Source organism: Amblyomma mixtum, chromosome 5, assembly GCF_055824585.1.
Source record: "Amblyomma mixtum isolate Tamu chromosome 5, ASM5582458v1, whole genome shotgun sequence".
Classification (NCBI taxonomy): Eukaryota; Metazoa; Arthropoda; class Arachnida; order Ixodida; family Ixodidae; genus Amblyomma; species Amblyomma mixtum.
In genome coordinates, this window is record NC_143016.1 from 38216940 (window position 1) to 38712686 (window position 495747).

A 495747-nucleotide genomic window follows, 5' to 3' on the forward strand; every position below is an offset into this window, starting at 1 on the left:
ACGTAGGCCTGACCTCATACATGGAATCGCGACTTATCTTTCACAGTAGTACGCAGTTTCAGTATGCAGCCGCACCAACGCGGATAATGGCTGGTGGCTTCGTCGCTAAGAAGCTGGGGTTTGTCGCTTTCACCCTCAGCATTCCACCCTCAATTCCAATTCATTATACTTTCCACCCTTTTTAAATATTACTACAAGCCTTACCAGATTTATCAGCCATTTATCCAGTTACCGTATGATTTAACTGTCATAAATTAGTGTGGGCAGAAAAAAATAAAAATATAAATGCCCAGCCTGCACTAATATAAACTAAAATAGTGACAATAAAAGAAAATTTTGCATTGAAGAAAAGAAAAAGCATTGGGTTGGTTGGGGGTGTGGGGGGGGGGGGGGGGGGTGCCATCCTCAGCGGATCCACAGCCGAGGGTGGGCCCTGCTCAGCGGCATTTATTTAAAAGGGCCCAGAAACACAATCTTAGTTAACTGTTTTGCCTGTTGATTGCATACAGTGAGTTATAATGGTGCTATTAGCGTCGGTAATACCGCGTACATTCCGTTTTTTAATATTTTAATGTCCTGCCAAAAACAACTTCATGGCTCTGATGGTGTCGCCACACAGTGGCGGGTTTTTAGCAGCGGATATGACATCACCTGGCGCGAGCTTGATGACCGGACAAACAGTAAATATACTGCAAATTGTGTGAATAAATAGAGACACATTTTGTCACCTGTCCGCGTTTTATATTAGATCAACAAAAACAACTTGCTTGTCTTAGATAAAAGCCCTGCAAAGCAAGTAAAATAAAAATACACCACCAGGGGCGCTCTGGCATGGAAACAACGCTGCCAGTCTCAGCAAGAACGAGTTACAGAGAGCAGGCAACCATGGAGTACAAACTTCCGCGACGTGCTCTGGCTGGCTGTTTTGATTGGTTGCGCCAGGTGCCGTCATTGGGAGAGCGAAATAGGAGTGGGAAGCCCCGCCAAAATCGAGTTGAGGGCAGCGTTTTGTTTGCTTGTATTTTGAAATTTCTTCACTGAATAACTCCCGTTCCTGTGCATCGATTCCTGTAATTCTTTTTAAGTCAGCATCTGTGTGACATAAAGAACCCACCTGAAGTATAGCCGGTATTCCCCCAGGCAGTGTTTCGCAGCCCCTTTAAGACTGGGTGTGATTTATTAACAAGGTTTTCCATGAGATCTTGACTTACAAATTCTTCTTGTCTTGACTTACAGTATACGCGCTCTCAACTTCTTGACTCACATATGCTCTTCCAGTATATTCTGCATTGGAAGATTGCAGTGTGGGCTGTTCTTGCTCTCAATCTCATTGTAAGAGCAAGTTCTCCGTGGTATGCGCTTGTCTTGCCTTTTCCGCTGCTCGCACTGCATTCTTCAAAGACTTGTAAAAACTCAAGAAGAATATTAGTCTCTACACGAGAGAGAGAGAGCTCATTCTAGACTAGCATTATTACAGTTTCTTTCTGAATGCATATATTTAAGTTTCGGTAAATTATTAACCTTTTCTCTTGATACAAATATATCTATTTTGGCTTCCGTGTCTGTGGATGGTTTATCGTTATTTATACTATTTTGAATTTGTTTGGTAAGATGGACTCTATTGGTGTAAAGGATATGATTATAAAGATTACTATATATCGATTAACTATGACACAATGGGTGCGGAGTCTATAGTCCATTATATTCTAGTTATCCATTCAGTACTTCTTTACATTTTTTTCCCTACTTTTTATGCGGCTGAGAGTATGCTTCTAGAATGAATTCCGTATTGCTCAGGACTAAGTGGGTCCAGTGTGATATAACTGCTGTATAGAGAGAATGATGATTACACGTGAACTATACCATAGATTTGTACCTTGTATATCAGTCTTGCGCTGACCAAGAAACATGCCTGCTTCGGGGGGTTTCGGCACTATAATCACCCTCCCTGTGAAGTCAGGGGGTGTTTGGAAACCTAATTGGCTTGTCCAAAATGAAGTTGCTCGACCCGAAGGGAACAAAATGCTGTCCGGACCAGCAGGAGTTTGGTCTCTCTCTTTTTTTTTTTTTTTCCTATAGTCAAACCTGAGGTAGCGTTACATTGGAACTAGTGTTCCAGCTGGTTAGTGGGATTGATCGGTGGTTTGACGGCTCGACCTTTGGGTAAAAGACTACTTGTAGAGTTCAACTCAAAGGGAGCAAGTCATTTCAGATCGCGTTCAATCCGCAGGGAGTGTTAGGCCGCACGGGATCGATTGGCCGTCCACTGTATGGACTTGCGTTTCTGTATGCTGACAGCCTGGTTGGTTCAGAACATACAAAGTCCATGACCGCCTCAGTTTAAAATTCTCATTCTTAACACTGTACCTCTCCCTCCCGCCCAGCGAAGGAATTCCAGGTCAGTGCTTTTAATTATTAGAAACCTTTTTTTCACTTATGATTTGAACAAGTTGTTCGAATATTTTAAAGTAATTTGGTATCTGTAACTATTTCTGGCTTACGACTTGTCGCATCTCCTCCTAGTAATTTTTTTTAATTTCAAGAGTCTGCTGTTTCACACTGCTAAATTCTTCTGAGTATATGGTCGAATATCCTTGCTGGCCTTTTACAAATACATTCTTCACTTTCGAGAAGACCAAATAGTTTAAAATGGAAAGGAAAGCGTCCATGTCCGCTTATTGCTTGCGATGAAAGATAATTAGTCGGGAAAAAATTTAAGTATATTTGAAATATTTGGAATCTACCGATAACTGTATGTTTCTGAGCCCTCTACTTGTCATAATAAGTTTAATTTATTTTTTATTCTTTGTACAATTCCGTCTTGATAAATGGTTTTGTTAATGGATGATGGATAAGTACACCTTTAATTCTTACTCTATTAGCCAATTCATCTGCAATTTCGTTGCATATAATGTCCTGATGGCTCTTAGCATAAGTGAAAGTAATTCTGTGTGAGGTATGCTGAGTTATAAGTTCATCTGAAATGTTTTGAATAAGGTAATTACTCTTATGAGGATTGCACATTCCTTCTGAAGTTGATAAGCTGTTTGTTAGATACTGATAATTTTTACCCCATTTTGATCTTTAATGAAATTAATGGCTTCTTTAATGGCCATACGTTCTGCGATGAAATTATTAATACGTGAAGGAATTCAAAAACTTTCTCAATGCATAACATTTCCATCTTTGTCGAAGACTAAAAACGCCGCCCCCGCGGTGTTTTCTGATTCTGACCAGTCAGTATAAATTTGATAGTCATAATAATTTTCTCATTATATGAAAAACCAGTTTCGCTAGCAGGATGTGCGCTCCATCTATCCATTATCTATTTGCTGTAATGTCTCTCCCTCCCTATTTAAATATACTGCTATTATGTAGTATATTAAATAGGCTGTTTTAGTTTTCGATGTTAAGGCAAAGAGGGGGAATATTACGCATATTACCAAGAGTGAGGTTCTATATAATTCTGTGTACTTTGCATATTATCAAGGCAGGGGTGCGTTGGATGGCTCTTAAAGGTGCACTGAAGAGGAATCTGAACTCGTCTTTTTGCCGCGGGAACTCGATCTACACGTTCTGAGAAATCTCAGAAACTTCGATTTATGGCCCTGTGTGGCCGATTTCCCTAATTAAATCGAATTAACGTCCGGCTCGCGCCTTTTTTTTTTTTAATTCTCCCTCCTACGGTGGGCGGAGTCGACCAACGCGTGGAGTGCCTTGCAGCCAGCTCCGTGGAGACTTTGCTTTCGCCTTATTTTGTTTTTTAGGTTTCCGTGAATAAATTGTTTCATTCGCAGATAATATAGCCGCAAAATAAGCCCGCAGAAATAAAAATATGCGCGGACTATTTGCTTCTACGGACTACTACGTATTACTCCGCCGATGGCAGAGCGGCAAGCCGCCGCGGGACTGGCTGAAAGGCACTCCACGCGTTGGTCGACTCCGCCCACCGTACGAGGGAGAATTAAAAAAAAAAAGGCGGGAACCGGACGTTAATTCGATTTAATTAGGAAAATCAGTCACACAGGGCAATAAATCGAAGTTTCTAATAATGCTCGGAACGTGCAGATTGAGTTCCCGCGGCAACGACGAGTTCAGATTCCTCTTCAGTGCACCTTTAATTTCCTCAGTGTATGAGAGTGCAACGGATGCCAAATTGCTGAGCTGTATATCTATTCTTTCAAGGCCTTGACTTAACTGATAAAGAGTAGAAAGGGCAGTTAAAAAGAACTAAAAAGAAAACTGGCCCGCCCGCACCACCAGACGATTTAGCTGACAGTAGAATTCCATCTCTTCTTTAGGAATGCGCCCCAAGCCCTGGCCAATCCCCCATCGCGGGTACACGTGTCGTTTCTACAGAGGCCAACAACAACACGCTGGGGCTAGAGATGACTGAGTGCTAAACAAAGGGAGAGTATCTCTATAACTTCCGACGTGGAAACCAGAGAAGTGTAGAGCATGTTCGATGTGCCGTGCGAAACTGATACCCTTTTTTTTTCTTCGGATCGCTCGGGCAAACTGGAATCGGGGACAAAACAAAGGCAGGCTAGCGACCGGGATCAGCTCACGTACGACGGACGCGCATCGCTCACGGTGCTGTATCAAGTGAGATGCATCTTCATACGTGCGTAAATGTGTAGGAGGAATACAGAGGCGCAAGGAAACGAGGACCAGAATGCGCAAAAGACAGTACAATCGCCACTGTGTGTTCTGGTCCTCGTTTTCTTGCGCCTTTGTATTCCTTTCACGATGTCTGTTCACCTACTAGCTCGAACTAAAGTCTTGCTGTAACTGTGTACGCACTCAGCCAGAAAGGAGTAAAAGTGCTTTGTGGGACTAATTAAATTACTGCACTCAATACACCCCCAAAAGCAAACTTAACTTAAAAATGGGCTTAAACTGTAGACGTCTTCTGTTAATTGCAAGGGGCATAATGTCATCTTTCGTCAGTTTTCTTCGCGCTGCATACCGTGCTAAACAGTGCTTGTGCCAGACAGGCCCGCCGCTATTAGCGCCTCGCCCGCAGAGTGTTTGTTTACGCTCGGAGAGGAAGCGCACAGCGCCTTTCTCAGCGTATCCACTCAGCCAAGCGAGGCGCAAAGTATGCACGGCCATACGCAGCGGTGGACCTTGTGTGTGTACACTTATTCGTATACACGCACACACACACACACACACTGCGCGCGGCGAAGCCGGCTCGTCGCGGTCGCTTCCTCCGCGGCCGTTTGCGTTTCCTCGGGAGGATCCGGCTCATGATGCTCACGCATCGGCGGGCAGCCGCGTCGTTAGCGCCGAGGCGGCCGCGTGCGGTTTCGCTGAAACGCCCGTGGGACGCTGAGCTCAGCGGAGGCGAAGAGGACCAGGTGTGTGCGCGCGTGTGCGAGCGAGGTCGGGAAATGTGACGAAAGCGCGGAAGGACGCGCAGACCACTCCGTTCATTTCTTGATGGATGTGCGCAAGGATGAGGCGGTGGGGGAAAGGAAGGGATGGGCGGGGGACGGGACCTGTAGCAGTCCGCCGCTATGCGACCCGTTGGCGGTGGGATGGTAGTGTTCCTGCATATGCTCTCGATACAGGAACACTAGGATGCTACCCTGCGGTCTCCCCAGCAAGCCTCGTTGTAACTGAGTGCGCAGTTAGCTGCAAGAGTTTCAGGAGCAGTACCTCAGGACCTAGCATTCCATCCGTGGGATAAAAGTCAAACACCTCTCGATTTGAGGCTGAGTGCCATGTGCGCGAGAGGACTTATGAGTGCGCTAGCACTTATGATGGGTATTTCACGCATTCATCCGTTGTGTGTTTCTTTGTCTGTCTGTCTGAAGTCCGTTTTGTCGCTGGCTGCTCATCCAGGTACACACACACACACACACGTGATATATATATATATATATGTATATGGGGCCGCCGCGGTGGCTCAGTCGTTATGGCGCTCGGCTGCTGACCCAAAAGACGCGGGTTCGATCCCGGTCGCGGCGGCTAGAATTTCTTTGGAGGAGAAATTCTCAGAGGCCCGTGCACTGTGCGATGTCAGTGCACGTTAAAGAACCCCAGGTGGTCGAAATTTCCGGAGCCCTTCACTACGGCGTCTCTCATAGCCTAAGTCGCGTTGGGACGTTAAACCCCATAAACCAAACCATATATATATATATATATATATATATATATATAGCGAACTATACGCTTCGTTAAAGGAAACATATTTATTCGACTCGACGTTTCGATCGCAAGACCGATCTTCTTCAGGAGTGAATAAATATGTTTCCTTTAACGAAGCGTATACTTCGCTATATATTCTTGTAAGCAGTCAAGTAGTTCATGCTTTCGCAACCTATATATATATATATATATATATATATATATATATATATATATATATATATATATATATATATATATATATATATATATATATATATATATATATATATATATCGTGTCAGGTGGGGCGGCTCAATTACATTAATCTCGAGAGGCCGCTCAGGAAGAGCAACCTGGGTCGCAACAGACACCAAGGAATCCAAGCCCCACCGATAGCAGCCCCTGCCATAGAAGGGAAGTGGCGCATCGCTTGACCGCTGCACCACTGTGCCAGTAGTGGCATGAGGACTCCCAGGTGTCTATGAATGTAAAGGAGAGAATGACCAATATGGGCATTCACCCTTATCGCTACCCGAGCACCTGCCATTCGTGAACAATGGATTTGAACACTGGAACCGAAGTGGAAGCCGAGCTGCTAGCGCACCTAATTCGCATATGGTCCAACTACGCAAATCGACCATCATTTTTTTTCATCAAGACTCCCATGTTCCGCAAAATTTTGGAGGCGATTGTACCTCTGTTCGTATTTTTTGTGCTTATGTCTGTATTGTGCGTGCATATCACTCATATTTCACAGTTATAGCCGTGACTGTAGCCGACTAAGCGGGCTATAGCAGGCATGATAAAAGTGAAATAATTATGAAAAGTGGTCATTCGGAAAGGAAATGCGCAGTAACTATCCTGCTCTGGATGCACACCCAAACCGCGCCGTGAGGGAATGGATGAAGCGGGAATGAAAGAATGAAGGCAGAGAGTCCCGGTAGGGCAGACAGCGGATTGATTTCGACCCTCTTCGGATCTTTAATGTGCACTGACAGCGCAGACCACGAGGGCACTTTCTTCCTTTCATTTCCTCCGGAATAGGGCCGCCGTGGCTTGGGTTCTATCTCCAGGGCTGGGGAAGATACTTCAAAATAGTATCTTCGATACGATACTCGATACCTTTGAAAATTGTATCGGCGATACCGATACAAGATACAGAACCGAAATCGATTTTCGATACAGATACTCGATACTGTATCGTCGATACTTCGATACATCACTAAAAAATCAAATGTAGTACAGGTTATATTACGACTAACAAAGTTTAAATAACTGAAATCACTGTATAATAATGCCGGTAATATAATTGGCGAACTTAGGAAATGTACGCGCAGTTTCTGTAACCTTTAGTGTATTTCTATAGAGCACTTTTCCTGAAAGGACTTGTAAACGAATCCGACCGCATGGATCTGTTGAAGCTCCGCTGTCTGCGCAGTTGGCCTTGTTAGAACTTATATATGGCTTTAGTCCAAATTAATGTTGAAGCGATCGCTTCCGTAAGCAGCCTAGCGAAAAATCATTTAACCCAAACAAAGTTCCTCATACGAACCAATCTGTGAGCACTTGGCTATATGAATAAACCTGAAACGTTTGCTGTTTTCGGTTCGATACTATAGAGTACTTACCCAATGGCCTGTGCCTTTGATGAAACTAAATGATGCAAGCTCCATGCGCTTGGGAACCGAACAGTTAGTTTGCCAGTACTGCGATGACAAACTTCTGAAGCTGAAAACTTTCTTGAAAAGTTAGAATGAAAACAACAAGTAAAATGGCTGAACGTTTTTATTAGGCAAAAAGTATTCGTTACGTTTACTTGAAGGTCTTAAGTAAGAACATTTGCTCGAATCGCCGGTCCGAGAGAGCCCCGCGATGTGGGCGCGCTATAAGGGAGGAAAATGAAAAAAGCCAGGAGCAGACGAGCACGTCGCAGTATTATACTTGACGAAGGCGCCTCTTATCAGTGGATAATAATGAAGCATAGCCACATCAACTCGAGGATCTTGTAAATAATTGAGAAACTGAAGCTCCACTAACGCCTCCTGAGAGCTACGGCTGGTTATACCAGCCGGATAAGGAGGTTCCTTTTCTGCGCAGGTTCTTGAGTATGAGCAGACAGTACGGGGGGTTGGCTTGATGTGATTACACTTGTTATCCTGTTGTTATGTTCGTTTTCACGCAGGAATGATATGTCATGCTTTCCTTGCACGCGCGGTAGTGGTTGTTGTGTTTCAATTTTGTATTTTCTAACGCCTTTAAAAGCTTCCCTTTCGTGAATAAAAAATTCAGGTGATAGTCTGCGCTTGTGTTGTGTCTCCTCGTTCGCTTTAGTCCTCGTTTTTTTGCGCTGCTAAGTATGTATACCGCTTGTCTCTTCAAATGCTGTTGTTTTGGTTGTGTTTTTTTTTTTCAGCCTTCTTTGTACACTTCGAAACTTTGCAGCTCCAGGGGATGCACACGGAGAAATGAAACGATACCTCTTATAATTTGGTTGCTCGCAAAGGGGCATCGATCTGCCTACAGATAGAAAGCGGATAGGAGATAATGGCGGCTGGTCAGCAGGGGCGAATAAGATATTGGAGCAGTACCCCAAAACTCACAGCTGCGCCTTATCCAACAGACACCGTCGTATTATGCCCGGGGCGTCCTTGCTTAGTTAATATGGAACTTTGATCCCGCGCCAGGCTTGTTTACGTGATAGCCAGCTTTGACTCAAGTTGAACTCGTACTTAACTGCCAGCAAGTTGTATCTGCGTGAAAAGAATAGCGACCTCATCAGGCTAAAACAAAATGTCAAACAACGTAATGTGACCTAGTTTTATCCTTTCTTTTTTAGCTTAGCCGAAATGTCCAGCGCCTAGTTTCATCCCGTAAGTGACAGTTAAAATCTCAAATATTAAGGCGTTAAAGACAGTAAACCTATGAAAGTTTTACAAATTGGAAAAACAGCGCAATCAAAGACGAGACACAAGAGAAGGACAAAACACCAGCGCTGTACCAACCAGCCCGTATTTGCCCTCTTCTATGAAAGTTTACGTACCTTAAGGTGAAGCTTGAAATTCGAAGTCGAGGAGTAGGCACCGCTGATTGTTGTTTTGTAAAATGAACACATGGCCTTGACTTTGTCCTCATTAGATGACGTGACAGTGACATATTTTCCATCCAAGATGGCACACCGAAGTTCGTCAGCCATAGCTGCTGCTTATCCGCACGGTAACGCGGCGAGGGCTACTGGCGTATACCGCAAACTAGGAACACGTGCGAGCAGTCGCACTGAAATGGGACGGCGGACAGTCTGACGGCGCGGAAACGCCGATCCAGAAGTGGAAGCTTGGGAGTTGGCTAAATAGCAGCGAAGGTGCTGCCGCCCGTCTTGTACTGCCGCCTGAGCGAGGGCTTTTTACAGCTTTTTGTTTGTTTTGTATCGAGTATCGTAAAATACACGATACACTAAAAATGTATTTTCGATACCGATACTCCGATACTCTAGTTTTCAACACGCGATTCCTAACACTGATATACGAAATGTATCGAAAGATAGTATCGAAGATACATGTATCTTCGATACTGCCCATGACTGTCTATCTCACAGTGGCATAAAAAAGAAATAAAAAAGCAGCTGATGCTACCATTAAGGAACCCGCAGTGGTGGCTCAGTGGTTAGGACGCACGGCTACTGAGCCGGAGTTCCCGGGTTCAAACCCGGCCGCGTTTCGATGGAGACGAAAAGCAAACGGCGCCCGTGTGCTGTGCGATGTCAATGTACGGGAAAGATCCCGAGGTGGTGGAAATTATTCTCGAGCCCTTAATTACGACACTTCTTTCCACCTTCTTTCACTTCCTCGTTCCTCCCTTCCCTCACTGTGCTGTTGAAGTGTCCACCGAAAAGTGAAACAATTACTACGCCTTTCATTTCCTCGAAAGCAATTTTTTATTTTCATTTTTTTTTGGGGGGGGGGGGGAAGCATGCCTAGAAGAGACGAGATAACCCTTTTCCTCTCTGAGCTGGCAGCACGGACATCAGGCTGTATTTGCAAAGCCAGTGGAGCGAACGGAGGAAAATCAGTTCGTGCCGCAGTTAGCAGCGCACGATTCGAACGTATAGCCAACACAGCAAAGTTTTAAACGAGCAAGCAGCGGCTATTTAGTACACGGTACATCTGGATCTGCGGCGGGTTCTGCGTGTTATGTGTGGCTGTGTGCGGAAGGACTGAACGGGGTGAATCTATTCCTTTTGCGGTTGTACTCCTCACACCGTCCTTTTTTTGTGTATGCTTCGGGAAGGCGAATCATACACAAAACAAAAGAACGAAAAAAAAAAACATCACGAGCACGAACTAGAAAAAAGTAGCCGACCTCAAAAAAAGATGCCAGCATCTTCTTTTCACACGCCTAAATAAAATGTAGCGTGCTTTAAGGCTCGCAAAAATTTTCTGCCCCATCGATACCACAAAGGGCATAGGTTTTTGCTGTTCCGCACAAATAATGGCGTATGCCGCAGCAAACAGCGCGCAGAAATCACAATGTCTTCGTTCTTAATGATTCTTTTGGAGGAGTTTACAGATTTTAATGAGTGCAGCAAGAGCCGACCTCCTTGAAACCAATTAGAGCGACAGTCTTAATCTCCGCATAGATTTAATCGCAATTTAGTATGGCCGCAGCCAACGGCAACGAGGCTGCACATCAAAATTACAGACTATACTGAGTGAACTTGTGTCCGAAATTTTAGGACCGCTTGGCAGGGCGACCTCATCCTGCAGCCGGCCTGACTGCAAGTTTGATGTTTCTCTTGATTTCCTAAGGACGACCAGACGTTTCCCCACCACCATAAAGGGAGAAAAAAAAACTTCTAAAATTCAAGGTCTTCCCTATCAGCCGTTAAAGAATGGATTGAATTTAGACCTGACTGCCACCTTGCCTCTGTTAATGGCTGGCTGAAATTGTTCTGCCGCGGTTAGGTGTGCGCTGTTCTTTTGTTTGCCTGGTCGCGTGCAAGCCACCACTGATCACAGCAGTCATAGAAATTGTGGACCGAGGTGCGCGATCTGCAACTGCTTCGCGGTAACAGTCGGGCCTGCCAGTGGCCGAATGCGGTGGGGCCTTGTAAAAATGTGCGGATGCCCTTCTTCAGCGACCTCGCATCAGAACCAGTGGGACTTTGAGACGACTACTGGCTCCACTCAATCCAAGCACTCGATCTCGGAAGCAGGTTCGTTGACGACCACTCGGCAGATTGTGCATACTATAGCTTCGCTCCTTCTCCGTATCCTCTTGACCTGCTCCGTCCCGTCGCTCGCACTCAGAAACATCGGCCCCAGGTTAGGATGGACAAGAAGAATCAGCTTTTGCTCACGCTAAATGATTGGGCGCTGTTCTTTCGCGTCATGGGCGTCGTGCTTGTTTCTCCGTGGTTAGCTTCACATATTTTACAGTGTAACAGTTGCAATTAGTAAGCTGTTGCCATTCACTTTGCTGTCACACGCGACCTAGAAGGCCAATACCTCACAACAACTGCCCCGAAACCTATGTAGTGAGTTTCGAAAGTGCTGGCTTACTCCATCGAAAGGCATCCAACACGCCCGGCTACCGCTCCAGCGCAGCACGCCGATAACGGGCTGGCGAAGAGTGGTATATACATACTTGCTGCTGCAGCACTGGACTAAATGTATTGAGCAACTATAATTCCCCCCCCCCCCCCCCCCCCCCCCCCCTTCTTTCTACTGAAGTTGGTGTTCGTCTTGAAATAGTCGAAGTGTGTAGATTTAGGCAAGGGAGGCACGTTCATCCAAAATTTAGGACACTTCTTTCGCTTCTGTTTATGCGACTACTTGTGACCGTGTGATATCTCGGTGTTGCTGTATAGGGCTTCATGTCAAGCCTTCGTACGGTGCTTCGTAGTATACTGTTTTTTGGCGCCCTGATAATAAATTCGTGTGGCACCGCAATAGTCACAATGAGCTTCCATGAAACAGACGCTATATCTCTTGCTATGGAAACATCATCATCGTTGCACGCGTCGTCATCAGCATTCGATTTGAGTTCAGTGCAGGACAGATGTCTCTCACAATGACCTCCAGTTCCCCGTGCTTTCCGGCAACGTTATTTTACCAAATTCTTAAGCCCGCTCATTCGCTTGTTGTGCCGCTCTTAACATGATTCCTAGCCTTCTCGTTAGCGTTTGAGTTTTGGCCCCCATGTATATTTTTTTAATGTTGTGTACAGCACCACCTGTCCTTTCTTGCTATCGCTCACCTCTTTTTCCCCTCCCCTCTTTTTTTTCTCCTCCCTTTACCTTCTGCTTCCACTAGCTGCAACTCAGGTGCTTCAGGCTTCGATAGCAGATGCCTCGGCTAGCAACATCTTTTCTTTCTGTTTTTTATTTCATTATCAGTAAATCACTAATAGTAAGTTTCGGAACCACAGATCTCTACTGGCGAAATAGATCAGTCAGATACTCTCTCCTTCAGTTGTGAAATTAGAAGCGACGAGGACATGAAAAGCGAAGAAAGTGCGACCATGTTTCCTTTTTGAGATGCAATCGCAAATACAAACGCGTTATCTGAATGACCAGTATAGGAGTTCATATAGACGACGTAAACCTTCGACCGAACTTCAGCGGCCGAGCGTCCCCTGCGCCCTGTTCGTACAGGGGAAAAATCTGGCCCGAAAAAGGTTAACGAAAGTCATAATTTGCGGATAAGCTTCAAAAGAGCAGGGATCCCTAACCTTACCAGTCGAATTCAACTTTAACGGAAGAAAGTCTTCACAGTGCACAGTAAGCCGTACGCCGGCCGCGCCAGTTACCGTCGCAGGTAAAGCGAGCTGAATGACCTCGGAATGCTTCGTTCGTAGATAACGCGAGAAAGTCTTGCTCCACAAGGAGAGAAATCTGAACCGATGCGGGGGCCAAAAAAGGAAAAGGGCACCTTCGCAAAAGCAGCCCTGAGCTGCGTTACTACGGCACCGATCGTCCTAATATTGATTCCCGCCCTCAAGCACCGCATTCCAACGTGAACAAAAAACGGAAGAAGTGCACCCTCCCCACCGGTAGACCAGCCATTTCCTCGCCCCTTTCACCAACCCGTACCAGAAAAAGAAACCCTTTTTTGGCCTACATACACTAGTCCACGCAGGCCTCGCATGTGCGGAGTCTCTTTTTAACCGCCCACAGGCACACATTTCGAACGTTTCGTCCTCACTCGTTATTACTGCGCATTATTTCCGGAAAGCCCAGGGCAGCGCACCGCCCTGCCGTCGAATGCCTCCGGCGCGAGCTGGGAGAAGATGGAGGAGAGCGAGGAAGGCAAAATCGCCGCCGCGCGAACGCGAGGGCGCGAAGGCGAAGCTCGGCGTCGAGTGTGGCAGCGCTTGGAACGCGCTCGTCCCCCTCTCTCCTCATCGGCCCCGCCGCCGCCGCCAACGGGACAACGCGTGCCGGTCGCAGAGCCTGGCAGAGCCTGGCTCTGGCGGCGGCCGCGCCAGAACCACCCGCACCGGTGCTGCCGCGCGGCCGTCCTCTCCTCCCTCAGCTGCTACGCTCGGGTCGGGCCTCGGCGGCTGGCACGAGCGCGTGCACATGCCGCGCGCAGTACGGCGCTCGCTGCACCGCGGCCCAGGCTGTTGTGTGTGTGATTATTCTCTGCCACCGGCTGCGGCGGCGACGTCTATGCGGGAGCAGTGAAAGCCGCTGTTGTGCTCCAGCGTGTCGTGCATCACGTGTCGAGACCGACGGCCCGGCGTTGGTGTGCTAGTGTTTTGCGTTGGACAGCGGCCAACTTGCATCTGTGTCTCGTGTTCTCTGTTCGATCAGCGGCCATTTCTGCTGCTCTTGCGATGTGGTGTGGTGTTCTGTGTCCGGTTATTCGATCCTTGTGCCGGCGCTGCTAGCCTCTCTAAAAACCTCGTCGACATGGCGTTCGCGTCAAGAAGCGACGGAACTGGATGCCCGGTTTGACTTCTCGCTTGGTGTCGGTGCAGGTTCCGGTGTTCGACGGCACTGAAACGATGTGTGTGTGAAGCAGCGGCCGCATCCGTGTCACCATCTTCTTCATTTAGCCATGTAACTTTGGCGCTGAACAGCGGCGAAGGCAGTGGCGCGGCTACGGCGTCTTAGCTCGGGCCGTGCCTTGTGTTGGGTGAGGTCATCCCGGCAGAAACACAGGGGAGGAACCTTCCATCCACTCTGTGCGCGTCGAAACCTTCGTATCAACGACGTAGCACCGTCTCCGATTACACATCGTTCTGAAAGCACCGAAGTCGACAGTTCGAGCGTTTTGCTGGAGGCTTTTTATTGTGCGGCGCAAATCGGTGCGGGCTTCCCAACACCTGTGCATCATTCAAAAGAGCATACGACACTTTGGCTGCTGCCCCAGACACTGAGCTCCCGGTCCCCATTCGTCGTCTCTCATTTACAGCGCTACGTGACGCAACGCCGCCGCTCGCTATCGGCTGTGGGCCAAGGTTCTTGTCACTGACGCTGATGTGGCCGGGAAGTTCGCGTCTTGTGTGTTGAAGTGCCGTCCTTCGCCAGCGCCGTCGTATACAGTCTTCAACGCTGTCATGGTGTGCTTCGCCGCTGTGTGAAGCTGGGAAAAAGAGAGAACGCGTGTTCGCTTCCGTGTCGTCGTTGCTGCTGCTGCTTGCGCGAGTTGGGGAGGTGAGACCGGGTTGTTGTGGTCTGGTCGTCTGTCACGCCGTGACAACAAGTGCGCTCGTTCTGCGGTGTTGACGAGCGGGTCGCCTGCACTGCACCGGCCGGTGTCGCATTTCAGCGAATTGCGTGAGAGACACCGCCGTCTCTGCCACTCAGTCACAGTGTGTGTGAAACCAGTCCCGTTTGTGTCAACTACAGCGCCCGCGGTTCGAGCCCAGATCTGCGGACATATCAGACGCGAGAGGGTGATTACGTGCAGTTTCCTGTGCGCCTAACGTCTGCCTTTCTGGGGTTGTAGTTTTCACTAAATGGTGGCGCGATACTTCGGAGCAGAGAGATATTAGGAACTTTGTCGGGACAGAATCCTTTGGGAAATGGGGTAACGTGTGTGCTGCGGCTAGTGGAGTGCTATGTTTTTGTACAGTTTCTTTTTTAAGACCAGAGTGCTCGAACCGCGGGCTCGTTGAAGTCGACCCGAGCGAGCTTCATCGTCGTAGCTGCCGAAGGTCGTCGGGGTCGCTCCTCGTTCTCAGCTCGACCCCTCGGCCACCGCGCTGCCAGTGCAGCAGCAGCAGCAGCAGCAGCGCAACAACAATGGGCAACGTGTGCTTCGGCCACGTGCGACCGAGGACGCCGGCACCGGCGTGCATTGCGTGCGGGTAAGTGGAAACAACCGATTCGTCCTTCGACCAGAGCGGTTCTCGCCGGGCACGCGCTATCGGGGGGTCGCCGGGGCATCATTCACACTTGCTGCGATATACAGTGGTCGCCTTCGCCGCTGCAGCGTCGCCTGCTTTCGTTACCGCGCCGTCACTTTGCAACGCCACGTCCTCGCGCTGTGGAAAGCAAAACAAAACCGTATGCACTTGGGAGGCTAGCTCGCGAATAACAGGAAGTTTTCTTTTCAGTTCAGGTAACAGCCTCGCATACCTAGGCCGAAAGCGCGCGTGTTGCAAGCGGTGTTTCATAACCATCCAAAGGCACAAATTCGCGGAGGCACTATTCGCTCTTACCTGACTGTCCGGCGTGTGCTGCCGCGGTTTCGTCACCACGTTGTTTCTCGCTGCAGGACGTCCTGTCCCGAGCAGTGGGCACGCGAAAGCACGCGAATGATGCACTGACCATTCCGTGCTTCCCATGCGTGTCGGTGTGTCTAGCGCGTAAGTGCAGTATGGGAAAACAACCCGTCTCCATCATTCAAGACAGCAACTTCGGGTGGTGTATCCAACGCAACGACAAGCTAATGCATGACAAATAGTTGCGGCCTTGGTTCTGCCTGTTTAAAGCTGCTCGCGCATTCGTCTGCATCGAATAAACGCGTGTGACTTTCATACGCCCAACAGCTCGGTGCATCCTAGCACACGACTTTTCTTTGTGTGCATTGCACAATGCGCGTGAGGAACTTACGGGTGAAAAAAAAACAACAAAAAAACAGCGTATAGAAAAAAACGACGTGAAAGCGCAGGAAGCAGGCGAAATCTACGTGATAAAGTGTTTTAATGCGGTGAACCCATTGTTTTGGCGACAATGGTGCCCTGTTCAATTGTGCCTACTTGGAAACTGAGGCGTAATCTCTCGGAACCATGTTTCCAGCAGCAGTGTAAATTAGGCGAAAGCGTATATAAGTGAAAACGTTAGGACGCCCACACGGCATGCACGACAGCCGCACCCTAAAAATGTGCAAGTGGCATCTGCGTAACGTTATAGATATCAGCGCTACTGGACACTCCGGTCGTTGAGCAGTTGTCTGAAACGACCCTGTCGTAAAATATACGTCACGCTCGGCCTTTTTACTCTGCAGGACGTGCGCTAATCGGAACCGACTTGCGATTTTCGCCCCTTCTTTTGAGGTCGACATTCACGAACCAGACTGCGATGGGGCAGCAACGCGGACTAACATGGCTGACCAAGTACAGCGATCCGATGGTCCGTTCTGTCATCGAGAGCTGACGCCTTCTCATGTGCTGGTTGTCGGGAGAAAATGCGAACTGCTTCATTTGCTCACGACGCGCGATTTAGTGTTTCGGTTGGGCTGTGGAAAGTGAGCAAAGCAGAAGGAATGCATTGCATGCATAATGTGGTTGTTATGTGTGTACTATTGGTTGGAATGTAATCACTGCTGAAACGCTGTTTTGATTCCGTTCCTCCACTAGGCAGAATGAAGATTATTCGGCCAGTGATAGTTATTAGGATGGGGATGAAAGTGGAGGCGTAAAAGAAGAGCCTGAAGCAGCATGGTGCAATTCTCCAATGGCGCTACAAAGTGCAAACAGTCTTGGATTATGAAATAAGGTGCCTGTTGCTTTATTAAATAAATGGATTTATACTAATGTTCTCTATGAGTGCGAGGCGTGTCGAAAATAGGCAGGGACTCCCGCGCAGTAGAACTGCATTGCAGTAAGGTCTGGGCTAGTTGGTACATTGTTCAAACTGAAGGCACAGCGCACGAAGGACGGGACTAAGAAAGAGACAAACACAGCGCTGACTTGCGACTAAAAGGCTTTATTGCTTGCACGCAATAAATGGGCGAAAAGGAGCACAATCATCATATAGAACAGAATCAGTGATGATTGTCAAAAAACACACAACAACAAGCGCACAATCCCACCCTACACTTAGCATACTTAACTGTTAAGATAGTCAATTTCTTTTTCTGTTAGCGCAAGGGAAGGTTTGCTGACGTAATTGTCAAGTTCCCGGTGAATTAAACGAGCTTCCACGATTTCCCGCGTACGTTGGTCCTTATGTTTATACAGTATTGCAGCACGGCTGAAAAAAGGAGTGCATTTACAAGAAAGCCAAAGTAGAGCCGAATTGCTTTTGGGGGGTGATTTTAGGGAGCGTTTATGCTGAATTAAGCGATCATTGAAGCAACGCCCTGTTTGACCAATATAACAACGCCCGCAGGATAGCTCTATCTTATAGACAACATTTTTACGGCACTGCACATAGGGTGATTCGTGATTTTTTTTCACATTCGAAGGTGGAGGTCCTTCACGATTGACGGTTTTACACAAGCGCTACAGTTTGTTAGGGGCATAAAAGATGACTCTGACACTGGCTTTTCCTGCAATTCTTTTCAGGCTATGTGATACCTTGTACACATAAGGTGTCACCGCGAAGTTGCGGTTTTCTGCAACAAGGCAACGCGTTGTTTTTGTTCTGAATTCAGCAATCTCCGCTACAGCGCGCAGGATGTGGTCTGGCAGTAGAACTGCACACGCGAAGCAATGTGTTTTCGTTTTTGTTTTTTTGCGTTTTGGGTCGCACGCTGTATGTACGCATCGGTTACATTTGCGGTGCGTTTCCTTTTTTTTTTTTTTCGTCTACGGCTCAGACAGAGAAAACGGCCTTGGCGAAGTCTGGAACGCCAAAGTGCTGTCAAAAAAGTTGTCTGACGTGCTTGTACATACACCGTCACTGCTCTTAGTCTGCATGAACGCTGTGAATGTAGTGACCGTCGGCATTGGGCAGAAAATTACACCTCCACAGATTACTAACAGAGCGGTACAACAGGAAACGGGTAACACCAGCTTTTCCGCGCGACAAGCATAGCGCGAGGTGCTTTGCGCAGGTACTACCTTGTTATTAAGCGGGCGTCGCGTCACGCGCGGTCAGGGTTCCTGGCCTGCGCGCGATTCTCATGGCGCGAATGCCAGTGCGACTAACGAGGGCCTCAGCAGAACAATTGCTTTCTGAACGCTGACAAAGCTGCCTGAGCGAGAGTAATAGTTCTTTTGTTGGCGCTCTAATGCGCCGAAGAACCAACTTGCGGGAGTTTGGCCCATACCACTGAGCATAAATAGTTTAATGAGTGCACCGGCCATACAGAAGGTCTTTCTTTTTTTTTTTCACCGGCATATCCCAGTGGTAGGTATAAGAAATAACTTCATGAGATCAAAAGCATCCGTCTATGAGTTTCTACTTTCGGCGACTAGAGGACGAGCTGCGCTTCCAAGCAATAGCCGAGTTAATAATGCATCCTGAAGAAGAGGGTTGGTTGGCGTTGCTCCACAGTATATGAAGACAAAAAAAAAACATATGGAGCTCAAGTCATCGCCGTACCTGTAGCCTTACCAGATCAAGGAGCGAGCCACGAATATTCCGGGCCCCAAGGAGTCTCGGGAATGAACAGAGTCGCCGTGGACGCTGCATGCGAATGCCTTCGCATGACCCCGTCGCTCCGTTCGCCCCGTCCTAACGGCGCATGCAGCCATTAGCCGACTGCGTCTCAAGTTCATAGTTCCGTCCACGGGAACCGAGGCGCGTTGTGCTCTCTACTTCCTCGCTGCCCCCAAGGTATATCCGAGAGCATGCATAAAAAGATGCACGACTATTTCAGAATTTGAATACGAGCAAAAAATTACTTTACACAAAGTTGGAAGGAAAAAAATAGAGGAGGATGACAAACGAACCAGAGGAACGAAAGTTCAGGTCGCCTTCGTCCCAATGAAAAGTGCAGTCTCTCTGCCGGCGGAATCATTTTGATTTTACGTATGCCCCGCTGTTTCCGCATACCACTCTTTCGGGAGGGCTATATTCAGCCCTCTCCCAAAAACGCGGCGGTGAAGGAGGAGGAGTCTTCGCGTAGAATAATGGAGGGAGAGAGAGCCGTATGCGCGAACAACAACGACCAGAGCTCCTCCAACGTGGCATGCACGGCGTTCCGAAGCAGCGCTCAGGAATGGTCGTGCGCGGAGCGTCGTCGTCATTTCGCATTCTGCGCTCGAACCTTTTCCTGCGCAATGGTTTCCTTTCTTCATTTTCTCTTTGTCTCTTTCTCTAGTTCCCTCCTCCTGCTGCTGGAAACGTCGTTCCGGACTAGAAACAAGCGTTCGCCCCGCGTGGTCGGCGCCGGGCAGCAGAGGCACGCCCATCCCTGCGCATTCAAGGGCAGAACCCACACGCGCGCGCTCCGCCGGGCCCCGTCCCGTTATACACCCCTCGTCGACGGCAGAGCGCCCCTTTTGTAATCGCGTTACGGCGCCCCGAGATGCTCTCTCGCTCGCTTTCTTTCTCCTTCGTCCTGTCAACAGCGAAGGATGAGGCCGTGCATCATTTCTTTGTTGTCGAGCGTCGCTCGAGCTCCCCCGAAGAACTCTCCTCGTAAAACCCACACGAACCGAAGAAGGGAGAAACCGGAGAAGTTGTGAAACCTCTCGTTCCGGGCTCATTGGAGGGCTAGTTTTGCTGCTCGAATGCTGGTGCGGACTCTTCTTATTCTTCGACGAGGCGCTCCGGGAGCAGCGGGCCAACGTAGAGATGGGCACCGCTGCTGCTGTCTGCTTCTTCCACTGTTTCTCTGTCCGGACCCACGGAAGGCTCGGACTGTCTTCTGACAAAAGAATGGCTGGCTGCGCGGGCCTCTGTAGCCGGCCCGAAATAGTTTCTGCCAGCCCACGCCCCCCTCTTCTGCGAACAGTTTTGAGCGGCCACTGCAGGAAGAAACTGCCCGTCAGACATCCGGGTCTGGAAACAAAAGTGCATGAGCACATATAGTCTAAAAAATGAAAGAAGAGCTTGGTGGAGAGCCATGCGCGACAGGACGAGAAGCACAAAAGATAACGGTGATCTGGCCCGAGCTTATCATCTGTTATGACTATTTCCTTTTATTTTTACGAACTAAAATCCTGGACTTGGGCACTGATACGTGGCTCTGCGACACTAACGCCTGGCTGTGTGACTCGGTCTTTTAAGTTTCTTTTTTTGTATTTTTCGCGCCAGTTATCAGGGGAGCCGACCTCGTGGAATTATATCCGCTGCTAGTTCATTGCGACCTGCTATATCCGCGTCTCTAGGTCTGGTGAATAATTGGATACACTTAGTGAAAATCGCTTGCTTAAATCATTCTTCAAACGGACACAATGACGTTTCTCTAAATGTTTGTATCAGGCCAGAGTATTTTTTGAAACTGATAGCCCTCGTCTTGAAGGACTCAAGACGAATCGTGCAAAAAATTTAAGACCTCTGGACTCTGCATCCACGCACCTTATTAAAGGGACACTAAAGGGCAATATCAAATTAGGCAAGAAGGGCATACTGTTCCTCGAGAACATTATAGATGTTTTTGTCTATTCGAAAAGGTAGCCGCGTTGCTGAAAAAAAAAACTCAAATGAATGTCCCGAAGGCATTCGGCATTCAACGCGCCTGCGAAAAATGAACTTACTTACGAGCGACAATCCGACCAATCAGAGGCGCTGCTTCCAAAGGCCAGACCAAAGGCCAAAGGCGCTGTGTTCGTCCTTCTTCTCTTCCTTCTTCTCTTCTTTGGCCGTGTGCCGTTGCGCTGAAAAACTATGAATTTAAATCAAGCATACCAACTAGCCCAAGAACTAGCCCTACTGAAGGAAACCGAGAAAGTCAACAGATCAGTGGTCACGGCAGCAAGGTCCGCTGTCGATTTCGATGGGGATTGTTTCTATTTCCATGGTGAGCAGCAGTCGCACTCTAACGTATTCTATACTATGCGGTCGATTATCGCGTGTTTGTTGACTAACTACGCAGCAAGTATGATCGCAGCCAACCCTTGTGATTAGCTCTGCTGTGGTCGTTGCGATTTCTACGTTGGTGAATTGCTTCCTGTGGGCTATAAGGGGAAACGAATCAGGGTATACGTTGCGCCCTGCTGTAGTCTGCCGACTGCCGGCTGTAGCTGTCGGCACGGAATGCACGTATAATCTTTATGAACACGCATCAGCTGGTTGAACGTTTTTCTCACGAATTCCCTGCCTTGCGTGTCGGCACCTCACGTACTGCGTGCATGATGACCCGCGCTGAGCAACCTTTTTCTTTTAATGAGTCAAAGGAAAGGTGATGGTGCAGGCATGTGGTACTGCTCTGCTCAGATATTTTTCAGCACATCTAAAAGCATATTCTTCTTTCGACTGCGCAGAAAACATGGAGTACCACGCGCTCGGAGAGCGCCTTCACACGTTGACGACGTGCATGCATGCGCGTGTCTGCATGAGCGCTCAGTGAAAATGAACAAACAAACGCTTTTAAGTATCCTAACGACCGCAGCCTGCACAAAGCAGCCAATTCCGTCGGATAAAGTGAGAATGAAACCGCTTCGCTGGCCGCATAGCGCGAACCCTCAGCGTGAATGCCGTTGTTTTTGCGGTTCTGAACATGCTGCGTACAACAGCTGTATACACGCAGCCCACGTGCACAAAATACGAGGCGAAAACTTCAGCGCTCGAGTTTGCGATTAACTTTTCTCTCCAGGTCTAATTTCCGATGTGTTAATTACGAAACCCTTCGCACTGTCGACTATGATCGCAGCGCTGCTTTCCTCGTATACCAACGGCAACTGCCCATTCGGACGGCGAAATAGCGTTCGTTCATGAATACGTCACTCGTCGCCGCTGCACGAATCTTTCAGTGACGGCGCCACGTTTACTTCGCTTTTACGCAATTTTCTTGCTTATAAAAGCGTCGTTTTTGATAGAAATGAAATATTTGCCGTCAGGTAAGCCTACCGTATCAGTCTAGCCTTACTTATCGTTAGCCTTACTTAGCGTAACCCTTTAGTGTCGCATTAAAAATGCCCCATAAGCGTACATAAATATATACCAGGTGTTTTAAGGAAGCCGGCCACTAATTCTTTAAAATAGGCTTTTTGAGTTATGAAGGAGGCTCCTGCTGCAGTATAATACTAATGTAGACGGACATCAGAATACATGTAAATAAGGCTAACTAGTTAGCTGGTTAACTAATTTCTGATAATTAACTTTCTGACTATTACAGTTAGATAGCTGATTGCAGTCAGAGATTTGTAGCCGGTCGTTAGTAGCAGGCATTTCACTTTTTTAAATTTCGAAAACGCGATTATCCTCGACGCTGTGGCTAGACAAAATTTGACCATTTTGACTAGTTACGTGCACTGGAGGGGTTGCTTTGCCTGCATGCTTTTGAAAAGCGTATGTATTTTGGCACGATGAGGCCAAAAGTAGTTGGGCCACAGCGCCTACAGTAATCACGTTTTCGGAGTTCTAAAAACTGATATGGCTGTTACTAACTACCGGCTACAAATCCCTAATTGCAACCAGTCGCCTAACTGCGACAGTTCAAAAGTTAATTATAAGAAATTAGTCAACCCCTAACAAGTTAACTTTATTCACCTGTTTTCTTATGTCTGCCGACACTCCTATTATTCAGCTGCACAAGCCGTCTTCATAACTCAAAAAGCCTATATTTAAAAATTATTATCCGGGTTCTCTGGAATACCAGTTTTATGCGACCCAGACATCCAGCCAGAAATCTCTTTTGGAAATGTTGAAGGGGAAAAGCTTATCTGCGTCGTTTCCTTTCTTCCCTTGTGTTCCTTCTGCGCTATTGTTACATCAAGAACGTTACCCAACTTGCCAAACTTTCGGCTTTGAAACGCACATATTGGCTACGTTATGGAAGGCAGTTAAGCCTGCGGTGGCATGAAGATGCTATTTAAAAGACAAAGTGTGCTTCCTTACTAGCCCGCGGTGGCAAACAGCTGTTGAAAGAACAACATAGGAGCTAGTACTCATTAACATGCGATGGCACGTATATGCTGTTGGAATGACAGCGTTGGTAAGACTACGTGTTTGTTCATGGAGGGCAACCCTTGGCTGGCACATACATGCTGTTGGAAAACGACGTCTTTGTTTATCGGCAGGGAAGCCTGCAGTGACACATATATGCTGCTGGAATGACAACGTGCTTGCTCATGGAAGGCAAGCGTGCGATGGCAGGTATATGCTGTTGGAATGACAACGTGCTCGGTCATGGAAGGCTAGCCTGCGGTGGCACGTATACGTTGTTGGAATGACGTGCTCGCTCATGGAGGGCAAGCCTACGGTGGCACGTTTATGCTATTAGAATGAAAACGTGCTTCCTCATGGAAGGCAAACGTGCGATGGCACGTATATGCTATTGGAATGACAACGTGCTCGGTCATGGATGGCAAGCCTACGGTGGTACGTTTATGCTGTTCGAATGGCAACGTGCTCGCTCATGGAATACCAGCCTGCGGTGGCACGTTTATGCTGCTGGAATGACAACGTGCTCGTTCATGGATGGCAAGCCTTTAGTGGCACGTGTATGCTGTTGGAAAGGCAACGTGCTCGCTTATGGAAGGCCAGCCTGCGGTGGCACGTGTATGCTGTTCGAATGACAACGTGCTCGCTCATGGAGGGCAAACCTACGGTGGCACGTTTATGCTGTTCGAATGGCAACGTGCTCGCTCATGGAAGGCAAACGTGCGATGGCACGTATATGCTGTTGGAATGACAACGTGCTTGGTCATGGAGGGCAAGCCTACGGTGGCACGTTTATGCTGTTCGAATGACAACGTGCTCGCTCATGGAGGGCAAGCCTACGGTGGCACGTTTATGCTGTTCGAATGACAACGTGCTGGCTCATGGAGGGCAAGCCTACGGTGGCACGTGTACGTTGTTGGAATTACGTGCTCGCTCATGGCAGACAAGTTTGCAGTGGAATGTATATGCTGTTAGAATGACAACGTGCTCGCTAATGGAAGGCAAGTTTGCGGTGGCACGTATATGCTGTTGGAATGACAACATATTCGCTCATGGATGGCAAGCCTGCAGTGGCAGGTTTATGCTGTTGGAATGACAACGAGCTCACTAATGGAAGGCAAGCCTGCGGTGGCACGTATATGCTATTAGAATGAAAACGTGCTTGCTCATGGAAGGTAAACGTGCAATGGCACGTATATGCTGTTGGAATGACAACGTGCTCGGTCATGGAGGGCAAGCCTACGGTGGCACGTTTATGCTGTTCGAATGACAACGTTCTCGCTCTTGGAGGGCAAGCCTACGGTGGCACGTTTATGCTGTTCGAATGGCAACGTGCTCGCTCATGGAGGGCAAGCCTGCGCTGGCATGTTTATGCTGTTGGAATCAGCGTGCTCGGTCATGGAAGGCAAGTTTGCGGTGGCACGTATATGCTGTTGGAAGGACAACTTGCTTGCTCATGGAAGGCAAGTCTGCAGTGGCACTTATACGCTGCTGGAATGACTACGTGCTGGCTCATGGGTGGCAACCCTGCGGTGGCACTTATACGCTGCTGGAACGAAAACGTGCACGCGCATGGAAGGCTAGCCTGCGGTTTCACGTATGTTCGGTTGTAATGATAATGTGTTAACTAATGGAAGGCAAGCCTGCGGTAGAACATCTATGCTGTTGGAATGACGACGTGCACGCTCATGAATGGCAAACCTGGGGTGGGACTTATTCACTGCTGGAACGAAAACGTGTTCGCTGATGGAAGGCAAGCCTGCGGTGGCACGTATATGTGGTTGGAATGACAACGTGTTCGCTCATGGAAGGCAAACATTCGTTGGCACGCAGGTGCTGATATGTTCCCTCATCGAACGCAAGCCCGCGGTGAACAAGGTGTCCGCGGGCGGCGTGTTTTCTCATGCAAGACAAACTTTCGTTGGCACATAGGTGCTGATTTTTCTCGCTCATAGAACGCAAGGATATGGTGGCAGATAAACAGTACTGAAGGGGCACAGTATTTGCTTATGGAAAGCAACGTGTTGTTGCGAAGTTAACATTTTCGTTCATGAGGGTCTAACCTGGTGCTGAAGCCCCCCCCCCCCCCCCCCTGCCCTGTCTTTCCACCCTCCGAAAACATAGTGGAAGCGCCAAGGAAGCGTCTCCCACGCGGCTTGCGCCTTTGTGCTTGTCCTTGTTTGTAATCAATCAAGATTCTCTTTAAATTGTTTGTACTTTTGCTCTTTCCATCCCTCGTTTCGTTTTAGGTCTAGGATTGCGTTTCACGGCAGCAACGTACTACATGTACTGTCCTTCGAGAACAGTGCCGCCGTTGTGAAAATTTGCGCTCAGCGCGCCATCGGCAGGCATGCAAATGGCGCGCCTTGTGCGTCTAGCAGTTAACCGATTAAAGGGAATGGCATTCCGAGCAATCGAAAAGAGTGAAGTGGGGAGGTGAAGGCTTATCGCGGCGTCACACTTTCAACTGTCGGTCGATGTAGGCGCGGATGGATGCAGGGCACCTTCCCGCGACCATAATGGATGGAGCTCAACGGAAAAGGTAAGGGGGGAGGGGGGGGGGGGGGGGCGTCACTTGTGTACACAGCAGCAGCCCGTCTCCTGAGCCCGTGTATATCGTATAGACGTCGCTCCGGGCGCTCAGGCCTGCTTGGCGCGCTTGTAGCCGAAGTGACGGGGGCCCCCCTGGATGACGAGAGGAGGAGGAGGGGAATGCGCACGAGCTCGCACAATGCGCTGCGGAACGCCGCTGCGCGAACCGTGAAAGCAATCAGTCTGCGCGCGTTCAGGGCGGGGCCCGCCTCGTGTAGCGCGCCAACTTCTATTTAGTCTTTTATTTCGGCCTCAATTTTTTTTTTTCATTCTTGCCTTTAAGCTTCCAGCGGTGTTTGCGCTGCGTTGACACGCCTCGCCAGTTCAGTCAGAAACGCGAGCGGTGGTCCAAATTGTTTCCTCGTTTTCTGCGGCCATCGCCACCGCCGATTCTGCTGCTGCTGCTGCTACCGCTGATGATGAGTAAGGACGCTCCGGCCGCAATCTGGATCAATGGCCGCGGAGCGCGCGCATCTCCTGACACGGTTGCAGTTTAACCACCCGGCCAGCATATGTGGTTGCGGCAGATCGCGCGCCTGTGTGTGCTGGCAAAGGGAGGCGGCACTCGCGAGCAAGCTCTGCCCTGCTTCCATTTTGGGCGAGTTTCGACGCCCAGAAAAAAACCTGGCTGTCTCTCGCTTTGCCTACCCACCTATCTGTTGGTCGCCAAGCGCTGCCGTCGCTTCCTGTATGCATGCCTTGCCAGTGGAGACTCAATCGGAACCGCCGGCATGTGCAACCCTCGGGCCACGACATGACACTCGGCCTTGCCGCTCCCGACGCGCGAGTGAAATGAACCGGGCGGCGCCCGCCCCTTCGAAGCAGTTCTCGCGTGACCGAGTCGCAGTAAAGCCAAGGTCTATTGAAATAGGTCGCGAAGCCGGAGCCCGAATGCGGTCCAGAACCAAGTGCTAGCGACATCAAATTATGGGTGGAACTAAAGCGCCAAAATGAAATGAGTGGACAAACAACTAGAAGAGGAAAATAATTAGGATATATTTTGTGTTTCAAAAGCATTCAAAAACAATTGCAGTGATTCCTTTTTAAAATATTTTAGTTGTGTGCATTTTGTTAGAAAGTATAGCGCTTGCTTAGTAAAAATTTATGACAGCGTTCGCTCAGAGTAGCGGCAATGGCAGCGGGACGATGCCAAGGTTGACGGTGCTCTGATGAAATACCCTGGTCATATCTTTTGACCATTCTGCTTGCTTTTGTTTGAAACTCGATTCTGCTAGCCCTACTTTTTCCTCGTTGCTTGTTGCTCGAGTTCTTGGTGTGCATCGTTCGTGTACAGTTTCCGCTTTTGCCTTTTGCCAGCGCTTCTGTTTAGTTTCGTTCCGTTGGGTGCGGTTCTGTCGCTTTTGCCCCCAAAGGGCATCGTCTGTGGCCATGGCGCCCCCGTACGCAAAAAAGAGGTGTGCGGTTGCACGATGTGCGAGCGATAACCTGTCTGGCGGCGTCACATTTCATCGCTTCAGCGCGACACCTGCGTCATTCAGCGCGACACCTGAGGTGAGGACGAAGGAAAAAGGCACAACGAGAACTGAGTACCTAAAAATAGCGTTGGTGGTCGGCACTCGTGTCTTCTTTCTTCGTTTTCGTGTCGGGTGTCGCGCTGAAGCGTCGCGGCGTTCAGCAGTTTATTTTTCCCGCCAAGCAGCACCTGACGCTGACGTCACATATATGACGTCACTAAAACACGTGACTTTGACGTCGCGTTTTTGTTTTAATTATGACATCAGTTTTTAGTTGTCCACGCATTTCGAAGACGGCGCTGGCTGCACACCACAAGCCGCCATGTTTTGAACGTATGGGCTTCTATGGAGCCTACGCTACCATAGTACATCTACCTTGGTAAAGCCTTCATGACGAATGGGTCGTCAGCGCGGGGACAACCACTTCTTGCATCAGTCGTGGTGCGCGACTCGATCTCAGCCGTGATCCTTCACGACATACGTAACACGGGACTACTTCTCTTTTAGCTTAGGTGTTATTTTGCGAATGTGGATTGTATTTCGGGATCTGAAACGCTGGTGAACAGAAACTGATGAATCACCGAATGCTTATCTTGAATATTTTCTTCTTTGGGAGGCTATGAAAAATGACACGAAGTCTACCACTTTACTTTTGTCTTCTACTGTAAAAAAATCTCCATTTCATACGCAGCATTCAACGCGGTGGAGGTTTCTGAAGTAGTGCGCCCGCAAAACTCCACCACGTATCAATCGTTCCCCTAGAAGCCTCGATGGGTGTCTGGACGAAAACAAGGAGCGGTATAGAACAAAGAGCCAGCATTGAAAATCATGGTCGAAGTTTTGAGGCGATCAGTGTTAGGGCCCTTTGGATATAATTTTCACTGAACGTGAGCTAATTTTTGGGCGCGGATGGAGTCGAGCGATTCATCCTACCAGACGTGTGTCATACTGCCGCATGTCATTCTTACTTCTCGAAGTTTCGATGAATGGCAGGACGACAATATGGCATATTTCGCATATTTTGTCGTCGAAACGAAATATTCCTCTGTTTGATTTCGTTGGTTGCCGAACTACTTTTCGAGCACGGGCTTAGCCTGCGCGAACAGTCGGGCTAGCCTTGGCAGCGTTGACTGCTATTTATGAAACAGACTGATACTTCGTTCCACCTGGCAATCGAAAAGAATCGTACATAGATAGTGAAACAATGCAAAGAATATTTATTCTTATGAATTAGGCCCATTGCTGCGGCCTTCTGAATTAGGCCAATACTAGTCCTGCCATGTCATGGAGCGGCATTATGGTATGGCATGACGGCACGGCGTGGTATGGCATGACATGGTATTTATTGTATGGTATGCTATCGCGTGGTATGGTATGGTATGGTATGGTATGGTATGGTATGGTATGGTATGGTATGGTATGGTATGGTATGGTATTGTTATGCTGTGTAGGGTTTGATGTTCGAAGCTGCTCAGGGGCTGTAAGAGACGCCGTAGCAGAGGGCTCCGGGTTAATTCCGACCAGCAGGAGTACCTAACAGACACTCATACCGCGCGGCACAAGGGCGTTTTGCATTTCGCCTTAATCGAAATGCGGACACCTGAGCCGGGATTCGACCCCGCGACCTTGGTTGGACTCAGCAGCCGCACGCCATAGCGAATATAGGCCGTGGACCGCGGCGGGTAACTAAGGAAATGTCATATGAAGAACTGAAACGCTGAAGCACTAGGTCTCAAAGCTGTGTGCATTACTTCTGCACAAGAAAAAAAGAAAAAAAAAAGAAACAGAGGCCATAGTCATCACGAATTTCGCTCCTGTTTTTGCACATTTACAGCGGAAAAGTGTTTCCTACGGCTTCTTCTTAATAAGCGGCGTTCTCCTATGAAGCGATCACTATCATTCATCTCCTGTCTATATAAGGACCTAAGTTTATAAGCCACATCTATGCTCCTGATCCGTTCGGATGCAGAGATGAACATACGCCTTTTACGAACCACCTTTCACGGGCAAGAAAGCACTCGAACTTTTTTTCAAAAATGGCAGTTTCTTTACATGCACGAACAGGACGGATGTGACGCCTGTATGGGCTTCATAGTCGATTTCGCAACTTTAGAGTGTAACAAAGAAGGCAACGAACTAAATTATTATTCTAGATCCTGAATTTGGCTAGGACGAAGACAAAGGACGGGCTTCTCGACTCTCCTCGCTTTCTGTGCTTCGTTCTGCTTTATCGTATAGTTTCCCGGCCGCGGCGGCCGAATTTCGATGAAAGCGAAATTCTCGAGGTCCGTGTACTGTGCGATGTCAGTGCACGTTAAAGAACCCCAGGTGGTCGAAATTTCCGGAGCCCTTCACGACGGCGTCCCTCATAGCCTGAGTCGCTTTGTGACGTTAAATCCCAATAAACCAATAAAGAAAAATGATAGGTGTAACGTTAAGAGATCGGAAGAGGGCGGAGTGGGTGAGGGAACAAACGCGAGTTAGTGATATCTTAGTTGAAATCAAGAGGAAAAAATGGGCTTGGGCAGGGCATGTAATGTGAAGGCAAGATAACCGCTGGTCCTTAACGGAGTGGATTCCAAGAGAAGGCAAACGTAGCACGCGGCCCGATTGTCAGCCATCTTGTGTAGTGTGCAACAAGGATTGCTCTCCGAAGACGGTCGGCCAGTATTTCGCTGGGTGCGCTGCATATTTATCAGCACTCTTGTTTGTTGAGTCGCTGCGGCGGATCAGTGGTTATGGTGCTCGACTGCTGACCCGAAAGAAGCGGGTTCGATCCCGGTCGCGGGCGGTCACATTTCGGTATAAGCGAAATTCTTGAGGTCCGTGTACTGTGCGATATCAGTGCACGTCAAAAAACGCTAGGTGGTCGAAATTTTTCGCAGCCCTCCACTACGGCGTCCCTCATAGCCTGAGTTGCTTTGGGGCGTTAAACTCCATGAAGCAAACCAGACTTGCTTCACATTTATAAGCAGCAACAGACCCTTGTTCCAGTCAATCTTTTCTAGCCATGCTTTTGTTTTCTCTCTCTCTCCCTCTTTCTCGGCGATCAACGTCCCTGGCTGCTGGTATTCCGCGCCGCCGCTCCTTTCGGCTCGCTCGCTGCCAAAAAGACCGCGGGGGCGCCGATGACCCCGAACGCACAGAAATGCGCCACTTTCTCCTTTCTTGTCGATCACGACGCCCCGCCTTCGGTGCGTTGCTCGGGAAGAGGGGGAGGTGAGGGGGTCGTCTTGTTGGCGTGATTGTTTGCGGTGCTCGGCGGTGTGGTCAGCGGCTGGCCAGACGCCCGTCAGCCGCGCGGACGGACGAAGGAGTCCTCTCTCTCTCGCCTGACGGCGGCCACTCAAAATGGGTCAGGCCCCATTGTTACCTTCGGACCGGCCTTTGTTCCGGCCCCGCACTGGCGCTGCCTTTGCGCGCCGTCTCGGCCCGAACTCGGATGGCGCGAGAGCAATTCGTTCGGCCGACGGCCAGCTGTCCTGGCGGCGGTGGCGACGATGCCATTGCGGCCTCTGCAGAGACCTCCCCCCTTCTGGCAGAGCACTCTTGCCCGCTTGTGTGTGTGTGCCCCTTCGCTGGAATTCTTGTTTGCACTCTCTTTCGACCTCTGTTTCTTCCTTCTTTGACTTTTTGACGGGGTTAGCACTGAAGCCTCACTGCGTTCACTCTAATAGATCCTCTATAGAGTTTTTTACGTACCCATATTCTGCATATACTTCTTCCGCTCTCTGAATCGCTTGTTCCCACTCGTCATTCTGACGGTAGAGGTAGGAGTTTGTCGTGTTGAACAGTATGCAAAGCTGGCCGGCGATGCGCATGTATACCGCGCTCCGAACTTTCTTTCGTGCGCCAAGATTCAAATCTGCCCGTAACGATACGAGGGGGGGGGGGAATTGGTATGTGCGTGTGTGCGTACACAGCTGCGACGATGCAGCGAGCCGTCATGGTGGTCTGTAACCGCGAGGCTTCGTGCAAACACACTTGACCAGTTGACGACGTATACGGCTGCGGTGACGCTGGCGAGGTAAGCCGCAGTGCGTTGTTGGTCGTTTCCCTGACGGATTGCACAAAAGGCGGGACAATGAATGAGGCGATGGCGCGCTGGCTACGTTAAACGAGAATTCAAATGGAATTCGACGCTGAACGCTGAACTGTGAGCGCTTGGCAATCGCAAGAAAAAGAAGTGGTGGTGTAGGGAATGACACGTGGTGATAGAGCGAAGTGTTGCCGCTGTGGATTTAGCCTAGATTCGAGGCGTTGGCACTTGTCCGTTCCGGAGAGAGACGGAAAGACAATAGATCGGCCATGGAAAGAGCTTGATGCGATGTCGGCCGGTGAGAGGAGACGAATAAATCCTCGAGCTCACGGCCGGCTCTTACATATGTCCTGGGTGCACTTGGCCACGTCGCTTGATGGGCCAGTCAGACGTTGAAGCGGTAACCGCATGAAGCGATATTCCTGGCGATGTGGTGTATACGATGGTGGCGGTCGTCGCCTATACCTCTGCCGCTGGTACAGCCGCACGAAGCGACGCTACTCGGCGGAAGAGCGTGCTTTTTCAGTGGTGCTCTGTTGCCGTCGCCTCACCGTTATCACCATTATCTGGAAGGTGTAACTGTGCTAGTGCCTCGATTTTAATATTAAACAGCATAAAGTGCGATTAAAGCGCCGATGGAAATTCTTCTGGTAATACATTGCATTTCTTAGCGACACCTTAGTGCCGCCGCAGTGGCTCATTGGTTATGGTACTCGGCTGCTGACCCGAAAGACGCGGGTTTAACCCCGCCCGCGGCGGCCGCATTTCGACGGAAACGAAATGCTAGAAGCCCGTGTAGATGGAAGCCGTTTGGGAAGAGAAGAACACGGACGCAGCGCTTCTGTCTGTTGGCTCTGCTCAATCGGTTTCCATCAACATGCACCAACCAGCCCGACTATGCACTCTTCTGGAGGCCGTGTAGCTGTGCGACGTCAGTGCAGGTAAAAAAAAAAAAAAACAGTTGGTCGAAATATCCGGAGCCCTCCTCTGCGGCGTCCCTCAGATAGCCTGAGGCGCTTTAAGTCGTTAAAACCCCATGAAACCAAAACCAGCTAACAGCGCAGTGATGCTAAACTACGTTCTTCGGGGCTGAGACCTGTAAAAAGCGACGTTTCTCTCCTACATTTTTCATTAATAATTCACTATATATATGCGCCACAGCAGCCTTCCTTGTTGCATTATTCCTAACAAGCTTTCAGTGAACTATTTCGATGCATACATCTCGAACGAAGCGAGAGTCGGCAGCTTCTTCACTGAAACCGCGCTAACTAACAAAACAAACTTCACTCTCACAACAGGCAGATCGGTAGTTACCTGCCCTCAAAGCCTTCAGCTGTGGGCTAGCCTCGCGAGCTGATTCCGGGCAATGGGAGAAATTTTCTGCAGGCCCAGAAACTGGACGTCAATGGTTCCGCGGCCCTCATCGGCCTTTTTCTTTTTTTAACCTGGTTTCCATCAACAAAGGCATCTCGAAAACGCCGGTCTGTGCATACGAAACAACAAAAAAGAACTAATCTTATTTTTGCCGTTCACTGCCCAAACTTGTCTCTGTAAAGAAACTAAATGAGTTGGCGGAAGGAGTGGTGCGCGAATATGTAAACTTACACTGTCAATTTTAAGCTTTAGCCGGGAGGACGCTGGACTGTCGGCTGTGTCTTGATTTATTTCTGTTTTTCAGACATGGCAGTCAGAACAGTGACGGAGGAATTTCTTGCCTTCGTCAAATTTCTACTTCCAACGCACTGGCGGACTACGGATCCAGCCGACGTCATACCATCGCTCATAAACGTGTCAATAAAATATTTTCACCACCACTACCTCATTCACGGTATTCGGTGCAGCTGAGGCGGTATGGATAACAAATATGTGTTTTCTTATTTTGCTCTATTCCTTTTCCATCCGCCTCACCGAGCGAGGGTGTCGCTTTTCCTGCGCCATGGATGAGAGACGAAAAGAAGCAAAGTAAAATATAACAGCCGCACTATCCTGGCCTGGTCTCGGATAACATAACAGTTATAATACAATTATATTTCTTTTTTTTTTTTATTCTCTCTTTCCTTCTTCATGGGCTCAAGCGACATCAAGCCCCACTATCACCGATACCAGCCAGTCAGCGCGGCGTACGGTCGAAATAGAATAGAATCACAGGAAAAGAATCTTTATGGTTATACCAGTCCTGATTAATTCCGCTAATAATGTGCAGCGTCGTCGATATACGGAGCTGTCCTCGTCCGACGCCCGGTGAGAAATTAGAATGAAGTTGTTCCTGCAGTTACAAGCAGACGGCGAATGACCAGCGTACAAGCACCGCCCAGTGGCGAAGCGTTCTTTCAATCGGGAAGATTTGCGATTTCTGCCCCGTCTGGTTGCCGCTAGTTGCAGCTTCCACGGCACTGCACCGTTTTAGGGGCATGAAGTACGGCAGAAAGCATCGGCACCTTTCGGGTGGTTAATGTACCACGCTGTGTGACAAATGCGTAGCACCTAGCTCGCGCTGAGTGTTCTGACAGCAGCAGCCACGGCAGCAGCGTCCAAAGACAAAGTCAGGAATGCGGCGCGGCAGACCGGCTGCGGGCGACTTGAAATCAGGGCTAATGATCAGCCGCATCAGGGACGGCAACACCGTGACCCCCTCCACCGCCGCGGCTGCGCCCTTATACCCGCTCGAGGAAGAAGAGGACCGGGGCTGCGTGGCATTGCGCGGCCGCAGATGTTTGTTGCGGCCCATGCGGTGCAGGCTGCGCGTTCTAGGCGCTATTGTAAATACGCGAGAAAGCGCAGGTGGCTTTAATGAATCCCAGTTTCGCCATCAAGTGGTGCGGAGGAAAAGGGCACCGTATCGGCTGGCCAGTCAGGTGGTCACCTCCAAGACCACCTGGAACTTGTGACGAATGGCAGATGCAACAATTCAAGAACGGGCCAAAGTCGATGAGTGGGTCCCCAACCATATACTACTAGTGGTCGCTGGCTGAAAGTTTTAGGCACAATCTTTGACCATACTGGCAGTGGTCAAAGTTTACGCGGTCGGAGTCGTGGTCAAACATTGTAACTTACAGCACAGCGTCTGTAAGAAGTACAAAGGGAGGGGGGGGGGGGGGGGGGGGGGTAGACCCTTGCGGTTCGTTATAGTCCTCCTCTCCAGTATTGATGTGAAGTCTGTTTGGCGCCTCGCTTAAAGCAGCGAGTCACCTTGAGTCCTTGGCCACCGCGCTGCAAGCCGACAAAGGTGTTAACAGAGTGACCCTCACTGCATGAAGATCCTCGGCACGCCACCTCTGTGATGATCCTGCCAGCCGGTTCCGCCAGCCGCGAGCAAGGCGGCCTCTTCCGCTCTGCACGCTGCGTCTTTTGATATGCGCCTGAATTCCGCTCGCCTCGAAACGCGCTTTCTCAACGCTCTCATCCATGACTGACGTCGGGATTTTTTTTTTTTTTTAGTGGTGTTGCAGTGATCAGCTATGCATGACGTCAAGAACATCTCGTGGAGTCATCAGTCATGTGCGAAATAGTGTGCAGTAAGTGGAAGAAATTGACGTTTCAGAGCCCATACCCGCTCCTTGCTCACAAGCGAGATTGTGAAACAAGGAGCGCATACAGGCTCCGAAACGTCAGTTCCATTCTCACTGACGTGGTCTATGACTGCATTTCTTAGTTTCCATTACTATACCGGACGAGGCGAAATTTCTTCTAACCCTTGACCGAATGTTACAGTCGGCAGAGGAATTTTTAAGCCGCATGGAAGCTTGGACAGGATTTCTGTGCAGATCTAATGTTGTATTTAGGGCCGATTCGGCAGGGCGGGCTTCATTGTCAGCATTAACCCTCTGCCATCATCCTCCTTTGCCCTCCACTATCTCTTTGTTTTGGATTCCGAGAGACGCGGGCGACGCGGCCTCCACTTTCGCTTGTCGTGCCCCGCTGTGGGCCGTGGAAAGAATTCGTTGTCACGGCACCTCGGAGCACGTTTCCGGGGTCAGCCTGATCTTCCTCAAGAGTCGGGACGTGAGAGAGGTTTCAATTTCATTTTGCTGCCGGCCTTAATCTCTGAAGCAAACAGCTTTTTGCTACAAATCTAAGCAAACGACTGGTTCCCAACGGCACCGTCCACTGAAGTTTACGCTTAAAGATAAAGAGGGCAACAATCATTTAAATCAAGGAAAGCTTCTGTAGGATATGTGCTCCGGCATGATGGTTTGCGAGAAGACGTGCATCACATGCAATTCGTTCGCGAAAAAAAGCTCGCAAGCTTACATCCCCTCTCTCGGACGAAGAGGGTAGAGCGACAGCAACAGCTCTGCAGACGGTGAACCGAGACCACAAACCTAGCACACCAACGGTAACCGCCTGACTGCCGTAATTCGACAACTTTACACGTCAGTGCGAACTAACAAACTCGGCCCTCGTTTCGGCCCAGGTCGTATACAGGCACGCTTAAGCCTGCCAGAAGGCGTGCTCGATGCCTCCTCTCCTGTACCAGTGATGCAGGCACATGCTTCTCCTTTCGTGACATGATTGGTAGCGTAAAAGGACATGAGAGAGCACACGAGCATGAGTTCTGATGTGTTTCCTTTGTCCACGTCTTTCCTTAGTTCTTCTGTCCACGCCTTTTTGAGCTATCATCTAAGTACCAACTAGCCCCGCTTACTACTTTGCACGCGTTTTCACTGTTCTGTCGCCTGACCTCTTTATTTGTCCTTTTTTGTCCTTTATTTACTAACGTATGTAGTCATAACAGCGGGCAGTGCTTTCTCGTGGAAATTATCTTCCCGGCACGTCTATCTTGCTAGGCACGGAAAAGCCTGACATTGCACGGCCTATTGGGGGACCTGGGACAGACATACTCCGATTTTTTTTTAATTTTGACAGAAGGTGTCTGTACTGTCGATTTGTGATGCGAAGCGTGGATTGTGTGCTATGTGATACAAATTCGAGGAGTAGAAACTAGTACCCTGGACTTTATGCTCCTGCTCAGAGATGTCTCAAACCTGATAAGAAGCGTAGGCAAGCCGTTCGCACCTGTCGCCATCGCAGGCGATCCGGTACAAACCTGTTCTTGTGCAGAACGACACTGGTGCTATCACGGCTGCATAGCGGTAGAATTTACCGCTTGCAGTCACAAATGAGCCTGTGGCACTGTTTTCGCCGTTATGCTTCTCCCGCGCCTACCACTTGCGTCCAGATTAAAAAATTCTGTACTCAAATACATCCACTCTTTGCGTATCACCTTTCCCACAGCTCAGGCTACATTTTGTTTTGCGCCAAGCGACAGGTATAGCAATTTGCCCTTCTCACTCGCCTTGTCAGTCCGTATCAAGCGGTGGACAGCGGACGGACATTGTGCAGCGCGCTTTTCCGGCCTAATGAGCGCTTCCGCATTTAGTAAGCGCACTCGTTAAGGGGACAAGCGCCGCCGTGCTAGAAAGGGGATCCGGACGGCTCAGCGCGGCAGGCCAGAAAGGGGGCCGCCTGTCCGTGACTAACACATGAGGCACGTTCTCCCGTGTACCGCGCCGGCGTCTCGAGGAGGCGCGAGAGATACAGGACCGCACACGCGCCGCCGTTTCCTTCCGCGAGTATCTTAGCGCACAGGTATACACGTATACCCACACGGGCGTTCCCAACGAGTTCGCTGATTCAGCCGAAGCCCGATTCCGCGGATGTTGCTGCCTAATTCCCACTTGGTCTCTTATGGTTTTCTACTTTTCCCACACATTTCCTTCTTGCTTTTCCTCTTACCTATCGGCCTCTCCCTCTTCCAGTGTAGCCCACCGGCTTAAATGTAGCCACCAGGAAGCGCAGCCCGAGAATTCCGAATGCGTCGTCTCCTATATCGTGGAAAGTTGTGCGATCTGCGAAGGGTGCGAACCTCTCCGCGTCATGTTCAGCTTGGGCCGAAATAGTTCCAGCATGGAACTTTATCGCCCGTAAAGATTATCGTGGTGAATCGCCGTGCGTCCAGCGGCAGCGACTCGCCCGTGAGTCTTTTGGCGAATGAGTGTGAAGAGGAAACGACGTTTACTTCAATTGCCTTATTGAACGCGGACGAAGAGCAGAAAGAACCGACGCGCAAGGGCGCAGGCTGAGCGTTGGTCTTTGGGGGTTGCTTCGCCATGGAGTTTGGTTAATTACTGTCCACCTCCACGCCTTGAAGTTAATGTGTTGTGCCTACCATGACACACAGCTGGATACGACGTAATTCGTAAAGCGTTTCCCTTCAGTACCGTGCGACTTTTGGCAATGTGCAGGCTGAGCAGAATACCTTTCTTTAACAAAAATGATGACATCAAGGTGTTTTATATGCGTCCAGTACGTCCCCATATGCAGGATACACTTCTGAAGGTAGCGACGATTCTTGTTCCGTTGGGTCTCAAGGTAATTATTAGTATGAGGGTTAGGGGGGAGGGGGACTTCTGGCTGGTGTATGACCAAGGGCGCTGCCGAAATAATTGGCGGGTGGGGGAAGGTGAGCTTGATTTTGTGCGCCCCCCCCCCTCCCCCTCTTCCTTCCTTCCTTCCGTCTGGGGGTACACGTATGTCTACAGGAGAAGAGAGACTGTCGTATGAGCGCATGCGCTGTCTCGCGGACCGGACGAAGCTTGCGTACACCACAGGAGGCTGCCCAGTCGAGCGGTGAATGCGAGCTTAAATGTGCATATTTTACAACCTGAGCCGAAAGCTAGCACAGTCAAACTTCCGTCATATCTTGCTGGATATCCTTGGTCACGAAGCTCGAGCCAAATGTTGACAGGCCTAAAGAGTGCGTTCGGATAAACCAGAATTTCGAATAAAGCGAGTTCTGATGAGCGAATCCTTTCCCCTTAAAACTGTGCCAACAGTTTTGAATTCAATGTGGTGTAGAGAAGCCCTTCACCGTCAGAGACTGCTACGCTTTCATCGAGTTCACCGCGACAGTGATCTGGTGCTCGCCCTGTTTGGCTGCGGCGGCTCTATTCGGCGGCCGAAGCGCGTCTCGCATCAGGGCCTCCCGCCGGAACCACTCGTCGCCGTGCTACCTCCCCTCTCGCTCCCTTCGCGTGTGGGGCGCATACCCGCGGAGCCGTTGTGCCCGCGCCTCCCTGCCGAACCTCGTCCCCCCGTGTTTGTTTTCTATTTCCCCGGCTTTCCCCCATGTCTTTCTTTTTCCCCCTTTTTCGGTGGCGTCGCCGTCACGCGCTCGGCCGGGTGGCCGGTGGGCCGTGGTTCCGATCTATGCGGCGTCCGCGCTGTGTGCGTGCGCGCTCACGGCGCCGTCTTCCGGCGGAGCCGGGGGCAGCGGTCGACTCCCATCCGCCGTCGACGCGCGGGTGACGCCCGCCGACACCTGTACGAGGGAAGGGGAGAGAGAAGGGGGAGCATTGGGGCTAAAAATGATTTATACGAGTTCCCCTCATCTGAAGGATTATGAACGCTTCAACGCCTAGAAAGCAAAATTTTACGAAACGCAGGAGTGCGCGAAAAAAAAAAAAAATAGCGGGGACTTAGCTTTGGTTAAGCCTGCTAGGTCAAAAGCGCAGCGCCTCCAACTGAAGGAGCGCAGTGCGCCGACCTTATGCGAAATGCACTGCCATCTAGTGGTCGCCGCGCGCGATCCGCCATGTTGGAGGATAGCCGCCGGATTCACAGCACGTACTGGTACACACTCGTCGCGCGCGCTCGAGTTTCACCGTCCTCAGTATGCCCACATATTGCTTAGTGTCTTGCTGTATGCAGAAGGGTCACAAAGACGCCCAGGCAAAAAAGGCAAGAGCGCTTGATTTGAGCGCATTTCTATTTTTGGACTGCGATCCCCGACATCGGCGATACAAATGTTGCAGTACCGTCGCTACATGTCGAGACGTCGCGAAACGCATTTCGTTATCGCCATGTAGCAAATGTAATTAGAAATAAGCTTTGTAGGCACGAAGAAAATATCACACAAAAGTAGTTTTTCTCCTGCGATTGCCCGTGAAGTGCTGCGATTATCGGCCTCACAAGAGAGTAATCGTGATCAGCTGTTCAGTGGTACGGGTCGCGCTTTGTCAGAACCATCGCTCCTAGCGTTATCCGCCGCAGCGGTTACACTTGTTAGTTTTTAGTGCGAATATTTGTTTCTACGGAAACAGCAAGGGTTAAGTGCCCGTGGCACGAAACGTTTGTGCACTGCTAGTCAGTCAATCGTTTCTGTTAGATCCAGGGAAAGGTGCCTTTTTTGTGGAGCGACGGCTTGATTGCATCATTGCATGTAGCGATTTCACTTAATCGACCGTTTTCCCCGAAACCGTGCGTTGTGTAAAAAAAAAGAAACGACCGTAAGAGAAGCCGCTCAAGCGGTACCATAGTTCCAACTAGTAGCGGGAATGCATAACGCGCGTAGAATCCTCCAAAAATATCAGTGCACAACTGCTTGCCCGTCGTGGTAAAGCCACAGACACTGCTGCAACGGCGATAGTCCAAGAATGGTAAACAGTTGTGTAGTGGGGTCGTGCGAGGACCTAGGGGTCTATGTGCCCGGTAATAATAATAACGTGTTTTCTTTCTCTGTCTAGGGCACTAGGGCAAACTAGGGGCTCTGGGCGCTAAAGCACTAGGGCAAACAAACAAATGCTTCATTTTCAAGGAAAATGAAAAGCGTCGCATGTTGACAGGCCACTTTTTTCGACACTGCCAACATGAGCTTGAAGTTTACTATCCTTCGCTTTCGGTGTCGACGCAACACACAGAAAACGCTACCACAACATCAGCAATTCAAGCGGCATTCCCGTTCGCAAAAAGTATCCAACCAAATAAAAACTGACTCAAACTAGACTGAAATGCGCACATTTTTAGCCGTAAACGAAAATTACACTTGCTTCGTACATTTCTTGGTGTTCAGCGTCGGCAAACTGACGTAGGACTCCGTGAGAACTTGTATCTCCGTACCCGGTGGCGTTCGGAATGTGTTTTTGGACGCGTAGTAAGTGTCTGCGAAGTCGCTTGGAAACTTGGGCAGCAGAAACAGGTCGACCGACCATTCAGTCGTGTTTACAGGCTCAAGTGACAGGAAATAAGAATTTCGAGCCAGCACAGCAGTAAGGAAGCTAACGCAGGGCACGCCTAAATCCAGAGAGCAGAGGCGGAACGAGCTTCAGTCATCCTCCAACATGGCGGATTTCTGCTGGTTCTTCTTTTCTCCGATAGATGGCAGCAATTTTGCATAAGGTCTGTAGGTCACGCGTGGCTACCGGCCGCCGCTGCGCGACGACTGGAAGCGTCGTCGGTAATTTTTTTTGCATTTTGTTTTTGATGTTGTGACTGAGAGAACGAAAACATAGTCTACAGCTAGTATGACGTCACAGCGGCAGTAGCGCCACAGTGCGCAGCGCGGCAAACACACACCGTAACTGCAGCCGGGCTCTCTGAAGGAGCGAGTTGGTCGCCCATAATCTACAGCTGGTATGACGTCACAGCGGCAGTAGCGCCACAGGTGCGCGGCGCGGCGTAACTGCAGCCGGGCTATTTGAAGGAGTGAGTTGGTCGCCCATATTCACTCCGCTAAAGGTCAAACGTAACTGAGGGCCGGGTCACGCGAAGGCTTGAAAGTGGGAGTAGTATTGCTTTCGCAATAAAAAAAAAAAAGCGGTGCCGTTCCGTTATTCAATCGCCTGAAATGTTTGCAGTTATGAGGAGAGGTGTGCATGCTCTATCCGCGCAATTCTTGAGCTGTATCCTACTAGATGGGAGGCACCTAAATGTATTCGCGAGCAGACGCATCCGTAAAGTTTTGTTGTCTACTGTACACAGCCTTCTCGGATGTTCGCAGTTAACGAAAAATTCGTGCTTGTGCGGAACTCGAACTCCGGACACTGTCGTTATACCAACTAAGCTAAGCAGGGAGACTAGAATTTAGCTGAGCGAAGCTCAATTTAGCGGGAAGAATGTCAGTTCAATGGCTGTAGAGGAATCCCCGAAGTGGAGTTGAATTGAAACGCTGGATCAATCGCGAATAATAATTTTGGAACTGAGTAGCTTTTATTCATTTGAATTCTGTTTCCACTTTGAGTCTAGAACCCGACCTTACTTAAAGCGTCGGTCTAAAACTTTTTCATGTACAGCCGGCCAACTCTTTAGCTGGCGTGCGTGATGGCCACGTTTTCCGTGCTCCTGCAGCTTATGACAGCGCAAACTTGCTAACATATCAAATTTAAGCAGAGGCTCGCAGAGGCTCACTAAACTCCTGCTTAATATTGAGCTTTCCCCAAGTTTGCTTCGCCACAAAGCGCAGGACCGCCGAAAAAGCGGCCGTCGCGCACGCCAGCTAAACATTTGGCCGGCTGTACAAGTGTGATTCCTGACTGGCCTGCCCTTCCTTGGCACCAATCGTTAAGCACAGTGATAATCTGTATAATTTATTATTCAATATAACTGTCAGTGCTTCGCTGCACCTGTCGAAGTGATCCATCGATTTACTTACAAGCGGGGTCTGCGTGATGGTGCAGCTGCGGTTGTAGCAGTAGGACAAAGTTGCAGGCCAGCCTGGTATAGAGTCACTGGAAAAAATGGCCTACACAGTATACATCTGAGCGACCCCATCGTCATCGAAGGCGGCGATCGCAGACTTCAGCCGCCTGCTTCGCTGTGGCCGAAGGTCCAGGAGCAGCTCGTACTCAGGGAGTGCACGACGCACTGGCTTTCTGTTTTAGCACGGTGTGTGCCCGTTTCCTTCTCCGGCGACGGTGGCGCGTTCTACGAAGCCTGAGTAGGGTGTGAACGCTGCAACGCCTCTCGCTCATTTCCTCAGCCGCCCTTCACTTTTGCGGTCTGCCTTCACGCACCCTCTGCCTCTGTTATCAACATGCTGCTAATGAAAAATCGCGCTCTTGTGCAGCCGGCGAAAAACAGAAGGATGTGCGTGATTTCGGATTTTGGACGAGATCCATATACGTCGGCTAGAAGGCGACATAAGTTACAGGCGCAGTTATATACTGGAAACGAAACGTACAAAGTGAAAGGTGGCAAGGCGCCGCGCACTGTTTCAAAGCCATGCAAGAAGTTAGGAAGAGACGGAAAAGTGGCGGGTGCAAGCGAAGTAAAGACATAAATATACTCGCCAAAGGACAGGAAGAGAGAGAGAGACTTTAATGACTAAAGGAGAAGTCTGGCTGGTCATGGGCCTAGCATGCTACTTCAGGAACAGAAAAGGAAGGTGAAGGAAAGTAACCTTACTTTTAGCGCAGTATTAATCACTCTCTGTGAAAACTAGCCAACATGCCGCTAACAGAAGTTTGAAGGTCAAAAAGGTTGAAAGCTGAGTTATTCGGATGCACTGTTGGCTGTACCGCGACAGTGAAAAACACAGCGATAAAATAGGCCCAAAAAGCAGACGCAGAGTATCCCGTGTTTTAACTAAGTTAGAAGGGGCTCAAGTCTGTCACTTCCAGGGTGCAACAGTTCGTTACCATGGGGCTTGTTGTTTTTTGTTTGTTTTCGCCCGTTTGTTTTCTGTAAACAACGATGCGAGTTGTCCACACAGCTTTGCGTACCTTGAGGTCATAAAGGAGCGCCAGCGTGAAACGCGTTTTCCGCAGGGCGCTGCGCATACCGCGGCGCGAGCATCGAGGCCGCTTTTACCCGCGGGGGCAGACAGCCTAATGACGGGCAATTGCTCATCACACAGCGGCCGCTGCGACGACGACCGTCAGGGAGCGCCGCGAGGATAATTTGCCCTCTCGGCTCGGCCGGAGAAAAACGAAAAGTTCTTCTGCGGTCCTCGATCTTCAGAGCTGTCACGATTTACGGTCAAGGTGGCGAACGGACCGTTTTACGACGCGTGAGAGAGCGGGTCGCTCTTATCGCGGAAATTCCTCAGCGTACACACAGACACACACACTCGGAAAGTGGCTGCGTCGAGCGCACCGTTTTATTACCATCACGCAACGCGCGCACATTCAAAGGTTGAGGGGGGGGGGGGGGGGGGGGGGGGGACTGTCGTAGTCATAACCGATTGCATATGTGTGCAGTCTGGCTCTAAGCAACCATGTGCGTGTTAATACGGCGCTGACTCATTCCAGTTCTAAAAGTACTCTGCGTGTCTCTAGAGGCCAAAGCGTTCGATCTTATCTGTGTTCGAAGTATATATACCTCCTCGAGATCTGCGTGTATGAACGCACAGCGTTTCGTCTCGCAGCCTGCCGTGAGCGCCTGGTCTTCCGCCGCAGTCTCATTCTTTTGTGACGAGGCGACAGCCGCGACTAGCGGCGCGCAGTTGACATCCTTAAGAACCAGTCCTCCTCAGTTCGCGTGGTGTCGCGTAGAAGAGTAGGCAGCAAAGCAGAGAGTCGGGGTCAGTTTTTTCATCGACGCCGACTCCATCGCTTCGCACGTCTCTGAGTAGCGCTGCCTCGCGTGCTCGGCCGGTAAATGCTGGCGGCTTTTCGCGCCGGCCTGACAGAAAGCGACGACGGCGACGCTCAATGCTCCCCCCCCCCCCCCCCCCCCCCTCCCTACCCTTTCCCGGTCCTGACGGCGGCGTTTCCTCTAGTCTTCGTGAGGGTCGAATCAAACGCGGCCCCGTCACGCATCTCATTGTCGGCCGCCCCGGCCTACCAGCTACACACACACATTCTCAAGCTGGCGTGTATAATTTCCCAGGCGTACCGGACGTGAGCGGAAGAAGAGCTGAGCGCAGTGTTTCTTTGGCCGCCGCCGCCGCTGCTAGTCAGCTGTCCGCTCGCTACAGCGTGTAGCGGCAGCGACTCGACGTGAAAGGAGTGAGCCGCGCCGCATGGGGCCACGCCGCATCGTTCAAGCTGTTGTGAGATAATGGCGAGTTTGCCGCTGCCCCACGTCGCGGGCCTTTAAAGAAAACTGTCAGTCGTATAGTACATAGTGGGGCGTCCCGAGGAAGGGTCTCCTCCCCGCTTTCGTCCGAGACCGACGTCGTCGTCGGAGTTGCGTTCTCGCGCGCGAAGTCGCAGACCCCAATTAGTGTCCCTCCCTCTCTTACCTTATTTTCTTTAGAGACTTTTAGTGAGGAGAGTGGCTGGCTGCGTGACCCCGATCCCTGGCCGTGCGAGTCGAAGCAGGGCGGGGCGCCGCAATGCTCGCTCCCGGCCGCCTGATTAAGGCCGCGTGAGCTTAGCGCGTACGCAGACCCCCGCGCCAACTGGGTGCAATCGCGCGACACAGAACGCGGTTCGACCCGGACCCGCGTGGCACCCGGGACCATATGCCGCTGTGCGCCGCTAACCGTTCGAGCTAAGAGTTTCCCGGAACGACGGTGCGCAGAGACTTTCAGCCACGCGAGACGGCCGTACGGGAGGTCCGTGGTGTGCTGCAAGTAGGGCAACTTTTCTTTTCTCCCGTGGCTGGAACGCGCATGCAAATAGGACCGGAAGCGGCCTAATTTGAGCCCGATGGCAACGTGCATTTTGGGCAGCATTTCTGCTTTTCTTGCTTCATGTGGAGGCTAACGGGTCACTTGGTTCGCGTTTTCTGACAAAAAAACACTGCAAAGAGAAGAGGAAGAGGAGGGGCACAACGGACGTGGTTAAGTAAGCTGCTGCGTTAGTCAAACGTTAGAACCTTGCCTCACGGGAAGGAATGAAAACAAAAAAAGGGTCTTCGGGTCGCATCAAGCGGTCCATTGTACAGGATTGTCAGATATGAACGAAGGAGTTGAAAAAGACATTGCACGAAATCGGGGGTCACCGTCACGGCAACGGGATTAGAGAAAACAGCGTTGGGCATAAGCACATGCCCAGCGACAGGACAGACGAGTGCGCCTAGACCGGTTCACATAATCATCAACATTATCGTCATCACCTCTGCGCCGCCATCAGCCGGGTTCCGTTCAGTGCAGAACCAGGTCCTCTCGCTTTAAATCTGATGCTTTGGTTTATTGGGGTTTAACGTCCCAAAACAACTCAGGCTATGAGAGACGCCGTAGTGGAGGGCTCCGGAAATTTCGACCACATGGGGTTCTTTAACGTGCACTGACATCGCACAGCACACGGGCCTCTAGAATTTCGCCTTCATCGAAATTCAGCCGCCGCGGCCTCGGGATCGAACCCGCGTCTTTCGGGTCAGCAGCCGAGCGCCATAACCACTGAGCCACCGCGGCGGGGCGCTTTAAATCTGGATCAGCCCTGTACTGCACCAGCCGCGGTCACCTTATGCGATAGCAGAGAATCCTCGCCATAACAAAAAGCCGGCGCCGACCTTCCGGCGTCGACCTTCCGTCGTCGAGAAAAATCCTGATTGGCTGGTGGGCAGTGACGTCACCAGCACGGAAAATCTCATTGGGGTGGAGTGGGCGCGATGTCCAGACGCGGAGAATGCCTATTGGCTGGAGGGAAGTGTCTTCATCAGACCAGCTTCATCTGTGAAGCCTGTAAGGGAAGAGCAGCCGGGTTCTCACATGCTCCATCAGTCACTTCCTGCAAAAGTATCAACCGGTTCAAACGCCGTTGCATTGACATCATGGAATTAGGTGGAATTGGGTGGTTTTTGTAAAAAATTGCCTTCCCATCTTTGAGCAGATTGTAATTATGGCGAACTGCGCGCGACAGTGCGGCCTAGTTGTTGAACACCATGCGGTTACCTTCGCGTTTCGTGTTGTCGCTCTCTTTAATCTGTGATCGCTAGTCCGTGCGCCTCAGCAGATGAGATTCCTAACAGCCTCCCTTCACTCTCCGCTTTTAGTGTTGAGGCTGTGCGTGTCCGTAAGTCAGGCCCTTTCTGTTATGGTTTTTGCCTTTACACTATAGAGGACACAAACGGCAGCACCAGACCGCTCTGAGGGGGACATAAACTATGCTGGGACAGCCGAAAAACGAATTCGAAATAGTATATCCCGCAAGGCGTAACGGACTTCGCTCTGAGGGAGAGGGTGTAATCATTGAGGATGAGGGGAAAAATGGTATGGTTTTAAAGCAGTTGAACCGAGTAGACATGCGAAAGCATGTGTTTAGCTTGATTGGCTCATAGTTTTGCTTTGCTGTGTCCGGTACGTCGGACAACGATATAGACTCAGGGTAAGCTCTGATCGAGGCTAAGCTGACCTGATCTCTACGCGCCGCAGATGGAAGTGGATGAAGACGACGATGTACAATGCAGAGCGCGAGTGTGGGTTGCAGTTTAACAGGAGGCGTAATCGGCTGCTGCGATAGCGTAGTGCTCTCGTGCAGTGGCCAACGAAGCTGAGCTGTTCGAGCCCCCGTGAGTTCGAATTCCAGTGTCGAGGCTTGAGCGATGGCCCGGCTTTGGTCGTGAAGTAGAACTTTCGCTCTAAAAATAGGGGTGGTCACGCATGGGCAAGGCATGCATTTCCCGGCCTAACTGGATTGACTGGTGCAAATTGAGAACCTCGGCGTGCTTACAATAGGCAGTATCAGCGGCACCATCATAATTTGAATACGCAGTGCGCGAGCGGAGTTGGATTGCTGAGGCGCAGTCCGTTAATTTATTTCGGTTCGTCGCTTCAGACTGCGTAGAGATACCATTTTAGCTTTCGGAAAGAGGAGGAGGAGGCACTGTTTAATGACGACTCAGGATTTTTTTTTTTTTTTTTTACGATGGTGTGCCACGCCATCTTACTCCTGTGAGGATGGCATTGGCATAAAACATGCAGCGATACGCAGTTCGCAACAGCGGTCCGACTGGCGAATTAAGGCACTGGTGTGCTTCATCGTTTGTGGTCTCGCTTCGTTTTCGGGTAACAACTTGCGCAACAAAAGTTCGTGGCAGTCTTGTCAGTTGCAGTAGAAGTGTGGTTCGAAACGGGTGGGAGTTGCCTTATTGTGTCTCGCGGAATGTACCGTAAGGACTTGTCTTAGAGTGGATGTTTGGGAGAGTTGGTTGTTCATGATGAAATAACTGTAGCGCTCGAGACAAGGACACAACGAAGACAACACATGCGCTAGAACTAGAAATGAACTTGATCAAGTTCATTTCTAGTTCTAGCTCATGTGTTGTTGTGTTCGTTGTGTCCTTGTCTCGAGCGCTACAGTTATTTCATTTTGTCTTAGAGCCTCGTTCTTGTAAGACCCGCTCTCCCCTACTTGGCACCCGAAATTTAGAAGAATAAAAAGAACGTCTCATGGGCGCACATTTTCCCTCGCGCGCCATGTTCCGCGTGGAGCTGCCAAAAACGCGGTAAAATGACCTCACATTAAAAGGAAGAAATGGCTGATTTCCGGGACGCTTTATGCACCGAAGCGATTTGAAAAGCAGGCGGGGCGAGAGCCGCCTCGCACCGACGGCTGCGCGGGTCTCGCGCGCGACGCGCCGTTCGGAGCCATCTGCCAAACTGATTGTAATTACGGTCGAGCGCCGCGTCTCATCTCTGTATGCGCGTGCCTCCGCCTTAATTGGTATTTGGAATAACTTGGGGCGACGTGACGTCTGAAAATTAAATCCTCTTACCAACCTGTTTTATTGCCGACAGTTCCCGCCAGTCGACGTACCGTCCAGATTTTCAGTCCGTTATATTTGTTAAATCAGGCGCGCGCTGATTCACGAGGCAGCCAACGAGGCAGCCAAAATGTATACGTTCCGCTGTATTCTGAAAAAGAAAAAGAAAGGTGATGAGTGAAAAATACGACTTTCGTATAAAAGCCGCACCCTAGCAAGATCACGAAAAACAAGTGCGACCCTTAAATGAGAGTATACGTGGTATATACTGGCTTGGGCAAAAGCTTTCGGGCCGGGAGGTTTGCGTTCGAGCCTTGTTGCGGGGCTCTTACGGCATCCCTTTACACAGCAATCTCTAGAAATTTTCATCTAGGGTGTTCGCGCTGTAGAAACTTAGTATTTCAGATGTACTATAAAGTGCACACTCCGGGGCTGAAAAGCGAACTGTGTGTCCTGAAGACTTTTGGTCATAGGTGCGCGTGATCACAGCTATAGATGCGAGTACAGATCTGTGCCACGCATAAATGTTCTTACGTATATGTAAAGGGTGAGCGTGTGGAAGATCAGACAACGATGTATAATTCCCTGAACATTTCGCCCCTGTAAGGATGCTAATGGGATAAACCTGCCTTTGCTAAGGAATTCTACACAGATTTGTACAGTAGCCGCAGTGATAAGGGGTCGAGTGAAAGAGGCTATAGTGGCAAGGAAATTGATATCCCGCCGGTACAACTAAAGAGGAAGTAAAGGAAGCCTTACAGACAATGCAAGTGAGAAAAGTGCGGGGGGAGGGTCTACAGATCTTTTTAAGGACTGTGCCGAAATTGTTTGGGAGCTTACGAGAAGTGTACGGCCGGAAGCTTGGAAGAAGGCTAATATTATATTAGTCCATAAGAAAGCGGATGTCAAGGACATAAAAAATTACGGGCCGATCAGCTTACTCTCGATGCCTTTCGAGGTATTTGTTAAGGTAGAATTAAGGGAACCTTGGCCCCATAAAATTATGGGCATCATAGACTTCAGTCAACCAAGGGACAAGGTTGGCTTTCGGAAAGGATACTCTATAATAGGCCGTATACAATGCATCAATCATATCATAGAGAAAAGCGCTGAATATAATCAGTGTCTATATACCGACTGTCCCAGCTAGAATTTACCAGGATTTCTTTTTAAAAAAGCAACAGCGAAACGTCCTAGCCTCGATTATTCTTTCACCGTGGTCCTAACCGTGCAAAGCCACGTGAGTACTGTTGAGAGTCGCAAGGCCTAGTAAGCAATATTTTTTTTCTGTTTTGTAAACTGAATGAATCAGAAAAGACTAATTAGCTATAAGTTTATAAATATTGATGTCACAAATAAACGGTCGTTGCGCAAATTGTGGATCACCTTGAGAAACAGCCGGCTGAGCTGCTTGTGCCAACGCACCATTTACATAGCATTTTTTTTTACCTATCTTAAAGCCTGCAAAATACGAAAGCTACCTCGTGTACAGCGGTGCTACTCTAGCTTCCGAAGGCGCGTCTCACAGAGCAAGATCCGCTTTTCTTTCTTTTTATTCCTGGAACACTGTCCCGAAGGAGCTTTGCGTGTGCACTGAACGAGAGATACACGCCAATATCTGCCACGTGGTAGGTTTCACATTTCGCGGGCTTTCTATTAAGGCCGGTGAATAAAGTTACGTAAATGGCACCTTGGTGCAAACATTTCAGCCAGCTGTTTTTCAAGAATATCTGCAACTTCTCAATAAAGGCTTTATTCCCGAAGCCAATATCTAAAAACTTAGCTGATTCGTCTTTACTAATTAAGTAATTTAGTAGAATGAAAATAACTGAAGTCTAGGCCATGCAACTCTTAAAAGCACTCAGTTGGTTTCACCCAGCGTGGACGCTCCATCTTTTTAATAAGCTTTGTTTCTTTAGCTGGGACACACCGTATAGCCTTCACAGATTATCAGAAAACATCCGATTTAGTCGAAATAAAGCAGTCGTATAGGGAGGGGCTGCATAAGAAGAGCCATATATAAAGGTGCTGGAAAATATCTATAGGAACTGCTCAGCGATTATAGTCCTGCATAGGCAAAAAAAAAAAAAAAATCCCAATCGGGATGGGCGAGGGAAACGAAATCTGCGCTATTCATCGCGTATTTACAGGAGGTATTCAAAGAACCAGATTGGGAAGAGTTGCGGATAAAAGCTAGTGGGGAATACCTGAGTACCTGGGGAATACCTTTTCTGGAAATACCTGAGTAATCTCCGATTTCCTGATGCCAATGCCCTGCTAAGTAAGTAACTCAGGGGACGACTTGCAGAGGGTGACTGAGCACCTGCACAAACAGAGCAGAGCGATGGGTTTAAGTATTAATATGCCGCTGCGGTCGAATTTCGATGGAGGCGAAATTCTAGAGGCCCGTGCACTGTGCGATGTCAGTGCACGTTAAAGAAACCCAGGTGGTCGAAATTTCCGGAGCCCTTCGCTACGGCGTCCCTCATAGCCTGAGTCACTTTGGGACCTTACACCCCCGTGCCCTAAACCTAATATGAAGAAGACTTAAGTAATGTTCAACAGTTTGTGTAGGGAACAACAGTTCACAATAGGCGGCGAAACTTTGGATACGGCAAGGGATTATATTTACTGTAAGGCAAGTAGTGACCACCGATTCGGACGACGAGAGTGACATAACTGGAATAATAAGAGTAGGGTGGAGGGCGTTGCGCAGGCGCTCTCAGGTGATGAATACGAGGTTACGAATATCGTTCAAAAGGAAGAACAGCTGCATCTTATCAGTACTATCGTAGGCTATGGGGCAGAAACGGGGAGGCTAACGAAAAAAGGCTAAACTTTAATTGAAGGCAGTGCAGCTAGCTTTAGAAATGGAGACGATAGGTGCAACATAGACAGGAATAGAGTAGAGTGGGTTAGGAAAATATATGAGTTAATTATATCCTAGTCGAAACCAAAAGAAGTGGACATGGACATAATGCGAGAGGAATATAACCTGTGGTTCTTAAGGGTAACGGAGTGGATTCCAAGAGAAGGCAAGCGTAGCAGGGGGTGGCAGAAAGTTAGGTGGGCGGATGAGATTAGGAAGTTTGCGGGGATAAGGTGGCCGAAGCTTGCGCAGGAGAGGGTTAATTGGAAGCAAGTGGGAGAGGCCTTTGCCCTGCAGTGAATGTATTTAGGCTGCTGCTGATGATGATCGAGAACAACGGCGTCCAGAGTTCATCAAAAATTCTCAGACCTCAGGGTCTGCTTTCGAGCCTTTTAGTGGGCCATTTAAGGCACCCCCGAAGCTCTGAATCTGTGGATGGGGGGGGGGGGGGGGGGGGGGATTCATATCCTCTTCCCTGAGGACCAAGGTAGCCGTGAGCGCCCGACTGTACTGCCTTGTGGCATTGGTACTTTTGGTCAACCCTGTCCATATGCCTTGTCCATATATCATCGCTTCTTCGGTCAAATTTAACCTCCACGAAAAGCTATGGTCTCCTCAAATGTCGATGCTGATGCGCGCCTTACGCGCAGAGAAAAGCGTGAAAGAAAAAAGCCACGCAAAAGGAAAGCAAAGGCACGCTTCGCTGAGCGTAGACGTCGATCTCTGATCTAGTGCATCAGCGTTTTCCCGTTGTCGATTGTTGTCCTTGAAAGGCGCACACTCAGATATAACCGCACAATGTAATCTCTCCAGGTGCTACATCTGACAGGCTTTGTGCGTGCGCTGTTCGTACCATGGGCTTTTGTTTTCTCTTTGTTTGCTTGGCAGAGCGTGAAAGTTTTCCCGTCCGAGCTGCCCGCTTCGCTGTGCCGCCTTCGCCACTGCTGGCAAGGAGGAGGCAGCGCCGAAGAGCGAAGCGGAGTCAGTAGGTGGCGGCCGATAAAGCGAGCGGTGGTTCTCAGGGAGCAACAGTAGTTGGCGTGCGACTTCCGCGTGAGTCGCCGTTCGCGTCCACTCGCTCCGTCCCCAACTGGCCTCGTCGTCGTCTCGCTGTCGACGGCTTAAAAAAACAAAAAGAAAGAAGGAAGGAACGAAAAGAAGGAAGCGTAGAGCAGCAAGCATGAACGAAAGGGGCGGGGACGGTCGCAAAGGAGAGAAAACGTTTATCTTCTTTTTTTTTTCGGGCCCCTTTCTCAGGTGGGCCAGAACGGGGCCGGTATTTTGGGGCGAGCGTCCCCTTCCGACCTCCGACCCCCGCGCGCCGAGACGCCCGTCGAGCGCTCTCTGCAGCACGGCGAGCAGGCAGCAGTACGCGCGGGAAAACAATGGGTGCGCCGAATGGACACTTTCGCTGGTGGCTCGCTCAGCAACGCTGCTGCCGCTGCAGCCCTCTTTTCTAACGGCCTTCCCTCGTAGCCCACCGGGGCCGCTGCTGATGCTGCCCTCCGTGGCGTCTGTCTGTGTGTGTACATAATGCCGCAGAACGGTCCTCGTGTGTACATAAGCTCTGCCCTAATTTTGAGATTGGAGCGAACGGTCTTCGTCCCTCGGTCTTTTCTTCCTTCCTCGTCCTCCACGGGCTTCTGTCCGAGCCGACTGTCCTTTTGCCTTCGCCCCGGGCCTCTGTTCGAAGTCGCTGTGCGCCGCAATCCATCACCGGAGCGTTGGTAATCGCGTGTGTGCTCCTTAGCGGCCCGGTGGTGGCATTTCTGTGGGAGCATTTTCGGCTCGAAAGAGCCAGGAGAAGAGCTGCGTGTATTAGAACACGCTCGAGTCAAGAATGTTTTAGCTGAACTAAAGAAATATAAATAGACTTCGGGCATGAAATGTATTGTGCAGAACTGTGAACCGGTGGTCTCTTAGAGTGCCAAAGTGGATACCGAGCGCAGGAAAACATGTTCTGCGCTGTCTGAGAGCCAGATTGAGTTAATAGGCCGAGAAAGTTCGTGGAACAACCTGGACGCGACTGGCGCAAAACGGGATTAATCGGAGGTCACTGGGAGAGACAAGTGGGCTAAGCTCTAGCAATGATAATGATTCTGAAAGTATGTGTCGCCTAAGAAAAGTTAGACGTTTCTTTTTCTGTCATACTGTGACACTGGTTGTATGCTACTTTGTTTCATATGATTTGTCTTACAAGTCATTTAACCTATAATTTATCTTTTTTTTTTTACCCTGAAGATCCCCGGCTCGACGTTCGGTGCCCCGAGTCCAACTGCTCCGCTCTTTACAGAAGGTCGAAAACGAACATACACTACACCACCCGCGGAGCCTCCCGAGAACGCGCTCTCCCAAAACACCTCTGTCATCCTACATCTCCCCGGGCTTGCTAGTCTCTTCGATTGCTTGGAATAGCCCAGAACCACAGCGCTCCCTTTCCCGGAAACCCCCGCAGAGGGGGGCGCTGAACCCTGAGGGACCCCTGAGGAGCAGTAGCTGAAGGGTGACGTACTGTCGATGACGATCCGGTAAGAAGCAGTGAATCCATGACAGTATTGTGGAACCTGCAGCTGGAGTCAGCAAATCAGACTGAATTCTCACAGATGTTCACGTGTAAGGGCGGAGCAAATGATAGTTCAGTGCTTGTGGTATAGCGCAGATCTTGCTATCGCGAGCAGCACCAAAGTGACGGGTGCGATATCAGGCATAAGCCGCTCTTGTGTTGTCAGGCGCCCTAGTGGTATTGGTCGCTCCCATTAACACTGTAAAGTAATTTATTCTCGTTGCTGGCGCCCGCTTGCTGCTTGTTTCACGCGGCGCCTGTAGTTCCGGACCGGGACCTTGCAAGAGACGTTTCGGACACTCGCTGTTTGTAATTTCTTGCCACAGTGCTTTCATTTGCTGATCTCGTTAAGTGAACGGTAATTGTGGAGTACGACGACCATATAGGATTTGGGAAGAGTTCGGCACAGATTATGCGTAATACAGCGTGTGGAGATGAATCGCAGACACAAGTCGTCGTCGGGTCTCCGCAAATATATTTGGCAGGACCCGCTCAGCCAGGCGGGAACGCGAGAGCGCGCCGCCTGCATGCAGTTAAGCAGCCACGAAATCCAGTCTGCGCGTGCTTCGCAGGCGTGCTGGGGGTATTGTCGTCTACTATGGCCGGACCACGATAGCACGCTATAGACCCCCCCCCCCCCCCCTCCCCTCCTCCTCCTTCTAGAGATGAAGCCATGAGCGAAGTGTGAATGGCGAAAAGCGGATACTGGTGTCGTCGTCTTCTGCGGCCGGAGCACGATGGCGCGCTATAAGCAAATCTGTGCCCACTCTTTTGCAAGGCAGAACAGCACAAGCTACAGAAGGACAAGAAAGTAAACGAGACACACTCAGCGCTGTGTGTGTCTCTTCTACTTTCTTGTCGCTGTGTAGCTTGCGCTGTTCTGCCTTGTGATGAACCAACTAGCCCGCGATGTGTTATTCAAGTCCACTCTTTTGAGCTTTGGGCTTTGAGGGTAAGGGTGCGAGCAGGGGGAGAGGGTGAGGAAATCTCGGCAGAAGCTTGCTATACACTATGCCAAAAAACAGCAAAAATAAAGTTCTTGAAGCACAACGCTTTCAGCGCACGAATGGACACTCCATGCGACGGGGGCACACAGAAGGCTAGCTGCTCCTGCAGGCCCCACAGGTCAACGTCTTTCGTCCCTGCGTCGGCGTGATGAAGGCTATAGGTGTGTTGAAGGAGTGAAAAATAGGCGCTGCCTTCATCGTCTGCCACCATATTTCACGCAGCAGTTTTTTCACTATGGCAACATATTTACGATTTGTCTCCCATTTTACTGTGCTGGTTGTCAGAATCCTTCTCAAATAATGACGCGTCATACATAACCGCCAGGCCAGCACAGATACACAGTACTCTTTATAAATTATTAATCATACATTCGGTTTGTTAATTCGGGAATATACCGTGCAGGTTTGCATCTTAATACTTGATTTAGCTGGAGCCGAAGTGGTGGAACTGCAGTTTTTTTTACTCCACGTAGGAAATCATATCCTTTAATAATCGTGTTCAATAATCTCGAGGTTGAGAAATAAATCCTGGCTTATTTTAGGGCCGCAGCGATAAATCTTGTTTTTTTTATATATATATCTTGTGCGTACGTCGCTTTCTTTGAACTCCAAGTAAAACGACGATTGCCCGCAGCGGTAGCCTAGTCGTTTGAGCGTACGGCAGGAGGGGTGTAGTTTGACCGGCAGTGCCGCCGGGTGCCCACCGATGTGCGGAGCTTTCCCCTGCTTCCTTCTATGGGGTGAAAGGCTTGGAAGATGTATCTCTGATTTCACCTTGAGTAGAGCCAAGCCTGGTCAGTCTGGATAAGCGCTTCTAGTTTGTGCGGCTATCACCACATCCTCCATGACGCTGAGCATAAAAAAATTACCGCGAGGATTTCGAATGTTTGGTACACCTCACTGATTCCCTATGGCCGTCAAATGCCTTTGGTCGAGTGCAGGATCATCTTATAAGTCATATTTTTCAGTACGTGAAAGAGTAAGCTATCGGTATCAACCTCTTCGCGCACCATTTTACGGAAGGCTTTCATTTTCTTGCACTTACAAATGAAAACATTCCCATTCAGTTACGCGGTGGTCGCTACTGGCGGCCGATAGATGACGCCAGTTTCTGCTGTCCAGTGGGGTGCCTGGATGCCCGCGGCACTGGCCAGGAAAGGTGGGTATGAAAATACCTTGAACCACGCCGCTCTTCCGCCAAAGCTGCCCTTGCGCCATTAGCCTGATCATCGTCATTGCCATCAAAACAACGATTTCTTGTGGTGTTTTTCAAATTCTTGCCGTATTTCGTAGCCACCTTATCCTAATGTAGGCTTTTGGCCAAACGTCTTCATGGCTTGCTTTTCGGCCGTGCAGTGGAGCAGTTATGGTACCCTTCAAACTCTATATTTCTGTACGGTGAGGGCAAACCTGGTACCGCAGCAAGGTGGCAGGTTGTCGGTTTTTCATTGTCGTCGTCGCCTTAGGCTTTTATCTGCTCGTCTTATTTCACGCCTCCTTCTCGAGATGAGCCATCCTGGTTTTCACCTTTCAAGACGTTTTTCACTCAAAGTGTGCCGTAGATGGCTCTGCTATACGGCTCAAAAGCAGATCATGTGGCCCGGGGACTTTTGTCCAAGACTGTACAGCATGAGACATAATTATTATTCCTTCCACTAGAGGTCCCTTCTCATCTGCGTCGCAAAAAACGGCAGAAAAGCGCGGCGACCGCGGGAACGACCCACATCTCCCATCGTCTCATTTCGAGTTCAGTCGGGGGCCGAAGCGTGCGCGCCAGCAGCAGCAGCAGCAGCAGCAGAAGAGAATGTCGTCGTCGCCCTTTCGTGTCCCGCGAACACGCATGCAGCCCCCATTAGGCGGTCGCTTTCCGTCTCACCTCCGTGCCTCCTTCGCCGATCTGCGCGCTGTCCCATTAGCAACACGCAAGCGACGGCTTCCGCCTGTTCGGCTTTCTTTATTAACCTCTGTGAGAACGTCTGTAATGTGAGAGGCCGCAACCCGCTCAGTTTGTGTACACTCCCTGCCGCAAGGTCGTGAGATTAGGTGCGGTATACTTCTAATATTAGCGTACAGCTGTGGAGAAGCCGTAATTTTCAGTTGTTTTTATTGATTTGTCGTTTATTTTATTCTTTAGGGGTCGGCTAAAAAAAAAAAAAACAAGGGGGAAGGGGAGCTCCCACATGTCCGACTCTTGGAAAATAAAGTGTGGTGAGAGGAAAACTATACGGGGTCAACTCACCAGGAGCCTGGCTATCCCCGCACCCATTCTCTGTGCCCATGGCATACATCACGCGTTGTGGAGCTCGGAGCTGTGCAAGGAAACGAGGAAGGAGCAGAAGAAGCCGTTCGGGTCTTCGCGCCGAACGCACAGGTTCCATTGTGTCTGCAGCGGCATTCCGTCTCTGACGCGGGCTACGGTTATCGGCGACCCGCATCTGCCGTTACACGCTCTACGTTCGGCAACCTTGAGCCGCGGCGTCGGCGTTCCGACCGAGTGGCGACCGCCCTGGCCCACCGGGATGCGCTCGGGTGCCCGGGAGGCGGCGGCGGTGCCGCTGTGCCTGCGACTACTGCATGCCCAACGTTGGTGTGTACGCCACAGACCTCGGGCTTCGTCTCTCTCGGCACGGAAGACGCTTCCCGCAAATGGCTCCGGCGTGAGAACGCCCGCGAGCGCTTATGCGCCGCCGAGAGCATCGAAGACCGAAACAGCGGCGGGCGTGACGGCCGCGTAACGCTTCCGTGGCCGCCGCTTGCCGATAATAGCGCTGTCTCAAAACAACGCCAATCTTGACCGCAACGCTGGAGGTAATGGCAGTGCGGCGTCGGCTTCCTTACGACAGTTAGGAGAGCAAGAATGAAGGGAAGAAAAGAAAAGAGAGAGGGAGGGAGGGGAGAGGTAGAAAAAAATATGGCTTGTTCGAAAACAGGTAAAGACTGAAAGAGTAGGCGTCCTGCGGCCAGAGAGTGATGTGAGATACTCCCGAACCTACTCATTTACAACATTTAAGAGCAAACGAACGAGATGACGTTCCGCGTTAGAAGTTATCATTACTGTGAGAGACACAGATGGGAAAGACACTGCACTACATTGGCCGCACCTCCCGAAGTTGTATTATTCGTTGGAATTCTTGGAGTCAGCGTTTGTTGAAGTGACCGCGTTTACATCCAGTCCTGCTCGCTTCAGTGTAGATGGCGGCCTTTATGCTGCCCTAATGCGTATTCATGCAAAGCATGTCTTAACGTCAGGTAACGATAAAAATTTGATTTGCTGAACTGGTTAAAATTGCACAATGTTACATTAAATCATGGTGCAGATACACTCCGTTTGGCTTGCCTGTTTTCGATAAACACATGCCGCAGGCAGGAAGCACAAAAACCTGGTAAAATGTAAATCAGTGCCATATTCCGGATCATCATCATCTTCTTCATCAACGTACACTGCAGGACAAAGGCTTCTCTCAAATTCATCCCATATCTCTCATATATATTCTAGATATAGACTGCAAAATGCAACTCTCGACAAGAAGCGTAATGGCATAATTAAATAGTCTGTTCAGTTCCCCTTTGATTAGATGTCATGACATGTCACCTATTGGCAATAAGTGAAACTCAAAGCAGGCGTTTTTCTGAAACAAGCACGGCAGTTTTATTCCTTCCCAGGCTAAGTTACAATATTTTATCGTATTTCTGCACGAATTCTCTAGATTTTTTGAGCTCATTCTTATTTTACTAAAACTGGCTATACCTTGGCTCTTTTTATATCCCAACGCCTCCCGGATCTCTGTATAGTGAGGTTGTTAACTGCAGGCTGGAGGGTGCATGTTTAAGAATATCCTCTACCGTCTCTCTCTATCGCGTACGGCTGCAGCAAATGGAGGCTTTTAGCATACCGGAGACGTATACTAGTATGGACGCATATCGATTTACCGGACGCTGGCTGCTCACGCGCAGAGGTCCTGCCTGCCCCCATCCATGCCTCTGCCTGTTCGCACGTCTGCGGTATGCTAAAAGCCTCTAATATCGTCTATGGCGCCGTATTTTCATGCGATAGCGTATTACGAGTGCCATGAAGGCGAAAACTGTTCAGCACTGGCGGCGCCAGTGTGAAGCCCCCACCTGCTCTTTCTCTACCTGGCAATCGTCTCCGTCTCCTGTAAACTTGTTGGGGAGAGGTGGAAAACGGCGGACCAAGATTGACTCTACAAAATAATAAAAGAAGTGAATACGAATTGAAACGGAATAAGAATAGAATCATAATTGGAATAGAATCAGAAGTGGAATAGATTGGTGAGTGAAAGACAATTGAATCAGAATTCGAATAGAATGGCAAGTGAAAGAAATAAATATCGCAATACCTCCGCATCAGTACATTTGGCGGTCCCTAAATGTTTTGAAGGCACCACAGTTCGTCGTCAAGTACCTAAAGTAGGTCTCTAAAAGTAAAAGAGGGCGTCCTGTGATAAAGGGGGAACGCTGACCGACAACGGGTGCCGTGATGCTCGGGCGACTTCGGCTTTTCACTGTTGAAACGACGTGGATGAATGCCGCTTGTGGAAGATGGCAGACGATCGATTCCTCCGCCAAAGTCCTCAGTGTGCACTTAGAAAGCAGAGCTTCCTCCTTCCCTCAGGGCGCGGCCGATGAGTCCGCCTTGAGTGAGGCATTTGATGCGTCTCTCCTTTACTCACTATTAATCAATCGCATAATGTTTGAAGGCAAAAACTCCACGCGCCTATGAATGAGGACGGAAAACTGGGCGAGTTGCTGGGGATTCATGCACAAGTAGGCAGTACGGAACGTTGGCCTGACCGGATGCTACCTGTTGGTTTTATTCCTTGTTTTTTGGGTTTTGTTTTGTATGAATGAATTGACAGTGCACGCGCCAAAGTCTGTGATTGTGTTGCGTTTGTTTCTATGCGTCTGTGCCCTGGGTTATTTCGAGCTTTTATAAGCACCTGTTTCCTGATAAAAATTTTGTAGTCTGCGCTCGTGTCGTGCTTTCTACCTTGTGTCCGTGTGTTTTTTTGCGCAGTTAAAAGTATGAACCTATGAATGAAACGCCGATTGGTCGGTCTTTTGAAGTTCTGTTAGTAACGTCCCGATGGGCAGGAAGATGAACTACTCAAAGGTTCTCAGGATTTGCTGGGCGCTGCCGATGGCCGGTGCGATATAGTATACATTAAGTCGCTCATAAATGACGCGTGCTTCTACGGTGACTTGCGAAACTGGCTACATGAAATTTCTGGCTATATGAGATAGCTGGCATTCGAATTGGAGTTTAATTGTGACTTGCTGCAGTGAGCCGTTGTCAAGCGCACTGGGTGGCGGAGTATGTTTGCAGGCGTGAGTCGGTCTTATCAGAAATGCCATATGCGTATACATTAAGCTGACTCAGTCCGCTTCTGGCGCGGGCACATTAGCGAGCTGGCGTGTGGCTTGCAGCAAATGGCGAGACGAAAGCGAGAAATGCAGCCTCATGACGCGCCCGAACGGGAGCGGTTCGGGGCCAGCAGCGTATACATATTCAGCCGAGCGCGCGCGCCATTTGCATAGATGCCCAGAACATGAGAAGCGGTGGCACGCAAGCCGGTCGATGTGTTTAACCTGAAGCGCTTTCGAGGACACACCGCAGAGCTCGTGCCATACGAGCGGCGCTGTGTTGTCTGGAATTCTTCTAAATGCTTAATTATGCTTGCGTCGCGATCCGTGCCTGGAATGGAGGAGAGTCTGTGGGCGACAGGGCGGGATGGGCCGCACTGAACAGAGCGCCTGCTGCTTTTTATCTGTGCACCTTTCTCGAAGCTTTCGTGTCGCTCTCTCCTTCTCCTCTGGCAGAAATGGCTGTATCATCTGAAAGTTCTTATCATGCTTTGTAGAATGATGCCTTTTTGAAAAACAGCGACAGCGTCAATGCTTCTAAGATCATTTTAGCTGCTGCTGCTGACTTTCACACAATTTCTACTCTCTATTTGCAGCAGTGCTCGATCATTTTGGCTAGCGCACGCAAGAGTAGGGCGAGACATTCGGTGCCTGGACGTCGTCAACTATATTAGGGACCTTTAGCTATAGCGGACACGTACTACCTACTAGCGTGGACGTAATGCCGGTTCACCGGACGCCGGCTGCGCACGTGCAGTGGTAGGGGTGCGGCCATTGTGCACGCGCAGCCGGCATCCGATGAACCGGTATTACATCTATACGCTGCTACGTCTCCGCTGGGCTAAAAGTCTCTATTAGCATTCGCGAGTGCAGTTTGGAACTAGCGTCCGGAATTTACTTTTTGTAATTTCAAGATTAGACTATTGTTACTGTCTAAAGCTACATGTGGGCTTTTCAGGACAGCCGTGCAGTTGTGAGCTTTGAATTAACTTTAATCACACGCGGTCCAAGACGAGCGTCTGTAGACGGACTCGGTACCTATCGAACTGAAGCTTCCATCAGCGCGGGTATAGAACTCGTGGTCTCGTCTTCAGAATAAGGCCATTAAGTCTGCGCTTAGCCACGGCTACGCATAAAAATGACTTATTTGCCTCGCATGGTGTAAGCTCCTTCGTTAATTTTCAAGATTTTTTTTAAATATAAGACACCTGCAAGACTATTTCGATTCAGTGCGAAGATGGCAAACGCTGTGAGATCCGCGGCACCGAGCAGTTGCGGGATGTCGCAGAATGATTCGGCATCGCTCCACAGCATCATCTGACTTCCCAGCTGAGAAAGTGAGGGCTAGTCGAAATGAATGTAGCTCTGTTTCTGCAACACGGCAGCCGGCGTGGACGGAGATCAGCCTCGCGTCCGAGTCATTCGGGATCGCCTGCCGCCAGCTCCGCCGCACGCGGCGACCGCACCCCGCCCGGTCAAGACGCATGGCTTCCTCCTTTACGCCCCCTTATCTCCTTCCGCATTTGCTTTGCGCGGGTGCGGTTTACGACTGCCGTCGCTGAGGCAGGCAAACATGTGGACGTCCGGCCCATTGTACCGTCGACGTGGTCCGACGCAGTCTGGCGCGCTTGCCGCTGTCGCTGCGCGGGCTGTTGTCGCCGGGCGCGCGCCGTCCTTGGCCCGGGCGTCAGACGACGGCGCCCCCTCATCAGCGCCCATTTCCCGGTCGGGTTCCTCGCGCTGCACATGCCTCCACTTCATGCAAATCAGCAGTCACGAGCAGCGCTACGATAAGCAGCGCTTAACAGGCGGTATGCCGCAATGCACCTCTCCTCCGCCCCTGCTCTTCTGGCGAGCACCGACGGCGCGGATGATGACAGATCACCCGGCACGCGCTGGCTGGCACGCTACGCGCATTTAAGCTCCATCTTCCCGCGCGTGAAGCTCTCTGTCCAGACGCTGTAGTCGTAACTGACGCTTCGCATGTTCAGACGAATGCCGATTTGCCGCTGCTTTTTATTGGGGCAGGGCACGTTCTGACGCCACCCTCAAGTCTGATGCGGCAGTCAAGATCTCTCAGCGTGAGCCTTCTAACATTGTGAATGGCGAAGATATGAATCCATTGGGCAGTGGCGTAGGTACGCTTCGGATGTTTCACACCGAATAAAACGCGGTTGCTGTTTGGCTTATAACGTTGCGAGTTTGATTTGCAGAGCTGTTCGCTAATTTGGAAAGTGCGCTGACTGCCATCTCGCTCATTGCACGTTTACCTCTGCCTATCCGGCTGTCAGGATCGGATCTTACCAACGAAAAGCTTTAGTATATCCAGTCGCTGTGATTTCTGAGGGCGCATTTGCACCGCGAATGATAGTTATGCAGGTGCTTTTTGCTAGCTGAAAAGGTGCAGCATGTTCACCGAGGGGAGGTGTCTTCCTATTTCGCTTCAGTTGTTAGTGTGTTCTTGTTTGTCCTGTCTTTTACTAGTGTTTTATTTTTTCGGCGCGATGTGTCACAGTGTTTCGAACAGTTAGGTGGTGCGTGTAATGTTGCGAGTTGAGGATACAGATGCAGGTATTCTGCTCCTGACCTGAAAGGAGGAGATTTTGGTGCTGATACAGCGTCCATCAGCTGCGCTTTTATTGGAACCAGTTGAACTGCTCAGCTCTTCAGACTTAATGTCCCCATCTAGCGTTTTCACTCTAAGTCGAACGGCTTAAGACGGATTACTTCATTGCGCAACACAGCACGTGAAGGGAAACTGGACAGTCACAAAGATATAAGAGCCGTGCTTTAATCATGAGCCATCTAGCACCAAAGCTAACGCTGCTAAAAGTCTCATGGCTGCTCGAGCCGAGAGAGGACGGCCTTCACCGTTTTTATTCATCACATTATTACCTTAGGCAGCGCCCGTTATATCTCGGTGAATGCCTTCGCTTAATAAGCGGCGGGCTTTGCTGCAAGCATGCGGTAAACGCAGTGAAGCCAGTCCTTATTCCACGGAGTCGCGATGGCGTTCGCGCGGTGGCTCAGTTGTTATGGTGCTCGGCTGCTGACCCGAAAGACGCGGGTTCGATCCCGGCCGCGGTGGTCGAATTTCGACGGAGGCGAAATTCTAGAGGCCCGTGTACTGTGCGATGTCAGCGCATGTTAAAGAACCCCAGGTGGTCGAAATTTCCAGAGCCCTTCACTACGGCGTCCCTCATAGCCCCAGCCGCTTTGGGCAGTTAAACCCCCATAAACCAAACCGAACTTGCATAAAATTTCAAGCTGATTAGAAGACTGTTCAACTAACACCATTCATTGACGCATCAGCTGAAGGGGACGGGAACAAGTATTACAGGAGCGCGCTTTGGATAACCTATGTGTCTGCATGTTTAGGCCAAAACGCCTGAAGTTCACGTCAGCGTACTCTCGTATTCTGGTTAGTCTACCTGTGTCCGCGCACGAACATCTACCGCAAATCAAACCTTAAATGAGAAGCATGTTGGGTTGGCTTGTCTGACCAGCTGGCTGGTTCTTTAGAGGTAAGTTTTTTGGAACATATACTGCTTTTTCCTTTTCGGAAAGTGGTGACTGAGACGGCATGACTCAGAGTGCTTCAACTCAGGCCCTTAATGCACCAGCAGTATCCCCTTTTCGTCGCTTATTGGAATTCAACTAGACGATCGTTAGCATGCCTGCCAGCTTGACTGCTTCACTTTCCCTCCGCGCTCATATTACGTTTGTCTCCGCCCCCCCCCCCCCCCCCCCCCCCCACTTCCTTCTCTGACCGGACACAATAGGGCCGCTGGTCACCGTGGACTCGATTACCCCACTTTGAAACGGCGCTGATAACGTCACAAAGTTTCGCGGCGGTAAATGCGGGGACTGGTCTATTTTCACACCCCAGTAACTCGGGCCCCTGCTTTTCCATCTCTTTTCAAGGCTGGAGTCAAGCACGCGCTCAACGTGACCAATGTTGTGCGTCGAGTTTTGAGCAGCGTGCGAGCTTTCAGATCAACTTCTGCAGCTTTAACAGGCACAGTTGTTAACAGGCGAAGAAAGAACGAAAGGAAGAAAGAAAGAAAGAAGGAAAGAGAAAAAGAAAAAGAAAGAAAGAAAGAAAGAAAGGAAGGAAGGAAGGAAGGAAGGAAGGAAGGAAGAAAAGAAAGAAAGAAAGAAAGAAAGAAAGGAAGAAAGAAAGAAAGAAAGAAAGAAAGGAAGAAAGAAAGAAGGAAATAAGGAAAGAAAGAAGGAAAGAAAGAAAGCAAGTCGGACATGGCGTTAAACTTTCGCACTGAATAGTGGCACGGCCGCTCGATCTTCATGTGTACTATTAGACGGACTGCGGGGCTATAGTCGCTATGCTTATGGCTCAAACTGTCACGACTTGCGGATTGAAGAGACAGCAAAGATCACTGTGGTCACGTTACAAAGGTCTTTTTGCCTGACGTTCGCTACTACTCTGGCTGGAACCAACATCTGCGTGAAAGCTGAAACCTTGAACGCTGATCTTCATACTGACACTTTGACCGGAGTAGAACGGCAACGATTGTACTAAGCACCGTCTTTGCGCAGACTCCAGGGGAACGCGATAAAAAAAAAAAAAAACTGGCTGAGGGCACTGCGAATAAAGCATGCTGAATGGGTTCCTTTCGCTCGCATTCATATTGGAGGGGTCATTTCTGCCGATTACTGAGCGGTGCGTTATCGCATACTTACCGGCACCGGAGCGGTTACTATTTATCCCTGTGCTGCGAAAAAAGCAAGAACGCTTTCCACACTATTTGCGTGACTGCCAGCTTCAATATCCCAGAGTTCGTACTGGATCCCGCAAAATTCCCAAGCAGGAGCTCTGTGCGACTGCGAAGCCACAGGCGGATTACGTCGCTCGGTTCTGGCCGTGACCAGATACTCAGTCTGCAGCGATCTGCTTTCTTGAGCTCGTAGGGAACTAAACTTGCGTATTATTCCTGGTCTGACCTATAGTACTACCCACTGAGAGTATACGGGTAGTCTGAAGAGCAACCTCGTCTCTGCTGCTCAAGGCGCTGCCGGTTAATTGAGCCCCTGAAGAAGCACCGTCGCCGCGAGGGCAAACAAGAGCCACGAATCTTCCACAGTTCGCATTCGGTACTGGCAGTGGAGAGCCACAAAATGTGCGCGCTAAGTGAGGTGTGTCTGGAGACGAGGGCGAAAGCGGGTACCCGTCTGCTTTTGACAACGCGAATGCCGCGCCCCCGCGCATGGTTGACTGAATCCGCGTACCCGTACCCACGTGCATGCCTAGCGCCTCCAGGGACCAGGACGCGCCTGTCTCTCTCGTTGCGGGGGCAGCACTCCTGTACGCCGCCGCTGCGGTGAAGATAGAACGGTTCTCTCTGTGTGTGAGCGAAGGGTCCCTGACCGAGCGTGGGCCCAATGGGTCGCGAAGGCCTGTCTCGGGCGCGGAGGCAGCGAACCCGCGTCCTCGGAAGCTGCATGCATGCGAAGCGTTCCGCCACCGCACACGCCCGCCCATGCGCGTCGCGGGCTCCCGTTGACGTGCGGTGTGTACGCATACGCCGCAGCCTTTCGCCGAGGGGCCTCGTCGGTCGCACGGGAAGCGGTCTGCCGAAGACGTTGCGTGCGCGGGAACGGGACTACGCAGTGAGGCTATTAGCTGCTGCGGGTGCTGTGCTCTGCTTGAGCGCGGACTGGGGAAAAAAGAGAGATAAAAGAATCACCGCAGAAAAGAAGGAAAACGACGAGACGACAAGAGGTCGCACAGCTTGTTTTTTAGAAGGTTACCGGGACTCACATTTTGACCCGGTGCTGACACAGAGGGCGCAGTATAGGACAAATCATGCGCGCAGTCTATGAAACAAATTTCTTTTTTGTTTAGTTCACGAGCCGCTGGTTAAAAAGCAACCAGCGCTGCACTCAGGGAGGCACGGCCGCTCTACCTGCCTGCCAGTGGAACGAGAGCGCGAGTAACGACCGTGTAACGGGAATAAAGTAGCGGTTCGTGTAGCAGGCAGAGAAAACGGAAAGGAGGCGGTAATGTGGCATAACGGGGTTTCTGCGGAAGCCGCACGAGGGCTTTTTATGAAATTTGTTTTTTGCAGCATGGAGCCATTATCGCGCGCGGTGCGGGAAAGGCAAGCAAAGTACGAGTTGTTCTTTACGGGCGTCAGTGTCGAATACAATGCAAGGGAGGAAAAATTATATAAGAGGAGAGAAAAAAAGAATCTGATCACTGACTTATCCACACTTCTTTGAGGCGGTTTAGCCTGCTTGCCCGAGCATGTTGATTAAGCGCGTTAAGTCTCTCCCCAACTGCTGTGCGACAAAAGACCCGTTTATTTTTTTATTGCCATACTTCGGCAAAGCACTGCAAAAACTACAAGGACATTCACGAAATCTTCGCACCCGCTTTACGCGGTTTATGTTATTCAGATAGGGGAACGGTACCGCTTTCTACTCTCCAGACTGTTCACTTACTACAAAAGAAATACATCAGACATATTCACAACGCACCTGACGCTGCCCAGTGCAAATATTTTGTCGTATGTCTAGAATAAGATGAATATATAATCTCTATTAACATCGGTTGATCATGATATTTATAACAGAAACATGAAACAATATTCACAACTTACATAGCGTTGACAAAATCCAGAAAACAGAATCCGCTTATACAACAAGACCATGTAACAAACTAAAAGCATCAGAAGAAATTTGAGGTTTATTCGTATGTAGTCAAATGCTCACAGACAGATGTAGTCAAATGCTCCTCATGAAGAACATTAGTTTAAAACAAGATTTTTATAGGCTTACGGGAGTGATCGCTTTAACGTTACTATATGGCTTTAGTCCAGTGCTAAAGATCTAACGAAACCAGCAGCACCGACATCAGCGCTTAAAGAAATCCGTGCGGCTGGATTCATTTTAGTCATTTCCGAAACAGTGGGCTATATCGTATGCCCCAGAAACCACGGAGAAATTGCATAACCTAGCCAGTTATATGACTACCTTTAATAACATTGGAGGCTTCAGTAGTATATCGAAGTATCGACGATACAGCACGAGTATCTGTATCGGAAACCAATTTCAGTTCTGCATTTTGCATGGGTATCTGAAATATAATTTTCTAAGGTAGCGGCCGTCGGTATCGAAGATACTTTTTTGAAGTATCGTGCCCAGCCCTGAACAAAACATAAGTATAACTGGCTCATGGGTATACATCTCGTTAATGTCAAGAAAAGAAAATCTGTGTTATCTAGCTCCTTCTTTATTGAAGTACTATTAATTGAACTGCGTTGCTATACATATTTATTTTCGTGTGCGTTCGTGAGACGCGCGGATCTATACATAACTGTGTATCTCTCGAAACTTTTTTTCCTTTTGATTAGTCCCACTCTCATAATGAAGTGTTCTTTTTTAACCTAGTACAAGAATGTCTTTTATGACCTTTGTCTAGCTTTCTTTAATGTTCTTTGCGATTTTGTTTTCTTCCAACGTGCTGTGTATGTTGTTAGTATATCTTTTTTATGCTGTTTGCATTTGATCCTGCCGCTGCAGAACGGGATGCTGAGAGCCCGTCAGACTGGCTGTAACGTACCAGGTGGCAAAAATACACGTTGATTTTATTTACTGCAACCGGTTTGTAGTTTTCAGCTGAGTGAAATAAATGGTTTATTGTTTATGACGGTTTAACGTCCCAAAGCGACTCAGGCTATGAGGGACGCCGTAGTGAAGGGCTCCGGAAATTTCTACCACCAGGGGTTCTTTAACGTGCACTGACATCGCACAGTACACGGGCCTCGAGAATTTCGCCTCTATCAAAAATCGGCCGCCGCGGCCGGGATCGAGCCCACGTCTTTCGGGTCAGCTGCCGAGCGCCATAACCACTGAGCTACCGCGGCGGGTTAAGTGAAATAAATGAAGATATACAAATGTAGTAGCTCATTGTGACACTCTATTCCGTAACTAAAATTTTAATACAAATAGGTATTGGTTTAATACACTCTTTATTTGCTGTACAGGTCCCGTATTAGTCTAATATGAGTTGGTATCTGTCTAAGAGGTAGCAACATACAATTTGAAACACGAACAGCACTAACTTTTTTGGCGTAAGAAATTATTTCTTTCTTCAATTCTTTCTTCATTTTTTTCGCTTTCTTCAAGCGCACATGAGGAATATCCAATCGTAATATTTATTTATAATAGCTTCTCAGACCAACAACTAACCACCAGTGCATATGGCTGCGTTGTTCAGAGGGGCTAGAAAAGCCCAGCTGCCTATTTATATATGTTTAATGTAGAGGATGTAGTTATGTTCTGCATGCATTTATTGCGTCGCAGTGTTCTCACAGCATGTTAGTGAACACATCCTTCAAATGGAGGTCCATGTCACGGTGATAGGCCTGTAGATACTGCATGCTTCCCAGCGTCGGGAAATCTAGCAGACTATCATATTTTCAATTTGTTGCATTTCTTACTAGGTTGGTGTAATTGCCTATTAGTTGTTGATAAGCAAATAGGATATTAGCTCTGCTATTAGAATTTTTTTTAGGGTTCGTTTGCTTCTGTTGTTGGCGTATGAGAAGGTTGCTCGAAGCAATCGGGCTTTTCTGCAAGTCGCAGTTTTCAGAGAGGGCAGCGAAGTAAATCCTCTCTAGAAGTTGTTTATCCGTATGCAGGTCTAGGTGCATTTTCCTGAACGGGGCACCAGTCATGACAGCGCAATTCAGAACTTGAGAAAGTTGAAGACTAATACGTCATATTTAGCACTGCCTTCAAACTGTTCGCTCATACGTCTGGCAGCATCAATTCGTATCGAGCTGCGCTCGCGTACATTGATGATGATCATCATCTTCATCACCATCCTCAGTCTTAATGGCACATACCCACGGAGGGGGATTCATTTCCGCGCTACTGTCGCTCACATCTTCCTCGCAGACATAGGCGTGCACAGGTCTCTCCATAAGGGCGGAATTCATGGTAGAGCCTTTTTTTGTGTGTGTTCTGGGTAACAGGGAAGAGTATGGCAAGAAAACTGCACCCACCTATAAGAGTGGCCACTCCCCCTTTCCACCCCGTCTGCGCACGCCTTTTCTCGCAGACTTGTCTTTTTGTGTCTCCACTGCAGGGCGCAGTTGCGAGTCTTTCGCGGAGGGTTATCAGAATAAGTACGTGCAAGCACTGGATTTGGTTCATCTCGTGGTGGTTTTTCCTCTCCTCTGTTATGCGTAACGCCGGGAGAACTTCGAAAAGATTGCACAAAAATCCACTCCGGTAGGGCTAAATTCGACGTCGATGCTCGGTAAGCGCACAGATTGTCTTCATTCCCAGTGGAGTCGGCTCCGATGCAACCACACTACTGTTCTATTCAGCCAGCACGAAAATGGTGTCGCCAAATGGTCCGCTTGCTGCCTGGGACATTTCAGCCGGCCACAGCTCGCGTCGCATTCCGCTCCCATTCCGTCACTCGGCTGCGCACCCGCTAATCGTCGTCCGGGTGTCCCTGTCCATCGCCGCCGCTCTCCGCTCGACTGAGCCGCACGCCTGGCAGCAGCTTGCGCGGCCTTGGCCCTCCTCTTATGCCGCCGACCGCGTCGGTCGGTGCGCGCTCCGAGCGGTGTCTCCTGTCCTTCCCATCCTCGGCCCTGCAATGAGCGGACGGGAGAGCACAGAGCCAGTGAGTGACTCAGTACAACGGTGAGCACAGGTATACCGTGAACGCTGGTGTATGGTTGGTTGGAATAAAGGGCTTCAGGGTGGAAAAACACTTCACCTGGTGGGAGCCCGTAGTTGGATGGAGTCCCCCAGGGAAGGACGCTGCCGCCTGGGCACGGTCGATCAACGTCGCTGGTCAGTGCAGCCTCCCAGGTCTCCGATGGGGGAGCTGGGATAGGAGCAACTCGTCCAGCGGACGTGGCAAGGGTAGTCTTCGCAGTGACGACATCGGTTGGGATACTGAGTGGGTGAGAATCTGTGCTGAGGTGTCGCTATGAGCTTGAAGTTGCACCATGTCACGACTTCTTCACGCGTAAGGCTCGGGCTGGGGAGAAGGTATCTGTTGCTCAGTCCGCGAAAATGCATAAGAAATGTGGAGTACATATTGATTGAAGATCGAGTTTGAGTCCGGATCTAAAGGAACGTCCGCGGAGTTAGGCACTCGGTATGTGTACAGGCTGTCGTCCACGGATGTGCGTCGCCTGTGGGGAGAATTGGCATGGTATCGTACCCACTCTTCCGAGAAGCTTTTGCAGCTGTTCATGTGACGGGTCCCTTATGTTGCACGTATTGGGTCGTCACCGCAAGCAGAATGGACGGAGCAGACAGCGGGCCCAATAGAAAAGCACAAGCATATTGTTCGTCTTGAACGACTTGGTAAAGAAGGCATCAAACGATGAAGTGGTTGACTTTTTTAAGAGCTATGAGTGAATGAAAGTGAAAGGCGGTCAATCTTTGCCTGAGTGCGACTGAGTGAGTGAGTGAGTGAGTGAGTGAGTGAGTGAGTGAGTGAGTGAGTGAGTGAGTGAGTGAGTGAGTGAGTGAGTGAGTGAGTGTCAAGTCTAGTGGCCGCGGCTCTGATGACAGGCTGGGACCACTTTATGAAGACTACACAGGATCAATCATTTAAGTCGGCTACGCGCATGCATGTCGTCACACAGCAAAAGAACGAAGGAGAAAATAAAGATGCACTCATTTTCTTCGCGATAAACCGGTGAATAGGTGAAGCTGCTGTCTGTCGCCACAAATCACGTCGTTCCTTTACGTTGATAAAGCGATGCAGGAAAGCTAACTTACCACCTCAAGAATGATTATCTCCCATCACAGCATCATTATAGGGCTCTTGCTCACCTTATACACACATCATATATTTCCTGAGGTTCTCGAGGACGACGTTCTCCACTCTGTGTACAGCATCGGATAGTGGCCGAGGAGGCAGCTTATATTTCTGCGATACATATTTAGCACCAGAATCGTGTCCGCGCTTGCCAGACTGCCTCTCTTCATACAAAGTAAATTCAAAGGAAATGTTCTGACAACTTGCGCCACCTTACGGTTCTGCCAGAAAGTACTGAATTGAATTAATGATTTTTTTAGGACAGGAAATGGCGCAGTTACTGTTGCCATCTTCGGTGGACACTTCAACCGCACAGTGAGGGAAGGGAGGAAAGTGGGAGTGAAAGAAGAAAGAGAAAAAGAAGTGCCGTAGTGGAGGGCTCCGGAATAATTTCGACCACCTGGGCACTGACATCAAACAGCACAAGGTCGTCTTTGCCGTTTCGCTTTCATCCAAACGCGGCCAGTGTGGTCGGTTTCGAACCCGGGTACTCCGTATAGTAGCCGACTACCCCAACCACTGAGCCTCCGCGGCGGGTTGAATTGGGTCGGAGCACAGGGCACGGACACTCGCTTGAGGAGAGGGACGTTTCAACAGAGACCGCGCGCTGTATTACCGCTAATTAAGAGCGTGCAGGCTTGTGTTAATTACAGCTGATGCTTCAACGATTTACAGTGTACGTAGTACGTAATAACTATTCGTTTTGGGCAGCGTTTCTGAGCAGGCTAGTTAACTGGTTGGCGCTGCTAGATCTATCAGTATCTAGCTTCCACAGTTGCTCGGTCCGTCGGCGCTAGTAGCGCGACAGCAGTTCTCCGCTGCACGCGTGGCTGCCCTGTGTTTATACGCGGCACGCAACCCGCTCTTGCGCTCATCGTCGAGGATGTTGCGGTGAACCCTTCATCTGAAGCTGCGCGAGCGTCTGCGCCCGAGACCGATCCGTCAGCTGTCCATTGGCTTCCAGCACAGTTGACGAGGTCAGCTGTGCATGGAACTGGAACGAAGGTCATACGGTCAGATACGTACGTGCTGGCTGGACGAAAGCGTCAGCGAAGAAAGAGAAGGAGATAACAACAACAACAACAACAACAACAACAACAAAAATCAAAGCTTGGAAAGTTTAGCGGCAGGGGCTGGGGGATCACTGTCTGTCGAAGATTTCCTCTTACACTTGGCCTGTTCCCGATACTTGACATTGAACTCGATTTTGTCTTGCGGTAGAGGCCACAGGCTAGGCGGAATTGCCGAGAGGAATGCTGGTCTTAATGCCAGATTGCTACGGTACAGCTGAATTTTCTGAAGAGCCAAAGCGCTAAGTCTGACATCCCCTGCACCAAACACCTTTTGCGCAGAGCCTTTGGGAACTCTACTCCGACGCATCATACTCATTTTCGTGCTGTGCATTCTAGTTTTGTCTTATTTTACATTGAGCGCCCATGCTGTGGTGCAGTCCAGCTTTCTGTCGCTTTCTGACGGAGCAGACATTCAAATGAACGCGCAGCTACTGTCTCACTTTCTGCTGCATTCGCCGAGGCCCCTCTTCAAGTAACAAGAGGGAAGGGGGAGGGTCTTCGTGTAAAGTGCGTCTTCGACGCGGTTCGGACATTTCGAGCCGCTCCATATTAGAGAACGGTGAACCAGTAATCATTAGGGGGCCGAACCGGAAGCTTCTCCGGAGAGCAAGACGCCTCCAGGCGTCGTAGCAGCAGCGGCCACAGGTAGGCCCGTTTGCTCCCCCTACTTCCTCTCTCTATCCCTCTCCCCTTGACCACCCTCTCAATCGCTGAGAGATAGAGAGAGACCTGGAAGAGCAAGGAACGCGACGAGGAGGTGCGGCCGCCGCCGGTATTTCAGCCGCACTACCGCCGCCTTGCCGCCGCCGCTCAGGTGACCTTTCCAAGGTCAGTTTACGTAGTGCGTGCGCGCCGTGCGGTGGAGCGCCAGGCGTTGAAACAGGAGAGGCAGTTGCCGCGTTTCTTTTCACTGCCGAGAGATGTCGACACGGCCGCGGCTGGGGAGGCTGAATTTTGTGCGCGCGCTAAGACGCCGCGCTTGTTCGTTGATGTCGCACTGCGTAGTTTGGAGGGTAATGCGTTACTATCCTTGAATGCATATTACGTTCTGCTATACTTCCGTTATCGCTAGGTCTTGTACAAGCCCGAAATGACTTTAAAGAACTTTATTGTCGCGATGACGTTTTACAGAACTAGCGCGGAAGCCTGGTGTTCCTTCTCACTTTGTACTCGCGGTAAATTTTGATATTTATTGTTGAGAGTTAAGCATATGGTTCAAGTAACTGTGTGAGTTCCAAGGCAAAAGATAAAATCCTATTCTTTTGACTAGCACGTACCGTGCGCATGGATTTTGGGGACCGGGAAATAAAAGATAGCGTGTGCGCAAGATAAGACAAAACAGCCAGCGGTAAAACGCCTATGGGATGTGACGCTGGAATGCATTTCTGTTTCATTGGCGACTGGTTCTTACGCATAACCCACATGAAAAGTAGATAATGCTTTTATTTAAGGTGAAAGATTTACTATTGCCCAATTATGAGAAAAACCGGCGGTGTGTATGTGTGTGCGTGCGCGCGTGTGCGTGCGTACTCGAAGGTGGTACAAAAATTCCCAACAATGGCTGGAAAAATAGGGTGGTGTCATGAAGCGGCCGCAGGACGCACACAGCAATCCGTGCGCCGCAATTTCCGACAAGCATATCCATTCCGTTCGTTTATATACCCTGCACTGGCTGACCTCAGGGTCACCCCAGTTTTCTTGACTACATTCATACCAAAATTATGAGCAACCGTTAGTCGTACTGCGTTTCGGGTGGCGTCATATACGATTTCTCTTTGCATACAGCTGACATGTGGTAGACAAGTTGGAGGCTAGCCTGCGACAGAGATTCGAACCGGCTACATATGCACGTTCGACTGCATGCCTTCCCACACTTTACCTCTTCCTTTAAGGCGCGGTTGAGGTGTGCACCGAGATATGAGAGAGTTGGAGGCTAGCTTGCGATAGATATTTGAACCGAATGTCCGAGTGTTTCACTCGGACCAGGCGGCCTGAGTCGCATTGGGACGTTAAACCCGATTCACCCATTCACCCACTCGGACCTTTGCGGATTCATTCTGCGTGGAATCAGCGTTCAGAGGCCGTCTTCGTTTCATATCTCACTGCGCAACCTCCGTCGAGGTCGAACGCTCGTGATAACACACTAATGCTTTCGCCTTCACAGCACGTAAGCACTCTGGATTTTTTTTTATGCACATAGAAACAGCTCACATTGTAAATGGAGACTAAAGAATGGTCAATTGATGCCTCTCAGTGGTATGTCTTACTACTACGGTGGTCGATATCGACTACTGCTCACCTCAACGCATGAGTAGCGTTCAAATTTGGCGCGTTTTCCTTTGCGCGCGCTTACTAAGCAGGCCGCTCGCGGCGCCGAGGTCGCGTGTGGCGTCACGTGTTGCGTCCGCGCACGCTGCCGCCGCTGCAGCGGCTGCCTTGGCGACCGCGGCAACCGGGAGAAGCAGCTACGAACGAGTGCCGAAGGCGACGGTTTTGTTTTGAACGAGCGCGCCGGCTTTTTCCTCGGCCACGAAACGACCGCGGGCGCGCGACGTCGACGTCGCGCTGTCGGTGTTTTTACGCTTTGGATTTCGAAGACCAGTGGATTGGTGCGAACAGACGAGAGAGTTCGACGAGGATCTGCGACGTGCAAAGTCCGACGACTGCCGAAGCGGCAGCCAGGTGTTACTGCTGTCGGCGCCGCTGCGTCTCTTTTGTGGTCGGAATTTCGAGCCGTGGCTGTGCCGACATCAAACAGGATATCGGGGCATTATGATCGCCGGGCGATCACCCTCCAGGATGCTGTCCTCGTCGGTCGGTTTGTTCCACTAGAACCGAGCTAACTTCTTTCAAGGAGACATGGCAGCGTCGGAGACTTCCTGCACGAGCAAGGCGGCTTCGTTAACGGACTCCGTCTCAGCGCCGGCCAAGCAGCAGGACAGGTGAGCCGAGACGACGTGTCAAACTGCCGTGTCCGCGAACTTCGCGACGTTGTAGTGGCAAGCGAGCGAGTATCAGACACTGTTCGCTACCGTTCCTGGATGGCGGCCTTCGAAGCGCGAAGCACGCCGATCTGGCCTTGAGCGTGTCAAACTGACATCAGAGTTCACTTTGAGGTCAGCCTGCGTTCGAAACGGACGTGCCGGTTGACAAGCGTAAACCGACAGGCATTCTTGCATTCTTGCGTGCCTTTTTTCTTTGTATTCTCGTCTTATGTACGTGCCTGGTGTGTTTTCGAGGAATGCCTTCAGTTCGGTCGTTGTACTTGCTGTCGACGAATAGGCCTGTTACAGGCTTGTAGATTCTTTGCTCAAAATGGGATAGTTTGAACAAGGCAGTGAAGTCTGGATAACGAAACTTCCGACGGCGACCCTCAATTCGTTATGTTCTCTATGCCCACCAAAATGTCCTTGTGCAGTATTTTCGTCATGACTGTCATGGATTGGATGTCGTGGTTTGTCGTCATTAATGAGATGTGAAACAACCTATGACGATGCTCGACATGTTGATGCAATTGTTTCCCTTTGCTGCCTCGCACATGCGCAGTGCTTGCGGGTAGTGCTCAGGCTATGAAGTTGCTGCCCTTAACGGCGGTCTTGACAGCACAATGAATGCAGTTTTCTACTGTATTCGCTCTGGAGTGTCAGCGTCACGCTCATCGATGTGTACATGACCCGATTCTAGCTTTCCTGTTTGCCCATGTTTCACCGGCACACATTCACCCCAGCTGCTCCGCGTTCTGTTAGTCATTCTAAAATCGTTCGCCAGCCGGAAGTGCGCCGGCTCCTATTTGGCGAGATCTGTGTAGTACACGCACTGCTCGCGCATGCGTTTTTTCGCTCTATCACGTGAGATGTCACGAAACTTGGAGTTAAGAAGGAAAAGGACAAGCAGACGATATACAAATACTGGCGGCGCCTGGCTGGTTATTTTTTTCTTATTTGCACCTCCACTACATGGAATGTTCGCCAGCTGTTGTTAGCCTTCGCGCATCGCATAGAGTTAATTCTCAGAACAGTCGCTGTTGCTTTAATTGCCAACACAACACGAACGCTACAACGGATGCCGCAGTGGAGCGCTCACCATGGGTTAAATGCGACTACGTATCCGCGCACAAAATAACTTGCATTTCCCGTCGCTTGAGGCAACCAACCGTTGCAGTACGAAATCCTAACTCTGCTTGCTTATTTAAACGGTCTGTCTGAAAAGGAGCGTCCATTCTTTTTGTAGCCATGCTTCCCATAGTACTGCAGCCACGCTAGAATGCTCTTATCAAACCAGCGTAGTCCCCTAGTTTAGAGCATGCCTTTCAGGTGATCGCGTTTACCCGTGACCGCTTTGGGTTGAGCGTTATATCGGGTGCCTTCTTTGTGCGGGCGGATGTGGCAATGCAAGTTGCTAACAGCTCCCCATGCACCGTTTCCAGCTGGCAGTGTTGGCCCCTCATCTCTAGCTGGTTGCCGCCACAGCTGGTATAGAGAAAGCGATCGTGAGAGTAGCGGGCGGGGATCTGAGCGGCTTCGCAGAGCATGTACACCATGCGTTTCTGCGGTGTGAATCAGCCCTCAGGCGCGCTGCCTCTGGAATGCAGACGGCGCGGCGGATATGGGAGGAGCTGTAACAAAAGGCCCCTTAGCTGACAGTAAGGTGTGAATGGATAGCTCCAGGATCTGCGTTTGCCACCTCAACATGCTCTTGCTTGATCTCAACGTTTCGGGTCTTCCAGGTTAGCGATCTCGAGCTTTAGTGGTATACTGTCACATGCAACTGAAGAACGCAGTCCCTCCAAGGAACTCCTCCAGCCAATGCCCTCCACGGATTGTCATGACTTTGCGGTCAATTCCCTTGCATCTGCCAGCCACCTGCGATACGTGATAATAGCAAGTGTAAAGGGATTGACCGTGGCGTCATGACAATCGGTCGACACCGTTAGCTGGAAGGCCTTTTTAGGGGCATTTACCGCTGAGTTCTCAGACTATAGACCGCAAAGTAACTCTGAATAAAGCAACCTGATTGGCGGGCGGCACTCGGCTCAAGCTTAGATTTAGTCGAAACGGGAGGTGACGCTGTAATTTTGTGTAGTTATAAAAGAATCGCAACAGTAGGGTGAAGCAAATTACATGTTGCAACCTGAACACATGAATGAGCTTTAACTTGTGGCGACTACCGTTCATAAGCAGCGGTCATGTTTTCTCGGCCTCTGTACCACCTGACAACAGGGTCCGTCTCTCATTCTTCCCTGCTGTTTTAGTTCCCTCCGTGGTCCGGAAACAACGGCGCTAGCCCGTTACGTTGCGGGGCTATTAGGTCTGTGCTCGTGGTTATTAACGAGCTTCCTCTGCTTCAGAGGATCCGTGTTCTGCACAAACGAGAATGAAAAAGAGAACAAAAGAGAACATTGATGGCGCAGCTGTGACTGTTTGCAGAGTGTTGAAACCACGAATAAAAGCTCCGCTGCGAAAAGAGCTGCCATGGATGTACGGGGCGTAACTTCAGGCGTTGTGAGGAAGCCCTTCTTGGGGCCGCCTTGAGCGCGGTTTTGTGAGATAGTTGGCCGACTGTTGTTCCCTTCTTCGCATTTCGGTTTATTGACGCTGCAAAGATCACCTCTCTAGGCGATGTACAGGCGCACCAAAAGTAAAGCGGAACACGCGAACGGTTGCAAAAGTGTCCAAAACTGCACGCCAGCGCGCTCTATCAGCAGATGCCCATGCAAAGAGCGAGGGTGCGTCGGCACATCCGGCTGGCCCATCTCGATGATCGGATGCTCGCCTTATCGTCGGGTCGAGCGAAGCTGCGAGGTTACTATCACTGCTCGCCAAGATCGCTTTCAGTGCTCCGTCACGAATGGCAACATTTTAAATCAGCGTTACGAAACGCCGTGGTTCGCGCTTCACTTGGCAACGAGTTTGTTGCGCTATGAAGCATAAACGCTTTTGCATCGGTTTCACTAGTGCGGTCAAAATTTTGTTTGCCTAAAGGGAACGCAGAAAGAAAGAATAGCATGCATATATTGGCTCCATTGTTTTTATGATACAAATAGATGATCAACGGCATAGCAAAAGAGGTAACTGAAGACCACTTGCTTAACCACACAAGTTAGCTTTCGTACAGTGGAGTAAACAAAGTTAAACAAATTTTAGTAGAAAATAATGTTGAACCGATGCACTAGCTTTTATACTGCATAGCGCAACAAACTCGCCACCAAGTGAAGCGCAAACCTCGGCGGTCACGCAGGCTGAAAATGGTGCCATTCTGACGAAGAGGAAACCGCACGCCGCCGAAGGGCAGCTTTCCTGCACCATGCGGGCAAACATTAAGCCCTTGCTTGAAGCTCTGCAAGCGCTTCTGGCGAGCATTGATGGTAGCAGCGTGGCTTCGATGGTGCCGGCGATAAGTCGAGCATCAGATCATCGAGGTGGGTCAGCCGGATGTGCTGACGCCCTTTCGCTCTGTGCTGCGCATATGCTGATAGAGCGCGCAGGCATGCAGTTTTTCCCAGTTTGGCCACCGATCGCGTGCTCCGTTTTACTTTCGGTGCACCTGTACCGCCACTTCTGCTCGCACATTCATCAGATGCCTAGCGCTGATGACAGTCGGCTTGGGCTTCGGTTACTGAGTGATGTAGGGCGTAACAAATTAAAGCATGCGTTGCATTTTTGAACGTGCCGGAACCTAGGAAGAATGCTGAAGTTATCCTGATCAATAAGGAACGATCGCCTGTCAGCAGCCGCGGACCAACAGCAACGCCAAGCCCTGTTGTGGGCTGCGCAGGAGACATGAAGCTGGCAGCCCGTTTTGTGAAGTCGTGGATGAGGGCGCTGTAATCGCGGCGCATTCGGGCGCACGTGGGCAATACTTAGCACGCTGTCACGTGGTATATTTTAAATTTCGCGGGCTTTCATCTTTGCCGAATAAAAAAGGTTGGTTGGTTTATGGGGTTTAACGTCCCAAAGCGACTAAGGCTATGAGAGACGCCGTAGTGGAGGGCTCCGGAAATTTCGACCACCTGGGGTTCTTTAACGTGCACTGACATCGCACAGTAAACGGGCTACGCTAATGATACCCTAGTCCAGGGGTTCTCAAACTTTTTTGCTTGGAGGAACCCCAAAAGCCTTCAATAAGTTCCAGGGAACCCCCCCCCCCCCCCCCCCCCCCCCCTGCTTTCACTTACCAGCAATGTTGTCGAGTGCATTTTTGCTAAGAGAGAGTTGCAAAAGTTAAATGTTTATTGCACAGATTAACACAAATACTAATGTGATGGGTGGTGCGGCTTCCCTTTTAAGAGCAAGTCAAAGCGTGGCTCAGTAGCACTCAGAGCCAGTCTCATATCAGCTCCCGGGTCAGGGCCGGTGAGGGTTCTCGCGGAACACAAGAAGACAGCCCGCGGAACCCAGTTTGAGAACCCCTGCCCTAGTCGGAAGCACCTGAGATGGGACCGTTTTCATGGCGCTCGACAACTTTCTAACTTACACCTAAGCGTGATTTAAGAAGTTGATGATATAATGTAGACTTATTAATACAGTAGGCGGAATGAAAAAAAAAATGCTTCCCGATACTTTACATAACTCCTAGCAACATTCACTTGGCTTGTATTTGGAAGAGAGCTTTCGATTTATAAAAAGCCCCATCCATTTAATCTGGCACACCCTGTATATCCTTCATATATCACGAGAAAGCATGACTTAGTCGAAACCTCAGAAGTCATACAGACACTTCGGAACATATAGAAGAGGCATATGTAAAGGTACTGGGAAAAAATATATAGAGAAGCTGCGCAGCCACCATAGTCTTCCATAGTTCTTCATAAGAAAAGTAACAAAATCCCAATCAGGAAGGTTGTCAGGCAGGGCGACACGGCCTTTCCGATACTATTCACCGCCTGTTTCCAGGAGGTATTCAGAGAACTGGATTGGAAAAAATTGGGGATACAAGTTGATGGCGAAGGCCTTGCTAAACTAATATCCGATTTGCTGTTGATATTTGCTTGCTAAGTAAATCAAGGGCCGAATTGCGAAGCATGATCGAGGCCGTGGACAGGGAAAGCAAAATGGTGGGTCCAAAAATTGATATGGAGATATCGAAAGTGGTGTTCTACTGCTCCGGAAGGAACAGTAGTTTGCGATAGGCAGTGAAGCATTGGAAGCATATTTTTCCACTTCGTTTGTATCGCTTTTTTTTTTATCTTTTTGCCTACCTTGCTTCGAATTGTGCAAGGTTTGCAGTATTGGATAAAAAAAAAAAAAAGTCGTGAGGAAATACATCGACTTAGGGCTGGTATAGTAAGTGTTGACCCGTACCACGAGAGCGAAATAACTAGGAGAATAAGAATGGGTATAATGGTTTGGTTTGGTTGGTTTATGGGGTTTAACGTCCCAAAGCGACTAAGGCTATGAGAGACGCCGTAGTGGAGGGCTCCGGAAATTTCGACCACCTGGGGTTCTTTTACGTGCACTGACATCGCACAGTACACGGGCCTCTAGAATTTCTCCTCCAAAGAAATTCAACCGCCGCGGCCGGGATCGAACCCGCGTCTTTCGGGTCAGCAGCCGAGCACCATAACCACTGAGCCACCGCGGCGGCAGAATGGGTATAATGCACTTTGCATACAATCTCAGGTGAAGAATAAAAGTTTACCAATTCACTCTTGAAGAAAGTATATATGTTTCTTGAGAGCATATACCCATGGAGCAAAAATTAGGATGCAAACGAAATGGCTTGAAACTAAGTTAATGACAGCGCAGTAAACTATGGAACGATAAATGATAAGTTTTAACGTTAACAGTCAGGAAGAGAGCAGAGTGGGTCAGGGAACAAACGCGAGCACATGGTGTACTGGTTAAAATCAAGAAGAAATGACCAGTGCATGTAATATGGAGGCACGATAACCGGTGGCTCCTTAGGGCTTAAGAGTAACGGAGTGGATTCCAAGAGAAGGCAAGCATAGCAGGGGGTGGCAGAGAATCGGTTAGGCGTATGAGGTTAGTGTTCCTGTGAGGATTAGGTGATCGCAGCTGGCACAGGGCAGGATAAACTGGATGGATATGGGAGATGCTTTTGTCTCGCTAGGGACGCAGCTAGGCTGATGGTGAAGGTGAGCATTCACTTGCGTGACGCACTGAGAAGCGCACAGGTGCGTTTACGGCGCTCTGTATTGTTTCGATAACTAGAAGTTAAAGGAAGGTGAACCTTAAGCTGGTTCAGGGCTGAGGAAACAGGCTATTTTATATCATTCAGATTATTTTAGGGCTCGCACTTTAGTGTACTGCAAACGTTGTGAGCAAAGTTAGCCGGCAGCAAACTGTTTTACGTTACCTACAGGATGACATCTTTAATTACTTACGTCCACCGCTGTACTCCATCAGATTTCTCTGGAGAAGGTGTAAAGGATGCCTAGAGGATGTAAGCCGGTTATTGCCATATCATTCATTAACTTTTTTTTTTTTCAGCACTCTTCTCTTTAGTGTTTATCTGAAATGATTGGGAATCCTTCTGGATCTTCGGACGGCAGCATTACGAATAATTTTATGCAAGATGGGTTGCTCCGAGGCAAAAAAAGCGATAAAAAAAAAACAATGTTAGCGTCAGGTCGCAGCGGTGCGTAAGACGTAACGCATAAATAGAGATCGTATCCCGGCAAAGGTAATAACAAGACGCCCCAGTTCTTGCGTCGATTGGCCAGTCATTGTGTGGAAGAGTGCCGAAGGCTCGCCTCGGCGGCATTGTTGTGTTTGGAGGAAGTAGTTATCACCACTCCGGACCTCTTCTCTTCCCGGTGGCAAAGCGCGTACACGTAATGCACTGCCGGTACACAGTAGGTGCGCGAGCGATCGGCGCATATCAGAGACTGTTGCGCCGGCCGCTGTGCACGGCGCGGCGTTCCTGCCATAGCTGTATATAGTGATGCGTGGCGAAGAAAGAGAAAAAGAGAAGATATAAGAAAAAAAAAGGGCGAGGAAACGCCGCGCGCTCCTCCGTTTTCTGGGGTCGCGAGCGGCCGTCCAAGAGGGCTTGTCGCGCTTGGACGCCTCCTCCTGGAGGCGCTGAGCGCTTGCTGTAAAAAAGAAAAAGAAACAGCTTTGCTTCCGGAAACGAGCCGCCGCTACCTGTGCACTCACAACATCATCCGGAGTTCACGCGAATGCGATGAAGGGATGCAGTGAAGAACGTCTAGGAGAGAACATTTCGAAGGAACCGTGCGGCGCGCAGAATTTGGGCTGTGAAGTTTTTTAACTTTGAAAATTTATCAGAATACTCGTGGTGACTAACGTCGTGCATTAACCTGACCAGGCTCCGCCTCGTATTTGTTTCCGTTATTTCCTTGAAGAGACCTTCCTGCCCAGGGGCCGTGAGTCCAACGTTCTTTAGTACCTCAGCTCCTCGAGGATCAGACAATGGGTTTAACGCGAATCCGTTACGTGCGCTTTTCGGACCAGCGGTTCGGAGAGTTCGAACGAGTCTCCAGTGCTTGATTGACTTTTCAGAGCACGCACGCGAGCGAAGCAGCATTTCTTGGAGGATTGTGGACCGGAGGGAAACAGGTCTGGGCTTCACGACAGATCGGCTTAGTTGGTTGGCGGGTGCGTGAGTGCAGGCTCGGCGTGGTGAACGGGCAGGCACTGGCGCAAGTACAAAGTAGCGTTGTTTCATGCCCGTGCCGAACCTCAGTCTAAAACATCTCTGGAATATCGCTAGGTTTCATTGGAGGAGTGACGTCTCCTTTGCAGATCCGCCGTTGTAATCATATATCGTAGAATATGTGAATAAGTAAGTCGATTGTACGTTGTCACTGTAGAGTAGCGTGTCCCAGTGAGTCTATTTTTGTGACGCGATGAATTTAAATGAACAAAAAGAAGAGTGGTCTGTTTGTACGGACTACGTCCAAAAGAACACAAACATGCCACTTTAATTTTGTTCATTTAAATTGGTAGGTTCACAAAAATAGACTCACTGAGACGCACTACCCTACAGTGACAACGTATAATGGACTTACTTATATACGGACTACGTCCAAAAGCAAACAGCCGCCGCGGTGGCTCTCTGGTTATGGTGCTCGGCTGCTGACCCGAAAGACGCGGGTTCGATCCCGGCCGCGGCGGTTGAATTTCTTTGGAGAAGAAATTCTTGAGGCCCGTGTACTGTGCGATGTCAGTGCATGCTAAAGAACCTCAGGTGGTCGAAATTTCCGGAGCCCTCCACTATACGGCGTCTCTCATAGCCTTAGTCGCTTTGGGACGTTAAATCCCATAAACCAACCAAACCAAAAGCACACAGCCAGTTAGTCGTAACCGCAGCCCAATATTAATGGTTCTCTCCTTTCATTTCTCTCTCTCTCCCTATTTCTTCTCTTTGGTCCTGTTTTCTTTTTCCTCGTCCATCAGACGGAACGCACTCGCGCCTTGTTAGCTCTAGCGCGGGTATGAGACAGACCTCTGCATTCCGATTCGTACTACTGTCCTCCGTCGCTGTGCACTGAGCTCATAAATATTAACTGCATAGCATGCCGTCAGTCAGTCGCCGACTCTTAATAAAGAGAAAGTTCGCAGTTCGCCGTCTAGCCTGATCACTGGTCCGGCTCAAGTGCTAGGCATCCACATTTCTTTTTCGCTCATCTCCTGCCGCGATCCAATTTGCGCGACGGGCGGATACGTAGCGCGTTCTCGTTTGTGGCAGCAGCAACGGCGGTAGACGACCCATCGTCAGTAATGTTATTCACCTGTCGCGCGCTCAGAAAGAAAGCGCGGGACGGGAGAGGGCAACGCCTTCGTTCTCTGCACTGGCAGTCGCGTCGCAGCATGTTCAATGTCGCGGAGGCTGTTCGGTCAGAACGACACGCGTTAGCTGACCATCTGTCTGCGGCGTTTATTCTTTGTCTCAGTCACAATCGAAGAACAGCGCGATTCATTTGCATCGGATCCAGTGGTCCTGCTTCGACCGAGAGACAAGTGTAAAGGTCTCAGAATCGGAGGGAAAAAAAGACGAATCCTCACGGGTGATCGGCACAGCAGTGACACAGCGTGTCATCGTAAAGCTGCTGTCGTGCACGTAGGAGCGTATCTACCTCCTTAGCCAGTTGTTACATGCATTAAAGAAATAAAGAGTAGTGGAAGTCAGAGTTCTTTCACGATAGCGGCTACAGGTCTGCGCTTCGAAAGCCGACCCTCCTACCCAAGCACGAATCTGGTATTTGTCACTTGCTGTCGACAGAGCGATTGGCAACATATTAGTTGATTTGCGTACAAGCAGATGGCGCAACAATGCTTAAACTTGAAAATAGTGTACCAGTCGGCATGCTGAATTTCCCATCGCCAGCGCGTAATGTTATCTCTCTCTGTGGGTAGCTTGGCGGTGGGATTAAAAAGTCTTGGAGGCTGAGCGACTCACTTGCGGCACCTAGCCGCTTCCCCTGTTTATCCGCTACAACGGGGAGGGCCTCGTGAGAGTAGTGACTGCGTTAGGGGAACACGAAGGGCGCGTAACTTCCGAAGGTGTGAGTCATCGCTGGATTCCTGTTAGGCGCGGTATGCGGCCGCGGAACAGGCAACCATTTATGTGCGTGTGCGCGCGCCAACTTGAGTTTTCCTCTGTTTGTGTGCATGTCCATGTTTCCCGCCTGTGGTAGCGGCTGCAGTGTTAGTGCGGGTTCGGGATTCCCTGTGCACGACGAAAATGTGTCAGGACCGATCTGAACGTCTGTGAGCTCCACATCGACGAGGATCGTAAGTGCGTGCGTACGCCAGTCATTATTAATGGCTTTATTTGCATAAAAGTGCACTAATCAAGAACTACGGGGTAGCGGGCGAGAACAACAGGGCCGGCGCTGGTCGGAAAAATGGCAGTGGAAAAAAAAAATGAAAGCTGAAGAGGACCCCGGCTGGTCCTCGTCCAGGGCCTCCGTTTCTCCCCTCACTTCTACTTCGAAGGTTAAACTCAAATCAAAATTAAGGGCGTGTTAAAAAAAAAATGGAAAGGGGTTGCGGATTGTATATCTGATGACGTTATAACTTATAACCAAGCGTGCCATACGCTGTGCTTTTTCGCAGTATTCCACAGGCAGCGACCTGCGTCTAGGCAAGGCGTCGTGAAGAGAAGCGGTCATTTACGATACGGGCGTTTGGAAATCTGATTGTGAGACAATTTGTCGTGACGGTTTTCGTCTGTCCGCTTTCCTGGCCGTTTTGTCACGACCGTTTTGTCACGACCGTTTCGTCAGTCAACGCATAGATGACCGTGTTTGTCTCGCTAATGGGCGATGGCTCTGTCGTTGGCTTAAGGTTAAGGAGCGCAGCTCTCGCGTCCAGCACATGCACCTACCCCGTTCACGTGCAAAAATTTACGATCGGCGGGCGCCTCTCGGGGCATCCCTGACACGCACTCTCTCCCTCCGCTCTGAATCCGGCGGTCACCCGCCCCCGGGGCATGAACGGGACGGAGCTGTGCATAGCTCCGCTGCTGCCCGGTGGTGGAATGCGTGCGCCGCGCGTAGGCAGCCGGTGTTCCCTTTCTTCTGCCTCGGACGGTGAGGGCCGTTCTTCTGAAAGGTGGAGGAGGGCGGCGAACGAGGGAAAGAGGGGGCGTCCCAAGATGCGAGGAAGAAGAGGGGGATCGCCCTTGGCGTCCAGGGCCGATGCGGTCTGACCGGGCTCCGTATCGCCCTCCCCCCTCCATCGGAGTGACCGGTTCCCCCCGTGCGCTGGCCCGTGCCCGGCGGTGGCCGGCGGCCGCGCTGCTGCTCCCTTGGGTCTGCTTCCCTCCAACTAAGCTCCTGCTGTTGGCGCTGCCGGAGAAGCCAGTCGCCCCGTTTTGATGTGGCCGACGCGCGGTTCCGGGCTAACTGTAGCGTATATTCGTAAGGGGTGCACACCCTTCGTATGGCGTAGGGCTTGATTGTGTCTGGCGCTTGCCTGTGTTCTAGTTCAGCGCAATTTATTTTGTGTCACCACGGCTTTCGTTGGGCTGTTGAAAATAAAATGCTGGCGATTGACTGGGCGGGTGTTTTGGGCGAGAAGTGAGCGCTTTGGCTAGCGAGCCGTAAAAAAAGGAATGGAAAAAAAATTTAAGTGAGGGTGTAACTTGAGCAACTAGCATCAAAAGAGCTCTGCGCCCCGCGCATGATCTTTCCGTCTTTAGGACTGATGCTTGAGCGAGTTGGTATGCCATGTTCAAGAAGAACAGCGCGAAAAGACAAGGACCACAATGTAGAGAAGCAATGTAGAGCATGTAGAGAAGAACAAGCAATGTAGAGAAGAACCTTGACCAGAGACACATAAACGGCGCCTCCGATAGCGACTGTGTTAAGTACGCGCGCCAGCGAAATCGTGCGGCGTGGCCAGCGTTCAAGCCCGGTCTAGTTGTTTCAGACATGGATAGATAGCGCTCCGCTTGGCCCCGGCAGCGCAGTAAGAGAAGGGGTGCAGACAGTGCGGCGCTCGCTGGGATGTGCAGAGGCTTGGTTATCATGTGCGCTGTATGCGGGGGAGAGAGAGAGAACTTTTATTGGGAATCTTCGTCGTGGTTGGATCGTAGAGGACACCGCAGGCCTTTGCTGCAGCCCAGGCCTTGTTCGCTATCCTTGTCTGGACGGCCTCTCACTGCTCGAGTGTAGTTGTACTCTGTGTGAATTGCATTGCCGTAGACAAAACATGTGAGGGAAAATCCCCGCTACATGCACTGCCTTGCTAGAAGGCATCCAGCGTGATGTTGTCTTTGGGACGTCTCGTAAGCGGAGGGCTTCGGATTAACTTCGACCACCTGGAAGTCTTCGAAAATAGCGTCAGTAAATGACGCTGTTCTCTTTCTCCCCCTCCCTTGCTTTTCCTACTTCAGCGAGTTGCTCCACGAAGCGTGCCAGAGCGCGGCGTGGCCCGCCTTCTTGTCTCTTCGCCGGGGAGCAACGCCATTTCCCTCTCTGCCCTCCGCCCCTGGACGGAGAACGCCAACAGCGCGTAGGCGCTTGCGCAACCACCACTTATACGCGTCTAACGGGCCGCGCCGCGGTTGCAGTGTTTATTGAAGAACGGTAAGCATGCGGTGCCTGCGCGCGGGGATCTCACGCAGGCGGACAGCACAGGGGCCTCGTTCCTATGAAGTGTTGGGCTGGGCCGCTACCAGAGGTCGGGGAAGAAGAGTCTTAAAGGGACCATGCAAATAATTAAAAGCCGCTTGTAAATGTTAGAAGTGATGCTCAGAAGCATTGACACCAAGTATGAGTCTTCGGAACTGAGCCGGCAATTTATTATGAATTTTTAAAAATCGTGTTTTTTAAAATTCGCGGGCCGTTTGGTGTCTTCGTAGGGAGCCATTTTGGAACCAAAATCAGGAAAACAGACGTCACTAGTCCCATGACGTCGGCAGGCCACCACACGCTGTCATTCGCTCGAGCCGCGGCAGCCACGACGTCACGGGCACACTTCCGGTAGCGGTGAAAATCGTCTGCTCGAGCCGCCGCGCGACCCCCTCGGGCAAGCGCGAGCCAGCTAGGCATTGCCTTCGCGCGTATGGTTTCAATTTACCTCTGCCGCCTCTTTCTGTCGCAAGTTCGGGAGCCAAGAAAGCGCAGAGACCGGAGAGACGCTGCCGACGCACGCTGCTCCTCGGGAGTGCGACAACTGGAAGTCGTAAACCGAACGTCAGCGAATGACGTATTCATGGGCGGTGCCCAGTCCCGGAGCTGTTTTCTTTATTTTTTTATGGTGCCCCGCGTGTACGAGTTGAGGGGGGAGAGGAGGAGCGTGATTTTTAATCGTCTATAACTTCGTTGTTATTGATGCTAGCTCAAAAATTCTTGCGCTGGGGTGACGAGTGATGGATTGCCTATCTTTACGTAATCTCAATAAATTTATTTCGTAGTCCCTTTAAGGAGCTTCGGCTGACATTATGCGTGACGTAAGCGGTCAAGGCCACAAATAGCCGCACATGGTGTAGGACGAAAAGTGTCTTTTGTTAATAGACCTGTACAGATTCAGTAGCCTATACTTGGAGGGAACATGGGCATCGTCAAGCCCCGCTTCTTCGGCTTTTTTGCCCTTGTTCTTAACATTGTGTTCTCATGATGTCGAATAAATCTGTGCACTGTTGTAGTGTGGAACACGGCACTGACGACAGTATAATATATGGGTTGTTTTGTGGTTTAGCCTCAAAAAGCGACTCAGGCTATGAGGTACATGACGGAAGCTAACAGCCACCGAAACCAAGGAATGTTTTTTTTTGTTTGTAGTGTTTCATCAATGGGCGATTAGTAAAAACAGATGGGAAAAAAACAGTACATGCCGCGTAGGTGGGATTCGAACTCACGACGTCCGATTTTTCGCGTCCGTTGCTTTGCCAACTGAGCTACGGCGACGGCTGTCCAGTCCGCTGCTTTCGGAAGTATACTATACTATAAGAGAGCCTCGAGAGTGTTCACCAGCGCCACCCTCGTCCATATCAGCGGACGTGGAAAAACTGCAAGTTAAAAGAGACTTGAATCGCCAGCAGGTCGCAGTGCAGTCACTGACTTCGGAACATCAACCCAGGCTACGAGGGACACCGTAGTGGAGGGCTCCGGATAATTTCGACCACTTGGGGACAGCGCACAGTACACGGGCCTATAGCATTTCGCCTCCATCGGAATTCGACCGCTGCGGCCGGGTTCGAACCCGTCTCTTTGGGGTCAACAGCCGAGCGCCATAATCACTGATCCATCGCGGCGGCGCGAAGGTTGATTGAAAACGCCATACGGAGTCCAAATTTCCAGACTATCTCGAGGAAGACAAGCAAGGAACTCATATACAGCAGGGATTGTTCTTCTCCCGATACCTGATGCTATAGGCCCATTTGCTCGCAGCCCGCAATGACGGCACAGCCTAAGTGTTTTAGCAAATGTAAGAAACGAAAATAGGAGCGAGAGGCTACCGTTAAGAAACGTCCACTGTTGAGGCGATAATAACGGCGCAGGCGTTTCACCGTCACTGAGCGCCCTTTCCCCGACGAGAGAACTCCGACTGCCCGGTCCCTCCGCACTTTGAGATTCCGAGATTCCGCACTGAGCACCGCCGATAGCTGCTTTGCCTCGACAGCTGCTAAAAAGGCCCGTATAATTAGGAGCCTAACGACGACGCTGGAGACAACGGCGCGGCGGTGGTCCTTTGCGGCGCCTGCGACCAGTGGGCCGAGGAGGGCTGAAACAAAAGAAAGTTTCGGCGATTGTTTGTCCACGAGCGGTCTCTTTATTACTATTATTGTTTTGTGTGTGTGTCTCGCCGCGCAGCCGGCGGGCGAAAAAAGTAAGGGCGAGTGGGAGAGGGTCGCCTCCAATTATCGCCTTGTCGTGGCCGACATCTGTCTCGGCCGCCGCGTGCCGTGACAGGGCCGCCACGGAAGCGAAACCGCGCCGAGGGAACCGCGCGTTGTCGCCTCCCGCCGGGGTGTCCGTTTCGCAAGGTTTCTCTCTCTCTCTCTCTCTCTCTCTCTCTCTCTCTCTCTCTCTCTCCGGCGGCAGAGGCAGTGACGAAGGCAGCGCTGTGTAATAAGACTGCGGCCGGCGCGATGCAAATGAGACCGCAAAGTAGCCGCCGTCCGTGCGCCACTTACAGTGGTGAACCGAGGAAAGCAGCAGAGGCAGATTTTTTTGTTCTGTTTTGTTTTTCTGAACGCGGGTCTCTGCTGCTGTAACAGGAAGAATCAGGCGTGTAGTCGTTATACGCAGCAGCAGCAAGGTTTAAGCCGAACGCGCAAAAATTCAAAGCACCGGCTTTTTAGACTGTTGCGAACAGGTGCAAAAAGCTTGCGCTGATAAACACTTCTGAAGTGCTCGGGCCAGGTGCACGCAAAAGTCCAGCCGGAAACGTGGCGACGTGTAGGGACCACGTTTTGGCACGCAGAACCGCTGCGTCGAGACAATGGGTGCAGGAAACCATGATCGCCTAGCATGGCATAACCGGGATTCGAATGTTTCAACCATGGATGCGTTTCACCGATTGACTGCTGAAACCGTCAGGGAGAGCTCGGAGAAAAAGCGCCGCGCTCGGTGCCCTCTGGAGGACGTTCAAGCAAACGCTCGGACTAGCTCGCAGTGATGATGGAATACGGCTATCATCGCGCCGAGTTCGTAATGGGTTGTCATGAGCATACATGATGGCGTCAGTCGCAACTGTAGCTTTTAGCAAGTTCTACTTCACGACCAAAGCTGCAAAAGCCGGGCCATCGCTGAAGCCTTGACCTTGAATAAAGAAAGAAAAAAAGATATTGCCACGACTGGGATTCGAACCTGCGGCGTGGCCACTGCACGAGAGCGCTATGCTATCGCCGCAGCCGATCACACCTAGTGTTAAACTGCAACCCACTCTCGTGCTGTCCATGTTCATCAGCTTCCATTTGCGGCGCTAGCAGATTAGGTCTGCTTAATCCTCGATCCGAGCTTAACCTGAGTCTAATGTCGTTGCCAGACGCGCCGACGCGCCGACGAGCCAGCAAAGCAAAACCATTAGGCAATCAGGCTTAACACATGCCTTCGCACGTCTACTCGGTTAAAGCCCTATCATTTTTTTTTTTCGTGTAGACTATAAAAGAATAGTGGGGATGCCTGCAGCTGTAGCTGGGTGCTTCGCTCATTGGGTCCACCTTACCAGCGGCTGGCAGAAAGAAAATACGAAGGAGCACGAAGTAGGAAGATAGATGATAGGAGCGAATAACTGGCAGAGCGCTCGTGGCCATTTGCACGGTTAGTTTTAACTTCCCGGCGGTTGGAGATGAACAGTTGTCGTCAGCGGCGGGATGCTGTAAACCCAGTTGCGCAACGCGTCGTCTATGCGCGCAAAGTGCTGTTCGTCGTAGTGTGTGTGTCACCGTGGGAACGAGCGAATGACGCCTCCTCTTGCTCCCCCCTCGGCTACTGCCGGCATCCCGGAAGACGGCGAAGATGCTTGGCTTCTCTCGGGGTGACCTCCTCGACCTCCTCCTCTCTTCTGCGGCTGGAAGAAGCCCCGCCGCGGGATGGCGGCTGGCTTTGTGTCGTGGACGTCATGCGCGCGCTCACCCTCGCTGGGCTGTCACGCTGCCGACCACTTTATTCGCCCGCACACTGCCCTTAATCCGTGCGCATATAATTAATATTCGAGAGACTGATATTTTTCTCGCTCGCCGCGCACAGTGCGAGGGCAGCAGAGATCGGAGAGTGCACCTGCATCACGGAGATAGGCCTGCCTGCAAGAATTCGTGCGGTTTTCCTGAAGCTGTGTCTGGTTTCGCGGCGAGAGAGCGCCGTCGCTGCTGCATGGCGTGATAACGAATGCAAAAAAAAAAAAGAGTGAGGGAGGGGGGAGGTGTTGCTTGAGAGGTTGGATAAGCCTGAGGCAGTGGCGGTGTTGGCCTAATTATTTGAGCTGCGCTTTCGTTCGGCCTGCCTGCCTGAGGGCGTTCGGTTTCCAAGCTTGTTTTCACTGCGTTTCCCCCCGCATGTATTGCGTCCTCAGTAGGAAACGCATATGTGCTCGCCGCAGAAACCGGTGACATATAGCAGAACAGTGGTTTCCGGCGCGTAGGAGTTGGTAGCGGCGCACTTTTGATCCAATTTCTGCGGATTGCGAGGATAATTAGAACGCTGTATAGTTATTGTATAGTTATAGTTAATTGCTCATCCTGGCGGGAGCAGCGCCGACGAATGTTTTGTCTTTCTGCCTCTCTTCGTTTCTTCGCCTGTGAACACTTTTCTTCTTTTTTTTTTTATCGGAAGTATTGCCTCGAGGCATGAATTAGTGGATAAATTGACTACAGAAAAGGATGGATGTGTCCAGTTCAGGGAGAGAGCAGTTGGACCCTAGGTGATTTTTTTTTCTTATTTTGATCAGGTCATGCTACTCGGGGCATGGAGTGAAATGTCGGCGTGTTTGTCGAACGATCACTTAGAGCACACGCAGTTGTCCCACTAAGCAGCCTCTCGCGTGCTGAGTTAGCTTTTGTCGTGGTGCGCAATTTCGTGTCCACGTGGCTTTCTTTAGCCGCGCCAACCGGGCTGGCGGCTCCGGCAGGCGCAGTAACAACGGGGCCTGCATATAGGTGCTGACCCCAAATGATGATGCAGTGTCTCGCGCTGTGCACCAGCATTAAACGGAGGAGACAGGGAGGAGGAAACGTGTGCGGATGCGCGCACGCGTTCGGCCTTGGGCAGTCTGTCGCCCATTGTTTTCTGGATGGCAGCCTCTCTCTTCCGCGCCCAATGGCGCATTATTGGCACGCTGTTGGCGAAGAAGGCACGCGGACGCGCGCTGGCGCTGTTGTTTCGCCATTGTGCGCACCGCGAGGGTCGTGGCGCAATCCGTACGTATATGGTCGCGGTCCTCTCGCGCTGCCGTCCGTCGTCTACCCGTGCACCGGCGGTCGTGTGTGTGTGCTCACGTTTGCTTTACTAATGGCCACTCGACGCAGTACGCGAACCCGGAGCTGTGCTTGGTTACCCCGCGAAGAATAGCCATTATCGGGGGCCTGCGGGGCGTATTGTTCATATTGTTCGTAAGGCATTCCTTCCTTTTCTTCTGCGTCATTTTTTGTTGCTTTTTTTACTAGTAGATGTGGTGACGTGCAAAACCTCCCTGTTATGCGCTGCGGCTGTCCTCATAGGAGCGCACACACTCCGCGTTGCGCAGCGGATATACACGTAAGAGGGTCTATAGCTGGGGACGAGGTAGCGGGATCGAATCCCGGCCGAGGGGGCGGAATGCAAGAACACCCGTGTGCTGTGCGATGCCAGTGCATTCGAAAGGTTACCAGGTGCTGAAAGAATCCAAGTGCGCAGGTGCAGCTTCCGGACGTTGAACGCCAGAAACCACATACAGTCGAGCCCGTGTATATTGAACCCTGATATTTCGAACTATTGTTTATATCGATCAGTCAGACTACCCGTTCGAAAATACCGTGCAAATGTATAGCACTATTGCCCGTGTATATCGAACTCGCGTTCAGCTGAGCACGCGATATATCTAACGGTACGCAAGTGGCGCTCCTCATAACGGCGCTCCTCATAACGGCGCTCTTCGACCATTTTTCGCGCCCACAGACTGGCCGGCTGCGTGGCCTTGACCACCTGCTGGCACTGTTGCAGGTGAACCTGCTTTTGTGCTTGTGGGTGGCCTTCGCCACATAGCAATCGTGAGGTGAAGCCAACCTACTAACTAAAGTCTAGCGGCGAGAGCTGCCGAAGGTGCTGTGGAAACTAACGATACCGCGGTTTTGATGTGAGATGTAGTGTACCAGTAGCAGGATTAGGCGTCTTACGATAGGCTGTGGCTAGTTCCAAAGCGCCCTCCGCTGCCTAGCAACACCCAGTGAGCACAGCCAGCGCACCGACGGGCAGCTCGTCTCTGGCATGAGTGCAATGTGTTCTTGTTTTTTGGGTACAGAGAAGCTTTGTCTATCGTTATTTATCGAATTATTGTTCTATCCAACTATATCGCGAAGCTTTTCGAGTTCGATACATCTGGGTTCGCAACAGTGCGCCCCTTAATGCTTACTTTTCACAGAGCGCGCTATATGCTCCGGAGCTCGGCGTTGCTGCGATGCCGTTTGGTTTCCCCCGTAACGCGGAGCTTCACCGAGAATTCTTGCTCTCTGTGTGATGTGGAAAGCAATTGTTGCAAAACACGTGCACTCCAAGCCAAGAATGGGCGAACTGGGAGTACGTGCAGCGCTTAGTCCTCGCGTCGAATGGTTACTCGTTTGGAAGACAAGCTAAGGGAGTAGTGGCTGCTCCTGTGAGCACGTATGTTTATGTCGACGACAGTGAATCCCCTAAAAGGTCCAGTCCCGGCAGAACTTATAGACATCTTCTCCTTATTCTGCTCGTTTATTTCTGGTGTGTGCACCGGAAAACGTTTTCTCGCGATTGGTGCTCGGCGCGCGCTTTCGGTCGTGCGGTGTGTCTCCAGGAAGTGACGGCGGCGGCGGAGCACCAGCACCGTCGGCGGTGAGGTCGGCCGATGTCTGCCCGGATAAAAAAGGCCGCGCGCACAAAAGGCTCCGCTCGGCGTCGTCTTTCCACGCGTGAGGAGCCGGGAAGGAAGACGCGTTCTTCTCCCCACCAGGAGGACGTCTTTTGTCTCTCGCAACGCGTGGCGAATGAGCAACGGCGCTGGCGGCGGCGGCGACGCCAGGAGGAACAAGAAGCGCGCAGACGGTGCTGCTGCAGTGGTGCCGGCAGCCTCTTGTTGTTCTTGTTTCGCTGGCGCGTTGTTTCCACGCGTAGCTCACGGCTCCTTTCTGGTCGCCTCAGGAGCCGTGGCTTCCCGAGGAAGTCCAGTGTACGGCGCGGCGTATCGTGGCGCGTATACACGCGCGGAATGCGGCGCCGCGTTCCGCTCCAACAACCGCGCTCGCCCTGCCGGACGTCGTCGTCGGCGCGACGCTATCGGCTCGATGCGCCTCGCGGAGCGGCCAAAAACAAAAGCGCCGTCCGTCGTCGTCTCGAGAGCAGAGTTTCTTCTTTTTATTCCCTTCCGTGCGAACCTGAAGCGCCGTCCGTGTAATACCTGTCGTCGCACGCTCTGCGGCACTGCGAGTGCTGTCTGCGACTGTGCGATGGCTGTTGCTGCTTCTGCGGCAGCGTGTGTGTAATGACGGCGCGGGCGCACGCAAGGCGGGTGTGTGTACGCTGAACCGGAACCGCTCATCTCTGTTTTGAAAGTTTAACGGCTCTTGCAGCTGCGTGCAGCCGTGCTCGATGCTGCTGCTGCGAGGAAGTCATAATCGTTTGGACGCTGGGTCCTCGAACGGTATTTACACGCACTGGTGTGGGGCTTAGATTCAAGCTTTGACCCAACGGAGCCTGCAGGTGTTGGACTGTGTCGCCCAGATGGCCGTTTACGGTGTATGCCCTACAGCGTGAGTCACCGAAGGCATCAGTCTCGGTAGTGGTCGCCGCTCGGATTTTCATGCGTGTTTTGAGCTGGGCCAGTGCTCTCTCCGTATACGCGGGAATGAAGTTGCATCGCGGCAGGACCGGCGCATTCTTTCGTGAAACGCGGTGTGTCAACGGCTCTTGACATTGCGTCCGTGTTGCTGTTCGATCCCCGTGCTATATTTGACGGTGCAGGCAGGGCAGTTTTTTCTTATTTCTTTTTAAGCCCAAACTGTGCTATAAGCCCGTTGTGCCAACCGGCTGTGCAGGGCACTTCTTTCTTTTTCTCGCCCTTTGTATTATATGTCGGTGCTACAGAGAGCTTGAAAAGACAAGAAAACATGCGCATTGCAGCAGAGCAGCGCTCTGTACGAAGCAGGAAAAAAGTCTTAAACCGCAACGGAAGCTGGCATTGTTAGACCTGTGTTCGGAGACAGTGGCAGACGTATGCACTTCGCATCTGTGTGCTTTACAGAGCCCATCGGGTCTGATTTCCAGGTGAAGACCGCAAGTTCTCGTCACTACATTGGAAAAAATTCAGGGGGCACTTCGGCTCTCTAAAGTGTTGCAAGGCGAAAGCGTTTCCTGGCGCACTGTTCGTTTTTTACTTTTTTATTTTTAATATTGTGTTTTTTTTCTCATTTTCTTATATTTATTGTTTTTATTTTTATTTTTATATCTTATTTTATTTTATTTCTTTTGTTTATTTTTTATTTTTCCTTTTCTTGACTTTTTTCCTTTTATTTTATTTATGAAACCCATGCATTCACTAGATGCGCCTTTATTCATGCTCGAACCTTGAGCCTTCGTGGCGGAGTGGTGCGTCTCCGCTTCAAATGCCAAAGGCCCTGGTTCGATTCCCACCCTCGGCGCAGTTCCTTTTTAAGCAGTGTCGTCGAAAGGCGGACAAATCTGCCGACGCGTCTGTCGACACGGCTGTCGACACGGCTGCCGACACGGCTGCCGACGCGTCTGCTAACGACAGTATGAGGCATTAAAGGCTTTAGCCTCACCAAACGCTCTGTCGGGGACGGGGAGGTCCACCACCGCGGTGGATCGGTGGCTACAGCGTTCGGCCGCTTAACCCGAAGAGATCAAATCCCGGATGCGTCGGGCTCGTTTCGAACGAGATGAAATGCAAAAAAAGGCGCCCACCTATTCTTACTTGGTTTCGCTGATTCGATCATTTTTCGAGCAATTGTACACCGTTCATTTGCGACACTAAGTGAGCTGTGCGTCGCCGTCACTGCATGCGTCACCACCGCGGATCCGCGGGCCGACTGAGCACGCCCCCCGCTCAGCCGCGTGTCCGTACGAGAAAGAATGGCGACATTTCGGCTGCGGACAACTGCCGACAGTAAAGCCTGGTTGCGCGGCATGTTGACGCAGCGACGACACCTTTTTTCGGCCGAGGAAGGAGGGGGACGGTGCGCTTTATTATGTACGAGGAAAAAAAGAAGGAAGATCGCCCGTGAACCTTTTCCTCCTCGACGCTCTTCTTCTTCCTCCAGTACGATGGAAGAAAGTTCCTCGGCTGGACCGTACCTGGAGCGTGAAACGACACACCCGCATGGGTGGTCCGCTCTTCCCTCGACGCTTGCTCGAAGCGACTGCGCGCCAATGACCGTGTATACACGGCAGTGCTATTCGAAGTACAGTCGCCGGCAGTGCGGGTCGACTGCTCAGCGTTCACGGCCGAATTTCGTTGAGGGACAATCTGCGCATCTCTGCCCTCGTTTGCCGCGCGGGCGTCGGCGAGCCTCGATAAACCGAGTGCGGCAGTGGAGCGAACGCGGCCTCTCACTCCCGGCTCGCAAAATGGCGGCAGTTGGTAGCCTTCTGCGGACGTCTGCTGATTTGCCGCCAACTGAAGGGCAGTAACGGAGCAGATTCCAATAGAAGGCGAACGTGGGTGGGTGAGATTCGAGGAAGTTTGCGGTGGCTTCAGTTGGCGGAGCACAGAGTTAACTGGAGGCCAGTGGGATAGGCATTTGTCCTGGCGAAATGGTCGTGACAGCAGCTGGGGCATGTTGGTTACTCATTTGTGATGGAACAGCGCAAAACACCGGGAAAAGAGACAAGCACTGCAACAAGAGACAAGTTCGCAGACAAGCGCTCAGCGCTTGTCTCCTGTCCCGGTGTTTTGCGCTGTTCCAGCATAAAATAAATGGTCGTGTTGGGGACTGTTGTGATGATGATGATGATGAATACTAACCTGGAGACTAGGAAAGCAGTGAATGATGTCGTCGTTAGCCGCAATGTCTGCGTTTAGTGACCAGCGCGAGGTGTGCTGGTGATTCCTTTACGCGTGCGAGACGCTTGTAGCTTGCGTCAGGGTATTACGCGTGCACATGTATGTTCTTGATAACGACTCTGAGAGTGCTGCTGGGGTATTCTGTCGAGTACCTTTATTTGTTCTATTAGACGGCATTAATTAATAATCAGTGTTGTGATCGCTGCTGGTAGACTTTCCTCATTCGGAAAGGGCCTCAAAGAAAGTCTTCGAAAATATGTGTAGGTAGATTGAAGGCCGTTGCAATACTTGGGCCGGAAGGGGAACGCTTTGAACTCGTGCTTGCTCGCAGCGTTAGTGCGTCGCCCGGCTGCGTTAGCATTCACTCAACTGCGAGCACCGTCGGCTGCTGACTCTTCCGTATTCCTTACGCTCCATAATATATGATGCGGAATGAGATAATTTTAGTTTACTCCGGTTGAAGAGGGTCGCTTACGGGTGCACATGCCCTTGAAGGGGATGCGCCTGCTCAGCAGCCATTTGGAGCTGTACGCGCGGTGGCTTTGATTAATGCACCAAAAACGGGGAATCTTCCATTTCGATGGCCACACCGCCCACCGCAGGAGCAGCAGAGGCTGCCATTCTGACTGCGGTTCGCAGAGTGGTGGTGAAACGGTGAGTGCCATCTAATGAAGCCTCCGTACGCCCCAGCAAAGCGAGCTTTTGGTGTTTCCCAGAGCCGGCGCTGTCGATCAGGACTCCTTTAACGCGGCGCACGATCGGTTGCGAAAACTATTTGCCGTTGGCGTGTGCGTGGGTAGATCTCATCGCGCGGCGCGGCTTTACGCGCGTTGTCTTGCGCAGAACTCTCGTGTCGTAACTTCTCCGTGCATATAAGCGGTTGTTGATGTACCTTCCATCATTTTTTTTTTTTGTTATACGGGCTCTCAGTTACCCAGGCTTGCATAATCACTATTTGAACGATGAAAGAATCAGGGTGTAGTTGCGGGCATGTGGGTTAAACACGTGCCTAAGCACGCTGTTAGACGGCGTAGAGGAAGCAGAGGCTTTTGTCGCTTGCCATAGTGACTATTGAAAAGACAATCGAAGAGCGTGGCGAAATCGCGAAAGGTGGAAAAATAATTATTTAGGAGCAGCACAGAAGAAGCAGCGAATACCTGCAAGGGACTGTACCTTTAGCAGCGTGTGGTACAATCACTGCCGCGCTGATACTCTGAGGGGAGTGCGCGTTATTGCTCAATCCGCCTCCTCGACACGGAGTGGTCCCTCAACGAGCTCTCTCGTCTTCCGCGTTCTCGCACCTCGACGTTGGAACGACCAGTGCCGACTTCCGAGCGTGCCCGCCGCCGCTCCTGAGTGTCCACGGGAAGTTGAGGCAGTTTCCTCGGGCTTCCTTCGTTTTTCCCGCGTGGTGTCAGCTGAAAAAAAAAAAAAAAAGAGTTGAGTAGAGTGTCGAAGCCGCAGGAAGAGGCGGAAAGGCGTGGGGGGAAAGGGGTGCAGGCGCGCTACGCGGCTGGTCGCCGTCGTCAGCGTCAAGCCCGCCCAGCGCTCCTTAGCACGCCCATGTCGGGGGGGGGGGGGGGGGATGCCTAATGGACGTCAGCTCGGCGCATATGCGCGAACACGCGCACCTTTTTCGTCACGCGCTGTGGCGCGCGCGCGCGCGCGTCTCCCGGGCCTTCGGGACCAGCGAGGAAGGTGGTTGCGACGCGACGCCGTGTACGTACTACGTCCCGGCTGCGCCGAAGCACTTCTTCCTCCTTTGCTGGGGCGGGGCTGCAGCGTTGTCGCCGTGTGTGCGTGCGTCCCCCTTCGCTCAGTCGCCGCCGCCATGCTTTGTGGCCCGTGACGGCGACCGACTGGTGAGGGGACGCGGGGACGGTGCGACACATCGACCGGACTCAACTGAGAAGACTGGCGTTCTTTTTTCTGTCTCATTTTTGCCGCCGCGTCTGCGCGGGCCAAGCGACTAAGATGCTTTTTAGACTAGAGCTAATCTACTCCGTTAGAGACGGAGAGACGCAAGAATTCCGCCCTGCGCTTAGCAGTATACGCTCCGTTGCGTAGGGTTCGGCTGCACAAGCGCATAGCGAAAGAAGGAAAATAAGAACAAAAGAAACGGTTTTCTACTGTCACGACGTTGTGCTAGTTGAACTGAAAGCTGTGTCGGACTGCTCTTCAACATTGTCGCCAGCAGTCGCCTAATTAATAAACATCGCGCAAGTCAGTCTGGCGAAGAGTACGGAGCGGTGCGCGGCCTGAAATTGAGTATCCGGAGCTTGGCGCCGTTGCATTTCGTGACTCTGCTTAAAGGCAGGTTTCGCGCAGCTGGTCCGAACACTGTTTCACTCTAACAAGCCACATCCTTCACGCTCCGTACCTTCAAACTGCGCCATGTACTGGGTCTCAAAAATTTTTCAAGCCACGGGATCTGCTTTAGAGCAGTATACACTTGAACGGTTACCTTGGCACTCGGGGGATGATACTATAGTTCCTCCTCACGTGTCACCAGCTTCGGAGGTGTCGTAGATGCCCCCCAACTACAAGGCTGGAACGTGGGATCTTTTGAGCAACCCTGTACGGAGTTGGTGTTTGAGTGGGAGCCGGCCCGATGAAGCGGCCAGATGGGCAAGCGGGTTGCATCACGCCACGCTCTGTCCAAAAGCGCGCCTTTGCGACGTGGGCTCTTTTATGAGGAACGGAATGCCAGCGTCCTTTATCTCATTATACGCGGAAGAGGTGTGTCGCAAGCGAGCTCGTCTCATGGCTTATTCTGATATTCTCAAGTGGCGCTGGCAGCCCTTGTACGCCTAGCAACACGCCCTTACGCGCCTCGTACCGTCTTTAAATTGCCTTCTCGATTGTGTTTTTGTTGTGTATGTTTGGAAATGTTGCGAGATTGGCGACCCTGCAACATCTCATGATGCGCGTAAGATATGAACGTGCATCAGGCACGGGAGCTTGGTTTTGTCGTGATCAGGTCCCCTCTTTTGGAACGGCGAGAGGTGTGCTCTCAGGGGCGCTGATCCAAGTGAAGAGGGGCAGTTTTGTTTCAGAACGGGGTGATGGGGGTTATTTTGAGTGAATTCCGAGATCGGCGTGTGGCCGAACCTCATGCAGCATTTCCTCCACCGTTTGCTCTATCCCTTGTCGAGTGATGAAGCTTGTGGGATATGCCCACCGTTGTTCGCACTTTTCCTTGTACTGGAGTGCGCCCTCAGCAGGAGGTCTCGCAATGAGAAACTGTAATGGGACCTCCTTTACGAACGAAAATAGACTAGATAGATTAGGCTGCAACAGAGTAAATAGAAATTAACTAGACGAAACGTAAATGATGACGCATTATATGGTCAGCTTTTTGCACAGCAAACAAAATGTAGAGGAGTACAACAAAAACAAAGCAAAAGGAGCAAGGAGTACATCTAAACGCGTTCTGAACAACTGAAAAAATAGGAAACACACAGTAATGGAAGTAAAAAGGGAATTGTAAAATAAGTAATACTAGAGGGCAAAATATCTCTCTCGATATTTTTTCTTTAGTTCGTGGGTCTTTGATGATTTAATATCTAGTGGGAGTGTATTCCGGAATGCAACAGATAAAAAATGGACGCTCTCTTTACCGGAATTCGCACGAACCTTAGGTAAAATGTAATTATTGCTCGAGGCAAATTCGATGGCGTTAGCATTTACTTAAAAGCAGTAGGGTGTCAGAGTATCACAGAAAGGGTTTTGTTATCTTTAATTTAATAAAGCGCCAAGGTTAAGTTTAACAGGTTTCTGCACTGGTAGAATGCCATGGGTTTGTAATAATATTTAAGCATTTTGATAATATGAGCTAAAATTTGCTATGCTAATAGCCATGGTTTTGTAAGATAATTAGTGAATTCAAGTGGCTTACATATGTGGTGCCCGAGCATAAAATGTAATAACTAATGTACGAGTGGATGTATGCAAAATATAAAGTAAGGAGTGTTTGATGGTTAAATGCTGAGCGCGCGTTCGAAAAGTTTCTTATTCCGTACGAAATTTTCTTTTCAGCATTGACTGTATGAGGGACGAATTTAAGGTTGCTGTCCAGTTTAACACCTACACAATTGCGACTGATACTTGCAGGTGTAGGATGTTTACAAAGAGAACCTATGCGAACGACGCAGCGGGACAACAGTCATTACTGCGAAAACAACGCACTGAGAAGAAACCTGGCAGCAGCTGCGGCAGTACTAGAATTACGGCAAAGGAGTGACTAACCTGCAGATAGAAAAGATGTGGATCAGTGCGTGCACTTTTTGCCGCAACCGCTGCCAGAATTAGCTGCCGGTGCCTCAGTGGCTCCTTGCAGCTCGTGAGTGCGGCACAGGCGCAGAGGTGGTTCGGATAGCCCCAATGATTTTGATCAGTGTGCTCAGCTGACGCCGAACGGACTTGTATAAGCCGACAGCCGGACGCAGATGCCACCACCAGGGAGGGCTGCTTCCTTGGTGCTGGTGGATGCGGCAGACAGTAAAGGCACGGATGCATGCACTTGTTACGGCAACCGCTGTCAGGGATAGATTATATGGGCGAACGTGATGGTGTCCCCTAAGACAGGCGAAGTGTAGTATAGTTAACCAAAGTATAGTATTCCCGAAAGCATTCATCTCTGAGACCGCTGGCTGACTGATGGCACGAACAGAAGCGCACAGTTTTCCCGAAACCATTGAAGTGAGCTATTCCTGTTGAAGGAATTAGACTATGGCACACTTAGACGATGAAGCAAAAGAGAAGGGAGAAAAAAAAAGAACAAACGCGAAGTTGGTTGTGTGCGAAGAGAGTTTTAATCGCATTGCGTGAGTTAACTCCGGCTCTCTGTATCTCACGACCCAGCGGCGGGCGATATCGCCGCCGTTCTCGGAAATAGGCGGCTGCCGCTGCTCGTTTTGTGTCAGTCCCTGTCAGTCGCAGCTGTCCCCCAAGGAGCACGTGCGCTTGTTTCTAAACACGAAACCGGTCTATAATCTGGAGGCATAATTTTCTTGCGCGCGGGGAGGTTGAGAGCAGACTACTGCACCACATATGCTCGGCGGAGTGCGCGGACAGCTCCGACGCTGCGCTCTCGTGATAGCCACCGTGGCGGCGGGGCTGCTTATCGTCCGCCGCTTGGCGCCGCTGTTCCGCTCCCCCGACCGCGGTAGACCGCGCCATACCGCATTAACGCGAATACGATGAGCGCCTTGCGATGCTGAGCACCATGGGAGCGCTTTCCTCTATCTCTCTTGGAGTTGGAGAAGTGTTATATTTTGCTGTCTGAAAAAAAGGAAGATGTACGAAGTAAATTCATTAGGTCAGCACTCCAGTCAGTTCAGCAGAATGACTCAGACACCCTGTAGCCTTTGTCTGGCGACAGCGTACGACACCGTAAAAATTAAGGAGCTGCTGTCAGCAAGCGGGCGGCTAGTCAGCGAGCCGGATATTTGGTTTTAATAGTTACGGGACGCGTAAAATGGCGCACCTATAGCGTTGCGTCTTCCGAGAATGCAAGGAGCCTTTCGATGCTTATCACTGCCTGAGTTCCAGGTTTTCCATGTCAAAAAAAAAAACAACGGCAAAGGAGTTCAATAACAAAGGTGAGATAGGTAAGCAAAACCAGCGAACAACAAAACACTGCAAACGAAGAAGAAAAGGAACGGCTGCTTAAGTGCGCGTCTATGTGTTACATACGCGCCTCGCGTTTCCGAATCCGCGCGTCTTCGGTGACCGAAATGCGCCTGGGGCGAATGGCGCGGCGCGGTCCGCCCGCATACCGGAGCGCCGTGACCCGGATACGCCGGCGTGTTGTCGGTCCGGCCACCGCGCGCGACACTCCTCGAGCAGGGATTCGCGCGGAGCTGGCCATTCCTGCGAGCGCCGAGCTGCAGGCCCCAGTGGGAACGATTCCTTTTATTTGTTCTTAGCGTTAATGCGCAGACAAGTTCGCGAGGTATTGTCTGACGACAGCGGTCGGATAGGATTAAACGTGTGGATGGTAGGAGAAGAGCCTGCTCGCACTTTGTCTCCACCGTTCCAGGCTGACTTGGAGAGGAAGTACTGTATACAGTGTGAGCCAGAGGCTGAGAATCAACGAAGAGGAAATAAAATGCGTTGCTGCGTTGCGTTAGATTTGCAGTATTGCCTAAGAAAACCACGTTGCCCTGAGCTGTGTACGCCGTCAGCAGGCGGCAATGGAAAAGCTGCGGAACCTTACTACGTGAAGTTTCGACGCATACTAGGGGTTGGAGTTGACAAGTCAGGATCGCGGTGCTAGTGAGAAGCAGGCTCTCGGTGTTGTACGAAACAGCGACACCGCTTATCGGATTCGGCTCTTGCCCGACAGCTGCTAATCGGCGAATGTTAGTGGACTACATAACCGCGGAAAAAGCCTTAGGGTGTCTTTTTCTCTCACCTTGGGCACAACGCTGTGTAGATGCACAGGCTCACCTCCTGCCTGATAACGCGCAACAATTGTGTCGTTTATGCGAAAATCGTCGGTTGTATATAGGGACCGTTTTCCCAAGGCTTATAATAAGATGGCGAAGACTCTCATGTCGAAATTCCTTTGCCAGATTGTTTATTCAAGGACATCGACTTTCGTGTTAATTAAATCCCGTGCCGCCCTCTTATTTTGTGAATGCCTGTCTAGGTGTTTATGTCGTGGGTGCGTGTAATGTAGGGCGTCTCATTTCGCTAGTTCTTTTTTTTTTCCAACGTGTAAATGATTTGCAGTCTTTTAGAGCAAACGCCCCTACGTATCAGTGATGATACTGCCCTGCTTTGAAAACCGTGGTAAGAAGTGCGCCGGCCTGACGGTCTCGGTGCCTCCTCTGCTCACGGACGTGATAGATATGAAGACGAAGCAAATGAAAAAATTCGCTGTGGCTTAGCTTGGTTCAGCCCGGTAATTGCGAAAGCAATATCCGTACCTACGCCATGGTACAGCTGGTAGTGTAGCTGGTGGTGGTGCTTGTGGTTAGACTTGTGGTGATGCATCGGTTATACAATCCAAACCAATCCAATCCATTCCAATGCAATCCACTCCTATCCAATCCAATACAATGTAATCTACTCTAATCTAATGTAATCGAATCTAATCCAATCCAGTCCAATCTAATCTGATCCAATCTAATGCAATCAAGGTCAAATGAAGGTCAATGGTGGTCACCGCCGCGGCACGGCAAAGGCGTGAAAGTGCAAGTAGTATTGCTTTGGTGGTCACCGCCGCGGCACGGCAAAGGCGCGAAAGTGTAAGTAGTATTGCTTTCGCAATAAAAGACAACTGCCTCTGCTCCGTTGAGCAAGACATGGTGGCTGAACTTGCCGCTAAGCGCACATGTTGTACCAGCCCGTGAACACGAGCCCGCACGTCGTCAGGCAGTATCTGTTCGCCCAACAAGAGGCGGACAATATCAGGCTCGCTCTCTGGGTTGGGGTTTCGCAAAACTTGGTGAAAGCCGTCATTTCTGCCGCCATTCCAACGCACGAGGTACAGGACACGGTCCCCTCGATGACTGTGCTCAGAAAAAATGCAATGTAATAGCCTCGTTAGTTCCCCAGTGTGATTTCCCCGGTGTGTGTGGTGGGGTTCCTCTTATAACTCAAGCGCCTACGTGCACCCTCTGTGTCCAGCGCAGGGGCTTTTTGTGGATTGCGAAATGTTGGCTCTAGCGGCTGCCGTCGCTCACGCCGTCTTCGTGGCCGGTTCGAGGTCGGCGTCGGCGTGCGCAAATTATGATCCGTGGGCGACGCATCCGAGTGCCAGCTCCGTGTGGCAACACCGTGAGCAAACGTCGTTCTCGCACGAGCGCGGCCTCTCCCGCGCAGAAGAAAAGGACCTTTCATCCTCGCGAGTTCGCGGAACGGTGAGCATTGCGAGACGGCGTCGCGTCTTTGCTGAGGGCCGGGAAAAACCGCTCGCGCGGAACGCTCTCACGTCACTGCGCAGCTCCGAGCCGCCCCGAGGCATGCTCTGTGTGCGCACGCGTGAAAGTTCACAAGCCCGGCGAAAGCGGCGCACTCTTTGTGCTGCCTGGTTTTCTTCCTCATCGGAATCGTCCAGAAGTCGTGCCATGACTCGCACACGTTCTGCTGCGCAGCTCTTCAGAGAGAAAATTACACCAACGATGGCGTGATTGGTGGGCAAGTCCTCGCATTGGGAATGGGTCGAGTCAGAAACATTGAATCGAAATGACAACGTTCTATTCGACGCGATAGTGTGTCGTACCGTTTTCTTCTCCTTCGTGTCTCGGGTAATGTGGCCGCGCTTCTTTTGCACGGTCACCGAGACGCAGAAACTGGAATAGGAGCGCACAACTCGGGGCTTGCTCCGACCGCGGCCACCCTATATGCATCTTCCTCGCCTGATTCCTTGCCGCATTTGCGTTTGCCTTGAGAAGTGGCCGAGTTGGAGCTAGTTTGTTACGTACGACTTGAGGCATTTACGCGCGACAACAAATTTCCCACAAGTTCACAAAAAATAAAGGGGGGGGGGGGGTTAGCTGGCAGTGGCACTTGAACTCATATGGAGTCGGTGCACTGTGCAGCGTCGTGAATGCATCCATTTCGTGTCCATTACCTCAGGCTTTCCTTTCCTCGATTATAGCTGGCCCCACAGCATCAGCTTTCTGAACATCGTGCGAGCACCTCGAACGTCCATTCTGGCTTCCCCCTGGGATGTTCTCCGCTGGAGGACGGCGCCGCCCACCTCCGCGTTGGCCGCGCGCTGCGTCCGGCCGGCGCGTGCCCACTTGGCTGCGCGGTGGGAGGCGCGCGTTTGGCCCTCGCGGCAACTGAAGGGGAGAGGGCGGCAGCAGCAGCTGAGCTCTCGCTGCCCCGGCGGAGGCGGCGATGCGGTGTGCTGCTTCATGCGGACAGGGGCGACCGACCTTGAGAAGGCCGACCTTGAGCAAGGAGGGGGCTTTCCACTCTCCCGCTGCTGTCCCCCTAATTGCGCCACGGTGCCGCCGCTGCTCCGGCCATTGGGCAGCGGCCACGCGCCTCGCTGACCCCCCCCCCCCCCCCCCCCCCTTGTTTTTCTGAGTGTCTGTTTAGCTGCACCTCTGGTTCCCCCTGCACGGGAACCCCGGGCATGAGGCAGCCGAGTGCTCCTGCACCCTGTCCGTGTTTTTCCCCGCCGCAGCTCTGTTTGACGGCTGTATTACATATACGTGCGCGTCGCGTCTTTCCCTGTACCTTAATGAGGGGGAGGGAAGGAAACTGTTACCAGCAGGGGAGGTCTCGTCTTCATTTGACGCACAGACTGCGCGTCTAGGAGTGATAAAGAAGAAATGAAAGCGGAAGATCGTGAGTGCTAACGGTGGGCTGCGTCTGTGAGGGACACGTCAGCTGCACGGCGCGCGGTACGTTGGTAGTAGCAGAAAACATTTGTTCACAAAAAGGTAGATAAAGAGGTGAAAATACAGATTTTGGGTGGAGTCCTTATGTCAGCGACGGCTATGAAGTGCTGCTCTGCTCGTTCCTTCTCCACCCGTGAGCTTCCCGTCACTTTTCGGCGTTAGTGCCTCAGAATGAGTGAGGATGAAAGGGTAGAAAGACAAGAGGAAAGTGCAGCACAGCGAAAGTGTCGGCATGTTATCGTACCAAGGAGCCTACACGCATCGCTCAGCCCGCCGGCCAGAAATGGCTGGTGGATCGGGCTTTACGTGAAGCACAAGCCCGTGGACTCCTGGACCAGTAGGGGACCACCCTGGAATATTTTTTTTTTTTGTGTTTGTGTAATAAAGTTGTTTCCATCCATCCATCGCCAAGAAATCGAAGGAGTCCGACTTATAGAGTACCTGGCTGCAGAGCAAGCAAATACTCCGTAAAAGTGGAGTAGGAATTTTATTTCTTGAAATCTGGCGTAGGAGCAACTGTTTAGTCCATCGGTGGATGCTATGCGTGGTAGGCCGCGGTTGTAGCGCTCGTTATCTTCTGACTGCAGCGTTAAGCAGCCCTGCAATGAAATTTCAGACTCGCTTTTCCGGCCAATAGCGGATTGAAACTGAGATTATCGGAAGAAGCAAGAAAAAAAAAATGACCTGAATGAAATCAAGTCCATGAGGTCATGCGAGACGCGGCTCGCCGTATTGTAAATCCTGCACTGCGCAGCGCTTGCGGCTGCGGCTGCGGCAACACATTTCACCGCTGAAGATCGGCTGCACCTCGGCTGGGCGAACGATTCTTACGTATACCGTTCAAATGTGTTGTTCAGCGTAATCTACGCTTAAGTGCTACTCGCATGTGATACGGTGATTTTATACGTAGCTTCGTGTTGTGTAACCTGTATTTCGTGTCAGCTATCTAGGTTTGTACTCTGCATGGCTTTTTTTTTTCTCTTCCATTTTAGACGTTTTACTGCATCGTGCACACGTTAATTCATGCACTTTTTTGCCCAGCTTTGTCTTTTTGTTTCGCGTTTTAGACCTCCATCTATAGAGTTCTCTGCGCCTTGTTTTCCTCTCTTCCCTCGTCTGCATCCTTTCTGGAACGAGCGGGCGTTGGGACTTCTCTGGTAGAAGCTGCCGGCCCTCTTCCACTTTCTCGCGTCCTTCGTCCTGTCATCAAGCAAAACGGTAATAAAGCGCAAATAAAGCGTGCAGCCAGAATATGGGCTGGACAGCCGCGGGGCTCGCTACTGAGGGATTAGCGAAGCGATGACCTCCCCTACATCCCGCACCATCTATTGCTTACACCGTACTTGTTATTGTTTTCATTCCCTCCGTTTCGCACGCCGCACAGGCGAAGCGCGCGAGTGAGTTCCGAGGCATGCTGCTTGCTTACCCATTAAATCACCCAGGAATAATGGCCGCCGGAGGGAGGCGGGAAGGAAGGGGCGGAGTGCGGCAGTTAGCGACTGGAGAGAAATTTACGGACTCACGCGTTTTCGCCGAAAGGTGGAACGCCTGCGCCTAAGAAAGCGAGAGAACAGTTAATAAAGTCTTCCGTCGGCGTTCGCTGGGACTGCTGTTAGAAGCGTAACCGGAACTAACTACTCGTCAAGAATAAAGCGAAAGGAGAAAGAAAGAAATGACCTAGGAGGTGGGTGGAGGCGTGAAGGCTCGTTTAGTTACATAGTTATGCTCGAGGCGCGCGCACACAAACATTGCCGGTGTTTGTGGCCGCGCCTGTAACGTGGAGGACAGCCGGCGAAGAAAACTTGACGCTCGGCGATTTGTGGTGGAGGGAGTTTTCCCTAAGTGGTTAGCGCTCCGGTGAGATAATACCGCGTATGCACCGTTTAGTCACGTGTGTCTACTGAGGAATATCTAATTTCCTTCGTATGTATATTAATTAATGACCTACCTTTAACATTAAAAATATCCACTGAACAAATTGAAGTTGGCCCGTCTCAATAGAGTACCGTGTTCTGGATACGATTACGCTACTCTCTCTGATAACGGGGCTTTTATAAGCTAGAAAAGGCAAAACAAATATGACGTACAGGTGTCGCCATCAGCGGCCGTTTTCGCAAGCAAGCAACGATGACTGCAGAACATATTTTGTTGCGCGGGTCCCTGAGGCTACGCTACACCGCAGTTCACTTCCAGACGCTGATCTCTGAAGTGTTCGAACTGAGTGACACTGAAATTTTCACCTCGAGTCTTCACGGCAATAATTGCGTCTTTTGCTGCCCCGGATGACAACAAATGCATCCGGGAAAAACCATAGAATCGATTTTTGCAAAAAACAAAATGGACGAAGTTGGACTAAGTTGTTGTTAGTGGCCCTTGAAAGATGGGCGGGCACGAGGGCCTAGTTACGGGACGCATGTGTGAGCGAATAGTCTATGCAAAGAAACTGCGCACTGCTTCCGTGGCCTTCCTCTTACTCTGATGCTGGCGGCCTCTGCCATGCGTGCGCGTAGAAGAGCGAGCGGGCAGGCAGGCTGGCATGAGCGCGCGCGAACAAGGTCAGCGTTGTTTGCGGACGGCGCGGCTACAGCTGACACCTGTGCGTTCGCTCCGGGCCGCTCTTCGCTGCTCGGACGGCGGGCGCTACGCGTTTTCAAATGCCGGAGGTCGTGATTAGGTGTGCGGAAATGTGGCTGGTGTGTGTGTGCGAGCGCTGCTTTGTGTGCGAAGCGGCCAGCGGGTCACCGAAGCGGTTCTGTGTGCGCTCGGACCTCGTGTTTACGCTTCCCTTATTGGACCGATATACGTTTGGCGTTCCGCTGTCTCGTGCTGCCGCTGCGGTCACGCCCACACACACTTCCCCGTGAATGACTTCGCGGCTGCTTTTAAGTGCAACAGCACACACCTGGGTGGTAGTGACTGCGGATCGCCCCAAGAACGACGTGGTGGTCGCGGTTCGTACTGCGTATACTAAACCCATGGATGCATGTATGGATGTGTTCACGTATGAACACAGCCTGCTCTGCCCTGCTTTTCTTTCTTAGTCCTAATTTACGCCTTTCGGAACTTTCTCCTTCCCTCTTAAAACAATCTGAAATCTCTCCAGTAAGGTTGGCCTGCTGTTGTGCATGCTTGGTGCATTTCTTCAGGCGGTCGTGCGTGTGCGGTTTAGCGAGTCGAAGCGACGCGTGAGGTGAGGGACGCCGTAGCGGAGGGCTCTGGATTAATTTCGACCTCCTATGGGTTCTTTAACGCGCGCCGACATCGCATAGCAAACGAGTGTTGACGCATTCCGCCTGCACCGAAATGCGGGTGCGCCGCGGCCGAGATTCGGTCCCGCGACCTTGGAATCAGCAGCCGGACACATAAGCCTCTCAGGTAGCTCTGGTGAGAGTATACAGATCACCCGATGTTAAGCTAGCTGGCGCATTTATTGAGTGAGGTGCAGTTACTGGGGCCACAAGGCGAAGTCTCGAGAGGAGCGCGCGCAGAGTAGGGCTGCTGAGTAGCGGTTTGTTCCTCTCTAACCTTCCGAATGCTTTATCCTGTGTTTCCTGTTTAAGGTTCGCCTTGCGTAGCGCTAAATCTGTCTCAAGAAATGCCCCAACAGCAGCAAATTTTACACGATTATATTGAGTCCTTTCGGTGCTTTGTGTGTTTATATGTATATCTGAGCCGACATAAATCAAGCTTTCTTTTTTTGTACTAATTACAGGTGTTGAGTGCCGTTTTATTAACGGGGAGGAAAAAAAATGCTGCGTGTCGGTTGTTGAACTCTTCTAGACGCTGCGCAGCGACGCGACGTTTTCTTCCGAGCCGCAGGTGCCCCGCTTCCGCAATAAGTCGCCCCTGCATGGATGGCCCGCATGCCTGGCTACTCCTGATACAGCGCCGGCGTCCGCGCGTACGTGGCCGTCAGGCGGCCCGACAGGTTTGCCCGTGCAGGTGACACGCGTACCTTGGCCCCTGAACTTTCGTCGTCGGGGGCTGGTGCGCATAGGTCCCCCTCCCTCGCCGGGTCACCGGCACGACCCAGTGGCCGCCGCCCGACCAGCAGTGCCTCAGCCCGCTAAGCGTCAAATAAGATGCGAGCAACACTGCGGCCTCCGTCGAATAAGATGAGAGCATCTTGTTTGGGGAAGGCTGAACATCACTTGATTCTCATTTCTAAGGTCTGTGAAGATGTGCGGCTTGTTTTTAATCGTCAGCGTCCCAAACCTTTCGAAATATGAAGCTTTCAGGAGTGCCACAGAAGCCCTGACGACTGCACATCTTATAGAAGCGAGCACCATGGGCTGTATAGTTTTAAGAAAGGCTATGAACTTAATGGCGGATTTGAGGCAAGAGCTGCTCACGGCAGCTACTACACTGGCCTTAAATCCTGTCTGATAACTGCAACGACGGTTCAGAAACAACAGCAGAAGCATAAAACTAAGAAATGTAAACAACGTAAACCTAATCAAATAGACAAAATACGATACGGCAAGCTATTATCGGTGGAAGGGAGCAAACTATGTACGATTCAGCACTTTACATATTAGAACAAAAGGAATGCTGTAAACCATCCACCAAGGAAGTACAATAGGGAAAATCAAAACATGAGCCTGCATTCTTGATGGCGTAAATACAACAAGGGCAAACTAGTATTCATTACGAGCGGCGAAACCACTTGGCCCGTATGGGATTCCAGACTCCGTGCGGACGTCATTTATTATTCTGTGCGTACGGGGTCTAATTTCGCCTCCGCTTTCATGGCATGTTCTCCTGATTGTCCGGAAACACGCAATGGTGCTTCAGGCCCCGTGGAAACAGTGCATGTAGTTTCCAGGCCGATACGCTTGTACCTACGGGCTCTGCAGCCGCCAGGGCGGCTTTTGAAAGTAGTTTGAAATTATTTTTACTAACCCTACGCCGTAGTCGGCCTGCAGCGATTATCCCACCCGTACAGAGCTTACTTGCTTACTAATCCAAGTAACAAATTCTGCTTTATGTCCTCTCCACTGGATCCCAACATGATGATTAAAATTTGGCGTGGCGTTCACTGCAAGCACGCCGCGTTTCTGCATCAGCAGATTGGGCGTGGCTTTGACGTGGCGGCACAGCTCTTTACCGGTTGAGTGTGCAGACATTGAAAACTGTGCTTCGTGTAGCAGCCCCGAGACCGCATAGACGACGTTATCGTGGTTTGTCCTTCGTGCACATGCGAAAGGCGCACCTAATATTGTTGACTTATTGGCCGGAGGCTTGGAAGTCCCTTCGACAGTACGGGTGTTATTTCACTTTTAGAGCAGCAGGGATCACGACTCGCGGCTCTGACCCGACAAATTTTTTCACGTGCTTGTGTGTATTCGCATATTTCTTCTCTCCCCTGTCCTCCTTCCTCACTGCGAAGTAGCGAATCACCGCTCAGGCCTACATCTCCGCCTTTCTTTGTCAATAAACCTTCGTCTTACTCTCTTGTCCCCTACAGCCGTCTCAGGAAGGCATTCATGGAATTATAAAGTGTGCAGAGGACGAAGCATGCAGTTTCAATAAGAAGTGCAAAACAGCGGACAGCGTGGCTTTAGGCACAGTGACCGCAGCCTAGTGATAAACCGTGGGTAGTATACGAAGAGTCACGCCCAATTCCGATATGCTGGGTGAATCGGCGTGTTTCCTGTTCACCAAGCGACAGCCAGCTGGTACCGGAATTCGAGGCCAACACTTACACCTGTGGCTCAGTGCGTCTAAAGCCGGGCAAGGGCAATAGAAGCAAACGCATGACAGTTCGTTGTTCCAGCCGCCGCTGTGGCTCAGTGGTTATGGCGCTCGACTGCTGACCCGAAAGACGCGGCTTCGATCCCGGATGCGGCGGTTGTGTATCGATGGGGGCACGTTAAAGAACCCCAGGTGGTCGAAATTACCCGGAGCCCTCCACTGCGGCGTCCCTCATAGCCTGAGTAGCTTTGGGACTTTAAATCCAATAAAAAAAAAAAACATAGTTATTCTAAACTTCATTAATAATGTCTGCTGTCCTATCAGAAATTTAGAGTCGTGGTGCATTCGTGTGTGAACGCATCATTTGAGTTTTCGCGCAGCGTGTACGTACATCGGATCAGTCCAGTGCCAACTACGCATGCACAGTGGTCAAGTGGGGAACTAAGCGCATCTGCGCATGCGCGGCACGCATCCTGGATGCATACGTGTACGCTAGTACGCCTCTGCTCTGATTTGTTGCGCTGTGGTAATACGTATCTGCTGCGCTAGCACAGCCACCGTAACTGTGTGTTCAAACTCTCCCTTCGCACATGGGCAGCGGGTCAGCCATGTTGAAATACGTGGCAGCGTGCTGCCTTTATTTCTGTCTGCGCCTCGTGCGCCCAAGTTCTTTAAGGGACATAAACGCTTTCTGTTAGCAGCGTCGCATATGTTCGTCGACAGCGCTCGTTGGCACGCATAAAATTCATCCAGGAGTGCGGTCCTCCAGCTTTCCTACACACACGCTCCGTTTCTATATGGGGAATTAAGCGCGGCGGCACCTCCGTTGACATCAGCCCTGACCGCGTTCCATTTCGACGATTCCACTGGCGCGCACACTCGAAGCCCTTCGGAGGCCACGATGCGAGACGGGACGGGCGCGCGGGGGAGCTCGATCTCCCGTCAGCCTGTGGCACAGTGTCGTCTCGCGGCATACCGGCCGACCAGACAAGCGTCACAACACCGCGTGCTCGATTGCGCAGTCTCTCGTGCGCCGTGTCTGGATTGGTCGTTGCCGGCGCCGATCGGCCTTCGGCGTCGATGTTTGCCGCGGGCGCGCGCTGGCTGGCGGAGCGGCCGATCGCTTTCCCTATGTGCCGCATGGTGGCTCGATTGGCCACTCCGTCGGCGGACGCCCTCAGCGTTCGCTTGCAGTGGCCCCGCAGAACTAGCGCGGATTTGGGGAAGTGTTTTTATTCGGAGACACAGGACAGGTATAACACACGACAAAATGGGATGCGACATGCATGGCCCGTCGTCATTGATGTCTTGCCTAATTTGCACTGTCGCTGCTGGATGCAAGCGTGTCGCTGTGAAGGCTGATTCATACCATGCAGTTTCCGTGCTCTTGTTTTTCTTTTTGAAAATTAGCTGGAGGATACCGGGAGGCTAGCGGGCATTTTCCTTATTCTCATTCGTGCAATTACGGCCTGGCAGAACTAAGTGGTAAGCAGGACCCGCTTGCATATAGTGTGGGCTTATATCCGGAATTATATTACGAGGAATGCCGGTAACTCCGAGCGAGCCCCGAAAAATATTTATGCCGCTGAGAGTCCCGACTCCTCTAACCGGCTGGTATACGTGCAGGAGCATGCAGGGTCGCTCGCAGTGCGTACGGTGCTTTCGATGTGGCAGACGGGTCGGGCGTCAGAGCGCTTCTTCATTTCTATCCTCTCTGCCGATGTCTATCATGCGCCCCTCCTGGCAGAAAAGAAAAGAAAAACATGGGGAGATGCTTAAGCTGCGCTGTTAAGTGTATGACGCCATAACGTTAATTGGGTCGCGTCAGCGGCTCCTCTTGCCCATGCAGACACGTACACAGTTTCCATATAATGTGAAAGACCTGTGTCTTTCACATTGTATGTGTCTTGAGTGACGCGACAGGAACTATGGTAGCTGGCGAGGAATTATCTTCGAGGGCCATTGGAAAAGGCCGGAAAAAGTATTCTTAGGCCGCTTTGAAGGAGTGCTGGCAAGGTGCAGCCCAGAAGGGCTTGCATCTAAGCCGTGTAGTGGGGCACGCCTCTAGCATCCGCACCTGCGGCAGTGGTAGGACCCTGAGAGATTCGATAGATTTGGAACGATGAAGCCCCATAAGCGGGTCCGACAATCAAACTCTGTTGGGCTCTAACTTTTGACAAAGGCTGTACCTCTTACGATGACAGCAACACTATTTTGTTAAGAGTGTCCTTCGATAAATCTGATATCAAAACACCCCGTTGTCAGGCACCTGTAATTGAGCCCGTAGGTCGCCATTTCCAGATTAGCAGCGAAGTTGCCAAACCAGCCATGACTATATCCGGCGTCTGCAGCTAGCGAACAATAATAATCTGACCACTCCGCGTTTCCCACTGACGTCACGTTTGTCCTGCGCGGCGGCGACTCAGTCCGGCGGCGCATATCATAGCACGGGCGCCCTTTTGTTGCTCTTTCTATACTAAAAGAGATCCTTGGCTTTCATTGGCATTCAGCGACCGTGAGGGACGCATGTCTTCCGTAGAAGCCAGCGCATGCAGCAGCGGAGCAATATACACGGCGCGGCCTTGTTGGCTGCGGTGTTTCAGTCGTCTCTGCATATCGCTGTCCATTTCTATATTGCTTCTGTTTTTTTTTTTCTTGGGCTTCGCCGCCTTCGGTGCTGTTTCAGGCGGTGCAGATTTGTTCTCGTGCCTCGCAGCTCTCCTCGAGCCTCGCTGAGGGACGCGAAGGTGTTAAATAACCAACACAAGGTCGTAGGATGCGGAAAAGCGGCGCGGTGTAGCGTCGGGGGAGCCGTGTCAATATGGATACGCGAAAGTACAAAGATGGCGTTTGTACTCTACGTGCTGAACGTTTATGAGACACTCTGTGTTGTACTGTCGCTTTATTCGCGATGGACGAGAAGGGAGAGGGAAGGGGGCTCTTTTCTCTGTGGAGGCCGTTATTTTCTGCATACGCTCCACTGACGCGTCCGCCAGCCTCCTCGTCAACGCGCGCACTGAAGCGCGTTGTTGGCGCGCGGCGACCTGTATACAGCGTCCTATACGAATACACGGCGTCTGTGCGCCAAGCGTCGCCTCTGAAAGGCGTGCGGTATAGCGCGTACACATTCACTCTATCCGCGGGGAAAAAGAACCGCGGATTGCGCTGTCCGCCCGTGATGCAATCGACGGGCTCCGGTGACCACCTTAGTGATTCTTTCGCTCTCCACGTTCCAGACTTACGACTGATAGTGGGTGGAGGGAAAGTCGATTGTCACCCGCGCGTATCTTTCGTTAGCGTTGTTCACTCGACCTGCGCGATAATTTTAATTCGAAGATGATCGAAAAGCTGTTCGAATAGTATGGGGTTCGAATTAAGCGACGCCTTTTTAATGCATTTGAGGTCGAGAAGGTCAGACTGCCAGTTTGAATAGGCCGGATGTTTGAATTAAGCGAGTTCGAACTAAAGACATTTCGCTGAGTTAGGTTAACGGGTTACTAATCGCACTGGTGGCGAATGAAGCTGCGGTTCCTAACTTATCCTTGGTACAAAAATAGAATGGAATTTATCGTACGTCGGTTGCGTCAAGCCAGGCGCGCATTTATAGCGCCAGAATGCATGGAGCTGTCTGTGGTTGTGTACTTCCCTCTTTCGACGAGCTTTTGTTGGAGTCTCGCGGTCCTCTTCGATGTCGGTGCGCGCTGCTAATCTCGGTCCGTAACCACAGGGTGCGGCGTTGTGCTCGGCGCGTCAGGCTTCCTTCTGCGTTCGGCATTTGCCGTTTACTTCTGTCGGCTCTGTTCAGGTTCTGTGAGGACCTTCATGCGGGCGCACATGGCCACTCGGGGCCATATACGCATGCGCTGTTATTGGTATTCGGTATACGGTATACGGGTTGAACTTTTCGGCTTTTACTGTTGAAAATTCCGCTGACTTCTTTTCTTTATCTTAGCTCCATTTTTTCCGGCAAATATTATTCCATGACGAAGAATTACGTTTTTTTTTGTTTCGGTGATATATGTAGCATCCTTCTGCACTAAAAAGTCGCGTGTAGTTTATTTTCGGTAGTTTGTTAGCAAGAGTAGCTTGAAATACAAGTAATTCAATCCAGAGAGTCAGAGGGCCTCATATCACGGTGGTTTATTGTTTATGTGGGTTTAACGTCCCAAAGCGACTCAGGCTATGAGGGACGACGTAGTGGAGGGCTGCGGAAATTTCGACCATCTTTAACGTGCACCGACATCGCTCAGTACACGGGCCTCTAGCATTTCGCTTCCATCGAAATGCGACCGCCACGGCCGAGGTCCAACCCTCGTCTTTCGGGTCAGCAGCCGAGCGACATCACCACTGCGCGACATCACGGCGCGACCCGCCTCGTATCACGTTGTCCGCTTGATGAGGGCCGCGGTGGAAGTGCCTCTGAACCGTCGCGGAAGCCCCAGCATGGCTGTTTTTTATCGCCCTTGTACATGCTTTCAAGCTGACAGTGTCCTCTTACGGTTACAAACATTGTCAGTGACCTTGCATGCCTACCCGCGGTACTCGTGGAGCGGGGAGTCCTCTTCTATCAGACTCATCTACTTTCTGTCCTTGAATGCGTTGCGAAAACTCCTTTAACCGAGTACAGACTTTGATACGGTGAGCATAAGACGTTACGCTTAGTAGACGAATTTTTACGAGGCTGTGGACCGTCTCGGTCTCGTTGTCTAAGTACCGGAGCGATGCTTCGAACGAACCTCTTCACTGCTTATTAGAATGACCCCGTTGTCTCACTGCGCTCCTGGCTTGCTCTCTTTGATAATTAATTCTCTCTTGCGACCGATTCAATTGTCACTTGTGCTTATTAACAAGCAAGCTATGACATGCTTAAAGGATACTAACTTTTTCGGTAAGGATCGAATACAAGAAAATGAAGTCAGCGTACCCTTATAGTTTTTATTTTCTTGGTTTAAAGAACCACGAACTTCAACGCCTATAGGTGTGCGGTTTGCTATAACTTTCTACTGTGTCAGGTGTAGCGCGCGTCTTTTTTAGGAAACCTAGCGGATCCTCCGCGAGGTCGGCGTGAGGGCGGCCTTGGTCAGCCAGTCGCTCTGTGGCCCGCCGGCGGCTTTCTCGAATCGCCCGCGGGTGGCCTACATCGCGCGCTGCCGTCGCCACCGCTGCGGCCATCTCCGATAGCTGGCGACGCCACGCGCGCGCTGTCTGAACTGCGCTGAGCGATAACCGCGCGTGGGGCCGAGTCGCGCGGGGATTCGATATGGAGTGTGATCGTGCGCCGCGATTTTCAGCGCGGACTGCGCCTGCGAGCCTCGCGGGCCGATGCCGTTTTCGATTAATTGAGTCGGAAAGTGTATACAGCTGCACACTTGGGATCAGAGACCCTGAGAATGGGCGCGGACACAGCCTCGGAAAAATAGAGTGCCGTAGAGCTCCTCGCGACACGACGCGTCGAGATGTGGACCGGATTTGCTGACGGCTGCAGATGGAATCGGCTGATGTGTGCGAGCTAAGAACGCAGGCCTCAACTGGGGGTACTATTAGAGCGATCCGAAGCGTTTCCGGCGTCGTTTGAGCATAGGCTTACAATAGCTGTGCAGGGAATTTCCCCTGGGTTACGCGTGCATCGCAAACGATAACTGCGGCGTTTACTTGCTCATTACTGAGTGTTCTTTATCCAAATAGACCGCACATTCACTGGGATGCGCTTTGTATATACAGTCATGTGATCCGGGTACGCCTGGCGCGCGTTGTCCTTGGCGTGGCTCTCCTCACGGCTCATAGGAAGCGCGGGACACAGATGTCGCGGGGACTGATATACGCTCCCTCTGAGGGAGGGACTTAATCTGGGCTGTTTCCGAGCCACCGCTTGCACGCCGTGCGATCTTCCCAAGGCCCATTTTTAAGTCAGGCAGGATGGTTTGATCAGCGTGCGACTCCCCACATTCTGGAAGAGCTTTCGAGCAGCGTGAGAGCACAAACAGGAGTCTTATCTGTCCGCTGCCACGCGGCGCCTTTAGTTCCTTGTTTTTGGAGGTGACTGTAATTAATCTATTTAAGAGGTCCGCGTGTACAGTCGTGTCTCCATTCTTTAGACTCAGAGTGGACCGAAAATTTGTTCAAATTATGCAGGGGTTAAACTAACGGCAGCATTCGTAAACGCTTATATACCTATACGAATCCAAAGCTTTACACAAGCGGGAAGTTCGGATCAAGCGTGTTACGAGCGCGTGTCGGGGGTGTGTTTATGACCTCTGCCAACAAAACAATCGGTTGGCGGGCTGCAACCAGCGGCGCGTAATGGCTGCCTCTGCGCGGCTGCTCAGCTCAGCGATGACCGTGAAGCGCGCGCTCCCTGCAGCCCCACCGCTGCTGGCTAGTAGTAGTGACGTGCGCGTGCGTGCGGCGGTGGCGGTGGCCGCCCCGTTTGCGCCCCATTGTGTGCGCGGGGGACGTTGCGGGAAGATCAAGAGGCGCGCGCGGGCGCTCGCTGGGCCGGAACCGCGGGAGAAAGAGCTCCCGGCTCTGCTGGCCGCTTCATCCTCCCCCCACCGCCTCCTCCGGGCGTTGATAAGTGCCCGCCACGGCATCTTGTGTGCACTGCGCACCGCCGAGGGGAGAGACGTCCTTTGACGCCGGCCGCTCTCGTGATGCGAGGCGCACAATGGAAGAAGAAATCTATTGAAAGGGTTCGCAAGGAGGTCGCCTTCCCTCCAAACTGTGCCGCCACGCTTGGCAGCCGCAGTGGATGGACGGACAGTGCGAGGGCGAGCACAGTCCCGGGGCCGGTGCCTTATTGGATCGCGTTGGAAAACGCGCGAGTACAGTGCGCCCTGCCTCCGTCCGGAGTCTTGGTGTTGGGGTCATTGTGTGAACAGGCTGTCTTTATCGGATGCCCCCGATTTAGTAAACTCCACGTCGCTATCTCTCTCTCTCTCTCTCTCTCTGTGTTTACGGCAAGTGTCCGTTGGGACCCCGGGAGAGTCGTTTTTTGCGGCATTTGTGTCGGAGCTGTATACTCTGCCTTCGGTTGGCGTATGTAACTACAGCGGGTGCAGCACGGAAGGCATCGCGAAAGAATCCTCACGGCCTTTTCAGACGCTGCCCATCCCATCTCAGTTTTTAACGATGAACATAATCTTAGTCTTTATAAGCATATACGGGGCATGCATTACCCCCTGCACCATTGTACGCATACATGGCTGCTTATTTGTAAGTTACCCATGCTGTCTAGGAGAAGGAGAGGAATGACTAGTAGACGTAGAATAAGAGGATAGCCTCGGTGGGATTTACATGGGCTTCTGTGGGAGTCCTCTCTAGAAGAGCAGTGGGCAGGCGCTGTAATCCTACAACAATGGCAATTGGCGCAACCAGTGGGGATGCATTTTTGCTACAGTGGAGCATCTGCATTTTCAGTTCTCTTCCGGTTTCGTCCTCTTTCTTGTGTCTCATACGTACTTGCCGCTTCTTTTTCTTTTGCTCGTCATGGAGAGACTCCCTCCTGGAGTGAGACGCAGGAATGCGTCCGCGAGGACCATCTCGGTGGCAGCGGCGACGTCGTCCCTTGGGCCGTGCGACCGGGACGCGCCGGCGCTCTTTCTTTCCCGCCGTGCGTTTACGCACGCACGCACGCACACGCTTACGCGCACACGCAGACTGGCGCGCGGGTACTGCGGGGATGGGCGAGGTCGTCCCTGGGAAGCTGTCAGTCAAGCGCGCGGTGTAGGGTCGGCTCGATCGACCCCGATCCTTGACGCCTGCCGCCTCTGATCGACCGGAAGTGGAGGCGGCGAGCCACGAAACGCGTCCCCGTTCTCGGCCACCACAACTGCCGCTGACGCTGACGCCGACATTTTTCTCCGGCACGACACGGAAGAAGATTGGGTGGAGTTCGCCCCGAATTCGGGAAAAGGAAAGGAGGTGATGGGTCTAGCGAGGCGCCCGAGGCAAGTGAGGCGCTGCGGAGCTCTGTGATCATGCACTACTTGTGTACAACTCATCAAGTTTTCGTGCCTCCCCCCCCCCCCCCCCCAAAAAAAAAAAAAATGAAAATGCAACGAGATACGCTGATTGGATCGGAATTTAGAGTTGCCGCGTCAGCCCCGGGCGGGCCCGAAGCGCTCATATCGGTTTTTGGGTGTGTTGCCGAGGGGTTTTGGCGGACTGTGTACGGATCCGCTCTTTCGATAGCATTGTGATTTGGCAAATGCCACGGATATGTGATGGAAGCAAGTTGTGTCGCGAAGTTAGGGCACTCCGTGCAATTCAGCAGTGTTTTCTACATTTCTTGCTGTCCACTGACTGGCTATATAGTGACACGGAGCTGGGAGGCTTCTCTGTCTGGTTTCTGGCTGTTCTGGCTGTTCTTTATTAGGCGCCGCGGGGCCTTATGCTTGTATACCTCGGAGAAACAATTCACCAAAGATCACCATACAATGAGGAAGCCCGTTTGGTACAGATAAAGAACTCTTGTGTCAGGAGGCGCCACAGGTCTAGCTCTGCACTTTTGACGAAGATTGTCACGTTCGGATGGGCAGGGGCTTTGTGCGCGCAATTTTTATTGGGATCGGTATTGCGTCGGGGTGAAGTCCTCGCATGTAACAGTAACTGGCATGTTCGGTTCTTTGTTGCTGATGCTCTGTATGTCGGCATGATATTGAAGGACTCGCTGACGCATATCCATTAAGGCGCTCTTTTGGGCTAGATGGCTCATATCAGAACGCATATCAGCGGAAAGAACCTAGGAGTGACAGGGACAGCGGTCGTCGGTGGTACGTTTGTGTGTCACGTCACTGCTCTATTTTATGCGAGCAAGTTTACACGGCCTTTTAGGCAGACGTTCGCACTTCCATTTTAAAGAGCTCCAGACGCTTTGTGTGTCATTTCGATGTTTATCTCACTCCTTGGGCACTAATTACGGACAAGATTAAACTAGATGTGTAAACTGTGCTGCTGATGACGTACTCGCTCCCGCGTGTATCGCACAATCTGTGTGTGCGTGTACGAATCGCTTTCACGCGCTGCTAGTCACGCGGGCTCGAATCGACTCGCTTTCCTCCTGCTGCGCCCGCGACTGCCAAGACCGCCATGGCCTGCGCAGCCGTTCGAGGGAGCGAGGCTTCTCGTCATCGGTGCCACCGGAGAGGCTCTGCATACTCGACTGGCACTGCTGCCGCCGCTGCTGCTGTCAGTGGGGTCGTGTGTTGAACGGGGTCCCCCTCCGGTACGCGTGCATCGTCAGTTTTCCCGTGTCTCTCCCTCTCTTTCGCCGATGCACACCGCGCTGCCGCTTTTGTTGCTGCCGCCGCCTCGTTTTGATTTCTTCTCCATCTCGTTCCCTCGGGGTGGCGTGCGGAGGAGGCACAGCACCGAGAAGAAATGGCCCGCACTGGGGAGAGGTGAAGGAAGAAGAGAGCTTGTTTTTCCTTGCGGGTATTACGGCTCTCCGGAGAGGTTCCTTATTATCTGCCCGGCCAGGTCCTGTGAGGAGGCTGCGCGTCTCCTCGACGGGCGTCGTCGCCAGGCCGATATTCGCCTTCTTTCGCCTCCCTCGCCTTTTTTCTCTGGCCTACCTGAATTTTGTGAGCAGCCCGGCTCTTCCCTCGCCGTCCCCCTCTTTACTCTTTTTTCCCTCTTCTCGTCTCGATCCGAGACCGTTCATCCGGCTACTCCTTCGGTGTCCGCACCCTTTCCTTCGCCCCCTCAGCTCCCTCTCGTACGTGGCCCTATTTCTATTGATCGGCGGAATTCGCGGCCAAAAAAAGAGAAGCCGCTTGGGCCTCTCCTCTCCTCACATCTTCTCCTCCCTGAGAAGGTTTCTTGGCCCGTTTCTGTCCGATCGTGCGTTCCCCTCCGTTTTCTTATTCTTCTTTCAGCCCCTGGGGCGCACTCCTCCTACTTCGCCGTCGTCGACGCTGCATCGCGCGTGCAGGCAACCCCGTGATGCGTCGTCGACCTGCATTCGGCGCGGGCGCGTCGTCGTGCGCGGCGATTCTCGGCCACTGCCTTCCTTCAACGTCTTCTTGACACAAGCCTCGCGGCGTCACGGCGACCCCCTCTTCGTCGTGCGTTTTTCTTTGACGCGCGGTCCCTCCCTGCCTCCTCTGCACCGCGCGAACTCAATGCCGCGTAGCCCGCGAACACGCACGAATCCGTCGGTGTAACCTGCGTCGACGCCTTGGCTCGCGCGGCGACGAAGACTGCTTGCGATGGTCGCGCTGACCGCGGCTGCGGGGGACACCTCTGTCTTCGATCTTCTAACTTGGGTGACCCGACGGACGGACGGATTGTCCTGCGAATCGGCGGCTGGATTTAGTCCCGTGCTTCGCTCCAGGAGGACTGAGTGAAGAGTGCGGCGTCAAGCTGGGCTTCCGGAGCTCGGCTGGGCTTCCGAACTGCTGTGGACCGAACCTCGTGAACTGACGGATAAAGTGTTCGTTCTGTGCCCGTGTAGCCTGGATTTTCAATCAGTGAACGTGCTAGCGAGACGCTGAATCCTGGCGCCCAGTCGATTAGCAAAAAACTTCAAGTGCAACATTGCCGCGTACGCCCTGTTGTGTATCAACCAGGACAGTGAAACAGCGGGACCTTGTAGGCCACCTGCGCACTCCTGCATGTTTTCTTCCCAAAGCAACGGTGATTAGGCGAGTCCTCTCATCGTCGTTGTCTCACCTGCCGGATTGCATCGTTTGTGAGCAAAGGTGAGGGAAGGAGCTCTTCTCGTGGACCTCAGATGTGGTACCCAGCCTGTGACTTGACCTCGTCTACGTCTTTTGAGCGCACCGTCGGCGCGCATTGATCGACAAGAGTTGTTGAAGAGGAGCGCCTCTTCCGAAATCCGTGAGTCGCCGCGCTATTGGCACGCACTGTAGCGGCGGCCAGGAGTCGTGTGGCAGCTCTCGCGTCTGCCTGCATCGTTCTCTGTCTTCCTCTACCCCACGCTTCTCCTCCCGTTGCTCGGTGCGCATTGTGTTACTTCTTTTGTCCGCTTGGTGTCATACATTTCCATGTATCGCGTGTCGAGGCCGCGCACACGTCTCTCTATTTGAGCCTTACACATTCCCTCTACACGAGTCCGCTCTCTCGTCCGTGCTGTTGTCCTGCCAGCACCAAGCGTGGTATACTTGTCGCCTTTCTTTGTATCCGTCGCTATTTTGGCTCCTGCAAGCATGTTCTTTTTCAAGTGTGCTAGCTATTTTTTTTTTTTTTTTTTTTTTGCAGACAGATAGGGACGGCGGCCTTTTATTGCCGTTAGCGGCCACTGAAAATACCTAAGCTCTAGATGCCTGTATGACATTGGTTAGTCCTGATGGCACCGGGGCGAACGGGATACGACGCACGCCGTCGGCCCGGTCCTTCTTATCGTGCCATTGTGATGGCACGAAGAATGGCGACACTGGCATGCAGCGCGAGAACTAGGGCTGATAGGGCCGCCGGGTACTTTCGTTGGCGATAGGGCGCACGAGTTAGTTGGCAGCGAATTGAGGAGGCTTCTGTTTCCAAAATGCCGTTGCGTCGTTTTGAGTTGCGCCTTATCTTCGCGTGGCATGTTGACCCATGCAGCTCAACACAAATGCCGAGGAAACAATGGCTGCACGACTTTGGCATCAACTGACGCTGTTTTTTGTTTGGCTACGTTTAAACAAAAACTTTGTGGCGTTTCTGTTTATTCAGATTAACAGGGGTTCACAGCGAGGGTCGCTGTGAACCCCTGAAACATCTATATATATATATATATATATATATATATATATATATATATATATATATAAGCTCAAAGATAGTCACCAGAAATTGAAAAACATAACAGGCTTTAATTCACGACGTTTCGTAGTTGTAGGCTTGGGTTCAGATCGGCGTCTAGGCAACGCAAGCCAAATTAAGAGCCAGGATATAGGGCGGCTAGCCAAGACGGGGAGGAGAGAAGAACAAGGGGGAGACAAGAGGAATAGACGTTATGGGATGCTGAAGGCCACTATGTCGGGTCCGAAACGAAAGTGGCTTGTTGCTCTAGGATTTTCATTTAGTTCTCTCTCATTAGTTGAGTTAGGTTTATGGGGGGTTTAACGTACTAAAGCAACTGAGGCTTTGAGGGACGCCGTAGGGAAGGGCTCCGGAAATTTCGACCACCTGGGGTGATTTAACGTGCACTGACATCGCACAGTACACGGGCCTCTAGAATTCCGCCTCCATCGAAATTAGACCGCCGCGGCCGGGATCGAACCCGTGTCTTTTGATCAGGTCAGCAGCCGAGCGCCATAACCACTGAGCCACCGCGGCGGTCTCTCTCTTTCTCTCATTAGTTGAATGCGGGAGGTAGTGTATGCATGAAAGGCACATGTGGTACAGTAGAGCTTGGAAGACGCAGTTATGAAAACAGTCCTATCCAGAAGCAGATATGAAAACAATCCTGAGCCTTTCCGGAACGATCAGCCCAAGAGCTCGAGGCAGACAGTAACTCTTCTGCTAGCGACTGCAGCTTGTGGGTGATCTCGTCGCTCTATAGACTCGTAAGGCTTTTACCTGCGGGAAGCCTCTTGACGCGTAGCTCGGAAAAAACTTTCTAGCCGGTTCCGGTGCCTGTTCTTTTTATTATTATTATTCTTTTATTGCCTTCCTGACTCTGACGTTGAACGTCGGACGCCGTTAATTGATTTTGGCGGAAACACCTGTTATTCGGCATTGCACCGACGGTCTCGAGGTCTTCTCATGTGGCCATTTTTCTTCGCTACTTGCCTGCGCTGGCATGCGGCAGCTCGGCCTCGAACGGAACGTGGTCCCCTGCTCAGCGGTATATATACAGTACCCGTAGCGTTTCGTTAGCGACGTCTGCAGAATGAGCCGAGTTTGAGATCAGGTGGCTGGAATTCGAAGCGATAGCCTTTTCGTCTTTATCCATAGCTGCGCAGTGCGACTCGTGCAGTGAAGCGTCGTTATTCCCGTAATAAGTTCACAAGACACGCCGGCTGGCTTCAGGGGTTTTGTGGTCTCGCGAGGTGCTATAATTGCATCCGCGGCACCTTCGCCTTGATGGGAGCACCGGTTATATCGAAACTTTTCGCCGTTTCATTGACTTCGTAATAGCGACTGCCCGCCGTGTATATTCGGGTGGCAGCGAATTACGAGCGATTGGCATCGCCACGGGGAGCCTGCCGTCTATAGCTCGTGTACGCGTTGGAAGGCGCCGATTTAGGTGGCCGCGACGCCGCACTGGCCGTCGCCGCACTCCTTTTGCTGCTTTTTCGAATCCCACAGTCGGCACGGCGGCCGGTCCCCCTACGGTGGCTCCACGAGTGTACCGCATTTACGCGATTGTAGTGCGCACTTTTTTGGTGCGCGAGCGCGTATAGTGGCAGTTCTCTGCATTTAAGCGTTGTGTTTGTTTTTCTGAAGCCTCTTTTGTGGTAGGCTGCCCACCTGGCAAGGCGTGTGTACGTAATATATAATTAGTTACGAAGAAGGTACTATGAACCAGAAGTTATGTTTCGACTAGGTAATATATATATCGGGTCACTAGGTCACGTGACCTAGGTGGCAGGTGGACGACAAACAATGCAAAACAATGGTCACACAGCGCTAGCGCACCTAATTCGGCTTTGGTCTAACCACGCAAATCGACTGCCACCTTTTTTTTTGCAAATTGAGCCTTATAATGACATGCACCTTAAAATCGGATACACAAGATAAAATGTCCAATTTCGCATATGTGGGCATTAACCCATCAACGCTATCTCACCATACCCTAAAGGTGGAGTTTAAGTGTCGCCTCCAATTATTCCTCTTAGCGGTCCCTGGCTTGGCCGTTAAATGGGATTGCGAGGAGTGCACTGTATTTTCGTGTTGCCTAGTATACGTGGCAGCACTGGGCGCGCCTGCACTTAATGCGGGCGTCGAAAAGGTGCCACACTATGCATTCGACACGGCGCCAGGAGCTGCCTGTCCGCGTTCGTTCGGCGCGCGATCGAGGAGCCAGCCGTGTGCGTAACGGACGAACGCGAAGAAGCTTGGATGCCTGCGTAGGTATAGGCTTTCCTTTCGAGTGGTCGGGTGGAGCGCAGTGGGCTTTGGTCACCGATACCGCGCGTCGACTGCACGGAGCCTGACTGCCGTGATTGCGGCGGGATTGTTGGGTACGTGTACTCACGCGAGAAAAATGCCTTCGTCCCGAGAGTCGGCCTCGACTGATCGCACGCACGCGTGTAATGGGTGTGCGTCGTCGCCCCGCAAGCCGATTGGGGACCGCTGTCACGTCCACCCTTTTCTCTTTGCGAAACAATTTAATCGGCCGTGACGTTGCACTGAGGGGGAAAAGAATTGCAGGAACGCGAACCGTATGGGTTGCCGACCGACCGGCCGAGGTTTTGTTTCCTTGCCTCGCTATTCGGTCGGCTCGTTTCAAGGACTTCGTTGCTGTACTTGAAGGGCGCGGAAAAAAAAAGAAAGAAACTGCAGGTTGCTGTGCCCTGGTCTTTGTCTTAACTGCCTCGTTGCACGATTTCCTGTGCTTTGCGTCCCGGTATATATGCGAGGAAGCGCTAGTCGTAACGCTGCTGATTACTGTTAGAACGTCTAATAACACAAACATATTGTCCGTAAATGCCTCCCCCCCCCTCCCGCTCCCCCCCCCCCAAAAAAAAAAGAAAAGAAAAAAAGAAAAGCCATTCGTGCCGCTCATTCGTGAATGTCGCGAGAAGCTTCAATATTTTTTTCCTTTCCTTGGATGGTGTCTAGGAGCACTGGCCGTTTAAGAACTCCGATAAATTCGCTATACATTTCACTCAAAGATATTCTCTCGAACGTTCTTTGAGTACCGTCGTTCTGAAGTATTGAAAAGGTAAATGCGCCATAAGGAGGTCAGGAGAGATTAAGAAAGCAATCCCTGATGTAGGCGCGGATTGAAAATTGGTTTGCAGCCTTGCAGGTGCACAGGTAACTGCATATCGAAGCATATCGAGAAAATACAAACGCCCGCATGAAACGAGAAACATGCTTCGCAAAAGCCGAGGTTGCATAGACTGCTCATCGTGCTTGGCGTCACACTACAGAAGTTCTCTTCATTCGCCGCATGGTGTGCAAAGCTTTTGTGGTGATGACAGCGAACGCCAGAGTAGTGCATTGCCAGACCGGCTACGGGAAAGGCACTGCGTTGCCTTGCTCCGACTACTGCGCGAGCCCAAGCTCCGATCGTCTTCGTTGCGTTGTTTTCGCTTGCGATGATGAATTCGTAATGTCGGAAGAGCTCGTATCATGGTAATATTCGTAATGTCGAAAGAAATTGTGCTGCGTATGTCACGGAAGTGTAGTAGTGCTAGACAACATAACGATCGCCGCATTTACTGTTGGAGCTATGTATATCGGTTCTCTTGTAGCCAATTAATTGTCGCAACAAAGCTTCCCTAGTTACCGTTGAAATTTTTGATAAGGAGTTGGGGTGCGTTTAAATCTCTGCACCATTGCCAAAAGGCAGACCTAGTTAAGTGCTGGACGCAAGGCGCCTCGGTGCTCATGACTATACAGATCTTCCCGCAGTTTCTCAGCTTCTGATTTTAGTGCAGCACGTGACGACGCTCATTTCCCCGCTACCCCGGCTTTGTCGTAAATCTGGCTCGAAACACCCGGTGTCACTCTTCCATCGCATAACTGAGAAGCCTCTCTCTTTGGACACCTTCCCAGAGCTTCTGCTTGGCTTGATCTCTGTTTCTGTACACATGCCACGGAAAAATGTGTTGCTTCTTAATTCCCGATGGTGTCTGCACGGTCGAAGACAATGGAGCTCTTCCTTAGTCAAGAAACGATAAGGGCGTATTTTGCGTGCCTTCATCGTAGATTGACGACTGAATCGTCGACCTGGATTACCTACTATGGTAAACGTCGTGCTTGCTTGCGTGTCAGGGATTTTTATCGTGTGTCCGACCCGAAGCACCGCGAACACCGCTCGCTGGCTGCTGCGATAAGTGTGCATCGCTTTCTTCGAGGCGCATAACTCGCGCGCCACACGCGTAAACACGCGGTCCACCGCGCACGCGCGTGCCTTCTTGCGCGGTGGGCGTGGCACTTCACTCGGACGGAGTCTTCGCGCGCCTCGGTTCCCGACGTTTGTGTCACGTGGGGAGGCGGTTCCGGTTGCGTGCTCTCTGCGCCTCTCCATAGAGGACTCCGCTGCGATAAGGGCTACAGCAGCAGCAAGGGCGACGGATGGATAGCTGGACGTCTCCCTCTTTGCGAGGAGTCCCTGATAACGCCCCCCCCCCCCCCCCCTTTATTTCTGCGTGTTGTGCCACACCGCATTCCTTGGCCCTAATCTTTACCCTCGCGACGACAGCGGCAAAGGCCGAAGTCGGCACGTAACGCGCGCGTAGCCGAGGGTACGCGACGCCGCGTATTGTTTTCTGGCCGGATTCAGCGCCGGCGGTGTGCCGTCGTCGTAGCCGCCGCCTTTATTCGCCGCGATGAAGGCCCTGTGGGACACGCTGCGACGCCGACGGCCCAGGCAACGCCCAGGCATTCAGGAGGACGCCGCCAGCGACGACGACGACGAATGGTAAATGAGGGAAACGAGGGAGAGAGAGAGAAAAAAAGCTTTCTCCTCGGCCCGCGTTTGCCTGACTTTCGCTTCGTTGCCGTTCGCGTTCTCGTGTTTCGTTAGCTTGGCGTCGCCTCGCATGGCACGGTTGTGGCCGCGGATAGATTGGTTTCTGAGATCGCGACGTTTGCGAAACTTCCCCTTGCGTAACTGCGTGGCTTTTGCCTTTGCAGAGAAAATTTTTCGTTAGCAGACGTCCATAGTCTGCGTAGAACAGTTATCTGAAGTGTCGGCATGGCAGCGCAATTTCTGGCATCATAACGCAAGCCTGGTCCGCCAGGAGCTAGCAGCGACCCCAGCATCTTCGCTGGTGGTCTGTCGCTATTCGAGGTATGCCATTCGCCGGCCGATCAAGCAGCTTTCCTCGAGACAGCACAGTTTTTTGAGCTCCGCATTTGTTCTGTGATATGCCTTTTCTTGCTGTTTAGTAAACCACTCTGCGTACGTTCTTTCTGTTGTGCACGACTGTAATTGAAGAAGGGCTGCTCGAGAATAAACAAAGCTTAGTGGATAAATAAATGGCCTTGTCGGTGTCTCACTCTCGTACGATTTCGTAGCCGCTACGCGTGGTCTGTTTCCAAGCGGCGATCAAAGTGAACAAAGACGAAGCAAATGTAGTTGCGCTGTCCGCTGTGGAAAAGGTGGCATTCTTCAATCACTCGTGCGCATGCAAACAGTCTGTGTACCAACTCGGCCAACGTTACACTCTGCTCGAGCAATTGCTAGTTCATATTTATCCTTCGTCGTGTATTTTGTGTCTTAATGGCTCATGCTTTCTTTTTTTTTTCCTGATTTCTGTTGCTTTGAAGGCGTAACAATTCTCGTTATCTGGTACCAACCTTTAAAAAAAAAAATGAAAGGTAGCGCCGTCGATGTGCTGGTGGATATTTACGGCTGTGCGCGGCGTTCTTTCCTAAGTGGCCTTTTTTCAAGTGGATCGCTTCATCGAAACTCTTATAAAAGGCCAAGACCCTGTTCTTCCCAGACAACGGGTCACTGTGCCTGCCTTGTTATCTGTAGCGGTCCCGCTGTGACAGCTGCGCGACCGAACTGCAAACGACGGAAAACACGAAGAAAAGGGCCGTCGGTATTGCGGGCCCTCACGCCCACGTTTTTGTGGCAGGCCGCGCCGTAATTAAACCGAGGCGCCCGCAGCCCGTAAGGTTTTGCCTTTCTATGCCTTCCCGAAAAAAAAAAAATGAAAATAATTGCAGGACTTACATGCTTAGACAGAATTTATACCCGTCTCTCTAATTGACGCACATTTTGCTGCGGTGATGCTATCCGCTTGGAGCAAAGTCCAGCTCCTCATCAGAAAGCATGGGGCGTCCTCGCGTGCACATTTTTCCAAGAACTTGAATCTGCATGCGTCGGCGTAACTCATTCCTCGCCAGTGTTCACGTTCGAGGCTGGACAGCGACGCAGCGTCGCCGAACGTCGATATCTCGTGACGACGCCTGCATTAACTCCATCGTTATCGCCCGCCGTTCCTTAGCACTGGTGTGTGTTGCGAAAGGCGTTCATTTTTTTGCGCCGACGCATCAATAATCTCTACAGGTGTCTGGCTTGCCCCGTTATCGATATCTAGAACCGCCGCGAACCCCACGTCGGTGCCTTCGGAATGTGGAGTCGGCCAGGGTCGTCGGTATATCTGAAATCAACCTCTGAACCTGCCCCAGCGATACAGCTGTAGGTCGCGCTAGACGTTAACGCATGTAACCTCGCAACCCCTAAACACACCCTTTCAGTGCTGAGTGCAAACTGTGCGCTGCTCCACTGAGCAGTACATGCCGTGTGTAGGCGATAGTGTATGCACGGTGTCTAGAAAATAAACGCGCGATATGGAAGCGTCATGGAAAAACACAGCGCCAATTCCGGATGCCTGTCATCTTCCGGGGGCTATCAGTTTTGTTGTCCGAGGTGTTCTTTGTTGATGCGAGTCCCCAGCGTTATGGATTCCTCCGCGATGAGGCTCCGAAACCGGAACTCATCTGAGCCTATACACTGTGTTTTATCGGAAACGTCTTCCGTGATGTGTTCAGAGCGAGCGAGCTGGCGTGCAGTGAAGGGCTCTTCTCCGTTTGTTTCGAGTTTGTTCGATGCTGCGCCTGCGTGGTACGAGTCGTGCCAGAGCCTCGAAGCCCTCGTTGTGCCAATGCCTTATCGTGCAGCCACTGATTTCGAATTGTTCGTGCTGCTGGCGTGCCACAGGCTCTGGCTATTTCTCTGGTGGAAAAAATGTCGGCGCGAACAGCACCAAAACACTAGTGAGGCACGTGAAAGGTCAGCACAAAACAGCTGCTGGCTTACAACTGTTTATTTGCATGGGTTCCCAGCGAGCAAAGGAGGACATCTAGTCGAGACTGTCTACCTAATCGAAGCCAGTGGCCATTGCGTAACTGCCCATTCAGTATGTCTATGTGACGGGCTATTATTTGTAGACCTGGGTTGTGTTTATCTTGGTGCTCAAGCTGGCAAAGTAGGTTTCACCTTTCTTGACAGTCTCCGTCTGTGTCGTTTGGGGCCATTGCTTGCGCGCGTGTTCGTCCTGTTCGTCCTGTTCGCGGGGAAAATATTTCAGTGGAGTAATGTTCCAACTAATCTCAGAAGCACTACGTGTAGCTGTCTGTTCGGCAGCAGTGCTCCGGAGAGAGACAGAGAGTGTAATTATTTTAATCCTTTAATACGTTTAGCAACGTTGACGTCTTTCGCAATAAACTTGCTTTACTACTTGCACCGTAATTAATATCATGTCCAAGCCGCAGCGCTAGCTTGGGAGATGAGTGCCATGCAGATTCGATGGAGCATATCAGACTCGCGAAGTTCTGTTGCCAACATTGCTGCAGACAGAGCTCTAATCACCAGGACGAAATAGAAGGCGTGCTTTGTTAGCCCTGAATATAGAATCCTCCCCTCCAACCGCCTCTACACCTCCTTAAAAGTCGAACAGTGAGAGGAGGGGTGGCTGTGTAGTCGTAAGCAACATTGTTGTGTTGAACGGCGCATAGTTCAAGCAAAGTTGTGCTACAGACAAGACAGGCTCTTAATAAACGAGGTAAATGCTGCTACGTTAGCCGCTTTTCTTGCGGTGATGTGTATACATAAAGCGTTTGTTCGTTTGAAGTGACTTAGCTGAAGGGAATTGTCTTTCTATGACGTCGACCTGCAGGGAACACGAGTGCTGAGAGGCGATGGCCTGCTGCCCAGAATAAAAAAAAAGAAATACGCAAAGGATGCATTGGGACTCGTAAAGGACTGCAGGAGGGATTACGGCGCGGCGAGATACACACGCACTTCAACCCTATTGTTGCGCTCTCGAAAGGTTCAACGCAGCAGGCGGTCCTCCCTCTTGATAGTGGCTTGTTTCTGGAGCGCTGTTAAGGCTCACCAGCGCTCCGGGCCTTATCGATACGTGGGCGCACCCGATAGCCCGTGCCGGTCTATTTATTGCTGCGGTTTCTGTGGTGGCTTTGTGGGGCGTGTAGCGGGTGCAATTAAGTCGCACCAGCTTGGGTCATGCCCGCAGTCCTCCCTTGCACTCCTCTGGTGTGACCTAGGGTCGCAGGTTGCTTGCGAAAGATGTGACGAAGACTGACTTTTGGCACAACGCTTTGCTCAGGGGCACCGCGGTCAAGGGAGCTGCCGGGTCGTTACTGAAAGGTGCCCATTGGAAAGTGAGATAAGAAATTTTGAGAACCGAAATTGTCTCACTTTTTTGAAACCGCCGTAATTTTCCAGATGCTGCAATGAAAAAGGGCGGGACATAGGGACTTTGAGTTCTGATTTAGGGAGTTTTGTATTGCGGTATGCAACTTCATGCACTGAGAACAGGACGCACACCTCACGGCTCGATGACGACCGTTGCCGGTCGTCCAGTAGCTTGGAATATTTTGTAAAGGACACTGCGTGGTCCGCTTCGCGATATCCTCCTGTTTTGACTTCGATGCCTGTGTTTATGAATGAGCGACGACGGCGACCTGACAAGCGGATGATTTATTCTTGTATGAAGTCTTCATATCATCTGCACGCGGTCACTGCGGCGCTGCCAGGGCATCCTGCACAATACTAGTATGAGCTGGTTGTCCCTAGTGGCCTGTCTCCATCAATCATGTGTATAACCGTGAACAAAAAGGATCCGGATTGACATGTCGTTGTCATTGGGTGTGAGGCATTGTAAAATAGCTGACACCCCGGATAAAGAAAGTACCGTGTTGTAAGTGCTGCTGGGGCCGTTGAATAAGTGCTGGCGGGTTTTTATCAAAGCGGCAACCGCTGCTGTTGTGTGCGTTTTGACATTTTGACACATAGCTGAAGTTGCTTGAAGGACTTGCTATCAACGGAGGCATGATCTCGCTGCTTGAGGAATCCTGCGGTATAGCGGCCAATCAGCCTCTTGCTTTGAAGCACTTGTTTCCCTTCGTATTTTTTACAACTATAGAAGCGGTATGCATTTAATTGTTTCTTTACACGTCACGATCTTGGGCAAAATCAGGCGCTGTGGAATGGGATCAGTTTCCGTAGCATGAGGGGGGACAGTTCGCAGTGCATTTCTTTGAGCTTCTGTGTGTACCAGTAAAAATAAAATGAATAAATGCGGCGCACAAGTGCAACAAATCCAAGGAGGTAAACAGCGAGCATATCAGAGAAGGAACGAGGAAGTGAATATGTATACGTGCGTGCGCTCTGAAGAGGTCTCTTGAACTGTGTGTCTACGCCGTATCACCCGAGCCTGGAAGCCGTCTTCGAACTACTTCACCGTTGGGAAACTGAAGTGCAAGGAATGGACGGTATCTTGTCCGATAGTGAGCGGCTTCGGGGGGTGCGTCTGGCGTTTGTGTACGTTCTTGTGTCCTTGGGCGTTACCGCGTCGGCTCGTAGTCGTTTTAAATGGCTCTTTCTTGTTGTTTCGCAAGCTTCCCTTTGGTACTCGCTTTCCCGTTTATCAGATATCCCGTGCTTCCACCACGCGCCCTCCACTGTCATTGACGCTCTGTCTCCGATTGCCTTTCTCCTTCCATCCCCGAGGAAGTAGGAGTGCCGCGAGGTGATGCGGTATTGCGAGTTTGAAACAACAGCTGTCGAAACCCATTACGCAATGCCCCGCAGCGACGGCCGGCAAAGGATATGTTGGTCACGAATTGCCGCGGTCTTCGACGGGGCGTTGATGATCTGGTAATGCGCGGACGCGCCTGGGAAGCAAGGGGAAATAAATCTTTATTGGCAGTGTCTTGTTTCCAAATTACTGACGTACGCGACAGTCGCGTGACACTCTCTCTCTGTCTCTGGAAGAATACAGCGTTACGTAGACTATAGAGCTGACGCCAGCAAACGCCGAAACGGTTAACACTCAGAACGGGTCGTGCTTGGCGTCTCTCCATGCAGGGGTTGGCCAGTGATAAACTGTATAGTCAAACGTGAGCTGTGTCACCTCGGGCGCCGACAGGCTGTCGTCAGCTAGCTGCGCGCGCTTATGCGGCGTTTCTTTCCTGGCAAGAAGCCGTATAAAGTGCCGCTCTTGGCATTGTTGGCAAGGTTTCACGTCAATGCACTGAGCCTATCTATATAAGGATGCCCGCATGCAGTCGATGAAAGGCCTCATCCATCGCGCGTGTCGCAACGGCGAGCGCCCTGGCAACAGCGGATGATGTCTCGGCACGCGCGTCGAAGAGCAGCTTGTAGTGGCGGTGAAAGCGGCGCCGTCGCGCGGCGGCGGGCGAGCTCGGCGCGGAGCCGCTTGTCTGAGCCCGCACCGGTTGGGTCCCTCGGCATATCGCGTGCGGAACAATGCGTGCTGCGGGCACGCGTGCAAACGAGACGCCGCTGCCGTTCGCGGTGGTGCGAGATGGCGAGTCGCGATAAGGCGTGCCACGGGTATACGCAAGCATCATGGAGGTTTTCATTGAGCGTGAACTGCCGTAGCTTGTGCGAAACATTGAGCATCTTGCTCGGGGGTCGAACGTTAATGGAACGCAGTATCAGGCGAAACACTTCCAGCGCAATATTTGCCCTAAGCCTGGAATTGGTTGGCTTATGGGGTTTAACGTCCCAAAGCGGCTCAGGCTATGAGAGACGCCGTAGTGAAGGGCTCCGGAAATTTCGACCACCTGGGGTTCCTTAACGTGCACTGACATCGCACAGTACACGGGCCTCTAGAATTTCTCCTCCATAGAAATTGAGCGGCCGCGGCCGGGATCGAACCCGCGTCTTTTGGGTCAGCAGCCGAGCACCATAACCACTGAGCCACCGCGGCGGAATAGTTCTTTGCTGCCTAATTCTGAGGGCCGTTAGCACGAATAAGCCTATATGGGAGTAAGTAGGGAGTAAACCGGCCTCTAGCGCACTATCTTTTAGGGGCAAGGTGTGCCCAAGTCCCGGAGTATATTTCTATCAGCAAATGTACGGAGTGCTTACTCTTAGCCATACGTGTACGCAAAATCGCGCCACGTGCGTAGGACAGTGATTGCAGAGTTTTTCCCCGCTGTTGTCGATCGAAACACGTGAACCCTCGGTGGGAAACGTTGCACAAATCTTTCGTCACGCCGTGGTCGCGGGAGGCTCCGCATTCCGGCCGTGCTTGCGGCGTCGGCCCCCGGTACGAAACAGCGCAGATAAGGTCGAGTTTAAGGCGTGGACAGCGAGTGTCTCCCAGAATGCGTATGCGTTCACAAATATTTGCTCGCGGTGCTGTCGCGACGAGGACGCAACGCACCTCCGGAGTTAGTCGCGTCCAGGCAATTCGAACGCTAGTGAAAGTGCAGATAAGGGGCTTCGCGTCCCTTATTGTCATTGGGAATGAATGGCCTTGTCGTGTGCAATTGGCTCTCTTCGATTTGCATGCCTTGTGGCCTGCTGAAGGGGGCGTGACCGGAGGGCTTCCCGGGCCAAGATTTCCACTCCTGATGCAGCGCAACCGCACTTTGAGGAGGGGGCAAACTTCCACTCCTTTCTTTTTTTTTCTTTAGTATAGAAGACCTTTGCAGTTGACGTCTACGCTGCTGGCCCGCTTGTTTGAGGCTACGAACCTGGTAGCGGCGCTGCTGTAGAACTCCTCGCTTCGCGTCTTTCTTCCGTTCTGTTTTTTTTTTTCTCAATGTTGTTTTAATTTCTGCGAAAAGCTTTGTAGCAGTATCAGTGTCATGAGCGCTGGACATTTACGAGGCACGACTAATCAATGTACAGCCGATGACTCTTCTGTCTCTTGTGAAGCCTAATGCAGTACCGACAGTTAGTGTGCTCTCAAAAGACGAGAAGATTACAGCCGCTGAAAGAAAAAAAAAATGTGCGAAACGTGTTGGTTAGTGCGAGCTTTCTTAGGCTGGCATGTTGGAAGAAGCACCTCTGGAAGCAAAAATTTAGATCTGGCCGAGAACAAAGAAGGTGTTGATCTTCCGAGGCGAGCATGCGCAGATGAGGACTGAGGGCCAATTCGCTCAGTCACTGTCCTGTGTTCGCAGTTTCTGCGCGGGGGGACTGATTTTTAAGCCTCGTGGTTGTGCCTTCGCCATCAGTTCTGTGAGGCAGTTCTTGAAGTGGGTAGCGCTGTGCCGCGAAGCGCCTTGGCTGCGTAGTAGCAGCTCGCGCATTTTCCCACCCATTGTCCCATTGCGAGAGCGGCACCGCGAACAACTGCGACGTCGTTTCAAGTTCGCGTGGCCTTGTTTGAATAGTCTCACGCTCTCGCTGCTATGGCTGCGAGGAGTAGTGAACAAAAACAAAAAGCGAACATAACCTCTCGCCTCCGCGTGTGAAACTTGAGGAAAAGGGTTTTGCAATGGGGACACACGAGGAACTGTCCCGACTTAACGAGCTACCCGCTGACGTACGCATTGCGCAGAGCGGTGCTATAATAATCGAGCCCCTTCTTGATACCTCTTGGCTGCAGGGTGCATCTCTCGCTTGCAGCTTGGGCGCCGTGTGTGTAAGAGACCTAATAATCGCGATCGATTATTACGTCGACTGTTGTGAGCGCAATGATCGACGCGAGCGTGGCCGTGAAGGAAGCTTCGGGCAGTTTTTCGAAACGCGCCCCAGCATAGCTTTTTTTTCCTGGCAATAAATAGCCGCGCGCTTGGGTTTGGTAGCCTTGACCAAAATGAGAGTAGCCGCTAGCGCTGCGATGCATCTGTTGCCACTGGGATCTATCGCGTGGTTACTTTTCCTTCTGTTCAGACTTCCTCGATGCCTGCAAATAAATGCCCGCATGTAAGTCTTCTCACAGCATGGAGCGCAGTTCGTTTTCTGTTGTGCGCTTGACAGATATTGCGCTGTACGTCTTTGTCGCACCTCGACAATGGTGTTCTGCCTTTGAACTAAGAGTGTTTCAATACTTTAGTTTGTCTTAGTTAGTTCTTCGAGGGAGTTTTTGGAGAGCACGGTGTGGCAAAAATAACACGCAGCACTACTGCTGCTCTGTGCACTATGAACGGGAGACGGTTAGTTTGGATTGTATTGATAAGCGGAGCTAATTGACGGTGCTTATTGCTTGCTGCTAGGTGCACCGTATATGAGTTCCTAAAGCAAGGAATCATGGCTATGTTCGCTGCTGTTACCTAATCGAACGAACTTTTACTCCGGTGGCGCATTCGATAACCTCCAACGCCAGGTTAGGGCTGCGCTTCTATGGTGCGCTTCTAGTGTTGGTCGCGAGGACACGACCGTAGCTTGGCCTGTTGAATCGAGCAACATGTGTTCGTGTCGCTAATGTTCTGCGCTCTTCGAATGAACTGAAAGGCCATTCGTACGTGGCGCAATGCTCGCGGTCTACGAGGTCTTGCGTGTACGCGCAACCGGCGGAGCCGTTGAACCGGGAAAATTACAGGACAAAAATGAAAGAGGCAGACCCATTAATATTGCCCGTACGCTGCAATTCCCCGAGTAGTGCAGAGCATTGGTCCGTTCGATTTTCACGTCCTGGAGCTTCGATTCGTGCGTACGCGCTCGCAATACCTTCAGTCTGTAGCAGAGCGCGAACGGCAAGAAAGAAAAAAAGAAAAGTTTGAAGGTTGATTGCGAGCCGTAACCCGCTTTCCCAGGGCTGGCAACGGCGGCGTCGTGTGCTGTCCTCGGCGCCTGCCATTAAAGACGTCCGCCAAATAGCCTCAGTGGTCGTCGCCGAATGAAACGAAAACGTGTCGCGCGACGCCTGCAGCCGCGTGCTTCGCCGCCGTGCAAACGCCAATTGAGATCGTCCCGCCTTTGGCTGGGCTAGGGAGAGCTCGCGCAAGCGACTATTTATAGGCGCCGCCACTGGGTACACACGGTTGCGTGTGTGTGTGTGCGTTGCTCGCTTGGACAAACTGGTCTCCATCCCGCTGGCGCGGGATTGGGTTGAAAGGAAGGCGAGAGGCGGCTATCGCAGTTGACCGCAAGTTTGCCCGCGGTTCCTCCCCGACCTTGACGTATCTCTCTCCTCTCGTGTGGGGTGAACTTTCGTTGCGCTGAGCAAAATCGCTCCGAGCAGTTGCGCGTTTACGAAACGTGGGTCGCGCGGATCGTGCTGCTCCCGTGGCTAAGCAGGCGCGGTGGAGAGAGTGGAGCGTTGCTTACAACGGCGATGAAACGGCGTCGAATTAGACTGCCGCCTTCGGCGCTGTTGCGCGCCTGGTCGCTGATTTGCCTAGACACGCGGTCGGCGAGGAAAGTGGCCCGATGTGTGTTGCACTCCATCCGCAGGCGTTGCTGCAGGGAACGTTCTGGCACTGGCATGCCTGACCGCTCTCTTTTTCGGCATCCCTTAATATCAACACTCGAGGACTCGCAGGGAAGGAGTGAGCAGCCTCTGAGTGCTTTCTTCTTTTGTTCTGCTGTCCATGGAGCAAGCGCCTGGGGTGCACCTGAAATGGAGCACTCTAAAGCAGAGCGCCACGATCACTGCTCGATTTTCAGTTTGGTGAATTCGCTAGGATGTGTGACGAATGCAGAGCGGTGCACTGTCGTTCTGGCGTTAATTTCGGCATCAAGGTGACCTGTCTTTTGTACGTTAAAATGCGATCATCTGTGACGTGTCGTTAGGTAGCTGAAGCAACAGACTGAGACCTCGGCTCATCCTGTCAGTCGGGCATCTGGCTCCTTCTCAGCTCTCTGCTTCTGTGCGTGGTGTGTTGCTGAAACTTAAAGGTGTGGGCAGTGTACGTAGTGAAAGCGCAGCACATACCACTCGGAGGTACTGCAGTAACATGAGCGGTCGTTTGACAGAATGCTGCAGCATGGTGATGATTATTTTTTTTATGTTGCAAAGACATCTGCGGCCAAAGTGCGCGAGGTTTTAGACGTGTGGTCAAAGACCCATTTCCTAGGCATTTCACCGTAAATGAGCCAATAAGCATCAGGCCAGGGCAAGGCTTGTACCCGCTGTTTCACCGGTGGGTATACACTTCACTGTAAAACTGTCAAAACGTACGAACAAAAAAATGTGAGAGGAAAGTCGCACCAAACCAGAGGTTATCGCAGACGAAACCAATTGAAATTAAAAGAAAGAGTACCCGGCGGCACTGGGGATCGAACTCCGCACCTCCCGCATTCGAGGCGGTTGCTCAAATCACTAGGCCTCCGCTCACATAACCGTCGCTCCGGGTCGTGGATTAACGATGGCAGAGAGTCGGTTAGGCCTATGAGATCAGGAAATTTACAATGAGAGTGCGGCTGAAGCTGCCATGGGAAAAGGAGTTTGAGTTAGTTGGAGTCAGTGGGAGATGTCTTTGTATTGCACTCGGTTGGTGTCGATGTTGATAGGGCTGTAAAGTCAAGCCCGAATATATCGAATTATTGATCATGTCTAACGCAGATTATGGCCTTAAAAATTCCGTGTAAAAGTATAGGAAAGTCGCGCAGTATGTCAAACTCTAATTCGATCTCGTACTGCACGCCGCGCCGCAGACAGAGCCGCTTCTTTTAACTGCGCTGTTCACTCTCCGCGCGAGAAGGACGCGAAGGGTACAGAATTCCTTGTTTTTGCATGTGCGCAGTACCCTTTGTTCATCATGACTGACCGACTCGCCCAACAATGCACTCTTAACAGCAAAGTGACGTAAGCCGCGCACGTAACCAGGCAAGTGTCGGGCTTATACCATTGCAGTAAAAAGGAAAGGAGAGGAGGGCGGAAATGCGAGTATGTGTGCACGGAATATTGTGGCGTTAAGCCTGAGGTCATCATCATCATCATCATGTTGTGGCGCCTTGCAATACCACGCCTTCACTGTGCGTTAGTTTGTGAGCATGCATGCTGTCGCTGGGACACATTTTTCTTCCTCCTTCTTCTTTTTTTCAATCTCAATATAATCTGTGTACTGCTTAGTCTGCCTTGTGTGGTCCAGAGCGAGGAGCGTGTGTTGTCGAAGCCATGCACGTGGCGCGGAATGCGTCGCTCAGAGTCTAATTGTACTATTACAAGGAAGAGGCATGGCGGGGCCAGAATCCACGACTGCGCACTAATGAATCGCTAGGCGCGCTTTTGTATGCAACATCCTCACGGTGCCTGTTACGGTCGTCTCGACTTTCCTGCAATATTTACGCGGCGCTGGAGCTTCTGGCCCCCCGCGACACTTGCGACATTTCCGGAGAAGACGGCAGACATATCGTAGAGTCGTGCGAATTTCGCCTGGCAAGGTCGCAGTCGAACGCGCATTGTTAACTGCTGGCACAGAGCCCGCGTATGCTGCTCCGACTGTTAATCCCTACAGTAATTCACGGCGTGTTGCGTCGCTAATTACGCGTCTTCTTCTTCTCCCCCAGCACTGTTTGCGTCGTGGAGGCCTCTGCGATTACATCGTGGCTGCTGTTTAGTAGTCGAGGCGAACTCGGATTACTGTCCTTCGCCGGCGGGGAAAATATCTAGCGCACACCACGCGACGACCGCTTGTGTAGAGTTGTGACGTGAAGTCCTTGAATTGAGGGTTTTATGTCTGCCGAGAGCCACGTACCGCAGTGGGTCTCGCTCTAGATATAAAACCCTCAATTAAACACAGTGGCTTGGCGGATGTGGCTTAAGGATTCTATGCTTCTGACCAGGAGGTTGTAGGTTCGGTTCCTGGCCTCGGCGGGCGCATTCGGGTGTGCCAATATGCGCAATAGCATTCGGTGGAATACTACTGGGACGCAACCTAACTGTGAGCTGCTAATAGCGGTCGCTGCCGGCCTGGCAGAAAAAAAGGTCACTAAGTAGCCGATTTTAGAGTCTTCAGGATACTTGCCTCAACACGGCTGCTTAAATAACTTCAGTCTAAATATGTGTCGTCGTCACTCCGTCTACTTCCTTGTGGTGCCACAGCAGAGAAAGTATGAATTCGTACCAACTCGCCCAATTCTCAACCCCTTTGAGTCTAAATATAACAGACCTGCAGCTTACCAGCTGGTGAACCTGCGGTCGGCTTGCAGTGGCGAAAATAAACATTGCTACTACTACTACTACTACTACTACTACTACTACTACTACTACTACTACTTCTACTACTACTACTACTACTAGTTCTACTACTACTACTACTAACAAAGCTGGCGTAACTTGTTTTGTTCCGCGTGAGATATGGCAGTTGCAGTTTCTTTACTGGATATTGGCGCGCGCCTCAACGCTCGCCAAACACGGGTAGGCGGCGTTGCATTGGTGGGCACCGTGGCGGGGATAAAACATGAATGAAAGTGGTAGCGTACAGACGAAAATATTGTTCGCTTTTCGGAAAATTGTTGCTGCGCTTTTCGTGCTCGCTTTAGAGCGTACTCGCAGGAGCATAAGCGGAAAGGGTTTTTGTCTTTCGGGCGGGAAAGCTTAACGTCGGCAGGAAGTTACGCATCGTGATGTTGGCGCCTTTCGTTACGCTTTTGCTACGCATTTATTGTGGAGTCTACGGTGGCGTGTTGCGTTCAAAGCCACGCACGTGTTTGCCTGCGCATGCATGCATGTCATAACAGTGGTCGTGGGGTGCCCCTCGGTGTCGATAGGCAGTTCGACGTAATTGATTGCAATCGAGTACGGGGAGGGGGGAGCAGCGCACGGGAAGAGGACGAACGACGCATGCAAATTGAGCGCGCGCGCTTCATCCGCGTGTCCCGAGGCCGCGGTTGGTAGCGGCAGCACCGCGTACAACGGCGGTGCAACACATGCGCAGGCAGGCAGGGCCGGGGAGGCCGGCTTCATTGGCGGTGGGCGCGCGGCCCTTCTTCGGCGAGGGAGGAGAGAGCGGCGGCGATCTGACCTGGGACGGCGGCGGGCACCATCCGCCAAGGTCAATGCCGCGTTGCGCCGGCGGGCCTCTTGACGTCAGTCCGTCGCCGCAGCACGCGGAAGAAGGGGAACGCGCCCCTGCTGCGGCCGCCGATGCCTCACGGCGCGAGTGCGTGTGTGTCGCTCGCTACCTTTGCGACGCCGCAGCTGAGGCGGCGGTAGAAGCACGCTCGGTAGCTCTCTGCTGTGATCAGCCTCTCTCTCTCTGAGTACGTATGTGTTTTCGCAAAGAGCGTGCGTGCTACCGTGCGTCCTCGGCGGCCGCGCGACCGGTCTTCCCCCTTTCCCACCGTATTGCCGGATTGATAGAGGGACGAAGTCCCTATAAAAATGCGAGTGGTGGGAAGTATGTGCGGCGTTTTTGTTTTCCTCGCAAGACGAAAAAGAAAAGATCATTCGGAGATGACGGATGACGTCAGGGGACGACGACAGGCGCCGAGGCAGCGCGCTGTGATGTTTTCTTGCCGCGTGCGTTGGCCGTGCGCGATGGTGCCGACTTGAGAAAACGTTCGTGTTTAAGGAATAACAGGCGCTGTTGCTACACTGGCGTGCTTCGTATCTTTTGCTGCGAGAAGTCTGTAATTGGATCGAACCTTCAGTTTGAGAAAGTGGGATGGGTTTGCTTTTTCGTTGCAAATTGGGGTTTGGCGCTAGCGGCAGCCACTGGGGAAATTTAGCTGTGGATAAGGTTGAAATATTTACGTGATGCGTATTGCAGTCTGCTCGGTAGAGCGTCGTAGTAAATAAGTATACTCACTGCGTTTTTATTCGATTGTTGGTTCGCTAATCCTGAATCAAGATTTTCACTACGGCGTCCCTCATAGCCTGAGTTGCTTCGGGACGTTAAACCCCAGTAAACCAAACCTAAACCTGAATCAAGATATCGTTTCTGCTGCGGCTCATGTCGAGCAAAGAATCTTGCCGCAAAGCTTTCTGCTGCAACGTTTTCAAGGCTGATGCGGAACAACAGTACTTAATCATAAGACACGTGTGCAATACTTCACGCGTAAACGAAAGAATGCCTCGGCAGGACAGTTCACAGCATCTCGTCTGGAAAAATCCCAGCATGATGAAAGCAGGGTCTTTTTTTCCTTTCGTTTTCAGCGTGTGGTGTACGAAGCTGTCTGCAGCCGTGGCTTCGTGCCACAAATAGCTCGTAAAACCGTCATTATTCAGCTCTCATTAGGGGTTACTTAATGCCTCCTTGCGAGTTTTTGACAGTAATGCCACCGCTCTCAGAGTGGCGCAAGCCACCCACGCATTCAGCCTTGCAGCTTGCTGGGTGGCATCGTGGATCAGATTATGGGCGCGTTGCCATGTGGACCTATCGCAGCCCCTGACTGCTTGACATCTGGTGGGTGGCGCCGTTGGTGTGACTGGAATTTTTTTGGGAAGTGGGCAGATAACGGCAAAAGGAGTGTGCGTGCTGAAAGTTAGTGCACCTGATTTTGTTTTATTTTTATTCCTCTGTGCTTTCTGTTCCGTCTAGTTTGGTCTGGTGGCTTAGTGTGCTGCCAGCCCTGGTTCGGTACCATCGTAGGGAACGGAAATTTAGTTACCCTCTTAATAAGGCTTAATAACTCCGCCTTGCATACCAGCAAAAAACCCGGAGCTTATGACGAAGGGGGTGCAGGGGGGGGGGGGGGGGGTGACCGTGGGAAAGGGGCAGGCAATTGATAAATATTTATACCTTATTGTTTTTTAAGTGTACTTTAGCTGTTTTGCGGTATCTGTGTGTTGCTTATTTGTTCTTGGTCTTTCCTCCACATAGGAGTTCGCTTGTTCTAAGCATGTTCGAGCGGGCGTTGCGCCATTCGTCGCAATCAGTACACGCCCTTTCATATGCAGGGACAGTGTTTGCATCATTTTTTTTTGTTGTTGTTGTGATGTCTCCGAATATGAATGCAGTTTTTTTTTTGTACATTTTCAGTACTCCTTGCATGGCTGTTCTAACTATTCCTAAATATTCCTTCACATTTTGGTCGTAAACTTCTTTAATGCTCAACTAGTGTTTGCAGGTCTTTATTATTCAGTTATTTATTCTCGGTTATGCTAATATCGAGCGGTCGATAGCCACATCTATCCATGTCACAAAACAATATGGGTTCATCTGTTCATTATTATGATTATTATTGTTATTATTATTATTGCTCCTTTGTTCATATAGTAAACTACACGTGTTTGTTTTTCTGCTTCTCAGATGAACATGGAATTGTTACTTAAGTAGGTGTTTCATGTGGCCTTTTTCTGAATTATCTGCCTTTTTGTTTGTAGCGAGCTCCATGCTCATGCTGAAGAAAGAGTGACGAGGGGGGGGGGGGGGGGGGGTGAAGTTCGAGTGTCGGCACCGGGTGCACCTGACCCTAGTAGCGCCACTGCACGTGACGCAAGGCGGATGGTTATTCATTTAGGGTTGCCAACCAAACCAAACTTAACGATTTGCTGGGACGCGTTCTTCCTGTATTTGGCAGGGCGCAGCAAGAGGTGGAGATGGGGCTTCTGAATAGAGAGTTTCTCGTGTCTGTGGAACAGCGAAGTTCCTAGCTTCATTTTTTTTTTGCCTGTGTTGTATACCGTGACAGTGTGGACGACGACCGATCACGAATGCGCGCATGCTTACAGCGCAAGCGGCCACTGATTACGTATTTGTGCCTCCCTTTCTTTGCCAGTGCCTCAGTTTGCGCGGTGAACTTTCAAATCGGTGATGCACCATCTTTGTTGAAGAGAATCGAGCTTCACCTTCCCGCTCACGTTGGAGTGGTGATATCAACGGCAGGATGACAGCCGCAGCGGCGCTTGCATTTTTGCTGATCTGCCGCAATGCAAATGGCTTCAAGAATGGAAGGAAATGCGATTGGTCTCCGACTAATCCTACCCGCGTTCTAGCTGTTTTCGTTACTACACGACCTCGAAAGATACATCGCGACGCATGACTGGTTTCTGGCTTATTTCGGCTGTCAAGGCGGCTCCGAATAAGATGCGAACACGTACGGGCTCGATGAGACGGCTTGCGAGCTCAGCTTGAGGAAAACGGGGCGGTGGCTTTTCCTTCTATTTGCCGCCAGTGGGCGGCACCACCCGAGCGGCCTTGCGCTGCCAAGGAAGAGCCGTCCAGTCAAGGTCGCGCGCTCGATACCCGGGCCTCCTCGCGGTCGGTCGAGGGCGCACTTTCCCCGCGCCTGGCGGAGGACTTCGCCCAAGGTCGACCCTCAACCCGCACCCCTGGACTGCCCCTGACCTCTGCTCGCGCCCGTGTCGAAAATTTAGTACCTAAATCTAAACTCGTTTGACGGGAGGATATATCGTCAACAAATACGGAGTGGAAAGAGTTGGGCCGACGTCTCCGAGTGACGTCAACAAGAACGCTCAAAGAGGAAAGGTGTTTTTGTTTCTCTTTACCCCTTTAGCGAGGAGGACTTCGCTGTGGCGGGTGACCTCGGGATCTCCCAAGCCATCTATCGGTGCTTCTTGCATGCAATCGCTTTTGCTGCCGATATTACGATGTATAGGTATGCTCGTACAGCGAGTCTCGCTTCATTTCTTGGGTTTCCTGCTCTACGGATTCGTTCTTTGAGCTTGCGTGGCCTTATTTGGATGCATAGATACTTTGCGGGTTGATTTAAGCAAGCCGTCGCTGAAGGGGCAAAACTGCTTTTCTAATTCCTTTTGGCAGTTTTCAACGACGGGAACTGTCTCGTCTGGGACTTGGCCGCGAAGAAGGGGATGCGGTGTGAGAACTTCGATTCTTCTTGAAATCACGCGGGACCACGAAAATGTGCGCGGCGGCGATAGCGAAGCGTTTACGAATAGAAATAATGTACGCTTTCTTTAGTTTTTATATCACACTTTTCTGTCGCGTATTATGGGATGTGAAATTGGCACAGTCAGCGAGTTGTGTTCTTCGCCTGGGGTACGTTGTGGGCCAGCGTCCCTGTGAACTGTCTCCATTGTGTTTCGCGTCGAAGGCTGGTGATGCACCGGGGTTTCGGTCTTCCTCGTCGCCCTTTCCGCGTGCAGACCTTATTGCCTGCTTTTAGTCTCCCTTTCTCGTCTGAAGCCTTGCGTGTGCGCGGAGGGGAAGACCCTCACCGGCGGTTGCCTCGCCCAGGCGTCGGCGCAAACGAGGTTAGGAAACCGCGCGCCGTGAGGCTTCGCGGCCGCGGCGTCGTGCAGCGACGGCGCGCGTGCCCCTACCTGATGCAATTAGTAGTCGGGTGCCGTCACGTGACCCGACGCGGCGCCGCAGCTGTGCGCGCTACAGCTGTGTTCCCGGGCCGCGCCCTTCTCTAGCGGCTGCCTCTCCGTCGGTGGGCCTGTAGCTCGGAGAGGCCTCCGTTGATAACGCTGTGGCATGTGGCGAGACTCCGTTGGACTTGCTCGTGGTGTTTGTCTTCGAAGCCCCTTTTTGGAGGTGCAACACGCAGGGTTCCTGAAGGCGAGGCTTACAGAAGCCTCGCATCAAGGTCCTTATACGTTGTTCAGTCGTGGTATCGGCAGCGGGTTAATGCCCGTTCATTGCGATTGAAGGCGCAGACTTGCGAGTATGCCCTAAGCGTGTGTTAACGCCTGATCTTTTTACGTTAAAGAACGGCCGAGACGTTGTGCGCACAGCTGCGATTCCCTAAAAGGGCTCCGGAGTGTAATGTAACGAAGTAAACCTTAGCTATGCACTTTCATGTTCTGTACTTACGGTAGATGAAAGACGAGATTAGCGCACACGCACACCTGCAGCTCTTTAGGGAGCCCGTTAGGGAGCCCGTATTCTAACCTGCGTTGTGTATAACGAGAGGGTGCCGCCTTCAGAAGCGCTGAGTGCGTCCCCCAGTATAGTCACAGCGCCGATCCGAAGGAGCCCTTTAGAGAGAAATTTCCAGACGATGTTTCAAACGAGGTGTCCGCAGATTTGCCTTTGTCAGGAAGTTGCTTGATAAGCAGGGTACAGTTCGCCGCTCTTTTCGACGCAGTAGCCTCAAAGTGAGACCGGAGTTTGAACCTAAGTCTGATAAGGGTGTTTTTCTTTTCCCCGCGTCTGCGCGGGCACATTCACGTGGTGTTTAGATAATGACGCTGCCCGCATGCTCCACTGCGCAGAACCGAACTGCACATAGAAAACGGTGCAGTGAAATGCCCTTTGAAAGCCGTAAACCGCAGGGTTGTGTTCCATTTAACCAGTTAACTTCACCAACATTCATCTAATCAAAGATTTGGGGAAGGAGACACGCCCTCTCAAGCAGTACTATACAAGTATGTACACTCTCCACTATCGGGATCTCAGCGAATTCCCTTTCCTCCCGCGAGCTTGGCTAGTACCCTCGCGTTCCTACGGGTGCAGCATGTTTGCATCCAGCCTCAAAGAGCTAACCTGCAGTGAACACAGTTTCGACCAAAGGCTGTCTCCGAGGCCGGTCTACTAAAATACCGCCACTTACAATTCATCGGGGACTGTCTCTCATGCACAGTAGACGGATGGGCACAGACTACCGTGTGTCCAATGTCAGTTCAGATTGACTCGTGCTAACGAGTGATGAGAAACGAACTCCACGGCCATCTTTTACGCGAACACAACACGCACAGGGCCAGAAGCTTCACTGTGCCGCCGTCGCCGTTCCTGAATGGATGCTTTCGACGTTTCCATCTTGCTTTCAACACGCATCGCTTTCTGCGTTTCATTGTTGCTGAAGGCTGTCTGCATTTTGTCTTCACGCGGTCTGCGTGGTCTCTTCGCTGTTCATGCACATTATGTTCATAGTCACATACGGTCTGGACCTTCCCGGTGGCCTGGTGGCGCAGCATCCGCCTCGCATTGGGCACGTGCTGGGTTCCATCTCCTGTGCCGCCGGGTACCCACCGATTTTATAATGGGTACGAGAGTTCCACCGGCTTGGCTCTTCTGGGGTGAAATTTTTGGAAAGTGGCCTTTGCATGTGGCATCCGCCTCGACGGATAATCGACCATCGAGGGACCGAAATCCGCGCAAGGCGGATTGGCGCGGATTTCAGTCCCTTGCTAAGCCGTGTTTTGTTGTTGCGTTGCGTTATGTTATGTTATGTTATGTTATGTTATGTTATGTTATGTTATGTTATGTTATGTTATGTTATGTTATGTTATGTTATGTTATGTTATGTTATGTTATGTTATGTTATGTTATGTTATATGTCGCGAAGCTACACATGGACTACAGGGACGCGGTAGTGGAGGGCTCCAGATTAATTTCAACCACTTTAGGATCCTTTGACGTGCGCTTACATCGCAGAGCACACGCGTTTTCGCATTGCGCTTCAGTCGAAATGCGGCCGCCACGGCGGGCATTCGATCCCGACACCTTCAGCTCAGCAGCCGAGCGCCGTAGCCATTAGCCATCGCGGCGCGTTGAATGAGTGCGGTGTGAACCTTTCGCTGTCTAGGCGGCGATCTCTGTTGTATATGGGGGAGGGTTGCGACCGGAACGAAGGGCTCTACATCTCGATACAGCCCTGCATAGCGGCCATGTTTTTTTTCCAGCCGCTTGCTCGACGTGTACGCGTACAGCACGTGATACCGAGAGGCGCCTGCGCTGAGCGCGTGCTTTTCGAACGTTGCTGCCGATGCGCTCGGCAGGCGAGCAAGGCGCTTGCGGCGCCTTTGGATGCCTGCGCAGCTGTTGCCGTGCATTGTGCGAGCCCCTTGGTGCCGGCCGCTATTCCGCACCTGTTGCTCCGTGAGGAGAAACGGGGCATCGCGGGTGGGATTTATGCGGCTCCTCACCGAGCGCGCACTCTTGTTACCGGATAAATCGAGCTGCGAACAATGGCAGGCTTTGGCCGAAACGGAAATAAGAGGGGTAAAGATTCGTGCGTCATCGCTTGCATTCTGCGTTTTGCAAAACCGTTTAGTGTTATAACTGTAGCCATTTTTCTGCTTCGGATGGGACGCGTAGGCGTGTCTTTCTCTTGCGCGTGAGCATCGAAACATCTGCGCCGTAACGTCGAGGTTCACGCTCAAGTTTTGTATTGCGCAGATGCAGTCTGCTTTCGCGACCTTCGCCGCTGATCTGGGGCCGGACTTGGGTTTCTTTTTTTTTTTTTTTACTCATGCACGATCAGCTCGTGATTCGCTGGCAATTCAAGCCTCGATGACTATATGGATCAGTAGGCGTTCGATGGTGCCAGCCAGTCGCAGTAGCCAGTCAGCGAACGAGCTCGTTGCCTCGTCGGGAGCTTGTGCTATAGTCGGATGCTTTTCTTTTTTATATAGTAGGCTTGGAAGCCCGACTGCTCTTAGCAGTTGCCAATGGGCGCTGGGGCGAAGATAGCACGACCGGCTGCGAATACGTATAGTCGGACATAACTCAAGAACGAAGCGGATAATTCCCTTCAAAGGAGGCCCGCCGGCCAATGCCGTCGACATATTTTTATGACGTCGTGGTTAATCTGTGGTTAATCCGCTCAGAGACTAGAGTAACGGGGGATGTAACTCCATATTAACCAGGAAGTCATGAAAATCTGTCGACGCCATTGGCTGATGGACCTTCTTTGAGGGACATTTGCCGCCTCGTTCTTGAGTTGTAGTAGGAATGCACTCAAGGGAACTCATGAGCGAGCTCTTCCTTAAAGCGCTATTGGCTGTGACGTGCCACTCACTGTTCGACGAGCGTCCAGTTTTACTGGCGTCGTTTTAACGACGTCGCGTCTATTTCGAGCACAGCGCAAAGTGAGACTCGTCAGTGTACTTAATTCATCCGACAGGGGAGCAGGAATTCAGTTTCAAATGAGTGTTATTTACGATATGCAGCTGTTTGCAGCGCGACAGAGCGCCAGCAGAATGAGGCAAATGTCAACGCTCTATATTAGCCTCCATCCGGTCCATGAATGCAGCTTAGCTCGCAATAGAGCCGCCGCTTTACACGCAGTCTTATTCGTGTGCGTATCCCAGAACCGCGATTGCGGTTTTAATTTCCTTCCCTCCTTTTCTTTTCATTCCCGCGGGGCAGATGCTGTGCTGAGCGACCTTTCGCGCATCGATCGTCTCCTCCTCTTCAGACAGTGCGTTGCGTATCTGGCGCGTTGCGTCGTCGGCGCGGCTTCCTGTCCGCTGCTCCAGATAAACAGCTCAGCTGATAACCTTTGCGCACAGCTTTTTAGTCCACGCAATCGGAAACCGGCCGCGATGACGTCGGTGAAGCGTCGAGTGGACCGTTTGTTGATGTCTGCGCAGACAGGGGAGGCGTCAACAAGTTTCGCCTCCTGGCCCGTTACTTTTATATCAAGCGATGGAATTGATAGCTGTTTCAGGGTGAAACTTGTAATGCGTTTTTCGTGATAGTCCACACCAGCGGTGACATGGATTTTTTTTTTTTTCGCAATTACCGAATCCAGAATAGAAACTAAGTCGCATTTTCTTGCAGTGCAAAGCTCATCTATATACCTTACTTTTGCGAAAGCTCTGAGAACGAAAGATTTCCAGTAACTCCTAGAAAAACAGCGCTCAAATCCTATGTCATGTCAAAAATTAGCCAGATCCTACTCATGCACGGGTCAAACTGAGCTATGTGCACTCGTGAGAATCTTGTTTGTCAGCACAAGCCTCATAGGTCGGACTGTTTTGAGCGTGGTTTCACTATTCCTTCCCCTGCTCCACTTTCTCATAGACTGCGAGGAGGAGACTGGCGGCAGACATGAACCCGGAAAACGTCGAAAGGAGGGGATCATTTGCCCCACCGCTGATGAAGCACGGATGCGCTTCTGCTACAGTGAACGTTAGTCTAGTTGGCAGTGTCTTTCTGTATTCATTATTGCAGACGAAATAACAGAGGCAGACAGGAAACGATAATTAGTCGTGGTCCTATCGTTTCCTGTCCTCGAAAAATGACCTGGGAAATAATTAAGGTACTTCGAACTTTCATTGCAGCAGAACGATCTGGCGAATCTCGAATCTCTCGGTAAGAACAGTGGCATTGCAGGTGTAGCAAAACTTATCGGACGCCGTCGCCTGCATGCGCGTTTCATCTTCCTCGTGCAAAGGCCCGTAGACTGTGTGGCGCTGCGTCAGCAGCCTTCGGTGAGCGCAGGTGCGCGCAACGGCGGACTGCCTGTGCAGCAGCAGCTGCGAAACTGCCAATGTCAGCGGCTGCCTGCCGAGCTGCGTTCGCAGATCACGCTGCATGACGCGCTGCTGTACGTGCGCGGTAGTTGCGTGCATCTTTCGAGCGAAGTATCAAAAGTACTGTGTGTGGGCTTAGACCGGACTTAAAGCGTGGATGCTGCTGTTATTTATATTTTGTTTTGTTTTAAAATTGTTGATAGCTCTCCAGCGCCGAAGTCGATGGGAAAGGCTGGTAGGAAGGTTGTTCTCAAGGGCTACATGTTATTTTCTTGACTGCCTGGGCTTTTTAACGGGCGCACTATTCGCTTGATCCTCGGCGTGTGTACTGTGGCCGCATCCGCCGGTCGGCGCCCAGTCCGCGTACCACGGAAGCTGCTTTCGTACCCGACTCGCTGGGCCCTCAAGATCATCCGGGCGTCGGGACGCGCTCGTTAGGATCGCATCGCGAGGGTGCACGCATGCACACAGCCAGGTTAACGCAGCGCACTCGCCGCGGATTTGACTCACGCGCGTGTTTTTCGCACTCGGCGCGTGCATGCTCTGCGCTCTCAGATCCGCATTTCTCTTCTTCCTTCCAGCGGAGAAAGAAGAAAAAACATTACAGGAAGGAAACTGCTCAGCTGCGAGCACCCCTCGGCGTCGTGCCCGAGGCATTGCGCGTGCGCACTAGGGAGTGGAGCAGCGGGTGGGGGAAGGGGGAACCTCGCGCGTGTCTGGCGCCTTCCTCGAACATTTGACGCGGTCACGTGGCTGGCAAGCTGGCATCAGCGAGCAAGCAACCCGGCGTGCGCTTCGCACCTGCGGGCGCGCACGGCGCGGTTTCCCGAAGCACGTATACTTGCTAGCATCTCTACGGGCGGTGACGCGACGCCCAGAGACCTCGGTACGCCTCTGCCGCTGTCGTCAGCGCTGGTGGTGCCTCGCGAAAAGAATGCGACAGCGATGTCGAGCGTCATCATGCGCTCTTTTCTTACCTAAAAAAGGACAGGTGCCGTTGTCACCTACGGGAAATTATGTAAACGAACTTCTCCACATATTGCGCTCGACGAAATCAACATGTCGAAGCTGTTGCTAAAAGCGTTTTCGAAGGCTGCAGGACGAGCGTCTGGGACGTAGACAGGAAGAATGAAATCTCATGATGTGGAGATCATACAGAAAAACCGCGCGCTCACTCGCGTTTTCAAGGCTCGGAGCGTTCATAACTAGTCGTCTTGTTTAGGTCAGGTCAGCTGCAGTTTGTGGAAAACCCTGTTTCTAGAAATTTTGCGTATAATGATAGTCACCGGGTGGCCGCACATTTTGTTTTAATGCGATCTAGCGTGAAAAAATTATGGGGGTAAGCTAACGGAAGGCTTTATAAGCCAAATAAATGTGTGGCCTACGATGTACAGCTTGCATCACCCTTGTGTAGAACGCTCGAGCGACGCACTTCCCTGCCTAGAAGTCGACGCCTCAGCGCAGCTTACAGAATTTCGAGGCAACGCTTGCGCAGACGTCAACCACATAGACGTGCAAGCGAGGTTGGTACATGGACTTCGCCCGGAAACCTTGGGCTGCTTTCTAATTCCTTTTTTTATTGCACGGTGCACTCTGCTGCTGCGCTTTGCACAAGGGTTACGCATACTGTACGCCCTAGTCGAGGGCTCCGGTTTGAGACCACCTGGGGCCTTTTAAAGGGACTCTGAGGGCAAGCTGAAGTCGGTCTGTATCGATAGATCATTATAGCGAAAAACAAGCTATAGTTTCACTGAAAACGGAGCTTTTATAAGCTAGAAACTGCCGAACAGGGAAATACAGGCGTCCCCATCACCGGCTGATTTCGCAGGTAAACTTCTGTGCGTCGGCTTTTGGTTTTGTCGTGGATCCTCCCGCCATTCACTTATAACTCATGATTACGGAGTCCTTTTCGCTGGAGGCGTCATCTCTTTGAGTCGAGTGGCAGGATAATTGCCAATTACAATTTATCTCGACAACTAATGAGTCCGTACCTGACAGATCAACGTCAACGCATCCAGAAGGATGCCCCGCCGCGGTGGCTCAGTGGTTACGGCGCTCGACTGCTGACCCGAAAGACGCGGGTGCCGAATTTCGATGAAGGCGAAATTCTAGAGGCCCGTATGCTGTGCGATGTCAGTGCGCGTTAAAGAACCCCAGGTGGTCCAAATTTCCGGAGCCCTTCACAACGGCGTCCCGCATAGCCTGAGTGGCAGTGGGACGTTAAACCCCAATCAACTAAACCATAAACCAAGCATCCAGAAGAATCCACGGAATTCATTTTTTACTGATATAAAAAAAAAAAAAAATATTGGACGAATTTGTCCTTAGTGTGCCCTGAACGTGCACCGAAATCTGAGCACTTGGAGGCGAGCGAGCGAGCGAGAGAGCTTCTGGAATGCAACTTCAGGTCTGCTGTCAATAAGCCCTGGCAGCTGTAACGAGCTTATTTCAATTTCTTCTCTGTGTGGAGTCGCGGTGGCGCGTGAAATTTTTCTCCGTCTGCGCCAAATCGATTGCCTGTTAACGTTTTCCCCGCTCACAGGGTCGCTCTTCGTCCCGTTCAAAATTTTATCTTTCCTTTCTATAGTTTAGTTATCGCGCCATGCGTCCGCTCCCGTGCAACTCTCGCTGCGTGACATTGCCGGGATGGTTTCGTGCATAGCGCGACCTCATTGGAAAGGGCAGCCCCGCGGCATTGTTGTACGCGCTAAAATGTATGGTCTGCCGCACCCGAAGCGGTCACGACTTCTGCCGGTGGTCACATGCCGAGAGTTGGGTTAATTAGAAGCCCCGCACTCCCTGTCTGCGTCCTCCAGGTGAGTCGTGGGAAAGAGGGTCGGGGGAATGAGCTGCTCCTTGTGCGTACGGCATGCATACTACAGGTGCCTCACCAATCGCGAGATGTAGTTTATTATATAGCAGAGTTAGGACCGCTTGCCCAGTGCTCCTTCGCCTTCCTCTCTGTCGAAGCATTTAATTAGGGCGTGGCGCGGTATCATTGACGCTGTATCGAACAATGCCGTGCTTGAGTGTTACCGAAAGCTAACGACCAATTAGTGGATGGTCGTTAAAGTAACGGAAGACAGGCGGTGCGCTTATACGTATACTTTCTTTCTGCCTCGGATATGAGGAGGGCGTAGTTGGTTTCTATCATATGGTTACGGTTAATAACTAGTGCGTTGTCATTTTGATTACGCTGCAGACGCTATAGCAGCGCTGCTACGTTGAGGTTGTATCTGCCGTGATTTCGACGGTAACTAATAAACCAGCCGTTCGGGCACCTTATAGACCCGCCTTATATCGAAAAGGAAGGAAAGGTATAACTTCATACTCTGCGGCCTTCCCTCCCCCGAAGGAAGATGTGAAAACAGTAGCTCCATTACCATCTCTTCTCTTCACACGCGCTCGAGTTTTCAGTCACTGCGTATACGATACGCAAGCAGGCGACGCCCTTAACGCCGCCGACAGTAGACAAAAATAAGTGTGCTGGTATGCATCGTCACCAGGAATAGTCTTGATCGTAATATCTTGACTGTCGGTTGCATAGCGCCATCTTGCGCCACACTGAGATGATTCGTCGCGTCATGTCGTTGTTGTGACTTATTCACATTCGAGTTGCTTCTGCTGCAGCATTTCGGCCCTTTAGTCCCTACTCTCGTAACTTTCTTTAGTGTGACTCGTCAGACAGGGACCGACAAGATGTCTGAATTTCAGCGCAAAGTGCGCTTAGGTTTTTCTCCTCGGAATATGTACAGCTCCGTCTCTTTTTATCGTAATTAAAGGAAAGAAAAGGAGAGCCTGGAAGAAGGAAGGAGGAAAATAAAAGAAACTAAAGGAGCCTTCGTCACAGGTTCAGCGGCACAGGCATCGGCATCACGGTCATGATATCACGGTCACTTTTGACATTCCTGCCTTGCGCTACAGCGGCCACGGGTCGTCGCTGACAGCTCTGACAGGTTCATCCAGCCTCTCCGGCGGAGCGGTCATTCCGCGGCTGGGTGTGTGACAAGTCTGAGCGAATTGCGGAGGTCGCAGTGGGTTGAAGGACGCCTAGCACGGGTTACGTGTGCGCTCGGCATTGCTACTGTCGTCCGCGCCCTCTCTCTGCAGTGCGGAGTTCTCTCGACGCCTGCTTTCTGCCTTCGCCGAGTACCGGCAAACGAGAGAAAAGCCCCCAAGAAGCGTGGATTGCGTTACAAAAACGGGTTTCCTTTACACTCATGTCCCCACCCTGTTGGTAAGAGACGTCTGGCCCCGTTGTATTAACGCAACCACTGATCAGTTCTAACTGCACGGATCTATCCCAAGATCGAAGCGAGCGATCAAGCAGAGAATTATAATGTGAAGGCGGCTGTTAGCCTCGGGCCCCGATCGGCCTGATCGATAGCTTAGATACTCGCGTATTTATCACTGTTTTCCCCGCCCATACGCTTTTTGCTCGTTTTCCAGATTTACTCTGTCATTTCAGTTTCGCGTGGCGTATACGATTAGGACAGGGGTAACCAGTTTGACGTGCTTCCTGAGTACATACAATCAAATCGAACTAATCGAGCGCCGGCGAGGCCACCACGCATGGTAAAGCCGGCCATTTGCGCGTTATTTTTTTATTATTATTATTATTTCCACCCCGCAATCTGCGTGGCGCGCGAAATGTCCACGACGTCGCTGTCTTTTGGGACAAATCAGGGCCGACTTGCAGTTCGCTTCTCGTAGGTAAGATCGTTTGGTGTGGGATTGGTAGTCTCCTTTTGCTCTCGTCTTACCGAGTGTCGTGCTTGGCCACCGCGCTGTAGCGCTGGTCATAAAAGCACGACACAACCCTCTTGCATCATGTGTAAGGCGCTGACGGGCCGGTCGTTCGACGTCCCTGCGCGAATATAAAGGACGTGCCACTTTTTGTCGGAAAAACATTCTCAAGCGAGAAGGTTATCCTCGCTTCAGTGCTTGTGAAGTGCGCACTCTATCTCTTCTCAGCGGTTTACAGGGCTCAGCGTGGGTGTGCCCTGTAGCGTACAGCGCTCCTTCTACTCGTGAAGCTCAGAAAAACGCTCACATTGGGCCACTTGCATCTTGCCTTTCCATCGATTTTTGTCGGGGCAATTTCGGCACGGCACTATGGATGCCACCTTCGAGAAGCTACGCAATGAAAAGTAAAGTATTTCCTATTCCTTCCTACGCACCGCGGCGATTTTTCTCATCCTTTTACTCTTTTGAGAACGTAGGGGAGGGAAGGGGAGGGAAGGGGAGGGAAGGGGAGTCCACCCCAGCAGTTGCCACGGGGCCTGTCCGTCGCTCGGATTGTTTCCAGGCGCCGACGGCGCATTTTGCGGAATGCGGCGCCGGCTGCCGCGCGTACCCGTCAATGGCGCGCCTGCTCGTGCCTCCCGGCATGCGGCGATATCGGCTGCTGCGCATGCAGCGGTACTGCCACCGCGGACGTGCCTCGGCCGGGGCCGTCAGGTGTCCACAGGAAGTGGCTGCCTTTGCAGTGTTTGTTCCCCCAGCGCACACAGGCGCTCGTTCGCGCCATGTCTCTAGGAGAGAACAGTTTCGACGCTCCTGTTTTCATATATACGTCCGAGAGCAATGGCACGTGCCTACGAAAGGCGAAATGACTAGCATCCCTCGTAGGACAGTGGTAAGCTGACAGCCGGGATGATGAATGTTCGAGAAGGAGCAAATGCCTGACAGAGATGCAGGAATAAGAATACCATTTGCTTCCACCCTTGCGGGGCGTTAGTTACTCAGTGTGCTCCTCCTAGTGGCTGCAGCATGAATCCCGCGCATTTTCAATGCCTAGTCGATCGGTCGTACCGGGAAAGAGCAGAAAACAATACCAAAAAGAGAAGAAAAGACAGTCCAAGCGCGCTTAACTCCGCATGCTGTCTTGATTCAGCTTGGTAAAGCGATGGAACAAACGAACGGCCAACGCTAGCCAAAGCTTTTCCTCTTTTTATCACCGTGTTTGTTTAATACAGCGAGAGAAAGATGTACGTAAGGACACCATATTCCGAGCTGCCGGATAGTCGTGTCCACTATAGCGTAATAGCACTTGGCGCGCGCGGTGCAAGCATTGCAGGCTGCTTTCCCCCCTCTCTCCGGGCTAAGCCTTTCTTCGATTCACAGGCCTCGCTATATCTTCTGAATGCGCATGCAGCCGCTTCACTGCTCGCTCCGAAAGATTCGACTTCTGTGCATCTCTTTTGCAGCCGTGTGGACGATTAATGTGGGTTGCCGGTCGCACGTAGTATTACATTCAAGCCGGGAACCTGAATGACCAGTGATGTAAATAAAGTGCTTAGAGCAGAATGGTATGGACGGGATGAGAGAGCGAGAAAGTTGGAGGAGAGAGAGAGGACAGAGGAGGGAAGCAGAGACTACATATTATATTACAGAGGTGAACACACGCAACATGCATGCGAGCTGCACGCACACGTCTGAAGCTAACAGCTACACACGCACGTAAGCGTCTCACACTGTCCTGTTCGCGCCAGTTCGCCGCAAGAACACGCGCACCGTGTATTCTACACCCAGGTGCGTAGCGGAATGGGCATTCCTGCCAGTGTGACATATAAGAAGTCACGTGATCCAAAGATGCTTTGGAGGGTGGAAGGGCGGCACACGTAGGAAGGTTGCGTCGGTGAGCACCTCTCAAGGAAGGCATATATTGGTCGACGTTTCGGCTGAAGTCCGGCCTTTTATGTATGCCTATATATGGCTAGCCTTTTTCGTGCTGCGTCCTGTACCGGCATCTTCCCCTCTGGCTCCTTGTTCTCTGAGCAAGTCTAAGTCATCATCATCATCATCATCAGCCTGACTACACCCACTTCAGGGCAAAGGCCTCTCCCATGTCTCTCGAATTAACCCTGTCCTTTGCCAGTTGCGGCCACTGTATCCCCGCAAACTTATTGATCTCATCCGCCCACCTAACTTTCTGCCGTCCCCTACTACGTTTGCCTTCTCTTGGAATCCACTCAGTTACCCTTAATGACCAGCGGTTATCTTGCCTTCGCATTACATGCCCTGCCCAAGCCCATTTCTTCCTCTTGATTTCAACTAGGATATCATTAACCCGCGTTTGTTCCCTCACCCACTCCGCCCTCTTCCGGTCTCTTAACGTTACACCTATCATTTTTCTTTCCATAGCTCGCTGCGTTGTCCTTAACTTAAGCTGAATCTTCTTTGTTAGCCTCCACGTTTCTGCCGCATAAGTGAGTACCGGTAAGATACAGCTGTTGTATAGGGATATTGTACGTTTTAGATATTGTACGTCTAAGTGTACGTTTTCAAATTAAGTATTCTGTTTGTCGGTGACAGTATCACTGTGGAGTGGAGGGCACTGAATTTAGCTATTTTTTTATGTTTGTGTTTTGAATGCTCGGTAATGTAAGAACCAAAAAAAAAAAACAGTGCTCTTTTTGTCCGTCTGCATACACTCCGCGGCTTTTTTCTCTCCGCGTGCTGTTCCTGCCCTCTGCAACTGAGTATAATATCACCCGCTTTCACGAGCCACCATTGTTTAGCGTTCTGTCCGGGGGAACGGAACTTCAGCTGCGCGCAGAACCACAGCTGCATGAGTCATGCTATAGGTGCAGAATCTAGAGTCAAGAAAAAGACTTCTTTTTAAGCGAAAGCGTCAAGACGAGACCTCGTGCTTCGATCGCTGTGTGCCTAGTTTTGACCTTCAGCTGAGTTAGAGGTCAAACCATGAAAAAGAGAAAAAGAAATGGAGTCAATATTCATGACTGGGAGTCAAACCCGCGGCTGTGCGAACAGACCACTAGATCTATTTGTGTTAGTGGGACTATTTTATTTAGTCTCATGGAAGAGCCGCTTGACGGACCGCCATGCCGAATCAGCACATTCGTCGAATTCTTTGTTTCGTGAACAATGCGCTTGGTGAGGGGAGTATATGCTGCCCTGCAAGAGCCGCCTAGCTGGCTCCCCTATCTGAGTGTCTGTGTGCCTCCCAGCTTTTGATTTTTTGGAAAGTGGGGTCATTCAGGGGTATGGTGGCCTGGTGTTTTGTGGCGCCCCCCGGCACACTGTCGTCACGAACAAATGTTGGGTAGTACTCACAGTCGCAAGTAAGGTTTTGCGAGCAGGTGTTGCCTATATCTGTTGCCGCAGGCGTGCTAGCACTGGGATTTGTGTTTCGGCGTACTAAATTTGCCGGCCTTGCCCTCTTTCTTTCCACGTTTTTCCATTCGTTTTCGTGTAGCGAGACAAGTGAGCAGGTTGATATATTCATGAAACTGTATCTATTGTTTCGTTGCCATTGGCATTCCGTTTCAGGGTTTTCCTCGGCCACACTAATGGCGTGTGATGATGAAGTACCCAGTTATTCTTATTTTCATTATTTCCACTCCTCCTATGCTGACCAGAATGGAGCAGAGGCGTAGACTGGCATGCGCCCTGATCCCCACAAGAACTGTCGGCTTACGCGCTTTTCCGAGATCGACCGCGTTTTGTGCGCCCTGTCGACAGCAGTTGACGCTGGGCGCTGTGCTCTGCGGTTTTGATTTCCAACTCTCATGCAGCTCAGGCGTTTGACAGCACCCTGGACGGCGTTACCAGCGTGTCTTCGCGGGGAACTACTTTGGCTCTGTTACGTCATCCATACGCTTCTTCGCGTGCGTGTGGGCCGCGGCGCACAGCTGTGCGAGGTATGGCCGAGCCCACCGGTGGCGATGTATTGAGTGCAGCCGCAGTCTGGCAGTTCCTCGGCGAGCACCGCGCACGCAGCGCGAGCGAGCGCGTCTTTTATTAGAGCCCTGCGCGGGCAGCCGAGTGCATCGGCCGCCGCGCCCGCCGCGCTTTCGTAAACGGGCGATAAGCCGCGGACCGTGGCATTGCCATGCCTCCTTGGCCGCTGGTTATGGTCGGTTTGGGTTCGTGGTGTACGCTGTCACGATCACGCGCTCTGCTGCCTTTCCTTAACGTGGCTGAGCGAGCGACTCCTCGCAGTGTGCGATGGCACTGCGGTACGTCTGTTTGGCTGAGAGAGAGAGAGAAAAAGGGAGGGGGGGGAAGGGAGTATATCGGCGCCAAACAATGGCGACGACGACACCGCATTGTTAGCTGCGGTGATCTAGAAAAGCGGTTGCGCGAGTTTCTTGCTTGGCTCATCCCTCAAAGTCGTAGCCTGAACCGGCAGACTGCCGTCTTCGGGTTGGTTGTGGTGCTAGTGGGGGAGCCGCGCCGGCTGACCGGACCGAAATCGGTGCACAGTTGGGCTTCCGACTAGTTTGGCTGGAACAGAATAGAATTTTATACCCTTTGCTCGGAAGGAGCGGCCAAGCCTTCGGTGCTGTATTTCTTCGAAAGCCTGCTCGCTCGTAATCTTTCTAAGACATCGACTTGTTCGTCGTCCTGCATTTTTGCTGGCGCATCAGTTCTTTCATGTATACGTTCGTAGTACATTCATGATGTACGGCGAATAGTTCGACTATTGGAGTTTTGTTAAGTACTCTGAATTACCAGAAGCGTCGTGGCTCTTTGGTGAGCTTTAATCCTGTGGCTAAAGTTTCTGCGGTGATATTTGCCTTCACGTCTCCAGCGATTGTGGCACGTACTGTCACTGAAGTGCCATCTGCGCAGCCTAGCTACGAGCGAGTGCGTAGCAGTGCGGCTCATGTTGAGGCGTATTTAGGGTCCTGCAAGGTCTAGAGCGTTTCGTCTCTTTATGCTGCTCTGGCTTATAGTACTGGCGCAACGCTGAACGTCCAGGTGTCTTCACATAAACACCTCGGCATCCCTCGCATGAAGTGCGTCTCGCAGACTCCACTTGGAACTACCGCCTCTTTTCCGACCTTGCCGGCGGTCGCATTCCCATCCAGCCATTGGCAATGCGAGGATGGCGCGATCATCCGTGTCGGACGGGTCGGAATGGAGGGCTGCCGCAAAACAACGAGGCCCCGTATTGTTGTCTGGCTCCTGGTTCCGTTCTCTTAACCGCTTCCGTTTGGGCACCGTCGAAGCAGCGAGTGCTGCTGCTCGGGCGTCCATATCCGGTGTCGCGCCTCCTCCGCCCGCTGGCGTGCGCGACTCCCGGAATGCCTCTGCGGCGCCTCCCGTACCTGTCCGCCCGCGTGATGAGGCCACCGGAAAAACAACTCACATGGAAAGCGAAAGTGCGCGCGCACCCAGCTATGCCTTGTGTGTGTGTGTGAGTGTGTGTGTGTGTGTGCGCGCACGCGCTCTCGTGGCGGGTATATCGAGGGGCGTCGCTTTCCCCGTTCGCACCGGCGGCGGGGCTCGATCGTTTCACGCTCCGCGCTCCCGTGGGGTTCATGATTATTCCGTCGCCTCGCCCGGCCGCCCCCCGCACTCGGGTGCGCGCTTGAAAGGCGACGGGTGGCAGCGCGCATATATACTATGTGGAGCACGGTGGCATCGCTGATTGCGCTGCTGTCGGCGGCTCCTGCCTGCCAATACGACGGCGGTTTTGATCCTGTTCTTTTCCCGTCGACATGGTAATTCGCGTAACCGCACCTTTTGCTTCGGAACCCAAGCCTACCTGAACGGACCCGAGCAAACTCGAGTTGCCCGTAGCTGTGCTAGTTTGTTCGCCAAGTTTTGGGCGCAGAGCGCTGCACTGGTGCACGGAGAGGCGAATCGATTGGGGTGGAAGCCGGAATATATGCTAAGCGGCCCTGGAAGCGTATATCTGGGCGGAGCCGCTTGGCTGCGCTCGCATTAATCCGATTTGCTCCCTTGTGTGGCGACTGGGGAGCAAGCTGTTCACGGGGTGCGCGTTCTTTGAATCGCCCGGAGGAACAGAGCACTCCGAAGCAGCGCGGTGCTTTTGAATGGACACACCCCTGCATCCTTTGTTAGAAATATGCAGCCCGAGAGGTTTGCTCCTAAGACACGTAGTAGGGCTCTCTAGAAATCGAGGAAGTTCAAAACTCTGGAGGAGTGAGGATGGTATAGTTCCCTTCACCGTCGAAGTAACTTAGAGCGCTGCTGACGCAAAACAACCCGTAGTAGCAGCAAGCTCGGTGGGCTGTATAGTTTCGACAAAGGCTGTGCTGCGCCACAGGTTCGCATCTGGGCGTGTCGTAACACACGCAGTATCATGCCTGTGCTCAAACCCGCGGCGGCAGCTTAATCATTTGGACGTTTTCTGAGCTTCTCTTGCGGTGGTGTGAGCCTCCGCAGCTGTAATAATGGCCGCCGTTTGTTCCGAGCGCGAGAATCTTCTCTGCTTAAGTCTTCGCGTTCCTTTGTTCTCTCAAGTGCTTTGTTTTCTTTGAACGCGCACTTGTTTTGTCGGTCGAGGAGTAGAAATCCTCGCTCTCTGCTTCGAACAGAATGCTTCGTGGCCTTCGCCGTGAGGAAATGTCCTGTGTGCCGCACCGATAATTGCGACAGTTCGCGTGAATGTGAGTCGCTGAGGAAGGCTTAAGGCGTCCGCTGCCGCTGAGGGGCTCCCACTTGAGCAGCGGTGCGAAACTACCGCTTTGGCGTTTACGTTCTTCTCGAGTTCGGGGCGTGCGAACTGGTCGTCCAGCCGTGCGCTGTTTGACGCAGCGGCCAGTGAAAAGTGTGCCACGATTTGTCTTTCCTTGCCGGCGCAACTTGTGCTAGCTGCCTGGAATACCGCACGCTAGCTCTTTTGGGCGCCTACGGAGCAGTTGCAGATTTTTCTCTCCATTAGAGACGCATTCCCTCGGCGCGGAAACTCCGCCTGTTGAGCTCCCTCAAAGTAGCTTTACCTCGTCGAAACTGCGGTGCTGCGATCGCATTTCCTGTACTTTTATTTTCGGTTAACACTTGCTTCGAGTGTGTAAGCTTTTCTTGGCACCGTCCGGCTCAAAACAAAGGAATGCGCGACTAATATTTCATTGAGTTCAGACAGCGGCTGCAGAAAAAAAAATAGAAACTAGGTGGCTTTCTAATGCACGCATGGTTGAAAAGTCCTCGCCCACGTGCATCGATCTCCCTCCAAGACCGAGCTAAGGGTTCGTTGATCTGGCAGGTATTGGCACTAGTTATTTTGGTTGATTTTACTTACTCCTCCTTGGCTGATTTTCCTGAGCACTCGGCGTCTGCACATTGTGACTGTCAGCAATTTTTGCGTGGTAGATGACTTGCAGATGCACGCGCGCACTGTGGCCTCAAAAGTATTTGAATCGGCTCTAATAATGCCCTCAGTGGTGTTGGGCGAAGGTTTTTAGGTTTAGTCGTGGGGAGCGGAGCCGAGCACGCAGTGGACCGAAAACTCTGTGCTTGTCGACGGTCTTGCGGTGCCACGCAGGGTCGTGTACTCGATTCCAGCGTGAAGCCGTGTGCTTTGCCAGTTTGGCTCGCGTGCAGGCATTTGGCGATCGTGGCGACATCTGCATTCTGTGGACGGGTCCCCTGTCGGGCTGTTGGGTCCCCGGGTCGAGCCACGGGCTTCGCAGCGGCCCGCATGCATACGCGGGCATACTGCGGCGACAGCCACCACCCTGACATGTGTTTGCGACACTCGGGATACGCAGCTGCTCGTGCAGTTTGGTGACTGGCTGTCCGGCCTGAACCGCTCACACGGTGGGGGTTCGTTTCGAATGCATGCGCCCGTCTCGGTTCAGGTCTGATTGCATTGACGTTTGTGGCGTACATTGTGCGCCTGTTGTTATTCGGATGCAAATTCGTCGTTGCCCGCATACTTATTGTTTTTTGTACCTTTGCAAGTCGTGGTGGAATGCCCGTCTTATACGTGCGGATATAGTTAAGGTGTGAAATGGCTGCTGTTGTACCTACGTCGTCATCCAAGTTTAAATAATGATCTGAACAGTAATGTAAGCACTTGCTTTCGCTCTATATAGATAGATTGCAAAAGAATCTAGCCTGTAGCTGATTTCGAACCTGCCCGCCTGACATCTCCGCGGTGGCGATCCAGTCCACTCGGCCATCGTTCGTACCTTATAGTTTTGCGTATGCGCGCAAGGGAGCTAGCGGTCCGTGCTAAGCGATAGACGCACAAAGTATTTTATTTGGACAACACAGTTACAGTTGTGTAGGGGCCAGAACGAAAGGCAGGTAAATGCCTGGCGAAGAGTCTGCCTCCGACTTTCTCCCATTCAGGAGCACAAGACATTCAGCGCAGAAAACTCAAACTGAATAGAAATTCAGACTAATTGGTTTAAATTGTGAAGTAGTGTTTTATATTGAATATCTATATGCCTTTAAAAAATGCACAAAACAAGTGGCTATGGTGCTCGGCTGCTGACCCGAAAGACGCGGGTTCGATCCCGGCCGTGGCGGTTGAATTTCTTTGGAGGAGAAATTCTAGAGGTCCGTTTACTGTGCGATGTCAGTGCACGTTAAAGAACCCCAGGTGGTCGAAATTTCCGGAGCCCTCCTCTACGGCGTCTCTCATAGCCTTAGTCGCTTTGGGACGTTAAACCCCATAAACCAAAACCAACCAAACCAAACAAAAACAAGAGAAAAATAAACAAAATTGTTATGGTTGGAGTGACAACAGGTACAAAACGATGTTCTTTTTGAAAGGTTCCAATGACTTGCTTTCTTGAGTAATGATGCAGCATGTTTGTGGTCATTTAAAAAACTGGAAATTCTCTAAGTTAGTTTCCAGGTGCCGTAGTTGGTGCGTATTTTTTATTTGTTACAATTTGTGAGTCGTGTGTTGTAGTTGCGTACATTCGCAAGATACCTGTGGTGAAATGCGGCAGGATCGGAATGCATTTGTGAGTGGCTAACGCTATCTTCTTGCTCGTAACATTCCACACAGTAAGCGACTGATTGTTTCTTAATTGGGCAGTCTGGCTTAGGCAAGGTGCATTTTTTATTAACCGCGTAAATTTCTGTACCGGTGAGTGAATATGGGACGGTGTCCGTGTCCCCGAATACGCCTGGATGGAAAATATTCCAAGCTTCCGGCTGCCTGTATATATTGTGTTGGCGAGGAGACAGCCAGCGCACTTCTCGTTCGAAGTTCACCTCAGGTGGCTCCGAATCGTTCCTCTCGGCATTTCTCCGCGGTCGCTGTCCAGCGTCGCCGAGGCTTCTCGCCCGCTTTTGTTCACGTTCACTGGCTCGGGGGCAACGCGCCCCGGTGTCCGCCCATCCGAGAAAAACGCGCTCTCTCCTCGAGTTCGTTGGCTGGACACGGGGGCAGGGCCGAGCGAAACTCGGCCGCCTGAGGACAAAACACAATGGGGAGCCCGCAAAAGCGCGATTGTTCCCTTTTAAAGTCTCTCCAAGAAGGATCTTGCGGCATCCCTGACGTTGCTACCGGCACTTGGGGCGCTGCTGAACTCTTCGTTCCTTCCTATCGCAGCTCCTCCCACCGCCGTCTCCGCCGCAGTCGTAGCCGCGGTCTTGGAGTCCGCTTCTCTCTCTTTTTTTTCTGGACGCTGCGTCATCTCTCGGATCTGATTGGCGGCGATAGCAGCTTACGCGCTGGACTGTTCGCTTCCTCCTGAGCGCCGCTGCTGCAGGAGCACAATGGCTGCCACCTCGGTGTGGTTGCGAGAAGGAAATATATATCTTTCTTTGCGTGCGCTGTTTCCCCCGCGGTTTCGAGGTGCCTCGAGCTTAACCGTTTTCCTGGGTGCACTTTGTGGAAGCGGCGACCGCCGTTTATACGGCTGTGTTCAACACATGAAAAAGAGTCCGAGTGAACGTGGGTCTCAACTCCGAATGGAAATCAATCACAAACCGGCGTTTCCATGTCGCGCGCGTTGGCGCTGCGACGTCTGAATTCTGCGCACCACGGGTAGAGAGCCTACATGTCCGGAGGCGCGCAACATGTAGGCTCCCTAACCAAGGGGCTTTAACCACGGGTAGGGTGCCTCGACGGCGCAGCGCTGGGCATCGAGGCACCCTAAACCACGGGAGCCACGAAGCGCCCTCTCGCGGCCTCTTCAGGAGCGCGCGCGAGGCGATGCCCTTGGCGATCAGGCAGGCAGGCCTTGGCTTCGAGGAAGTTCAGTGTTTTCGAGACTTGCGCAGTTCCTTGAAATTCTGACGCTGCATGTTTTCGAAACTACGTCTGCAGTGCAGTTTCATTCTTCTGTCGGAGCCTGTCGTAGACGTGGCTCGGGAAGGACTGGAGGAACGTGGAGGCGTGTGCAATTTCTCGTCGTTTTATTTTTTTTATTTTTGCACCCGGTTAGTAGTCGGAACAGCGACGAAAGGCAGAGAATCGATTCTTGACCTGTCCTCCAGTGTGGAATGTGCTCTTATGACGCTTGGTAGGCACGAAATTTGACTCTTCTCTACGGTGTCAGGCTTTTACTGTATAAATGTGTTTTTCCGCTAGTGTGGGAAGTGATGAAACCGATACCCGCAGCGTGGGGACGTGCTTTCCGGCGCTACTGAAGCGTGAATGTTAAACGTTTAACGCAGATGTGTAGTGTATCGCTCGGGAGCGGTGCACAAGGGCGAATTCGTGGGAACGAAAAAGAAAGAGAGGGGACAGGAGGTGCCAGAGCGAAAGTAATTGCAGCGCGTGGGCAAAGCCATGCGAGCGTTAACTTTCAGCGGTGTGGCCGCAGTTGCTACTCGAGAGAAGTGGAAGTGCGCGATGTCGTATATTTCGAAGCATGTCGAGAAATTTGTGACACAAGCCTCGTTTCGCTTGCTCCTCTCCGCATGCACGCCGCCGCGGTGGCTCAGCGGTTATGGTGCTCGGCTGCTGACCCGAAAGACGCGGGTTCGATCCCGGCCGTGGCGGCTAGAATTTCTTTGGAGGAGAAATTCTAGAGGCCCGTGTACTGTGCGATGTCAGTGCACGTTAAAGAACCCCAGGTGGTCGAAATTTCCGGAGCCCTCCACTACGGCGTCTCTCATAGCCTTAGTCGCTTTGGGACGTTAAACCCCATAAACTAACTAACTCTCCGCATGCATCTCGGTCAAAAGTACGATAAGAAGCGGAATAAGCGAATCCGAGGAGTGCGACGTCGCTTGTTTGTGCGCTGCGTTTTATTTAGGGCTTTTGCGTTTTCAGCAGCGAGAATGTGCGCGAGCCCATAGCATGAGCGTCAGCGTTGGAATGCGCATCCACGTAAGGGTTATTTGCTAGCACCGGCTGAAGCCATGGCGTCACGAGCGCTTTCGCGTCCGCCTTCTGTCTGTCCGTCGCAGGCTGAAGGGCTGGCTCCGGTGTCCGGTCGTTATTCCGTGCGGACGTCATACTGGCCGCAACGCCGATGCCTGGCGTATACGAGGTGCACGCCTACGCGATAACACGTCGTCCCGGAACGGAAGCGAAACGCGAGACGCTCAGCCCATCTTTCCCGCACGCATTTTTTTCCCTCTTCTCTTTCTGCGAGCAAAGCTGACCGCACTGCTTCGGTATTCCACAGCTCTGGAAGATCCGCGATAGAGCCTTCAAGGCCGTGGGACGTTCCATGTGCTGGCTGTGTGGAGGAAGCGTGCTGCACGAGACTGTTTTTTTTTTTCAACGCATGCTCGCGAGCTTTGCGTTTTTGCCTTGCGTACGTATAACTTGCCGCCACAGATCTGATAGGCGTTAAAACAGTTTACTCAAATGAACTGAGGTGCGTGCCTTGTCTGAGCGACCGCATTTTTTCCTCTTGGTATTTCGATCGCCTTTCGTGCTCTGCTCTTATGAAAAGGCAGGTGCCTGCTGCAACGCTTGTTCCAATGATTCTAGTCACCTGTAGGTGAGTGATCGTAAGGTGTTTGGCGCGCTTCACGCTGTAGCCGTGTTGTATCGGTGCGTCACTATTTCTTCTTCCGATCAACCAAGCAAGTGCAGAGGAAAAAAAAGAGATGATAGTAGGTTGCGAGAGTTACGAGTGAATAGCACTTCATGAGTTGGGAGTTTATATTAATGTCTGTTTAATGATGACTGTTATCTGTCTACGCTTCTCATCACAAAAACAGATTACTGCAACATTGCATACTTTGCGCGCAAGTTCTGCTCTTCCCGTGCCCGTGTGTGTGTGTACGATTTTCACCGTAATGTTAATTTCAGTGCATGGATCCCGACTAGTATCCAGCTGGGAATTCATGTGTTCTTGATACATTTTGTTTCAAAAATCAGAATCGAATCGAAGATAATGGCCGCGTCGTGTGCTTGTCTCTGACATTGCCGCAACTTCTTTTCATGTGCTGTTTTGCCTGCAGTTGCCTGCAGGCGTCGTGGCCGTTTACACGCCGTTCAAGAGAACGATGTCTGATGTTCTCGCCTTCTTCCTCTGCCGTCCGCAGGTCTCGCGCCAAGAAGAGTGCGGCGCCGGCGCCCCCGCGCAGCCTGGTGGGCGGCCCGTCCTCGTCCTCCGTCAGCGGCCACCACCAGCAGTCGGCGGCTGTGCGCGGTGCGGGCAACGGGTCGGTGGTGAGCTGCCCGCCCGGCGCCACCGGGGCCAGCTGCCGGGCCCTGAGCGACGACTGCGCCATCGACGACCTGCTCGAAGGGCGCATGGACCTGCGCCTCGTGCTGCCCGACGGCCGAGACGTGCTCGTCAACGTCGAGCGAAGGTGTGTACATAGTCCCTGGTTAGATGGGACTTTGAGGACAGCTCCGCCCACTTGTTGTTCTCGGTATAATCGCTGAATTTACGTTAGTGCGGCAGCAAAAGACGCGCTTGCAGTCGAGAAAATTCGATTTGAAGATTTCGTAAATTCGTAAATTTCGTAAATTTGTTTTTGTGGGAAGGAAATAGCGCAGTATCCGTCTCACATATGCGGCGGACACCTGAACCGCGCCGTAAGGGAAGGGAGGAAGGTGGGAGTGAAAAAAGAAACAGAGAAAGAGGTGCCGTAGTGGAGGTCTCCGGAATAATTTCGACCACCTGGGGATGCACTGACATCGCACAGCACACGGGCGCCTCTTGCGTTTCGCCTCCATCGAAACGCGGCCGCCGCGGTCGGATTTGAACCCGGGTACTCCGGCTCGGTAGATGGGCGCCTTACCACTGAGCCACCGCGGAGGGTCGATTTCCCGCCAGCCGATCCTGACTCTTGGCGTCCTTACACCGCTTTCAAGTGAATGGCGATGCGGTACAATCTACGAGATGCGCGACAAAAAACTGGTGTCGACGCACGCATTTCACTTGCGAAATCAGCAGATCGAGGCGACACCTTTCTTTTTTGTCATTTCTACCTTATAAAAGCTCGGTTTTCGGTGAAAGTGGCCTTTTTGTGACTATAACGCGGCACCGTATCGATACGTGACAGCTTCTGTTTGTCCCCAGTACCCCTTTGATGTCCCGCGGTCGAAGTGTCGGCATGGCGGTTCGCTCGAGAAGTACAGCTAGGCATTATAGTACAGCGCAGCGTTTGCCAAAAGTTCAGAGCTCGTAGGGTTCTGCTTCTTGGACCCACCTTGTGGCTCGTTATGCGTCCACAGCGTCCAAATCTCATGAAGGTAAGAGGAGGGTTGGTCCTTACCCCTCGGAAGGATTGGACTTCCCGGATGCTATACATGGGCCCCACTGCACGGCTTATAGAAGCTAACCCTCTCAGGCTCTAAAATTTCAGCATTCGGCATGGTGAGGTTAATAAAAAAAGAAAAGAAAGTGTGTCTGCCTGCGCCACTAATGCGCAGGCAACTCGAGGAACGATCTATGCGGGACAGAAAAACAGAAACGTAGTGCAGCAGCTGAGTTGAAGCACTGCTTGCTCCAACAGGCGGCCCGAAGACCATGAGTGCGCGGTACGAGAAGGAGGAGGGGCAATGAACGAGTTCCGTGTTAATGAGGAGGTGAATGAGTGAACGAGCAAGCAAGCTATAGGTGAGCTAAGCTAACTTAGCTGGTGAGTGGGGAAGTTGGATTTTAGTATCTGTACACGCAGTACCGCCGTTTTGGCTCGTAGCCGTTTTCACCGCAATCCTGTACTCGGGAAGAGACGATCCGCACAAGTGGGTACACGTGCAAAGCGGTCAGTTGCATGTGCTGCGAGACGAAATAGTTTCCGCTGTGCCCAGTCTGTATTTCGCTTGAGAAGAGGCAGGTCTATTCGAGCAGTTTTTATACCCGCCGCAGCTGGTCCATGCATTTACGCGTAATTCCTGCCGGTGCCCTGCTCGAAGCAAAAAAAAAAAAAAAAAAAAGTGGGCGGCTCAATCCTTGAGGCACATGAGGGAGTTCGTTGCCTCTTTGAAAAACGTACCGTGCTGCGAGAAGAAGCCTCTTTATCGTCGCGATGTTACCAGTGTAACGCCGTACAGCGATAAGCGTGGCAACTGTGTCTTGCCCCGCGTTGTCTTTAATTGCCCCGCAGTAGGCGCGGCACGCCGCAGTGTCCGGATGGCGGCGTATATAAATGCGCACTGATAAGACCTGTAGCTCCTGGATTCCGATTTCACGCGCCGTAGAGTTGCCGCCTCTTGCTTTGGCTATCACTGGATCTGTTGCTTGTCTTGTACAGTATTACGATCTTTGCAAGTTTTCTCAGTCTCGCGGATTAATCATAATTGCGCACGCGTCGGACGTCATCGCACAGTGTTCCCAGCTCCCACGCATTCATCCGTAACACAGTCTCTCTTATTTCATCTCACCTTGAAGATTACGTGAGTGGGACAATTAGTGTCAGATGACGTTGAGCAACGAGAGCGGTAGCTGGAGGAGACATCTTTGCCTGCTGGTACGCCTGACAGGCTACACAAATTTGTATTATAAATTAGCCCCTCCCCCGACCTATTTACTTCTTAGCGGCAACGCATTTTGGAAGAGAGCGGAATTAGGGGGAGGGGATTTTTATTTTCTTGACAATGCTGCTTGAAGCCGTGTGTAAAAATGGAGTCGACAAAACTGCATAATTAGAGAGCAGACGCGAGTCCGTACAATTTAAGCAGGCGTTAAAGAAAAATGTGCACTTGGGCAAGGCATGTGATGCGTAAACAGATGACAGGGATAACTGGTTGTTTGTTATGCTAGCCCTGTAAAGCGCACTTCGGCGTAATGTGAATGCAGCCAGGGGTGGCAGAGTGTTAAGTTCGAATGACGAAATCAATAAACGTGTGGGCGTAGGATATATACTTGGCGCGGGTCGTAGCGATAGTAACCACACTGATGGACTAAGGCACCTATCGTCATTTCCTCTCATAACACACGTTAGGCTTCTTCTTCCAGTTGCTAGATTCTTGCCAGCTTAGCTTCCGTGGATGCCGTTCCACGCGGTCCATTCATGCGTGCGAGGGAGAACGCATTCTCTTTCTCGTCGCTACTTCGGACCTGCTCCTTTTTTTAAATTCTGCACTGCGCACCTTATGCGTTTGCTTCGCTGCGACCAGGCTCTTCTGAGCGCGCTCTTTCCGACGCTCTGCAGAATGCGCACACGGCTGGGGCCATAGAGTTTCTTACTATTACCTAGAGGGAAAGCTGGCGGCGCTGCACTTCAGCCACTATGGACGCTCAAAGCATCATGGGGCGATGAGCTACTTGTTGCGGCACAGTCGTAATTTTTCGGGAACATGGAGTGGCACTACTAAGATGTTTCAATCCAAAAACGCTGTTCGTGTGTGCGCAGACGACTTTCGCGCGAACGCAGTGTGCAAAATCCATAGTAATGAAAACGCGACGACACACGACGCCAATAAAAGGTTTCAGTTTTCTGAAATGCCATTAAAAACCGCTTATAGTGTTTAAGCAACAACATTTTTTTTTAAACATATTTACTTTTAAAAGTGCGCCTGTTAATTACGAAATATTAGTTTTTGTAGTGTTCATTACTTGGCCAATAGGAAAGCTAGCCATCTCATATTTTGGGCAAACTTTGCATTTACATGCTTTTCTGCTCGTTTGTTGCAATCTACAGGCAGGATATTGAATGTTAGGACATTCTTGATTATCGAATAGCGTTTATTTTTGCATTATTTTTTGGCCAAAAGTTGAAGTTCTGCAGTCGGTAGCTCACCGCCCCATGATGCTTTGAGCGGCCATGGTGGCTGAAGTGGTCTCGAGGGGTCTCCATGCAAACTCCCATAGACGGGCTGCCAGCTTTCCCTCTAGGTAATAGTAAGAAACTATATGGCTGGGGCAGACTTCGTGCAGTGTGTTGCATCAGGGGCCCACTTTTGCGTCGAAGCGGAAGCAGTTGCCTCGCGTTGCTTCTGCAGAGAAGCGTCGAAGGAGGGAAGGGGCGAAAGAAAGCCAGGCGTCGTCCGACTCTTTGTCCGCGCGGTGCCTGCGCACCGGCCGGACTGCGATGGGCCCGTCCCCGCGATTCGGAGATGAGCGGGATAATTGCCAGAGGAAGGGATAGGTGACGAAGGGGTTTGTGGCCGCACCTTGCACAGTGGGCGAGCAGGTCATCTTAGGCCTGCGTGTACTCAAAGACAGCGTGGCGTTGCGGAAGCTCGAGGTCTTTGTGATTGGATGTGACGTAAATCGTTGGCTACCGTGAGTAGACAGTGGCAAGCCTCTTTTAGGGGCCTTTGTATTTGGGATTCGGTCGCGATTGGCTGATGTTGCTTGAAGTTCCCACAACGGTGCGCAATCCTGACTAGCTGTTGCCTGAGGGATAACGAGCCCCCCCATTTCCCTACCCTTGTCTTCAGAGATCCCCTCAGTCTCCTGCAGAGAATCGACTTATTGACATCAATTCCTTCCTCAAATCTGCCGCGGTGCTCAGTCACGGTTGCTTTGGCGTTTGGCTGTTGGCCCGAGGACGCGGGATTGAATCCTTTCCGCGGCGGCGGCGGCATTTCGATGGTGGCGAGATAAACAAAAAAGAAAGTGCGGCCGCATAAGTCGCCTGAAGAGGGCGATGCGATAGCAGTGTGTTCTGGGTCCAACAGAATGGAAAGTTGGGCTAGATGCTGTTCATAATGAAAGCGCGGGTGCAAACGAAACAGATACACAGGAAGAAGACCACAAGACAGGCGCCGTTTTCACAACTTTTTTATTTGGTTCATGTATTTAAGTGGTCGTTCCCTTCCAAATGAACCAGTTGTGAAAACGACGCCTGTCTTGTGGTCTTCTTTCTGTGTCTCCGTTTCGTTTGCGCCCGCATTTTCATCAATAAGCTCTGGGTCCGTTGCGCACGAATTGAAGTGATTTGGATGTCGTCTTCTTCATCAACTTCCATTTGTTTGCAATGGATGTAAAAGAGGGAGAGTAGGAGGCCACGTTTGCTTGAGTCAGGTGGGTGAGGTCCTTATTCCAGGACTCCAGTAGCCAGGGCTGCCAGACGAACTTGCTGAGATCTCGTTAGAAGTTTTGGAGACATCAATTAATGGGCATCTGCCACGTTCGAGCTTACGGATGCTGCACTGCGGACTTATGCAAGTAAAGGGAACAACTATGTTGAAGTTAAACTGCTGGCCCATTGTCGACGGGTGCGCCGCTGCCTTGACGAGCAGTTCTGTAACTGCGCAGCTGCTCGCTGCCGACTGAATAATGAATGCGGTGCCCGGTATGCTGTTCGGTAACCTTCCCACTGAAAATTATCTGCGCAAGTTGTTCTTGCATTAATAGGCGAGAGCTTTCAAGTTTGGCTCTTCGATCGACCGCAATCAGAATTATACACTTTTTTGTCCGTGTCTTTGTTTGCGCTATAATATTTCTAATTCAAGATGAACTACCAACTCGCCCAACAGGAAGTTTTAATGAAGAATTATACAGTCTACACGTTGCGGACATGATCTGTCAGGACTCAGGGGACAGAGATTCAACAACTCAAGAATACCTCGATGAACAAAAGTCCCTGCGAGAGGCGATATCCTACTCTTCGCTGTTGCACTTTGGCTGCGCGCAGATTTCTTCGGTTTTTTCCAATGCTATTTTTTTTTTGCGCGTTTTCATTTTATGGCCCGCTTAAACGGACATGTGTATTTTAGTTCACTTCTTTCTTTCTCTTTCGTGTCTTTCGTTCGAGCGGTCGTTATACGACGTCTCTTTCTCCTTTTGTCCGGGTGCGTATGGGATAGATCAAGGAAAAGCATCCTTCCTCCCCTCCTCTTCAAGACGCGCGCGAGATTTCCTCTTGGCACGACCGCTCAGCTATTGCAGTCGCAAAAAAAGAAAAGGTTTTTCCTTTTTCTTCTCTCTCTCATGGCCTGTGCACCGGTCAGAAGGAAGAGGATGAGGCAATGTGTGTGTGCATGTACGCGCGTGTGCTCGCCCGCGACAAAGAACGACGCACGCGTGACAAAAGACCCGAAAAGGAAAGCAGCGCGCGGGGCGATTCTAATGATCGCAGCGCTGTGGTTTTGTGGCGGCCGGGGGACGTACGAGCGGCGACGACGCTACCTCGCCAGAATGGCAAAATCTTTCCGCCGTCGCGCCGGTGTGCCGCGTCGTCTCTTCTCCGTCCTTTATTTTCTCCACTTTTCCTTTCTTCTGCTTGTTCTGTTCGCCGTCGTATACGCGCACCGCGTAGCAGCCTCATAGCGCGTCCGCGATTGCCGAGCACTTTCACGTGCTCGGCACGACCACGAAGATGCTTGTGCGCGCTTGGCTCGCCGCCATGTGCGACTTTTTTTTCTTTCCCTTGGCAAAATTCCTGCTGCGCAAGCATTTCATTCAGTGTGTTATATGATGCCCGGACCCATGCAGCGCGGTCTCCTTGCCCCGGGGCTGCTTCGGGAGGAGGCTTAGTGGTTAAATGGCCGGGCGTGCTTCGCTTCTCCAATGAAGGGTGCAATCGCAAATTTGCGTTTCTTGCTGGGGATGTAAAAGCCAGTTTGCGTAATAAGTTGACCGCTCGGTCTCTGCGCCCCAAAAGGACCTTGACAAAGAAGATAAGATGCGGGTCCGCATAATTGTTTAGTCAACATAAAATGGAAACGAAAGAAGGGTTTCGCGATGAATAAACATAACGTGGCGCTGTTGCAGGCCGCATGGCGCAAATTGAATTAAAATATAATGTTTTGATTTTAATATGAATGTAGGTTAAAATTAGACTTACTTGTACCCCGTCAGTGGCAAAGTGTGAACGCGAAACCATTAGTACGTGCTGCGTTTGGCGAATATTATTGCCAGATGAGGAATGAATTCTTGACGGCAAATCGTGGAGTTGCGCCCATGAAACGGGCCGGAACACCTGAAGCTATGTTGCAACTGCATTTTCTCAAGTGGTTGGGTTTGTTATATTTATGCCTGAAAGAAAGTGCTTTTAATATTTTGCGTGTAATATTTAGTTTTACTAGCGCAAATGCAGCAGTATCTAATGCTGCCTCTTAGTCCGGAGTCTACATTCTGGGCAGTGTGAACTGTAGCCAGGTATGTAATCCTCTTTTCTTTGTTTTGTAGTGTAGTGGCTGTATTGGGCGGGGCCTGCTATTGTCGCAGTAGAAAACTTGGTGAAGGCACCCGTTCATGATCATATTGCGACCACTGTCTGTGCGGTGACAATGGTTAATTGATTCCTGGCCATTGGTAGAGTGCCATCTGTTTTCACACTGCCCGAGTGGGCTTGGGCCTGAGAGTGCACACTCCCTGGGGAGGTGGTGTGCATTACAGCTGTAGCCGTTATTTTTATTCCCCAGTAATGGGTGGAAAGTCTGGGAGCGATTTTACTGCGTCAAGTGCTGAGCTCTTACCCCAGTTTTACGTACGGCGTCGTTGTATTTGGTGCCCGCATCTCGAGCGCTGATCTCCCGCCACAAGCATATTGGCCCACGCGAGGTGACGTCACGCATGACGTCACTAGAAATGCGCCATGGCAGAGCGCAGAAGAAAAAGGAGGCTTCCACTTTCACACTCCTGCCACTTCCCCCTAAACTATCCTAACCTTCCTGTGAAATTTTCAGTGCTATAACCCAAGGTGCGTGTCCTGTGATTTGTCACAAAACAAGTGACATTGCGGTCACGAACCTGAAGGTAGAAGTAATTTTTCAGAGCTGTATACTTGTGCAAGCAGGAGCTTGTCCGAATTAAAAGAAAATGGTAGGGTTTAAAACTGAGTGGGACATGCGAAAGCACTTGAGTCAACACGGCCTCAAGTCAGCCACTATTGGTTGGTTGCCGTGTGCGAGGAAAGGGGGGGGGGTCTGCGCGCTGACGGAGCAGTTGCACAAGGCATCGCCGCTGGTGCTCTGTTAAATGTCAGAAGTTGAGGTTTCTCACATACCTCGGGTTTTTCAGCTTTGCTAGTAAAGTAGCGCTTTCGCGCCTAAAAAAAAAAGTGGTGGTCGATTTAGTTCGGTTTTTGTTCGGTTCTGGTGTTCAGGTGCAGTTTTCCCGGAGTTGTTCAGATAGTGATAATGGGTTAATGTCCATATATGCGGAATTTGCCATTCTCTCCTTGCGTAGATCTCTGGGAGTCTTCCTAGCGTTCTTGGCACAGTGGTGCACGGTCAAATTACAGGTGCTGCCATCGATGGGACTTTGGTTGCTTGGCTTAAGGTCTGACCCAGGTTGCTCTTCCTGACCAACCTCTTACGATTTAATGACCTGCCGCCTTACACAGTAGGCAGGTGTCTATAGGTATAAAGTTCCTGTAGCTGGCTGTTTCCGGCAAAAGGATGTTTTATTTCATTGTAGCATGAGTGACTGAAATTTATCTGGCCTTTCAATGAGAATGCTTATTGCCAGCAGAATTTTCATTCAATGTGGGGCTATAGAAATTTTAAGTAAACTGCATAAAGCTTCAAAATGTGTCTCTGTTTCCCTATATGAGGCACCTTTCCAGCTCCCATGCAATGAATCCTGAATGTTTTTTCACATTTCATCACTTTTTCTCTCTAATTTCAGGACTCCCGTGATGGACCTGCTGGTCCAGGTGGCCACGGCACACAAGATCAACCCGAGCGGCCACTTTGTACAGGCGCCCACTGAGCGAGGTGACATGCTGACATGCAAGCCCAACACAGCCATTGGCTCACTTGATGTGAGCCACCTGCTGATTGTGCCTAAAGGGGCCCCCGCCATCGGGGGAGGGAGTGCAGACCCCGCTTTCTGGCAGCGTAAAGGCATGAGGCCAACATCAAAGCCATTCGAGGTGTGTGACTGGTTTTTCTGCTTAGATACTCTTGAAGCTGTCCTGTTTGGAATCCCCACCAGGCATACCTCACCGATAAAATTAGAAAAAATACAGCGCATGGCCCTTCGTTTCATCTACTCGAAATACTCACGGCATGACAGCGTGAGTGACATGCACATCCGAGCTGGCATCTCATCACTGTCTCGTCGCCGTCATGTGTCTGCTTTTAAATTTCTTTTCCTTCTGTACCACAATGGCATTAACATAAATAAAACTACATACCTGAAACCACCCTATCACCACTCGCGCAGAATTAATCATGAGAAATGTATCAGACCATTCCCATCCCGCTGTAACACATTCAAATATTCATTTTTTCCGTTGACCATCGAAGAATGGAACAGATTGCCACGTGATTGTGTCAATGCGGGCACACTTGAATTGTTCGTTAAGAAAACTGAAAGCCTGTTAGCCAGCTCACCCTTTGAGACATATGTACCAAGCCTTTTATTTATTTGTTGATTGTAACAAAGTATGTATTCTCATGTTTATTTTGTTTTTGTGACTGCATTTTTACATCTTGTAACCAAGCATTGTCTGCTTGGACGGAACTCCAAAACCCACTCCTGTACGAGCCTGGAAATCAGGCTTACAGTATTGTCAAATAAATAAAATAAATAAATAAATAATTTGCATGTTTAGGCATTGCTATGTAGTCTAGCCTCTGTGTGAATGATTTTATTTTGAGCAATCAAAAGACTGGTGATGAATAAGCACTTTTCTTCAAGAAGGAAAAAAAAAGGTAGAGGTTGGGGAGGAGGAGTTCAGTGAGACTGGTCTACACTGAAGCCCTTTTCCTGCATTAAGAGGGCCTCTTTTAAATTGTTTACCTGCAATAATGGCAGCTTCTGTCAGTGATTGCATATTCCGTGCTGACCCCATATATGCATATATGTGCTGACCCCTGTGTTGTTGTTACATGGAATCTTTTTTGGGGACTCAGCCCACCCAGCGCATCCAGGTGCGGCTGCCTCGACAGCAGCTGATGGTTCTGCGGCTGCCACTGACCACGACGCTGGGCGAGCTTCGTCAGAACGTCTGCACAGAGAAGAGCCTGGATCCGCAGGGCTACCAGCTGGTGCGGCCGGGTGTCCCCACTCGGCCCCTTGACCTCAGCTGCACCCTGCAGGAGTATGGGGCTTCAGAGGTCACCCTGCTGTCCAACCGCAGTGCGTACTCTCTGCTCTGCACTCTACTCGGAAAGAGGGCACTAAAGTGCATATTGCTTCCTACTTCTTTAAACAGCAATAGCACTCTTGCAGAAAATTTAGAGTGCAGACTAGGTGGAGAGAGTATGAATATAACCCAAAAAGCAGGAATGTGTAGATGGAAAGCTTGTGTGTTTTTGGCACAACATAGTAGTGCCACAGCTGTTTTGAATGGCTTGGTGCTAGTTGCATGCCGGTAGTGTATTGATTGCGGAACAAGTTTGCTCAATCAACAGTTTGTTTCAGACGAAATGTTTGCACTTTGCTTGTTTTTTTTTTTTGTGCTTATTTTAAAAAATGATGCCCCCCCCCTGAAGTTTTCTTTGTAGTGGAATGGCGATCCTTTGTTTTTGCAGCACTGGCAAACAACATCCAAAATTCCACTGCAGACATCATGAGCTATTCTCTTAACCAGGAGAACAAAAGGGGAAGTCACGTGTTTCCACCACATGCTGGCAGCAAAGGGGTGAGTAAAACTGCTTGGCAGCATCAGTCGACCTTGTTGCAGTTCCTCTGCCTGTTGAACAGACATTCTGGCTATAATTAACATACCAGGTTCTCAGGGGTTTAAATGCATAGTGTTTTGCTCACTGCAAAACTGGCCACTGTGATTTTTGATGGACTGACTAGCTGCCATGCGATTTCTGGCATGCACTTTTTAAATGTGTATCTGATCTCTGTACAGCACAGCTGCTGGTGAGGGATTCAGTTTGGTGAAATAAGCCATCTGGTTTGCGACATCTGTTTGTGCACATCTATTGGGAAGAATTAGGTATAATGAAATAACATGTCCGTAATTTTCAAAAAAGGCTGGAAGTATGAAAGACAAACATAAATGAGTGATGTGGAGTATTGTGGTGTTTGGCAGATGCAAGGCATCACACAGTGTTCCTTGCAAGATCATTTCAATGAGCATGGTAGATTGTTATTTTTGTAGCTTAAGTTGACTGAAATCCAACTTTCATAGGAATTTACCTTTTCCTTGCTTGCAATCTTTGCGCATCCCTTGGAAGTGGCTGACAGTTTGTTGTTTACTTATTACTGATGCTTGGAAGCATTCATGTATGAGGTCATGCCACTTGTGCTGGCTGTATTAGTTATTATTACATGACCCATAGCCTGTCATTGCCTCAGTCGACATTTGAAGAAAATGATTAGACTATTTTTCTGCCTTCTGGAATCTGTAATGCAGAAAAGATTCGCAGCATAAATAAAACGCAGACAGAAGACCAGGAACAAACAAGACAGGATGGTGCTGCACTTCAAACTGATTTTATTTGAAAAAAATTCGACATTTAAATACACTCAGTTCTCGGGAGATAAAATCTAATCACATTCCTTCAAAAAAGTCGTTTCATCCTCAAGCAATGTCATCGAAGGCCTGCTGATGCAACTGTCACCCGCTTTCTTGGTGAAGAAAACTTCATGCTGAAGCTTTTCCTTGGTGTAACCCAGAAACTGTGCCTTGTTGTTCATTGGTTAACATTTGCATGTCCCACAATGTACAGCAAGATGGCCACTGATACCATCCTTCAAAAGATTGAAGCATTATGGATAGCAGCCAACCGGCCCAAACCACCGTGCTAATATTCATGCACACGGTGAGAAATAAATGGAAGGGAACAGCTAGTTAGCTCTCAAAGGCTGATTTCTTTTTTTTTTTTTTTTGATAAATATTGAAAGGGTATTAAAATATGTGCGTTTAGAGGAATTACTGAGAATAAAAAAAAAAGTATAGCCCTCAGTCATATCTGGGACGTAATCACAGACTGCACTCTGATAAATATTGCTTTGACTTGCGCACTACCTTACAGGAGAACAGGTAAGGTAATGCGGTGCTATATATTGTGTTGTCTCTTCTCTTGCCTGTTGTCTTTAGCGCGCTGTTAGAACCATGTTCATTTAAGACACTGCCCATCTTTGCATTTTTTGGAGTGAAGCTAAGCTGCGTGGCTTTGTGACATTCTTTCTGACATCGCAGAGCCTGACAGGCTCGAGCAGTGATGGCGCCAGCAGCCGAGGAACGTCGCCGACACGAAGTGAACTGCCGACTGTGTTCTCACGACCCACAAGCAAGAAACGGCCAGCACCGCCACCCCCGCTGCCCTCCTCACCGCCACCCACCATTCCGGAACAGGAAGGAGACACCACCGCTCTTCCCTCCAAGGGGGGCCGCCGGGAGGGTGCAGGCCACTCGCGTCAGAGCTCCGACTCCAGTGGCTACCACGAAGCCTCAGTGCTGAGTGACCTGCCTGACACGCCTTCACCTGAGGCACCGCAGGGCAGACCCAACTGTAGTGAGTGGTGCAAGCCTAGTCCATTTCTTCTTATTCTTTTAATGCACTGGCATTGGAAGCTTCATTGGAAAAAAAACTGTGTTGTCAGTAATCGAATTTGCCCATTGGCTGGAGGGAAGTGATGTCACCAGCCCAAAAGTGACTACTATACATATGTTGCTACCTTAAAGGGACAGTGAGGAGAGCTCTATCAATGTTTTTTTTATAGCAAAATCCGATAGTTCAGCATTTCATGGCTTTGTTGCCACTTGGCCGGCAGCGAAAGATGCATTTATTGCTAAGAAATTTGGATTCGAAGTTGAAAAAGTTTTTCCCGCCGCTCTGATTGAAACTTGGGATTCTCTTATGACGACACAGGACTAAGTGACATGAAACATGACGTGCACATGACGTAACGCAGACTCCGTGATTTCTGGCGGTGAGCAGAGCGGCCTAGCAGCAGCCGAAAAGAAAGCTACGGCCGGCCGCACGTTGAAGGCATCTATCCGCTATTGCGGCCATCGCTACCGGCGCTTCGTTTAGGTTTGCACCTGCGTTTTGCCAGCGTTACGATGGATCCCGTTCTCGAAGTCGTCAACAAAGTACTCACAAATAGACACCTTTAGCATACCGTGTACCTTGTTACCGTTAGCGGAATACTGGGAGCCCGCCTACCGCCGGTGAGCAGGCGCTGATTGGTCCCGATGCTGCAGGTGCGCGCGTAGCTGCCGGGTACGTGGCGCCATCTGGCGACGTCAAGGAGATTTGTGCATGCATTGGCTACACCTCAGTGATTCGTGGCTTCTCGTGTCCCAGTGTTACTAGAACCATTGGTTCTAGCAACACTGTTTTGTCCTATGACGTCAGCACGCTTGTACTTGCGGGTTTGGCCTTTGGCGGCGATACCTGTATTTTGGTTCTTGCTCTTTTCTACGTTACAAGAGCTTTGTTGTCAGTATGAGTGGCGTTTTTGTAATCAGGAGCTGGTATTCTGTCGATACAAGCCAACTTCAATTTCTCCTCAGTGTCCCTTTAAGACAGCTGCAAGGAAACCTCTAACCGCCTCCTAGATGACCCGAGAGGATGTATGGTTGTACTATACCGACAAACGTGTTGTGGTCTGCAAACACCACCATGCACGAGACACAAAACTCAAAGGCAATAACAGCCTCTAATGCTATCATATTGCCAACCCATAATGTAATTTTCGCAGGGTTCCAACAGCTGCGCAACTGCAAGAGCTCAAAGAGAACTCGTGCCGTCATAGTTTACCAACTTGGTCAAATGTTTAGGGGAATCCCCCAAGGTGGAGTAGATTTGTAATAAGGGAGTAATTACTCATTGGCATCCACCCAAGCGCAGCCATACGGCTACAAAGGAAAGCTATACAGCTTTCTCAGAAACTTCGTAGTTAAAGAAAAATTCGTCCTGGTCCGGGGTTTACCAACTGTTTACCAACTTGTGCAGAGATTTGGTGATGGAGATTGTGGCAGCAGTAACATAATAACTTGAAATTTTTAATGCAATAATGTTTGAGGTGGTAATGTGCAGAATGTGTTGCTGTGAATACCTGGGCCAAAGTTGCTCTAGCCTATTAAGCGCATAGTGCTCAGACACGATGCACAAAGGAAGCTCTCCTTGGTTTATTACTACAAAATTGTCCGTTTGCCTTGCATGCGGTCAAAAAGCAGTTGCTGTGCGACACCAGCACACGAGTTCCTGTGAGTGTCTGCCATTGATTGGTAGCCTGGATGTCGTCAGCACAAAATCTTCATGACAGTACTCATTGTCATACAAAAATGCGCTTAATGGTATGGCAAATTACCTTGTATTAATGAGCCAGATTTAACTGTTGGAGTGATCAATAACAGGCTTCTTTGTTCATTTGAAAAGGATCTGCTTTTTGCAGAGCATGGCTGTTATGCTGCTAAAATTGCTAAAACTTTCATGTGCTTGTCCGTGCTGCCACCAGCGGTTGCAGGCAAGTGTGCTGCATGCTAGCTGTGCTTTCACTTCTCAATTTTGCTACATGCACAGGACTTGTGTGCACACTGAGAAAGTCATATTTACCATACCCCTTACTTTGACAAAGGGCCAATAGCCAAAGCTAGTGTAGACCCATAAGTTATACACACATGTATACAGCACCAATTAGAGACAGAACTGAACAATATTGTATGGATTAGAAAATCAACAAGAATGACAGAAAGCATACTTGGATGCTGGGAAAATATAATCTGGTCACAAAGCAGTGGCAACATAGAGGTAATGCAACTTGTTTAACTGTTTCATGTACAACACAAAGCTATCGGTAAGGCATTCTGCATTTTTGTTCCATGATACTGGATTAGTCTTTGGCCATGCATGTTTCGGGTGACTAGTAAATATAAAGTTTACTTTAGTGGCATTTCTAGTGTCACATGTAAATACTGATGCATAATTAGTGATTGTGACATATTATGTCACGAACATGGCGAGTTTCATATCTGTATTTATATTTGTTAGGCTCAACGCTGCTTGAGGCATGCTGATTGAGATTGAAACATGTCCTTTATTAAAAGTCCTCATATGCCCATTGCTCAAAGGCATCTGTGTGGGCATGTGGCCCCACAGTTATCACGGTGGCTGGGGTGGGAGCTGATCTGGTCATCGCTGGCTGCAGTAAAACTTGGTGCGAGGGTCTTCTGCCACAAATTCCTCGAGCTCTGCCCAGAGCAGAGCGATAGCTGTGCTGTCGTGGGTGACTGGCTTCGCGAAATCGCTCACACCTAGTGTTGCTTCCGCAACAAAAAGGTATACCTAAGAGCGCTAGTAGCGCGGACACTTATACAGGCATGAAAGGGTCATATATATCTGGCACTCCTGTCAAGCTATGCATGAAATATAAGCCAGCGCTAATTCAGCTAGCAAAGCAGGCCGCTAATTTCTCTTTTTCTCCCACAGACCTGAGGCAGCCGAGCCCATCGCGAGCTACTGGCACGGCAGCTGCTGTGCACCGCCGGAGTGCACCAGTGGACTCTGGTTGTAGAGCAGTGCGGCCCCAGAGCACTATATCAGAAGCTGGCACCCTGGGCCATGGCAAGAAGCGCAAAGCACCACCACCACCTCCGCTGGCACTGCAGCCGTCCACAGCCACACTACGCATAGTAGAAGCAAACAAGCCAGCCAGTACACAGCTAGGTGGGTGCTGGCATTGCTTTGCATGGTCTGTTCAATATCATTTTACCTAGGACAGTTTAGTGCACAGGTACTATCGGGCCGGAATGAAACGCGAACACGGGAACGCGTGGCCTGTGGCTAATTTTGGTACAGCGCGCGCCGTCTAGCAACGTCCGCGATAAGCTGCTGACGTGTGCACTGGGTTGGTGGCTTCTTCCCCAGTCGCCCTGTGTGCAGGTATTGTGCCTAGAACTGCAGCCTTCGCTCGACTTGCCGCGGTTTGGCAATCCCCGTCTAGCTCTAGCATGGCGCTAGCCGTGTTGCTTCGATAACAACACTCGCCACTCCACGATCTAGGCGAGCGGGATGACGTTGCGGTTTTCTCTTTCTTTGATGACCGCGTTATCTCTCAGCGCGATCTCTCGGCCATTAGACTGCCGGATGACCTCTGGGATGAACGTGCTAGTGACGGCCGCTTCGGCATGACGTCTGTGTTTAATTTTTGCATCACATACATTTCAGTAAAACTTCATTTGTGCAATATTTGCGCAATTCACTTGCTTGTGCAATTTCAGTTGTGCTGTGAATAAAATAGTGAATTAATTAATTAAGAGTCAATAAAAACTAAATTAATTTGGGAAACTTTTTTTACGGCACCTCAGTGGCTTTGGCAAGTGGCTTTTAATTCCAATGTCGCGGGCTCGATCCAGGTGGCGACGGTCGTATATCAGTTAAGACGAGATACAAAACCGCCCGCACGCTGTGCGATGTAAGCGCACTTTAAAGAAACCTAAGTGGTCTAAATTAAATTCAGCCCTCTACTACGGCATCCGCCATAGTCTCTGCGACATTTCAGAACGTTTAACTAAAATTGTCGCATTTTTTTTTACGCATACGCACAAGAAAGATCGACCTGAGCCTTCGACATCCTGCCGAAGCAGATATCGCTTGCACGATAATAACCGACCTCATTGGGCAGTCAAGCTTCATCACTGCACTGAGAAGTAACGCGGTAGTTACGAGGAGCAAAAACCACATCGTCACCGATGTGGCTGGGGCCATGCCGGTGCTAGACGGGGATTGCCAAACTCGGCAAGTCGAGCAAAGGCTGCATAGGGAAGAAGCCACCAACCCAGTGCACACGTCAGCAGCTTATCGCGGACGCTGCTAGACGGCGCGCGCTGTACCAAAATTAGCCACAGGCCACGCGTTCCCGTGTTCGCGTTTCATTCCGGCCCGATAGTACAGTACAGGTACAAAACGAAGACCCTTTAGTGGAACCTCCGGTTTCTGAATGCTTATCAGAAATAAGTAGAGCAATGACAAATACAGGGAAGTTACGTCTACTTCCAGTGAAAATTCAGAAAAAGTATTAGATATACTGAAACCGTATAGAAGCAGTTGATGAAAACACACTAGATGCGATTTGCAACCTGTGCGCTTCAGCTATGCTTCACTGCAGTTTTTTACTCTTTTTGTGTATTGTGTCTTTCTTTCTATTTTTGGTGGTATTAATGTAATACCAGAAACCTTTATTTGCACTATATATTTAGGGCCGTTCATTTTCGGGTAAAACCCGAGTTCACACAATTTTTGCACTCCAAGCAAATTTTTTAAATACCTGTTTTCTACCCAAAAAGAAACCGTTTAGGAAACTTAGTTTCCATGTGGACAAGGCGGAAGATACTGCAAGCAAATCAGTGCACATCTTGTGCATACATACAGAGGGGTGTTCTTAATCAAGCGGTCATTTGAAACTCCTTTTAGTGCTTTTTACTTATGACGATGCTTAGTTTGAGGCCACATTCGAAGAGTGTGTTTCAGAAGTGAAAAGTACTGTTACACTAGTTCGTGTGTCACAAAGTAGTGTCCCACTAGAATGCAGAATTTTGCACATCCTAAAGAATAAAAGAAAGTTTGGCAGAAACCTAAATTGTGATTTAAAGATACTTCTGGTCCAAAAGCGTAATTTCGTTGTAATTATTAGAACTGGCTGCCTTCCACAATCACAACTGAAATGAATATGAAATCATTTCATGAACTTTTAAAAAATGAAAGCAATGTGCAGTTTTCTTCAAGTTCTCCTCTGCCCACTGTTATGTGCCTGAGTTTTGTTTTTTCGTTCTGTTTACTACGTTGTTTTTTTCCTTAGTTTATTTTGTGCTTTGTTGTTCAGCCACATTTTGATGCTTGTTGACTATTCAGGCATCGCACTTTTCTTGTCTTGATTTTTGTTCAGTTCCTCATGTTAGATGTGCCGTCTTGTGTCTTCATGTTCGAATTTTTTACCACCCCTTATGTAATACCCTCATGGTGAGGGCCTTTAGGGGTCTCTTGAAGTTAAAAACATAAAAATAAGGAACCAGCTGTACAATTAAGCACTTGAGATACCAGGATAACTGCCTCAGAAATGTGACATGAAGCAAAAGACTGAGAAGTCATTTCAGGTGCTGAAACTTATGTTTAACTTGGTGTGCTATACAAACTGAGAATTCTACTTGCCTCAGACTGTGTGCAGTTGGCATTAGACGTGTGTGAAGGACTCAAGCGATGCACTGCCTTGCAGACAAAGTGACACCTTACCACGGCCGTCAGCTTCCACAAGCAATGCTCACTCAAAACTATAGAGCCACATAGTCTTACAAGCCATATGGAAAATAGGGTGTCGCCTCAAAGTTATCAACTCTTCTCAAATTTTGCTCTTCATTGCCCACTGCTCAAATGCTCTGCACAACTTTTAATGCTGACTGTGTTATCAAATGGACGTGCTATTTTACTGTGCTTCATTTCAATGTTCCTGGCTAGCAAGGCTGCCATCTCTTATTGTTTAATATTTTCTTCATGAAATTGCAGCCGCTGTCTCGGATGTGCCGGAGAGACTGGCAGAGCCATCCTCAGCAGTTACTAAAGAGAAAGGTGAACCTGTCAAAGACATCGGCCTCCTGCCCCCACCATCACCTTTCTCAGCACCTGCAGAACCCGCCTTGGTCACCGGGAATTCTAACCAGGGCCCCATTCCTAAACCACGGCTACTAACTATTCCACTGTGGCAACCTCTCCCAGAAGGTTCACTTACTCCATTTGGTGTCTGCTTCTGCATGATTCCAGACGCTTTCGCTGTTTCTGTGCCTACTTGCATGGCCTTGCACTTCTTTAAAAAGCTGGCGCATGTGCACTTTGGAAGTTGCTTGCCCTTTACATTTACAGTGTGCTTTTGCTTAAATGCTTAAGGTGTTTACATGCATTGTTCCACAGGTTTCGAGGCTTTATTTCGATAAAATGATGGCAAACTTTAGGGAGAAGCTCGAAATGCTTCCTGTGTTGGCCTGTCAGTGTTTTGCTAGACCTGTTCTTCCTAGTGCTTCCAGGAATTCAGGACACCAAGGTGTGGTGAGGGGTAGTGGTGGTTGCCACCCCTGAAATTTGTGGAGTCCAACCATAGTTTTGCTGATTGCCACCTTCAGAACTCAACAATGAATTCCTTGTAATTGAGAATATGGTGCTCTCGCTGCTGCATTTGTTTCATTTGATTCGCTTTATATTTACAAGGAGCAATGCCAAACAAGCATACCTGCCCTAAATTTACTGTCCCCCTCCCCCTTGCCACTTTTCTGTGCCACCCGATAATCAATGTACTGGCGCCATACCTGCTTCCAGGCTGGAAGTGATATAGTGCAGCCCGTGGTCATGCAAGTGAAAACTCAACGCAGTATAGTTCAGCCACAGATCAGCATATAAACGGGTGGTTTGAGTGACATTTAAGGGAAATATCAATGAAAAGAAGCTACACAAGACAGGTAGATTACTCGTTGGGAATACTGCCAGCATTTTTTTGTGCGCAAAAAGATGACTGCGTTGCTGAGGAAATTGCAAATGAAGTATCCTGATTCTTATTCCATATGTATCCGCTTGTAAGTGGGTTATAGCTAGTGCAGTATGTGATTTTTGTGATGCAACACTGGCAGCCTAACTCTTATACATATGCAGTGTGATAAAATAAGGTGGTGTAGGCATGAAATTGTGCAATGTCTTACTTGTGGCGGAGTGGATTATCAACTCACAACTTCAGTAGAAGCACAGTACAGTGTGCATCCAGGAGCCAGGGATGCTGGAACCGGGATGGGGGGGGGGGGGCAGTGAAGTATTTTTATGGGGAGCTCGGCACCTGTGAGTTGGCATTTCATTGAAGAAAATGTAAATGGGACAGAGAATACCTCGTAAATGATACCTTTCCTTTAGTAGTATAGCTACACATTGAGAACGAATGTTATGATCATGGAGCTTGCAAAGAAATTAGACTAACTTTTCTCTGTGTGTTAGATTCTGTGCTATGCAAAAGCAGTGATCTATTTTGATTGCTTTAGCCAGCATTTTCTGCGTTCTATATGCAAAGTACTGTAAAGATTGAGTACTGTGCTTTATGTGGCTCTGACTAACTGTACTGACTGTGTCTGACAGTGGCATGTAGTCTCATTGCTTTGCATGTAGTCTCATTGCTGAAGGGTGATTGTATGCGAGACACAATACATTTTTCAGTGCTTATGAGATAGATATTTTTAGACTGCAGTTATGACAATGGGAATGCCTTCTGTAAACATCCAGAAATTAAGGAGGGTGCTGGTTGTTCAGTGTTTTAAGTGCTGAGTTAACATGTGGACCACTAACTTAACTCTTAGTTAATTTCAGCCAGCATTTTCTCTTTCATACATATATTTAGGCTACTCTCCTACTATGGGGTGTATCTGTTTCTTATCAAAGCTTTCGAAAGTTATTTTTCAGCTGAAATAACTTATGGCATTCAATTCAGTGGAGATGTTGAGATACGTACCAACAATATTATAACGTTTTCTTCTGCACAGAGCCTATGCAGTGATTGTCAGCAGCTGTATAGCTTCCTTATTTCAGTTTTTTCTTTGTTCTTTCAGACGACTATTCAAAGCAGTATGGTGAAGCATCCACAGACTACCAGAAGCTTGTGTTATCTCATATCGATGCCTCATTAGATTCACCAGAGGAACCAGATTCATTGGTTGTGGACAGTTCAACCTGTGTGTCAGACAGTGCGTCGTGGGAGTATACCATTCCTGAGCCACCATCGCCCTTCAGAACGAGAGCAAGCATTGCTTCAGAGTCAAAAGCGGTGTCTCAAGATGAAGTGAAGACTGAGCCTCCACAGCCAGACTCACCCAAAAGTGACCTTTCGAGAGACGACAGTGGACTCGTGGATGACTTGGGAAGTAGAGATGCCACTCCCCATGAAGCTACCGAAAATCGAAGTGTTGGTAACTGTGCGACAGACCAAGATGAACTGAAGAGCAAGGAAAATAATTCTGTCAGTCCAGCCATCACCTCTGGGAGTACTTCAGTCAAAGCTGAACTCGCCGTGCATCAAGAAGCAGGGTCTCGATGCAGCACTGAGGAGAAGGTAGGAAATCTGGCAAAGGAAGAGCAGCCTGAATCCGGTGCTGAGAGCTCAGAAACATCGAGCCTGTCAGCAGTGCCTACAGAGGAACCTGCAGTGCAACATTCAAATGGTCCTGATCAGGATCAGGAGTCGGACGAAAGCAGCTCAGTTGTCACAAAGGAGCCAATGCCTCGTAGGGACAGCCTACAGATCTATCGTCTCAAAGAAGTCAAGGTATCTGCAAGGCACGAGGATTCGCCTTCTTCCGAGACCCAGAGTGCGTCTGAGCCACTGTCGGAGCCGGGCACCAGTGAAGTGCAAGTAGAGGCATCTAACTCAGTACCTGAAGAAGAAACTTTTGTGCAAACGGTTGTAGTGAGCCAAGAGCACAAGGGAGGTCAAGTTAAGACAACAGTGCAGATGGCTTCCGTTGAATACCTTCATACTGGTTCAGTTAATGTCGATGCATCAAAGAGGCAATGTGTAACGTCAGAGGATTCTCAAGAAAGCAGCCGTGATACACCACAAACGGGTGTTTTAGACCGCAGAGAACTTGTTAAGATGAGTAGCTTTCCAAACGCTGCTGAAAAACGAACTGATGTTGAAAATGCTGTCTGGCAGGCATCAAATGATGTCTCACCAGAGGTCAAAGAGTGTGAAACCTCTGTTCCTGAGCAGGAGGCCAAGCTGAATCACAAGCAAGACACTGAGCGAGAGCGAACACCGCGGCCCCGCAGCATTGTGGGTGGACCAATCTCTTTCTCTATAGGGTCATATGGGTCATACAAGACCGAGGTTGTTGATGACATCTACAGTGGTGAGGCACCCAAGCCAAACTTTGAGAGGTTCAAGAATATCAAAGTCATCTCACCTAGCACTGCCAAAAGTGGCACGCACCACCCAGTTTCATCAAAGGTGTCATCAGGTCCTCCTGTTGGTTCAGCAACCTTAGCACGAACTGAGGAAAAGCAGTCATCCGATGGAGATACTGTTTTCACAGTCAAAATTGGCAGTTGGGAAACTGGTGGAGACAATCAAGCATTGAAGCAAAGCGGCAAGCAGTCAGTCTCCACAGCAGATCTCTGTCCAAGCCAGCGAATTCCGCCAGTGTCGAGGGAGGCAGGGCAGCTTCAGTTTGAAGAAGAGAAGGACAACCTGTTGAGTGAGTATGCGCGGCTTCAGGAGCAGTTCGTGGCATGGAAGCAGCAGCTAGCATCAAATCAGAACTTGCTGGAAGACAATAAGATTGTTCCAAGCACCGCAGCCACACCTGCTGCTGCACCGCAGACCGGCAGCACCGCTGCCGTGAATGGCCAGCACGAAGTTCGAGTCTCCACCTTGCCCAGGACAAAGCCAGCACGTCCACTGAGCCTCGTTGAAGAGCGCAGCCGAGTGTTCAAACAGCCAGGCTCCACGGAATGCATGACAGCACCAGTCGTAAGCTTTGGCACATGGAAAGACCAGAGAGAAGAGCGAGCCATTGTATCAACCAGCTCCTCGATCAACCGCCAGAAAAGCGTTGGGGGCTTGGAGGGCATAGAAGAAAGGATGAGCAAGCCTCATGGAAGCTTGACAAACACAGTGCACTCGGCTGTAAAGCAGCAGACAAAGCCCAAGCCAGAGTCAAAGAAGCCCCCTGGGATCCTGTATGCAGCACCCGTGGTGCGTGGATTTTCTCCGGAGGCCATCGAGAAGCTGTCACAAGAAGCTTCTCTTCAGCAAAAGGTGTCCCAATCTCGGGAAAGGGCTACGCCTCACGAGGACATTCCAGTGGCCACGAGTGTGCAGCGGTTGCTATCAGTGGAACCTTCCGACAAGGGCAGGGTAACTGTGACCAGCACTCACACGAGTTCAGAAGCGTCTGTGAGCAGTCAGCACGGCAGCATGGCAGACCGGCGATCCTTGCCACCATATCTCCAGAGCGAGATTGTCCGCTTGGCAAAGAAGCCGAGTGCAACATCAGAGCAGCACTTGGGTGGCACTGAGCACCCTAGCTGCAGCAACAACAAACCAAGCATTGTGCAGGCCACCCTGAAGTCTGGTGTCACCGTGGAACCTCTGGCTTCCGCTCATTCTGTGGTCAAAGTGAACGGGCATGTCGGCTCTGCCCAGGCGGTGCAGGATCACAGCACAGCCCAGACAGAGCGCAGTTTGGGCCACTTAAAGCGATCAACATCCGAGTGTGATGGACCCCGTAAGGTGGCTGCAGCACAGTCCAGTTCTCAGAGTGCAACCAGGAATTCACAGGCATCAGTCGTCGGCACCAGAGACATCCTCATGGATGAGATCCGCAACTTTGGTGGCAAAAGCTCCCTCAGGAAGGTAGGTCCGTCTTACTTGTAAAAAAGCAAGAAAGCAGCCAGCAGTTTCATATATTTATTTGTTTGTATACCATAATCCTTTTCCAGGCTTATAAAGGGGCTGTATTTTGTAATGTTTTGATTCCCTTCCTTTTGGTCCTCTGTCACTAGTTTTGTCTACCACACTTTGTGCCACTAGGAAGTTGCGGCCAGTGACAGAAAAACAAAGGGAAATAAAATGAAACAGAACACTGCAAATTGTGACTCCAGGATTGGGGATAAACTTGCATAAAAACTTCGAAATGAGGTATATGAAATGCAGAAAGTCAATGTAAATACAGCTGAAATAGGGAAGATGGACAACGCGTTATTCCGAATTGCAACAGGCACAGCAGACAGCAGGTTACATGAGTACCTTAAGACTCATCTGAAGTAAGTAGTCTGAATTTTCAGCAAAAAAGCAAACAGTAACTATATAACTAGCAAGGTGGTTGACCATTTCTAGAAGCTTCAGAATACTGTGGCATTAATGTGCTTACACTGATAACGAGCTGGCTACTGTGGAAATGGCTGGTAAAGATTGATTGTTTTTTTGCTGTGCTTTGTCTGGTCTGACTACACCTACCATTCCACTTAAAAATATTAACAGGGTGTTTCATCAGTTGCTAATATTAAGAAAGTTTCAACAACTTCCCATTTTTGAATGAAAAAAAAAGGTGGCATTAATGAGTGTCATCTCCAGTATTCTGTTGTTCTTGTTTGTAGCTGTTTTTGCCTGTGGCTTGCAGTTATTCTAGCATTCACTGTACTAAGAACTGCATCTAGCAGCCTTCGTTGTTGACACTTTAAGGAGCAAAAGTTGCTACCCATTTTTCTTCCAGAATGTAGCTTCTTTTCGTGTCACTCTTAAGTTTGTTTTCATGTTGGTGTTTTTTAGTCATTGACGTGCATTTTTGTGCAGGTTTCTACTGAGCCAGCCTGGCAGTTGAACGTGTGCGGCCTTCGGTCAGCGTGATGAGCCTGTGTGGCTCCGAGTATCTTGCATCTGGTCGTAGCTTGCTTGTGCGAGGGCACCATTGCCTTGACTAGCTAGCATCTACACTGCAGCCTTCACCTGAGTGCCTTCAGTCACTTTATTTTTGTGCGCTATATTTCTTGATTGCACCTTGTTGTGTGCCTTCGATACATGCGGGTCAAATTCTCGTGCACGATTGTTGGCATTGCACCTACTTCCATGTCCTGCTCCTAACAGCAGCCCCCACGGCTCCCTATAGTCAGGCATTGTCGTAGTCTCCTTCTTCCTGTTTACAGCTGGCACTGAGCGTTTTATTATATATATTGCCTCTCTTTGTGTGTATGTTTGTCAGGATAGGCTCATACGTCTCAGCAGGGCTGAGACCAATCAGTGCCTAATTGTTGTATTCTCTAGCATCTGAAGCGCTGAATGCGCCGTGGCCAGATAGTGCTTGCAACACTAGGAGGTAGTGTACTGGGGAGTCAGTGCCATTGTTGTGAGGTCTGCGCCTCTTGCTGATCCAGCATTTTATGTAAATACCTAAGTGCACACCAAGAAGATATGCTTATATCCATGCCCTTAGACTCGCTGAATCACAAATGCCACATTACTCGTCTACTTCATTTCAGACATAGCATACAATAAATACTGTAAAGCCTACCTGCACATTCTTATTTTTTCACTGTGGCCCTATTATGCAGAACGAAGCATGTTTGAAAACTGCAGTGGGCTTTCTGAGGCCCCGCAGAACTCTATTTCTTATTGAGCAAGAAGAAATGAGCCCTGATTGCCATTAAGTTTCTACTAGTGTTTGTGAATCAGCAGCCAAAACTTTCTAGCTTCATGTGAATAATATTGACGTTTTCCTGCACACCTTTACACAGAGCTATGCGCTGTGTGTGCAACAGAGTATGACAGGTGGTATTACAGATGCTGAAATGAAGTACATGTGGATGCCAAGTTAGGGAGCAAACACTGCGCTACAAGTTGCTTCCAGTTGACCAGCTGCTTCCTCGAGCTGTACCTGCTTGTGGCATGTAGTGAGATTCCGAGATAAAGTGGTGGCATGGCATGTGCGAGATTCGCGTGTACATAGACTAGTTTTATATCTCGAGCAAGGCAGCTCGTCTTTCTCCTCAATAAGCAGCCGAGCGGGACTGCTTCTTGAGGAGGAAAGGCTTCAGGTTCCTTTTATTTTTAATGCAGGGCTTGTTACTGACATCAATATATCTGTATTGCTCAAGATACCTTTAGCCCAGATGATTTTACCCTAGGCATTGTGTTGCAGAATGCAGTGGCTTTAATGTGTTGAAGAAATCCAAGATGTGCTTTAATCATTTCGACAGGCTGGCATCCCTCATGCACAAGCAGATGTGGGATGAACCTGATTAGATGACACGCCATCACTAATTTTTTTTTTTCTGCAGGGATGTTTTTTGGCAGTGTACAGTATTTATGTTTGAGAATTCTGCTGTACATGCGTGACAGTATGTGCCGGTTGATGGTTCGTTGAAGGAATTAAAAATGGTTAACACAAGCACTGGTTTGGTTGTTTGCCTCAAATGTGTGACGTTCTTGGGCAGGGCATTCTGGGATGAAGGAAAAAGTAACGGGAGAATGAGAACAATGTTCAGTCAGAGGAAAGATAGAGAGGTTGGCAGGCAGAAACTTGACCCTGGCCTGCTACTAAAGTAATGAAAACCGTTCTCCTCTGCAGTGTCAGCATTTACATACTAAAGACAGATAAATAGGTACATTGGTAAATTGGTTTTTGAGGGAAGGAAATGGTGCAGTATCTGTCTCATATATCGGCTGCCTGCCCTAAGGAAAGGGAGGAAGGTGGGAGTGAAAGAAGAAAGTTGTGCCATAGTGGAGGTCTCTAGTATAATTTCGACCACCTGGGGATCTTTTAATATGCACTGACATTGCACAGTACATGGGCGCCTTCTGCGTTTCGCCTCCATCGAAACGCGGCCACCACGGTCGGGTTCAAACCGGGGTACTCCGGCTTGGTAGACGAACACCTTAACCACTGAGCCACCGCAGCGGGTTAAAGACAGATAATAGTCTTGGAATTGGGGATGGGGGTGCTTTCAACTTGCTCTGAAAATGGCCGCCGCGGTGGCTCAGTGGTTACGGTGTTCAGTTACTGACTCGAAAGATGCAGGTTCGATCCCGGCCACGGTGGTCGAATTTCGATGGAGGCAAAATTCTAGAGGCTTGCGTACTGTGCGATGTCAGTGCACGTTAAAGAACCCCTGGTGGTCAAAATTTCCGGAGTCCTTCACTACAGTGTCCCTCGCAGTCTGAGACACTTTGGGACATTAAACCGACATAAACCATAAAACATAAACCATGCTCTGAAAATGAGTTGTGCTCGGTGAACATGATTTGGCTATGGTGCATTCAGACTCTTCAAATGAGCCACGATGTTTGATACTTTGTTATATCCGTCACTTTGGCGCTGCATCTTCAGAAAGCGAACATCAACTAGCCTATTGCTTCTCTGCTTGCATGCTCTGCCTTTTATACGAGTGGCCATCCTTGTGGGGCTTGTGGTCATCTGGTCATGCCCAGTATACGTGGTGTTGCTTGTGGCTGCATTGCTGTATGCATTGAACACCTGCACACATCTCCTTGCAGTGAAGTTGTGCGTGCCGATCATTCGGCAGTCTCCTAAACAAGCACTCGTATGAAACCGCTTGCAAGCATGGATGTATGTGACAGAGAGAGAAAGAACGCTATGCTTAGGCTTCCTCCTTAAGAGCACACTGTAATGTTCGAACAGGTGTGTATGTGAAAATTCATCATTTCAGGGTTCATGATGTCAGTGGGGACATGGAACTCGAGCGGCAAACTGTGATGGGGATACTTTTCAGGAATGGCAGAGTATGCTAGCTGCCACCTTGTTTTTTACAGCTTTTAGCTTAGCTACAAGTCTCGAAGGTGAGCATTGTCTGGAAAGAGCAGCAAACCTCGCGAAGAGGTTTTCTGAAACATTCTAAAATTTTCTATGCGAATAGCATCCAGCATAAAAATTATCGCAGGACGGTTGCCTCCTGTAACACAGAATTCAGTGGCAGCAGAGCAACCCAGATGGGTTTTCCTTGGATTTCCTTATAAAGGCCTTCATTGCTACTGTGACTTGAAATTGCCTCTGACACTGTCCGTTTTCAGGGCACGCACTGCTGGGTCTTCATGTCTGTGCTGTTTTGCCTCGATGTCTGCTGTGCGTAGATTTGGATTATAATTTTCTTCGCACTCTCTTCCGGCCTCGGCTGCGTGGCGAGCTGGATACCGTCCCCTTTGAAACGAGATGGTGGCAGGTGAACTTGTATTCTTGAACCTGAACTTGCATCCTTATGGCACCAAGCCGACAATCTTCCAATTGCCTTTTGCTAATATCTACCGCAGATTCAGTTGCATTACCTTTGTTATCTAACTTAGGGCCTTGGGAGAATGACTGTGTCTGTATTGGCATCTGAATTTGTCCTACCACATTCTAACTGTAACATACTGTCACGTTGTGGTGACTGCAGTCCAACAGTCGGGAAGATGAAGAAAAAAAAACTTTTTCAGGCTTACTTGCGCCCCCAAAGAAATGGACTACTCAAAATCGGTCACGGGGCAGTGACAGCACATGCAAAAAACAAGAACTTTGTTTTCAACTGCGCATTCCATTCCGATCCAATGGGAATCAAGTGGACTCAGCTGGACAGCCAACTGGAGTGGTAGGTCAAATTACAATGTCCAATTCCATGTGGAGCTTCGAATCTGTTGCGAATGCATAACTGAAGATTTTCCGTTTGGAAGGTACAACTGGATGCCAATGGTCATTCTTGACTGAGCAGGCATTCCAATCGGCGCTTCCAATTGGTTTCAAATACACAACTGTGAATTATTCAGCTGGAAAGCTCAAATATGAACGTTTTTTCATGCAGGAATGTATTTATCGGCTATATTTTCACATTCCTTAGTCCGCCATTTTTCTTCCATCCGTACAAGCCATCCTATAGGGCCCATTTGCACTTTCGAATGGGTTCCTGATACACAATCAAATATCCAGTTGGATGCCGATGGTAGTTCTTTGACCGAGCAGGCATTCCAATTGGAGCTTCTAGTTGCTTCCAAATACACAACTGTGTCCAGTGTGCTTTGTTTCTCTACCCCACCTTTTGCGCAATTTTTGTGTTCACAGCTTGTCAGTAATGCAGCTCAAGGAAGACGAAGTTCTACTTTAGCTAGCTGTCAGGGCGAAATTTTTTCTTTAATTTTAAGCTCTTTGCGCTGGGTGAACTTATACCTTGAGTTGCCTGTATATGTTAGTTCCTTCTTTTGCTGCTAAAACACAGGCCACAGAAACATTGAGTTCTGACGTCAGCAGATCGGCTCACGTGCCATTGATACGGAATGAGCACGGCTTGATCAGTGTCCCCGCCGGGTCGGCCTTGGGATGCTGTTTCTGGGCCGCAGCTTGCCGATTTTCGCTGCTGTCTCCATGCTTGGCGTTGTACTCGAGGAGAGGGACGGAGCCCGGTCAAGATTTGTCTCCTCGAGCTACATGGGTAGTCACCATCGTAAAGTAAATAATCAGGTTAATAAGTGACGCTTACCTTGTTTCGCCGTTATCCCGTACTAGACAGTCGAAATTGCGAATTGCCAGTTATGAAGCGTACTCGATGGTACCGGTTTTTGCAGTCAAAGTTGGCTCTTTTAATGCATACCACACGTAAACTCCATCGCTGGGTTGAGCCAACACCTCCTAGACTAGTTCAGCATACCTTCGTTTGCTCGTACAGGGAATTAAGAAGTCTGTATTCGTCGGATGCTTTCTACCATGACTACCAGTGTGCCTGGGCCCCCAAAAATCGCAAACACTAGCTGTCATACTAATTAAAACTGTGCAGAATGCATACTGCGCGGAGCTGGCCAGTCAAAAAAAAACATTGAGATTTACAATTGGAACCAGTTGATTTTTGGGCACCATTGGAACCAATTGGCTAGAAAGCAATTGGAAAGACCAATTGGTTCCAATGGTGTCTGAAAACCAATTGGACCCAATGGTTTTTTTTGACTGGGTAGTGCCAATCAACATTTTTCTATGGAATTGAAATTAACATGCTTTTATGGAATTCAAAGCCAACAGACACACATACATCACACACAAGCAACACTGCACATTCAGGCACTAGTAGCATACATTAGCTCAATATGTACATCCAGAGAACACACTTCTGCTCCAACTTATATACCCAATTTATTAGGCTCTCATGCTGGGGCCGGTGGTGCTTGCCCACTGAGCGCAGTTATTTAATTTAATTTCAGCTCCAGTGGTGGTGTAGGTGATGAGTACAATTTAATAGGCTAAGCTGCTGATAGCTCTTATTGTAAGTACCATATTAGTTCTCCCTTTTTTGTCAAACATTCAAACATTCATTGGATAAATTGGGTGCAGTTTGGCGGACCAATTGGATGCAATGGGTAAGATCAATTGGGCTCACCAATTGGTAACCCAAATGGTCCAATTGGATAGTCCATTTGGACCATCCAATTTGAACACCATTCCAATTGGAAACCCAAACGGTCCAATTGGATAGTCCATTTGGACCTACCAATTGGAACCAATTGGAAACTGAACTCGTTCATTTGGAACCCATTGGAAATCCAATTGGTTCCAATGGTTTTTTTTTTACTGGGGGTGCATGGTTCATAGACGTGGTGGAAACATATCCCAGGATTCCTTTCATGCAAGACCACCACCAATTTGTGATGTAAGCAATATATGCGGTGGCGCTGCTTTCACCGGCTGGAGCAACTGGTGAAAAACATGGAGGTGAAACGTAGGCTTAGCGCCCATAGAAATACATGTAAGTAAAAGTTTTCAAAGCAGTTCTCTGATTTTGCAATGCACCTGTGGAGTCCAGCCTCCTGTCATGCAGAAGAACGAAATTCAGCAGATCTGAAAGTATGACGCCTCATTTGAAGGCAATGTATGTTTCAAACACGTATACACACGGGAGTGACTCCCTGCTCAGGGTATTGAGAAGCATTCAAATATTTTTTTCATTTCACAGAGTACTCATGGAGGCGTCTGCTTGTTAACAGTTGGCGAGTGCACTGACGAAGAGTGTGACTGAGTGCGCTTCCTCATTTTGAAGCTATCTGTAAAATGCCACGATAAATCTGTGTTTGAAGCTAGACATACCCCCAAAAGGCGCTCTATATCTGCTGGGTGTTCCCCAGAATCGCGCAAGCTTCTCTTTTAGACGTATACATGCTTCCGCCTGCGCTGCATTTGCTCACTCATACAGTCGTTCAAACTGCACAGCCTAGAGAGCAATACCTGAAAAAGCAGTTTTCAAACGGCTCGAGGCACGCGAAAGGCACCGCGCTGTAGCAGACAACGGCTCATACGGTAGTCGCGGCTCCGTTGTTGTTGTTGTGACTGAGAGAAGAAAGAGAAGGAAATTGCACGGGCCTGCCTACTGGCTATAGTGAACTAGAATACTCCAGTATTCTAGTATTCTAGTTCACTATACTACTGGCTCAAGCCAAGCCACCACCGCTGCCACGTACAGATAAAGGAGAGTCAAAAGTTCAGAGAAAAAGGAAAGAAAAGACGCGCGTCGCAGCAACAACCGCGTCCGCCGAAGTGGACGCTGCTGAAAAAAAAAAAAATCTCTGCCTCTCCCGTAACCGAGAGTAGAGTAAGCATGAAATGTTTACGGGCCTAATGTCATCTCGGTGGACACCCGAACCGCACCGTACAGGAAGGGAGGAACGCCACCACCCGTTCAGCGCGATGCCTTGTCATTTGAACGCAAAATGGCGCAGTAATTCTCTGCCATCTCGGTGGACACCCGAACCGCACCGTAAAGGAAGGGAGGAACGCCACCACCCGTTCGGCACGATGCCTTGCCCTTTGAACGCAGCGCTTCTCCCCCGGATCACGTACGACAACGAAGTGCAACATGCAATTTATGTGGTTTTTGCACGCGTTATTAGAAATCGGAAATTATAATTCCGTGCGTTATCAAACCCACAGCTCCACTGATATCTTGATAAACATTGAGAAGGCACTGGCAGCAGTTATTTTTTGTCTCGTTTGGAGACCAACCAGCGCTTGCATGCCGGTCGCGTAGGAGGGCTTACGGAGTCTCGTTAAATCTCGCTAAGTCTCGTACGGTGCCCGGATGTTCTCGTTTCAGAGCCCGGATGACTGGAATTCAGTGCCCGGATGACTGGAATTCAGTGCCCGGATGAGTGGATTTCAGTGCCCGGATGACTGGATTTCAGTGCCCGGATGACTGGAATTCAGTGCACGGATGACTGGATTTCAGTGCCCGGATGACTGGAATTCAGTGCCCGGATAACTGGAATTCAGTGCCCGGATGAGTGGATCTCGGTCTCGGCGTGACGTCACCACACTGCCGACAACGGGGGCTAAAAGCATTTCATGCTTAACAGATAAGCGCCGAAGCCGCGCTCCCTTCACCTCCTCCGTCGCGGCTCCGGCGTCCGCCGAAGTGGCTTGGACCACCGTGGCTTGGACTCATGGAGAAAAAAAGCATTTCATGCTTAAAATCTCTGCCTCTCCCGTAACCGAGAGTAGAGTAAGCATGAAATGTTTACGGGCCTAATGTCATCTCGGTGGACACCCGAACCGCACCGTACAGGAAGGGAGGAACGCCACCACCCGTTCAGCGCGATGCCTAGCCATTTGGTTTTTTGAGGAAAGGAAATGGCGCAGTAATTCTCTGCCATCTCGGTGGACACCCGAACCGCACCGTAAAGCAAGGGAGGAACGCCACCACCCGTTCCGCGCGATGCCTTGCCCTTTGAACGCAGCGCTTCTCCCCCGGGCCCCTGTGCACCTGCGCAGCTTTGCTTCGATGCGCGAAGCCCCTAAGAGATACGTACGACAACGAAGTGTACGTGGCATTTATGTGCTTTTTGCAGGCGTTATTAGAAATCGGAAATTATAATTCCGTGCATTATCAAACGCACAGCGCGACTGATATTTGATAAACATCGAGAAGGCACTGGCAGCAGTTATTTTTTGTGACTCGTTTGGAGACCAACCGTTGCTTGCATGCCGGTCGCGTAGGAGGGCTTAGAGAGTCTCGTTAAATCTCGTTAAGTCTCGTACGGTGCCCGGATGTTCTCGTTTCAGAGCCCGGATGACTCGATTTCAGTGCCCGGATGACTCGATTTCAGTGCCCGGATGACTCGATTTCAGTGCCCGGATGACTCGATTTCAGTGCCCGGATGAGTGGATTTCAGTGCCCGGATGAGTGGATTTCAGTGCCCGGATGAGTGGATTTCAGTGCCCGGATGATGGCTCTCGGTCTCGGCGTGACGTCACCACAGCCGACAACGGGGGCTAAAAGCATTTCATGCTTAAAAAAAACTAAGGAGGGAGCGTGACGTCACGCGGCCAGCGTTCGCAAGCCGAGTGTTTATGAAGCCGTTTTCTCCCTCAGTTTTTCGCTCTCCCAGTCAGTCCTTTATGTTATGATTTCGATAAGTTTTAGTGAGTGCGTATGCGTGGCTTGTGGCGCGGGGCGTCTACTGTAAGGAGGTTAATCTACAGTCAGTCTGCCGCGCTAATCCGCGCATGCGCGCGCGCAGCGGGGCTAGATTTTACGGCACGCTATCACGTGGCGTGATCACGGAGAGGTGGAGGGGGGGACAAACTTTTTTTTTTACTGTATCTTTACTTGTTAAGACTAGACTTCAAGGTTGTCGCCGGACGCTCTCCTCAGTTTTTTTGCCTCTATGCTTGGACTACACGAGAAGCATGGCGCGATTCGGGGAAATACCCTGTGGACTGTGCTTGTGCGGATCTGAGAGGCTGCGCCATCTTGCGAACCGCAAGGCAACCAATATCCCTGCTCGGAGCTGAGGTAAACATCGCAGTAGCCCAGATGGCGCAGCCTGTCAAATCTCTGTCCGCTATACAAAAAAAATTCTCCAGCGCAAACTACTGGCTTATTTGGGCTCAAGTACAGACCACAGGGTAGCTTATGGTAGTCTGCTTTTTTTTTTTTTCAATTTAACTTCAAACTTGCCTGGACTGCCCGCAATCAGTGAAAAACTGGAGTCGTCTGCGCGCAGAACTTTCGCCGAGGCGAGCGGATTTGAGAGGCTGCGCCATCTGTCGAATTGCAAGGAAACCAATATATCCTACTCGGAGCTGGGGTAAATGTCGCAGTGCCCAGATGGCGCAGCCTGACCAAGCTCTTGCTCCACCCGCCTAGACGGAAATTCTACGCGTAGACGTCTGCAGTTTTTTGCCCATTCTGGGCAATTCGCAATTCAGGCAATTCCAATGTTTAAATTATTGTGAAAACGAAGACTATCGTAAGCTTGCCCATAAGCTATCATAAGACTATCATAAGGGATGCCTTCCCCACCGATATCGCTGTCATCATGCATCTGTATTTCCAGTGGCTGTAAGCACTTGTACTTGTTGATGAGGGTACCTGAACAAGATGTTGGAAGTTGGCTATAAAATATTTGCATTATGTAGAGTACAGCCTACCATGCGTGGTGGTGGTGAAAATATTTTAATAAAATAGTTTAGGAGGTTGTAGCGGCGGTTGGAGCTCTCAGTCCGGAACCCCATTGGCGTAGGCTGCTGTCCGGGCTTATTCGATGAGTTGCTGATGGCTCGTATCGTCCGAGCTGGTCGAGAATACCCCCGCCTTATCATCGCACGGTCAGCCACCGCGAACAACGCAGACGTAGCAGCCTCAGAAGCAGAAGCAAAACGACAAGGAGCCTAACGCACGGCTGTCACAGCCGACGGAATGCGCAAATGCAGCTGAGAGCATGCAACGACCAGCCTCTGCGCGCAGCCAAAAATATGGAAAAACCGACACACCCAAAGTGACTGGTAAGACAAGCACTCCTCCTTCCATTTCACAACACGCATCCTTCAATGCTCCCACCTCGCGAGCCCATTCTACTACTCCCATTTGCGCAGCACCAAAATATCAACAAGACATCCAACACGCCTATTCAGTCACGGCACCATGAATGCTAGAATCTTCTAGGAACAGATCAGAGATCCTGTTAACACGTTTCGAAAGCTTCGAGCAGAAACTCTGATGTCTCACCGACATTGTCGAAGCGCTTGCCTAGGCCTACGAATGCCACGAAACACGCCTGACCCTGCTAGAACGAGTATACCGTATGCTTAAACGCCTTCTCCCCGATGAAGATTTCAGCTGCGAACAAATGGAGTACATTACTCAGTCGCAAAAAAGGCTCGCAACTTCCCGATGAACAATCGAGTCTCCAGCGCTCAGACTAAGATAGCAAGGTAGCTAACCCATGGCACAAGTAAGTGACGGGAGTTTTTGCATATGGTAGTGGAAATGTCACGGTGTCGGTAACAAGAACGCAATATGACTCAATAATTCCTATAATCGAACGATTCCCGCATGTGTTACTTCTGCAAGAGGTAAGAAGAGAGCATCCCGGGTTACAAAGCTGAACAATCAGCGCGCAACGATGAGAACAAACCATTAATTACGGCGTACGTAAAACTTAAGGTAGAACACTGCACCGAAATAGCAGCAGACAGTTGAACAAAGTACGCGTTAATACCTACAATATAGTAGTGAACAAAAAGATATAAGGAGCTCTAAAATCAAGGTGTGTCTGACCTTCTTCATGTTTTGTTTGGGGCCCTGCGTTCACATGTTCCAGCGATGCCGCCTGGTAACCTGAAGAGTTTGCTTTCTTTTGAGTCCAAGATTACCACCTTCGCAGCGAACTTCCTTTCAATCTAATATGGATGGTGTTGAACCTCATGGATCTAATGTCCACCGAAAAGTGCCGTTTATATTTCAATGGAACTGCGCTGGGATTTTAAGTCGGTTCGCTGAACTGAAACTATTCTTGAAAGAGACTTGTGTTCCAGTATTGGCCCTGTCGGAAGCTGGCCTGCCAAGCTGGAGATGTTTGTCTGGATATGTAGCCCATAAAAAACTACAGCATAAAGTCATTTCCTGCAGGAAGAGCCGCGCTTTGATAAGAAGGGAAATGCTACATGTTTCTTTAAGCGTTGTCGATCTTTGCACGGATGACATCGAGGTAGCAGCTGTTCTGCTGTGACTAAATGTGTGTATAGATGGTGACTGCGGGAGTGGAATATGTTCTATTATGAGTGTCTGCACACGCATAGCGGGGCAGATCTGACCGGTTTTAGGACATTATTAGCATACAAGGGACGCTACGGTGGAGCAACTGCCAGCAGAATAAGCAAAGATAATCCCACTTGTAGCATACAACAACTCAACTCAAGATATGACAATTCATTTTTTTTCGAATCTAACTTTTTTGACCGCACTAAAATTTGCGCACGTTGTTGGTGGGAAGGCTGTGCCAGACTTCTTACAGAGTAGCAACCAATGTCTATCATTGTATTAATTTGTTCCCAAAGCAAATTTATTTAGGAACTGCTGTCTGCGCTGCGTGATGGCTTCAACGCTTGTATATATTTTTATTTCAAAATAAGGCCACAGTTTCAAGAATCCATTTTCAAAATAACCTCACGCATCAGTATTCCACACACAAGCCTTTTCCAGCGATCACTGCTCAACTCCGCCGGAGCAGGGAGTCGAGGAAGCTGTCAGTGAAAGTCTAGTCCATGTTTCTCCACTTTTCCAGCACTTTCGCGACCTTCTGTTAGGCGCTGCTGGCTTTTTCTCCATCGGACGACGCGCGATGCCTATCCAAGTATATTCAACTGGAATGATCCCAGTAGGCCGGCTTGGCGACTTCAATAAATGCGCCGTCCTCTTCTTCATCCAATTTTTCACAAGCTTAGTGATTCGGGTCGTAATTCTGTTGAAACAAATATCCAAATCCCAGAATTCTTGCGCGTCTACAGAAGCATGCATATACCCTTTCCAAGAGTGCCCTGATCAACCTTTTCGCTCATGGTACCTTGAATTCAGTCAAGGAGACAAACTCCATGACTGTAGAATAAGCCTTGTGCTATTACGTTCCCACCTCAGTGGTGTAACGTGGTAAACTGACAACGAAGTCCGTACAAATTGCGTTTGGGGCGACGTGTACAATGAATCCCATCATTACAGCACGACAAGAACTTCGATTCATCTAATGAAATCAATCTTTTCCATCCGTGACGTATCCACATCAGGTGTTGCTTTACCTACATCAACCTGGAAACCAAATTTGTTTCACATGTTTGTTTCACATGCGGTGTTTGAGCTGGGCTCCTTTCAATTAGATCAACACGTTGCACATGACGTCTCATAGTCTATTTAGTTACTGTAGAGCCTGATAACAGGCCAAATCTTCGAAAATGTCGTTAACAGTCAGTCTAGAGTCTTTTTTTAGGCATGCGCGAACAATGTCTTTCTGGATAACTTGGTTGGTAGTTCTGGCGTGTCTCCTGAGTATATCGGATAAACAAATCTCCTCTACTGCTATATCTCTTCAAAACTTGCGAAGGTGTGGACTGCGCTACTCTAAAAATCCAGAAAAAGATGATGGTGTTTCACCCCGTAGTTGTGGCCGCGGATAATTGCTATTTGAACCGTCTAGTTGGCGTTATGTTAACCTCACACTCCGCCACTGCTTATAAAGATACTCTATAATACATGTAACCACAAAATATTTTACCTGAAAATGACAGCAAGTTAATAATAATTTCGAACAGACGAGAAATGAGCGCAGTGCGAAGCGCCCATGAAAGGACAAATATGAAAAACGAACTGCAGTCAAGTATTTACTGCCTCAAGACCGAAGAAAAGGGCATACTGCATCATAACATACTCATAATTAGCAGATCGGTTTTTATATTCGTGATATTAGGAATTTATACGAAACAACTGAAAATATATTGCCGCGAATCTTTGTAGCGTTTGTTTTTTGTGTTTCTTTGTTCATGCTTCAAGGCTGCCGGCACGCCGGTTTATCGCTTCGTTTGTGACGCAAGACGCGCCTAGAATTATCTCTATTGATCGCATCCAGGCGGAGCCGATTCTACTTTGTGCCAGAATGTTCTAGTAACCTTCCAAGCTTTATCTCGAATGTTCGCTATCTGCTTTAAAAAGAGCACGGCCGACAGCGGCGGACATTCTGTTCGACGACCGCCGAGCACGCTAGTTGCTACGCCGCCGCCGAGTGATTAGTTCTTTGCGGGCGCAAGTTAGCCCAAATAATGAGTTTCGTTTCGAAGACATTCTCGCTGTGTTTCGGTTCGCCGGACTGCAGTCACCACTACGTGACAATATCTTTTTGTCCACTACTATATATCCGGACGACTACAAACGTCCTGTCAAGCTATACAACGTCTAAACTCTACCAAAATCCACGCATGATCTTAATCACATCTTGAAGCATGCTAAAAAAAAGACACATTTACATTATCAGATACTTTAATGCACCCGACACTTCATATAGATGCATAGCGAACACAAAGACGGGTAGGTTGGTGGAAGAAAACTTTCAGTACACAATCCTCAACACTCTGGACGTAAGAACCCGCACAGGGACGCACAGTAAAGCTCCTACCAGCCCGGACCTCGCGTTGTACAAAGGACGATACCCTACAACTTGGGAGAACAGCCACGAAAACTTAGCTAGCGACCTCTACATAATAAGCATCACTATACGCATGACGACCCATAAGCGCCATGTTACTGCCACCTTCACAGATTCGGACAAATTTCGAAAAGAGACAGAATATTATACACTCTGGACCCGATATAAGCACGTGGACTAGAGACCCGTGAGGAGCTTCGGAAACAGTGTCACCACAGACGCGTCGTTACGATGGGACAAGGAAAACAGCCCAGACCGGCCATCTTGGAAAACGTATACTATTTTCACCTAGCTAGGACGACGGACGGTGCAGGACAGAAAGGGGCGAGGTGAAGTCACCGGGGCATATCTTGCTGGAAATATTTACCTTGTGAAACTGAAGCATCCTTCCCTGTTTGCTCATTTCATCATCGCACTAGAATGTATACTAAAAGACTCGCTGTGTGGTTAACGTGCTCAAAGCGGAATACTGCGTCCTTTATTGTTTTATTTTTTTCCTATATTCTATGCTTACATATTGTTGAATTCCAATGGCAGATCGGGATCAAGTTTTTCTGCTCGGTTTGGATCAGTCGTATTCCAATGGTAAAATGGGAGCGCGAGTTGTATGTTCCAATGGCAGATCGGGATCAGGCGTAAATCCCGGATCGCTCCGTGGAGCAGCAATACTTGAACAGCCGAAATCGGCAGATTTGACCGGAACCTCGCGTGACGTTTTTTTTCCCGCCGCGTCTGCTTCCGGTCGCGACCGGCAGCAGACGCTTCGTTCCTGTCGTCGCTACGTGGTGAGCCGGGCGAGCCGGGCACTTTCCAGTCAACAGTGGACGGCAATGATCTTGCTTCGAGCCGTGCGGCACTAATTTTGCTTCATGGAAGTGACAGTTCCGACTCGGGCACTGAAAGCTCAGAGTCCAGCAGTGAAGATTCGTCTGAAACGGACAGCGAGTGTGAAGCTGCCGGCCTGTATATGCCTGCCGCCGGCGTCAGAAAAATGCGCTAATATTCTTTGTTCACGTTCATAACAAGCCCTGGAGTAGAGGAATGTAACAAATGAATCATTTTTGAGGATCGTTGGCCAATACCGAGTTGCTGGTAGAAGTGATAACTGCGATACAAGCAAATTTCTTCCTGACGCCCAGTGCGGCTGGCCTGCTGTCAGCTTGGAGGCGTCGCAGAAATCGACCATGTCTTTATTTTATTATGAGACGAGGAACACAGTAAAACGGTGACGCGAGTAGCGCCTTTACTACAGCGCTGGCCAGTTCCGAAGCGCCCTCAGCTGCGGCATCGATGAAAAACATTTAGGCTTAGCGACGACTACGGCAGCCAGGGAGAAACGTCCGGGGGGCAGCACAGTTCGTCGCTCGGCGTGTCCGCGGGCGGCGTCGTTGCCGAAAGCTCGACTGTCTCGCTGATTGGTTCAGCGGCTTGCGTCTCGCAGTCGCAAGGCTGGAAACTCGAGCAGCGAGCGACTTGCCTGCGCGGCGTCCGCCACTTCTTTCGTGAACGGTAGGGACAGGCTCACTGGCTCTCCGAAGACCGCGGCCGCATACTCGCGTGTTCACGGAGGGTGGATCATCCTGTACATACGCTTTGGTTTTGGCTTTACATTCCGGCCTTCGTACTACCTCCTTTTTGTTTCGCCGATACGGCGTCTGTCAACGCAGAGATCGCGCCTCGCGCAACTCCTGTCGGACTCGAACACGAAGCTAGCAGGGCGTCCGCTCCGGCGGAGCGCCTAGTTTCGCGGCTCGCCGCTGCGGCGCTGGCGTCGCGCTCCCGAGAGAGCACTCGCATTCCAATCGCAAAATGGGAGGCGGCGAAGCTACGCGCTCCGACGCGTTCCGTACGCGATCCTACGGAGCGGTCTCGATCTGCCATTGGAATTCAGCATTATAGTCTGCCACTGTGCACATCCTGTATTACTGGCAGTCATACTATTATTGTGCAAATAGTACTATTTCAAAACCGAATCGAATATGAATAGTTTAGCCGAAAATGAAATCAAATAGGAATCGAATATTTTGACGAATATTCGCTGCTTGCGCGACTATTCAATGAGCGATAGTGAGAAAAGGCGATGCGCCGCTTTCGCAGTTATAGCGGCACCTGATAAAAGACGCAACAGTGACCTCCATTTAGGGTGTCGTAAGTCCATTAACTTCATCACTGTCATGTTATGCGCATAAAAAAGGTATACATTTTGCTGCTGATGACGGGATATAATAAACTAGGGCCACATCCCACTGCATGAGACGGGCGAGAGCTACGTTTGACGCATGGCCTCCGAGGTCAGGCATAAAGGCCAGGTTTGCTGAAGGTGCCTGGGCTCTGCCGCGTCGTGCAATCTCTGAGACCATGTATGAGGATTATGGACACCGCCACGCGAATGGACCGCACCGCGGCGCTGAACCCTTCGTCCCGCGCATACCGATCGCGGCAGCATGGTAACGCGGCGTGTACGGTCCCTGTTTTTGGAATAGTCGTAGAAGAAAAATGCGGCAGGTCTCCTCCCAACTTCGCAACAATTATTCGAAAAGTATTCGAAAGCTTGAGGGCGTACCTGATTCGTTTCGAATAATTTTGAACATACACTATTTGATTCGTTCGAGTAGTCGATTACGAGGACATTCAGTTCGGTTTTCGAAATTTTCGAATTTTCGCACACCCCTAATTTTTATGTTTCCATTGATTTTTCACGTATTATTCTTGCCCTTCTCTTTATACTAACGACTTGACGCGCGACTCTCATTGTTTGTAATTTTACACCACCTGTTCTGTTCTAATAGGTCCCCATGACCGCCACGCACTTTGGGACCTCATAGTATTTTTAGTGCATTTACTTTTAATTTGTATATGAACGAATAAACTTGAAATTTCTTTCGTGTTTGTGCTGCAGCAAAAGACGCATTAATTGCTGAGAAAATAGGACTAAATTTTTTTTCCGTAACTCCATTAAAGCTCGTTACGCCAAGACCGAAAAGGACTGCGTGATCAGCGTTAGCAGGCGAACGACGGCGCAGCCTACAGCGTCAAGGATCCGGGCTTAAAGGACTTTCTTGAAGCACCGCAATTTGCCTGCGATGACGGCACGTGGTGGCGACACCCATGTGTAATTTTTCGATAACTTTTTTGCCCTTTGTGGCTTATAAAGCTATGTTTTCAGTGAAGATTGCCTCTTCATTGTTAGAATGCGCTAATATATCGACACAGGCCAGTTTGAATTTGTTCTCAGTGCCCTTCAACGTTCACAGAAGGTCTAACGTTTTATTTTCACTTCTATCTTTTCAGGTATAGGATTCTCCTGTTTAGGGCCTAAAGCGCACCGCAATCTGGCTACTTCCAGCTTGGTAAGTAAAAAAAAAAAAGAACTAAAGAAAACTATGGCCTTCTTTCAACAAAAATAATTACTAAATGAACGAGTGATTTTCCCCCTCGGCGACTGAATCGGGGTGCAGTTTAGCACATTAACGAATCAGAATCCCAAGAGTCGAAATAATTGCAATGCTCGTCACCACAAAAGTGCGTCTTTATTACAGCGACATTCCATTTCGGCGACCTTATCCCGGCCACGTCCCCGGCTTCACCATGCAGCCCTGATTAGCGGGGCCGCTCGATCGGCCGGTCTCGTTGTCGCCGCACCTGTGGGGGCCGTAATAATCTGCGGCAGCGCGCTCCTCTTCGAATATTCTGTGCGCTTTAACTTCGCGGAAAAAGAAAGAAAGAAAAATGTTCTGACCTTGGCACAATTTTCTCGAATGTGCGGTGTTAGGCACGTCTTTGAGCGCTCCGAATCTTTACAGAAGCAGGAATACCTCGACATTGCCACGTGCCGCAGTTTTCAGCACAGAGCAGAGATTAATCATTGCGCTTACCCGAAATATATACCCGAATTCAATTTTTTTCTCCTTTTTCTTCCAAACCGTGGGCTCTCAAAGGAAATGAAATGTGGAGCCGAACGAATGCTTGATAAGTATTGGCTTCTGCACGTTGCTGCAAATGCGAGGACTGAATGCTAGCCTGCGATTGCAAGACCGTATTATTTTTATTTTTTCATTGACTAGAACGCTTTGACGTCATAACCTTGAGAGATGGCCGGCACATTGCTCATGCATGGCGGGAATACAGTGCGCTGAAAGGCACAGGCGATGGGAGGGCGAAAATGGCAAAGCGGTTCTCGTGGGAAGTGCTTATAAACCTTATTGTTGCAAGGCATACAAGCGCGAAACTCTACATAAACTTTCAAGCAGCCTGCTTCATGCACTGCTAACTTGAACAAGTTCTTGCAGTTGTGCATTCTTCCGATAATTCTGTGCGTTTTGTGGCACCTTTAAGCTCTATTTTGAGGCTACCAGAAACTGTTCTAATCATGTCGCATTTGGTACATTGTAAGTCTGGAAATCTAGAATTATGGTGCACGAACAAGTCTTTTTGTTTGGACATTCATAACTTCAATTTATGAAAGTACGAGGGGTCTGAAAATCTCTGGACCTCAGTTTTTTCAGGGAACGTAAGAATATTGCGATATATGCCAATGGAACAAAGATTACTCAGTATTTCGAAACGAAGTGCGCTTTCTAGCGACTCGCAGATTGGAAATTTTTTTGAAGAATCTATTCAATGCGAAGGGAATTTCCACCTTATAAGCTTTTATGGTGCAAAGTGAACGGTCGCCGAGAATAGGCATGTTATTGAAAAGCGTGTGATGTTTGTGAATGTCGCTTGCGAAGAAAAAGAATAGTAAGTGGCGTTTGAAAATCAGATCAAAGGCATTTTCTCATTTAGCTTCATGCGTGGGTTCGTTAAGAAATAAAGTGATTGGTGATTTGAAGCTCGTTACGTTTTATAACTCCATAAAGAACCAATCGGCGCAATTTCCGAAACGAGACGGCGGGAATTAAAGAACAAACATTGCTACTTTTCATTCAGAAGGAAGTTAAGTTTTGCAGAAAAAAATTCTGGACGGATTTTTAACCGGTAAGTCGCTCCTTGTGCTGTCTTTCTCCGCTTAAAACCAATTCCAATAATGCTCCAATTAGCCTGCAAAAACGTCCTACCAAGAGCAGTATACTTGTGATCAAAATAATAAAGTAAAAAACAGTCACTGCGGTGGCTCAGTGGTTATGTTGCTTGACTGCTGACCCGAAAGACGCGGGTTCGTTCCTCGCGGTCGCAGTTCGATGGAGGTGAAACGCTAGAGGCCCGTGTTCTGTGCGATGCCAGTGCACGTTAAAGAACCCCAGGTGGTCGATATTATCCGGAGCCCTCCACTACGGCTTCCCTCATAGCCCGAGCTCTCTTTGGAACGTTAAGCCCAATAATCAAACCAAATATATATATATATATATATATATATATATATATATATATATATATATATATATATATATATATATATATATATATATATATATATATATATATATCAAAATTGAGCACGTGCGCTTGGTCTCATCTGAAATTGACTTTAGTCACTTTAAATTAAGCTCATATTTATGATGACATCTGCATTGGTCAGTTTAACGGGTAGCCTTCTCGTGAAATATCCATCAAAATACTAAAAGCAGTAACTGAGTACGCTTCCTTCTGAAAATAGCTCGCTAATTCAATTATTAAATTTCCAACTCGAAGCGGTTCATAATTGGGTCACTCAATGACTTTGAAAGAAATTTATTTATTTTTATTTTCTTAAAGTACTCGCATTAGTGGCTTGCCTGTACCTATACCACGCCAAGGCGCATCGAAAGAACGCGGTGCACGTTTGGTTGTTGCAAATTCTGTATGTAAAAAAAGCACTTTTTCAAGTTCAATTAACACAGGCAGACAAACGGTTTATAGCCTAATGTATAACGAGCGAGGTTTGGGAGAACCTTTGTGGCAGCCGCCAATATAACTGACCCCTGCCATTCCCAGGTGTGACCGTTCTGTCACACTCGATATATGATATGGCGTTGTTTCGACTATTTTTGTTTCTTTCTAAACGTACCAACGAATGTCCCGTGGCAGCTACTTCAGCTGGTGTCGAAATGGAATTCTTCATCAATGAGTTGTATCCGCTGTGATACGGCAGCAACTCGACAATGAAATACAAAAAAAAATTTCGGAAAGCAATTGTCCGGGAAGCATACTGATGTTTTCGTAAGAGCTCAACGCGCGGTTCAGCAGAACAAACGGGCGTTACGCTGATTGCGTAGTACTCGGTTGATTCCTCTACGACATGTCATTGCAAAGCCCACTCATAGGTCTCGCTTCTGCAGTACTGAAAACACCGCGGTCACCATTGCCACTTCTATGAAGGTTGACGCAGTGACCAAATAGGGCCTTATTTATTTATTTATTTATTTATTTATTTATTTATTTATTTATTTATTTATTAATTTATTACAATACCTTCAGGGCCCCAGTGGGGCTTTACCGAAGGGAGTGGATAAAAAAATAAAGTGCAGGAAAATGAAAACAAAAAGTAGGAAAATGCACTGTAATACAGCAAAGGAAGAAAAAAGAAAGCAAAGAAAGAAAGAAAAAACTTAAGCTTGAACAAAATACAAATCGGATTAGATAACAAAACAGCCTAGTCAAACACATAGTTTTCCGCAGCATTTTTAAATAAACAAGTGTCAGAAATATCGGCAACCAAGGTAGGCAGGTGGTTCCAATCGCTCGCCGTCTTGGGTATAAACGAGTTAAAGTATGCATTGCTTCGGCTGTCTGGAATGCGTACCTTGTGGCGATGATCCGTGCGAGGTGATATGAATGATGGCTCAGACAGAAGATCCTGTTTTAGCTGATGATTGTGGTAGTAAATCTTGTGAAAAGTTAGCATTCGCGCGAGTTTTTTACGAAGGGAAAAGCTAGGAAGGTTTTAAGTATTTTTCATTGCATTTACACTAGCAGTACGGGAAAAGTTAGACAAAATAAATCGGGCGCAACGATTCTGTACTGTCTCTAACTGATTAGTAAGAGTTTCAAGTCCCGGGTTCCACACAGAGCACTCGTATTCTAATTTAGATTCTAATTCCGGGTATGTTTAGATAATGACGGTGATGGTAGCACAATGTGGCATTCGCTCTTTTTTTTGAACCAGTATTTATGTCAGATAAGTAAAGAAGCGCACACACAAAATTATCATTAGCTTTTAGATAAACCGCGTCATTTCGCTAAAAAATTGGAGAGCACTGCAGTCTGCTGCATTAGAAAAATGTGACAGCATTTGAACGTCAGCAACTTTTTTTTGCAAGACATTATTGTCACGTGACACTTATCACGTGACCCTTGGATGACGTTTTACTTTAACGCCTTTTCCTGCACTGCACGCGCCAGACATTCACGCATACGCAATACTATGGCACTTGGGAAAAAAAGACTAACTTTGTCCCTGAAAAAAGCGTGTTCCATTTCCTACCAGTAAGCATGCAGAATAAGTCAAATGGTGTGCATGGTGGCCATGGAGGATGAGTTAAAAGGGCGCTGAACACCACTCCATCTGTTCAGTGATCTCAGTAAAAACTGATTCACTCGCTCTTTGTGGTTATGATGTCCTTCGTCCGGCAGCAAAGGACGCATTTGTCAGCGACAAAATTGGATTTAGAAATCTTCCCGCGCTTCGATTTAAATTCGTGACGCCCTTACCGAAAAGAACGGGTCGCCACTGTTTTGAAATGTACGGCGGTGTGGCATAGGTCTGGCACCTGGGCATAGAAATCAGCGTCAACGGACGCAGGACGCATTTTACTTGCGAAATCGAGTGGCGATGGCGACACCTGTGTTCCGTTTTGTTTTATATGTGTTTTCTAGCTTATAAAAGCTCCGTTTTTGGTGAGAGTGATGGCTTTGCGATTAGAACGGAGTAGCCTCTGTCGATACAGGCCAATTTCTATTCCTGCGTGCCCCTTTAGAAATTACAGAGGACACTTAGGACTACTTACGTGCTTTGAATGCAAAAGCATTGTTTTTTATTTTGTTTGTTTTAAAACTTTTTTTCTCTCTTTTTATAACGACACACCTGCCATTAGAATGCAGTCGTAGGCCGACGCATAGACTAGGTTCACCTTTATTCGCCAAGAAGCAACGCGCTTTTCTGGCCTATGGGGGCTTGCCTAGTAATATGAAAGTGCTCGGTTCAGTTCCCCGCACCTCCGGAACAATTTTCATTTTTATTTGATACCACGGTGACGTCGTCTGGCGTTTTTAGGACCACTGCTGCTGGTCAACGCACACACCGGGTGCCATTGCTGATGAGCCACACGATGCTTTCTCATTAAAAGTACCTGGTCCTTATTTCTGTTCTGTACGCATAATGTGTGTAAAACCTCGTTCCGAAATTACTGTTGTGTGCCTTGAATATATATATAATACTAAGCCGCCGCGGTGGCTCAGTGGTTATGGTGCTCGGCTGCTGACCCGAAAGACGCGGGTTTGATCCCGGCCGCGGCGGTTGAATTTCTTTGGAGGAGAAATTCTAGAGGCCCGTGTGCTGTGCGATGTCAGTGCACGTTAAAGAACCCCAGGTGGTCGAAATTTCCGGAGCCCTCCACTACGGCGTCTCTCATAGCCTTAGTCGCTTTGGGACGTTAAACCCCATAAACCAAAACCATATAGAATACTAAAAAGACAGTATATAGCACCAGAAAAAAAAGAAAAGAACAACGTGCATCCTGAGTGCTAACTGTAATAGTGTAAACAAGGACAACGCTCTTGATTGTAGGTTCATATTTCTCACGTTGCAGTGTTGCAGTTTCCTATACATGGCATTGGTTGTCGAGCGATGTGTGAAACACCGAAGAATATTTGCCGGAATTTCATGCGATTCATATCTGGCAAAAAATGTATTAAGAAATAACTCAGGTTTATCGCGCTACCTCGAGGCGAAGAGGTGCAACCACTAGCCGCACTGCATGCCGATGTGTGTGGCTCACTCCGACACAGCGCCACCTGCCAACTTCACCTTGAGGGCTTGATCACGTGTCCACGCTGAGAAAGGCAGACGTTCAAAACAGGCATGGCTGAGAATAACCTTATTTAAATCGAAAGGGATTTATTATGAAGTTGCAACTTTCCAAATATAGTTTTCATCTGTGCGTGGAAAGCGGTGTCCATCTTAGATATTTTAACGCGAAAGCATTGCTAGTCCTATACGAGAAAAGCCGACGGCGTGTGTGCACTCGCAGATGGTACAGAAAATCCCAGCGATGGCAAGAAAAATAGAGTGACGTCACCAAGCGGCCGCATGACGACACTGTATAGAGATGTGAAGGCCTGAAAAAAAACACTGCAACTTTGAAAAAAAAAAACGTTTTTTTTTCGTTTTTTTTTCAGACGAGAAAAAATGGAAATAAACATTGAAACTTTCACAATGCAATTTCAAGGTTTTATAATTGCTTGCTTTTAGTTTAGATTTTTGTTTTTGCTTTGAAAACTATTACAGCGTGCATCGTTGAATGATTGGAGAGCAGTCGTCATCGCCGGTGCCAGGCAGTGCTTTTAAAACGTGCGGGCTGCGAGTACGTGGGTTGAAGGCAAGGTCACATATAAGATCCAGGATTGACTTGAAAACACACTAATAATTGAACTCACGGCTGAAGTAGAACAAAATGGCTGCAAATTCTACAGCGCTACACATATGGCATAAATAGCATAGGCTGCTGTGCACGTAAGCGGGTTTTGCCAAATACAAGCCTAGCTTCTTGATTTTCAACGTAGCAGAGTAGAGGACATCCACAGGAATTCGGTCCAGGACAGGGGTCTTCAGCGAAGCATGTGGCCCCATCTACCTGGTGGCAATGCCTTTGCACCAACCAGCCGCTAACTCGTCTGGCTTGCCGACTGCTACAGATACCTCCACCATCCGCCAGCTGCGAACAAAACTTAATTGTCACGTTTCGGAAACGTCCGTACAAGGATTCGCAACAGGCTTTCAGGGGAACGCGTTCGAAAGCTTGTGTATGTGCAGTCGAACCTAGCTGCGGACACAGCTTCAATCCAAGTTGCTGCGCGTAGTGCTGCATCCAGCGACAGTGACTCTGAGTCCGATATGGAGTGACTTATAGATCAGTTTTCATGTTCCCTTTCTCGGTGCAATAGAACAAGAAGTTCATTCCACAAATATGATATTGTCACGGCTAGACAGTCGGGACGGCCAGGACACGTTTCACTGTGCAGCGCCAGGCAGCAGCGGACTCCCGAGGGGACCACACAGAAGAGACGACGAAGAAGAAGCACTGCCCGCCACCATGGCTAAGGCTAGCCAGAATAGCGGTGAAGGCAGTTCGGCCCGGAGACGGCGCCACGAGAGTGCCCAGGAATGTGGCAATATTTATATCTCCATATTCGCCTGAAGTGGAAATCATTATTTATCTTCTCGATGCAATAGAACAAGAAGTTAGTTTCACAATCTGTCATCTATAACTGCATATTCGACTGAACTTCGGAGCATTATTATTGACGGTTGTGCTGCTGCAAATAAATCTGTTTTTGTCACGTTTTGCAAAATTTCCAATTTTTCATGAAAAAAAACCCTGAAGAAAAAAAGAACGTTTTTTTTTTTCATGCCATTCAAAATTTCTTGAAATTTTACATCTCTACGCACACAGGAAGCCGAGCACCGCCATTTCAGACTATGTTTAACGTATCGTTAGCTTATATATGCTCTATAATAAGGGAGTAATTACTCATTGGCATCCACCCAAGCGCAGCCATACGGCTACAAAGGAAAGCTATACAGCTTTCTCAGAAACTTCGTAGTTAAAGAAAAATTCGTCCTGGTCCGGGGTTCGAACCCGGAACCACCGCCACACCGGAGCAGTCGCTCTACCAATTGAGCTAACCGGGACGGCAAGCTTATGGTAGGGCGAGAGCGAATTGATCAGTAACTCGAAGTGGGAAGAGTGTTGGTCAAATGTGTTGGTCTCCAATGCGCGATATCAACGTAGCGCCAGTTTTTTACCGAAAACATTCGTGCCAAAACTGTGACGCAACCATTCGTGGTACAGCATTCCGGGTGACGTCATCGCTCGTGTGTGCGGGTGCATGGTGTCGTGCATCGCGCCACCGGAAACGGCGCAGACAATGGAGCGTACTGCCTCCGGCGCATCATTTCGTCCCTGGATTTCATTGCGGCCGGTTGTGTGCTGGCTCGTGCGATGAACAGTGAACCATCAGCGCCTTCGCGTTCCCACACGTAAGCAGCCTTAAGTGTCTCTGCCGAATTTTTTTTGTTTACTCGTGCTAAGCTACACCGTCAGCAGCCGGAAACGGGCGGCAATCGAGCGTAAGCGTATACCATCATACGCATAATAAGCAGGCCAAGCGTGACAAGAGACGCTCTCCCAAACAAAAGGGTTCCGTCATTAACCTCCGACTTCTGCGTATGCGCGCCAGAGCTCATGCATACATACAGTTGGCGCTATTTATAGGTACAGGCGCGGCCAAAAGTGATAGGGGCAAGCTTGCTAACCACGCACACCCGCTTCCTGCTAGCAGAAGCGTGGTTTATCGATGCGCGACTGCACGTTGCTGACGCAGACGTGGGTGCACACCACGCATGATGGGAGTGGACGCTATTAGAAGTGCTCCTCTTGCTCTGGTTACTTTTTCCGCGTCCGCACGTCATGGCGCTGCACGCAGATAGATCGCGTAAAGGCCCGGCAGGTGTAGGTGATGCGAAATGTCCTGATGTGTATAAGGATAGCCACGGCCGCGTTGCGACACAGATCGGAACAGGAGCTTGCGTTTTCTTTCAAATTCTAATGTGGGACGGGGCGACGGGCAGAAGACGAATAAGGCGCTGACAAACGAGCGCCTGGTTACTCCTCTTCTGTTGCTCTTTTATTCTTCTGGCATTGGGAAAGGTTCCAACTGGCCCGAGTAGGTGACTCGCTCAATACCCCTTAGTTTAGCTTGCCGCAGTGAAGAAATGATGCATTTGCCACTTTTGTGTGCTTTCAGTCTGAACGTGATGCTGTGTGGTCGTGTGTGCTGCTTCAGCTGCTGCTATACTAGTGACTATCATAAAATTAAGCGATCTTCGCTCTCTTCAGGCACTAAGAAGTAACACGGGAAGCACTGCTGGCCTTCTTCGGAGCAGCCAGTCCCAGGTGCACGGGCCAAAGCCCAGGTGTGCCAGACATGCCTGTAGCACCAGAATGCTCGAAGCGCATTCCCTAGAGTGGACACACATCAGTTCACCTGGATAACTATACCACCACTGTTACCGAACTCAGGTCTTGGTTGCGGTTTCCACGCCGACTTTCTTCAGGAAGTGCCCTGTACAGCTATCATGGTAACGACAACGAGCAAGGACAACATTACTGCTATTGACACTACTATTACTCTTACTATTACTGCTATTACTACTCCCACTACTACTACAGTAGGATACAACTCAAGAACGAAGCGGCAGATGCCCCTCAAAGGAATCCCGCCAGCCAATGCATCGACCTCTCTTCATGACGCCGTGCATTGTTAATCCGAATGAACCGTGGTTGTCCCCCGTTCATCTGTCACCCCCTGCGAATTCACTGGCGAAATCAGCAGATTTGACCGGAACCTCGCGTGACATTTTCTTTTCCCCTGCGTCTACTTCCTGTCTCGACCGGCTGCGGCTGCTTCCTTCCTGTCGTCGCTACGCGGTTACCCGGGCACTGTCCAGGCAGCAATGGACGACAGGGACATTGCTTCGCGCCGTGCAGCACTAATATTGCTTACTGGAAGCGACAGTTCCGACTCATACACTGCAAGCTCAGAGTCCAGTAGTGATGAGTCTTCCGATACGGACAGAGAGTGTGAAGCTGTTGTGTGCAAACGGGCATTTGATGGGATGCTCCACCGGACTGCCAAGACGTCTTAAATGGTTGGCTTCGTCCAGGACGTCGTTCGGCAGTACTTGGACTACGAGGCACCGTGCAGCTTAAGTTAGATCTAGTGTACGTGAAAAAAAAATAAATAAAAGCCTTTTTGTGAAATCCTATGTTCTCCTTTAATTCCGCAGGTACTTCCGGCTATAGCGGAGCAACTGATAGCGAGAATCGCTGCTTCGCTTGCAGTCACAAAGGTGTGCCAGCGAAATCTGCGGAAACGAATGTGTTGACTTTCATCTGGTGAGTTGACTAATTTTACGTACTTTGATGTGGCCTTTTCTCAAGCTGGTTTCTGATGTAAAAAAGACTGCGTCATTGCTCTTTCACGGAGACTGCAGTACGGTGACCCCGAGATGCAAGAGAGAAGCGTGCTTTACCTCGTCGAGAATGAGTTGTTCGGAGGCCGGGGTCTAGTAGTCCACGGTCCGAGTCCGTCACCATGACGGGATGTAGATTAGGCTGCCGCCCAATCGTGTTCTACCGGTGAAGCACTGGTCGTTCAGGTGCTTTCGCCTTTGCCTGGCGTCCCCGCTTGCGTTGCGGTTGAATGCCGCTGGGTGTTTGTTTCGTTTGGCCATTTTTTTCCTTCGTTAAGTCTTTTCACGGTTGGCGTATAATCGCTTCTACATTGAAAGATCGCGTAAACATTTTTAACATGTATGCCATTCCTGTAATGCCACCGCTGCTGTTCACAAAAACTCCATGCACTGGATTTATAATTGGGTTATCATACATTTCAGTGGTCAGCCTCGTAAAGAAATAATGAAACGGAAAGAGCACATTTTTATTATGATTTAATAAGTTGCATAGCAGGAACATTGCAATCCAGGCTGGTATTCCATTGTTGCCTGCAAATTAATCTTTTTTAACTACTTCCAGGTATGCGGCCAACAAAACCAGCATGAGGGAGATGGCAAATCACTTTGATTTGTCAGAAAGTTCAATACACAAAATCCTGATACAGGTGGCTGACTTCCTCGCCATCATGGGTCCATCTGTGGTGACATTTCATTCTGACATGGAAAAGCTGGCCAGTGAATTTCAGATGGTTGATATTAACAAAAGAAAACCTATTTGTCCTACAGATTCTGGTATAATATTTTTGTAGTAGAACGAATTTCTGCATGTGTCAGTGACTTCAGCATTATTTCATTTCATTCCCATCAGGTGCCTGGAATCCCTGGAGCTGTTAGATGCATAGACGGCTCTTATGTAAAGATCCAGTGCCCAGACAACAAGGTCGCTTCGACGTACTGCAACAGGCATTATTACCTTTCATTAATCCTTCAAGCTGCCTGTGACCACAGAAGACGATTTATAGACACCTTCCTTGGGAGCTCCAACAAAATTCTTCACTCTCAAACTTTCATGCTGTCACCATTTCAAAAGAAACTTTGCAGGCTATGCAAAGACGACACAACCTGCTCGTAGATCTGGCCTATCCCTTCAGGCCGTACATTATGACTCCTCTCAGAGACTGGGGCATTGCCAAAGGCCCGTAGGGATTTCAACAACAACAACAAAAAAATCAACGAGAGTGCTAACAGAAAACAGTGTTAGCAACCAAAAGAAAAGCTGAACCAATTGATGCTGTAAGACTTAAAGAGGTCGAGTGGCATCAAGAGTCCTGCACCGATGACCTGCACGAGACTGCCGAAAAGGTTTGGCCGCGCAGACTGGGAGGAATTAAAGGAAACAAGGTACTGGAAGCATTGCTGCGAAAACTATAGTAGTGTACTAACAAGCGCTTGACAAGCAGCGATGTAAAAATAAATAGCAATATTCATTCTAATGGCTCTTTATTGTTATGAACACGGCACTTTTTCTCACTTCTAACAATAGAACTAAACCTAATACAAAGGAATGGGCAGAACAGTATGCCACATAAGAGAGCTTTGTTTGAAGAAAAAAGTTGATTTATTTACACACACTGCATATATCCCAACAGCTTCAATCCTTCAGTTTTCTTCATCCTCCTCGGATAACCCGAAGACACGCTTCAACAGTATCATTTTTTTGTTGACGTCATGTAGCTCTTTGTTTCCTCAGCTGTTCTTTGAACTCTTTTTTTTTTTCTTCGTAGCGCAACCTTGTCTGCTCTTCACGAGCAGCTTTCTGTTTTAGCTTTCGGAGGCACGGCAATCTTTGAAAGAGCAGCTTCATTTCTTGAGCTGGTGAGCTTGATGCTCGCACAGTGTTGGCGCATGCCTGGTTCTCGACAGAACCTACAGATTCTTGTGACTTGTTTTGCTGTAAGTCCTCCAACACTCGGGTAGGTTCATTGGCATGGTTAACGAGATGAGAGCGATGCTCTAGTGGAGGAAGGGTGCCTCGCTTTTTCCAAATGACCCCATAGATGTCCCGTAGCTCTGCTGGTTCCAAGCTGTCACCAAGCAGAGGTTATTTAACCTTCTTCTGAAATGGCACGGGTGTTTGGGAGTTGCCTGATTTGTTGTTGTGAGCTTTTTCTCTTATTTTCCGCTGTGTTATGATCTTGTAGCGCGTGCTACAGTGCTTTGCCGTTCTCACCATTCCAAGAGCTTCATTCAGGTTGTCTGCAGTTTGTGAAAACATATCATTTTTGTTGCGAAACTTTTTCATGGGCCCCACTCGTGCGAAGTACTGCTCATAATCCCCGGCTGCAGAGCTGGTTACGAGGGGCAAGGGCGACGCCACGAAACGCAGGAACGGGCGCCCTCAGGGCAAGAAGAGCTGCGTTTTAAAAGAAACTGCCTTGCGGTCGTTACATGCGACGTCTAAAGAGAAAACACCAGACCCTTTGTAGATAAACCATTGCAGCGGCGACTGCACGTTCACAACTGCTTCGAGCTCACATCTGTGAAGGCCAGCGCAGAGCGTAAACTGAACATACACCTTGCGTTTCCGAAACTCCCGAAACCATGGTATGTACCAAGGCGCTCTCTGCCGGGCTCGCATCCAGCGCAGTGTGATTGGCGGTACCCATTATTTCCGAACACAATGTCGAGAAGCGGCAAAACGTGCGGCGCACGTGGAAAAGGCGGGAAGAAAAACAAGCGCCAACGGAATGCTGGGATCATCCAGATCCGGTCTCGTCTAGCGCTCTCTCATGGCCTTTTCTTGCACGAGGTGCCCCCGCGGGAGCGCACGCATTCCTTTCGCAGAATGAGATGGACCGATCTTCGCCGGAGCTACGCTCTCCGTTCATGATCGGCCACAGCGCTCGCGATCTGCCATTGGAATTCTTCATTAGTGTTGTTGCTACTGGTGATGCTACCACCACCACACTACTACTACTACTACCACTACTACTACTACTACTACTACTACTACTACTACTACTACTACTACTACTACTACTACTACTACTACTACTACTACTACTACTACTACTACTACTACTACTACTACTACTACTACTACTACTACTACTACTATACTACTACTACTACTATACTACTACTACTACTCTACTACTACTAACGATAATAATAACCCGGCGCAAGCCCGGATTTTCTGAATACGTTGTTGCGTACGCCAGCCGTGCTCTCACCAAAGCAGAGTCGAACTACACCGTGACTGAAAAGGAGTGTCTGGCCGTAGTGTGGGCTCTCACGAAATTCCGCCCATACTTATATGGCCGCCCGTTCACCGTCGTTACTGATCACCACGCCTTGTGCTGGTTGGCCTCCCTCAAAGATCCCTCAGGACGACTTGGCCGCTGGGCACTCCGTCTTCAGGAATTCGATATTACCGTAGTCTACCGGTCGGGCCGCAAACACTCCGACGCCGACACCTTGTCACGCTCGCCACTGCCCTCTCCTGCGCTCTCTTCCCCCTTATCTGATCCCCTACTCGCAGCGCTCACTACTGTGGACATGCCCAATCAACAACGCCAGGATCCATGGATTTTGTCCTTGCTCGATGTCCTTCGTGCACACTCTACGTCCCCCTTCCCTCGAGCTCTTCGTCGCCAAGCTTCCCATTTTGCCATCCGCGACGATCTCCTGTACCGCCGCAACTATCGTCCGGACGGCCGAAAGTGGCTCCTCGTGATTGCCCGACACCTTCGGTCTGAGATCTGTGCCCACTACCATGCCGACCCTCAGAGCGCTCACGCTGGATCGCTAAAAACCTACGAGCGACTACGGCAGAGGTACTACTGGCGAGGCATGTACAACTTCGTTCGTCGCTACGTTCGCTCCTGCACAGCCTGTCAGCAGCGGAAGTCGCCACCTCGACCCTCGACTGCTCCGTTACAGCCATTACCGTGCCCGGCTCGCCCTTTCGATCGTGTGGGCATCGACCTATATGGGCCGCTCCCCTTCACCACCGCCGGGAATCGATGGATTATAGTTGCCGTGGACCACCTCACTCGGTATGCTGAGACCGCTGCCCTACCTGCGGCTACTGCTCGCGACGTCGCCCTCTTCCTTCTTCATCACTTCGTCCTGCGTCACGGCGCTCCGCGCGAACTTCTCAGTGACCGCGGCCGTGTGTTCTTGTCTGACGTTGTTCGCGAGCTTCTCGATGCGTGCCACTCAGTCCACCGTACCACTATACTGCTTACCACCCTCAAACTAACGGCCTCACCGAACGATTCAACCGGACTCTTGGGGACATGATCGCCATGTAGATTAGCTCCGACCGCTCTAATTGGGATCAAGTCCTTCCGTTCGTGACCTATGCATAGAACACCGCATCCCAGGCAACCACCGGCTTTTCCCCTTTCTTTCTTTTATTCGGGCGCGAGCCTTCCTGCCTCCTGGACACCGTCCTTCCCTACAACCCGGACAGCTCAGAATATACTTCCCTTTCTGACATTACCCGCCATGCTGAGCAGTGCCGCCAGTTGGCTCGCTCTTTCACCGCCGAACGTCAAGGACTCCGCAAACATGAGTCCGATCAAGACACGCCCGCTGCACACTTTTCCACTGGATCATTGGTCTGGCTCTCTGTTCCGGCTGCGTCCAAATTTTCGGCCAAGCACATTGGTCCCTACCGTATCTTAGAGCGTACGTCACCTGTCAACTATATCATCGAACCGGTGACACCTTCTTTGGACCATCGCCGCCGTGGTCGCGACGTCGTTCATGTCAGCCGCTTGAAGCCTTATTACAGCCCTCTCGTCGTCTCCTCGCCTTGAGTCGCCAGGATGGCTCCCTTTTTCCGCCGGGGCAGTTGGAATGAAGAAGATGATCCAGCACCGCCACCAACGACGACGAAGCGCTAGCGCCGCCCGTAGCAGGCTCGTGCTGGAGAACTGCCGCTTGTGTGCCGGTCCCTCGCCTCGCTCGTTCCTAGACTTCTTGCGCCAGGGTCTTCGTCGCCGGCGCTTGAAGGTGCCAATAAAGCGCTCTACAATAATAATAATAATAATAATAATAATAATAATAATAATAATAATAATAATAATAATAATAATAATAATAATAATAATAATAATAATAATAATAATAATAATAATAATAATAATAATAATAATAATAATAATAATAATAATCACAACCAACCGATCTTTATATTATGTGTTTATAGCCCTAAGGAATAACTAAAGCCTTTGTGCTGGCGCACTTTGGACCGAAAAGAATAATCGTAGTGAACTTCAATGACGGCTACCACGAAGAGAACAAATATTTTAGTAAACTGCATACATGTTTCAGGCTTGCCAAAACTGCATCGAGCCCGACTCGATGAGGCATCAAAATACCTGCAAAAAAAAAAGACAAACATTCAAAAATGCCCGTGCATGCATGCACGTACGTATACGCATGTGCGCGCGTGCGGCCAGTGCATGCGCACACAGAGAGAACAACGTGCAAAAACGATGGTGGCTCAAAACTGCACTCACGAACTAATGAGCCACAACTGCACCCCGGCAAGGTAGGCTCCCCCCCCCCCCCCCCCCCCCCCATTCCGCGTGCCTCTGTTTCGCTTCCTGTTATTTATGTTCCGCTATTTCTAGAACATGGCTTAGTGGAACCGCCCGCCAGTGCAGCCTCGGCGCTTACTAATGATGTCGGAAAATTTAAGAAGGGCTTGCGTGGATTACAACACTTTTATTTGCTTGGTAGTGTCTCTCGAAGTCTTCGCTGCTCCTTCCTGGCACTTCGATTTCCTTTTCAAATGACTTAAAGGGATTTCCTGGCTGCTTCGCGGGCACCGTAGTGGGGCTCGCGTGATTCTGTGGCTTGTTCCTTCTTCGCTGAGTTTTCGTCGATAACGGTTTGCCGCTCATATATTATTTCCCGTCTTCGCATATCCTGCTCGTTGCCTTTTTTGCACATTGCAGAACGTCGGTTCAGCACCTCATTTCTTTCTTTGAAAGTTTTTACTTAATGCTGTCATGTGTAGAGCCTATTCCGGCTTACGCGACAGGCTGAGATAACCAGTTCAAATATGCACATGTCACAGCTTATTTGTCAGCGGGTTAGCTTATTTCCTGGTACCTGTGTAAAATTGTGTTGATCGATATTGGAATTATTAGTTCACTCATATCTTTATGACCTAATTCCTTCATCGCAGTATTTAGTTCAGCATTATTGCCTGGAATAGCAAGATGTCAGCTGACACCCATTAAGCGTTTACAATTACTTTCTTTTATTGCTATCAATGTTCTTGCAAGCCCTTTCTTCAAGTTTTAGCGACGGCATGCGATGCTTGAAATGGATTCCTAGTGGTTTGCCATCCAGCATGTTTTCTAGTTAGAAAATTTAGATGCCTGATACGAGGTCCAGTAAATCAACGTTATGCGTGGCAGCTGATTTGCGTGATAAAGTCTACATCTCGCTGCCGAGAATCATATTGCTGGCAGATGCCACGTGGCGGCAAACATTTGAAGACATAATTCCTTAGAAGCCAAAATCGCCCTGCATATTTGCCTTACTATTCTTTGCAACCTGCTAGTACTCCACCATAACCTGCGGAAAACAGATATGCTGGTGGACTTGCTATCGAATCACCGAGACTGTACGCAAGAAAGCACTGATCAAATTGTTGGTACTCTTTATGGTTTTTTTAATGCGAAAGCATTACTGGTCCCATTACAAGAAAAACCGGCGGCGGGTATAAGTGTTTATATATGTGTGTGTGTATTCTAGCAGATGGTAGAGAAGATCCCAGCGTTGGTGGATGAATGGATGGATAGGAGCGCCATTTTTGAAACGGGGTTGTGGCAATTGCCACCATGTTCAGCTTTTTCTTCTTTATTTTTGTTCAGCTGTGTTGTTAATTCTCATTAAGATTCGCCATCTTCCTTCACTACGGTTTCCTACAGTTCTAATCTTATGTCACTGCGTTTCTTTTAAACTCACCGACGCCTCACACTCCTTACATTTAAACTTCAGTAGCTTAACCATCTTACCAGCACTCAATTATTGCTACCACCAAATGCTCAGATATCTACAGGCTCAAAACAAAAAGCAAAAAGGGTGGCATCCCCAAGCGGCCATATAACGCACACAGCATGCCGAGCACCACCCTTTCAAACCGTCATATACATCTCCAAGTAGAACGTTCTTGCGGGCTAGTTGGTTCATTGCAGAAAAGATTGGTACTGCACGAATGGGACAAGACAGGAGAACGAGCAACACAGACGACAATACAGGCGCCTGTGTTGTCTTCTGTGTTTTTCGTTCTCCTGTCTTGTCCTATTCGCGCAGTACTAATCTTTTCTGCAGTATACATCTCATTTGTCTATAGGCTCTCCACTAGCCACCTTCAATGTGGCGCCAGTTTTCTCGACAAAATTCGAACCAAAATTATGACGCAACCGTTTGCCGTTCAGCGTCCCGGGTGGTGTCATACGATTTCTCGTTGCATATAACTTACATGTGTTGGTCAATATGGAAGCTAGCTTGCGGGAGGGATTCGAACCGATGACATATGCATCTTCAACCGTTTGCCTTCCCAGACTACCTCTTCTCTTAAGTCGCGGTTGAGGTGTCCACCGAGGTGTGAGACAGTTACTGGACCATTTTCTTTCCTCAAAGGCCAATTTTCGTACCAAATTGTGATGCAACCGTTCGTCGTACAGCGTTCCGGGCGCTTGATACGAGCGCGCGCCCGTGTGTGCGTATAAGTGGGTGGGTGGATGTCAATGCACCCAGAGACAGCAATGTTTTCGCATTCCCCCACGTAAGCAGTCTAAAGTGTCTCTGCCGAATTTTTTGTAGCGAAAGCTACATTGGCCGCGAACTTGCGATTTCGCTGTGGCGGTGCTCCGAGGAGGCGCAGAGACCGACCTTGAGCCGGTGCCTAGCAACCGCCGCAGCTCGTGGACGCCGCGCGCTCACCGCACCATCTGATATGACGTCACACCGCGCGCCTCGCCGCGGAGCCACCGCCGCCGTTTGGTATGACGTCACAACGCTTGTCTCGTTGTTGCGCTCGTCTCCGTCGCTTCGCCAGCTACATCGCATGCCTGATAACATGTCGGAGGATTGAAAAAAAGAGCTCGCGTGCGCTGCAACCACAGTTGAGGCGGCAGTATGGACGGCGACAAGTCTGCTAAGCAGAAGGAGGCCTGGAATCGACATCGGAACGAGATGAAGAGGAAACGAATCGCCCACGAAACAGAGGAACATCGCGCCGAACGACTGGCTAAACGCCGTGAATATGTCGCTGTGAGCTTTCGCTACTTATATCCTGGCATAGCCGAGCTAAGCCACTGCCAATTTTTTGCGCATTATATCTATTTTTGATATCGATGCACGGCTTTTTGAGTACCTGATACTTATGACAAACTAGAAGTTTTCCGTATATTGCACCTTTATAGTTTGTAATCTTGCATGAAAAAAATCATTGCTTCATGCAGTGCGCGTGTATCACGTAAGACGTCTGAAACTGCCCTGCTGTTTGAACCTGCGTGGAAAGTAAAGTGTCCATTTTGTTTTATTCTCGGCTTTGCTGTGCGGCTTGTCTTGCTTTGCCAGCGATCCTTGTCCCTTCTAAATTTCCACGGACGGTGCAGCAGGCCCACGGCACGGCTCAGAAATAAACTGCTCGGACTTTGTACTGTTGACAAAAGCTGTACATAGGGCCCAGGATTACCGGAGCCTTGAGTCTGCGCCGACATTTTAAGAGCAGGTATATATAATAGCTACCGAGCGTCCGTAGCCAGCACAACACGCATCTCACCGTCCAGAACACCTTTCCGTAATACGTGAAATGTTACGCTAGCTCTTATTTACCGACAAACTAAGAAAATAAGAAGTTCATCTCTAAAATCTTTAGATTCCCTTTCACAGTCATGGCAAAAAGCATGTCGAATGAATTTGAGGCCTACGCTGATACAACGGCGATGACCAGGCTGAAGAAGAATAACGAGGCAAAGCCACCGCATTGCTCGAGGGAGCAGTCCGAAAGCAGGAAGCGTAAACTATCCGCTTCCGGGTAAACAGCGACGTTTTTTAGAGAAAATTTTGCAAGCGCCCAGCCCGAAGCTTTGTATTCTTGAGAAAGTTCGCATACCTGGAGTTGAAACACTAGCGGGTTCGAGGTTAGCGCGAGCCGGACAGCTCGCGTTCAGCCGTCGTAACACGCGAACAGGGATGCGAAACATGGCTTACAGCAAGGAAAGCCTCAGCGGTCATGAAGCGTACTCAGGGACACGGCAGAAAATCACATGTGCCTCATGTGTGCATAGAAATAGCTCGCGGTAATTTTCGCATGCTGCGACCAAACGACCTGTTCCAGCCAACCGAGGGACATGGCGTTGGTCTTGTGCGTAACGGCGCAAGCAGTTCATTGCTGGCCCACTCGTAGTACGCACACCGATACCAATCGTCTCATTCCGGGCAGAAACTTGAATTTGCCCTGTTACGACCATCTGTGGGCTCAGCGGACCGGGAGGGAGCATGTAGCCTAATACGCCATTCCTCTGCCTTATGCAGGTGCTTGCTATTGGACTTGCCGGGTGAGTGATGCATGACAACCACATCGTCGGACTGATCGAGCATCAGATTCTGCAAACCACTACCACGCAACTCCAATCTTCAGCTGCGTCACAAGTGTTGCAGTGCTCGGCGCCTCGCCTTCCTGACGCATCTTCACTGCCTCGTGGCGTCCCAGCAGCGCCGTCTTCTCAGCACGTGGCCTCAACTTATCGGGCTATAAAGCAGGGGCCTCAGACCTTCATCTTCAGTGGGCTCGGCAAACCGGGAGTGAGCATGGTGCCTAATAAGCCATCCGTATGCCGTGTGCAGGTTAGTCCCTTCTACAGCTCCTTAAAAAGCGACTTTGGTTGTCTCTTGGTCCTGCCGTGCCCACAGCACTGTGTTTGAATGGCATATGATGTGTACTGTATATGCTTGCTTCTCTTGGGCGGTGACGCCGCGTTAAATCCCGGCCGTGATACAGATGAGGCTGGAATTCGTGAATTGCTGGAAAAATTGCGTTCAGGTCAGAATAAGTTTGCTGAAAAAGTGGCAGTGCTACGCACACAACAAACAGACATGCAAAAATGCTTGGCTGACTGGGATGCTCGGTTCTCAGAAACAGAAAAACAAACTGAGTGCGTAGACAGCCTTGAACGAACGGTGAAGTCCTTGGGGGGGAAAAAAAAAAAGACTCCTGATTTTGAGGACAGGAATAAACGCTTTAATTTAATGGTGGTGTATCAGAGGATAACGAGCAGACAGAAGATGTATTGCGTCGCAAAGTTTTAACTGATATTTTCCCAGTAAGTTTGAATTCACACGCAAGTCAGTCGGCAGAATTCGTCCCCTTATTTAGCCTCGTAAATCATGTCCAATCATCTTGTACTTCCAAGACTACGAAGAAAGACAACGAATTAAGAAGAATTCTTACAAGCTGAAATGTACCGATACATCTCGCAAAGAAACAAAATGACAAAAATGTCTACTCGCTAAACACACTCAGCAAGCGCTAACTTTTGTTGGGCGTGCTTCAGAAGAAAGACAGCAAAAAGGAAAGTACCTTTAATTAACGAAGAACTTCATATAAATAGCCACCGTTTTGTTTGGGATGACACGAAAATCTCCAGAGCACTAATTGGAAAGCACAATTCTAAGAAAGATTGTCCTTATTTTTTTGATAATAAAGAACTGCGTTTTGTAAACATTTTTGCCCGTAGCGTTGTCAACAAATGTGACCAACTTATAGCTGTTATCTTAGGATATAATCCGCTTATCGTCATTTTAACAGAAACTTGGTTACACAGCGGCATAAAGGACGGAGAGGTGTTTCCACCTTCTTATCGTGTTTTTCGTTGCGACAGGTCAACGAGATCAAGCGGGGTGGCTGTGCTGGTGAAGAAAAACATGCCAGTCGTTTGTATTTTTTTTTTCGTCAAGCTTATGACATTGAAGCTATTAGCTTAAAGGTTTCTTGCTGGGAAGCATTTTTTTTTTTTTTTTGCTGAAACGTTTCGGCGCGCTAGTTGGTCCAGCATTTTGTACAGAACAGCGCGAACACGGAGAAGCACAAGAGACGTGTGTTCGTCTGCTCCCTCGTCTTCTTGTGCTTGTCTGTGTTCGCACTGTTGGGTACAGTTTTTTTTGTTGCTGTTTTATGTTTATCGAGCGCCGGCTCATCACCTCAATTCTTTTATGATTTGCGTGCACACATGACGTCCTTCGCGCACAATTTTTTTTTTTTGATTGGAGACTATCTTCCAGGAGTTAATTGGGATCATAACTCTTCTTTTGCTTAACTTACTCCCCTTGTTAGCTATCTACATGAAATAATCCTATGCTACAATTTACAACAAGTTGTAAATTTACCTACTCTAGTGCACGATTCTTCGTCGTCAGTACTCGATCCTGTGTTTGCGAGTACAACTGTCGAAAAGTTTTCACTATCAATTGAACGCGGCATCTCATCTTATCATGAGAGAGAGAGAGAGAGAGAAACTTTATTTGAAGAGGAATTCGGGGCACGCCCCAGGGTCCCCGCACGACCCCACTGCACTCAAGTGTTTATGTTCCTAAGGTCCATAACACTGGCAGCCCGGATGGTGGCGATGGTCTGCATGGCCGGGTCCTCCGAGCGCAGCAGGGTCTCCCAGTCCTCCCAGGTCTTGAGGTTCTCTAGATTCCGCGGGGGAGGTTCCGCCGAGCAGAGGGAAAGGATGTGGAGGGAAGAAGCGAAGGGTTCTGGGCATAGGGCGCATGCCGGAGTGGGGAAGGAGTGATGATAGTGGACTAGGGTAAGAGGTGAGGGGAGAGATTGTGTCTGTAGTCTGCGCCAGAGTGTTGCTTGTTTGTTATCTAGGGAGGAGTGGGGCGAGGGGTAGAGCTGGCGTGAGGCTCTGTAGTACTGCGTCAGCTCGCTGAATGAGTGCATGCGTTCCTTCGTGAATCCCCGATCCGAGGCCAACTGAACCCGGTTTAAAGAACCTCGGGCTAAAAGGTTGGCGGCCTCGTTTCCGGGATTCGCAGAGTGCGCTGGAACCCATATCAGCTCCACTTGGCGGGGTGGGGGTGCATCGGGCGAGTCCAGTATGCCAAAAGCAGGGACATGGTGTCGGCCTCGAGCAAAATTTAGAATGGTGTGCTATTCATGCTGTTTGGAATAGTGTAATCTTAGAAAGACGAAAAGTATTTTTATGAAAGACTTTTCACATGCCAGAGGCGAAACACCTGGAACTCCACCTCAGCAGCTTTCAAGTAAAGAATGTAATAGAATTTTGCGACAAGTTAAAAGACCTGTGCACATTCTGTTTTGAAAATTTGTGCCAAAGAAAACATATAAATCAGCTAACGTTCACCCTTGGGTGACGCGGAAAGTCATTCATTTGCAAAGAAAAATTAAGCGCTTAAGACGAAGAAATAGGCCCCTCGAAAAAAATTCAAAACGCACAAACTGTATTGCGCAGGTTTGTTGTGCATGCTAAATGGAGGTATTTTAATCACACCTGGCCCAATTTTATTCGTACCGCACCACAAAAGCTTTGGTCGTTCTTGAGTAAAAAAAAAACAAAAAACAGTGAAACAAATAGTGGATGATGAAATTCATATCGTCGAAAAGCGTGGCATTGAGGAGCATTTAAACGCATACTTCCACAGTGTCTTTTAAAGTGCAAATGACTTTTCGCCTGCTGCCGCCGTGGTGGTTCAGTGGTTATGGCGCTCGGCTCCTGACCCGAAAGACGCGGGTCCGATCCCGGCCACGGAAAAACAATCAAATGAGTCTTTCTTGTTCACTGAAGTGACCTGCCACAATTATTGAATAACCCTGATTCGTAATCTTCTTTCTTGGAGCAGTCGTTGCAACAGAATATTATCAAAAATATGTATACGAAAATAACCAAGGATATTAATAATCTCTCTTTTCCTTACACGCTGGGGTTTCAACTATTAACCGAAGTGAGGGAATTCGGGTATCTGGACATCACGCTAACAAATAGCCTAAACTGGAACACTCACATTATTAATATAGGTGACCCAGCCTTTCGTAAACCTTGCCTTCTACGTCATAAACTAAAAAAAAGCTCCCGCTGAACCTAAACTTTTGGCCTACACCTCACTAATTAGGTCAAAACTGGAATGCACATGCATAGTGTGAGACTCTTACACTAAAATTAACATTGATGCCGTGGAGAGAATTTTGTATAAAGCTGTCAGATTAATTTTATCAAAGTACCGCATGACTGATTCCTCGACAGCGCTAATAAAACAGCGTGGCATCGGACACTAGAAATGAGAAGAAAATTGCACACAGTAAATTTTTTGTTATTAAAAATTACCTACTTGCCTTCGCTCTCGAGCTTTATGTAATGTCATAGGCAGCATGCTAAAAACTAACGTTTTTAAATATTCGTTTTTCCCGCGCACTATTACGGATTGGAACAATTTGCCTCAGTCTGTACTAACCAGTACTGATTCCATTGAGCTTCTGAATTATTGACATTATTGTTTTCATGTGAAATTACTTTTACCCAAGACTATCTTTGCATTATTATTCCTTTACTCTACTCAAACTTTATTCATGGTTTGACGCTTTATATATTCTTCGCTTCTTTTGTTTTCATTGTTTTGGGCATTCCTTATTTTCCTGGTCTTGTTCTGGCATCTAGTGGACTGCGTTAGTATTCTTTGCACTGTTAGTTAATCTGTCTTTTCCTTGTGGTACTGTGATTTTGCTGTACTAATATTTGTATGTCCCTCCTGCTTGGACCACACCACGGCCTGCAGTATTGTATAAATAATAAAAATAGAGACGCACCGCCGTGACACTGAACCCACAGAACATTTGTGTGATACATCGTCGGACTTTGAAAAACACTGGTTGCGTCTGCCCGACGTACCCAGGGAAAAAAATGTACCGGATCCGTCCGACGTAGGTTTTAGCCGCAGCCTGAAAACATAGCGATCGGATCCGTCCGACGTTACCGAAAAAAAAAGTGCACCTGGTCCATCCGACGTATTTTAGCCACAAAAATGATGTAATGCCATCTCAAAGTTTATTCCAGAAAAAAAGTGTCGGACCAAAGATCATAACAAAATATTATCCCTGAGAGGCATCCACAAAGCTTTCTTTGAGATCGTAGGTGTGGCATCAAAATTAATCGAACGCATTGGCCGGCATGAACGCGTTTTGAGGTACACTGCATGCTTCAGGGAATACGCCACCATTTGAACGTGTTTCACTGCTGTTAGTATTTATAGACTTGTAGCAAACACCGAAAAAAAAAATGTGAGCAATGCTAAGCTTACCTGCTTAGCGCATTATTCAGCGACAGCTGTTAAACGGCGTTCTGTGCTACCCAGTTCGCACAAGTGGGTCGTACAAAGCTCCAATACGACCAAGACCGCTTCCTCTCGTTGTCGATTTCGCCGTTCGCGTTCAGAGAAAGTCTTCATCTCTCTGCCGGCGAAGCTCGGTCTGGACCGCCCTCGATAGGCTTAACGTTCGGCACAGCATACGGCACGATCTCTGCAGCGAGTGCTGCAGGGAAGACCAGAGTCTACAATGTCCCTTTGAGTGTGTCGCTTTTGAGGGTGTCGGCTGGTGAAAGCTTCTTCCTCCTGGAGCGAATCGACCATATCAGTGCCGCTGCTGCGCACTCTCACATCACACCAGCTGCTGCGCGCTCCGTCCACGCTGCTCCTCGGCTCTGACGTCACGCGTGCTTGGCTTACGTCGTCAAGCTTACGTTGGCTTACGTCGTCAAGCTTACGTTGGCTTACGTCGTCAAGCTTACGTTGGCTTACGTTAGTAACCACCCGGAGTGCTCTTCTCGTTACCGTAGCAACCACCAGTGTCGCCAGCCCACGCTGAAGCTCCTCTTGGGAAGGGTTACAAATAACAGATTTCGCTTTAAGAGCATGCAAATTTGATCGGAACAGCAATGTTTGAAGTACAAAGCCTGTATTTTAAGCGAAAAGTATGCAATAAGAACACTTCACGAAAACAAGAAGTCACTAAGATCTTCTGAAGTTACTGAACGTTAGGGAACGTCTTGCTCGGCTCATCAAGCGGTACCACATAATCTTTGGTATCCGAGATTTTATTGCATGTTGGACACTTCTGTGTTTCACCCCATGCGCTAACGAAGCTAGGTAACGAAATGGGTCTAACTGTATCGAAAGTCAAGAGATTTAAAGAAATGAATAGATTTTATTTGGCCATTGTGCGTACAACACGCACACAACGCAAAGCATACCTCCTAACTGGCCCTTCACCGAGAGTTACTCTGCGCGACAGCAGTGACAGAAAGCAAAAACTCATATAGGAATGCTTAAAGAGACACTTGAGACAAGTCTATCCAATTTTTGTTCTCAGTAAAAAATCATTTTTGATCTCTTTCTGCTTATGTCGACGTTCATCCGGCAGCAAAATACGCATTCACTAGCGAGAAAATTGGTTTTAAAAGTCTTACTGCCAGTCGATTTGAAATGGCGAGTCTTTACCGAAAAGGACGAATAGCCAACGTTTCGTAGCTTAGCCTTTGGGATCAGTGCCCAAAAATACATGCTGGTGCAAGCATTTTACTTGCGAAATCGGTCGATGATGGAGGCACCTCTATTCGTATTTTGGTCGTTTCTTGTTTATAAAAGCCCCGTTTTCGGTGAGAATGGTTCTTTCTGCGATTAGAACGCGGTGCCCTAACGATACAGGCCAATTTTTATCTGTCTTAAGTATTCCTCTTATGGCAAAAAAAGCTACATGAAGTACACTCAAATAGCACTCGAACAGTACACTCAAAGCTACACTCACCACAGCAGCTGACATAAAGGCGCATATTAAAAACAACGCCATTCGTGTGGCCCCGACAGTAACCACTAATCTGGTTTTAGAAGCATAAAAGTTATAATTTTTAAAGTGCTCTTCACGTATAGAAACTGAAAAAGCCACTTCAGCTACTACTTAAAAGGAAAAACGGCCTTACCTTCGGGAAGAGTTTATATTAAATATAATAAGATCTGTTTATATTGCGGAGATGTAGTAATGTACTTGATTAATCTATTTCTATTTCATCATTTACATAACATATTTGTATTAAAGGTATGAGACAGAAATAATACAAGGGAACCTCATGACATTAAATTTTCGTACAGATGTTCCAAGAGCGGCAGGCTTCGGAATACACATTGCAGTACGTTTAACGTCGGCATACGGCTGACGGCGCTGTGTTTTGTGAAGCGTCCAGCATACTTTACTCGTCATTTTATCTTAATGACTCGTCTTCATCACCCGACATCTTCTCAATAACAGAGGATTCTTTATTTTGTATTTCTACCGTTCGATAGTATATTGGTTGCGCATCATATTCAGGCTAGCGACGTTTCGAAACTCGCCAATTTTTCTTGCGTTTCTCGCCAGCTTTACGATATTACCTCTCGGAACTTTACTATGTTTTTTTTTTACTCCTTATCCTCCTCGTTCCTCTCCGGGCTCTTTATATAGCTGAGTCTGAACTGCTGTGCACAAGCAGTTTGACCATTGATCAACTGGACTCCGGAAATCAGACTTCTCTGTAAAAACTATGTGTTGTGCAAAAAAGCTTGCTCACTGAAGACGTGAGTTTCAGTGAGTATTGGGGTGAGGACAGGCATTTTGCGTAAGAAAATATTAGGGCAGAGGATAATGGCGGAGAGAATATGACGGCGCAGAAAAAGTGACCCAGTCGTACGAATAATGTGATCCGCGCGTAGACCTCGCTGTGGGCTGGTAAGTTGCTCCCTTGAAGAAGAAACCTTTCTTTGCTGTTTGGTGTAGTTCGCTAACCGCGCACGGCGATAGATACCTTTTTTCTGCAACTGATTCTATCAAAACGCAGAGGAACCTGCCACGAACACTCAAACTTATGCATTACAGAGTGCAGTAAAACACCTGGGGAATTTCCTTTCCCGGGAGTTCTAAGAACTTCTCACTTGTCCACGAACGTTAAGTGGTCTGTTCCGTAACACCTGCCGTCACCGCAATAAATGTCTGGGCTTGTGCGACGCCAGGTCAACTCATGCTTTTCACCCGGCCCGAACCCGAGCGATGCGTTTTGGGAAAGCGTCCTGTATTCCTAATGAAAACGCCGACGCGGGAAGCTCGCTACCCTTTTCTCCTCCTTCCGGGAACTTGTCGCGGCGCTCCGAGAAGCCGTCTCGCCCCCCTCTTTGTCGCGCGGCGTGGCGCCAGGGTTTCCAGTTTCACGAGTGTCGTCCGGCGCTGAACAGCGCGAAGCTTCATGTCGCGGCGCTCGAACCGCGGCGGCAGCCTCCTCCCCGGGTTTGCGCCCGCGGCCGTGGCGCGGCGCCAGTGTCTGGGCGAGAGCGCGCGCACTCGGAGCGATCCGCAAGCTGCTGCTGCCGCCGCGATCCGTGCCGACGAGTGCGGTGGTGTGGTGGCGTTGGCGGCCCGTGCCCGGGGACGAGGAGCACACGGTGATATGAGAGCGGTCGCAGTGTAGTAGGGCTAGGACGACGATGCGTTTGCGGTGGCGGCCGGTGGGAAGCTCGACGCCTGCAGCAGCAACAGCACCGAGGATGTTCGGCGCGCACGGCGGCCCCGCGCTCGCGTCTCCCGCAGACCAGTGCAGCAGCATCGAATGGCGCCTCCGCTCCGACCAGCATCGCACTGTTGCGGCCGCCGCTGAGCGAGCCGGCCAGCGCTGAGGCTGACAGCAGGCGACGGACTATGCGTCGGCCCGCTCCGAGGAGAGCGCCCATCCGAGGAGACGCCTCCCGCGCCAGTGACTGTTGTTGTTCCGGTGGCGTAGTGGTGCGATGGCGGCGGCTCGCCCGCGGCGGGCCGCCCCGCTTTCGTCGTCGCCTTCGGCGCGGCACGTAGTCGTCGTCGTCGTCAGGCCGTGATTCGTGAGACGACGTCGGCGCCACGATGCCCGTTCGCAGGGGGCACGTTGCCCCCCACAACACCTTCATCGATTCCATCATCCGCAAGTTCGACGGCATGAGTAAGTGGGCGACGCGAGTGCCAACGCTGCACCTCTCTGCTTATCCGCCTCCTCTTTCCTGGCCGGCTTTGAAAGACGGGGCCGCTTTCGCCTTGAAGCCCCACCGCAGTATAAACACGGGCCGCCCTGCGCGCTGCTCCCTCTTCCGCGGCCACTGCGCTAATTGCGCCCCGTCCTCGGACGTCGTCCGCACGGCGCTGACATGACTCCCCTAGATGCGTCCTCAATCGCGCCGCCGCCGACCAGTTGCTTTGACGCTCGTTTCGCACAGCCGCTTCCGTGTGCTGACACTTTTCACTTGCACCCTGCGTGAACTTGCGAGTTATTTTTCTAACCCGGAGAGCAGGGCCCTGGTGCCAGCGCTTCTTGTTTTAGGTGTCAGCCGCCTCCCATGGGCGCTGTTCACGGAGCCGAAGGTTGTTTCGCTTGCTTGTTTTTGACTTCGCACAAAAGAGGGGGTAGGTGTGAATGCAGAACGTGTTTCTCCTTGTTCAAGCTCGTGTGAAGCAAGCTTTGAAAGCTGCATACAACATGGTATCGACCAGGTCGTTCCTGGGTTAAATGTGATTGAGTGTCACACCAACGTGGATGCTTCGTTTTCTAAAAAGCGGCTTACTGGCGCGGTTGTTTTGCGTGGGAAACATAAACGACGTCAAACAAAAATTTTCATCGCTGGTTTACGAAAACACGTGGCTTATACTACAAAACGTCGGTAATCGCTTGTTTTCTGTCTTTGTAAGGAAGGCCAAATGGGTTTCTTGTTTTGTTGCAGCATGTGCGTTGTTATATAGGCGGGTTTTGTAACTTCGGAAGAGTTCGTGTGGCGTGTCGGTGTAATTCGCAGTATCTGTGCAGCTCTAGGAGTGGTGATTATCGGATTTAAATCGGCTGTAAGGCTCCGTAGAAACAGCGGCTATGGAAACGCCAGGACGTTTACTTCCAAGCGGCGGCTCGCTCTCTTGATGAAAGTGCTGCTGAGAAGTGCGTGAAGTATATACAGCTAATTTTTGCAAAAAGCGCTCTACTTCGTGCTTCGGTACAAATGAGCAAATTAGTGTAGCTGCCTTTAATAAAAACAAACGTGAAATGTTAAACATTAGTGATTAAAATTGCAAGGTTTCCATACATTTTTGCCTTCTCAGGGTGAAAAGTGTAATTTGTCTCTGTTGAAAGCTGGCAGAATGGTCGCTTAGCTTTTCCAATCGGTGCAGTGAGGTATAGCATACCGTAGTTTGGTTTCTGCAGTATGTGGTTAAAGTGTGGTGCGGCTGAGGATGAAATGAAAGAGCAGAAAGCATGCGGAAAACCATCCGGCATTTTCTTGTCAAGCTGTAAATTACCGCAAATGTCGCAGGTCGCGCTGGCGTGCTCGTTCTTTGTGATGGGGTCTCCGTACCGTTTTCTCGGCCTACGCTAACCTTGCTAGTGTTCATAAATTTTCGACAAAGCCGAGTGCGCAATATGTCAAGTTACTTACCGTACACTTAAGGTAACGGACCAACGTGATTATGTGTAAAAAAAGACTCACTTTCATAATGTTTGACCTCAAATTAACGAAACAGAAACGGACTGTTTCCAGAGCCTTCAACAGCCACTAACTTCATCACTCGTCTGTGCAGGATAATGAAATGGTAGGAGACACCGTTTAGCGCCTTTCAAGGCGTTGCCATTCAAGAAATGAGCCGTGGTAACCTGTTCGCTCTCATGCGATCACGAGCCGCTCCACTCAGTCAACGCAGCACAGGGACGTTCTCGCTCTTTGGCAGGATATACAAGATATCGGAAGAGTAAACGCCTCCTTTCAGTCTACCACCGTTGGCGGGACGACCGACCGCTGATAAGCGCCGACGACGACATCAACAGGAGACCGAACCAGCGCCCCGCGGATTTCTCGTCTAACTGTTGGGCTCGACGCGTCGTCGGGCTGCGAATTGTTTGGGTGGGGCCCCTTCAGCCGGCCTAAGACCTGCGGGATGGAGACATATTGCACGAAGAAGTGAATCGATTATACACCGGGGGCGCCAGCACCACCGTGAGAAGAAGCTGGCGGCCGAGCTTCCTCTCTTTCATTGTTTTTTCTCTCTCTTTCTTCGCGGCCTTTTATTCGCCCTCCTTTTATTTGTCGAATTTGCGGCCTCTGCCGCTGTGCCATCGATTCCTTCGGGGACCCGTGTTTCGCCTGTCACGTGCCACTCGTGCGACCTGCAGAGACCGTTTGCTCGGAACGCGAAGGGAGAAATTTCCGAGAAGGCGGCGCGCGTTGGCGCGGATAGAATCCTTGTTTGTACGCGTATGTGTGATGAACCAAATGAAGCGAGAATTGCGTCGCAGAAGCTGCAGCATACCGCCTTTGTTGTGCGTTGAGAAATTGCCCCCCACCGCCCGAAGCTGCCGCAAAAAGGCCCTTGTAACATCAAAAAAAAAGAAAATAAAACCGCCTACGTCGTTGTTAACTCAGCCCACTTGCGTACCAGTCAGCCGATTTTATCGTTTGCAAAGAAGAAAGTCGTGTAAATGTCAGCCCTCGCTCTATAGCCAGGAATTATAAGATGTTCGCGGCTTTAAAACTCACGATGCTTGTATACCGTTCCGATCTCCTTCGTTTTGCTCATTGGGCGCTTTGATTATTTTGTCTTCATCTTTTAACTAAGACGTGGTCCTGGCTGCCCCTGCTATCGGTAGTCAGTGTCATGAAAAATGACCATTGTTTCGCTTTTCACTCATGCTTCAAATCGCCAAAGCACGCTGATGTTGGTCAAGAGGCAATTTGTCTGATCATGGGATCAGCATGCTGACGCGAGCTATTTTAAAGGAATCTCTCGATATCACATTTTTCAGCGGGACCATTTTCGTCGCTTTACTAGTTTCGCGTCCACTATGTCTTGTCCACTATGTCTTTACCAGGTTAGAAACATATCTGAGAGGCGCATTTCGCTGGTGCTAAACATGAAGCAATTCTTAGTGTACTGAGCCGAGTGCAGTTGACGCGATATACCCTCTGCCTGGCGACGACGCGGTCCCCACTAACTGCAGCTTCTTAAACTGGAAAATAAAGTATGTAACAGCTTTATTTTACCGGTACTCACATATGGGACAGAAACGTGGAGGCTAACGAAAATTGTTCAACTTAAATTGCGTACAACGCTGCGAGCTATGGAATAGAAAATGATATATGTAACGCGAAGAGATAGGAGTGGGTCAGGGAACAAACAAGAGTTAAGACAAATGTTTTAGGAGGATCCCCCAAGGTGGAGCAGATTTGTAATAAGGGAGTAATTAACCTTTGACATCCACCTATGCGCAGCCATACGGCTGCAAAGGAAAGCTGTATAGCTTTCCTTTGTAGCCGTATGGCTGCGCTTGGGTGGCTGCCAATGAGTAATTACTCCCTTATTATGAACAAGAGTTAACGAAATTCTAGCTGAAATCTACAAGAAATGAGCACGGGCAGGGCATGTAACGTGAAGGCAAGGTAACCGATGTTCATTAAGGGTAACAGACTGGACTGCAAGAGAAGGCAAGCGTGTAGCAGGGGGCGGCAGAAAGTTAGGCGGGCTTATGAGGTTAAGTTTGCATGGATAAGGTGGCTGCGGCTGGGAGTTCAGTTGCTGTAAGCTACAGGTGGGGTCAGCCCTGCGGTTACTTCTGGCAACTGCTCCGTCGTAGCGACACCTGCAATAACTGAATCACATAATCCGGCACCGAAGTCACAATCACAATTGACACTCCTGCTGTCACCATGTGGGGACTAGGTTCGTGTCCAGTAAGTACTTTAAAAAGAGACGTGAAGCCTCCTTTGAAAGGAGGCTTCACGACATATTATGGACGACATACCCAGTCAAATATCTCCCACTTGGCAGGCCAGCCTCCGAGAGCGCCAAAATGGGAACACATAAAAATGATTTCAGCTCTTCTAAAGGACCTATAATCCCAGCGCAGTTCCACTGCATAATAAACGGCACTTTTGGTGGTTTTAGTAGCACAAGGATGAATACCAGCCATATTAGAGGGCAAAGTTCGCTGAGAAGGCGATAATCATGGACTCAAAGGAAAGCACCAACTGGAGAATGTTCTTCAGGGTGCCAGGCTGCATCGCTGGGACATGTGACCGCGGGGGCTTCGGACAGATCCCGACTTTTGAGCTCCTTATTTTGCGTCGGTGCACTGACTGACAACTTCGACAAAAGACTGAGACGCGCTCTTGGCCACTGTAGCTGTTTTCCCCTTGTCTTTCTGCGGCTGGCAAAGGACAGGGTTAATTGGAGAAACATGGGAGAGGCCTTTGTCCTGCAGTGGGCGTAGTCAGGCTGACGATGGAACGCGATTGTCGCAAAATTTTTATAAGCTGAAATTCTGTTTGTTACGAATTTCTCCTCTCTCTTTGTTATTTTCTTTCGAAACAGTACAATGAATGTCCATCTTGACATCTTAAGTGCTTCTGTTAAGTATGTCCAACGTGTTGCGGAAATAACTTCTTTTGCGGCACAGTAGGCGTGCTTGTATAGGATTATTGTGAATCACTTTCGGGACGACCGTCACTTTTATTCTGGGTGAGGTGAGCTATTGCATTGAAAGGCGTAGCACACGGTACCATCCTCACGATCCTTGCAGTGCGCCACCCGCTGCGGCCATCCTTGTACATGCAAGTCGCCTGAAAGATTTTAGTTTGGGGTGTGGGCCGCTTTGAGTACTGTAGTGGAGGTGCGCGCAGACACATTCACAGACATGAACATTCGCATCTTTGGGAGCTGGAAGCGTTATAGTCTGCTTGCACGTCTATAATTCGAAAGAGCGATTGTATAGATACATTGTTCCGTTTTTGCCATTACATGGTCATTATGTTGTTTGAAGAGAGTTACTATCACCGACAAAAACTCTGTGGTGTAGCTTAGGCTTTCATGTGTTTCGTCATTGTAGTACTGCAGTGAACGGCGATATCAGGTGCGCAGCCAACGCTCGCCTCTCTCTGCGCCTCTCATCTGCTGCTTCTATTTCATTCTCATCTCATTTCTTCACGCTTAATCAGGCACGACTACTGCGCTAAACGCTGCAATCGGATACTGAGTTACACTACGTAAGTTCAAAATGTTTATAGCTTTGCAGACACAGTCGGTGCAGACGACTTCTAAATTGAACTGCAAACTTGCTGTACCGCATGATATAGCAATCATGTTTGAAATTACGAACTGAAAACAAAATGATATGAAAGGGACGAATGAGACAGGCTGGAAAACGATGTTCGCCAGCGTAGGCAAGTCCGCTGCGGAACATGGGCGTCGCCCAACGAGCTTCAATTACCGCTGTCTCGCGCGGGCCGCAACTGATCACTGATTGCATTTTAAGTACGCGGCCGCTGCTGGTAGCAGTAAAGTACGAAGCAGGCGGTGCATAAGAGCGTCTGCATAGGTATTTGCTGGTGAAATTAAAGCAAAAAGACTCGCGGCACGTCATCTTGCTCAATAATGTCGCTCTGAGTTTTTAAGTTTCAAGTTGTTTTTTTTTTTTTCCTTTCCAAACTGGAAGAGAGAGTCCAGGCAAAAGACCACTTGGCCTGATGAGGTTCCGGCACCCATAACAGTGGCAGTGGTACACAACGCGAGAAAAAATATTAATGAAGTGATGAGAACATTTACACAAACGCAGGTGAAAACGCATTGTATTAGAAACAAGTGCAACACATCACAGAGACGCAAAAAATATATTGGTTGGTTTTGGTTTTATGGGGTGATATATATTGAAGTGATGACAACATTTATACAAAGGCAAATGAACAAGCAATGCATTGGGAACGCAAAACAAACAAAAACTGGACAATCAACTGGAGATCAGAATAGCAACTTAAAAGATGACAGAATAGGAAAAATGACAGTAAATAATAATGACAAATATGCGCCGAGGGACAACAAAATGTTAAGAAATGGTCATGGTAAATGAGAATCAGCGTCTATCAAATACCTCTTGACCTTTTTCTTAAAACGATTCAGAGATGGGCTAAATTCATTTTAAAAACAAAACACCTTCGGAGCGTCTGGTACCTGATACTTTGAACTCTGTTTAGCGTATTTGGTTCGTGTTCTTGGAACTGGTTTCTTCATTTTGCAGAAGACTTATCTCATTTTCGTGGTACGCCCCGCCGCGGTGGCTCAGTGGTTACGGCGCTCGGCTGCTGGCCCTAAAGACGCGGGTTCGATTCCGGCCGTAGCGGCTGAATTTCGATGGAGGCGAAATTCTAGAGGCCCGTGTACTGTGCGATGTCAGTGCACGTTAAAGAACCCCAGGTGGTCGAAATTTCCGGAGCCCTTCACTAAGGCGTCCCTCATAGCCTGAGTCGCTTTGGGACGTTAAACCCCACTAAACCAAACCAAACCATCATTGTCGTGGTACTTTGGGGGCTGTTATATAATTGATTTTGTGTATATAGTGCAGTGAGCGAAAGTTGTATGTCTGATAAAGCTTTACCAAACTATCTTTTCCGAAGAGTGCATACCCACAAATTATGGACAAGCGCATTTTTGAAAGGGAAATTGTTTATGAACGCAATTTTTTTCATGTATACCAAGGTGCCACTATAGCAATCAATAAATATGCAGATCTTCGCTCCGCAGGCTTGCATTTTTTTTGCTATGTACTTTTTTGCTATCGTCAAAAACGTTCCCCATTTATTTTTTATGTCAGTACTAAGTACTCTATGCGTGCGATGGACAAACTTTAAAAGAAAGATTTTGATACGCATCGGAAGCATGAATACTTAACTTCAATATATCTGCAGCAGTATACTTTTCAACATTCCATAGTTTCCTCACAAATGAAATTGATGCCCAGGAATCCTGGACTTGGGTTAACAATAAAACGAAAGTTGTTTAAATGTGACTACATACACAAAACGCCGACCGACAACATGATTGTAAGCATGTGAAATCGATGAAGTGTAAAAGACATGGAGAAATTAACGAGAAAATGAAATGGTCACGTTGCTGGGCTTGATCCGCTCAGGTGGAACGGTCAGTTTCTAGGGCATGCAAATACACAAACGGGATCTGTACGAGCTTACGTACCTAGTGCGATGCTAGCGAGTATGAGCTAGCGGAAGAAGAGAGGCATTCGATACGCGCAGCTATTTGTCTGTTCTCGCCCACTTGAGCCAGAGATTGCCCATCTCAAACCGGCACGCAAATGGGAGTACACAAAGGGCACGCTTTTTGATGGCGGATCTATTGCACGCACATCACTGTGTTCTATAACCCGGTAACACTGCTAGACAACGTCTGCCTTTCGTAGGTCTATACCCGTCCACAAAACGCTTCGCAAAGTTTGTCGTGAATTAGGTTTGGTTTGGTTTTATTGGGGTTTAACGTCCCAAAGCAACTCAGGCTATGAGGGACGCCGTAGTGAAGGGCTCCGGAAATTTCGACCACCTGGGGTTCTTTAACGTGCACTCACATCGCACAGCACACGGGCCTCTAGAATTTCGCCTTCATCGAAATTCAGCCGCCGCGGCCGGGATCGCACCCGCGTCTTTCGGGCCAGCAGCCGAGCGCCGTAACCACTGAGCCACCGCGGCGGGGCGGTCGTGAATTACCAACTCGGCCAAGCGGAGAGAGGTATTGACACGAGTTTTACTTTTTTTTTTTCTGCGATGGCGGACAGGGACGCGAAGAAGCCCGCACGACGAGCCCCACGCCGTCGTGGGTCTTCGTATGCGGGCGGCGCGTGCTCGCGCTGCACACGGAGTCTTGTTTGCTCGTCGCCGCTGCGCGTTGCTTGCATGGCGTTATGTGTACGGGGTGCAGGCGGCGGACGAGGCTTGTGGCGCATAGTCACACTCGCACACGCCCAGGTGACCGCCACGATGGGGAAACAACGTAGTTTGGGTATCACGCGGAGCCCACGTCCCCGAGACGTACAGCGTGAGTTTGAGGAGGGCCACAGTTTGGGTCGAGAAGCCTTACAAATCGGAGGAAAAAAGAAGGAAACGCGATAAGCGTCCCATATGACAGCGAGTCTTGAGAAAGTGAACGCAGGAGCTTCATGCTGTTGGCTTGCCTGTGATAATTCATCACCTCACGAGAACAAGAAGAAGAAAGCTTTGTTCGATTATATAGGCATTATGAGGAACCCTCTGTCCAGGATCTTTGTCTCGTAGTATTTAGCCTTTAGCGGCACTCACCTACGGGGCAGAAACGTGGAGGCTAACGAAAAGGGTTCAGCTTAAGTTAAGGACAACGCAGCGAGCATGGAAAGGAAAACGACAGGTGTATCCTTAAGAGACCGGAAGCGGACAGAGTGATGAGGGAACAAACACGGGTTAATGACATTCTAGTCTAAGTTTTAATCAAGAGGACAAATGGGCTTGTGCAGGGCATGTAATGCGAAGGCAAGATAACTGCTTTTCCTTATGGGTAACTGAGTGGATTCCAAGAGAAGGCAAGCTTAGCAGGGGGCGGCAGAAAGTTAGGTGGGCAGATGAGATTAAGAAGTTTGTGGGGATACGGTGGCCGCAGCTGGCAAATGACATTGTTATTTCGAGAGACATGGGAGAGGCCTTTTACTTTGCAGTGAGCGTAGTCAGGCTTATGATGGTGATTTAGCCTTGGCTTAGTATAAACTCTTTTTATACGTGTCACCAAAATTAGCTGGTATGCTGGCTAGAGTCAACCATGTGGGTCTGAAAGCAGGGAGAGATTTTTTGTTTCTGATTATGGCAGTTACTCTTTATTTATTATGGAAAATACAATAAAATAGGTGAGAAGGAGTGTGGCTTAGTACAAAATTAACATTGATAGTGGGTTGGCTCAGCGAGGAACCGCATCCTGTAGGGTGCTTGAGTGGTGCGCACGTGTAAGGTTCTCTTAATGCTCGTCGTAGTAGTGATCCAGAAAGTCAGTGCGGCATGTTGCGGTGCCCGTAGGTGTATGCATGAAGGAGGAATAGGAAAAGGAGGAACGGAAAGGCGCGGTCGCTCCTTCATCCGTGCGGATGCCGCTACCACGCCGTGAGGGAAGAGACTGAGTGGGTGAGAGAAGAGACGGAAAGACGTTTTATCTTGAACGGAGGCCGGGTGAAATGTACGCGAGAAAGGAGCTTAGCGAATTCCGAAGAAACCACACTTCGCTGTTTCACGAGAGGTGGATTGGATATACGACCCTTCGCCCAGAGCGCAAAGTAGCGTGCTTGTCACCTCGGGCTTAGGGTGCCACTCGCCGTGTGTCGGAGGTGCACGTTTGAAAACTCGCCGCATTATCAAAAATTCATTGCTTAACGCTACAGATGGGTTTTAAGCCAACAATAGAAACGAAAACTCAGGTAACAAAAACAGCCAACTTCTTCTTTTGCTCTTAGAGCGCTACCTCGCCCTACCGCCGACGAAGGGCGCTATGGACAAGACGCAAATTGGAGTTCATGGCGGCTATAGAAGAAGCAAGCGAAATAATAATGCCGGGATATGACAATATTTAATACGAAATATTTATGAACTTCGAACGAGAAGCTATTGATGCTCTTTTCGGTTTGATAAATAGGGTCTGCAAAAGAGGAGAAATTCCGCAAGAGTGAAACAGCCTATCATCCTCCTGATATCGAAGGCTGGAAAACCTCCCACCACCATACAATCATTGCGGCCTATATCATTAACGCCTACAGTATGTAAAATTTATAAGATGGCAGCCACGTGCCTATCGTGATGGCTTGAGAATGCAGAAAAATACTACCTGCGCTAAATTGGGTTCACGTCAAATATCGGCATGGAATTAGGATTGGTTACTCTGGCTGAAGACGTCATACATGTGTCGCCTTAGAGTAACAATGTGCGCACAGTAGTGGCTACCGACGTAGCGAAAGAATGTGTCATATGCGAAGATGCTTGAGAACATGGAAGATTTGGAACATGCGAAAATCCTTGAGAACATGGAAGTTTGGGCCTTCCCTTGCAGATCATGAAAGTTGTGCACAACCTGCTTGAGGGCAGGAAGTTCTCTATTCTGCTTAATGGAGAACAAATCGGTAATTACACTTCAAACAATGGAATGCGACAAGGCTTAGTCTTAGCACCTTTATTATTTAGTATAGATTTCATACTATTGGCTTGGGAATTCGGAGAAATACGCCATATGCAGCTCATCATTTATGCAGATGATGTCGCGGTATGGTTCATTCATAAATATATTTAGGCGCAGAGCCTTCATTTACAAGAAGCCTTAAACACATGGTAGGAGTACGTCCGCAAAGCGGGCCTGTAACTTTCACCACAAGAGTCTAGCTACATTCACGTCGCTAATAATAATGGAATAAAGAAATTGCAAGCAACATAATTCATTCTCAAGATTGTAACTACACATTGCGAGATGTGGACGAGCTGATGCTCCTTGGGCTAGACATAAGTCAGGGAAACGACAGAATTGCTCCACAGGACGAAGAAAGCAGCAGCAATAATGTTACACTTGACCAAGCACATCTCATCTAAGGGGGGGGGGGCAGGATCGAGATGGCCAGACGTCTTGTGCGTTCAGTAGCTCAACCCAGGATACATACCAGGCTCTGTTCCAGCGACTGACAAGACGGCAATGGGCGGCGCTAGAAACAACAAACAGGAATGCAGTTCATACTATTAGGCCTTGCCAAAACTAACGCGCATCCCGATTCTCTATGAATATGCTCAGTTGAACACATTTACTGAACTTACTGAACTACGGGAGGCAACCAGACCTCTCAAGAGAAAGTAACTTACGCCCGTTGCATCTGCACACAGTGAGCTGACGGCACAGCCACCGAAAATGATAGGCCTTTCTCCGTGGACATACGCTACAATAACTACAAACAAGACGACCAAGCTCTGCCGTAAAGCAAAGCCGACAACTGGAACAGTGGTTGATATAGATACAGGAACGCGTAACGCTTATAAGGACGTATCGGCCATAGAAAAGGGCGGAAGAACGGCGACTACTAGTACGACACATTCTGAGATAATCACACATCGGGAATACGTCTCGGCCCATCCGGACTAGCATGTGATGGAGTTTTACGCTATCCGTGATACGATGGAATACATAAATAACATAGCGTCTATAAGAGAAGCCCATATCTACACGGACTCCTCGGCGGGTATTAAACAACTCAAAAGAGTGAATAAGGCACTAAGCATTACCGAGGAGATGCATGCTCTCAATATAAAATAATGAAACTCATCCAGATACATCGGACACAAGATCATACTTACAATGCTGACCAGAGGAAAGCAGATGCCCTTACGCACAAAGCCCCAAATACGAATGCCTTCCCGACTAACCTCCCTTTTGATCTCCGCTCCGCTCTTCCCATCTTGTCGTCCTCTCATAAGGAGAAATGCACATGCCTAATTCCCCCGAGCACGTACTCCTCCGCCATAACTTAACGAGATTGGAGGAGGTAACCCTTGGAAGGATAAGGGCTGGGACGGCACTTACCGCGTCGGTGACGTGCCGATGGGGCTCTCAGGAAGATGCAGTGCCCAGCACATGTCCCAAATGTTCCACGCCGGCCGCTGGGGAGGATCTTCGCCACATTTTGTGGAAGTGCCCAGGAATGCAGGAGTTAAGAAGGAGGAGGTTAATGGAAGTTGGACTTACGGCTACAAAGGAAGACCTTTACTTGTGGCTAACTGACAACACTAAGTGCACGAGCCTGCTCAGGCTTCTGGAAGAGAACAGCCTGCACGACCTACTTTAGCTTATCGACAGCCTCTTTCATGCCACTTGGTAAGTGTCTGAATTAAAACAGAAAGAATGATCACATGATCATTCAAAACGGCCAGTATGTCAACAGGGCAGTTTTCAGTCGCGATTTACTACGACATGGATGCCGCTTAACACAAAGGAAGTCGCTTACCCAGCTTCCGTTATAACTAGAAAAAATATTCATATTTCTATAATTACAGCTTCCGTATAATTAGAAATTCAGACGCATAACCTGACTGCATTGGAGGACGAAGGCTGCGATCATTTTTTTTTTTGACGATTGAAACAAGCTTTTCAGGTGCTTCGCACTGAGCGCGACAGTGATTTCTTTTTTAGTTCTGTAATTTTGCCGGCACGAACATGAAGAAACGCGACAATACAAGTATTCTGCACCCCGAGAAATCAGTCCTCAGGCGGCATAGCCTAGCTGTTGTGGGTTCCTCTCTCAGAAATCGTCTTTTCGTGCTTAACTTGCGCAAGCAGTCGTGGCTGCTGAGAAGAAAGTGTGAAAGAAAGGCAGAAAACAAACGAATAACGACTGAATGAATTAATCAATTCATGAAACACAGTGTGGCTCGCAAACTTTAGGTCGCTACTACATGGGACGTTCTCTTCCGTGCGCAGTTTCGATTTGTGTAGTTTAGCCTTCTCCAAGAAGCCCGGCTGTCGTGCAGTGTTCGGGCTCAGAAATCTTTTCGGCATAACCTCACATTCTTATGCTCTCCGCGGGCAGGCGCGATGACGCTGTCGTGGTTACCGTGAAAAATTCAGATTACATCGCTTGCATCGATTACGTCGTTAGCAGATTACATCGATTACTGAGCCTCTTCAACTACTAAGGTGGGACGTTGCTGCCTCCGTCTCTTGAAGTCTGCCCGCTATGTCGCGCAGCGAAAGAAGTAACTTCGAAACACACATAGCCGTGACACTGAAGGTGAGGTTGACAACACGAAAGACCTCGTCGTACCTCGCCCGATCTCATCAAACCATCTCTGTGTCATTTGATGCTCAGTGCCGCTGTAGATCTAGATGCGTCCTTGTTTGGCGTGAAACCCCGTGCTAAATGTGACGGAAAGTGCTGCTGGACATGCCAAGAAGTGTACGATTAGAGGAGGGCCCTAAGTTCATGCAAACACCACGTGACTGGAACGAGTACGTTATTTGTTTATTCGGCGCTTTGATGGCACTGCGTACAAGAAGGACAGGACCTTTCGCTGCGGCCCTCCCTACATTGGAAAGTGCTGGCCGCTCATGACAACGCTCCCACGTACGGGCGCAGGTTTGCAGCTTCTCTTGTTACTTCATGTACAATTAAGTGGGTGAGGTTCTTAATTAGAGAACGGTACGGTTATTATAATCTGACACGGTCTTAAAGTAAACTACTGTGAACAATACCGGGGTCACCATGGGAGAGGTAGAGAGCACACGTTCATTAAGCACTAATTAGTGAACCTCCTCCTCGGCAAGCTTATCTCGGATTTTCCGGTACAGGAGTGGACGAGAGGTTGTGCAAATTCCGCTGCAGTGATGCTGCCGCTCCAAAGGTGTCCAATGTGTTCAGGACCATCTCTCAAGTTGGAGTAGAGTAATACGAAGGCAAGATAACCGCTGGTCATTAAGGGTAACGAAGTTGATTCCAACAGAAGGCAAGCGTAGAAGAAGGCGGCAGAAAGTTAGCTGAGCGGATGAGATTAAGTAGTTTGCGGGGATACGGAGGCCGCAGCTGGCAAAAGACAGGGTTAATTGGAGAGACATAGGAGAGGCCTTTGGCCTGCAGTGGGCGTAATCAGGCTGATGATGATGAAGATTAGAATGTACCCAAGCGCCGTCATGTGGCTAGAAAAGAAAGTCATGCAGCTTTCACAGAAACTTCGTAGCTGAAGGAGCTTGCTAATTATTAGAGCGAGTGACCAGGAAGGACGACGGCTACGGTTCGATATGCAGACCTGGACTTCTGTCCACTACGAAGTTTCTGGGGAAGCTGCACAACTTTCCTTTGTAGCAGCGTGCCGACACTTTGGTGGATGCCAATGAGTAATTGCCCTCTCATTTCAATTCGCTTTATCCTATTACTTTTTAAGTAACATTTGGTATTTTGTGGCCGCAGGGAGCGGCAGGTGCACAGCTGATATGTATTAAGAACGTAGGAAGATTTAGCCTAGAGCTACGCGCAAGTCGCTTGGGTAGCGCCCGCACGCGGCCCCTCACAACCACCCGCGCAGGCGCTGCTGGCTGGCGCTAGCGGTATGCTGCAGCGACACACGGTAAAGGTAGGCTGAAACTATAATGTCGTTTTCTACTGGGAGAGTTGGGTTGCGGCTAGATGCAGAAAAGGAAAGCTAAGGCTAATTCTCCTCAGTTCCAAACTACACGGAGGTATGGTTATTAATATTAGGTTTTTTTTTTGTACTACTGCTCCGTCTGCAGTTATAGCAGTGGTGGATGGTGTGGTGTATACCCACGGAGTCGGTCCTTCGAAAATTCGACTCCGTGGTGCCAGCAGCGTCTGTAGCAGTGTCTGTAGCAGGCGGTCGAAACCTGGAGGGAGTGGTTACCTCCCCAAGAGTTTGCGTTTCGTCCGCAGCGCACGATGCGTCTTAACTGCCACTGTTTTAAGCTTCGTCCCTTGCCTCGGAGGAGGAGGAGTCTGTTTTTCGCCAGCCTGCAGTGGCGGGCGAAATCGATTCCCCGGCGTCTTTTCCCTTGGGGCTAACAGCGCGCAGCTCCAGAGCGGCACGCATCAGTCTAGCGAAAACATTGCGAGACCTACCATGCCTCATCTGCAAGTCGAAACTTTATAGGGTGGCAATGGCGGCGCCGGCAATTGCGAGTGCGCTCTGGATGTGTGTGAAGCTGTTTTTTGCATAAAGTACTACAGCGCAGCACTGAAACAACGGAGGCACAGAAGTGCTGACTTCTGACTTCCTTTCTCGTCGTTGTGTCGTTTGTTACTGTGTGGCGCTTTAGCACATCAGTCAAGAATCATGAACTAGCCCGCAGCCTCTCCTATGCTCTTTAGTGCGCGCAGTGATATACTCCTGATTTGGGTAGTACCATGCTCTCGATACTCCTGACTCAGATGGCACTACTGCCGCGACTTGGGTATTTTATACTCCAGACTTGGTAGTGCTATACTCTCAACTTGAGTAGTACTATTCTCCTGAATTGGGTAGTACTGTAGTCTTGACTTGGATGGTACTGTATTCTCGACGTGGGCAGAACTATAACTGAGTAGCAGTATCTACTTGATTAGCAGTATCGAGCTTATTTATGGGCCATCAATTGGGCGGTGCGCCCATGCAGGCAACCGTGGCACGCAACAACATGGCGGTCGCATCGCGTTGCGACCACAAGAGCGGAACAATCCGATAATGACCACTTTCCCAAGTCGTGGCAAAGGAACTTTTCTCGGCACTCTTCGATACGCCTGCTAGAGAAGCACAGTGTGCTGCAGCCTGCCCACATTTTGTTCTGAAGCGTCTTTTTGGCCGCGAGTAGCCTCCATTTTGTGCTTTTAGTTCCGAACCTCCGAAATGCATGCCGCCTGGCAAGGTGCAGGGTTGCCACGCAAGAACATCCTGCCGCCAGCCATGCCTGGGAGTGAATAGAGTATACGTATACTCCCGCCTTAGGCAATTTTTTACTGGCGATTTGGAGGTTGCTATACTCGCTGCTTGGATGTTTACTATACCCCTGACTTGGATAGTACTGCACTCGACTTGTGCAGTACTATCTCATGACCTGGGTCGACTACACGTTCTATACATACGGCCGCGTTTCGTTCTTGACGCGAGCTATAGCGCCCGAGACGCGGGTGCCTCCGCTGGCCTGGCGCATCGATTGGCAGCGCTTGGCCGGTCCTGGGCTGCTGCTGCTGCTGCACTCCCCCGTCTCGGGCCACATGCAGCGGCACTGGGAGGCACGACCCGTTTTGGCGAGGCCGCCGCCGAACTTTCGCAGCCCCAGCCCGAGAACGCACGCGCAATCGAACAAATCGAGCCGTCTCTTTCTATATTCCGCGGGTCCGCGGGCGTGCGTGCGTGCGTGGGTACACCTGTGCCTGTGTGTGGACGGGGCGCCGTTTGAAACGCAGCGAACACGCGAAACGGTGCTGCGCGCCGTTGCGCGACGTGTTTTTCGATGCAAAAGCGGCGACTGCACGAAAGTGGTCCATCCATCGTTGCAAGGCTCTGCATGGTGAAGCCTGGCCCGGATGCCTACACGAGTAATATCGAGTGTATATTGGCTTACTAACTGCATATTACTCCCTCCGCCCATCCTGAGCTTGTAAAAAATATAAATAAACGAAAATTGGTAGGCAGCAACTTGCGAATGGCATTCGACAAAGGTATGTGTGACGTGTCATGACCGCTTGAACTTCCAGCGTTTATGCTTTCGGAGAAATCACGCAGTATTATCGCTGACAGGGTCATGTATAGGGCTAGAGAACGCTGCCTGCTGTTAGGACTTCCATTACCAGCCATAGATGGAGTTAAATGAAAACATTCATACTTGAGGCCAAGAGGGAACAACCGCATACTAGCCACAACGTGCGCCAATTTAGGTAAGGGAGAAATAGCATAATTTTGATGCAGTTCCGCACTTCTAGCCTCGCACCTACTGGTTGTCGATTTGACAGCGCTGTTTCGGGCAATACAGTCTGGCGAACACTTGCTGATATATGCACTATCGAAGGGGTTTGTTTTTTGAGAGAGTGACCGGAGCTGAGACAAGAAGAGAAGAGAAACTGCACGTTCAGGTTCAATATAGGCGCGCATGTTAATAATTGATATTGATCATTATCAATATCATTAGAGTTGTCGTCACACCAAAACTGCTCCGATGTCTGGGACGAAACTCGCTGATTGGTCAAGAGTGGTCATGCGACCTTGTGATGCCATAGCAACCAGCCCTGATCGAACTTCTGACGTCAATACAACCAGCCCACTGTGGCGGGTGGCAGTTATAATGATTGGACCAGAGAAGCCATTTGACCGCGTGACGTCGTCACAACCTCTTCACCAGGTTGTGAGCAACCGGCCAAGAAAAGAACGTAAAGTATAGCGTGACCAATTTCTCATACATGGGCGTTTAGGCAGAATCTAGGCGACAGAGGAAGAGTAATGGCGTAGGAATTATCTCTAAGGCTGTCGCTTTAGAGATTAAGGTTAGGTTAACCGTCGTTCATTTTTTTTTTTTTTACAACCAAAGATACACTTAGGCTGTTACCACTCCTCAGTAGGAGTCTACGGATTCATGTCGATCGTATGGGGTTCTTTAAGAGAAGTACAGAAAGTCTCAGCATACGAGCGCTTTTGGATTTCGCCTCCGTTAATATGCGGCCCCCTCGGATGGGAATCAAACGTGCCACCTCGCTTTTGTAGCGCGATCACAGCGAGAGAAGCATGCGTCGGGGGTGAAGGCAGGAGTCGAACTGCTGAGCGATGAGCCCATCAGGGCTCATCAGAGCAATAAGACTATAAGCAAGACGCGACTGACGTTGCTGCAAAAGTAGATATAGGTACCAGTTTCGCTGTCTAAAAAAAATAATGACAGCAGCGGAGGTGAACGCGCAATGAAAGAAAAAGAAAATAATATGACACATACCAACGCTTTTTTTTTCACTGAAACGACGCGCAAACTTCACGTTACATTGAGGACAGTCATAAACGAGAACGGTTCATGGCAGCACTGTGTGTAAGCCGGTTTCTGTTAAAGAAGCCTTAGCTGACTGAGGTGTACGATCTTTCCCAAACAAAGAAGTCGCTGTAAATTGCCGAGATTCAACAGAATAATCACAGAATATACGCATATTTAAAGTTTTTTCAACTGATGCTGGAGATTTGCTCTACTCTGTCCCAAACACTGATCATTTAGTGGCCGTGAAGGATTGCACTGAAAAAATAGGCGAACTTTCGTTTCAGTCCTCAGCTGTAGTTTCGAAGTTTCTTTGAAGGTTGCCATCTTACCATCCTAATGTTACTTTTATGTCGTTGTTGTTATTGGCCTCGTAGAATGGCGCGTCATTTTGACAACCATCTTTTTCTTCATCTGAATGCGATTTGTATCGGGTATTGTTTGGCTGTCATTTTGTAACATATTTTTATCTTATGTAGTTCGTTCTTTCGGCCAGATTTTCATTGGGCGCTGTGTTTAAGGTTTTTAACGTACGTGGATGATTTTTAATAATAAAAAAGTGGCATTTTCCTCGTTGTTTTTGTGTTGATTGCATTGTTTTACTTCTAAAGTGTGCAGAAACAATTAACTTCGCTCCAAGCTTTACCGAAGAATGCTCGGGATGATACAGGGAACAACTTGTTGTTCTTGCGCCATTTTTAAATGAAAACTGTGCAAGAGATAAGAACAATAACCGCTTGTAATAACTAAACGCCGACGTTAATCTAGAACTCTAAGTACAATTAACTGCACATTTTCAAAAAAACGTGGCGCGCAAATTTTGCTTTTTCGACCGATTTCTCATTCTCCAAGCCTAACTTCGAAATTTTTTTTGGCTTCTTACAAGCGGCCAATCTTGTCAAACTTAAGAACAAACATAGTGGACATATGTTGGATCATACAAGCTAAATATGGAGTTAATATGTTTGTATATTGAAAACTTGGTCGTACTAAGTAACAATAAAATTTGTTGCTGGGCTAGTTGGTGACAGATACTTGAATAAAAAGGCAAAAAGTACGACCACAGGAGGAAGCGTTCGTGTTTGCAGTGTCTTGCTCCTGGGGTCGTATTTTTTTGCGCTACCTTTTTATTCAAGTTAAGTAACAAAACATCTGTCCCCTGTGGCATTTGGCCGGACTTTCCCATGATCTTCGCAACAAGGACTGCAGTCGTCCGCACGTTTGTCAGGAGCGCTCGAACGGCGCTCTCTGTGGTGCATTTGTGACCGTCGCCGCGGACTGTCGGCCCCTGTACAGATTTTAAAGTAGTGAGGAGTTCAATACGATCCGTGGGAACGCGCGCATGCACGATAACGTTACAGCCCTAGGCCACGCATTAATGGCAGAAGTACGTATACTCTCCGGTGCGCCACTCGGGCGCTCTAGGCATGCGTGTGGACGACTGTATGACATCTAAGAACCGTTGTTGTAGTGCACCAACGGCCCGTGTAGGTTCTTTTCTTTTGTCGTTCGTTGACGGAAATTCTTCTTCTTGCGACCCTCGTTGCGTTTGAGCACGGGCTCACTGTCGAAATAAGAAGCCGATCGTGAGGAAATAAAGTCACGTTGGACGCACATGGGGCTGTCCTTATTTTCGTGGTTGCTGACGCACTTGCCTTCAAGTTCCGTAGGTAATTTGTGTCTGTGTGCCTATTTTAAAACGATAGCTGTATTTCTGCGTGCCCGATGACGTCCTAATACGTTGCTGCTTTGGTTTGGTTTATTGGGGTTTAACGTCCCGAGGAAACTGAGGCTCTGAGGGACGCCGTAGTGAAGGGCTCCAGAAATTTCGACCACCTGGGGTTCTTTAACGTGCACTGACATCGCACAGCACACGGGCCTCTAGAATTTCGCCTTCATCGAAATTCAGCCGCCACGGCCGGGATCGAACCCGTGTCCTTCGGGTCAGCAGCCGAGCGCCATAACCACCGAGCCACCGCGGCGGGGCAATACGTTGCTGCAGATAACCCTATCGTCTATACTGGCCCGAGACTACTTTATATTAAAAGTGTTCAAGGGGCCCAAGGCTACTTTTTATAACATATGGCCGCTTGAAAAGTCACACAGGTGTCCTGTACTCCTGAGCGGCGGCTTCTGCTAAGTGTCCAACGAGGAGTTGCGCAACCGCGACGTCGGCGCAGCGCCTCCGGGAAACGGCGCGACGCCGGGCGGATATGCGTGACGCCCCTATCTTCTGGGAAACTCCACGCGACGCTGTTGCGGAAACGCGCGAGGTCTGGCCTGGCATGCGATACCGCTTTTATTTTCAGTACCGTCAACCCGGCACCACCTTTCACAACGGAGCGCGCAGTTTTGAACTGGACGCTAGCCCGTGCGGATTTCCGCTATTACAGTGCTTCATTCATCCTCCGACTGTCTGGGCGATATGGTTGAATAGGGCAAGCTGTAGGGCTAGTTGATGTTACATCGTTTTAAGCAGCCCGTAGTAGCACGGGGACAGAACACAGAAAGACATGAAGAAGTTTGTTTTTGTTTGTTTGTTTGCCTCCGTGTCTCTATATGCTGGTAGATGTTTGGGAGAGGGGCCCTTTGCAATCCCCCCTCGCAATCTCGTCTTTCGACTTTTAACCTGCACAGTCTCTTTCTTTTCTCTTTTTATTTTTGCCTCAATGGAATGATGTTGCTTTCATGTTGATACGCGGTAGCTAGTGATATATGGGCGGCGTCATTTCAAAACACAGAAGTGCTTCGGAATGCTGCCAAGAATGTGAGACTAAGAATTAGCCACTAGGATTTCTCGGAAAATTAGCCTTTTTTTTCTTTTCCTGTGTCGAGGCCTTGGTCATCAAAAGGCTAGCTAGTGCTATCGCAAACGAGCATAGAGAAAGGTAGATTGAAGGAGGACACATTAAAACCCATATATATATCTTACCGACCTGCCCCAAAAAGAAAAGGAAAGTGTCTACAAAGATGGCAATAACCACTGAAATACATCACGTATTTTACATCGATAGTTGCATGCATAGCTTTCTCCAGGTTAACCGGAAACTTTCCGGTTTGATGATTCTATTCAATTATAGGAACACGATTAGCTTGTTCAACATTCTCGGAATTTTTTTTTCGAAAATTGGAAAACTGTAAGATACTGTGATGTAAATATTGAAAGTATATAATGGTACATTTTTCTGATATTCCATTGATCGCATGGAACAGTTAAGACTGCCATAGAAAGCCAATGGGGAACGCTTTTGATGATAGCAAAAATGTAAATAGAAAAAAAATTGCCGACGATTACGTTACTTCCTGATGCGAAATTTGTGCGCAGCTGATCAGCTGTTTCAGCTTTTCGATATATTGAGGCAAAAAATTCGAGCAAGCCATGTGTGTACAATTACAGACAACTTGTTATTTTTCGCACATTTTCCTTCTTCAAGAAACACCCCATTAGCAGTTCTTGATTGTCGTGAAAGAAGCTTTGTGGTCGGAGAAATAGCTGGATATATGCTTGACTTGCTGCACCAATTCCAAAGCCTCGTTCCCCGGGGCAGTGGTGCAGCGGTTAAGTGATGCGCCACTGCGCCAAGAGCGGTACAAAGACTCCCCGCGCTCAATGAGTGAGAATTAGAGAATGATCAATTCCGCATGTATGGACATGTAGGCAGAACCTATAGGCGACAGAGGAGTACGTGCGTGGGAGGGATATCTAATGCTTTTGCATTCTACTCTTAAGGGCAGGTTAAGCGTTATGTGATGGTCACAGAAAGAAGAGAGTCGGTATCTTCGAAGTGATAGACAAAGAGGATCCCAGCTCACTGAAGGGACTCATTAACGCAACAGCTTCATATTCTTCCAGTTTTTCTTGTTCCTCATATGACACGTCAATTTCAAAAGTTCCTCTGATAATAGGTAGATAGATAGATAGAGAGAGAGGGAGAGAGAAAGTGAAAGGGGACAAAGAAAGGCGGGGAACTTAACCACGAGAGGGTACCGGTGTACTCAAGGCAGTGGGGAAAAAGGGCTGGGTGATACAAAGTAGAAAACAGGAAAGGGCGCTAAGCTAAAAACGAAGAATATGATGTAAGGGAGTACGGGGAAGTCATAGACTATCGCGCAGTCATGAAGGCTGTTTGATTAGTTTGATGATCGCAGGTCATTAACGAAGCAAGGGTTTTTACGGCCGAAGTGGTCTCGGCAGATGTCAGTCATCAGCATTGTAGCGAAAAGGAGCTCCGAGATTGTCTACTCTAGCCTAAAATTTCTCGAGCTGTGATTTTTAGGCGCGACAGTCTCCTGCCAGTCATTCTCTGCGGCATACACGACGGAGCAAAGCAACCTTCTCACGACTATTGTAAACTTCCATCAACCACTGAGGGGCATGCACGCATAACAACGTTCCGGTGGTAAGGGCTAAAATACTAGGGGGGGGGGTCGATGAAGGGCCAGACTCCTCGAGTTCGCACAGAGGTACTTTTACAAGACAGGAAACGGAACGAACGTCTTCTTATCCTGGCTGCTGTTCAAAATGTAATCATTTAGAGAGTAATAATAAGGTACCAACTAAGCAGGCTGGAGAGCTTTTACGAACAAGTTTATCTTTACGAATGGATATATAATATGGGCATATAGAGTGTATTGAAGGTAGGGCTCGCCGTACGGATGGCCGAGCGCCTTGCTTAGGATTGCAGACTGCGTGTCCTTAACGAGGTGGCTCTCGCGACAACAAATTTTTTTGAACGGTGCAGCGCGGCGGTGAGAAAGAAACCACACTGTGAGGACATGAACTGCATAAAGTGTGGTAGTGGCGATGTCTAGGCGTGTTGCTTAAAGGAATGCTTGTGGTAGTGCTGGGGCACATTATTTGCGACATAATTTATAGTTAGGGTCCCAAAAACTTGCCAACACATGCTACAAAGGAATCGCCATGCTGAAGAGCACATTATGATATAGGCGCAACAAAACATAGGGACTGTATGTGACTGCGATTCAGGTACTTGTGTCGCTCCTTGTCACATAGAAAGCGAGCTCCAAAGTGATGTTACTGAACAATTCGTTACGTTAAGTTAGCGTGCACTGCACAAGCACCAACGTTTATTCGCGTGACCAGCAGTGGGCCACAGATGTGCGTAGTATATATGGCAATACACTGTATACTACGCTACTCACGCAACCAATGCTGATGCCTCGGTAACACGAATATAAAGCTTGCTGTTCCTACGTCACGCCGTATGCAGCCTTGACGAGAGTGGCACCGACACCGAACAGCAGAGTCGGTCGAGTCTCTCAACGAGTTTTTTTGTTTCTTCTGCTACTGAGCGTCCGGTGTCGACATGGCAACGTCGTACATGTAGGGGCAAACCGAGCGCCCGTCGTTATTTCAGGCTCGGAAACACAGTATCGTTAGTAATTGCGACAGTGCATGCATGCACAAACAAGCTGTCGCGCTTGTGCAGGAAAAAAAAAAAAACTTGAATAAACGAGGTCGCATTTCGGCTTTGCCTTGACTTGTCCTCGGATGGTGGCGTGCTCGTCAACGATGCCGCCACCCGCGATCGATGCTGGCATAAAAATAAGCTTCACGCAGCTCTTCGCCGTCACACGCTCACTCCGGTCTCCGGCCTAACCCCGCGGGGTGGCTGGTTGCACTCTAGGGCAAGAGGAAGCAAACAAACGAACAAAAAGGAAAGCCGGCGGTGTGTGCACGGGCGATGTTTCTCCACACTTGCGATGGCTGAGAGGCTTGCAGTCTACAGCGTTCATTGCTATTTTCCCAGCATCTTCCTTTCAGCTTTTCGCACGCGCATTGAAAAACGTCAATCAAGAAAAGAGCGGGGGATGTGCAAAATGTAGGCTCACGCGATCTGTGCAGGAATGCTCGGCGTTGCCGCTGCTTCACTCTGCATCCTGGGCTCTTGTTCCTAGAAACTAGAAGGCGTGATAAAGACACCGGCTGTCCGAGCGTGGTACGGTTGCGCGGCTTACTGTTGTGGAATCGAGTAGTGGTAGGTCAGCCTGACTGGTTCACAACGCTTGGTTGTGTAACGTGGCCATAAAGAGCTGATCAGCTTCCAGTCAGGCGGCTGACGAAAGGATTGCGCTAATATTGCTCTTCACTTGGGAGGCGGTGTAGTTGCAGTGTATGAACTGAATGAAGAAGGCGAAAGGCAGTTGCGTAAAGACAAATATTCGGATGTAGACATGGGTAGAATGTAGGGCGGGGAACAAAGATTGCAGGGGTCCAACGAACTGTACACATGAAGCCTTATTGCACGCACATGGCCCTTACATGACCGAGTGTATGTTGTGTTCGTAATAGTACACGGTACACTTATAGGTGCACACAGAAGTAAGCGGAGTGAGCTGTCCCTTACAAAAATGACTTTTGAGCTTCAGTTGACGCCTTATTGAGCTCCTGTTGAATCAACTGGAAACCAACATGAACTCAATGTATGTTGAGCCTACTCAACACCTGCTACACGGAATTTTTGTTGAGCGTAGTCAAGAGATTTACTGTTGAGCAATTTCTGTTGGATTTAAGTTGAATCATCTCAAGGCAGCCGTTTCTAAGCCTAACTAAATGAAATCATTTCGACATCCATCGTGTAAACAGAACCTGATCACATTACACACATTAAGAACGCATGCAGCACCCGTTAAAACTCTCATAAACCGCTCAAAGTCATTTTCTTGCATAGAAAAAAGTGCACTATGCTCATTCAGGCATACCTACTTTGGAGGATTCGTATGTGCTCTCATAAAAAAGGGCGCTTAATTAATGCTTTAATTAAGTTGTTTACGAATAAATCAAGGTCGTCAAATAATAGACCGTTGCATATGAACTTCATTACTTCTACTACTCATAAAATAAATAAATATTAAGAGTAATACCTGACATAACTTTGCTGATCGGCAGGCCATAACCTGCGCAGGTCCGGACACCCCTGAGTAGGACTATATAAGGGCGAAGCCGAGTTTGCACTAAAGATCAAGATGAACTCCAGCTGTCAGTTCTTCCTATAGCCTCGTGTGCAGTACTGTCTCATGCTCTTTATCTGATGGATGTGTAGGATGTGTATGTATATGTATGGATGTGTATGTATATATATATTTATATACATAAGTGTTTGTGCGTATGTGTGGAGCGCGATGTCACAGGGGGTGATGGCTTCACGTTAACGAGAAATCGCAGCAATATGAATATACCGCCGAAAATTGCATTGGTCCATCTGGCGCAATACGAATGCATTCCCAGGATTTTTTGCTGTTTTACCCCAGCCAAGATTCAGAATGGCGTGTTGATTCACTCCCGTAATTCCAACATGAATTCAACATGAACGCAAAGCAGAAATTTCATTGAGAATGCTCAACTCTAGCACAGTGGCCACTTTTCCAATGAGTTTCAACTCGGCCTCAACAATTTACCAACACTAGCCAATCCTGGCCACAACAAAAATTCAACATGGCGTGTTGAGTCTGCTCATGAGAACTTCAACACTGTCTCAAGAAGCATTTTTGTAAGGGGTTGGCTTCTATTATTTTCCTCGCGTTGGCTAATTGAAATTGGCAGCTATGGTATCAGTGTGCCGGTAGCGGACGCTTGTGCGCTTTCAGTTGGACAAACAATGGTTCTTTATTTCCAATAGGGAATGCGTGATTATGTACTTATAACGGAATAGCGGGCTCTGTTTACTTACGCGTACACTCGTTTAATAGCGGTACCATAGTCCTTCAAGAAGGACTATGGCGGTACCTACAGTACAGGCTCGCCAAGGGGGCTAGAGGGCGCAGGGACCCGTATGAGACATGAGGAAGAAAAGGCACGGGGGAGCACATAGTGTATATTCTAGAGAGGAGTGGTACATACTTATCCCGTAGTCTCTCGTTGAATCTGTGTTACAGACGGGGATAAATCTTCATGAATGCTGCCTTAGATTAAATCCACGCTCTTGCCAGACACCCACCGAATAAAATTTGCCGAATAAAAAAAAAACTTTTTATTTTTCAGCTTAAGTGCTGCAGCATCCAACCGCAAAACATTTGAATTGCGGCCAAATGAATGTATGGTATATAGCAGAGATAAGTACAAACGTCAACATGCCTTGGCCTGAGCATGCTAGAGAATATCGACGGCTTTGACATCTTCGTTGAGACACTTCGTTTTTGTACATCGTTGACAAAAGCGTTAGGAGACAAACTCTGGAACGAGGTTCCATGCGTGGAATGGAGTCTCAGAACAGAGGCCTTTTCCATGCCGGAGACGTATTAGCGTGGACTTACACCAGTTTACCGGACGCCCCCAAAGCACGCGGATGGGGAAAGACGGGGCTACTGCGCGTGCGCAGCCGGCGTCCGGTAAACCGGTATACGTCTACGCTGGTGCGCCTCCGCGCTGCTATAACCTTGTGATGTCTTATTCACACTGTCCATTTGCCTAAGGCTGGCATAATGCAGCGGGGTCATTTTCCTGCGTTTCCATTCCGCTCTTATCATCTTCAGAGCTCAACGCCTGCTTCCAGTATTAAATGGGGAACGGTAGCGCTTCAGCCTGCAACTAAATGCGAAAAGCAACGGAACTTGGATTGGAGCGTTACGTGCTTCGTGCCTAGACCGGCGCGAAAGCAAAGGCCGAGCTGCCCGTGAATCCTGCCGGCAGCTCGCACAGGAGGGCTACCGCGGCGTCGGCGGCTTCTTTCTAAGCGAGGAGCCGGTGTATATATATCGGGAAGTCTAGCGAGACGTCATTCGACGTCAAGCGCACAATGGAAGGGAGGGTGCACGGCCCGTCCGCGCGCGGGCCGATTTGTTACTGCCGCGACCACCTGCGACGCCGGTGCGGAAACAATCGCCACTGCCCGGTCTTCCTCGCGCGCGTCGACGGATGCGGCGCAGACTGAAGCCCGCCTGCGTACGTATGTCTGCAGACGAGACACGCGCTCTAGCGCTGTTGCGCACACGCGAACACACACGGGGCCGCGCGATGCCGTCGGCGGCTGCGCCTTCCCGCGCTCGTCACAATGCCGGCGACGACTACAGGCGGCGCGCGCGTGGGCTGTCTTGCCGCTTGTTGCCGTACTTTCTGTCCCCGAAACAGACAAGCGTTAATTTTTGTGCCGTCGCCTCTAACCCCGCGGTGTTTTTGCCGACGTCGCTCTTGGCGCCTTCCTCTTTCCCTCGGGAATGTGCCTGCTGGCGCTGTGGCCTAAATTAATCGTTGCCGCGAGCGGCGAAGACGTGGAGGATTATTTCCTTTGTTTCAGCAAGGAAGAAAGGCGGAGTAACATTAATCCCCGTGCGACGTCCCCACTCAGACACTAAGTCTGAAACATCACGAAATAACATTACTCCGTATTTCCGTAGGCCACCATTTTCTTCTTTTTTTTTATTTGAGGAGAATAAGAAGTGCTATGCTGTTATATTGTTACGAAGAAGACGAAGCTGGCAGTGGCGCGGGACGGAGCGCTCGCTCTAGGCCAGTGGCCATTAAATCATCTCTTATCCATCGTTCACCACGCCTCATTCTTCGGCTGGCAGCCACGTTCAATATCAGTGAACCACTATCTTGCCGGGACGTGCTGCTTGAAGTACGCGTGCGCGGCGAAGCTTTCTCTCGCAGTTAGTGTGAAAATGCGTGGCCTTTAAAGCGCTGTTGGGGAGAGACGTCGAGCGGAGCGGCCAGTGTATGCGGTGCAAAGACACATTTAGGTGTCCGCAAACTGAAGAGCGCGCGGTAGGTTGTTTAATGATAGCCCCTGTTGGTCGCTGTATGGGCGTGTGGCCATCTTTGGATTGTCGCCGGGCGTTTTATTAAGGCTGCAGTTCGGAGACGGTCGCGGACGTGCGTACGGCGTGCCCGCGGATATCGTAAGCTCTCGAGTCAGCCTACGAGCATTTGAGATAAGAACGGACCATAAATGATTGGAAGGAGGGCGAGCAGGGTGCGCTACGGATGACAATACGAGGAACTTTAAGGCTGACGTGTACACCCTGCTTTAGGCTCATTGTTTTGTTTCATTTTACTTTAAAACGTTAGACAGGGCAGAAAGAGGGACACCCTTAATTTGAAAATGTAGTGGGAAAAAAGGAGATGTGTAAGATCTGATCATTTGACTGGTGAATGCAGTGGTGCGAAAAAAATGCACACCTAATTGTTTCAAGAATGTAGAAAAAAAACATTACTATGGTAGACTGCAGCTGCACCTCGTGCTGTGCTCTGTAGGACAGATAGCCGTTGTTTTCTTCTTGCATCTCGTTAGCTTTTCCGCTTTGTAGGTACTAGCATATGTGATCTTGCCTAAAACTGTTAGCGAGCAGCGCGCCTGAAAGCGGTGGCGGACGTGGAAAATCCTTTTTGGACCGCAATTCATCACGTGCGGCGCAATTAACGTCAGGAGCAGGCTACCCGCAAAGACGTGTACGTGTTTTACCGCCCTTCACACGCAAGCTGCCATGTCCATGATCCTCGCTGTACTTCTTGATGACAAGAATTTTGATTGCGAGCGGCTCGTAGCTCGAATGACCAGGAAAAGCTGACAGGAATTAAAAAAACTGCACGGAAGGAGTAACAGGTTCGCACATCGCCAGATAGAGCTTTTGGAGTGGGACCATGTTTAAAAGAAAAGTTCAGAATTGTTCTTGAGGGCTGAGGGTAGCATGGCGTTGCCATTGGTCACCTTGTTTAGAAAAATGTTGCATTTTGTTTATTAATCTTTGAATTAGGCAAGATGAAAGCGTTTTCAACTATGCCGTCATAGGAATTTGCTGTTGGGGAACTAACGCCGAAGGTGAAAAAAATTAGACTCGCCCTGAACGACAAATGCAACTTCTGCGGTAATGCACTACCCCGATTCGAAGGCAGTGCATCCTGTTGAAGCTGTCTTATTCTTACTGTACCGCTTCATCCCTTTGTTTAATTTCCCGTTCCTCCAAGCTCACCTGAATAATCTGAATAACGTATCTTTCCACCTACGTGGTCTTGTACGGAGTACACAGTGGCGACCAGAAAAAGATTAGCTCAAGCGACAGACGAACACACGAGCGGAATCTCATTGCAGGGCGCTGTGGTTCGCGGGCATGCAAACAGTGACAGAGTCGGGACGTTCCCAAGTTTGCAGCAAGGGGAGGCGGGCAGGTGGCAACTATTGTGAAGCGCGCTGCCTACCAAGCGTTGCAGTAGTTGGAGTCTCACTGTGCTGGCTGAGATGTTTGGCTGGCCATGCGTGACTCCCCACGTGGTCTTCCTTTCTAGCGCTGTCGTCGTGAGCCGCGATATCGTGATTGTTATTACTGTATTGTTACTCTTGTACTGTAAGCAGACCTTTCAGCGGAAAAAAGGTTGGTTGGTTGGTTGGTTTATGGGGTTTAACGTCCCAAAGCGACTAAGGCTATGAGAGACGCCGTAGTGGAGGGCTCCGGAAATTTCGACCACCTGGGGTTCTTTAACGTGCACTGACATCGCACAGTACACGGGCCTCGAATTTCTCCTCCAAAGAAATTCAACCGCCGCGGCCGGGATCGAACCCGCGTCTTTCGGGGGAAGAAAAAAATTGTTCTTCGCCGGCGATGACTGTCGTGAGCCGCAGCCCCACGCGTTACCATTTTGGCCGGTTCGGGGATGGCTCACTGGTGCTAATCATTTTTTACCCGTCACTGTGCCTTATACGTGGACCTGCTTACAGAGCGCGCGCTTTTGTCTGGCCCCTACTTTTATTGACGTGGGCTTAGACCCGAGTTGTTTTCCTGGCGAGCTGTGAAGAGCGGATGAAAAAGTGTCGCCGTACAGTGCAGGCCCAAAAAAAAGCCGAAGAAAATCGTGCGCGCAAGCTCCAGACTTCATTTATGCGTCCAACAGGTTGATCACAAAGTTGCGCACCTTGAAAAAGAACGAAAGCGTAACGCCAGACACTTAAAGAAGAGGAAAGTACTCCGTAGAACGAAGGCTAAAGAGACAAGAACTCCAAAAGAATGCGAGAAAGAACGCATATTTTAAAGGGGGTTCTTAAAAAGGAAACAAAAATAAAATGCCTTGCCCGCACTGCCAAAGGCCCAACGGAAATAATGCAGGACGGAGCAGTAATACCAATTCGGTATTAATGCACGTCACGGCAGGAGGCGCGTTGTATAAACATGCCATGCTTTCTGATCGCTGCCAGTGACCGTTGCCATGGCGCTGCCCAGTTTGCGCGGCCGTTGACGCGTGCTCTGCCTGCTGCCGCAGTTCACCGCTCCAGCGCTTTGCGGGTCTGAGTTCCGGCACGCAACAGAAGCGTCCAAACTGGGGGGCCTCAAATTTCGGAAACATCGCAATTACGTGCCGAATTAATTGATGCGTAATGGCAGTCGACTCACGCTCGACATCTGTCTAATTGAAAACCATCGCATTCCTCTGTCGGTGACTTTGATTGATGGTACCTCGATAAATGGGCTCCTTAATCGCACTTGCATGCGGCATTTCTGGCAGAAAGTGACAAAATATATTTCGAGAATAGTTTTCAGAGTCGAAACACGCTTTATTTCGGTCACAAAGTGTTGCCCTATACTGTGTCCTCAAATCGGCAGCTCTTATAGGCACTATCCGCGGCAGTATGTTCCAGGCCAATGCACCAGCGGCCGCATGTGGCGCGAGACAGTATGGAGACGCAGGCGTCGCGGAACCTTGTTTTAGTGTTTATTTCATTCAGCGAAGCAACAACCATTCGGTCACTAATAGACGGCACCTTTACCAAGCGTTTCAACCCCGAGAAAGCCGAATAGCTACTCCGGGGAAGGCTGCATCCGGTGGTGCAGGGATTCGAACCGAGCATCTCCAGCATACGAGGCGGATGCTCCGCCACAAGGGTGTCGCTGCAATGCTTTTGAGTTTTAATATGGCGTGAGACTTATGTGTTAGGGAAGCAGGGTGCCCTAAAGCGCAATGCCTGAGGACATCGAAGCAGAGGAGCAATGACTCTTTGGCGTGCGAATCGTTGAGCTCCATGCCACTTGATTTTCTTGTCTTCCCTGCAACTACGCCCGGACGCTGGGGCGAGGGTGGCGGTCGGGAGACATTCCTGTTTGTTTATCCACGCCGCTTGCTTTGTCTTTGAAGCTCCCGTTTGCGTGAAGTTTAGTGCTTGACAAAATCCCACGTGCTCGGCGCTGACCGCTGTAAAATGAAGAAAAACATAGGTGTCCACTGCATAACAAGAAAGAAAAAAAGTTTCGCATGCGAAACGATGCTAATGTATCGTTATCGCGAAGCGTCTTCCACTTGCTCAGAGAGAGGCTGGTGGGCGAGTTTTTCTCGGATTGTGAGCAAACTGGGCGGAAGCCGAAAACAGATGAAGCGAGAAAAACACTCCACAGTGACGTATCGTGTTTGCTGAGTGTGTTCGTCGTTCTTGTGTATTTTTGATGCCTGTCCGAATTCCAAACAACCGCGTTATGAGGGCGTTTTACTGCGAAAGTAGTGCTACTGTACCCGCCTATAATGAGGATTTTATTTGCGTCGCTTATACACAATGGCGGAGGCCTCCTGAAAAAGCTGCCACATCGACAGCTTGACAAAGCCGCAGGCCCACGCTCTGGTAACATCACGTCGCAGTCGCAACAAGACATTTGAGATGTACTACGTACAAAAATAGCACTTATTGAAATATTGGTTCATACAAGGACAGGAAAAGGAACACATTGCATTTCAAAAACGCAGTTTTACGAAGTGCCAAACGATAAAGTGCTGTCATTCAGATTTGAATACGCTACCTTACAAAGTTTACAGCCAGCATGAACAAACCTAGGAGGTATTATAATAAAAAGGTAAAATAAATCTTCTAGAAAGCTTGACTCAAACAAGCAAGCATAAGAGTTTCTCCGAGGACTGACTGCTGGAGACAGAGTACCGCAATAAAACTATGGTATCTAGGATGTTAACGGTGCTATTCTGTTCTGCTATTCTATGTAGTTTTTCACTACATACTAAAAAACTTGCGAATTTCCCTGAAAGTAATAGTAGCGGATTCGACGCTTTCGGTATACAACGCATTTCAACCTGTTTTTTTTACCATCTCTGAGCCATATGTACTCCCCCCCCCCTCCTCCCTTTTTCATTCGGAAATCTGACGTGGGTTAAAGTGTAGGCTGCCGCCCAAGCGAGAGAGCCTCTACCCTCCCCTTGCAGAAGCACCACCCACCTCCCTACCTCCTCACCACAGGCGCTGCTCACCCATCCACCGTCATTCTCGAGCCACCGCCTCACCCCAGCTGAAGAATTCTTTCGCGGGTGCAAGGCCTCGGCTTAGAGCAAAAACCTTCATTACGGTAAGAGCACCGAAGTAATCACTTATGGTAAATCCAGCTGCTTTCGCCGAATCGTCGCATTAGATGTCTGATCGTTTCGTCATTGTTTCTCGCGGTTTTATGAAAATAAGTGGGACGTATGTTTCCCAGTTATCCTGAGAATCCAGAAAACACGCAAGCGGCCTACAATGAAAACTTCGTGTTTGCAGCGTTCTGCTGTTAAGCGCGAATTCGTGGTTCATTTCGAAAGATGGTCGTATACTGCGGGAGTGGTGCCCGCTAGAGAGCGCCTAAACGTGAAAATCAATCATGGCCCTTCACTGCGGCATGCCTTATAGGTCGCGAGTAATTTCGGGGAGCAAAAAGAAATTCTGCATCGATTTCAATCATGCGGGCGCCCTTACGTCGCCGGCTGTCTTTCACTTCTTTTGTGGCATCTAGCGCACAGACAGGATCTGATGTATCGCCGAGACATAATACCTGGACAAGCGTTGGGTTATGCCCTTACAACCTTTCTGTTTTTCTGTTTTCCTGTGCCGGGGGATTAAATCGCGATCGAGCGAAGTAAATTCTGGAGCCGCGTTCGGCCAAGCCACCCGTGCCGGTTCCTGATACACCTCAGCTTTTCTCCTCTGTGGAGCGCATGTCGTCGTGTGGGGCGCCGGCGTGTCGCGCCCGTATTGACCGAAGCGAAATGAAATGGCGCAGCGCGGTCGCCGCGACATCGCCGTCGTCGCCGTGCGTTACCGCGGAAGCGCGCCACCCACTTGAACGACCTGTTTCCGGCATGTTTTGCTGGAGCGAGCAATGGAGTCTCCCGCGGAAGTAATAATAAAAAGTGTGGTAGGGTTTTAACGTAGTTAAACCGAGTTGGCATGCGAAAGCACGTGTTTAGCCTGGTTGGCTCATGGTATTGCTTTGCCGGGTTGTCGGCACGTCTGGCGACGTTATTAGTTCGATAGTAGTGAAGGCTGGTTTGTTGGTACGTGGGAAGCGCCGGCGACGAAGACTTGCACATTTAAACGATGAAGCAGCGGGGCGAGACGCAAGGTCACAAGGAGCAGTTCTCCGGCACGAGCGTCAGCCGGCCGCCTCAAGAGCTTCGTCGTCGTCGTCGTCGTCGGTGCATGATGATCTTGTTCATCTTGTTCATTGATGGAGACTGCGATGTGCGATGCGCGCCGCCAAAGTGTGTATATTAGTTCCATAGTAGTATCAGTTCATGAAGACGGCGGTGAGTAATGCACAGCTCTATAGAGTGGGTTGCAGTTTCGCACAGAGCTCTTGTGCAGTGGCCAGCGAAGCTGATCTGTTCACGCCGCCGCGGGTTCGAATCGCAGTCCCGGCAATATTTACTTTTATTTATTTATGGTTTGGCAAAGGTCACCTTCAAGGTCAAGCTTCACACAAACTCGGTGAGCCGGTTCCACCTCGTGAAGTATTGGTTTCGCACTAAAACAAAACAAAAAAAAACATTTTTGGCAGTCTGTTGTCTTTTTGTGCGCCTTTATTAACGTTGTACAAAAATTTCGTTACCATTGATTGGTACAGAAAGCCATTGGACTGCCGCTGCTGCCTAATCAGAAATGAATGGGACGCGCATAGACCGTCTGCAGACGTTGTGGGTGCACACGTGCGGGCGTGTATTGCACGCGCACGCTGCTGTCTCCGGTTTCGGCCTCCTAACGCAGATATGTGTAGTGTTCTGCATGTAGGACACCGCTTTTCTTCCCGATAATTATAAAAGTTTAGCGCAGAAGAACTAGCGCCCGCAAGCATAGGTTCAATAGGCTCTAAAATTTTCCTCTGCAAGCGTTGTGTTGTGTGCGTCTACGTTCGTATGATAGTAACGGCGGCGTTTGAGTCGATGTCAGAAGTTTCAAGTTTTACCACACTCAATTCAGCGCATTCTCCTAGTGTCCTTTGCATAACCCACGGCTAAGAAGTCGGCGTTGAGAAGAATATTTTCATGAAGAAGCGGATTATTTTGAATTCTGAGGTGAAATAAACATATTTTCAAAAGTAAAAATTAAAAAAACTCCCCGAAGGGGACTGTCTACGGGTAAACGGGTTTCCGTTCCCCGTCGCATGCCGTAACGCAGAACTCGCGTTACAACGGGCCTGGACAGCGTTATCTCCCACGTGGACCAGAAACCGGCGCTCTCGATCATGTGCCATTCGTGGTTGCGTTATGAGCGAGCGTCTGGGTGGGGCCGCAATGATACGGAGGGGAGGAAGAGTTTCGTGGCTCGTTGCCCTTTCCAGCGTTTAGGCATTTTCGCTAAGCAGGAGCTTTACGTATCGAATAGAACAAACTGACATGCTTCATTGTAAAAGCGCCCACTTTGACGCCTGTATCGACAGTAGACGTTGCGGGGATGGGGCGGTGTTGTGCAGTCTGTCCTTGGTGGCCTCGTTGTTCAGCTCTCGTATAGACCACCTTTACTCCAGAAAGTGCAATGGCGTTTAAACTTGCTGCGGACATGCGGCTGCTTTCGCTATGTGCGTGAGCACATTGTGTGCACGGTGCTTCTCAGCAGCCGTGAGAAGTGCGTTCGCGTCATGATCGCTGATGTCTACTTGCGCGTCGTATCATCGAAGGGTGTGTTCATACCTTACTTTGTTTAGACTTTTTTTTTCTTCTTGTTATATTTCCAAAACTAGCTAGATTGGGCCACCGCTGAGGAGGTGCCGCTACTGAGCGAGGGAGCATATTTTGAATAGAACCATGCCCCGTGCCAACGCGAATGCCTTTTTGCGAACTAATTCTGCCAGGCTACGGGCGAAGTCTTTATGACTTGAAGGCAGCGAGCAGTTTGATTCAGCAGCGCTTTCGATGATCTCGTGACTTCTTTAAGTAGGCAGTAACACTAAAGAAGGCGCGGAGAAAAAAACATGGCGTCGCCATGTAATCGGACTAATTCTTCTTGACATGAAAAAAACCAACTGGTGCTGCTTGTTGTGAGGCTAAAGGCGACGAACCATCACTGTGGACGATGTCCCCACACCATCTGTCTTGCGAAATGGATGTGCGCTGCTGTGAGGACAAAAAAAAAAAAGAAATAAGGGAAATAGAAAGAGAGGAACAGCAGAGGCCAATGCGAAAAAGCTCCGATATCCGAAAAGCGAATTCTGCTGGATCCCTCGGTACAACTCGCGCGTAGCGCGGTATTTACTTTCACTCGGCTCTGAAAGCTCACTGTCGCGTGCGAGCCTGGCTTATCGAAAGCAACCATGAGGTCTCTGTGTCTGTGGCGTCTTGCCGAGCTGTTCTGTTCCTTTCTAGTCTTTCGAGGCTACACCAGTTCCTTCGTGCCGACAGATGCAATTAGGTCGTTGAAAAACTACCAGCTGCGATGCTTACGCGTCCTGACCCATTGTAACCATGCTTTGGGTGCAACGACTAGATGCACTTAGTTTTCACAACTGCTTTAATTGTGCAGTTCGGGAGTGGCATATCGAAACGAAGGTCACAGTCCGGGAATGTTTTCTCTGCTTGCATCATCACCTCTACAACTACCACCATCATCATCGTCATGGTCAGCGCCAAGTCCGTTGTAGAACAAAGGCCTCTCCTGCTTATCTCGAATTATGCGGGTCCTGTGCGAGCATCGCCCGCCAGCACTGTTCCCCGTTTGTGAAGAGAAAGGGAGGCTTAAGGCAAGCACAAGGGCTGTTGCGTCATATACCAGTTGCTTCAGGGAAGCTGGCCGGTAAATTTTAAAAACATGATTATTGAGGCAAAAAGATGGACTTTTACGGCAAGTATTCGCAGACGCCGTAAAACAGGGGATTCAGCTAGTGAGCCGGTTAACTAAATTGTAATAGTTAGCTTTATATTACAGATCGGCATCTGACTGCAATTAGAGACCCATAACTGACCATTAATAATAGCCATATATGGTTTAAAATTCAGAAAACGTGGTTGCTGTCGGCGCTGCGGCTTACCAGATTTTGGTCATTTCGCGCGCAATTCGAATTTCCCGCTCAGCGTTGTCCGCAAAGCGACGCCCACCAGTGAACGGCACTTCGCGCCGCCTGTGCCACGCGGCCTTCTGTGTCCCGCTCACCCGTGCTGCGCTGCTAACTGCCGCTGCGGAAGTGGTGGGTACGAGAGGGTCACGTGGCACAGGCGCCGCGGAGTGACGTTCACTGGTGGGCGTCGCTTTGCGGACAACGCTGAGCGGGACTTTCGAATTGCGCGCGAAATGACCAAAATTTGTTGAGCCCCAGCGCCGATTGGACCACGTTTTCAATAACCTAAAAACAACCTTAGCTATTACTAATGGTCGGATACAAGTCTTTGATTGCAACCAGGTGCCTATCTGTAATAGTAAAAAGCTAGCTACTATATATTAGTTAATAGGCTCGCTAGTTCGCCTGTTTTCTGACGCCGGCCAACGCTGGCGTTACTTTGTCGAAAAATGCATCTCTTTAGCCCGAAAATAATATTTAAAAAATCAGTAGTGGCGTCCCTGAAACACCTGGTATATATTATATCAGTCTTAATTTTTTTCGAAATGTTCTTACGCATCTTTTATGTTGTTTTTTTAATCGGTCAGCTATGCGTTTGATATCATAGTTGGTGATTCCCACTGCTTGATAGCTTACGAATGCTGGCGTCTAAGCTAACTATCATTTTTTAAAACCAGTTTAATAACTCTGCGAACTAGTAGGAACATGACCTGAGGCCAATTTCTAAAGTTACGAAGACACAGGCACCACCTATGACGCGGGCAGTCAACTGTTGGGTTGCTCGGTGCAGCTTTTCTTTCTCCGCCATGACCATATTATGATCAGCGCTGAGCAGTTCATCTGAATTTCGTAAGCGGCGGGGACGTCTGCTCTCCTTAAAGGTTTGACGAAACAGAGGGCCTGACTTCGATATGAGCAGAGCCGAATATTTTGTAATGCGTAAGATGAAAGAGCTCTGGTGTCTGCCAAATGCAAAGAGTAGGGGGGGGGGGGGGGGGTTAAAGATATGAATTATTAAAAGGGCCATTACAAAATGCAAGCCCAATCTCCGATCAGACCTTTCAGAACACGCACTAGAACGTAAGCATAAACATGAAGGCAGCATCAAGCACCCATACTGACGGGGGGACTTTCCTGACTGCTCTGTACGAAATACCGCGAGCTGAATTGGGAGGCCTCTAAAAGCAGTGATGAAGCGCATTGAATATTAAGGCATCGATGGCGAAAATCAGATTTCATGGTTCCAAAAGGAGCAATCATAACAACACTGCCCTATGATTAGTACGCCTTCTTCCTTCATTCCTTGTGCGCCCCTCCTCCTTTTATTTCTGCAGTTGTGACAAAACTCATTGGGCACTCGGAACAGTTTTTTTTTCCCTGCTTATTCGGAGTTACGTTTTCTAACGGTACTTCGGCGAAGCTCCACCACGTTACGCGTACGCTGATATTTTGCACCAGTGGCGCCAATACAGTGCACCGGCCATGGCACGCAATGGGCATGTTGGAGGACAGCGCAAGGTCCACTGGCGGCGCGAGTACAGTGGAACTAGTACTGATCACGAAGCTCTACGACTAAGAGCACCAAGCTCACGGCGGGTTCCTGACTGTAATTCGCTGTTGTTTTGCCGCCGCCACATAATGATCTCGTCTCGACTGAGTCGATGTAGGTTCCTACACATACCTGAAGACTTTCGCAAAAGCGTTTACAGCGCTCCACCATATTAAAATATCGCAGCAGTGCCGGCTACAGTACCGTGTCGGTATATAAGCGAAAAAGCCAACGCTCCTCGCTTTTGGTTAGCCCTTTCGCAGGGGGATGAAAGCGGCTATGCTCGCTTTGATATAATTTGCGTTCTCGGACATGTACCACACGGTTTGGGCATGCCCCTCTAACCCCGCTTACCTCCCTTTCCCCTCACCTACCCGAGAGAGTTGGGAGGCTGCCCGGCTCGGCTGCTCTACCTTAGAGAGCCGACGAACTCTTGTGGCTAGGGCCCGAGCTGCCGCGGAAGCCACAGAGTTCCACTATAGACCCCTCCAAGGGAAGACTCTAGGGAAGCCACTAGGGACCCCTCCTATAATTTGTAACAGGCTGGCCCTTAAGGCCAGTCCCCGCTCTCTCCTGTAAACAGCCTTAATAAATGTTTTCCACCACCACCCCCACCGCCATCATATTTTTAGCTAGGTTGTTGTGTTGGCGGTGAATACGTAGTTAGTAGTAGGCAAGTGGGAGCAAGTGAACGCGCTGCGCACTCATTCCCAACAGTTCAAGAAACACGAGTTTTGACCGGTCTTCGTAAACAGTGCAGAAACCTATGTATTGTGAAGAGGTGTTAAGGTGGACATAAGATATGTGGACCCTTGCGTATTTCACGACGTAACAACGAAGTTGAGCTGTAAGGCACGACCTACTTCGTTACTAGCCTGAAACAGGTGCCATTGTATAGGAAAACGCAGAGCCCGTGTAAGCGCGCTATACTTGTAGTGTAGCAGCCGCGCTCTCTCACTGTGGTGAGACCGGGGACCGAAACGCCCTCAGGTCTCCTGCACTGAAGACACTCACTGAAGACACGGAGAGCGGGTGAATCTGTCTTCAGCGGCGAGCAGCTGGGGAGGGGTGGCGTCGATATTCATCTTGACCGTTGTGGCTGTATTTTGTTACAGACCAAATTTTGCGGCGCCGCGATATTATTTCGAAAGGCCACGTTTTTCACTGTATGTTTCGCGAGATCCTTCAATGCAACTTAAACGCGTAGAAGTCTTATTTAAGGCAGAAATATAGAAGCTTCTTGTCGGTACCAGACGTCTACGAAGTTTCAGTGAAATAAAATCTCATCTCCCGACCGAATAGTAGTTTTCACTGCCCCTGAGTGAAGGCGCTGGCATGGACGGACCTTACAAGCAGTGTTTCTGCGATTGCGCCTACAGTTGCACGTATGAATGTAGGGGCGTCCATGCTGCGAAGCAGCCACGTGTATAAGGAGAGTGGTATGACTGGGCCACACCGGGCGAAGAGAGATAAGGAATGCTACGAATTGTCTTTCGTGCGCTTGTCTTTCGTTGACTTGCCTTTCGTCCACTTCTCTTTTGTTACGCTTGCCTTTCATCCGTTTCGCTTTCATCGCAGCTGAAGCGGATACCAAAGGAAGCTTTCAGTACCAGATTCGGACACTCGTGGTGTCATCTGGGCAACGCAGGAGGCTGGTAGATGTGACCAAATCAAGATTACAATAGCGAATCATGCGTGGCCGCAGGAGTGGTCGGTACCACGGAGGAAATTAAATGCCCACGCCAGCCTGCCTGTAGTGGATATATTTCTCTGGAAAAGTCGCGCACACAGGTGCCATAAGCATTACTCGATGATCAGTACGTTGGCAGCGAGGAAATTATCATTTCTCCTAAATTCATAATCAACCATCGCTCTGCGGTCTCTTGTACGCACAAAGAATACGGCAGAGGTAACGGAAGAAGTGTAGTGGATAAACTTCATTTTGCATTTCCGCTTTTGAAAAAATGCGGTCTACGCGATCGAGTGTCGAACTCGTGACCTCCCGCGCTTAGCATTAGAATGAGGTCGATGATCCGCGCACGTAACGAGCCATCACTAAATGATGATTGCAAATCTAGTAGCGCGCCCTTTACGGTGCGGAGGCAAAGAACGGCCCTAGCTGTGAGCCAACGCTGGCATGTTCTTTGTTGTTTTACTTCCTGCGCAGACCACAGCTCGATCTAGCAACGTCAGAGCAAATGAGAGAGCTTGCTTCAGCATCCCGGTGCGCTGCAGGGGGCAGGTTGATGCGCCGTAGCCGGCCTGCCTAAGTGGCTAGCTTCCGGTGCTATTGTAGCAGCCCGACTCGTGCTCGTGCTACGGAAATTAATTGATTGCCTTGCGGTACCACTGCACCCACAACCGTGCGCCGTGCATTTCCCTCTCTCGACCGTGGACCTCGCTTCCCCGTGCGCAGTGCGCCCCGTCGCCTTAGTAACGAAGTGGGCGAAACTGGGTCGCATGCACTGGAGCGCTGTAAAACGGTCGGGACCCGCGCCGCCGGCCGCCGTGCCAGGCGCGTCGCGTCGATTTCTGGGGCCGCTATCGCTCTCCGAATCGGCGCGACCGTTGCGTCCGGGCCGACATGCGTGTCCAGAGTTGAGCCACACCGCTGCGTCCATCAGTCTGGCTCGTTGGGGTGGCTGCAGGGAACCAAAGTAAAAGAACAAAAGCCTCTCATGAATGCTCGAGCCGCTTAATCCCAGATGTCGAAGACGTGACGCGGCCTGTCACGCTGCTCTCGTCTGTCCCCGCAGAGTAGCCTTGAAGGCCCGGCCGTAAAAGTCTTGTGGATGGCTCAAGAATGATTTGCACCACTGACAACAGCCAGAGCTTTCTAACTAGCGCCGGGGTTGCGACGTACGAGCGCTCTTGCATCGCCTATACTTTAGAATGAGGCCACTGAGACCAGACACCGAAAGTACGACTTTGTCCTCGGGAGCAGAACGTCACAGTAGAGATACGGCAGCAGCGGTTCTTGACGCGAGCTGAGCATGGGTAAAGCTGACTACGGGGAAACTGTCACAAAGCTGCGAGCAAGAAGAGACACATTTGGGGCATGTGAAATATGTTAATTACCTCATGCCTTCGATTACTTGGAAACCTGTAAAGTATTTGCCCCCAAAACTATTATTTCTATTCGTTATCAAAAAAGGCGTAAGAATACGTGCTGTAAATATTTGTGTTACTTTGATGTCATGAATAGCGAGCAGCATTCCACGCACTCGTACTTGGGCGGCCACCCACCGCCGGTCGCACCCCGCGGTCCCAGTGCCGAATGAGTCAGCTCCCGCTGGCTGCGGGCCCACCAGCATCAAGCCGCGCGGGAAATCGGCTCTCCCACACGCCCGCCGCCGCGTGCCGATGCACGACGCAGCTGCACCGCCGGATGCCTCGACTCGCGGTGTGACCCGCTGGCTGGTGATGTTGCAGCTGCTGCGAGCGGCTGTTTCTACTCGGTAACAGAGCCGGTTGCCGCCGCCGCTGATCGCATGAAGCCCGGTAAAGATCCCACGCAGTTACCATACATAATGACTGGTCTCTTTCGTTGCCATCACGAATTCTTAACGACGATGATGAAAAGCCTTTATTTAATAAAAGAGGTGAGGCTCTCTTCGAGAGCCCCGAAATGGGTGGAGTTCCTATTCTGGGACCCCATTGGTCGAAGCCGCCAGCTTAGCCTTCTTGACCAGAGCTTTTTGGGCCTGAAGGTCCGAGGAGCCAAGCAGGGCCGCCTCCCATTCCTCTCTGGTAGGGTTGGGTGGTGGGAGAGAGCTGAGTTGCGCTGGCAAGCCCAAACCATGTGGTAGGTGTCAGCCACCTCGCCACAATGTTTGCACCTGCCAGTGAACGCGGGATCGAAGTGTTTTAATACTGCCGGGCACAGCATTGTATTAGTGAATAGTCTAAGTAGAACGCGTTCGTGTGCTTTCCCCAGTCCCTTTGCAGGGGTGCCTATCCTTAAACCAATGTATTATTATTATGCCCCGAAGAAGTACCAAGCATATGAGGCATAATGCCCAGCATATGAGGCATAATACCTCTCCCATGTCGCTCCAATTACTGCACTCCTAAGCGAAATCTCCGCGTTAAGGCGAGGAATACAAGACTTTAAACATCGCCAGTATGGAAGTGTTTGAAAACGCCTACCGGTAGTGGCCAGGTGAAACCGGAAGGCAGAAAAGTAATGAAAGGTCCACGCGCTGGGCGAAACGCGGGGATATACGTATTTGAGATGACTATACCTTCGCATGAGATATTAACAAGCTATTTTTCTGTAATGATGAAACTGCGCGTACCGAATCTGGCCACGGCGATGTAATGCAATCTGAAAATGTGGTCGCTTCGCTGCCAGTAAAGCTTCGGCAGAGGTCTTGAGGCGCCTCGCTTGGGTCGCATTCAGTCGGCTTAGTCTGTGGAGCCGGTGAGGCACTTTTGGAAGCTGCAGGTTGGGGTAACGAGCAGTGACCGACAGCAGGGTTTAAAAGGTCGTTCGATAGGATGCTGGAAATATGTGATCAGTTTCGGAGCACAGGAAAGAAATATCCACGAGCGCTGCAACATGCTTGTGAAATCAATGAAACCCCATAAGACTAATGTAGGCGAACACATGCATACAGCATGCTTGTCAAACGAGTGCATGTTGAAGCTTTGGCGAAATGTGGAACGAGCCGTGGCTTCTAAAAAGCTTGACAACGTAGGTTAAACCAATGTCTGGGTTGGTCCTTTGAGTAGGCTCTTACGTAATGCACTGCAGCGCTCCGTCAGCATCACCGGAAAGGGGTCTTCTTTGCATAGCATAGAAGCGCTTGCAGGCACTTCGGGTCAAAGGCGCTTCCGCACGACGTGACTAAGTTAACTGGAGTTTATTTGGGCGTTAATGGTTTAGTTATTTTTCTTTTTACCATCGCGGAGTAGGGATAATACTCATATGCACTTTAATCCTGTATTTTTAATTTCTTAACGGTCATGCGTCATTGCACGCTGCCTAGAACGCCGGGGCAGTTGCAGTTCGAAACTTACGTGCACAGTGCGAACATTTTTCGACGTCAGCTGCTGTATATGGGACTTCTTCGGCGGTTGCCTACACGTAACTCTGTCTACGGAAAGCCCCGCTTAATAATCACGTGATCACAGCGTCAACCTGCTCGGCTATCGTTCCGCCCAGGTGAGGGAAACCAGGCGAGAGTGGAAGCTGGGAGGACAGCGGAACTCGCAGCATCAGCGGCCTTCTTAGCAGGGAGGGAAGGCACGACGGAAGCTGGGAGAGGAGGGTGAAGTTGTAGATAATGATGGAAATATTTGTTGTAGTACAGGTAGAGGGTGGGGAAGAGGATGGTAGCGTCCTTGGTCCGGGACTTCAATGGGTAAACTGCTGCCCTTGCTCGTTCGATGAGCTGACGTTGATGTCCTTCGTCGGAGCTACACAGTGCTGGCTCCTACCCCTCCCGCGTTGGTTGAGTTATAATGCCAACGGCTTCGTTTTTCTTTTTGGCGGGCCCTTACCTTATGGTACAGGTCTACCTTGTCCCCGCAAATTTTGGACTTTGATGCAACGGAATCCGGGTTTATGGCGACTAGTACATAAGGGCTGTGGAATGTCTGTAGAGCCTTCATTATTTCGTCTCCATCAAAATCCGCGGCGGCCGCATTTCGATGAAGGCGAAAGGCAAAAGGCTCCCGTGTGCTGTGTGATGCCGGTGTACGTTGAAGATTCCCCAGGTGGTCGAAAATATTCCGGATCCCTCCACTACGGCACCTTTATCTCTCTTTCGTCTTTCATTCGGACTGTTACCGCGACTTTCATTTCTTGATAACCAGTAAGTTTCATCAAAATGTGTGGTGTGTTCGCGGTTTTCGAGGAAAGGAAATGGTGCACCAACCGTTTCACTTCTCCTCGGTGGACACCCGAACCGCGCCGTGAGTGAAGAGAGGAAACTGGGAGTCAAAGAGAGAAAGAGGGACCGTAGTGGAGGGCTCCGGAATAATTACGACCACCTGGATGGTATTGTAAAATCGACTGTTGAGCCAGTAATGCTGCCGCATGTCCTTCCGCATGAATCAGACGGTTCGTTTGCCACGTTGTCAACAGATCATTTGTCTTTTGCGTTTTTTAAGCTAACTTAATGCAGCAGATACTACGATGGTTTTTGGTTGCAGCATCTCACTGTAATGCGATGTTGTAGTGTAAGCTTTTTACGCTTGCCTACAACTGTCACCTTGCCTGCTCAGATCGTACAGCGACATGCCAGCTAGCCGATCGCAGTGTATTTGTCAGCCTTGCATTTAGCGGTCATGCCATAAAGGGCAATATTTTCTGCAAATTAAAGCTTCGACGGCCGCTGAGAAGGATGCCGTTTAATTCCAGCGCTCTGTTGTTAACTTTTGCCTCAAGGGTGTACCTCATTTGATCCTTCAAAATATTTTATTTTTGTATCGGTAAGAAGTAGCTTCTGCATCATTGCCATGTTTTAGTATATTTCGGATTTTGAAACAAATAGCCTGAGTCGCTTTGGGACGTTAAACCTCCACAAACTATAAACCATGGAACAAGTCTAGCGTAGCATTGCACATTACAGGTGTCTTACTTGCCCGAAAATTGGTTTTATTTGCGGCGCCTCCAAGACGTCTTAGTCAAAAGCATAGACCACTTTTATTAGACGCGCCCCATTCTAGCAGAGCCTGTCACAGTGTTCAGGCGCTTTCTATTCGGTTGAAACGCAAACGGGCAATAGTCTGTCGTTTCTCCACCGCCGGAAAAAGCTGTTTCTCAAAAAAAGAATATTTTTGTTTGAGACAGTTCTCTTTACCTAACTTCCTCTACAGATGACTCGGAAGAAAAGTGTTAGTATGTACTTGCTCGTTGACACTGATTGTCGGACATCCTTCGCTTTAAAAAAAAAAAAAAAACAAAGTTTGGAGTACACCGCGAAGCATACCTCTTGCGACCATTATCTTGAGATTGCTCGTCAAGTTCGGTGGTTATAATAAAGTGGGTGAGAAATAAGGATAGCTGCTTTATTCTCTGCAATTTTACTGCCGGGGTTCCAGCGACGTTTTAAAAACAGCCCCGCCTTTCCCGCTAAGAAAACACACAAGGGGCCGGGGCTAGAGGACATAAAAAAAAAATGCAAACTTTGCAGGAAGGAAGTCTTTCTAAGCGGCTCTTGTTCGAGGAGGCTTTTGTCTGCTTGCCGAAGCTGAGTGGAAGGGGACAAGCCGTTAATCGCCGTCAGAAGCTTCGACTGGGACGCACAAAACAAAAATGGAAAACCAGTGGAGAGGACGCGAGAGGCCGACCAGTAACTGGGCGCAAACAAATCGGAGTGCCGTGCCATTTCGCTAAACTGATAACCTCGCCAAAGCCGCTGCGTGCGAAGCGAGGGTTGGTGCAAGCAAGGCGGCGCTTATTTCCGTGTCAGGCCGGTTGGGGGGAAGTTTCCGCGGAAGCATTACGGTGCGCGCGCGGGATAACGAGCGGAGCGCTGTCGGAAGGTCGCCGGCGCAGAGAACGACTTCCGACACGCTAATTGATGGCCGCCACCACCGTGGTGCAGCGCCCCGAACCTCTCCTCGCGCCGAGTTGGTGCAAAGACGCTGCGCTGCTTCGTCGTCGGTCCAGGCCGGGGTCGGCGAAAAGTTCTCCAGCCTCTCTTTTATTGCGCACCCACGGTTAGCGCAGTGGTTGGGCAGCGAAGCTCTTGTTGTCAACCTCCGAAGGATTAATGGAGCCTACGGACGACGTGGGGCCGGACCACGGCGACGTCAGCTCGTCCATCTGCACTTCACCTTCGCTGTCTCTTTTGCGTTCGCACCTGCAAGTCACAAGCGCTGGAGCCAAAGTGATGAAACCGGAATGAGAAGGAAAGTGTTCCCTCTTGTGCGGTATTGAATTTGTTTGCTGGTAGAGTGTCAAATCTGTGCTTATGCAGTACGTTCGGAGACGCTACAATGCTTCTTACTATCATCAGCGCCATCGCCACAACCCCCGCTGTTGCACCCATAATCACCAGCAGATCATTTTTGTTATCATAATTATCGTGACAACAGTCAAGCTAGAGTGTCTAGGCGTCCTATAGAGTGAGGATTCAGAGGGGAAGATGTTTTATCACATGCCTTGGGATCATGCGCAGGTTGACTTAAAAACTGGCGTACGTATGGATCGTTGTCCTGCACGCAGACTCAGGAAACGGGTGAGGGCGTGGGTGAATGAGAATTAGAAGCTCCTTGTCCTCTCGTAACGAACCGGCCACTCACAGAAGGTGAATTTTCAGGCTCTTTATTGCCATTTTAATGAAAATAAACTGAATGCAGTGATGTATTTAATCAGGGGCACGCTGATCGTAGCCGCTTCGAGAGTGTGTGCTGGCAGGTTCCCAGAGCTTTCGCCATAGAAGTGAGATTTGCAGACAGAGTGCGAGGCCGGCTCTCGAAAAGGTCATGGTGGACTGATGTGCACTTCATGTACTGATGCACACGAGATCGAAGAACTAGGTGTGCGACGCCAGGTTATGCAGCAGTGGGCAGGGGCTGTGTTGTGCCCTAAGTAGTCAAGTTACGGTGCCGGACGCACAGCAAGGCACGAGAGAGTCCTTAGAGCGTCGATGGCATTTCAGCATCCATAAATATAAACGGCTGATACATCTAGCCAAGCCTATATTATGCTACAGTCGTCTACAACGGAATCCTTGCAGGACAGGTGTCGCTCATGAACCTTAGCCAGGGCAAGGTTATTTAGTTCCTTTTTTTTTATCGCGCTTGGCATCATGTCTTCCTACCGCCGACTACGTGCCGGTGGGTCCGCACTGTCATCACCAGTGTTTTTTCTGCGCCGTGCCTAACCGTGTGCAGAATTCCAGCCCAGGCAGACATGTCACTGACGCAAGTGTGAGGCTCCGTTGTCTGAGTTCGTGCAGCTGCCATCGCTATCCCTCGTCGTCTGCGATTGACGCGGCGCCATGTTTCGCGAGCGTTCCCCTTTGCCATTCCATTCCCGTCGCCCAAAGAACAGCGTAGGGGCGACGCTGGCTCGCGCCGCCAGCAACGCCTACACTCCATTCTGTCTTCCCCTTGGCACGCTGCCAAATGTACCGGAGCCAAAGCTGGGGGAAAGAAAGAGCGCGTCTCGGCACTTTGTCGTTGCTTACGCGAGACGATCTGAGGCGAGCGCCCGGTACGCCTTGCGGAGCTGGGAAAACTGGCGGCGGCTTTAACAAAATGGCCACCCGTCAGTCACGAGGCGTTGCCTTCAGCGAATGCGCGCAATGCTTGCCGTGAGGCGGCATGGTGTTTCTCAAAAGTATCTAGAGAAAAAAATGGCACCACCGTCTATGCGAGTTTCCTTAAGGAAGTTCCATCCATCAGGCCGGGAATGCTGGGAAGTAAAACTTGGTATTCGACTTGACTGTAGTGTTTGGTAATGAGATCCTATAGTAGGATACAACTTAAAAAAACAGCAGTTGGTAACACTGGGCCGCGGTACGTGGCGTCCTGTATTACTCCGCTGGCCAATCGCCACTCTAAACCAAATCAACTTTTTAATGTTTGACTATATCAAACAATCCATGTGTCAAAATTCTACAGCTCATAATTCTTTCTCTTGTGATAAGCTTCTTGTTTACCTAGCAAGAAACGTTAAACCAGCGGACTACTTCTTCGTCGTGGAGGAATTCTGTGCGCGGAGGCTGAACGTGGGCGGAGCTTCACTGCAGACTTAAGTTGTATACGACTATAGTAGAAATGAAGAGACGAAATGGACATGGGCAGGGCTCGTAAGGTAATAGGCGTTCCCGTAGTATAAAGGAATGGATTACAAGAGGAGGCAAACGTAGTGGGGGGCGCAGAGATCCAGGTGGACGGGTGAGACCACTGACCAGGACGTTTGCGGACATAGTGTGACAGGAGCTATCGCAGGACAGGGTTTATTAGTGTGATACTGGCGAGCCTTTGTCCCGTAAGCCATGAAGATCGGCTGTTGCTGCTGATGCAGATGATGATGATGATGACAACGGTAATGCTTGGCGGAAAACATGGACAGCAGCTTGGGCATGTTGACTATTCATTTGTGACGAAATAGCACAAACGAAAACGTAGAAAACTGAGCTGCGATGCTTTGCCTCTGTGCGCAGATTAAAATTCGGTTACTAGCACGTTTTTAACTTGTGTAATAAATTTACTGTGAGTAAAAGTTTGGTATTAAGCACGCGTTCGTAATTCTGAAAGTGTGTCTTGGAGGTTAACCTTGTAGAAATTATTAGTCAAGTAAATGCGATGTTTGGAAACTGGCGTCCGATGAACGAGCGCACCTGCTCTTTTCTTTCGCAGCTGTGTAGTAGTGTAGTGTAGGCCAGGTCAGGAAGTATGCCAGTACGGTGTGGCGCACCGCTAATTAGAGGTCACTGGAAGCGACCATTGTTTTGCAGTGTGCGTACATGATATCGCTGGTAATGAAGATGATGCATTTTAACGAGACAGAAAGTTGAGAGCGAAGAGGTGATTCTCTCCGACAGTCTTCACTTGGCGCACACCACAACAAAATGCGAAGGACACAAACAAGCACAGTGGAACGGCACCACAAGCGTTGCTGATTCGTTAGTATTCGTGTCCGGCAAGCCCACCAGCTCAAGGTAAGCCAGTTCACATCTAGGACAGCGGCCAAGCTTACCCGATGCGCAGCACTAGTGGCGCCAGCTTATCGCGCTTTAAGCCTAATGATGTCTCACAAAGAGCCGGCCATCTCGCGTGGCTCCTTACGTCTCGAGCGTTACAGAAGAGGCTAAAAGAAACGGACCTCCATTATGCTACTTCCGTTGTTTCACTGCATAAGCATTACCCAGAGTCGGGAGCGGCGTTCGTGAGAGGAACTACCGCACCTGGTTTCAGCCATTAGTGTTTCGTTACGGCCCATTTCGTCACGTGGGTGTGTTCATCTCATGCGTAAAGGCAGAACGCTCTTTCAGGAGATCCGTATGTATGCTACGAGGCCAGTGGAGTGCCGCGCTAATTGTGTAGAACGGCCTCCGAGGCTCTCCTTTGTGATGGATGCAGCAATGGCGGCTGCAACGTCAGGGACTGCGCGGTCCTTCCACTTTGGAATGGGAAACACGCGGGCGTCTGCGTCTGCTCCACGTGCAAGTTAACGGCGCTTCGTTCGCAGTCTTGTCGTGTCTGTGCAGCACCGAGGGAGGAGAAGAAAGTGCACGAAAGGGAAGGTTTTGCTGCCTTGAAAAAGAACCGCTTTCACGGGAGGGAGCCTTGCGAAAAAAAAAAAAAAAGACTGTAAGCACGTCGCAGGCTTGCGGCTGCCGAATTTTCTCAAGTGAAGGTCGCCTACCTTACCCAGAAATGGCACTCGAGATCGACAGTAAAGTGAAATCGACAGCAAGAAGTAGCGAGCTGTAGCAGTTAGCTAAGCTAACGGGTATGCGAGAGAACCTGACCATTAATCGCCAACCCGATGATGAAGAAAATCAGCGAGGCAGTGCTTTGCACTCTGCTCGGACGAGCTTAAAGATTGGTTGGATTGGAAAACATTTATTCCGTCAAAAATGCAGATGCAGACGGTCCGCGCTAGATGGCCACCAAACCATGGCTGGCGGCGATCTGAGCGGCCCACTCGGTGGCCAAGGCTTGAATGCCCGGGTCCGAGCTGACCAGTACGGCCTCCCATCGCTCAACAGAAGGAATTCGTACTAGATCCTCCGGTGGAGGTTCTTCTTTACATTGCCGTAGTATGTGGTCATACGTGGCTGTTTCGCCACAGAACCTGCACTCGGGGATATAATCATCCGGGTACATTTTTGATAATAGATAGTGGGTAAGAAAGGACCTCGTTTGGAGTCTCCTCCAGGTGGTCTCTTGTGCCTTATCCAACGTTTTGTCAGGTGGTGGAAATTTGTGTCTTTCCAATTTGTAATGAGTTGTAATATCATGAAAAGATGCCAGCGCCTCCTTGGAGTAATCCATGGATACGGACGACCCACCGACTCGGTGGACGAAACCTCGAGCCATGTTGTGGGCCGCCTCGTTTCCCGGATTCCCCGAGTGAGCCGGCACCCATATCACCTCAATTTCTTGGTAAGGTTCCCTGGTCAGTTTCATTATTCGCTGTGCCGCATTCGAGATTCTGCCCCCCGCAAAACTACAGACGGCCAATTTAGAATCCGAGAAGATCGTTTGCGCGTCAGTGCTAGCTATGGCTAGCGCCACAGCCGCCTCTTCCGCTGTTTGCGAAGGTTTTTTAACTACCGACCCCGAGGCCCGCAGCCACCCGCGCGCGTCCACCACCGCCAGTGCGAACGCTCCGCGTGATGTGTATTGTGCCGCGTCTACGTAGACAGCTCCTGCGTCCGTTTCGTATTTTTTGTGCAGAGGGAGTGCCCTAGCTTTCCGCCTTCCTTCGTAGTGGGAAGGGTGCATATTCTTTGGTAGTGGTTTGATCCTCAGTCCCTTCCTAATGAGTTTGGGTTTCTGTGTTTTCGCGTCCGCGGGTGAAGGTTCCACGCCTATGCCCAGAGCCGTATATTCCTATGCCTAGGCGCTCTATAATGGTTCTGCCTGCCTTAGTGCGCTTAAGTATTTCTGTTTGCATCGTGAGATGGGCCTCCTTGAGCTCCTCCAGGGTGTTATGTATTCCTAATCCCAAGAGTCGCTCTGTCGACGTGAAGTTCGGCAGTCCCAAGGCTGCCTTGTACGCTTGCCTAATTATCGCCTCGGCTTTGCCTTTCTCCGCGGCATCTAGTTTAAGGTATGGTAGTGCATACACCATCCTGCTCAGAACAAATGCCTGCACTATCCTACAGAGGTCTCTTTCTTTGACTCCCCTTTTGCGGTTGGCGAGCCTTATGATTAACCTAATTGACATATTAACTGATGTTTTCAGCTTTTCCAGGGTTTCTTTGTTTTTCCTGTTGGCTTGTAGATACAGCCCCAAGATCCTTATTGACTGCACTTCCTTAATGAGAAGTTCCCCCACGCACACGTTAAGGGGGATGGGAGCGCTTGTCGCCTGGCACCGGGACCTCTGGGTTTGTCTCTGATGACCAGTAGCTCCGATTTTGAGTGTGAGCATGTTAGACCTGCCTGACCTGCTAGCTCCGCGATATCTACCGCGCGTTGCAACGTTTCCTCTGTCAACGGTTGCAACGTCGCTCCCGCTGGTGGTCCAGAGGGTGATGTCGTCTGCGTAGAATGTGTGTCGCAGCCAATGTATGGCTTCTAGTCTGGGAGGAAGTTCTATGAGAGACAGATTGAAGAGAAACGGGGACAGTACCGATCCTTGCGGCGTCCTCTGCCCCCTAGCCGAAAAGGCAATGACTCTATATCGCCTGCCGTTATTATCGCGGACCTATGGCTGAGAAATGAGCGGATGTATCGGAAGGTTTGTTTTCTCCAGGGTTAATGTCTGGTAGGTTGAAGAATCATCTTGTTTCTCAACACGTTACTCAGGTTGTACGGATACTAGGATTCTATTAAAGGCTATTTTTAAATCGAAGCTCACCTCGGCGGCGTGAACTTTCACTAAAGCCGTATATTGTGAATCAGCAAAATGTTTAAAAATAAGCTGTATTTCATATATAGTCCTGGCGCCGTTCATTTGCAGTCTCTGGCTAACCATGCCAGCCTTCATAGTATGCAATAATAAATTTAATATTACACGAAGGTTTGCGACAGCTCCACACGCTCTAAAAAAGCGCAGAAACAGGAAAGCAATGGGCGCTGCACAGGGTAGTTTGAAAATAATTCTATTTTCGCTGGAGCCTGATGGGGCACGGGAGCCTGTGCAATGGACGGAAGAGATTTTCGTCTGACAGCCTCTTTTGAAAAATATTCCCGCGCGGGTGAGGAAGTCGTGCGGTACAGCCGAGGCCTGCCATCCATCTTTCCAGGGCGGCTGGTACAACCGGGCGGGGAATTTTAATGATGGCACTTACAGGAGGACAGGAAAAGTAAAAAGGCGGCCCCGGGCACGCCTTTATGTGGCTTTAAACGCCTTTGTCACTTAGTGGCGCTCGGTGATCGGCGGTACGTAGGAGCTCGGATGTGTCCCGCAAATGACGCTCCTCGTACGGTCATTTCATGTTCCTAAGGACATGGTATATGGTATGGTATGATGTGGTGTAGTGTACTATGGTACGGTGCTGTATGGTGTGACATTGTGTTGGTGGTGGTGGGCGGTGTAGAATGGCATGGAATGGTATGGGATGGTATGGCATGGAGTGGTATAGTGCGATATGATATGGTATGATATGGTGTGGAAAGGTATGGTTTGGTTTGGTTTATGGGGTTTAACGTCCCAAAGCGACTGAGGCTATGAGAGACGCCGCAGTGAAGGGCTCCGGAAATTTCGACCACCTGGGGTTCTTTAACGTGCACTGACATCGCACAGTACACGGGCCTCTAGAATTTCTCCTCCAAAGAAATTCAACCGCCGCGGCCGGGATCGAACCCGCGTCTTTCGGGTCAGCAGCCGAGCACCATAACCACTGAGCCACCGCGGCGGCTGTGTGGTAAGGTATGGTGTGGAGTGTTAAGATAAGGTGTAGTATGGCATGATATGTGGCGTGGTGTGATGTGTAGTATGGTAGGGCATGGTATAGTGTGGCATGGTATGGTATATAGTACGATATGGTATAATGTGGTATGGTATGGTAGTTCAGGACAGCAGGCTGCCGGGCTAGTTGGTGATGCATGTTGGGAAGAAGTGAGCGCAAAAAACTAAGGAGGGACAGAAGAGAGGACTCACAAGACATTGACGAGCGCTCGTGAATGTCTTATGTGTCCTATCTTCTGTCCTCTCTTCTGTCCCTCGTCCGTTTTTTGCGCTGACTTCTTCACAACATGGTATGGTAGGGTTGCAGTATACCGTGGTGTGACACGCTATGGTATATGTGGCTAAACTTCTCAAAGCTATGAGGGACGTCGTAGTGGAGGGCTCTCGATTAATTTCGAGCACCGAGAATTTTAGTGCGAAAGCACCACTTCCCGCGGTTCCAAAAAAAAAAAAAATGGAGGGTACGCCTAAGCTCCGCCTTAAGGGTATGACGTGATAACGTGTTGGGTAAATACCCATATATGAAGGCAGTCATTCTCAGCTTTACATTCACAGATTTGTTGGAGTGCCCATGCCCCTCCTGGCGCAGTGGTGCAGCGGTCAAGCGATGCGCCACTGCACTGCAGTGACAGGTGCTCTCAGCGGTGGGCTTTGCGCGGCCCAGGTTGCACTTCCCTAGCGACCAATCATTAATTTAACTGCTACCTGCCGCGGTGAGCAGTTTGCTCACTGTCTGGTAGCCAGGTTGTGATGGCGCCTCAAGGTCACGTGACCTAGGTGGCCCACCTGCCTCCTAGGTTGCTCTCTGGGCACCACCTGCCTTAGTCATGCTCGAGATTTGTCGCTCACAACGCCGACACCATATTTTCTGAACAACGGGGCCTTTAACGCTATAGCATTAAAAATTGTGTGAAGCCTCGGAGTAACTCGGGTAAGCTATGGTTAGTTCTGAGAAGAGTCGCGTAAGCTGCAGCCGATGGGAGGGTGACCTTGAGGGAGTCCTTGGCCAACCTTGAGAAATGAAATAAACACTGTCGCGACTGGGCTTCGAACCCGCGATGGCGCCAGCAGATCAACTTTGCTATCCACTGCACGAGAGCACTACGCTATCGCCGTAGCCGATCGCGCCTCGTGTTAACTGGAACACACCCTCACGCTGTGTATTGCATGACGTCGTCTTCACCAACTTACACCTGCAGCACGAATAGACCAGAGCAGCTTAACTTCGACCAGAGCTTAAACTGAGTCTGATATCGTCGCTAGGCTCGCCGACGACCCAGCAAAGCAAAACCATGAACCAACCAGGCTGAACACATGCTTTCGCACGTCTACTCGGTGTAAGTGTTTTAGACCCTACAAACTTTTTTTTGACGAGCGTGGGCATTGCGCATCATAAAGGCGCTCTTGCATTTCTCCTTCTCCGGAATGCGGACACCGGGCTAGGATTCGATCCCGTGACCTTCGGCTCAGAAGCCGACCGCCAAAGGCATTCAGCCTCCGCGCAGGTCTCTTTGTTAAGGAGTGACTTTACATCTTTCGATACCAATTGTGACTTTGTAATAGAAACAAATTTACTTTTCGAGTGTAAAATTAACGATAAAACTGTTTTATTTTTAATGAGAAGAACCTCTGTATGAACTTCTCAGGAACAACACTCGTCAGTAACAGTGAAAACCTCGCTTTCATTCCGTCATTCGGAATATCCTTCTGACCTGTACTCTTGCCTCGGTGGGGAAAAGAAAACAGAAAAGTTAAGGGGCGAGGCGCAGTGTGCTCAACGCGATACGGAGCGCGAACGGCGATGGCTCTCCTCTGCGGCCCCTCCATCGAAGCTGTCGGCCGCGCAGTGCTTCGAGAAACCGCTGCACCGGATCGGGGGAGCCACGAGCGTGTGTGTACACGGAAGCGGGAAACTACACCGGCATTCCTAATGGGTGCGGAGAAATGAGGCGAGCATCGTCGGAGGCTGGCCGCTCCTGCTGCATCCCTCCCGGCAGCAGCCATCCATCGGAGACGTTTGCAGAGGAACAGATAGAGCAGTAGTAGCGAGAGGAGGCTGTAGCGGCAAACGTCCGCGGGGCAACCGGTCTGCTCGCCCCTTAGCATGCGAGTGGACGCCGCCGCTGGAGGGCTTGTGCGGATGCTATCCGTGTTCATTTGTAAGACGGGCTCTCTGCTCTCCACGCTTCCGTGTCTGAAGGAAGGAGGAGGATGGGGCGCTGATTCTTGATTCGCGGCAAGTGGTCAGCGCGCGCCACTGCCGGCGCGGCTGCTCCGACGGCTGCCGCCACTGCATGCCCAAGTTTTTTTCCGTCCGCTCGCCTTCTGGAGGCGCACTGTCGTGACTTATTCATGACGCCCTGTTTGGTGTACACAACCGGGCTGTCTTTAAAACTGAGGGGATGGGGCGCCCCGTTTCCTTTGTTTCTGTGTCGAAGGTTTTCTCGGAACTGACCGCCCAGCGTTCACCATGTGTCTAAATATCAGACCATTAAACGAAAAAGCCTCTAGCGATGGCAGTTTTTCGGTACGCAGCGCACGGTTCTAGCGGCAACGCGTGCTTGTCTACCGAAGACGACGTTGGTAGTCTGCTTAAAAAAAAAAAAAACCTAAAAAGAACGGTGTTGAATTCAATATTGATCTTAGGCCTTTGAAAATGCTCAGTTGTTTTTAGCTGTTATTATTGGTGCTTGGCTCCGTGTTCTCCTATGTGGCCTGTTGTACCTTGTCTGCCATCTGCGTTTTCCCACGCCTAACTGTATACATACAGATGACTTCTTCGCTACTTTTCTAAAGGAATTCAGGCGTACAGCGTCTTTTCAACCTACCTCTTCTCGTAAAGGCTCGCGCAGTTACAAAGCGATAAAAGCCACAAATTTTCTGTGCACGAAATCAACCTTGAGTATGCTATGCAGCTCCTTAATTACTGAAATTATCGTTATTAATTACCGCTTTTAGCGGTAACTGACTCAATGTAGTCGAGCTTGTGTCTTATGAGGTGTGCAGCTTTATGCTAGGTTTCTGGCGCCGTTGTGACGAAAGTCGCGGTGCTAACGATGAAAAAACCGCCGCGGTGGCTCAGTGGTTATGGTGCTCGGCTGGTGACCCGAAAGACACGGGTTTGATCCCGCGGGACAGGCGGCGTCTAGAGCCGTGCCACGCTTCCGTTAGCGGATGGGGTTTCGCAGGAGTCGAAAAGGAACAGCACAGGTTGCTCTCGAGACAGCCCGAATCTCCACATTTGACAAAGTGACAGGAGTTCCTGAGCATGAGATATAAATATTGAGTAAAATAACAATCGTCTGGAGTACATTTGGTGCAGTGTTCTGAAGTTATGAACGACAGCTTACCGAAATATCTTAAAAAGGAAGCACGTAACATTTGTTCCTGCACGCACTCACGCATGGAACCGAAGCTAGAAGGCTAACGAAGACCTTGAAATTTAGGTTAAGCACTGAGCTTTGAGCTAGTAAACTATAAAGGGAAACATTAGGAGACAAATAAGGCACAGTAGAACAGGGAAGAAACAGGAATTGATGGTAATCTAGCTAGCTGCAGATGGAGAGGAGGAAATTGTATCGGGCCCAGCAAAGACGCTGGGGCAGCAAGAACGGATGCCATTGGACGGGAAATGTAACATGGTGGTCAGGTGGAGAAGTGGGATGAGATTGGAAGCCTGTTACGGTATATACGTAGAATAGTTGGGAATGGCGCGGGACCGGTTTAATTGAACAGCAATGGGAGAGGTTTTAGTTTTGTACAGACATAACCTTCGTGATTACTACTATAAGATGATCATCGTGATGATAATGGTTATGGTAGGGGAGAGGAGAGAGCAAAAAAGAAAAAAAAAACCTGGCGCAAAGCATTTCGCCTCCGTCTCTCTCACTCGCTTGTTATGTTGCGCCGCGAATAATTGACATGGCTGCCGCTACGTTAACCAAAAAACCTTGGACCCTGTCTTTCGTGGACGCGAGACCGTGTTCCCGCCTGATTGGCTGGTCCTCCTGCACTTAGCGTTGCCGCTAAGCGAGACCCTCATTCGTTTGATTGGGCCGGACCGAACTTGCCCGAGGGAGCCGTCCCGTGGCTCGACTCGGTTGAGGGAGGGCGAGATAGAGGGAGAGAGATAGCGCGTAGCGCGGCGAGCGATATGCCGCGTCTGGTCAGCGGCCCGGGGCACGCGCTAGCACCGAAGAAAGCGCCAAAGAAGGCGGCGCCGTCGGGGGCGCTCTTTCTGAAGGGCTCGCTTGCGCCTCGCATCAGCAGCACAGCCAACAACAACACAAGCAGCGGTGCCATCGATTTCGGAGAGGCCGCCGACTCCTCCTAGAAGCGGCGGTTCCTCTACACCCGTGCAGCCCGCACCAACGCCAGGGCCCGACGCCGCCGGGAGAGACGTCGCGTCGCCCGACGCGCCGAGACCTCCTTCCGCCTTGCACCCCGTCTCCCTCTTTGCACCCTCTCCCCAGCACACCCGACGGCCACCCGGGCCAGCGTACCACCACTGTACGACTACCGAGGATCCGCGTGCGGAGATGCAGGCGCGATGTCTTCAGGCCACCGAGGCTGCTGCGGCTTCCCACTGCAATTGATTTTAAGGCGCTCCTCCTCCTCGCCTTGATTTTGTTTTTGCTTGCCCATCTGCTGCAATGGCGGCGCATATTGCGGCCGGGTCTAACCGCGTCGCTTCGTTCAAAGTGGTGACGCGGACAACGCATCTGTAGCAGCTGACGCTGGTGCCTTGTTGGAACGATTTTCATCTTGACTGCGAAAATAGACTGAAAAAACAAACACACGACGTCTTTTCATGCCGCGGCCCCTAATACGACTTTAATTAGGACTTCGTACTACCCCCACGTTAATGAATATTTCTCACCCTCACTTAGTTTTGCTTCCACCATTTACTGGGTCCTTGTAACGGTTCATGGAAGAAAATACACCAGCGATAGGGGCCAAGTACTAACAGTAGGCCGCTCGTGTGTGAAAGATACGTGACAAAACAAGGTTTTGTCGGACGTACGAAGGCATGAAAATCACATAGATTCACTGAACACAAAAATACTACGACTACATTTCATTTCGCTCTGCGTTTGTACCGTTTTCTCTATTGATACCACAGTCAATACACTGACTTCGCATTGTTCAGTTGTTTTACGGAGCATTTGTTCTTCGTAATACGCATTTAGTACTCATACATATACAAAAAGTTTTCTGTGACTCGCGGCGGCGCGTTTGTTAATCAGCGGACGGACATCTGAACGGTCTCAGATAAGCCTCACTCCTGCTTGACATGCAAGCGAAAACGCTAGCGAATCCTGACGCCGCGGCGCAAAAACCTGTTTCGAGTCATTGCGGCGGTGAGCGGCGAGGTTAAAACAAGTTGCAAATTTTCGCTGCGACGCGCCATTCAATCACTCCGTCGCTTTCATGTGAACCAGCATTCAGGACAGCCGCACATGGAAGGCTCGATCGAGGTACGGGGACGGTGACACTTGAGTCGGTGTTTGAATCGAACAAAAGCCGAGTATAAAGAGCCTAAGCCTGCTGGAGACATAAGCAGTAACATTCCAGAGAATACGCCCCCAATGGTTCACGAATGTGGCCCGGAAGTGTTCGGTTCCAAATTCTCCAGACAGTGTACTCATCAAAAGGATGCGCTACGGCGTAGCGCGATAAATTTTGAAAGATGGTTATCGTCTGTTAAGTCACAGGGTGAAGTAAATAAACTGCATCACTATTGACTCCTTTTGACTTGGCTTATTCCCGCTTCTATCCCATCATCTTTCCCAGGAAATACGGCTTTAGTTTGTGCAGCTTCCATCAAAATGACGGTACACTCCATCAGTTTTTTATGGTCGTTAGAACTAGTCAGTGCGAGAGCATGAACTAATTCCCTAGTCGGATTCAGCGCACAGGAAGAGCAGCGGAACTAATTCCCTAGTCACATTGAGCGCACAGGAAGAGCAGCGTTCGTCACTATCTCACAATTACAAGTGAAAATATCCCCTCCTAGTCACCCGGTGTTCTCTAGCGGCCGACAGATGGTGATAGTAGATGTAACTAGCTCGACACAGATAAGCTAGACTTTCAGTGAGTCTCTCGATATGACAGCTATGACCACAAATACAGTGAAGCAAGCGTCATCTTTAAGCGTGAAGTGTAGCCATTATGCGTTGTTAAAAATACAATGAGCTCCGGATAAACGAGGCTCTTTTGGACCCGACTTTTGACAAAAAAGTGAGAAATTAGTGTGTGATTATAGCTGGAGAACTTATTTATCACCGGCTAAACGAACTAAAACAGAAGCGTCACAGGCAGAATTGAACACAAACTCTGCACGATACACATAATGAAGGGACTATGGAGATTTCCAGACAATTATTGTCCGCAGCAAAAATCGCTTTTCGAGCTATTTGTGGCTAGTTTGACGTTTCGCCTGCAGCAAAATACACATTTATTTGCTGAGGAGACTGCGTTTAAAAATTTTTCCGCCACTCGATTCAAACTCCCGCCGTCTACATCTAAAATGACTCCTTGATCATCGTGTTGAAGTGAATGGCTTTGGAGCCTAGCCTCCGGGATTCGCGCATATGAAACTATAAGGTGCACGCAGTTTACTTGCGAAACTGGCCGATAATGGTGACACCTGTATTTCATTCTTGTATAGCTCAGTCAGGCTTCGTTTCCAGTGAAGCTAGCGTCTGTGCCATTGGAACGCGGTAATCTATCGATGCAAGCCATTTCATTTTCTTCGCAGCGTCTCCCTAAATATGTGCTTTTTATTCAAGGTCATTTTGTTCGCTGGCCACTCGAGACATCTGAATTCTCTTTGGACTGGCTCAGCATTGGCAGCTCTCGATGCGATTTGCTGTGCATGAGGAATGCCTTCGAATGACAATTTGTACGAATGAAATGCTCAGGAATCTGACAAAAAAGTGTTTATTTAGTTAGGCACTTCCAGGGGATCCATCACGAACAAGGCTGGGGGGGGGGGGGGGGACAACTTACAGGAGAACTTTTCTGCAGCACTTGAGCTGATACTTGCGTACAGAATGCAGAAAATAAAGAAAAAAGCAGCCCTGAAAATCGAACTCTGTATTTTTATTGTTGACAGTACCAAGGAGATGGAGGATGAAGAAAACGGGAAGAAAAAGTCAGTTCGACACATCGAGTGGCCCATGTAGCTGTTACACCGTGAAAAAGAAGTACTTAGAAAAAAGAAAACTGATCAAGAGAGAAATAGAAGAAAGATACTATCACATACGCAAGAGAAAATGTTTGGAGAAGCGACGGAGATTGAAAGGCGTCTTTGAGCGTGTTTGCACAATCAGCCATAAACACTTCCCTTGGTAAACACTACCATTCAGGTGCTGTTCGTTGAAAAGCGAGGCGTCCCTAATGTATTGAGACGTGCGTGGTGTGCGCATTCGCGATACCGCTGTAGCGTTACTGACGTCCCGAAAATTTCATCATTAATGACCTTGCAATCTGGTACTGTCGAACATGCTTGCGAAGCTGGAATGTCTGCGTCGCTGGTCGGACTCATTGCTAAAGCAGGCGGTATGCAGCTGCTTGATCTCCGGGAGAAGAATGCTGAGAGAAAAGCTGTGCAAAATGACATCGTTACTAATTTTTAGTCGATGCGTTTTCGCTTTTACTGAAGCAAGAGCTCCGGGCTTCTTGCAGCTGCACCTTTACCTGATCCATGAGTTATGAAGGAGACGAAATTTGGAAAATCCATGAAATAATTGGAAAAATGAGGGTCGCCTGAGAAAAAAAATGCCGCCTTGATTTCTCTCAAAAGCGTGCATCCCCTTGCCGTCTGGCACCCATCTCTTTCTGCCGGTACTTGAATCAGTCAGTGACGTGCTCCATAGTGAACGCGATCGGTGGAGGTGAAATTCGAAACATGCGCTTGTGCTGCGTCGTGTCAGTGCGTGCTTCTGGAGGGCTCCGATGGTGTAAATTAATGCAGAGCCCTCCACGAAGCACCTCTCGTTACCCATGTGTAAATTTGGGACGTTACACCGGGAACATGCGACCTATGAACTTGTTGAAGCCTCACTGACAAGGTACGGCGCGATGTGCAGCACGTGTGCAGGGCATCGGTGGCCGGAAATGGGAGAAGAGGAAGGGCATAGAAGGGGAAGGGTTACGGCCGGGGAGGCTTCAAATTGAATCCCAGTGGAGCTTGCGGGGTTTGTATCGATTCGCTGAAAGTGAGCCTCGATGCTCACTCGGATTTTTGTTTTCTCCTCGGCGGCGGTATTCTCACCCTCCACCTCTCCCCGTGTTTTCCTTCGCACTCTTGGCCACCGCCACGTCTAGGCCAACCCCGCTGCTTCGCTGGTGGTCGCTTCCTTCTGCTCCGTCCCTGAATTGCGTCGTGACCCCTTCTTCGTAGCTGTCGGTTCTTGCTTCAACGCGGCAGCTTTAGAGCGGGCGTTCAGAGGAAAAGCTGTGCGCGTTGTTACACTAATTCAGGATTAGTCGAGGGGGTTGTGACGCCACAGGTTGAAATTGTGGCTTTGACGCCATAGAATGACCGAAACGTTGTTATGGCATATGAGGACGTAAAGTAAATGAATTACGATGAAAAGAAAATTGGGGCACTTAGTTGAGAATCCAACCCGTGACCCTTAGGTTTTGAGCTGGACACGCTAACCCTAGGCCACTGAGGCACTTTTTTTTTATTGCATGGAGCTACATCCACTCTTACAGGCTTCAAACCCGACTTAACCAGGTCGCATCCCGCAACCCGTCATACATAATCGCACCAGCATCCGGCTCTCACTTTGTCCGCACATCAATATTTCGGGAGGCACAAGCATGTATCGAGGAAAGCGAGTCCGGCAGGAGGTCTATCTTGCGCAGCATATGCCCCTCGCACCATAGGATACTGCTCCCTGAACAAAGGCTTCGATGAACGTGGCGGCTCTGCATGGCAATCTGTCATGCGGCTCTTCTGCAGGCTAAACATTCCCATGAGCACTAAAAGATCACATGGAACCTGAGAACCTTCCATTGCAGGCAAAGATCTTATATTACAGGGCGTAATCTCAATGTCCTTTTCGAGAGTCCGTTGAAGAACATCCCGAAAGAACACGACATCTCGACAATACACAAAGCAGTGATCAATAGTTTCTGGCTGCTGACGCAAGCGACAGATCACAGATCATGGAACAAAGTCCCTCTTTCACGTAGCCACGTTTTGAGAGGTAAGGTTGACGCGTGAAGTTTGAAAAAGAAAGTCTTTGCGGCCGATTGAACGCACATCCGTTGCACCCGCTTTGATACATTGTTTTCTAGAAAGGAGAGGTAAGGCTGCTAATCGCTACGGGAAACAATGTCTCAATCAGTACTTTTGTAATCTGTCGTCTGGATAGTCTGTATAGGAATTCTAAGGAAAACCATACAGTGAGGAAATGGAATGCGTCGGCGACTTTAAAAAAAGACCACAAAGGCCCCTCGCTCCTATGACCAATGGGCGCAAACAGAATAGGTAAATGAGCCCTTAATCGTCTCTTAAACGCACCTAGGAGGAAGAGACGGTTTAATGTTTTAAAAAAGAAAAGCTTGAAACAAGCTGATAAACAAGTGCTGAAGACTAGCTCCATCAGCGTCCAGAGGGAGAAAAAATGTCTCGACGCATAGGCTTGCATTGAGAGCGCCAAACAAAAGCCGTAAAATTTTGTGCATTGCGAGTACTTTCTTCCTTGCACAATTCAACGCCTGCATGACATAAATAAGCTTCGAAACCAAGAAGATATTGCAAACTTGTGCACATGCAAACAGAGACAGCTTCCTTCTCATTGAAACCTCGGTTTGTTGCCTGACTAACGAGATCTGAGAATCCCAGTGAGGCCCGCTATTACGATACTTATGCAAATATATCCCCAAAATACTGTAAGTCTTCGGAGTCCCACCTGGTGCCGCCAAAAAAGCTTCGTTTTGTACCTCACTGACCTACCCAGAATCCCTTTGATTTATCAGGGTAAAGAGGCGCACCCGAAACATCACAAAACTGCTCAGTTACACGCAAAACCTCGAGCACACTGAGGCACGTTCGTTCGACTTTGTTAAAGGGAGACCATGTGTGTCTTGTGGTGTATCACGTGGTCTGGTATGCCTACTGCTGTATGCCAATGTCTGTGTAATTAGAAAGATGGACTAATGAAAAAAGAAAGTCGCAAATAACCATCAACGCTGTGCCGTCCATCCCATAAAGCGGAGCTTAAGCGTCTTCATAATTTTGAAGTTCCCAGCTCTAGGATTCAGCGAGGAAATTATGCAGTGAAGGGAATCATATTTCTCTTTGTTTGGGTGCACGCTCGCAGAACATGCTCCTTTTCGCAGAGAGTCTTAAGTGATGATGTGGTGATAATCTGCGGCGACAGCGCGGTGAACTGACGCCCGCAAACCGCTGTCGCTCGTCACGTCGCTAAGGAGTTTTTCTAGCGCGGTTTCAGCGAACAAGCTGCCGGCGCTCGCTTTGTCAATACCCATGTATCAAAAGTTCAGTGGTAGGCTGGCAAGATCTGCGGAACACAAAAGGGTGTTGCAGGGCATCCGTTTATCGTGTTTAATCTGTTCAAGGTAAGAACGGGGTGCTATGGCTAGTGTATTCGCCACAATGCGAGGCAAGGCGGAAACAAAAGCACAAAGCGAAGTACAGTGATGAAGCACTACAGCTTACGACATGCCTGCCTAACCTAGCTCACAGAGTTCGCTGCTTGAGTACCCATGCTGCTCACTCCAATGCTGGTAACTTGAAAAGCGAGCGCGTCCATGACGAGAAATATGAGGGAAAAAGAAAACTCGTATCTTTCCACGAGGTCTTATGCACATTTTTGCAAAGCGAAAATGAGCAAGTACTTGGCTGTGGAATTGAATTAAGCATACCCTTATCGACGGTACTGTAAGGAAGGCGCTGACGCTAACGCCAAATCTCAAGCAGCAGATCTGCTCTAGAACTCCTGTGTGGTCTTCCTTCGTGCTTCACTCACCCTAGTTACTGAATAACTGCATTTGCACCTCTGTCCTGGCTTCAGAACCGCAGTAACGTTGCAGCTTACGAGCCGACTGCCATTCGTTTAAACGTGGGACTGGCCAGTTCCTGCCTTTGCACCTCGTTTCTCTTTGCTGAGGGACACCAGGGTCACCTTCGGGGTGTGTTTACGTAAAATGCTTACGTAAAGACTGCTTGCGTTATTACTCGTTCACGGAGGAAGCACGCCGAGAGGCTGCGTCTTCATTTCCGAGTCCCGGGCACGCGTTCAGGTTGCGCGCCTGGATTCTATCAGCGAGCGCTGTCTACTCGGCCTTTTGTTTCCCGTTTCTACTCGTCCGCATTGCTCTTTCTTGCGGACGTCGAGGCCCGCACATAACAACCGCCAAATATCTCGTCCTGCGCTGTTTTGTTCAGTATTTTTTTTTTGCGCCAAAAACCCAAAATCTCAAGAAAGCGTACCTTCCGCAAAGCTCGGCCTTACGCAATGCGGATCGATGACGCGTAAGCACGACGGCGGGGTGGCATCGCCGGAGTTCCCAGCTTGCAGTTTCGTTTTTTGGCGTCAGCGTCAATGTTCTTGCTGAGCTCGAAAGGCAGAAAATGTCCTCGTTATGATTTCATGCATACCTCGCCAAGCGGAAGCTGTGATTCGATCTTGCGCTGCTACTTGAGGTTCCCAAATGCGTGAACGCGGATCGCAGTGGTCGCTATTGAGGGCTGATGTGTTTCTAATTTTCGTTCTTTCGAACCTGTAGCTAAGACATTCTGAGAAGGAGACAGGCGTCGAATATTGAATCACCGTTGGCGACGTTCGACCAGGCATTAGGGCTTCTCGGGTTTACTGGTCGCAGTTACGCTTTTACAACGATATTTTTATCCGGTACTTTTTGCTTTGCTTATATCACCGTCCGATGTCCTTGTTGTACTTGTATAGTTGCAGAAAACGCAATCAGGGTGGCACCTCCGGATCACATGGTTAACCTGTGGTCAGTGAGAATGCGTTATGTTCATCTACTGTGCAATGAATTCGGAACATTATCGAATAGTTGAGCCCATGTTACGCGGAGAGTTGTTTAATCAATCTTGTTGCGTTATTAAATAACGGAAGCCAACAGTCATTGAAGCTAAGGAACGTAGGGGATGTCTTTTTTTTGTAGTTTTTATCAATAGGAGATCAATAAAAGAAGAAAAACGATGACTTGCCGCCGGTGGAATCCGAACCCACGACCTTCGGATTTCACGTCCGGTGCTCTACGAAATGAACTACGGAGGCTTTTTTTCTTTCATGGTATTCTACATGTTATGTACAGAAAGGATATATATATATATATATATATATATATATATATATATATATATATATATATATATATATATATATATATATATATATATATATATATATATATATATATATATATATATATATATATATATGACAGAAGCCAACCGCCACAGAAACCAAGGGGCACACGGGATTTTTTTTTCTTTATTTAATTTGTGGTGTTGATCAATTTAGAATATTACTGAATATGTTATCGCTTAATTATAATTGATTAGAAAAGCAGAAGAAAAAACAACCACATGCCGCCGGCGGGATCCGAACCCACGACCTCCGAATTACGCGTCCGGTGCTCTACCTCTGAGCTACGGCGACGGCTGTCAAATCTTTTGCTTTCGGGGGTATTTATGTTTACAAGTAACCTAACCTTGAGAGTGTTCATCAGCGCCACCCACGTTCATAAGCGGCGGACGTGGAACGTCCTGAGTTACCGCAGGTGTGACGTAGAACGTCATCGAACGAAGAGGGTGGAAGCTGCGTGAGAACCCTCTTATGCTTTCTATGGCGTCAAGGCTGCCAGAACCGAGGCCCTCGCTAAGCAATTAAGCAAAGAAGGGAAGGGGAATGAGGGGCTCGTTATAAATATGACAGAAGCCAACAGCCACAGAAACCAAGGGGCACACGGGATTTTTTTTTAATTTCTTTATTTAATTTGTGGTGTTGATCAATTTAGAATATTACTGAATATGTTATCGCTTAATTATAATTGATTAGAAAAGCAGAAGAAAAAACAACCAGATGCCGCCGGCGGGATCCGAACCCACGACCTCCGAATTTGACAGCCGTCGCCGTAGCTCAGAGGTAGAGCACCGGACGCGTAATTCGGAGGTCGTGGGTTCGGATCCCGCCGGCGGCATGTGGTTGTTTTTTCTTCTGCTTTTCTAATCAATTATAATTAAGCGATAACATATTCAGTAATATTCTAAATTGATCAACATCACAAATTAAATAAAGAAATTTAAAAAAAAATCCCGTGTGCCCCTTGGTTTCTGTGGCTGTTGGCTTCTGTCATATTTATAACGAGCCCCTCATTCCCCTTCCCTTCTATATATATATATATATATATATAAATCAGGAGTGATTTTACTTTGTTAATGCATCCCCTTTTGTACGCTTCGGATCTTCTTCAGGAGCCCTGAAGTAGATCGGTCTTCCGATCGAAACGTCGAGTCGAATAAGTATGTTTCCTTTAACGAAGCGTATACTTCGCTACATACTCCTGTAAACAGTCAAGTACTTTATGCTCTCGCAACCCATATTTTATACGTATTTTTCTGCTATGTGCTTTGTGTTTCCCACTTACCTGTTCTGTGCCCACCCCTATAAAAGGGGATGCATTAACAATGTAAAATCACTCCTGAAGAAGATCGGTCTTCCGATCGAAACGCCGAGTCGAATAAATATGTTTCCTTTAACGAAGCGTATACTTCGCTATATATATATATATATATATATATATATATATATATATATATATATATATATATATATATATATATAGGCGCTACATGGCACAAACATGATAAAAAATATAACATAACTAAAAGGCCGGCAAGGATATACAGCGCATCAGGAGAGGAAACCAATCCGGTAAAAAGTCCAGTTCTTTGTAAATGTCCGTTACCTGCAGCAACATTCGGCTAAAATGAATTCTAGGCGAAACAACAGTTTCAACGTTGCGGTCTTGCATGCGCGTTTTCGAAAGGCTATGAAGTCCAATCAGAAGAATCATATTATAGGGTTTCGAGTCAGGTTGGGAAACAACAAGGTAGCGCACACTGTAGGAATTTAGGAGAAAATCTTTCTGTAGCGTCCTCTACAACAGATCCCAAAACAAAATCGCGTCTTTGCAGTCTATAAAACAATGTTCAAGCACATTGCACAAGCAGCAGTTTACACTACCGAGGCGCTATTCAATCTTCTGCTTTCGGGGGTATGTATGCGTAGTGTAAGCGAACCTTGAGAGTGTTCACTAGCGCCTCCCTCGCTCGTAGCAACGGACGTAGTAAAGTCTTGTATTACCGAGAATGCCACGTAGGAACATGGTAGAATGGTGAGGGCGGAAGCTGTGCGAGAACCCTCTTATGCTACCTACGGCATCAATAATGCCAGGTTCGAGGCCCTCGATTAACAATTCAACTCTTTCCATTCCCTTGTCTTCTGAATTGTTACGATATTATAGTTTAACGCACACACACAAAACCAGATAGAGAAATAGCAACCGACAGACATAATGCTCTGTGAGGAGGCCTAGCATGGCCGGCTAGTATGAACTAATGTGGTGAGCCTGTTGTGTAACGTACAGGTGCCCCGGCTACTAAAAAAACCCGATTATCCGAGAACAGGCGGACGTAATTTCGCTAAATCGACTGACTCGTCGCGAAAGCGGACAAGATTGAACGCAGAGCCAAAGTAGCTGACATATCTAGTGAAGCAGCGCAACGGCACAAGGCCAAAGGAAGAAGAGGACAAACACAGCGCTGAACTGACAACAAATGTTTGTTCCGGATGCTATCAGCATATATATACTCTTTTGCACCTTAGAAAAAACAAAGAAACAGAGAGCAGCAGAAAGTATCAATCCCAGTCTCTGTTTCTCTCTGTTTCTCTGTTTCTTTGTTTTTTCTAAGGTGCAAAAGAGTATATATATGCTGTTAGCATCCGGAATAAACATTTGTTGTCAGTTCAGCGCTGTGTTTGTCCTCTTCTTCCCTTGGCCTTGTGCCGTTGCGCTGCTTCACTAGATATGTCAGACCAACTCGCCCACCAGTTCATGAAGTAGCTGAGTTAAATGGCGAAATTCGTAAAACCGAGTTCGTTCAATCATTTTGAACTGTAGATAGATTACTGTCCTCAGGTATTAAAAAATAAAAAAAAACATTTGCGTCGAGCTCAGAGGGGCGAATGATTCCACTGACACACCGCGTACGTGGGCTTGTTTCTCCTTCTCTACGTCCCCTTCTTGCGCACTGCGCTTCTTCCGTTTTGTAAAGCGCAGTCACTGTTACTTGCACGTAAACCATTTATGGAGTCTTGTGAAACAGTAAGATTACTATGAGATGAGGCGCTTCAGCTCATGTTTTCTAGAATAACGTCCCATGAAAAGCGCAGGCGGCCTCCAAGAATCCCCTCAATATAAAGAATGAGAGAAAGAATCAATAAAATTTCCGAATTTATTGATGAACAGGTATTTTGATATGCTTGTTGCTTTTTCATGATGTAATTGCATTTTCGATAAATTTCCCTTGACTTTTTTGCCTTACTGTTGACCGGTCGCCATGGAAACCACAAGTCACCAAAAGGGAACAAATTGAGCTAAACGAAGTTTGAAGACTGTACATGAGCTCCTTGCGCTGGTAGTTTTTTCGCAATCTTCTTTGATGATATGATCGAAGGGTTTTCAGGGTACTTTTTTAACACATGCCTTTTCTGTGCTTTCCTCACGAATGCATTAAGCGCTGCTTTCTTGGAACAAACTAAGTCGTAAAAAGGGCACTTTACTTCCAAACAACTTGATTGTTGGCCTTTTGATGGGGGCCGAAATCACGGAGCCGCTTCTCTTAGCGCTGGCTTCGAGTCACCTTTTAAGGTGCAATGCGTCGTATTATGTATTGCTTCGCGCACTTTGCGTTTCGCTTTTTGCACGCAGCTTCACGGACGCCAGCGGCAACAAAATAAAGCATCGACATGGCCAGGAGGTTACGAGGAAACCTGCGATTTGTCCCGTAATTCAATCTGGCCTCCTATATGGGCTGGGGGGAAGAAATAATTCCCGTTTCCATGGGCCTCCGGCAGACGCCGCCACCCCTCTCTCCGACCATGCGGGCTCGGTTCGATTTACCGTCGTCCGCCCCAAAAAGGGCCGTTGATACATCGGCGTAGGAAACGCGAAGACGTGACCGCTGAGGAAGAGGGCGTTTCAGTGCAGCGAATCTGCGAGCATATGCTGACAACATCCAAGAACAAGAAGCAAAGCAGGCCCGGGTAGGAAAGCAACAAACTACGCAGCACAGCATGGTTCGCCAGAGTGCGCTGCGGAAGCGAGGAGGGTAAGAAGAACAATGGGGGCGTTTCTCTGGTCGTCGAGTAGGACGCGTAGTAGAAGGGCACCGGCGTGTCGATAGACAACGACCCCTTTCGTATCTCGTCAGCCCCCTCTTGTACAGAGTTAGACGTGAGATATAAAGAATAACAGGTCGAAAGCAGGGGGACAACAGGCGTACATAGCGGCCTGGCCCTTAAGTGAACCGGGAATAAAAGTTTCGGAAGTTTTTCAGGTCGTCGCCAAAGGGCTCTCAAATGGAAGACGCTCTAACGCGGGTCCCTGTCATCTTCTCCTCTTGCTCTGTGAACGCATTGTTTTTGTTTACGCTGCCACGGTTTCAAAACCTATGTTTCATTTCTATTCATTTTTATCGTGTGCAGAGTCGATGTCATTCTTGGACGGGATGCTGTGTTATCTGCATAAACCTCGACATTAATTTATTCCTGTACAAGAGAAAGAAAGACTGGCTTTTACCTGTGAACTGCTAAGCGAATGTATTGGAACTGGCGTGAATACGTCAAAGTTTTCAAAAGCTTCTGTGCTTATGACACCGGAGTCGCGGTTTAAGTTGGTGCGTAGTGCGGCACTCGTGTATAAGGCATTTGGTCCATCTACTGGACGAAGACAAAATTCGCGCAATGATTTACGTTTACCAGAATTTAAAGATGCCAAACGTGGTGTAGTGCACAAGTGCTCAATAATGTGCCGCGCCGTCTCTTCGCGGAGCTTCGGTACAACTCCTTGCAGCCGGCGACGAACTCATGTTTTTTTTTGCAAGGCAGCCAGGCGAAAATTTCTGGCGCCGTATACCGCGCCGAAAATTCAGAAACCTTATGCTGCTCCTGTGGTCGCAGTTTCCGGATCGAGAGTTTCCATCTCGAGCAGAGCAAATATTTTAGTAGCCTGTTTACAAGTGCGAAGGACGCAGTTCGGATTTTGCCTAAATATTTGGTAGAGTAGAACATCAGATCATGGTGATCAGTGCGAGCTCGGCAAGAGAATGACGTTTAGGAAAGAAATTCATATATTAGTGAGTTTGTTTCACTTCAAAGCGAAGAGTGCGTACTTTTGACGTGAACGAAAAGAGAGACAAACGAGGACGGACGCTGACTTGCAACAAAAGTTTTACTGCATGGATCGAGAAAGTATATACGTGAGGCTCCAAACAACGAAGCGAAAAACGTAACGACGATTCACGCTCGTTCATACAAAGAAACTGTCGAACGCAGGTACAGCCCCCGTCAAAAGTATAGAGCCCAAGGGGTTTGCTTCTAAGCTGTTTAGCGGAGCTCCTTAACTCATCTAGCAGTCCAAAGCTCGCGAGGATTGAAGACCTGAAGGCATTCTTCTTTCGAAATGTTACGGTCGCTGAGAATGCATAACGAGGCATACAGCAGGCCTCACAAGGAAACCCCTTGGGTCGTGTACTTTATATGGGAATGTACAATCTTTTTCAAAATTATACAGCCCAAGGGGCCTGCTTCTGAGCTTTGCAGGGCGATTCCTCTTGCATACTGGGGGACCCTAACCTCACGAATGCAGAATGAACTTGCGTACTCAACTGTCCCAAGCTTAGGACTGTCAAATGGGCAAAGAAGCCTCGCTACGTGGAGTGGAAGCAAATCCCTTGGGCTCTATTTTTTTTGACAAAGACTGTACATGACAACAGTATCATCGCTTCCCTGCGGCCAGAAACCCAATTTTTTTTTGCTGACATTGCTATGGAGGGGCTGCTATCGAATGCGTCTTTGGAGCACGTCTTGTGTTCAGCTTCAATTATTTCACACCAATACACTGTAGCGCAGCAAAAGACGAGGTCACAAGAGACGAGAGACGAACACCACGAGCGCTAACTTCCAACCACGGTGGTGTTCGTGATGTTCGTCTCTCGTCTCTTGTGTCCTCGTCTTTTGCTGCGCTACAGTGTATTGGAACTATGTGCCAACAAGCCCGAAAAGCCACGCTACTGAACTATATTTCACACGTCAGCTTATTACTCTGCCTCCTTAATTAATAACTTTGTGCGTAGCGTGGGTAGCAAGGTTTACTTTTGCGATCTCTGCAATGTATTCCGAGATGCCCTTTCACAGTTTGGTGCACATTGTTATGGTGTTCTTTTCAGCGTTCATTAGGTGTTAATCGTTCACATGTATATATTCTCGGTCTAAGAAATAAACCTTTTGTTGCAAGTCAGCACCCGTCCTCGTGTGTATTTCTTTGCGTCCCTGTCAAAAATACGTGCTGTTCGTTTTTGAAATGGCGTATCAACTCGACCAAACATCAGTTCTGAATTGCTTCATTTGATGGGGTAGGCTACTGAACAGAAGCTTAAGGAGGCCTAGAAGATCTCAATCCAGAATATTTTGTTTTCCTAAAGAAAGAAACAGTTAAAATGTGATAATACCAGGATGAGAAGCACATTAAAATTCACCTTTATTCTTTTCGACAATTGGACGGCATTTCCCATATTCTTGTAAAGGCCAAGGTAACTAAATAATTCAGGCTTGCAGACGCCAGCGTGCAGCAAGGACGCGGCGTGTTCAGTTTGAGTCTAGTCTTTTTCGTATGAATTTGTGTATTCATACACATGATAAAAGATATGAAGCGGCTATGTCCATTAACATGTTGAGCCGCCGCTGCTGCATTTTCTGTACCGATGAGCGCCGCGACACTAGCTGTCAAGTTCTCTCTAGGTGGCGACCATATCTTTAATATTTAATATTTCAGCCGGAATTCCCAAACCCGCTGCTCTCTAGCTTTTAATGCATTGGTATTGTGTAAAAAAGTCAGAACTAATGGTAGTTTTTCCTTTTCAGTTATGGTCTGGTGAGCAACGATCAAGTTACATGCTCGCTTACTTCTAAATGTCAGGAAGCTGCTGCTCCGCCTTTCTGACGTCATACTGCAGTACCTCTGTCGTCAGTGTGGCTGTAGCCAGCCGTTGCACACGCGTATGACCCCAATGGGCGTGGCGCGGTCACGCCAGATTCCCACCGGAAAGCGTTTATAGCCACCGCATTGCCATTTCAGAGTCTTCGATTTTTGCCGGTGCTCTAGTGTATGTTCGGAGCCCGTCCTGTCTGTTCGTGCCAATGATGGTCAGCTCAAGCCCCCATTCAGTGAGCCATTCGCGAAGTCTAAGGAACGTTTCTTCTGTCCACTGCGCTAACGAGGGACAATGCCTCACCTTCACGATGGCGGCGATCTGGCGTTGGACGAGAGAGTGAATATGTTGTGTTACACCATCAGTCTGCGTTCCGGGGGCGCGCAGTGCAGCCCTGGGCCTGCACGGGGGAGCGAATGAGACGAATAGCCGCGTTCTGCGAAGGAGACGCCCGGGCTCTCTCCATTTCTCTCTTCCTCTAGAAAAGAGGGGGGAAGAGCGCGAGGAGAGGCAGAGGAGGGGATTATCGCGGAGGGGCAGGAGGAGGAGCGGCCCAGAGAGCGCGACCGAAGCACCACTCGGACGGCACGCTAGCCCCGCAGCGACGGCCCCGGCGATTTTCCGCCACCTTGGAGCTCCATCAACGGGCCGGCAACAAAGAGGGAGCGGCTGCGCGAAGCTGAAGAAGCACTCCATGAAAAACGAGGGGGAACCGACGGTGCCCGAGAGTCGCGCCGGCCACTCGTGGCCGCGCCCTAAGATCTGCGCCCCGTCGTTGTTTCATTTCACTTCTTGCTTTACAGCAACGTACATTTCTTTGTTGTCGTCGTTTCCGGGTCTGAAACGGTTTGTGCAAGCTGATACACTGCGCTGTGGATCGTCAGCGACTGGCACATGTAAAATGTCCATGTCGTCATGGTAGCTGTACGCAATAGCTTTGAAATAGTCTTGCAGAGGGGTTTATTTGCTGCCAATAGCAGTCATGTAGAACTATACCTTTCTCTCTGCCGTAGGTTGTATTGTGTGGGTTGTATTTTCCAGAGCATTTAAACAACTCTACAACAAAAGCAGATCAGAAATCTCGATTGCGCAAGGTAGGCTTGGGTTCACAAGAAAGAAACCCCGAGAACCGCGTCTTCGCCGCAGGCTGGCAAGCTTGCGTGTCGTGCCGTTGTCTGCATTTGACTGCGTTTGACTGTCGATGAAATGACCTCAAGTTTTGCTTCTGCGCGTACTCATCTACGGCGTGAAACGGCTTCCCTTAATCCCGATGCTGCCCTCGCCAGAACGAGAGAGCCGTTCCAGCCGTCCTCACTCCCCGTTAACCGCAGAGCTCCTCCTCCGCGCCCAGGCCGTTTGGAGCTGTGGCCGCTGAACACCAGATGGCGAGCGCTTCCCGAATGGCCGAGTGTTGTGGAGCAGCATTTATCTTTTTCAGGGCTAAACAGCCGCGAAGCTCCGCCTCCTCTTGCTTGCTTTAACATGAGGCTGAATGCAGCGGCAACGAGTGACGAAGAATCACTGACGCAGGAAACAACGAAACGATTAAGACGAACTTACGCGCTTTTTTTTTTACGCGCGTGGGGTGTGGTTTGAGAGCTGTTGACGGGCCAGCTTCCTTTCAAGAGCAGTACAGGCGCTGAGCCACTTCCGATCATGACTACCAGCTTGTTCCCCTTCTCCCTCCCTTCAGCATCATATATATATATATATATATATATATATATATATATATATATATATATATATATATATATATATATATATATATATATATATATATATATATATATATATATATATATATATATATATATATATATATATATATATATATATATATATATATATATATGCCTAAGCTTAGGCATATATATATATGCCTAAGTGACCTAAGCAGGCTGCATCTTGGGGCACCAGACTTAGTAAAACACTAAAGCATCCTCCCTTTCTCTCTGTTCGTTGTCTGCGATCAATGTGCTCAATTTCCCTTCCTGCATTGCGCAATTGTCTTACATGTGCCGTCAGTATCTTTTCTAGGCTGCGTCCCTTCTTGAAATACGATGCGTGTGAACAATGTCCTCGTTTACACTGCGGACACTTCCGCCTCTGCTCTGGAATTAATTGGTGGCGCGTTTTTTCCTCGCTTTCTTACAGGCAGAATTTTGCTTTCTGACGCCGTAATTTCCAGAATTTAGATAGTTTCACCCGTGGTATACTTACGAAAGGAGTCGTCATCGCTTCGTGAAAGGCTCGCAATGTGCAAGTCAGTGTTCCCTGCTACAGCAAAAAAACTAGTCTTTTTATTATTTTAGAAGAAAAACAGTGAACTGATTTGTTGCAGCTGCATTTAGATCAAATTAATTTCCAAGCGATGAAAGCCGATGCTTGCGCTTTTTTGTGGGTCTGAAATAAACGGTAGGGTTTATTCTGCCTTTTAATCTGCAGATGAATGTTGACGTGCTGTCAAACATATGAGCTAATACATAAATATTGAAGCAATAGGAGCCTTGTTCTTGTACCAGACGACTGTAAGCTTTGCATTTAATTTGGCGTCCCAGTATTTTATCTGGTGTCACAGATCGCTTTGTTAGCGGTAGAAAAATCGAAGGGCTGGTTGCTAGCTAAGCGGAAGAATCTCGTAAAAGTTGAGCGTGTCTGGTGTTTCCAAAAATGCGTGCGAACCGTCTACATGTTTCGGCACTCACGTTTTACTGAGCCACACCATATATGCAATATCTGTGAGCAGGACTGCTCAGGTTGTCGCTGGTTAGGCTAATAACAGAAAATATATGCTGGACATGGTTTACGCAAAGAGCGTACAGGCGCTAAAAGACGGAGACAACACTCACAAGACAGGACTGGCGCATATGATGGCAATCTGGTATATATCAGCTGATCAGCTGTAGTAAACTTCATACGTGGTGCAAAGACCCTAAACTCAGTAGAAGCGATGACGTGATGTCAGTCAGTCAGTGATGTCAGTCTTAGAGAAGAGAGAAGTTAATGTATAAAAGGACGTTTTTTAGGGTTTTATTGATTTTAATTTCTTTGCTTAGCTTTTAAGCAACATTTCCTTATTTTAAATAGTTTTAGACGCACAGACTGTGTATAAAACATCTTAATTTTATCGTTTCTGTGAGATTTACTCACAATGTGTGACGTTGATTGCAGCTGTATTTCAGTCTGCCTTTGAGAATGAAAAACAGTTCGCGTTTGTGTTGCGCGGGTACTAATTCGTGGCGAACCATCTGGCCGAACTGATCATTCTGGCAGTCGCTAGTTGTCAGGAAGCCATTGCTAGGACCAGGCCCATGCACCTAGCAACATCCTATTGCCCTTCCTCGCGTCCCATGTCTCGTAGGGGAGAAGCGGTTAGTGGCGCTTCTGTTGTCCCGCCAATGTGTAGGCCTGCGTTTACGCCCTCCTAGCCTCCGCGCACTCAGGCCTCCGCCGGCGGTCTCGTGATGGTCGTCGACCGCACGCTGATCGCCATCTACGCAGTTGCACTGGCTGGAGCATTCCGACGCGCTGCAGGAGAACTGCCTAAGTGCGAGGCTAAGTTGACGCCGCGAAATCTGTGCGCACTGCACTCTAAGATCCCCGCTGAGCACAGCGGGTTTCGCACTTTCTCGGGAGACCTTGGGAAATGTTAGCTGCGTTTCGGAAACACAGAGGAACGGAGGGCGAACCTTGACCTTGGGTACTAGTTTCCGAGGCCTAATGCCTAGAAAAGTATTTATCTCACGCGTCGCAGATGTGACTGCCTTTGTTGTGCAATGCCTGTTTGCCGGCGAAGTCGATGTCGTCACGCGGGACCATACATAATTCGGTTTTGCCTGTTTTCAACGTTTTCTCATTAGGACTTGCAAGGACGCTTGAGATCCTCTTATTGGGATTTTGTTGAGTCCTGCTCAAAGATAAAAGAGGTGTAGATATCGAAAGGGCAGAGGAAATTTTCTTTTCCAAGGTATTGAGGCGTCCGGTATCAGTGTGAATAATCCTTGTAGAACAGCGTGCAGCAAGAAAGTCATGTTTAAATACTGTTCCTTATTCGCTTTATCTTTGCACCATATCTTAAAACTGACTATTAGTGGAAGACGACTCACTGCCTCGCAGAAAGGCAGGACAGCTTTTGTAGACGCCTATTTATGTTCGCTTTAGCTGAAGCTCCATTATTGGAGCATTGTGAGCATTTGAGTATGAAGTGAACGAAACATTAGACCATGCATTTTTGAAGACTTGGGTTACAACAGCACGGTGTTCTCGCTGTAGCGTCAATTGTTCAGCAATGACAGGAATACAAAAACATTTTTCTCGAAGTATATCCTTATCATCTCATGGTTAGTTCACTGTCATCCACATTTTATTTTTCTCTATAAAGAGTGAAATTCTCTTTAAGCGTGCATTATTGAGGAACACAAGAATGGAGCTGCCCAGTCGGGCACGAAAGTCTGTGCGTGGCTAAATCTTCTCACGTCGGTCATTCTCACAACGCAGCTGTTGCTTTGGCCTCATAAAAACAATAAATCTAAAATTTGAAAAGTCAGACTGAACACACTGCTGCTCCCTCCGCTGGGACTTGTGGTATGGCCGTCAGAAAAGCCCTCAAAGAATCATGAAACGTGTGGACGCCTCTAAAATAATGCCAGTGGCCCAACACAGAGGCTTAAGTCCACAGACTGCGTTATTGAACGAACGACATAGGAACGACGTAGTAGGTGATCAATGCTCTCACGTACCACTACTCTCAAACGCCGGAAAAAGCAAAGGAAAACAAACTAAAAATCTCTAAGCTGTGCCTAGTTTCATTACTTAGAAATAAAGCGAACGCGCCTTTTCTGCTCTAAATAATGCGGAAAGTTTTTCAACTGAGCTTTTCCAAGAAAAACTTTTACCTAATTGAAAAGCACTGCATCGAGCTGTACATTACGTCGCACGTAAAAAAGCAACAAAAACAAAAACAGTTTACTCTGTCTTGCTCCTGCTTTTATCCGCTTATCTAAGCTCTTGCTTCATGCTGATTAATTAATCGAACACTCGAGCAGACTTCCTTTTGAAACGCTGTCTCTGTTACCGAAATGCTTGCCTGACTGTGGCTTCACTTAAAGCAGCGTCATGCTTTTGTGCCAGGTTATGGTGCCAAAAGTAGTATCGACAATTTAATGGTGGTGATGTGCGTAGGCTAGAAATGGCTGCCTTTTATAGCGGTCCGAATAAGCTGGTGTATATTGTAGAACCGCATTTAGCTTCTCTTAGAGCGCAGCAGCCCAGTAGTACACAAAGCTCCTTCAATGCGTTCAGCAGCAATGGCACAAAAGAACGACCTTGTCGGAAGCTGCACTGACGCAACTGTGTTTGACGATCACATTATAGTGTGAAACCTCATTCATCTATTCAGATCACTTGCCTCCCGCGCTGTCGTCGTCAGTGTGCCTGGCTTGTAAAGCGGGCTTCTCCGTTGACTGTGTTGTACGTGAACGATGCGCGCTTTACAAAGAAATTTTGAGTGGAGATTGGGAGAGCAGGGTGCAGAAAGATGATGACTCCTTCCGGGTGCGAAGCTAAGAACACGATATCCTATTGGGGCATGCTTTACTAGAGGAACGTGTGAAGTTTATTATTGATACAGTTATTAGCCCCAGTGAAAAGCTTGCGCGTTTTCTCTTTCTAGAAGTAACCAAATGCTTCTCACTTATGATTGCTAAAGAGCATTTTGAACAGTGTTTAGCGTTGTACTTGCTTTATAGAGAATAAATGCGCTGGATCATTTAGACGTGTCGAAGAAAAAATGAAGAGGTGAATAATCGTGGTTTTCAATAGCCCGCCAGAACTCTAAGAGCTTACTGTGATACTGTGTGTGAGTTTTGAGAAAACCATCGGAACGCAGTTTTCGAAAGGCGCGAGAAATGGCCCAAATTTGTTGAGCCACAGCGGCGAAGGTAATCGCGCTTTCGAAATTGTAACAAATGATGCGAGTAGTACTGCCGGCCGGCTACAAATCTCTATTTGCAGTCAGGCGGCTATACGAAATAAGTAAAAAGTTTAAGAATTTGCTGAATTACTTTACTGGTTCACATAATTCTGCTGATTTCTAACATCCGCCAACACGGGTTTTACTATGCCTAAAAAGGCCTCTCTTTATATGAAAAACCCATTATAAATGAGTCGTTGGCTTCTCTGAAAAACCTGGCACGTTCAATAGATGGCGTGTTATGCCACGCACGTGCACACAGAGCAGACACACATTACGCACACATACTGGCGTGTACGCACGCACAATCATACGCACACGCATACACATAACGCACACGTACACACGCAACAAACAGTACACATACTTACACGGTCGTACACTCACGTCCGCACTCATAGGCAAGCACGCCACACGCCTACGCACAGGCGCTCAAAGAAGTGCAGAATCAGGAAATTTTCGCTTTTACCGATGATCGCCTGGTATTGATAGTTTAGACGAAGCTGATTAGTTCCGCGTACCTTTTAGTGTGATTGCATTATTTGTGGAGAAGAGGTGGAACAGGAGTGGGATAGGGTATGGGGGGGGGGGGGGGGGGGCAGTGATCGGTGGCTTGTGCGCATGGTCGGAAATGAGGGCAAGCTCTCTAAGGAGAGAGATTAGCGATCTTGACTTTCGTTAATTTAACCGCCGCAACTTCTCAGCAGCGCAGGCGTACAGCGGAGGATGAAGTGGAACGAAAGAGCCTGTTCTACTAGTCAGAATAATCTTTGTCGGTCCGCTCAAACCTCCCAGAACCTGGAGAACGAGATATTGATAGAGGAGGATTCGGTGGAACGCTGAGAAAAGCCACGAAGCCAGGTACCTTGGCCCGTCGGTTGCTTTGGCTTTGCGGCGTTGGTTAAGCTGAGAGCAACGCCATGCCGACTGTGTCCGCTATGTATCTGAGATGAGGTTTGGGCGTGCTTGGCCGAGTTGAGAAGAACGCTAGTGTAACAGAGCATGCCGCTGGTCGGCGGGCGGTCGAGACTTGGCGCGCTGAGAGTACACTAGACTTGTTCCGCGTTCTCTACACATACCTGGTCAGACTATTACCAACTTAGTCTCAAGTACAGGATATGACAGCGCTTAAGAGACTTTGAAGTTCTTTTCAGATTTTTGCTTGGTAGAATGTTTCAAAACTTTTGTTGCTTGGGTGCACTTTGTGGTCCGGTTATACCTGTAGAGTGAAAAACTCTCATCATAGTCGTCATCCTTCTTTCTAGTGAGCTCTAAAGTGCAGAGGCACACCCGAAACCATTTTGAATGCTCACTAGTACTATGCCAAAAGTATGTTTTAAAAGTAGATTTTCAACACAATAGACTGGGTCTCCGGACATATTAGCATCAGCAGTGTTTGGGTGTCAGATAGCGAGAGACGGTTTAATTAGTAGGTGATGAGGACTAGTTTTGTCTCGCTTATTTTTCCTCAAACGCAATTGTTTTGTTAGTTGCTGCCAATATATGTAATTAAACAAACCTTGAAACCTTGTACGGGGGCGCAGACGCGCAATCAAGCTCCAGTGAGAGCTTTTTGTCTGCGCCCCTAACATCTGGATGATGTAAATAAAGATTTGATTTGAATGAATTATCATGATCTTTTATCACCTTTATGGCCGCCTGGCGGGTCGGTAGCAGACGGCGGTCTGCCTGTGGCTACTCGATCTCAGCTGCTTCAGAAAAGCGCCTGACACCCCGAGCTACGTTTGATTGTTGGGTGCGGCTCCGTGCACTTTTCGGCCTTTCAATTTCGGTATCACGCTTCCGGAGGGTGGAACTACTTGTAACCAAATTTTAAGGTGCCGCATTTTCAAAACCTAAAAACTAATGTACCATGGGACCTCTCGCTGTATACAATTGTAACTTTGATTGAATTCCTCAATAAACTTTCAACTTCAACTTCACTTCAAAACTAATTACAATGACGGGGCTAACTGTAATAGCCCCAATATCCGGTTTCGGTGAACAACTTTAATAAATTAAACTGATGGCTTGTTTTCTAACTTCCTCGACCATTTACACGACCATGTCAAAGAAGCCACGTTTCTACCTCAAAATGCTTGTCTAAAGTAACAATGAAATTCTTCGCTGAAACATCGCACATATTATGCTGTATATTCAAGTGAATATTTTATTTTTGCTTATAGCGGGGTTATCAGACGTGCAAGAATTCTCATTCTGAGCACCGAAGACGGCCTTTGATCTCCGACAGAATATTTTGAGCTTTCCTGAGCCGTGGAAAACAATTCCGGGCAGAAAACCAATCATGGAAGGTTCAGGTCCATTTTAACGAATATTTTTTCGGGTTCGTGAATCTTGACTCCCCCTATATTGCAGACTTATACAACTTTAATCAGTATGCAGGAACCGCGAACAAAGAAGCCTCCTTAGATGCACGGCTCTTCGGATAAAAGGAAGAGATTACCTTTAGATGCAGGCGTGCTTGAAATTGTTTTTCAATACAAGGGCATTTGAAAGCGCAGCTTCTTCTTATGACACGTTGGTTTGTTGTGCGCCAGGTATCAGAGCTTATGAGACACTCTAGATGTGTCCTCCGCAGTGATCGCAGCCAGGTCGTGGTTTCGTAGATATTGGATTTCTTTTAAAGCTAGGAAAAGGCCGTACAAATGCATGTAGACTGCCCAGCGTGGCATGGCAACGATTTAACATGGAGAGTTGAGAATGGGCGACTGTAGAAGAAACGTAGCTTATAAAAGGCTTGCTAACAATGTGCTCTGGTATAAACCGCCCAGTCTTTACATACACATGCGTGTCAATAGATAGTGGTTGCTACTGTTACTTTAGATATCAAGAAGTTGGCTTATCAACCCATCTTCGTCGTAAAATACCATCACATTGTTATCTTTGACGTCGAATGTTCCTGGAAATCAATTAATTCAAATCGCTCTACAAGCACAGCTCATTTAAGTGGTTACATGGCCTCTCACGCGTTATACAGGACCCCGACGTACTAAAACATCATTACTGCGAAGTTCAGTTGAAATCCTCTCCTTAACAGGGGTGAACGGCCCATAAGCTTATGCGCGGGTGCGGTGACTCTTAAGCAATTAACGGGTGTGGAAAAGCATTTGGAAACCAGTCATTCTATTGGAAAGTCACTCACTTTGGTTCGTTTAGATACACTCGATTCGCTTTTTTTTTTGTTAATGACGATTCATGTTCAACTTACACTCGATCCGTTGCATGTGTGATAATACGCCAACGATTCCCGTTTTGTTCCCCCTTGAATTCGCACTAAACTTGGATGCCAGAATTCTAATTCGGAATAGAAATTAGATCAATATGCGATCCGTATTGGAAGCACGCTTGAAATGTAGTTGGTTAAAGGGGTACAGACTCAAATTTTTTTTGTTGGATTAAGGAGATAGAAATTCCAGTCGCAGGCACTGAGTGCAACGTAATGAAAAATAATTTAAAATGTTGCCCGAGGAGCTGCTCGGCATTTCCACCCGCATCGAGTGACGTCAAAGTGCGCTTGCCCAAATCATGTTGACTTCACCGAACTCAGTGGTTGCTCACAACAACAACCAGCGCTCGCCGCCGACGTCTTCAAAAATGCAGACGTCCATGTTGGCTGGTCTACCGTGACGTTAAGGGGCTCTTCAACGCTTACGCCGACCGAGACCGAGACAAGCTGGTACAAAATCGATTGTAGTTATTTACGCTGCGCACGGGTGTTTTGAGCTCATTTTCATGACGAAGGCCTCCTTTGAGGCGAAAAAGCGGACACCCAATAACAATGGGCCTGTGCCACTTCAAGTTTCATGCACGTTTGCGTGACACCTGGGGCATTACTGGGCGTTCCACATCCGCCGCTATTGGGCAGCGCTAGTGAACACTCTCAAAACTGGGCTACACGCAGCGAAAATATACCAGAAAGTAAAACTTGATCAGCCACCGCGTAGGTCAATTGGTAAAGCACAATACGCGACATGCGGAGATTGTGTGTGTGGATGCCATCGGTGGTGCCTAGTTGTCTTTTATTTTTCTTTCTGCTAAACTAGATTTTATCTAAGTATCATCACGCTAATAATTTCGACTTCGATCAACACACTCATTAAAAAAAATAAAAAATTCCCCTATGGCTTCAGCGACTGTTGCCTTTTATTGCGAAAACATTACTAATACCATTACGAAAAAGCCGGCTGGTGTCTGTGTACTTGCATATTGGAAATAAAATCCTAGAGATGGCAAAAAAAAAAAAAAGGGTGACGTCATCAAGCGTCCTTATGACGCACACAGCAAGCCGAGCACCGCCACTTCAGACAATCCTATACCACAATCCTATTCTATACGACAATCCTATAAATTGTCGGGAAAACTGGCTACACGTGAAGGTCGGCCAGTGGCGAGCATATATAGAAGCACATGCATAAGATTGTCTGAAATGGCGGAGCGTGGCTTGCTGTATGCGTCAAAAGGGCGCTGATGACGTCACCCATTTTCTCTTGCCATTTCTGGGATTTTGTTTCCAATATGCGAGTACACAGACACGCAGGCGGCTTTTCTCGTAATTGGACTAGTATTGCTGTCGCAATAAAAGCCAACCGTCGCTTAAACTATAACGGAGTGTTTCATTTTTTTTCGTACCGAAATCGTACCGAAATATTCGTACCGAAATCGACCCGCCGCAGTGGCTTAGTGGTTAGGGTGCTGTGATACTGAGCCGGAGTACCCGGGTTCAAACCCGACCGTAGTGGCAGTGTTTTGATGGAGGCGAAACGCAAAAGGCACCCGTGTGGTGTGCGATGTCAGAACACGTTAAAGACCCCTAGGTGGTCGAAATTATTCCGGAGCCCTTCCACTACGGCACCCCTTCCTTCCTTCTTCTCTCAGTCCCACCTTCCTCCCTTCCCTTACGGCGCGGTTCAGGTGTCCACCGAGTTGTGCGAGGCAGATACTGCGTCATTTCCTTGCCTCAAAAAGCAATTTACCAATTTACCTGGAGACAGTGTGAAGGAGCAAGAGGCGTGCGCTGATTCACAAACAAAATGTTGTCCGGAATGTCATGCACAAAGCATAATTGGCGGAACGAAACCACGTAACGAAAAGGTTATTCAAACATCCCTTCGCGGTGTGAAAGAGCAAGCGCTTCTTGCCTTTTAAAGGCGCCGTGGGCTGGCCTAAGCACATTCTTTCTTGAGTTACGAATGATCCGGGTGTAGAATTCCGGTGATTATGCAGGATATCAGTTATGAAGAAGAAGGCAGAACACCGACCAAAATAACAATGAACACTTTAAACGACGTTTCGGCTCCCACACGGGAGCCTTGTTCACAAAAAGGTACAGACGTGAAAGGCTGGCTATTTATGCTTTAAAATGTGCCGTAGGCAGCGGGCGTATGCGCTAGGAAGTGCCCCGTCAGTGCGATTAAGAGTGTGGTCGGTTGTCTGAATGATTAATGATTCCAGATATAGGCGGCTTTTGAGATTCTTTTCGGTTTTTAAAATGCGCGCATTGCTCCAATCTATGTCATGCTGCCTGCTTTCGGAATGTTCGGCGAGTGCATTTGACGAAGCTTTCTTGTTTTCAACATCATACTGGTGTTGTTTCAATCTTTTAACAAAATTTCCACTTTCACCCACATACACATAGTGACAGTCTCTACACGGTATACTGTACACTACGCCCGGAAACTTTTCCTTTGGCAGGCAGTCTTTCACGTTCACGAGAGCCGCCTATATCTGGAATCATTAATCATTCAGACAACCGACCACACTCTTAATCGCACTGACGGGGCACTTCCTAGTGCATACGCCCGCTGCCTAGGGCACATTTTAAAGCATAAATAGCCAGCCTTTCACGTCTGTACCTTTTTGTGAACAAGGCTCCCGTGTGGGAGCCGAAACGTCGTTTAAAGTGTTCATTGTTATTTTGGTCGGTGTTCTGCCTTCTTCTTCATGTACACCCCCGACCAGACGGGTTTCCGTCCAACCCTCGACTTCAGGATATCAGTTGTGTCGAAGTATGGTAAACAGCCAGGAATTCAGCAGATTACAATGTTTCATCGACTAGTCGGTCTTGCCTTCGCGTTATACTGCATGCCAGTAGTTCCGATGTTTTATCGCGTTCCTCTTTCCGAGGTGCATTTCGGCCAAGGCGCACCTAGACCAGGAGCCATCGTTCTGTTTGTTAGTCGATTCCTACAATAGCGCCTGGGTGGCTTTCGGCATCGTTTGCCTGGCGCGTGCCCCGAGCGCGGGTCTCTCGACGTAATTGACCCGCTGTGTGCTGCCGCCACTGCTGGCTGCGTGGCCCGAATACAAGCTCTCTTACCTGTACCGAGATGAGGGGGTTCGTGTTGCGCTGGCCGAACGAGGGCGGCGACGGTTATAAGCAGCCGCCCGGGAAAGCCACGTCCCCTTCTTATTAGACGCCCATTGCGACTTGCTTACGAAATGTACGTGACTGTGTCTCTCTGGAGGAAAACAAAGGGAAAGCGTAGAAACACTGGGGTTTGCGACGCTGAATAATGAACGGATGCGCGTTTATTGAGTCAGAAAATGCAAACAATAAAGGACGGTTTGTTGAAATGGCTGGCGAAATGCCACGAGTACGTGACGAAGTGTCCCCATTCACCATTATTTCCCCAATGTGAGAAATTGTATTTAGAAAAAGTGTCCACGTGCCGTCCGATGCAAGGGTATGCTAATAAACCACAGACGGTCGAGAATAATCTGGAACTCTCCATTGCGGCCTCATTCATAATCAGCGTGCAGGTTCGAGACGTTAAGCTACTCTACACTCCCTTTATTACAACAACACATCGACCAGCCATGCAGTGCAAGCAACTTCGTAAAGTGATAAGCCACGTGTAAAGGGAAGTAACGGCATTCAGTTACTTTTCATCAACTACATTCAGAACAGTTAATGCGGGCCGCGATTTGATTACTTGGACCGCTGATTAATCGACTGGATGATCAACTCATTCACGAATCGATGGATTTGCCAGCACAGCTGATGGGATTTTTAAGTGACAAGTTGATTTCTTGGTTACTTGATTGGCTTGATTGAATTCAGCCTTTGAACTCTAGTTCAGAGCCAGACAGTATCTCTACAAAACTCCTAAAGCCAACCAAGCATGTATCTGGGGCTCTGCTGTGCAAATTATTTCAAGTCTCTCTCAGAATGGTAATTTCCCAGAAGACTGGAACGTTGCTCATATCATCCCTGCTTTTAAATCTGTAGATAAAAATTCTCCTTATAATTACAGGACCGTATAGCTCTCTTGTGTCTCTTGCAAGCTTCTAGAAAATACAATGCTATATTGTGCAATTTTCTATTCATTTTTACCCCGTCTTTTGTATTCAACATGGATTATAACGTGGGAGTTCGTGTGAGTCGCAGTTCGAATTATTATTGATACATTGCTTTTTTTTTTCATTCGTCTCGGCCCATAGATGCCATTTTTATTGGCAAGCTGACTAAATTTAATTTGTCTTCTGATGTCATCAGTTGAACCAAAATTGTACGTTAAAATCGCACTCAATCTATTATTCTTGATGAAACCGTCTCCGCTCATGTCACAGCAAAAACAGGCATATCCCAAGGCGCTGTTTCTCGTTTACATAAATTACTTAAATTAGAAATCAACTATAATGTTCGATTGCTTGGAGACGACTGTGTGCTATTCGGTCCCGTTAGCAGCCTTCATGATTTCAACGCTTTGTGAAATGACTTGAATGCTATTTCTTGTTGGCATACAAGGTGGCTCATGCATTTAAAACTGAAAAAAAATTAAAGCGCTGATGTTAACTACAAAACGACAAGTCCTTCAGTATACCGACTTAATCAGAAAGGATGCCATTGAACATGTGTCGTCAATTAAATATCGAGGAGTGCAATTAGCTTCTGACCTGACGTGGAATGTTCATGTTGAGCATATTACGAACAAATATGCCTAAACTGGACTGCCGTAGAAAATACTGTCGTGCGCGTCATGTGATCTAGGATCTGAGGATTTTTAAACGCCACGATTTCCTGCCCGTCTGTGATAGCATCGTCTTGTTGAGAGGGACCTGCAGGTGGCGCTTTTACAATCACTCCTCCTTCAGTAAAGCCGTGCAACTGAGTGGAGGAGGAAGGAGGATGGTGTCAGGATGGAGCGAAGGGATCAAGGACGAGAGAGGCACAAAACTACAACAGGACAGGCGTCTGGAATGGAAGGGAGGGAGGGAGGGAGGGAGGGAGGGAGTGAGGGAGGGAGGGAGGGAGGGAGGGAGGGAGGGAGGGAGGGAGGGGAGTTTTTGCATTTGTTGCATAATCCGGTGAATTTCCAGCACCCTTTTTAATGCAAGGCGGGTACTGTACCACGCGGCTGTATTTTGCGGGTTGTTTGTTGGGAAAAAACAGGGAGCACAGTTTCTCACTGCCAAGGCTGGTACACTCTTATCCTCTTTCACACAATGTGTCGCCTGACGCTTGGAGCGCTACTAAGCTATGCGGGTCTTACGGGATTCACTTTGTGTCCGTATCTTTCAGTTTGCTCGCAGAGAGCGCCCGTCGCTGTCACACTATCTGTTTGCTGTTGTGCACGCGTGCAATTGGGCCACATTTTTCGTCTCATGCGTGTAGGTTCAATACAAACTACACCGACAAATATTTCTCACCTGACAACGCTTTATGGGCGAGGCTGCCCGCCACCTCGTTGCCTATTGCACCTTTATGTGAGGGCACCCATTGGAATCGTATGGAGAAGCCTCTGGTGTGCAGATTATGCACCGTGCGTAGAGAGTTAAGAGACAAGGCATCGGTAGGAAACTCATGCTCTAAGCTTTGAAGGGCGGACTTCGAATCCGTCAGGATCACAACATGTTCAGCCGGACAACCCTAGCTTACGTAAAGCTGCCTCGATTGCAGCGCTTTCGGCCGTTGTGGATTGCACGACTTCAGTAAATCGTACAGAACAGGTAGTATTCGACGTAGGGATGTGAAAAGCTGTTTTGCTAGCTCCTCTGGCCTTATCCCTAGAACCATCAGTGAAAATTTGAAGATGGCGGGCACACTCTCTTTCTAAATGTTCGACTACGAGCGAACACGTTGCCGCCAAAGGAGAACTGCTCTTAGCGCGCATGTTAGGAATATAGACCGTACAGTCGAGAAAAGTTCCTCAAGATGCCAAGAGACTCTTCAGAGAAATGGTGCTCAACCATTTCAGTACCCTGTGGAGTTCACCCCACAAGCCATGTGTTGCCAAGGGACTCAAAAAATCCCAGGCCAGATTACATCGCATTCGCACGGGCTCTGCTCGTACCCCTGCGTAGATATATAAGGCGGATCTGTCATCGTATGCGCTGTGTTCCACATGGGGTGTGTGCGATGATAAAGGACATTATATTATGTGCTACCCTGTGTACAGCGTGGAAAGGTGTGTGTTGTTTGCATCGCTCAGGAATGCAGGAGCCCCTCACAGTTCCCTTCAGGACATTGTCTACCCGAGTGGAAATCAGTCATGCAGAAAGGAGGCTTCACGCCTTCTTTTCAAGTTCCTCCAGTACTCAGATTTGGACTCCAGATGGTGACAGTAGAAGCTGACTATTGGCTGTTATAGCTGTTAAAGGTGATCGTGTTTAGAGCTATATAGGTCAGTCAGGTCTCAGGTATGTGCCTGATTTGTGAGCCTTATTCAGCATTGAACTGTTGCTACGGTGGAGCAATTGCTGGCAGAATCTGCAAAGCTAACCCCACCACTAGCTGGCAACAGTCTCGACCTCATATATTTCTCAAATAGTGGGTTTGGAGCTTCTTTCTCGGTCAACAATGCAACATGATTTAGGTCTATCCGTAGTGTGTCCCTTTTGAAGTGTGTGTTATTCTCGACAGAGCGAGAGAACAAGTGACGCTCGGGGAACTGAAGCCACATAGACGAGCTTACTATGTCGGAAGACAGAGCAGTTCCGCCGCTTCCTTCGTTCCTCTGCCTCTTCTACCGTGGCCCTTCAGTGAGTAGAACTAAGTGGACGCTCCGTTGTCGCATATGCCTTCCTCATCTTCCGCTTCAACTTCATCGTCAAAGCTACGAGAAACACCCGAGTGCAAACAATTTTGTGGCGCGTGGAAGCTACCCTGCTCCGAACACAAAGAAAGCGGAGCATTGCGGAGCAGCCAAGAAGCGGCTGTCTTCCTTTCGCAGCGCCGACCGTTGACTCAGGGCAGCCGCGCCTGGTCACCGCTCTGGGGCCTGTTTTATCGCGTTTGCTCAGCCACGAGGCGCACCATGCATACAACGTTGTTTCAAGGGGGGTCTCGCGTGCGCTCCGCAGGCAGCACTTGTAAACGTCCACACACTGGCCAGCAGCGGCGGCGGCCTGCCTGCAGGCCCGCTCTCCAAAACGGCGGCCGGCGCAAATAACCAGCTTCCTGCGCCGCCGGGAGCCTGCGGCCACCGCATGATGGTTGTTGCCGTTTAATTCTTCGGCCCGAGTTATTTCCGGCCACGGCGCCGATGGAGCCTCCTGTGAGCTTTTCGAAAGTCGGCCCTCCCTCATTCCTCCTCCCATCGCCACAGCAGCACCGGCTTCGACGGCAGCGACGGCAGAAGCAGCAGAGGAGAAGCCGTAGCCGCGCGAGTCTTCGGGCCAGGAGACGAACAACACCTGCGAAAGCCTGGCATTGGAACAAGCGGTTGCAGCGGCATAGCGGGCCTACAAACACCGTAGCCTCCTGTCGCCGCCGGATGCAGCCGGAATGACAGCCCTCACCGAGGACTCGGAGGGGGCGCAGGAGAATCGTGGCGTGCCCCACAAATCGGCACGGCCGTTCCGTCTTATTGGCGGCTTGTTCGCCGGACTGGAAGAGCACGGAGCGCGATCGAAGATCGGATCTGCCGCGGAAAGGACGGATCGGAATGCCGCACGCTCGATGCTGCTGCTTGTGTGCTTCCATGGACACGCGACGAGGGTTGCTGCGCTGGGAATCTCCTCTGCCCATTCCGCTGCGCCGTCTTTGTGAGAAAGCCTTGCGCCGGCTGACAACGGCCGCATCCAGGCAACCGGGAGATCCTGAAGAAGGATGTGAAGGGGCTTGAAAGCGGGAAGGGCACCCCTGGTGTTGGCTGATAAAGAAGCAGCTAGTGACGACGTCAGATGACAGCGCCCGTGATCGGTGCTGCGTTAACCCGAGCCGTCGCGCTAGCTCGGCGACGTTGAGCCAAGCTGGAGCTAATAGCAGCGATGTCAAAACGTCGGTAGTCGGCGCCGCTGGAAGAGGGCCAGGTTGGCTCCCAGACCTATCGTCATGGTTAAGGGCGCCCATAGTTATGGGATCACTTGTGCTGGGCGTAAGTGGTGCACTTACCCTCGACCTCAATAGTTTGAGTTCTCCGGTCCTTTTGCTTGCGGATCAATGTGAATGACCTCAGAAGTTATGGTGTTGACTTATCCGCTCATCGCTCGCATCTTTTGAAGCTCGTACAGCAAGCATGATCTTAATATTCCTCGGAGGCGCACATGTTTTGGAGTGTACGCCGTGGCTGGAGAAGACGACAACAATGTTGGGCCAACTTCAGTGCGAGTGTGGTGAACGATGCATTGTTGCCCGCACTATCGGTGGTGGTATTAGTTTAGCGAAGACGTAACTCACAATAGAAAATACCGAGAACGGCTATAGTCTTTTGCTTAGCAGCGGATAACATCCTGTTCGGTATGGAGATCTGGGATTCCGTTGAAGTGCCACGAACAATTCCGCCTCTGAGCTGTTCATGACGACCAAAGCCGGACCTGCCGCACCGGGTGACGGCGTGTTCTTTTGAGTGCTGCGTCTCTGCGCAAGACGGCCTCATCAGAGCGGATGCCCCTAAAGACATGCCAGGTCCGCAACCGAGGTCAACGGCCTGTTTTCCCGGTACTTGCGCAATGAGCTCCCCATGTAGACGGTCTGCTTAGCTGTGTCCATCAGCAATGGCGTCCTGGCTGCTGCCCCAGTGGAGGCAGCGGGCGCTGGTCCGGCGCCGTCGCCACGTCACGCTCGCACGTCTTGTGTCTTCCAGCTGGGCGCAAGGTGAGCGCCGCGCATTGGACACGTTTCTGCAGTTCACGTTTTAACTTAATTTCTTATATTTTATTACCTCATGCGGCCCGTCATGGTCGTTGTAACATCGTGTCATGGATGAAGCGTTCACCTCTGAACTGGCGCTCTTGCTGGCTGGTGGGTCGTCGAAGAGACCCATTGATTGTGCACACTTTTTTATGCCGGTCGGCTGAGAGGAGACAACGGATCAACCAAACTGCTGTAAAAGGTCGCAATCGCCCCGTCTGTGCTGCCGCTCATGTTTGTAGCACTGGCGCGCGGGAGGTTTTGCAAGTACGTCTTCTTGCTACCGGGTATACCAGCGTTGAAAATAGTTTATATCAGACAGAATTTGGGCTTTGCGACGTGGTCTCCTTTTCAAATGGGTTCCACGTTGTCAAATATAAACAGCAGAGTTTCACGGTCACTGGCCATTTCACTGTAATTCACATCGAACCCAGGAAATGAATAGGAAGAGTACAAAGTGCTGTTTCTTGGGATAGGTCGTGCCCATGCCACATCATGTTGCGTGTCGTGAAAACTAAGGTGTAAAGGATTCGAGTAGTGCAAGAGGGTAAGCATCAAACAGTGAATACCTAAGCTGAAATTGTTTGCTGACTATTCGTGCGAGCAAGCTTTCGTGATGAACAGACTGGCAGAACTCGGGTTGTTCGGAGTTGTAAAACGACGACGCGCTGAAGCTGATTTTCAAGAAAGGATTACTTTTCTTGATGACTCGTTATGATTCACGCACATTGATGTCATTGTGCGCGATACGTAAGGAGTCGTCAAATGGCCTTCCGAAGCTGTCGTTGAGTTTCTTTGTCGTTGTGCTTGTTATGAGTTGGAACTTTATACATTTATACTAAAAAGTTGATGAAGATTGCTACTGAGGTGCCCAATTAGCCGCTTTATTTTCTTTTTATTTTCCACTGTTGGTGAAATGCTGCAATATAGCAAACGCTCACGTTGAAAAGTAGTGCGAAGGAAATACTAGGCGCAACCATGGGGAAGGGCCAAAACTTTGTTTGGGCTACATGGTGCATGCTTATATTGAAATGAAATTTAAGCGCACACGAAAAACGCACACAAGAGGAGGATACACACAGGATAGCGCCTGTCCTGTGTGTATCCTCCTCTTGTGTGCGTTTTTCGTGTGCGCTTAAATTTCATTTCAATATAAGCTATGCACCATCTACCCCAAACAGAAGTTTTGTTAAAATAAGGCAATCAAGAACTTTCACCAACTTGGCCTTCTTTCCGTATTAATTATAGGAGGCCGCTTTTGTGCGAAACGCCGCCAATTTTTCCATGACGTGCACCTAGCTCACTGCAGTGGCTTTCTTTGCCCTGAAGCGGAGACAGGAAGGGAGAGAGATCTGTATTAGAAAGGAAATCAGAGCTGGCAGCCTGAACTATGATTCTTTGACCTGTTACTCCGCAATGGGGAAGAGGGAGAAAGGGAAAAAGAGTGGTATGATCAGGTCAGAAGAGGAGTGCGAAATTATACATGCACATCCTCACTGTGTCGGATCCCAGCCGCGAGTCGAGATGCACGCTGCTCAGTTCGAACTGCCCCAAGAGGTTAGGAAGCCTTCAGACAAATACCCAGTACTGTAGGCTGATAGAGAACTACTTGTTAACACTAGCCAACTTTTCAAAAAATTTTGAGGCTCTTTTTAAGGGCAGTGGAAAATGCCAGATAACAAGTGGTTTGAATCGAGGTGTTTGAGGCTGTTTTTCACACATAAAGAAAGTAAGACTTGCTGTAAGTTGATTCATATTATAACTTTGAAAGGTGCAAAGTACGCAGACATAGAAAATACGGGGGGGGGGGGGGGGGGGGGGGGTAGAAAGAGTGCCTACTACCAACTCTACAACCAAAAGTTGTTAGTAGGCGCTTTTTCTATCCACCCGGTATTTCCTGTGTCCATGTCCTTTGCGCCGTTCAAATTTATAAAAAAATTAAAAACTGAAAAGGTACTAACCCGCTGAATCGCTGCTCGTCTGAAAATGAGGTTGTTACCTACTCGACTGCAGCGGCGGTGGCGGCATTTCAATCGGACGGGGAAAAAATGCTCCTCTACTGAAATTGCAAACATGTTAAAGAATTCGAGATGGCGCAACTAGTTCGGAGAAAACTTAAATAATTGAACTGACTTCAAAGCGACAGATAAAGAGAGCTGTTTCCGCGCTGTTTGCACACGCCCGTGAGAGCAGTATGCCGGCTTTTTTACCCGGTCCGTACGCTGCCGAGGATAACGGCTCTCCCGATGTGCGGCTGCCGTTTGGCGTCGTGTTCGTCTTCGTGACAGAGCGCCGTCGCATCTGTCTCTCTTTGCCTTGGCCCAGCGATCCCTTTTGTAACCGATGCGCCGACACCTCGTGAGTGACGTAGCGGCGGGGCGAGCCAATAGGATCGACTGACAGTGATCGGAGCGTTGAGCTGTGGCGGCGCAGACAAACGTTCTCGTCCCTAAATGTCCGGAACAATTGCCATGCGGCGTTTACTTATTAGCGCCGAAGTGCAATATGGTTTGGTTTTATAGGGTTTTACATCCCAAAGCGACTCGAGGCTATGAGGGACACTGTAGTGAAGGGCTCCGGAAATTTCGACTGCCTGGGATTCTTTAACGTGCACTGACATCGCACAGTACGCAGGCTTCTAGAATTTCGCCTCCATCTGAATTCGACTCCCACGGCCGGGATCGAAGCCGCGTCTTTCGGGTCAGCAGCCGAGTGCCATAAGCCCTGATCCACCGTGGCGGCTAAATGCAATATAAGGCTTGCACGTCATAAGAAGATTGTCCTCGGTAGGACTTCCATGGGAGCTCCCGGAAAGAAGAACGGGAGGAAAGGCGTGGCAGTCGGTCACCAGTCGAGAGCGTATTCGGTGGCGGACTCTTTCGGCAACCGGTATACCAAGTGTTTCTTGGCTATATCTCATTTTTTTTTATTGGAAGCTACAGCAAGCAGTTTCGAATCCTGCATCTAAAGGTAGAGGAATGCCTGACAATGTAGTACACCAGCGCACTGAAACCACGCTCAAGCACAGAACAGAAATAATTTAAAAAAACAAGTTGTTAAAAAGCACCAAGCGAATAAAAAAATTATAACAAACGCCCTGCTCGTACTGAACGAGAGGACGCAAACATAGGCGCAAAAATTGTGCAAACTTCAGCTAGTTACATGCACAAGGATCGTGGGATTTTCGCAATAAAGCCGAGTTACTGTAATAAAATAATTCGAGATCGCATCAAGGACAAAAGGACAACCGTATTTATGCTGGTTTTATCGAAGTCACGGTATCGAAATCGCGGAAAGTAGTTAGAAACTCCCACCCGAAAGAATTTCTATCCGCTTTCTGTGACGCGCGTTAGGTTTCCCAACTTTCGTTGCATCAGTATTCGTTTTCCGTTGCGCAGTAGCCTGCTTTATTCCTCTCGGCAACTAATGTCCCACTGTACAATATCCACCTTTCTTTCTTTGTGTCGTGAAACAGCGTGACGAAAAGCGGGCGGCAGCTTTACAGCTGCGTGATGAAGAATGTATACCTCATACGAGCGTCGGCTTTGCCCTGTCGGCTCAGTGCGCATCCATTAGCTTACTCTATAGGCGCCTTTAACGCGGATCACTCTTATATCATTTTGTCCTCCTTTTTTTTTGCATTTACGTCAATGTAGTCCTTCGTGTGTCGGCGTCATCAAAGTGGCTTTAAGGAATGCTCAGCATGCATATTGACTCCGCGGATGTCTTTGCCCGACATATATAGTACACCTATGCATAAACGCATGAATTATGTCGGTATACTTTGCTGCATTCATCTCTCGTTCTTTGCCCCGGCGTTTCGCGAGGCATACGCTCTTAAGCGATGAATACCGGTGGTTGCGACGAGTCCCGCTGAACGAGAGCCACTCGTGGAGTGCGTGTATATCCGCGGAATTCTGTTTTGCTCACTGGTCTGTCGTCCGTACGAGTAGCTGTAGAGGTGGCTGACGCGCTTTTTAGATACCGTTGCTTGGAAGCGGCGGCAGTTAGGCGCTGTCGGAATGACGCGAAACTGTCATTTATGCCCTTTTTGATGCCGTTCCGCAACGAGATGCGCGATGGATGGCAACGAGGAGGGCTTCTCGCATCTTTGTGCCGCCTTCGCGTTTGGGTGTTTGCGCGAGTATTAACGACAGGCTTTGCTGCACTCTTTGTCACGTAGTCATTTCCATTCCTCGTACTCGATCAGTGGAGTCCTTATGGGAGAGTGTGCTCGATAAATGTGCGAAGCGGCGTCGCGGCGTACGACATAAGTATTCCATCCTGTGAACATATTTTTGTGTAAAAAGAGTCCACGCGCTCTTTGTCGACCAGCTGTTTATGGTGCGCGTGTGCAAGCAATTCTCTCCCACTTTTCGAAGCAGCGACGATATGAAAGCGAGGTTGATGTTTTGTAGAAATAAAGCATGGCCGGTGGGATGGTGGAGAATTACTTCCTCAGTGACGCTACCTGCAATGCGCCTCCACACGAAAGAAAGACTCGCGAAAAGTTAACGGCAACCGAAGCTAAAGCCATGAATAACGAAATATTTCTTGTCCAACATATTTCTTCACGAAACTCTCAATTGCTTCGTATTCCAAGGCGGAGCCGCCGTACATGTTTAGCTGGAACACGTACTGTTGTGTTGAACTGCAGACAGCACGAACGCTGCAAGTTTAAAAAATGCCAAATTATTGAGAAAAAATGGATATTTTTTGAATGAGAGTTTGAATTACGTATTGGGCATTTTATAAGCTCCTAGAGTCAAGCTTCCTGGAATGCAAAAAAAAGCACAAAAAAAATGTATGCGGCAGCTGCGCTGTGTTGCCCGGTCGGTGCAGTGTCGATGGCGCGGCTAGCCTAAGCATGCCAGCACTTAAATATTGCCGAAAATAGCACATTAACTGTAAATGAATGAGCTCCTTACATAGTAATGGCTACTTACGTCTGGACTCCCAAGGGGGCGTGATGTGTCACGATATCGCGACATCGTTTTCGATGTTTCCAGCGCACGGCGCAAGAGAGTGGCGTTGGCATTCGCTGACATGAGAAGGGGGCGAAGGGTCTCGGGCATTACTGCATCTCCCTTGAGTTTTTGCCATTTGGCTTTGTAAGTTGGCGCCATTGTAGCTTTTCTTTACGACGCAGGTAGTAGTTACGACTCTGCGCAGAGTTACAGGGATGTGGCACTGTTTCTTGCGATTATCATCATAGACAGGCGTATTAGGTGAATCTTGCACTTGGTTCTTGTTACTGGACTTTTTGCGCACGGTCAGCCGTTCGCAGCGCAACAACTATACAAAAACATCCCTTCACCGATGTCTCGCAGCTTCTCATAGCGTACTTGGGGGCAGCCACGGAGCGATAATGGACAGACATAAGTCACGCGCCTTACATGCATAGTCCTGCAGTCTCACTGCGGCCCTGCTGCTTGTGTTCCGCTGGTCCCTTGTCAGGTCCTAAGTGGTGCGGCCGTCATAAGTGTTCCATTTTTTAAAAACACGGTATCGCCAGCTGGGAAGGAACATGGATGACAGATTGTGCACGTGCTAGTGCATGTTACCGTATCACATCGGTAACGTGCACTGCACCGGTGGTCTAGTGGTTTGAGCATCCGCCACGTACGCGGGAGGTACGGAGTTGGATGCTCAGCGATGCTGGGCACCAGCCGGTTTTCATTGGGCTAGGCTTCTTTGAGGAGAAATACCAGAAAAACTGCCGTTTTCGACACCACCTTCTGCACACCAAACCACGTTGGCCATGCCACTGTTTGGCCAAGCTGCATTTGCAATGCCATCAAAACAACTGGCGAATGGTCTTGTTGTAGCCAAGCTGTGTATTGCTCTGGATGGCGCTGACCATTGATTTCATCATTTATGGCACATATGGCGCACCACCAAAGGAGACCGAAGCGATGAAAAAAATAAAGAAAATAAACCTTGAGAGGACGAACATGAATTATAGCACTGCTGGGACGTGGTGCTTCGTGTAAGCAAGGAAGAGGCCTGTTGTAAAATGGGCTAGAAAATTAGGCTAAGTTCATTGCCTCTATGGCCATTAAAGGTGAGCGAGGAGTTTTAATTATAAATGCAGCGCAGCGCGTCAAACGAAGCGCCTTTAGTTGCCACGGTTCAACAGGCACACCGAGGGGGGGGGGGGGGGGGGGGGGGTGAAAAAACGAAAGAAGCCTGCGGAATGTTGTATCAGCGCGAAGGACGCCCGTTAGAGCGAAGTCGACCGTTATGGTGCGGATCTGCGCGTTTGTGAAAAAATGTACGCCTCCGTTTTTTTATTTCCTTTTTGCTGCGTCATTTTTAGCGACACTGTAAATCGGCAAGCTTCAACATTTTTGGCTTTTGAGTGTTGCATTTGTCTTTTATTTCCGTTATTCTTTATACTAGCGACCTTCTTTCAGATTCTGTTTATGTTTCCGTGGAGCAGGTCTCCGGTTTGGTGAAGACTACAGCAGTTGGAGCTAGTCTGATTTTCTGGAATTTGGTGTTCAGCTATCTCGTGTACATGCCTTCTCACTGAAAATTACTTGTGCACTCTTGTGCTGGTCTTCTGAGAATGTTAAGCTACTTTAAGATTGAGTGGAAGTGGTGTTGAATTGGCATCCAATCCACAGTTTACCCCCTATAGCGAAGAACAGAGAAATAGTGCAAGAAACGTTCAAAGCAGGCCCTCGAATGCTGAGTGTGAGATACGCAGGAATTCTCTCAGAAGATCGCACATTAAAAGCAAAACCAACTAGATGGATCGCTACCCTTGGCCTGCACTCATTGAGAAAGAGAGGTAGACATGATTGGGGCGAGCGCAGCTTTGAGGTACTTTGAGCAGCTCTGAGCTTAGAGCCAAGCGTTTCAGGAAAGAGGAGTGAGATTGGAACGTGCTACCAGCGCCGAAGTGCTTAGCGGCGGCGTTGTCGACGACGTATTAATCATGTGGCTTTCAATCCTGTTCCTCCGTCGCAGACCGTCGGTTCCTGGTGGCCAACGCCCTGGTAGACTCGCTGCCCATCATCTACTGCAACGACGGTTTCTGCGAGCTGGTCGGCTGGACGCGGGCCGAGCTGATGCAACGTTCGTGCCTCTGCGAGTTCCTGCACGGGCCCCTGACCGATCCGGACGCCGTGGCAGCCTTCCGCGATGCCCTCGACAACATGGTCGAGCGGCAGACCGAGCTGCTCTACTACCGCAAAGACGGTGAGTGCCCTGCCCTTTTTTCTGTCTCTTTCACGTGCACGTTACTGCTTGCCTGCCTGCCGAGTGTGTGGCATTGCCATCGTTCTTCGACCGTAGAAATACGAGAAAGGGTAGCATGCTTATTTGGCTCTGAAATGTGGCTTTTTATTTTACACGGCAATGCTCAAAAGTGTCTTTTGTTGATAGGGAAACTCACCTGAAAAAGTACGTACAACTGAATAGAATACAATTAAGAAATGAGAAACTTGCAATTACAACGAGTTTGCTCAATCCACTGTGGTAGCACAGCTCATTGTCTCAAAGCGCAAATGTATTTAAGCCTTCGTATCTGTAGAATCCCTAATTCGGCATTTTAATCAATATTGTTCAGGATAATCGATGGCCTCAGTCTCCGCGCAGCTGTGTTTTCAAAGTTGTATCGACGTGTTCAAAATTGTATCGAGTGCAGCCAAGTACAAAGCTAACGCTTCCGGCATATAAATGGTGTCGGAAGAGCTCGCGGACAGCCTCGTAGAGGTAGTTGGATCGCCTTTCTCTCCCTCGATAAATCACTGCGAGTTTTTTTTTTATTTTTTCTTCAGTCCGCGCTCCTCTTGTGGTGTGAGCTTGTTTCGAGTAGGTGATTTGATACTATTGCGATTAAAACAAAGAGAGAATTTTGAATGAACAAACGGAAAGCTCTGTATATCCCTTTGTAAACTTGAGATGCCCAGAAAAAGCGACTAACTATCGGCTTGAAATAAAGCAAAAAAGCTTCCAGGCTAATCCGGGCTACACCCGTATTACTAGATATTGCATGAAATGCAATAGGGTGCTCCTTTATGCAGTAGGTCCGTACTATCGTGAGCAAAAGTAACACTCCCCGTACTCCACGTGTCGAGACCGGCGGCGCAGCGCCCCCATGCAGAACGGCAAGGTTCAGAACACGAGGAGGGGGAGGTGTATCTCATTTCTGCTCGCGATGTATTCCTTGAGGCTGTCAGCATACTTTTAAATGCATGGGTGTTCCTTTTGTCCTTCGTGCGATCTTAGACCTCAGTTGGTTTTGTGTTCTCCCAGTGAAGGCCATGTATCGCAGAATTACCTGTATACATGAGCTTACGGCTGCGCTGGCCAGTTCAAAAAGGTCGGTGTCCTCATACAAGCGCACGTGATCCCTCGCGGATGGCCGGAAAAAAATAAGCGGACACTGGTGAGTGGAAAGCAGCAGACCAGACCCGGCCAAGTAGAAATGGGACCGTGTAGTGCATTGTACGCATTGAAAATGAAAACCTTGGACACCAGACGATATTCGGTGCGGTTTGGCATGCACATATCAAAAAGGTTATTGCACAAGGTTGCAGAGGAAAATTCCAGTAATACTTCGGTACCCGCTATATGAAATAAGAGTCTCGTGAAGAGTGAGAAAACTGAAATACGGATTTTTATGTGAATGCTGCGTCCCAGCTGCCTTTCGGAAGTATCATAAGCGATGGTACTGAATGTGCTAGAAAGAAAGCGCCAGTGCGTAATCTAGGCGGCACCCCTATCTGCTTCCGCTTCTTTCGCTCTCCGTTTCTCATCTTTTTTTTTTTTTTGTACTGCCCTCACACTTGTGTGGCTGTCGCCTATAGACTCGAACGAAGGGTGGACGTGTTGACGGATACATAATTTCGATTTCGCTCGGGCCCCGCTCATCCATCTCAAATATTGTGTGTTTAGGACCCCAGCGGCTGGTGTTCGCCATGACGTCACCCCCCCCCCCCCCTCGAAAAAGAAAGAAAGAAAAAGAAACAAAACAAAAATGACACTGCCATATTACGAGTGCAAAGCGACCAGATCGGTTTATTAATAATACATGAGCCGGTGCTGGCGGAGCCGGTGTTCGTACACGGCTTTCAGTAACGGAAAAGAAAAGACTCCCAGGAGTGGTGCGGAGAAAAAAATGAGCCCCTGAGGATGATTTGATGTCCACGTGGCATGGGGAGGTTCATAGATAGGTCAATGAGCTTTGCGTCGGAAGATGTGAAATAGGCATATTTATGCTCAGTACCAGCGCGAAGGTTTAGTCAAGAGAACCTAAATGAGCAGTTTTGAGGCGCAGAACGACTGGTTGAAGGCCCAAGCTGAGATTTCCTTGCATTCTTTTTCAAAACCCCTCATTTTTTTTTTTTATACAATGGTCCAGAGATTGCACTCAGAAAAAAAAGGGCCTGTTCCAAGATTCTGGCGCTCTCAATTGGTTTTCGAAAGGGTGCAGTTAACGTTCTGAGGAATCTACGCACTGCGCGGCCAATGAAGAAGCCACAGTGATGACATGCCCATGGAAAGACCGTATGTCTCGCGCGTGCTCGGGAGAGAGAGAGAGAGAGAGAGAGAGAGAGAGAGAGAGAAACTTTTATTTCCGAATCCTGGTCCGCGTCGCCATCTCAAGTCGGTTGTCGGAGCCCACATTGCCCAACCGTTATAAAAATGCTCTATATACAGTCTATAAACTTCTTATAGACTCTATTGCTTTCCTACATATATTTTTTTTCTATGTATAGTCTATAAACTGTATATAGGCAAAAAGTCTACTAGAAGTATATGGCCAAAAGTCTATATATTGTCTATAGACTGTCTATAGCATTTGTATTGCCTACAGACTGTTAAGACGTGAGCGATAAGGGCAACGAGCAGGCCACAGTACTGTGTGGAGTGCGGCGGGATTAGCGGCCCAGATCTTTCAAGAATCGGGTACCTGGGTCGGCATAGGATCTGCGTTGGCAGTAGTGTGGTGACTGCATGGCACGTGGGTGGGTCCGATATGTGGGCGTGTTGTGAGGGTAGGCGCCACATATCTGACAGCTAGGGTGACCAAACCGTTTGAGCGCGTGGTGGCTGTATATGTCACACGCTGTCGTCTCTTTCAGCACACATGATTCTGTGTATAGCTCGCTGCTGACTGTACCAGAAATTAGGCGGTCGCTGCCGAACGAAGCGTATCTTGTTGCTGGCTGTACGCAGAAGAGAGACTTCGCATTTAGTGGCTCTGATGACTCAGCGAAATTGTATGGGTGGTGACTCTTAAGCACTGGTGTACAGCAGCCCCAACAAGTCATTTTGACCATTGAATAGTATCTTGTAAACGCTGTATTTCAGTTCCTTCACAAAACTTGCCAGGCATCGACTTTAGTTTTAGGCCATATCTCCGAGTTTTACGAGTACTTCTCGTTCTTTACAGATACGAAATGGGGACGATGAAAATTCTCCTCACCTTAGAAATTTGGCATTGTGCTAATGCTATAAGAGAGAGACCCGGTTGGCCTAAGCTCTTTCGAAAGGTAGCTAGTGCAGGAAGTGAATGATATTAGGCGTTACGAAAGAAGTGATGCTCAATGCCGTAACCGAAAACTTCCACAGTTAGGCCCCCAAATCCCTATTTCAGACGCCTTTTCACGGTAGCAGCTGGACACCTCCATCAGTTCAGAAAAATGTGACTTCGACCCTTAAAATTTTCCAAAACTCCGTAAAAATTACTGTTTCGCCAAATTTGGCTTATCATATTCCGTGAATAAGAAAAAAATTCCTTGAATGAAATATAAGTGTACGAAAGACGAGTGTCGAAACTCTTGAAGACATCACTCGAACGCATCACTTTCACGCATTCATTTTCATTCACATTACTTTCTTTTCGCTTAAAGATCAAAAGCTACGTACTGTTCTCAGAAGCCCGGCCTCACACAGCGCTGTAAGCACAAACCTCTCCCGTAAACAAGTCGCATCACGTTTAGATCGGTTCATGAAACGAAGAAAAATTTCAAGGCTTTGCTCTGGAATGAGCTCGTTTTTATTTTCTGTGTCGTTTGCGTTCTGCCCGCGTTATATTCGCTACAGGTTTCGATGCCCTCAGAAGATAATCTTAAAAAAAAAAAAATACAAGTTGGTCAAAGCCCTGTCGAAGTCTGCGGTAGTGGTGGGTGAATGCACGCTTTGTTATTTTTCTCAGTTGCTTCAACAAAGATGAGGGAAAGTAACTAGAAATGGCGACACCCTCATGGTACAGTAAATTAAGTCAAAAGATATGTGCTCTGTAGAATCGAAAGTGAACAGTAGCGGAAGCCCACCAATTTCGGTGTCATCGCTTTGACAAGTGGCGTAAAGGCGACAGCGCACCCTGCAGCGACCTCGTTGCCAGGCCTATATGTGTGTTTTACTCCGGAGCAGCTGGTCTATAAAACGCTGTGAGGTTGAACGGCTCTCTCTGTTCCGGCGACAAATGCCCTCATTGAGACGACGGCTGGAGGAAGGATCTGCTCAGGGTTCGCTTCTTGTTTTCCTGTGCAGGGCGATGATAGATGATTAGAGAAAAAAAATTCTCGAGGGATTCAGAATTACTTCAAAAATACGCCGCTGTCCTCATTTCCAAAAACAAACCAGTGATGAGGGCATAAACTCAAATGGTTCAATGAGAGGAGTACTGAGCGAATTGGAAGCCAAATTATCGGCTAATGGGCATCGATCCATCAAACAAAAAATCACTGACGGCCAATGCTATTGACGCGGCACAGTTTGCGTTAGCATAGTGTTCCCGCCGGACGGAGCAGCAGCTGACTTAAGGGTTCAGGCCCTGCGAGCGGGTGGCGTGATCCAGGCCGTCAATCACCGTGTAACGCGCCGTACCCCGCTCTCCACTCTCCCCCACCCATCGCCTCCCACCCTCTCTTCGGCTTCGCTTTCCCTCTTCCTGGAGAGAGGAGTATTTCTCTCTCTGCACATTGCCACCTGCCAAGCGAAGCTTCAGGCGGGCATACGAACGGACTGGTTTTTCCGACATGGGTGTCCTAATGATAGTGCTTCAAGTGACGAGTCTAGCGTTCAAAACTTTAGTGGGCGTGCGCTGCGAAATCAGCAGAGCTGTTTGCGCAGCGCTGCAGTATTCGACTGCAGCTCTTTGACTCACTTGCGGCCGTTGTGGCTTGCTAAATGGGCTTCGCTTCGCAGAACGAAGTCGTGGTTTCAGTGTATTCTTGTAGGAATTGTAGCTCTTTCTGCTGTCCTGCACAAGAAATAAGCAGTACTGCAGAAGCTGTACACTACATCTCTTTGCTGTTTCATAATGAATGGACGAACAAATAAATGAGTATGAGAAAGAGAATGAGTTTGTGACTTAGTGAGTTAATGAGTGAAGCTCGTGTGCGAGTAGCTTTGAGCATTATTTGGGTTGGGCCGTAAAATAATGCGCGTTCAGAGTAGCGATGAGTTTTTTCTCTTCTCTTCTGTCCGCAATGTTTTCGTCCAGTGTTCGAAGTTTTAACATAGCGTTACGGCTCTCTCTGCGCTTATGCTACCGCTTAAAAAAGGCTTCTTCCGCCTTCTGAGTAGAGTATACATAAACTCTCGCAGTCACTACATTCTCTCGTCATGGACACTTGAGCCACACAATGCATTTATACACGCAGCAGAGAACACACCATTGCGTGCGAAAGTTGGCGTGTGTTTTCCGGCGACTTTTTCATGCTTGCGCCCTCCACTGCCGTACACTGCTCCGTAATTCTGCTCAGAGATGGCTATTGGTTATATTCTTTTAGGTGTCACACAACTACCATGGCCTTGGCCAGTCAGCCACTCTGGCTGGTTAGGAAGCTCCTGCCTCCCCTCGAGGAATCCCCACGCGCTTCGGCAGACAGTGGAGGACCGCCGACTTTTGAGCGTGCAAAAAGTGACGAAAGGAGAGGAAAAGGCTTGAAGACGCTGAAATTGAAATTATGACGCCAGATAACTCAGCTCCTACAAAGCGCGTTCAAAATATTTTGTTGGAGGATATTCGTGAAGCGGCGTCTTTAAAATCCCATGAATACCGCAGCTTTATTGAGAGCTCCTTTCAGCGCTCCTTTAATGTGCTTTTTGAAAAGCGTGTTACGTGTAATGTGAACGTTGCCCTTTAGACAAGTGAATGTGACAGAATATCAAGTTAGGTCAAGCGAGGTAGCCTTACACAAAGCACATGGTCTCGCTTTTCGGGTCGTCGTGAGCGAATCTTCTCATGTAGTACAAGCAAAGGTTCGGAAATGCCCACGTCTGCCGAAATTTGCGCGCGCCCCCCAGAGCGCAAATTCATCAGTGCTACAGCTTCGGAGGGCAGTCAGTTGGGCATTTGTTTGGACGCACGTCTCGTCCCTCTGCGACCCCGACCGCCAATTGAATTGAAATTCGCACCAAGCGAAGAAAAAGAAAAGAGCGTGCCCATAATAACGGTGCTCAGAGGGGCGGAAGTTCACTCCACCTCTCGTTCTGCGCGTGGGGATTCAGGAGGCTGGGACATCTCGGAAGAACCAATGGAGCAAAAATCAGCCTAATGTCAGTCCCCGCTCCCGTGCGCTCCGTCGATGAAGAGCATGAATATCTTGATTGAGAAGTGCAGTGGGAGAGTGTTCGGGACGCGAGGCCTAAGGCAGCAACTCTGACTGCAAGCGAGAGCTATCGCAGAGAGGGAGAAGTGGAGAAGAAGGAGATTGGTTCCTCGCTCCGGACGTCCTGAAATGTTCTGCGTCTCGCCGTCCGTGCTCCGGCGCTCGACCCCTGCTTTTCTCTCGGTCACGATCCCCGGGCGCCAGCAGCGGTCGTGTGAGTGGGACGTGCGTCCATTGGGGGCGGCCAATTTTGAAGCGCTCCGGAGGCTGACACGTGGTGCTGGAATGGCCCATCGGAAAGCCGAGAAGACAGCGCCGCGGTGACAGCCACTGGTTCGCGAGTCTTCGAACGTGCGTGAGCCCATGCATCTTAGAGGCCTGCAGCCGGCACACCTGGAACCTTTGTTCTCTGTGCTGATTTCGCGCCTGCAATTGATCCGAACGGTCGGAGTGCTGTTGTTTTTGTTCTCGATGCAACCGTCGTCACACGTGAACTTGGCACATTGCGGATTTCGAGTAATGCGATTTTTCGATTTCGGAATTATCTAATTGAAATAAGTGTACCTTAATTTGGCTTTTCCTTTCTTGTGGTGTCGACACTGAGATGACTTAGGGCCACAGAGGGACATTCAAAATGGAATGCGAACACACGTATATGACGCAAAAAGAATCTTGGCTCGTACAGCATACCTATTCCTTTCATTCGATTCTTATTTATTGATATCATTTCTCGAGCGGGTAGCCGATCACGGTCATAATGAGGATGTTCGAACGCCTACCTCAACCAATTACGAAGGGAGAAAAGGATCGAGTCGCAATATAATAGGTATGTTAACCTGTTCATGGTCTTTAAATGCAGTACTTTTACTTTAGAAAAGCTGAGTTTGTTCGTTTTTGTGCAGTAAAATATTCATGGCTAAACAAATTTCTTTTCCTATCATTATGTCACTAAGTTTTGTTATGAAATATGATCGAAGTGTTTTTTTTTCTGTTTAACATTCCTCGCTCATGTGCTTACACTAGCTTTAATGGCGAACTGGAAGCAGAAAGGAATGAGACGATGTGATAGCTTGCATCATTACTGGATGAGAGGCCCTTGATACAGCTTTAACCATATTAAGCCATCCCTAGTTTCTACAAGAAGACAGCGACGAAATTGTGTAGTTTTTTTTTTTTTTTTTTGACCAGTGGAAAATGAAGCCCCCTTTATTGAAAGCCGAAACTCTCATGTTCGTAATCTGCGTACAACTCTGTAGTGCAGGTTATAACTCACAGCTTGCGTCACCTTAATAATTTTTCGTCCGCGCCTCCATGTGGTTGCGTGCGCAAGGATTTCGTATTTTCCTGCGGCGCCACTTTGTTTTCACTTTTCCCTCCACCTTTTCTTGGCCTATCTTTTATATCCGTTCTTTACCACCTTCTAGTATAGAGCAGCAAGCGTGATGTGACCAGATTTGCATTCTACTTACCAGTGGCCTAGCCAGAAATTTTCTTCGAGGGGGAGGGGGGAAGGGGGGAGGGGGCTTATGTTGCAGCGCGGCCTCTTCATAGAGTTTGTGCAAGGATCAAACGCAAGAATAATAAATACACTACCATTGGCAATCTCATTGTGTACTAGATGACGCTACGCACTGTGCAGACAAGTGAAATATGTATTTTTTTAAAATAAAAGAATGTATTCGTATGTCTTACAAATCGTGCCAGACATAACTGATGCCAATGCTTCCGTGTTTTTGGGTATTTAATAAATATCACACGAAGCCTAGAACTATATCAGTCCGAAATCAGCGAAGCAGTGAATGCCGCTGATACCAAAAACGTAAAGGCCATATGAAATGAGCAAGTAGAGGAAAAATATTTTAATGAATCTTTGTCGTTCAAGAGCCTTTACATTTTTGTACATATACAACAGCCAGGGAAAAATCTCAATGACGCTGTCCTTCGTACCAGTGTACTGCGCAGCAGCAGCTGTCACCGGTTATGCATTGCGAGTAATTCCACCGAAATTTTAGTCGAAACAGCGAGCATATGTATAAACGAGGAGTTCTGCAAAATATTAATCAGAATTCGAAGATAAAATGGGGTATTAGAAATGCCAAGATACAACTTAATAAAGGAGCAAAAAAGTGTCACTGAAAAGAGTCACTGTATGTATTCACAAAACCTCGCAACATGATATTTAAATACACGTATGTCTCCATTAAATCTACGTATTTAAGCGAACGTCACTGTATATAATGGGTCAAACAAGGCAAATGAACATCTTGCGCAATCACAGATAGTAAACGTTACACAAGGAAAGACAGACGATCCAGGCAAGAACAAAACTATGATAGCAGAAGTCGAGATATGTACTTGGGCCATGCTGCGGTAGGTGACAGTTCGAAAAAATTTCGGGGGGGGGCTGAAGCCCCTACTACGCCCCTGCTACTTACCTTCCTGCCTTTCCTACTTGTTCACATCTTCCTCTGCAACATTAATTATCCGACGAATATATCCGGGCGCCGGCCAAGCGGTGACCGGTATCAGGTACGGGCAGCTTCGTCAGGAACGCGTCTAATTAGAGCACTTGTCCTTGCTCTTCTCAAAAGCAGCGCACTTTTTTCACCCGGAAGGAGCATCGTGCTTGAGCTAGTAACAAGGCTGATGTCGTGAATAAATGCTTCCAATACTGTACGTTTTTTTATTTTGTTATCCAAGCTCTGCTGCTAGCCGTGACGCAGCTCTCATACGTAAATTAGGCGCTCAATAGACGACGTGGACATGAATAACAGACGCTCTGTATATATTATTTGACGCCTATAATGTGTAGTTTGTTCGAACATAGTGAAAACCTTGATGACGTGAAGAACTTAGAAGACGGATAATACGGGCTAGTTTTACATTTTGGCGGGAAAAGATGTAACAGCGCTGAGAAGATGGGACATGAGAAAACGAGGAAAGACACGTGCGCAATTGTCTGTCTCGTTCTCTCATGTCCTATCTTCACAGCGCTGTTACATCTTTTTCCGTCAACATGAAGAACCTGCTTACGACGAATTAACTGTCATGCTGCAGGAGAGGGCGGGATGATTAACATGGCTCAGTAGAACTTTTGATACTAAATCTCTGGCAGATGATCGTAGTTGCGCGTATACCACACGGCATTTAACAAAGCAGCTTCGTAAGTCAAGCACCAAGTGGTCGCTAATGATCCACCAGACTCGAATGCTCTCCAGTGTGCTCTACTGCACTTCATTTATTAAAAACACTGTCTTTTGCTGTTCTGTAAACTATTGAAGACGTGTAATAGAACACTGGATCGAAGCGAACAGAGAAGTGTCAGTCTCTTCTGAGTTTTTATTTTCTGCTATAGATGCTGAGAACTAATCGAGGAGAAAGCTTAGAGCTAAACTCGGCCTAAACCACATCGGCTTCTAAACTCTCAGCGGCCAGTTACATGCCAGGCTAATTAAATAAGGAGTGGTGCAATCGTAGTTTTCGTCTCTGGCTGGATAACGACACATATTTGCAGTCGAGTCTGCTCATAACGAACCTGACAGTTGCGCGGATTGCGTTCTTTGTATCCGAGATTCGTACTAAGTGGGCTTCCATTGTATAGCCAAGAATAGAAAGTCACACAGTGGAAACCTATTATGCGCGTGTATTTATTTAAAATATACCCTATTGCGGTTGCTTTCCAAGCTTCCCAGAGCAGTCACATGACCCTCACCGACAGCGCTGCTGCTCACAAGCTGCTGTAGGGACGCGGCTAATCGCAGTGGAAGCCTCCTCGGCAGCCAGTTGTAGGTTGGCCTCTTCATCATCTCAGCATATTCCTGGCAACAAGAGAGTGTTCGTACTTCGCGAACTATTATTTTCGTCAGTGTGTGGTTCTTCGAAGTCAATTTGGGCTAGCTGCGTGCTTATTTGTGCACGCGTGCGGCGTGCAGAAATAAGCGTGCACGCGGCACGCGATAACGTGGGTGCGCGTCTGACAGCGCCCCCGTTGTTCCTTTGGTCACAAAATCTGCCTTACGGAAGAAACAGCTGATGCAACCGCAGTCAGTTCTATCCACGCAAACTTATTCCATGGCGGGGAGCAGACTCATTCGAACTGAGACGTTCGCACCTTGTCAGTAAATTGCGGTCATTGCTCTCAGTACGCACTGGTGTTGAGGTTACATTAGAATACCTCGAGAACGTGAATTATATCGACGTCAAGTGGCAGGTCTGGCTCATTGCGTTCGTTGGCAAAAGAGCATGGTAGCGGCCGTCAGAAAAGGCAGCACATTCTGCGACGCACGGTTGTCGAGCACGAACAGGATCTTAAAATCAGTTGTTAGTGTGCCTAGATTTTTCTTGCATGTTCCTCTCTGTCTTCCGTTTAATTTTAGCGCCTACTCGTAGAAAACGTCAAACCAACTCGCCCAATAGTGCGTGCTACGCTAATTGCAGTAGGATATTGATGCGGATTGGCAATAGGTGCTGAGGACAGCTAGAAACAAAAGGGGGAGAACTCTAACTTTGGCTTCAGTTTAAATGAAAGGAGTTCACCGAGAGGCCTCCGGGGTGCAGGAATGCAGAAAGATGGTGAGAGATAGAGAGATGCGTGTGATGGTTGTTGCCGCTGCACTCCACAGCCTCCGCATCCTTCGTTTCTCTTGGATGCCTCGCTGCCACACTGGCTCCTCAGCCGAGCGCGCGCATTATGTTTTGCCCGGTCCGTTTGCTTTTCCGAGCGTCGCGCGCGGGTTCCGATTCCCATCTGCGTGCAGCATCCGCGCCCGCGTGCTATTTCCAGCCAAGAATACCAAGGGAGGGAAAGAGAGCGAGAGAAAGCGAAGAAGGGAGAGAGAGAGAGAGCACGAAACTCATCGAGGTCTGATCTCTGGCACGGCATCCTCGCGCGCGCCTGAGCACAGGTGCTCCTCGATTTCTGCTCCTGCTGGTGTTCCCTGGCCAAGTCTACTTCTTTCTCCGAGCACGTGTGCGATGAGTGGAAGAAAAAAAAATTTGAATTCAAATCACGCGCTGATTGATATACTGGTTGTTCATATATATTTCGGCGTCGTCGCTGCCTAATGACGGCGGCCGGTCGCCTATATACGCGAGTGCACCTTCCGCCAGGATCTCGTACGCTTGACAGTTAATGATGTAGTACCTTCTTACGACGATACCGCTGTCTATTTTCTTTGGTAGCTGAATCCCAAATGACCACAGAACGTGCCGTTGCCGTCATGGATGTGGGTGTTCGTCGCGACTGTTCATGCTGCTGCGGTGGACAAAAACACGAACGGGCATAAAAATTCACCGGTCTGCCTTCTTCAGCACGGAAAGGCAGTTTATGAGCCGACTCATTGCGATATGGACGTGGAGATACTTTTCATTCCGTTTATTTATGCAGCGTTCATGTCTAGGCATAGGCGCGGGTAGTTATCGTTTTCTTGCTGACCTCTGTCCCTCTTGCAGCGACAGCGTTTTGTGTTGCGTTCACCGGATCGTCATGGTTGGGCGTCACACTACTCAAACTATGCCGAAGCTCAGTCGTCACAAACCAACTGTGCGGAGCGCTTCGACACAGGCATGGCCGGACACGAGTGGTGGCGGTTGGGGTTTTTTACGGCCTGCACGCTGGCGCCAGACACAAGCGCCGGGAGCTTCTCTATTAGAGTTGCGCTCTCTGTTGCCGGTAGAGGCGCTACGACCCTACTCCTTCTAGGGAGCCTACATGTAGGCCCCCTAACTCCTTCTAAGGTGCATCTATGCGCGCGCCCTGGCTCCTTTCCGAAGCCCGCTCTCCGCTGTAACGGTGGGTGCTGCGCGCCTGGTTTCTAGCTTGCGCGCGCAACTTCGCGAGAGGTGGCGTCACGTAATAAATAAAAACAACAGGCGAAGTACTGCGCTACTTAGTAATGAACAACGAAGAGACACATACTTTATATGAAGGTATTGGTGTTAAAACAACAAAGAAGAGAAATCGCCCTCCTGTTTCACAGAAGTAAGAAAATATAGGGCGCGTATTGTGGCTTTCAACGGAAGAGGTGGACCTCGATAGATTTATTTACTGTTCTGACCCCGCAAAGTACATACTCATTGCAGGCGAACCGCCAGCGATGGCTCAGACCGGAATGACAAGGGCTGATTGCGAGGGGCAAGGAACGCAATTTCAAGATTCGCGAGTTTTATGCCTGCTCTTCACGTCTTGTATTATATTTATCCGAATTTCCATTTGAAGTATGCCGCATGAATAGCGCGGAATAATATTCTCGACGTATTTATTAATAAGTAAATTGAGCTTAAGCGTGCTAGCACGAATAGCTGGAGATTATTCCAAGCATGAGGAGCTGCAGTACGAGTCGGAAGAGGTGGGTCGGCAGTGATTTAAAGAAATCTGAAGAGCATTTTTTTTGCGCTCCATGTATATTCAATTTACGGCGTATGCACATTTATTTATCGAATGACGGAAGTATTCCTCTTATATATTTATCGAAAAGAAATTTGGACTATTACCAAGCAACCGTTGACCTCTACGGTGCGTTTTCATGTTTTAGTAAACCGCGTGGCATGTGTTACGGTATAATCATCGCAATGCCTCATTTTATTTTTGTGCGCATCTAGTCATAACCAGGTTGTAGCATGTCTGTGAGGTGGACTGGAGCTGCTTTAGATTGCAGAAAACTGTTATTTTTTTTTTTGACAGCTTTTGATGTTAGCAATGCATTTTGTTTGCAAGATTATTCGAAATGGTATGACGCGGCCGCAAAAAGTCAGAACAGAGTATAACTAGCAAGCAGTTATGCTTTGCAGAAAGCAGTGTTAAATTTGAATTTGCGGCTGCAAAGAACAAAGGGAGGTGCTTTCAAACGACCGCGAAATTTTAGGTAAGGACAAGTGCAGTTAAGTGCACATGCTATTGCCTAAAATAGTGCGCATACTGGAAATAAACGGTTCCTACAAAAAAATCTGGGCAGATTTATTTTTCTTTGCAGCTTGGAGCATGGTTTGCTTACTTGTTGGTGTGCCAGAAACATCTTGGTTCCGAGTTCACTTACTGCTACTGAGCGTTTAGTTTTAAAAGCCAGCCTTGTAATGTACCTCCGAAGCAACTTACCGTCACTTTCTGCCGGAGATTTTCAGTCGTTTCCGGCTGTTCAGCAAAAAAGAACGAAAAAAAAAATGGCGCCACCATGATGCCTTGTTGCACGCCTGTCTTATTTCGTGCGATCCTAATATAGGAATAGCAGCAAAAATGATCACTGTGTGCTCCGAGCACTCCACAAATTTGATACATCTCATTGACGAGAATAAACCTAATTGTGGCCGTATTCCTGCTTGCGAATGATTAAAAAAAAGCACAACTTGGTGAAGGCACAACACATGTGCAGGTCTGCAGACTCTGGCATCCGAGCCTTCATAGTTTGAAGCTAAGCAGCAGTGCGTTACAAAACGCAGTCGCACAGCAAAAGCGCCAATGCGCTTCCCACGCAACTTAAAAAATGCACAAGCCATGTATAGGCTACAGCCTCTGGCATAGCAGGCTTTGTATTTTCAAGCTAATTTGCAGTGCGCAAAAAACGCGGTCGCACAGCAAAAGCACTAAGCCGCTTCCCACGCGAGCGACTGGGCCGTACGCGGAGGAGTGGTGAGGAGGGGTGAAAAAGGGGTACGGTGTAGTGATGCAAAACTATCGATAGTACTATCGATACTATCGATAGGTGAGTCACTATCAAACTATCGATGGTAAAAAGACTATCGATAGTACTATCAATAGTACTGTCGATAGTTAGTACTTTCTATAGTAGCATCGATAATACTATCGATGGTACTTTCGATAGTTCTTTTGATAGTACTATCGATAGCCGTATCGATACTACTTGTTATATGTAGTGCTATCGAGTCTATAAAATCAAGCAGGCGTATCCACTGCATCCTAAACTTCGTTTCCCGAGTGTCTGGTATAGAGGTGATGGTATGAGTAACTGACAGGACTCGCCCGTTTTCGCGGCCTACGAGTCACCGAGCTCTGTAGACAATCCCTACATAAAGTTGCTGGGTAAAAGGTTAGCGTGCGAATGTCCTAGTTGCGAAGCATGTGTGCGAAAAGCATTTCTACAGCGGTTACATCAGCAAGACGTCATCTGCAGTGCACGATAGTGTTGTGTAAGCCAGCACAACGTGTGCTGTTTATTCTTTCATCGGATGCAGTTCCAAGTATTTTTCCGAACTGTCCCAGTGCACGTTAAAGAATCACAGCTGGTCGAAATTTATCCGGAGACCTCCACTACGGCATCCCTCATAGCGTGAGTCTTTTTGGAACCTTAAGCCTCATGAGACCGTGAAACCAATCAGGTAACGCAAATGTTTCGGTTATATCGCTGGCCAACAAATGCGTAATATCAATATTGTTCCTATCAATAGTCTTACCATCGACAGTTTCACTATCAATAGTCTTGCTATCGATGGCGGTACTATCGCTAGTAATACTATCGACAGCAACACTATCGATAGTAATACTATCGATTCTACTATCGATAGTAGAATCTATAGTATTACTATCGATTATCGATAGTAGGGCTATCGATAGTTTTTTTACACTATCGATAGTCAATTTTCCGATAGTTTTGCATCACTAGTACGGTGACAGCGCCAAGACCATGCAACGGCGGCAGACAGAAAACACCCCCTGCGCGCAGCCGCCGCTCCAGTCCGACCGTGACAGGAGGTCTGTTTCGCGTAGCCACCGCTATAGGGGCGCTGCCGCCGCGCCGCCAAAAGACGAGCGACGCAGTAAGGAGGTCTAGTGTCGCACATCACGTGAGGTGGCCTGCATACGGTGCGGCGTAGCGCGGTTTGTTGCTATTCTCGCCCCATACAAGGACATCGCGCTACTATGCTCGCCGAGGCTGCAGAGTGTCGAGCATGTTGGAGCAAACGTAAACGCTTGACCCTGTGCTACACCTGAAGTCCATGCTGCAGAATGGGAGCGCATACACGCGCGGGCACAGCTTTGGCTGAGTTTCGCGCGTTACGACACAAACGTAAACTGTGGCAGTTTTTTCCCTTCTCTTTTGGCGATTCGCCTGTCGGTCCCGCCGTGGGCGATCCCATAAACTGCACCCAATGCGTAAAAGAAAACAATCTGAGAGTTCAGGTGGCGCGAGCCTGCTGCACGGGAAGGTTCGGCGTTGACTTCATATTCGTCTCTAGTTGCGCGCGAGCGTTGCGCTAAAATCGTTTTCTTTCGCGCCGCATCTCTGTGACCTCTGCATCTCGGAGCAAGATAGCGAGCCGCGGCGGATGCTCGACTACATTGTGTTGTTGGGCCACCGGAAAGAAATGCGAGCGGGGAAGAAGGGGGGGGGGGGGGGGGGGGGGGGGGGGGGGGGGGAATTCACGTTTCCGATGCAACTTGCCTGAAAAAGAAACGCGCGTAGGATATTTCTCCCTAACTATGTGCAGCGCGAAAACACGTCCATTTTACTCTCTCGCGCACTCAGAATCTTGTCCTTTCTTTACTTTATGTCGCCAGTCCCACTCGGAGCCAACTTCATGCGGGTGCCATCGGCAGTGCGGGGTCAGAGGAATGCCGCCCAGTGAGCGCACGTAACCAATTTGGCTTTCTGCTCTGTTCCACTGGCCTTTCCCGCTTCTTGGTTTTGGTCTGCCGGACTGCCTCGTTCGTTATCAGGGCCCACTCTTTCGCCTTCAGCATCGCTTGCAGCTCGACGCCGGCCCGTTAGCGAGGTTGCTTGCGTAGCGGAATATTCCCTCCCCGCGCATGGGCTCGCGGGCCTCGTTTGCGAGACGGTTGGTCCCTCACTTGAGGGCGTTCTTCGAAGCGTGAATGCTTGCCCCGCCTATAGCGCAGCCCGCGACTCGGTGCTGTGCTCTTGTACACGCTCGCTTGCGCGCTAATGGCCCTTTTCCCGCCTTTCGCCGACGTTGTCAAAAAAAGTCCGCCGTGTCGTTCGCATACAGGCACACCATATCGGCACGCAGTTTTCTTGCTACCCTTGTTGCAAGCAACCGCCCCGCGAGCGTATGCAGCACCGGTGGCGAGCACCTGTCTCTCTGTGTTTACATTAACAGCAACGCAACCTAGAGAGTTGGTCTTCGAAAAAACTCTAACGCTGTTAAGGGACACAGACACGCGTTTCAGTGTACTTAAGGCTTCCTTGCAGTGAAGAAGCATGGATGTCGCCATAAAGTTCGAGCCCGCGAAACATGCAACTCGCATTTCGATGCGCCGCCGCTCGCAGATGCCTATCACGAAGACCAAACAGCCGTTGCTGATGGCGTTTCTTGTTCTGAAAAGTTTTTAGTCGTTGCTTGGTCCTCAAAAATGGCTATTTATTTCTCGACTCAAACTTGGCGCTCGCAAATGTTTAAATGCATTCATTACTCAGGGTCCCGCGAGCCTGCACTTGTATCGTTCGCTCGAGACAAATTTAAAGTGCGGTTGTTTACATGGCTACCTTCAAGGTTTTTCGAACATCGTGATAATGTAGTGTCTGAAAACCGTACAAGCGTTTTAGTAAATTTTAAGCCTGCGCGCATTCAGGGAACATGTTACACTCCGAGTGCATGCGTTGCAATGAAAGCCGGGCCAGTATGTAGTACCTCGTACTATTGATCTAAATCTGTATTCAGAACAACAGCACCCGGCATCTTTGATACATGTTGAAATTTAACAATACACCAAATATTAGTTATTGTCCGTGAGTTTTCGTTTTTGTTTATTTCTCTCATCACTCTTTCACCACCCGCGGCGCATGTACACGTGGCGACATTTCAGCAGTTGAAGCCCTATGTATCCATTGTAGTAAAGCTGAACTACAGCTCACATGTACTCATTGTCGTCGTGTACCTCGTCATCATTATCCGAGTCGTTTTCTTTATTTGATTTGAGGCGATTAGGGTACAAAAGTCTCTCTTAGAATGATCTCGGAATAATCCCGTTTTGCGCCATAACTGTGCCGAAAAGAACCAAAACGACGAATAAATGAATGTTTTTTTCGTTTGTTTCTGCAGCTTTCTAGTTTCCTTGGCTAGAAGAAAGGTGCTGCCGCACAAAACAGTAGTCCAGTCACGCAGTATCCGCCTCATGAGCGTGCTTTGCAACGTCCCCGTAAATGACGCATTACCACTACCCTCTGCCCAGGCCACAAGTTCGGACCCGCGTCATTAGGGGGGAAGGGGGGGGGGGGGGAAGGGGAGGGGGGCGTCGGCTCCTCATTTAGACAACGATGACTGCATCTTGAATTTCCAGATACCTCACTGCTGATGCAGCGCTCATTGAAAAATTGTGGATACACAGATAATTTTACTGAAACGAAGGCAAAGATGTCGGCCGGAAAGATTGATATCTAGCCTGCTACTTTGCACTTTACGATAAAGTGTACAGTGCAAAATCAGAGCCGCTACGCTCCACCCGTAATAACGAAATTTGTTAACCAAGGTCTAGTTTTGCGATTTTTATTGTCTGAAATCCTAACCGTATGCGTTTGCATTCCTGCTAAGTTTTGTTTCCACTAATGAGTAATTACGGAGCGGCGTTTATTAGGTAATTCATATCTCTACGCTCGTCGGCAAACACTGAGTAACAAAGTAGGGTCCACTACAAGAAAAATCATCATCATCACCGTTAACCCGACTACACCCACTGCAGGGCAAAAGCTACTTCTATATCACTCCAATTAAATTTGTCCTCTGCCCGCTGTGGCCTCCCTATCCCCGTGGACTTCTTAACCTCATCCCCCTGCTAAATTTGTGCCACCCCTGCTACCCTTAGCGACCATCGGTTACCTCGCTTTCGCAGTATACATGCCCTACCCATGCCCATTTATTCTTTTTGATTTCGACTACGATGTCATTAGTCCGCATTTGTCCGTGACCCGCTCTGCCCTATAATTTTCCTTTCCATAGCTTACTGCGTTGTCTTCACTTTAAGTGAAAATGGTCGTTGCTATATTTATATTTGTAGTCTGGCAATCCACTGTGAGGGATTTAGATGCCAGAAGTTTCTTGAAGATGAATAAATGAACAAGAACAACTTGGCCTTTTATGAATCAAAGAAAATAAAACACAGAAAACAAGTATTTAAAAGCATATATGTTGACACTTCTGGAGCTTACAACTTTCGAAGTGCCGACTTCCTTGTTTAGAAATCTCTCACTGTGACTACGAGAAATATAACTGTGATACCGCTAATTCTAACGTTCACCCCCGACTTCTCGCCCTGTCGCTTCTTGGACGAAGAATCCAAAGCTCTAGAAACGTTGTAGCTGATATGGTACCCTCATAGTACACCTCGTTATTTACATATCGTTCTTTTCGCACTGTGTACGCTTTTGTGTTATCGATCGAGTGTTGCCTTCGGTTTTAATTGCCCTCAATAACGTTGTTATAACATTTTCCGCGATACGCAACGAGGCTTTGAATTACAACCGTTGGATGGAACCCCCCCCCCCCCCCCTTTTTTTTATTGCCACAGTGTGCCTGTGGCATAAAGTAATGTCCACAAATGTAGATACACATTGTACTGTCGAAGGTGGTCCAGTAACAGTCGGTGGATGGAAGTCTTTCGCGTGCATAGTAGCGACGCCTCTGGCCCTGCTGTTTCTAGGTTTTCGTGCATACTGTTACCCAGAATAATAAACAAAATAACTGAAGAAGACGAAAGACAAATGCCATTTTCTCGTTTGCTTTTTTTTTCATGCTGTTTTAACAAAAATCTATCGCGCCAAGAATTACCCATAAAGGAGTGAAGTGTTGTTACTGTGCCCTAGACTGCCGCAGTTCGAGAGCACTTATAAGCAGCTCGAAAGAACAGTCAGTTGTAAGTTGTGCCTGTGTGTGCGCATTGCACTTGCAATGTCTGTTTGCATGTTCCCGAGTGTTCGTTCCAGAGACTCTGCACTCCATGGTCCAGAAAGTACCTACTTCTAGAGGGGCTAGTCCTTTTGACCGCAGTTAATCCTTTGGCGGAGTAGCACCCATCCACTAGTCCCCCAATGAGCAACCATGACTTCCTTAGGGGTGGACCACAAAGGGACATGACTCACAGTTAGTTTCTCTCCGCGGAGTCACCGCTCCTCGCAATGACTAACTGGCGGAGTTTGTCCTATCATTTTTGGCTGAGAGTATGTATATGCTTTCGCGTCACTGGCGCAGGGTCCAAGTTCCTGTGCAGCCAGGTGGTGGCGCCCATCCGGAACGAGGATGGCGACATCTGCATGTTCATCGTCAACTTCGAGGACGTCACCGACGCGCCCTATAAGGCGGACGAGGAGGCCGCCGGTGGGGGAGGAGTAGTAGGAGGAGGGGACCTGGCGCCGCTGCCGCAGGCGCTGGTCAGGACCTGCGGTGAGGATTCTGTGCTCTCCCACCTCCCTCTTTACTCCCGACACGCGGGCGCGGGAGTACAGGCAACGCTCTGAGTGCCTCCGAAAAACGTTGGTTCATCCTGGGACCGCATCGAGCGACGATGCGTTTGCCGGTTCAGATCTTGTACGTGCTAGTTATTGGTCGCCATAGCCTTCGACAACAGAGCCGGACACATAAGGGAAAATAATTATGGCTGCGAAGGAAAGCATAGAGCGTTAGTTGAAACTTCATAATTGAGAAAAGAATCTCTCCAGTAACGAAAAGGAAGTAAAGAAAGCCTTAGGAGCAATGCGAAGGGGGAAACCAGCTGATGCGGATCAGGTAGCAGCAAATCTGTTGAAAGACGGGAGGAAGGGGGGGGGGGGGGGGGGGCTTGGTGAAGATTGTGTTAAATAAACTAGCCACCCTTGTAAATGCAATGCCTTATGACCTCGAGCGTACCGGAAGCTTGGAAGAACGCGAACAACATCTCAATCCGCAAGAAAAGGGGACGTCAAGGACTTGAAAAATCAGAGACCGATCAGCTTACGGTCTGTTGCCTACAAGGTATTTACTAAGGTTATTGCTAACGGAGTCACGAAAACCTTAAGACTTCCATCAACCAAACGATCAGGCAGGTTTTCGTAAAGCCTACTCGACAATGGGTCAAATTCACACTATCAGCCAGATAATGCAGAAATGCGCAGAGTATAAGCAACCTCTATATATAGCCTTCCTATATGATGAGAAAGCATTTGACTCGATAAGAATCTCAGCAGTCAAGCAGGCGTTACGGAGTCAGGTTGTAGATGAGCCGTATGCAAAAAAGAGTGTAAAAATCTATAGCGGCTTCAAAGCCGCCATAGTCCTCCATGAAGTCAGCAATAAAATCCCAAATGGTGTCGCAGGCGGGGCACCATCTCTCTAATGCTATTCACCGCCTGTTTATTGGTGGTAATCGGAGGCTTGGTTTGGGAATAGTTGGGGATAAAGGTTAACGACGAGTACCTTAGTAATCTGCGATTCGCTGATGACTTGTCTTGCTAATGAACTCAGGGGATGAAGTGCAAAACATGATAAATGACTTAGATAGGAAGAGCAGAACAGTTGGTCTAAGAATTGATATGTCGAAAACTAAAATAATGTTCAACAGTCTCGGAAGGGAATAACAGTTTACGATTGGCAGCGAGGCGCTTGAAATGGTAATGAATACGTTTACTTAGGCAAGGTAGTGACCGCTAATCCGGATCTCGAAAGTGAAATCACTAGAAGATAAGAACGGGGTGGAGCGCATTTGGCAGAGCAAGAATGGTAGTTTGCCAACATCCTTCAACAGAAAAAGGCATAACAACTGCATCTTGCCGGTACTCACCTATGGGGCAGAAACGTGGAGGCTAACGAAATGAACTCAGGACAACGCAACGAGCTATGCACTGGAAAATGGTTGGCGTAACGTTAAGAAACAGAAAGAGAGTACAGTGGGTAAGGGAGCAAGCACTGTGTAATTTATATATTTATTTGCAGAATACTGCGCACTCTAAACTGGGTTCAAGCAGGAGGGGCAAAAATACATAGGTAGAAACATGGCAAATAACATCGCAGAACACTAACATATGGGTAGTATGACATAGTGAAGAACAAAAAACAGCAGCTCAGAAACTCTCAATTAGTAATTTTGTCAATAGCACTGATGCTGTTTAGTATCTCAGGAGGAAGTTCATTCCATTGAGTTATTGTGCAAAGAAAAACTGACTATTTAAAAGCACCGATTCTAGCGCTGTACAGTCTTAGTGATTTCGTGTGACGATGTCTTGCTAGTCGCGTTGTGATCGGCTTAATAAATGAATCAGGGCTCATGGAGAGTTTGTTGCTTTTTTTTCAGTAAAAAAGGAATTTCAATATTTGAAATTTTCTTCGTGTTTGCAATGTCTGCCTGCTGTGTAGTGCCATCACAGTGGTTGGAGACTCAGTAGAACGATATTTAATAAAGGTGAACCGCACAGATTTTCTCTGGAGACGGTGCATGCTTACTCAAGTTTCGGTCTGATGATGGATGTACAGGCTAAAAGCTTGGCACTAGGAGGGGAAGCTTTTAATTAATGCCAAAGGAAGCGAAGTTTCCGAACTGATGCCATACATATTTTGTTATATGCTTATTCCAGCTATGATTATTGATTATAGTAACACCTAAGTATTTGTATCTGTTAACTTCCTCAAGCGGGTGATTTGGAAGGTTATACGGAAATGACAGGCTTTTTTGTTTATTGGTCACTTTCACAAAGACTGTTTTGTCATTGTTAAGCTTCATCTCCTATCGACTGTACCAGGAATGAATGTTTGGAAGGTTAGAATTAAGAACGACTTGGTACACTGTCGAACTTGTTGAAAAACTTCAAAAGGTACAGAACAGGTCAGTTCGATTTGTTCACGGCAATTGGAATAGAAATCTTAGCGTCGAAAAAATCAAAAGCAGACTGAAATGTCAAGAACTGAAAGAGCGCGAGTGAGATTTTAGATGAAAATTTTTTTACACAGTATAGTACCTATAAAACAGGATTAATTAGAGATCAATAGGTAAAGCCCAATTCTGTGTATCGCAAAGGTGTGAACACTCTTTCAAAGTTCGTGAACTTCCTCTCAGAAGTGACGTCTTGCGTTATTTTTTTTTTTTTGGGGGGGGGGGGGGGGTATACGATAAGAGAATGGAATGTTTTGCAGCCTTTGCTCCCAAATATGGTTTCTGTACCAACAAATGATGACTTTTACCATGCTTTGCGAATGGGATTTTTGCTTTCATTTTTATTTCAGAGATGTACCCCCTTCCCCTTGCCTCATCGCCTGAAACAGGCGGTGCTGAAATTAAAAATTTCGCTACAATTGCTCGGACACATGTGCCGCGGACACGACAGACGTTAATTAATGAACGGCAGATTAGGCGGCTAGATAGAGCAGCGCGAATGCAGCAAACATAGCTCCAGCGAACCTTATTCCAATAAAGCTGTTATTATGTAGCCATTACTTCTCGACAAGGCTTTCGTTTGTAAATTGCCGTGAAACATTGTTTTGTTTGTTCTTTGTGTATCACCGCCGGCATGCGGCCTTACACTTTTTTTTTGCCACGCGAGATGCAACCATAGCGGTATGGAACTGTCACAATTCTTTGAGGCCTTTCCTAACATATTCCATATTGTGTCTAATGCACCTTATCTCAAGAGATGGCTGCCATTTTAAATGGAGCGCGGCCGAGAGCAACGGCGATTCTGTTCTGCGACGATCACCGAGCGCACTTGCTGCAGTCGCCACCGCGGAGTTGCTTTTCCGTTTTCGGGCACGTGTTCGCCCCGCAAGCTGTTTCCTTTGGAAGCCTCTGCTGCCTTCCTCCACGACTGCCGTCACCACTGTGTGGCAATTCAGAGAGGCGACATCTTCAAACAAAGGCATGTGTAAACAGTCGTGGCTAAAGGCTCCGCTTTTGACAGTTCATTCGCGCCCATTGTGTCGCTTTCTATGCATAGCCTCTTTCTTCTGTCGTGTTTTTAACTGCGAAGTTAACAGCAGACGTTCTGCCACAGAGAGTTTGACGTTTTATGTGAAAGTATAAAATCAGTTTGTGAGCCCACTTGTTTGTGAGCACGGGACGTCAGATCAACCCACAGTGTTGGTGGGCACTCTCAATTGAGCAAAGTGCAACTGCGATGGCTGTCCATGGAAAGGGTAATGGTTTCTTATTACCTATTATAAAACAAAATGGAGCATAAGTATCTCTAGGATTTGTTAAAACTCTCATATTGCTGCTGAGGTGATCGGCAGCACAATGACTCACTGTGCGCCCGCGGGGATTTCGTGTCCCGAAGTACCAGGGATAGGAAGGGCAGCGACGCGCTGAAGCGACCAATGTCTGCTAGTTCAACATGGCAGCAACAAAAGCTGCCGCGCTTTCGTTCACGATACAAACATGCTGCCACAGTGAGTGCGCGCGGGCAGGCACTGCCCATCTACTTCGCCAGATTTCTGCTTTGTCCACAGCGTAGGAAAATCTCCGGGGTGACCCTAAACTGCCGCTTGGTATTGCGAATGACGAGCTCTTCCGTGCGGACCCTGGCGGTGTCCCCTGTGAAAGCAATGGCATTAGCCCTAGCCGGTGACACGGATAGCTCGCGTGACGCGCTTTCGTGGGCACGCACGCCGCTAAGTCGATCTGCGTCAGCTGCGAGGCTGGGCCTCGGAAGGTCACGCCTAGGTCAGATAGAACGCACGCAGGAGGCGGGCTGCGTCCACGCGTCCGAAACTCCCTGGCTGTCGCCGCGAGGTGGGATGCAGGTAGCCATGCACGCTTGAACATCGGCGTTTTGTTAGGAGGGTAAGCTCGCTGCGCTTACGAAACTTATAGTGGCCTAACTCACACAGTCTTGGTCAGGTTAATCTGCGCAGCCTAGCACCTAGCCGCGCCTAGCCTAACCTGACCTCGCCAAATACATTCTATGGCAATAAAGTTGTTCCTCTCTCTCTCGTCAAATAACTTATATCGTATGATTTCATATCTTTTCTAATCATCCCAGCCAATCCCATCTAATTATATCCTATCCTATCTAATCACCCCCTTCAAACCTATCATATCCTATATATCCTATCAAACATATCCTATCCAGCCCAATCCAATCCACTCGTACCCTATCATGTCATATCATGTCATTACATGCCATATCCTATCCTATCCTATCCTATCCTATCCTATCCTATCCTATCCTATCCTATCCTATCCTATCCTATCCTATCCTATCCTATCCTATCCTATCCTATCCTATCCTATCCTATCCTATCCTATCCTATCCTATCCTATCCTATCCTTTTGATAAACTGCGTGATAAGATGAGGACGTAGTGACGAGAGAGAGAGAGAAAAACTTTATTATGGCAAGTGTGTTTAGACCCCCCTTGGGTCCTTGGACCACCGCACGGTCCCACTCTACGGTCCCACTCTAGTGACGAGAAGAAACACACAGCGCTGTGCGCCTTTTCTCGCCACTCCGTCCTCGTATTTTGGCGCGGTTTTGTTTCTTTAGTGAACGACATGCACCAGCTAGCCTTCAAAAATGGTAACCTTACGTAAAGTAGCGTAGCGTCACCTAACATAACCTTTCCTAACCCTAACCTAACCTACTACATCACAAGCTGTGTCCGACCGAAATAAACCTGATTATTTGAAAGAAAGTGCCTGCCTCATCATAATCGCTTCTGCGAACTTCGTTCCTCTATCGATCACGGACAACTTGCCAGTTTTTCGCGAAGGAAGTGACCGGAAGTTCTCCCTCCTTGTTCTTTGCAGCCCGGGCAGCGGGTCGGAGCCGGTCCCTGCGACTCCGGATGCCCGGCAGTCGCAAGACCTCGTTCGCGCTTTCCAAGTCAACCGTGGAAGGGGACGACGCGGCGCCCGAGTCCCTGCGAGCGCTCGTCGTGTCCGAGACGCCAGAGCAGCAGACCACCACGACGAGCGGCACCACCACCACCTCCAGCGTGGTGACGCGGCCCGCCAAGGCCGTCGCCGTGTTGGCACCTTACGAGCGCCCCGACAGGGGGGCGCTGCTGCACCGCACCGGTATGCCGCCCTCCCATAATCTGCCCTTTCATTGGAACCTAAGCGGTAGTTCGTCTTAACGAGTCGTGGTGTTATACTCCGTCTCACAGTTATTCGCAGGCGAAGCAGTCGTCCACGTTCATCCCTATAAGGTGTGGGGTATCTATACGAAGGTGTGCTAGGTGCGCTTTGCCCACACATAATTAAGCACAACGTGGCTTCTGGCCAGAGCAAGCTGAAGGTACAACTAGGGCTTGTCACCCACCTGCGCTCTCGCTGCGATAGAAGGAAGGCGCAGTTAAATAAGGTCACTAATGTTGATTACTCGGTGAGCTTTGTTACAAAACTTTGCACTAATCTCCAAACTTCAACCCACAGCCCTGCCTAAGCAGCTGGAAGTGGGCCCGCGCAGTCGCGCGCTATGCAACTATATACACACGCGTTCGTGGCAGAGCTATGCGAGCTCACATTGCGCTCGGCCAATCAAAGCGGGTGCCTCGCGCGACGCATCACGAAGAAGAATGTGGAACACGCACTGCACATCTTGGCGACACAGGTCGCATGTCGGTGGCCCATCAAGCGTCGCCACCGCCAATGGCTGGAGAGGACAGAGAACCAGCCAAGTCAGGACCTCCCTACTCTGGTGCGCCAGAGCTGCACAGGCAGGCGACAGAACTCCGTTCAGGCCTGGACACGAGCATATTGCTACATTCCTGGGCACTCTCGTGGCGCCGTCTCCCGGCCGAACTGCCTTAACCGCTATTCTGGCTAGCCTTAGCCATGGTGGCGGGCTGGGCTTCTTCTTCGTCGTTTCTTCTGTGTGGTCCGCTCGGGAGTCCGCTGCTGCCTGGCGCTGCACAGTAAAACATGTCCTGGCCGTCCCGACTGTCTAGCCGTGGCATATTTGGTGGAGCCGGCTGGGTAACAACGTGCGCCTGTTTCACCTCCCGTGTTCTTGGTCCTCTGGCAAATGGCCGGGAATCGAGACGAAAGCACTACGAACGTTGCTGCCGCCCGGGTCGGTGGCGCGGTTTCCCTCGGTTCACTTCCCGCTCGCGACCTCTCTCCGAAAAAGGCTCCAATCTTCACTCGAACTGACCCAATGAGGACGCGAGGTCGAAACGGGAAGAACGGAAGGGAGCGTTGTTGACAGCGATTCTCAGAAGCGCTTCCCATCGAACGAGGACAAGCAGCGCGATCACCTCCATTCCGCTCGCATTAGGGTCGTTAGGGACACCAGCGGATGGGGGAGGGGTCACTAATGAGCAGAACTGATGTAGTGGCCGTGCACACAGGTCGCTTAAGAAGCCGCGATCTCCGCAAACGCCAACCACCTCTCCTGTTTACTGCAACAACCACCACCTAACAGTTAACAGGGTGTTGGAGTAGGAGATTCGGATGCCCTTTCTTGCACCTTTGTGTTACTCGCGCACGCTCGCATGCCGATTTCATTGGTCTGGAAGTGATCGCTTTGCGGCCGTAGCATCCTTTCCCGTTCCTTCGAGTTGTGAGACAAGGTACAATTTCTCACTTCTCGAGTCGCACAGGCACAAAAAGGGCGTATTTAGAATTTTGTGCACGTCGTTTGTCTTGTGTATGTCCGTAGAGTTTCCCCTCATGTAGGCGTTACCATCACCATTGCCAGCATCATAATCTTTCTCGATAAGGTCACGTTCACCGCACGACAGAAGCCGCTCCCCCTGAGGCTTGGTTTTTGCGGCCGGGATGTCGTGAAACTGGGGCGATATGCGCGGAGCACAGCGCCCACTCTTTCGCGCTTCTATAGTCTCTCCTCTTCATTCCGCTTTTTCGTTTTCGTTTCCATTTTATTTAACTTTAATCGTACGGAAGTATTAATGCAGGAGATTATCTGGAGCGATTTGCGCTCCGGAGGAACCAGAACGCCGATTGCCAGTTAAATGCATTGATGCCAGCCGCATCACAGACTCGCGTATAACCAGTGAATTATGCTCGGATTTGGCTTTTTTTTTCTCGCGTTTCATGCAAACCCAGTCTTATGCTTGAAGGCGTTGATAGATGTAGTAATAAAAGTAATTTTATTTAGGACGACCGGCTCTATGGCCTTGAATATGGCGAGGTGTGTGAGAGTGGGTCGGTCCGTTTTGCAAGCAAGCAGCTTTTCGGGTGGTGGGTTGGCGAATTCATGTTCTCGGCTATAGTAACTCCACATCGTGAAAAGGTCGTCTGTGAGTGCAAACCCTTACTGTACCTCAATGAGGCGCACTTGGAATGCTTGAGGAAGATACAAACGTTGGTTGATGTCCTGTGCGGCGCTGTCACGACGACTCACTGGCCTTAGAGATGAACAGGTGTCTATCATCGTCGCTGTGTGTGAGTGTATCGATTAACGTCCGGGAGTCCAGTGATAACCCGTACATTTAGGCTGTACTAAGATGTCATGGTTGAACTTCAGTGAGGTGTTGATGAGTGCCTCCAAAACATGTGCGCGATATGAGTGCTGCCTCTGTCAACAGCTTAGCTATTTGCTGTATGGCGCTTCTGAATCGCTTCGATAGTCAGTTAATGAGGTGTAGTTTGTAGACAGGTACTTGAGTCGCGTTGTAGCCTTCTAGAGGTTAAAGTGTGCGAAACACATGATGTTTCAAGAATGTAACATTTGCCTCTTCTTGTGTGTGCCTGACAATAACCTCGTAGTTGCAAGCAGGAAACAAGATTGTGATAATATATATATTGATGGCATGTATGAATGTTTTAATTGCTAAAAGGCAGTTGTAGATAGCAGTGCGGAATAGAACACACGCCACTTTAAAGCCACGAAAAAGAACAATTTTTACTGCTCTATTTTTGAGCGAATGTGCCTATTTACTTTCAGCTGACACTGCTACTTTGAAAAACAACCTGCGCCTAACTGCTGAAAATACTCTTGAAAGCGCGTTTTATAGTATCCGCCTTTTTTACGTGATATCGGGCCCTCTCGGAAATGCACGGAAACTCGTTGCAAATAAACTCTGGTGGTAGACGCAGGCCCAGTCCGGTTCCCCGAGACTCCAAGTGCGCATGCGAAGTGGCACGTGAGCGGTTTAGAGCTGGCGCCATCTGTCGGCTGTGCCTATCGCTAACAGGAATTGCGCATGCGCAGTACAAGCTAGTGGGTTGTTTTCGATTAGTGGAGCACGAGCAGGAGAGGCGCACATGCATAGAGAGGCCGTGTGTAAAAGACGGATCGCGCATCTATATCGAGTCGTTATGGAAATGTCTTCTTCGGGCGATTGAAAAAAAGGCTGTCTGTAATGCAGGATAACAGTTCAAAAGGAAATAAGAAATTAAGTTGCACTGCAGAACCTGGGAACTATGTGCGCAGATGAAGTCAAGGCTCTCGACTCCTTCTGTTCACTCCAGAGCGACGAGCGTGAGTTGCCTTGTGGAGGAGTGTTCAATAGCTGCTTCACGTCGTCACTTCGGCGGACGCGGCTGTTGCGACCCGCGTATGCTCTTTCAATCTTCACTCTCACATCTTTAAACTCTCCTTTGCCCGCACGCGGCAGCGATTGTCGCTTAGCTTGAGCTAGCGGGCAGGCCCGTGCACTTTCCTTTTCATTATTTCTTCTGTCGCAACAACAACAAGAGCCCCTCCAGATGACGCTTTCGAAAAATGGAGCTTCTTGGTGGAATAAGCATGTGATTGATCGTGACTTCAGTGCTGCATTAACGTTCAGCCTGTGTTGTCTTCATAGTGCCGGACGAATATTCGTCTACATTTCCTCGATCAGCTTTTTACTTGCCACTGAAACTTCGGAGATTGCCGGTTGAGGCCCGACCACTCTCTGTACACAGCGAGTTCATTCTTTCCGTCACCCACGCCTCAAATGCATTCCAAAATAGTAGGCGTAAATGTAACGTGTTGCAGTATGACTAGGGTATGTGACCTCACTGTACAGCAGTGAAGAACTTCTCCCTCGCACGGCGTTCCGTGCACAACGTATGGACTAGATTATTTACCGTAGCACGCAGGTTGAGGACCAGCTCCTAGGTAGATGGATAATTATAACATCCACTTTGCATCGGCGTGGTGAAAATTGTCACCTAACCAATAATCGTTGCATGCTCAGTACTTTCGGATTAACTGCCATTTCTTCTTCCCATTATTAAACTTCTCTCTTCACCTTCTCCGACACTGATCTCCACTAAGAGGCTGGATGGCGTATCGGGGGCTCGAAAGTGAAACCACCGGAAGTAAGCGGCTTCGGCCCAGAAGTCAGTATTTGGCAGTGCATGAAATCGGACCTCAGCGTGGTTTTTGTTGCGGAAGCAACACTACGCTAGTCGCCGAGCCATTTCGCGGAGCCGAGGAAAGGCCATACTGCGCATGCGCGAGGAGCAGTGGCCGGCGCGCCGCCGCCATCGCTGCGCGGGAGACTCAGAGGTGCCGTCGCCGCGCTCGCCAGTCGCCAGTTGCGCATGCGCAGTAGCGCCGCCATGCTAGCGTGCCGGGGCCGCCGACGCTGCCGCGCGCACTTCATCGCCCCTCTCTGTCTCTCCTCGTTGCTTTCGCAATCCTCCAGGTTTAACCAGAGCTAAACCACTGCCAATTTTTTTTCAGCTTCAGTCTCCGTTTTCACCTTGGCATTTTGGCTTTTCGTCTTCTCGTCCTTTTCTACGACAGTGACTACCTGTTGCACCGCCAAATGCGTGAGGAGACCAGCAAAGCCTTCGGGAAAGACGTTTCAAAAATACTTGCCCATTGCGTTGCAATGAGCCGACACTAGCAGTCGGCAGGACGTCGCTACATACAGCACTTTTTTCTTTTTTCCGTTTTGGCAATTTTATGCATCGCAGTGTATATTTATTGATTTGACTTGTTGGTGTAGTGGTGTGCAAGAGTTAGATGGAACGGTGAGTTGCGGACTTAAGTTTGTTCAGGTGAGACTCGTGTTCTCGATGGCCAGTGGCTTGTCTTCGGCATCCACTTGCAGAGCTTCATATCGCTGGCACAGAACACATTTCGGGTACGGGAACGTAAGTATGACAACTAGCGATATCAGAGGACAGTCGGCGTGGCAAATAGGCCACCATAGTATATTTCTGCTGTCAATGTCTGCCTGAATCACAGCATAATGCACTAGATTTCACTGCATTCTATGCCTCTGGCTTAAACGGTAACAAGCAGCTGTAACGCGCATCGAGAGCTTTCGAATAAAATAGACTCCTCTTCCGGCGCAGAAATCGCAAAAGCTGACTACCCTGCTAATATTTATGGAAGCTTTGATGAAATGAGCAAAACTGTGTTGATGTGCGCAAGCTGACCTTTCTTTTCTTTTTTGGCATGTGCAATAATTTGTCAAGTATCCAGAGGAATGTATCATTCAACTGGTGACACGCAGCCTCAAGGTTAGCATGGCCGCTGGCATAGCACTCGATTTTCGGAGCATAAAAGAAAGGATCCCAAGGAATTGGTGTTTAAATAAAGCACGGCAAAACTTGTCTTCTGTAAGCTCTACAACTGAGCTGTGCTCACAACGATAATTTGCTGATGCTATCGGCGCATCGCCATGCAGGCGGCGAAAACATAACTCTATTTATGGTGATTCTTAACGGCTAGCAGGAAGGGTAAATAGCACATTAAAACTGGAACTGCATGCGAGCCACACGCCCAACGCTTGCAATTGTCCAGAAATGTTTTAACTGCGATAGGCTACCTAGACGGCAACGATAGCACGAGCCGGGACAATTAACATGAATGTTAAACTAAACGGCGCGACTAACGCATCGATTTCACTTCTATGATTACGCAAAGCTTGCTGCAACGAAGCAGCGCTATGGAAGTATGCTCGGCAAAATGCTCGGCACGGGCAGTAAATCGCGGTTATCTTGCAGACGTGGCCACGGAGCTACCGCAACTCCGCAGTTTCTAAAGAAACGCCCACACTGCGGCGCGGCAGTCGGCAGAAAATGGCCGCGCGCGAGTGCGGCGCTGGATTTCGGTCCATAAACTCATCGCCCTCATCCTTTCTACATGTTGTGCGGCTGCTTGTCTCCTCTTATCGCTGTTTCTTAAGACTCCCTTCCTGCCGGCGGCATCCTTGCGACCGCCTGGTGTTAAGAATTCAGGTTGGTGTTATTTGGCACCAGTTGTCACGCGACGTCCCTTTACTAGCGCTCGTTAGTTCTCATCTTGTCACAGCGCAACTCCAGCGCATAGGATGTCCCGACGCGTGTCGCAGGACGCTCGCCATCTGGAAGGGGTGCGCGACGCCTACTACGGCTTGAGTGACCGAAGAGCACTGGGTCGGAACCTCAAGACGCTCGCAACTCTGAGTTTAGTGGCGTCCCCCACTCCCGCGGCCGCAAGAATGTTTCAATTCGTAACGAACTCGTAAGAAACGAGTATATGTAGTTTGTTTACAAACAACTTTAAGGAACATGGCGGCCAGAAGAGCGGTGTCTCGGACAGCCATTATGCGACGAGCAGCGTGGGACTGTCGTCATTAAAGATGCCCGGCTGTGAATTAGGTTCTTTATGCGTCTACAGGTATGTCAGTAATTTAGCTGCGGGTAGGTTACAAATGCCCGTGCACTACCTTTAGCGTATTGCTAAGACTTTCTTGCTCGCCTTATTCCAACACGTCTAGGGTAGTGTGTTTGGTGCACATGACATTGTAAACGACAAATGTTTGTTTGTGTAGCCTGAGGTAAGCTGAAATAGTGTTGACAGAGGGCAGCTGTTTTCTCTGCTTTTGGTATCAAGAAATAGTCAAAAATAGGGCATATCAGGGGTAAGAAGACGCTTTTTAAGGGTCTTTCCTCGACATCGCCTGTGATGCTTCGCTACTGTATTCCGCGAAGAATACCTCTAGACGTTGCCATTTACCAACATGCGCCTAACGATGGCAGAGGGTAGTGGTCGCGGCTTTTGATGACTAGATTGTTTCTGTGCTTATTCTTTTTTCTGTACCCAAAAGCACTCAACTAAACTGAGCAAAGGGAACGGAGCGAATTGGAGGCACGAAGAGTGCGCAGCAAACTTTTGTCCATACTGGTGAACAGCGCAAAAAAGGCGGGACAACGACAAGACAAGCGCTGTCGTTGTCCCGCCTTTTTTGAGCTGTTCACCAGTATGAATGCATACCAACTCGCCCAGATCTCAGCCTTACTAAACTTTTGTCCATCAGCCGATATTGGAGTGTTAGTTTATTAACTGTTTTCAGAACATGGGTTTGTTAACACGTGTAAAATTTTTGCAAAGCAAGCGATCGCTTTGTCTTCGTATTGTGCGCCATTCTGCGTTCTGCGCTGGTAACTTCAGAGTAGATGTGGGATGTGTGTGCGTGGACAAGATGTATACCGCCTTGGATACGGCATGTAGTTGATGTGCAGGTTCTGTCTGTGAGCTTCGACCTGCCCAGTGTGCGATTCACGCCCTGTCTTTCCCATTGCTCGCTCGCAGCCAACAGCGTGGGCAGCCGGGCGCTGCCGAACGCGTCCTCCGAGTCCGACCTGGGGCGCTTCGCCGCCCTGACGGGTCAGACGCGGGCCAAGTCTCCCTCCCTGAGCCAGGTGACGGTCGATCCCCGCAAGGACAACTCACACTCGTCCACCGCCTCCAAGCTGGTCCTCAAGGAGGTCCAGTCGCACAGCTTCAAGCAGCACGTCGGAGAGAAGGTGGCCCAGGTGAGCGGGAGACGGTGACGACCGGTTCGACACCCTCCGCAAGTCGGCCTCTATGCTGAAATCCATGCTTACGTCGTTAATGCGCGAAAACTTCAGATAACGATTCCAGCAGCCAACGCGCAGAATACTACGGCTACGGCACTTACAGGACGTGCATCCGTGCCTTACGGCCAGATTTTGGAAAGTTCGCATTTTCGCCTCTTTTTCTCTTTTGCTCAGTATATTTAAGGTCCCTTGCTTACAGTTCAATCTTTTTTCTGGGAATGCGCCAGGCATTGCACTATGCTGTAAACGAAGAATACCAAAAGTCTTGGGGTGTGAGAGCATGCCTTTAACCAACCTGAATTATGGCCGTATGCCGGTTTGAAACGAAGTCGTGCAACCAGTGAGCATCACCAGCTGAGACAAGCTCACACTGGAATAGAGAATCTCAGCCTTTTGCTATATCTTAATCTTCTGCCAGGGTATATGGTACAAGAAGGCAGATAGCGCAGGTTCCAGGTTGTCTAACGATCATACACGCTGTAGATAGCTCAATATTAAGTTTCGTAATTTTATGAAAATTGTGTTGTAGCCATCAGAATGTGTCAAAGATATGAACAGCTTTGGTTTATCAGTCGACGGACGTAGTCTCGTTTTAGAAGGGTGGCTCCGGTATGGAAAGTTGCTAGTAAGGCAACCATTCATGAAATCCTTGTCTTCATGCGGTGAACACACTACGAGTTCTTTTAGTCTGGCAGTCTGACTAACTTAGTGTGAAGTACTTATGTCTGTCGTCGCGCAGTGCTCGCCCATGGGATGCGGAAGCTGCGGCAGGGCGCGCTTTAGGTGCGCGATTGAACTGTCCCCTTACGGAGATCGTTTTGGCTACAGTCTTGCATGTGTACGAGGGTTATATATCAGGCAAGAATCTACAGGAGACAACTCACAGAGTACGTATATGAATCTCATTACGCACGGTCCTGATTACTTTGTCTGAACAACTCTACGAATGCATTAATACTTCAATTCCTTCGTTTTTAATCAATACCTTTAATTCATGTCACGTGGAAACTGCACTGGTACCTGGAAAAAGCAACTAGGAAACAGGCAGTGATGCTGTATCGAACATTCGCTACTGTGTGACACCTCTCGTATAAAACATTACAGCTAACCGGGCATTCAGTCCATCATACCCCGAGGGCTACTTCGAAGATCAAAACGCGATAGTTTCATTCCTTCTGGCGTTGGGTTTCCTTAAATTTAGGGAGAGCAAGCAGCTTTGCTAGCATCCAGGCCTGCTTGGGCAAAATTACATATAAAACCTTTGACCGTACTGTATTCACATCTAAGAGGCTAAAGTTGTGTCTGTGTAGCACAGCTACAAGCATTAACTTTTTCGTGTGCTTGAATTTTAACAGATCCATTTGATTTTCAGACGAGCGAGGTATTTAAACCTACACTCAAGTAGCAGATTTTGAAAAAAAAATCTACTCGATCATATTTGCCCTACAAGCTACTATGAGAAACTGCTTCGTCGTGTGCGAGCTATTTGTTTCAGCAGTATGAAAATGCTAGCAGGCTGCCCGTGGTTTACTCGTCCTTGTCATAACTAGGTCGCGGTTAAGTCGTTAGCTCCTTGTTTTTAAGGCGGGCACACGAACATAAATCCCTATATTGGCATGGAAATTTATTCACTCTTTCCCTCTTTCGACAAGAGAACGAAAATGGAACTAGCAGTGTTAGAGCACCCGAATCGAGCGCGTAAAGAACTGGTTTCTAAATCTAGAGCTGCCGGGAACCTGCCGATTTTTCTAACTGGCATGTGGTCACCTGCCGGCCAATCGTATCTCTTCCTGCGCCCTATATGAAGCAGATAAAGCCTGCACGGCCACTCTACAGCTGTTATAAGGCACACTTTCTATTTTGTGTTCTCACGGTAACTGCGCAATCGGTTTAAATAGGTGCAATAATTTAGTGCTTATGATATATTTTCAAGATTTTTTTTGCAGCACAGTGACACTCACATACACGCATGTCACCGCCGGGCATCACTGCTTACTTCGAACTGACAGCGGAACACAAACGCACTTGTGTCTTGCGTCGTAGCGTGCTTGTGCTTCGAAATGCACATGCCGCCTTGACTGGTTACCTCTTGTGGAGCTTTCAACGCAGCAGCTTGGCTAAGCTTTCAGTGGCGCTCCGCTAACCGCTTTGCGTCAGCGCTAACGCTTGACACGTAAAAGTGAGAAAATGAGAAAGCGAATCTACGAGGTATTCCTTTTTTGGGAGCTCAAAAAGTAAACGTTGAACAAGAATATTCGGCCAAAAGGAATCTTTAACTCGCCAAGCGAAATGCGCGGAACAATTGTGCGGAATCTTTTATGCCGGGTCGTTAGTAAACGGTCGACAGAAATAACACAAGAACCATTGCACAGCCCAAAATTCCGTTTTTGTTTGTGCATCTTTTTTCTCCGAGCTGTATTCAAAGCTAGCTCAGGTGTTGAACCTGACCCGCAGTTCCGGGACTTCCTTCATTTAGGCATCCCTAACCGTGAGGAAAACGAAAGGAATAGCGGCGCTCTCAACAAATTTACTGCTTTGTTATTGGAGCCAGCAGCACTCTAATGACGGCTGTTTGCCTTTACTCGCCGTCGTAAAGTCACCCTGAAAGAAAGAATTCCGGTCGTACAGTCGCGGGTAAAAAAGATTAGCACACACGACGGAACACCAGAGTGCCGGAATGACAACGCGTGGCGCTGCGGGTGGCGAAGAGGCTGATAACGAGAGTGCCGGGCCGTTCCCATTCTACAGTATTAGGAGGGTTCAGTGGACTGGAACGAACTGCAAAATTACTGGCTAAAAGCAGGGCTATCATCTATTGTTCCCGCGAGTTCCTTTTCACAAACCATCGCGGACATAACAAAACAGTAATAAAAAGAAGCAATCTTTGCTCATGATAACCGAGCCAAAATAAATGCCGCAAGCACAGTCACGTAGGGTCGGCACTTCAACGCTCAGGCGGTGCACGCTTGATAAAGCTTACTTCCTGCCGTCCCCCCCTAGGCTGCAAACATGGAAGCGGCCCGTTAGGCAGGTCTGCGTACCGCAGTGCCGCGTGGTGAGATATACGAATTCTAATCGCCAGTGATCTGTGCTAATATTTTTTGCTCGCGACTGTACTCAATTGGTCCATTGCCTGCACTTCCCATTAATAGCAACACTAGCCTCCGCACACTACGCGTACACCTAACTTTAGTGGCAAGTTAAAGGCGAGCTATTTCTTTGTGTTATTTTCACAGTTGAACTGCTTACTTTGACAACGCACAAACGCGAGTGTTATAGGAGCTGCATATCACCAGGTGCAACGTGAGTGAGCAATTTGCTGTAAAGAGAATTTATGAACGCGGCGTTCTTGTGCTGTTCGCGGTGTAGAGGGCTTCTCGGGGCTTCTTGCGGCTATCGACGTTCTTGTTCGTAATGCAATGAGCTCCTATGCACTCATTACGGTTAGCATTACGGTTAAGTTAACAGAACGCAGTGCTGCCGGTCACGGCGCAGTACATAGTACACCGGTGCCTTACAGCTGCACCCAAAGGCTTATACGCGAGCACAGTATGTCTGCTAAATCCTACAGGTTGCGTGACAGGGAGTTTTGATCTCACAACCGTTATTCGTTTGTCCCACTTGTGTATGCCAGGATGCGCAGTGTCAGGTCGACATCTGTCATGCGAGCCATTACATAGCGCACCGAGGGTTTGTACGTAGTTCACATAGGACGAATACTGGAATATTACTTGCGATTATCTTTTAAGTTGGCTAGGATAAGCCGAATGTTAGGTCTTGATGAAAATGACGGCTACGTGTATCTCAATAGGAACCACGACATATATTCTGCTGTTTAACAAGAAGGTCATCAACCGAGCCTGCCCCATATTTCTTTACGAATTCAACAACCTCGATTATCTGACACCGTTCGAAATACTGTCAAATAGTGTATACGCTCCTTGCATAAGGACTCACCGTTTGCATTAGTCAAATGTAAATAGTAAAGGTTAGGAACAGCTGGGGATAAGAGTTAATGGAGAATACCACAATAACATATGATTCGCTGATGACATCGCCTTGCTTAAATCACTCAGGATATGAATTCCAAGGCATGATCAATGCCCTAGACATGCAAAGCAGAACGGCAGGTCTAAAAATTATTATGCAGAAAACTAAAGTGATGTTAAACGGTCTCGGAAGGAAACGGCAATCTACATTGGGCAGCGAGGCGCCGGAAGGGAAATAATTAGAAGAATAAGGATGGTGTAGGCAGCATTGGGTAGGTACTCTCATTTGATGAATGGCAGTTTACCAATCTCGCTCAAGAGAAAAGTATATGACAGCTGTAATTTACCGGTACACACCTGTGGGGCGGAAACGTGGAGGCTAACGGAAAGGGTTTAACAATAAGGAGTTCAAGGCAGCGAGCTATGGAAAAGAAAATGATTGGTGCAACGTTAAGGGACACGAAGAAAGCAGGGTGGGTCAGGGATCAAGCGCGAGGTAATGACGTCCTAGTCGAAATAAAGAAGGAGAAAGAGGAAGAAGGGCTGATCTTGTAATGCGAAGGCTTATGTGTAGCGGAACTGAATTCCAAGAGAGGGCACGCGTAGCACGGAGCGGCAGAAAGTTAGGTGGGCGGATGAGATTAAGAAGTTTGCGGAGATAGGGTGACCGCAGCTGGCACAGGGCAGGGTTAGTTGGAGAGACATTGGAGAGGTCTTTGTCCTGCAGTGGGCGTAGTCAGGCTGATGACTGCTGTGAACACGAATTACCGAAACACGGAGTAAAAAGGGAGTAAGATTCTCTACAGAACACTACCTAATAGGGGCAGAGTATGTTGCGCAATCCTCAGGGTATAGTTGGCGGCGGAAACAAATTCCCTCTTCAAAACATGCGAAGTTAATGTAGTTACCAGTGTCTTAACCGATGTTTCCATCTCCTGTAATTGCTAACCTAAGGACGTACGGTGCCGCGACACCTTCCACTGCTGACTGAATCAAGTTGCTATCTTTTCAATTGGAAATATGCCTCCGTTGCCAACAGTAAGTATTTCGTGTATTTAGAGATCGAAATCTTCCCCGGAACTTGGGCACCATATCCTGCCCTTAAAAGAGAGTGGGCTAGGGGACAGTTTACTCCTTTTTTTTACTTCTTTATAGGGTAATTTATGTTTACAGTGATAGTGGCTGGGCTCTGCTCTCTGTTTTGTGAAAAAGCGCTCACCGTTGTGAAAGCTAAGTATGACCTTCGGGATTTGTTTACAAAGCGCATCGCGCGAACGAGTATGCTTACCAGAGGCTTCCCCATATCGTTACATCGGCTGCCGGGACTGGACCACGCAAGAGTGTCAGGATCGAACTCGCTGCTCATGCATGGTTTTCAGGCGCCTTCTCCAGTTCTCATCGCAGGGTTTAGCGCGCCACAGGATTCTGTCGCGGGTTCCAGGAATGGTGCTCAATGGTTTAGTCAGGTGCCTGCGCTTTCGTGTAACTAGACGCGGTTGAACGTTATGGCACTGTGACTTTTCAGACGAGTCGTGGATGTTTCACTGCGTTTTACGCTGAAGGTGTTCAAAGAGGGACAGTGCTGGTGTGCTAGAGGCACACGGTATGTATTGTGACATCTGACGATAGTCAAAACAGGGCCACATCACTTACAGCATCTACCGCAGCTCTGCTTCCTGCATACTGGCGAAGAAGGAAACACAAAGTTCGGTTTTACTCGGTGTGCACTGGAAATGTTGGAAGTTTTTTTTTATTCGAGATGTTTGTCATTAGGCATAATGTAAAAGGGAAAGAAAGTGGTTCTCCCGGTCAGTGGGCTGCACATGCAATCACTTGTCTTAGGCTTTGAGTTCCTGGCTCCTAGCCACTAGCAGTTAGCATTAAAAGGAATAACGTTGAAAAGAACTTGGTCTGTCGGTGAACTATGTCGTAGAAAAATCGCATGTGCTTTTCGGGGAGGTGAAGCGATATTTCAGGCGCGTGATAAAGAAGTTTCGGGTAAGTAAGGCTCTTTTTGTGATGGGTAATGGTTGATCCTGTCGTCAATACCGTCTTGTCACGAATCGCGAGAAGCCCGTGTAGCGCACCTGGCAACCGATCGGCTTAGTGACTGCGTTGCGAGACTGTTCAACCCGTAGACTAAAGCAAGTGGCTACATGATTCGTCGCCTTAAATGAAGCGCCAGTAAAAGGGACGAAGGATTAATGTGACGGTGAGAGCCCTGAGAGGAGGAGGAACATGAGAAGAGAACCGAAGTTTGTGAGTTATTACAATGCATGTGGCTGTGCGTCTTTATTCACGGAGTCGATTATTTTAGAAAGAACAGCAAGACAGTGACCCTTGAGGCTATCCGCATCGCACAAAATAATGAAAAGGGCTTCCGTCGACTGTCAGTGAAGACTAGTACTGCGAAACTAGGGAGGAGTGACACTGTATAATACTGTCGTATATGTAAATCCTTGCACTTGTGGAGTGTGATGATTCGGTCGTTATATTCTTCAGTTTATTTGTCATCATTCTGGCCTCTGAATTCTGAAGCGGTGTAGAATTCAAAGCTCGAAGTGCCGAAGGTGCACAGTGCTTTTCGTACACACGAGATGGCGTAGAGCTTTCTTGCTTCTTCTGTTGGCTGCTTTTATTTGTTTGCCAGTTTAGTCCGTTTTTTCCTCCTCGGTTTCGCTAATGTGTTCGATGAAAATTTGCGTCCTCTCTGAGTCGTATTTTATTCGAGCTACCCGGAGAGCTTGAAAGACGTTGCGCGTAGCGCGTATGGACGTAGCGGGTGTGGACAACAACAAGCGGAGCTCAGGCCACTGGCGCGTCCGAGCCGCTTGCGCGCGCACGAGAGCAGCTGTGCTTCTTCCGTCGCGTATCGCGTCGTGCGCGTCTGTCCCTCGGTCGGGACGAGGAAGAAGCGATCACCGCGCAAGAACAATGCTGCCAGTCCGACGACGCCATGCTGCGGCGCACTGCGGGAAGCCAGCGAAGCTCGCCTGACGCTGTGCCCGACAGCACGACCGTGGCGTGCACGCCGACCAGCAGCCTGCGCTCGGCTCGCCTCCTGGACACGGACTCGGTAAGAGCGGTCCGGTAGTCGCCACATTTTGGCACGGCTTTGGCGAATATGCAGGTCCGGTGAAAGAGCGCCAAATGCGCGGTCATAGGCAGAACAGGCAGAAGCATCGTTCGTGATGTCTGTCCTACTTGCGACCGTGTCTTCATCTTTGTTTTACCAGCACTCGACATGAACCAAATCGCTTAACGTCGCACTTAAATGAAGAAACTGGTCTTCTGAGCAGCTAGAGACAGTGCGCGCTTTCTTTTGGTGATTTTACGCAGGGTCGTTGCCGCAAGTGCGGATGTGATTAATGCTTTATAGCAGCTCAAAGTTGTGTGGTAAGACAAAGGGCCTACTGGCAAACGCGCGAAAGGTTCGGCAAGCCATCGCATTCCTGCAAGAACTTTCCTCTACCGTCTTCAGGGATGGGCTTCGTCGGTGCTGCCACATCGTCCAGTTGACACTTATTTACAGCAAGTTCGTCCGCGAGAGTCCGTAAGCGACAGTCTTAGTCCGCTCGTCAGCAGAAAATAAAGAAAGCTTAGTCTGCTTGAAAATGTTGGTGATTCAAGCTAAGCTGCCGCAGTGCGAATCGAAGCAGGTAACAATAAGTTAATTAGACAAATGCACAAACTTTCTCCGTGGTCCTGTGACGTTGGTACAACTCAATACGTAGAGCAGACTTTTCAATACGCTTGATACGCAGCAAGCTGTAATAGCGGCTGCAAATTTAATGAGGCCTCTGATATAACCAACGCATAAATGACACATAGCAGGCAATAATCAATAAAAGCAAATTGTGTGGTCATGTTCAGGAAATGCCCGTTTCGTAGGCCCTGCTCACAATTATAAAGCGCAGGAAGAATGACTTCCTATGCGGTCCAAACATGTGTTTAAGACAGCAAATTTACCACGAGAGCAGAGGAAAAATTGTCACGTTTCCTTCTTATGAGCCAGTTCGCAACCAACACTTCCAAACCGGTCATGTAATACACGTTTTGAAATAAATTATGAGGTCATCCGCCGCCTATGTGCTATCACAGGAAAGGTTCGGCCGTCCTCTTCGACTTCATTTTGGCCCGCAAAGCCTCTTTTCACACGTCTGTCATTGTGAGTCATTTATTGCGTGCTTCTCTTTTTACCGACGCCGCTTCCCATCACGTCGTCGTGAGCTTGTTTTAAAAGGAAGGAAACCATGCGGGCGGATATGCGCGTCGTGTTACTAGGCTCACACGGGCGACAAGACCGTGCGAACAGAAGGAGGGCACCGAGAGGCTCCCTCACCGCTGCTCTCGCAAATTCGAATTGCAGTGTCTAAAATGAAAGGAAATTCTTTCGGGCAGCATTTTTTTCTACCATCCCACACAGGGATTTCTGCCGTACTTCCATTAGATGTTAACACCCCACGGCAGCACTCGCGTAGACTTGCAGCAGTCATGAAAGTACAATATATGACGCAAGAAAATGTGCAAGGATAAGAAACGAGATAGGAAGACGTAAAGACGGCAAAGAAAGAAAGAGAGAGAGAGAGGAATAACATTAGCGGGCAGCACAGATGAACAGAGAATCAATCGGATTTTCCCCTCCGCGCGTAGCGATGCGGGAAGAAATGATCTGCAGTATACGTGCGAGGCTTTCACCGTCGCTGACCCCTCTTGACACAGCAAGACGTTCAGGAAGCAGTAAGGGAGGCGAACAGAGAGTGAAAGGCAAAAAGGAAAACAATGATGGGCTTCTTCCTCGTCTCCATCGTTCCGGTGACGGCGGTTGCACATCTTTGCACTGCAGCATAGCGCGAGGCCCCCGGCGGTGTCCCGATGTTTACCAGGCGACGGAGGACAGGGATCGCACTCCGCTGCTGCCGCCTTTCTCCGCCTACTGCACACGGCGCATCCGGCGGCGGCAACGGCGACGGTAGTGAAACGACCGTTTTCCGAGCGGTCATTTGCAAAGTTGGCGATCCGTCACTAGAGGCTGCGGGCGGCTGAGAAAAAGGGTCGCGGGATGGGCAGGACCCGGAGAATGTTGTTCTCTTCTTTGCGTATATACGGGCGCTTCTTGTCCCTCGCCTAGGCTCATTTCCGGCGGCCGCGCGGATATCGATTCGGATCCGAGTGAACGCAGTCCGAGTAGGGTGTGAGAGAGCAGGGGAGGGCATACGCCGTCGCTCTTCGCGCTGACCGCCGCCGCCCCTCGCGCGACGCCGTATCCATCGCCCTTAACGCTGCACCGTTATTGCCTTCCTTCCCTCAAACCTGGTTTTTTTCTTTGCGCTCTCTCACTTCGCTTTCGAGGAGAGAGGCTTTCTTTTTTTTTTTCCTCGCTTTCGTAGTCTCGCTTTGCGACGAGAACGTAGCGGCACCGCAAGAAAAAGGAAACGAAGATAGGAAAAAAAAAACGAAGAGGAACCATTTGCTTCCTACGCCTCATGAGAGAATGTGGGTGTAAGAATATCGTTCCCCTCCCTCTCAGCTCCACTCCTCGCTTTCCCGTGGGTAGGTCCTGTCCCCATAGGGCGCACAGCCTGCAATTGCTGGGAAACCTCCGTTAAGCGATCAGGCTGCCCGTATATCGAAGAAAAAAAAAAGAAATCGAATAATGACGATAGCAGAACGGAACTAATCGCGCCGGGAACAAGCGAATTCGCGTGACACACGTATGGACGATCTGAGCGCGGCTTGCCTTGAGGAGCACGTACACTGACTGCCTATCTCTCTCTCTCAGCCGCAGGTGTGCGACGGCCGCCTCACTTGCGCAACTGACGAGCGGACTGCTTGGAGGCTCACTTTAGCTTCTTTTGTACCTTCGCGGTTTTCGTAGGCGCACCGTACGTCATTACATTGGCAGTTACGTAGGCAACGATGCCTCGTAGTTCTGTTGATGGCAGACTGAAAATGACACTAAGCCTAGCGCGGTTATAATTAATTCAGGAGGCTAGAGGCGATGGCACTGCAGTGTTTTCAAATTTTATTGCCTTCTTTTAGTAGAATTCGACAATGTGCTACGTCGAGTAAACCGCGCACTACGAAGACGCAGACTAACTATTACCTAAGCGAGCTGTGGGGCATGTGACAATTCAATGCCCCCTTTTTGACAGCTTCTTTCGAGGTCGTTCCAGACGCGCTTAAAAGAGAACGTACTGCGTAACAGGCAGTGAACACAAGTGAAAGCGTTTACACAATCCTTTGAGCGTCCTGGATTCATCAGCATTCGTTCGGGCCACTTGAATGCCGAACAATCAGGACGATCTGCCTCCCATCGAAAGCCGAAAGACAGAACTGAAGGTGCAATAGACGTAAACAATTTTATCTGCCTTCCTTACAGGCAAACAGATGTATCGGCTGCCGACTTTCTCAGCACTATGCATTACTATTGAATATCTGTGCATCAAAAGAGCGCTAGTCTGTGGTTGTGTACTGCCGAAAGAAACGTTTTATTTTGGTCTTGTTACAACAGGAGTTGAAAAATTCGACAACTTTTGGGAATAAAAGATGAAAACGTAAAGCTGAGAGCTTAGCCAAAAAAGTTCCTGCGTTTAGCGCTTTACATTCATGTAGGTTTACCAAGACCGTTATTCAGTAGTGGTGCAAAAAAAAAATATAATAATGAAGTGATGCAACACAGGGCAGCTAGCTGCTGGCGCCTAAGTAGCGTCTATCTTCTTTAAATTTCAGCTTGCTGTTTCATGTTTCCTCTACTTTTAAGCCGTTTGCACTCACCAACAATACCTCCATTCTGCCTTTATATATGGCATGCCTCTTTCAATTAGGTTTTAAGAGTGTTAGCTCTTACTCATAACGTTTCGAGATTTCGTAAGGTCTGCTACCACCTTGAGATCACAGCGCCATCTGTGGCAGCAACTAGAAAACAGCACATCTCGCATTGAGACTTGTAGTGCCATCTACAATAGCATTGTAGAAACAACCGCCTGTCGCGTGCCAATAATGACGTCATGGACCATTATGGGGTAGAGAGGTGGAACTATGTGAGTATGACGTCAGGGGACGAAATGGCGGCACAGTTTCGGTAGCTAACGCTCGTTACTTCAATGTCTTCCAGACGGTGGTGGCCTTTTTTTTCTTTGTGCTGAACGCAGATTTTCTTGCAGCGATTGATATGGCCTATCTGTATACATCTGGTGCCGAGGATTGAGGGAGCCTCTAGAAAGAGTAGGTTTGGGCCGACTATGTTGTACTTGTTTTTAAGCGTTTCGTGGAGAAGTTGAGCCACTTCTTATCCCGGCGGCTGCTTTTCTCTGAGCTCCGTGTAAAAAAAAAAAGAAGTAGCGGAAAGAGAGAAGAATAGAAATTAGTCAAAGAGTCAATATGAAGAGCGCTGTTGCGCAACACCCTTAATCGACTAGAAATAGCTAGTGCAGGTATGCAGACGTGGTATTGTGCTGCGTAATCATCGACAACGAGAAAACTCCGTCCTCTGCTTTGTATATTCACTGCCCGTATGATTACGCCGGCACACCCAACAGGCAGCTTTGTGGACTCGCACCGCGAGTACACCCACAGTTTTTCTGACCAGCGCCCCGTATCGCTATTTGCGTAAGTGTCTTGAGGTGTCTCAAAAGTTCTATAACCGCTTGGCGTAATTGGTTCGTCGTCTCCAGAAAAAGTATTCGCATGATTCTCGTGCAACTCTGCTCACTTAGTGTCGGTCTTCCTTGCGTTGGAGTATTTTGAGTACCCAAGGAAAACGTCAGAAACGTTGCCCTTCTCGTGAATGTAGCGGCCTTTCGGCCACATTTCATTCTCAGTCCTGAGGGTAAATTTTTAGAATAACCCACTTTCGGAATACGATTTAGTGTGCCTACGCGTTGCGAATGTTCTGCAGCTCAGCTGCCATTTGAGCATGTCTGCACGGAACGATGCAGTGGCCGCGGTTGGAAAAAGTTGAAGGCTCAGCAGCTTGAACGTCATCGGACGACGTGTCCACAGTGCAAATTACTGGTGTACTGAGGACCATTTCATTAAATTTTTGTTCTTAATAAGAATAAATTATATGGGTCTTTCTGTCTGTGTGCATATTTGTCCGACAGTATAAGGCACATTTATTGTACATTAAAAATTTTTTGAACATCAAAAGTGATTTTTTGACATCTAGACTGAAAAGGACTCCGTGATCAGTGTTCAGAAATTAATGGCGGGGCAGCCTACACTGAGGGATACGTGAAAAACTGTGCTGACGCACCGCCTTCGCATGCGAAAATGGCCAAGGTTTCCGCAACCCGCATTTCATTTATTTTTCTGCTTCGTATATTAGTAAAGCCCCGTTTCTGGTTTAAGTAGCTTCTTTTTCATTAGGACATGGTAATCTATCGATGCAGGCCATGATGCAGGCTAACTTCAATCTGTCCCCAGTGTCCCTTTCTTAATGGCATGACTTGGACATTTGTTCAAGACGCCAGAAATCTGTCTCGTCTGTGCTGAGTGAAGCACTGAGACAAGCTAATATGTAGCTTCAGGCCCGCGCAAGGCCCTGCCACGCTTTTTACGGGTACGTGGCGCCATCTGGTGCCGGCCTGATGATCTGCACATGCGTTGTCGTGGCTCGCGGTACACGGTAAGAGGTAGCAGTACGCGCTATGCTAAAAGTACCTAACTCAGAGTTACAGCATAGCCCAACCCGCTGTCCATTACCGTGATCCGCTCCCGCGGGGTGCCACTGCACTAGCGTAGATCGCCTTGAGGGATATGCTTACCGTGTCGGGACCAATCAGCGCGTGCCCACTGGCTGTGAGCAGAAGCGAATCACGGTAGCGGATCGCGAATCGCGGTATGCTATGAATAGAAACTTTTGCCATAGTGCCTACCGCGTGCCGCTCCCTGCCACTGCGCATGAGCAGGTTGCCCCGAGTGTGCCAGATGTCACTTTCCTGTCAACAGCGCGCAAGCCTGCCGAGTCTGGACCAATCAGCATGTGCGTAAGGCGGGGCGCGGTACGCGCTAAGTGGTAGCGTTGCTGCGGGCGCGCTGCTAAAAGTATGTAATATCTAAGGGTTACAAACCGTGTCTCTTGCTACGTGCGCTGTGCTGTTGCAGTTAAATGCCTGTTGCCATTCCCTCGTGCTCCTTTTGTACAGCGTCAGATTATAGTTGCACAGACTTGCGTACGCTGCAGGTTCGCTGGCAATGAAGGAGAGCATTAAAGGCTGGCTCGTGGTAGTAGTGTTACCGTTTACATCAGAGTGAAGTATCAGCAAAGAACTGCACATGCGCACACCTTAATGGGGTTTGACTGTTTTGTCGTAATAGCATCTACGCTGTACCGTCCACTACTGTACGCCGATCACTAATTTTCCTGAAGGCTCGTTCAGATGCAAGGAAATTGAGCGGTTGAGAGCGCGTCACAGCGAAAAATTTTAAATTTTTTGGAACCTTACTGCGCTGTGCAAAGATGCATTGCAGACACAAAGGAAACTGTTCTTTGCAGGAAGTTGTGTAAAGAGATTTCACAAAGACAAGGTTACAACTGTCGAAACCTATAAGAAGAAAGGAAGAAGCTATGAGTGTACCATTTTAGTTTTGATACCGCATTCTATGTCACTCGGTACATACATAGGGGCCACTATATCATCCGAATAGTCCTTTCTTCGTTTCTTTTCACTAAAACAGTCGCATATTAGGTACAGTAACACTTTGGACAGGATTTGGTTAAATATAACTTCACAGGATGGCGCTGCTGACTGCTCGATGTCTTCTGCTATCAGTTTTCCGATAGTGCCTCTGGTCGTAACGCATCAGGCTCAAACATTTTTTTCGTCGCTGCTACGCGCACTATAAAACAGTTTCCACTATGTCGATATTACAGGAACAGCAATATGTGTTTTTCAAGTTATAACTTTACATTTATCGCTTCATAAGTCTCTTAGGCGCGGGGTAAGAGGCTATGTAGAGCACTTGGGCTGCAACCCGTTCCCGATAAACTGTCTTGCACAAGTTGAAACAGATCTTAAATGAGAGCGAGCTTTGCTACTATCGGCCATTTGAAGGCATGGTGAAATTTTCAGTTCCCCTCAGATTCGAGCGTAATTAAATCTATATCATTGTTAATTAGTACACCTACTTCTTTGGAACATATCTTTTCCGCTCCGCTTCTGTCACGACCGAAGACTTAAAAAGAAGAGTTCTGCGCATTTTAATTGAGCCAAACAGCAGCATGTCAGCTGACCGAGCAAATGGACCTCAGTGTGACACTTGCCGCTATCAGGGTAGAGGAAAAAGGTGACAGATTCTCGGCTCCTGCTATGAAGTTTCTTTTCCTAACCTAAAAACAGAGTCTGCAGAAATGATAGCTTATTCCTGGTTATAGTATCGAAGCGGTTCTACTGAACAAAAATGAAGACTACCGTAGAAGGGACTCATTGTAAAATGTAGTGGTCGTTAACCAAGCTCAACCTTTTCGCTCGCAGTGTGCACAGCCAAAATCACATTGCTTTGTGATCACACTGGCCGTTTTTTGTCGGTTTTTTTCTGCTGTGAATATCTGAAGGCGCGTTCCAGGGAATGAGTGAAAGTCGGTTTCGGTGCGCATGGACGATGTTCTCTTTGATCTGATATGATCAGAACACGTGCGCAGTTTCGTAAATAAATCGAATTTGAGAGCGGGTACGTACTCGTAGGTTAGTTTGCACCCGAGATTAAGAGGTACCCTATTTCGACTTGTTATATGCTGCTGTATGGTGTCCAGGTGAGCAGGTGTGCCAACCCGGGGAGGGACGCCCTTCTTCATGACGCAGCGGTGGCTCCCGCCGGCGAAATCCCGTTTCGCACCCGTTTGTTCCGGCCTTTGCTGTGTCTGTGTGAAGCCGATATATATATATATATATATATATATATATATATATATATATATATTTGACTCGACGTTTCGATCGGAAGACCGATCTTTTTCAAGAGTGATTTGTCTTCGCTGATGTTTCCCCTTTTATAGGGATTGGACGCAAAAGAGGTGAGCGAGAAACAGAAATACTTATTTATGTTACTCATTTGGTGCTTACCAGCACTTTATAGGGTAATAAATGACCCAAGCCTGTCTATATAAGGATTAAAACGCGCGCATCTCAGCGGTACGCTTTTTTCTTCGCGCTTTAAGCACGCAGATCTTTTACTTTTTCTTTCTGTGAGGCGGGACTTGACTGTGAATGAAATGAAGGCTTGCGGTAGACTGAAGCTTGCTGACGCGATTTGTTGGCTGGTCACATCCGATCTACCTTGAGCCGCGGGAATGAGCTCGGTGAAGTCAAGGAAACTCACATGTTTTGTCACAGTGACCGAGCGAGCGAAGGTGCATGCAATCACAAAGCAATCCACGGCAGCAGACAGGAATAGGAGGCTTCCCAGTTTTACGCAGGCTTGCGGCCACATCTGAGAAAGCGGGAGCACCGGCCCCAAGAAACGCTAGCACTCTCGGCTGCTTTTGCACTGCACAGCGTAAAATGATTTTCATACGCTAAAAGTGTAGTCCCGTTCGGTTAACTGCTCCTCAAAGTGGCGTTCACGTCACACAAGGCGGAGTGCTGCGTATTCGCGTTAGCTCGATTGCCTAAGCAGTTCGGGACACGGTGGCACAAAAACAACGAAAATTTAGGTCTCTTACTTGACGGTTTTAAGCCATCTATAAGATTCTTTTCTTCACTTTTACCACATAGCACGGGGCCTGTTGCGAACTGCGCTGCTCTAGAGCTGACGGAAATAGACGTAAATAAATTGGCTGTTGTCTCGTAGCTTTAGCGTTTCGTTGCCAAATAGTTTTCTGTTTCAGCCAGCGTATCTAGTGACAGTCAGCACAAAAAGTAACTTTGTGAGCTGAAATTCAGCCTAACAAAAAATAAAACGCAATCGCGTCGAGTAGCAGACTACCAGCAACCGAGCGCCGGACGGAGAACAGCAGCGCCAGTTTTGTTGTCATGAAGTGGAGGCGGGCGGAACCACGCTTTTTTTTCCTTGCCGGTTGGTACACCTACACCTAGCCACCGTAGCTGCTGTGTGCTTGGGAAAACTACGTTATCTAGCCACCCAATAACATCTTCACTGCGCCGATGTCATTAGAAAGATGCTTCAGTAGCGAGTGATTATTCCTCCGGAATGCAGGGGAGCTGGAAGGCTCCAGCGTCAAGTAAGCATCACCTCACATATCGCCGAAGAAGTAGAGCGTGGGCCGGCAAAAATTGCGAAGGGATAGGTACATACCGTATTCAATGGGGTATTATCGTCACATCCGAGCTCCGCTTCAGTACTCGCGCAATTGTTTCCTTGCAAGCTCAACCAACAAATTCTGAGCTATCTGAGTATTTTTGCCGCTATAATGGGCACTAACTATTCGGAATAAATGAAACGCGAACGCGACAGTTGAGACACAGAAAGCGGAATAACAATTTAAGCTGTGCTGCAGTGGTATATTTTTATTTATTAATTTACAATACTGTCGCTCAACTGATAGCCTAGCAGACGGGCAAAAACAGGCTTGTTTTTTTTCGCGTAATGTCACACGTGCGAATAGTACACAAAAATGCAACAGCAAAACGATGAACAAATACAAACAATAAAGTATAAAAAATTCGATAAAAACCAAAGGAGTATAAATTGAACAACAGCGCAGGCACATTTTAGACAAATGCAGTATCGGAAATGTTATGCACAATAACATATCCGTGCGCAATTTCAGTTCTTCTTCTCAGTGCGACATAAAACAAAACCGGGAACAAACATAAGAATCATTAATAATGTCTTGTGGTGAGTTCTAGGCGTCGAAAAGACTGGGATAATGAATTTATCTTTGTTATCGACGAGTTTAATTTATTCAGTAATCTGATTACCCGAGGAAAGGATGAGTACCTGAATGTGTCTTTAGAAAACGATTACTCGGTTAACGCATTCTCATGTTTGTGTCATGTTAACATAGATTGCGAATACGAACTGTACTGGATGATACCAATTTTGTACTGACGATGCAGAATTTACTGAAGGAATTTTAGTCGAACTTGTTTTGCACTCGGCGATAATGTGCCAAGATTAGAGCATGCTATGTGAATCCGGTGAGTCAGGGCGACGATAGTTGCTGGGAATGAACCCACTGCTTTTCTTTGTACGTATTCAAATTTAGCTGTGTTAGCTTGTGTATCCGGGAATCAAATTGTGTTAGCGTATTCTAAAATAGGTCTCATTAATGTTTTGTGGGCGAGAAGCCTAATATTGATTGCAGCGAGCCTTAAGCGCCTTTCTACATAAAACAGCTTTCCTAGCGTAGTAGTTGTAACATCAGTTATGTGTGTTTCCCCTAGAATGGTTTGACGTCAACGTTATTACTAAATATTTCTGTTTTTAAACGTTAGAAAGCGGGGGTTCCAATTGCGATATAGGTGAAGTGAGGGAATTGCCTTTTTTCTTATTATTGTCACTGCCACTGATTCACTGATGTTAATAAACATTTGCTATCGGGAGCACCACTCGGCTAACGTGTTAAGGGATTCAGAAAGAGCGGAAGGTTGCTAAGAAGCATGACGTCGAAGGTATTTTTTGTTGTACCCTGAATACGAGTTCGATCAGTGACAAGTTGCAGTAGGTGGAAATTTAGCATCAGTTCTATTGGCGCTTCTGCAGCTTCTGATGTGTGATGCAGCAATTCACACGTTTAGTAGCACTACGGGCCGCGCTATGATATTTAGAACTTCCAGTTGCAATGACCGATAGATTTGTATTTGGTCTCGATAGCATGTGTCGTTTGCTTTTGCGCGAATGTTGTCATAAAGCGGCGAAGAGTACACACTGAAGACACTTATTTTGTAGCTGGTATACTGCGCGTCGTTTGTTCAGTTGGGTGCTAACAACTTCCTTAATACCATGTTCTTAGCATAAATATATGCAGTAATGTGGCTGTACAAACGTAGAAAGAAGCTGCTAAAGTAAAACAAAAAACGTTGACTGGTGGCGCCGTCTACACAGCAAATCATGCACTTTCGAACGCACCTCGGATAAACTGAATCGATCAATATTCGCTCCGGTTCGGCTCGCGTTCGCGAGGTGGCGCCAAGAACTCCACGAGAGCATCGCCTTGCACTAAGCCAATATGGTAGAAAGCTTTTCCTCAAGCGCTGTGTTCTTGTGCTGCCCGTATCTGATGCACACGAACCGGGGCCCACTTTTCGGCAGTGATCTTGTATCGACCTTTTCTGGGTCAGGTTTAGCGCCTTGATTTAAGTGCGGTCCCGCGCACCAAGGAACGGATTCCAACTTCGTGAATCCGTGCCACGCGCACAAAAAGAAAGGCGGCAACGTGGGACCACGTTTATACGGGAACAGGAACCAGGCCGCGATCCACCTGAGAAGGGTCACGCATGGTGCATGCAAATCTAGATAAGTTCACAGTGGGCTTCAGACGGACCAACCGTGCCGCGGGCTGGATGGTCATATACAGGGCGCAGCACTTTCCACGGGCAGCGTTGTTTCATCTCTGGTGTTTTGTGAAATGCTCTTGTGTGTAACGGTGTTTCTTTTTCAGCGGTTACCAGCCTCCATCGTACTTGCGACTCAGAGTAATGGTCGTTCCTCTTTCTTTTCGTAACTGCTGTGTGCGGTGCTTTCGGATGGCGAAGGAATTTTATCGGCAGAACCAAAATCCTGAGTTTCCCTGCCGCACATACTGCTTGGTTTATAGCTTTCTACTGAAGTATCCTATTTTTTTTTTTTTTTTGTGGTGACAGAGAAATGAAAACAAACTGCTACCACCTTACAGATATTTTTTTTTCGATGTCGCTTGCATTTTAGAACACGTTCTAAAAGAGATGGCCGAATTTATTTTTGAAAAAAACTATTGTCAGGGCAGGTTCCACTGTCATGTTCAGTGGAAAACTAGGTCATCTCCTAGAAGCAGATATAAATCGTTAAATAATTTTTGAGGCTGCAGCCGCATCGACGGAACTGCTCATTTTTATGGTTGTATATACTGTTACTTGCCCCATACACATAATAAATATATGAATTGAGAAAACTGGGTCCGTCATTAGCATGGCGTGAAAGTGACGATGATTGGATTCCGGCGCTGACGCATTTTGTAGTGCACACTTGGTGGCGCTTAAAGAGGTTTGTATGATGAATTCGCCTTTTGCGCTTTATAGATGTGCCGCTGTTACTGGGAGTATTTTTGCCAGATTGTAGTAGGAAGCAAGCGGATCAGTGTGCACGTTCCTCATGACATGCGCTAAGGCCATCATCATGGCGCATAGCTCAATTCGGCTTTTGCAGTTCTGTACAAAGACACGTTAATTACTTACGTGGAAAGTGATATTAAATGGCTCTAAATTAGTGTCAATGCACTCTCCTATGGAGATACTTCAAAGTATAGGAAGTTGAAAGTACTTGCTCCTCAGAGTTCGCTCAAACGCTGAAGGCCTTCAAGGCAGAGTGGTACAGATACTTCTGTGCTGTTGAGAAGATGGTGAGAGGGAGAAAGAAAAACAAGTAACTTACGTGCTCTTTGAATATTGCTACGGTTGTCTCAAGAAAACCTCGTGTTCATCCGTCATCGCGGCTTGCGGTTCCCCGAAAGTAATACTGACTGAGAAAATTGGGATGGCATATTAGTGTAGCCTCTGCAGCTTGAGCTCTTGCATTGATGTTTCCTGAGCTAGTTGTATTTGTTGGCTTAGAATTGTCAACAGTAGTGATTTGTGCACTTCGCTGCGAACAAAAAGCCGTATGACGGGACCTATGAGGCGCCATTTTCCAAAGCTTGTGGTTGCCACTCTGGAAACCTCTCAGAGAAGGCGAAATGTTCATTGAATAATGATGGTGCAAGTGTTCTTGTCATTCTTAGTGTGCTAAGAAGATGCCATTGTGTTGGTAGGAACGGAGCTTGCTGAAGTAAACGAGAAAGAATAAACCTGAGTACTGAAGTCATTCCAGTCCTTGTACCCGGCCACATTTAGCGGGCACACTCGAGCGCATGGTTCTGCGGCTCGCTCAATTCGTGTGCAGGTGTCTGGCGGACTATTACATTGTCATGTTTCTAGCCCCCTGTGTTGTTTCGCTGTCCACAGGGGGCTAGAGACACAGCTGGCGCCGCATGATGGGCAAAAACATGCGCTCAAGCGTTTTAGTTAAGTGTGATCGGCACTGTACACGTTATAAACTTTCATGATTTCGTGACACTTGCATCCGCGTGATTGTGGCAGCATAGAGCCTCAGGCTAACGACACTAGAGGGAAACCTGGCGCTACTATTTGCTGGAGCCACCACCTTGGGAATCGAGGGAAGTTACCATTATTATTTTCAGCCCTGGCGCACCTACTGGAGGAGAAATGCCTCTCTATTTTGTCTACCATATCTCAGCGAATATCTTTATTTCTTCCTACTTGACGCTTTACTGTGGCGAGCTACGTTTCTCTTTGCTCACAATCCACTTTGTCATATTAACAGACTACTAGGTTCATGCTCTGTCCATATCCTCTTCTTAATTTTCGCTAGAATATCACTGACTCGAGTTTCTAATCTAATCAGCCCTGCTCTCTTGCTCTCACTTGATGTTTCCCCTGTCACCTTCCTTTACATATGTGCTGTCGCTCTCCTTAATCCAATTCGTTTTCTTTTTTGTTATCCTCCCAAGTTCATCTCGTAGTGTGCGGCACAATTATTGCGTACTTTATTTGGAAGGATATCGGTAACCTAATCTACATGGCTTGAAAGTTCCTGCCAACAACACTTCCGCGCATTTGAATTTTATTCTCAGTTTTTTTTTCTCATGGTCCTCATTTGCGAGCACTATATCGGCTAGTTGAAAGTCATTGTGAAGCGTTTTGATATTGAGCTTTGAATGCGGAGAGCAGGGTTTTTCGCTCTAATAAGACTCTTAATTGGGCTATAAGTTCCCTAGTATATACATCTTGACAGCAAATAACTTTTCTGGCCTCGGGTTCATAGCCACAGTTCCACACGGACCTTAACATAGTTGGATTTGAGGCTTCTTACGACTTCATATTCTAGACCTTTCGGGGAAAGCTTGTCAGCATAAGATATGTATTACCGGCCGCTGAGTTACTTTACTCTCCACAAGGTATTACTTTATAGCTTTCAAATGCATTCAAGGTGACTTTCTGCTCGAGAGCAACGAAGAAGCTGCTCCGGTTAGTAGCGCTGCTGAAACATTACCTAAACACAGGAACGTGTGTAGAATCAGTGATAATTTCCGGTGAGGCACAGCATGTAAACGGTTTAACAAATAGATAGTTGTTTAAAACAGAGTGTTGATGGCGCCTTCAACTTCCGGAAGAATTCGTCGAAAACGAGTGCTACATCGCAAGATAAGAAAACCTATTAGAAGCAGACAAGAAGGCAAAAATGTTCGAAGCGAACTTCAAGATTCATCCACTTTGTACCACTCCTTGGGTGGCTGAGCGATAGCGGCGCCAGGCTTCCCGCTGTGGGGCGTTCCGTGAAAGTCATTAAAATGAATCCCGGTTGGCCTCCGGTGAATCGGTATGAAAACTATCTTACAATACAGGCCTTTGTTTTCACAACGACATGGCAGTATGATACGACGCTGTTGCCTAACGCATTTGTTCTTCCAAGTATGGCACGCGTCAGGAAGCGGCCCGCTGCCTGAGTGTGCTGGGATTGGGTTTGCAATAACCTTCTGTTGTTCTTGCAGTGGGAGAACAGGCATGCAAAAAAAAAAGTGAAATTAAAGAAAATTAAGAAAGGAAGCAAGGAAAGAGAGTGGAAGAGCGGAACTGGTAGAGCAGGGAGCTTTGTACAGTGTCCGCGCACGTGTGCTGATGGCGACGCGGCGCCTGTCTCGCAGCGCAAGCAGTCTCGGGTTCCGCTGGACCGGGGTCGGCCTCCCCAGAGCACCTTGCAAATCCTCAAGGGATTCGTTAGTATCTCACCCTGCTGCTGCTGATGCTGCATCCCTCCAGCGGTCGCGCCGCACGCCGCAGTCACACACCTGCCACGTGTCCTCACCCCCATCTCTCCAACCCAATCCCACTGCGCCTCCTCCACTTACCCTTCAACCCCATCACGCATTTACTTTTTGTTTCCATCCCTAGAATATGTGAGTAATGCCTCGCAGTAGCGGAGATGTCATATTGTTCCGACGCTAACTTCTAGAATTTAAGTGTATTTAGTTTAGTGAAACTTGTCTGCAGAAAAACGGAAAAATGTATACGGGTACGTATGCTTACAAGCTATCTACTTGCATGTTTCGCTCGGAGAACGCTTTCTTAGTAAGTGCTCGGCGACACTAAAGCTCAGTTACGCAACTGCCCGCATAGTCGTTGATTATACTTATAAACCCCTAACATAAGCTCCCCATCGGCCGTATACGGAAGTGTAAGGCCACACTGAAGTTCACAGCCACAGAGAAATTGAGGAAGACTGCCGCATTTTACCTTATTAGTACATACTGCCGAAAACACCTGCATTACGTTCGAATGCTTAATATTAGGCACCGTGTTAATAATAACTCCGAGATTCTCCCGATCGCTGCTTGATTTAGTTCCCGACTTCCACAGTGGTCACGCATTCTACAAATTCGCCAACTTCTCGTTAGTCATGAGCTATCTTTTTCGCAAATGACTACGGAACACTTACGAGACGCCTGTATATTAACACAATAGCGTTAAGGCTACCGTTTTATCGAAAATCCGGCGTCAATAGACACCTTTAGCCTACCGTGCACCGTGTTACCGTTACCGGAGTACCGGGAGCCCTCCCACCGCCGGTGAGCACGCGCTGATTGGTCCCAAAGCTGCAGGCGCGCGCGCAGCTGCCGGGTATGTGGCGCCATCTGGCGACGTCTAGGAGATTTGCGCATGCTCATTGGCTGCGCGCGGGCTCCCGGTACTCCGGTACCGGTAACGCCAACACGGTACACGGTTAGCTAAAGGTGTCTATTGTCGTTGTCATCTTCGGCGCTGGGAGTGGAAAATCCCCGCGGAAGCAACCTAAGTGTGTCACCTCGGTCACGTGACCTTGTGGCGTTATCGTAACCTGCCCACCTGACTGTGAGGAAACTGACCACCGTGGCAGGTGGCAGTTGTCATCGCAGCACCTGTCATCGCAGGACAGGGGCGTGTCTTTCCCCCCTATCGCTACCACACAACAGACAGCTTTAATTGTTTCCGGGATTTTCATTAGAGAAAACGCCGGCATTTTCACGGTTCCACGATGCGTCTTCTTCTTTTTAAGCTGGCGGCTAGCGATGCCTTTGAAGGTCATTCAACGAGAAGAATGTTCGTATTCAAAGCTCGATATTTCGTTGTTTGTATGCCTTTTTTGTTGCGCCTTGCAGCGCAGCCTTTAGCATTCAGCGTGTTCACAGAAGTGAAGAACACGCGTTTGTGCCTACCAGAGATGTTGAATAAAGGAAGTAATCGCAGAATGTCGCGGGTAAATAATTTAGATTGCGGCAGTGAAATCATCGCGATGATTTTTTAAGAGTAGAATTTTTTCGCGCAGTCGTGCACACAAAAATCAGATTTTGTGCAATGCAGGTAAAGTTCTATAAACGTGTATACCAAGTCTTCAGCGCGCCTGAAAAGTTAAGTTTCGCCACAAAAACCCTGAACATGCAGCGCTGACAGACGAGAGACGAAGGAAAGACGGGACATACAGGACGCTCTCGTCTCGTCAAACCAACTTGCCCAGCAACACACCCTCACAAAAATTGTTGCGTGGGCTGTCGCAACATTGGATATTTCGTGCACCGCGCAGCGCTTTTCTGGTTTTGCAGATAACTTCGCGGACGCTGTTTGCCATTTGTTCTCCTAAACACTGCTGTCGTAGTCGACAGCCGCAAACGCTTATTAGTGCGCGCGGTCGGAGCAGCATATGCAATGCAACTAAGATGCCAGGTTAGAGGCTTGTCGTTACTGGCTCAAACACTTGAAAGAAATAGAAAAGAGTGGTAGGAACAGAAAAAAAATATGAAAGAAAGAAAGAAATAGGAGAGAGAGAAAGATAGATAAGACTAGATAAACGAAGGAGGCGAGAAATCAGGAAATAACTAAATAAAAGAATATAAAATAACTAAGAGAAGTAGATAAAAATGGAAGAAATAGGCAAACTTCGCTAAAACTCGCGGAACTTCGATCTGTCAGAAGTAGTCAATTCACCGGCCGTCTCATCATCACTAAGTTCGCAAGATGTGCCGAGGAGTGGCAAGTCGTGCGAGCAACACACTCGAACATGAGCTATTGTTCCCCTTTCCTTTGCCCATTTTAGGCTTGTTTATAGGATTATTTTTAGGATTGTTTCTTGTGTTGCGCTAACTTTTTTCACAAACTATGCACCAATTCGCCCAGCAACAAGCTTTACTTGATTAGGCTTCTAAGCCACCCTTAACCTCCCTTCCTCCCGGCCCTCCCTCTTTCCTGTTCTGCCGTGCGGCGCGCGCTGCTGTTCGCTGTTGCAAGCTCGGTGTGTCACGTGGTCTCGTCTGCCTGTGCTCTGCCCGTGCAGTGTGCACCCTGCGGGCCAGGGAGGCAGCGCTCGTCGCTGTGCGTTGTGTGTGTGTGTGTTCGTCTGTCGTGCTGTGCACTAGCTTCTTGCATGCTGCTCTTCAGGAGGGGCTGGGAATATGCTCAAATGAATCAGGGAGGAGGAAAACAAAGAAAAGAACCCACCCATCGTCCGAGCTGACTTGGACCTCCGACCACGTCTGGGGAGCCTTCTTGCAGCTAGAAACCAGAGATACCAAAGAGCTGTCTAAAGACGCTTTCGGCGGGAGTGTCCGGATTTTAAGCAACTATACTCTTAGCTACGGGAGCAGTGATCCTTAAACAATGGTGCAAGTAGCGTTTTCAGGACTTTCTCGCTTTTCTGCCTCCAGTGCTTGACTTCAGAGGTTTTTTTCATCGTGGTTTGAAAATATTTCATATCCGCTGCGGCGAAAAAAGCTACTTTCTGTGCAAATTTCAAAACGACAAAGTCGATCTTACTTGAACTGAATTCAGTCCGTCATCCATCACCATTTCCGATGCCAAAAGGAACAGGTGATACGATGACACCTCGCTGAAGCAGTGGCCGCCCTTGACGCTTTGGAAACTTCCGAACATATTTCATTCCTTATTTTCTTTTTAATTATTATTACTATTATGGTAACGCGAAAAAAACAAACAAAAAAACCTGTTCAGGGCTTTTCCAGAAGACTGGCGCATTATATCGAGTCTTTACCGCGCATTTATGTGATCGTGTCGCTGTACATTTCCTGCGCGATGCACGCACCCTTTTTTAGTCGAACATGCAGATAAATTTTGTCCAGTTTCTCCAATTTTCGTCGCACTGTTGTCACTAATTCTCTTAATACACATGGTCCTCACCTGACCTTCAAGCAGGAGCAATGCCTCGCATTCAGAACTCACTTTTGCGTCACTATTTCATGTTTCGTGCCACAATATCCTCAAAAAAACGTTTTTTTTTTTGGAATTGCAGAGAGGTCAACAGCAAACTTCGTCATTGGATATTTCATTTCAAATCGATCAGTTGATGGTAGTGCGCCTGGCGATTTTGCGTATCCGGCTTTGGGGGGTTACCGTGTAGTACCTTGGTCGCTTCGTGGGGTCACGTACAGCTGTCGGAGAGTTATGTCGCTTCATCTGTTGACGTCTGCTTGCCGACTTGCTGCATCTGAAATTCGCCTCCATCCGCGGCAGGTCAGTCGTTATAACGTACGAAGTTTTTTTAATGCGGAAATAAGTTCCTGGGCTTATCCCTAGCAAGATTTCTTTAGACAGTCTATAGACTACCCATTGAATTCAGTCAATAGAGTCTGTAGACTTTCTATAGACAAATGCTATGGACTAGTCTATATATATTAAAAATGCTATGGACAGGGTGCATACAATCAATAGATTTATGGCCACACTTTTTCTAACTTCTGTCTATAGGCGGATTATAGACTATGAATAAACACGAGCAAACACCTCAGGAAGGCAATAGAGTATATATGAAGTCAATTAAAAGTCCATAGACTATTTTTATGAGGAATAATTCAGACCTATTGTGTATGCAGTTTTGTTCTTGCTCTTGAGTCTAAGCTCAATGAATAATGATGTCATTTTAAAAGGACACTGAGGGAAACTCAAGCCGATTTTCATTTATCGCAAAAATCGATCGCTTGCTTAAGTTTACACTCGACCGGCAGCAAAAGAAGATCATTGAGAAAATTGAATTGTAAAATTTTTCCGACGCTTGATTAAAACCCGTGAAGAGTCCACCAGATAGGACTCCGTGATCACCGTTTTGAAGTGAATGGAGGCGTAGCCTAGCCTCTAGGATCCAGGCTCAAAAAAATTCAGGATCGACGCACTGCAGTTCAGTTGTGAAGTCGGTCTGTGATGGTGACACCTGTATTTTGTTGCTTAGTCTTTTTTTTCTGCATTTAATCCGCCTTCAGCGTTCCTTCTAGTGGACACGTTATATACAGCCACATACAAGGTACGCTTCGTATTTGGCTACGCAGATTGTAGTGTAGGTTATTCATGTTCTTCAGGAGAGCTTGGACGAATGGGAAGTCGAAGAAGATTTAGTAGACGTAGCAGAGGAAAATAGCCTCGATATAATATACAGCTTTCCATGGGAATGAATGAAGCAATCAATGAAACTTGGAACTCTCCTGAGACCAGGAAGAAGGAAAGACAAGCACGATAACCCACCATGTTTTCTGTTGTCGCCCTAGCAAGCTGGAAGGAGACGATATAGTCTAATTTTGTCTAGGTCGGTTTAAATCAAGAATTAGAAGAAATATAAAAAAATAAGCAATCGCAATTAGTGCAGTCGAAGGGGAAAGTTTGTCGTAATAGCTGCATTGAGATTGTCGCGGGTGAGGTTGCAAACTTCTTTTTTTAAATTCTACGGATACTTTCTTTTTATGCATGGTTAGCTTAAGGCGCGCGGATTACTCATTTAGTTTAAATGCCATTCTGCCGGCAAAACCACAGGCTTAATGACGTAAACAACTGCGCTCACTTCCTAATTGCGCAAAGAGATAACGCTTCCAGGAAAAGCAACCCGATGTCTCATTACTTGTGAGTGCTTGCCTGTCGTAAATATATAGCGCGCGCTGTTTTCATCCGGGGGGATATTAGAGCGGCGAATATGCCGTCGCCGCCGCGTTATTATTGCCGCCGGCGGTGCTGGGTGTGCGACATTTCTCGCTGTTTCTTCCATTTTTGCCTTTGGCAAAAGAGAGATTACACGGCCAATAGTGCCCTGCGCGCGGAGCGGAGTCGAGCTCGGGTGCTGCGTTTTGTGCCAAGGAAGGAAACTCGCTTGAATGCGGGCGTATATATATCTCCGTCAGGGACGGCCACAATTTAGGGCCTTTCTCAGTTGTGGCGGAGGCGTCGCGTGCATTCTTTCGCTGGAATCTGCCGTCCGGTCCGCGACGTTTGTTTTTCTTGCCCAGCACACGCAGGCGGCCGAGGGAACAAAAATTGAGTCTCTCTCGAAGAACTGCGGACGCTCGAGGCGCCGGCGAGACAGCCGTGTATGCAGGACGGCTGCTTATTGAAAGGACGCCGAGCGCGCCAAAAGCGACTGTGGCAGTCCTGAAAGAAACTGTTCCAATTTAAGTAAGGAGTCGCCTGGACGAAAAAAAGAAAAAACGCCGAGAGAAGCGGAAAGCAGAGTAGGCGTGGTCCAAACTCAAGCCCCTCGTCAAGCATGCGGCAAAAGTAAGGCGCGTCCTTTTCGACTTTCCCGACGTCGTCGTGAGCAGTGCACATGCCACGTGATGGCCGTCCATTATATGCGTGGCCGATCAAGCTAGAAAAGAAGACGAGGACCAAGCAGAGGGAGGGAAAGAGGCAGCCCGAGGACATCATCTTCATCATCATCATCACAGAGAGAAGAAAAGGTTCAGGCGAACCCGCCTCGCTGTCGACTACTCGGCAAGCGTGGAATTCAGCCACACGCCACTACCTGGTCTTCTCAGGGACTCATGCACTGACGCCAGTGGCTCGCTAACCAGCTTTTATCGAGACTTTCCAGCTCACCAGTCCCTAGGAGGATAGCAGACGGAAACGATGTCTGTTCGTTATAATTAGCGAAGACGAAGGGTACCCCGAAACATAAGTGCCGGACCGCAATTAGATTTATTCAGGCCTTTGTTCCGCTACCGCTCTCTTTCGTCTCTTTTTCGTTGAAGATACTTGACGGAAGCGGGGCACTTTTGCGGCTTCTCGCGTCGTCATCGCCTCCTATATCCTGACCGCTGAAGGAACGCGGCGTACCTCTGGCTTTTCAGTGATGTTGACGGTGTGCTTTTAACCGGCAATGTGCTAGCTTGCGGACTGTTTATGCCACTGGCATTACGAAAATGCTGAAGTTCAAGCCAGCACCCTCACAGTGACGCAAGTCACCACGATGGTCGAACTCCGTGTGTCATGACTTAATTTCTCTCCTCGGCAAAAAAAAAAAATGAAAAAATAAAAAATAAAGGTGCAGTTGGAGCTCGCTGCATGCGATTTGCGTCGTTTGTGGGCAAGCCGGTATATGTCGATTACCTGCCAGGTAGCAATCACTTCCGGCGACAGCTCGAGTCGGGCTGGTTCGTGCCATTGTTAGCTGTCAACCGTATTTAGATGCACTTAGCTGCATTGTCCCGCGTTCGCGCTGAAGCCGCTTGCTATGGGTATTCGGAGCACAGGGAAAAAACACTTTCCATAGTCTTCGCTTCAGCACTCAAGATTTCTTCTAATTATTCGGGCGAGTAGTTGCCACACCCTGTGGGCCGAAAACAGTGAGCTGAAAAATGCAGAATAAATAAGCAAAAGCGACATATAGGCAGCAGAAAAATGGTATGTATTAGCGCTGCTCGCATTGAGCTGGTTTTTTGGGGAGTCAGACCTCCTGATCTGAAGCTTATAGGAAATATTCACAACCAGCAGATATCGACCGCTTTTGTACAAACCCGTTTCCTCATAATTTCTTTACGCACAAGGCAACCTCTGGCCTAAATAAAAGGTTATTTTCCTAGTGGCTTTGAGAACACAGGTTCTTTTTTTTTCTGTCCCTTGCATCGCTGGGAAATATAATATGAGGGCGCAGTTGTTATAAACCCCCGGATGGTGGGTTTATAACTCTGGGTTAATTTAGATCCGCTGGGCTGATTTAACTTGCGCTGACATCACAGCACACGGCCGCTTTTGTATTTCTCCTCAATCGAAATACGGCTGATGCGAGCGGTATCGAATCCGCGATCTTGGCATGAGCAGCCGAACGCCAAAGCCGCTGGGCCACCGCGACGGGTCGAGGCGGGTCGAATGTAAATTTGCTTCCTCGCCTTCATAGCCATTATTCAATTATTAAGTCATTTGTATAAAGCTGATGACTGCGTCGTCCGTAAGACTAAGAGTTTCGGAAACGAAGGGCATTGATGCTAATGAATCACAGCTTTCCGTAAAGTTACGTCACAACCCGCGTCAGTCCTCGGCAGTGAAGCAGCTTACTCGCATGCGGGATTATTAAGATCAGTGGACACCGCTCAAGTCAGGTAGTTTTACGACCATTTCGCGTTTCTTTTGAACGAAAAACAAATGCGCGCGCAGTCACCATTGCGGATGTTTCGAACACAACGCACCTCAGCCGCCCACCCCTTGAGGGCGCTCCTTCAAATAAAGTTCTCTTACTTCCTCTCTGCGATTTGTCGGTGCCTACTAACGACGCGCAAGTATGTCGTGAATGAATTTACGGCTTTTTTTTTTTCGGTCCGGTCATGACCTTCGTTCGGATTCAGGTCTCGTCGGGATTTTCACTTTCTAATAAGGTCTCTTCAATGACGCGCGCGCACAGTAATCTAATATTCATTTCCGCAGGTACCTTCGTTCTCACACCTGCCTGGCTGAAAATGTGCATTCAAAGCAGGCTGCTCATTAACGTATGCGCAGAAGAACGCGTTTTTCTTGGAGATGCGTGGAAAAGCAATCACGTCAACGGTAATATATGCCAGTAGGCGTGGCGCAAAAGAAGCTTCGTGTTACTATCTGAAGAGCTTCTACTTAATTCAGTAGTTCGCTCTTGCTTCTGCCGGCCATGTCAGCGCCATCTCAAGTTTGAAAATAGACCTTCTATTTCTCTCTGATTTCCGAGCATGAAGTGCGCTTCCTTTTGCATTACGGAAAGGAGCCAGTCTAGTTGGTACGTGATTATAGTGAAAACAGCGTGCGAAAAATTGGACAGAGAAGAGAAGAAACACAGACATAGGCGCTGACTAACAACGGAAGGTTTATTGCAGTGCCTGCAATAAATGAAGCTTTTTTTTTTTTGTCAATGCCATTGGTGGGGTACTCGCGCAAGTCGCACCTTTATTATCAATGACGTAGTCTTCGTAAAGTTCGCGCTTGTGCTGATGGTTGTGTCGCCTTAGAATTTGGCATCGTCCAAGATGAGAGATGCCTTTACGGCAGCTCTCTGACACGTGCTGGGTACGCGTGCTGCCGTATTCCGTACTTATGGTAATGGCACGTTCTGTCAGGCAGTAATCGATGCAGTGTCCTGTTCGACCTACATACGACGCTCCGCAATATAGTGGCGTTCAAGAAACGACCTCTCTGTCACAAGTGGGGAATTTCTAGTGTGGCTCCTCCCATCTCGCTTCCTTTTGCTTGATGGGCCCAAAGATGTCATTGCGAATAAAGTTTACTTGGAATTCTCATTAAATGTGGTGGAGATGGGCATTCGCACTCGTAATACAGAGATGCAGTCCTTAAGGTTGTTCGTTTATCAATATTTAGATTGATTTCTTTGTTTTGATTGAGTAACGCGAGGTGCTAATAATGCACTATGATCCAATGCTAGTCTGAACCTTGCTTGATCATTTCTGTGGTATATGCGCGTGTGATGAACGGTTTCGTCCTGATGGCGTACATGAGTATTGTAGTCTGCATCTTTAAGAGCGCAGTAATATTTTGCGTTGCTTTCGCTGGCCGTAATTTTAATCCCTGTTTAGGTTGAGATATAGCTTTGGTTAGGATATCGTAATCAAAGGCGTTTTTCAACGCTATTGAATGTGGCCCATCTACAGCGAAAAAAAAATTAGAGTACTTTTAAACATAATCGCTTCTTAACAAGGATACGGGTCACTCAGATATGTTGTAAAATCATCTGGTGGTTCTGAACTCAACACCTCACCGACACAGTGTGAGGCACACGGGGGTCGGCATTGTTATGTGAACAACGCACCTGGGGCTTTGCGTTAAAAAAAAAGGAAAAAAGAAAATAACTGAAAAGAAAAAAAGCGCCTAACGTTCCTGCTATCCATTAACAATAATGTACTGCCCGTGGCTTCGCTTTACATTACGATGCCAATGGTCGTGTCTTGTGTGCAAATAGTGGTTGCGCAGTCTGTTCGTAGGTCTGGGTTTTCGCCATAGCCGCGGCGATGTGTGCGTTCGATGCAGCGTTCTGCGTCCCGCACAAGAGTTCAATACACGTTTTATCTGTTCAGTGGCTTACTTTTTTTTTTATATAGCTGTGCAAATCTTTGTTGTTTTTTTTTTCTGCTTGCGAGCCAGACCCTAATTTGTACCCTTTGTTATGTGTGGTCAGTTTACCGACCTGCAGGCCTGTGTAGCAGCGCCAAGATTACAAGAAAAAAAGAAGTGTAACAAGAGAAGGTCGTTACAAAGATAACATTCAGTAGCAACGTGAAAAGGCTGTCGCCCAAGCCCAAAACCGTGGACGCGCATGCACGCGCCCTTGCTCTGAACAGGGGTCGGCAGAGCCAGTGCTATTTTGTTTGGGAAGGCTACGCACGGCGGCAGCCGCGCTCGAGCCCGCACTTTTGCACCAGTTGTCCTTTTTTTATGCGTTTTTTTTTTCTCTTTTAACCTCGTGGGCGGGCGCTGCGATCTGTATGGACCGTTTTCCTGTCGCCTCCGGTCTCCGCTGTTCCGGCGCCGACCCTGAGTGGACAGCTGCGGTGGCATTTGTCCCGCATGACGACTGCAGGGCAGTAGGGCCTGTCTGAACTCTCCCCTACTTTCTTTCTTTCCATTAGAGCCCCCTTTGAAGTGACTGACTACCGTTATTGTGCTCCTGTACGCTGAGACTAGTTCAGTTTTGACCGGAACGCAATGTAGTGCCAGTGTCATTGTGGTTTTCCTTTCTCCAAACGTGACGCAGGGATGCAGCGTGGAATGGAGCGGCAGTACTTGTTTGCTACCCGAGAGCTGTTTTTTTTTTGTTTTTTTTTTGCAGTTGTAGTTTCGGAGACCTTAACGCAAGGCTAGTTGATCACTGGATGGGTTTTATTTTTGCCTTCCTATTACGTATACTTCATGCACGAGTGTGTTCAGATCGACGAAACCAATGTACAAAGTAAGAAATTTTCATTAACCATACGCCTTTTTTCAGGGAGTCAAAAACGATGCCCTTGACGTGTGTTTCCAGCATATTCTTGTTTCTATGTACACTGCATTTCTTGTACTAATTTAAACTTGAGTACGACTGTTCCAGCTCCCTTCCAATCAGCGTCAGCAGACTTGGTAACTCAGCGGTGCTTTTTTTTTTTTTTTTTTTACGAAAGAAGTCTTTGGAAACGGCTTTCCGTGAAGGCAGCGTGCGCACCGTTCACGCAAGCACAGTATCTCTTGAAGCATGTATGATGTGCATCCTGGGCGTCATCAAAGGTTAATTAAGAGGAAGAAAGCTCTGTCTTCTTCATCAGCCCAGTGTCGTGGTAAATGGAAGCTCAACTGTGGCGCTGGATTACGGTTTAGCAAACACTGTGCTTGATGACTGCGATGAACAAGAGAGGGTAGCATATTTACTTAGGCGCGGACTGCAATATGCCCAACAAGAGGTAACGCTGCTCTTAATTTTATTGCGCCACTGGTTCCGAGCAGTGCCAAGCTTTCTGTTTCATGAGCTGCGTCATAGTTTAGCGTTTTCTGCTTGTTAACGTTGAACTCGTGCGAGGCGGCGTTGTTATTTAAAATGCTCACCGGCCATTTACTATTCACGAAACGTTTCGTGCCTCACTTGATTATACGTTTTCTTCCCCTTGATTCTGCCCTGATGAGGTCGCAGGTTCCATACATGGCGGTTCCGGCGCTCGGCCGCGTTGTTTTTCGGCAGCGAAGTATGTTAAGCGAGGAGAAGACCTCCGGCGACGCAAACCAACGAGCTGGAAAATGCAGAGCTTCCAGCGAGCGCGTATGGTATCGTGCACTTGGTGCCGCCGGACGCAGACACAGCGGCATTTTTTTCCCCCTTTCACGCGACACCACGGGGCGCTCAAAACAAGAAGAAAACTGCAGCAGGCAGGCAGTGCCCTATTAGGATCGAGTGGCGCGAGCTCGGGGGAAACCCGTGGCTTCGACGGCACAGGGAGCCCGCCGGTTCGCTGCCCAGGAGCGCATATGGCCGAGCACGGTGTCGACGCGCTTCAGTTGCGTCTTCGGCCGAGTTTTTCCTCTTCATATTTCTTGTTTTCTTCGTTCTTTCTCTCTCTCTCTTTTTTGCTAGTGGGGCCGTTCAGCTGCCTCCCTCCGCCACCGTCGTCGTAGTACCGCCAATCGAACTAATGAGGCGACCATGCTCTGGTCACGGCCGCGCACTCAAAAATTCCGGCCCCGGTGTCCGTCTGTATAAGCGTTGGCTCGTGAGTGTATCGGCTATGGCTTTTTCTGTCTTTATGCCCCTGTTTTTCCATTTTTTTGTTCTATGTTTCGGTGTACTTCCTCGCTGTCTGTGCTTGGTGGAAGTTCGTCGACTGCTTCGCCACCCAAGTTGTTCTTGCTAGGCCACCCATAGTTTCAAATGAAATGCTGGTCACATGCGACATCTGCTGTACCGTACGAGCAAAAAAAAAAAACAATCAGAAAGGAACAGTGCGAATGACCAAGGTTGCCGAATAGTCGCGCGATCGTTCCTGCTTTCTGCCCATCTCGTGAGTCGCGGTGAGGCACTTTCGGATTGTTTGGCGCGCCGGAGTGACTAGCAGACTCGCCTTGCAGTCCAATGCGCCTTCATTACTCTAGGCGAGCGCTTGGGAAGAAAACGAAGCTGGAGATCATCTTCAGCACTTTTATGCGTGCTGTGTGTGCGCACTATGTCCCTTAAAGGAGACCCTCTAGCCAACTGCGTCGACCGATTTCCACGGCGGCGTGGTTAATTTGTGACACAGAATTATCTGCGGATTACCCTAGTGTTACAAGGCATTAAGCACTTATTAACCGGGACGTCATGGAAATCAGTCAACGCCACTGGCTGCAGAGCACCCTTTGAGGGGCATTTCCCTCTTCATGCCTGAGTTATATTCGGGGTTATATCGAACTATAGCCTCGCAACTGACTAGCCCTGAGTACTTCCGTTTCGCTTTACAGTTGCAAAAAAAAAAAATAACAACAAAAGAGAAAGAGGGGGAGAAACGAATGCTCTTGAGAGGAAGAAAGAGATGAGACGCTTTCGGAATGTCGGCGCAAAATTTTACCGGTAGAATCAAGCACGAGAAGCAAAATGTCTGCACTATAGGGCTCTGCTTGAGTACACGGAACCTGCTTAGTCCACATATTAGTTTAGTTGTATTCCATACCTCTCTCTCAGAAGAAGTTAAATTCAGAGAATTGGTTTCGTACCTATTTGTCCTCTTACGCCTTTGTAGTTGATGGGAAAGCGCGAAGCAAAATACACACCGAGAACAGTGCACATGCAGCGTAAGACAGCTCCTGAGGCCTGTTCACTTTTGCTGCCCCCCCCCCCCCCCCCCCCCCCCCAGGTGTTCTTGGCACCACCGAAGCATGGGAAATGTGCTAAGCAGGCAACCTGCTTCAATGTGTCTGTGGCGCATAGGTCGCGCTGTTCAGTCCCCAGGAGAGCGGCGCAGCGCCAGCGGTGTCCTCGTAAAAGCGTATGGACGGGCAGAAACAAAGGTGTCAAAACTGGAAACAAGCACCCTTCCCTCTCTTATTTTACGGCGAGGGGGGTTTGGAGAGCGATGAGGGGGGGGGGGGGGGGGGGCGGCTGGGTATGGTCGTTGCTCGTTAGGACGTGGTCTGCAGCCGCCATGAGTGGCGGCAGCGGTGGTAGAGGCATAGTGGGTTTTAATAAGGCGGCGCCGAGAGACCAATTCAGGCCATTAATTTTGTCCCAGGGCCTACGTGGTCGCGTCACGCTTTGTCTTGGTCCTTGACGATCGCCGGCTTTTCAGCCAGTGGTCCGACGCTCTGGACATTGGGGCCCGGCTTCTGCCCGAGAGGCCTAGAGTCGCCTCGTTTTGAATGTCTTCCATCATTCATTCATTAATTCATTGTGCAAAAATAAAACTGAGCGGGCTTTATCTTAGGGAATCGTCATCCAGAAACAATTCTAATGTTTCAGAAAGCAAGATGAAGTGCACGTAAGTCAAATGAGAAGGTATTTTATGAAATGCTAGCGTAATATACGATAGGGTGAAGTGGACGAATGCATAACTTCTATTGCACTTCACGACTAAAGTTGCTTGCCGTTTCTCGCCATGACTACCATTTTGAAGCAAACGTTGCGCGTGGTACAGCGCGACAGGTTAGGTAATGCAAAGGGCGGAATCCCGCGGAGATAAAGACGAATGTCTCAGTGTATCGATTCTTGTAAGCTTCAAAAATAAGTGAACTTCCTTCTTGCATTCTATGTTTACATAAAAAGAAATTCAGAAGAGGGCAAATACGGGCTGGTTGGTACATGTTTTACGAATTGGAAAAACAGCGCAATGAAAGACGACACAAGAGAAGGACAAAACACCAGCGCTGACTAAAAACCAAATGGTTTATTGCTACGGGTGAGGCAGCTTATAAATCAAATAACACGAGTAAAAACACAAAATAAGCATGAGAGAAAGATACCGCGCAACCACACAACTTTACTAAAAAAATTCACGTCACTGATAAAGATACGCAAGTTCCTTAGGTAGTAGATTTATCGATGGGCTTCTGATACAGGTGTTACCTAGCTTTTTGATATGGCAAGCCTCCGAAATGAGCCTTGTGGTCTCATCTTTATAACGGGCGATGATAGTGGTCCGATTGAGATGCGCTTCGCAATCTTCACACTCAGCACAGTGCACAGCAAGATGGTTTCTGCGAGACTTGTTCTCCGTATCTTTAGCATGTTCACGCAGTCTATCGTTGATGCATCGTCCCGTCTCACCGATGTAGAAACTGCCACAGGAGGTCGGGATCTTGTAAACGACACCAACACGACACTGAACAAACTTCCGCTTATGCTTCTTCTGGCAGCCTTTTTTGCTTCCATCCTCGTTAACACGTTTGCACAATAAAGGAAGAATAAAACTAGTTAGAAAACAGAAAGAAAAAGTGTGCTTGTCACACATAATTATAGAGGAATCATTCATCGAGTGCTGAAACTTTGTTGCCTTTGATGTTGGAGGGACATATACCCATGAAATAAAAGGCAAAACAAACCATATTTCCTTAGAAGGAGGATTTAAATGCTATTCGTGCTAAGTACGGCACCATGGCCTTTCAGATTCGCAAATTACTGTTCCATTGACCTATTCGCACTCTAACCAGTAGGCTGTAAGGAGTCGGTGCAGGATAGCCTATAACCAATGCTCGAAGATATTCTTGTTTTGGTTGTTTTTTCTTTTCACGGCTGATATCGCTTTCGATTTCGCGCCTGGCTGCCGAAATAAAACTCCTAGGTGCGACAACGCAGAACTCTCCAATGTTGCTGCCGGATAATTGTGCCCTGTGTACATTGGTGCGGACACAAATGAGCTGCATTTGAGGAGGACTCCAGAGCTGGGGTTTCTTGTGATGGGAGGAAAAACAACTGATTTGTTTCGCTCAACGACGAAAAGGAAAGCTTACTAACTGCCTCATTCTAACATAGTAACAACGGGCAAGGATGAAGAAAGTGAAAGGCTTTCGTACCGCGCTGGAACTAGTGTAGCAACATAGGAGCAGCGATGAACCCACTAAAGCATAAGCGCTTCACGTAAGCGGCAACTCATGCAGACAAAAAGGAAACTCAAACATGGAGGAGGGAATTCGCGTTCCCGCTCGTTCAGCAGCGGGGCACTTCGCGCAACCAATGCTTGTGTTTTACTCGACACTGTGGCTTTTATTTTTCTTCTGTTGTCGCGACGTTCACCACCGCTGCTGCTTTCTTGACAAAAATGTCAGTCGGAGAAATGTTTTAATGTGAAACGCATTAAAAGAGTCAGCGATAAACAAAAAAACTTGGCGGCTTCGGTTCGTCCCAAAAATCGCTGATTGGTCGACGTGGTGTAATGTAAAAGGAATAGACAAAACTACGTGGCCGCGCGTACTGATCAGTTTCAAGAGCGAGTTGACGGGCTAGTTGGTTCTGCATTGTGAATATACAACGCAAGGCGCAAGACTAGGTACAGAACAGAAACAGTAGAAGACACACACGGGCGATGACGATCAACAGAATTCCAGTGACCGCGAAGCCTTTCTTATGTACCGCCCCCTTCTTCGACTAAATATTGTTTGTGCGTCCGTAATAAAGTTCAGTTGATAGTCAGCACCCGTGGGCGTGTTTCACTGTTTCTGTACCTTACCTTGTGCCTTGCGCTGTATAGGCACCGTCTAGATCAGTTTCGCTGGCCGCTGCATTATGTTACCACGCCATCGCAGCGTCTTATATCCGCGTGTTAAACTGCCAGCCTCTCATGCTGAGCTTGTTGTTTACCTCAGGAAACATGCGCTTTGGATGCCATCGTCTTCATCAGTTTCCATAGACGTGCAAAGAACGCGGGTACTTTCACATGCAAGTCCTAGTTCCAACGCATAACCGATTTAGTAACAGCAAAAAAAAAAAGCAGCATGGATTTTTTTTTTTTTTTTTCAGAAAGCTTATTGCAGTCACCCTAAAGTCCCAGTCACCTGCGACTAGAGCACGTGCAGTATCAGACGGGCTGACAGCTGGCACCTAATCTTGACCGCACATCTCCAACAATGCTGGTTGCCTTGCTCAAAATTTTGCATGCGTGATGCCGTCGTGCACTTGCGACAGACTGCAGAAGCGAACGGCCGAGTCGCAAGGCTTTCCTCACGGCGTTGTCCTGTCACAGCGCAGTAACGGGGGTACCGCTGTTGTGTGGAGTGCAGAGGCCACGCTTGCCCACAGAGCAGCCAGAGGTGGAAGAAGCGGACCACGGCCGCGTATTATCGTGGGCTATACTTATTGAATCACGTAGGCAGGAGGAATCTCGAAGAAACCTACGCTGTCCAGCTCGGCAGCAGCCTAAGCCGCAAAGGATGTGGAGGCGTCTTTGCACAGCCGGTAGGAGAGGGAGACCCGTACTCCAAGCGAAAAAAGACGGCGGCGAAGAGGCACCGGCGCACAGCAGGGAAGCATACCAAGTGCTCCCTCGCTTTCCGGGCCGTCATAGCTCACCCTTGATGCAGTCCGTTACCTGCTATTCGCTGCGGGCAACCCATTTAACTACGTACAAGAGGTCTCAAGGACCTTGGCTTTGCCTCTCGTCCCCCCCCCCCCCCCCCCCTCCCTCCAGACAGGCACATATTACCAATATTTGAAGGCTGCATGGTCTGACTGACTACCAGTACACGCACTTTTTTTTCGCTCTTTGGCTGTCGCTCATTTGCTAGACAGTCGTGAATTCTCTTCTTTCCCTTGGTACAGTTGCTTGCACCTCTACCCTCTGAGGAGGGTGAGAGGTCTGTGAGTTTATTGACAGTGTGCCTTTCTTGCCAATAGCCTTACACAGTTTTTGCAGCTTAGGTTAGCGATAAGTCAGGCTTTGTAGTATTTGTGCACTTAAATGATCCACCTGATGGTTTGACCAGTGTTGCACATACAATCTGGGTTCAAGAACTGGGGCTTTGCAGTGCTCATGCAGCTTAAACCTCCAGATTTGTTTTGTTTTAGTTGCTTGGGCATTGGATCTCTTTTCTTACTGAGTCTAGCGTTACTTTTTTTTCCCTATAATGTTAGGAAAATAATTACATGATGGCTTCATTTGCTTCAGGATCTGTGCAGCATTTTGTAGACTTGATAAACGTTGTCATGACCTGTACACCTGTTGCCTCTTGTGTCAACGGCGCTATATCCGTCGACGTTAACATACAGATGTGCGTTGTTCTCACCGCGTTTACATCCTTCCGCGGACGCTGGTGGTTATATATTATTGCTCAAGCCACGGTGCGAAAGAGTTTTAAACTAACGTAAATGACTGGTGAAATGCGAGAGCAAGCGGTCAACGAACTGACTATTTGACTAAAAGGAGCCCTCGTACAATGTCTTCAGTTATCGGTCTTTATTCTGCGCACGTACCCGTTTGTTCGCAGCTTAAATGGCCCATGCCGTTGCGTCACATCACATCAGCAAGACGCCTCCACTAGCGGGCTACTGAGTCTTGGACAGCAAAACGCCTTCCAAGCGGCCGAGCAGATCACAGCGTGAAGCTTTGGGCACCGGGGCCACAAGACCGCGAAGCAGTTTGTTTCTAAGTGACGCTCTCGTGCGTCACGTGACCCGCTTTCGCCAATCGATGAGCGACGCTAAGCGACGGCCTCGCACCTACGAACTGTGGTGGAGAACTACTCGCTTTCCCGAACGGAAATGGAATCGAACATTCGCTCATCAGACAGCCGTTTGGAGAAGAATGCTCCGCCTTCACATTTTGCGACTCGACGCTGTGTACCTTTTGAGGTAGCGAAAACATCTTAAGGAACGTTCGGAGCTAATCCGTGTGAACGAGGGCGAACCATGCCCTCGATATTCGATTTCTAGTGCTCATGGCGAGCTTCCTCCTTATGGAAGGCATTATTTGAACGAAAGTATTCAATTCAATTCAATTCAGTTTATTTCTTTCCATGGAAAGAGGAGCTGAGGCAAAAGGCTGACTTGCCTGACGAAGGCCTCAGCCCCCATACACGGTTGGCAATGCAGTTGGCATTACCCCTCGTTATTCGTATTCGTTGCATAGAAACAACATGAAGCGCGCGTCGTTGAGGAGTCGGGCTTCTTGGATGACACATTTTTCAGAAATAGAGAGGTGAAGTTAATGTGGCTGCAGCTGCCTCCGGCGTTTTGATTTCCAAGAACTGCGAAGAAGACAACGAAACTCTCAAGCCTCGGAGGCGGCATAGATTAGTACGTGTAGTAGCGACGCCGTCTGGACTCCGGACCAGCGGCTCGGAATCGAACCGTACGCCGCCGGCCAGGGGTCGCCGCAGGCGCCAGTGGCGCCCGTGACGTCGCTGTGGGCGGCGTCCAATGGCGGAGCGACGCGAGCAGACGACCCGTGTCCCGCGCGTCGAGCCGGGCCCCGTGGCTGGGGAGTAGCGGGGGCCGCGCCGATGCATGGTGCTCGTGGCGCGCGTGAGGCCCGCGGCGCGCGGAGCCGGGCTCGACGCGAGTTCGCTCGCTGAGCCCCCCGCCGAGGAGGATGTGATGGAGCTGAAGCCGCTCGGCGGGGCAGCTCCCCCCCGGCCCCCGCTGCGGAGACACTCCTTCTTCAACCACGTGCCTCCGCGGCCCACGGTGGCACCGCTGAGCCCGCGAAAGAGCATCGCCACCTTCGCCACCACCTGGAACGAACGGGACGAAGACGAAGAGGGCAGCGAGCGCCAGGGCAGCCGGCGTGGACACAGTCGTCAGAACAGCATCCGGCCGGACGTGGGACAGGTGAGCCGCCCGGGGGCCGAGACTGCTGCGCGCGCTGGCCTCGTCCCTAAGGAGGAGAGTTCCCTAGGGAGTGACGTCACGGTGCGTTTCGATGACTTAGTTGACGAGAGGAGGGCGCTTTTCGCATACGGCTGCCGCTTGCAGTGCGTCCATTGTCGTAGTACGCTGCTGTCAGCCCACAAAGACGTCATTGGCCTTGCCTGATCACGCGCTGTTGACTCCCGTATTTCTCGAACAACAGCCCAATGCTGCTGCTAGTGTAATTCGTGGTTTGTGATAAAGAACATTCTTAATTGAAGAAAAAGAGAGAAAAAACTTCCCATGCAGTCCACCTAATTCTTTGTTTTGAGATTTTGCGTTTTGTTTGGGGTGTGCAGTGTTATGTTTGGGTGTCAGTTAGCGCCATCCATTCATAAGCGATGAGACACTGAGACCGCCCCTTCACTATCCGCGTCTCAAATCGCGAGAGGGGCGTTTTCTTAGGGTGGGAAAGAAATGAACTTAGGGTAGCATTTCGAATTTAGTCACTGGGCGCTGTCGCGCATACCTGTGGATATAAAAGGAACGAAGTCACTTAACTCACCACTGTAAATCGTAAAGTGCACTTCCCTAAGCATCCTTTCAGGGCGACTTGAGTTCGCCATGAAGCTATGGTCAACACTAAACCGACTGAATGAAATAAAAAAGAGCAAAATTTGGCCGTTCTGCGAATAGGTTTTAAGGTAACGGCTCAGCGGTAACTGGTGCGAAATGAAGTCTGTGGGCAAACGTCTGCGTCAATTTCCGTAGAATATAATGTATGTGCTTGTGAGAAAATTACAGCTATGGACTTGGAAAATAGATTATTTGCTTGACAGCATTTCTCTACCTGCTGTGGGTAGGCGGAGAAGCGTTTGAGGCATAAATTTTAGGGGTGTAAATAACTAAAATAAATTAGGCTTAACTGTTCCCAGAAGCGCTCGAAGCTTTCTGTATCCCGTGCTCTTCGCTGAAGGCAGCATAGAACAAGAAAGGTCCTGGCCAGCAACTTTACGGCGCAATGGTTTGGCTACACCAGGAAACGTATTAACTGCCGAGTAGGCGTTAATTATCGGAGGTAGATTCGAAAACATCCCAAAGATTGGGTCCAGTATCTTCGTGAAACAATGGCTCGAGGTCCGCCGATTACTGTTTCCCAATGACTAACCGTGAGAAGAGCGCCATCAACTCGCTGCCTAGAGAAACGCACCGCGTCGCCACTCTTCTTGGGAGCTGTGCCACTTGCAGTGGCAGAACGTGAAATCAGAGCTGCCCGCACCATCGACGTCCCTTGGCTAAGAACACGCCTGGCGCCCCGAAGCACAGTTCTGCAGAGCACCGCTTTGCTCTACGTGCGTAGGTGGTGGTCGGCGCTGCCAGTCGCTTCTGCTTTGCTCCTCGATGTCCGAGCCGCGCTGTCAACGGTGACGCGAAAAACTCAGCCCCGTCGGCACAGAAACTTAAGCGACGGAAGTTACTTGGATCGACTGTGTGTGGACTTCGGATGCTGCCCTCAGATATAACAATTCTTGCTGGTGGCGTGCCACTACAGATCTGTAGCCATTACGGCCTTGCAACCTTCCATTGTGGTGACTGATGTGGTATAGACTATTTTCAATGTATTTGTTCACAACACCTTCCTGTAATTCGGAAGAATGACCACTAATTTATTAAACTAATACCTGAATTGCAGGGGCTGTGCAGCTGGTCTCGTTTGTTTTCGGTGTGGAAACAATCCCAGCATCCTCAGCTCAGAAAGGCTGGCCCGCGCTCTGATAAGTCGAGCGATTTCTGTCCAGGCAGCCATGTAATTCCTGGAAAATTAGTGTATGAAATTATCGCCGGGATGTCACGTCATTGAGGCACGTAGTAATATTACTAAGTAGTAGTAATGCGTAGTAATTTGATAGCAGCATTACTAAGCAGCTATGCAGCAATACTGCTGGCCTCAGGTGTCCCTATGCGTATTGGGAACGTTTCCAACTTAGTTAACGCTTTCGGTTGGTAGTTTAACTAGTACTACACGTCCTTTCTTTACATAAGGAGAGTTAGAAAAACAGAGGAGAGCTGATAAATGGTAGAGCTCTCCCAGGATAGAAACTTTTAGCCGGAAAGTTAAACGGGGACGCGCTTGTTTTGTTTTCTAAATAGGAGGGTGAGGTTGTAGCGATTGTTTTGCTTATTAATGGGAGAATGTTCTTTGAACGATGACACCTATTGGCGCATCTGTGGAAGCGCTGCTGAAATTGAAATTTAATGACATGAGGATTTCAGCGGCAAAGAGCAACTGTTTGGTTTTCGGGCTTGCGGCAACGAACGCTGGTAGCTTGGCTGATTTCTTTGCCAAGGTCGCACTTTCCTCCGCTTGCCAGATTTTTTTTTTTTCTGTCGCACGTTCTTGTCGCTCTTGCCGCCATTCCTCATCTTGTAAGTGCACTTCCGACTTCTGCGCAGCGAGAGGATTTATTTGTGCTGCGGTGAATACCACTCATTTCCTCTCTCAGCAATTCTGCATTACGCAAATCACTGACAATATGAGATGTTTGCGACGACACACATATGCTGGCAGCCTTTGATATTGACTGCGCGATTGCCGCGCTGATTCCGGAATTACGAGCTTGTTCAATGCATTCCGTTAGACTAGAACGAGGAAGCTATGAGGAAAGCAACTTGAGGCCATGTTTTGTACAAATTTTAATGAAGTATTGTCTTAGTTTGCTGGCTTTGAAGATACGACTAAACAGAGCATGCAGTGCAGAACAGGCGGCAGGATTCAATGTTGAGGAAGATAAAAAATTGCGCCTCTCTCTTTCAGCACTGAAGCAACACGACGTATAAAGGTTGCTGTGTGCCAGACGCTTCAGCGTCTTTGTACTCTCTGGGCAAGATTAGCTTAGGGCATATTCAAGAAAACTTTGCGCAGATTAACACAAGACGAAGGGAGAAACACCACGCACACACAAGCGCATGTGTGTGCGCTTGAATATGTCGCTACACCAACTGGCACGACGTTCTGCTCTACTAAGATTAACTTAAGGTCGCTAACGGGCTTCCAGCTTTCCACGATCACGATCAACGTATATATAGCCTGTTCGGGTTGCTCTAATTGTTTTACACTTCTTTCGTGAATTTTTCACTCTTTGCACAGCTTTTTAGAGTTTCCTTTTTGGTGTATCTGAGGTTATGATACCCGCTGCATCGTTTTGGTTCGGGAAATCTGCTGATTTGAGCAGATCGTGCTTGGTATAAAAAATCCGTGGTAAAATATTCGCTAAACTGTTACTCTCAGCCTGGTCGCGTGGCGCGGGCTGCTGTTGAAGCCTGGTAGTTTTCATGAAGAAACAGATAGCACTGATAGAGTGCACGTGCCCAGTTAAGTATTCCTTATTCTAGGAACTTCACCAACTGTGTAATTTTCGTTTGAAAAAATGGAGCTAATCGGAATTCTATACCCTATTTCCGCTGTAGGTGGGACGCATTTTGAAAAGATTATCTCTGCCTAATGGAAACGTTGGGGCCTCGGGGTAACTATTGTTTGCACTGACCATCTCTTCCTCGCCTGCAACGTTTTGACTTTTAGCGAAGCCTAGCGCATCGAGAGGCGCAAGTTGACGCAAAGAAAAAAAAAAGCGCGCTGTTTGGTTGCTAACCAAATGCGCTTGCCGCCGCCGGCTGTGTGGAGCGCCGAGGTTGTGGCCCCTCCTGCGAGGCCACATTTTTCTCGAAAAGGCGCTCGACCGTGTCTGCCCTCGCCAAGATAAGGTTCGGGCTACTGGACCCAGGTGTCTCCCATTAGGCATATTGCGGCGTCGCGCATTCTGAGCAGGTACGCCGCTGGCTGCTTCCCTTTTTTCGTACTTCTATATATTTTCTTCTTTTTGCCCTCACTGCCCCATCTGCCTGGGCAACGTTACTGCAGCCTTTTGGGACGCCTGCTTTAAAAAGGTGGGAGAACGTTAGCGAAAGGAATCGCTTCGAGCCTTGTAAACGTGTTGGAAGCAACACTGCAGTTCTCCAACATTCCCGCGGGTGCGAGAAATGCAACCTCCCGACGCCTGTAATTGGTGCATGGAACTGTGGTTTTTGTTCCTTGGAGTTATATTTAATTGCCGGACAGTGTAACAAATTCACTGGCTGGTAGTAGTTTCTCATGCGTCACTTCGCCGAAGGATCACTGTTGGCGATGGGTGGATATTATTAGCTGAAAGTTGAATTCGCGCCCGAAGAGATCGGAGACGGAAGTTAGTAAAGTTAATGTATATGCCCTTTCATCACAAAATTACTCGCTTAAGTGAACTGCTACAGCCGAACTGAGATATTTAATTATTATTCGTAATTACGCACTCTTCAGATTTAATTCGTCTCGTATTCTCTCCCGAAGAGTAAAAGTTTGCTTCACCCCTTTCCACTATGATCTCGAACGGCTGACAGATAACTAACACTTACGGTATCCTGCATTCGCGTTACCTTTTCATTTACGCTTTCTTCAGTTGTACATACTTACTGCGCTCACTTAGGTGCAATGAGCGCAGAGCGCAAATGTGTAAAGCAACTTTTTACGACACACTATGCCCTCGATAATGAAAAAAAAAGAAACAAACTGAAATTTGTGTTTGAGGAAATGGAAGGCGCAGCAACTGCTTTACTTCCCGGTGGACACCTCAACTGCACCGTGAGGGAGGGGAGAAGGGTGGAAGTGAAATAGGAAAGAGAGAAAGAGTTGCGGTAGTGGAGGGCTCCGTAATGATTTCGACCACGTGGGGATCTTTAACGTGCACTGTTACCGCAGAGCACACGGGCGCCGTTTTGCGTTTCACAGTGAAACGCGGGATTTGTCCTTGAAAGTTGCACTTCGTAGTTATTTGAACCAAACAACATAACAGGAGAACTCGCCCTGGAGGAGGCTGCGTCGTGAGCAAGTTGAAATCGATTCGACTGCTGAGCCCGAGGACGCGACATGACACCCCGGTCGCGGCGGCGCGTCAAGATGGAAGTGAAATGCATAAGCCGTGGGTGCACTGCTCGTTGTCAGTGGACATTAAAGAACTCCAGGTGGTCGAAATTATTCCGCAGCACAATTATACGGTGCCTATTGCTGCTTTATTTTTTTACTGTCTCCTTAATCAGGTGTCCAATGAGAAGTCAGACAGTTACTGCGCCTTTGCCTTCCTATAAATGAATTTTCACTTTCGTATTCGGCAGAAGAAGAAACACGCCGTAATGACAGGAGTCACTGCGTCGTCGCAAATCAATTATTTCATTGATAATCTCATCATCAGCACCGGTATGCCAGCGTCGCCAGCGTCGGCACCGCCGCGACCCCCACCGGTATGCAGCTTGATATGTTGGCAAGTGGGGAGTCTTCTGCACGTGCTACACTGTCGGCCCAGTAGGAAAATACCATAGTTGGGGTGCGTACTTGCAAATGGGTAGCTAGTCGCCAGGCATAGGCAACGACATCGAGGATACGCTTAAGAAAAGCTCGCGTACGAAATAATTGTTTTGAACTCCCAAACCTCGTGGGCGGAGGGAACCTCGTGTGGAGTTGTTTTAGTATTTGTTCTTTCGCGTAAGCGCCTTAAGAAACCGCTTATGGAATAGCTCTTAGAGGATTCACAACTGTGGCGCGTCAAGACGCGCGGGACACGGAACATCGCGAACGAAACAACCGCAATGGACACATCAAGGGGTTTATGGTCGACTTTCGTTACTTCATCTACCTCGGCAAAGCGAAGCGCCGTTTCCTGTGGCCGGGCTGGCAGGGGTCCGAAGGGCTGCGGGGATCCCTATATCTTTGTAGCTGTACGGCTGACAACAGGATCCGATCGACCTTGTCTGCGTCGCTCTCGGCGCGGCCTTTTTTATTTTATTTGTTCTTCGCTCGGAGCGGACACCGGTGGCGGTCATAAAGTATGAAGCTCTTAAAGCGCTGCCGTCGCGGCCGTCATTTTGTCGATGGCCACGGTACCCGCTTTTTTTTTATCCTCTAGGCACACGTTTGATCAGGCTTCGCTCGTTTTGCGCACGATCTCCCCCCCCCCCCTTTTTTTTTCCTGTTTTATAACATCACGCTGTAGTTGGCTAATTAAGCAGCACATCTTGCAGTCGTGGTCAAGAAACTTTCCAGGTGAAACAGGAGCTGTATTCAAACCAAATCGAAGTAGTGGAACGTTCGCTTTCGGGATTGGGGGGTCATCCTCGGTAAAGGATGGACGTGTTCGTCGTGAGAGGCTCAGATGCCCTTGTAAAACAACGGTGCAAGGTGGGCGTTTTTTCTTTCCAGTTTTTATGATCCAGTGGTATCCACTCTCATCGTGTACTTACATCAACGGTATTGTGCGGTCGCCTATTTATAGCATGCCAGTGTTAGGGATGCTTTGTTTTATCGGGGTTTAAAGTCACAAAGTGACTCAGGCTATGAGGGACGCCGTAGTGGAGGGCTCCGGAAATTTCGACCACCTGGGGTTCTTTAACGTGCACTGACATCGCACAATACACGTTCCTCCAGAATTTCGTCTCCATCAAAATTTGACCGCCGCGGTCGGGATCGAACCCATGTTTTTATGGTCAGCAGCCGAGGGCCATAACCACTGAGCCACCGCGGCGGCCTGGTGCTAGGGATGTGTTTCTGCCGCTTGAATCGTGAAACAGGCAAGATTTCTAGTAATAACGAGAAAAGAAGGAACGCTGAAGAGCTAAAGTGGACTAAAATTTTCCTAACTTTTGTGAGAGAACACTAATGATAGAAATTTATGCATCATGCTCTTCGATATTAATTACATAAAAAATCATACATTTTTATGGAATCATGAGGATAGTTTGTGAGAACTTCATTGTAATACTTCAGGAAGCTCTCCAACGCTACCACAGGGTGCGATGCCTTTCTTTATTGCACTTCGCAAAAAACCAGTTGATATTGATCGCATGAATTCGATTCGCTGCAGCAAGTCATATATGCTCTGTTAACTCAGTTGTCGTCAGAAGTGTCAATATGTCTGCGACATTCATAGTGTTTAAAGTGTGATACTAGGATACAATTCTTGTTTTGAAAGTCTTGAAATATGTGGCGTAAAAGGAAGGTGTGCTTTCCCCATCCCCCCCTTCCTCCCCCTCCCCCCCACTTGAAACATTTATATTTCATGTGGTAGACTTGCTGAATTTCCTTGCATTCTCACGGCATACACACGCTTGCTTACTTGCTGGAACGAGCGCTATGTGCCGCGCTTTCAGACTAGACCTTACACTGGCATGTGACGGTACAAAAAGGAAAGGAGGGCATGGTTTCCGAAAATTCGATTTTTTTTCAAAGCACTGCCAGAAATAGACACCCCACTGCTATATTGCCACGAACTGTTCTGTAAATCTGTGGTCGAATCTGGCCGGCAACGGACTGTGCACTTATCTTCTGTTCGCAGGAAGACTGCGCTCTTACTATCAAGTTCTCTCTTCGCCACATGCCTGCTCGCCGATGGCCGGCGGAAGAGCGATAAACCAGGCACAAAATGCGCTGGAACTACAGCCGCCGCGCCATGCCTTTCACCTCCTGCCGACGCGCTCGCCTGCTTTGCCGCCGCGGAATCTCTCCAGTTTTAGCACAAGTTTGCTGTATAAACAGTTCTCTCAGCGAGGTGCCTGTGCCTTGCTTCCACATGTGACAATATAGCGCCGTGCCAGCCTGGATACATGACAGGAGGGACTGATAAGAGCTTCTTTGCTCCTTGAAGCGGCCTGTCCTACAGGCAATATTAATGACGTCGTCTGCGTGTCGGGACACTGGTCTCGTTTGCCGCTGTCGTGATTCTACGTGATTCAAAAGCGCAGTCGGCGCTGCAGCTGGGAACCTGATAGGAGATACACGCATTGAATGGCGTAAAAGTTGCGGCTCGAATACGCAATAATAAAAAAGAAAGTCGTCGGTTCGAAGAAGGTAGAGGGGGAGGGCAAGAATGTCACGCAACAAACAACGCGCGGAGTGGGGTAGAGGACGGCTCGGCGGCGGCATCAGGCGGCGTCCGTAAACACAGCGCGCTGGGGACGACCACCGCTACGGCGCGTGCTGCTGGGCAGCACACAGCAGAGCGTTGCCACGGCGGCGGCGGCGGCGGCAGTGGTGCGGCGCCGCTGGTCAACTGGGCCAGGGTCGGCCATCGATTCGGTCGCCCCGTGCACGGCGGACACTTTCCGGCGCGGGACGGCCCGCTTCCGTTGTCTGCGGCCGCGCCGGCACCGCGCGCGCGCGAGTGCGCGTTCGATGTCCCGCCTCTTCTCCGGCACCCATTCTCTCCTCCTCATCCTCTCCTCACGCCCGTACTCGCTCGAGCGCGCAGCAGCCCTCGCGCGAAGCGCGGGCGTCAAGGGCTGCTCGGAGAAGGCGTGCACGATGACAAATCCTGGACGGTAGGCGTTTGAGGCTACTTTAGATAACGTGCGGCACCTGCGGACACTAGCGCGAGAAAGTAAATAGAGCACGGAAGGACGCTTCATTCATTCATTCATTCATTCATTCATTCATTCATTCATTCATTCATTCATTCATTCGTTCGTTCGTTCGTTCGTTCGTTCATTCATTCATTCATTCATTCATTCATTCATTCATTCATTCATTCATTCATTCATTCATTCATTCATTCATTCATTCATTCGTTCGTTCGTTGATTCATTCATTCATTCATTCATTCATTCATTCATTCATTCGTTCATTCATTCATTCATTTACTCGCGCGCTCGTAGAACGCTCATTCATTCACTCTCTAACTCGCCCGCTCGCTTTCTTCGGTCACAATAGTCAGGTAAGAGAGCGGAGCTTCACTTCATTCTCTAGCGGCTTGTCCTGTACTTAAACAGTTGAGCTTATCTGGTGCGGCGGTCGAAAGGATACGGTTGAGAGACGTCCTATACAGTTTGATTACCGTATTAACAAGAATTTAAGCAATAGCCTGACTTCTGATTGCATTCTGCAGTGAACATGACTCACAGGCGAACGATACATTTCAGTGCCACGAGATCGCAAAGCGCCACCAAGGGAGACCAGGCTCAGCGAAAAGCCCTGATAGCGTTAGGCGACACGCTCTGATACTCGAGGAGAAAGGACAGAGACAAAGAGATATTACAGTCAATGAGATTGAAGCTAAGCTTAAACATGGTAGCCAAGGGTGCTTCTTTAATAACAGGAACAAGACAATAGAAATCTGGGTATATTTTTTCTTTCTTTGTCAGAGCTGACATTTATTCACTGCGGTCCTCAGGTTTCGTTCGTGGAGGTCTTTCTGAGTGAGCATGGGACATTCCGGCAGGCTCGTTACCCGGATTATGACGGTGCCATTGAGAATTTTTTTTCAAAACTCCATGCTCCCGAATGCACTCTTCGTAACTATCGCGAAACATCCATACAGTGGCAGCCCCTTTAGTTTGCTGTGTCCTGTCCGCTATTTACCTCTGCAGTGGAAGTGTGCACGGTTAACTGTGCGCGCATGTACCGTGTTTAGGCGACATGACCGTGACCGATCCCGGCCACGGAAACCGGTCTTCGTGACAAGCGGACAAATGAGGCTCAAAACATGGCGGCGGAACAGTCAGTTACGAAACGGTCAGTCCCACTCATCTGCACTGGAGCTGTCACTAAAGGTCGGGTGAAAGAAATGTGGACGGTCTCGATGTGCAGGCGACCCTCCGCGTTTCCCCTGCCTTTGACAAATGACTCCCGGATCTCGGAACTGAGGGCCTAATGGCGAAACACGGTGAGACTCATCCGTACGCGTATTATTCTTGGCGGATGAAGCTAAGCAGCTCCACATAGGATGTTGATAGTGAGGAACACAGCAAAATGAGAAGAAAGAGATGAAGAGGGGGAGAGAAGAAGGAGGCTTCCCTGGAATCCATGCGCGGGGGAATTTCGGGTGCACCGAGTAGCGTTCAACTACTGGAACACTACCAAGTGGGCGAAAGTGTTATTTAAGACACCCTTCCGTTGGCACAGAAGCGAAAACGTTGAATTCTATTACAGACTGAAAAAAAAGAGAATTTTAATAGAAAGTAAATGTCTGAAGTGAACGCACGGATCCCTTGCCTTATCTCCGGGAAGGAGAGGGGAGAGGGGAGAGGGGGGGGGGGGATTCCCGTTGCCATTTCGAAGCGCCGCACTTCGTTGAACGGCCTGTGCTCGGTTCCAGAAACGGGTCGCTGAACTATCTATAGAGCATAAAAGTAAGTTGTTGCTCTTTCGCAGTGGGGAAAACACACTGCAGAATAATGCCTATTGTTGCTGGAAGATGCCTGCTGTTGAAGGAGCCGAAGAACAGTGGATGAAATCAGAAAGTGATGGTTTCGGGTACCGAGCTTTGGAAGTAACCTCTGAGCAACAGGTTGCGACTGGTTTCGTATGCTCCACGGAGCCATGGGAACGAAAGCGGCTAGCTGTCTGTCCGCACCGGACAGAACTGGTGGAAGGGAAGTGAAAATTGTGATTGAAAGAATTGGACTGATTATGGGCTGGCAAAGATGGCGACTTTGCTGAAGGGTCTGTGTGACAACGCTTGCAAGAACTGGTGGCCGTGTGCCTATTTCGACTCTGATTTGTTCTTTCGGCGTCGTTCTTCAATTTGCTCTTTCGTTGTAAATAGCAAACAATGACAACGCATGGCTTGTTTCCTACGGGAACGGAAGTAAAGAAATTGGCACATCCGTAACTGCAAATCTTTTGAGCAGTTCAGTTTCTATCTGTGTGAGTAAACGCTCATCAATACGTTTTGTTTTTCACAAAGTACTTGCGTCTCTCTCCGGTATATAGATAAATGTTCACAGAAGCGAAAATATATTATCGTTTAAATTGGTTACGTTCATGTAGTTTTAGCTTATTCATTTGAGGCTTAAGATAGGTTATGGGAATGAAAGAATGAGTAAATGAATAAATGAACAGACACACGACATGCCGTCATGCAAGGCGTCGAGCTACACTGCTTAATGAAGCTCTGCTATGGTATCGGCCATTTTTTTTAACCACTCACACGCACACGAAAACGCAACGGCCCCACAGACTTCGGTGGATGCCTCGGGAGGCAGAATTAGAGCCGTGAGCGGCTGGCATACTCATAATGTGATTTCAGGTAGCGCAAGCGTACGGAGCCCACGATTCTAAAAAAAAACAGAAAATGCAAACGCGAGGTTCCAAGAGATTGCCTGCCCAGGCAAGGTTATCGTCTTCTCTAGCTTTGTGAAAATACTTCGGCCTTCTTCGTCCCTTGTTCGCCGAAGGAGAGCAGAGTCATATCAATTAGTAACTAGCTGGTCTCTTGTAACACCCGACGAAATAGTGTACTTTCTTTTACGTCCCACAAGCTCGTGTGCGCGGCTACATGGAAGTAAAGATTGCGGCACGGAAATGGCCGGTCTTCTTGAGGTTGTCTAGGGCATGCACCAGTTAGGAGCATACTTCGTCGTTCTTTTGCCGGGACGCCACTGCCTCCTGCATCCTGCAGTTGTTGCACAGTCCTTGTTTTTGAAACTAGAGTCGGCAAAAGCGATGTAAGCAGAATATAATCGAATAACTTGCTGTAGCAACAGGAAGACTTAATTTGCGTGTTTTAAAAGCGGGTGCAATGGAAATAAACAACTGCGGCCACCGATGCAACCAATAGGGAAGACGTGAGACGCTGCTGCCTAATCTAGGAACAGTAATAGCACACTACAATAACTGTGGGTGAGGCGCTCACAACACACACACACACACGCACACGCACACGCACGCACGCACGCACACATACACGCACGCACACTCACACGCACACTCACACGCACACTCACACGCACACGCACGCGCGCACACTCACGCGCGCACACTCACACGCACACACTCACACGCACACACTCACACGCACACTCTCACACGCACACTCTCACACGCACACACTCACACTCGCACACTCTCACACTCGCACACTCTCACACTCGCACACTCTCACACTCGCACACTCTCACACTCGCACACTCGCACACACTCACACTCGCACACACTCACACTCGCACACACTCACACTCGCACACACTCACACTCGCACACACTCACACGCACGCACTCACACGCACGCACTCACACGCACGCACGCACACTCGCACACACTCACACGTACGCACGCACACTCGCACACACTCACACGCACGCACACACGCACACGCACGCACACACGCACACACATGCACGCACACACGCACACACACACGCACACACGCACACACGCACAAGCGCACGCACGCGCACGCACACACACACACACACACGCGCGCACACAGACACACACACACACACGCGCGCGCACACACACACACACACACACACACGCGCACACGCACACGCACACACACGCACACACACACACAGCTTGCGTAGGGGAGCTGGCGTATGTTCTTCCTTTGTTTTGGCTTCAGCGATGCTCTCTAATGCGACGTTTCCTTGGCAGCTGGGCCATTTCATATTGGGCTTTCCCGACGACAGCTAGTCTCTGTAGCGCACCGTTAACGCAGATAATGGTATAGTACAGCGCATCCAAGAAAAAAAAAACGCGAATGAAAGAGGTGGAAAAAAAAGAAGGCGGGAAGGGGGGTATAGAGTAAAAATAGGTTCAAAGGAGGCTGCCATTTTCGTTCTGCTCCGAGCGCGGGCCACCTTGTAAATGGAGCCATGGCCACGCGCTGCCACCTCGGCAATGAGGCCCTGCGGCGGCGGCGGCAGGTGCATCGTCTTCTTCGGGCCGCTGTTTCATCGATCCCGTGTGTTTTGATCATGGCGCATTTCACTCCCCTTTCTCGTTTCTTTTTTTTCTTTCCCTGATCTCCCCCCCCCCTCCCCCCCCCCCCCTCTTTTTGTGCGCGCAGCGTTCTCCGCTATTGCGCCTCGATTCGCAAAGTCTTTTTCATATTTTAGCGCCTGCGCGAATATTATGATCGCTCGAAACGTCACCGCTGCTGCTGCCTCGCGGCGTCCTTCTGGCAGTTTTTATTTTTTGCCCCCTCCAAAAAGCTTTGTGCCGCTCGTTTTAGGCAGAAAGGTGGATTACAGTTCACGTGTTTTCCCAGCGACCTCAAAGTGCCGCGGTGGGCGTGTTCTTTTCTGTTTCTTTTCCAGAATGGGAAAAGCAAAGAGGCTTTTCAAACGATGGTGCGAAGCCTTTAAGCTAGAGCAGAGGTCTCTCGAAGTCATGCTTTGACGTTCCTCCAAGAGAGGCAGAAATTTGACCGTAATAACGTGATCATTGTTACTCAACGTACAGGTAAGCCTAACGAACAGAAAAGCGTCGTTAGTTTTCTCTATATCTGTACACGGAAGCAGCCAGTGTCGAAAGGCGCTGCCATTTCTCGCATGGCTGTCCGGAAAGGGAAAGAAAGAGCCATGCATACAGCCCCGACTTTTTAAGATGTGCTGAGCTCATGCTTGGCCCTACAACGGACCGTTAATGCTGTCTGAATTTAAGCGGGACATAACCGGTGTGTAGTTTCTTCTAAAGCTTTTATTTTAAAAGTGAATAACAAAGCGAAGCATTAAATATCGAAATGAATGATGGTCTAAGGGGAACCCAGAGTAGTAATGGTGTTTGCATCCAAGTAGTCTTAGAAGGATCCTTTCTTTTATTATTTCCTCCAGGGTCTTACTGGTGCATCATGTTTAGAGAGCGAGAAAGTTGCCGCCAGTGGGCAAAATATTCTGCTTCGCTACAACAAGATGTTTCAGATTGTTGCCAAAGAGGAAAAAAAAACGATACTGCGAGATCAAAGCTGCCCGTTTTGGGCCCGAAGAAGTGTACCTGATGTTTTGAACCCGGTTTCACTGTGAAATGAATCTACTTCCAGCACGAAAGGGCCGGCGAGCTCTATCGCAGCAAAGATAGCTACCATCCTGAAGATCGTGGCCTGATTAAGAAAGGAAATAGGCGGGAAAACGCAAAGAAACTAGCGTTTGAAACGTAGGAACCTCGGGAAGCGAGAACATTGCCCTACAGTTATTGGTCTCAATACAGAACGGCGAAAAAAATAAAAGAAGGGGGACGAGCTCGCCTGGACTGTACCACGGTAACAGCGCGGTCTGTTTTCTGATTTTCTGGACAGCGCAACGCTATTGCTCTTTTTCTCATCTATAAATAACGCACATGTCGCAAATAGAGAAAGGTAAAAGCAAAAACGTGAAGCATCGACAAACGCGAAGCAGCTGGGAGGCAACAAATACACAAAAAGGTCGCTCCGGCACCGAGAAAGGACGAGGGGACGCTATTGAGCTGCTGCGACGACACCGTTCTCCCGAGTCCAAGGGCGCTGTTCTCGCCGATGAGTGAAAGAGCGTGCGCGGCGGCGCGCGTATTTCCGAGAATAGATTTGCGCCGAATTGGCCTTCTCTGCCTTCTTTTCTTTCTTTATTTCACTCCCTATGACTTGGCTTTTTTTCCCTCTCTCTTCGACCTGCTCCACTCGTTCTTTGACTCTCTGTGAATCCTGTGCTTTCCTCGATGTTTGCCGCTTTCATTTTTTGAATCCGAAATAACGGGGCAGGTAGGTGTGGGAGGACAATGAATGTCTGATGCTCGCCGCCTCGGCTTTTGTGTTTTGTTTGGGCTCGAAGAACCTTCTTGGAATCGGTGTCGCAATGACAGTGACCTGATGATTGTTATTGTGATCACTCACTCACTCACTCACTCACTCACTCACTCACTCACTCACTCACTCACTCACTCACTCACTCACCCACTCACTCACTCACTCACTCACTCACTCACTCACTCACTCACTCACTCACCCACTCACCCACTCTCTCACTCACTCACTCCCTCACTCACCCACTCTCTCACTCACACACTCACCCACTCTCTCACTCACTCAATCACTCACTCACTCACACTCACTCACTCATTCACTCACCCACTCTCTCACTCACTCACTCACCCACTCTCTCACTCACTCACTCACTCACTCACTCACCCACTCATCCACTCACTCACTCACTCACCCACTCACTCACTCACTCACTCACCCACTCTCTCACTCACTCACTCACTCACCCACTCTCTCACTCACTCACTCACTCACCCACTCTCTCACCCACTCACTCACTCACTCACTCACTCACCCACTCACCCACTCTCTCACTCACTCACTCACTGACCCACTCTCTCACTCACTCACTCACTCTCTCACTCACTCACCCACTCACTCTCTCACTCACTCAATCACTCACTCACTAACACCCACTGACACTCACTCGCTCACTCACTCACTCACTCACTAACACCCACTAACACTCACTAACACTCACTCACTCATTCACACCCACTAACACTCACTCACACCCACTAACACTCACTAACACTCACTCACTCACTAACACCCACTAACACTCACTAACACTCACTCACTCACTCACTAACACCCACTAACACTCACTCGCTCGCTCACTCACTCACTCACTAACACCCACTAACACTCACTAACACTCACTTACTCACTCACTAACACCCACTAACACTCACTCGCTCGCTCACTCACTCACTAACACCCACTAACACTCACTCACTCACTCACTCACTCACTCACTCACTCACTCACTCACTCACTCACTCACTCACTCACTCACTCACTCACTCACTCACTCACTCACTCACTCACTCACTCACTCACTCACTCACTCGATATCTTATTTTATTGCCACGAATAAAATCAGCTATAGACATGCTGAATTCTGGTCGGTACTGGTGGTTGGGATGATGTTAAGATGCAGACCAGTTTAGCCTTACACATATAATCTCCGAACGCGCCTCACAGAAGACAATACGATTTACTGCCACAGCTCCGAAAAGGTCGCGAGCTACTTATCGCATGTTTGAGATCGTCCTTTATATTTGCTGCGCTTAGAACCTTATAAGGTGACACCTCAGTTTGTGGATAGGTCCTGCGGAGTATATTGAGTATACAGTTTGTAGAAACCAGGATTACTCTCATAATAAAATGGTTCTTGTTAATTATCTGTTAGTTATCTAAAAGTGGTTGTTATACTGTTTTAAAATAAAATTCCAAGTCACGCTTATGCGAGCAGTTCTACATCTTCGCTCCATTTGGTTTCGATGGAGATGTCTTCTCTGCATAGCTGTACTGCTTGCAACGGTGCACCCTTTACAGAGAGCAAGATTTCGAATACGGGGATTTCGGTTTCAGTTCGGCGGATATTCAAGTGAAATCGAGTTGCGATCGTAGGAGCATGGCAAAGAAACAATCTGATCAAGAGAAAAAAAAAACCCGGATTGCCGTTTCATGACTTGCATCTCCGGCTGCGCGAAAATTTGCGCCCGTGTTTTCTCATGTCGTTGTTTGCTCGGATCTGCTCATCAAGGGAAACCTTTAGTGGATATATATGACATTTCGTTACAGGTGTACTATTAGCAAAACGGCAATACCAGAGAGGAAATAATTTCGTTACAAATAACTTTATCAACAGGTGCTCCTCTTTGTCGTCTTTCTTTCAGTGTATCAATGCTCAAACACGTATGTCTACATATACATATAATAATTGGTGCTGGGAGGATGAGCCGTATTCTCATGACATTTTTTTTTCTTTTCGCAGTTCAATTGCTCTGAGAAGCGGCGAATTCACGTTTCATGGTTTGGGCCTCGGACTGCATGGAAAATACTCCCTATAGATTCCTGGTAGTTATAACTATTTGCAAGAGCAGGAAATTAATTACGTAATTTATTTATTTTTTATGCCTTACACGCCCGCTGTGTCATTGAGTAAGGGGTACACAGAAGGCTTAAAAAAATAATGAATAAATGACGAGCCAAGCCGTTACAAAATTTCAGCAAATACAGGTCACCCTGGAATCCCGAACAAAAAGCTGTAAAATACAAAAGAAAGAAAAAAAGACAGATAATAGGCAAATTTATTCGGTGACCTTTTAAATGTTCCAGATGCTTCTCGTGAAATAATTGGCGATTAGATATGGAAGACATATGGTCAGATAGATTATTCCGCTATTTGAAGGCACGAAGTAACAAAGATGAAATGAAGGGTTTCGTTTCGCTCAAAATGAGTCTGAACCTGACAGTATTGTTAATTCTCCTGGACAAACGCTAAGGTCGGCCGCATGTCAGTGAATGTACCCTTATGTTATTGGTGAATTTATGAAAGAGCTAAAAGAGCAGCAGTGCGTCGTGTGTCTCACAGGAAACAGTCATAAGGAATATTTGTATGCCGGCAATATCATTGTACAGAGGTAGCGGTCACTGTGGGGAGTCTCTCTCGTTCACTTTGGGCGACCTCTACAGGGGAATAAATGCATGAAAGGAAACAAAGAGAAAATCTACCTCAGAGCCAGTTGTTCTCACGTGAACGCAAATGAAAGCAGGTCAGCTCTAGGACGAAAGACTTTCTAGTTGAAACAAAGTTTAGTCATAACCGATGACGGCACAGGAACGGCTGCTAGGATTTACTTTGTGAGCGTGTTTTGTTTTTGCTCAACAATGCACGAAATGTGCTGTGGAGAAGCCACGGAGGCTTCTCTTAAAGTACGTGAATGTCGTAAAGTGCGATGCAAACCTTTCTCCTTGGACCCTTTCCAGACTTTGCGAATTCGCGCAGAGCTTATTCATTTAACGCTTGAATTCGCTGACAAAGTTTTCATGGCAACTTTCGCAGGCTACGCACGCAAGCTTGGGGTGAAGATTTCTTACATGACATACCTTCTTCACGTATCACTTCAGCGCTCTTTGCAAACATTAGCTCGACGAGGAACAACAAGAGTGTTGTAGCTCTTTTTCTGCACGCGTTCCGCGGTGGCAAAACAGCACCGGTCCGGTGGAATTGGGGTCATTCTGCGCGTCCGTGTCGTTTTCCTCTGTCTGTTATCGGCTCCGCCGGTCGTGCACGGCATGGCGCAGTGGTGGCGAGAGCGGGCGGAAGCGTGCGTGACCGGGCCACGTACGGCATCGACCCTGGCGGCCTTGGACTCCATTCGGGCCGACAGCAGCCGTGGAAGCGCGCGCCGCCTGGCGGCTGCCCGAAGCTATCCGCGCCAGCTGCCCACTATTCTTCCTTCATTCGCCCAATGTACGAAAAAGCAAACAAACAAAAACAATGAAATAAAAAGGAAACGCAGTTTTCACGTGTACCCTGTGGAGCGGCCTTGTTTGTCCCGACCGTCTGTTCTGGTTCACCACGACGGTGAAGCTTTAATTTTTATTTCTGTTTTTTTTTTTCAACGATCGAAAGAAGCGGGAGGTTCTGTGGTCGCAAGCAGAAGTCAACTGTGACTAAACACTCTTGTTTGGCAGTAAAGAAAAGAAAGTTGTGAAATAGAGGTACGTAAAGCAAAGGGACAAATAATTGAAATTAGGTCGTGTGCGTTAGATAAGGTACATAAAAAATATAATGTAAGAGAGAGAGGAAAGCCACGAGAGAGCAGAAAAAAAGATGAAGTCCAGTGAATATTTGTGAGGCCGCCTCACGCGCAAGTAGCACATCACAAATTTCAGAACGCTAAAGATGTATTTTATCTGCGAAAAGCACTGAATATCCTCTGCTTTAGAGAATCACGAGTTGAATAGAAGCAAAACGCACGTTCCTTGTGCGTCGCCAATGTCTCCACCAGTAGGAACAGTGATCGGAGTTTGATAACTATACGGCCCGAATGCAACAAGCGGGTAAAGCTCTTAGCAAGAGGTCTGGAATTTTGTCGGAAAATGACTTGTTTGTGAATATACAAAAATACACAGAAAGTAACAAGAGTCCGGAAACCAGACAGTTGGCTGTAAGTCATGGGTGAATGAGACGCGTTCTGCATTTGATAGATTCGTACCAGAAGCGCTGAACTTTGACTCACTGTTTTCAGTCTTTGGCTTATATTTGCATCCAGAAAAAAAATAAAGGCTGCCATGATGAAAGACAGGGCTACGCCGTAGTCATGGTATTTTTGTGTGTTACCGTTTTCAGTTTATTTGTGTCTACTTTTCTTTCTCTCTGCAGAGTTGTGCATTTCTTGTGGTTACGCACGCATTGCCGGGTTTTGTTTATGCTGAGTTAGTTTCCTTCGTGCGCCTTAAATATTTCTGTAGTATTGTTGGGAACAGTCGCCAAGCGCGAATTCGATAAAAATTACAGGAAATAGGTTAGGCTAGCGTCACGTTATTGCGTGCAGAAGACCTCCTTTACACAGCTCTGATTCACTGCTTCTGTGGCACTCTTGAGAAGCTGCTTTGCGCTGCTCGTTGCCAGAACTTGCCTCAGAGCCCTGCGTTGCGGCTTAGCTCAAAAAAGATTTGAGAATATTAGAGGGGTGCACAAAAGCTCGTTCTTATTTGTGCGCCCTCTGTTCTCGTGATATTTTATTTCATCGGACATGCAGTCACTGGACGACATTGCTTCTCGGAACGCCACCGCCGCGCTTCACCAGCTGTCCATTTTGCTCGCGCCGAAACTGCGCTAAATATAATCTCACTCTGTGGAGCTAATGGTCGCTCACATTACCTATTCTAGAGAGGTATTCTCCTCCGTGCTGTCGTCGAATGTGCTCCGTTTACTTCCATGCTCTGATGCGTTTCCTTCTCGGATATACGCTTGCTTTCGAGGCCTATCAGCGGGGGCTACATTCGACTGTTTCAAATCTATCAGGCTGAGGATGATGATGATGCCTTGTCGCAGCCCTAGTGGCACTAAGTGCTGATTAGTGATAATTTTCTGCATTGAGGGGGCACGTCTGTGTTAAGGTTTACTACAGTCGAATACATAAGGGAAGCTGAAAGACTAGCTTAGTGATGCGCTGCGCCTCTTTTCCTATCTTGCGCCTCGTAGTCAAAAAATGCCGACGGAGTAAAACTAGGTTGAAGCATAAGTGTTTGGTTGTTTTTTCCGTTTGTTGACATAATAAGCTTGCTAAAAAACAAAAAGCAAAAACAAAACGGTCTTAAGAAAACGACAGGTACTAGCACAGGGGCACAGCAGGTTGATTTGAACGATAGGTAATGCGGTAGATAACTGAAAGATAGTGCTCGCTATTATAGAGTGCTGTCAGAATTAAATGCCTTTTTTTTTGTCTCCTCTCAAATGTTGAAGTCTCCTTTTCTGCGCAATAATTAGCTCTGCCTAAATCTTCATAAAACATTCGCGCCGGGAGAAGAGCGTTATGCTTACAGAAAGGTTGGTGCTAGGTGAAGCTAATACGTTGCAGCGCTGATACGCAGAAAGGCATTATACGGTCCAATAAAACTTGCTGCTGTGGCTAGTTGGTGACACATACTTGAATAAAAAAAGGTAGCGCAAAAAAAAAAAAAAAAGACGACCACAGGAGGAAGACACCACAAAGACGAACGCTGCTAACGTTGTTAGTAGCGTTCGTGTTTGCGGTGTCTTCCCCCTGTGGTCATTTTTTTTTGCGCTACCTTTTTATTCAAGCATTCTACGTCACATTCCACGCTTGCGCTGTCCATCTGCCATGCTTTCTTATATTATTCATGAAGCTGCAACACACAAGAGAGATCGACGTCAGCAAGGAACAAAAAGGCTAAGAACGTTTGGAAGGGAACGTATCGCAAGTGCATTATTAGCCTCTCATTGGTCATAACAGAACGCCTTCGAGGTGCCGCTGTGATGTTTTTGCTTATATTTTTTTGTTTTTGTTCCGAAAGAAAGTACGGTGCGTATGAGTTCTCGGATTACGCGTTATCCAGTTGTATAAGCCGAATTTTGCCTGCTTCTTTGTATTGCAGTGATGCGCCTAACGAGGTCGCTGCAATCGTGTTTCGCAAACGCTGAATGAAATGAAAGGCGAAAGAAAAAAAAAAACGTAAAAGAACGCAGAGTATCGCACTATATGTTCATGAAGTGTGCTGACATATTTAGCCAAGAAAAAAATCGATGCCGTGAGCGGATATGACTGGGCTACAGAATCGGTGACAGAGGATCACGCCTGAGACAATTGTGAAACAAGGCACACGCACTCCTGAAGCGTGCTAAGCACACGAGCGCGCTGGTGCCAAGAGGTTGCGTGCAGCGGGGCGGCCGCGGTGCCACGCCGCTACGTGCGTTGGACGAAATCCCGGAACGGAGCCTCGATTCGCCACGGCGGTAGGAGGGGCATCCTCTATCACCTTAGCTGCTGTGCCTGCATGCGCCGTGTGAACGACTAACTGCTTGCTGCTGCTGCTTCTGCCTCCGTTGTTGTTGCTGCTACTGCAGATGGCTGCTGCTGCTGCTGCCGCTGTTGATGGATGCTGTCGGTCGGGCCAGAAACCTGCCTCACTGTCACGGCGCCGATGCCCCAGGAGATTTTTTCTGGAGTCTTCTTTTCTTAAGTCGCTGTGTGTAGATTAGATCACGTGGCGCCACCACTCGCGCTTTCCAGAGAAAATTGCGTCCTCAGCAATACAGGGGATGCTTTTGTAAGCAGGGCTAGTGTGGGGCCATTTCTTTTGCTTGGCACTGCATGTTTCTTGCGCACCTGTCTGCAGGCTGAATGCCCTGAACGGCCGAATATGACTTTTCCGAGTCGGCAGTATGCGCATGTAAGGCTAATAATTCGTAGCATCGGTGTTTTACCCAGTGGGTACTTACCCAGCGTTTTCTATTGGACTCGCGTTTGTGCCACGAATAGCTACGGTCTCTACCTGACATTGATCTGAAGACTTTCTAAAGCGGAACATTTGCCGGTAATGTGATGAGAGGCTGGTTTCAGCAACTCGCCCTCATGGGGCCTCACTATTTCAGGAACTGTAATGCAATCCACAACTGGCGTTATGGTGTGCCCAAGAGGCCCTGCGACAGCTGAGGCCGGTTTCTGTCGCCGCTGTTGCTTCGCTGCCTGCACGTGTCACTGTGTGGCTGTCGTCCCTGACGGCTTGCGTCGCATGCCTCCGCCGCCTCACGCCAGCGGCGGTGTTCGTAGCTCTTGCAACAGAACCTACGCGACGATCACGTACGCGGGCATAAAGAAAAAAGAAGGAAAAGAACACACAACCCTTGTAACGCTGCACCGGCGTCGCGCTGCCTAGCATTGTCGCGCGAGCAAGGCCCCCGCCTGGTAGCCGAGCCAAGTGTCGCGGTTTTGCCATGGGCGCTCTTGAATATGCGTGAGACCTGCTGCATGGCTCGGGACTGTGTATATATTTATTCGCACACACTCAGCATGGGCGTTTGCCGTGAACCGAGTCTCTTTTTTCTCTCTTTCTTTTCTTCTTCCCTCGAGCGTATCCGACCCGTTCAAACCGTGTTGCTGTTGTCGTTGTGTCGTGTCTCTTATCTGTTTGTACAGTATCTGCCCGCTGAGCGCCGTATGCGTGTCCGGAGGTGTTGCTATGTTGTTAATGGAAAAGTCTACTAAAGCCTTGCTCGCATTTGTGCGCTAAATGGGTCCCGCTCGTTGATGCGTCCGGGAGCGGTTCGACACTGCCACCAAAAGCTTTACGGCTTACAGCGCTTCTAAGGGGACTTACCTGGAACGGTGCTCTAAAACCACTTGAAAATAATATCGTGCACGGATTGGTGTCCCTGATTCAGTGTAACGTACTGACACGACAAAAGACATCCCAGCCGAATGTCAGTGCGTGGTTTATAAACCTGAATGGCATTTAAGCTTCTCATTTTATCTTTGATTCTCGCATCAAAAGATTAGAGAGTCGTAGTATGTGAGTCAGAGTGAGATATGGCAGCTCCTCAGCAGGATTCCGAGAAGCATGAACCAGAAGCTGCCGCCAAAAAATGTTGACCAGCTAGGCAACTCAACTGGAGTCTCGCTTGTCTGCTGCCAAGCATCCCAATCAGACTGTAAGGTGTTCTAACTGGAGTAGAAAAAAAGCTGCGCAAAACCTACGCCGCGATTTGTGAGCTCCGCTCAGGCAGTGCATACCGTGGATCTTGCAAGCAGCAGGTGGCCTTAGTGTCGGCCGCTCCTCGGGCGAATCTTCGGACGGTCGGGCCCCCTTAACGAAGAGCGACAGCCCGCAGCAGCGTGACGCTGGGTGCGCGTCGGTCGCGTTGCTGGTGAAGCTGAGACTCCCCCCTTCTTGCGTGGGCCCTGGCCCGGCCCCCGGCGCTGTCGCAGGTTCTGTCGCTGGGCGCGGACGTGCTCCCCGAGTACAAGCTGCAGAAGCCGAGGACGCACAAGTGGACCATCCTTCACTACTCGCCATTCAAGGCAGTGTGGGACTGGGTCATTTTGCTGCTGGTCATCTACACGGCCATCTTCACGCCTTACGTGGCCGCCTTCCTCCTGGACCAGCAGAGGCCGGATTCGCGCCGTAACCGGAAGTACGGCGACGACCCCATCGTAGTCATCGACCTCATTGGTACATGAATGCCACGCTGAGCGCTTTCACTTCCGGCCGCTTAATTTTTGTTTTTATGGGGTTTTACGTCGCGAAGCGGCTCAGGCTATGACGGACACCGTAGTAGCGGGCTACGGATAAGTCCGACCACCTGGGGTTCTTTAACGTGCTCTGACATCGCACAGCACACGGGCCTCTAGAATTTCTCTTCTATCGAAATGCGAGCGCCACTGTCGAGATCCACGGTCGAGCTACTGACCGAAGTATTATGCCTGAGTTCTGTTCGTTGCTGTACAAAATTGTACAAGGGGCCAAGGCCTCGCCAGGCTCTTAGCCTTTAGCCTTGGCCTCCTCTTAGACACTGTCTAAGAGACAAATAAAGAAAAAAAAACGCGTCTTTTGGGTCAGGATCCGAGCAGCATAACCACTGAGCCACTGCGGCGGCCCCATGCAGTGAATGCTCGCTCGAACCACCGTAGAAGTGGATGTCCGCTTGCAAGAATGTGAATTAAAGTGTGTCTTCTGAGGAAGAAATCTAAAAAAAAAGTGCGCAAAATAAAATATGAAGCCTGTAAGGCATGCATGGTCCACCTTTTCCTCATTAAAATTTCTTTCTCTCTCTCTCATGGTACTGAAGTGATCTAGAGATCTATTGGAGCCCACAATTTTGAGTGAACTCGGGACTTAATTCTGGACTCCATGCAGCTCAATGTATGCGTTGTCGTCAGGTGATTCTAATCCGCAAGCGTGTTTCATTTCATTTCATTTATTGATCCCTTAAAGGCCCGAAGGCATTACATAAGGGGGGGCATGTATCTGTTTACAACGGCGATGATGAAAACATGCATAACAATAAAAGAACAAACATACAAACAAACATAAAAGGGGTTGTAGTCATATCAGGGTTTCCCAGCAGGTTATACATCATTTATTAAAGATATGTCAAGCAATACTCGCTACAAAGAGCGCGGAAGTGATCAAGATCTATGTGAGGTGAATTTTTATTTTCTCGCGGAATGTTTTGTGATCAGTGCATGCAGCGATGTCGTTAGGCAGTGAATTCCATAGTGCTATTGCGTTGGGGAAAAATGAGTTGTTGTAAGCAGACGTGTGGCCACTGATGCGTGCTATTGGGTTACCGTGACTAAGCCGGGAGGACGTTCGTAGTGGGGCGGTTAATAGAGCGTGCCGTGATCTTGTGTTATGATAAAATGTATGAAGTAAGCATAGGCGGGAAACGACGCGGCGTGATTCTAGTGTTGAGAGACGGAGGGACTGCTTGAGGGCGGTGACACTGGCTTCTCTTGAGTAACATGAAGTTATGAACCGAGCTGCACGATTTTGGATTGATTCCAATTCGATGGTGAGATACGATTGCCATGGGTGCCAGATGGATGATGCATACTCTAATTTTGGCCGCACAAATGTTTCATACGCGAGTTGTTTTATGTTAGGTGATGCAGATTTCAGATTTCTTCTCAGGTAGCCAAGTGTGCGTGAAGTGTCGGAGCAAATGGTTCTAATGTGGGTGACCCAAGAAAGTGTTGATGTGAGATGTACACCTAGATATTTATAAGATTTTGCAACGGTTATAGGGACTGATGAAATGCTGTAAGTGTGATTCGTCAAGGTGTGTTTGTGAGTGAAGGACAACGATTTGCACTTAGTAAGATTTAAAGGCATCTGCCATTTTTCACACCATGATGCAATAATGTCAAGGTCCTGTTGCAAAGTGAGGTTATCGGTTGGGCTACTTAAGTCGTCCCCTCTTCCTCTCTCTCTCTTCCCCCACCTCGCTTCCTTCTTCAGCGCCTCCTTATATCCGTCACTTGAAGCATAAATGGTAATGGTAGCCGGTCGAGGTTACGCCTGCATAAACGCGCTGCGTAACACGCCGTGGCGTCCTAAGCGGCAGTAAAGTGGAAGCCTTTTAAGGCGAAAGCCTTTAATGCCTCATCGTTGTCGACAGAATGTTGTCAGCAGAGGTGTCACGCTTTTTCTAGTCAGACCAGAGAAAAAATCTTTGTCCACGATGGGATTCGCACCACCATCCTTCCGTTCCGCAGCCGAGCGTGCAAATGGCTATGCTACTTCCTGCCAAAGCATATGTAGTTCTCCTTGTCTAGGACGCTGGAGAGTGTTTGCAGAAAGGCGTCGAATCAGACGGATGCTTCTCAAACGCTCTCAAGTGTCTCCAGCATTTAAGATTCACAAAAAACTCTGTACTTAATTAGCATCTTAGCCCCACATCAGTGACACAGGCAGCAACACCGCGCTAAAGGCTTTCGCCTCACCGCACTTTAGGTCAACAAAGTGCTCCCTTGAATTTTGTAATCGTTCCTGTCCTGATTCTCGTAACCCGTCCCAGTGGACATATTCTTCATGATCGACATCCTGATAAACTTCCGGACCACCTACGTCAACTCTAACGACGAGGTGGTCTCGCATCCTGGCAAGATTGCCGTCCACTACCTCCGCGGCTGGTTCATCATCGACGTGGTGGCGGCCATTCCGTTCGACCTGCTCCTCTTCGGCTCCGAGACCGACGAGGTGAGAGCCTTGTGCGTCTCTTCACTCGCCTGCGCCGGTTGGAACGGAGGAAGCTCGCTTAGAAACCTTCACGAGGCAGCCCGGGTAGCCCAAACGCAGTTTAGGAAAGCTGTAATGTTACGGCTCAGTTCTGCCTTTTTCGACATCTATAAGGAATACAGAGATACATTGTTTACGGGTCATTTTTTAAGCCAGTGATGCGTCGTGTCTCTCATATGACATGCGACCACATACAGGGCAAGCATTAAGGCATCTCTGCTCGTAGCAACGGCTGAAGTAGGGGATCATTCTATCGCCGGTCAAAATGACGTTGAAAGCTGCTAATGTTCACGCTTGCTGCCAATTTCTCGAAAGGTTTTCCTTTCGGAGGTCGCGATTGTCGGAGCTTACAATCCACAATGTTTTATTCGTTTCATTTTACAACATGAAGTGCTTTGTGTGTTCCTTGATATATCTGCATTGACGCGCTGTGTTTCTGGGCCATCAGTGAATATTAAGGATGCTTTTACTGTTCAGTGCAATAATTAGTCGGCTATCTGTGCTGCTAGAATTTTAGCGTTCCACTTATTTGCCTGGGTTTATAAGCAACATGAAACTTAATTTGTTAACGATACTCCTGTAGTTAATGTTAAAGTGGCACACTTTTTTCATTCAAGAAACCGTGCATGTTGCTATAAAGAATGTTCTTTGTAATACGAAGTAAATATGACGTGTTAGTCGATTGAGGCTTCAGCATATGACAAGGCACTATACGAAGTTGTGCAGCTACAATATGATGCAGCGCAAAAACGGGAGCTAATGATTTCGATTGTACAAGTACTTTTTGCAGGATCTAGGCATGGTTGTTTGTTTAAGACACCTTTGTTTGATTGACTGACAGTGGAAACAATATTTCGGGCATCCTTCGTTGAAAGTTGCGCATTTATTTAAAATGTTGCCAGCACATACAACGTGATGTCGTCGTTTTCTCGGAGAAATAATTGCACAGGCTAAATGTAATTAAACTATGAAAGGCGCAGATTGGAAACTGAGACGCCAATAAAAGTTGAATACAAAATAGTGTTAAATCTATTATCACTTTGGAGAGCATATAACGTCAGGCGCGGGTTTTGGCGAAGAAGAAATGCTCATTTACTTTATTTATATTCGCGCTTGAATTGCAGCTTTTGCCACTAACTAAATGCACGAAACATTGGCTTCTTTGATGTGCCAGCACGGTAGCTCTCTGAAGCAAATCCCATTTTCCAGCTTACAGATTTACACCACGAGGTACTCACAGGCTTCGCATATACGGTCGGTCGGTAAACAGCGAAGTTGGTCAAAACGGAGCCTTCATATGCCACTCTTATGCATTAGGTTTCTACGAAGCAATAAGAAAGCGACTCATCGCCTGTTACTGCAATCACTGTGCCTTAGGCATGGTTCAGAAGTTTAATGTGGTGCCAGGCAGTCGCACGGACTGACAACTCTTGCATCCAGCTGCATCGGCAAAACGCAGGAAAAATTGGACATGGAAAAAGCGCTACGAGAATCAAATAACTGCGTTAGTTTTGCTGCGAGGAACAAAGAAGAGTGCGCAGTAAACATGTTCAGTACATGCCAGCTTTTTGTTAGTGGTAGACAAAGAATATTTAGCCCCGACTTTTACTATGCAAATGATATGTTGGTAGAACAGCTAGTGCACATTATTACTTTACTGCGTGTTTCTTCTGTGCCATCTGAATAAGCCTGTGATTACCATAGGTTGAAGTGCTCACTGTGTGTTTTCCAGTTTTCTTTCTACATTATCTCCGTGTTTACCCGTCTCGCCGCCCTCTCAGCAACCTTCCATTAAACATCGGCGAGTTTAAGCCGCCCCAGCTTTGCTCGACCCGACCGCGTCTCTGGACGCTAATTGCTGCCGAGCGGCCTCTGTGTGATGCCTTTCAGCGCGCACGCCAGTGTGTGGACACCCCCAAATGTAGCGAGTCTGTACGTCTGTGTGGGCTAATTGTCTGCCTCGTGGTCTGCTTAGCGTGCTGTCACATGTTGCACTGTGCGCCGCCGGTCTCTCTCAGAGAGTTGTGGAAAGAGTGCATTCTCACTGTCCGTCTCTGTACCTGTGTCCCTCGTGTGCCTAGGCTAGCGTAGCTAGACGGGGTGCAGCGTCGCCGAAAGGCGTTTCGCAGTTTGTGGCACGGCTGCCCCACGTAGGCTGAGTCCTTAGGCATGCCCACGTAGACGTGTCTCCTGCTTGACGCTGTTGTGAAGACGTCCTCGTGAGCCACTGGACAGCAGGAGTGACCCGAGGAGCGAATAAAAAATTACGCTTCGTTTTTTTTTTGTTTCTTTTCGTGCAGAGTTAGAACCGTGAACGATGGTACACAGCAGCCGATTGCTTTTTTTTTTAACAACATGTTGGCCATTTCGCTATATATGGGCATCGTTTGTTTGTTTGCTTCGACTGACTCCGCACTGCTTCAGGATGAAAAGAAAATAACCATTTAGATGGCAGCTTTTTGGCTTCCCTGAGGTGCGTTAACTTGTGAAACGTGAACGCTACCATTCGCACTGCGTGCCCCAAATTACGGGCATCCACCGTTTTTCAGAAAAAATAAATGAAACTTGCTATAAAGTCACTAACAGTAGCCTATAGGAATGGGTATTTAAAATTTTCATGCTTGGTGAAGAATGAGGTCACGTTTTGTGGTCGCCTCATTTGCTCTTGGCTCATTTCTGACTGCGACCGGTGGCTCAGGAGTTTTGTTTTCTCCCGTGTCTATGAGCTCTAACCTGTTGCCTCTAACGTGCTCACTTCTTTAAGCAGCTCTCTTGTGCCTGCACATGGTAACCAGTGTTCTTTTTATTTTTGTTCTGGTCTTGTAACCTGACGTCGCTTGAAAAGAGCCCTGACGTGGGACGCCGGTATCACAATTGTATTGGACGGCTGTTTTACAGTTTTCACTGCAGAAAATATCACATCATTTTGAGCTGATATAACAGAAATTGCAGTCGTCGGCCGGTGCCTTTCACATTGCCTATAATTTTTTGGCTATAATCTGATAGGCTAAGGCTATCATGGTTTATTCACGTTGTTGCTCGGGAGGAAATTCGTGCTTAGGGCACCTAATCATAGCAATTTAAAGATCCTCAAAATCTCCATTTTGCTAAAAAAAATTAGAATTGCTCAAAATTTCCAAATTCAATTCGGTGTCTGGGCGGAGAGGCTCTTTTGAAGATGACTGTGCTCATGCTGCGTGTTACTCGACTGACTGGACGTCTTTGGTGTTACTGCATCAAGCCTTCTTTACTCCCCTGTTTTCTTTGCTCTCTTCTCTATCTCTCTCTGAGTGTGTGTGTGTACTTGTGTGTGAAACGATACTTGCTCACGAACGCGCCTCTACACTGCTGAAAACGGCGCCGTTCAATTGGCTCGAGCTCAGAGCGGTGAACATTATCGACGCCTTTGGGAGATGGCTCAGAACACCCTTGGAGACGCTTACAACACAGCGGTATTAGAGAGCGCCTGCAGTTAACGGCCATTCCGTAAGCTTGCTGCTTGCACGGTCCGATAGATTCCGCTGACCGCCCTCTCGGCATCTAGCGATGCGAAAGGAAAAAAGCGAGTCCTATCTCGTCTTTTCACTTCAAGGCTTCTGGGTACTTCGCTAACGCTTTTGATTTGAGCTCCAATGAATCGATGCTTTGCTGAGAGGCGCCGCAAGGGCACTCACTTTAGGACATGCGCAGCATTACGGAACTGCTTTATTCAAGCTTCTTCTAATTTAACAGGTATGCTAACAAGAAAAAATTCTGCGTTAAGGTTGCAGGCGTTCAGAGGAGACTATAAAGAAGGAAATGAATGGCCGAGATTTATTTCAGTCGAGTTAAACGTAAAAAAATTATATATCAAAATTTCTTGAAATGCTTTCTAAGTTAGGTGTTCTTTGGCATCAAACTTGAATAGTAGATGCTAGGAACAATTCGTTTGTCTGCTCGTGAACGAGTCGTTGTTGCCGTCTATTATTAGAAGGTGATGCCAAATCTCTAAGCCTGCACGTGTGAGCAAAATAACTGCCAGCAGCTTTCCAACGGTGGTGCTAAATTTATGAGGTCACTGGTACGAGGACCATTGTAGCATATCAGCTGCCATTCCACGTTGACGCCAAATCTCCAGGCCTGCACGTACGCCGTTCTCCCTGCAGTTTAGAGACTGGCGTTAAGGGCACACACGTACACGTTGACTGTGGTGGTGGTGGCGTTGGTTGTGCCTGTTGTGTGGTCGTCGTGGTGGTGCGTGCACTCACACCGGTGTCTCTTCCCCCTCCGTGCGCGGGCGGCCAATGCGGCCCGCACGGTGGGCGATCGGCGCGGCAGCGGCCACGCGCCGGAGCAGCACGGCGGCCCCCCGTCCCGCCTCTGTAGCGGAGCGCGCCAAGGCGCAAACTCCGGCGCTGGTGGTTGCGGTAGATGATTCGTCTGTCGCTGTCTGCGAATAGAGCCTCGCTAGATGCATAGTCTTGTTCGCGTCTCGCCGCCCCCGAGCAGCGCGTATGTATGGATGCTGGAGGAGGTGGTTATAGGACTGCTCGATTAGCATGTAGAAAACTTCGAGGGTAGATGCACGACAGAGGGGAAAAGACTACACCTCATCAGGAGGAACTCGGGAGGAATACGAAGCGATGGCTGACGAAATGCCACCGTTACCGTTGCGATGTCTCGAACAAACCTATATTGAGAACAGTTATGATGCTGGAACGACTGCGCAGAATGAGGAGATACCTGATTGCAGAGCTTACATGCAGTGATGCCATAAACAGGTCTTTACAAGAGCGATAAATGATTTCGGGCGTGAGCTGTCGCGCACGGCAAAGCCGTGGGTTATCGCTGACCGATCTCGTTTTATCGTGCTCGTGTTAGCTGAGCTAGAGAGACACTATCAATACTTCTAGCGCTCAAGGAAGCAACCTTCAGCACTTCTAGCGCGCAGGTCAGCATCAGCGCCAGCGGAGTTGGCTGCTGCCAGCAGTTCACTGCGCGCTAAGCATCTTCGAACAGCGCGAAAGGACCAGCACGCGTATTGCATTCTTGTATGCGTTTTCTTGCACTATCCCAAAGCAGCTGCTAGGCTTTCAGGGCACAGTCATAGAAATCAGCCTTGTTAACGTGCGACTGTTTTTGGCACTTAACGAGCTATGTCTTCTGACCCCTGTCTGATCCTGCACAAACGTGCAGGATCAAGTTTTATATCTCTGTTTTTATCTCTATTCTTCTTGGTAAGCATAATATTTCCTGGCTACGCAGCAGGAAAAGCAGCTTCACAAGCCAGGGGTAAAAAAAAAAGTTAAGCATTAGAAGATAGGCCAGAGAGGGAACATGCGCAGCATAGCACGCGAGTGACAGTGACAGCACCGTTTGGCCGATAGGCAATCCAAGAAGGGAAGGTCGTAGCCATTGTCGCTTGGCTGGTCTGTGAGCCGCCCGTCTTGCCTGAACTGCCTGTCTGTGTGCCTGCGTGTCTGCCGCGGTGCATGTACGCAGAGACCGTTCTTTTGCTTGGGTCGCTGGAATGTGATGGCCGTTGGTGTCTACTCCGCGTGTGCGCTGATGTGGCGGCCGCTGGCGAGCGTATATTTAACCGTTGCTTTGCTGACCGGCTATCGCTCACCGCTTCGCTTTTCTCCGTTAGACCGTTTCCGCACCGAACGCGAGGCGCGCGTCGCTTCTTTCTCTTCTTCGTTTCTACCAGCACCTTCAGTTGGCTCAGATACTGCAATATAGTCTGATACAACCCAAGAACACGGTGGCAAACACCCCCCAAAGGAGGTCCTCCAGCCAGTGGCGTGGATCGTTTGTTACGCCGTCGTGGTTAAAATAATTTCACCGAGGCGACTGTCAGTCACCTGCGATGTCAAGCAAAAGGATTAGCCGCGACGTCTTGAGAGCACGTCGACACCATTGGCTGGAGAGTATCCTTCGAGAGGCCTTCGCCGCTGCATTCTTGAGTTGTATCCGACTATGGACTGCTCTCGCTTACGTTCACAACATATGCTGTTTCTCGTCCAAAGACAGAGCCAAGCATGAAAACTTGTAATTCGTTTTTTTTTTTTTTTGCATTGCAACAGCATCGTTATGCTGAACTGCTTCTACGCTGTGTGCTGTTCCGAAGTTCCCAAACCACTATGCGCTCCTCTGAATGTTTTATAGAGTACGTGTGTGTTTAGGGAATCAGCTCGCATTAATGGTAATTTTCTCCTTTGGCTATTAATTCGACAGAATTTCGGCTGTCGTCTCAGAAAAGTTTCCAGCCTTGCTTTACGAAATCCACGATTGGTCAGTGCTGAGATGATTCTTTAGGGTGACGTGATTCGAACTGACGTGATTCCAGCAATATAATTAATATAATATAGGCAGCTTGCGTGCCGAACAAAAGTTCACATTGGGAATAGACACCGTGTACAACTTGAAAAGTGCATGGCACCCGCTTCCCTCGTCACAGCGTAAATGTTCTGCATTGGTCGCTGTTCCGTAGAACTGTGACGTATACGGAAAGCATTATCCTCGGTATTTTTTTTTTTGCATAATTGATAACCCTTCCGTTCAGTATGTATTCTTTGTAGTGCGCGTCTATGTATTGGCCTGTAATCTTCAAGCAGAAACTTCTTTTCCAAAGTGCTCAGTTCCTAGCTTTGCAGTCCTAGGATTGATACTTCCAGTCATGAACAATCTGTTGCGCGGCTGCAGACGGATGCCTTCGTATGTTTAGTTCCTTTGGAAGAAATCATTGATTAAGATAGCGATACATTTTTTTTTTTTTTGGATAGTTTGCATCGAGTTTCAAAGTTACAAAAATGCATTTGAAGCGTCGATAAGTGGCACGCAAGAGCGGAGGGGCACAATGCTTGCAGTTGGTACGTATGCGAGGTGTTATAGATTACCGAAAACGCACGCTACTGTAGTAGTAAGCGGCTTTATTTAGGACAGAAATTAAGGGTCCAATAGTTACATGTGCGTATTGAAGCTGCTTATGTTTGTGGCGAAGGCGGTAGTAGGCGGAGGTGATCAACGCTGGTGGAAAATGTCAGCCATTCTCGTGCGAATATATCTTATTAGGTTTGGTGCCTCCGCACAAAAATGCTGTCCAGTATAGAGAACGAAATATCTAAGCACTGTTCTGGGGTTGATCAGGGCCGAAAAAGTGATATTATCGATATTGTTTCGAGGCCAGGTGTGCAGCACAAGTTGCGGAGAACCGTTACTCAGCTATGACTGCATTTCGCGGCGAGAAACAAAGCAGAGATTTAACTCTGAAGACCAGGAGAGCGTGCTGTCGGGCAAGTTGGCTTTGCATGATATAAATTAAGTGGGCGCAAAACTTAGACAAGGACCGAGAAGAAACAGATTCGACGAATGACAACTGCTACTACCAATTCCCTGCCAGCAGTTGGTAGTAGCGCTTGGTAGTAGTCGGTGAGTTGGTAGTAGCGCTTGTCAGTTGTCGTATGTGTTTCTTCTCGGTACTTGTCTAAGTTTTGCGCCCACTTCATTTATAGCGTGGCAGCCGTTTGCAGCTTAAACCTGTGCTATTCTTTGTACTTAATACGTATGGTAATCAGAATGAGTACAGGAGAGCAAGGAGCATTGCTAATACCACAAGAAGCGGAAAGGTGCGGCCACTGGAACGTTGCCCTTCCGGTGATAAATAGGTGGCAATAAGCATGGTCAAGTAGGAGTCATTGACATGGCTGAAAGTGTTAGAGGGTGGCGTAAAATAACTGAGCTGAGCTTAAAGAAGTATTAGGTCCCTAGGCTTGGTCCCTAGACAGGGCTTGGTTTTCCTCACTGCCATCGCGTTGCTCACACTGAACACGGGTGATTGGCGGCTCGCATTTTTCAGGTGCGCCAACACTTTAGGACGCTGCAGGTTTGCAGTATTAAAACGAAATGCAGAGCACGTCGAAACTAAGATACCGTCATAACGTACTCCTGGCGGCAATAATGGCTAAGCAACACAAGAAAAGAAAAAAAGAAAAGAACCGCGGAAGTTAATCGGAGCTTTCACATAACACGGCCATTTATAAGTTACAACATAAGCGGTATTATAAAACTAAACTGGTTTTACGGTGCTTTGGGCCTCATATAAAGTTGATAACTCTCCATTACTGCTTCCGTCAGTTGCATAATGAGTACTCCTAAAGCCCTTATAAATAGTTTCGTAATCGCAGATTTCATTTCTGTGCAGATGTCTACCATGTTTGTGAGTTACCCGCCTTGAATACGCTTTCTCCTCAGACTTCTTGCGGTAGTAGGCTTTGCGTCGTCTCGCTGCCATTCGGAATGACACTATCCGCGTAAGCTGAGTACACAGAAAAGGACATTATTCCGAATAAGAGAGAATATAGGAACCAAGCTCATAATTTAGTTTCTGTGGCAGGCTGTCATCTGGGCTCTCCTCATCAAGGGAAGGTCCGCTGATGTTTTGTGGCAGGCTGTGTCTCGGGACATTACCGTCGAGCTCAAATCCGGTAAGCGGCCCTGAGTGCGATGCTCTTGCCCCGTGACAGCGTAGGCATTAGAAAAAGAGAGATGAAGGCCGCTTTGTAGCGAGAGCCGCGTGTGGGAGTCACTCTGAGGAAAGGGAGCCCCCGAAACGCAGACCACGACGCTGATCGGTCTCCTCAAGACGGCGCGCCTTCTGCGGCTGGTTCGCGTGGCGCGCAAGATCGACCGGTACTCGGAGTACGGGGCGGCCGTGCTGCTCCTGCTCATGGCCACGTTCGCGCTGATCGCCCACTGGCTGGCCTGCATCTGGTACGCCATCGCCAATGCGGAGCGCCCCTACCGGCAGCCCAAGATCGGCTGGCTCGACCACCTGGCCAACGCGACGCACCAGTTCTACATCAATGGCACCCAGGGCGGGCCCAGCATCAAGTCCAAGTACGTCACCGCGCTATACTTCACCTTCTCAAGCCTCACCTCGGTCGGCTTCGGGAATGTATCGCCCAACACCAACATGGAGAAGATCTTCTCCATCCTCGTCATGCTCATCGGATGTGAGTACACTGGACGCCCCTTTATGGGAAGCCTCGGGCCATAGTCGACTCGGGGCTGCCTACTTGACACTGCTGAGTCATTTCTCTGAAAATCAGCTATTGTTTTGCTTACTATTGAAGTGTCGCGTGAAAGCGGCTCTGTGGCCCAGCCTCGTATGTAATTTCCCCGTGAAGCCTTGCGAAGCGACGGTGGCAGGTTAAACTCTAGCACTTTTTTTCCCCAGTGCACGTTGCGTGTTTTTGGAGGGGACTAACCCCGCCTTCTTCGATGTTCAGAGACACGTCCTTCGCAAATACTTTGCTTCCATTTGTGATTTGCTGTTTTTAGCTCAGACGTGACATTTAGACTAATTCTGCACGAATTTCAAACCTACGTATAACATCGATAACCTACGTATAACCTCGATGTGTCCCAAGCGCTTCCTGTTCCTCTCAAACTACTTCCATTTTGCTCACTGCCAATACCGTTCGGATGCTCAGCACGGGTTCGCTCATTTGATCCTTGCCACGGAGGCCGCATTTCTATGCAATCGCGTACTGAGATATAGGTGCACGCCAAAAAAAAAAAACGAAAAAGAAACAAAACAACACCAGGGAGCCGAAATTAATGCCGAGCCTCTCAGTGTACGGCGTTCCCTACAGCCGGCAGACTCGCTTTATTAGGCCGGTGCTACCAACGAAATCAGATCGACCGTAACACATTCCGCTCTGCCACCCTCACCGCTACAGTAGAGGTGCTGATAGGTAAATAGGTGTTTTCGTTGCCCGTACTTGATAGCAAGAAAGTGGCTCTACAGATGTTTGTGGCAGTCCTATCAGAGCTAGCAAGTCCACAAATGAAGCAATGTTTTCGGGACACAGAAACCTGAAAATTCTCTGGTTTCTTTCCATTCAAGCATACAGCCAGAAAGCGAAATATGTACTCTACACTGCGTTTAATTTTATATTCATTTATTACTGCGAAAGAAGTAGCATTGTTACAAAACGCAAATGCCACCGCCTGTCTGGAACCTCGGAAGTGAAGCCTCCATCATAGAGAAGCACCAACCACCGGCCATACCCCAGCCGCACCTGATACCGCGCACTGACCCTTGATATCGCGGCGTCGTTATAGGGACGAAGAAATTCAGTGTTTGTTTTTTTTTTATCTCCGTGTTGCGAAACCTTCTCACAACGCCTGAAATGCAGGATGACCGATTACGAACTGCGTTCCACGTCGAAGTCAGCTTCCAGCTTTACATTGTGGCGCCGTCAATGTTTTTCTTCCTGCTCGTGTGGCGCCCTCACTGGTGCGGCTCGTTGCAGCACTCATGTACGCCAGCATCTTCGGCAACGTTTCGGCCATCATCCAGCGGCTGTACTCGGGCACGGCCCGGTATCACACGCAGCTGCTCAGGGTCAAGGAATTCATCCGCTTCCACCAGATCCCGAACCCCCTGAGGCAGCGCCTAGAAGAGTACTTCCAGCATGCCTGGACGTACACCAACGGTATCGACATGAATATGGTGCTCAAGGTGAGCGGCAAACCATCCACAAAACCTTCGTCTCTTTTCTTCATTTTCCTTTCTCACTGGATGAAACGTGGACAGGTCAAGGACCGTCAGAGTGTCGGTGAACGTGAATACGTTAGTGTAGCAAAATTTATTCAACTGCTGTATTTTGATTCTGGTAAAACTAACCAAGGGATTATTGCGGACCCTAAAACACTCGTCACTTTGGTGTGCGATTTGCATGAAAACGAGATCGAAGCTGCGCAGATTCAGCTAGCAGAGAGAGAGAGAGAGACTTTAATGAATAAAGGAGAGGTCTAGCAGAGTTGCAGTGTTCTGAAGTGCCTGTGCAACAAAGGCAACGCAGCACGATGCGAGTCCACGCGGAGGCAATGCGGCGTGCCTAGATGCTTTGATTGGTCGGCAGTGAACAAATTTGAACTTTTTTTTTTTTCTCGAAGCACGAGAGTTCTTTGGCATCTGCCTGCTGGCCCTGCAGCTGCATAAGCGTGGCTCCCTGCGCAACTGCCGCAGGGGTTTCCGGAGTGCCTTCAGGCGGACATCTGCCTGCACCTGAACCGGAACCTGCTCAACAACTGCCCGGCGTTCCGCGGTGCGAGCCCGGGCTGCCTGCGCGCACTCTCGATGCGCTTCAAGACGACGCATGCGCCGCCTGGTGACACACTCGTCCATCGCGGAGACGTCATCACGGGCCTCTACTTCATCTCTCGCGGAACCATAGAGATACTCAAGGATGACATCGTCATGGCCATCCTAGGTGAGCCCTCGCTCTGCCAACGCAAGCTCGTTGAGGGCGTTAAACTTGCTACGGAGCTATTGCAGGTGACAAGTCCGCATGTCTCTGTGAAAGTTATTTACTCTCCTGTGGCTTCCCCGGCAGATCAGATGAACATAAATAGATGTCTTCAGTCGTTAAACTCGTGGTGCCTGAAATGGGGTATGGAAATAAACTACCAAAAATCTAATTACATGCAAGTAACAAGGAAGCAGAATGTTATGATGTTTCGATACAATATCGGTGAAAATTCCTTAGATCAAGTAAAGTGTCTCAAGTACTTGGGAGTGACATTAACAAATAATCTTGACTGGCGCACCCATATTGAAAATGTCTATTTAAAAGCCTACCAGAAGGTCTGTTTCCTGAGGAGGAAGTTGCCGAATGCGACTAGAGAAATTAAATTGATTGCGTACAAGACGTTCGTGCGGCCAATAATAGAGTACGCAAGTGCAGTGTGGAGTCCTCATCAAAAGGGTTTAAAACGGAAACTGGAAAGATTGCAAAGGATGTCAGCACGTTTTATATGCTCTAAATACCGCCGCACTGATTCAGTCACAGCAATGCTAAAAGAGTGTCAGCTAGAATCACTAGAAGTAAGAAGACTAAAGCAGAAATTGAAACTTTTTTTTCTGATAATGAATGATAAAGTCAAAGTTAATAAACATCACTATGTTGCACCTCCCCTGAAGCGTTGCCCTCGGAAAAATCACAGTAAGGTATTACAACCTATTATTACACGTACTGATGTCTATCGCTACTCCTTTTTTCCCGATGCTGTAGAAATTTGGAATCAACTACCAAGTGACGTTGTGGACCAAACAGATGTAGACAAATTTGTGATAGGTGTGAACGCGTTCCTGGAAGATTGCTGTGCAAATCTGTAATTCTGTGCATTTGAGTGTTTCTTTTTTTAGCGAAGAGAATTGCACTTGTGTCTGTATATGTTTCCCTCCCTGTAATGACCCTCATGCAGAGGGTTAACAGTATGAATAAATAAAAATAAATAAAATAAAGTCGCAAGGGCCTGCCACAAGTTCTGAAAAGCTTATTACTATATGTGGCCCGCACATAGGTGCCAAACGTTGTTCGTTGTCGATTATGTCTGTCGTCATCACGTAAGGCGTCATTAAAAGCCGCCCTTGTACGAAAGCGCTGTTTACTTTTTAAATTGAGAAATGCAAAAAGTGTTGCAGGGGTCAGTCACTCATTGAATGGGTTCCCAGAACCACCAGACCTTCAGAGAGCATCCATTACTCTTCTGAAGATTAACCGCAAAGATACATCATCTGCGATTAATCATAAGCAAAGCGTAACCAAAGACCAGTCAGGAAACTAATGCCCTGTATCCTACCACGGATCACATGCAACTAACACCTCGACAACGCACAAAATATTTCTCTCGCTCTAGGTCATAGGTGCGCCCGGATAGCGGGAACAAAATTACCCAAGTTTTTTCTGTTGTGCGCGTTCAGGGATTATGTCAAAGGTTGAGGAAGGCAAGGGTTCAGGAAGATTGCCTTCTCCCGCTGACCACCAGTCAGTACCCTTAAATAAAAGCGTACTTTCCTGCTCCTGCCGTATTTCCTTTCCGTCTTGAATAGCGTGTTCCGCGCATTCGACACAACTTCCGGCGTGCGCCCCGCCAACTCTTTCACCCACTCTCTTTTACCCCGCAATGGCTAACAGCCCTCGCCCACGCGCGACGCTTCAACGGGACTCTCCGCGCACACACGTACTCCCACCAGCCATTCACTTAGGTTTCGCTTAGCGGCCGCGTTTTCCCATCCGGCGCAAGCCAAGGGAGGCGCACGCATTATGCATGGGCAGGCTTCGGCAGTCGGGCCGCGGCGGTGTTTGGGGGACGCGAGTGGGAAACAAGCTTTGGGATCGATGACGAAGCCCGACAGGCGCCGCAAAACTTGGGATCAATAGCGCCGCCAGGGCTTCTCGCTGCCTGCGGCGAGCATCTTCACTTTGGTCTTTATTTTTGGTACTTGGGCGTTTTACTGCCGGCGTCTCGTCATCCATTACCTTGAATTCAGATGGGGCCAGGAATGAGTCGTTTACGTGTCCAGTTGTGCATCGGCGCGATCGTTGGCGGGGCAGCCGAGTGGACCTCGGTTCATGGCGTTTCTTTTGCCTCCAAACAAGCCAGGGTGGCACGCGTTGCGATTCGGCACTGAAACAGGAACTAGTGGGTGCGAGAGTGTGAGTTCTGTGGATGTTTTGTAGAGACAAAATAGATTATCAGTAGAGTCGTCTAGGCAGGATGACGGAGTGTATCTCAAGAGAAGGTAAACGTTACAGATGGCGGCAGGGAGCCAGTTGAGGCGATGGCTATAGGGAATTTTTTAAGATTGTGTTACTAATTGACGGGAGCCAACTTGAACATATGCCCAAGAGGGAACGATGTGAAAGACAGGAATGTTGCAAAGAAAAAGCTACTCCGGGAAGTTGTTGCCTTGCCTTTTTCTGTCTTTACCGGGATTTGATTAATGTCTGGCTTCGTCAAGACTTTACTGTTGTGACGCCAAGCACCTACTCTTTCAATCAGCTGGAGATCGCTCAGTTTAAAGAACAGCTGCATGGGCCGAGTACACGAGTATGTAATTGCGAAGGACTTCACTGCTCGGCTACGCGGAACAAATGAAGAAGTTTCATATCGTACGCGCTCAATTCATCAACCCATCTTTTCAAGCGGCTAACTTTCCGCAAAATATTGTGCTTTGGCTGAAGCTTAATGGTTCTTCGTTACAGAACTTCTTTTGCAAAAATGACCTGTTTAATGGGACCTTATACGAGTGTTTTGCACTACGTCTGTTGTATTGCAATTTTTTCGTGTGTCTTACGACAGTTTCTTCATCTGCAATTGATTCTCGAAAAAATAAACAGGCGGCAAATTCCGCCAGAATTTTTCTCACCCTTTGTAAACAAATAAATGAATAAATACATTACTAAAAAAACGTTAGAGATCACTGCGGCAACCCGCATTGAAAGAATGCAAAAGTATTGACGCCTCCTCGGCACTCGTCGCCCCAATCAATTGGTTATCGATTCGTCGATTTATCAATTGTTGATTCATTTTTGAAGTCTAGTGTTTGACGGAAACCCGTCTGGTCGGGATGGTACATGACGAAATTAGAAGGCGCCGACCAAAAGAAGGAATGAGATGACGTTTCGGCTCCCTAACGGGAGCCTTGTTCACAATGAGCAATTCATATGAATATTGAATATTGAATTCATATGAATATGAATAGCAATGAATATTCATATTCATTGATCGATCATTAATTACCAAATTGGTCACTAATTCACTGCTTAGCTACATATTGTTCATTATTTTCACTCACCAATCATGAACTAATTGCTTAATTATCGATTTATTCTGATTCTACCATTTTTTCATCTCAGTAACCCATTTTGAGTTCTAAAATCTGGCGGCACGATTCGTTCCCGCCCACTTACTATATACCCGACCAGCCTATTCAACCGTTCATTCACTTTTGCTTACAATTGAAGCTCTAATTACTCCACGTCAATCAAACTTAATAATTGATTACTTTTCATTCTTCAACAACTTTTAAATTAATTTTGAACTTTTATTTCGCTATTTTGCACAGTTTGCTACTATTTTACCGTCCACTGCTGTTTTCCCGTTCACTCACTATATAGACGTCAGTGCTATTGAAACGTTTTTTATATTATTGGCTGTAACTGATTAACTAATCCTCCTATTCACATAATTTTTTCGGGCATCATCCTCACATCATCCTGTGTCGATTACAACCACTCGTTTGACGCTAACCTCTTCTGAGGACATCACAACTGCTGCGGACATGTTTTGGGGACACGCTATGTGGACACGACCCCGCCGACATAACCTGGAAATGTTTTCGCATTAATAAATCATTCAAATGAATCAATTCATCAATAAATTTCCCTTAATCAGTCAGCTAAATAATTATCCAATATATTGATAAATGAACCAGTGAAATTTGTGTGGACGTGGTGAAATTCCTTTGCTACCGCGCAGGCAAAGACGACATCTTCGGTGAGAACGGCTGCCTGTACGGCACGGTGGGCAAGTCATCGTGCAACGTGCGAGCGCTCACCTACTGCGACCTGCACAAGATCCTGCGCGAAGACCTCCTGGACGTGCTAGACATGTACCCGGAATTCCATGACCAGTTCTCCTCCAACCTGGAGATCACGTTCAACCTGCGGGACGACGAGCAGCAGGGCGTGGACCCGGACCTCTTCAGGGGGAAGTCCATGCACAACCGGCCCGCCAGCTCTCCCGAGGAAGGTGCGCGACCGCCGCTTGGCTCCTCAGGCCACAAGCTGAATGTGGATATTTAATGCGATGTGCTAGCCTGTCCTCCGCGGACTGGTGCAGCACGCAACCGTTCAGGAGGTTTGCAAGACACGACTTTACTCGCGGACGACAGCTTTCTGGGCTACTGCAGCAAAGGCTGGAGGACCAAGGCGTAGGTGTCATTCCGCGCTAGAATGTAGTGTTGAAGACGACGTAGATGAAACAGTTTAGACGAATGATTTTTTTCCCTCTGTCACCCTGAACAGTTGAACGGCCCCGTGGGCCACCCCTTGCAGTTATAGCATCGGGCAACTGAAGAAGGAGCGGCGGTCAAGAAATTGCGTTGGCCACCTAAGACCGAAGCGGGAACGCTTCAGTCTTCGGTAACCGGAAGGGAGAAAGAAAAAGAAAGGACGCTCGTTTACAGGCCGGACTGCTTGATGCAGTGGCACGTGGGCAAAGGCCTGTCTCCTTCCGTTTCCTGTCTAACCTTGGCTGCAGTGCCAGAGAAAACTGTCCGCGCGTATAACAGAGTAGGGCACCAACGCAGGCGAGCGAGGCCGCGACAGATGCTCTGTTCTGGTTTATAGTAGCCTTGTCTTCTAAAACATTTCCTTTCCGAAGAATAAAGGGATCAAGGAGCGAAGCATATGTTTTATACGTCTTGGGCTTTGCCTCCCCAGGACTCGGAGGTCTCCCCAAGAACGTAGAAGTATCGACAGCAGTCGAAGTTAATGGGTTAGTTGAGTAAGGTTAGTGCTAGAACCCTAAACTACAGTTCAGCAGATTTGAGGGACAATTTTAAAGGGCGTACAATAATAAAAAAAGAAATTTGTTTAGAAACTGACACAAGCTCTCTGTGTAACTACGACGCCTAGACAAAAAAAAAAAAAGGTGTCTCGATCGAAAAGAGTGTTTTTTTTTTAGTGCAGTTTATGGAGAAAGAGTAACACAACTTTTACGAGCAACAGCCCACGCGTCCGTCCTCAAGCGTGTATAACTTGATACATGAATATCCGGTATGTGCGCGGAGAGGCGCATTCACAACTACGGTTTAGAACCGCAAAAAGCGAAGCGTCTGATAACAGAGATCGGTGACGACGGTTCGAAGCCACACAACACATGCACTTTGGTGTCCAACTGACTGACGACACACTCCTAGACACATCATGTCTATATATGGTACACCAAATGTTTGTGCGCTCTTATGCTTGTGAAACTCGTTCTTTCCCATCACGTTTCGCATCAACGAGCCACCTCTTATGTGCGGGGAACACGTACAACCTCGTCGAGCAGCCTTCAGTTTTATGTAAATATATAAGCATTGCTTAATAACCCGCACACAGTAGACACGCTGTGTATGCTTCCCATTGCACTGCGCGTCCGGTTAGCCGCGGAGAGAAATGATCTCGGAGCATCGACCTTGCGCTGCTGTGGCCTGATGAGCAGCAACGCAGCCTGACAGCGAGGCGCGCGCGCAGGCGAGTCCCGGAGCCAGGCGTACCAGTACCCACGCGCCCGGCGGAGACGGCGGCGACGCGGCCGGCGTGGCTCCTCGAGCGGCGACGACGGCGGAGGCTTCGGCGTCGGCGGGATGGGCTTCTCCGACGACGAGGAGGGCGACGACGGCGGCATCGGTCCCACGGGCAGCGGGCGCCGCACCGAGTCCGGCCGAGGCATCCTCGAGTTTTCGCCTGAGAAGGCCGGCCTCGACGTGACGCCCGCGAACTACGACTTCCAGGAGGGCCACCACGGCGGCGCCATTGGAAGCCGCAGCCCTAGCACCGAGCCCCGTCGCCGCAACGGCACGCTCAACTCCATCGCCGGTGAGGTCGGCAGCCATCCTCCTGGTCGTAAACGGCAGCATCATCCTGTTCGTAAGCGGCAGCATCACCTTGTTCGCGAATGGCGCCACCCCTGCTCATAAGCGGCAGCACCCCAGTTTGTAAGCTGCAGCACCACCTTGTTCGCAAATGACACCACTACTGTTCTTAAGCGGCAACACCCTCCTGCTCGTAAGCGGCAGCATCACTTTGCAAACAAGCCGCCGCGGTGGCTTAGTGGTTATGCTGCTCTGCTACTAACTCGAAAGACGCGGGTTCGATCCCTGCCACGCGGTCACATTTAGATGGAGACGAAATGCTGGACACCCGTGTACTGTGCGATGGCAGTGGACAGGTACAGGACCCCAGGTGACCGAAATTATCCGGAGCCCTCCACCACGGCGAGCTTAATCGGAGTGCTTCAGGACATTAAACATATAACCTACAAAGAACTTGTTTGCAAACGAGAGTACCCTTGTTCGTAACCGTCATCTCCTCCCTGTTTGTAAGCGGCAGCACGCTTTGTTCGCAAAAGAAATCAGCATCATTGGTCGCAAATGCCCACACCTTGCTGTTCGCACACGCCGGATCCGTGTTCGTAGCGGTTGCACCCCTGTTTTTAAGCGGAAGCTGTTCTCTTCATAAGCGGCAACATCACTGTTCGAAAATGGGAGAATCCCTGCTCTAAGAGGCAGGACACGTTAAAGTACCCCAGGCGGTGGAAATTTCTGGAGCCCTTCGCTACGGTGTCCCTCATAGCCTGAGTCGCTTTGGGAATCGCCATAAACCACAAACCTTTATTTCTTGAGCGCAGCATCACCTTGTTCGCAAACGGCAGCACCCGCAAGCGGCAGCCCTTCTGTTCATAAGTGGCAACATCATTTTGTTCCGAAATATTCGAAGGGACTGCTTAATGCGAAATTTGAGCGCAGCTCTGTCTGCTTTGGCGGCGCGAACTGCTGGGTCCTCTTGGCGGCGGCAAAGATCTTACGCTTCGGCAGCGTGAACGGTAACTGAAAGGCCTGTACTTCGGCACCGCGAACTCCTGGGTATTGTCGGCGGCGCGAACGGCAGGGTCCTCTCGGCGGAGGAGCCTAGGTTCTGCTCCGGCAGCTCGCACCCGTGGATTCTGGCGACAGCAGCGCTGAGCCTCTGCTTGCGCAACTCATTTACCAGCAGTGGCAGACGGAGAATTTCCACGGTTGCGTCGCTCATTATTCAGAAAGAGCTTGCTGAGAATATTTTGTATTGTAGGAGCGTGGCGCGCCTGCGAGGAGGCAGTGCCTGAGTGCGCGTGTGTCGCCGCAGACCTCCCTTCTCCTCCCACAGCCTCTGCGCATGTTGATGGACGACGCGCGTGCGGCGAGCACCTCTCTGGCGATATCAATGAGCGAGCGGCCGTACTCTCGTTCGCTCGCAAGGGAGCAGCAGTTCACAATTGCAGCGAAGTGTTGGAAGCGGTAAGAGAATAGGTCAACTTAGGGCAGATAGTGGCCGCATGATTCAGATCACAGAGTGAAATAACTAGTAGAACTGGAATAGGGCGGCGTGCCCTTGGTAGATTTCGAGTGTACTACAGCATTTTCTGATGTAGATGAGTGAATTATGACTTGTTCAGTCATGTGGGAACGCCTCAGAAACGGGACGATAGGAAGTGAATGGCGCGGCCCAAGGACTGGGGTTGCGTCCCAATCTGCGCGACCACTCACTGCGCTGTGGTGGCATGATTCTTACACGAACTAGCACAAACCCAAATCGTTGTCAAGGACCTCGCAGAATGCGGACGACAAATAAATACCATAATACCGGCAAATTTTGTTTGCCATTTTGTTTTCAGCCGATGGCCTGATCACCTGCCGCTTCCACGCGCACTAATACGCTATTCATAATAGCTATAGTTTTCAGCGTTATTCATATCTGTCACGCAGTTATTAAACATAGGAAGCCATATTTTGGGACTAGTCAGCCAATGAATGCCGTCTGCCTGCGTCGAAGGCCCGCTGCTGGCTGCTTTATGGCGCAGCCCCTACGCACGCAAAAATGTGAAACACTAACTCTTTAGCGGCAGCTTCTTTTTTTTTTTTTTGGTATTGCGAAAGCACTATTCCGATGGGTAAACCCCAAGCAAGATCTTGCGATGCTTGTAGGTTTGTGGGAAGTGAAATAAAAAAAAAGTATAAATAAAATGAGTACCTTCGACTGGGATTCGAACTCGCGGTGGTGAGAATGGATCAGCTTCGCTGGCCGCTGCGCGAAAGAACAAAAAGAGAACACAGGGGTAGGGTGGCTAGCCACCCTAACAGGGGTATCGCCGCAGCCGAACACGCCTCGTGTTAAACTGCAACACACCCTCGCGCTGTCCATTGCTCCTCATCTTCTTCATCAACTGATACTACAATCAAACTAATATTCGCGCTTTGAGCTATGTGGCACTGTTAGTGACAGAGAGATGTGCGCTGCATGCGTTGGCGTACACAACGTAGTCGCAGAAACAAGGCACTGGCGCCATACGCGTTGGCGTTGACAGCATTGCTGCAAAAACGCAGCACTGGAGTATAGGCCGCCGGAGTACATTGGGTAAATTAGCATTGAGGATCAAAAAGCTGAAGACGCGCATAACATTGCACATTGGGTCAGTGGACACCTCAATCGCGCTCTCAGGTAGGTGGCGGTGGTGTCCACCTGTAAGAAGCTCTGCTTTCGCGCAATATTTCGTGCTTAACAATGCTAAACCGCCAAACTTTTTTGAACTTCGTTCCGACAAAGCAAATTCTGTGAAGGCATGGGGAATGCGACTCAAAGGGCTTTCCTCGAAATTTCAGATGGCTGTCCAAACTTTACTTCGCATCATATGCTGCCTGTGTAATAGATGCGTTGGCACGCCCAGCATTGAGTTAGTTGAAGCTGATAAGACAAATGGCGGTTGGCTCTAAAGTAGGGGATGGGAGAGGTTTCATTTGTGCATGAACAACTCTCTAGTGCCGTGCTCAATAGAGCAGTTTACATATCACTGGTATAGCAGGAATCCTGTCGGGTCGCTAATGCTTTGTTCCTAATTCACGTCAGATGTTTTGGCCACGAGTGCCGATATACTTTCACTGTTTACATCATTCCTATGTGTGCAGCCTGAAAGCGCCCATTGAGAGCGTCTTGTCTTGGAAGTGTCAGTTCTTTTATTTTTAAAACCTTTTATTTTGGGGGGCTTGGCAGGTGCCATCACCAGCGTGGCGAACCTGACCACCGCTGTGTTCGGAACCGGACCCGGAGCCGCACACAGCACGGGCGTCAGCCCCTGCGCCGATGCGGGCTCGCGCCTCGGTTCGGGTCATGGCCAGCAGTCGCTCAGCACGGGACGCGTGTCCGACGAGCGCCAGAGGTCGTCGGCCGCGGGACGCGCGGTGTCGCCCAGGATGGCCCGTGAGTGCGCTGCCGAGCCCGCTGCCTCGAGAATAGGCCGCGTGGCCATTGTTTACGCTGTTATATTATTGGGAATACTATAACTAATATAACTAGAAGAATAAGAATGGGGTGGAGCGCATATGGCAGGCTCTCTCAGATCATGAATGGTAGCTTACCAATATCCCTGAAGAGAAAAGTATACAACAGCTGTATCCTACCGGTATTCACCTATGGGGCAGAAACGTGGAGGCTAACGAAGAGGGTTCAGCTTAAGTTAAGAACGACGCAGCGAGCTATGGAAAGGAAAATGATAGGTGTAACGTGAAGAGATCGGAAGAGGGCGGAGTGGGGGAGGGAACAAACGCGGGTTAATGACATCTTAGTTGAAATCAAGAGGAAGAAATGGGCTTGGGCAGGGCATGTAATGCAAAGGCAAGATAACCGCTGGTCCTTAAGGATAACGGAGTGGATTCCAAGAGAAAGCAAACGTAGCAGTGGACGGCAGAAAGTTAGGTGGGTGGATGAGATTAAGAAGTTTGCGGGGATACAGTGGCGGCAACTGACAAAGGACAGGGTTAATTGGAGAGACATGGAAGAGGCCTTTGCCCTGCAGTGGGTGTAGTCAGGCTGATGATGATGATGATGAGTATTGATATTTCAAGGTAAAGCTGGACGTGGTAGTAAGCGATATAAAGGGAGTGGGAGCCCACACTGCCTAGGTAGCGCTGCGATTGTACCTCTGTGCTATATTAAGAGCTTCAGATTTGTTTTGGGGTTCCCAACACGGCCCACTCGCGCAGAGGCAAGCTGCGTGCGGCTGTGGCATAGCGCGGACGCTCGTGCCTCGAAATGCTCTCGGGCAGGTCGTGTCGTGAAAGCGCTGCGTGCCCTTATCAAAGCATCCTTTACAAGTTATTATTTGAGAAATCGTGAGAGATATACCTTTGAGAGGTCTGTTGAGCTGAACTGTACAGCAAGGCAGGCATTATGTATTCTATATCGATCAATAAATTGATTATTAATTAATTTAAATTAGTTAATAAGTTTTTGATTTTTGAATTTAAGAGGCAAGGTTATTTACGAAATCGATAGCCGTCAACATCGAAGGTGAGCCCTGTTTAAAATTGTTTCATTCGCCAATGTGTTTCGATATATCGACCGTCAAAAATACGCATTTGAAACGTGGTTCAGTTGGCTTTCTCGTGTTGCATATTTATTAAATTGCGTCTCTCGCACTTCTTAAGGCATAGGACAAGGCGCAGTTGGTATATTCTACGATGTAGAAGAAGTTAGCTTGATTTCGGCGACGATGCACACGCAGCGACGCCATTTTATATTCCGCTAATGCGGGAAAGCCAGCTGAACAAGCTTTTAAATGCGTATTTTTGATGTTCGATACTTAGAACTACAGTGGAGATTAAGAAAATCTAAAAGCAGAACTCACCTTCGATGTTGACGGCCATTAATTTGGCAATATACCTTGCCCCCCCTCCCCTAGAATCAAAAACAAGTTTGAGAGGCAATAGAAGGTATTACCCCGGTAATTATTGATCCATGGGAGGTATGTACATAATGTCCGCCTAGCTGTACAAACCAGCCCTACATACTGCAGCGACGTATCTCACATTGTTTTTTTTTTAAATTAAAATTTCTAAAGGTTAATAAAAACACCACTCTGTATATGCTGTGTGCTACGGCGTGAACATCGACACGAAAACCTTTAGCACAGATTCCCTGTACAAGGTATTACATATACAAACAACACAGCACAAAAGTTCTTTCTGTACATGCATGGATATGCGGCCAGATGTACGCAAACTGCGAGGATAATTTCGACCGCAATATCAGTAATGAACTAAGTGCAACGATTAACTTTTTATTCACTACAGTTAGCACGTATGTTTATATTGAAAACTTAGTGAAATTTGATGACTATTCTAATTAGAACAACTTTAGAATTGCGCCTGTGTCCTGAGATGTGCACATATAAAATTTCAGCCCAATCCATCTTATTACACATGCGAGAACGCGGTACTCACCATGAAGCTCCCTCCGAGTGTGATGCAGCTGTTGTCTATGACGCTCCATCTGCCAAAAATGTAGACCGACATGCGACGGTGACTACTTTTCGTTCTTGGCTAGCGAAAGGAAAGAGTGACTGTGCAGGCGTGGCGTTGTGGGGCGACCACTGCTTCTTTAAACGATTGCTATTAGAATGGATGAGAAGATGTGGCGCTGCTTCAGACTCCGTGTACAGTGAAGCCCAGTCATAGCACACTGCTGGCCAAGAGCGAAGAGCAATCACCGTCGCCTGTCACTCCACAGCTGCGCCACGCACCAGGGAGGAGCTTGATGCGGAGTGTCGTGGTCTCGCATGCGTAATTACACGGGTTGGGATGAAGTTTTAGAAAAGCACATCTCGAGGCACAAGCGCGTTACTAAAATTGCACAAAACAGAATAGTCATCAAATGACACTATCTCTTCGTTTTCAATATATTCATGTATGCTAAGCGCAATGAATAAAATATTAATTATTGTATTTAGTTACCTATTGATATTGCAATGACAATTAACCTCACAGTTTGTGTCCGCCTGGCTGGATGTCCCCTGTACAAAAACCACTTTTGTGTGCTCTTTGTATTAAAAAAGAAAGAAATTCGAACGTCTAACATCGAAAACCCTGTATATCAAAAGATAATGCTTGCTACAAAGCGATACGGCAAGCTGCGGTGTGAGAAAGCAAGCTTCACAATTCTCTGGACACACTGGCGAAAATTTGAGTGGTGGACTGAGTGGTTAGTGATGTCCCAAAGTGCTGGAATTGACCGACACTACGTCGCCGTTGTTACTACCAGAGTACCTATTACTGATATAACGAATCAAGCACGTTAATGTTTGTTTAATTACGGCACTCGCTGTTTACGCTTCACAGGAAAACACGGGCAAACATTAATGCATTCCTGCAGTCGGGAAAATAGGCGTAGCAGGGATTACACTGCAAATTATTTAAGCAAGTCTCCAGCTTTGCTTGTGCGCTGTTCTTGGCAGAGCGATCTTGGCAGCATTAGCTCACATTTGTGCCTTTGTCTTCATGTTTGCGTACAAGTTAACACCGGTGTAACTCAATTAACAGCAAGGAGGTGTGCCCATGCCTATTACGTTGAGCCAAGGGAGTATATTATAAGCACAGATGACAATGCCATCTTTCTTACCTCGTAAATTTTCCCCGAAAAGCTATTGTATTCACTGAAGTGTGTTAGAGCGGACGTTATAGAAAATAATAGGGCTGGAGCGTAAAGAATATTCGTTCTGGCTACTGCGGCTTTGTTTAGAAGTGGTAAAAAGTACTATAGCGCGCTGGAAGATGTGGGTGATAAACCCAAATGGAGGAAAAAACAACAACATAAGGAATGAAAAAAGGAATGACGGAAGCGCAATTATATGGTTTTTTCCGAGACTGGTTTTTACAACGGACGGCCGTATTTCGTAGACGACTGTATACTGTGGGAAGAATACGCAGTCGTAATATAAGCAGCGGTAACGTTATCCTCGGCATAAAATAATAAATGCAGTAAAGCGCAAGCAGAATTATTTATCCGGCGGAAAGCAATGTAATGCAAGAAAGCCAGTATGGACCAGCAAACAACAGCGACGCGATGCTGCTGACTGTTTTGACGCTGCCATGTGCATACCTTAGTTTCTCGCCGTAAATTACCGCGTCTCTGCCTCCATCCTTTCTTCCTCTTCTTTTTATTCAAGGAGAACCGAATAACATGGTAACCCCGGCTCCTGCCCACCCGGGTATCCATACTCAACAATTCTGGGCAAGGGCATTTTTGAGCGGGAAACCATTTATGAACGTAATTGTTTCATATGTCAGATTTGGCTGTAACAATCAATACATCCGCAGATCCCCCGATGGCAGTCTTGCATTTTTTCGTTTTTGCTATCGTCAAAAGCGTTCCCCCATTGGTTTTCTATGGTAGTCTTAACTGTTCGATGCGTTAGATGGAAACACTTTAAAAGCAAGATTTTGTTACATATCGTAAGAATGGACCATTACCTTCAATATTTCCACGACAGTATCTTATAATTTTCCAGTTTTCAAAATTTTTGTTTAATAACGTCGGACATGCGTGCAGTGCATTGTACGCGTGTGTGTAGTCCGCAGACATAAGGATATGGCCGCTCTCGGGTGGATGTCAATGTCTCGAGTAAGGCTGCGCTCGGGTGGATGTCAGTGAGTAATTACTCCCTTATTACAAATCTACTCCACCTTGGGGGATTCCCCTAAACATTTGACCAACACAGTTCCCACTTCGAGTTATTGATCAATTCGCTCTCGCCCTACCATATGCTTGCCGTCCCGGTTAGCTCAATTGGTAGAGCGACTGCTCCGGTGAAGCGGTGGTCCCGGGTTCGAACGCCGGACCAGGACGAATTTTTCTTAAACTACGAAGTTTCTGAGAAAGCTGTATAGCTTTCCTTTGTAGCCGTATGGCTGTGCTTGGGTGGATGTCAATGAGTAATTACTCCTTATTACAAATCTACTCCACCTTGGGGGATTCCTCTAAACATTTGACCATCTCATTTGTTCTCTGGGGAATCTAGAGCGCGAATTTATACCGAGGTCGTAGTATCTAACGAGTGTGTTTTTTTCTTTCTCTGCGTTCGCCCGCTCCGCAGGGTCGAGCCGCAGCAGTCCCGGCTGGTCACCCAAGGACGAGGCTGCGGCGCCGTCGGCCTCGTCGACCCGCGAGTCGTCGCTGCCGGCGCCGCGGGCCTCTGCGCAGTCCAGCTCGAGCGTCACGCTGCCGGTGTCGTGCAGCCCCGCAGGCGCCTCGCCTCCGCAGCCGCCCTTCCCGCCCTCCGGGGGGGACGAGGCCCGCCTGGGACTGCTCGAGTCCAGGATCGACCAACTGGCCAGGTCTGCCCCGCTTACTCGGGCTGCTGGCGCGTTCCTTGCACGGCGATTGAGGGAAACTGAAACTATAGACGAACGCCTGTCTTGCGCGTTGGACCAGTGTTTTTTTTTGCGTCGCCCTCAGTGCGTTTACCTTTCGATGAGTTGACATGTCCATAAACTTTTAGGCTCGCCAATGACAATTGCGGGCGTTGTGTCTGCTTCCCCATCTGTCGTAACCCGAACAGGGATTCAAGTTATTAGTACGCGCAGAGGACACTGCAATCTTTTAAGGACTGGCCGAATTTGAACATCGCAGTATTCAGATGTTTAGTGCACGCAATGAGTTTTTTTCCTTCTGAGCAGCCGTAAAAAATGCTCAGTGGTTCAGCTGTGCTTTCTTCGAAAATCCGCGCTTCCTCAGTTACATTGCCTACTTAGTATGGCTATCTTATTATGGCATGATGTTTGCATTCAAAAGCGTTGATTTCGACGGTTTTGAAAACGGCTATTGCATGACCTGGATGCTTCGATCAAATGGTAATTGTAGAGTGTTGTAGCTTATGAACGATGGCGCAAATGCAAACGGCGGGCGCCGCAATTATGGCCACGAATGCACATGACATGGACGAGAACGGACGCATAGCAGCTTTATTGCAGCTTTATTGTTTGCCGATGTGCCTACTGCAGCCATTGGTCTCTAAATTGTCAGTACTTTCCATTTTGAGCCTATGAGTTTAAAGTCTAAGAGCCACGCAAAGCTCTCTGTGAACAGCAGAGAGCATGTGCTTATGCCGGTGTACAGAAAAATTAAAATGTGTACAGAAAAGTGAAAATAATATCTGGGTGGGTACAGCAGGAACAACAAAACGCGGACGCAGAAAGAAACACACAGAACGAGGACGAAGCTGCAGCTTCGTCCTCGTTCTGTGCGTTTCTTTCTGCGTCCGCGTTTTGTTGTTCCTGCGGTACCCACCGAGAAGTATGAACCAACCAGCTCAGTTTTCTGCTCTTTTAATGGAAATAACAATCACTAGAATACATGTTTTTTCTTTGGGTGAATATTTATTGCATAGAGAAACTTCATCTACAAGTTCAGCACTTGATTATACGCGCCGATGCGTACAGACGCTTTCGTGACACGGAAGCCACGAGAATGCTGAATTTCCTCCCTGCTTGGAGGCATGGCCTAGCATTAAAAGGTGCAGATCGCGCAGTGAGGTGCAGAGAAAAGCTTGCAGCTCTTGGCCGCGTGCTTAAACTGTCAAGCAAATCATATTTTTTGCGTAGCTTTAGTGTTTCAATGACTTTCATGGGACCCTGCACATGATTCGTCGTACATCGGTTATACAGTCATGTGGTACGGGGCGACCTGTGCCCACCCTTTGCCGAACGCAGGCAAGTGGCAGCCATGGAGAGTCGGTTAGCCCTGGACATGCAGACCATCCTGCGGCTGCTGAGCCCCGAGAGCGCCGAGCGGCGCTCCTGCGAAGCAGCCAGCAGTGCGGCAGCGCGGCCCGTCGACCTGCCGCTCAGGGCGGCCACCGCTCAGGGCCCCGTCCCTCTCTCGGTGCCCACTCAGTCTCCGGAGTCGAGCAGGCAAGTACTCTCGGCGTCGAACGGGGTTTATTCGCTATGAGCTCAAAGCGGCCACGAGGGCCCTCGAAGAAATAAGTGAGGGACGGAGAGGACACAAATGCAAACACTGTAGAAATGGCCAAATACGTTTTAAGAACGAACTGCAATAAAATGACAGCAAAATGCAACCAAATGAGCAAGCGTTTAACAAACTGAGAAAATTATTTAAATAGAGTGATCACACTCTATTTAATTACATGATACAGAGAAGTGCGAGAACGTCGATAGACATTTGTAATTAAAAAATGCGATGAACTCAGACGTCGTCCCAGCTACGCACAAGTTTATGCAACTAGGGTGGATTCATCCGGTTCAGTGCTTCAGTATTGCGGAACTGGTTCGCATTGCTTTTTTTGGCTGGACACCGTTTGCGAGGTGTGTTCGGAAGGATTTTGACCTTTCGAAAAAATGTAGAAGCAAAATAATATATGACTGAATGCAGCATGCATATATATTTAGTTGCAAGTATTGCGTACTATACCGAGAGTTACTTTAATATTCCTTGATTTGTCGTTGTGGCATTTTAATGCGTCTAAGATCATGTTCCCTGTGCTTCAGCTCTCGTCACTTCACTTGAGCTTGAGTAGCCGAGCATTTTGGGGTAAATCTGCATTAAACTCCAACAGAGTGATCGTTCACAAACACATAGCATTTCGGTATTCCACTAAAAAAATTTGTAAGAAAGAAAGAAACAAGGAAGGCAACACTGAGCAAGGCCTTTTTGATTATACGTTGGCTAAACTTAAAGATTTGAAAAATGAGAGTAGCGAACAAGCTTTGAAGTAGGCCATGCATTTATTGATGATTACTGACGTTTATGACCACCGTGAGCTTCACAGTTTGGTTCAAATGAGGAAAAAATTAATGCTTACCGGTCCTCACCTAGTAGTTTTAAAAGCTCAAAAGGTTATTTTTCAGGAACTGTGCATTATATCTTTAGAACTAAATGCGCTGTGTCAGAATTTGATTCAGAGCCGTTTTCAGAAGACAAAGCAGAGACGACTTTTGAATAAAAGAGCTTCTCGGATGAGTTATGGCTACGAAAATATGACGAAAAAAATCAGTCGAGATGCGAAAACAGTTTTTTTATTCCACTTTGTTTTTACTTTTTATTTCGACATACTGTCCACCCCAACTCGTGTTTTTACAGGGGGGGGGGGGGCACCTAAAGATAAGAACCCAAATTCCAAATAAAAGCATTTAGAATGATAAGCAGTTATACAATGGAAATAATGGATCTAGTGTAAGCAAAAACAAGAACAATAAATTCGAGGTCACCAGCTATGTAATACAGGGTATGTATCACGAACGTTTTAACACAATTTCCTTAGTTTTGAGGGAATATACTACAAGCTCCAAAATTTCAGGACTGTCGGCTGCATTATAATTCAAGAGTAAAATGCATTCCACTGGCATACTACTCGCGTAAAAACAAGGGATAAAAAAAAGTGTTATTGCAACGAAAAAATTCCTCAAGCGTGAGAGGATGTTTGTGACGGGTGATTCTAGAGTGGCTAATATTGACGAAGTCTTTGGAGTTAATTTGAAATGAATTGTGCAGAATAGAGTATAGGAATTTCAAGCAGCGCAGTTTCGATCGGACAGATAAAGGATGAAGTCCTGCGTGATGCAAACGTTCAGTAGATTCTTGTGCTACGACCCTGAAACAAAATGCGAGCAACCACAAAGAGCGGAACAACCTTCACAAGGATCTAAAAAGGGCTTTAAAATCTGGAAGTTTAGCCAAAGTTAAATCAAAAAGGCCTCGCTCAGTGTTGCTTTCGTTGTTTCTGTCTTTGTTACAATTTTTTTACTTGGTGTCAATTTCTTAGCGAGGTTAATAAGGCAGATAATCTTGCTTTTGAGGAATGGAAAGGAGCTGTAACTGTCTCACTTCTCTGTGGACGCTTCACCCCGCCCTGAGGGAAGGAGCCCCGGACTGGAGGGCTTTGGAATAATAAAAAAAAAACACCGCCTCGGGTTCTCTGACCTGCTGCAGGATAAAATGAGAGAGAGAGAGAGAGGCGACATAGTGGAGAGCTCTGTATTAATTTCTTGGGGATTTTTAACGTGCACCGATATTGCACAGCACACGGCGCTTTTTGCTTTTCACCTACGTCGGAATGCGGCAGCCACAGCCGGGACCTGACCGTGCGACCTCGGGTTCAAGAGCCGTATGCCTTAACCACTAAGCCTCCGTGGCGGGTAATAGGCATAAGGCGTAGCACCGGGGACTACGAAACGTAGTGGAGGACGTATGAGGTGGGAAAAAATTGACTAAAACAGTTTCAATGCTTCACCATGCCAGTGAACCCGCCGTCGAATCAATGCAGATAACAAATCGGGCAATTCGCCGTCACTCGTACGATAAACTTCTTATCATCATACATCCTTTTTTTTTCCGAAATTCAAGTCTATACGTGATCGCTGTTTCCAAAACACCGTCATCATTTTGAAAAATTCACAAGCAGGGCTACAAAACTATCTAGAAGCGTTCGAAGAAGCACGTTCCTGAAGCATGGCTGTCTGGGTACAGTGGCCTAAATGTAGCCAGTTTTGGCACTTCGGTTGTGCACCAGTCAATGTTCTCCTTATTATTTTTTGACCATTTTACTCTGCCTGTTTCGCCTGCTCCCGACGGCGATAGTAGCATCATTGAGAGAGAATAATGAAGGCCAACCGCATCCACTACTTCGAGTGTGCAGAAATATGTCCCGTCCCTCGCTTATGCGTAATCTCTTAAGAAATAAACTAAACATAGCTCATACCACAATTCTGAACAGTTATTATCGAGGCGAAGACACCAGTCAGGAAGCCATCTGCTTGAGCCAGTTTTTACAAAGACTCGAATGTTTCAAGCATTGCTTTTTCTCAAGGATCGTTCACGACCGGAACAGCCTTCCAGGGTTCGGTTGCCTGTCCTCTAGCTTTGGTAAAGCTCTTGAACACGACTTGTTTGAGTGGATTAGTGTTTTATCTATATTTATTGTTTTTAACCTCGTGAACTGCCATTTCTTGTGCCACTCTTTGTTTGCATGCTTTGTATAGCCCCTCCAGTATACACAAAAATGTTCACCTGTAGTATTATGAGAGTAATCATAATTAATATTTGCTAGACCACAGGCATTCACCCTCTTTGCTCGGTGGTTCACGGTTTCACCGCTAGTAGGTAATGAGATTTTGCGTTAATCTACCCGATGTGGAACTTCAAGATTGTAGGCGATGCAGCTATTTTTGGCAAAAAGAAGTTGCCTTCACTTGTAGTTCAAAAAGCATGGTGAGTCGCCAAAAATATGCTTTATGCCTAAGTTATCTTCTCTCGTCGATCTTTTAGGTGGGACATTTTGCATTCTTCCAATGCAACCTGTTGGGTCTAGGCTCACGTTATGTAAAGTTTTAGAATCTCCTTAAATATATATATAAAAAAAATGTCGCGCCTTTAAAAAACTGAACTTGCGTTTTTTTTTCTTTCCAGGGGGGCGGTGGGCGGTTCATGCACGTGGCCCGCAGGTTCGGACCCGTGGATAGAACCGCTGCGCAGTGCCTCGCATCCGGGAGACCTGGCTCAGGTGAGTCATGCGGTTTCATTTTTCATCCATCCTCGGTTTGCGGAAAGTCGTGGCTCAATGTTGGTCACGTTGCTCATATCTCTAGTTTTTCCCCCCAGCTTTTCGGGCTTAAAGTCGCGTTGACCAACGTTCGTAATCACCCTGCCGAAACACCTAGCGTTTGCGCGGAATTATTGCCAAAATTCGACTCATGCTGCAAATCTTTTCGAAATCGACAATAATATTGGAGGAGGGCAAAAAGTTGGGCAAGTTCGTAAACATTCATGATGGGTTTCAAAGCGCGACAAGACGGAGCCTATCATCGAAGCCTATCATATTGCTAATACAAAGGGCTGTGTCAGTGAGCCTTCAATTTTGCTTTCGGAGAAGGAACGAGCGTTTTTGGATAGTAACGGCTAATCTCTTTTTCTGTCTTGTTATTTTATGGTTCTTTATGTTTTCTGTGACCCATATTAATTCCCAGCGTTGCAATAAACGTTTTTGTTGCTAGTAAGCGCTTGTCGTGTGTGTTCTTTTCCTTTCGTTTCCGTCTTGTCGCGCTTTGAAACCCATCATGACAATAATATTTTTTCCTTGTTTTTTACACTACACAATGCAGCAGGTATTGTAGATGCGACCGGAGTTTCGTTCAGCGCTCGCAAGCTGCATTCCTTGTCACTTCGTGCTCCTGCTTAAAAACGCTCCGGCACGCAAGCGTTTGAGCGCACCAGAGCGTATGTAGGTGTTTGATACAGCATCAACATTTCTTTTCTCGCCGAATAGAGAAGACCGGGGATGTTGTCGAAAGTAGACGTGGGCGTGTTAAATGACATTTGCCGCGATTTATTGTTGCGGAATGTGCAAACGTGGATAATAGTAGAGCGCAAAATTCAGCCAGGTTCTGTGCGAAAGAGTGCTACGGTATGGGCTCTCATATATGTGCGTTTTGAAACACTGGTGTGAGCGCACAGTGTAGAGTTGTGTTGCTATATAGTGCATGACTCAGAAGATATCGGAAAGATACTGCTGAAGACTTTACAAGGGCTTTGGTGTATCATTTTGCTGTGCACGGGGGTGTTCGAGACTTCTTGTCTTTGTTCCATCATTGATGGCTTGTTCGCGCTTAAGGTGTGCCAGGGTTATTAGCAGAAGAATAACTGTCACAGCAACACTTTCGTTTTAGGTAGTTTGTCATAGCTGTAGAATTACAGCGTCGCCAAAAAATAGGCTAAAAAAACAAATGTAAATGCTTTCCTGTTTTTGAAAAAAAAAAGGATTCTTTGGTCGATCAAACGACAGAGTAAAAAGAGAAATATTAGCAGCACATTGCTTTAAGAAAACGGGCCACACTTGCCTTAGCATGTCATCCATGTCACGAATTGGTGAAGGGATTGTTTTTTAGAATGTTCGGATGATCACGTTTTAATCTCTTTGCTTCTATTCTGCATTTGCTAGTATATCGTATTGTTACTTGAGTCAACCCCGGTTTCTTTCTGGTTATGTGTAGTTTTGCGCGGTGGCTACAAGCTATGTTTTGGACAAATGGACGCCGTCGGTAGTTTATGCTTCGACCTTGTGCTTTCGCGTTTTTGCCTTTCTTTCTTCAGCTGTGACTTCTAATAGTCGCCATGTCGTTTGGCTATCATGAAAAATTTGTGATCCGCTTTTTGGTCGTACATTTTTGGGTGGGTACTGTCTTTCATGTGGATTATGCAATTCTCGCTAAGTTAAAAATAGACGTGACCCTTTTAAAGAAAAGTGTTTGGCCTGCTTAACCTACTGGCTGTGGCTGCAGTATATAAAACAGCAAAAAACAACCAGGAAACTAACGGCAGGAGGTAATACAGCTCGTGGAAAGAGGTTAAAAAAATTAAATTGCCAGCGGTGACGACTTATCAAGAAATGTAATTCGCCCAGTGATTTTTATTTTTTTATATTCACCACTCGGGCTCGGCGGTGGGAATGATGGAAAGTAGACGCAGTGTGAACATGGATTTAGAGCAGAGGTATAGTTTGCAGGAGTGTCATCCCGTAGACATTTAATCTGTGCGCATCCATACCGACCTGCCCGTCAAATCATTGGGGCCAAGGCACACCGAAATAGCCTGGGTCAAACACTTGTTGTGTGGACAAGGAAAGGGAAAAGCGGGAATCGTTATTACATACATGACGTAAGCCAAGACACTGAAACCAAGGAGCATAGGAAATTTTTTTTAAATATGTGGTGTTCACGCCTGGAAGATAATAGCGCAATTATTTTAAAGATGATTGATTAGAAAGCAGAAAAAAACAACCCTATGCCGCCACTAGGATCCGAACTCACACCTCCAGCAGAAGATTGTACAGCCGTCGCGAAGCTTAGTTAGTAGAGCACCGGACGCTAAAATCGGAGGTCGTGGTCTTGGATCCCACCGGCTTTATGTGGTTGTTTTTCTTCTTTCTAATGAATTGTCTGTCAAATTATCTGTCGAATCTCCCATTTTTTTGCTTCTCCTTTTTTCTTCTCGTTTGTAATAAATTATCTTTAAAATAATTGCCCTATTGATCTCCCATTGCTGAACACCGCATATAAAAAAAATGGCTGAGGCTTAACTTGGTTAAGCCTGGAGAATGCGAAGCATCATCGTGTCGCGTAATTTGGAAGCGCACAACCACAGCGACGGCGCGAGGTGGGCCCCCGTTTCTCCACTGCCGTGACGGCATCGTGTCACGTGGTCTGGCATCATCGTGTCACGTGATTTGGAGGCGCACAACCACAGCGACGGCGCGAGGTGGGCCCCCGTTTCTCCACTGTCGTGACGTCATCGTGTCACGTGGTGTGACGTCATGTATCACGTGATTTGGAGGCGCACAACCACAGCGACGGCGCGAGGTGGGCCCCCCGTTTCTCCACTGTCGTGACGTCATCGTGTCACGTGGTGTGACGTCATGTATCACGTGGTTTGGAGGCGCATAACCACGGTGAAGGGCTGAAGTGGTAGCTAAAGTAGTATGCTTCGCATAAAAACTTTCCCTGTGCTCCTTGGTTTCGGTGACTGTTGGCTTCCGAACTATGTATATTTTGTGTCGCTGCGCACACTTTCGAACCCGGATATAACGAACTCGGGGGACCACGCAACCATTCGACGTGTCGATAATTAGGTATATAAAAATGGAATTATGCAAGTTTATCTGTTCTAGAAGCATAAATGCATTGCACTCAACACTACTGGCGTGCTCCTTGCAGCAACGTGCCGCACCCGGAGTGCTGACAGTGCACCGCTCGCTAGGCATTACTAGGCCTAACCACCTTGCATCGAAGCCACAGTGGGCGGTGCTATCGAAATAGTCACTGCCTAACGTGAGACGTCTAAAACTGTTACCAGTGCATTATAAATAGAATAATCTGTGCTATAAAAATTAGGGCACAGCTGGTTACCGCAACGGCTTCGGCAGCGAATCGAGCGAAGCACCCCAAGCAAGGGCTACTGGTGGGCTTTAGTTAGGTTGGCTTCACCTCATGACATTAGTGTGTCGTGAGAAATAAGTACGAAAGGGCGCCCTCAAGCACATGCCATGTTCACCACGTCATGCGATTTGACAGCTAGAGCTTCCAACAAGTGCTAAGGCCCGTCTCCGCGCTCGAAAATTTCTCGAAGAGCGCCGTTAAATGAAGGGCCACTTGCAGGGGCGCGGGCGTCGTTCGATATATCGCACATTCCGCTGCTCATGAATTTGATAAATGTGAACAATACGATATACTTTCGCATGCTATTTCCAAGAGGATGTTCTGACTATTCGATATAAAGAATAATTCGATATATCCGGGTTCGATGTACCCGGGCTCGTCTATCTGTCATTTTACATTACACATCCACTCAGCTTTATGATACCAGGGAATCAGCGTTCAGTATCAGTTCTTAGCACGCCCGAATATTCGAGGGCGATCGAATACGAAGGGAAAGGTAAAAATACGAAGAAAAAAAATGCTCGTATGCGTAGGAAACGTGGGGGCGACTGCTGGGCAGAAATGCATTCGTAGCCTCCGTCTACTTCTGTCCCTTCTATCCAAGCTCGTTTGGATACCATTGATAACCTATCCTCCTAACTACGCGGACAGTCATCCTGTGTACACTATATGCGCGACCGTGCAGTATATAGTACAGTGTGCTCCTAAGGACAAGGGTGGCCTGCATTGCTCGCTATAGCCCTAGAAGTCTGCAGAGCGAACGCTCAAGTGCTGACGTGAACTGAGAACGCTAAAGTGGGGCGAAATATAGCGTGCAGGGCCGGCTGTAGCTTGCGTTTCTGCAGCTTACAGCCTTCGCGCAGCCGGCATTCGTGAACAGGTTCTAACGTTGTACCCGTGTCCCACGCAGTCGACGAAGCAGCACAGACCACGGCTCACGCGGACGCCGGCGGAAGACGACGAATGCCGCGAGGCCCCCAGCCCGCCGTCGACAGCGTCGTCGACGCCGCCGGCCATCGCCACAAAGGACAGGGTGACCAGTCGGACTTCGGACGTGTGACGAACGGGGCTGGCGGGCCCCCGGCCGGCCACTGCTCGCGTGCTCTCGCGTTCGGCGGCCTTCGGTGAATGGTGCTGTTCGTTTTTAACCCCTCAAGCTGGCTCTCGCTTCTCGAGCTGCCTCCGCTTCTTCGTTCAGTGCCTCTCCGGTGAGTGACGTACGACCACCGTCGACGGATCACCCCGGACGACTGAGCCTCGGCTGGCGACGGCCCCCGCCGCGTCCCGGGTCGAGCCGCGCGCTCGGCACCCGCCCGTGGCCACAGATCCCGAGGAAGCTGCAGAGGACGCAGTTGCAGTCTCTCTCACGTAAAGCATGGGCTGCAGTAAGCCAACCGGAGGCCGAGTGGTCTTGGCAAGGGTTAGGATGAGAGCTACTTAGTTGAAATGGACAATTTTAACTCTGCTAAGGCGACGGTCTGAAGGGAATAGACAAAAAAAAAAGGTGATGACTTTGCCGGTGTCTACTTTCTATTCGTCGATTTTAGCATCTTATTTGTCTATTTCTCTCTGTCCGCCGTCACAGCAGTGTTAAAGGTATAGGAGTTGTATTCACGTAATAACGTTCATTATCGGAGAGGCCTAGGTCTTGTAGGGATTATGGTTATTAACGTCTCTGTTTGCATGGTGCAAGGCTGTAGTGTCCCTAGAGTATCCGGGCTGGTCGGCACACGGTCTCTGGCCACCTGTGAAACGTAATGATGCGAGGACGGCTTTAGGCGCCCTGTCCCCACTTAGCTGGCGCCATCTCTGGCTGCTGTAACGTTTCGCGTTTTTCGTGGTGCGTAGTACAAAGCAAACGGTTTTAAAACAAACAGAGCAGCCCTTTTTCATATCTTGGTTGCTTCGGCGAGGCCTTTCGCCGTTGGCGGATTGCAACCTGTCCAGTGCGCCGTGTTTACGATCGGTGGGGTAGAGGGTCAAATGTCGGCGAACCTTTCACGTACGTCAGCCGTATACAGCGCACGTACGACAGCGCAGCTTTAGCGTTATTACTTAGCTCCCATCTTGCAGACCATATATACATTGCACAGTAAAAGAGGAGCCTCAATATTTGCAGGTGACTTAACTTCGTTCACCGGAAAACAATCTGTTTATTTATTTGCGCATATATACTTATCAAGAGGCTGAGTAAGACTGCGCGGTAGTGCTGTCGCGCGTTCTCGCAATATGTGAGTGGGATGTGAACATAAAGTTTTGTTAGCTTCTTTTCGTCAGCTCACGAAATTTTTTAGACAGGTTAGAAACGTGTGCCAGAAACAGATGGCAGGTTTGGACCAGGGCGTATTAAGAGAGATGGACGTGAGCAGTTTTCGGCCCTGCACCTAGGCAAACAGACATGAGAAAGAAAAAGCCTTCCTCAACGTCCGTAGTTCGGCTAGTCGCTATAACGCTGACACAGGCAAAATACCTCGGCTATACAAGGACGAAGGCATGAGAGAAACGTAGCACTTGTGTTTGTTTGTCCCCCCCCCCCCCCCCTCGTCTTTCTAGCCCTGCTGTTTCTTCCTAGTTCTTACTTTGCCTTCTGCGGCTAGGCCTCGTTAGGCTTCGCTAGGCCTCACTAGGTCTTTCTTAATAGGCCTGTTTGCGTCTCAAGAATCTGTGGCCGCGGGCAGTGCCGGACGCACAGTACGGCCCGGGAGCCGTTGGGCGACCGCCTTTCGCCGCTCATTCCTGCTTGGCCTTCTGTTCATCGAACCAGAGAGAGACTGCTGCCTCTTCCAAGACTACTCGAGAGGACAACAGCGCCCACGTCACCTGACATTCCTGGATATAACGACGGCGCAACTTGTTGACTACGCGCGCCGCCTTGTTGTTTGCGCTTCTGTGATTCCTTCGTGTACAGAGAGAGAGAGAGAGAAAAGAGAGAGTTGTGTGCTTATGAACAGCGCCGGAGCGCAAAGTGGACGCTGCTCCTCCGCCCACGCCCCTCCCCCATCCTTTCCCCCTCGCCACGTCGCACTCGAACGGATCTCCTGGATTAATAAGACGTTCTTATATTTTCAATTTTGGCACGCGCGCGCGCTCCCTTCGTTTACCTGGACTCTTCAAAGGAGCGCCGCCACCGAGTGAGTCCCCGCCGTGGGTGGATAAAGGCTCGCCACGAAGTTGTGTACACACGCGCGCTCCAAGGACCCACTTCGGCTACTTTTTCCCCCTCCGCGGGTTTATGATCATTTTTTTTCCTCTTCTCTCTCGCGTCTAGACTTCTAATTTTTTTTTTCTTCGCATGTTGTCTACTCGGCATATCGTTTTGCCACCACTAGGATCATCACAATTTGAAGGTTCGTGCTTTTGACCCGGTTAGCCCCTAATCGTCGCGATGTTGCCGCCCCCAGTCGTCGGCGGATCGTATACTGTACTTAACTCTGTCTTAGTGGACGAAAGTGCTTCGCCTGTGAGAAAGTATACCCACATTTCGGCTTCCTCACAAACTGTGACGTATCCTTGCGCAGCGAGGGAGAATGAGCCGATCGATCTGTCGACTCACTGCTTGAAAACGCATTACACCATAATGTCAAGAAACGAAGTGGCAGACACATTCAAGGAAAGCGCGCGGTGCGGCGCTCGGGTTATACGGCATTCGCGGCGTCCATTCAGCGTCCGCAGCATGCTTCTTCAAATCCTTCTCAGCGCCTCCCTTCTCTAATAGAGAGTAGCGACGGCCGGCGAAGTTTAGCGACTCACTCTCCGCTCAATCTCTTCGGGCCTGACACAAACAAGCACGAGCGGAGACAGCTTGAAGCGTGGTTGCGAGCGTGTCGTGATCAGCCCAACGACTGCACATTTATTCTATTACAGACGTCAGATCTGCACCATTCCACTCGCGTCTATAGCAAGTCCCGGCACGTTCACTGAAATACTGTACGGAGCACGTACTCGCGCATATGCGAAAGTTGATCGTAGAGCTTGGAGAAAACAAAGAGCGAGCCACCTTGCCGTCGCTCATGGTAGTAGAGGTTGCTCCTGCGCGGAGCGTGCACTTGGTTATTCCTGCCAAAACAAGCTGGATAGATGTGCAGCGTTCCAGAGACTCTCCACTCGAGGAGAAGGGTAGCATAATTCGTTTCCCCCCCCTTTTTTTTTTTTGCATCTGGCCACACATAGCTTTCGGCTACAACTTTCGAAGCATTCTATTCGCACACGGCATCTAAGCCAGTTTCAGTCTTTGAGCAAGAATATCTGCACGCAAAATCCAGTCTATTAACGATGCCTCAGAAACTCGTCTCTTAGCAGAATGTAGTTAAGCCTACAGACCAAAGAGACGATGACTGGAATTCATTACTGTCGCACGTATCAGTCACCGTTCGAATCTTGCCTGTACTCGGTCGGGGAAGGCTACTGGGTTTTGTTTTTCTTACATCTGTTCCCATACGATCAGATGAAACGTGATCCGTTGCAAAGAGACGGATGCCAGCGAGCTGAACTCAATGTGAAAGCAATACAGCAATCATGGCGACGATCTATCCAGGTTTGTGGAAGCTAGTATATCGGTAGCAAAGGACGGACGACTGGACAAAAAGCAAGCCCTCGCTCTTACTCGATCCTACACTGACATACTGAAAGAGCATCGGTAGTACTCTCAAGACTTGAAGCATCAATATTTGCGCATTTTATGCTACGCTGTCGGGTGTAGGGGTAGCCATGAACTTTATACATTCAAAGCGAAGCATCTTGACCAAACCTTTTCGCTTCTTCGCTTCTCTGTGCAATCGCAGTCTCCCTACAGTAAGATAGAATTTTCGGGCTGGCATTTCAGTGGCAGATCAATTCGGTGAATTTGTCGTAGCAGCATCGATACTCCTTCCGAACTTCAGCGACTTCGCTCGCTCCAGTCGTTTTAAGCTACGAGTTGCAGTGATCTAGGGTCATTTGATGAGCATATCGGGCAGTGAGCTTGCCTGATGTATTAAAGAAACAAAAAAAAAGAGTAAAACAAAAAGCCCACCCCGCAACACCCCTGCTGTGGGACACGGGAAATACTTCAGCTGCTGGCACACGTAGTACACTTGCCGTCGACCTGACTTGAAAAAAAAAAAAAAAGTGACCCGCACTAAGCGTCCTTCTCAAAGAACTTCAGGGCTGCGCGTCAACGCCGGCGATTTCCTTGGCGTCGTACCGCAGCGCAGGTGATGTCGTTGCTGTAGCACTTTAGGGTGCGCTTCGGAGTGCCTTGCCGCCGGCTATGCGAGCTGCTGCGCCGCCCTTCCCTCTCGTGACTAGCACTATACGCTCGGAGGTTATCGTGTCTTGTTGAACATTTCAACGTCGTTCCCGTCATTGCTCCCCCCACCCCACTTTTTTTTTTAAGGCGAATTCTCGCTTAACAATTGTTGTTCCGTTCCGCTCCGCCCTACGCACGCACAAGAATCGCCTCGTAACCAGCAACGAGGAAACCATTTTCATCTGCGTTGAGGATGTAAGCGCTCGAGACGATAGCCTCTTGCAGCTGCGCACTCGTTTTCTTATGTGTCGCCGAGGTAAAAAAAATATATATATATATATACATAGACGGGAGATGAAAGGTTGTGTTGTTTTGCCTCTATTTTTGTTTCTCGACACTGAGGGTGAGTTTTTGGGATTTCGAGCTTAGCGAGCTTTTTTCAGCCATGCCTCTTATTAGCGCCACGTGTTGACGGCGCATTGTGTCTCCCCTGCAAATAATTTACTCTGGCAAGCCGGACGATGCCCTCTAACGAAGGCAGCAAACGACCGAGGCAGCGCTACTATTAACTCCGTCGCCCGCGACGTCACTAAAAGTACCGAACCGCCCCATATTTTCGCCCTCTTCGTGTAGTTCTGCTCGTCCAAGAAGCAACATGCGATCGCGACTGCGAGCTAGCACTATCCAGAGAGGCACATAGCCGCTGTAGTTCGAATAAGCGACAGTGACTGCCGTATCGACTGACACTAAAGACGCGATGACTCAGCTATATCAGCAGCACACACCTTTGGCGTAGCGAAAGGCTGAAATTTGCATAGGACGACCCTCGCATTGACTCTGAAATGCCCGCAGAAAGAGATAATTGCGGGTATGGCGTGTTTGAAAACAAAAATAAAACAAAAACTTTAATTGATGTGCTTATAATTATGCTACCGTGGCAACATGAAAGGAACTCGCTAGATTGAGCTCGGAGCTAAAAGCATAAAAGAAATTTTTTGGTAGCCAAGCTAGCCGCCGTCTTGACGTGCTACGCAGTCTGGAAGCATTATTTTCGACTGTGGCGGTATTCATGCATGGAGTGGATACGCCACCGCAGGTAGGACGTTTCTTTTAAGTGCCTCAATCCTGAGCTAATTAGAGAAGATGTACTAAGACCTGAGCGTCGCTTGCACAATCGCACGTCATTCTCCTTCCCTCCGTGCTCCAATTCCTGCTTGCTGTCAAGACTGCTCCTACCATTTTCACGGGAGCAACCTGTAAGCATTAGATGACTGAACTGTCGGAAAAACACGCTTTCGACCTCTTCAGCTTGCCCGAAGTAATTTTCCGGATGCGGCAGTCATTCGCCTAGGCAGTTGATCCCACTAAAGCATCCATCGTAGTTAGGCATCCTGCTTTTAAAGACGACTGTTGCTGTAACTTCGCCGGCTTGCTAGAATCTACACTAAGTCGTTGGAGCGTAGATAGCGTTGCTTATCCGAACATCCGATCTCCCAGGTTTTAAACAAGGTTGTGGTTTTGTCTGTTCGAGCTGTCGAGATATCTTTCTATTAACACTAATTGTTTATAGTGATAAACGTTGATGGTTTGTTATTGAAAAATAATGAAGAGAATCAGGAGATTTAATTGTCGTTCTGCTCGTGTGGTGCGTCCAGTTCCATCGTGTCAATGGTGTGACGTGAATTACGCTTGTTACGAACGGATGACACTCGAGTCCATCGACCCCTATCAGTCTGGCCTTTCTATTTTTTTTCATATTTGGCTCCGAGTAGTTAGTGCCTTTAGTTCGTTTAGTGACTTGACATGCATCTAAGTGGAAGATAATAGGTGCACTGAGAAGTTTAGAAATATAGTGTGAGTAGACACAGCCCATAGCGCATGAAATATAAGGGAAGCCGAGCTGGCAATGTCAACTATTCGAATTCTCAACTAGTGTAACCGTTTCATGTGTTTTTATTTGTAGGGCTTAAAAGAATGCATTGTGGCGGGATGTAGTTGGTGAACCATATTCCACTTTTAACGGCGAGGTGTTCCTGAATGGACATGTCCGCCGGCTTTCAACTTTGGAGAGAAAGCGAAAAAGACAAAGAAAATGCATATCGTGGTACCTCAGCGCTGTTTTAAATTCGTCAGAGGGAGCAATGTTTCGTAATGACGTAAGAGAGCTGGCAATCTTTTTTTTTTTTTTTTTGGCGAGGAGAAAGAGAGGATTCTTGTTGCATCGACCGCGAACTTCGTACGCTGACAAGCAACCCCCTCTACTAAGTTCGTCTCTGTCGTTGAAGCACAGCCAAGAATAAAATACGTTCATTTCCATTAATTTTTTTTAATGCTGATACACACTTTTGCCAGACACGAAAACATACGAGCCTGGTGCGTGTTATTATTTAGGTGGCCCAGTGCCATCAGCACAATTTAGAGAGAAACGACATGCGCCAATGAGAGCTCGGACGGTAACAAACGTAATTCCAGGAGCTCAGCTGAAGCCCCTAAGCGATTTTAGGTTTATGTGCTTCCGAAAGTGATCTCCTACGTGATTGTCCAAACCATGTAGTAGCAGACATATCGACACAGGAAGAGTACTGAGCATGTTTGAAAGCCACCCCTCCAGTAGAGCTTACGGGAATCGTGCATACGTAAGTTCACCCGTTTTCTTAGTTTGCGCGCGTGAGCGGAGGACTAAGCCCGCCTGGGGCGCCAGTGCAAGGATTCTGACTGCCGTATTTCGCCCGGATTGAAGCGTAAAAGGACAGATAGCATCGTTTCGGGTTGTGGCTTGCGAAGCAGCGCCGATGGAAGTCGTCTGGTGAGCAGAGTTTCGCTGCAGTAGGCGGAGCTCACTGTTCATGCAAGCTATCAAGTTACACGTGCTACACGCGTTAAGATGATAGGCGGCGCTGTAAGTGGCCTTAACATTTCGCGCCAGATTGTTGCATTGCTTCTGAGTTGCAAAGAGGCGAGGAAGTTAACTTTGGCCACCAGGGGCCATCCGAACGTGCTTCGGCGTTTCAAAAAGAGCGAGCAAGTTTTGTCTGCAGATAGTCAAAAATGAATGTGGAGAGTAGTAACGGAAACATATGGGTAGAGAAGAATGATGGATTAGATCAGCGGCAAAATATCTTAGCAGCAGAAAAAACTTAGTGGTCGTCGTAGAGTGAAACGATAAAAGAAGAGAATCCATGAAACATCTACTCATCGACCTGAATGCTTAGTTTTTAAGGTTTAGTTTTATGGCGGTTTAACGTCCCAAAGCGACTCAGGCTTTGAAGGACGCCGTAGTGAAGGGCTCCGGATGATTTAAACACCCTCGGTATCTTTGAACCGGCGTCTTTCGGGTCAGCAGCCGAGCGCCAAAGCCACTGAGCCACCGCGGCGGCTTGACTTGAATGCTTTCAGCACCACTTAATAATGTATCCAAATGGAGAGAGGGAGAGAGGAAGCTGCATGGTAATGAGTTTTCGCCTTCGAGGACAGGCCTCGTGGATGAGAAGTCTCCGCACTGGCTGCGATCTTCCGCACACAGCGGACCAGCAGAATATGTCACGCGGCGAGTTGAAGGGACAGTCGGTGGTCCCACGAGGCCTTTGTGAAATTATCGTCAGCGATTGCAGCTGCTGCGGTTAATTAGCAATTTCTAACGGTTATTCCTCAGTATTTACTGAGTAACATTCTTTTCCTGTTGTCGATCTACGTTCGTTCTTCTCGTCTGGATATCAGAAGGTCATCAGAGACCGCCAGAGTTTGAAATCTAAAATGGGCCTAAAGTTAACGGAAGCAGTGCTCTAGCAGACCTTGGGGAGCTCGTCTGAGTGGTCAAAACTGGTCCAGGTCATTCGAAAGCTCAACTCGAATCGATGCTGCTATCAACTCTTCAGTTCCGCGGTGAGTGCAGTCGGTAGAATTTCAACCTACGCTGGTAGTCGCAGAGAGGAGTAATGGTCTTGCAAGGCTGCAATTGAAGTGAGGTGGTGTATTCCGCACCCGGGATGCAAACCAGTAACATTGCCACTTCGGTATGGGTTTAGGCTTGTGTATTGGTTCATTTACTGTGTTATGATTTAGGCATGCCCCTAAAGCTGGGACCCACTGCACACTCAGGGTAGTGTTTTTTTCTGTTGTTTCACTTCTCGAGTTTTCTACGAGGACTTGAGAGCATTGATGGCAATAATTCAACAAACAAGATAATGGCACATGTGAGTAGAACTCACAGCGGTGGATGTTTCGTTATTAAAAATGTGCAAAACATGTAGGCCCACAGTGGGGATAGGAACAGGTCATAGCACATCGAAACCATGGAAGATCGAGTTTTCACAGTTAACTGCATTCGAATGAGGCGTGCAAACGTGAACCACGAGCGCCTATCATTTCCGGAGGTCGTACTCAGTTTAAGCAGTTGTTATGCGGCCTTTCATGGGCTATGATGCGCACTGGTGTAGGTATTATTGTTCATAAACACGCGACGCTGAAGACACGCGCTGGGATGGCGCATATATTAAAGTTTATTCGAAGAGAAAAAGTGATAAGAAGAGAAACAACGTGTTTCTGCGTGACCATTAGAGAGTGACGGAGAAGTGCGTGTAATTCAAGTTTTTAAGTGACGACAGTTTAGCAAGCGAAATCTCAAAGCGCGCGTAATGTGACCCGAGACAATACGAGTTCTAAAAAGCGGTATATCATTCCATGCTGCTGAAATCGTGAGCTCTACTGAGGCCCTCCTGTAGTTTTAATGGCCATTATAGGCGCAGCGTCGAGATGTCGCGTCCTAACCTCTCGCACTTAACTTTACGTCCTCCGCACCCACAACTCCTTCAGCGCAGTAGCTCTTAAGGGTGCTCGCAATACATTTTTTGTGATATCAACCTCCGTCGTCCACGCTGGTGCGATCGGCGTCTTTATTGTTCCCTTTTTGTTCCTTCGGCGTTTTCACGACCGTGCGCAGCTTTGTGTGAGCTGCACGGCATCGGCCTTCTTTCCTCCTTGCATAATAGTCGTTCGTCGACGTAATAACGCACTGTGGGGGTGAACAGCGATCACCCTTTCTCGAACCGCTTCGCCTTTGTCTTGCTTCGTGCGGTAAGAAGGCGCCCCCTCTCTATCGGGCGCGGCCTTTGGCGCCCTCCAACGGCGTGCGCGCGCACCCTAACAACAAACACATTCATGACCTGTGAACAAAGCTCATCGCGTTAGTGTCTATTGGTGCCGACTACAGAATTGCACTCGCCTCCGTATCTTCGTTCGTTAGCGATGACGCACTTGTGCTAGACAACAACTCCGGCTTTTTGACTTGTACATAAAAGAAGAAGAAAAAAAAAACTCTTTGGCTTCATTCGACGGCAAAGCTGCTTATGTTAATGCTCACTTCTTTGTACATATTATACATATTATAAATATGTACTACGAACATTATTTCTACTTCGCAGTAAATTTACTCATCACCACTCTCATGCGTTCTTCATTTCTGTCGTGCGTGTGACACATTCATTCGGTTTGCTCTGCTCGGTGCAGCAATGTGTCAGCATCGTGCAAAATGGGTCTGTTAACCCGGCTGTCTCTTTTTTAAATCTTTTCTCACAGGAAGAAGAGCATTGATGTTGCATATTTTGTTTCCACGACTGCGCCTCAAGAAAAAAAAAAAGAAAGAGGTTTTGTGCCTGAATAGCCAGAACAGTGATGGTATGCAAATTAAAAACCTTAAACACTAGGGATCTGCTGGTGATTTCCGTGTGCGTTCAGACCAACGCAATTGCGAAGCTTGCTGATAGCAGCGCTGAGCAGCACTGAGCGGAATAGACACGTAAACAAAAAAAGAACGCTTCCGAATCATCATTTGGCGTGCTAATGCGTGACCAGATGACGCAAGTGAAGCCAGGCGTGTGAAAGATGTGACGCGATGCTGCTCTGCAGCGGTACAGAGCGCTGCAGTGGCAGACTTCGCAGCACGCTGACAAATGCGAGTGAAAAATTTATACCGGTGAGCTACCCTAAAGCTTGCGAGTAGGTTGAACCACAGGGGTGAAGTTTTACCAGGAATGCTTCACCGCGTGGGCTGCACAGCTCGGCCAAATCGAAGGAAATAGCTTCACGGTAACCATCTGTGGGTCTTTTCCTTGAAGGTCACTCTGCGTGCACAACGAGCGTGCTGTCACCTGCAGCCAACATTACAGACTAGAGATTGCGTACACTAACTGTGAATTAGGTAAACGACAGTGGACGCTTTGTCTCAGTTTGTCGAACGTTTAATTTGTATTTTAGGTTATGATACTCCTGTACTTCCTGCTAACGGGGGAGCTTAGAATTCCTAAAGAAAGACGTACAAGCAAGGAGTCGCCATGACAAGAAGTAGCATGGGAATTTTTAACATGTGTTGACGATCTTCTTACCTGGACCATAGCTTGTTTCTTCCATTACTCTTGATTGCGTTCGACTTTCCTATGTTTTATTTTTGTCCGTTGCCAACAGTCAGGCTTACCTGCAGAGAGCGCCTGACCGTAAGCTGGGCTGCAAAGTAAGGACGTCTGGAAGGTACGAGAATCGTACTTAAAACCCCGGGGAGAACAGAGGATCACGCCAGGGCTAATCAAGAGCGCAGCATAGATGGCCGTGACAGTCTGCTTCTTCCCGTACTCTAAAAACGAATAGTGATGAAGTAACCTTAGGGGAGGACCACGATAATTTTGCCAAGGACATCGTTTCTCCATAGCCGTCCAGACTTGCAACCGCGTACCTTCTAAGGGACTAAGAAAGTCGCTGCCATATCTGTTATTTTCTTTCCTCTCATATCGTTTCTTGTTTTATATAGCGAGGTGCCACTTTGTACCTGCGCAAGCGTAGACTTGTAAGTTCCTAAGCGTGCGATGTTTGAAAGCCTGCTACTGGCTGCTCAGAAGTACCGCTCGTTGTGCGCAATTCCAGCAGAGTCATTACCTGCTTTTTCGTACCGCAAGTTGGGATGTGAAGGTTGAAAAAAAAAAGGAACTGCGGCATATCACTCGCTGAACAGGCTGATTCTTCATTTACAAAGATGTTTACTGTTTTCCTTTTCCTCTTCTTTTTCCTTTGAGGGGGCAATTTTACAGCACTGAGCGAAGTGCACAAGAGAATGTATTTATTTGCTGACTCTGTTTCACACCACTTGAGAGATACTGCACAGGCGGCCAGTCATGGCACCGTTGTAGTGTTAATTATCCCTGACAAACAGGAAGGGAAAAGTATGAACAAGAGAAAAAGGGTGCTCTCACCCTCTTTGTTGCCTTCCGCCGACAGCGTTCAATAAATGGACTATGCAAGGCGCTTTCTGGCATCCCGAGGTTTCCTTATTTCGTCCCTGCTGTAAGTATCCCACAAAGAAGCCGCAACAAAACTCGCACATAATTCGTGCAATCGTAAGCAAGAACAATAAATACTCCAGTTTCGACGTTTGTCAGAGTCGATGGAAAGGATGTTAGCGGTTTTCCTGAACTGGCGCTGTAAAATGTCTGACACGCGCGACCAAAAGTCGTCATGTGACTTTTAGTTTTGTGCGCTTGAGGCTACAGAAGAGCTGTTTAGTTCAACTCTCCGAGTATATGTTTCAGCACAAGGAGCCCTTTTCATGAAACTTTGCCTTCACAGCAGAAAGCATTTATAGGGAGCTCATCCACGATGGCGTTCAGCAAGCAGTCCCCGAGCCACAACTACAACGCAGCCCGGGCGTTCATCACCACTCCTGGCTGCTCGCTTCTTCTTCTTTCAGGCTCAGAGCCGAGGTCGCGCGGGGCTTAGCCCTTAATAGTTCATTTACCTGACAGCTGAATTGCTCGTGTTAAAGGGCAACTGAAGCGGTTTTAGAATTCGATGAGTTTAAGGTTGCCGAATGTGCAAAATGTGCAGGTAAAGTCTGCGGAATCATTTTGCTCTAGCATTTGAAATGGTGGCGTAATCGCGGAATAAAGTCGTCGTCGACGTTCAGCTTCTCCGACGTGCGCAGTGACAGGCAGAGGCCCCGATAATGACGTCACGTATGACGGCACTACGTTTCCAGCGAAGAAACGATTATTCTATGGAAGAAAATTGACTCCATCGAACATGAAGCTCACATTGCATTGTTGGGCGCCATCTGACGACGCACAGCAGCATGCAGGCGTAAGCAGCAGACATCTGAAATTTCGGCAACAAAGGCGTCACTGCCGAGTTTCCTTGCACTTCTTCAGCGTAGTGAGGAGAAGCCTAAACACCGTAGATGTTTTAATCGATGATTATGTCACCATTTTAAATGTTAGTGCAAAAATAATTTGCATGCTTTATCTAGAAGCTTGATAGATTCGAATTCTTAAATAACCTCGATTTCTCAAAAAAAAAAACGTTTAAGCTTCCCTTTAAGCAGCAGTTTAGCCGCTTTTTCTACAGCGTGTGTGCTTGCGCGGTATCTATTGTTCTCCTGTACGAGTGTTCTATACATTTCCAGATGGTGAGCGGACAGCCAAAGCCAAGAGTGCATGACGGCGTAATCTCTTAGCGCTACGCATTAGCGGGTGCCAGAAACATCGCCAGTAGGGGGCCCAGGCCGCTACGGCAGTTTCAGAGATCCAAAGCTGGCTCGCAATAAAAAAACAAGGACACCCCGAAATCCCACCTGCAGCGCTTTCAATTTGGTAGTTCTTGACTGCAAAATTTCCGCTTCTTTATGCGAAAAACGAGTCGGTTGAGTGGAAGTCGACTTCCGAAAACCTTTATGACAGTTCTTTCCTTAGCACATGTGAACTCCAACTACTTGTACGCATAGGGAGTTGCGCTGCTTAATGCATGCGCGAAGTTCTAACCGTAAAATTTACTGCAGCACTCACGTACTTTTTTTATCTGTGCGAATTCTTTATTAAACGCCACTACGAAACACTTGCTGGATCATATCACACATTTAGCTACGTACCACTTTGATCAGATAGAGGTGCATGGTTTTGTATGCACTGCACTATAAAGCCGTGGTGTTAGTGGCAGTTAAAGCGTATCATGGAAAGTGATCATTCAGTAATATCTATCGCCGACTGTATGCCTGCAAAAGCTGAAATATGGCATACATACCAAGGACAACCATGCGCGCCAGGGAAATTTTATAAATCAGTACCGCTGCGAAAAACTTGCTGGCTAGTGGCACACGTTAAACTACGTGCCACTTTGATCACCTAGAGGTTCATGGTTTGTGTATACATTGAACTATAAAGCGCGGTGTTAGTGGCAGCTAAAGCGTATCATAGAAAGTGATCATTCAGTAATATCTATCGCCGACTGTATGCCTGCCAAAGCTGAAATATGGCATACATACCAAGGACAACCATGCGCGCCAGGGAAATTTTATAAATCAGTACCGCTGCGAAAAACTTGCTGGCTAGTGGCACACGTTAAGCTACGTGCCACTTTGATCAGCTAGAGGTTCATGGTTTTTGTATACACTGAACTATGAAGCCGCGGTGTTAGTGGCTACTAAAGCGTATCGTAGAAAGTGATCATTCAGTAATATCTATCGCCGACTATATGCCTGCCAAAGCTGAAATATGGCATACATACCAAGGACAACCATGCGCGCCAGGGAAATTTTATAAATCAGTAGCGCTGCGAAAAACTTGCTGGCTAGTGGCACACGTTAAGCTACGCGCCACTTTGATCAGCTAGAGGTTCATGGTTTTTGTATGCACTGAACTACAAAGCTGGGGCGTTAGTGGCTGCTAAAACGTATCGTAGAAATTGATCATTAAGTAATATCTACCGCCGACTATATGCCTGCCAAAGCTGAAATATGACATACATACCAAGGACAACCATGTGCAGCAGGAAAATTTTATCAGTGCCGCTGCGAAAAACTTGCTGGATAGTGGCACACGTTAAGCTTCTTGCCACTTTGATCAGCTAGAGGTTCATGGTTTGTCTACTCTCAACCAAAATGTTGGGGCGTTAGGGGCTGCTAAATAACAGGAAAATAATTGAAAAAATTATCATTTTCATCATACAGGATTGCGTCAACTATGATTTAACTTCAACATTTACGGGCATCGATAAGACGATGGAAATCAGGCAGATGAGTGTCGATTGTGTCTTTTGTGGTCAGCGGCCAGCGCAAGAAGACTTACTTGTGCAGACGCGATATCACAACAGATTTAAAGTTCGCAATTTCGTCTAATTGTTGCGGTTGGCAAGCATACCTGCAAAAAATCCTATTGAAAGAACGCATATCGTATTGTGCGCGGTGGCTATTAACCAGAAGGCAACTTCGTAGAGACGAAGCTATTGAACCGTGCGCGCAAGCATTCGCTACGGGTCTTTCTTCGTTACCGTCGAGTCCGGCCCAAAAGGCCACAGCATCCCAGTCGCCTCGCGCGTGGAGATGTCCAGATAGAGCTTGACTTCCCCCTCCTCGTTGACGCTGGCGTGGTCCTGACCGAAGTCTTCCGGCCGCAGGGGCGAAGTCGCTCCAGACGTCGGGCTAAAGTCGTCGTGGGATCGAAGGTTTTGAAGCCGGCGGTTTAGCTCGTCTACAGGTCTGGGGACGCTGGCCGGAGACTCCTTGGGAGAGGCGGGCTGGGATTTCTCTGCGGGCTTTTCGAGGCTTTGCTGACCTGTTGGCGTAGAAGGAAAGTCTTTTACTGTAGATTCGCTTTTCGAAGACTTCTCTGATTTCGTCTTTCGATGTTTCCGTGTTGCCTTCTTTTTCTTCCGCAGCTCATCCTTGACGATCGGCCGAAGAAGTTCCGGACCGAAAACTTCTGGCTCGATAGGCCCACTGTGAAGAGCAGCGGCTTCGGACACACAGGAAGGCGGTGACTGTGGCAAGTCTTCGACCAGCACCAGTGACATTGACGGCACCTTTTGAGGTCGTTTCACTTGCTTCTCATATTCCTCAGCGTGCGGAGTGGGCACATAGGAGCCCTCAGAGCTACAATATTCGCTGCTTTCGTGGAAAAGCTCCGAGCTCAGAGACCGCTCCTTGAGGCGTGGTACGTCTCTGACGCTTCTACTTTCCGCTATGATCGAAGAGTAAGCCGATTCATCAAATTCGCGTACTGTTCCTTTCCTCTTAGGCCCGAACGAGGGGGACAAGGCTTGTTGGTAAAGACGATGCCTCTGGGCTTCGTGGTTAGTTCCACCCGCTGAGGAAAAACTGGGATGTCGCGGTGCACTTTGGGCTTCGCTCTTCGCCTGGTGCTCTTGTGCCAACGGCATTCTTGGTGAATGGCCCGCAGAAGGCTGGGGAGTTGAACACTTGCTGGACAAGCCGCTGAAGGGGCCTTCCCACATACGGCGCGATGTTGGACGTTCCTTGTCTTTCACCGTTTCGGCGTTTGTCTGCAGAGACGTTGGTTGCAGCGCTCCAGGCGCACAGAGAGCGCCAGCTGACTTGCCGGAAAGCGGGAAATCCTGAGGCCCATCTCTTTGGCTTTCATCCCTTCCAACGGCGGCCGAAGAGAGACCACGGTTGTCTAAGGCACCTCGCTCACCTTCCCCCTTATTCGATGGCGACGAAGCTTGCTGATCCGGCAGGTGAGCATCTGAAACTGTCGTGGAGAGGGACGTCTGTTGGCGTGGCAAAACCAGTAATTCTCCATTCACTGCAGCTGCCCGCGCTGTTGACATCTTTGGTGAATGCCCTTCTGAGTGCTCCGGGGAAGACTGCTTCGAGGGTAGTGACCCAGCCAGGGGTCCTTCCCAAGTTGGCAAATGTGTTTCACGCCGGTTTTCCGCTTCCGTTACCTGGTTCGAATGCACAAACTGCTTTTCTGGCGCCTCAGATATGGTGGTTGAGGCCGTTATCTCGCTTTGAGGAAGCGATGCACGCTGTATCGTGCTTCCCTGAATTGAAGCTGAGACATTCGCCTCAGTTTCTGGTGCTTTCTCGTCGAGGAAAACAGTGTCTAATTGCGCCCCTTTGACCATCGCGGCGATCTCTGGCTTACTGTTGGTACAAGAAGTATCGAGCATGGATGCTTCCTGCGGCGGCTTATTGTGTAAGGAATAATCCGAGCTTTGAGGCAGGGTAGTGTGAGATGCCGTTTTCCTTGAGTTTCGCTTTCGCTTTTTCTTTGTAATGGCCGACCCATCTTCTGTGCCTTTTGCCAGGTTTGTATCAACAGAGCACAGTTCATAACTTACGTTATCCAAAGGGGCATCGCTGCCGCACGTGGCGCCTTCATGTGTACCGTTGCCGTTTGTATTTGTCAATTCTTGGAGGCTGATTTCCCGAACGACCGCAGGGGCATTATTAGTTATGTGGCCCTCATGCGACCGGCGATGTTTCTTCTTTCTTCCGTGTCGTTTCCCTTTATGTGACTTTCTCGGTCCTTCATGGTCTTCCGTAATCTCTCCTGAATGCGTCCTGTGAGCGCTCTTTCCCCGCGTCCTCTCTGGTGCTGGTGGAGAGGAGTGTTCAGTAATTGCCTGGGCTGTCTGGAGCGTGACGCTGGGTCCTGGCAGACTTGAAGGAAAGCTGCCAAGGAACGGCAAAATGTCAGGCGCTGAAGCTTGCTTGCCGCGCAAGGAATCTGTGTCGGTGGCTTCTGTGCCTCTCGAGGGCCATTCTGGTTTAGGCGTACTGGGCACACTGCTTTTTCTCAGCATCTTCTGTGAAGGTGGTCGAGAAGCGGATTCGGTTATTGCCTGGGCCGGCTGTAGAGTGACGGTTGGTACTGGCGGGTTCGATAGTAAGGTATGAAGGGCTGACGTCGCACCAGATGGCGAAGCTTGCTTGTCGCGAATGGAGCCTGGGATCGGAGTGGGAGATGTGGCGTCGGTTGATCCTGTGCCTGTAGCGGGACGTTCTTTTTGAGCCGGGCTGGGCGCACTGCTTTTTCCCATCGTCTTCTGGGAAGGTGGTTGAGAGGGGAATTCGGTTGTTGCCTGGGACGGCAGTGGCGTGACGCTGATCAAACTCTTACGGACTGGCGTCGCTCCGGATGTCGAAGCTCTTTTGTCGCATTGTGAGTCCACGGTAGGGCCTGGTGAGGTCACCTCGGTTTCCCTTGTACCAGCCACGGGAAAGTCTGTTCTAGGCGTGCTGTGCCCGCTAGACTTACGGCGCGGCGTCGGGGTGTTTGATTCTTTCATGGCGTACCGCTTGTTTTCTTCTTCTTCTTCTTCTTCTCCACATGAAAATGGCACATACCCACGTGGGGGAATTGGCCAAGGTACGGTGGTGAATGCCAAGGAGGTATATGCGCAGGAAAAAAAAAATAAAAAACTAAGTAGAATAGTAGAATAATTGAAATGAGAAAATATATATGAATTGTTCAAATTTTTCAATAAATAAACAAATTATATATAGCAGGAATAAAATAAAATACGCTTTTGGACATGTGGTGGAATTTTATATGGAGTTAACAGGGTAAGAGACCAGTTGCAATGATGTAATCATGAAGGTAGCCGCAAATAGTGCTTAACGAGTATCCCGTGGCGCTCGCACCAAACGAGAGCAGAACTGGTAGAGACAAAGGGAGTCCTAACCTCGAAAGAGGGACCTCCAAATACTGCTCTCTCTGAAATGCGAACCGCCGGCAGGAGAGGAGAAAATGGTCTATTGTTTCAACTTCTCCGCATGTGTTACAAAGGTTTGTCGTAGTGAACCCGCATCTGCATATGTACAAGTTGAGGCGGGGGATTCTCGTTCGCATTCTTCCTCTTCTTCTCCTAGTCTACTCCCTGCAGGTCACATAATGACAAATTTTCTGTTCATATTTGCTCTAAGTAAAATAATCAAGGGCCTCACTGCTGCTGAATTGTAATCTTTAGCGGTGGTTATGGAAACACAAATTACGACGACAAGTTTATTGCATTACGAAAGAAAATTGGAAAAAAATCAAAGTGCTTTTACAGGTTGCTCTCATTGCTGCCCTGACTTATTCATCCCTAGATTGACTATTATTAGTGATTTACTCAGAACAAAATAAAACTGGATTAAAATATTTTGCTGCCCACGGCATCTGCTTTCGAAGCAGCTGGGCTGCGACCAGCGGTATTTAAAGGGCCAAGGAGAGGAGGACAGGGAGGGGAAACGACAGAAAGAAATGACGGGTGTATAAGACTGGTGTAACATACGGAAGCGGAGGCCGGTCGGTGCTGGGAGCACCGGCGGCCAGCGCCAAAGGAAGAAGACGATGGCAACTAGCCCAGTACTCCGACGCCCATGCATTTATTCAGTGTGCCATTAAACCTGAGGACATCATCATCAGAGGCAACAGCCACAACAGCACCTCGTCGCTAACCTGGAGATTGCTGTCTGTTAGCAGCGTCAGCGTTCTATCGCCCAGTCTGATAGTCGTTATCACAGGGGGCTTCACACAAAAAACGTTACAGCTCTCACCAATGTCGCATTGGCGGTGGGTATTAATCGAAAAGAGGTCAACACATAAAAGTTAGAAGCAGATAGGACAGGGGGCATGGTGGGTTGGTTGGTGTTTATAATAAGGAATAATTACTACTTACAATCTACCCAAGCGCTGCCTAACGGCTACGAACGAAAATTATACAGCTATCTCACAAAACCTCGCAGTTGAATAAAAAAAACTGTGCTTAGTTCAAAACCGCCACCACCACCTGACCGGAGCAGTCCCTCTACCAACTGAGCTAACCAGGAAGGCTAGCATATGATAGGGCATGAGTGAATAGATCACCAACTCGAAATAAGAATTTTGTTGGTCCATTGTTTAGGGGAATCCCCCAAAAGTGAAGAAGTATTTTAGTAAGGGGGCAATTACTGGTCACCTAGAGCTCTGCTGGATAGCACCAACCAAAGCGCAGCCTGACAGCGAAAGGAAAGCTATATTGCTCTCTCGTAAGCTCAGAAGTTAAAAAAAAAGTTTTCCTAGTCTGAGACTCGAACTCGGGACCACCGCCCGACAGCAACAGTCGATTTACATTTGTACGTTATTTCTATTAAAGGAGCCACTGATCTTAAAAGCAACGACACACCACGCCCGCAGTTAAGGTTGGGTGCGGCACTGGGGTGCACTCACAAGTAGGCTGCCTGGACGCAGCGTTGTCATAAGGTTAGGCCACACTTATCTAAGGATAAGTGCTCAAGTATTTTATAGCTACTTTCAAATCAACTGCCGTCAGATAAAAAAAGTGATTACACAGCTAATTTCCAACTTTTCAGCGCTGCGAAAACATATTCCCCTATTATTTCCTTGCTTTCGGTGGCTGCTCACTTCTTTCAATGAGAAGGAAGCCAACGCATAAGTGTATTCTAAGGGTCTCGTGCATATTTTGTGCTATTCTTGGACGCAAGCGACTGAATTCCCCGTCCCTTAAAGATGGCCCTGAAAATGAAAGTCTCCCCGGCTGAACTAGCTGTGCAGGCAAAAAAAAGCTTCCCCGATCGAAAAATGTGTGCGCCTTGCCTGCGGACCCCCCTTCGGATGCATCACATGAATACAACACCCATTTCACAATAGATGAGCTGGAGGCAGCGTTGCATGACACCAACTGATGCGCCGCCCCGGATCCGGATGGTGTACACTACTGAACACTTCTCAACCCTCCTGAGCAAAAAAAAAAAAAAACAAAACAAAAAAACGTCAAGCGTTTGTATGGTAATATGACGCATGGCTCTAAGAAGACTAGAATTTCATTAGGCGAGTACAACGTTCTCCTCCCCACGCGTCTGTTTTGGTCAAGGGTTTTGCGCACAGGACATCCTTCGAAGGTTTCACAGCGATGTCCTCGCACACCCTATCCGTGCACAGCTTCCGGAGATCGTTGGGGCAGAGTCGAAAAGACGTTTGGTTCCGCGTCACAGCCCACTATATTTCACCGCCCTTCTGACGGAGAGCACATTCGTGGCGATGGTTGGAAATACCCGTGGTAATGCCAACATAGCGAAATACCCGTACATACAACTTAAAGCGACTGAAAGCCACTGGCTCGAGCGAATCATTCGCAAGTCGATGCGCTGATTAGTGGTCGGCCACACACTTGCGCAGTCGCGGATCTGCACGGGTGCTGCAAAATTAGTGCCCTGTAGGATGTGGTAAAGAAGCAATTACAAGTCCGTCTCTCCGCAACGGCGCCTGACTGTCAGACCGTGCTGGCATTAGGCTGCTGAAACGATCGTCTGAAACGGCTTCTTGATTTCGTAAACGGGATGTCATTAGCCAAGAAAATGAGTTCATCCAATCCCTAGTGGCGTAAAGGTGCTGCCGAACGCCACGCCAAGCTGTTAAGGAGACATGGAATTATACACCAACGCCGTTCAGTCTGTACATAGTGCAGCCCTAGCTTGTCACTATTCTGAGTCGGGCACCACTGTGGTCGAACAGATAATTTAACAAAACTTCTGTTTGTGCTAGATGATGCATAGCTTATTTTGAAATGCATTCAAGCGCACAACAACACGCACACAAGAGAGGAAAGACACAGGACAGGCGCTATTTGAAACACATCGTCAGTTCACAATGGGTGCTCGAGATACCTGTACTCTGCGTGCAAAAGATTAACAGATGTGTCACTCACACAGTCATGCCCCCTCTTCCTGATGTGAAAGGCTTCTAATAGTTCACGTGCCGTCTTATCATCGCCTCTGCCAAGTATCTTTATCTCTTTCAGCCGCGGCTTGCACGCTCTGCAGTTCGCACAATGCTCTGCCAAATGTGTCCCTCCGCCCCTTAACGCCCGCAAATGTTCCCCCGCCCGGTCATTGACACACCGCCCGGTTTGGCCTATGTAAGCCCTCCCGCAGGTTAACGGTATCTCGTAAACGACACCGGTACAGCAGTCGATATACTTTTTTGAGTGCTTCTTCCTGCAGCCACTCTTCTTTTCCGCGCACTAAATGCGTGAGCAAAGTTGGGCAAGTTTCTTCGGTGCGGAGAACACCACAGGAACGCCGTGTCGGCCTGCCACTTTTTTCACATGATGGGCAACCTTGTGAATATACGGTACCACTACCTGTTTAACCGAGTGCCTTTCCAGTGTTTGCGCTTTGCCGAATATGACCTGCTTGGTTTTCCGAAGTAGGGCCTCGGCCACAGAAACAATGGCCGGAACAGACTGCCCCTAATCTTGAGCTCATGCCTTGCTATCGCTCGCATAGCGGAAATAGAGCATCCTGCTTCCTTGCACCACTATGGCCACGCGGACTCACAAGCACCGTACAGGATGTGCCGCGCAGGAGGGGCGGACTACGCCGTTCTCAAGGCTATACGAAACGATGCGCGTCGTCTGCGGTGGGAAGGCTGCGCTATAGTCAACAAATGTATTCTCGCTCATGAAGAGGTCATTGGAAACGAAAACTTAGGTTAGGCTAGGTTAGGTTGGGTTAGGTTAGGTTAGGTTGGGTTAGGTTAGGTTGGGTTGGGTTAGGTTAGGTTAGGTTAGGTTGAGTTAGGTTAGGTTGGGTTAGGTTAAGTTGGGTTAGGTTAGGTTAGGTTAGGTTAGGTTAGGTTAGGTTAGGCTAGGCTAGGTTAGGTTAGGTTAGGTTAGGTTAGGTTGGGTTGGGTTGGGTTCGGTTAGGTTGGGTTAGGTTAGGTTAGGTTAGCGTGAGCTGCAGCTCTTTCCCGCACCTTTGCCTAAGTTCACTCACGTCTCGACTTTCTGCGCCTGTACCGCCTTTGTTCATCCGACGTTGCCTGTTACAGACAGGGCCCAGACCAGGCATCGGGCGCAGCATTGCAACCGCAACACTGTTAGGCGCCTGGCCAACCCCGAACAACTACACGGGCTCCCACCCAGCACTTTCCGAAAAGCAGAGACGGTCCATCTTCGCTGAACCCAGACTGGCATGCCAATTTCATAGGAGTGGATTCGCCTTCTGAAAGCGCTCGCTGCTCTCGTCCCATTCGCCGTTTCTGTGAGTAGGCGACGGCTGTTGCGACGCTACCTTTTTGGGACCATCGAAAAGGCTACACGGAAATTGAACATTTTCACACTATCAATCAGGTGATTGCCAAAAAAAAAAACTGCACGAAGACGACGGGAGAAGAAAAAGCACAAAGACGCCAGTCGTCTTCGCACCGTTTTTTTTGGCAATCAATATGAACCGACTAGCCCAACATGATGCCTTACATCAGTCAGGTTATACAACAATGAACGGTATATAACCGACCCTTATAAAGCGTGTCCCTGCTAACTTTAGCCAGAGTTTAATAATATGCCGCCACGCTCTAAGACGATGCGACAAAAAGCATGTTGCTTGGTGTTGTATGGAGCAATTCACACTATTTTCGTATTGTGCCTAATTGCATAATTGGTCAAGATTAATTAACCAGCTTCGCAAACAATGAAGATAGACGAAAAATTCCGATGAGACATTTATAGAACGGTCCGCAAAACATTCTATTGAACAGTTTCTAACTTTCCATCTCTTACGTAGTAGCGCTTTTCGCTCACTGCAGGTGCAAGCGAAACACAAAATATACGCGAGATGACCGCTTGCGCGCCGTGATTGCAGTTCTCTCAAACGTTACGCCTACAAACGAAGAGCTCGTTTGGCCGCGGGTGTGGTCCCGCCGAGAAGGTGACAGGGCTGCGACGACGGCGCTGGCTGTGCGATTTAGGCCAGTGCATGCCACAAGGGCCGTGTCTGCTTATCGCTGTCATCAACCGCCGCGAGGGAAGAGTACCGCTGGCGTAATTCGCACAGCCAGGTGCTGCGCCGATGTCCTGTCGCTTTTGAAGCGAAAAACCGAGCTTCGCACGAGCTAGTGCACGGATTTGTCAGTTCTGCGCATGCGCGAACCGAGTGACGTCACACGCGGCGCGCGCGGCCGCAGCCGCCGCCGCGGACTCCGCCGCCTGGCCTTTCGCCGCAGCCGCGCGCTACTGCGCATGTGCGCCGCCGCTACAGTTGTGGCGTTTCGGCGTCACTGCTTAAAAAGACACTGCGTCGTGGCTGGGAATCGAACCAGGGGATTTGGCATTTGAAGCGGAGATGCTACCACTCCGCCTCGAATGCTCAACTTTTGAGCATGAATAAAGGCGCATCTAGTGAATGCACGGGTTTCATAAATAAAATAAAAGAAATAAAAGAACAAAAAATAATAAAAAAGAAAAGAAAGAAGAATAGAAAATACGATGAAAAAGCTTAAATATAAAGAAAAACAATACAACCAAAAAAGAAACGAAAATAGAAAATAAAATAAACAATAGGATATGAAAACTAAAAATAAAAAATGATAAGGAAAAACAAAAATAAAGAAGAAAAAATAAAGATATAAAGACAATAAAAGTAAAAAGAAACAAAAATAAGACATCAAGTAAAAAATGAAATATGAAAAATAAATAAAAAAACAAACAGTGCGCCAGGAAACGCTTTCGCCTTGCAACACTTTACAAAGCCGAAGTGCCCCGCACAGGCAGTGTGGGGATGGCCGAACGCCTCTGTCATTATCGTGGTGCTCAAAATGCATTGTGCGCGAACTGCGACAGCCATGACATCAAACCAAGCGTAACTGAACCTTTTCGCTTGTATGCACATCCAGACTTAACCAGAGCTAAGCCACTGCCTAATTTTTTTATTTGAGAGCACTGCAATCGCGGCGCGCAAGCGGGAAAGTCACGCGGTATTTTTTTCTATTTCGCGGGCATCTGCAGTGAGCGAAAAAAGCTAATACGTAATAGATGGAAAGGCTGAAACTGTTCAATCAGACGTTTTGCGGGTCGTTCCACAAATGTCTCAATGGAATTTTCCGTCTATCTTCATTGCTTGCAAAGTTGGTTAATGAAACTCGACTAATTATGCAATTAAGCACACTACAAAAAAAATGGTTTGACTTGCTCCCTATAATAAAGAGTAGCATGCATTTGGTAGCGTCGCCTTAGAGTGCCGCGGCATTTTTTAAACCCTGGAAAAAGTTAGCTGGGACACCCTGTATACAACGCTCATAGGTTACGACAAAGCATTTGGCTCAATCGAAACTCAGCAGTCATGCAGGCATTACGGAATGAGTGTGCAGAAGGAGCTGTTACAGGTGGGCCTTTGGTTCGCCCAGATAGTCTCAGCCAGGTCGAAGTTGACTAGTTCCTGCTCGGATAGCTCCAGATGCGACGTGACGACGAGAAGAGACGGGGCTCAGAAGGAGTAGGTACGAGGTTTATTCCACATATATACATGTGTATAAGCACGTGTCGGTGCGTTAGAAAGACCAGCTGAAGTGAGCAGGGCGTAGGCTCTTGTGGACCCGCCGTCGGCCTGCTTAAACAAAGCCTGCGATCCGCAGGTCCTAGCCTGGGAGTCTCTCTACTTGATCAGTGTCCGGCCAAGCGGTCACTCGTGGCGTCTCGGGGAGCCGCCCGCAGCAGGAGTCGTAAATGGTGTCCTCTTGCAGCTGCTCCGGTGGCGAGGGCAATCTTCCTATAAGAAGGAACGCTGCCAGTAAAGTGACCAACTTCAGCCCGCGGCACTCTGCGGGAATGGAAGGGGATCGCCGCCATCATTGTCCAATTTTGAAAAGAGGATAGGTTAGCTTCCCAAAGTGCCTCACGGGAAAGATATGGCTCCTTCTTCGCGCCGCCACACGGGCCTTTGTCCACCAGTGACGGTGCGCTTAGCCCGAGTGGTCACTCACCACCACCGTGTAGGCCCCAACGAAGCTACTGGTCGGCTGGCCCGCGAACAGAGTGGGGACTCTTCCGTTTTGAACGCCTCAGCCCTGCATGTCTAGATGCCGGGATTCGGCGCCCCGCCGACGCCTCTGGGATGGCTCGAGCGCCTGTTGTGAGACAACGGCGTGAAAATTTCGCACAGGCTGTGGGCCCAGTTCTTAACAGGGCATGTGTAAGATTACTGGGAAATATCCATAGTGGATGCACAGCCACGAAAGGCCTCTATGGAGAAAGCAATAAAATCTCGATAACGAAGACTGTCAGGCAGGGAGACGCGATCTCTTCAGTATTTTCACAGCGTGTTTACAGGCAGCATTCGGATATCTGGTTTGAGAAGAGTAGAGGGAAGAAGTAAATGGTGAATGCCTTCGCAATCTGTGATTCGCTGATGACACTGCTGATGACACCAGTGGCTTAGGAAGAGGTTTGAACTTTTATTGTGGACAACACGGCCAGCTATGGGGATGAAAATAATAGGTGTAACGTTAAGGAAGAGAGCAGAGCGGGTCAGGGAACGAACCTGAGTTATCGACATCTTCGGCGAAATCAAGAAGGCAGGCAAGTGGGCAGGACATGTAATGCGAAAGCAAGATTACAATTCGTCGGTAAAGGTAACAGAGGATTAAGAGCAGGCAAGCGTAGTGAGTGGCCGCAGAAAGTCAGATGGGCGGATGAGATTATAAAGTTTGCGTGGATATATGGTAGTCGTAGCTGGTGCAGAACACGTTTAATTGGAGGGTATGGGAGTATGGGAGAGGCGTTTGTCCTGCAGTGGGTGTAGCGAGGCTGCTGCTGACGATGATGACAGTCTTGATGATGACGATGATGACAGATGACTGACTAATGCACCCTCAGTCGAATATGGGTGCATTGCAATGCTAAATAGGCTGTGACAAACAGGCTGCCATCACTCGTCGTTACACTTCTACGCATCCGATAGTGCGTGGAGCACCTTCTTACTCAACTCGAACGCCTTGCCAATGCTGTGCAGGCGAAGTCTGGTGGTTGCATTAAAAATCTGGAAGCGTATGGGAAGCTGACTAGATGTTTGGCTGCTCGTCGACCTTGTCCGCGTCAATAGCTGCCTTTAGGACCTCACCACCCAGCACACGGGTAAGCATCTGTAACCAATGCCTGCCAGCGCTTTCAATCACGGCATTATTATCGAAGGTGACGTATTTCGCTCGTGTATTTGGCTGCTGACAACCCCTCCGAAAAGTCAAAGAACCGACAGCACCGAACCGAAAGAGAAGTTCCGACACCTCCATTTCTCTTCGACACTGCTCAAGGTACGACCGCTATAAGGGCACAACGCGCTTGTATTTGTCGAATTCGATCTTTCTACTTCTCAATGAGTTTCTCAAACTTATGCCTAAGGAGAGTACAAGCGCCGTCGGCTACGATTTTTCTTTAAAGAACACTTCATCCACTCAGGAAATTCCGAGATGTGGTTACATAATCGGTTGATTCTTGCCTTAGAATCAGTAGCTGGGCTGCGGTGCTCTACTCTCTGCCTAGATTAAATTACTCTGTAAAATTTTTTCACTTCTCAAGAAGATTTCCACCTGGCATGAAAAGTTTCACAACATTTTAGAGCGAAAGCTATACTCCCGTACAAAGCTGAAGGTCATGTGGTTATGAAATTTGACCTTCACACCAGGAGGATCTCAGGCCTGGCTCTGACGTCATGCCACGTGACTAGCTGCACCTCGCCACAGCTCCGTATAGCCGACGGCACTCTCGCAACTTCTGGAAATCGCGGGACGCGCCGTTCGCTATATAAAAGCGTGTGGCGTGTGGTTATCTTCACACAAAGCCATAGATGAGCAACGTGTGGGAACTAGTGCTCGACGATGTGTTGTCGCCGTCAAGTGCAGTCTGATTATCTTTACGATATGGAAAGGCGTCGTCAGATTGGATTGGTAAAAGAGAGAGCCAGATAACGTGCCCGAATCCAAGGCGAAGCCGAAGAGAAGCGCGAAGTTAGAACTGAGAAGAAACGGGAAAGTGAGAGTGCTAGACGACAGCGGTAGCTAGCAGATGAGGCTGCCCGTGCGTCTGCCTCGGCCAGTGCATCCATCAACCGCTGATGAGGGCGTTTCGTCGACGGTTAGCGAATAGCCAAGCCGGAGGCTCACCGACCATACTTTTCGCCTGGCCCAGTGTGTAAGTGCGACAAATAGATACGCAGTAAAGTTTATTCACAGATAAACCATGTTTATCCATGCTTAACGTAGCATTTGCTCGTCTTAATAGGTTGAGCCAGGTTGAACCACAGCTAAATTTTTTTTTTATTTGAGGTTTGTCTAGAGAAGAATGTTATTGTTACGACTGAATATATGTTTTCTGGCCAATGACAGCCAAGCCAAATATGAAGCCACATTTTTCTGGCATTCCTTCTCATTTCTATGTAGGATGAACTACTGCGAGGCACTTTTTTCGCCTCTCGAAATAATTTTGAGGACATTTATGCTGCTTCCAACTTGACCATTTTTTCAGCACATGTAGGGAAATTATTTCCGTATGGATATTTAGTTCACTTTGGCATTGCAATGCCGAAAACGGGAACGTTTTTGGTTACCTTTATTACACCGGTCCAGAATATCAGGTTTGCATGTGCAATGGTTTCTCAACCATCCAATTTTTTTGTGTGAGCGGAGGGGGGGGGGGGGGGGGGGGGGGAGTGCGGTGTTTGCCGTCACCCCTTCCGACTTTTTTCTGAGGGTGACGTGTTAGTTCTCCGTCACGTATCGCTGCAGCCAGTTCAGTAAGCAGCAAACATAGAGACTTATGCAGGAAGCACATTTTGATGCGTAGAAGGTCATTTTCGCTGTTAGGCAGGTCAAAACAGCATTTATGCGGAGTCATGCATAGCGACATTTGGGTTTCTAGGATTATTCCTACTACGTAACCCGTGCAAGAACACGCCTACGATGCGTTAATCGACGCTGACTTTCCTTGTATTCAATAAAAAAGAAGTGCTGGAAAGCAGCAGTAATGTCCAGGCATGATTACCAGGCAGCGACGATAGATGGGAAGGCGAAGTCACGGCGGCAAGCCGTATTTTCACCGTTTGTTATCACGGGGTTGCTCAGATGCAGCCACAACCCCCAAGTGTTCGGAGCTTTGCGTACGCCGCTTTCATTCCAACCGGACGTGAGAAAGCTGAAGCCGCATGCTTTGTTTCTGACGCCACAAT

At 49.0% G+C, this 495747-nt stretch overlaps 2 protein-coding genes across 9 annotated transcripts; both read left to right on the top strand.

Annotated features, from left to right (window-relative positions):
- The first annotated feature begins 15169 nt into the window (after positions 1-15169).
- On the top strand, positions 15170-193355 carry LOC149341831 (uncharacterized). Of its 4 annotated transcripts, none has more exons than XM_089544061.1 (10): positions 15170-15450; positions 167736-168005; positions 176168-176414; positions 177400-177625; positions 178021-178130; positions 179646-179961; positions 182884-183120; positions 185953-186165; positions 188025-190825; positions 191765-193355. In XM_089544061.1, the coding sequence occupies exons 1-10, from the start codon at positions 15386-15388 to the stop codon at positions 191816-191818; spliced, it is 4539 nt and encodes a 1512-aa protein (XP_089400187.1). In that variant the 5' UTR covers positions 15170-15385; the 3' UTR covers positions 191819-193355. The 4 variants fall into 4 exon arrangements, with proteins under 4 accessions (XP_089400187.1, XP_089400185.1, XP_089400184.1 ...); XM_089544059.1 differs by lacking the exon at positions 15170-15450 and adding an exon at positions 74049-74431; XM_089544058.1 differs by lacking the exon at positions 15170-15450 and adding an exon at positions 127976-128209.
- Positions 193356-235967: 42612 nt separating this feature from the next.
- Positions 235968-477428, top strand: sei (potassium voltage-gated channel seizure). Of its 5 annotated transcripts, none has more exons than XM_089544064.1 (18): positions 235968-236608; positions 332625-332855; positions 352382-352573; positions 357899-358168; positions 365574-365797; positions 387695-387766; positions 429594-429837; positions 432185-432366; positions 441002-441398; positions 442704-442912; positions 443423-443666; positions 447721-447993; positions 449484-449879; positions 453036-453242; positions 457912-458152; positions 459527-459727; positions 463242-463335; positions 467673-477428. In XM_089544064.1, exons 1-18 carry the CDS (start codon positions 236533-236535, stop codon positions 467820-467822), a joined length of 3903 nt encoding a protein of 1300 aa, XP_089400190.1. In that variant the 5' UTR covers positions 235968-236532; the 3' UTR covers positions 467823-477428. The 5 variants fall into 5 exon arrangements, with proteins under 5 accessions (XP_089400190.1, XP_089400191.1, XP_089400192.1 ...); XM_089544065.1 differs by having other exon boundaries at positions 449484-449828; XM_089544066.1 differs by lacking the exon at positions 387695-387766.
- The last annotated feature ends 18319 nt before the right edge of the window (positions 477429-495747 follow it).

Excerpts from the sequence above, each read along its gene's own strand:
- LOC149341831 (XM_089544058.1), top strand. The coding sequence starts at position 128,118 with ATGAAGGCCCTGTGGGACACGCTGCGACGCCGACGGCCCAGGCAACGC. Across the intron at positions 168,006-176,167 it reads CTCGTCAACGTCGAGCGAAG|GACTCCCGTGATGGACCTGC; the intron begins GTGTGTACATAG and ends CTCTAATTTCAG. Across the intron at positions 179,962-182,883 it reads GCAGGGCAGACCCAACTGTA|ACCTGAGGCAGCCGAGCCCA; the intron begins GTGAGTGGTGCA and ends TTTCTCCCACAG.
- sei (XM_089544064.1), top strand. The coding sequence starts at position 236,533 with ATGCCCGTTCGCAGGGGGCACGTTGCCCCCCACAACACCTTCATCGAT. Across the intron at positions 441,399-442,703 it reads CCTCGTCATGCTCATCGGAT|CACTCATGTACGCCAGCATC; the intron begins GTGAGTACACTG and ends GGCTCGTTGCAG. Across the intron at positions 453,243-457,911 it reads GGTGTCGCCCAGGATGGCCC|GGTCGAGCCGCAGCAGTCCC; the intron begins GTGAGTGCGCTG and ends CCCGCTCCGCAG.